At 40.8% G+C, this 576716-nt stretch overlaps 6 protein-coding genes and 1 long non-coding RNA gene across 16 annotated transcripts; 5 read left to right on the top strand and 2 right to left on the bottom strand.

Annotated features, from left to right (window-relative positions):
* The first annotated feature begins 19849 nt into the window (after positions 1 to 19849).
* On the top strand, positions 19850 to 50563 carry LONRF2 (LON peptidase N-terminal domain and ring finger 2). Of its 2 annotated transcripts, XM_062515030.1 has the most exons (12): positions 19850 to 20612; positions 34410 to 34528; positions 37729 to 37851; positions 38785 to 38946; positions 39411 to 39636; positions 41621 to 41717; positions 42071 to 42185; positions 43426 to 43547; positions 44374 to 44532; positions 47493 to 47655; positions 49610 to 49759; positions 50119 to 50563. In XM_062515030.1, exons 1-12 carry the CDS (start codon positions 19850 to 19852, stop codon positions 50275 to 50277), a joined length of 2358 nt encoding a protein of 785 aa, XP_062371014.1. In that variant the 3' UTR covers positions 50278 to 50563. The 2 variants fall into 2 exon arrangements, with proteins under 2 accessions (XP_062371014.1, XP_062371015.1); XM_062515031.1 differs by lacking the exon at positions 19850 to 20612 and having other exon boundaries at positions 33704 to 34528; positions 38785 to 38959; positions 39448 to 39636; positions 41627 to 41717.
* Positions 50564 to 160057: 109494 nt separating this feature from the next.
* On the top strand, positions 160058 to 424343 carry AFF3 (ALF transcription elongation factor 3). The gene is made up of 21 exons (XM_062514955.1): positions 160058 to 160110; positions 160978 to 161098; positions 166234 to 167115; positions 256992 to 257036; positions 297071 to 297157; positions 302553 to 302589; positions 308280 to 308331; positions 339272 to 339323; positions 354032 to 354072; positions 382398 to 382563; positions 389446 to 390492; positions 391705 to 391829; positions 395397 to 395598; positions 398141 to 398268; positions 411034 to 411097; positions 413791 to 413927; positions 415977 to 416048; positions 418446 to 418539; positions 422462 to 422511; positions 422640 to 422854; positions 424222 to 424343. The coding sequence occupies exons 1-21, from the start codon at positions 160058 to 160060 to the stop codon at positions 424341 to 424343; spliced, it is 3792 nt and encodes a 1263-aa protein (XP_062370939.1).
* Positions 424344 to 452981: 28638 nt separating this feature from the next.
* REV1 (REV1 DNA directed polymerase) lies at positions 452982 to 508039 on the top strand. Of its 4 annotated transcripts, none has more exons than XM_062487882.1 (23): positions 452982 to 453141; positions 467213 to 467279; positions 468052 to 468184; positions 469923 to 470091; positions 474353 to 474502; positions 476599 to 477311; positions 479108 to 479215; positions 480720 to 480836; positions 485486 to 485609; positions 486571 to 486699; positions 487362 to 487516; positions 488413 to 488532; positions 489964 to 490184; positions 491174 to 491346; positions 494947 to 495049; positions 496601 to 496757; positions 497113 to 497315; positions 499110 to 499343; positions 503395 to 503503; positions 504556 to 504767; positions 504931 to 505090; positions 505957 to 506059; positions 507617 to 508039. In XM_062487882.1, the coding sequence occupies exons 2-23, from the start codon at positions 467223 to 467225 to the stop codon at positions 507726 to 507728; spliced, it is 3762 nt and encodes a 1253-aa protein (XP_062343866.1). In that variant the 5' UTR covers positions 452982 to 453141; positions 467213 to 467222; the 3' UTR covers positions 507729 to 508039. The 4 variants fall into 4 exon arrangements, with proteins under 4 accessions (XP_062343866.1, XP_062343867.1, XP_062343869.1 ...); XM_062487883.1 differs by having other exon boundaries at positions 485483 to 485609; XM_062487885.1 differs by lacking the exons at positions 452982 to 453141; positions 467213 to 467279; positions 468052 to 468184; ... (1 more) ...; positions 474353 to 474502; positions 476599 to 477311 and adding an exon at positions 477378 to 478673.
* A 1995-nt stretch (positions 508040 to 510034) lies between these two features.
* Positions 510035 to 545343, bottom strand: EIF5B (eukaryotic translation initiation factor 5B). Of its 3 annotated transcripts, XM_062487874.1 has the most exons (24): positions 545214 to 545343; positions 532126 to 532251; positions 531948 to 532035; positions 530909 to 531560; positions 530221 to 530441; positions 529893 to 530043; positions 528214 to 528309; positions 527234 to 527320; positions 526642 to 526731; positions 524170 to 524465; positions 523427 to 523534; positions 523117 to 523227; positions 522204 to 522271; positions 520895 to 521036; positions 519199 to 519330; positions 518362 to 518544; positions 518074 to 518235; positions 516319 to 516450; positions 514875 to 515006; positions 514686 to 514762; positions 514418 to 514582; positions 513297 to 513435; positions 512626 to 512787; positions 510035 to 511767 (listed from the first exon to the last, which is right to left on the bottom strand). In XM_062487874.1, the coding sequence occupies exons 1-24, from the start codon at positions 545246 to 545248 to the stop codon at positions 511660 to 511662; spliced, it is 3663 nt and encodes a 1220-aa protein (XP_062343858.1). In that variant the 5' UTR covers positions 545249 to 545343; the 3' UTR covers positions 510035 to 511659. The 3 variants fall into 3 exon arrangements, with proteins under 3 accessions (XP_062343858.1, XP_062343860.1, XP_062343861.1); XM_062487876.1 differs by lacking the exons at positions 512626 to 512787; positions 513297 to 513435; XM_062487877.1 differs by lacking the exons at positions 510035 to 511767; positions 513297 to 513435 and having other exon boundaries at positions 512632 to 512787.
* A 988-nt stretch (positions 545344 to 546331) lies between these two features.
* LOC134041318 (uncharacterized) lies at positions 546332 to 547151 on the bottom strand. The gene is made up of 2 exons (XR_009932981.1): positions 546883 to 547151; positions 546332 to 546645 (listed from the first exon to the last, which is right to left on the bottom strand). It is a non-coding gene; the product is annotated as an uncharacterized LOC134041318 (long non-coding RNA).
* On the top strand, positions 546643 to 557663 carry TXNDC9 (thioredoxin domain containing 9). 4 transcript variants are annotated; one of them, XM_062487881.1, is made up of 5 exons: positions 546643 to 546676; positions 549130 to 549346; positions 551539 to 551657; positions 553543 to 553797; positions 556042 to 557663. In XM_062487881.1, exons 2-5 carry the CDS (start codon positions 549158 to 549160, stop codon positions 556157 to 556159), a joined length of 681 nt encoding a protein of 226 aa, XP_062343865.1. In that variant the 5' UTR covers positions 546643 to 546676; positions 549130 to 549157; the 3' UTR covers positions 556160 to 557663. The 4 variants fall into 4 exon arrangements, with proteins under 4 accessions (XP_062343865.1, XP_062343864.1, XP_062343862.1 ...); XM_062487880.1 differs by lacking the exon at positions 546643 to 546676 and adding an exon at positions 547455 to 547478; XM_062487878.1 differs by lacking the exon at positions 546643 to 546676 and adding an exon at positions 547491 to 547594.
* Positions 557664 to 561248: 3585 nt separating this feature from the next.
* LOC134057980 (lysozyme g-like) lies at positions 561249 to 571320 on the top strand. Its single transcript, XM_062515029.1, has 6 exons — positions 561249 to 561367; positions 566444 to 566515; positions 567321 to 567410; positions 568843 to 569039; positions 569269 to 569407; positions 570134 to 571320. The coding sequence occupies exons 2-6, from the start codon at positions 566473 to 566475 to the stop codon at positions 570262 to 570264; spliced, it is 600 nt and encodes a 199-aa protein (XP_062371013.1). The 5' UTR covers positions 561249 to 561367; positions 566444 to 566472; the 3' UTR covers positions 570265 to 571320.
* The last annotated feature ends 5396 nt before the right edge of the window (positions 571321 to 576716 follow it).

Raw genomic sequence — 576716 nt, 5'->3', positions numbered from 1 at the left:
TGGCAGGTTGAAAGTGTGAAACATCTACTGTGAGTATCTGTTTGAAATCACAGAAAGGAGGAAAGGGATTAAAAAAAAAAAGTGGAAGGAAGTAATGAAAGAATAATCCTGAAGGCTGCACCCCTGGAAATGCAGTGCCCGCTCTTAACTGCCAGAAACATGCCAACTGTCCTGGATGTGTACAAAATAATTTCTGAGCAGTTTGCAGGACTGAAGCAAATCTGCAAGTGGGAGGGTTAACTGTGATCACAGGGCATCTATACATGCTCTGGAAAGCGATTTAATACTGAGAAGATGGCCAAGGCTCCCAATTGTTCCTAGGTAAGTGGATTTTATCTAGGAAAAATGCATAGCTATAGTGGAAGCACGCAAGTAGAAAAAGCTTGTGGGATAATTTGCTCTCTCAACAGCCAAGTGTTAGGCACCTACTGTGGTATAAGAAATAGGAATGTTTTTTCTTTGACATCTTTGTTTTCTTCTTCCCTGCAGCCTTTCTGTTTTATTCAGTTTTCTTTCCTGTGTCCTAAGAGGTCTTGGGATAATACACTGCAGTAGGACACATCATCCTTCTCTTGTCAGAAGGGTGGAAAGGACTGTAGGAAATACAAAATGATCTCCATAATTTTGAGAAATACAAGAAAAATTCAGGGAGTTTTTATCAATCATGAATTAACTTGTGGTGACTGAAACATTAAGATTGCATGGGTTGCTTCTTAGATGTTTCATGTGTTGGACAGAAATCCACTTGGGGAAAAAGTATTGCTATTCTGTATTTGGCATCCTTGTTCTTATGTTTTTAATAACTCCCAGTAAGGTTTCACAGCAAGTAAAATTTGAAGTTTTCCATATCACAAAGTTTCACTTTGAATCCACTTACTTTGCTCTCATTCCCCTGTAAGTATTTTGTAGAGTAAGAGCTGAGTCTGTTCTTACCCAGTTTCTTTGATTTCTGACTGTTCTTTGCAATCATGTAGCACTTGAACTTGTGGAAAGGGAATGAGCAAGAAGAGTCAGCAAATACTCTGGAGAGATCAGGACTCCAAAGCAGACCTTTATTTGTATGCTGTTTGTATCTGCAGCATCTGCTTTACTTTCATTATGTTTTTAGCCTAGTTCTTTGCTGTAAAACCCATTGGGGTATATATTTGTGGTTAAAGCTACAGATTAGAAATGTGTAAGAGGAAAGCGATTAGGGAACAGTGTTGCAGCAGGAAAGAAAGAAGCAGCATGAGGAAGGGGCTTCTACACCCCCTTTCACAGTTCCAAACCTTTTGCTTCATCTTGTATATTCTTGTTTGACAGCTTTTAGGACATAAATCTTGGCCTTATGGGAAGCATGGTGTGTAGCTGTGTTTCTCAGTGTCTTGGTTGCATGCTTGCACACACTTGTTCTTCTCTGATAGAATCAGGAAACATTCTCATAGGTGAGACCTTTGTTCCATCAAGTGTTACAGTACTGCGTTAGCAAAGATGGACCAAAGGTGTTATTTCCCCTTTCTGAGCAGTAACAGAGTGTTCCTTAATTCTCTTGACTACCAGAGAGTATAAACATGATTTCACTTTTCTGGAAGATGACCAGTGATAACAACAGTGTTTTCATCAGGTTAAATCTTAGAACACTGTTTAAATACATCTCTGCATGACAGCAAGGTACTGCAGTAAATTTTAATAGGTTTTTGTGGGTTTAGAGTTGACTTAATAGATCATTCTATTAGAAATTCTAATGGAAAACAACTTAGGTGCATTGCTTTTGTCCCCATGTAAGGATCTGTCATATGACTGCTTACCAGTCAGAGGAAAATAACTTCATTAGACAGCAATGCTTTTTTTATTGTAATCCTCTTGTGGATTTGGGTCTTAAAATACAGCATGGTAGATTTGTCTTGTGTACCCCTCTCCTGTTCTAAAGCAGTATTGGCAGAAATTTCACAACTTTGTTATTTTGGGAACTTTTTTCTGCAGCATCAAGTGAAACTGTTTCAGGTTTAAGCACTTTGCATTGGAAAGTGTGTAATTGGACTGTGGGTACACCAGAAGGACAGTTCATGAAGAGCTACAAGCCAGCAGTGTAACATGGCTGTGAGAAAGCTACCACCTGATTCTGCATGCATCCAGGTAAGTATTTCCAGTAGTGGCCAATAAATACGAGTATTATGACTAAGGCTGTGGAGAGGCCTTGCCTTGAACCCATTTCCAGTTCTTGTCAGCTGTGACTCTGGGGAGCTGGCAGAGTTGCAGAGCTGCTGGTGTTTGAATGACCAGAACTTGTTCAGCCTAAGAAAGAAGAAGGTGGTATAATAGGTGTCTAAACCTGTATTGGGACACATGAAGCAGCAAGAGAATCTCACATCCAGAGAGGGTGGGGAGCCGGAAGACAATGCAGTCACAAAGACAAACCAGTCTGAGCTGGCCAGGAGCCAGCTGAGGCTGGAAAATAGGAGGAGGTTTCCTACCCTGAGGCTGTGTGTTGTCATTTTGATATATACAAAGGGAGCAAAATAATAACAGGTTGCTGTGCCACTGCCTATTCAAGTAGCAGAGGCCTTAACTTTGTAGATTTGTTTAGGTTGGAAAAGACCTTTAAGGTCATGGAGTCCAACCTAACACTGCCAGGTCACCACTAAACCACATATTTGAGCACCACAGCTACAGGGCTTTTAAATACTTCCAGGGATGGTGACTCTACTGTTTCCTTGGGCAGCCTGTTCCAGTGCTTGACAAAGATTTCAGTGAAGAATTTTTTTCCTAGAATTGATTCTAAACCTCCTCTGTCACAGCTTGAGGCCATTTTCTCTTGTTCTGTCACGTGTGAGAAGAGACAATGCCCAGCTGCCTACAACCTCCTTTCAGGTAGGCGTGCAGAGCAAGATGGTCTCCCCGGACAAACCCAGCTCCCAGCTATCCTCTGGGTCCCATCTCTTCTCTCAGCCCAGTGAGCTGTGGCTGTGAGGACAGCAGAGCAGGGCTGGTGCCTGAGTGCTGGGTGATCTGACTGGGAGGAGAAGGATCCACAGAGCAAACTGGGGCCAGTCTTCCACAGCCACATACATTCAGCTCAGTCTTGTATGCCATGGCATGGGTTATATATCTGGGGAGATGTTGTCATCTCCTGTCTCCTTTTCTTCTTTAGCACTTCTTAATCACATTTGGAAATGGTCAAGAAATGTCAAATTTTGAAGGAAGCCAAGAGTGTCAATTCCCTGACATTTTCTTTAATGGAAAGTTTATGGTTCCTGTGGAAAGCTCACGGTACTTCCTCTATGTTTGAATTGATGTTTGATACAAACAGAAGTGACTTGGTAGAAAACGAGGGGAGGTAAAGAGTGTCATGGAGTAAGTTCTTCATTTAAAGTTTTTGGGATCCCTGGTGCCTCTCCCTTCCTAATCCAAGGGTGAGGTTGGACAGCATGCTGCCAACTCCAGACTTCGAATCCAGGTATCCCATCTCTAACTGGCCAGACTTTCTTGACTGTCAGTGTGGCCAAGTGCACACAGATGTCATTGCTCAGAAGGACCTCTGCAAGGCATCACTGCTGCAGGCTCTGCTGATCCCACTCGAACAGGTATCTCCTCTAGAAAATGAATCATTATTCTTCAATCCACCTCCTCTTTCCTGTCCCTGAAGAGGAGATTAAAGAGCACTTTTCTGCAGCAGGGATCTGCCATCGTCAGACTTGAAGCTATCGCTGGGGGGCAGCACACCAAATAAGCTTTATTGATGACTGAGTCCAATAAACAAAGCTTTTGCTATGGGGCAAAGTCCTGAAGGTATTTGTAACACGTTTTGAAAAAGTGAAAAGTTCCCGTAGGAGACAGAGCAAAACTAAAATATTTATAGCTTTATTATCAGCAGATACCCTTAAAAGGGAACTGTAATCTTCAATCATGCAGAGTAAACTTAGCATGTAGGCTGTAGTGCAACTAGCACAGGATACACAGAATACTGCCAATAGCTTATTTTGAGTCATAATTTTAATTTTCCCCAACACACGAATCATCAGGGGTGTGTTTACAATCTGAAGCAACCTAATGCTCCAGACTGTGAGCAGTACTTTGATTTGCCATCTGAAACTTTAACCTGTATCTGAGGGCTTTCTTTGTGAAGTATTATTCTGAAACACACTAAGTCTGCTAGGCATTTCACTTGAGCTAAAGGCACAGAAAGATATCTAGTGTAGTGTCTGCTCCACCTGAGAGGGCACAGTGTCAGGGAACCTGGACTTCCATGCAGTTATCTGAGTTTTGCTTTGTTTAACATCTGTTACTTGAGGTGAGTTCTGCAAGGGCAGATGACCCCATCTTCAACTTGGAGGAGCTTAGAAGCAGTTTAGGGTATTTGGCTGAGGTAGTTATTTTTACAGGCTGTAGAGCTGATACTGCCAGGTGCAATTAGGTTTCTGAAATGCTTTCTTTATAAAATTCTGGCTTTGATTACCTCTAATTTTGCTGACAGTATGCAAGAGATAAAGTGGTTATGTGATTTCTGAGAATACTCGTAAGTAAAGTTACTTAGGTTGTGTTGTGCCTTTGATGGGAAAAAAATCTTATGCTACACTGGTCTCTTGCAAGGGATGAAGGATTTAAAATTCAGTGGGAAGGTGAAGTCACTCTGGTGTTTCAAATGTCCTCTTGCTGTCTGTGGGACAGAACTACTAGGAAAATGACAAACTTTTGGAGAATGCAGGCCAAGAAACCTGGTAAAGTCCTAGAGCTTGGTGGCTAAATCCTTTATAAGAAGGTATGTCCTGCCCTGGCCTGTCCATGGTGAAGAGGGCTCTTCCATCAATCACTCCTCCTCACTTCAGCAGCCTACTGCAGCTTCAGGTGCTAGACCCACTGAGCCACTGGAGGGGCAAGGATAATTCAGGAGAATTCAGCATATATGTTGGAATAAGGAGACTGAACACTTAAGGAAGCTTCTGGGAGGGAAGGATAATAGTAAATTCCAACAAGGTGGGAGGTGGAGTAAAAGCAAAGGTCTGACTGTGCAAGTAGTCTTGCAGTATAAGAACTTGGAAAGGATCCTGAGGCTGATGGGACTTGCTTTGTTTCCCCCCTCCCCCCCCCCCCCGCTTTTTTTTTTTTTTTCTTATTTTTGACCAATGTCTAGAAATTCACATTCAGTAATTGCTGAGTTTGCAAGAGGCTGGTACAAAAGGCTGGGAAATACCAATATTAGAGACTTCCCCCCTGCTCTTCTCACCCACACTTCTTAGCATAGAAGTTATTCTCATGACATTGTCACATGCTATTTTTTCCACAGAATTCATGTCTCATTCATTGTACTGGAGAAATGAGGCTCCTGGCTTGAGCAGGTCATGAAGATGAGTAAAATGCCTGTGTTTATGCTTTCTTACCTCTTGCAAAAAACAGAAGGTGGGTACTAAGAGAGGGAAGAACTACATAAAGAAAAAAAAGTAATCTTGTAATCTGTGAGCAATTGCCACAAAAGTTTTGCATAATGCCACTTATGTGACCAAACCATGAGTCTCACAAATCCTGTCACTGGTTACAAGTTCCTCATTCTTTAAGTGCAAACATTCAGCTATGACTTGTGCAAGCCCTGTTTGTCCACAGCTGCAACTGAAGTCTGAAAAGGCTGGAGCCTGAATAGGATTTTTGGGTTTAGGTACCTCAGCTGACAGTCCAAAATGGATTTGTATTTTTTCTTTAGGCTGCTGTACAGTAGCTCTCCACTTAGAAACCCAAGTTGCTCCATCTCACAAGCTTGCTTTTTGACAAGATAATTACTGGCTAGAAAAAGAAAACGTGGGGAGTTTCTCAGTCTTGCTCTGGGCAATGCCATATAAACATGCTCTGAAGGACAAAACTAAGAAGAGAAAAGTTGCTCAGCCATGAAGGAGGACAGCCAGGCACAACATATAGATGTGAAGGAACAAGTTAGGGAGCCAGGATTAGCAAGTACATTTCCCTAGAGGCCAGGGTTTCTGATATTAATGCTGGCTTTGAAATCATAGACTGTCCAGAGCATGCCTTTGTAGAAGTTTTGAGTGGGGTCAAGAGCATTTCTGTGAAATAAAGCTCTTACTGCCCACTCCTTTGCTGCTGTTGTTCAAATGTCTTGCTCATGTGGAATAAGAGCTGGGCTCCTCACATGAACGTGAGCACCTAACGAGTCCTGCTGAACAGAAACCCCTCAGATGTGGATGTAACATCCCCATTTAGCAATCCTGTCTTCTGCTGGAGTTTTTTGTCCATCTGATTAACATTACTTTCCTCAACCCTTTGGCATAATACCTGTAGAATTCCTTGCATTCCAAATCCCCTCTTTGAGACACAAAGTTAGCTTGGCTGTACTCTTGACCTCCTTACCTTGTTTTCCACCAGCACCTTCGTACCCAGGCAATGTGATCTCCTGCTCACACGCTGTTTTCCAAGTAACATAGACTGGGTGTGACATGCTGGGCAGAGCACAAACAGCAATTTCACTTGTTGAGGAGTTCCTCTGGCTTGACAGCTCAGGCTGTTGACTCACCAGGAGGCTTTTGACCTGGAGCACTATGGCTATGGGGACCCAGTTTTACTGGAGAGCAGTACCTCTGGTACACCTGAATGGCTCTGTGCATGTACTGTGCCTTTCAAAGATACACAGTAAGTGTTTGATGGCTGCTAGGCATTGCCTTGATTGAAGCCTGACACCCACATAGCAACTGGGATGTATGGTGGGAAGGGAAACAGCTGTTAGTAATCCTTCTACAGCTGCAGAAGCCGTAAGATATCTGTGTGAAGGTAATGCAATGTATGTGCATGGAGAAAATCCTTGTAAATGGGAAATTATTGTCTTACATCATTATTGCTTATTTGGCCTATCATGAGGGATTTTGGTCGTTTTATGGTTTGGGAGGAGGCCAGGGTCAGACTTTAGAAACAAAGAGAGTATTTTTTGTTAATTAAGAAAAATTATGCTTGAGTTCTAAATTAAATCAGAATACCCTTAAGCTGCCCTGCTGCGAATGCTTCTACACAGATCTTCTGGCACCAAATCAAGCATTGTCACCACTCCTGTGCCTACTATTTGTTATTTAGGCATGTACATGGGGATTTCTGGTGAAGACAGGGCAATATTAATGCTGTTGTGCAAGCCCTGAGTGAAACTTCATCCAAACATGGGCAAACAACTCCAAGAGAGATTTCTGAACCAGAATGAGTGCAGAGAAGCTTAGAAAAAAAATTGTATTAGGGATCTGTGGCCTAGACTGCTTCACAGGTTTTACAGAGACTTGATAGTCATCTTTTGTGACTTTCTTTATTACACAGCCATTAAACTGTACTCCTGAATTGACTCTGTTTTGACCACAGGTGCATGTTCAGGAAATGGGAGGAGGAAGGAATCTGATGTGAATTTACAAAGGTTCATTAATGTAGAAGTCATTACAGCTCATGGTAAAAAGTCTTAGTCTTTATTACCTTCACAGTTAATTACCTTCCATTATCATCACCACAGTTAAGTGTGTACTATTTATTTCTACTCCAAACTTTCTTCAAGCTTCGTATGTTCAGACTTGGGATGTTTTTGTTCGCTACAGCCAGGAGATTCAATGTGATGTCTGTTCTGGCACCAATGCCAGTGGATGATCCTGCACCTTACCAGAAGAATCATTAGAGGTGGGAAGAACCGGGACTGACTTGTAGCAGTGGGTCTTATAATTTAGTATTCTCAAGTATGTCACCACTCCAGTAACCCTCGTGGAATAAGCTCTGTTCCTGGCACGCACTGCAGAAGCATGGTCAGATTTTCAACTTCTTTGACCTTGTATGTCAGCCCCATGATACATGGGATCAAGAGAAATTTGCTTTAAGAATCAAATCAAGCTGATGGAGCCAGGAGTTACCAAGAGAGGCATTAGGCAATTAGGCATCATTTATTTCCTCATGGTGTAAATCTAAACCCCTGGCATGGTATCCAGAAGACATTTAATTTTGTAGCTGCATAGCAGCAGTCTGTATCTTCCTGCAAATCACCTTCATCTATTCACACTTAACAGCACTGATGTTTGTTCTCTTTGACCTGACAAACCAGAGATAAGAGGATTAGGTTTCCAGACACTGTGAGTCTTTTTATTAGTGACCAATTTGAATTTCAGGCTTAAGTGAGCCAGTTGACTGCCTGGTGAGATATGGCACACCTTGGAACTAATGAGCCTTGACTATAGTTGTAATTCATCAGTGACACCTGCCTGTATTACTTTACCTGGTTAGCTGCCATTGACTCTGTGGTATGTGAAATCTGCTGACTTTGTTGAAGGATTGGGCAGGCTGCCCCACTTAGAAAACTAAAGATGCTGAAAGACACCATCTAAAGAAGGTTTACAGAGGACCTAAGCCAAGCAGTCTGGGAAAAAGAGACTGCTGGAAGAGATCAGTGGTGCGTAGTCTGCTGATTACTAGTTTAATTAAAACCAGAAAACAGATGTGTGTGTGTATGTATGCAGGGAGAATTAAGGTAGAGTGTGTAGACTATGTATTGTGCACAGGTTGCTTGAGAGCAAGCTGGAAAATGATTTATTTATGTAATAATCAGTAAATTAATGGTCAGATTTAGCAGCCAGCTATGGCTATCCCATAATAATACTTTATAAGGATGACCATTTAAAATAAACCTCCCTAGGTTTATTTAAAAAATAAAAGTAAGTACCGTGTATTTCTGTGACTGACAAACTACACATTTTTTGTTTGTCATATGGATAGGAGAATGTGCTTTATGTATAAGCTTCACATGCATTTGAATGCCATATCTGGTTCTGCATGATTCTGCTGGCTGTTCAGAGTACATTTCACTGGAAACCTTAATGGCTTTCAGAGACCTCATTCTAAATATCTTGATGGAAGACATGTTTAATGTGTTTTTACTTATTCTAATCATGGCTGCTTTTATTAAAAAATATTTTGAATGAAAATGGCTACATACTCCCTGCACCTATTTTGTACTCTTTCCATGTACAAAATATTTTCTTTCATGCTAGGTAACACACTGCAATTGCAATTAATCACAGAAGTATCTTTCCCTTCTTGTCTTATTTCTTTCCAAATAATTAATGTCAACTGGGGAGATGGTGATTACTACACAGGTACTCACTTTCCATTGTTGTTTAGCTCCTGGACAGTGATTCACAAAATAGCCACTTGATTGTGATGGAGTCAATACCTACATGTTGCTTGTGCAGTTCTTTTGATAGACAGGGTTGTGTTCAGATATTTCATTAAAGGGGCTGATCCTTTGAAGTTTTGCTATTGGCTTCCTTAGATCTGGATCAGTTTTAAAACTAATCAGTTCTTAGCTGGATAACATTCAATTAATCTGGATGGTGAATAAAGCAGCATAAAGGGTATCTTTGTTGCAACAGAGATAACCTACATGTACATAACCTTATTTTTGGCTGCCAGCTCCTTTAAGTGATCTTGTTTTCCTCAGTAATTAAGGATAAATTCCATTGACATAGGTTAAAAAAAAAAATCTAAGCAAGCATTTTATCTTTTCCTCCACTACTTTTTCCATCTTTCTGGTCCTGTGGCCGAATCCAGTCTATTTTGTTCAAAAGGCTCTCCACTTGGAATCTTGCTCATTTCTTCAAGGCTAAAAGATATTTGAGAAGACATTCCAGCTTTTTGAAAGAGCCTGTTCTGCTTCATGGAAGTTTCATCCCCCACACAGCACTGCTGCTGTAGAAGCTTAAAACATCTTGCCTTCTTCAGCCTCTCCTTCCCTAGAGACTGAAGCCTTCCATGTCCTGCCTTCACTTACCCTTTATTTGTGCTTCCCCTCAACTTCTTACCAGCCTATGTGGAAAACATCACTTCTTGCAGCTGTCACACACCATAGCACTGTCCTTACTGCTTGTCACCCCTCACCTCCAAATGCCATCAATGTGCTACTCAAATTCTACTTTAGGTCACTCCAGTATTTTTTTGTCCTACCCAATCTGTTTTTCAGTGACATCCTGTCCTGTGTGGAACCTTGGGACCATTGCCTTCTGATTCCCTTTCTTTCAGACCTTAAGGCAGAAGAGTGCTGTCCCTAAGAACTTTCTTCTCTGATGCCCCTCTGAGTGATGTGAGCCCCAAACACAGCTTCAGCTGTTGGCTTTGTTCTGCCCACAGCTAACTCCCAACAAACAGGACCCATGGTCCTTGGTGGGCACCTAGCCCTTGGCTAACCCACTTGGTCACCATCATCAGTATCATTGTAATTTCTATAAATCAGACCTGTAATCTTGGTTTCCTATGGTTAGAGTCTAAAGTTCTGGTTTTGTCTCAATATTTTATTTTTATTTATTGTACTGCATTTTCCAGACAAGATCTCATGTCTCTTCATACTCCTCTATTATTTTCTTGGTCTCAGTCACACTGTTCCCATATGACTGAGTAGCCTGCTCTCCCTCTCTGGCCTCTTTTTGGATTATGCTCATTCGTTAGTCAGTTGTTCAAAGCTCCTTCGCTTCCTGTTTGTTAATCTCTTATTTCTCCTTCAGGTTACCTTACTGCCTCACCTCTTCCTCAGCCTCCTCCATAACTTTGTGGGAAGATAGTTTGTAAGTATAGTGCAGAAGGCAATTTTCCTCAAATGATTAGAGCTGTACTGATTACCAAGAAGTGGAAACAGCCTTGCCTGCCCAATGAGGATGGGTGTTACAAAAGAGTGGGCTATCTGGTAGAGAGTTATAGTTGCAGTTGAAGGTAGAGTTGGACTTTGAGACTCAGGGTCTGCTGCAGCTGTGGATGGAGTCTGCTGGCTGTGCTGTGAAGGGGTAAGGGGCATGTGGTTGTGCAAGGGACAGACAAGTGTAATAAATGTAATTTGTGCTAACTAAATTGTAACTATATTGGCAAAATTGTACTCATATTAATAGAAAATAATTGTTACAAAGCAATATTTATTTTAAAAAAATCCAACGAATAATTGTTACAAAGCAAGAAAGGAAATAGTGAGAAAAAGCAGATGGAATGCCCCAGATGTTAGGTGGGAGTAGTAGAAGGATGTAGGTTTGATAAGCTACATCTAGAAGTAAAAGTTTTGACCTTGGACTGGGCCAAATTGGGCTGACTCCAGGCATGGAACTTGAATGAGTCTTATTATGAGGAACATATGCTTGGTGTTATCTAATTAAGCTTAGTGTGCCTGTGCTACCTGCAAGGTTACATAGCAGGCACTGATGAAGACAAAGAGCCTTCATCAGAAATAAGACCCCAAAAAGGATGAGAGACCCCTAAGTACTAGCAGAGCATGCACAACATGATATAGTGATGTTGTAGATTTTAGGAAGAGAAACTAGGAGGAGTTTTCCAGAAAATTCTGTATTAATATGTATTAGCATATAGTATATAAGTGGGATTTTTGTCCTGATTGCTTGATAGGTGAGGAAGGGCAGGGCCCTCTCTGTATCCTCAGTCGGTCTTGCTTATGCTTTATATGAACCTTAATTATACTGAATTACTCACTGCCAAATTTTGTATATTCCTGAATGTATATATCTAATATATTTGATTGTATTCATTTATATACCATTGCTGCTATTAAAAAAAATTTGCTGCTAAATTTATTCTTGTTGTTTGGCAAACTGGACAGATAGCATATTCTTACCTTGTGTTATAAATGTTATTCTGTGTGAGGGACAGACTGGGTTAGGTGGCTGAAAGGGACAGGTTTGGGTTTAGCCAGTAATGCAGAAGAAAGAGGGGAACTTGCAGAGAGGAGGGAAGTGTGGAGCTGCTGTGTGGAGCTGCCTATGAGGAAACGAGTCAGAGTTTCCTGAAAGAAGTCTACTGAAAGAAGGCATGAAAAGTTTTTAATAAAAGACTGGTGTTGGTGCCAGTCATGTCTGTCTCGACATAATTACTACACTACTTGTCTGGCTTTTCGGCTTCTGAAGTAGTCCGCTCTGCTATAGTGACCTAAAAGCAGCTTTTAACTAAAATATGAGAAACCACTACACTCTTCTTCCAATCCTTGCCTCTTCCTCCAAAAAACCCAACCAAACAAAAAGACAAATATTCACCATTTAGGAGATGAAAACTTGCCTTGTCCTGTCTGCTCTTGGCTGACAAAGAACAACAGACATTATAGTTTTATTCTCTCCAAATTTTATCATCCAACCTGCCCATGCACTTTGTAGACTGCCAGACTCCTAGTACCAGGGGTGTCATTGAGAGGTTTACTAGTGCTTGAGCTGATGAGAGTAATGTGGCTCAAGGTGATGGGTCCTCTGTGAGTGATCCATGCTGAACACTTTACCAGGAATCATTGACAGCTGCAGCAGGGACTTCTAGAGCATTCCTTGAGTGGGGATGTGAAGATAGCAATTAGCAGTTTCCAGGGAAAACAAGGTATGGTACTGCTTCCCACCTCTAAGAATATGATCTCTCCTCTGCCTTAACACTGTCAGCCCTTCACACTGTTTTTCCCATCTGACCCACATTTAATTTTCCTAGGTTAGTGTCTGGGAGTTTTCATGAAAATGTGTCATAGGCTGACTCACAGTAAAGAAGAAATCGAAACAGGACAAGAAAATCTCTTTCAGGCAAAACAGTATCTCATGTAAGCATCTAACTGATGTTATTTGTCTTTTTCATACTAGATTGCCACTGAACAAGAATTTCAAAGTTGGGAAAAATTTGAAAAAGTTGGGGAACTGTGACCACAGGTAGGATGCTCAAACACAACACCAGGATGTCCTCCAGTCTCCTAGAAAACTCATTCCAGAGCACAGTCTCTGAGAAAACTTGCTGGTATGTGTTGTCACACCAACATTGTAAAACTGTAGGGGAATTGTTTACTAAATGGATTAAAAGTGCTTCGTTTCAGTGGATGCTTTTCCCACTAATAGTAGTAGCCAAAGAACAAGATGAAAGAATGCCATTTGAAAAGAGAGATGTAAGATTATAGGTACTCAAAAGTCAAGTGTGACATAGATGAGAGAAAACACCTCAGAACATAATGGTGTCCTAGCAGGACTGGGAGAGAAGCTTGAGAAAACATTTCCCCAGCCACATTTTTCTTTCCTGAGAAAAGCTTCTCCCCAGCCACATTTCCAAGGCAGACCATCTCCCTGAAAAACATTAGTGCAGGGTGGCAGAAATGGGAGAGGCCCCCAGATGCCAATAAATGTCCCTTGTCCCCATGGAGATGCCACCTGTGGGTGCCTACCATCTGATTGAATGGCCACCCTTGGGGATGGCTGGCACCAGAAGGGATTTGGGATGTCATGAACTGCAACTTCTATCCTGCTTTTTAGAATGAGCTCAGTGCCAGATGCCAGAAGAGTCCCTTGCCAGGGCTTTGTCATCGCACTGAGCTCCAGGACACCCTGGTGTAACATGAGGCAGGGTGACAGTGCTTCCCACCCATGCAGGGTAAATGCACCTGGCTGTTGCCTTTCAGCCTTGCTCGGGTGCTGCTGCATTTGAGCGTCTGCAGCAGCCCAAAGGAGTGTGAGATGTCCTTTGTTAACCCACAGCTTAAACAGGGGTTTCAAACAAGTGTAACATCACCCAGTTTCACCATGGATTCACTTGCAGAACTCCCTCCCGTCAGTGGGCAAACTGACCCCAGGTATCAGAAGTTGAATGGAGATAAGTCATCATTAGGATGCTTCAGCCCTGTGCCTGACAAAGGCCCTGATGGTTGCCAGCAACAGAGGGAAACACAGGTCTTGATATTTCTTCAGGTATGTGAACCAGCACAGTGGAAAATATCTGTGCGTTATTCTGAAAATCCAAGCTGATGTTTACCGAACATGAATAAAAACATTCCCTGATTCCATGGTGGGAGAAAGCAAAGCAACTGGGACTGGGCTGTCCTTTGTTTTACTTAAGCCTGAACAATATCACCTCATTAGATTACAGTGTATATGATGTGAACTAAGAGATAAATTGAAAAAGACACTTTCATTCTATAAAGACTGATTGTTATCCTAGCTAGGGAAGGGGATTTTCTTAGCAGTGCTTATCTCAGAAGCTATTGGAAGGGAATCCAGTAGTATGCTTTAATTGGCTACTTCTGCATCATAAGATGTGTTAATGATTTGTTGGACAATTATTAAGCTATTTAATCTTCCTATCAGCCTGTGCAGGATGTAGTTATGAATAACATCTTTTGTACACAACACACGTGTGACTCTGGAAAGATGAGATCCATCTCCCTCTTTAAGATACTGCAAAGAAACATGAGAATCTCCAGAAACAGTCCTAGCTCCTGCAATTCACAGCAGCTGGATTAATGTACTACATGTCTTGTAATGGGGAAAAAAAAAATCTTTATGTTTAACATCAGTAGATTTTAGCTAGCATCTTTTTAATCACTGGCACTACCCTGCAACTTTCTTACAAAAATACTTCTGAAAGAAGGATTTCTTGAAAAAAACCAGATTTACACCAACGATATTTCAGTTGGGGAAATTTCATTAAACTGGCAAAGACTTTAGTAGTAATAATTATACAGTGACCTTTTATTTTGAAAGCTGGAAAGCTTGTAATAAATGAGTCAGTGATTAGGGAAGGAGAAAAACAGTTAAGTGCTGGCTGGAAGAACTGCATTTGGCACTCTGCTGTGGGTTTTCTCTTTGCCAAAGTATAAGGCATTTACATCATGCCTTGGGAGGTGGTGGTGGTGGTGCTAATTGTATAGGTCTTGTTTGCAGAGTGTTCTAGCTGAGGCCCAAACACAGTCAGCACCTCTGTTCAGTTGCAGCCCAACTAAAGGAAGATGTACTTATGAAATAATCTGCATATCTGAAAAATCATATTCTGAAATTTCATCCACTAAAACTGGACAGAGATAGTGTGCTATGCTATCCCATCCCAAACTCTTCTATCCCCAAGGCCTATCATTAAACTGTGGTAAAAAATGGAAGTGAGTCAAGGACTGGCATAATGGTGAAATTGTTTTTCTCCACAGAAGAGCTCAGGCAATTCACAGCAGCTGATTTTAGCTAGCAACTTTTTCATCACTGGCCACTGAGGCCACTCTGAATTTAGCTCAATTTCCCAACTCTCAAAAGGTGAACTATTATTCCTTTTGACTCATACTCTTGTTGAAAATATAAATGTGTGCATATTTGTGAAAATTCCAGTACTATACCCAAAAATTTTGCAGAAAAACACACAAGGAAAATTATAATTCTGCTACTGCAACAAAGTATGACTAATACAAATTAAAAGGTGCAAGGGGACTTGCACAGTGACCAGGGAGAACATTTGGATGTTTGGATGTCCATTAATTATCTTTTTTCCTGTGACTAAACCAAGACAAGCATGCATCCTGTAGAGAAAATAGTATGTCATTAATTAAAATCACATCAGGTTAATTCATGAAGGAGATATTAAATAAGCCGACACAGACTTAATTATACTGTACCCCAGTTTTCATGTCTTTGACTTTAGAACTTCTGTAATGTTTTAGCCTGGTATCTGTATGTGTGCCTGTGCATTGATTATGCCCTAATTAACTTATTCTGAAATAATATTTCCTCCAAAAGAAAAATCATCAAAACAAACTGGAGTTTAATACTTCAAACTACCTTGGAACAGAAAGTGTTAGAGGAATTACAAAATGCCCTCCAAATATGTAAATGCTGTCACTTCAAAGTTACTTCATCTTCTCCTTTCCCCTTCAAGCTCCAAGTAAATTCTACCTTGGGGAAAACCTTGTGGAAGCTGGGTCTCAGGAAGAACTTGAATATTAGGCTATGAACTTAAAAGAAACCTCATGACAACTTTGAAGTGTGTAACTGACTCATTGGAATAAGTACCTGTAATTCTCCCCTTGGGAAGTGGATGGACTTCTACACATTGTTTGAGAGTGCATGATGAGGCCAGTCCTAAGGGGAAGCACAATATTAACAGGAAAATGATACTGCAGATAGGAAGAGCTTCTAACAGCCTTCCAGGGAGTAGCCAATTTTGGGTCAATTTGGTGGGGCTATTTTTAAAATTATGAAGCCAGAAGCAGTTTTGCCATGCTTAGTAGAAGAGGTGGTCCTTTGTTTCCTGTGGTAGGCAACATTTCAATCTATACCATAGCTGCAGCTTTTCTTCAAATAAAAATTATAAATCAAATTGGTGATTCTGTCAGCTTTCAGTTCCTTTATGGGAAATCCATTCTGTTTTGTGTCTGTTGCAATCAGTTGCTTGTAGTTTGTCCAGCATGAAGCCATAAACCACATGACCATGTCATGGGGCACCTGTTCCACTGGATTGCTTGGCAGGAGTCCCCATGTCACGTTTGCTGTGGTAGGCGTACTACTGATAATTTCAATAAGAAGCATGAGCTTCTGGTTATAAATGTTATTCTATCTGTCCAGTTTACCAAACAACAAGAATAAATTTAGCAGCAAAATTTTTTTAATAGCAGCAATGGTATATAAATGAATACAATCAAATATATTAGATATATACATTCAGGAATATACAAAATTTGGCAGTGAGTAATTCAGTATAATTAAGGTTCATATAAAGCATAAGCAAGACCGACTGAGGATACAGAGAGGGCCCTGCCATTCCTCACCTATCAAGCAATCAGGACAAAAATCCCACTTATATACTATATGCTAATACATATTAATACAGAATTTTCTGGAAAACTCCTCCTAGTTTCTCTTCCTAAAATCTACATCACTATATCGTGTTGTGCATGCTCTGCTAGTACTTAGGGGTCTCTCATCCTTTTTGGGGTCTTATTTCTGATGAAGGCTCTTTGTCTTCATCAGCACCTGCGATGTAACCTTGCAGGTAGCACAGGCACACTAAGCTTAATTAGATAACACCAAGCATATGTTCCTCATAATAAGACTTATTCAAGTTCCATGCCTGGAGTCAGCCCAATTTGGCCCAGTCCAAGGTCAAAACTTTTACTTCTAGATGTAGCTTATCAAACCTACATCCTTCTACTACTCCCACCTAACATCTGGGGCATTCCATCTGCTTTTTCTCACTATTTCCTTTCTTGCTTTGTAACAATTATTCGTTGGATTTTTTTAAAATAAATATTGCTTTGTAACAATTATTTTCTATTAATTGAGTACATTTTTGCCAATATAGTTACAATTTAGTTAGCTCAAATTACATCCTTAAGTGTACATTTTTAATATTTTAATTTTGGTTCTTTCACCCGGGTTCTTGCTGTTTCTTACTCTATCATTCTTTCCTGAAAATTATTAATACTTCGAGGTGGCTCAAGTGGTGAGTCCACATGTTCATTGTCCCTCCAAGACCTGCAGCTCAGTGAATTCTTACCAATTCTGCAAAAAGAAATTGCATTAAAGTGGCTTGGTTGCTCAGATAAGGAAACAGCAAATACAAGTGCAACCAGATGTACAAATTAACCGTGTTCTGGAGCAAGAAGGACTGTGAAAGAACACGGCCCCCAAACTAGGCATCGGGGAGAAGAGTGACACAGGTGTGCTCAGACACAGGTGGCAAGCAATTCTCCTCTTGTGAAGCAGGAAAAAGATGGCAATGCTGTGCCACTTTGAACAGCAGTGAGGTAATTTTGTTCCCTAGCAAATAGATATCTTGGAAAAAAGTAGAGACTGCCTGCCAAGAGGCTATTGATCACATTGCTAAATAAAATAGTAGCCTCACTTCATGAGTTCTTTGAGAAGTGCCTGCTTAAGCACTGATGAGGAAAGGACTGGAGCCGTCCCAGCACACCAGCCTGGGACGACACATGCACAGCAGCAAATGAAGGCCATGTTCAATACCAGCCCCTGAGCCAGCACCTCCCAAATCACCACCCATCAGAAAGGACAGATGGAGCTGAAGGGCCATCACACAGCAGTCCAAAGACACGTGGGGAGAAGTGGCGTGACAGGATGGACTTGCCTGCTGTCTCCTTCCTCGGGAAAGCAAGGAGGGCTGCTGGGGAGTTCCCAGCCAAAGAGCCTAATCACCAGATGAGTGGGATGGGGGCAGCCAGCAAAAATGCTGCAGCTCCTTATTGGGGTCATAGGAATGAGAGAATCATACTATGGGGTGGCTCAAGCAGTGAGTCCACATTTTCATCATCTGTCCAAAATTCCATGGCTTGTCCTTGATACCATAGAATAGCATGAGCCAATTATGTCCTTTATGCTATGAATAACATCACTAAGTGACTTAGATAAAATGAGAATGGGATTCCATCCCATCTTAATTCCAAGTGAACACGTCAAGAAAGGGAATGATGAAATACTATCAGGATGCCAAGGTCACCTTCTGGGTAGAAACCTTGAGCCAAAGAGGATTGTTGGAACAGTGAGTGTTGCTCTAAGAATCAACTGTTTTGCCCAAACAGTGCAAAATGGGTAAGTCATGGAGCAACTTCCTGCAAACTTATTACTGTTCTGAAAACCAACAACACTTCTATAGCCGTCATCCACCTGCATTTTTATTCATCCTGGAGTCAGTCTTTTTACACTTTATAATCCATGATAAAAGGTAAGAGGAGGGTTTCAGAGGGGCTAGGATGGCTGGGCTATCATGGTGGTTGAGTGGTATCCTTTATCTGTCATGAATAGCTTTGAGGATCTGAGAAACAAAGGTTCTGTTCCTCCCTGTTAGCAGGGGTCCTTTGGTCATGCTTACTCCACCGTGAATATTGATACTTACTTAAGCCTGACTATACAGTGTATGACATCCACCGCATACATCTAAAGAAAGTTTATACCACATTATTTAGAAAATCAATACACTTTCCTACTATACTCTTTGGTACAATAGTTAATGAATGAGATTTTCCTGATGTGGGCTGAGGCCATTAGCTGGGGCCAAAGGCCTAGCAGGAGAGAGGCAAAGCCAAAAATACCCTCTGCTGTCCAGCTGCAGCCCAAAAAGCAGCTGGACGTGGATATTTCCCCATTGGATTGACAGGCTTTCCGCTTCTCAGAGCGGTTTGTTTACAGCTGTGTCTAAAATAAACGTTGCCTTTTTTTTTTACCGCTCCTGTTATTCCTGCGGAGCAAGTTGGATTCCTCTCTGACTCACGCATGATTAACTAACTTCCAGCTGCATTATCTTTATTGTTGCTGCCGATGCACAAGCCAGCGCTCAGCACGACTCGTGGATCCCAAGCTGTGCTGGCGAGGCTGCCACTTACAGAAAGGATTTTTTCCCTAACAGTTGTGGGGTTTGGGAAATGTCATTATTTTTTGTGCATTTATTTATTTAAGAGACAGCAAGTACCTGCTTTCTCGGGGACCAGAGAAATAAAAACAAACAACCGATACCGCTCCCCCGACCCACCCGGTGCGGTGCTGCTGGCGGAGAGGCGCGTCCGGCGGCGGGGAGGCACCGAGGGGGACCCGGCGCACGGCGGGACGGGACAGGAGGGTCGGGCAGGCGCGGCGAGGAAGCGGTTAACGCCGGGCACCAGGAAACGGGAAGGAAGAGGCTGAGCTCGGCAGGAGCCGCACGGCGGAAGCTCCCCCGGCCCCGCTCCCGTCGGGAGCCGCCGCCGGACCGGGGGCACGTGCGGGGCGGGCACGTGCGGCACCGGCACCTGGCAGCGGCGGCCGGGCGGGCACGGAGGGAGGGGCGGAGGGAGGGAAGAGGCGCTCCCGCCGCGCCACCGCTGCCCCCGGGCAGGGCGGGCGGTCTGTCGGCCTCGGGCGGTTTTACCCAACCGCTCGCTCTTTACATAAGCCGGGAGCCGATCCGCCCCGTCCCCGCCGCCGTTCCCCCTTTCTCTTCCCGGGAGCCGCCCCCCTGCTGCAGCGATGTGACACGCCCCCCTCTCCATCCCTCCTTCCCTCCCTCCCTCCCTTCCGTCGCCGTCCCCTCCCAGGAAGAAGCCGGAGTCGGCAGCGCCGCGGGCCCAGCATGGAGTAGGGCGGCCCGGGGCCGGCGGCGCCGCGCGGGCATGGAGCTGGGCCCGGGGCCCTGCGCGCTGCCGCCCGCCGCTGGGGCCGGGGCCAGGGCGGCGGCGGCGGGGGGACCCTGCGCCGAGATGCTGCAGGTGGCGGAGGAGGCCTTCCGCGGCGGCAACTTCGAGCTGGCGGCCGAGATCTACGGCTCGGAGCTGGCGGGGCTGCCGCAGCCCGAGCGGGGCCTGTGCCTCCGCCGCGCTGACGCGCTGGCCAGGGCCGGCCGCATGGCCGAGGCGCTGGACGCCTACGGCGCGGCGGCGCGGTTGGCGCGGCTGCGGCCCGAGGAGCTGCGGGAGCTGGCGGAGAGCGTCGCCCTCAGCATCCGCGACAAGGAGCTGCGCCTCCCGCCCTGGGGGAGCGGCGCGGCCAGCGGCGGCGGGGCGGAGGGCGAGAGTCTGGGCGACCCGGCGTGCTGCCGCCCGCCCGAGCTCTTCGCCTGCCCGCTGTGCCGGCGGCTGCTCTGCGAGCCGGTGACCCTGCACTGCGGGCACACCCACTGCCGCCGCTGCGCCGAGCCCGGCGACTGCGGCCGCTGCCACCGCCCGCGCCGCCCCGCCGAGCCGACCCCTGCCGCCGCCGCACCGCCGCCGCCGGCCGCCGGCCGCCCGCGGGTCAACGTGGTGCTGGGCAACCTGCTGCACAAGTGGTTCGGCGCCGAGAGCCGGGCGCGGCGGCTCCGCGCCGAGGGCGACGCGCTGCGGGAGCGCCAGGAGCTGCCGGCCGCCCTGGAGAAGTACAACCAGGCCCTAGAGATGGGTGAGTGGCGCCTGCGAGGAGGAGGAGGAGGAGGGGGCGCGGCGGGGGCAGAGCTGCCCGCCGGCATCGAGCTGGCCCCGCAGCCGGGCGGGGAGGGGGCTTGCGGTGAATGGTGGGAGAGAGGCACCTGGGGGAGGGTACGAGCTGGAATCCTGCCAGCGGGGCTCCTCACGCCCGCCCCCCGCTCCGGTGAATGGCTATTTTTGCTCCACTGGTATTTCTGTCCTTGCTCAGAAGGTGCCTGCCGTTTAGCTGTTCGCTGCCGATGACTCATTATGCAGTATTTCTAGAAAACCCGCTTTCCTATTTATGGGGAAGCCATCATTCAGTGTAGGATACGCAGTAGTGGTCCTGTTGAGCCCCGCCGCGGCTTCGTGGGAGAAATGAGTATGCGGGTCGGATTCATTCAGCAGCGTGCACCTTCAGCAAGATAAAAGCTTTGAAAACACCTAGTGAGGTATCAGTGGATATAAAGGCTCAGAAAATTTCCTTTATCTTGCACTGTGTAAAATGCTTAAGATTCATCTACGTTTAGCCTTGGAGAGATGGTGCGCCTGTGTTTTGAGCGTAGCTTCTTTGTTGACAGGCAGGATTTCTGTGTGCAGGGTGTGCTCTGAAGAGCTTGGCTTTAAATAAAAATGCCTGCTTTCCTCCCCTGCCAAACCGATGGCAGCCTTAGTTTACCAAAACTAGCTTGTTTTCAGGCTCCGTGCCGAGTAGTAGGTGGATCCTGCTCTCTCGGTTGTAGCCTTGTAGTAGTGGATGTGTGCGTGCGTGCGCCCGGCTTGTTTGCCCTGAGAGCGGTGGGGGTGGTACAACACCGTGAATGTCTGAGAGGCGTGGAGCTGGGGAGAGCCGGCATCTCGGCAAATCCCCCGGGATCTGCCGCTCCTCTGCTCTCAGCGTGATGGATGTCCCGTCTAATCGAGGAGGAAGGGGGGAGAAAGTCTCCGTCGTTTAAGCATCTGACCAAATCCTGCGGGTAAATGTCTTTGAAAGACAAGCGTAGGGAAAACTGAGCTCCTTCGCTGCATTGACTAAAAATCTTATTCCTCGATCCTGGTTCTTACATGCAGAGATAAATGGCTCTGTTTTTTTTTTTTGTTTGTTTGTTTTGGTTTTTTTTTTTTAATTTCTTTTGCTGTGGAGAGAAACAGTTTCACCGTTATGCCGGTCCTTGACTCGCTTTCATTTTTTTTGCCACGATTTCATGGTAGGCATAGTAGATAGAAGAGTTTGGGATGGGATAGCATAGCATACTGTCTCCTCACAGCTGATGCTGGCTGTGGAAGCCATTACTTCTGCTAATTCTTCCACTTTTCCAGCTAGATGTGACAAGTTTTCAGTCCTAGCTGTCCCTATAAAACTATTATGTGGTTTAGCTGTAGTAATCCCTATTAAATTAGGGCGGGATGGAGCCCAAGAAGGAAGGTGAAGCAGAGGGAGAGGCTTAATGTAGGTCACTCGTGGATACAGTGAATTTTCAGTAGGAAAGCCTCCTAATATTTTGGGTTCAGGGTGCTATTGCTGGGGAAAATAACATGTCATCAATGAAATTAATGTTTGAAGAAGCTTTTAGAGAACTGTTTCTCACTGTTGTCTCTGCTTCTTGCTGTGTCTGCATGGGGGTGAAAGGAGAGGGAGGACTGTCGTGTGCTGCTGGTGTTCTCACACACACATGTCTTCCTGTCCCTGGAATATAATCTCTAGCCATGGCTGTTGTGCATTAGGGTCTCAAGATAACTCCTTTGCAGTGTCCTTCTTTCTGTCCTCAGTGATTTCCCAAGGAGCCTGGGAATCCGTTCAGGAAGTCCTCATCTGTCAGTGAAATTGAATTTTTTCTTTTTAATAAAACTATAATTGGAAGTAATAACAGGTATCTTGCTAGCTTTTGAAATCCAAAAGCTATAGTTTTACATAACTTCCCTGTAGTGGATCCAGATTCTTGTTGATGAAGGGCAGCCCATGCCCCCAGCCCATCATCTTATTTGATGTTTTGTCTGTGTATGAGCCTCATGTTCTTAAATTCTTGCCACATGTTTGTCAGGTACTGCTGTTTGGCATGCAGGAGTTGTCTTCTTGTTTTCCAGCCAAGTATCATGGTAAATAAGGGGAAAAAAACCCACAGTTCTTTTCTAACTGTTCAGCATTTAAATGTTAGCATGTGGGTGACTTAAAGGCACAGGACAGCCCTAAGAGTCACACCACGTGCCTGAGAGCATTGTCCCAAAAGCTTCCTGAGCTCTGTCAAGCTTGTGGCTCTGACCGTTTCCCTTGGGAGTGTGTTCCAAGTGCCCAGCCGCCCGCTGGGTGAAAAATCTTTTCCTGAAACCCAACCTAAACCTCCCCAGCCTCAGCTTCGTCCTGTTTCCTCAGGTCCTATTCCTGGTCACCAGAGAAAGGAGATCAGTGCCTGGCCCTCCACTTCCCCTTGTGAGGAAGCTGTGAATTGTGATGAGGTGTCCCCTCAGTTTCCTCTACTCCCAGCTGAACTCAATTCTAATGTGTGAGAACATAAGTGCTTTTTACAACCTCAAGATGCTTGTGTATTGCTGTTGAATGTCAAGGGCCTGGGTATCTCTAAAATTTCTTTGTGGCATCTGAAGGCACATGAACACATTGAATATACAGTTGTGGTATAAAGTTAGGTAAAATTCCAGGTTTCTTGGCAATACGCACACTTCACTGGGATTTTTTGATGGTGTTTTTTGTGGAACACTTTCCTACTCCATTTGTTGCAACTAGTTTTGTGTGATGCAGTATTAAAGCAAGTTTCCCTATCACTCTGCTTGTTCTGATTGTGACCTTCTCCTTATTCACACTTCAGTTCTCAAGGTGCTTCAATTCTTGAATTACATTTCTGGTGCAATCTGGAATCTGGTACATACTTCAGTCCTGGGAAGAGGTCTACATGCCTTCAAGTTAACTTTTCCCATTTGAACAGTTGTAGTCTTACAAACTCATGCTCTTAGTATGTTCCTCTTTTGTCCTTAACTATCAGGTCTGCATCAACACTGCTGCTCCCATGCTCACTCCTGTAGTCTGCTATGGATTCAGGTGTGGTTGAGTGGGGCTTTTTATTCTTAAGAAAATCAGCTTTGCTGTTTGATCCTGTCCTTTTGAGATGCGATCTCTGCTGTTTTATACCAAGTCACTGCCCTTTTTTTTTCTGCTATAGACATTGTAATAGATCCTCCATTATTGTATGGTATCTAATTACCACAGCTTCAAAGCAAGCACGTGTCATACTGCTTGAAAGAAAGCATTTGTTTCCAGATGGATCATTTCTGTGCCAAGCTTTATGCTGTTCAGCCATCATAATATCAAGTATTGTCCAAATGTTGCTCTCATGGCTATTACCCCAGATTTCTGAATTTCATTTGTGTGGGAATCAGAGATGGGCTTCCTCTCTGATACCCCTTCTCCTCTAACTAGTCTTCTGATTGTCTGGACTCCTAGGTTAATTAAACTGAAATATGTTATATATGTGTGCAGGATTGCTTTTTTGTGGGGTTGTTTTCTTTTGTTTATTTGTGTTTGGGGCCTTTTTGTGCAGTATGTGCTTTCTGCACCCTTTTTTCTTTCACCTGCTGCTCTTTCTCTGATGGAGATAACTCTCTAGAGAGACTGTGTTTGGGAGGAGTACAGTAATTTCCTTATATACAGGCATACAGATTCCTTAGGCTGTGTGCCTGAAGTTGAAGTAAGCTAAATTTCAGTGACAAATTAATGTATTTTGAGGATGTGCCTTTGGGAGTGTGTTCTAGTTTTGATTTGTATTTCTCTAAAACACAGTTACAGAGGCAGCAGCTAGCTGTTGCTTCATTTGGGAAGATTGGGAATAGAGCTTTTCCCAAGTACAACTCTAAAAGACTTGAAGCTCTCATTGGGATGAGGGTGCATTCATTAGACAACATGCATGCAGAGTGTGAGAAGTTTGGGGTGGTCTTGGGTCATGCCTTAAGCCAAAATTTCTCTGTGCCTTTCTTTGTACTGAGCCTGTTAACATCCTGTGCCTTTCCTGTAAATAAACCTGAAGGTGTCTGCTCAGGGATACAAAGCCCAGGGGTGTAGTTTGTGGCTGCTGTTTTGTAGAGGTTTTGTTTCCTGGGCTGTGTCAGCAGTTGCAGGTCTTGGGTGGTCTCTCAAGCCTGCCCACAGGGCTGTGACGCTGTTGTGCCCACCTGACCCTGATCTCAAATGAGCTTCTTCGGGTGTGGAGGGGTGACCTTGCCCTGGCTCCTGTGGTGTGATGGAGCAGCTACTTGTTTGCTTGCTGTGTGCTGTGCAGTTGGGTCCCAGCCCTGAGGGTGGCACACATCCTGTCTGGACACTGGCATTCCAGGACACCCTGTTTCTACATGAGACATGTTGGCTTTGGTGTGTAGTTACCCACTGTGGAGAAGATCATTGTTTCTGGAGAGCAGTAGGAGCTCAGCAAGCACTCAAAGTCGTTGTGTTTACTTCTAGTGTGATGGACTCTTTCTGAGCAGAAATATGTTTATCCTGGGGTGGGGGGAGATAGCTAATGCATGCAGCCACTCACGTTGCCTGGGATTTTAGTTTGCACCCCTAAAGGGTTCCAGAATGAACATGAAGGAGATCAAGCTCAAATGTCTCATAGAGTTTTCAAAACATAGTGAAAGATTGAGGACTTTGGAAGAAAAGGCTCCTTTGCACTTTCCATAAGCCTATGTGGATATTTGTTTCACATGGATAAAGGATGGTGTAAGAAAGACCAAGGAGAGGAGGTGAGTTTGTACCAAGCTCAACGCAGTGTCAGAGGTAGCAGTGCTTTGGGCAAGCAAGGGAGATGCTGTTGTGTGGGTGCTGAGGGTGCTCTGTCTGCGGTCTCCTGGAGTGGAGAGCTGCTCACTGACCTCTGGCCCATGGGGCGGTGGTTGTGGTGTTGCTAGAAACAAAATGCGGAAGCTTTCCTGAGCTCTGTTGGAAAGAGGAGAATCTGCCTCTCTTGGCTAGACCTTGGAGAATCCTCCCCTCTCGTCCCAGTGAATGATCACCATAAATTGGTCTGATCTGAAAGAAAGCTTATTGTGGCCATTCAACACTAATTACTTTTGTGTTCAAGCAATTAATGGAAATTTATCTAATGCCTTCCAAATTCTCCCTTTGTAAGAATTGAATTAAGGGGGTGGGGCAGGCCAGGAGGCAGTAGAAAAAAGACACAGAAGGAAGCTACAGACCTTCAGTGTGAGTTGATTCAAGAGCAGCTGCTGTAGATTTTCCTGCTAGGTAAATGACAGATTGTGGGGTTGCCCTCCTTCCTGGAGAGCATGGTAAACTTCTAGCCAAGCATTCTTGGAGTTAGGCTGAGTGCTTACAGCCGTAAGATAGGTGTGGGCAAGCATTCTGCCATGCCCCAGAAATAAGTTGCTTCAGCATTTTCCTTCTATGTCTGTGTCTAAATTGTTCCAGGTAATGGGGAGGGGGGAAAGGATGATGGCAGTTTCTTGGTGGAGTAGTGGGACAGCCTTCAGGCTTCCTACTGCACCCCGACCAGCGATGGATTTCTCTGATAGTCCTGGGTCAAGGGTCAGAAGAAGCAGAGAAGAGTCCTGATCTGTAATGGGAAGCTACTGAGCTCTCTTTAGAGAGAGCTGTGCTTACATTTTTGTAAAGATGACTGATGCCATTGTATGTATTTTATTTATTCTGCCGTTTTCTAAGGAACTTGCACCAAAGTCTCATTCCAAGAAAACTGCTAGAGAGCATCCACATGCACCTGTATGTGAATTCTATGTATTAGAACACTTTAATGGTCTCTTCTTTGTACATTGTTTCTAGAAGGCTGCTTTTAAAAGATAAGGTCATTTGTCTTTAGGGTAGAGATAAGGTAAGATACGGTAGAAAAGATGTTGGCCAAATCTTCCTTCTTCACAGGGCCTTGGGTACACTTTTCCTGTTTGCAGTAGTAAAGAAGTAAGTCTTTGATGGTGTACCAGCCATTTAGCAAAAATAACAAAAAAGCCATGGTAGACAGCTGTCATGACTCCTGCAACAGCAAGTGCTTCAGTCATTTTAATAATTTATCAAATAATATTTAATTTTGAAGCTCCTAAAGTAAGGTAACTTTAGAAGAATGACAGTTAGTGTTTCTGAAATGACCTGCTACAAAAAATAGTAGTTGCTTGCTGCTTAGAGGAGTTGTGCTAAAAAAGGAACTTTCCCATCCCTCTGTAAAACTGTGTCTTGGAATATGCTTAAAGTGTGTCTTCAAAACCTCTTTGCTCTGTTCTATGTGGACAGAAAAACGTGTAAAAGTAGGAGTCAAGGTTACCTAGAGACTGTTGTAGTAATCCCAGAGTTATTTTTAAACTTGAAATGTTTCACAGAGTTCTTCCCCTCAGTGCCTCCCCTGCCTTACCCTTCCCCATCCCCTCCCCCTGTTTTACTGTGAAGTAGTGCTTGAAAAATAGTAGTAAATACTTCATGAATGTCAGCACTGGAAATATGTCAAGTCATTTGGAGGAGAAGCTCATGTTACTATTGGTTTGTACAGAGTTTGTGGTTGAGTGCTCATGTCCTGTAGTTGGATCTCTGGAAGTTTCTGCCTGATTGCAAAGGGTCTGCTGAAGGCAGAGGCATTGCCAAGTTGTAGGACCAGAGCCAAGGTGGTCAGGAGGCTTATTCATCACTGGTGAAGGGAAGGAGGCATCATGCTGTATGGTAGACAGTCTTGCTGTGGGGTTTTGGGGTTTTGTGTGTGTGTGTGTGTGTGTTTTTTTTTTTTTTAAGTAATTAACACTGCTCATGTAACTTACCCCATCTTAAATGGTACAGAACTGTGTTTTCCCCTCCCCCTTCATATATGTAACCCAGATGTAATTTTCTGTAAATAATTGACCTACTTCAGCAATCCTCAAGAATGAATTATACCTACTTAATCAAAGTCTGAAGAATTTTTCAAGTCTCTTCAAGCAGCATACTCTTCTTTTTTTCTTTGATAAAGTATAACAGAATGTCTTTTGCTTTCAGAAGAAGACATTTATAGAACTGACTTTTGCTTCCTTATCTTAAAATTAGTAAGGTATTGCAGTACTCTTTTATTTTTTGCAGATGTATTAAATGATCAGCTCTAAGGACAGAAAGAGTGAGGTATTAGTTGAGAATCAAGAGGGTCCTTTTTGCAAAAGTTACAATTTTTGAAATAAGCGTTAAAGAAAAAGAGCTTATAAAGACCTGAAGAGTACCTCATATAAATGTAGCTTATGTTCTAATCATGTTTAAAAAGGCAATTGGGTTGTCACTGGTAAAGTAGTTTCATGGTAGAAATCTGACTGTAAATTCATCTTACTAAACTGTGATCACAGACCTTGGCTGGTCCCACCTGTCTGCAAAGCACAGTGGTGTCTTTGGAATCTCCTTGCAGTCACAGGTTCTTCTGCATCTAGCATAGGTCCCTGTTTCTTCAGGAAAATGAGAACTTTTCCTTGGGTACTTTGAGGATCTGTCCGGGGGTTGACCCCCTGAGTTTTTTTTGTTTTGCTTTTGAATCTTGCTTGTTATACCATACTTTTGTCTGTAGATATTTTGATTTGGGGCAGTCTCTGTACCTGCTGTTTGAGAGGATAATTCCATTCTGACGGAGGCTTTGATAGGAAACCATTTGATAAATTAGTGAGCATTGGAAAATGAGTCATATTTGTGTACTTAACTGCTTTTATTATACTAGGCCATAGGTAGGCTTGGGGTACATCACGTGAAGCAGCCCAAATGTCCAAAGGGTAGAGTGGGAACTGAAAATACAGGAAGGGTGTGTTGTTTCATGCCATATTATCTGGAAAGACTAACAGGCATCTAGCACAGTATTGAAAGATTAGGATTTGCATAGGAGGAAGCAATAATCTAATATATTAATCTTAGCTCTATGCTGGGATGTTCTTGAATTTAGGACTTTGCTGCTGCTGCTGCGATTCATGACTTACAAGTTTGGAAAGAAAGTTATCATTGGCTTTGGAGTTGTGGATATGCAAACTAAACTGCAGGTTAATGTAATTGGTAAGACATTAATTTGTAATAATATAATGTAATGTAATCGGTATGCTTCTGCCTCATGAAGCCAGAGCTACAGCACAAAAGCGAGGGTGCAGAGTTAGCTGCATCAACTGTAGCAGCTCTTCTGGGTAGCATACAACTTCCTTTACGGTGTTTCTCCTGAGTAATGGTGGGAATAGTGATTAGCTGTGCTTAGCAGTGATGACAGTCCAGCTTTAAATAACACAGGGAGCTTCCTAGCTGAGGACTTACTGAGCTTGAAATAAAACTGCTGAGAATCTAAAGCATTTTGTTCAGCACACTGCAAGAGCTGTGTTCTTAAATCTGGGCTTTTGAGCAGCAAAATACAGAGGCCCAAGAGAAATTAGTGTAAATCTTAAAATTGCATCTTCCTGAAAATTGGTGGCACAGGCTCCAGGTGGAGGATGGTGGTGCCCCATACTCCTCATCCTCACCACAGCCTATTTCAAGAGTACCTGAGGACATACAGCACTGTCTGCTTGTGTTGGTCCCTTGGTCCCCCAGGGGAAATGGGTGTTCCATTTACCTGCAGAGTCCTGTTCACAAGTGCCTGCCTTGTAAGTGTTGTGGTAGGGTGCTGGACAGACTTCTGAAGGAAGAGCCATCTTCTATTGCATTCTCTGCACACTAAAAGCTCTTGTACATTTTTTTCTGGGATCTTTGACTACTTCACTTGAGGAAGATGTCAGTGATGTAAATGCAAGGTGGAAAAGCCATGATATTCAGAAAATATATATACTTTTTAAAGTCCAGTTGTTAATTCAATTAAGGTGGGCTAATGATTTAGAAAGCTTGGATCTGCTGATTGCAAGTATGTGGTCATGTTTGTTGTCCCCGTTAATCAGGTTTGGGATGCTAACCCTGTTTTTCATCTTTGCTGTGAAATGAAGTTTTATTTTAAAGTCCTGAATGTCTTTACTACTTCTGCTAATTATTTTATCTAAACTGCACCTTTCTCTTTGCCACCCCCTATTTCCCTATGAAACAGCTGTGTGCATCCATTTTTTGTGGGTGGACTTGTCATGCTTACATGAAGTTGGAGGTGAAAAGCTAATGTGCTATTCAGTTAATTACTAAAACTTGCTAATTTCTCACTGAAATGAAAATATATGTTTCATATTATTTTTCAAGCTTATTAAAAGGCTTTCAATACTGAATTGTTCAGAACTAAATGCATAATGTAGCAAAATAATCCAAGTTTTTCTTTCTCCAGGGCAGACATTTCTTCAAAATGTGAGAGAAGTTTCTGCTGAAAAACTGTGCAGGCTGACTCTTACAAGCAAGACTGAAAGGTGTTTGTGATGACACTATTTGAATTCTGCTCATGTCTTCAGGAAATATGCTTAGTATTGAAATAGGTGTGAACAAGATGCAATTTTCTAGGGAGAATGGTCAGATAAAAAGAGTTAGAGAATTCTAGCAACTTTAAACTTGTTCTTTCTTTTCTGAGTTCCTGGAAGAAATCACAGTGTAGTTTATTACAGTGAAACTTTCTATCGTCATCTGTGGTCAGTTGGGCAAATTCTCATAATACCCCTAACTGCCTTCCAGGCACAAAGAGATTTTGGGGAGCCCTGTTCTACCAGCCTCCTGAACTCAACAGAATACTTTTTAAAAAAAACTTGAATGCTCGAGCAAAAGTAATTTTGGGTGATAGCTTCTGCACATTAAGTAAAAGCACATTATCACAAATGTGCAGATGAGCATGAACATGGTATGAGAGGAAAATTAATGATTTTGAAGAAATCCAGACTAACAGCCACGCTCAGGGTAGGCTGTATTTGGTGGTCCAGAGGAGGGTCCAGGAGGCAAAGACCCCAAACGTGCCTTTCGTCTGGGCCCTATATGGGCCAGGGTTTTGTCTGGTACAGTGGGATTATGGCTGGGAGGAAGGGAGATGCCTGGGAAGACTTCCAGGACTTGTGTCTTAGAGGAAGTCCCTGTGTCCCAGCTGCCCAGAGCCACAGATCCTGGGAGCCTCAGTACTTCATCCCTGATGCTGACAAGGACATAAATTTTGCTGTGCAGCTGTAGACTCCCAGGAGGAGTTGGATTCACAAAATGCCATCTGCTGGTATTGTGGAAACAGTAAAATTTTCTATGCTTTTCTTTTATAATTTGGCCTGAAATAATAAGTATTTTTATAAAAGAAATATTTTTTTTTCTCTGCTATTTATCTCCAGAAGAGAGAAAGGGTACATTATTTTAAAACAAACTTTTGACTATTGTGTAGCTTTTTCTTTTAGGGTTGTTTTTTTGGGTTTGTTTTGTTTGCTTTTTTTTAATTGCAAAAATAAACTTGACAGTTATTGTAGTGTAGAATCAAAATGCTAAGAGTTGGAAGGGACCTTAAGGATCATCTAGTCCCGTGGGCTGGGACACTTTTCCACTGGAACACTGGATTGGGGTGCTCAAGGCATTGTCCAGCCTGGCCTTGAACACTGGCATACTTGTATACTGGCATCCAGCAGTGTTCACAAATTGTACATCCAAGCCCTCTCCTTCCACTTTCTGTGACTGTTTTCACCACAGCATTTGCTATGGCATGGAACAAGTCAATATCATGGTGCTCACAAGAAACCCAGGGGTTTTTGGGCTGCAGCTGGGTATACACTCTTTCATCCCGCTTCTAAATGAGCCGTGAGTTGGAATCATTCAGCTGATACCTCAGTTCCACTGACAAAGAATGAAGTTTCAGTCCATCTAGCTTTGCCCTGATGAGGCACGGACCCTCCTGGGACAGTCCTGCTGATAGCAGGAGGGTGGGAATCAGGAATGCATGGGTTGGGTGTAGAGCCAGCAAGATTTCACTGCTTGCTTTGTGGGTGAGCCTGAATGGAGGTGGCTGGGCACCACTCCAGCTGTGGCATCTAGTCTAGATGCTTCATCTCTCTATAGAAGACTTGTTACACTATGACCTCATGAATACTGTTGTTCTTTAGCAAAGCTGTTTGGTTTGCTGGGTTTTTATGCTCTATCTCAGTTAACTAAACATTCCTTGCCAGTTACTCATTAAGATGGGCCACACCTTATGCTTTTTGACTGAGTCTGAGAAGGAGAGGTACAAGCTCTGAATACGTGTAGGTTTTTCTGCCTCCAGGTTGGTTTCTTTTCATATTGTGAGACCCTTTGGACTGTGCTTCAGGAGGATCTGCAGCCTTTGTCACACTGTTGTGCTCTGCAGTGGCTTTTTTTTTTTTTTGCTTAGAACTTTTGCAGTGAAGACAAGTTCCTGAAAAAGAGTTGATGAACCTGTTGTCTCTCTGGTCTGTTGGGTGTGTGAACTGTTCTGAAGAGTGCTGGAAAGCATAAGTGTGGTGAAAATGTGCAGTAGTGAACAGAAGCAGCAAGCTGACTTGCTTTGCTCCCTAATCTCACGCTGCTTCCTTTCCCTGTGGTGCCAGAAGTACCCCACCCTGCTTTCCTGCAGAGGTGCCTAACTTTGCTTGGTGCTTCTACCCTACTCAGCATACCCTGCACATGGGTTCCCTAGAGCGGATATAAAGTATGAATTCCTTACTGTTCAAATGTAGCTAAGTTAAAAAATTTCATATTTGAGCATCTGCTAAGAGAAACAAACTTTCTTGAAGATCTTAGGTTAATTGCTTTTCAATTGCATTGAACTTGCAGTCTTTTTAAAAGCTATCAGGTAGAAATGTGGATGGCTGCATGCAGCAGTCTGCATGTGTAATAGTTAACAAAAACACAACAAACCATGACAAAACCACAGAAACAAAAAACAGCACAGAACCTCATCATGTGAGTTTGTGTGGAGCTCTTTAGGTGTATTCTCTAGCTGTCACTGTCTGAGACCAGCGGAGAAGCATCAGCCCTGATATGTCATGCTGCAGTTAGTATATCTGGCCTCAGTCCACACTCCAGCCAAAAAAGGCAGTGCTCCTTGCTGCTTCTTTCTTTCTTTCTTTCTCATCCGGTGTCCTGGCACTCAAGTTTGTGTGGCTGTACAGTGAACTAGTTGAGGGGAAACGAATCCTCTTAAACCTTTCTATTTATTTGTTGCTATTGAATTAACTTTCAGTCAATTGATTCTTTGCTCTGGTTCTCAGTGCAGTCATGCAAGCCTGCTGCACAAGTAGTAGCATCAGCCCAAGAGAGGGGAGGAGGTTGGAGGGGGATGTGATGTTGGGCTATCCCTCCTGGTAGGTCCTTGAATTTAGAGAGTGGTGGCATCTGCTGCAGTTGTGCTTGCTCTGTGTCTATGCACATGTGTTTGTACGTGTACTGTGTATGGGCAATGTGTTCTTACTAAGGGCATATTTATACTGGTGCTGAAGTGAGATCCAAACAGGGAAGCCAAAGCAGGCTGAAGAGAGCAGAAGTATGGAGACAGGAGCCCTGTGTGTGAGCATGTGTAAGGTCACACTTGGTGAAAAAGTTTGGATGTGAGCTAGTTTGGATGTAAAGTGTAAAATTTGCAGAAATGTGATACTTGCTCTTAGCACACCTTGGAGCCTTTGTAAAGTTTGTTAGCAGTTCTGACAGTTTTAACTAGCTCATATTTGGGAAAGGATTGCTGCACTTAGCTGCCAGCAGCCAGCTTCTAGCCTTCCAGAGGCCTTTCCCAGTACACGAAGGTCAACAGGGACCAAGAGTAAATCTCTCATAAATCTCATCACCTATGATGACATAGTTGTTCTAGTGAGCAAAAGCAGAGCATTATTTGGGACTTAGTGTGTGTTTTGCAGGGGTGCTGCTGCAGCCTGCTGCAGTGTCTTTCATGCCAAGCTGGGGACATCGTGGCAGGGAGGTGGAGAATTGACTGGACTATGGAGCATGAGGTGGTCACTAATGTCTGGAGAGGTGCTGGGTGTATGGCTGCCAGTGGTGCTGTCCACGTGTTGGTAATGGGGTTGACACGGTTCAGCACCTTATTAACAGTTTACATCATGGGCCAGAGAGTACTGTCAGTGAGTTTATCACTGAAACAAACTGGGAGAGGAAGAATTGATTCATGTGCTGGAGGGCAGGGCTGCCATTCAAACCAGCAACCTGGGGCATGGGTTGACCAGCCTTCCCTACTTCTGCAAAGGAAGTACACCTGGGACACAATAACCCTGTGCAACAGGATGCGTTGGACTAGACAGCAGAAAGGAGCTGGAGGTCCTGTAGACTGGCTGAACATGAATCAGACAGTGTTTCTGTGGTTCTGTGAAATGAAAATGTGTTCTAGAGACCTGAAAAAAGTACAGAATAGTAATGCTTGGGAAGTTCATAATCCGTGTGAACAGAATAATTCATGAATTTGTGGAGGAAAGGTGTATGATCATGGGAGGTTTGCTTGCCCTGGGGAAGGCAAGTGGATATGAAGTGTAAAGGCTGCATGCATTTTTATTATTTAATGGCTTCCAGGAGTGTTTTAGCTGGAGTCCTGCACTGGTGATTTCTTTCTCCATACTGAGGGTAGAAACACTTGCAGCTTTTTTCTTTTTGCTTTCTGAAGTGTCCTGTAAGCAAGATAGGGAAAAGAACAGTGGCGTTCTGTTTGTGGTTATGAAATATATCCTGATAGATAATACACAGAGGTTGCTTCAGGGTGAGGATAATATATTTTAAGCAGGAAGGAATGGGGGAGTTGCCTTTTTTTTCCATTACAGGAGAGTATAAATGTAATGGGTGTGAAGTAGTGGGTTTTTTGTTTTTTTTTTTTTTGGTTACAGTGGCTGGATATGAGGTTACAGTATTTAACATGTCCTAGTACTTCTTTTAATGAAGTTCCTTGCAACTGTTTTTGTTTTCCAGCTCCTTGCAAGTGTTCATTAATAGCACAGCGGGCAGAGCTCTGTACGTTGATGAAAAACTATCAGCAAGCTCTTCACGACGCGGACATCCTGTGCCGGAACAAACCCCACTGGCCCGCGGTACGGTGCTTGCCTCTTGTAAAGACCAAAATGAAAACTGCTTCTTCTCAGGGCTTCTCTCTGTGCCGGGGACAGTGCTGCTGGGGTTGTAGTTGGAAGACCACCGTGGCATTTAACAGGGCCAGAAACATCTTAGGTCTGGAAGGTCCTCAGAATCTCTCCAGCTGGTGGGATGTTGGTGGTGGGCAGCTGGTGGCATGGTTTTGTTCATGCTGATGGCTATTACCTCTTACAGCTTGTGCTGCAGCTTGGCAGCAGAATCTGTCCATAAGGCTCCAGCAGCCCAGGATGGCTCTGCAGGTCCCTCTGGGATGATGTATTCCCAGGAAGTGGCTGGCTATGACAGCCTTCTGGTCAATGTGTTTTTCTGAGGAGCCACCCAGACTGTATTTCAGGATTATTTTATTTCCCTCTTTAGTCCTAAAATTTCACATCTGTGATGTCTACCTGTGTCATGGTGTTTCATGCAGGGGTTGAGATTTTTTTATTTGTAACCAAAGGATGTGATACAAGGAGCAATGGGCAGTTTGAAGCAAGTATCAGAAATTATGTTAGGAGATAGAAATGGAAGCATATGGTGCCCATCATTACTACTGGTTGCCTGAGGCTTTACTGGGTGTCCATCAGTTCACCCCGCCTAGGATTCCAGCTGCAGTCAGTCTCTCTCCTATCAGTAGCAACCTGCAGCACAAGTTTGAGCATATAAAGCCTCTGGCTGCTTTCTGGGGAGAGCGTAGCATGGAGAATTGTGGAAGGATTTTGGGCAGACATTGTCTTCCTGTGGAGACTAAGGAGGTGTTGTATAAATGCCTTGGCCTCCTGCCTGAGCAAGGAGGGCTGTGCATCTAGTGCTCCATTCCCAGTCAGGGATGATGCAGGGCAGGCAGAGAGGTGCTGTCTGAAACACCGAGTCTCTGGCGAGTTAGGTTACTGTCTCTGAAGGCTGTCTCTCCTGTCACCCGTTAAAACCTTTCATTTTGGAAGGCAGTTCATGATCTTTCCCTGCATCCAGTTTTCTTCTCTATATCAGATAATTTCTCATTAAGTCAGGAATCCCATCTCAAGTGATGCTGGCTGGGTTTGTGTGCAGAGGGAGAAAAATTACTTGGGCATGTTCAGATGTTTTCTGGAAGTGTCTCCTGTTTGTCTGAATCCATGGAAATGCGATGTGTGTCAGTTGTAGGCGGATAAAGGTTTCATTAATCACATCTCTGAAGAATGTTAATTGAAAACGAAATTTATCATCATGGCGTAACCAGCAGCGTCTTAGACGTACTTCACTTGTGCTTTCATGTTTGTGACATGGACATAAGCTGTGCTGACCAGAGTCCATGTTCTCCAGGAGCTCTGGGCATCTGCTTTGTTTTGTCTGTTGCAGTGTCTCATTCAGTGGCAGAGATTAGCTCAGACATTTGCTGTGTAGTTAGAAAAAAACAAATGCAACATAAAATTAAACTTAATTCTGGGAGTAGCTCCTAGGATGCAAGTGTTCACCTACCAGTATCTTTGGCTTATTGGTAACAGATGTAGGGGCTTGCTGAGCTACTGGTGAAACTCCTTGGTATGCTGGAGTCATTGGAGCTGTAGATAAATTGTAGATAAATTTCAGTTGCTATGAAAACCGGGTCCTTGGACTCTGTAAGGCAAGGAGATATTTCCAGTTGTGTTTTTATATGGAGTGTAGACTGAGGTGCCCTCCTTCCTGCTGCTCGTGGTCCTGCTTGGATCTCCCATCCAGTATGATGTTTGTCAGGGATATATGAAAATAGGAAAGGGAAGGTGGCAGCGGTAGTCTCTGAACTATAGGGGCCTCTAGTCCCTGGGCCTAACTCCAGGTGTTGGATCTTTAGGTACTTTGTCTGTGGACAGCCCAGCTGAGTCCTCCTTTGCAGGCCAGATAAGGACATTGCTCTTATGGCTCCAAAGGATGAGCCCAAACAAGCTTGTAGGCTCCCCAGTGCAGTGCAGTAGTGCTGACAGTGATGGCAGGTGTGTAAAAGGTGATTTGGAGGCTGTGCAAGCATCCAGGTAAGGTCAGGGTCAGGCCTCACAGTATCTCTCTTCTTACTGCAGTGTGAAAAAGAAAAATGTATCTTGCCTGGAGAGAATTGATGTGTACTGAGACTTTTTGTGCAGGTCACCAAATGATAATTATGTTAATTAACCTGGCCTGTGCAGTGCTTGCTACTTACTTTTGGCATGAGCCTCCTTCTTCCAATTCCAGTGGAATGGTGAAGATCTTGACAGGTCTCAGCTTGGGTGGCAGTATTGAAAGAATGAGGGAGTTACTTGCTCAGGAAGATTATATGATACTTCATCTTTCAGCATTATTATGAAGGAAGAAAAGTGAATCTGCTTATCTAGCCAGTCTCTTACATGAATGAAGCTATACTTTCAGTCCAGCGTAGAGTTCATGTGGGTCAGGGGAGGACTTGTAGAGCACACTTCTGTCTAATAAGCAAGAGGGGAGTATTTATATGCACACTTAGTTTCTTTTCATTGTAAAGGAAGTAATTTCCATGGTCAGATCAGAAGTGTAGTTTGATATCTGCAGGTAAGTTCAGAGGCAAGGCATTCCTCTGTTGCTACTAGTAACAAGAAAAGTGGGATTTAAGCTGGCTGCTGACCTGTTGGCCATTGGATGTTTTACTCCAGAACACGGGAGAAGTAGGGTGGGCTAAAATGTTTCAGGTCAAGCATTGGTACGTTGCCCTAAATTCATTATGTTTTTGGGCCAAATAAAACAGGTGAAAAATTATCTCTGTCCTAGTAAGACATCCAGGAGAAGTGACTATCATGAACTCTCTCAGCTGCCACTTCCAGGGTGCCCTGTGTCACTGCCTTTTCTCTGCAGGTGCATTACTTTTTGAGTTTGTTTTGGTATGTGAAACTGTTCTCTGGTGTATCCAGGCATAGTGGGATGTGTAATAGACTTTATCCCTGGGGGGAAAATGCCCCTCCTTACTACAGCTCTTCTCTTAGGAAATGAGCAATGCCTTTGGCAAGGGATGATGCAGCAGAGGGTTCCTGAGGAGTCTTTTTCAGCAGATAGGACTGTTTCTTTCAGTCACACATGTCAAAGAGGTTGTTACCCCAAAAGCATCTTATTCTTCACCTGCAGAATGTCTTGAACTTTCAGGTTTGTTTTCAGGCTCTTCAGAAATGATCTCTAGATTTGTACATTTCCTTTGTGTGAACAGGGCCATTATGTGAAAGCAAAAGCTCTTTCTGGATTGGAAAGGACTGAGGAAGCATTGAAGGAGTTTCTTTATTGTGTTGCCTTAAATCCTGAATGGAGCTCAATGAAGAAAGAAGCCCAAAAGGTATAAAATGCGTTTGCTGGCTGCTTGGCCATTGTGCTGCTTTTAATCCCACAGCCAAGTAAAATTCATGGTATTTCAGGTGATAGTAAACACCCACAAGATAGTTTGATCCCGTAGATTCTCCAGTCTCTTCCTTTTTAGCATTATGCTGTGTGAAGCACTTCTTGGGTTTGGTTGGTTCCTCACCCAGAGGGATTATATATTTGTGAATTCCACTGTGCAGGCTTGAGGCCGCTAATTTTATACCCATCAGAAAATTACTTATATGGGAAGTGGCAGAGGATTGAGAAGAGGAAGCTGTGTGCTGCCCTGTCCTGGAAAAATCCCACAGTCTGTGTAGCATTTGTTCCTTATGGGAAGTTAGACACATTAAGTGCTAACAGCCCATCATCAGGTTCTATGTGACCATCCATACAGGCAGCTTTTTCATAAAAATGAGACAAGGATTTGGCAAGATGCTTGGTGGGGACTGGTGAGAGGGGGGAATAGGCTCTACACAGCTTTAAGCTAGGGGTTAAATCTGCTTGAGGATGGAAGAGATGGATGTAGAACACAAGGAATGTTTAAATACATCTCTCTTAACTGGTTTTGATGGGAGAGCATGGTCTGAAGACTTCTGGAGGCAGTGTCAAAATGGAGATGGGTAGGATCAGGAGAAGGTTGCAAGATACGGCTGCCCTGGATGCTCCTGGGGAGCAGAAGCCTTTGGTAAGGGGTGGTGGGCACCAGAAGAGCACCTTGAAATGTGACTATGGCTGTGGTGGGCACTGCCATTCAGGTTTCCCATGGGCATTGGGGAATGCAGGATGTCTTGGACATTGCAAGTTTCTTGGCATCTAGAAACTATGAAGTTTTTACATTTGTGTTCACACAAACATAAATATCTATGTTGTAATTATTACTTTTTCTTTTTCTCTCTCTCTAATTGACTAGATAATGTGTGAGATGTTTTTCCCAGCCTTTGAAAATGTGCATGATAGTCTAACAGCACCTTTCTCTAGTCGAACATCCCATACAAGATTGAAACCTGCATTTCTGAGTAGCATAAACACACAGTCACCTGTGGAAGATAACTCTGTTGCTGGGTCCTCAAAGGTAAAGCAAAAAAGTGTTTCATATAAAAATACCAAAAATAGCTCATGGATCTTTCTGATCTGTGTGACATTGTCTTTGTCTGCACATGTGTAGGCACTTACTTTCATGGTAAGCCTGTTCTCTCCATTGCTGTTGGATCTCTTACTGGGATGTACTTCCTCAGAAAAATAAGAGAGTGAACTTTTTTCTTCAGAGAACAGTATGATGCCTTCATGTGAGGTTCAGTTGTGTTTGTGGTTTTTTTCTACTGCAGATTTTAGTATGACAGGAACATAATTTCTAGAGACAGGAGCTGTAAGGAGAGACATGGTCATACTTCATGCAGTTGGGAAGTGACCTTTGATACAGACCTTTCTCCATTGCTAGGCTCCTTGTGGGAACATTGATCTATTGCTGGTAAAAGTAATAGATGAAAGCGAACCAAAATTGTCTCATGCTGTATATAACTGTTCTTACTCTTTTAGGATACTATGTTCAGGTTAACAAAAACCCCGTCCCAAGAATCTGATGTATTCAGAAACACTGATTCTTCTGTTACCCATCACGTTCTGGATCTCTACTTTGATGACAACAAGAAGTCTTTGGGAGCTATTCTCTCCAGTTTACCTGGGGTTGGCTTAAAAAGAAAGCTGTCCAGTGATACGAGGGATTTGCAGAGTTTGGATGTCCCCAGTAAGATTCTTAAAAAAGGTTTGTGTTATGGCTTAGAAAAGCAATTTCTCTTGCACATACTGAAAAACTGTGAACTTCTTTACTCCTCCTTTTTTATAGGGGTCAGTAAAATATTCCCTACAGGAATTGGGTTAATACTTTGTTCTCTGGTGTGTCTGTGTCTGCTCTAACAACCTATTTACCTTATTCCAGAGCAGTTTAAGTTTATTGACTGAAAACTGTATTTTTCTTTCTCAAATGGGCCATTTCCAATGTAAGGTCTGTCTGATCCACTCATAGTGTAGTCTTCTGTTGGTAGTGCCATTTCCATTTTCTAGGTCTCAGATATAGCTGAATTTCATTGTCTTTCTATACGGTTGAAAAATGAAGTAAGCCTGGAAATTAATCTTCAACTGGCATTAGAAATGGTCACATGCAACTTTACATGAAATTTTCCAAGCAAACAAAGAAGCCTTTTAAAGGGTAATTAGCCCCCCCAGCCCCAGTTTTCTGTTACTTGATAGCTGTGCTTACAATTTGTATGCTTCTCAAGCTTCTAACAAAGACCTCCAGAGTGGCTTTAGTACTCAGGGCTGAAAATGGTGAAGGCAATACTTCATTAAGTAGTGTAATAACTGGTTAATGTAGACTTTGAAAATGTTGCTGTGCTGGTGTGAATTTTTTCCCTTAAAGAAAAAAAAAGCAAACAAACAGCCCACACCTTGATGAGTTTGACTTCTGCCTGAAAATGTTACAAGTCTTCAAGTACAACTGTCTGTCTTGGACCTCTACAAAAGATCAGTATATAGCCAGTTTCTGATCACGTTGCTGTGGAGGAAAGAACCCTGTACTTGCCTGTGAACTGCAGACTCAGTAAATAGATTGTGAAATCTGACCCACCTGTATCTTCACAGGGAAGGCCAGAGATTGTTTTACCCATAAGCACTAATTTCTGGTCTGTACTAGGTCTCAGTGCCATGTTACTATTTGCAGAATTAACACAGCCAGGTCCTTGCAATTACTAAATGCTAACATATGAGATGTAGGTTAAAGATAGCACTGTTTTGCTTTGTAGGCCAAACACCACCTATGTTGTCTGTGCCCAAGATAAACCAGATGCTGAGCCTAAGTTACTCTTTAACAAAGCATCCTAGTGTTTTAAGTTAACACAAAAAGTAGAGCTTTTTAATGGTCAAGAATTTGGTTAATAAAAAACATGTGGAGGCAGCAGTCATGGCTCTGTTGCAGCTCATCACAAAGATGCAAATTGTAAAAGAAGCTGCAGAATTTGCTTGTGTAAATGTCAACAGAAGCTGGAGCTGATAGCTTTTGAACCTAAATTATGCTGCTGTGAAATTTGAAGTGCTTACCCTTAAAGTGAGTTTAACCTAGAGATAACAAATGAAAAAAAAAAAATCCCCAGAAATCAATCTGGGTAGAATTATAAGTGAAGTGTGTTGCCTCTATGTTTGCAGATTGTTGAGCCTACTAAAAGCTGTGTTAGCTAATGCAGCTCCAGTAGGCCTTTTAAGCTGTCTGAAATTTGGGATTTCTACAACAACCTAGTGTAAAAAAAATGTAAGCCTTTTTATATTTGTAAGAAAAATTACCCCTGCTGAGAAATGTATAATAAACTGTGATGAAATATTTTGACTGTGTGTAAACAAATTCTGGACTTAATGTACTTGAAAACATCTGGCCTGGCTGATGTGGGGGTGGTGGTGGGAAAGCAATAGCAGAATATTTTAAAAACTAGTCTAGAAAAACCCACAATGCAGTCAGTTTTGGAGAAGCAAATAATGGGTGTTCAACTCTGAAGTGTTGTCTCTGGCCACAGACATCATCCTCTGCTCTCCAAAAGATCTCCTGCTAAAAAATCTAAAACTTAGATGGGAGGTATGTTTGTTGCAACAAAACTTCAGGAAAAAAAAAGTGCATCGGATTTTTTATGGAAAGTGTAAAGAGCATTAGAAAGTGCAGTAATGCTTACATCTTTACTATAATAATCTTCTTGACTACTTAGATGGAGATGTTTTACCTGAAAACACCACTGACACTTCAAGTGAAATACCAACAACTCTGGTGGATGCGTCGGACTTTGAGTGTTCCCTCTGCATGAGGTATGACTGTGTTGACCTGGCATTAACATAACAGGGCCTCTCTAGCTTCTGAAAAAAGTTATCATGGTGTAAGAAACCTGCTAGAGAATGTCTAAATCATTACTCTCTTCCTTTTTGCTGAATCTTACATCTGGTGTATCTTTACAGATGTGGTTTTCTCCATTATGTATGTGGTTCTCCACTGTTTACACTTGTAAAAATGAAAACCTTTTTAGAATCCTTGGATAATGCTATCACCTGTGCTTTATACAAAAGCAGAAAGAAAAAAAGAAAGAGCTATGACTAGTCCCTCCTCTCCACACATTGTTTTTGTTGGCAGCTTAGCTTTTCTTCTTCCATGTTTTCATGTTAAGGTTGTTCTACGAACCTGTTACCACACCCTGTGGACACACCTTTTGCCTCAAATGCCTTGAGCGTTGCCTTGACCATAATCCGCTTTGCCCCCTCTGCAAGGAGAAGTTGTCAGAAGTAAGTATGTCCTTGCCCCAGTTAACAAAACTGCACAATCCTGTGTTCTTCTGGAAAGGTCTATATGGAGATTTTCTATGCTCTACTTGTGAGCTGCATCCAAAGCAGCGTGGCCAGCAGGGTGAGGGAGGTAGTTCTGCCCCTCTGCTCCTCTCTGGTGAGACCCCACCTGAAGTGCTGCATCTAGCTCTGGGTTCCCCAGCTCAGGGGAGCATCTCCAGAGAAGGGCCATGAGCATGGTCTGGGGCTGGAGCCACCTCTCCTATGAGCAAAGGCTGAGAGTTGTGGTTGTTCAGCCTGGTGAGGAGAAGGCTCTGGGAAGACCTGATCTCAGCATTGCAGTACTTCAAGGGGGTTTATAAAAAATATAGGGATAGGCATTTTAGTAGAGGGTTAATGCTTTTGAAGTGAAAGAGAGTTGAAGAGATTAGATGCAAGTAAGAAATTTTTTACCATGAGGGTGATGAAACTGGAAGAGGTTGCCCAGGGAGTTTGCAGATTCTCCATTGCTGGAAACATTAAAGGTCGTACTGGATGGGGGGCTCTGAGCAGTCTGATCCATTTGAATCTGATGCATTTGTCCCTGCTCACTTGAAGGGGTTGGACTAGATGACATTTAAAGGTCCCTTCCAGCCCAAATTTCTGTGATTCTGTGAAACCAGAACAAGACGGTACTGACAGCATCAAGCTATGCACAGACATCATTTACTCAGGGTTATATTTGGCATTTTTTGGAATGCAAGTGGATTTACTGGTTCTTAAAGAAATGGAGGCTTCCAGTATCACATTAGACTAATGCCTGGGTCCCTCCAGCCATAGCCATGTTCATACCAAATTTCTGGTTTGTGTGGAAGCAGTGGTGTATGAAGAATGGTTACTCCTTGGTCAACACTTGTCAGTAGCAGACCTGAGGTATCCCCTACATGGCATGTCTTGGCAGTAAGCTGGCAGCTGTAGGTGAAAAAGGTACGCATGTCTTTGCAAAAGTGGGGGATGGACTGCCTTTTCTTCCTGGTAGTACAGCTTCTGCCAAAAAAGGATATGAGGTTACAGTTAAAAGGACAGTGGGATGAACCACATAGGCTGAAGTAGAAGTTTTGGTACCTGGAGGCTGGAAAGGGTGAAGAATCTGTACAGTCCTAACTAATGTGCACTTTGGCCTCAGGGAAGAATGGGCTGGGAGGAAGAGATGTTACTTGTCTTCTTGATACCAGACTTAAGAGTTGACTCTTCCTTGTAGTTTCTGGCAAGCAGAACTTACAAGAAGACCGTCCTTACAGAAGAGCTGATAGTCCATTACTTGCCAGAGGAATTATCTGAAAGGAAGAAAGTTTATGAGGAAGAAATGAAGGAATTGTCAAAGTAGGCTCTCTTTATACTACTGACAGCTGTTACAGAAATGTGTTTTTCAATCTAAATTACTGAAGATGATTAATTTGCTTACGAAAATGCACCAAAGGAATGAATTTGTAACACATTGCCAGTTGATTTTGTAATTTTGACATGTATGTTGCAGATAAACAAGTAACAAGGTGCTTGGATGGTGGAGCAGCACAGCAATATTCTTAAAATAAAGATAATTGCTTTTTCCTCTGAAACAACATAATAGCTTTAGAAGTTACACAGTGGGGTTTTCTGGGAATAGAATTCAAATTATCAATGGGTTATACTTCAGGTCAGGAGAAGTTCAGGTATCCAGTTTTGTCAGTGACTTGTGAATGTTGTGCTGTAACTCAGCTAAAAAGTAAAGCAAAACATGCAGTTAATCCCAAAAAAAATCAGATGGATTAATGGGCTTTGAAATCAAAGGGGTTTACTTAGTTTGGGGATTCTCTGCACTCTTGCTTTGAACATGGCTATTTCTTAAGAGCTTTGTTACAGTGAAAAGTTGTCAACAAAACCTTGCCATGTATCTAAGATGTATCCCTATGCATTTTTTTGGGAAATTGGCTCTTTCTTGACTTTTTGCTCTAAGGAAGTAAGTAGGTTAGAGGGATTGTTTATTTAATGTATTAAGGAAAAGAGTACTGAAATATTGTTTGTCTTGTGAAAATGGCAAACCTTGAAGAGATCTGCATTTACAAAGATTGAGTCTAAGGAAGCCATTTGTCTTGTATTAAGGATATATGCTGAATATAGCAGCACCCAGAAAAAGGGTGATTTTTTTTTTTAAACCATTTTCTTACAGTTTGAATAAAGATGTTCCCATCTTCGTCTGTACCATGGCCTTTCCTACCATCCCTTGTCCACTCCATGTCTTTGAACCTCGTTATCGCCTAATGATAAGAAGATGCATGGAAACTGGTACCAAGCAGTTTGGCATGTGCTTAGCTGATGAATTAAAAGGGTAAGGAGATGAGCTGAGAACGTCCTGTTGTTGCCAAGACTGCTGTGAGCTAATGGAATACTGCAGCACAGTATACTTGTCTCCCCAAACCACTGTGGTTCCTTCCAGTCCTATATGAACCAGTTCTAAAGTTGCTTACTTCTTAGTTTTGGACTTTAAACGTTCCTTTTTACACATGGATGTACTTTTATTATTCCCCTGTTGGATAACATCAAGAATGCAACTCATCCTGCTACTACAGGCTCCAAAAATAGCATTTAATTGGCTGTGTCTTTGGAAAGCTTGCTGGGCTGTTTTTGTTCCAGCGCAAACTGACTGTCTGGGTAAGGTTCCCCCTCTGTCTACTCAGTTAAAAAAGCAAAACAAAACAAAAATAAGGCAAAATATCCAGGCTTCCCATTGCTTTCCTGAAAGAGTGGTATCATTTTAATGAGACAAAGTATACCCTTGGCTGAGAAGTCTGTTTTGCTGCTGAATGTTGAATTTGAATGTTTGTCTTTACTGCTGTGTTGTAATGTCTAAACTATTTGCAATGAGTGGGTTACATTGTCTTCTATATGATCATACCTTTCATTCATTTTCGTGAATTCTGACACTGATGTGTTTCCAGCTCCCTATGCAGAGACTGACTAGATTAAAGGTCCCTTACAACACAGAACTATTCTCCAATTCTACGAAAGCCTTCAAGTTTAAGTATTTCACAGATAATGGGATTTTGAGACCATGCTCATGGGAGAAGCATGAGGTGATCTTAAGACGTCTGCCTTATGAAATGCAGTAGTTGCTGACTTCAGAAGCTACATTGGCAGGCTGTAGAATGGATAACAAACATGGGAATTTTTAAGAATGCATTAGACAGGCATCCTCAGGAGCAGCATTTTTGTATGTGATCATCGCTGGAGCTGAGAGGGGGGCAGTCATTACTGAGGCTTGGCAGCCTTTTCTTGGCCACTCCATGCTTCTTGGAGGGGGGGAGGAGGGGATTTTATTTTTCTCCCAGGCTGGACAGTAAGGTAGCTATAAGAATGCAGGAGATACTGCAGCTTCCAGTCAGCTGTGGTTGTGCTGCAATGCCATTTGGCATGCTGTCAGTACTGCACTCTGGAGTTCAGACTCCAGAAGCAGTGGATGTTCCACAGTCCCTTTCAGGCCTACTACCAATTTTCTGAAAGTGAATACTTGTGAGAGTGAGGACAGAATTACCCTAGGACTTCAGTGATAATTCTGCTTACATCCCTGCAGGCTTTTGGAAGAGCCAAATTTATATGGAATCAGGTATAATGATACAGAGGGCCAAGGTGTTACAATCCCCAAAACACAGTAACTGTTTTTTTAGATAACATCATGAAATTAGATTCAGTATGGTTAGATTTATATGTCCTGTCTGAGTTACTACAATAATTAAACTTTTTTGAGCATGATAACTTAAACACTGAAGCACAGGAAACCTTCATGTGCAGACACCTGGCAGGCTGTTCCAGCTTCTTACACAAGTAAAGAAGTTCTTCTGTTTATTCAAAATTGCGAAATCAACTTGGGAATACAAGAAGCAGGGAAACTTGTTTTGCCTCATCTACTGAAACACTGATACATACCTCCCTTGAAAAACACAGTGACAAAGCATGTTTAGTTCATTACCTTCCTCTGTTTTATTTCTCCATTTTAACTTATAATTGGTAAACAATATAAGCTCTTAATGTTGTCAGCACATTTTATGCCTGTCTCCAGGTGCTTTCTTGTCTCTCTGGTTCAGGTCCCTGTCTACCCAAAAGTAACTCCTCTAAGAACAAAAAATCAAAAATCCTCACTTCTATATTAATTTCTAAATCCAGTATGAATGTCACTAAAATCATTAATTAAAAACAATTTTTATGTAGTTGTTTAAGTAGTGTATAGTGTAATATTGCTATAATAAACTAACAGACTTGTTTGTTTTTTTTAAATCAGTCTTACTGGTAGAGCACCAGGACTTAGCTGTGTGCAGCTCTGCTCCTTGTGCTCTTCCTGGATTTTTCCTGTACACTGGCTGGGAGGGAACAGTTATTCACAGTGGTGAGCTTCCCCCCCACCCCTCCCAAACCCATGATTTCTGGTAGAGCAGAAACAGGAGTAATTTCTTCATCACACCATTGTAAGAATGGCCAAGCCCTAGCAAAACAATCATTTCCATGATAAAGAATTTATCAGACCCTGCAAGGTTTGGTATCTTGAGATGAGACTAGATACAGTGCTTTCTCCTGCCTAACAGTAGGCTGAGGTGTAGACCTGCAGGAGTATTGTGGTGAAGAGTCATTGTGCAATCAGCCTCTCTAGTGAAATCACTGCACCACAAAGGTAGAGTTAAAGTAAGCATGATAAAGTAAAAGTTTATTGTGTGCCTATTTCCAGGGTGTGATTAAAACCTGTGCCTACTCTAAATATAGTGGATATAAATGTGCTTTTGTGAAGAGGCTATTTTGGGTTTGATTTGACTTTTTTTTTTTTATTTAAAGGAAACGAATGCAAGAAAATACTTTTTATACAGAAAGCCTTTTACTTCTAAAGCCTGCAATCTTCTACTTACACCTTGGAGTAGAGAGATAGCCCTCACAGCCATGTGTTTGTTCCTCAGTTTCTGTACTTCCTTACAGTATCTTTACCCATCTTGTTTTCTTTGCAAACCAGATGAATTTGCCACCAGCAGCTGGCAACTCCCAGCATGAAAATGTGCTTCATTTAGTTTCCTGTCCCTTTCCAACCCTCCTACCCCACAAACCTGCCCTGAAAATGCTGCTGCAGGTCCTCTGAGGGAAGGCAGAAAGGGTGGGGGTTGTGTGGCTTATGTGAATAAGCAGAAATGTATTGTCACCAAAGCAGAATCCTCTTTCAAGTAAGAAATGGTGAATTAGGCCCAGTATTTGTCCTGATGTCTATAAACACTTGTTGATGACTTCCGCTTTTATGCCCTTCTGTCATTTCAGATTTGCAGATCATGGCTGTATATTAGAGATCAGGGACGTAAAGTTTTTTCCTGATGGACGCTCAGTTGTTGATACAGTTGGTGTCCGTCGTTTTAGGGTCTTAAGCCATGGCCAGCGAGATGGATATAACACAGCAAACATCGAGTATCTTGAAGATAAAAAGGTGATCTATGGTGCAAAGTTATTCATACCCATGTATTGCTGGATTCACTTAAATAGCCTTTCCTTGTTGCATTTCAAGCTAGCTGTGCATTATTTTTAAGCCAATATCATTACAAATACACTAAAGCTCTGTTTTAAAAAACATGGAACAAACTTTGTATCTTCTTTCCCTTTCTTCCTTTCTTCCCTTGTAATTTTCTCTGCCTAAAGTGTTACACTGCTTTCATGGATCTCAAAGTAGCTTCTAGGATGCTGAGGTCATGGTGTGTAGGTGAGGTCAGAGTAACATTTTAAAACTGGTACAGAATTTAAAGCCTTCTAAAAGCACATGCTCCTGTTGGTGGAGAACTGACTGTTCTCTTGCACTGAACAGACAGTTGACACACTTCATATGTCCTCCCAAGTTCTCATTTACAGAACAGGTCCTCAAATAAATGTGGGAGTCTGCTCTTAAAATGAGTTCTTTGGGATACGTAGTCAACCATGCCCTGTAAAAGCATCCATTAGAAATGACTGAGAGCAGAGAAATGCAGAGAGGGGAGTAGCTTTTAAAAACAAATCCTGTTAGCAAACCTGCATCAAGGCAGGTGTTTGTAATGGGTGTTGGCCAAAGGCTGAATTTTTTGGCCGTCCTTTGTGGTTCATCTTCAGATGGTGTCTTTAAAACCTTGGTAACTGTTAACATTGAGTTTATCAGTCATCTCCTGTCACCTGATGAAGTCAGTTTGGTCATACAGCTCTAGCACACTCTCACAGTTGAAGTGAAAGTCTGTAAGCCCTTAGCAGTGCTTTTCTAACCTGTGCACAGTGATGCAGTTGTTTGCCAGGGCACAAAAGGTTGAGCGCATGGAGGTGCCCTTGGCTGTGAAAGGCCGGAATAGGCAATCTGCTCAGAGTGAGGGCTGTGCTCTGTTTAATTCCCTGTGAAGAGTAGTGGAACTCAGGTATATAGGCATTGTTTATAGATGGTGCCAGAGATCCACCTCTTCATAATTAGTGAGATTTACCTTGTCTCACATTGTAGGCTGGTGTCTGTTCAGTGCCCTACATCCATGATATGTCTGGTCAGAAATCTCAGTGCAAATATACCTGTTTTATATGCTCTTAGATAATTACCTTAAGATGAGATTAATTGCTCTCTAGAACTGTTTCTCCTTGGTTGTGAAGGGTATCCAGAGCATCTAGATCAGATGTGTATCTGAGCAAGTAGCATAGGTGAAATCACCTATGTGATGTGCACATGTTAAAGGGGAAAGAAACCCGAACAACCCCAAACAAAAATCCAGAATCAAAACCCCCACAAATCACCAATTTGTAGTGGCTTTTGCTTATGTTTTTTTTTTTTTCTTCCCCCTAATAGCTAATAGTAGGCCTGTGCAACTAAAACACTCTGCTCCAATGAGGGTGTTTCTTCATGACTGTTTCTGGTATTGGGAAAGGATCACTTTCCCTGCTTCCTGCCTGCTTGGGTGTCTACCCTTCTCCTTCTCCTTGGCTGTCCTACCATGGCCTTAACACTTCTATAAAACAGTGCTGGTCTCTTAAGTGCTGTAGCCCCCCCGTCTCTGTGCTCGGTGGCAGTAGTGTTTGTTTTGTTTTGCCAGATGATGTATCACTGTCCAGAGGTCATTCTGTGACAGGGACTCGAGACTGTAGGTTTGAGATGATAAATGTGTCCCAGGATTAGAGAGCATATTCCTCTATCTAGTATGCCAGCATTTAGGAATGGATACAAGTGAGGCAGTTACTGTTCCAAGAAATATCACTTCAGAACACCTAGGGGAGGGTAAAAAGACTCCAGCATCACAGGTTTGAAATCTGAGACTTAGGCACAGTTGGTTTAGATAAGGAGATTTGAACAGCTGTAGTCACTGCATTATTTTGCTTCTGGGGAAGCGTGTGGACTCCACAGTATCAAACCTGTTTTGTTCCATCTCCCTTCTTTTAACAATAAGGTTGAAGGACCAGAATATGAAGAACTTGTTCGCCTTCATGATTCAGTCTATGATCAAGCTGTTGCCTGGTTTACTTCTCTTAAAGACAATATGAAAGCGCAAATTCTCAATCATTTTGGATCTATGCCAGGAAAAGAACCAGAGCCACAGGTAATAAAACCTGCCTACTTATGCAGCCTTATTCTACACACAATTTTAACACTAGACTGTTCTCTGAGAGATTTTTGCTGTGGCTTTGCACATTCTAGACTCTTATTTACCTATTTTTGTTGTGTTGGCATGAAGCATGGTAAACAATGTAGCTTTGTAATTTGGTAGCTGAAGAGATAAGACTTAATGGTGTATATAGAGAAAGAGAATACCTGCAATTAAGTGTTCATTTATTGCTTGTTTTGTGGTGACTTCCTTACCAAATAGAAGGTGAGAAGGAAGGTGATGTTCTTCATGGGACTTCATTGATGTTCTTCATTGGTGAAAACATAACAGCATGTTTTTCCATCCTTCTGCAGAGCAACCCCAGTGGTCCTGCCTGGTACTGGTGGCTCTTGGCAGTGTTGCCTCTGGAAAACAGAGCTCAGCTGGCTATACTGGCTATGACCTCCCTGAAAGATCGTCTAATCGCCATCAGGCGTGTATTGATATTTGTGACTCGCAAAAGACCCAGATAACATGGACTTGTGTTGTGAGTGGGCACCAAAAACATCTCATGACAGGTTGTTCTGGGGGAGGGCAAAGGGGAGGGGTTGTTTTTTTTGTATTTTTTTAAGATTCTTTCAAAAAGGAACAGCCCTTTCTGACTGTGTCCTGCATCCATTGATTGCATTGGTTTGTTATCTGGGTATTCACCAAACCTTGCACATTCTCCTGTTGTCCTGGTGAAAACTGAGCCTCTACAGAGCTGCGCTACATTTAGAATGTAGCTGATGGATGTGGATAATTGCTTCAAAGTACTTAGATAGAATTGATGTTTCTAGCCAAGAGAATTAAATACTAGAGTAGTGCCATTGGCCTGCATGTGATGTGGATTTTCACTCAGTAGGAAGAGGAAACTGGACAGTGGATTGAAGAGGTGTTTCCTAGACTTTCTTGAAGGTAGTGAACAGAAGAGGAGTTACGCTGCCCAGCAAAAGTGTGCACGAGGACTATAACCAACAGTATTCTCTGTTAGTGAATTGGAAGGCAGTCTGTCATACTCCCACATCTCCTCTCTCTCTCTTCAGCAAATAACAGTCAGAGGAAAAAAGAGGTTAAGCCATTTGTAGTCAAGGCATCTGAGGATGTTTTATCAGACAGAATAATAGCTACTGAATAAGCACACTATTTGGTAGCCTTAGGTAATCCCTCCTTTGTGATTTACATGTTGTAGCAGAATAAGTATATACAAAATTTTTGGAAATACGTACTTTGGTTTCTTTGAAGAGAAAACCCAAAGTAATCCTAGCCAGTCTTACTGTTAAATTCAAACCAAGCCGCTCACTAAAGTATGATAAACACTGCTGTGAAATAATGATTTCACCCCAAGTACAAGGCAGGCATGCTGCAGTTTACTCTGTATGCCATCTCTACAAGTACAACCAGTGAGGATGAAAGGTGGGGAGGTTTCCTTCTCCCTCCTTCCTGCAGCATCATGCTGACCTTTCATTATGTTGGGGTGGTCTCTACTGAACGTGTTTCAAACCTGAAAGTATTGTAGTTTAGTACCAGTTGCTGTATGTGATGGAAATCAGTCCACAGTAACACCGTGAAAGGAGTCACAAACAGAACCTATAAAGGCAAGTCTCAATGCAAGCTTCAGTCAGGTGTTAACCTTCATTTGTCTCTTTGATTATTTTTTATGTATTGTTTTGTTAATATGTAACTTTGATAGCTATTAAATTGATCAGTTGTCAGTCAAATGATCAACATATGCTCAACTGCCAATGAAATAACTCAGTGTTACCAATTCAATTGGCATAGTTTCCTATAACTAGAACTAACACTACCAACAGGGAAAAAAAAGTTGACTTGAATCTCCGTGTGCTGCAAGCATAGCAAGACCAATGTAAAGACTTATTCATGTGCAGAAATCTGGTAAGAGGAAATGGCTGCTTACCTAAATGGTCAAAGTGCCTGGTTTCTTTTTTTAGTTCTTTTCTCCTTATTTGTCAATGAAGGGGTATTTAAACTTTTTTTTTCCACTTTGTACATGAATTCTGGAAGAAGACTGCATTAAAATGCAGTGATTGGGATATATTACCTGTTCTCTTGGGTATTGTAGTTATAACCTCTGTGGTCTGGGAAACAAAAATTCCTTTTTTTTTTTTCCTTTTGGCAAATGGCTACCACAAATGGTTTCTGTAACATACCCTGAATGTACTGTAACTGCCTCTACCTTGAACACGCCTTCTCTATTTAAGTAGTCTGTAAGTATATTCTCTAAATTGTGAAGTGCATAATGTACAAGCAATGATGTCATAACCTCTACAGTAGCCTTCTGCAAGTTCTGCTACCACCACCAAAATACTCAGAATTCAAGATGAATACATTTCCTCCAGGATTTGAAGATGATGAAGAGGAGTTCACTGAAGTATAAAATAATTGTTGTGTTTGTGGGGAGGAAATGTCAGGAGTCAGTAGCTCTTCAGCTGACTGCTAGCTGAGGAACTGAAGGGTGATTTCACAAACTAATTCTTGGACCAGAAGATGGACTGTATTTGGTCTCGCAATCCTTTCTGTTTAGCTTCCTGTTCTTCCCATTCCTTTCCATGCTGTGTATTTCTTCAAGACTCATTCATCTTGCTTGTTTGTGTGTCTGGCCTAGTTTTGAGTATTACTAGTGTAGCTGGAAGAGGATGCTGATGATATTTGTATATTGCTGGTCCCTGATCTTATATGTGCTTAATTTTACAGATAGGAGTGCATTTAAGGAAAAGAAAAATCAAGGTGCTAGTTAGTGTCTTCTTGGCTTTGCCTCAGTAAATGTTAATGTTAATATTCTTCTCTGCAAAAGTGATTTTTTCAAGATACCTACTTTTGAGGTACTTCTGACAGAAAACCCTATGAAATGAGAGGTTGTTTACTGCTGTTTTGTAATGTGTAAAGACATTCTACATGGGAAGTGACATTGCTGTGTTCATGAAGGCCTGCATAGTTAACAGAGTGATTGTTACTGAAAAGAAAGCTGAACTGTAGGGGGATTTTTTTTTAGTCAAGGTTTAAAGCGTTTTGTGATTATTTCAGTGGCTGATGTTTTGGACAAATGATGACAACAAAAGAATCGTCTGTGTATGGATGCAAATAATAATATTAGCAGCCCAAAGCTGACATTTCTTCCAAAACATTGAATGCTGATCAAATAGCAAAGCTTTAATAAATAGATAAAATCACCACTGCCCTGTGGTACTTGCTTTTTAAGGGGAAGTACCAGTTTCATTTTTACCAAATCACCTCTGCCATATAATATCTGCAGCATCCAGTAGTACCTCATGGGAAAAGCTGTCTCGTTGCTCTCTAGAGAAAATGTCCATGTTACAGCCAGTCTGCGCTTAGATGTGTAACTTGTTGCCAAGGTACATGTGGAAGCATTGGAGCTGAGCTCCTGGAAGAGATAGACAGGATTTGTTGCCTTTCTAGCTCATTACACTTTTCTTGCTTGCTGTCCAAGCAAGGATGCTGGGATATATGATGAGTCTTTTCACTGTGGTGAATGTGGCCCTTCTTTATACATCATAAAGAGGCCAAAAAGAAAAAAAAAAAATCCCTCTACCTCTACACCTGTTCTTCACCTGTAAAATTTCAAGCTACAAAATTATATATATATATATTATATATATTTTAACCTTTTTTGTCTTTCAGAAGCATACTAATTGTTTGCCACTGAGGCCTTTTATCTACTGTATTTTAATATGTTCATTTGATAGTCATCAAGATCTCTTTGTACTTCTAACCTGTAGAACTTGTCATATTTCTTACTGCTCTTTTTTCCTTGTTCTCCAGTCCACTTTTAAATTGATAAATAGAAAACTGTACACTCTATTCCTGTTACATTTTACACTAGTGGAACTGGTATTTTGGTAGCGCCTTAATTTTGCAGTTGTGAAATGATTGTATCAGCTCTTATCTGGGGCTTCTGACCAGATGTAAATGAGTATGTTTAATGTAGATAAACTTGAAACCATTTTTTACTGTTTTAAAGCTAGAAATGAAATGGAGTGTGTACATATGTATAAATATAAATTATTAATCTGCACCTTTTTGTATCTAGTAAATACAAGAGAAGTTCATGTTCTAACCACATTTGGCACTTCTTGTTGCATAAACAAAGCCAAAACTTTTTTTAAAAATTGCAGTGTTCATTTCATGTGTATTTGCAATATTCATGGGAAATGTGTTTAATTTATGTGATATTTGGAATAAACCAGGTTGAATTTATGAGAGTGTGAGTTCATGGGGAAATCTTTATCACTGTGAGGACTAAGAGCTAGAGCTGAGGTGAACATGGTCTGAACGAAACGAGCCACTGATGAGCGGCTGTCAGAAGAGGGGTGGTAGTTTGATTTTCCCAAGGCTTTAAGAAGCAGATGGCATCCCAGAAGCAGTGGGTAGATGTTGGGGTTCATAAGATGCATGGCAATTGCTTTAGCCCCAGTGTGAGGAAGTGGGGGAGACTGCAGTGGTTGTGGCACAGTGGGGTTTGCTGGACACCCAGGGCAGGCTGTGGCACTGAGTGTGAATGTGAGGAGAGGATTTGAAGGAAGGTTGGAGAGCCTCAAAATAAGGGAGACTGGAGGAGTTGAGGGGCCCTCGGCAAGGGCTGGGATGGAGGAGGTGAACCTTTATCTTTCTCAGGAGTGGGTTGTGACAAAGATGGGGTATGATCATGAAGAGGGCTCTTCTTTTTGGAGCTTATTGGATTATTTTGTATCCCTAAGCACGACCTGACTCACCCAATAAATAAATAATACATTATTACAATGTTTTACAATTACAGTATTATATTATTACACTTAGTAAAATACTTTATTGTCTAAACCCAGTGAAATAAAATACCTTCAGGGTGGAGTGAGGGAGGCCATGTTCCAGAGCAAGGCAATTGGACATGGCTAGCACCAGTGTATCAGGGGCTGGGACACTGGTCAGCAGCAAAGCTGTCATGGTCCTCATGGGTTCCTTCCAACTCAGGATACGGTCCTCTAAAACAGAGTTGTGTGAAGGCAAAAGCCAGGTTGTGGAAAGCATATCACATTTCTCAGTTGCATCTTCATGCCAGCTGAGCTGTGGAGCAAAACTGCTGTGGAGGCATTTTTGTAAATACTAGCCTTTTTTTATTTTTCCTTTTGGTGTTGGATTTGACTGACCTTTGTGTCTGTATTCAGCAAACGTCTGAGCATACAAACATCAGTCACAGGACTGCTCTTTTATGTTGCAAGTGTGTGGGGGAGTGTCTGTAAATGCTGCTTGAGCTGCTTCAATACCCTAGACAACAGCTTTTTGAGACAACGTTCCGTTCACCAAAGAAAGAAGGTTATCGAGGTTTCCTTTTTATTATCCAGGTCCTTGTGCTCCTCGAGACTTGAGAACAATAACAGTAAAGTAACTGCATGAAGTTAGTAAATAGCTTTTTTCCCCACTTATTCTGCATGTCCTTTGCTAGTAGATAGGTACCAGGCCCTGGAAAGGCAGCATCTCAGACTGTGCCTGCTTCCTTGAGTAATGCCATTCTTAAGAGTATGGAAACCTTGGTGGTTTGTTGTCCTGCATCACTCTAATCAAACCAACAACCAAAAATAATGCTGCTTAATTCTGTCCAACAGCACTTGCTTGAAGCTGTTACCTATTGAATAATAGAATAAGAAAGATCAGAAGAAAATCTGATTAATATCAGGTGCAAAAAAAGAACAAAATGAAAGTGAATCCATGCCGGCATTTTGCTTAGTTCCTTTAATGACTGTGCCTACTGCACTTGCAGCTAAAAGACAAGCATGTTTTCCATTGCATTTATGTTACATGGTAGGAACAAGTTGTTTCTAAATCGAGATGAATATCACTTGCTGACAACTTTTATAGCTCTGTTCTGCCATATGTGGGTTTCTGCCTTCTGTGCTAAATTTGGGACTTCATGCATCCATGGAAGAAGTGTCTTCACTTGTAAATGTTTCTTTCTTTTTTCTCATAAACATGTGCTGCTCTTTTTGTGCAACAGCTATATTGGAGCACTGCTCGTGGGAGAATTTGGATGAACAGAAGCTTCTCTTGGGGTCAGGCTAGTTAACCTCACCACAGACAAAGTTAGGGAAACAACTCTGGTCCCCTTCTCCCTACCCAGTGTGCTCCAGAGGCAGAGCTGGAACTATAGTCCTGTGTCCATGCAAACTTGAGGATGGCACGTTGAGAATGATATACAGCAAGTGACCAAGAGCATAATTTGTATTTAACCATAGCAAAAGTCAAAGGGAGATGCCTCTCTGTAGCCCCTTCAGCCCATCAACCTATTCCTGTTCACAACATCATAAAATCCTCCTACTCTCAGTTCAGCTCACAAAGCCCTCAGGAGATTCTCTGCCCATTATCCTGAATCTTGCCAGTGATTCCCTTCCCCTTGTCATCACAACATCTTGTACTTCCCTTGCTGACCCACTGGCTTTATTTTCAAGGGAGAAAAGAGAGAAAAGGTAAATAAGCCAAAAGCCTAGGAAGGTTTTGCTGACTTCAAGTAGCTTCAGTTGCCAGTTCTTTGGCCAAAGCTATAGTAAGAGAGCAGATTCAGGCTGCAGGACTTCTTAAACCAGAGTAGATCTAGCAGGGAAAGAAAGATTCTTTTAAAGCAGGAGGAGGGAGGAAATAACAGTGTCCACCATCATAAGTGTAGAGATACACAGATTCAAGCTTGGCCCTGCCCTGGAGCAAGTACCTCATGTTTTCTGCTAGTGGCTGGGGTACCTCACAGTGCTGGCTGGTTGCCCTTGTTGGCTAAGAGAGCACAGACTTGCTGTAGCAAAGCAGTCCTGGTATCAGAAAATGCCTAACTGCTCTGTGCCAGCTTTATGTTCTTCTATCTGAAATCATTTGGCTTGGGCAGAAGGGGGAAGGTCATCAAGTGCCTGAATGGAAGTCCACCTAGCAAGGGCCCAGCACCAGTGTGATTTCCCCATTCCCTCTGTGTTCAGGGAAGAAGTATCTCCATGAGGCTCCATGGAGATCTGAACCTGCCATCAGCGTATCTTACATCAATTCCAGTTAAACCACCAGTGATGATGCGTGTTACAGAGTCTTACATGAGAGATGTAACAAAACTGTCAAGGTACATTTGCTTTCTGCCACTTACGTACATGTCACCAGAGCCTAAGCTGCATCAGGGTCTTCACTAAAGGGTGACTTCATTCCTGACACTTTCATGCAGCTGCCTGGAGCCCTGCCCATGCTTAGATAAGCATTGTGGAAAGGACACCATTGTCTACAGGCACATCAAGAGGTCTCTTGATCAGAGATCAACTCTCAAATCAACTTTATAAGTAAATCTGTGAAGCCTTTTGTTGTAGACCCAAAGCTCATCTGCCAGTGGAGACCAAGATTCAAATATAGGTATTCAAAGAAAGCAGAAGTTACTTACCCAGAATCAGAAATCACTATGTCTGGAAGTGGAGGGCAGGAGGGCACATGAGGGAACTTCCAAACCTCAGGAACTGAGCTCTGTGGTGGGACCACAGTAAATCCAGAGGAAAGGTGGAATGCTGAAGTATCCAGCCTGGTTTGCTTAAGGTACAGTGTTCCCAAACCTTACATGTATTTGTGGGAAAACTATTTGGAAGATAGGAAGTTACTTTAGTGTAAGTTTTTATTCTCCTTTGCTTGCTGTTATGAATCAAGACTCTGCCCCCACACCAGGTTTACCTACGAATCTCTAGATTAAGCTCATTTCCACCCAGGCAGAGTAAATCCTCCATAAGAATTAGATCATTTTCCAAGTAGCCTAATATTCTTTCTCAATATTGAATACTAGCAGACACTTGAAAAGTACAAGAAATTCTTGAATGGGAAAAATTAAAATAATCTGGCAAGGTGCTTCTCCCAAGTCCCTCAATTTGAGCCTTCTATGTATCCTGGAAAACTTTCCAAATTTGTATACAGAATTTGAGGGAGGCTGTGAGTTTGAGCAAGTAACGTGGCATAATCATGGCATTCATAAAAAACAATTGATTACTTCTGTAATTCTGCAATATTGTGACGTCAGTACCCCAGTGTATCAACACATTCCTCAGATTAATTGTGCACAAAGGTCTTCCATTTTCCCACATTTTTGCATTGTTTTGTCTAGACTCAGAGCTTCTGTTATTTCTGGCATGTTTTGCATTGCTTAGAGAGGCCCAAATCGATCACACTCTCCTAAATAAAGGAACTGTTAAAAAAAAAAAAAAGTGCCTCCCACTCATCACACACTGAAGTGTTTTGTTTGCTGTATAGACATTTACAAGGTTGTGTTCAGAACTCTATCTGAATCACAAGCTTCTCATTTCACTGAGGTACCTCCTTACCAGGTGGTGCTTTCAAGAAAGTAATTTTCTTGTTTACTTTGCAGCAATTGACTCTGCCTAAGTGCTGCCTTTGGTCAGTTTTTTTTTCAAGTATTTACCATATGTGCTAATTCTACAGTGCAGAGGCTTCTTCATTTTATTGTTGAGAATAGTAAGAGGTAATTCCCCTCGGAGAATGTGTACTAAAGCATCAGTAAGAGCTGATGCTCTTCCAGCTGTAAGGCAGCCTGGGTTTACATCCTTTTTTTATCAGCAATAGCTGTTCCCCTTTAGAGAGACAGCTGCTGATTGCAGTTTGCCTTTTGCTCAGCACCCTGTTCCTTCTACGCCTGGTGCTGGAAAATCTCTTGGCACAGAGGAGTTAAATATTTCTGAGCTCTTGCTTGAGTCATCTGTCCCCGAGTGGGGAGTGGGTTTGCTTGCAAGCACGTATTGGTTTGGAGCTGGTCCTGGAGCAGGAGCGGAGGGCACGCTCACGTCCTCCATGCACCCCCGGGCACGAACCGAGGCACAGGCACTGCAAAGCAAAAACGCACCAGCGAGCGTGGGGAGCACAGGGCAGGATTAGCCAATGGCACTCTGGCTTTGCCTCCATTCATTCCAGGTGGAAGAAGGAATACAGGGAAAGCAGGGACGTTCTCGGCTCTGCCTCTGTTCGTAAGCTGCGTGTGAGATTGTTCTCTGGCACAGGCACTGCTTGGCACAGAAGAGATGTGTGTGTCTGCAGTGGGAAATCCTCTTTCCCACCCAAAATATGCAGCTTCACACGAACTGCCTGTTGGGAAAGGTTCCTGAATTGTACAAGTTTGAGGGTGTAACATTATATGGAGTCCAGGGAAATACTAATACTTCATCTCTCAGCCTTCTGGCACTGAAGAGACTTCCTAAGCCAGATGTGATGTCTGTGTGTTTCAGAGCCCTCAGTACGTCTCAAACCTTTTTTTTTTATGGCACGATTTTGAACCCACAGACGTTTTTGGCAAGGATGTCCGCGGGCTAACTGGAGGGTGTGTGAAGGACTGCTTTTCATTTTGGTCTAGGATCTTACTATCTTCCTTTTGCACTCCCTAGCTCTTGCACTGGAAGATTGGAGGTGAACAACAGGGACTTGGTCTCTGGGGGGCTCAGGTGGGTGAGGATGGGCTAGCGAAGGTGGATTTTTGGAAGAAGCCATGGGCAGGTGGCCTTAACATCTCATAATTTCTTCCAGCAGAGGAAATTAAGGGGCATCAACAGGAAACACCAGGAGCTGAACAAGCAAAGAGATTGTTCTCTCAAGCTAGTGATCTCTCTCTCTCTTTTTTTTTTTTTTTTTCCCCACTTCTGCACTGCTAGAGCTCTGCTCCAACCAGAGAGTCCAGGCTTAGTCTCTCACTTAGATGCCTTCTGTAATTTCTCAAGACCAGCCTTCACTGGTATAAGCCTGAGTGACTCAGCCATTATCAAGAGAATAGTCCTATGAGGGGTGGCTGAGGGAGCTGGTGCTGTTTAGCCTGGAGAAAGGGAGGATCAGAGGAGCCTCTTCAGCTCTACTCTCCCTCTACTCTCTCTACAACTACTCAAAAAGAACTTGTGGTGAGGTGGGGATTTGCATCTTCTCACAAGTCATAAGCAACAGCACAAAACAAAACAGCCTCAGTTTTACATCAAGGAGGTTTATAGTAGGAAAATTTCTTTACCAAAAGGGTTGGCAAGCATTGAAAGGCTTGCTGCTCAGGGAAGTGGTAGAGCTGTCATCCCTGGAGGTATTTGAAAGATCAGCAGATGTGGTACTTGGGGACATAATTTAGTGGTGAACTTGGCAGTGCTGGGGTAAGAGTTAGACATGTTGACCTTAAGGCTAATCTCCAACCTGAAAGATTCTATTTTTCTATGGTTCATCCAAATGCTTTCCTTCTGAAATCTTCTAAATCTAGCAGTCCTTTGCTGAGTTTTCCTGTTCTTCTTTGCCTAGACATTTTCTGTCCATCTTTCTCTTTCCTGTACTGGGATACAAAGGAACTCGAGGGTACAGAGGGGAGCAGGGGGAGCCTGAAAAGAAGTCAGAACTTGGGTTGTTTTGCTAAGTCACCTCATTGACATCCCAGCCTGACTCACTGCACTCCATCACTCACTCCAGCCCCTCCTGGATGATGCAGGAGATGATGGAGTTGTGTGTAGCTGTTGTTATGGAGCGCTGGTTTTGGCTGGGATAGAGTTGGTTTTCTTTGCAGTAGCTCGTTTGGGGCTGAGTTTTGTATTTGTGCTGGATACAGCGTTGACAGCACAGATGTTTTTAACTGTTGTTAAGCTGTGCTTACACACAGTCAAGGTGTTTGCTGCTCCTCCCCCCCCTCCCCCCCCGCCCCCCAGTGAACAGGCTGGAGGGACACAAGGGGCTGGAGGGATACCCTACACCCTATGGGCTCTGGATATAAAGCTGGGGGAAGAAGCAGAAAGGGGGGAAGTTCAGAGTGATGGCATTTGTCTTCCCAAGTCACCATTATGTGTGATGGAGCCCTGCTTTTCTAGAGCTGACTGTACACCTGCTTGTCTGTGGGGAGGGGTGTATGAGTTCCTTCCTTTACTTCACTGAGGTGCGTGGCTTTGCTTTACCTGTTGAACTGTCTTTATCTGAACCCACAAGTTTCCCACTTCTACCCTCCCAATTCTCACCCCCATCCCACCAGGGAGAAAGCAGTGAGTGGCTGTGTGGTGGCAGTGAGTGGCTGTGTGGTGGCAGTGAGTGGCTGTGTGGTGTTTCATTGCATGCACACAAAACCTTTATTTTGGTTACCACTGGTTACCCAGCTCCCCTCATTGCATAACATCTGACAGGAACACCAGGTGACTTGTCACCCTATCTGCTCTCGCCTCTGCTCACCTCTTGGCTCTTGCTCAGGCAAAAAGGCAGCTGCCTGTGCTGCACTGAGCCAGCCCAAGGGCTGCACCCTGACCCTTACCTGGAGCCACTTCCAGGTACCACAGAAAAAGGCCCTACAGCAATCCTCCGTGCCATGCTGCCCCAACAACTCTGTTCTTGACAATAACTTTATACTTCCAGGTCTGTACAGATGCAAGTATTTTTTCTAGGCACATTTGTGCAGGTAGTTCTTGCTTGTATGTTCTGCACCCCTCTGGGAGTTTTAGTACAGTATTTGTACTTCGGGAAAATTAGTATCATTACTCCTGGGAGCCAGGAGTTCCCTGCAAGTTCCCAGAAGGAACTTAGGAAGAGCCCTGTGAACCTGCCTACATCTATACATCATGCTCAGAGAAACTTGGTTCCTGATTGCTTCTGGAAAGAGGCACTGAGACTCCTTCTAATGCCTTTTTTCTCTTGCTAAATTTTTAGCTAGAAAACTCTGCGTGGGTACAAGGCTGTGCCTCTCTTGCCAGCCACACCAGTGCAAGATGACTGAAACCAGCTACCTCTCCCAGGAGCTGCTGGGAGGTAATTACATTATCCTGCCCCTGCAGACTGCTGGGACTGAACCATGACAACCACTGACAGAGACAGTGTTATGTTGCAACCACTACTTATTATTGTGGTTAAAATATACCCAGAGCACATAAAACATGAAGTAATCCTTCCCATCTTTATAGAGAGCTCCAAGTACTGCTGCCAGCTGGGACAACAGTGGGACTCTGTAAGGTCTCATGGCTGGAGCAACAGTCCTTCCCTCCACAAAATTTTAAGCTGCTTGGTGATTTCAGCAAGATTTTCCAGCGAGAGAGAAGCCTCAGTTCTTGTAGCTTTAGTGAAAAGTGGTGGCCACAAAGAGGACAGAGCCACTAATTCCAACTCCTGTTCCTGCTAAGGAAAAAAAATCTGCATTTTTAAAGATTACTAGTCAAGCAGAAGAAACAAATATCAAGAAAATAAGATGGATGGTGCTGAGAGGTCTGGGAATGACTTGTTTTCATATCAATCTGCTGTGTTGTCTCCTTCCCTCAGAGCATGACTAATCCTGCAGTACACTGCAGGGGTCTGGCTGTTGCTCTGCCCAAGTATGACCAGAGCAGTGTTTGGCTTCTGGACTTGTGACTAATTCAGGATTGCTTTTATTCTTGTAAGCTTCCAGGCAGGAACCTGGCGATCCTGCCGTTGTACCCCTCCTGCCCCCTTACCCACACTGCCATGGGCTTCCCCTTATCCTTTTGCTGTGATGTGGGACATGGTGGTGCTCCCCTGACAAATGTGTGCTGCCTGGGGGGGCTGGCCCTGTGCTGGTGGAGCACTTTAGCCCAGGAATCACAGGGATGCTGTGCCTCAGATTCAGGGAGAACCCCATGTCTCAGACACTGGCCAGGAGGACAGCTACATTACTGTAAATGGCCATGCATCACTTCAAAGAAAGGTAATTAAACAGCTGAAGGCCAGAGATCTGGATTAATGGCTGGAGAGCTCAGTCAAAAGCTGTGAGGACAGTGTCACTGCCTTGGTGAAATGCTGACCCCTGGCTGTGCTGCTGCCAGTCTGCTGGTTCTGAAACTTGAGAAAGAAGCTTAGAGACCTATGGAAATTTGGAAATCATATTAAGTGATGAATCTTAAGAAGTAATTACAGAAAAAGAAAAACAAGCAGATGAACAGTGTTTCTTTTCCCTTCCTCCCCCATGTGAAATGGTAATGGAATATGGTTTCCTGGTGTGATGCTTTAAGTACAGTGTGTCCCAGTTTCACAGTGCTCAGTACAATGTGTACAAAAAAATAATATGAGTATGTTGTGGTTCGGCTGTTTATCAGCTGTCTGCTTTACTAAGTATATATTTCTATAAAGGTGGTGTTTTCACTATGAATTAACTATATTAGTAAAGAAAGTGGAAAAAATTGTTACCAGTAAATTAAATCTCACAGGATCCTGAAGAGAAGCTGCAGGGGACAGTCAACATCAGGAAGGCAAACTTCTGGGTTTTTTCCCTTTCCTTTCTAAAGCATGACATAGTTTGGGTTTTTTGGGGGGAGGGGGTGAGGGGAGAGGGGATGCTGTTATTTGTTTTAGTAGATGGCTCCTGGATAAAGAAAGCAACTCCTGTGTCACTTTGCAAAACTTGCTGTGTCTCCTGTCCTCTGCTCTAAGTCCTCTGAATATGAAATTATTTTGTAAAGTTGGCATCACTCAGCCATCATTCTGTGCTAATGCCTGCAAGTGACAGCATGGTCCAAAAGTCCATTAACAAACTCTGGTTAGCATTTCTAATGCCTGCTCATTTCAGCCAAGTGGGTGCTCCTTTTTATTTGCTTGTCATGGAACAGCTTGTTTTCTTACATAAATATAAGCTGTTGCTTATGTCTCTTCGATGATGTATATGGAAGGGGTGTTTATCCTTCATTTTGCTGCACATCATTCTGGCTGTGGTCCTTTCGGGCTCCTCACATGGTGGTGGGACTTTGATCCTTCACCTACTGCAGATACCAGCTAGCCAAAGCAAAGACTGCAAAAGCTTCTAGGCTCAGTTGTTGATGTATTCTCTGCAGATTTCCCCTTCCATGTCCTCCAGCCCAACTGGAACTGTTCAGAAGAATCGTAACTTTCTTCTCCTTTAGCTGGCAGGAGCAGGATAGCTTCATCCTCTTCTCTAGGGGTCAAAGTAGCTTGTCTCTTTATTAGATCATCTTTCGAGTTCCTGTGTCCTTAATATACATGCCTAGAAATGCACACTGTGTTATATTCCAATACTTCCCCACTTGGATGGAACACAGCCCTCTCAAGCCTGAATCTTCCCCTTAGTGGATCCCAGTACCATTCATGGATCATTATAAGCTCACTCTTTCTTTCTCTCTCTCTCTTTTCAACATTTCCAGGTTTCTCTTCCTATCTTCCAAATAATTTTTGTTGCTATTTCCAAAATGTATTTTGAATTATTGAGTTTCTTTTCCATTCAGTTCAATTCTGTGGGTGTTCAGGCACATTTGCTTCCTCTGTGCCAATGTCTTTCAGCTTTGTAAAACACTTCCACGGTTATGGAAACCTCAGCAGTTATTGAACAGGAAAGATTTCTCCCAAGACTAGTCCTTGGGGAAAAACACTCTAGGTATTTTTTTCCCCATCTCCTGTCACATAATTCCTTCTCAACTTCAGGCATGGTTCACCTCTCCTATGAAGAAAGGCTGAGAGAGCTGGGTTTGTTCAGCCTGGAAAAGAAAAGGGTGACCTTTGAGATGACCAAATTGCATCTTTCCAGTAGCTGAAGGAGCCTACAAGAGAACTGGAGAGGGACTTTTTTACAAGGGCATGCAGTGACAGGACAAGGAGGAATGGCTTCAAACTGACAGAGAGCGCATTTCGATTAGATATTCAGAACAAATTCTTTTCTGCAAGGATGGTGAGACACTGAAACAGGTTGCCCAGAGAAGGGTTCCCTGAAGTGTTCAAGGCCAGGTTGGATGAGGTTCTGAGCAGCCTGGTCTAGTGGAAGGTGCCCCTGCCCAAAGCAGGGGGTTGGAGCCAAATGACCTTTAAGGTCCTTCTTAACCCAAACCATTCTGTGCTTCAATGAAAGAGATATTCATGTCCTGTGTTTATTCATCCCATCTTTCTGCAAAAACCTGCCAGCCCTTTACCAGGGTGTGGATGAGACACAGCTAATTTGGCACAAAGCTCAGGCTCCTGGGTTCAAACACTGCTGGATGCTAACTGCAGACCACATTTCTATGACTTTGAGAAGCCCAAGTGTAAAGTGGCACAACATGCAGCTGGAAACCAAGAAGAGAGGTATGGTGCAGAATATCCTGTGACACTAGTCTGAAACAATATTTTGTGTCTGAAGTAAAAAGAAAATTTTTTAGACCAGGTGAAGTCACTACTGACTGGTTTTGCTCAAACAGATATAATGTCTTTAATTAGAAATACCAAAATCTCTCCATAACTTTGGTTACAGTAGCACACTTAATCAGTAAACCTCAAGCCCATCCATTTGTTTTTTTAAACCAACTCTCTTCCTGTTCAATATATGTACTATTTTCCTTTCTAACTCAAACTCTGAAACCAGAGATCTAATCATAAACTTGGTCAAGGGAGAGATTTTTTTTTTCTTTTATCAAGTTACAAATATATTAGAAATGCAAAAAAACCAGATCCAAAACTACCACCAAGTTAAAAGAACTTGAATTAGAAAATATTTTAGAAATATCCACAAGAGGTCACTGTTATCATTAGCAATAGCTAAACAGAACTTTACACTTGAGAGCCGAGCATTTTTTCTCCCTTAGGGGAAACGTAAGGTTGCTCAGAATAAATATTCCCCCAATAATATCTCCCTAATCTATCTTACAAAACAAAACCATTGAGAAAACGGTTCATTATTCCTAGATTAGCCCTTATAATCCTAGATTTTAAAGAAACTGGAACTATTCAACATTTTCCTTGCCAAAGAATGACCTTTGGAAATCAAGACATTTTAATTGGAAGGATTTACAGGGATGTGCACACGGTTTGGTTTATGGTTTCCCAGGGTACTACAGCAGAAAATATAAATAAATAAGCCTTAAAATTTTCTCTTTCTTAGGTTGGTGGAGGATAGCAGTCTCCCTTGGGGAAGACAGGGGAGAAAGGCTTGGGCCTTTTCTTATCTTAAAAGACCTGCAGACTGGGGAAAATGTCTGAAATGCCAGCAGAAATAAAAGCATCCATCTTTCAATCTTACAGTATAAGATCCATAAATTTCTTTAGGTTATATGAAATAATAACCTGATACCCTGATAGTTAAATTTGGTGGTAAAGAAAAGGCACAATTTTGAGATGGGACCTCCAGAATGCCAAATATAGATACCATAGAAAATATAGATCCCATATAAATACAGGACCTGCCTGTAAATTCCACCATGCCAAACAAAAAGGGAGAGTAGGATCCATGTTATTCGAGCATTCTCCTTTTTCAACAAAATTGCTTTCTGTTACCTTGAAAGGATCACTGAAAAGCATCATATTTGAATGATTACTATTCAGACAAAGGTGCCTTTCCTTTCTAGGTCCTCATATGAAATGGAAAAAGTAGAGAAGTCACCATAATGTGCTATAGACAGTAATTCATAGCAGCAGCATTGCCTACTTAGCGTGATTGCTCCAAAGTATTCTGCTGTCCAATGGAGGCAGTCATTCCTCACAAAAACAGCAGTCTGCTTCCTCAGAGGGAAACAAACAGGATGGAAAGGGCAGAGGGATATTACTTTAGGACAGATGCAGATCAAATGAAGCAGTGCTTTGACTCAGGCCTTCTGCCCAAATGACAGTGTAACTGCTGTGTTAATGGAAACCCTGGAGGTGGAATTAATATGGGCCTTTCTCTGGGCAGGCAGTCACTGGACCAGAGTAATTCTATCCTGTGATTGAGGTGCAGATAACAAGAGACAAAAATAGACTTTGCTTTTTTTTTTTCAGCATCAATTTTGAGCCTGCTTAAGTAAAATCTTCCATTCTCCTCTTTATTGCTCCTTAACCTCTAGGCAAGTTGGTCCAAGAGCATTTCTAGTTCACACTTCTCCTGTCCTTCTATAACTGTGCAAATTTTCTATAATAACTGTTACAGAATACATCCTCTCCCAACAGTTGCTTAGAAGTAGTTCTCACTACGTCATGCTAGTTGTAGGAAAGCCACTGCATTTCCAGAGGGCAGTGATTATTAATGGGAAATAATTATTTTCAGGAAAGCAAAGCCACCTGATGAGCCATTCTAGAGCAGCTATTGCAGCATAGTTTTTTTGAAAAAACTATTCTGGTCTAAAAAGGCCAGAGGATTACCAGATAACTTGGTGTTCACACATACCCACACCCTGCAGCTGGCTGGGAGTGTGCAGTTGTGCACCTCTCTACACAATTATGTGGATATATTACATGGCCAGGCACTGAGAAGTCTTAGTGGCGTGTGGCCCTTCTTGATGACAAAAGATGCATTCTGTATGAAAGGGGAAATATTGGACAAATGTTGTAGTTTTTCATATCTCAGAATCATAGAATTGGTAAGATTGGAAAAGACTTTTAAGTTCATCAAGTCAAACCATTACCCTTGCACCACCACATTCATGACTAAGCCATGTCCCTGGGTGCCATATCCACATGTCTTTTGAATGCTTCCAGAGATGATGATTCCTCCACTTCCCTAGGCAGCCCATTCCAACGCCTGGCAACCATTTTGGTGAAGAATTTTTTCCAAATATCCAATATAAAGCTTGACTGGCAGAACTGAAGTTGCTTCATCTTCCCCTGTTGCTTGTTACTTGGGAGAGAAGGTCAACCCCCACCTCAACACAAACTCAGGTGGTTGTAGAGAGTGGCAAGGTCTCCCCTGAACCTCCTTTCCTCCAGGCTAAACACTCCCAGCTACTTCAGCTTCTCCTCACATGACTTGGGCTGCACACCCTTCACCAGCTCCATTGCACTTCTCTGGATGTGTTCCAGCCCCTCAGTGTTCCTCCTGTATTGGAACACTGGAACACTGACACAGGATTTGAGGTGTGACCTCACCAGTGCTGAGTACAGGGGGACAATCCCTGCCCTGCTCCTGCTGACCACACCATTGCTGATACAAACCAGGATGCCATTGGCCTTCTTGGCCACCTGGGCACACAGTGGCTCATGTTCAGCAGTAGATGACAAGTGCCTTCAGGTCTTTGTCCCCTGGACAGCTTTCCAGCCACTCTGCCACCCAGCCTGTAGTGCTTCCCAGGTTGTTGTGACCCAAATTCAAGACCTGGTCCAAATATATGGATTTGGACCATCTCATGGCTAAAACTGGATCTTCTCAGCCTGGGATACAGCACAGCCATGAAAAGGGGGAAAACAAAATAAGTTGCTAGCAGGCAATGCATTAAATAGACCAAAATAATTCTCACACAAGCTCTTTTTACACAATGGTGTCAAAAATTCAGGCAAAATCAATTGCATTATTGTTATTTCTCAACCCATGATGATTTGGCCCTTGGCTATAAAATATAAGGCTGCCTTTGTGATTGAGGTGGACAACTTAAATTTTTCCTCAAGTATCTTAAAATCTTTACACCTCCCTTTTGACAAAGATCATTGGTACATCTGACTTTTTCCTTTCCATAGAGCACTATTGCAAAATGTGTCTACCACTATAATTACTTGACAGTGGCATGAAGTACAGCTGGTTTGTGAGCTTGCTTGTGAACCAGTTTTGCAGTTGATGGAAAGCACAGCAGCATCTGAGCCCAGGCACTGAAGAAGTAAATTCTGTGAGAGAGAGAAGCAGGAATGGCAGCACTGCATAGAGCTGGAAATCCTTTTGTGGTGGTTTTCCTGTGGGAAGTGAAAAAATATTCTCTTGAAACACAATTAAGTGAAAGGCAAATGCTAAAACTGGTGCTTTGAAAAATGAATGTAGGCCTTTCTAGGCCATCTGTTTCCTAAATCTGGGAGGCAATCCAGTCTGGAAATGTGTTTCCTAAACACCTTTCATGATCAGCAAGGGGTTTCTCCCACCCAAAGCTGGAATTTTTTTCCAGGAGTAGGTGCCCTGTAGTGTTCCTGAGCTAATCATACTACCTTAGATGATAGCTAAAAAACAGGAACTTGAATGACTTTTTTTTCCTGATTCAGCTATAGTTACTATAAGGAAGGGTAATCTGTGGGGTGCACTCAGATATACCATGTTATTGAAATCCACATCTGTGACACAGTTTGATTCACACTCGCTGAATATCAGAAAGGCAACATTCATGATAGTGATCAATATATGTGCTGCATGTAACAAAGGCAGTCCAGGTAATTAGAAAGGATGCCTAGAATGAAGCTGGCATCTGAAACCTGCAGGCTTCCCTTCAGAGAAAGGCATAAAGGAGTAAAGCAGGCAAAATTTACACATTTGGCTTTCAAGCCCTGTGGAAAAATTCACTTTGCCAGTGGCAGAGGCTCTATCAGTCAGAGGAGGAAAAGGATGCTGCCTTTGAACCTTTTTGCTTTCTTACCCCATAGAGCTTTGGATCATATCAAATGAGGGATGTTGGCAAGGATGTGTGTGCACACACAACAGCAGGTAAGGGCATTGTAGCCACCAGAAATAAAGGTTTCTTCATTCAGCCCTTGTATCCTTGGGCAGGGCTTTATTTAGATGTTTCTAATTACCTCAGTATGTTTAAATAGATACCCAGAGTAATCAGCGGGGAGCAACAGCTCTCCTCACTGCTTGGCAGGGCTGATGATGACAAGGGTCATGTAATGGCTTAATACGATGCCACTTAATATCCTACTTAAGCAGTGTAATTATGGAGTTTATTTGATAGATCAAGAAGGTTTATCTCCTGCAGAAGGCATGAATGAGATTGCCAGATGCAGGTGCTGCTGCATTATAAGATTCAATTTTATGTATTATATTGTTTTTACAGCCTTGTCCAGTTGGGTGATTTTCATTTTCTAAATACAGCGCAGTCTCTTTCTTCAGTCTGTCTCAGTGGTGCCCCTGTATAAATAAGCCACTTTCCCCTAGTAGTTGGCAGCTCTCATTACAAATATTTTCTGCCAGCTGCTCTTGGAAGATTTCTTTATTTTAGCTTTTCACCACAAAATGGAGATCTCAGACACTCATCCCATGTTTTAACGTAGTATGCCTCAAAGGAAGTGATTCAGTCTTTGTATACAGTCTTGGTTGACAGCAAAGTTTTCATGCCGAAACATAAAAAAGAGATTTATGTAACTAATATAACACTGGAAACAAACAAGCCCTCCAACCAAGTTCAAAGCACCAGGTTAACGAGTACTTTCTAAATAAATATGGTGCTTTCAAGTTTGTCTAGACCTCATGATCTAAATCTTGAGATGCTCAAAAGAACTGGGGGGGGGGGGGGGGGGGGGGGGTGGAACCATGCTAAAATTTCAGAGCCACTGGGAGTTTTCTGTAAGAATTCACAAGTGCTGAGCTCTTGCCACATCTTCTGAAGGACTGCAGCAGGAGAGGAGGGTGCCTGGCATTGAGGGCAAGGCCCTCTGGGGAAGTGTACCCCCATCAGTGCAACACCAGATCCTGCAAAAAATACTGAAACAAATAATCTGACACCTGGAAGGGAGCAGGGAAGGACTAGCTGCCAAAGTAAGCTTGTCAAGCCAGCCTTATTTCTTCATGTGACAGGGTGACAGATCTCGCTGGCAGAAGCAAATGCATGTCTGGTCACGGCGTCTCCCGCAGAGCGCTCACAGGCAAGTGCAGCAACTGTGTGGTCTAGACAGATCTACAGCGTGGTGGGCACAAAACAGCCTGGAAAACATTACTCAGAGAGCAACAGCGATTAACTCATTATCAAAATGGAAGTTTTGATCGAGAAGGGCTCAGTGGGAGGCTGCTGTGGCCCTGTGATTGCTCAGAGTCCTGGGCAGTGCAGCCAGCGGTGCCAGTGATGGACTCAAGAATGAGACTGGCACATTTACAGACAGCAGCAAGGAGTGAGCACCTTAGTGGTGCTGGGGGAAGGCTTCAAAAGGCTTGAGGTATTTAAGATATGTCCTTGCAAAAAAAAAGAAAAATTAAAAAAGTGCAATTTATGCAATTTAAAGGGAAAATGTCCAAAGTCCAAGTGTCAGAGAGGGATCAGCTCTGCAAATAAACAAATCTGTTAAAAAATTTAAAAACTCTAATGGACTGGTTGTTGAAAGTGAGTCTACTGTGTCATGCTGTAGTAACAAAGATAAATCTCATGTTTCTACACATACACAAGAATATGTAAAATAATGTTTGACTCTGTTCGGCTCAGGCATGGTCTCAGCTGGAAGGCTATGCCAGATTTTTGGTACTGCACTTGACAAAAGGTGAGACCCAAGCGGAAACAACACAGAAGAGACCACTGGAAGAGACAGAGCCAAGAAAGAAGGATCTGTTTCCCAGGTCTGAAAGACATGGGTTTGGTTTAAGCTGAGGAGAGACAGCTAATCTGCCCTTCATGCCTCTCCTGGAGGAGACAGAGGAACCGATGTTGCAGCAAAGAGGGTAAAGTTAGACGTCATACAAGCCTCCCTTGCTGAGGCAGGAGACATTGTCAGGCCTCATTACCAGAGGCTGAAGGAGAGCTGAGACAGGCAGCTCTGTGGAGCAGAGCAGCCCCCAGGAGCAGACACGTGCAGTGTGTCTGAGGGTGGTTGGCAGGTGACCCCAAAGGGAGGGCAGCCAGCTCTGCTGGAGTGACCCAGCTGCTGCCAGCACCCACACGTGGCCTTAGACATCCATCATTTTGCTGACACTGGTGGTCGAGGTGGTCACCCTTCTTCCAGCCCTTAAACTCCACTTGCTGCCTCTGCTAAATGATGAGAAAAATAATGGAAATCACTGCTGGAAGGCATGAAGTTGTTCTTGGAACCTAGGAAGTATATGCAAATGACCTTGATGTGCTGCCTGCCTGGCACGTACCTATGTATGCATGCCTTTACCTCGAGGTCAGCGTGACAATAACCTGTATTTGGGTCAGCACATCTCTTCAAATTTCTGTGAGATTTATCTGCTTGTTACTCAAATGGCAGAGTTACAACAAGGCGTTATTTTACAAATGCTATTTAAAGTATTGAGTCTTCTGGAGAAACCAGTGAGCTGTGGGCTGTATGGAGTCCCGTGGTTTGAAATTCTCAAAGATATGTAGGTATCTTGTGGTGAGCTGAAGTGCAGGGCACTAACATCTAACCTTTCTTTAAATACGTAGTGTCTTGCTTTGCTTCCTGTCCTCCATCTAGTACAAGGGCATGGCACAGTCACCAGACATCTTAGGCTTTAAAAGAAAATGAAATGAAATGGAAATTAAAATGAAAATCAATGAAAAGAGCCTGCTACCATTCTTACCTCAAGAAGAAACAGCTTTTTGTCCCTGGGGAGAGCACAGGTTTGTGACAAACTATGGGGAAGGACATCCTGCTCTGCCTGCCAGCTTTTGAAAGCCGTATCATGCCCTCTCAGCTGGCACAACCAAGGAACTGGCTCTCTTCATGTCCACAGGGAATTAAGGCTGGCTGAAGGAACGTAGAAAATCTGAAGTGATTCAGACAAGCATGACTCAGCCACCCTGTCACAGTAAGTTTATAAAGCTGAGGAAGAAATTTACTCTTGAACATATTTTAATTGACACGCCAGATAATATACACTGAAAGAATATCTTTCAAAATAAAAGATGACAGACTTTCAACATCTGGTCTAATTCCCTGCAACTATACTAGCAGATGTAAACTGTTATGTATTCCATTAGCAAATATCCTTCCTTTGTTTCCTTTTTCTGAGTATATGAATGCAGATTTTTTTATTACAGCTATAGCAATCCATCCTAATTTTATATATTCATGCTTGAATTCTGGATTTAAGCAAAAACTGCTCATGGTGCACAAAATCCTGCTTGCCAAAATGGCAAGGAGTTTTGCTAATTGCTTATGTGAGGCTAGGATTTTGCTCAGTGAGATTATTCATGTCTCGGGAGTTTCCAGAAGCAGTATAAACTGTGATTCTGAAGCTGAAGTTGTGTTTATAGACACCATAATTGCACCAGAAAAATTCTGGGGTTTTTTGTTGTTGTTGTTGTTGAGCTTATTTGCATTTTTTTCTTCTGCAGCTGATTGAATGAAGACTGCTTACGAGCCCTTATTTTGGCTGTCTCGTGGTGATCATAGAGAGTGACAGAGTGGAAGAGCTGTGCCACTTCACTCACTGCACCCTGTCCCACGAGCCCTCATGGAGGTTTTGCAGGGATCCAAGAGGGGGTCCCAAGGCAAGGCACTCAAGCCAAGGAAGAAAATCTGCCAAACTGCTGGTTCAGATTTTTAATTTAATTTTAATTTTTATTTATATTTTTTTCCTGCCTGCAGGAGTTCTTCACAAAGGAGATTCCCAGCTTTGGCTGCCCTTACACCTGCCAGCTCTCTGCTCTGGTGCACACCACCTAACCTCTGTCAGTCCCAAAAGCTGACTTAGCACAGACCTACCATTTCTGGCTCATTTTTGCATGGGTAGCTCAGCTGGTAAATTTGGGGGGTAGTAACTTCCAGCAAAGCTGTACTGGCAAGCAGTTGAGGCTGGTGACCTTAGCCACCGGAGCAGAAATGTGTCACATCCTGTGCCCCACAGCCCACTACAGCCAGTGTTAAAATTCCTGCTTTTCTTGACCATGCAGAATTGTTTTGGTAGGACCATGCTCAAAGTGTCTAGCACAGCATCTTCCCAGACAAAGTGTGCTAATGGAATGGGAGGGGGAAGCCAGCCTCTGAAACGGCAGTAGGCTGTCAACAGAAGACACACGGTAGTGCTAATTCATCCAACATCAGCCTCTCCAAATATCCGAGTTACAAAGTAAGCTTTGAAGCTTGCCTAGGAGGTAAAAATTGAAGGAGATGAGAAATTTGCATCTTTTTGCGCATTCAGTCAAAACTGCTCCTGCAAAAACACATAAAAGCCCCTAACCATTATGGATTTGTATATGTAGATTTAGTTCTTCAGCTGCTTTACGGGAAGACAGAAAAACCTGTCAACAGAAGCACTGTCACTATGTTCCATTACCATGTGTTTATTTACATGACTATCAGAAACCAGCTACTTAAATAAATCATTGTTAGGGAGGTGGTATACTTAAAGAATGTGTGGCCCATTCACCCATAAAACACTAATTATCACAGCAGCACCTCTCCAATGAATCACTGGTAATGAGACACAATTATGGAAAGTATCAATTTTCAGTGCAACTCAGCCACACAGTATATGGTCAAGTAATTGTACTGAAGTGCCTAACAAATAAAACTTTTCCATGAAAATGCATTGCTCTCTGAGCAAAACCGTTTTCCAAGAGAGGTTAGCAGGATTTTTGTTATTTATATTAAGAGCAAATAACACCTTGGTCTGTGTGTGTGTCGCTTGTTGCTCTTAGGAAACCTGGATAGGTCATTACTTGCAACAAGAGGAAATCTGTCAAAACCTGTCATCCTCAGGTACAAGGTCACATTTGTGCTTCCTACCAGGAAGGATGAAGATTTACAAGGCTTTTAAACAGCATCACAGAATCACACAATCACAGAATGGGAAAGGTTGGAAGGGACCACAGCTGGACATCTGGTCCAATCCCCCTGCTGAAGCAGGGTCAGCAGAGCACGTGGCACAGGATTGCCTCAAATGGTTCTTGAATATCTTCAGTGATGGAAACTCCACAACCTCTCTGGGCAGTCTGTGGCAGTGCTTGGTTACCCATGAAATAAAGAAGTTCTTCCTCATGTAATATGATTTCATTGTGTGGACATGCAATTGAAAATATTCTCTGTTTGATATTTCTGTCCACTTCTTGGTAGCATCTAGAGGCAGTGTATCTTTGTCATGAAACAGACAAAACAGGTTTTTCAGATTTCCTGAATGCCTTCATAAGATTCCCTCAGGAGCATATTTCCATGCACTGACGGGCAGAAGAGGCAGTTTCAAACAGCTGTAAAATAGGGCAGGGTTTGATTTGTGAAAAAAAAAAAACAATCTGACTTCTCTGAAAAGCAGATACCTATCTCAGATATTCTGTGAGTCAGGAGTCCCTTCTCTGAAGCAGGTGCTCTACATCTCTGCCCTGACAGCCCACATTGCAGAGAATCAGGTCATTGCCAGAGCTCACTGTGACCTTCAGGTTCTTTTTAATGGAAGGAGATGCTGCCTCTTGCTGCAAAGTGTCTAGAACAGCCAGAAGGAAATCTGCACAGCAACGTGCCTCCCTTTCCTACTTTGGAAGGAAAGCAAGTGAGAGGACAAGTCATGTCTGTGCAGGGCTCAGGAGGTGGCAGCCTCAGGCAGTGACAAGTTCTCAAAGCAGGTGCCTTGGCAGCATATCAGGTAACCCCCACCACTGCTGGCAGAGCTTTCCAGGCCATGCAAGTAGGCAGCAAGGGAAAAGGCAGTGCTTGTGTAAAGCCAGGGAGCTCTTGACACTATGTGAGACCCTGGTGTCAGGATGCCCAAAGCTGGACAAAGATGCTGTTCTGCCAGCAAGTTCCAGAGACTGGCTTCCTCCTAAGTACATCAGTGAGACAAAGCAGGTCCAGGCTGATGAGCATGGTTAGCACTTTCCATGGGGGCTCAAAATAAGAGAATAAGAGAATGTTTTTTCTCATTCTTGGTCTATGTGCACACTGAAGTCCTATTGTAAAAGCTATTTCAACGATGAGTGCATGGCATCAATCAATAGAAGGGATGAAATCCTTCCACCTGTCTGCTCCAGCTGCAGTGCCTGGTTTAATTTTGAATGCATTCTTGCAGGGGTGTGGATAGGGGCTTCCCCTGGATCCTCTGAGGACCACAGCTGCACACTCACACGCATCACAGTTCTGCATGTCTCACGTATATAGACATATTACCCTAAAAAAATCGATTTTCTGGGTTGATCCCTGTGGGCTGCCATTAGCTAGACAATTTTGCTCACTTTTTGCATTTCCAAGAGCATCTCCTAGTGTCCATGGGATGCATTTACATAGCCATGAACTACTTTTATCTTACAGCATCTACATAAAGTAGGTTATTTTGGAGATTTGCCCTTGTGAGGGATCCACCACTGCCTGGGATGTGGCTGGGAACAAGAGAGCAGGGCATTTACAGTCTTCTCTTTCCTTAAGCAGCTGTCTCTTCTCTGGTGTGAACTCAAATCTCCCAGCTCAGGTGTTCACTGCTAAATATCTTTTTGCTTTCTTCTCTCACATGTGACTGTGCCAAGAATATAGATGTATCATACGGGGATAGGTATTTAGTATTCTCCAGTTGGAATGGGCACTTAGTGGGCATGCTGCCTGCTTCATGCCAGAGCAGTGTAGGCTTGAGAGTAGGATTTTATGGGCCCTGATTTATTACAGATTTGTTTATCATGGATTCAAGCAGCAGGCATGAGGCTGGAGTGGTGGGTGCCTGTTCTCCAGGGCTCAGTGGCTGCAGGAAAAGCAGATCCACAACTCTCACCTAGGTCCTGTTCTCAGGTGCTGCCCTTATTGGCTGCTTAATTGCTCCTGCCAATATGTGATTCAAAACCACTGGTAGGCAGCTCTGGTTTGGCAGGACAGGAGCCTCCTCTGATCCATGAAATACTTCTGGCTGTTGACCCCATGCATCAGGTTTCTCCCTCCAGAAAGCTCAAGGCAGCAGCGGATGTGCACATTGTGGGTTGGGATTTTTTGAACCTTCATTTCTCAAGTAACTGCTCCTTGTCAAGCTTGGAGCTGGTCCAGGGAACAAGACTTAACCCGCATTCTTAAAAAACATTGTATTTCTTTTTTTTTTTTAAATTATACACCCAAGTGAGCTATAAACAGAGAGTAACTGCCATCCACAAGAACAAAGGGTTTGCTAAGCAGTGATAAATAATAAATTGCCCAAGAAAAATGCATCCTGTACCTTGGGTTTTATTTTGCTTTGGCTTAGCACAATTTCCACAAAATTTTTGCAATCATGCTGCCATTATCTTTTCATGACGGAGGCCCTAGGAACTTGTCCAGCCCACAGTGAGAGCCCTTTATGTACCTACTAATGTGCTGGTTCACAGACAGACAGAGGAGGATGCTGATCTGAATAGCAATCAGATGCCAGCATACACCGCCTCTCTACAAGAACTGTGGACATTAATAATGTCTCTGGGGAGTGGCTGCAGCTGTAATAAAGAAAAGATATCTGCAGTGTTTGCACAGCTCTCTTCATTCATCCTGATATGTAGTGAAGTGTGATAATAAGGACTTTACAAAATCTGACTGTCAGTCTTGGGGGGAGATTCATCATGGGGAGAAAAAGACAGAAGAAACATTTGTTTCTGCTAAGCATAGTTGAAACACAGAGATATTCTTAAAAAATACTCTCTTCTGTTTTGTGCTTTTTGGTTTCTTTTTGGGAGGTTGGCTATTTTTTGTACATGAAGCAAGGGTCACAGCACAGTCATTTCTGAGTATAACCTGAGAGGTTTCGATTTGGAGCTCTGATTCTGGAAAAATGTCACATCACAGGCCTGCATGAACACTTTAATTCTCCATCCACAACAACAGTTGTGATTAAAGCAAGATCAGAAAAAATAATAGCTTTTCTTCTGAAAATCCAGATACAACAACAGATATTTAACTGGTGAGAAACCAAAACTGGATATTTGGTAGTTTTGAAAATTTTATAGACCAGGTCCTGTGAATGCGGCATGTCCTGAATCAGGCGTTTTGTGCTTCCTCCAAGACATCAGGAGCTAAGTGTGAGCCAGTGTGACACAGGATAAGCAAGGGGCACTTGCACTGCTGCATAACCTCCTGGGGCTTCAGGAACTGCTCACATTCACAGAGCAAAGCAATGCCTCAGGTGCCTTCCTGGGAATCACAGGGCCTGAACTTGGATGCAGTCCCCAGCGTTTCCCTGCCTGGGAAGTGCCAAAGATGCCCCTGAGTCAGGTCACAGCCAGGCTCCATGTCTCAATGTTAAATCACACCTCATCAGAGCTAAGCAAACACAAGGGGAGACTCGAGGCACAGCAAGGCTGACTTTGCATTATGTTTGCAGTCTAACATTTTCCTTTTGGTGGCTTTAACTTCACTTTTCATTTGTAATGTTGCAGCAGCATACAATCATCTCCTTGCTCCAAAAATGAGGGAGAGTTCAGAAACACCAAGACAAAAGTGTTGTGCCAACTTAGAGACATCTCTGACTTGCACTGCAGGTCAGTCTGAGCCTCATCAAAGAAGAGGAGATACATCTCTGCAGTTGCTGCCTAATGAGACAGCGATTATAAAATACCTCAACGTGTTTGGAGCACTGGTTAAGGTGCTTCAACCTTGGTTTCAGTGAAAAATTGCATTCCCACCAGCAGTATCACTGGGAACCCTTAAGAACCTGGGGCAAGTCTATGTTCTGTGTCACAGGAGTGGTTTTGGTGACAGTAAAATCCAAGATGGGAAAGTACCTGTGGATGACAGAAATGCCACTTAAATTAAATGCAAGAAAACTTACATAAATACAAATGTAAATAGGCACAGCGTCAAAAAATGGAGAACTTAACGTCTCATAGCAGTGTTGCCAGGTGTTTTTACAAGCTTCTGGCTAACTGAGCTTTAAAAAAAAATCTCAGTTGATGGAGTCTTTTGATTGTGGAAAGATCTCATCTTCCACTTCAAATACCAGTTGGACTGCTAATCTTTTCGGCTGAGTATAAATACCCTGAAATTATGACTTAGGGACTCAGCAACTAAAAGATAAATAAAAAGATCTCCACATTTATCAATTTTAAAACACTTCATGACTCTTAATTCAACTGACACTTTAAAGGCCCACATTGCATTCTGTGGAGGCTTCAATTTTAGCTCATCTGAGCGTCTTACACATGCTCAGTGTAAGATATTTCTCCACACAGCAAGTATATGACAGGAATAAGGGTAGGAGTAATCCCATATGCACATATTAATACATCCCTATATTCTCTGAAGATATCAGGAATGCAGATGTCAAAAGAAAAGTCCCTAAGTATAAAGATGTCAGTGGTTTCTTATAGGGGTTGGTTGTTTCTTGTTTGTTTTTTAAGTTTATGTCAAGCTAAGATGCAGTGCTGGGCACGTCCTCACCACAAGTTCTCGGTCTGCCTTTGTGCTGCCTCAGGGGGACTCTGGGGTAAGAAGACACAAAACCACTTTGAGACAAAACCTGATGCTCTCTCAAGACTGTGAGTGGCTCCACTGGCCAATGCTCCTGTCTGGATGGCAGCAGCGCTCCACCGCAGATGCTTTTCTTCACTGTCAACAGAGAAAAACACGATCCCTTGTCTGCTGGCTCATGTTTGAGTTGGTTCCAGCTCCCAATTATCCAGGCTTGGCTTAGCTCAGAAAGGATATCGGAAGCACTTCAGCAGCAGCAGCAGCAGCAGCTGGGCAGCTGTGCTGGAGGAGTGCTGTGCTGTCAGTCCATGGCCTGGCTGTGTGCTGGGGACCTTCTCCCATATCCCTGTCAGAAACATCATCTCCCTCTCCACCACACAGAGGGATTTCAGAAGATGCCCAGCAAGGGTTGGGACAGCACGGGGTGGGGATATCTAAGCTGTGGCAAAGAGAGCTCTCAGTAGGGCACCACTGGCAGCAAGAATTAATGAAAAGTGAGATATGAACTCATCCATCTTTATTTCACATTTCCCAGCCTTGGAGACAGTAACTGCTCTAGTGGCAAGGAAGGGTTTGCAGGATGTATGGCAGAACAGTTGGTGTTTGCTTACACTATTTTTTTTTATATAGCTAATTAATTTTGGGTGAAAAAGAGACAATGCAAAGTTTCAGAGTACCCCTAGTTCCACTTAAACCCAGGCAGATCACAGTGTCTGACTCCAGCTAAATATACCTGTGCCTGTGCAGGTCAGACAGTCACCTTTGTGCTTTCACAGCAGAGCAGGCATCTGTCAATCCTCCAATATGTGCTTCAGGCCTGGCTTATATATGTCTAAGTGATTAATTAATCTCTGTGCAGCAACTGGAAAATGTAAAGTGCTACATAAAAGATAAGTATTACTATTACCAAATCTGCATTCAACGAGTGTGACTTGACATAAAGTGGCAGGTTTTATCTTACTCATTGCCTCTATCTAAGAGAGGCCATTGACAGCAAATTTCTGGAGCATAATTTATTCCACAGACAGAGTGGGGTAAGTGGTGCACGCGAGCGACGCTCTGCGGGGAGCGCTCTGCTGGCAGAATACGTGATGGGGATTTCACACATTGCTCCACTACCTGTGACTCAGAGGCCCAGCCGTGGGGGCATCAGATGGGCACGCCGTGCTCCCCCGGGAAATTTGGGCTAATAAATCAATTGTGGCATATGGCAGCAGAGCCCACATCTAGGGGAGGAGCGTGGGGGTTTGCAGAGTGCAGCAGAATCTAATGGTAGAGGCATGACTGGAAAGCTGTGACACCAGGGGGGTGCTGAAGGGGTGCAGGAGAGGATGGAAGGACATGGACAGCAGCTGGCAGCGTGGGTGGAGGGTGGTGGTGCTCAACCCTCCCTGGCTGGGCATTTCTTACAGCGCTCATTGGCTGGGTAGAAGCAGCAAGTGGGGTCAGGAAGGCAAGCTGGGAAGTAACACAGCTGGTAAATAACATATATGAGCTTATGTCTGGTGCACTTGTGGGGAGCCTGGTGCCCTAAGGAGTTGATTCTGTCTATTCCCTCTGGGCCCAATGGTAACATAAATACTTAATATTAATGATAATAATAGTAAAGAGCTTTGAAAATGGAGAACCCTGTAGGCAGTTATTTTTATTAATAGTGTGGGCTATTTGTGACTTAATGGCTGCCAATACTTTCAATTGATTTGAGTCCATGAAGCCAACCTGAGCACATGATGGACGCTAGCATCTTAGTGTCTCAATTTCTTGGAATTTGGTCTTCATTCAGGAAAAGTAGGTGCTAGTGTTGTTGGCTTCTCCTTGGATTTTTTTCAACCTTTCATGCCTCTTCACATCTTTTTGTAAAATAATGAATGAATCAATCCCAATGCTCGTGCATGGAGAAACTGCTCACCTGAGCATGACCTCTGGTTTGGCCCTTGACCTGTCTGTCTCAGTCTCTGTGGCCACAGCCTCACAGCATGCAGATATTTGACTTATGTAATGTATGCTGGAGGGTGTAAATCCACATGGTTAGCGGTTCCAACCTCACTCTCTTAGTAAATCAGGTGATACAAGGCTCTGCTTGGGATCAAGATCCCTCCCATAACAGATGCAGTCTTTTGTTTCAGCCTTCAGCCTAGCATTCCCTCTGGTCATTTCTGGTTTCACAAAGTTGTATAGGAACTACCTCACTTTTAAGGGGGTTTAAGTTAAAAAAATGACAAATACAGCCACTGTCAGGTAATGTGTCATAGCTTAAGGAAAAGAGAAAGGTCATAAGCAAATCTCAGACGCAAAATATGTGGTTTCCTTGAAAAACCTCAAATACATCAGGATAAATTTTTCTTCTTGTGCTGAGAAAGGTTTCTGGATAAATTCCCAAGCATCACTTTCTTGTGGATCTCCTGCAAAGTCCACAACCCTGCACTTAAAAAATTTAGCTGACCTCTGAATTGCAGGAGAAACAAAATTAAAGTAGCTATAAGAAGGTTTGGTTGGTTTTTTTTTTTTTTTTTTTTTTTTTTAGTTCTTGTTGAAAGCTTAAAGGGTGTGAGGAAGTCCTTGTAAAACTGCAATGAGGACAGAGAGAGTGCCAAATGGAGGCAAATGCAGGGGAAGCTTGAGGAAGAAACAAATCTGGGTTGCCAGCATCAAATTGGTATGCTACTTCTCACCACATTCCAACTTTTCCCCCTCATATTAGCTTCTTTGGCTATCATCCTAGTTTTCAGCAGCAATCCCACACAAGCAGACAAAGCTGGCTATATCAGAGAAAACTGTAAAGAAATTTTGTGCCATCCAAAGTCAGCTGATGCACCAAAAAGCATGTGGTGGACATGGTGACCTGGAATCACTCTAGGGCCTTCAGTGAAGAGCACAGAAAATATGCTTAGTTTAACCTGGAGGAGGTCAAAACAAAAGTGGGACCTTAAGTCGAATCAATTATCTCGTTGTGCAAGATTTTGGACACAATCCTGAAGTTCATTACAGGATTTAATACAAAACTCACTGACTGCATTTAGTTTTAGGTGAAACTCGTCCTCTTAAGTCTCTCATTCTCTTGGGAGATGTGGCTTCAAGCTTCTCAGCCACTGAGGTGGACTGTTGTACCCAGGTGGAGCTGTGCTTGGCCAGGACAGTTCTTTAGCAGAAGATGGGGTAATGCAAAATGGAAATCAAGAATAGAAGCCTGAATGAGGAGGGGATGGAGAAATTGGGCAACTTCTTTTGTTGGGAATCTGTTTTCAACTATGGTGGCAAATTTTCAGTTTTGATCCTTTTTCCCTCCTATCTACAACACACCCACTTATCCAGTGCTTGGATCAGGAGAGGTGATGGGCTGAGGGAGATCACAGGGGGTTTGCTGTCCTTGGCAGCCTCTTGCTTGTGCCCATGCCTGCAGGTCATTGCTGCCAGCACTGCCTGCTGTGATGGGGCAGGGGGAAAAGGCTAAATTCTGCCTGCAAGCAGCTTACTTGTTCCACAGCCCTGCAACTTTGAATCTCTTCAGATGCTACTCAGGCATGCACACAGGGGTGAGATTTTTTGCTGTCTCAGCATCCCAGAAGATGTTTAGGCTGTGGGGTTTTTATTATTATTATTTCAGAAAGTTATTTTTCCTGTGTGCTCAAATTCCACTTCTTATTTCGTTGTTTTATAGCCAGTCTCTGCAAGTACATCACTAGCTCTCCATTTGCAATGGACTGTGGGTGCTGTAGAGTTATTTGATAGAGTATCAAACAGTGCTATACAAAATTTTTGAGTAGTCTTGTTATTGCAATAACCCTTTAGTGTCTCTTGCATTCTAATACTGGACCTCTTCCATTTATTTCTGTATAGTCCTGCATTTGGAAGTAATTTGGATCTTGGAATAGCAACCTGAAATTATTGGCTAGCCTTGTGTATAATGTAATGAGTGCTAGACATTTATAAGCTTAGCAAGTTTGTCAAGAGAATATCAGCTTCCGCTCCTCACCCTATTACCAAAGGTGTTCTGGCTGACCCTACAGTTGCCCCAGAGTTTTAGTCATCTAGAAGTTTTGGCTTGAAAATCAATACAAGTTTCAATGATGTTCATATATTTTCAGCCATAGCAGGAATCAGTGGTCTCTGCATCCATCTGATCCTGGAAGCAATGTTATCTAATAACTGAGAGAGCAGACAGCAGCTGGTCTGTCTTGGATATGCTCTGCTGAAATGGATTTTGAGACCTTGAATAAAGCATTTAGGTTTTGTGCTTCTTTTGTGGTCCATAAAGTGTGGGTGGGGGGATGTGGGGTGTGTGAAGAGGCTAGAGGAAGGATGCAGGGAGAAAAATTTTTTCTTCTTGAAAAATTTAATTATTTTGCACAAAACTCTGTGTGGGGTGTAGTTGCACACACAGCAAAAAGATGCTGCTATAATAGACACTTAAAAGAGGGTCTGTCTAAAGATGGACCTTTGTACCACTCTTGGAGACCTTTCTGATGGCAGATGAGAGAGGCCAGAATCTGTTGCAATACCTGCTGAATAGACATGCACAAATTCTTATTAAAAAGTTAAGAGAAGCTACAAAGTGTGCTCAAATTCCCACTGAGGACCATGTAGCTGAAGGATTAAAGCAGGACATCTTGCTTTATAGCTGAGCTGCTTCCAATGATTTAGTGTGTATGTGTTACTTGGACATCACTTACTAAAAAAAAAAAATAAACAAATGCATGAAAAATATGATAACTGGTTCACTTCTCTAGTGTGGTCTATTCAAACTAAACAGATGTGCCTCATTTTCCAGAGAAATCATTGTTTCTCATTTTCTCAGTTTGAAAGGTACTTTGAACATACAGCCAAGCCACTTGATGCAGAAATGTTATCAGTGAAACAGATTGGACTGTGTTTTGTTACAATTCTCTAAACCTGTAGCAGTCATTGACCCGCAAGTACAACAGGTATAGCCTCAGTAAGGGTTTTCAGCAGTGTAGGTAAACACTGCAAGTGAAGACTCGGCCTCCACGCTGGGTTCTGTTTCGTTTCCTGGACAGATGATGGCATTGCAGTCCTGCTGTATTCTGCAAACCCAGCCAAGGCACTCCCAGAGCGAGATCTTGATTTGATTGTGCTATGCACACTTTAGCAGCTTAAGATTTTGCCTTTTGCTTTTCATGTCTTCAGTGAAACAGATGAATGCTATAATAGCAGTACTTTCTAAAGGAAGACGTGAAATTCCTACATTTATAATAAAAAAGTGTTACCGACCTCATTGTAATTCAGACTTGAACTGTTCACCCTGTGCACGTCCAGAAACTCATTCTCTAATACTAGATGCAATGATCTCTGGAGGGAAGTTTTCCATCTGTTTCCTTATGATGTTAAGCTGTTAGTGCTGTTCATTATTTATTACATCTACTGGAGTATGTTAAGCTATGATTTTCTTCTTGTCTGGTACTAAGAATTTGACTTGGTTAGTGTTAAAAAAAAAGCCCCAAGGATTTGCATATTAAACATTGATATTTAGTGTATTTGGGGGGGTTGAGGGGGAATACAGGGGGCTGTAATTGCTCCCAAGTTGCTTTTGTGCTAGCAGATAATTTATATTTAATTCATCAATACAGAGCTAAATTAACCACTATAAATGGAGATAAATATAGATGTGCTATATATAGGTGGAATCTGCCACCCATACTCATATTAAGGAGCGTTATCTCTGCTTGACTTCAGTAGGACTACTGCAGGGTAAGATGCTTCTCATTATGAGCAGGGCAGAGTTGGGCTCATCATAAATACGTATGAGTATATATTTCAACTATATGAATGAAAGTGAGAGAGTGGGATTTATAAAATAGGAGCCTGCAGTTACCAATGTGCACATTAAGCAAAAGCTCGGATGAATATGGTCTGTTCTCTATTTTCACATCTTCTATTATGTGAAGGTGTGGCAGACTTTGGTTTTTATGTTGTTCTGTGCAGAATAAATTATGCAAAATAAATTATTCTGTCTTTGGGGTAAGGGATGGTTCAGCCTGATTCTTCATTTCTTCACAGAAATTATTACATATATCTGCAGGTAGATTTCTCATTGAGTTATTCCTATTTTGTCACTGGTTCCATTAAATCCTAACAACAGTTTAGGGGTCCCAACATAGCTAGAAGGGATAGTGTTTGTGCTCTTATTTGTATCTTTATATCCAGCGTTTTGCTCGCAGAAATATCTTTGAAGATGTACAGAAATCAGATCGGTATCTTATTACACTGTCATTAAAGTATCAGTTCAGGCTGTGAAACACTACCTAGATCAATCATTGAGGTTACTCTTAACAATACTGTTTTTTTGGAATAAATATGTGTGTTTCCAAACTGCATAATGGGAATTTTTTGCATATCATTCTCCCATGTAGTGTCTTTTGATGTGATGGAGAATTGTAGATGAACTGAAATGTTCACTTTCCTGTCATGTAGCTGGTTCTTTATCATAATATAGATGTTATTAAGATAAAATCTGTCTCTCCATATTGTAGTAATACAAAACTCAGAATTAGAAATGCTTTATCATTTCTAAAGAACAAAGATTATGACTACTTTAAGCAATATCAAAGTCACACTACCTTTATCGGGGGGAGCATGAAGGAAAGTACCAATATTTGCAAAGCATAAGCTAATTCTTGTTGGACTTAATGAAAGATGTTTGCAATTACCAGGCAGAATAATCATCAAATGATAAAACAAATAAGCTTTCCTAGAGCTTTTTTTTTTAAGTGGTAGCAGAAAACACCTACCTGGGAACAAGATTGCTTGATTACTCATCTGCTCTGTGGACTGCCAAATCAGATGCTTTTGTGGAGTAGATCAACTCTGCTTTGTCATGCCAGTGGAGCTGTTTTGAGCAACACATTCTAGGATGTATCTATAAGATACTAAGTTGGTAAATATAAAGGTGTTCTGAGCTCTGGAAAAATTCTTAGGTTTTCACCCATTGAAGATCACTTGTATAATATTGAACTCATCAGAGCGACCGAAGAGAAAGTTTGCATGCAGTCATTGATAGATTGCAATCTATCTTGTCACAGTGACATTGCCAAGTGTGGATGTTTTTTTGTTTTGTTTTGGTTTGGTTTTGTTTTTAAAGGACCTGGAAAAGTGTGGTTAAGCACCATACAGCCATAAGGCTCTCCTGTAGTCCTCAAAACATCTCTACTGTGCTGAGGATCTGGAGATCATCTTTGTAACATGTCTCTTACAAAGACCACTTCCCCTCCCCACTTTCCACACAGTTTTAAATGGAAGTTGTGGTACTAAATGAACACTGTTGGTATTCCTCTTCATTACTGCACTGTCATTCTGCAAGAAGCATGTTTGGTCCAGCAAACCAGTTGGTTGTGCAGTTGTCTTCATCAGGAATCCTTCCACCTATTTTGTCTCTAAGATAGACACATTCTTTAGTCCTGTCTGGGTATCACCACACCCTTTCAAGAGTTGTCAGACCACCAATAGATGCTCTGAGGTTGTGTTTCTCCATGCTGTCAGGTGACTGTATCAATGGACAGTCATATGTGATTGTCTGGGTAGTGCTCAGCAGTGGTTCAGACATCTCTGGGTCAGACTTTCCCATTGTCCAGGCACTCAGGCAACAGCAGTGTTCATATAATTTCAAATGTGGCCAGTTTCTGGATGCCTCACAAAGAATCCTTTGTATCAAAGTGAATCAGGTTCTAGTTTAAATGTTTTTCAGTTTTGTTTTCTTTATATATTGATGGCCAGTTAAACAGAAGGATGTGAATGTTCTAAAATAATCAGAATAGCACAGGTTTTACAAAATGGTTTGTAAGCTTATCTGTTTTCTCAGAAGTATGTCTATTGAACCTCACTGAGTTTACCTGAAAACCTTTTCTCCTGCTGTCTTCTGGGCAGAGACCATGGCAGAGCACAAACACCAGTTCTGCCCAGGCAAAAAGGTCTGATAACTTGCAAAACTCTGTGAGACAACTGAATGACCTCTGCAAGTACTCCAAAGCCTCCCAGAAAAGAACACTCTAAGAGCTAATAGTAGTGGATTTGTCACTACATACATTTGTGCATATATAAAAAGTTTTATGTGTTTTATCTTGTTAAATATGATCTCAGTAGGTGGATTGCACAATCATAACAGTAACACTCTGAAACCACAACTACCATGGCACTTACATTCTAAACCCTTATTTTCAGTCACAACTTTCTGAGAGAAGTAGCTTTCACATTGATTTATCATACTCCACCTGGGACCAAGCACAATCATTTTGTCAACGAAAGGGAAGTTTTATTAACACCCATCCAGCCACTTAGCCAATTTAGAATTGTCTGACTGAGAAAAAGCTTTTTTTTTTTTTTTACTTGTAAATCCAGCACATAAATTCTGAGGGCTGAGATAACTCCAGACTTCTTTGTTTTAAAAAAGCCACCAGCAAACTCAAACCAATTTCACCTGGCTTGAGTAGAGCCATCATCTCTTCCCTTTCTGAAGAAGAAATAACAAACTTAAAAATAACATAATAGTGTTGTGTGTGTGTTCATGCTCACACATCTGTGTGTGCATATGTGGGTAAATGCATGGACCAGTTTCAAATCCAAACTGCTACAGGCATAATCTTCAGCATGGTTCTCAGGTATTGAAAAGGTCAAAAACAAGTGCAAGTCTTTAATCTTATCCTCTAAACTGCCCACACACAGAAAGTGCTTAAGTCTGTGCTAAACTGGAGTCCTGATAACTTAAAAGAAAGGAGATATTAATTATGGGGCTTGACAAATCTCCTTAGCTTTTTGACTGTTACCTGCACAGTGGTTGATAAAATGTTCAAGCTAATGGTATAAAGAAGTCAAATAATGATATTGCAGACTTAGTGGTTTATCCTGGGATTAATAAATTGCAGGAGTCCACAGTGAGTTGTGTTTGAAGGGATAGCAGCTGGATCCTTGAAAACAGATGGCCTTCCTTGTCAAAGTAATCTTGATCTTGTCTAATCTTAAAAGCTAAGCAGGTTTGGGTTGGAAAGATCCACCAGAGAATATCTGACGCTCTAGGTTGTTACTTCTATAGCAGGACTTGCTGCTTATAATTTGATAAGAAATTTAATGACGATTTTGTGAAAATAAATAAATAAATAATTGCAAAAATTATAGCTTGATTTTATGGTCTTTGTATTATTCTCACTAGCATATTGCTAGAAATCTTCTGTGCTCTCAGGATGATAGGAATTTAATACAAGCTTCTTGTGCCTTAATATATGATGCTTCGTTCAAATGGAAAAACATTGCCAGCTTGTTGCTGTGATTTGCACCATGAGTTTGACAAAGATTGTTCTTGAACTAGAGAAAACCGAAAATTCCTGAAAACCCTAGATCCCCTGTATTTACAGTATTTTTTGTTTTATGAGCATTTTCGGCTGCAGCTTGGTTGGTTGCTTGGGTTTTAATTGTATTGATGTGATTTTCTTGCAGATTTTCTTAAAAATTGGTGCTGTTACGTGGTCAAACTACATGATCTCAGAACACCACAGCACGACCCTATCACTTAACCTCTATGCATACAATAGTCCAGTTTGAAGTCACCTATTGGTACCCTTGACAGAGTTGGGTATGTCCCCAGGAGACTGCAAGGCTCTGCAAAGCCCATTTTGTGCGTGCCAAGGAAGTCGACAGGAGGGCAGGTTCCACTTCTGGCTCCTAGACCACTCCTGGGAGGACAGGCTGCTGCCAGAAAAAATGACACACACTTTTCTTTAGGAACCCAGTGATTCAACTTCTGAGGAGCAAATTCCCAGCTTAGCACCTTGTATTAATTTCTGTGGGAAAGCAGCAGATACTGAGCTGATGCCTCTTGATTTTCTAAACACCAGGATCAGTAAAGATTTTGCCTTTGGCTTTGGTGAGAGCAGCACAAAGCCCTGGGGCAACTGGGGAGCATTTATAGGTGACCACTGAAGCTGGCAAACACTGGTATTCAAGACTGATCAGATTAATTAGTCTGTCAGCATGGAAGGATCTGGTTTATAGCCACTTGACTATTTGTTATGGGGCTTTTTCTCTGAGCAATGTTAACCAAATATAAATGCTTGAAAATTGCACTGTTCATGAATCAAGTGAACATGGAGAGAGTAATTGTCACCTTCTTAAAATGCAACGATTCAAAATGCTCTATATAAGCATCTAGGATTAGAAAAATGCTGTTCTTTTCTGGTAATTTGTTTTATATTGTACTGTATGATAGTGTGGTAAAGACCTATATCAATTATAGCATTTCATTACACAGTAGCACAAAACATAATGTTGTATAATAGTTTGCTTGCTCGAGAATAGGCATCTCTATCTCAAGACAGTAAAACCCCCCTCAGAAATCCAGTTAAATTACATCAAACATCTCATACTGTTGCAATCAAAAAGAGCATTTTTATAAAATCCAATTGAGCAAAATTAATTATTTCTACATAAGCCAGGTTTCAACAACAGAAAATTTTACAGCCGAGCTAAAATTTTGTGAGTGATTATTTTATGTATGTCATAGAATTTCTGATGACAAAAGGAAACCATTATCTTCTAGTAGCTTCATACTGAACTCTTAAAAAAGACAGGCTTACAAGCGAGGATATAATACAAGTATTTATATAAATGCAATTCCAGACCTCCCAAGTATGTAAGCGTAGATAGATGCTCATGCACAACACACAGCTATGTGTGATTGCTTTCCCATTGACTGCAGTGTGCCTCGTAACCCATTTGCCCCACAACATCAGTTCAAAAGTTTTCTAGGAATTGTGAGTTTCTGTAGATGGTGATGGCATTATTCTATCTACTAGTCACTTGCAAGACCTCATACTTGACTTGCATGTGCCTTGATTTTTTTGGTGTTTTTTTTGCTATAACAGAAGCAGGTTTTGCTAAACATCAGTGTTCTTAAAAATCACTGGATCCTGCTGCCTGAGGTAATGTGGATTAATTTTGTAATTTTGATATGATGAGATAAATGGGCAAGCAATAAACTAGTAAAAAACGTTAAATACTCTCTAAGACAGAATGCCTTAAAACTGTAGCTCATCTAAGTTTCCTTTACATAAATACTTCCACAAGTTTTAGACAAACAACTAGATAAGAAAAGTGAGTAAGGAAAACTGCACATTTAATGCTGTGGAAAAGTCATTACTGGAATATAAAAACTATTCCTCAAAAATAAAATCTTCAGTGATTTTCTGAATTTTCATCTTTATGGCAATATACAGTAATATGGACCAGCTACAGTTATGACTAGGTACTAAACTTTCACCTGATTACATGGCCAACTTATAAAGAAATTGTTTTATAACAATATGGTCATGTCTGCTCTCTGAGTAAAACATGACAACAGTCTTTGCAGGAGCCACAATAAAAAACAAATCATAACTGTGTGTTTTGCCTCAAAGCAGAAAGGCAGGTGACCCTTCTGCTTCTGAGAAGAGCCCTGACTGTAGCACTTTGCATTTCTACAGTGCTCTTCACATCACAGTTTCAAGAGGGAAGTAAAAAAAGCACTGCTTAATGTATCCTCCCCTCGGGTGCTAAGTCTTGTTGTCCCTATTTATGTTTGAGGAAAATCTGAGTGCTCCTTGGAAAGATTAAACTAGTTTATTTTTTGGGAATCCATCTTGAGCTGGACCAGCCCCTATGTTCTGAGGCATCAAAGGGACTCCACCCCCTTCCACCCATGGTAATTGGCAAGTTAAGCACTTCTAAAATTCAGTTTTCATGAACAAAGATAAAACTAAGGAAAATTCCATCTCTAGTCAATTACTAGAAGCAACAAGTAGTGAGAACAAATACACTGAATCCCTCATTTTAAATTAATTTTCGAGACCTTCAATCCAGTGCATCACTAGTTCACTTTGGAGACAGGTGGAGAAGGATTTCAGAAAGTATTCCAGGCATTTATTGGTCCATAAACTTTTTTATGAGTCCAGAACAAGTCCCAGCTCATTGAGGCAGCAGTGTCAAATCTTGTCAGAAGGACAAAGATGAGGGGGGAGTTGAAAGGGAGAGAGTCATGAGTAGTCTGAGTGAGCAGGTAGGTTTATCAGCCTGAGCTGAGCTACCCAGAGGCTGCTACGAGCACTGTGTGGTACAGCATCAACAACTGCATTTGCTGCTTCCCCAAAGGCACACCTTGATATACTTGTTTGTGTATTGGTGAAGAAGTCAAATATTAAAATTGACACACTGTAAGAGAGTTTTCTCAACTGTACTGAATAAAAGGGGAAAAAAACCTGAAGGTCTGTCAGGTTGAATAAACCACTAAGATAAAGGGAGCAAAGTGATAAAGACTTAGATCCAAGCTACAGAAACAAGGATGAAAACACTTTTTTTCTTTTTCTTTCTTTTTCTTTTTGTTTTTTATTAAAGTAAATGGGGTGTTGGGTCAGCCAGCTAGAGTGTCTGAGCTATGCTTTTGGATGAATGTGAGCTCCTACAAAAAGAGCATCCCTGATGGGAAAGCAGGGAAGAGCTGTTGCACTTTCTAATGCAAAACAACTTTGAATGGTAACACCAGTATTGGCATTTTCATTTGATCATAGTTCACTGCAGGGGCTTTTCCTTTTCTAACAATAATTGATGTGAAAGAGTATAATAAATGTTTTGAAAATCAGATCTGTACCTAAGTAAGACTATTCCAAAACATATGCAGCATTGAAAGACATGCCTAAATTTGAATAATCATCCTATCAAATAGAATCTTGCTCTTGTTTACTTACTTTAGAAGGGGAAACATATCTATCATAGATGTAGATATAGATATAGATATAGATGTAGCTGTAGATGTATAGATATATATTTCAATCTGTTGTTTATGTAACAAATACTCTCATACATATATATATTAAAAATGAAAATACTTATTACCTTCCTTAGATAAAGGATTAATTTAAAAATTTCAAATGGAAACATTGAAACATTTCCTGTGTCTTTGAAAGTTATATGCCCAATGGTAGCAAATAATAGCACAGAACAGATACATTTTCATAATCTCTTTCTAAGCCCTGCTACCTCATAGATTAATTATTTTCCAATACTTTCACAAGATTTGTAACTGTCAAGATAAACTTCCAGGAAAGTCAGTGGAAAAGTTGATTGTCATGGGAGAAAGTCAGTGCAATTTCAAAAATACCCAAAAAGTCCAAACCATACAACAAACCCAAACCCCGAATATTTCAGAACCTTGAAAAACTTATAAGGTTATTTTTCTTTTATGTTCATGGAATTATACTGCATCTCTTTGAGATGTAAATTTGGCCTGATGACCCCTTCTCTGGTTAGTTATGACTGGCTTCACCATGCTGCTTTTAGATTATAATTGGCTCAACTTGTACAATGAACTCTTTTTTTAATTATTTGACTTGATAAAAAGCTCTGAGTACGTAGCGTTGTTTTTCTTTGCTAAAGAGATAAATAAATTTAGGAATATGTTCCAATGAACCATTTAAGTGGATTCACACCCTAAAATACTTGAAGAGCCCCATGGGCTTCTCCTGTAGAGTTTATATTCATCACTGTGATATTTAAATGCTAAACAAAGTTATTTCATAATTTTGCTTTCCCTTTCCATCTTTCCTACACACCTTCTTCTCCTTCCACTTGCACGGAGAATGATGGAATCATTTAGGTTGGAAAAGACACCTAGGATCACTGTTCATGTCTGCTCACAGGCTGCAAAACTGTCTATTAGCCAACACGAAATCCAACACATTTGTAGAAGGTATTTTGGAGCCATGGCTTGGTTTAATAGAGCTTCCTGTGTTTTACCAGAGGCAATCTCAATCCAATTGTGCATTTTGTTTGAAAAGCAGCATAATTCATGTGGCAATCTTAGTGGAGACAGTGCAGGTGTAGGGCTCATGGTGTCCCACACGAGGGAATGTCCTAGGGAGAGCTGCTGCCTTTTTCTGTACATCTCAAACATGGCTGGGAAAAGTGGCCAAGCTTCCAGCCCCTCTCAAGATCCCTGTGACCTCTGCCTACCTTTCCCAGTAATAGCTCCCTGTTCAACTGAGGGAATCCATTTTGTCTGTGAGGTTGTTCTGGTACCTCTGAATTCTGCCAAGCTGGGCCAGCCACAGAGATCTGGGCCAGCAAGGGTCTCAAATGCCGTGCAATCCTTTGAGCTGGGGTTAAAATGTGCCAATCTTGTGACAGGAGAGGCTCCTTTAAGCCTAGTTTTCCTTGTGGTACTCAACAAAGCAACAATAAGGAAGGACATTTGACACACAGTGTATCTCCAAAGGTGTTGAGGCACCTTTATATGATATTGCTTTCATAACGTTCCCTGGAGTTATTATTGGTTCCACCTACACTAATTCACTCTCACAGAGCCTGACTCAGAAAAGAACTAGTGCTTGTTTCATCTGGCAAAATCCTAAAAATTAACAAAAATGAGTGAAAAATAGCTGAAGGGGTTATTTTCTGATGTCTACTTTCAATAGGAAAAGGAAATCCCACTGTTTTTTTTTTTTTCTTTTAACTACATATGGTATTTTTGTCAGGTGCAACTCTCAAACCTGTTCATTAAAAAAGGGTATACTTTTTAAAAAATAATACTGCAGTATCTGGGCACAAAATTTGCAGAGTGGGAAAACCACATGCAGCAGTCTTTATCTGGTCTTGTTACAAAGGTCCTCGTTAAAATGTCAGTAGGGTGATATTATAAGAACCACTGAGGGACTGGGTCAAGTTAAGGTATTTTGGCATCCACAAAATAGAACAGTACTCTAAAAGCTCAAAAAAGGCTGTTGAAGCTTAACAACCAGCAAGATGTTGTGTAGGTGTGTTTGTGAAAGAGAGAAGCATGCAAGAAAGTGTCCAAGGACGATGCTTGCCTGGAACTGGAAGCAGATTTAAAACCGTGTGGGACTGACAGACTCAGCAGGATCTCAGTAATCTTAATAAGCCTGGAAAAATACTTGCTGTACTTATCAGGCCAAATTGACCCCCCTTAACTCTTGGTTTCTTCTTGTGTACACTTATAAGATCTAAGTTTTTCACTCTCGTTTCACTGTTAGAATGGAGACATGCTTTATGACACTGAAAATTCTCAGCAGCAAGTAGAGCACACTTCTTTTCTCTGGCTGCACAGCGTGGTCACAACCTTGCTGCCTATCCACAATGGCTAAAGATAGATTATGTCCACTGCAGCAAAATCAAATAAGGATCAAAGCAGTTTATTGGTTTATTAACAGCATCTAATTAACCAGCAATGAGCGAACAATACTTCAGGGATCAATGCCAGGACAACAACAGATAAACCACAGCACTAGACTCTCCCACATATGACATGGCATTAACATGACTTCAAGCACAACAGCAGCATCTTTGAAACTAAGCCTACTGCTACATCAAGGCCACAGAGATCTGCTTCTCCACATGATTTGCTTTCAGCTCATAAAGGTGAACCAATTTATGGAAGAGTTATAACCTTGTGGTAAGTCAATCCAGAATTATGAAGGTATGCACAGATGCTTAGAAGCAAACACTTTGGGTTGAATCCGGATATGGAAGCAAACCTTTTAGCACTGTGATCAGCTCTTCCTGAGAGAGAACTACAGTCCTGATCTGTAATTCCACTGCCCACTTTCAGCCCATTCAATATGAAGTGTGAGAAGCCAGCATGAGCAAGGGTTTCTTTGTCAGAGAAGCTGGTACAAAAACTTCTTTTACTATTTTTGCTTTTCATTTTAAGAGCAACCTTTAAAAGATACTGACCTGTAAAATTCCAAGACCAAGCCACTGACTTTTTTTTGGGGGTGAGAAATTTTTTTAGGGTTGGAGGTAGGATTCCTCTGGAAGTGACTTCTGCAGAGCAAAGGATCAAGGGATGCAAACAATATGGGGAAATTTTGATTGCGTTTTCTTTCAAGTTTTTTCCCAACAATACCACATGCAATTGAATGACACGTCTTAATTTCTTTTTGTATTAATGTTAAAACTCTTTACCCTTGCTTTTTGCAGTCACTTTCTTCGAGTGATGATGAATATTGTACAAATAGCACAAGCATAATAAATTGGTTCTTAATTTCCTTCTACTGATCTTGGATTTGGCTGGTGGCTATAAGTGAAGCAAACGTACTAGAAAAATAAATGGTAGGTTTTGATTGCCATACCCAAATAGTCATTATGAGTGTTAATCACCAAAAGTGGATTCCAGTGTATACTTAACTGCACACCTGTCTGACATCTGGAAAATTGAACTAATCCATTTTCTGAAAGGAACTCCAACTTGGAAATCACATTTGCGTTTGGCAGTGCTATGCCTGCTATTGTTACAAATAGCCCTGAAGAAGATTAGAATGGAAGGAAATAAAGGCAATCTCCTTTGTTTTGCGGGTTGTGTATTTTGTGGTTTTGACAGCACTGGGAGGGAGTGATTTGCTTTGTTTATCAGCACAGAGCTCACATGCAGCACCAAGAGTGCTCCTGCAACGCTTGCCCCAGGGTCTGCAAGGGAAGAGTTGCACAGCAGAGATTTTGGGAAGGAAAATTTGCAGGAGGATGGGCACCAGGGCTGGGGAGGGGATGCAATTTGGGATGGAGGAGGGAACCCCATTGTTTGGTGTGTTTCTCCACCCTTTACAATGGCCCTGGTGAAAGCAGAGCAAACAAGGGAAGGTTTCATGCTGTGCCTTCCAAAAGTGTTGGAGACTCCTTTGGAAGATTTTGTAGATTAAAATATCCAATTCATTAGCGGCACTGTTTCAAAATCTTCAGAATGGTCAGGTGAGTTTGTTTCTCTTGTGCAAAAAGGGGAGAACTACATCTCATGCATCACACACACCTTCTCAGGACTCCTTAAGCCCACCAGCATCTAAATACAGGTTTTGCTGGCAAACCATAAAAGTCCAAGAAAAAAATGTGCCAGAGATTAAATGAACACATTTATCCTAATATAAATTAATTTTTTACCAGCTACCTTCTAGTTTTCATAGCTTTTAATTCACCTACCTGTAAATAAAAGAGTTTGCCTTCTATCACTGGGAATGACAGTTATTATACCATAATTTTGTATTTTCTTCCTTAAAAAAATACAGAGAATCTTATGGGACAATGTATTTCTTCCATATGTCTTAGTTGTTTTGTCATAATATCAATACCCGAAAAAAATAAAATTACGCATTACAGAAAATGAATCAGGCAACTGATTTTAATTTTGGATTTTTTTAGTCCTCTCATAATGTGTGATTGAAAGTTTGTGAGGTGCTCAGTGTGGTTTATAAAATCCTGTCAAGCTTGTAACTTTGGCAAAGAAAGACTTCTTAATACGCAGTTTTTAATGTGAAATTACCATATTCTCTCTTAGCAAGAGAGGTCTTTTTCAGCAGCTAAAATTAACTGTTGAAAAACGTTGGAAATGTGCATGGTAATGAGTTCATTCCTGTCAAAATGAAATCATTAATATTAATTTTTATCCTCCTCTGAGTGACTCCTGCACCATTTTTCAAGTTAGGAAAGAAGTTAGAAAATTTGCAAGACCATTTCCAGCAATACAGGGGTTGCAGGTCTCCCACCATCATCAAAAGACTATTTTAATGTCTTCTCCTTTGAAAACTTCTAATGCTACTGTTTAACTTTTCCTCTTATTATTTACATATTTACATATATAACTGTAAGGCTATTAACTTATAAAACACAAAGGATGTACAGACCTTGAGATTGCTATAAGACGGTCTTCCAAAAGATTTTGGGTTTTTTTTTAGCAGCTAAGTAGAGCATTACATCTCAGTTCAGACTGTTCCCAAAGGACCTGTTTTCACCAAAGTCAATGGAAAAATTCCCATTGATTTCAGCATGGCTGGATGAAGTCCAAAGTTGAGACATTTCCGAGAGGTCTCTGTGTACAGCAAAAAGTAGGAGGATTCACAGGCTCTTGATTCTTTGGATATTTAAGTAGGTATTTAATCTATGCTGGTTTTATTACAATTAAGCATAAAACTAAAATTTTAGTTTAGCATAAAATTAAAAATAAATATAAGCATGAATTTAAATGTCTTTTTAAAAAAAGTTATATTTATTTCTAAAAACCTCACCCCATACATACTACAGCTGTGCTTGCCAAGCAGGCAGGTGACATGGAGTCTCAGTGACAATAGCTTTTAACAATAAAAAGGTTTCATTTCTGTGTTAAAATCACAATTTTCATTACACAGTACATCATAAAACTTTTAAAAGATGGGACTAACACCACAATCTTTTCAATTTAAAGATGTCCTGGTATTTTTAGCTGGATGTACCTTGTTGGCTTTTGTTTTAATCTGGGGGGAAGGGAAAGTGATCAACTTTTATCCTCGTTTAATGCCAACTAAATATTCCTTAGCTACTGAAGTGACTTAATGACATGAGTATGTGGTCTTATCAAAGTCCCATTATTGTTCTGACAGTATCTCATTTGTATGCAAATCCACTTGCATGCAACTTACTCGTTGGCAAACGGTGCTAGCAAGCCAGCGAGCGTCGTTTTAATTATGTGCATGTCTGTGCACAGTATATTTGTTACTGCACAGGAACATTATGCTGCTGTAACAACTATGGCACCTTATATCACGCTCATGAAGGATGCTGCAGACCATCCTGCAGCCTTTATTGTGAGTGATAGACATGCTCTGTCAGTCTCTGTCACCCAAGGGTAATCGCAATACATAAGGCAACCTTTTAGATAAAATATTAATGGGGCATTTTTTTGTGTAGTCCCATCTTTTTCATAATGATGCCCACTGGATATCTGTTCAATTGGTGCCATGCCTTCTCTTTATTTGCAAATTCCCCACAATTAAGAAAAATTAATCCTGTTAGACACAAACCAAGAGGGAAAATCCTGTGCACTTGTACAGTAATGGATAGCTTCTGCTTGCAGATGTAGGTTAGTGTCAGAGGATGACTGGTGTCAGTAGATATACGGGGGGAGAGGGATGGAGTGTACATGTATACCTGAGAGGGGATATCAACCCAAAAATAAGGGGAATCTGCCAGGTGATTTACAGGGCCCCTTTCTGGGACTCCTGAGAAGGGCTTCCTGGGAGATCTGACCCCTCATCCTGTTTCTGCAACCTCTAGAAACACCATCCAGAGGATGGTGGGGTGGGGCACTCTCTCTCTTCAAGGTCTTATGGATAAATCCGTCCTTCTCTGCACTTCATCTGGCTTGCATTGTGCCATGGAGACAGCTCCATTACTTGTGATACAATCCATGCTAGGGGAATGCTCTATGGGGATGAATATCATCATATTTGGAAAGATGACTTCAGAATTGCATGATTCCAGAAAAAAAAGACTGTGTCAATGTCTCAGCTTTGAGCTAGCAGAGTTTTATCATGAATTTTTGGAGGAAAAAAGTGAATCTATCAGGAGAAGCATAAAAATGCAAAATCAGTCAGCAGAAGCACAGAGGCACAAAGTGCAACCTCCTCCTCTGAATGTAGCCTTAGCTTACATGGTTAAATAAAGGTGGATGTGACTGTACAACGCATCTACCTGTGGTGCTGTGGTTTGTTCTGTTTGGGAAGGCAGGGCTGGAGGAGCTGTCTAGGTCATTATCTGCAGTGCTCTGCAATTGCCTACACCCTTGCATATGTTTATGTACATCCCTGTGCATGGGAAGCATAAAATCTGCACACCTGCAATATAACCTGCATTTAAAGAAACATCTTCTGTCTGCTAGGAAAGAGAGGCTCTAGTCAAACCAGACAACAAAACTTCTGCATTTACTAATAAACCTGACAAACTGATTTATGGCTGTTTTTCTTGCTGTGATTTGTTGACAGATTGTTCTTTATGCAAAAATTACCAAGGTTTAAATCTGTATCATATGGCCTCTAATTCAACTGACAATATGTTACCAATTAAATTCCGCTTAAGCTATCATCAACTAGCAAACCACAGACTGTGTTAAAGAGAATGACAGTCAGATAGCCAGTAAAATCATTTGTGCCATTATTCTGAAGGCTGGCCTATAAAGGAGGGACATTAAGTAACTATATGAAAGATAAAAAGATTTTTTGTAGTGAAAATGAAACTGCTGCTGTTTTTTTTAAAATTTATTTAATGCATCTTATGTTGGAGAAAAAGAGATGGGATTCCTGTCCTTGGCATCCCATACTGTTCTCTCATGCAGAAGGAGAGGCACAGCAGGGTCAGTGGTTAGTGGGAGGCATATTAACGAAACTTTACTATTTGCCCTTTAATTTGATCTTCAATTACTCTTTGGCTGAATTCTGGCCCTTGCTGTCCAGTATTGTTGCTATCATTTGTAGGAAGAGAATGCATTTTCTGCAAGCAAAAGTGTAGAATCCTGCAGTAAAAAAAGAAGGTGCTCCTAAATGATTATAATTTCCCCAAGTAAATTTCTCCTTCACCAAGGTGAAAAAAGGACTCAGCACACAGAATGACATTGAACATCAAAAGGAAGAATACAGCTTCCCCCTCCCAGTACTGACTTTGGCAGTGCATGGAATTGGGTAGGTCATTGATAACCTTCCTTTGCAAATTCACATAGGCAACGTCACCCGTGAAAGACATTTTAAATGTTGCTGTGAGATAAAAGATGCTACACACTATGGTTTCTGAGAGCTAAAAAACAAAACCACGCCAAAAGTGCTTTTGTGAGCAGCCATTAGCTGGATTTGTTCCAGGAGAGGTGAGAACTTCCTCAGAGCCAGAGCTGCGCGCAAAGTGGGCTGAGGTTTGCTTGGGTGTGGAGGTGGTCTGATTTGCTTTCATGGCTTAAACACCACAGTGCCAAAAAACAGGGTTTAAACAGTATGGTGGGAGCTTGTCTGTAAATGCTGGGTTGTACAGAGCTTCCTGCTGTGAGCATTATCTACCTCCTTATCCCAGTTTTAATGTTGCAGTTGACTATTAAGTGTATGTGTGCTCCAGAGAATGAGTAGTAATCTTTGTTTAGAAAATAGAGCCTATTGCTATTAACCCTAGTGAATTGGAATTTTGCTCCTTTCCCCACTATATCATATTGCAGTCATTATTTACTTAAGAGCTTTTTAATGGTTTGCTGTCTTTACTGATGACTGCAGTGTCCTAGGCAGGGACTAGGTTTTGGGGACTGTGATTTTGGGATCTCATTGTGAAGTATCTCTAATGAATGCTGAACTCCCATCCATTTCTGTACATTGCAATACAATAACATGAGCCAAAAAACCCCACTGAGAAGCAACTAAAATCATAACACTTTCAAAAATAAAAACATCCCTCTTACCGAAGATTACAATGTAAATCAGGCATCTATTATTTCTGTGTCAGTATAATAATTTAAAAAGAATTTGCACATGATAAGAGGCATCCTCTAAGGATGACAAATTAGGTATAATAAAACAGTTAGAAGAGAACATAAATAAGCAGGCACTTGGGGCAAATCCTCTTCTTCCTCTGCAGTCATACAAATAAACAGTTTTGAGGATATACTTCTCTGCTTACAAAATGATAGTCAGTCCTCGAGGCTCTTACAGATCTCATAAAGTTCCTTATCCCAGCTGTCCTCCACAGAAAGGAAGGAGGGGAGCAGAAAAGTCTTCGGTCTTTGCCTTGCATCATGACTTAGTGGTCACAAATGCAAAGATTACACTGCTATCTCACACCTCTCCATTGTGGACAACTGTGCCTGCTCTACAGGTAGCTGAGACAGAAAGACCCAGGGCAGAACAGGCTTCCCCTCTAGCCAGCATACCAGTTTAATGGTTACACATAAAACTAGATCTATGTATCTGTAATGTCTATATGCATATCAGTGAGGTCTTCATCAGCTCTTGTCCATACAAGAAATGCAGGAATAATCTGGTGAAAACTTAATTGAACTACTTCATGTGTGCTCTTACATGAAATAAGAGTCAGTCCCTGTGCTACTCAATATTAACTCCTTCATTCTATCAGCATTGTCAGGATGTAATGTTTTTTCCTTGTCTTTTAATCTCTCCTGGGCATCTGTGTGTGGTGCTGGAGAAAAAGGCAGTCCTGCAGCAGCAGGTGAACCTCTTGCTGACAGCTCTGCTATGGTACATTTGTCAGTGCTTTCTGCTGCTCTGCCATCTCGTTCGGATTTTCTCTGGCTTCTTTTATAGCTTGCCCTGCAGACCGTGTGGGAATGCAGATCACTTCTGCTGAAAAAGATAGTCATGAGGGATGCCACACCAGGAGCAAGGATAGCTTTCTCTTCTCCATTTGCCCTTCGAGAAGCTGACACTGCAGAAGCCCTGAGAGCCTCAGCTCTCTGCAGCCATACTCTACCAAATCTGGCAGAGTGCATGATGCCTCCAGATTTCTGTACCTGAACTGCTGGGTATGCAGGAGTAAGATCCAGGACCCTACTGATCAGATTCCCTCCCACCCTCCAATTTCCCCTCCCACAAAGAAGCTCCACCTCATTTACAGCAGAGGAAAGAGTGCAGTGTTTTATTATAAGCAAGAGGACAGGATGGAGTAGTCATAGACCATTTCCCCCAAATAGCTGAGTGATCATGAGCAGCTGACTAAGTCATGGTAGACTTTGCAGTAAATCAGCAGATCCTGGCCCCAGGATTAGCCAAAACGGTCCCTCTACAAAATGACCTCTCTCAGCACAGCATGGGCCAGGCACAGCTCCCCACTCGGGCTCTGGGGAGGAATGTGTGTTTTGGACTGCTGCTGCAGTGGGACATATAGCCCAGTGGGAACCTCCCTCCTTGGCTGTTGCACTCCATGCAAGGGGCTCTGCTTGTTGTAGCAAAGACTGCCCTGGTTCTTCCTGCTCCAGGTCACCGAGCAGATAGGAGAGCATGGCTTTTCATAAGATGGGTTGGTAGTGGTCAGTATTACAATTTAATTTGAATATTTGGGAATACAAGGCTGCCACCCATCACTGTGATTATGTAGTAACAATATAAATCAGCAAAACTTCATTAATATCTTCCTGTCTTCCATTGTAGCTTTTTTACTCCTTGCTTGATTTTTCAGATGAAACTAGATTTGTTCAGAGGCTCTCTGATAGTGAATGCATGTTTTAGTTGGATGTAATGAAGAGCAGGCTGCATGATAATTTGCAAGATTTCCATTCCAGCTCTACCAGCAAACAACAGAGATAACTGCTGCCTCCCAGATTTCCATGCTCTGTTTCTTTCTGGGCCTGGTCCAACTTGTACTTAAGCTAGTTCAGACATTTTCACTGATTTTCATGGATTTTGCTCTTGTCCCTTTTAAGAAAGACAATTTATACCAGAAATGCACACTTACCTAATGGCATCTAAGCTGCATGTGGACATAGGAAGGATATAGGGAAAACAGACTGCACCATGGAACAGTGGCACCATCTAGTCCCCAGTTGCTGTGCTTGACACACTTCCTAATTTCTGCAATGATTTAACATTAGAGCAGGTCCAGCTCATTGAAGCAAATTTATATGCAGGAGCACTATTTTAATCTTAGACTTAAAATAATTTTAATTAGTAATAGCTTCCTTTTCCAGTCTGTCAACATACCTCCACCTCTTGGCTTTTTAAGAAATAAGGTAAATATAGAAATAAAAGTTTAAATTATTACCCAGCAACCAGAACAAGGAAAACATCAGAACTGTCAAACCTAGAAATATAAAACATGACCTAGACTTTCCAATTCCGACCTGTCTCCTCAACACAGCTCTACCTGGTTCCATCTTATTTAAGACTTGCTAATTTGACTAAATATTGAAATGAAATAATGAAAATACTATAATAGACCATCTCATCCTTTATTCTTTCAGTCAGTCAGGTGCCAGGTTTCTTTTTCAACCTGCAACTGCTAACAAATATCACCTTCATGACTTTGCCTGCGGTGTTTATCCTGCTGCTACTATAATTTTGCTTCCTCTTTGCAGGAGACAGCTGCTCTACACGGGTAGCTCTTCTGCAGCATGGGAAGGCATTATGGAAAAGCTTACTGCGGATGCTAATGGAGCTGGTCTAGCTGCTGACACAGAACATATGGCTTTACTGGATTTCAGTTCCAAAATGCTGACCCCCTCTTTCAGGAGGAAGGAACATGGTGATCTGGAGGACGTGGCTCAGCCACCTCTTCACTGTAGGACACTGAGAGATGTATGGGCTATTTCAGCCCCCCCCCCCCCCCCCTTGGTTGGGAAGGGAAAGTTAGCACGCCTATGCTTCTCTCATCCAATTTTAAAAAATCAAATCAAAAATCTTGTGTTCAGAAACCATCATGCAGGTACCAATAGGGTTAAAATTTCTCTAGCAGTGTCCCTTTCGGAGGCTTGGAGATTTTTGGTATTACTTGGATTAAAAAAAAAAAAAAAAGAGAGAGATAAGACATGCATTTCTTTTTCTAAGGCTGTACTCATTTAATGGTTAAACTTGAAAGGGGGATGCTAGAAGTATCTTGAATAGTTTAAAGGAGTTTAAAACTCCAATTGCTTATAGCTTATGAAAAAAGTGTCATAAACCAAATGCTCTCAGTGGGGTGATGCATGGGCAAAATGTAAAATGACACATAATGAAATAAACTAATTTTATTTGCAAACCTGTTTGAAAGGCTGGTACAGAATGTAACAATCAAGCAGAAGCAGTCTGGCATTTCTCTTGGTGTATTTTTGCAGAATTATGTGACCCAAGAAAGAAAACATTAAGATGTTCTGATTTCACCCTATAGGACAGAGAAATACACTTTGGTTAACGCTTACCATAATTCTATCTACTTGGCTCAGACAGTTATATTTTTATGAATCTTACGTTAGTTTCTGTCACCCTCTAGGCAACAATATAGAGTTATTACAGTATAAAGGAAAATGCTTCCTGTTGAGCTTATACTTGAAGAAGTCTTAACCAAGTGGAAGCTCTTAATAAAAGGGTAAATATACTAAGGAATAAACAGGTAGAGTGAATAAAAAAGGAATGTAGGCTTTATGGATGCTCAGGTTGATGGCACAGACCAGCAAAACACAGAAAACTCCAAGGTAAAGCCGACATGCTAAGCTACGTTGGAAATCTGAGGGGGTTAGAATTTTGTTAAGTGAATTTAGTGCTCATTAAGGGATTTGTGGTGTCAGCATTATAAAGCAAAGTCCTCTCTCGCCCTCAGAATTGGAACAGCACAGTGCAGCAATATTAATTCCACGGCCGTTCCCTTCTTGGCCTTGCCAATAAAATTATTACCCAGGGACCCAATTGTTCGGCACTGCTCGGCGAGTGCCTCCTCACGAGAAATTGAGCTGAGATCACCGGCTCTTTTAATGTGGCAGACAGATTGTAGTGCACTGTGCCATGCCAGGCTTGAAACACAGACAGCTTCTGCCTTTAGTTTAAAGGAAAATATTGTGAATTACTCTTGTTTTCTCTGTCTCCCTGAAATACCCACACAAATTGTTTCCTTCTGCTTTATGTCTCTCACCATTTCCTTCTTTGTTCTCAGCCCAGTTATTTTGACTAGAAGTTTATTTTGCGCAGCATAGGAAATAGAGATCTGCAAATACTAACCAGACATAGGAAAAAATATCAGTGTGTAGGTTTTCAAATCAGTTGTGTGGAGCAGAGATCTACTGGTGCAGAAAACACTGATGAGTTTGAAAACACTGTACTTGCTCTCTCTGGTGTTTTTTATTTTATTTTATTTTATTTTTGTTGTTCTTGGTTTTTTTTTTCCCCCCTCTCTTAGCTGAAAGTCAGCTAGATACAGTTTTCATTCTGTGGAAACTCTTCATAATGAGTATACAATTATATTGCAAACCCTTATTCCCGTGGCCCCATGTGGCTTTTTAAGACCAAATATAAAGCCTTCTTCAGCATTACCTTATCCCTTCGTCCAGACACCATTCAGAGCTACAGCTGATTTTCTAAATTACATCATAATGTAAGTAGATTTATTTTTCCTTTTCTGCAGATAAGTTTAATTTCCTTTTCTGATTTGCATGGGTGCACACTCATAAATTTTAAATATATTTAACCTCTTTTCAAAGAATCCTTTTAATTTCTCTAAGGTCCATGACCTTTAACTTTGATACACAACATTTTGTACATTAAAAACCCACAAAGACATCCAGAAATAATGCTTTAAACACCTTACTACCTTTCCAAAGGTCCTCTTTTTCCCTCATGAAACAAAACATTCCCCTGTATGGTGCTCCTGGTGGCCCTGAAACAAGGGCTTCAGCTGAGAGGCATTTGCTGGTGCTTTGCTGATCACAGAGTTAATCAGGTATCTAATTAATGAGGGAATATTGGATGGGCCACCCTGGATCCAAACAGAAATATCACAAGCCCAGGAACTGACCAGCACCTCTGGCTGCTAGAGGAAGACAGAGAACACATTTCCTCATAGTAATGATAGGTTGACTTGCACCCATGGCAAGTCCTTTGTCGCCTCCTGAGATGTTACCAGTGATGAAAGGATCCCACCTTAAACTGCAGGGTTTTCTTTTAAGTGCCTGCTATTTCTGAATAGTCACCTTGTCACCCAGGCAGATCATTACCACTGTCATCTCTTGTTCCTCACCATTACATGTCCCTTTCTAAGAGTAATTTCCCTGGGAAGCCCACATCCACACTTGCCAGGTGATGATGCTGGACTATTTCCTTGACTCTAATAAACCTTTGCTGTGAAAGGCAAGGAGCAGGAAGCAAAGGACCTCCCCCACCAAGTCAAGCATCTTTGCTTAGTTTTGGAGAAGAGTAAGCAGCAACCTCCAAGCCCAGTTTGGATGACCTGTCTAGGACATGAAGAAGGGACAGCCTATTACAGATGCCAGAGAAGATGACCAGGGGACCACAACTAGCCAGCATGGGAATGTCATATTGGCTGTAACTCTATTCCCAACTCATGCTCCATAACAGGTCCTGGCTACTGGTACATAACCCCAACTCACAGCAGCACCTGAGATCTCCAGAAAGAACATACAAATCTCTGGGATTGTTCAGTGAGGATCGCCTGCCTCTTCCTTGTTTTGGTTTGCAAATGAATTATCCCAAATGTATCTGTTTGTGTATACACACACACACACACACACACACACATATATATATATATATCTATATATGTGCTTATTATATCACTGTCATCTTTCTCAGATTTCTCAGTACTGTCACTGCTCAGGGCTTGCCTGTGAGGTTCAGGCAGTGGAACAAGCACAGCCTCTGGCACAGTGTGGAGGCAGGCAGGGATTGTGCTCTGCACCACTGCCTTTGTCTCCAGCTTGTCTCTGTTCAACGAAGGCTGCCAGGCAGCAACCACGGTCACACAGAGGTTTTCTTCAGGGAGCCACTGCTCCAAGAGATACTCTGAAAATATGCAACCTTAAACTGGTGCAGTCACTGAGAATTGTAATTATGGCATTTATTAAAGCCGTTTAGAAGGCACAAATGTAAGACAAAAGGAAATAGGTAGTAATAGCTTAGCAAAATCAGACACCGCTCACAAATTCAGAAATCTTTGGAAGAAAGGTGAGGGATAGGTTAAGAACCTTTCTCTTTTGGCTCCAAGGGGCATTGTGTGCTGCCAGCAGCAGTGACCAGCTTGAGCGTCCACCCGCTGATCCCTTGGCCACTTTGTGAGATGGCCCCCGACATCTGTTGGGGGGTGACTGGCTGGAATGTGTAATTGGGATCTGTCACTGGGGACACCCTCTTTGCTGCCCCCTGCCCCTTGTGCCTGACCCCAACCTGCAGACCCCTCGATGGGCTCTGGTTCGGAGGGTGGCGTGTACCTGCCGTGCTCATTGCCAGCAGGTCGTGCCCTCCCCATCACCACAAAGCCACCATCCAGCAAAAGGGCTTTGTTCGACCTGGACCCCAGGGAAAGCATTGGGTTCAGTCCTTTTGTTTCCAGGTTAAAAACTTGACCTTCCCCTCCCCTGAGCCTGAAACAGCCCTCACAGCACTTCTGTTCAGCAATTACATTTTCTTTTTAAATCTTTCTTTGGGGTTCAGGTGACAAAAAGACTTTGATAACATAAATAGTCTCCAAACCTTTTGTGTGGGTAAAAATACTATAGAAAATATAAAAATAAGAAGGGGAAAAAAAAATAAAATCTGTGTCTCTCTAATTGGCATAATTCCATCAGCCCTGGTTTATAATTTAAGATGGATCAATTCTGCAGCTGACATGATAGATGTTGTCATCAATACTTGGAAACAGCAATTTATATTTCTTTGTTTGGAGACACAGCCATCCACCTACCTCCATGGGGGTATTATGTGTGAATCAAGAGCAATATGTGGCCAGTAGACTAAGACTTGACTTAGACTTCCAGCCATGCACCTTATTAAAATAATAAATATTTTCATTATCCAGAGAATCCATTATAGTTCTCTGTTTTAGCTATTGTTAACTAATAATTTGGATTAATTGCCAAGTTAAATTGTTAAAAATTAAATCCATATATTTTGCTTCTTTAAAAGAGTGATAGCTTGCAACCATTTGTGTATTATGCATGTTAAGTGGGAGAGTGATGAAATATGTTGTGTTAACTTAACTTTGACAGCATCTGTATCCATGCCATATTACACTCTGGTCTTATCAAATCTCAGAAGCTACAGTGTATAAATAGACTGTGATGATATTTGCAGGAGAGAAATAATTCACAATATTTTTGGCATCTTTTGTAGTGACTAGAGAAGAGCCACCTAACGAATACAATATACAATAATGCAATGAAGGGGTGTGTAAGAGCACAGAATCAAGGAGCACTTACACCTGCTGAGTCAGTTAAGGTTAGGTGTATGTTAGGTGTATAAACACAAGTTTCATCCTAAGGAATTTTAAAGCAAATTGCAAGTTTAAATAAATAGGGAAACACAATTCAGAGCTCATTTCTCTCTCTGCTGAAGTAACGCCAGCCATTGTGCTGGAATTTAGCACCGATTTAATGAAACATTATCTGGTTGAAGACATACCAATATAGGGAGAAAGTAAAGCTATTTAGAGAGAAAAATTATTTCCAAATCTGCATTTTATTATGTTAAGAGTACTGAACTATGGACTGTGCAACTGCTCAAACTGCAAGTTACTGAGCTCAGTATGGGAAGAATAGTGACACTGGATAGGCTGTGATATACAGGTGGCTAGACTAGATAATCCAGTGGCTTTGCCTTTGCCATAAACTATGGGGTTATGAAAACCCACTACTACACTGAGAACTCTTTACACTTAAGCGTATAAGTACCTGCAGTGGAACACTGTATTTGAATTTAAATAGCAAAGCTATTATAAAGTATACTCATTAGACTACTTTAGAGACCCCTGGAAAACCAAAACACATCCTAAAGCACTGAGGGATTGATTGTGCAAAAGTGGCTCTAATTTAGGATCTCTTGTCCCTGTGGAGCTGGTGTCCAGGAGAAATAAGTACTACACAAAATGGTGATGATATGGTAAAGCAAGACTAAATAATGCTTCTTGGCTTTTCATCTCATGGAAGAGATTCATGTCTAGGCATTATGTAAAAAACACTTACTGAGGAACCACATGTGTCCTGTCACAGCCTGTAGGCTCAGAGCAGTTACCAGAGCTGCCCTGGGAGCACTGCCTTGAAGGGAGAGGTGGAAGTGCATCACACACACCAATAAACGTGTGACTGTGCTTGGTAACCCTCCCTGGCAAGCAACGCAGCAGTCTGCCCTCTGAAGGAATTGCTGATGGATTAGATTGTTGGGACGAGAGCAGGCATGGATTTACTGAGGAGATGTGGTGAGGTGTAACAGCCCTCTCTTTGAAAAGTGAAACCCTGAAACCACAAGATGTGACGTGCTGTCTAATCCTGGACCATGCAGTATGTAGATGGCTGTGAGGCTGCCCCCAGCAGCCACTGAAATTCACAGGCACAAAAAAAAAAAAAAAAGAGGTTTTGCCTGTGTCCCACCACTCTGCATTGGTGTGTCACAAGTGGGGCAAGATGTAGAAATTCTTGTTCTTTAGACAAACTGTGCTAATGCTAAAGCATTTCCTACAATGGCCACCTCCAGAATTCCTCTCTTCTGTTCTTTGAAAGCATTTGGCTAAAGTCTTATGAATTCACTGGGAATTAATTTCTTGCTGGGTACATGTTTTAAAGGTAGGTCATACCAGAGATACTATGGCGCTTTTTGCGTACAGGATGTTGACTAGGAATGTAGTATTTCTCACCTCCCCCTTATTTTATGTTACATTAAAATTATCTTTACTCTTCCTCAGGCAGTTGCTATGCCACACTTAAGACAGAGAGTCTGAGAAGAGGGAAATGTCAGCTTTTAAGATGATGTTCAGCTTTCCTGATACAGGCAATCTTTATGTAAGGGATTTGAATTACATATTGTTCCTAGGCCTTCAGCTCTTCTTACAAAGTCTGCTTGACTGGGCACAGTTGCTTGCTTATCTTAATGAAGAGTTGTTAACAGAGGAAAGAGCACAATGAAGGGACAAGTAATGTCTATATGAATCATGAAAAATACATGTATAATGAGCAGGATTAGATAACACATGGAATATTTTTATTTATATAATGCCATGCTTTCATAAAAAGGCAGGTTTCATTCCCTGCAGGAGTTGAAAATATGTTGACAAGTCACACAGCAAGGGATGACAGGGGATTGCTGGTGGCTGCAGGAAAGCTGTGGGTTGCAACAGGCAGTGGGGAAGGACTTTCTTCATTCGTAATCCTGAAGTTCTTTTAAACAGTCTGTGTCAATTTACTGTATGTTATGGCTTCGATCATGGAACCCACTGGGGACAGATGGGACACTTCTAAGTAAGAAAGCAGCAGGAGAGTTTTTACTGTTCAGTGGCTGGAAAGAGGGAAGGATTTGAATGAATAAGACATGGAGCACAGAGTATGCTCCAGCTACAGGGACCAACCAGTGTTATACCGAGGAGCCAGCAGAGGAGCCCAGCCAGGCACATCACAGAGGAAGCAAAATGAGTGGTGGAAGGTTACCCTGTAGGTGAGGTCTCACAGTTTCAAAAATGCTACCAGGGTCAGAGGAAACATCAAGCACCTGGCAGATAGCCAAAGCAGTTGGGATTTTGAATTGACATTAATTTCAGTGCAATTAGTCTTGATGTTCTCTGCTCTGCATGAGAGGAGAATCACGGCCATGATGGGAAAGAAAAGAACACCGTGATAATGATACACATTCAAGAAATTTAAAAGAAAAATAATATTTTTTTGTGTTGAAGCATATTAAAAACATAAACCATATTGCCTATCATTATGTATTACTCTTTGGAATTTAATTCACTCAGTGCTGTTCACGCTGTTTATTTACATTTTCTATTGATCTCAGTTTGGATGATGAATTTAGCCTATGGAATTTTGCTTCCAAGTTTCCACATTTGAGCTACCACTTCTGAGCATTGCAGTCCACCTTGCTCTTTACAGAATGACCTGGAGTAAATTCTAGCACTGGTGTAAAGGGGTCCCACTTTCAGTGATTTAGTCCATAAAGGCAGCCTAAGCCTGCCCTGCTGTATGTACCATTTCAGAGGTGATTTAAGCAGTTCTGCAAATCACTGCTTAAGCTGAGTCTCAGGGAAAGAATCAGGGTCATGCTGCAATGGGGATTGCACAACCTCCCTTAAAATAAGAAGAGTGAGGCATCACAGGCTGTGGCTTGAAAAGGTCAGCATAAATATGTTGCCCTTTACTCCTTCACACATAAGTAATGTATTTGTTGAGAATGTTACCTGCTTTCCAGGCTCTTCTGTCGTGTTAAGTTTTACCCCACCTGACAGAATACCTGTTTTCAGGTGGGTTTATGTGTCCATAAATATTGTACCAAGCCTGGCATCTGAACTGGCATGATTTTTTTTTTCCCCATTTTCATCTTCATTTGCTCTGGTTAGGCAGGGGGGGACTTTCCCAGCCGGGACACATCCTTCTCCATCCTCTGAGGAGACAGGTGTTACAGGAGCCGGCTCCCGTGTATCACTCCAGGCTGAAGATGTGCCACATCCAGAGGGTCGGGGGACTTCTGGCAGTAGGAGGCAGCACCACCTTGGCTGTGCAAAGGAACAGAAGCAGCTGTGGAGTGGCTTGGGACTTGCAGATGACTTGCCGAAAGTGGCGTGCAAACTGAAAGGGGTTTTCAAACCTTTCCCTTGGAGTGTGCCCACGCTGTAGCCGAAGCTGAGTCGCAGCCTGTGCAAGGTTACCAACCCTAAATTAAATCAAGCTCACTCGGGAACGAATAACATACAGTTACAAAACCAGATGAGAAGCCTGCATAAATACTTGAGCCTGAGCACTGCTCCAGGCTGCCAGGGTGTCATGCACGTCAGGGTGCCCTAGCCAGCTGCCAGCTGGGTTGGCTCGGTCTCCAAGAGCAGGGATCTCCCAGTGTGGGATCGCTCTGCAGATATTCGCGTTGGTGCTGTTGCATGAATAGTCCCCTCTTTTCGTCACGGATTTTGCACATTTTCTTCTCCCTGTCTGCGATGACATGGCACTTCTCTGGCAGCTACTCACTGCTTAGCTGAAAAGCCCAGTATTCTGGAAAGTATTTAATGTGCGTTAACCTCTCTTAATGTGATTCAGCAGCTACAAATCAGAAGCGCCTGCCTCCCCTGGCCAGCCAGATATCACAGCCGGTGCCTCACACAGGCTGGATGGCAGTGCAAGGCGTCTTAACTCTCTTTGGGTGGCAAATGCTGATGAGTGGTACTTCTTTTTCTTTGAACCAGAGATCACTCGTTTTTAAAGGCTTCATGCAATCCAAGGACCTTTAATTGGCCGTGGAGGTCTAGGTGGACCTGTGTGGACATAAAGATTTGCACAGGTGCAGTTTATTAGGCATCTAAGGAGGAATGGGTGCAAAAAGACCTTAACCCAGCCCAACCCTTGGACTGCAGAGAGAGCCCCAGGGAGCACCCCAGGCTGCTGGCCCCAGCACAGAGAACCACGGCCCCGGCCCCGGCCCGAACGCGTCCCACAGCAAACGTCACAATTTCTCCCCAGTGTTTCTCTGCCAAACATCGTGGTCCTTACCACGCGTGAGGTGCCGGTGAGCCGGGCTGCTGTGGCCCATCTCAGGATACCTGGTCCGAAGGAGGAGGAGGAAGAGGGGGGAGAAAAACCCACCCCAAACCCAACTTCGGCGGGTCAAACCCCCCCACCGCGGTGCAAGTTCCCACCAACTCCCCGTGCCCGCCGGGCTGTGCCCCCCCCGCTCCGAGCGGGCGCTGCGCGGCCGCGGGCTCAGCGTGCGCGGGGCGGGCGCCGCCTCGGCCGCGCTCCCGGCGGCGGGCGGGAGGCAGGGAGGGAGGAGGAGGCGCGGGGGGAGCGGGGCGGGAGCGGAGCGCGGCGGCGGCGGCCGAGCCCAGCCGAGCCCAGCCGCGCCGCTCGCACACGAGCGGTGGCACCGTGTGCTTTCTTTTGGGGGCAGGGTGCTCGCTTCTTTCCTAGGGGGAAGCGGCAGGAAGGTGGCCGTGGGGGTCCGTCCCCTCCCGCGCGTGTGCGGAGAGGGGCCGGCGGCGGCGCCGGGGGTGCTCCGCGCCCTCGCCCTGCCCGCGGTGCAGTTACGATGCGCCCCGGACGCGGTGTGGTTGCAGCGCGGCGGCGCTGACATCGCTCACCATGGACAGCTTCGACTTAGCTCTGCTTCAGGAGTGGGACCTGGACTCCCTATGGTGAGTGGTGCCTCTGCTTCCCCCGGGCGCGGGGACACAGGGGCTGCGGGGGATGTGCGGTAACTGGAGGGGGTGCGATAACTGGGGGATGTGCAGTAATTTGGAGTGGGTGTGCGCTTACCTGGAGAGGTGCAGTAAATTTGGGGTGCAGTAATAGTGGGCGTGCAGTAAGGGGGGTGCATTGGCCGGAGGGTACAATGACTGGGGCAGCGGGTGCGTTAACAGAGGGTGCAGCCCAGAGAGGAGTCTCCTCTGCCACTTGCTCTCCCAGCATTACTGGCTCGGCAGGGGCAGAGGGACGGGTGCCCCCCTCCCCTGACCGCCAGGGTGGGTCCGTGAGGTGAGTGTGGTGTTTGGCTGGAGGGCTCACCTGCACTCGTTCCTCCGCCCCCCCTCACCCTTCCCCCAATAATACCTTGTGCTCACCCACCTCTGGTACCTCGGGTTGGAATAATCCCCCATCCTTCCTGCACGCCCCATTCACCCCCCACTCCCACATTGGCTCCGCAACTCCCTCCTGGGCCGTCTTTATTGCTTCCCCTCCACCGCATGCCCTTGACCTCCCCCTGCGCACCCCCGTCCCTGCCCGCCCCGGCGGCGGGTGCGGGGCTGCCAGGGAGGAGGGGAAACAATTTCTAGAAATGTCATTAGCGGCTGGAGGTGGGAAGCGCTGCCCTCCCTCCTGCACCACCCTCCCCAAGCTGCTGCCGCTGCCAAGTCCCGGAGTTTGCTGCGGGAGTCACGCTGCCCCTGGGCGGTCGCCGTTCCCCGTCGCCGGCCCCGAGGCGGCGGGCCCCCGTCAGGTCCAGCTGGGATCCGCGGGGTGGGGAGCAAGCTCCGCTCCCCGCCACAACCCCCCGGTGTGCGGGGAAGCGGCCCCGGGCAGCCCCGGGACCCGCGGGGCGATGCCGCGATGGGAACCCGCGGTGGGACGCGAGTGCGATGCTTCGCAGCCCCCCGGCTCGCAGCCCCCCGGCTCGCAGCCCCCCGGCTCACAGCCCCCTGGCTGCCTTCCCCAGCGGGGCGCTGGCCGGGCCGGGCCGGGCCGGGCGGGGTGCGCTCCATCGCGGGTGCGCTCCGCGCACTGCGCGCCCGCCCGCCGGGGATGGTGTGCGGGGAGCTGATCTTACTTTTGCATGGAATCAGTTAGCGGTGTGCGTTTTGTTTTAAACCGTGTTAGGTGATCCTTGGCTTTTGTCAGTAGGGTGCGCTTTCGACAGCCCCGATTTATCTCCTCGGTGGCAGGTGTAGCAAAGGCACCTGGACCAGCGGGTCCCGTTAGTTGAGCCGCTTCTCACAAAAGACCTCAGGATGATGAGAACAGCTTGTGCCACGTAATGCGGATGCTTATAAATGCATACATTGATAACATCGAGCCAAATAAAACTTTTACATTGCTGTGGGAACTCTAAAGAGCATGTATAATACAAAATTAGTTATTACCCCATAAAAGTTTTTAATTATAGTGTTTCTGCCTGTGACACAAGGTTATGTCCTCGTTTCAATTATAAATACCAATATGCAGTTTATATCCAACCATAACATTTATCTCTGACCTGATTTTAAGTTTACAGTCCATATGCACAGTTTTACAATTAAATTACATGTTTTTTTCTATAAACAAGAGTGGGAGAAATAATACTTTTGCACATCTGAATGCTTTTCCCTTTCTCCTTGAATGGAGACAAACTTTGGGCTAATTTTCTTTTTCAGCAAAAATGGGCTGTCCATTACTCTGTTCTCTGAGCCAGCTATTTGAGTTAACAATGATTTGAAAAATTAACAGTGTAACTCTGGGACACTAGGTATCTAGGCTGTGTCTGGCCATTGCTTCTCTTCATGACCTTTTTAGCCTGCTTCTTGGCTGTTGTGGAGCCACTTTCAACTGTGGTTGCCGTAAGACTCCTGTATGAGTCCAAGAAGACATCAAATTACCTAAACTACCTGCTTAAAAAATATCTGTATTTGCGTTACTTGCAGTCTTGTGGTTTCATAGCTCTTGTTACTTGTTTTCCTCTATGGCTGTTGCGGTTTAGAAGGTGAGTTTATCAGAAGGCTCCAAAAAGCACATTAAAAGTCATTGCCTAGTGGCAGGCCTTCATTCATTGCTAAATTTTCACTCCTTTTTGGGTTTGAACCCCGCAAATGCCCACAGCAGTGCTTAGTGAGGGGAGCAAGGGAGTTGCTGTTGTGTTTCCAAGTCCTTTTGGGGCACTACATTTTGCCACTAGCTTTAGCTTGGTGTATCAGGTCGTGGGCTGAAAGTTTATCGTGAAGCAGCTGTCTGACAAGTGGTTTGGAATAGTCAGTTTTGAAAAGTCATGCAAACAGTAATAAATAACAGCTTACTTTGGTTTGGTGAAAGCTTCCGAAGTCTGTTGTGAAGGTCAGCGATGCTTGGGGCCCTGGGTCATTCTGCCCTTTGCAGGCAGGCTGGCTGTTGTGTGCTGCCCTCCTGCTGTCCTGCCTGCCCCCCGAGAGGCAAGTTCTCAAGAAACCTGGTGTGAATTCTGCACTAAACTGACCAAAACAAAGCTGGTGTGGTAATGTTCAGCTATGAAGACTTAGGAGAATGCCTTCAAAGATGTGCAGTTGTTGCCAAAAAAAGGAAATAAAATACACCACATAGATAGGAAGCACTTCATGGCAAAGAGCAACACCCAAAGAGACTTAATTTTCTTTGTAGCAAGAATGAATGTTGTCCTTTATCCTTTTGAATGTAGCCATAATGGCAATTTGCGCACTTAATTTATGACTGAAAATCCACTTTTTGAAGTATTTGGTGAACATATTGCTTAGAAGTGCAATAATTAAATATTAATGTGCTGTTCTAAAGTGTTTTTATTTTTTTATTTGAGATGTTCTTGGAAAATCAAAAGGGGTTTCCAGATGAACAGGGGCATGCTGATCAATTCTCATCGATTGTTGCTATTATACTATTAATGAATTTTCTTTCCAATTAATATATGCTTTGTCTTTTGCTTTGCTGTAACACAGAGAAGGTAATGATATATCATATAGTGACTATATGACAGAATTTAGCTAGTGAACTGCAATGGTAGATTATTGTATGCTATTTTTTACTAAACAGTAGTTTTTCCAGGTTGTATGGATGCCAATAACACTTCTACTTTCCAGAAAACTCCTCTAATTCAAATAGTGAAAGCTGAGCACAAACTCAAATAGGGATTTTAAGAAAACATACCAATCTGTGGCATAAACAAAACTTGTGCCCATTTGGTAAGCTTTTTCTGGAACATTTTAGAGTGATCAGCCCAGCTTAACTAAAGGTGTTGTTCCTGAGAGTTATCAAGACCAAGAGAGTTATCCTGAACACAAGGGCACTAACGACTTCAAACCACAGCCCTGACTCCTGTTTTTCTTTCTCCATGTGTTTGTGTGCTTCATGTGTAGATTTACTAGTCCAGACTCAAGGATGTGGATTCTCCAGTTCGTTACGGGTTTGCTTTTGTTTACACTGGACAAAAAGAGATGGAAAATCTCAGTTGGAGGTGTTTTATATGCCTGTTGTACATCAGTAAACATACTATATGTGATGGAAAGCAGCAAATGAACAGAGCAAAGGACATAAGCAGAGTGCCTGGACTAGTTCTGCATTACAGGCATTTGTTTTGCTATTTACATTATTTAACAAGTCAAGATCAAAAGTCAGTCAGGTCCTTAACTCTGCTTAGGTTTAGGCACAGCAGTAGCCTCAGCGAAGACCAGTTAGCAAAGGCTCTCCTCACACGCTGATGTGAGAGATGTGTGTAGGCAGAGTTGTTGCCCATTCATTAAAAGCAATTAGCAGATTTATTAAAGTACTTACTGTGTTGTACCAAACAAGAAAATAATTTTGAATGCAAGATGTTTTTTAGCCACAAACAAAACTGTGTTTGTTTAGGTAAAAGAAGCCAAGTATGTAATTGGTTTATTTGGTAGTTACCTGATACTTCCATGCATTTAGAGTTAACATCAGTTTTGTAGGGGTTGGATAGTCCTGTAAAAAATGTATAGCTGTATAGCTTCCAAGCTAAGATCAATATCAAATGCCACAGTATAAGATGGCCCAGTGTGTTTTACAGACCTTGTACTGAATTATTAGTTCATTTGCTATCTTTGGGTCTGTTCCTGCTCCATTTGAAGTCAATGAGAGTTTTGTTTGGAAGTTGCTATTAACAAAAAGTGGTCAGACATCCAGCAGTCTTATAAATGAACCTTTTGTAACTTCTTGATTCCAGGTTGCCTGGCTTTTGGTCTCTACATTTGTGTAAGGCAAGAATTTTTTTGTTATGTTGCATGGTGTTTACTGGAGACACTTTTAGAAAGCTAATTCTATGCATATTTCTTCAGTCAAAGCAGAAGATCCCATTGTTTATTTTCAGATAACAGTAAGCAGCTACTTCAGGGTGAGAGGGGTCATTCTCTCAGTATGGTAACAGGCTGGACCAGCTTGGCCTTTTCACAGAAAATGCTCAGCAATAATACCTCCCTCTCACAAAAACAAACAAACAAAACCAGACAAAAAATAAGTTTGTATCTTCTTTTATCTCACATCTCCTTTACAACTTTACTCCAGCTTGTGTGTTGGACTTTGCCCCTTATTTCTTTATTTTTAGCTCTTGCCCCTTTTCAACCAATAATGCTTGAAATCATCTTTGTCTCTTCTTTTTCCTCTGTGTGGTGTTTCCTATTCCCTTCCTCCCAGCGTCAGCTCACAGTTACCACCTGTCTCTCATTGAGATCCCATCTAAAAATTTGCTCTTTCTGTGATGATTATAAGTTGTGAGCAAACAATAGATAAGTAATAACTATGGATTGTTCCCTTCTCCTGCTTTCACAGCATGTTCTCTCTTCTTGATGCCTGTTTTTTAGGCTGGAAGCCCTTTGGGTCAGGAGCTGCTTTTATTGTTTGAATTTTTTTTTTCCTTAGAGCACTGAACAAATTATATGTGCTAAAACATTATAAATATAAAGAAGAATAAGCTTTTCATGGTCAAAATACTTTATAAACATAAGCTGAATAATATTTTAAAAACATGTCTGTTGTGCAGTGTGAGTGCTCATTTGCTGGATGTAGTATACTACATCCTCCTCATTTGAGTCTCCACTGAATCCAGAGGCTCTGCCAGTTGACATCAGATGAGAATCTGGACTATTATCTCTAATTCATAGTACTTAGTAGTTGTTTTTTTTTTTTAAGAATAATTAGTTTTTGAGCTTGTGATTTGTTTTTGTCTAATAAGTAAAAATATGTTACACCAGTAGAACAATGGATGTGCTTTCATCTATCTCCCTGAGGACTGTTTGAGTACCCATGTCCAGTTGTGTGATGCAAGAGATGAACAGCCCTTTGGGCTTTCATTCTGACACTGAGACCTGTATATCTGTCCTCCTTTGGGAATCTATTCATCAGAAGTTCAGGCAAAACCCTTACTAGGTTATTGGGGAAGGGTTCAGAAGAGGGCATGAGATGTATGTAACATTTCCCATTCTTTGTGAATATTTTGAGGAATATACTAGGCTTCTTAAAACTAGTGGAAGAGAAATAAGAGCCACTAAAAAAAAAAAAAGGCAGCATTCAAAAAATACTGGCTGTGGGAACATTTTGTCACCCATATATTAATAATTTCATACTCGACTTCATGACACTTGTTAAAGGAAGCAGCTGTTTAATTATAGGTGTTTCTAACCTGATATAACAAATTAATCCATTTGGTTTGTATTTATGACTAGGAAACAAAAAAGCATTAATAAAAAGAAAAAAGAGAGATAGTTTACAGTCTGGTCATAACTATTTAACAATAGGAGTAATAGAGTAAAATTTGTAGAAGTGAAGAAAGACCGATGTCCCATACAGGTAGAAATCAAGGAGGTTAAGTTCTGTGTGACAAGTTGTCTCATCTGACAGACTTACCAGGTTGGTTGTGTGAAGTGGCCCTGTCACAAAATGAGATTTCAAAAGGATGGTATTTTCTAGGTAACCCCATGGAAACTTTCTTTGTGTATGGCTGGTTAGCTGTAAGGCTAATTCCAGGGGAAAACCACAAGTTCTTTGGGAAAAACTGGAAGTAGGAAAAGGGAAAGCTGTAATCAAACTTTGTTGGTTTTGAATAGAACTAGCTGTTTATAAACCCTGCCCTGCTGGGGAGTGGGAATTCCAATTTTGGTGCTGCTGCTGGGGACTGGTTTTGCCGTCGCACTGCTCCCAGGGAGTCCACTGGTCCCCTGCTCTGGCCAAATCCATTGGATTCACATAATTACCAGTAGGGCTACTCTTCTGTCTCTTAAAAATCAGTATTAAGACACTGGTTATACTTGCTGGTTCTGCCTAAGGCCCCAGGAGAGCAAATAATGGATCCTTATAGTTGAATACTCAGGTAATACTCTACATAATTTCTGAATAATTTGTGGGTAGCTATAAATTTATACTTAGGAGAAAGAGTGAATGAACTGTAGTGACAGTTAAATGAACATAATGACAATTATTAATATTCTGTGCTAAACGTTTTCTGTATCTTTTCAAAGGTAAAAATGCATGACTTGTGTTCCTCTCACATCTTGATAGCTTCAACTTTCCTAGTACCTTAAGCAAACAAAAAGTAGTGTTAGTGACTTAAGAGGACTGCATTTTATCCTCTTAAGAAGATTTAAACCTGAATGCATGTACCAAGGACCTGGATACAAATGTATCTTGGGAAATACGACAGTAGGAATGCAATTTAAACTTAGCCTCAGAGACCCTTTATGTATTTCTTAAAAAATAAATTAGTTCCAATGCAGCAGTGGTGGTCTCAGCAGGCAGAAAACACTTAAAATTATGCAGAAGGGACCAGAAATCTTTGCTAAGAAGCTTTTTGTTGCTATGTTTTGTTTCTCAATAAAGATGATCCACAACTGTAAGTACTTAAAACTAAAAACAAGAGGGTTGTATCTGACAAAGCTGCACAACTTCTTAATGTAACCCAGTCGTTCTGTGTGGCTGTTTGCACATGTTTTGGACCAGAGAAAGAGTGCTTTGTGGCTCAGCCTGGTCTGACTACATGGCATGAGTGTACTAATAGAGGATGAAGGTGGTGTCTTCTTACACTGAGTATGTTTTGATTGCTTTGAGCTGTGATCAATTCTTACTGCACATATCAACATATCACTTTTGAAATCTGTTAAGGAGAAGCTCATGGCTTCCCTGGTTCATGCATTGCCATGATGGTGCAGTCCAGATGCTAGGTATTATGATGACCTGTGGTGGTAAGAAAAATGAAAATATCACAAACAGATGGATCAGAAGGAAAAAGGTTTGGTGAAATATGCCTTCGCAGAGTTCAGATTCAAAATCCATCCTAGCAGTGGTCTCTCCAGCCATGCATCTCCCTGTTTCTGTCCTTGGCTTCTTTGTTTTGGTCACTGTGAAGGTTTTGTGGTGCTTGCTCTCATGCATTGGTGTCAGCAGATGTCCTAAACCTCCTCTAGGGGGATGTTAGCTTTTTTCTTCTGATAATGCTAAATGGCGTCTACTTCCTATTGATGCACCAAGAGAAAATTGATTCCTTCTGCCATTGACTGCTTGTGATTGACGAGAAGGGTTCATCTCTCAGGTCTGTCAATTTTCTGAGAGAATGTTGTAACTTTAATGTTTTTGTGCTCCTTTGCTTCAGAACAGCAAGTGCAGTAGATGGTTGCACCTTAGCCTAGAAAAAATTAACAGACTAAGTTGCCAGAGACTCTGGAGAAGATAACTATATTCATATGCACCCAATAAAAGACACTTTTTAATGATTTTTGTTTATAACATAGGGAGGGAACTTGTCATGTCATCAACTGTTTTTAAAGGACAAAGTAACAATAAAAGTTAAGCATGCATTTCTTCATCTGTGTTTGGCAAAGAGAGTATAACATTTTCTCCAGGATGATGACCTTGAATTAATGAAATGTCACCAGTTTAAAGAGTAAATTAATGTCACAATGTGCTTTATTTGTGGTTAGGCCTGAAGACTGTCAGGAATTTCTTAATACAAAAGGTGTCTGTGCACTAGTCCATTTGCCAAGGCTCCCCACAAGGAAACCACCATGATCCTGATCGGAATTTGTGTCACTACATTGCCTTGCATGTTTGTGTAGACCAGCATGCTTGCAGCTTGTGGAGCTCAGCCTTTCATAGTGTATCATAGAATCACAGTGTTGGGAAGGACCTTAAAGATCATTTAGTGCCAACCCCTATGCCATGGGCAGGGACACCTTCCACTAGACCAGGTTGCTCAAAGCCCCATCCAACCTGGCCTCGAACACTTCCAGGACAGGGCATCCACAGCTTCTCTGGGAAACCTGTTCCAGTGTCTCAGCAGTGTCTTTACCCTTACAGTCAAGAATTTCTTCCTAATATCTAAATCCTAATGTCTAAACCCACCCTCTTTCAGTTTGAAGCTCTTCCTCCTTGTTCTATCACTACATGCCCTTGTAATAAGACTTTTCCCCAGCTTTCCTGTCAGCCCTCTTTTGGTCCTGGGAGGTTCTAAAGAGTCTTCTCTGAGACTTTTGATTTGCTTTTTCTAAGGAATGAATCCCATTCAGAACCCAGTCACTCTCTAACATAACACTCTATAACATAAAAAGGGCAAGGATTTTAGTTTGGTTTGGTTGTGGTTTTTGGTAACTGCCACTGGCTGTGAAAATCTGTTCCAAAGCCATAATACTGGTAGCAAAAATATATGTATTACCAATATCTGTGGTAATGTGTACCTGTTAATGTATCCCTGGCCATTTAGTACAGATGATTCTGCAACATCTGAGGTGAAATGGTGTTGAGATAACCCCAACAAAGGAAAGCACAGATAAGTGCTTTTGCTGAACTGGCTTTTGTAGATTGAAGCAAACTGCCTCTTTATGGCACTCTTCAAGGCTTCACACTTCACAAGACCTTGCCAACTCGGGTGCATGGCTGTGTGAACATGATTACATAGCAAGTGGTATAAATACAACCCTTTTTTGTTGTTGTTCTTAGAAGTATATAAGTAGCAGTATCTTGAACTAATTACAGCTGATGTAAAGCACATTTAAGGAAACCCATTAGCAAAGAATTAGAACTAGAGCAGATTAGCTATTCTTTAATGGCCTTGACTGTAGATCTTTTGATGCCTTGGTAGCTTTTCTAACAGTCATTGCTCATCTGTCTTTATACAGTGACTGAGAAGCTTCTTTCAAGTCAGTCTGGTTCTAATGTGAAAAATTCGCTGTTTTCTGCTGAAAAATTTATTACCTGGAAAGGTAAATTCAGTGGAGTTCTGTACCGTTTTTGTTGTTGAGATTTAAAGCATTTTGCTGCTCAATGTGTCTGCATAATGGAATGAGCAATCCTTAATATGCTTCCTTGGAGTTATTAATTATTTACTTTCTTGAAATACAGATCCTAGACAATTTTACATGACTTCCCTTCGTACAGACTTTCTTGTCTCTCTATTTTTGTATGCTTTGCAAATGCATATAAATTAATTTTCACTGAAAAGGGAAATAAGTAATTTAGATGATTGCAGCTGTTTCATAATTAATTAATTTCAATTTAAAATAATCAAGTAGTGCCCATCTATTGTTCTGTGTGCTTTTCTAAGGCATTAAGATTCACAATGTCAAAATAAGTTCCAGATGGAAGTGCATACTTGATAATCAGAGAAAAATACATGGTTTTATGAAAAACCTGAATAGTTCTGCCCTGATCTAAACAGAAAATATTATGCTTAGGCATATTTTTCAGGTTTTAAGCCATTGCTTTAGGAATTATTTGGAAGTCCCAGTTTGAAAAGTTTTATAGGGTAATAAACAGACCTATAGAGTAAGAGGAGCAGTGATGTATGACTATACATTAATTTGTTTCCCAAAATACTCCTGGCATCTGTTAAAATGTAGCAAGTAACAAGGCTTAGCAAATTTCCCCCTTTTTGGCACTCTTTTATGATAAAGAGAAATATTTGCAGTGATAAATCATCTGTCTGCTAATAATCGATAAATAACACATTCTCCTGATAAAAAAATCATGGTAAAATGAAATAAAAATTTTGAGCCGAAGGAAAAGTAGTTGAAATGGTGCACTGAGAAAGGCAGTATGTTCTTATACTTTAATAAATGCTAGGGGGTTAATGGAGGAACTTTTAATGTGACAGTTTGCAATAAGAATAAAAAATCTTTCTTGAACATGAAAGACTCTTATGTAAGAGGTTTACATTATGTTAATGTTAGTGTTATTGGCAATAGCCCATTATAAAGGAAAACTTCAAATTCAGAAAAACATTCACAAATAATGGGATAGATGCAGCAATCTCTAGTCTTCACTTGGACAACTTTTTCTTTGAAGTCAGTGGAAGTTTTGCCTGAATAAGGTGGAAGGAATTAGCCCGTTTCTTATTATCTGAATTACATCAAGAGCTGACTGCTAAACAATAAAATCATGATTCATAACATAACAGCTTCACTTAATTCTTTTGTAGTCTTAATATATCTCATTATATGGTACTTCTGTTCTTTCCTCTCTGTGCAGTATTCAAATTAATAACAACCACCTTTACATAACTGATGGTTCGACATGTTTTGCTGCCTTAGCAAGATCAAAGGATTTTATATACCCTTTTTGGATAGATATCAAGAATGGGGTGATCAATCTCTTCAGTAACCATTAAGCACATTGTAAATATCTCAAGGTACCCAATTAGACACAAGTGGTTTGCCAGATGCTGAGAGCATCACCAGTTGTCAGAAGATCCCAAATCTGTGGGACAGTCCAGAATTTATTAGGGATTAGTAGTGGTTTGAGTTGTCACTTCCCTGATTTGTGGTCATTCAGCTGTGCCCTGCCATAAGCAGCCTGCATGATATGTGGAGATAGGGTTCAAGTGACAATGCTTTATCTTGCCCCCCAGGCACCTTTGGGTGGGAAGGAGGCAGGGATGGATGGACACTGGTGTTTTAGTTCCTCTCTTGTGACCAGAGAGAAATGTGAGTTATAGTGAGTGAAATAGCAAAATTGGAAGGGCATAAGAGAAGCAGACTGAAGGGAGCAACCCAAGAAAAGGGACCCCCAAAAGGGTTTATTACAAAGCTGGAGTTAACCTATTAACCCCTCACCAGGAAGCCATCTGCAGCCTTCAGGGTTTAAGAATTCTATTTATCTGGAGATGTAATTGACACAAGATGTGTAACAGCTGCAAGATGTCAAGTTTGTCAAAGTAACTAGAAAAATTAGTTCTATGACACACACAGAACAAAGTAATGCATAGCTAAAAAAAGAAAAGGAATAAATTATCATAAAGGTTAAAAAGAGGAAGAAAAATAATCGAATAATGAAAGTTGCAGGCAGTTCTGGAGCACTGATGATTAAACTACAACAAAGGTTTCCAAGAATAGTCAGCATCCGAACTATTTACCCCAATAGAAAAAATAGTGAAACTCCTCGTGTTCCCATTATAACCATGCTTCACAAAGGGGCTGGAACGGTCAGTGTTCTGCACTGACTCCAGAGTAGGGTGGCTGCTGTGTTATTTTACACTTCTGCCTGTTGCTGTTGTTATTCAGGTACATTACCATTGCACTTTGCATCTGCATAGGGACCCAGATTTGCTGTAATAAGAGCAGCTGTTGAGACTTGGGACAGAGCGCCAGTTGCAGTACCAGAAACTTGGTGGGTAAAGTGAAAAACAGAGGAAAATTAAGGATAAAAGGCAGAACTGGTCAGAAGGAAGAGACTGGAGTATTTTAATAATCTGAATAAACAGCAGTTGCAGCAAACCACCAGCCTGACAGTGCTGCCAAATCTGTGAGTGTGAGCATCATGGGAAAACTGAGAACTTTCTTTTTAAGGACCTCAAAAGGAACAATGAAATGACTTTGGGCATGTTTATGAGGACTCCTCCCTCATAAACATAAAAAGTATGAGTGACAGCACAGGAATACCCTGAAGGGATTAGCTGGAAACTTGGAGAGCCTTAATGGCTGAAGAGAAGACTAGAAAGCCTTATTGTAATAACTTTTGGTAACGACTTTTCATAACGATGGCAACAAGCCGCAAAGGGCCTTCATGGGGTAGAAAGTGGGAACCAGTGAAGAGCTGTGAAGAAAAGGGGCTCATAGTCAAAGCACCCGGCCTGGGAAATGCTGTTTGCTGTGACATCTCGGCTGGAGCTGGCTCTCATCTGTGAAATCCACTCCTGCAAGCTGAGGCAGTTACAGAAGCAGAAAAACACCCTTGCCCAAAGAAATCAGTAGATGGGTCTCAGAAACACATTATAGTTTAGAGCTCCCATAATCCCAATGTGTTAAAGTTCTGATACTGAAATACTGATAACTGTCAGGTGTTCTGTAAGGCACTCCAGCACATCACCAGACTGCGTGTGGTACCAATGGGAACTAATTAAATATACCTATTTCAGTACTGCTGTGGAGTACTGCCATAGGACTGCTGCTTTGGATAAGACTGAGTCCTGGAACACTGACCTGGATGCCAGTCAGATATACCTGATTCCCACTTTCTGGAATTACTTGGAAATGTACCTCTTATTGAAAGCCTTAAAGAAAATGGAAGTTTTTTATTTTTTTTTTTTAATAAATGCATAGCTCAAGTGTTTTCCTTTGCTCAACTCACATTCATGTGCCAAGACAACTAATAAAATTTCAGATTTGCTTATACTGTAATTTGGTTGGCAGAAGAAAAGTCATCTATTAAAGCTGAAGTCATCATAACTCATTAGGTGCTAATGCATCTGCTGTGTGGTAGAGAAGGAGGCCGGCTCTGTTGAAACACTGCTAGTTCACCCATATCCCCTCACAGTTGTCTCTGGAGAATTGGGAATTATAAACAAGTTTTCCAGCAATATGTGCTAAGAGTATGCTAAAGTAGCTGTATTTACTTTGTCCCAGAAGTCTGTCTCTGTCTGCAGACAAGCATGGAACCAAAGCGAATGTAGAAGTTTGAGAATGGTTCCTGCATTTCCTCCTAGGAAGTCTCAGGAGAATAGCTGATTGTGTGTGCTCACAGATGTCCTGGGTACGTGCAGTAAATCCAGCATTTTCTGAACATGCTGCTGGCCTTGCTGCACCTGGTAATAAACCCTGGCAATAAATCAGGTGATCTGCACGTGCATAATAAATCTGATGCACCTGAATGCCGGCGTACAGGATGGACATGCTGTGCACAAACTGGCTGTTTTCCAGATCTTCTGGATGTCAGGTTTCCACTGTGACCACCTTGCCTGGGAGTTCTGGCAAAACTGCTGACATTGTCTTTTGATTTCAGCGTTTCCAAGGCAAGTCCAGAGGGAGGAAGACATATGGGTGCACTAAAGCTTGAGCATCATTTTCCAGTGTGCCTGTACTCATTCAAGCCATGATACAAGCCTGAAAATATAAACAACTCCATACCTGTAAAGGTACTCTTTCTGTCAGCTTAGTCATTTTTTGGAAATAATACCCCAATTTCTTAAAAGTTCAAATCCAGTCTTCAGTTTCTTTACATTAAGATTTTGTGTGTATCAGTTGAATGTTCTTACAGCTTCAAGGCATCAGCATCCTGAGTACCATCTCAGTATCCATCAAAATACTAATTTTTGTAGGAGAACTTTAAGAGCTGTCAGTGCATGAGGGCCTTCCTGAGGGCCATGGAGGTCAGAGCGTCTCAGGCAGGGAGAGATTGGAGCCTGCAGTTGTACACTGTGATTGTGTATTGTTCTGCCACCTTGGAGGATGTTCAAAAGTGGTAAACTTCAAGCCACAGATGGGTCATGGTTTGCTCCCTGCCCTGTAGGCAAACTGACTTGGCACAAAATACCTTCACAAGCTGGAAAATCATGGAATTGTAGAATCATAGAGTGGTTTGTGTCAGAAGTGACTTTAAAGATCATCTAGTTCCAGCCTTCCTGACAGGGCAGGAATGCCATTCATGAGACCAGGTTGCTCAGGACCCCCCATCCAACTCGGCCTTGAATGCTTGCAGGCTTGGAGCATCCCCAGCTTCTCTGGGCAACCTGTTCCAGTACTTTGCTACCCTCTGGCTAAATAATTTCTTCCTAGAATCCAATTTAAACCCATCTTCTTTCAGTTTAAAACCATTGTCCCTTGTCCTGTCACTATCTGCCTATTTGAAAAGTTCCTCTCCCTCCTTTTTTTAAGCCCTCTTTAGGTGCTGGAAGGCCTTGGTGAGGTTTCCCTGGGACCTTTTCTTCTCCATGGTAAACAACCCCAGCTCTCTCAACATGTCTTCTCGGGAGAGGATCTCTGATCACCTCTGTGGCGCTCCTTTAGGCCTTCTCTAAGAGGTTCATGTCTTGTGTGGAGGACTCCTGAGCTGTAATGCAGTATTCTGAGTGGGGTCTCATGACAGCAGGATTACCTCCCCGGACCTGCTGGCCACTCATCTTTTGATGCAGCTGAGGATGCCATTTGCCTTCTGGGCTGTGAGTACACACCCCTGTCTCATGTTCAGCTTTTCATCCACCAGAACCCCCAAGGTCCTCTGCAGGGCTGTTCTCAGTGACTTCTCCCCATCCACTCATGTCTGGGATTGCCCTAACCCAGGTGCAGCACCTTGCACACTTGGATTTGTTGAGCATCATGAGGTTGCAGAGCTTCTTCTTCACCACTTCTTCACTTCTCAAGCTTGTCCAGGTCACTCTCTGTGGCATCCTGTCCTTCTGTTGTGTCACCTGCACCGCTCAGCTTCGTGCCATCTGCAAACTTGCTGCAGGTGCGCTCGGTTCCATTGACGGTGTTTTTGATGAAGACACTGAAGAGCACCAGTCACAAGGCAGGGCCCTGGGGGACGCTGCTCATCACCCACCTCCCCCTGGGCATAGAGACGTGGACCACAACCCTCTGTCTGCATCCATCCAGCCAGCCAGTGGGTATCCTTATCCACGAAACAGTCCATCCGTCCAAAGGTAGCCACCTGCATCTTATTTATTGAAAATGCTTCCTTCCCACTTGGTTATTGGAAACCCCAAATATGTCCACTAGGATTTGATTTTACTTTAGTCTGAGTGGTAGAAGTAACGAGCCCCATTGAGAAATGGCAGCAGAGAATCGTAACAGTGACCAGACTGGTACTTCCTTCATCCCCACTTCTGTGTTCACTTGGGAAATGAGGGAAAGGACCTCAGTGCTATGACAGTAGGTGACTGATTTTGTAAAAGTAAAAGCATCTTCTTCTTTATGTTTTCTAGTAAATGAGCCGCCTTTTACCATTGTGATGGTAAAATAAGCCAGAAAGCAGGTAAAATACTACTAGACCCTACTGTTACAGTATTGTGTCTGCTTCGAACTTTCTCATGGTAGTTTTCTGTGCCAATTTAGGACACTGAATTAGAAATTCTGAGCAAAATTGGAGGGAATTTGTATTTTGATTCATCTGGGTGACATGCTTATCAAGTCAGCTACCCCCAGCCTGATACAGCAGGCTGCTAACAGACTTGTCACAGCTTATGAAGAGGGTTTGTGGTGGAGAGACAAAGTATAATGAAAACCACATCCACCAATTAAACACCTACATTTCCTTTTAGACTCCAAACAATGGACATCTTTCCTTTTGCAAAAGAGATTTCTCAAATCAAAGCAACTCACAGAAGAAATAAAAATTAGGAAGGAAGCTCTGAGTAGATCTTTAATGAGTCTCTGGCACAATGACACAGTGAGGTGTGACACATTCATGAATATGATGTAATTGAAAAGATTGAGGTTTGCAAAGGTTTGCTCAGCAATCAGGCAAAACTAATGCAGCCAAATACGGGACATGTTCAGGTCAAGTTTTTGGTACCTGTAATATCAGTCCTTTACTGGTAGGAAAAGAGTACACTTGATGCTTTGCTTAGTGTGTGATACATAGTTTTAACACCAGAAAAATAGCATTGGTTATATTTTTACTCAAGTGAACAGAAACTGACCTTCTTACAATAATGACAAGACATAGAAGAGGCTCTTTGAAAATAACTGTGGACTAGTTAAGCAGAGGATGAGGTAGAGCCTGGATATGACACATTCAACAATACTGTATATAGAGAGGTAGGAGCAGGAACTTGGGGAGCTATTTTCTCTGAAGAAAATGTCATGTATAAAAAAATTTATTGCAAGGACACAGAAGAACAGAACAGATACTTCAGGGAAAGGGTGTAAAAATTAATGCTCAATTGATATGATATGAACCAGATGAATTGAAAGATACTGAAAAAAGTATGTGATGATAAAAAAGTGTGATAATAAAAACAAATTGCACTATTATTATTAACAGTGGTCTGGCATTTACCTGAGGTAACGCTGTGAGATACTTGGCACCAGTTATATTGAGCATCACATCTGTAGATCTGTAAACAGTTCCTCTGTGTTCGTAGAGAAAAACATCTGAGTTGAACAGCTTTGTCCATGGTTGGTTTTTTTTTGTTTTTTTTTTCAGGAGAAAAGAGTAACTATTTTGGATTCAGTATCATGCGAGTACATCTATGCTGCTTCTAGTACAAAGCTATAGGGCTGCGTGGTGCTATATGTGAAAGCCATCCTCTGGTCTCTGTTAGCTTGAGGATCTCTGCCCTGCTGTGCTGTGTATGTGTGCCCAAAGCTTCCCAGAGGGTATGAGCCAGACGAACCCTATCTTTGTGGGCATGAGCACCTTATAGGCTTAAAAGAGGGAGGTGAGCCAGGCTTATATGTGAGACTGTGTTTCCTAAGCATGATAGAATGTCAGCAGGTTGCTCATTGTGCAGTACTTCATAGAATGATGCATCTAAACCTGCAGTCTGTAATCCAAGGTATGTGATTACTGAGAAATTCAGCCAGGTCAGGCAAGAGACATTGCTTATGGGGAGTACAGGCTAAGGGAGCACAGAAGAACCTTAGATCTTCAGTGGAAATCAAAACTAGGCAGTTCTGGATGGTCAAGGTACAGGAGTAATCCACAAAGGGTGCTTGTTAGCAGGCTGAAGACGTACCTAGATTGGAAGCTGAATCCACTGAAGTACTAGTGGCTTATATATCCAAACCACTGAAAATCACTTTGATTTTATTTCTCATTTAATGTGCCCAGCAATTGCAACATCAGCCAGAAATTCCTCTGGCTTATTTGGAGGATGGATTTTGATTTTGTTCACTGAACCAGGCAGCACAAGTTTATGTAAGGAGATTAATTTAGCTGATGATGTGCCACCAAAGCAGATCCTTACTTGAGTTTTACTTTTAGGGAAGGTGCCACATAGTGGTTTATGTGCACAGTTTTGGCAGAATTAACATAGCAAAGCCCATGACCCAGACACCCCACACAACCCAACTGGGCACCCAAGATGAGGCTTTCTGGCAGGAACATGTTTAGATTTAGCTCCAGTTTTGCTACTACACATACCTAGAAGCAATTTGGGGATTGGCAGACTTGTTAGCCTGGTACTTAAAAGCCTGGAGTAGTCCAAAATACGCTATGGCCATATGCTGTCTGTGCTGCTTGCATGTGACATACTACGTGTCTTTGGGATAATGCCACCCAGGGAAGTCAGGACTCTCCTTTTCCAGCTGAATGTTTCATCCATTTTACTCCTGGTCCCATGATCCTTCCATTCCCAGATCAGGCTCCAGGGAGTATGGTGAAGGGCTTTGAAGGTCATCCAGAAGTAGCCTTTAACCTAGTAAGTAGTGCATGTTCCTTAAGACTGAATCTCTGGATGTGAAACTTCTGCTAGAGAGACAGTTGGATCTGGACTTCCCATTTTCCTATGCTGCTGCTTTAACCACTGGAACATTAGCAAAACAGTGTGCTTACCTGTGTCCTTTGGTTTTCTTTTCAAAGAGAGGTATGCCCCCCTTGTCTGACCTAAATACCCAAGAGGTCACATAGGTGACACTCAAGCTGTGAGTTCTGCTTCCACTGGGAAGTCTAATCACAGAAAAACCTGAAAGTTCTCTTTGACATTTTCCTTTGGCTGGTATAAGGTTTGGTTCCTAGTGTAGCCCCTGGGTGTTAAGAGTGAGCTCTTTGATGCTGGCTTCTCCCCATTTTCCCTATGGGGACCTTTGGCACCCAGTGCAGCACACTGAGGTCGGTTTCGAGAGTGCCAGACTCTGCACACAGCTGTGCAGCTCATCCCTGTACCCAGGTATTTTAGAAGAAGGTTTAGATTTTAATACCATTACGTTTATTAAGTTTTTTGTTATCCCACCAGATTAACAGAAGCCAGCTGCTTCTTTCTAGCAAGAGGTGGTAAATGTTATTTCAGAGGAGACAGGAACATTTGTCCTATCTTTCAGGTTTTCAGAGAATGCATGTTTGCCTGGAAAATATATCCAGTTTTTTCGTTAATGCCAAGATGGTCTAAAAAGACAGAAGATAATTCTAATCTAATCTAATCTATTTAGAGTATTTCTGGAGAGCCCATTACTGGTGTCTGAGTGACAAATGAAGGTCTGGATTGCACCTGCCAGGTATGTGCCTGGGGAAAAGGCATGTGCAGTACATAAGGGTAAAGGCATGCGTGTCCTCATGCTCTCATGCAGGATTTATCCTCCATTCAGCATTTTCTGGTGAGATGTATAATAATTCCCAGTAGACAGTAGGTCATATTTCTGAAAGAATATCAGTAACTGTGGACTTACCTGTATGTGAGCAAGCAAAATACATGAGGATTTAAACTGAGTAGCCTGCTTTACAGTCTGCAGGATTGCAGGAATTGATATGTGGAAAATTGCACACATACGACCAGTTATTTTACTGAATTTGCTGGTATAGATTTAAAATACAGCTAATGTAATGCCTGTACCAAATTCTGGGAGTTTCTTATAAGCGTGAGAAGTACTACTACTATAAGGTAGAACAGTCACAATGAGCAGCTTCCATCTAAATTTTGAAGACAGCCTCTACCTGTAATTGGCAGCTTCTCTCATGCTCAGCCTGGTGCAGACACAAACATGATGCACAGATTTCAGCATTAGCAGTATCAGATAATTTCCCTAAAGAAAGAAAATGGGACAAATAAGCATCCTGTTCTGTCCCTGTCAGCAGGAACATTTCTATCTGTTCCTGATGCAGTTGCTCACTCCTTAGGGCCACTGACACTGAACAATACCAGGCAAACAGTAGGAGATTTCACACCTAAGGCTTCAGCTGTGCCTTTGCAACATTTCTGGGCTGTCTTAAAGTAAGTAACTGGCTGCTCCAGCATTCTGCTTCCTGTCTCTGTCTTTTACGTGAGCTGCACTGACCAAAAAGGACTAGGACCAAGTCTAGGACTGGGTTGTGCTGGTCAGGCATGGCCAAAGGCGCAAGGATGATGCAGTGTACAGGAATGTGACAGTGGGAAATGAGGGTTGCTTGAGGCCAGGCCACCACATAACCAGCTCTGAGAGGCTGGCAATCTGCCCTCCTTAAGGGAGATGCTGACAGCTTCTCAGAGCAAATGAACTCAGCTCCTCTCCTGCTGTCCCTGACCATGCAGGAATGCCATGGTAGCAGAAAGGGGTTTATTCAGGGGAATGAGAAAGAGAAAAGGCTCCCTACGCCCTTCAGGATGCTGGCAAGCATCACTCGTCTGACAACCAGAGAAAATGGGGGAGTTAAGGGGACTTCAGATTTCGCACCTTATCTCTATTCCCTTCAGGCTCGAGAGGGGCAGGAGAGGATGCTGCCTGCAGAAGGTTGTTTGCTTCTCGTGTCCCTCAGCTATTTGGTTCCAGCAAAAATGAGTTTAATGAGGATGATGGGAGCTCAGTGGAGAATCCTGCCCATTGCTGCTGTGCTGCAGTGGGGCCCTTGCCTCCCACCCCCAATATTCAGTATTTTCTCATCAGTGAGAAGCAGATAGGGAGCTGGGCAGCAGCAGAGCTTTGTGTCAGAGGGCTTCTCAGTTGGAGCAGTCCTTTTTTGCTGGTTGTGTCTGGCCTCTCCAAGTGCAAAGAAAAATAGGGAATTTGGCTGTTAGCATGTATCCTCCCTAGACCCCAGCCTGCATTCAGGGATGCAGGTTATTTCTGGAACTGGGTACAGTGCAACATGTATACATTAGCAAAATCAAGTCCTTATGCTGTTCAGGAAAATTTGGCTCTGAACTGAATAGCTAAAAAAGCTATCTGTCTGAGCTGCTTAGAATACTGCACAGCTTCTGCCAGCTGAATAAAACCAATAGCATTTCTATGAACAGAAAGCTTTTGACAACAACCTTTGAATTATGAGTGGCAAGAACCATTCTCTTCATTTTTAACTTCTAACCCATGATGTATAGCATAGCCCTCGTTTGAGGATAAGAGGTTACTATCTTATTGACTTGGCTTTAAATTGCATTTCATTGTATTAAAGAGCATCTGTCTTTTTTTTTTTTTTTTTTTTTTTTTTTTTTTTTTTTTTTGGATGGAGCGAGATATCCTATAAGATATGATGTATTTGACTTTCATGTAGCTGTAAAGCTAAACTTCCAAAAACATTCAGCCTCAAAGCTAAGGTGGTATTTAGTGGAAAACATCCCAGAAAATTATGATTTTACAATTACCTTATTGGTAGTTTGATTTTAATATAGTTTTGCTGATAGCTACCTTTGTACTTAAGGATTGTAAATTAATTAGACATACTGCTTCATCTACTCAGGAGGCAGGGGAAGAGCTGAGCTAATAGCTATGGGAGTGCTGTACCAATTTGAGACCGAGGCTAAAATGACATTATAGAGGGAGAGGTTAGTCCTCTCCCAAGGTTGTCACTCCTGGCCACATTTTAATGTGAATTTATTGGACTGAAAGAGGTTAAAGAGGTAATTCTGGAAAGAAGAGAGAAATTTCTAACATAAAATGGAACTCATCAATAGTCCTGGTGTCTGTGGGGAGTTGTCAGATTCCATAATATTAACCATGTAATTAACAGGATATATAAAGTGATGTGCTCTCAAATAATTTATATTTCAGATGCCTTTCGATGTGCTAATAATACATCTCCTTTTTTTCCTTCAGTCTCTTGAAATCACTGCCTTCCTTTTTTTTCCCCTCTCATCAGTATAAAACCATTCGCATCTATCAGAGAGCTCTAACTAGTGCTTGTTCCCAAGGGTGACTTAATGGACAAAGTATAGATAAATCCACATGACAAATCCACTTTACAATATGGCACAGCTGGCATTCCCTGCTCAAGTTCAGCTCACAAATAAACTTGTAGGGGAACTGCATTGATGCAGAGTGCAGGGCAGTGCCTGTTGCCTCACTCTGTCCTGGGAATGACCTCTCATAGATGTGGTGGTGGTGCACCAAGTTTTGCATCTCTCTTTCAGACAAATTGAGGTGCAAGGGGTCGTTTGCACTGTACTTTGCAAGAGGTTGCATGATTTTGTTGCTCTTCAAAACCTCAGTTTTGTTTTAGGGATTTGACTTAAAATATCAAAAGGGTGTTGATTGATAATTGCTAGAAGTCCATAATTGTTGTTGTTGTTGTTGTTATTATTATTATTATTATTATTATTATTAAAGATAGGAAAAGAAGAAGCTTCCCTGAGCAGTGGAATTACCAAAACTACACCATAGTTTTGTGTCTTGTAATGCAGGAGCCCCACTGCATAAACTCTTTGCTGGTTGTGGCATCTTCCCTTGTGCTCCTCTCTGGTGATGTGGGGAGGAAACAGGTCTGGGGCAGTTTCAGAGCTGTGCTTGGACTCAGCAGGGCTCGTGGGCTGATGGACAACTGGCTGACATCAGCTGGCATGGATAAAGACCAAGTTATTAGCACTGAATAAACTGCTGCTGATTTCAGTAGGACTTTTTGGAAATGTCCGTGAGATTTCGCTGAAATCAATTAGCAGGTCCAAAATAACAGCCATGGAAGAGGGACTAGATGGCAGGGAGACAACACAGTCTAGATGCTTTGCTTTCCAAGGAAACCTTGTTGTCCATGCAGTGCTTGTAAATTTGTGAAACAAACATGGGTTTGGGAAAAATGAAAAATCTTTCTTGTTTCAAAACCGTATGTATTGTTAGATGGAGGAAAAAAGTGTAGGTTGAATATCTGGCACAGAGCCCAAAAGACATACTTGCAGGAAATTTCCTTATGGGGTGATTTAGGTCTTTCAGGAAAGATGGTGTGGGAGGCAGCTGGAGTCTTTGATGAACAGTCACTGTCCCTGTGCTGGACCTAGTGCAGCATCTTGAACCATAAGAATCCCAATCTCTGGCATTTGCAGCTAAAATGATAAAAAACTGCAGAAAATTGAAGGGAAAAGAAGGGTGAAACCTGGACCTCAGTCTGACACAGACCACCTTTCCAGTGCATGTTGAGCAGCACAGTGAGAGCCCAGCTAAAGTCTGTAACATCAAACCCTGCATGTCTGAGTGTCACATCCTGGGCTTGTAAGGTGACTGGGTTGCTGAGCAGTCTAGTGATTGCCTTTTGCTCTGGCTGAAAATGAAAGTGCCTCATCTAGTTACAGGATGTGGGCCTGAACACAGACCCGTGTAAGAACGTATGTCCACAAAGAGTAGCTGAAGGGTGTCAGGCTAGTTTTCCCTGCTATGTATAAGCAACATACAGGACAAATTCCATTTCCATGCTCAACTTACACTAGAAACATTTTCCTCTTATATCGATAATACTTATAACTGATCAACATAATGTAATGGCATTCTAGAGGTATTCTGGTGACTGCATGTGTTTCTGTCAAGTGTTGTCAAAGAGCAATATTGTATACTAACATTTGAAGCATACCTGAAATTGAAGCGTTTTCTTCTCTTATGCCCTAGCCGTACTATTGTGAAAGTTCACTCGTACAGCCACTTCCTGCGACTGAACAATAAAAGATTTCCAGTTGCCCTATGAGTTCATTTTATAGTAATTTAAAACTGCCCGTTACAACCAATAACTGTGGTGCTGGAAACCAGTACAGCAGTTATAAAGTACTGGCATACAACTTGTTATGGAAAGAAGTGGTTTTATCACAGCTGTGAACATGCAAGTGACCCAAGGCATAAAATTACTGCTAAAAAAAAAAAAAAGAGAGATCTTATCTCCAGAAAATGCTCAGATATCCACTTATGACAATTACAACAATGATGATTTCACATCTGTTAGGCAGACAGTTTTAATCTGTAAAAGGTTAAGTATTTGACAGTTACTTGTTCCTACATACAGATTAGCTGCTTGAAGGTTTAACCTTTAGATGTACTTAAGCAACTACTCTTTAAAATTTATTGTGTAAAACCACCCAAATAAAAACTGTCTCATCACTTGTAACTCAGAAATACAGTATGTTCCTTAGGTTCAGGATATTTTCACCTTCATTCTTACCAAATTGCTTAGCTGGCTTTGTTTCTTCCCTTGTGCCTGAAAATATTTACAAGCAATGCTGCTTTAATTTGAACGGGCACCGCTTCATAATTAAAGGATAAAAGAAGAGATTAAATGTGTGGAATCGGTTATTTTGACACAGTAAAGAAGGGTGCTGAAGAACATAATTATTCCTTTACATTGAATTGTCCTGAAAAGATGGGTAGGAGGAGAGGGAAAGAGGGAATGAATCTTCATGTGGCCTTTGCACTTACCTAGGAGTGGAGGCAGAGGAATTATTTATGTAGTAGCAGACAGATTTCCAGATTTCTGTAGGCTTTTGTTGATATTTCCTAGGCATCATAAAACATGGGATGTTTTAAACCTTTTGCGTAGAGATGAATTAAATTTAAAATTATCATATGGAACTCATATTTTCTCTTTATTTTCATTTACACAGCGACAGTGAGTCAGTGGGAAGGGTTTTCTCATTCACAGTAACAAAGCTTCCCAGTTCTCATTTTTCCTTGAATAGGTGTATCAGACTTTCAGTGCCCATATCTGTTGGGTGAGCAGCTACAGTGGGCATGCTGCTCATGGAGTGGAAGGAAGCCCCAGCACACACACTGGGCACCAGACCTCTCCTCTCCTCTCCTCTCCTCTCCTCTCCTCTCCTCTCCTCTCCTCTCCTCTCCTCTCCTCTCCTCTCCTCTCCTCTCCTCTCCTCTCCTCTCCTCTCCTCTCCTCTCCTCTCCTCTCCTCTCCTCTCCTCTCCTCTCCTCTCCTCTCCTCTCCTCTCCTCTCCTCTCCTCTCCTCTCCTCTCCTCTCCTCTCCTCTCCTCTCCTCTCCTCTCCTCTCCTCTCCTCTCCTCTCCTTCCCTTCTGGTTTTTGTCATCAGCACTTGTGGAGACTGGCTCTTTCCTGTGCAAAACATCATAAGGATACATGCTGGAGGAACTGACTGGAGGAAGAGGTTTTTTTATGCTTGCAGTGGCATTAACCATTGTGTTTTTATGCCCCACTTACCTTGCATCATTGTAGATGGTACTGCAGTAGCTCTGCCAGCCCTGTAATGCTGTAGACCATTTCAAACCCATTAAAGACTAATGGATATCTAGTGACAGAAAGTGTGCTGTGTGCCAATTAGAATATTTAAACTGTGCAATGAAAATGAGTTAATAAAATCACCTTAGAATTTGAAAATATGATCAAAGGTAACTTGCTATTTTTTCTTCAGGTGTTTGAACAATAAGAATGTTTTTAAAAGAAAATTGATGTGTCATTTTTAAAGGCCAAGGAACATGCAGAAATATGTATTCTTTCCCTATTTTCTCTATATATTTTAATGTATATCTAGTAACCTGGAGTTTTTTCTTCTCCACATCATAATGAACTGTTTCAAAACTGATAGCTGGTAAGATTCATTCCCTTAACCATAGGTTTCATTCCATATATAGAGCAAGGACTTCACTGAAGATACAGAATGCCAGTGGCATGAATAATTAATAATTTCAGTTTCAAAGTTTTTTCATCCTTTGTCTCTCTGGGATTGCCAAACCCATCTGTCTGGCCTCTAAACCTGTTTACAGGTATCTAAATTTAAAAATAAAAAAGCCCCTAAGTTGCAAGTTCAGAATTTTGCAATGAACATGGGGCATGCTCACCTTATTTGTGAACTGCAAAATAAATAGAACAGTTGTTGGGTTGTGGTTTTTTTTTTTCCTTTCTGTGTTTCTGGTGATGTACGGTGTGTTATATTTAAGTTCACTTAGTGGGGAGTTGCAGGCCAGACACACAATGGTATCAATTGGTAGAGCTACATTGACTTCCATGGAATTAGACCAGTTGGCTGATGGTAGCTATGGCTGTTGCTGTCAGAAATCATGAAATTAATGTATTAGCTATAGCTGTCATGTGTGGAAGCTATTATTTAGGTTAATTGAATTAATTAAAATAAATATTTATGTTTAAAGCAAAACAGTTTATGTTCTAATAAGATAACAAACACATTTTACGCATCCTTTTCTTTGCTGGATTTTCTTCCCTACAGATAATGATCTTTCAATCTCTGTTCCATAAATATGCATGTCATGTTCAGGTTTCTATTCAATGCATGCATGAGTAAGTGCCACTGAATTTGATTAACTTCATTAACGATAAATAATGGAGAACGCTATTTTAACTATTTTAGGACAAACAGTCACCTGGATAATGTTACTTGCTTGAGTAACCTTCTTCATCCTAATGGGATTGTACACAAGGGTAAAGTTACTCAGATATGTATGTGTAGGTTCAGTCTTTTATTATGTAGCAACCTTTAGAGCTTTTACTATCTGGCAAGCAATCATTTATATCCTTTTTAAAAAATATTTATGGCTTCCTTGACTAATTGCTTCTTACATGACTTAGAGCCTTTTGCATTGGTATCATTTGTTAAAACACATCCAGAAGCAGGCAGAGCAGAACAATTTTTCAACTTTTTAGTGTCATTTTTATAGACAAATAACACTTGTAAATGATGGATAATAGCCAGCAGAATGCTGCGTTGTATAAAATGAGCATGAGTTATATTTGCTGGGAGATAGAAGGTTAACTTGGCTATGAACTAATTGAGGAGCCTCATGGTAAATGCAAAGTGGTGTGTGCACACTATAAGCAAGACTTGAACTAGCTAAAAGGAGGACTGAGGTTAATTCAGTATTTCATTTATGTTTTTGCACACTGGCTGGTGTTTTCTTAAAAAAAATAAACTTCAAAAGCCCTGCTAAGTCCTAACCAACTTGTAAAAAGTCCAGAAGGAGAGACACAAGACATCATGTTTAAAAAGATGAGACATTAACCTGAGTATTGGGGGTGGATCTTGTGCTCCTTCGAGTCTGGTGCAGGCATGGTCACTTCCATTTGCAGTTTTGACTTGAACATTTGTTTCTTGTCTCATAAAATAATGCTTACTTGGCCAGTATTTGAAAAAGTCATTACATTTTTTTGTGTTCTGCAATTCGTAGTTTACACTCATGCTGTATTTTATGGCAGAATTCAAAATAACTGCCTTTTCTTTACCCGAGAAATATGTGCAGTTGCGTATTACAAATGTGTGCAACTGAATAACTTTTTTATAGGAGAGTACTTGACAGATGCTAGTTAACGTCAAGGGATACAAATACTCGGTGCCAAGTGACGGCAGGATGTACAAATAGACCTGGTACCAAATTTTTTTCTGCATAAACATCTCAAGGCTGTGACCTAAATGGACCCTGTGCAAATGTTTAAACTGATGCACAGAAGGAGTTGCAGTGATTTAAATGGAATTATTCAAGTATTCTAGTTGTGTGTGCTTATGTGCTCCCAAAATGGGGGCTACACGAAGTAAAATCAGAGTTTGAGCTTTCAGGTTCTGTAGAGCCCTGTGTAAATGTTCTTTCACTCACCCTGAAATTCCAAGTAGGATCACTTCATTTCTTATTAGAGGAGCTGGATCCAATTTGTCAGTGCTACCTGACACTTTCAGGGACATAGCTGCACTGCAGATGTGGTCAACCTTTCATCTGTTCACTGATCAGATACTCTTCAGTGGCTTTGGGGTTTTTTTTGCACCTCGTTACTGGCAGGCTGCTTGCCTACCTCATTGCATTGGCTTCTTTGGCTGTGAGAACTGAGAAAGCTGTAGACCATCTAAACTGTTCTGGTGGTCTGTCTCAGGGGTGGTCAGCATCTCCTCCCTGATATGATCAGATCAAACATGCCTCCAGCATGGCCAAAACAAAGGCATTGTTCTTGCTGGGCACCCCGTGCCAGCTCCTATGCAGCTCAGTTTTCTTGCTCTGGAGCACAGAGAGGTGCAAATCATTGTGTGATGGGGTTCAGCCCTGTGCCCACTCTGCGTGGTGGGTAGAGTCCTCCTGTTCCCACCCTGGCTGCGGGGCAGGCAACACTTCTATAAACTCAGTCATTACAAGTCTTTCCTCAGGGACTCCCAAGTGCACTCTGAAGCCCAGCTCAAACAGGGAGTGTGGGATGACCTTTTTAATTTGTGTTCCCAGAGGTTTTTCCAGTACTTTAGTAGGGCTAGTTTGCCCTTGTGGGTCATTGTAAATACTTAACATTGTATTTATTCATCCTGTCTTTAATTTTTGCAATGGTTTCAATTTGACTTTTAAATAAATATTTAGGGTGGGGATAGAAATTAAACAGTTGAACTCTTGCCAGCATCCCTTTTTTGTCCTTTTTCAAAGGCACTCATGAGACTCAGATGTAAAACTCTGGATAATATCCTTCCAGTTATGGCATCTGGCTTCTTGGCAGTCTCTTTGAGAAGTTGGCAGGCTTGGTGCTGCCTTTAAATCCAAAACTAGCTCTCTTGTAATTTTTTAAAGATGCTTTCTCCTTCTGCTTGTCATTTTTGCTTGCTTTACCTTTGATTCGGATGAATTCTTGCTTTATTAATCATTCTGTTCTGCCATGCTTGCCCAGTTTTCCATCGAGCCAGAATCTCATGGTGAAAAGAGATTTTTAAAATGGTTTTAAGATGGGTACATATATCTGTTTTAAAGTGACCTCCATCTGTGTACAAGAACATGGTTTTGCATTTTTGGGTGGGGTGAATCAGGAATAAAGGTAATCTTAATACTGGACTGGATAGCCTGAATGCTGTGTTTCAGCAGCTTCTTTATTGCTAAAGTAGCACTCAGGTCCATGTTTATGAATGCTAGCTCTTTCTAAGGTAATTTAACAGCTTTAGTAAAAAAAGAGTTTGTGTAAGGAATATTTAAATACAATCACTTTTCAGATATCCCCCCCACCCCCTTTTTCTTTCCTTGCAATTTCCTTTGGTTTTCAGGATCCATGTGAAACCTGAGTATATCTTTCAGTCTCTTGTAACTTCCAGTTTGCTGTATTTTTTCCCCATGTTGTACATAACGTGCAGCTGCCTATGAGTGAGTGGGTGTCTGTGTGTGAGCATGAGTAGGAAGCAGCATTGCCTCAAGGTAGCTGGCAAGCCTGCAGAGGGGAGCATGCTTGGGCACACACACTGCTGTGCAGTTCCCTGCATTGCAAATAGTCAAGAAATTGGTTTCTCTGTATTAGTTGGTGTTGCAGTGCTGCTCCATGATACTCCAGGTGGGTGTGGAGGAGGTGAATCCTCAATGGCACAGTTTCACCCCAGTCTCAGAGAGAAGGGCACTGAGTCTGTGATGCTTCTTTGTCACCCAGGGAGAAATATTCCATGCTGAGGTCAGTACTAATTGAAGCCTTTTGCACAACAGCCTCGGGAGCAGGCACCAGACAGGCTCCCTGGGAAGCAGCCTTTCCTTTTAGATAGTGTCAGATCGCAGGCATGGCTTAATGGAGTTGTTGCTTTTCCATCAGCCCTGAATTGAGGATGGATGCATTTTCCCTATGCTCTCTGTGTCTGGGACATTGGGTTAAAATAGTGTTGCTTTCTACTAGGAGTAATAAAGAGCATATGAATGACTTGTGTCATGTGTTACCTGTCTGTTTGCACTTGTAGGTTTCCACTGGATGCAGTATCTTTGGATCATACACTTACTCTTTTGGAAAAGGCTGTCATGCCTCAGTATTTGTTTGAGGGGCAAGAGGAGAAGTGTAAAGGCTGTGTTCCTTGCCCAGCTGGTTTCCAGCTGCACCAGCAAGGAAGAGTGGCCCCTGGCTGGCCAGGCAGAGCTGAGGCTGATGTGCTCCTTCACACTCAGTGGGCTTAATACCTGGGGGATGTGGGCTAAAAGTAATCAAAAAGCTCTGGGGTGCATCAGCATTGCAAGCATTGAAGAAAATACCAGGCTTCTTCTTTTTTTTTTTTCCCCCTTTGTTTTTGTTTGTTTGGTTGGTTTTGTTTTTGTTTTCTGTTTCTTGTGGGGTTTTTTTGTGTCAAAATGGGCCATGGTGGAGCAAAAAGAATTAGATCAAGGTGAATAGTTGGTCGGAAAAGCATGTATCATTGCTTTTAGTCAATTGTTGCAGATAAGAAAACCCCTTTTTGGGGTTGGAGGATGCATATTGAAGAAGCCTAAAAAGAGCCAGCCCATGCTTGCAAGAAGGTATATATATGTCAGTAGGAAAATATGAGAGTAAATCAATATATTTCTCTTATAAACTCATATTCTTCTGAAGTCTGCTTAATATAACAACTACAGGCCTCTTTTTAAAAGGCATATCCCTGCTTTGCATGTATATATCCTAAACCTTTGGAACTCAAATTCATTACAGCTGTTTGTACCCTACAAATATATGTATTTGACTTAATTAAATAGCACTATCACCTTCATTTCAGTTTTAATTGCTCGTCCCAGAAGTTGCTTGTGTACTGGCTTAGTTTTGTTACAAAACATGGATTTCTCCATTTTAATTACAAAATTTAAAATAAAAACTCTAATCAGAAACTTTTACTAAATGCACTCATTTTCAATACCCATTTATTTGAATTAGTTGTCACTCAGACTAGATTTGTTATCCTATACTTCATTATTAAAGATAGTTAGCTGTTAGAAATTTCCAGTGCACTTTGTATAACCTCCTGTCCCCGTGCTCCTTATGTAAATAAAAGAGAAGATGCTATTAGTGTAAGGTCAGAGATGGCATCCATTAAGTCAGCCCTTGCTACCAGTGACCACACAGGATGGATAAAGGTGACACCAGAGCAGAGGAGGCACTAAATACTTGAAGTAAGCTTGTGTACATTAAAGTGTGTTAAACCCCTGCATGAACATGCTTGGTCTGTCCTCAAAGGGATCTTACATCAGTGCAGTTGATCCCTTCTCCTCCTGGCAGTAGGATAAGCTGCCATAATGTATGTTCATCTGACTGGGAACTGACTTCATTCCCTCAGTTGATTTGCGTTGACTTTCCTGAGAACCCCTGTGAAGATGAATCTTCAATTGCAGCAGTATCTCTCCTCTTAACCTACAAAATAATTGCCTCAGCTGAGATATGTCTCTGTTAGCTTTTTTAAAATGCTGACTTTTTAATAGCAGCTTTTTCTGAATTACATCAGGCTTTCTATTTAGACACTGTTTTCTTTTCTGTGTTGTAGTGGGTTAGAAGAAGGGAGGTCCGTGATCTTTGGCCATGTAAGACAGTGGCTTAATTCTTATTAGAAGTTTAGATATTTATCATTTTTTAATGCATTGTATATTAAAGAGAAATTTAACTACAAACAAATTCCTTTTGGGGAGGTATCAAATGAAACATGTTGATCCAGATTTGTGCATTTGATCATTGTGGGTATCACTGCTGATAGGCAGAATTGTTGCACCTCGTTCCACAGGCAACCATTGCCCCTTTTTGGGGAGCTGTAGCCCTGTTGAAGCCACTTGGACAGCATCAGCCCTGGCTTGCACAATTTTATCTGCAGTTTTATTTTTTGGAGTGCTGACTTCTGTTGTAAGTACTGAAATAATGTTATTTGAAAGCAAAACAGTATATTGTACTGCCTTCCTATTCATTTGCATAGAATAGGAGCAGCAGCTATCAATTAGAAACATAACTGTTTTTTTAATCCTCACTTCAGGTTTAAAACATAATGCTAGGAATGAGCTTCAGGGAAGTAATTTGTAAAGAATTTTTATGACTCTCTTCCTTTTTAATCTGTGTGAGTGGATAGAGTAATGCAACTTTCACTGGAAAAGCTCAAAGAGTCATATTTGTAAAGGATAAAGACATTAACTTTTTGTTCCCAGGAAGTTTAAATTGCACTTGATTTGCAGATTTATAAAGCACTTTGTAACACACGAGACTAACTCTAGATATCAGTGGATAAGTTTTGGTAGTGTGCGGATATCTCAATGAGCTGAGGGCTTATCTTCTATTGATCCCGAGTTTATGAATACTAGAGATGCTTCACCGTGTCCGTGGTTTAAGATCTTTGATTAAAACAGTTGTGCTTGTTGTTTAAGCAGAATGTCATTCTGGTAATCTGCAATTACTGAACACACGTTAGCGAAAATCGGAGAAAGCAGTGAGGTCACATAGAAAGTGATACCCAGTCACCATACGTATTTATTAGTGTCACATATGAAATTTATGAGGCAAAGTAGTGCTGTAAGAATTTGCTGTCTTTCCAAGCAATACTCATTTGAGGAATTGTCTAAGATAAATGGATTTGGCTAATTGAATCATACACTTTCATAGTGTGCAACATATAAAAGTAGACTAGGAAATAAATATAATTAAAGTAAACATGCCCTTCTAATTAGTAATTGTTTCTGCTGTTTTAAGCAAATTTCAGTGGCACAAAGTAGCTGTTCCAGTGCAAACCTAATAATGAAGGCTGTAATAATAGGTGTAAATTAACACAATGGAAAACATTTACAGTGTAACATTCTAAATTAAAAATTACATTAACAAGCCCGATTTTTAAAAAGCTGTATAATTAACATTTATTCAACCCCTGACAAATTAGTGCAATACAAGTACTAGATGATTTTATTTATGGCTTATAACATTTTTTCATTTTATTTTTGTTAAGCAGTAAATGGAGCAAAGGTTCATTTTTTTTTTTCAAGAACATGTCATATAAGGGCACTGTCAAAGGAGAGGCAAAGAAAAAGAGAAAGCGAAGATATTTACCCAAAGGCATTTTTTTGGTAAGTGGTGTGCAGGAATTGTTTGAATACTTAATATCACCCAGTCAGTGTTCTTGGTTATGTATGCTCTGTAATAAAATGTTGCAAATGGTTTAAGTTCGGAGAAATGCAAGTACAAACAGAATAATATCTACTGTGCCATAAAATTCTTTGATTCCCCCAAGTGCATCTTCAAGAAAACATAACATACTGCTAAGTGCTTAGCATTGATGTCTGTCTCTGCAAGAAAATATTACCAACAGCATTTTCTTTTTATGATGGACGTAATAGAATGCCATGAATAGGTAAGAAAAAATATCCAAACTAGTTAAAAAAGAAGGCTTTACTTCAATTTGTTGCAAAACATGCCATATTTTCACATTATATAAAAAATCTAATCAGATCCCAAAATAGAGTATAATATATCTGCACCATACAGGCAACTTCTTCTTTCTTTACTTCAGTCACAGAAAAAAGAAAAATATCTCTGTCCTTTAACCCATATATATATATAAAAAAAGACAAATTATTCCAAATAAAAATTATTGCAAATGCTGGGCTGCATAGAACCTTTATTCCACCCCTGGCTCAATGCCAGGACAATTGTGCCTAGGCCAGCCTGACAGATGAGAATCTAACCTGTATAGTGCATATGAGTCCCTCAGGATTGTAGAGTGGCCCCATAGGGACTTCCATAGGTCCCTACTCGAGAAATAATCATTTTGGTGTATGTTCCTCCCAGAAGAGTGTCTTCATTGCTGAGGAGAACAAGTTTTACTTTGGTAAATGATAACAGGCAGGTATTTAAGAAGGAGAAACATGCTTGTAATAATGTCAGGGGGCAGTTTTGCTCGTCTGGAAGGAAGACAGGATGTTGTGTTGTTCAGTGGATAAAGATTTTCCGTTCTTGTTTATTTTGTGTATTAAACCTGTCTAAGAAGGAACAATCTTAACAATAACTGTCTGCTGGTGAGGACAGGGTTGTGAGAACTGAGATAAAGAAGCCAAGGAAGCTGTGGAGTTGATAGCTGGCCTCTCCCAGCCCTTCCTTTTAAAGTTAGATAGCATTTCTGAAATCATATCTAAATCTCCTCTTCTGCAAATTAAGTTGCATGACTTAACAGACAGAGAGCACAATTCATCATTGTCTGTTCTGCAACAGGTTTTTATAGGTGAGTAGATCATTATCGTGTGTCTCCCAGTCTTCTCTTTTCTAAACCAGACAAGCTCAATTTGTCCTTTTTCATACCCCACTCCTTTATCCATCTGTCTCTTTTCCGAGCTACAGCACGTCTTTCCATCAGCAGAGGTCCTCAGGCCAGTGTGTGATTTTTCTCAGTGCCCAACTGCAGGTCAGTTTTGGGTGAATCACAGAATCACAGAATAGGTGAGGTTGGAAGGGACCACAGTGGGTCATCTGGTCTGGTGTCTCTGCTCAGGCAGGGTCACCGTAGGGCACATTGCACATGAAGTTTGTTTTCTTAGCTTTAAATGATATTACCTTCAGCTTGATACTTAGGTCTTCCCAACTATTTAAATTCTTTTTAATTTAGTGGAACACATTGGGAACAGCAAAATGTTCTCTTAGAACCATGTAAAAAGCTCAGAAATATTTATGGAGTTACTAAGACAGTGTCTTGGTTCACAGCAATATAGATCCATGTGTATTACAGTTATTTCACAGGGTTTTTTTTCAAGAAACAACCCCAAATATAAACTTGAACAAATTCGCTGAGCTTATTTTCTTTTGCTTGTATTAACAAAAACCACCCAAGTGGATTATCATAAGTTTTTTTGCTTTCCATAACCTAGAAGGAAGTCTCTGCCATTCCCTTTGTCACTGAGGAACTGTCAGAATTACTGCTTAGGAAATTTTAAGGAAGGCTAAATGTAGTAGCAGTTTTCTGCTTAACATGTCATGTTAGCAACAAAATATTCTCTTGTTAATAACAGCTTCTGTTTATTTTTTGCACTGGGATATTCCAGTTACCAAGTGTGAATTTTACCTTGGTTTGTTTGGTTTCAAGTAAAAATAAAGTTCACTGGTGATGGTCTAATTTTGTACTCTCTCCTACCCTCACCTCTGTCATTGTTTCCTCACTGTGGGCCCATCCATCAGGGACAGGAAGGAACAGCAAGCAGGTCCCTCATCTTTCTGTTCAGTGGTGCTCCAGGTTTCTGCAGGCAGGTAACACTGTGGAATACTGCCACTGTTCACTTGTCTTACAGCCCACTCCAGGAACCAGTTTTCAGTGGGGAAAAAATTGTTCTATTAGATCTACCAGAGTCACTCTAACAGTGTCTCTAAAACGTTAAACACCTTCCATGAGGTTCAAATGTTATTTCTTCAAAAGATTTTGGGTATCTGCTGTGGGGTTTTTGAATATCATCACTTTTAAGACTAGAGAGCCTGAGAGCATGTGGACAGCTAGATCCAAACTGCATGATTACCCTTCTTTTAAGTGCTGGGTTTTTAGCATGGTGAACATGAGTTTGAGTGAACTGAAACTGGGTAGGGATCAGGGTAAAGCTTGTCATTTTTTCAGAATCCTTTCTATTTCAGTCCTGTCCCATCCCCAGAGAATTGTGGGATCGTGGGTTGATAATCTGCCAATACAAAGAGGGAGGATGGGTTCCTCCTGTATGGATTTTTTTTTAAACATTGCAGATTTCCTGTCTTAGGCATCAGAATTTTGTTGGCTTTTCTGAAGTGGAAAATCAGGAGAATTTCCTTCAGTCTTGTTTCCTGGTTTTATTTAACTCCTTTTGGTTATATTTTATTATCCTAGTAAAACAGGACAAGAATTAAATTCTTGCCCTCTTTTTAATGCACCACCTGTCAGAGAATTATTTCAGTCCTTCTAAGTTGTTCCCATGAAAACAGCTTCAGTGGGATAACTGACAGGTCACAAAAATTGGATATTCTTGAGCGCTATAGTGAGAGAAGGTCAAACTGAAGTCAGACGTATTGAAACATTTAAAAAATTTGGAGACAAAATTACCCAAAGATTTCTAAGCTTCCTAACACAACAAAAAGGAATCTTTTCTATGGAAGATTCAAATAGAAATGTTATAGATGTCTCCCAAATAGACGTTTTTAGAATAATGCATACAGTTTAGATCCTTCCTCATGTTTCTTGCAACTACATATAGAATTTAGATACCTCTTAACACTTTCAAAATGAAACACTGAATAATTTTACACCTTATATTATACAGGTAAATAATATTCTTATAATTTACTGTGACACAAATATACATTTATGAACTCAGGCTTCAAGGAGAGTATGCAGTAAAAATAAAATGTTGTTCTTGCTAAAGCTAAAATTTGCTGAGAGAAAGTAGTCAAGGCAAAGCAGCTGTTACAGAGTGAGGGATCCAACTTCATCAGGTCAATGGCTTCTCTGCTTTGGCCTGGAACCAGGCTGATTCCCCCAAGAGACAGCATCTGCCTCTGGCACCATCCCTGCTTGGGCATCTCTGGCTTCTGCATCTACCACAACCGTTGAAGCTTCTGGGTGATTTTTTGTCATTTCTATGTAATTTCCTTTGGATTTTGAAATATTTAGATGCATTTTAACCTACTTGAAAGTGAGGCACTTGAACAGTCACGCTATTTCTGCAAGTTAAAATACAGGAGGTTTTTTGCACTTCATTTCATTTAGCCTTCTGTATTTCTGACATATTTAAGCTTTGGTTTGGATTTGTGGCATGGCCATTCTTTTTAAGCAGAAGCAGAGTGTTAAGGGAGGCACAAACTGAAATTGTGATTCAAATGCTGGTTTGTTTGTTTTTTTTTTTCTATAATGAGAGATAAAATACCTCATTTCTCATTGCATGTCACTTAAGGGAGAAGCACATGGATGCTTCTCTGTGCAGCTCTGAAGGTGAGCATGAGATATGTGATACAGTCATCTTTGTAGTCAGAATGAATTGAAACTAGCCTGTGTAAGAAGCTTACATGAATTACACCAGTCACAGGGCATAAAAGTTTTAACTTTTTCATCATTTTAACACGTACGCGTCTTTATTCATGTATGGATGTAAATTCTTCTTTTATTCATGGGTATGCTGGTTTTGACTAACTTCTGTTCGTAGTTTTGATTGCATAGCCCTTGGGGCTAATGTGTCAAAATATGACAGAACAAGCAGGATATAATGAATAAGATATTAAAAAAGTCATATGGTTTGTGTGGCAGGCAGTTTTCTTAGGCAGGTTCCAAGGATTTGTGGTGATACTACTGTTTGGTAAAGCATAAACCTCAGGTCTGGTTTACATGGTCCATTTTCAGGGGAAGGAATTTGCATTTTTCTTAGTTTAAATGTATACATGTCTTTTAGAGGAGTTGGTTAGCTTTATGGCACAGTGCAATATGTTTGGCTACTATTAGTGTCCTGTGAAAGGAGAGTGAAACATCCTCTATATAAACATTTTTTTCACTGTTTGCATCTTAAAGTTATATATAAGCCACAACTTTCTTGAACCCAGATTTATTACAGTGGTCCTTTTAGTTCTGTGAAACCAAGCTGCCCACATAGGTTCTAGAGAGATTTAGGTATAAATTTCTATATATAGCTATCTTCATAAATAAATATAGGTACCTCGTTCCATTTTCTCTTGAAATGTTTTCAGTTGAGTAGAATGAAGATGGAATTTCATAATTCCCTCAATCAGATTTAATGTTTACAGACACTGATACAAGCAAACGATTCCTAAAAACAATCAAAGTTTCTTCTTATAGTGAACTACATTTGCGTGTTCATATAAGCAAAAGTACAGATTTTAGTGGATTTTTTTATTTGGGTATTTACAGAGGTTGATTTTTTTAAAAAATCTTTATGATAAGCATAGGGTTTTACTTCTTTGGTTGCTTTATCTGCATGTGCAGTTATTAACATAATCTAAAAACATCATCCAAATTTATTTTTATCATGTAGATACACTAGCACAGATCTGTTTAAAATTTAGTTCAACCTTACCTGTGTGGAGTGATGGTTTCTCTGTAATGTATAAAATGCTATAATAAGATCTCCATCTATCTATAAGATCTGAAGGAAAGATAAATTAAAACAAGGCATCTCAAAACATATTGGCTCTATTTTTACAGACAGGAAACTCAGCAGTGTCCGCTGAAGATCCAAAGAAATTATTTTCTGTGAATACATAAAATCTGATGACTTATGCACTGACTTGCTAATAACTTATTTTTTTCACAATGGGGCTGTTGTGTGGTTTCCATAATGCTGTAAATCATGATTAAACACATAAAAAAAGATTGTCGCTCAAGATCCATTTTAAGCCAAGTGAAACATAATGCAGTATAAAATTTACATCATTTTCTTGATTAACCCTGATGAACCTTCAGTCATTATCCATTGTGGTAAAAGTAAATTGGAAATGTTGCTTTGTTAATAAAACATGTATAGACATTTTCATGAGTCATAGATTTGATGGTTATTAACAGCTGACACATTCATAATGAAATACTGTTCTTTGGCTTTCTGTGAAAGTATAATACTGTGTAAGGCTACAATCCGTATCCTGTACTTCAGGACTATATTTTGGTATGCTTTAGACATCAGATAATTTTGAATGTTGATCCAAAACCAGAATATAAATACAGGAAAGAGTTTTCAGAATCTATACACTGAGATGCTGATTTTGTGTATCTTTCACTCCTGTTTCATAGAGATTCCGAGCAGCACCGAAAAATCATTTAACGACTTAAAGCTGCTCATCTTTGTCATCCTGTGAAGTTTTGCTCCTTTTGCTTGTATGTCAAGAATCTTTTCTAATGCACACTCTGTTACCTGTGTACTGCTAAAGTGCTCTTAGATTGGGCTTAATGATTTAAACTAGGTTTGAAGTGGGAAGGGGATAAAATCAGGCTTGATGGAGATGAGTCTAGGGGTGTCATGCCAGTGTTGGTGTGAAATCAGTAGCCCAGCTGGAGAGCAGCTGCACCAGTGCCGCGATGTGGGGAGCGGACCCGAGGAGCTGGAAGCCATCGTGCATCAGGAAAACTAGGACACAGTCACTGTCACAGAGAGGTGGTGGGACGACTCGCATGACTGGGGGACTGCAATGGATGGCTACAAGTGTTTCAGAAGGGACAGGCAAGGAAGGAGAGGTGGTGGGGTGGCTCTGTACATTAGGGAGTGCTTTGCCTGTAGGGAGCTCAGGAATAGTGATGGTAAGGTTGAGTGCCTGTGGGTGAGAGAAGGGGGAAGGCTAACGAGGCAGACATCCTGGTGGGAGTCTGTTACAGACCACCCAGCCAGGATGAGAAGGCAGGTGAAAGCCTCTGTGAGTGGCTGGCCAACATGTCATGATCTCTACCCCCTGTTCATGTGGGAGATTTTATTTTGCAGGATGTCTGCTGGAAACACAACACAACAGAGAGGAGGCAGTCTAGGAGGTTCCTGGAGTGTGTGGAAGTTAACTTCCAGACACAGGTGGTAGGCAAGCCTACTGGGGCAGTGCCCCTTTGTGCACTGCTAATGTGCTGTTCATGAACAGAGAGGGGCTGGTGGGAGATATGCTGATCAGAGGCCACCTTGGGCATAGTAATCACAAAATTACATTGTTTTCAAATCTCGGTGAAGTAAGAAAGGTGGTCAACAAGACTTCTGCCCTGGACTTTCTGAGGACAGACTTCAGCCTGTTCAGGATGCTGTTCAGTGTCCCTTGGGAAACAGCCCTTGAAAACAAAGGAAGGCTGGGCATACGTTGACAAAAATCTTAAAGGCATAGAAGCAGGCCATCCTAATGTGCTGAAAGACAAGCTGGCAGGGAGGAAGAATGGCCTGGCTGAATAGGGAACTTTTGCTGGGGCTCAGAAAAAGAATGGGAGTATGACCTTTGGAAGAAGGGGCAGACAACTCAGAAAGAGTACAAGGATGTCTTTAGGTCACGTAGAGAGAAAATTAGAAAGGCGAAAGCTCAGCTAGAATTCAATCTGACCACCACTGTGAAAGATAATAAAACATATTTTTATAAACACATTAACAACAGCAACAACAAAAAAAAAAAGGCTGAGAAAACTCTCTGTTCTTTACTGGATGTAGAGGGGAGCACTGTAACCAAGGGTGAGGAAAAGGCTGAGGTGCTGTTCCCCAGGGCTCTGTCTTGGGGCCAGCCCAGTTTAGTATCTTAGTTGATGATCTGGACAAGAGAATTGAATACACCCTCAATCAATTGCAAATGACACCAAGATGGGAAGGAGTGTTGAGGGAGAGCAGGAAGGCTCTGCAGAGAGATCTGGACGTGATGGCTGAGACCAGTTGTATGAGATTCAGTAAAGCAAAGTGCCAGGTGCTCCCCTTGGGTCATAACAACCCCAGTCAGTGCTACAGGCTAGGGCAGAGTGCCCAGAAAACTGCCCAGTGGAAAAGGATCTGAAAATGCTGGTTGACAGTGGCTGAACATGAGCCAGTATGTGCCCATGTGGCAAGAAGGCCAATGGCATCCTGGCCTGTATCAGCAATGGTGTGGCCAGCAGGACCAGGGCAGGGATTGCCCCCTGTACTCAGCACTGGTGAGGGCAACCCTTCAATGCTGCATCCAGTTCTGGGTCAGTTACTATAAGAAGAACGTTGAGGTGCTGAAGCACGTCCAGACAATGGCAATGGAGCAGAAGTCCTATGAAGAAGTGATCTGAGGTTGTTTAGCCTGGGGAAAAGGAGGGTCAAAAGCGACCTTATCACTCTCTACAATCACAAGGAAAGAGGCTGGATCTAGGTGGGAATGGGGCTCTTCTCCCAGACAACTAGGAACAGAACAAAAGGAACCTCCCTCAAGCTGTGTCAGGGGAGGTTCAGGTTGGATCATCAGGAAGAATTTTTTCATTGAAAGGGTGGTTAAGCACTGGAAAGGGGTGTCCAGAGAGGCAGACACCAGAGTCAAAGTCTCCACCAAAGAGGTGGTGGAGTAAAATGTTCAGGAGATGATTGGATGTGGCACTTAGTGCTGTGATGTGGTTGGCATGGTGACATTTGGTCAAAGCTTGGACTTGAGCTTGAAGGTCTTTCCAGTCTTAGTGATTCTGTGATTCTCTAATTCTGCGAGTCTAATCTTCGCTTTTGCTACTTTGAGTCAAGTCGTACCAGGGTGAATTGCATGGTAAACTTTTTCTACCAGTTGCAGAGCTTTCAATTTGTACATGCCATGTGAAGTATACCTTTGGGTATTAGCAGTCCTGCAAATAGCTGTGGGTAGATGGATCACTGTACAGAGCCCCCTGGAAGAAACAGGCTACTTAAGTAGCCTTAAAAAAAATGGGAGCAAGGAGGGATAATTTTTCCCTAAAAGACCTAGAGGCAAAACCTATTTTTTCCACAATTTTCAGGGCACTTTTTAATTTATTTGGATTTTATAGAGTTTCAGGAAATTTTTGAACTTTTATTAGGTTAATTTTTATGAGTTCAAATTTTTTTTTTATTACTGAAACTAACACTGAAAATCTTTATTGACTGGAAATCCAGTTTTCAGCAAACATATCAAAAGGAAGTTCAACAAACATTTTAAATAACGTATTAAACACTTACTGCAAAATGTCAAATAGATTTTTAAAAGGCCAGAATTTTTTCATTACATTTTAAAAGTTCAGAGCATCCCTAGAAATCAGGCAATGATAAGAGTATATTCAGTTTATTGCACCATTCAGTCTGACCAAGACTGTATGAATAATTTGCCTATGTGTGCACATTCTCTACAGAGATGAGCCAATAATAAAAAAAGCTATATTTTTTGACTAATTATGACTGTAAGGAGCCTAAAGAAGAAATGCAAAGGAGGGGGGAAAAAAAAAGAAAAACTGTTTGTAACTGGAACAGTTTTCCATGCATAAGAATATAGTAGAAAACAGAAATCATTGTGGAGGAAAACAGGCAAAGAGGTGTTGTGTCTGACGTCCTTGGCAGGGAAGCAATGGGAGAGGAAACTAAACAGATAGAGGCTTTCACCAAGTTAGGTAAGGCCTTGTGTAGCCCCAGCCCAGGGAATTCAGCACTGTTAGGTTAGGCAAAAAAAAAATGGTTCCTTTTTTTTGAGAGCAGCCCTGAGGAGAAGGAGTTAGGGATGCTGATGGATGAGATGCTCATCGTGGCCTGGCAATGGCACTGGCAGTCCCCAAAGCCAGTGGTACCCTGGGCTGCACCAAAAGCAGCGTGGCCAGCAGGGCAAGGGAGGGGAATCTGTCCCTCTGCTCCTCTCTGCTGGGACCTCACCAGGAGTCCCGCGCCCAGCTCTGGGGTCCGCAGCACAGGTGGGATGTGGACTTGTTGGATTGAGTCCAGAGGAGGCCATGGAGCTGATCAGAGGGCTGGAGCACCTCTGCTGTGAAGACAGGCTGGGAGAGTTGGGGTTGTTCAGCCTGGAGAAGGGAAGGCTCCTGGGAGACCTAATGGCACCATCTAGGACCTAAAGGGAGTCTGCAACAGAGCTGGGAGGACCTTCTTACAAGAGCATCTAGTGATAGGGCAAGGAGGAATGGCTTGAAAGAGGGTGGGTTTAGGTTAGAAATAAGGTAGAAGTTTTTCACTGTGAGGATGGCAAGACAGTGGAAGAAGAGTTGTGGGTGCCCTATCCCTGGAAATGTTCAAGGCCAGGCTGCAAAGGGTTTTGAGGAACCTGCTCTAGTGGAAGGTGTCCCTGCCCAGGACACAGCTTGGAACTGAATGATCTTAAATGTCCCTTTCAGCCCACACCTTTCTGCGATTCTGTGGTGCTATGGGCTGTTGTATTTTTAAAATACAACATAAAAGTAATGTTAAAAAAATTAAAGGGTGTCATTGTGATTTGTCAAGTTTGTGTTCTTCAGTCTTTTTTTTTTCTTTTTTTTTTTATCTCCACCTGGGAAGTATGGATGAGGATACAAAAGGAATACTTTGTCACATCTACAATATCTGTGTCTTGGCAGCCAAGATTTTCACTCAGTTTCTGGAGGTTTTAAATTTAATTCTGAATTGTGAAGAAAAAGAAACTCATTCCAGGTGTAAGGTTATTAGCAGTGGTGAATTTTACACTTGTGAGCATACTTTCAAAGAATATATTGTTAGAGCAGTGCAAAATTAAAGCTGTTGCAGTGTTTTTTATCTAGCTTGGCTCAGTGTTGTTTTAAGATCTTCATCCATCTTAGGCACTTCTGCTAGCAGATTTAGGGTTATAAAAGAAAATAAGGTCTTGAAAATAGGATTACCTATTAGTACAGAGTGGTGAATTTTTGATTGTCTATATGTAATGTAAGTATGGAGTGGTAAATTTTTTTCATATGATGAAGTTATTTTTCCTGAAACAAAATAAATTAGAATCATGTCTCAATTTCTCTCATTGAGCAAAACTTCACAGAGGGAAGAAAATGTGCATGTTCTCTATGTAGTGAGGCTGGAAGAGGTACTCTTATAAAAGTAGGTGTTGAACAGCCTAGGTCCCAGTCTTAACTGCGGCCTTAGGTTTTCTCAGCCTTTTGATATATATTTAAAATTCATTCAGGTTGCATGCAAAGCACTTGCATTTTGTGAATGTCAGGTAGGAGTGCCTGTAAGGTAATAACATCACCCACAATTAGCCTTTTCTTGGTTCCTTCCAGTTGCCCAGTGTTAACCCTCAGAAGACCTAACCTGATGCTGATTTTGCAGATATGATACGTACATATTCATTTGTTTGGTGGCTGTGATATATCTGCCCCTGAAAATCCAGCTCCCTGTTTTGGACTTGGAATTTCCAGGCAGATAATTAAAGTAATCTCACACCTTCCAGCCTGCACCTGCCACTGTACTTGGCTCCCCCGATCATATTCATGTTTGGTCGGCAGTGTTTCATGGCTAATACAAATCATAAACAGGCTGTAAAAGCTGAAGCGTCAATGAAGCCTAGCTTTAAAATTGCTGGAAGCTAAAGTTTTAAAACTGATACTGCAAAGTGAAAAATGAAATTTAACCAGGCACTTTGGTGAAGGAAAAATAATTTATTGGATGTAAGATGAAAAGCTGTGAGAGTAAACATCAATCTCATCTTAGACACATGTCATTGATTGATGTTTGCTCTGTGCTGCTGCCTGGAGGTAAACTCTTTGAAATAGCAAAATAGGTACTTTATCTGTCTGTGGATAGGAGCACAGTTTGTTAAGTTACTGCTTTTTTGAGACCCTGCTACATCTTTATGTTCAATCAAAGTGAAAACAGTAAATCAGAGTAATTGCTTTACCCCATGGCATTCCTGTTTGTAAATGGGAAAAAATACTGTAAAAATCCTCAAATTAACTTCTGCTGTTGAGGATAGATAAAAAGTCTAAAAATAGGCAGTTGTAACCTAGGAAGGTATTTTATTGATTATGCCACTTGTTCATCAAAGGCAACCTCTTTGTTATAATTTAACTGATAGTTCAAATACCATTAGAGAAATTGTTTAATGCTCAAAAATGTAAGGTTGCCATATCTTGGAGTTCCCTGTACCCTGTTAGCAATGAGTCTCCAAACAGATACCATTTAGGCTTTTCTGGAAATAGAACTGGTACCTAGAAATTGGCCAGCAAAAAACATGGACATAAAGAGTGAAATAGAAAACACTGCTATGTTAAGCACAGCAATTCAGCAAGGAAGAATTACAACCTCAACTGTTGTAATTAAATCATTATAGTTACGACTATTTTCTAAAAATGTTTGGGGCTGTTGCCTTTACAGGATCTCAGTTGGCTTGTCCTTTTGAGTTTTAAAATATGGCAGAGATATAGGAATGATGGTACATTGAAATTTAGAATCCAGTTTCCATATGAATTGAGTTTCATAATCATTGTCCTGCATCAGGGTTGGACTGCTTTTTTATGGTGTTGTGTAAGTTTTTCCTTTGACTTACTCTATTTAGCTACTTTGGCATAAATGTAGTAATTCAGGGGAGAATTAGACCATTAAATATTTAAGAAAATGTCCTCACTTCAGCCTGAAATTTAGTATATTGATTTGTGTGCCAGATTAAAATTTGTGGGGAAATGTTGAGAATAATGAGTAAACCCTTTTAAAATTTATTTTCTTGAAATATTGCCTGTTTTCCATGGCTTTGAAGCAGTTCTAACTTTTTTCATAATTCAAAAAATGACCATGTGCTAAAATTTAATTTCAAAGATATATGTGTCCTTGCAGAAAACTTGTTCATGGATTCTAGGTTTATTCTTGAAATGCACACATCTTTTAGTAACTTACAGTATGGGTTGTGTTTTTGAGGTGGGAGTTTTTTTTGTTTGTTTGGAACATGATCAGCACTGTGCTGATCTGGACTGCACCTGGTAGCTTGGGGATGGTGTCAGTCCGTGACGCCAGGAGTGGATGTTGTAGTCTGATGAGGTTTTGATGGAGCTTTTTAATTTCATGATGGAAGAAGAAGGGTCAGTTTAAGAGCAAATGGGGAGGTTGACAAAATCTGGGAAAGAAGCTCAGCCCTGGGAACTAGGTCTTTCCTAGCAAAAGACTGCCAGGAACCCTCAGGAACTGTGGATTTGCCTGTCTAAGAAATAGCTGCCTGTTAGCATGAAGCATCAGCTCTGCTTTTGTAATTAATATGTCTAGACTTCAGGTTCTGAATGTTTTGTGCTAAGTGCCACAGGTGGCTGCCAAGGTGAAGGAGATCAGCCTCCTGAGTAAACATTAACTGCAAACAAACAAGCTACTCCTGCTAAATTTATATCACAATGTTTATGTGCAGGGGGAAGTAGAAGGAAGATGAGTGTGTATGTGGGTGTGGCAATGCCCTCGCAATTCAGAGAATAATGAACTAAGTCCAAAGACTGGAAAATTATGTTGGAAGGTCTGGAAAGGTAAAGGCAAGATTGCAGGGTGCTGCAAATGCTGAGTTCAGAAACTGTGGCCAGGTCCCTGTATACATTTGGCAACACCTTCCTCTGTCATGCTGGTACAGCTGGCTGGGTCACAGCCCCTTTCCTTTTCCAGAAAATAATCTGATGCCAAGAAAGGGGAGTACCAGAAATCTCACTCTCAGTTTACCTACCTGTGTCTTTAACAGCCTGAAAGATGCCAGCTGTTAGGAGGATGGTGATCTTGTAACAGAATAACAGTTCCCTTCCAGAATCTCCCCTTGGTGATGCAGCAATTTCGTGGTTTCTGAAAAGGTCAAGCAGCATTGTTAATGCACACCATGTAATTCCTCTGTGAAGGTGCAGTGCTTCGTTTGTGGAAAAGGACATCTTCCTCTGAATGCAAATTTGGGTGTTCCCAGACTGAGGATATGTTGGTGCACTGTTGCCACCTCGTTCATCATGGAGATGAAATCTTTTTATTTGAGTTGCTCCAAAAAGTGATATCTGAGGGAGGCAAAGCAAGTCAGGAATAGCGTGCTGTTTTTTAGGCTTTTTATATTATTTCTTTCAGCCTAGCCTGAGACAACATAACTCTTTGGACTTTGTAGGAGATTAAATCCAGCCCCAGGTTTTCAGGTAAAATTATTGCTCTGCTCCTCGGCTGTCCCCTGAGCCATCTCTGTCTATTCCTAATTAAGGACTAAAGGAAATGATTCCTTCTGATGGCAGGAGTAGCATGAAGAAAGCTGTGAGTGTTTCTGTGGGGAGGCTGGAGCCATCCCACCCTCCTCCCATCAGGAGCCAGCATGCCTGGGCTCTGCTCTCCAGGATGGGCTCTCAGGGACCCACGCTCACCTTGGGCATGGCCAAAGCCTGGGGGCCATCTGGATAATCCCACCAAAATGTATCACAGCAGATGAAAATCAACTGAACATACCTACTCTGAGATGTTTAGCAATCCATTGGAAATCTGATCTGGCAAATACCTGGGAGTGAAATTATTCCCGTATCCTGGAAGAAGCAGAGAAGGTAGGGGTGCTGTGACCAGGGTGGTGGTGTACTGAAAGCTCTTGGAGCCTGAGATGCTGTCATTTAGGCACAATTCATTGGTATAGCCAGTATGTGTCTTGGCAGATCTTAGGGCTGAGATAAATCAAAAAAGCAACGTGCCAAATTTGAGATAATTTAGTTTCTATAATACAACCTTTTTTCATCTATAACTTTTGCAAGTGTTTGACTTGTTGCTCATGTTCTGGTTCATGTCCTTTAAGTATGAATTTGAAACAGATGCAACATTTTAAAAATAACAGTATACCATTTAAAAACTGTTAAAATACAGCATTTTGGAATTTGACCTGTATGAAACAAATATAAATGACACTGACTTTTGAGAGGTGTTTGCATATTCTTTGGTTCCAAGTCTTACAAAACTGAGCATGCATACTACACAGATATATGCATGTATCATTCATATATGTACACATGCCCCAGTGAGGAAAAAGTCATGAGGCTTTCATGAGCATGTTTTTCATGGCTTAGCTGTTGAAACAAGACACACATTAAAAGGTACCTCTGGGATTGTTTTAAATTGCAAATTTAAAAAAAAATGAAGAAGAAATCTATTAAAAAGAATCATTTTCCATTAACTGAAGTATTTGCAATAAAGACAATTATAGCAGTTGGCAGCATTCTCCTTGAACCAAAACAAATAAATACATTTGGTGACATACGTTCAAGGAAATGTGATTGCTGCAATGTTCATGCAAATAAGGAGCAGCTTCACAAATGCTAGACATTTTGCCATCTGGTATTACCAAAGGAACACAACTCTCAACTTGTAGCTCTTCCTAACTTCCTGCTTATGGATGGCATATTAGGCATTGTCACAGGGTTTTAACATTTGCATAATCATTCTGAATTACTGCAGGTTGTGCATTGCATTGCCAGCAGTTAACTCATTTGAGAAGGGGGTTCAGAGACCTGATGACTTGTATGTCTTCATCAAATATATCTCTGTCCAATAAAGGGATGACAACATTCTTCCACTTTAGGAGTATGACACCAATGAATTTTTAAATTTGTATGAGGCCTAGTGAAGAATATTGCACTTGTTTACTTCCCAGAAGTTGGGTAGAGACCAGTATTAAAATTAATCTCAGAGAAGCTGCCCGTCTCTTATTTGCCTGCAGGCTGGAGTACAGATGCAAAGCATCTCAAAGAGTCAAGAGGTTCTGGATGGGGACATGTATCTGAGGATGAAGTTATAGCCTGATCTCATAAAACTCCAGAAAAGCCCAACCTACCAACAGTTATTAAGCATGGCAGAAAGTCTGGTTAGGACACAGGTGGTTGTTAGCTGACTCAGCTGATAGGAGTAGGCTCGATGGCACAATGTGATAACTGAGACCTCTGCTCTCACACCAGTCAATGGCAACTGCTCTGCCTCCGGTGTCAGCAGCATGTGCAGCATGTACAGCAAGTGATCTCACTCCCACGAACCCATTGGGAAACCTTCACCATCCCCTTCCTTCTGGAGGAAGGCATCTTCCATGCCAAAACTCCATCCCTACAATTGCCTTCTCATTAGGCTGCTTTTCAAGGGGAGGGTGTTGGCGTGAATAATAAGCATTGCTCATGAAAAGTATGGGATGAAAACCCAAAACCCCTCAATCACCTGTAAGTGGTTGTAAACAAGGTGGTGTTTGGATGCTGTCTCCAGCCCGCTGTACTGAAACCCTGTGTTTCACAATGAGCCCCTGTGTTTGAGAGCTGTGCTCTTCCCCTGGCATCTGCCCTCGGACCCATCACAAGGCTGCTCTGCAGTCCCGTTTGAGTCAGCGGCATCCACAGGCAAACAAAAGATTTTCTGTTCATTTACTGTCTGTTGAGGCATTGTTTTTAAATACTAATAGCATCTAAGATATCCTGTGTATTTTCAGCTCTCTCAAGTCTCGAATTAGATAACTGTTGGCCTTTTGACTGCCTTGCCTGAGGCATACTAGGTAACATCACGTGGGTAGCTAATGCAACATATGTTTTGCTAACTGGGAAGCTGGTTAGCAAGACAACGTTTATCTTATTAACACATGGTGCACTTCCATGACATTAATATATTTTCCTACTTTACAGATTTACTGTGCCAGAAGAAAAACATTAGCTGAGCTAAGCAAAATAGGAATCAGCATACTTGTCACATTGTCCTGAAAGAACACGTTAACTTCGTGAGACATGTTGGTTTCCTTTGTGAGGAGAATAAAACCTGAAATGTGTAAACCTGGAAGGTGTTGTTCTGTAGAAATTCAGAATAAGGATTCTGTTTTATGTTGTGATGTATTAAACTAGAATTCAGAAAATAAAAAAGGTAATTTTTATTCTGAATATCTATATTGAAACTAATGTTAATTTCTAAAAATTGATGCTGTTGTGTAATGCAGTGATTTTATCTTCTCTCCAGCTACACTCTACTAGCCATACATACACTGTTGTGCCACCATTCATTTATTCATGTTCTGTGGTTGTGATAGTGTCAAATCCATCAGAAAGAGGAATTGTTTCAGTAGTTTCACGACTTGGCTGATTAGGAGAGATCAGAAGAAGCAACCTAACTGTGGAAACCACTACAGCATATAGTTTTAACAGCTCTTTAGGGAGCTAGTTAATGAAAGAATCACTACAGAAACACATCCATGTGAAAAAAAAGGAGCATTTTCATACAACACTCAGAGGATATGTCATAAGTGGAAACATGTTCATAATTTCTGTTTACTCACAGCTGTAATTACCATCTGCCTTAAGAGAACTTCTAGTCTTTGTCAAAGTTGCTTAGATATTTCCTTTGTCACGTTTCAAGCAGAGAAGTTCTGTACAGACTAGATCCTACCATGTGAAATCCTTTTTTATTTTTCTGCAAGAATTTAATTATCTATTCTCTGTGTGAAGAAAACGCCAGCATTCTCAGACCTGAACCTCCCCAGCCTACTTGAACTGGCATTCATCTGATTCATGTTTGTGCTTATTTTTGCCATCTGTCCGCAAAACAGAGTTCTTAACTTTTAAATGAACACTGGTTAATATGTTGCCCTCTAATTTTTAACTCTTCAAAAGCTATTTCTCTCTTTTTATTTATTTTTTTCCCCTCTTAACTCCAGTGTCTATGAGCCAGACAGAAACGTGCTGCGAAGGAAAGAATGGGAGAGGAGAAATCAGGAGGCCCAGCAGGACAACAGCGCGTTTAACACGAGCTATTCCCTCTTCAGCGAACCGTACAAGGTAGATGTTTCCCAACTGGGCAAATCTTTGTTTATTTATTTATTCATTCCACAATACAAAAATGTAGCCTGCAGTAAGCATTGTCCAGGTTTCATCACCCTCCCATGAGTGCTAGCTTCCCAAAGTTCACGGAGAAGATGCATGATTCTCTCAGCATTGGGTTTCATATATATTTATATTTATGTATGTATGTAAAGCTTCTTCTAGTGTTCAGCAGCACACAAGAGTGAAATAAACTAGAAATATCCCAGCAATATTTGAGATGGGATTAAAACTAGGAGGTGAAGGTATCCTGTTTTTGCAATACTTAGAAGAAAACAATTGTGTAGGACTAGTGTGTGAAGGTCAAGCAATACTGTAAACATTGTGTCCTGGCCAAGGTTAATGCACTGAAATATCTTTTCTTTTCCCTATAAGAATTACCAAGATAATAAGAAAATTTGTCTGCTGTGCATTTTTTTCCTTCACCAAAGGCAGAAGTAGCTTAGGAGTCTCAACTCCCTGTGTTGTTCCTCACAGTAAAAACAGTTTGATGAGGCACAACTGTCTTTCATCAATTCCTGTTAGAAGGTCAAGCAGGGCCTTCTACACTCTGCAGAAGCTTGAAAATGGTGAAGAGGACCAGAGAGCAGTGTCCCATGGGGGCTGCTCCTCTCCATCAATTTAACCAATGACTGCCTGTATGTATCAAACCATCATCATGTATTTTCTGCTGTGCCTTTCCAGAAATGTCCAAGCTACTGTAACAGCTACCACATTGTGCAGCCTTTACCTCCATGCAAGCATTACGTGCCTTTGATGCTTAGGGTGCTTTAGTGCCTCTTTCCAGGAGGCCTATTTTGGACCTGGCACCTGGCTTCTGCTTTGACTTCTATGCTTGTGTTTTAATTCTTGTGCTCCAGGGTCAGCTTTTAGCTTGTTCTTCTTCCAAATTGTTGCTTGTATTTAGTCCCTAATAAAAAAGAAAAATCTACCACTTTCAAACCATGTCCCTTGAAGGAACACATCTCTGTCTGCTCTGAAGCTGACCTCTAGCTGCCCAGATTTCAGATTCATTACAAAGGCATTTAGAAACCATATCAAATGTCTTGAACTCCTCAGTGACCTACTTGAAAATGTCTACTGTGAGACCAGTCAAGGGCTAATCCATGGAAGAAAGCCTGGAAAGCATCAGTCAGCTGTGTCTTGGCATTTCTTGAGGTCTGTTTTCTGCTCAGGTTGGTAATACTGAAGCTCAAATCACTTACAGAAGTAGTATCAACTTTGATTATTACTTCTGTGCCAATATACTGACTCTGTCATGACACGTGACATGTGCTGAATGTCATGACACCAGTAGCTTCTGAGTTAGGATGTTAGAACGCACCTCTGTGCAACCACAGTATAATTCCATCTGCTTCAATAGCAGTGGATGAAAAATCATTGCTGTCTCTAGAAGCAGAGAGGATACTGAGTGGATAATCTATGAGACAACCGGAATAATGGCGCTATTCCTGCTTCTTACCTTTAAACACTGTGTCCCTATTATGAACAAACGTGTAAAGAGGTGATGCAGAAATACATCCTACAGGAAACATGGGGAAAGGCAAAGCCCAGGACAGTAGTATAACTCACAGCTGTGTTGGTGTGACAGAGTTGCTTGGGATGATCAGTCATTCTGATAGTATTGGACATCAGAACTTTAACAAGTGGCATACTCTGAATGTCAGGTGTACACTGGCAGTGGACCATTGGGCTCTCTGAACTCAGCCAAGCTTTTGTGAACCTTCAGTGTGGGGGGAAAGAGCTGTGGCTTGGGCATTTTGATTTACTGTGGAGAGAGCCTAACTCCAAAAGAGGAAACCTTTCTGCAAAAACAAAACTGAGGCCCACTTGTACGCTCTTTAAAGATCATGCTCACCTTTTAGGGGTTTCCAGAGGGGAATGAAGTTATAGCAGACATTAACTGCAAGCTCTGGTTAAATTCAGTATTCCTCTGCACAGCTTGAGAAACACAGGCTAAAGCCAATGGATATGCCATTCAGAAGACTGTATCTGAAAATCAAAGGCAGACTGGAAATCTCTTAAATCTTATGTCCTCTCTTACCTTGACATGTATCACTACTACTGCAACATTGAATTTCCTCAAAAATTCTGACTCTTCGGGTTGCCCCTTATCCTGTTCAAAGTATCCATAGCAACCCTCTATGAAGGATTACAGGAAATCCAGTATCTTCTACAGAGGAGTGAAAAAGTAGGAAATCAGTCTGGGATATTTTCTGGACAGAATAACTTGCCCCATTAACTATGTAAGTATTTTTAGTGAAGAAAAAAATTCTGATGGCCTTCCATGCAGCCATCGGGTTTATTTTTAGAAGTGTTATATGTTGCCATCTTCAAATTCTTGTATTTGTCTTGCCTTGCAGAAGAATATCAGAGCACTGTAAGCTAGACCTGTTTGCACAGAATGCTTTTCCTACTTACGCATTTGGTGTCCATGTTTTCCCTGTGGGAATGCTTAAATAAGGCCAGCAATATTTCAGAGAAGATAATAGGACAAACTAAAGCTCATAACAAGTTACCTCAGATCCCATCATATTCCCAAGAGGATGTATACAGGTGAATTCTCCTGTATGAGATCAGCTCAACACAAAATCTCACCTGAAGCTGTCCCCAGTGCATCTTGAAGGAATAAACAGCACGGACCAGTTGTCAGCATATACCACGATACCAGTTTGTTGCAGTTATTCCTGTGGTTATCTGGGATCTCTCAATGCAAGATGTCTATGTGTGACCTTCACATCACATCCATGTAGCAGACAACCTGATGACTTCTCTGAGCTATTGATAATATACAGATAATCTGCAATTAGGCTTTTGTTTCCCTTCCATCCACAGAGCAGCCATCAGAAAAAAACAGACCTTCTTTTAGGGAAGTTGGACTTCTTAGGTGCAAACCCTGCACACAAATTTGTTTATGTTCATGGAGCTAGAGGCAGACAGGTGGAGAGCTGTCCTCACAAGATGTCCACACTGTGGGAGACTTGTGGGTGCCAGGGGCCCCGCTCCACTTGGTGGTCATTCTTGCCATACTCCTGGAAGGGAAAGAAACCTCAGATACACTCTGGCTGAATAATGGTAATGAGTACAGGCCCAACAGATTTCCTGGCACAGAGGGAAGCTGAAAAAATACTTCTCTACAAGGTATCCACACAAGGCGGAGGATCCAGTGAAGCATAAAGAGATGCATTGGGTAAAAGGAAATTTTCCTATGCATTCTGGAACACAGTTCTGATGGTCAAGCAGATGCCCAAGTGTGGAAGTTATTTCATTAACTTCAGGAGACATGTGAGTGTGTCTCCAAGCTTCTTTATTTTCAGATGTCTGTGATGCTTCCCATTAATAGTTTCCTTTTGTTCAGGACATTGATGTGATTTTCGTGTTGACTGAAAGAACACCCTTTTTTAAAGTGGCTTGTTACCTGTGAGTCAGTTCTTCAAACTTTTTTCCATAGCAGATTATTATCTTTGTTTCAGTAACAGCCTCATGTGCAGAGGGAAGATCTGTAGCGGTTGTAGTGGTTGAGCCTTGAGCCATCTTACTCCAAGTTTCCAATGCAGTGTTTTAGACGTGAAACTTTAATGTTCTTTCCTTCCTACCCCTCCTTCAGTATATATTACTGATAGGTATATATATATATATATATATATATAGTTCTGGTAGCATAGTAAAAAAACATACAAGAAAGCTAGTTATAATGCATTTTACAGGTACATGGTAGTGTCCTTGAAATTTGAGGGGAAAAGTTTGAAGCAAAACAGGACTGCTTCTACTGTTAGACATAAGAATGCTTCCACTGTAACCTCTAAAATTTTGCACGTGGCAATCACAGCACTCATTTACTGTGCATTCTTGCCTGGATTCAGGTTTCCTACTAGGAAACCCTAAAAGAAAAGGATTCCAAACTGGGGACTTCCCCTTGAATACCTTCCCTTACATACCCCAGTTTTCCAGAGTGATGTGGTTGCTACATCTTTCATGTTTTTAAATGTAACTTTAAGAGGATCTTCACTTCCTTTACTCCCTTCTTTGTCCTTCATTCTGTTTTCCTTCTAAAACAGAGAGTCTTGAGATGAAAGCTTAGACTTCTGAAACAAACAGGAGTTTCCCCATTCAGACTCCATGTCTGGAAGAGAGAAAGGAGAATTCCACTGCCTCATTACTGTTTTCCTCTGAAAACATAAAGCAAAGGACATCACACGCCTGAATCTTGGCAGGGTTCAAAAAATCTCTGCTGTAAAAATGCTAATGATACACCCTTTTATTTACAGTGGCTTTTTAAAGCAAGAATTTTCAATCTTTTCCAGTATGTTTTATTTGTTTGTTTTATTTCTTTGTGAAGCTTCTGCCTTTTCAGTCAGGGAGTAGATGGATCATTTTTAAGACAATAATTAATCTTAAAGGGGAGGAAGGGTGGCTGTATTCCCCCGCTATGCACAGCAAGCACTGAGAAATGTGAAGAATTCAGCAAGGGTTCTGTTCACCTCTTTTTTTAACAAGAGGAGAGTGCCCTGGAATGAGCACCCTGTCAGAGCATTTTCAAAGAAGAGACATAATCTGTACTTTTCCCATTTCCCACAAGCTGTTTTCAAGACACCTCAGAGCATTTGGCTGGCTTAGACTGACAAATTCATTCAGTGCTTCTGTGGGATGTTGTGTGGCTTCCCAGATGGTTATGAAAACTTAGGCAGGCAGAGGAAGAAATTGGGAATGCAGTGTTTCCATTCATGACTTGAAGGAGAGCTTGCACTGGGCTACAGGAAAAGTTTTATCATGGTCAGATTTAATCCAAACTATTCTGTGCAGTTGCAATAATAAATTTTCCAGTTTCCAGGTAATATACTTTAACTACAGCATGATATCAGTGATAGATTTCTTTTTTTATATACTCTAAGGCCCTTTATAGCTTTTCCAGTTCAGGGTAGATTTAAGATGTTGACAAGTGTCTTCAGAGACAATAAGGATTTTCGATTTCATCCCTCAACGCTGCTGCTGAATAAGGCAGTCTTACTTCAATAAGGATTTCAGCAGAAGCATGCAGGGAATTTTTTTTTCTTATGTTGACTGTAGCAGAACACTCAATTTTTCTTTTGCAGACTAACAAGGGGGATGAGCTTTCCAATCGCATCCAGAATACGTTGGGCAACTATGATGAAATGAAAGACTTGTTAACTGACCGGTCAAACCAGAGCCATCTTGTTGGGGTTCCAAAACCTGGGGTTCCTCAGACATCTCTCCCCAAGGCTGATGAACATCTTATCGCAGACTCAAGACCACCACCTGCTCCTCCTATTTCCAGCACTACTTCCACACCAGCATCCCTAGCTGCCCAGCAGAGCAAAAGTACCACGATGGGCTGGCAGAAGGCTGGGCATAATGCCACTTCAGATGGCCAGCAGAGAGCAAGCAAACATGGACACAGATCGCTGGAGTCACACAAGGGTGACTTCAAACTGGCGAACCAAAAATCCAATTTGGAGAAACTAAAACGCTATGCATCTAGTCCCACCTCCTCCTCCTCCTCCTCCTCCTCCTCCTCTTCCTCCTCCTCTTCTTCTTCTTCTTCCTCTTCCTCCTCCATCTCTTCCTCCTCCTCCTCCTCTTCCTCCAATACTGCCCAGCAAAGCTCACTGAGGGCCACATTAGGAGACAATATCAGTAGAGTCCAGCAGCCAGCGAAGCTCAGTTGTAGCTCAGAAGGAGGAACTCAAGTCCAAGAGAGGCCAGCAAAGCATGGTGGGGGACACTGCGTCCAAAACTTCCCACCCTCTCTTGCTCCAAAGCCCAGTCTGGGTCAGCAGAAGCCAACAGCTTATGTAAGGCCAATGGATGGTCAAGACCAGGCTCCTGATGAGTCTCCAAAACTGAAGTTACCAGCAGAGACAACCAAGTCATACAGGGGAGTGCCTTCCAGCAAGTCTGATTCGGCCAGGACCAAGTCAAAGATCACCAAGTTCAGCATTCCTAAGCAAGAAGAAGTAAGTGTTTTTATATTTCTTATGACATACCCCCCACAGATGGATGGATGGATGGATGGATGGATGGATGGATGGATGGATGGATGGATAATGTCTTAATTGTCCCTGCCTCTTTACATATTTTTAACATACTGGTTTGCATGTTGGTTTTTTTGGTAACACTGATATAGTATATTGCAAATAGCAGCCTATTTAAAGATATCTCAACAGCAAAATTCTCATTGTCTTCAGGACCAAAACACTTCCTACAATGGCACATTTTCTAGTAGTATATGTTATTTCATTGACTTTTTCCTGAGCACTCATCTGTAAAGCATGGATGTTTTTTTTTTTTTTCTTTCTAGGCAGGTGTATTGCTTCTTACTGTTCATATTTCATTGATTTCTTTCTCTTTGGCAAACATTAAATGAAGTGTATGTGACCAGAAATAGTTCTGCCATCCTCAATGTCAAAGTACTTTTACAATCTAAATAAATTACTTACGCAATATGAAATCTGTGGAATAGATGAGAATACAGCAATGAGACTCTCCTTTTAGTTAACAGTATCTGTGTTTCAAGCCAATTTCTGAGAAGACAGAGGTTTCCTTCTTAAAGAATTTCCATCTGTAGGAAACTGGTGTAGTGGGTTGACCCAATACACCTGGCTATGCTACAAGTATGAGAACGTGTCTGAAAAAGCTTTTAGACAACATTTATTTATCAGCAATAGATACAAAATTTGACTGCTTGGACTTACTGTGTATTCATTTATTTCACATTCCTTTTATGCCAGGAGGACAATTTACCACTTTGACTGTGATTGTCTGTTTTTTGACTATTTGGTCTTTTTTGATGGGAAGGAAGTGATTAGTTTTGGTAGAATAAAGGGTGATTTTTTTATTTCAAGGGTGTATTCAAAAGCCTCTATGCCAATACAAAGATGGTCACATCATCTTGTGCAAATTGATAGATCTCCCATGATTTCAACAATTTATAGTATTTATAGGACTATAGGACTCTATTTGACTGTTGTTTACTCTTTTTTGACAGCTGTGGTGTGTCTTGCAATGTTTTGAGTCTTAAAATCTTGTTTCTGGCATTGTTAACAGAGAGGAAACATCTAATATTTGGTGGAGTTCTCTGGCCTCTTAATGCCTATTTTTCATAAATGGAGTTGATTCTTGTATTCCCCTTGGGTTTGGTTTGGGAAAGAAATCTCTCTGGAAGCAATTATTGCTGTGATTTTTCTCTAAGTGAAAGTTCCATCAGTTCCAAACAACATGTAGGTGATATGTTGTTCCTGAAAAGGGGTTGTTTTAGGCTCTTAAGCCAGATATTATAAGCAAATTCAGCATTCACAAACTGCTGTAATTTGCAGCTAGATCAGGTAATGGCAGATAGTAATATCCATTTAGCTATTATTACCTGTTTCAGACTTGTGCTTCTATCTGCAAGTGGGAAGTGTTGTTAGAATTAAAGATGCCTGTGGCAATTATCTGGCTCTTTCAAATTTACCCCCTTTACATGTATGCAATACTCTAAGGACTAGTATGGAAAGGAGTTCTGATAGGCAATCATTTGTTTATCTGAAATTCAGGTTTTACCATTTGCATTCCAAATTCAACTACCTCTGGAAAGAAAGATTTAATTTGTTGTATGTAATCCAGGCTGCTGCATAAGCATAGTTTATACTGTAGTTTCCAGATGAGGAGACATAGATGAGATCACTTTAAACTAACTTGTTTAGATATTGATGGCAATATATGCTATAGTAGGAGAGAGTGGATTGCAGGTTGCCTACTAAAATATTCACCAATTTCTCACAGATTTTATGTGATGCAGTATTAATGAAACAGTGTTTGATAACAGAATATAAACATCCAACTGAAGTTGAAGGAGGTGGACCAAAAGCATTAAAAAATTATTATCAAAATTATGGACAAATTTCTAAAAATAAAATAGTAGGTACTATAGGTGTTGGGGTTTGAAACTGAAGCTAATGAAAGACAATCTTTAAAAATCAATGAAAGACAGTGGACTAGCTATTTTTCATTTATCCTGGTATTTTCTTTGTTCTAACTTTTTCCATCCCAAGTGGCACAAGCTGAAACTTGTAACCCACTGGTCTTGCTACAGGGAGAAAAATTGACCAAGACTGAAAGTTTTTTATTCAGTGTTGCCTAATCCACCCGCCCTTTGATTTTCAGTTGGACTTCTTTTAATTTCAAAATGTTTTTCCATTCCCATTATTTGTATCATAATTCTTCTAGTACAATTGTGTAAGAATTCCCATCCTTTTCTAAAAATTCTGCTATTAAACTCATAAATTTTCTCCTTTACATCAAATGTTTGCCATCCCCTCTTAGGGCCAGACATTTTAAGCTGCTTGCAGCACAAAAGCTGCCATGTGAATGCAGGCAAAATGAGTCCTCTGTTGTTCAGAGTGAGGCTAAAGGTGTTGGCCAGGACAGACCTAGTATCCCTAGTGGCTGTGGGAAGAGTAGAGATGTCACGCAGGATGACTTTGAGGGCAAGCAGGCTGACAAGCAGGCTACAACAGTGCCTGGAATCTACATGGAGACAGAAAATGAGAGTGGCAGAAAGCTGCTTAAGAGCAGCCAGGAAGGAAGGAGAGGGGCAGAGGGCTTGGGGTAGGGTATCTGAAGTGCTGCTAGTGAAATGAAGCTCTGTGTCTGCTAAAACAAAAGGTGTGTGGCTGAGATGGGCTAAGTAGGGCAGTCACTGTTTTCAAGGGCTCGTGTAGGCAGTGCTGTGAGACCTTCCATGCTCCTGGTCAGCTTGTGTCCACCAGAACCCCCAGGTCCTTCGCTGAAGAGCTCATGTCCAGCCAGTTAGCACCCAGCCTTTGTTGTTGCTGAGGTTATCCCTCCCCTTCCTCAGGAGCTGGTATTTCCCCTTGCCAGACTCTTACCACTTTATCTAATACCAGTTCTGGGGCCTCAGCCCAACAGGGATGTGGACCTGCTGGAGCAAGAGGAGGGATGCTGAGTTGATCAGAGGGCTGGAGCATCTCTCCTATGAAGACAGGCTGGGAGAGCTGGGGTTGTTCAGCCTGGAGAAGGGAAGAGTCCAGAGATACCTTATGGCACCAGGATCTAAAGGGAGCCTGCAAGAAAGCTGGGGAGGAACTTGTTGTGAGGACATGGAGTGATGGGACCAGAGGTAATGACTTGAAGCTGGAATAGGGTAGGTTTAGATTAGATATTAGGTGGAAATTCTTTACTCTGAAGGGTTTCCCAGAGAAGCTGTGGATGCCTCATTGCTGGAAGTGTTCAAGGCCAGGTTGGATGGGGCTTTGAGCAACCTGGTCTAGTGGAAGGTATCTGTGCCCACAGCACTGGGGTTGAAGTTAGATTATCTGTAACGTCACTTCAAACCCAACCATTTTGATACCTGTGCACTTCCATTTGTGTTTACCAGTTTGAAAGAACCATCAGTGGAAAGACAAACACAATAATGAAACAAAGTTAAGCTTCCCTGTAAGGACTGGAGAATAAGAAGTAGAGTCACACAAAGTGTGTGTGTGTGTGTGTGTGTGTGTGTGTGTGTGTGTGTGTGTGTGATCAGCAGGATACAAAACCCTCTTCTGTGCATCCCATGAGGTTTTCAGAGAAATGGGACAGAGAATTGGCTGCAGTACAATTATTATTCACTGGAATAAGATCTCTTGAATACAAATTATAGAGCATTACTTTTCAATACACGAAAAAGGTTGATTTTTAATGTGGTTCAATAACTCATTTTATATTTTTAATCAGTTTTGGAAAACCTTCAATACCTTGACACAGACTGAGACTTATAAATTTTTTTAATTGTTTTAAGGAGAATAATTTGGATAGACCTGTGTGTTGAAAGGTAGCATTTACTCATTTGGGAATTTAATCTGTAGTAGCTAGGTTCATCAGTGTTAATTAGACTCCATACCCAACCTCCTGGTCGTTCCAAAATTATCGTGCTGCTCTGTAGAAAAGATAGCTTGTCATCTCAAGTCCTGGTATTTCACATTTTGAACTACTTTGAAATTATAATTCTGTAGGTAAAAACCCACTGTATTGGATAAATGGAAGAAAAATTTGATACCAGCATATAGAGGAAAAGAGGCAGGGAAATCAAGTGTCTGTCTTTTCTAAAATGTTCTTGAGTGAAACAATAAGAAAAACCCATGGTGGCAAATCATATTCTTTATATCCAAGTTCTGTTTTTGAATTTCATCTCCTAGGCTGCATGCTGCTTTTTTATTACATTGAAGAAGCCTTATGTATTGTTCTTTGCTTACTTCTCTTAAGGGTTGTGGAGCCAAGAAACAAAGGTTTTATTCAAGAATGACTATGAGTCTAATGATAAAAAGGAAGATTTGGTTTTGTTAAATTTGGAAACCCATTTATGTGAAATGTAAGTAAGGTCATCATGAGGACATTTTCTTACTCACTTCACATAGTACTTACACAACTTCTGCAGCAGAACTAATGCACCATAGATTAAATGTTGAATTTGGGGTTGTTGTTTTGGTTTGGTTTGGTTTGGTTGAGGTTGTTTTACTTTTTTGTTATGTTTTTTTGTTTTTGTTTTGTTTTAATTTTTGCTCTGATCTTAATCAGGCAAATTCCTATTTGCCGGGGTAAGATACTCTCTTCAGTCACTCTCCTTTGAGGGGCTATATATAGCTATTGTCATCTGGCACACATGCTAGCAAGTGTCCTTTGAATCTGCAGTATTTTTTTGTCTATCAGCTCTATCCCCACATATTAATGGAAAACAAAAACACCCCACAACTCTTCTCTGTCTCAAAAGACTTCACAATTTGGCCTCAATGTTGGTAATTTGATCAAAATCAGTGTCTTTGAAGAAGATTCATGTATAATAAGCAGTTCCATTCCAGTTTAAAATTGAAGATGCAATTTCATGTGCTGCTACATTTCATTTGAGAACAGAAGGTCCAAATAGGGAAGATAGTTATTATCAGTTCATGCTTCCTCTGGAAATACCACGTATCTGGATCTGTGGGATTGTAGAGGGGAAACAGTATCTCATGAGGAAGGAAAAGGGTTTAGAGGAGATCTGAGTAAGTGCTGTTCCCCAAACACCACATCCCCCTGGCAGCAATGGAGCCTGTTGAAGTGTTGCAGGACCAAGAGTAGAATTTAGGTTTTTCTTCTCTACTTCCCAGGGTGTTCACCTCTGGCCCAGAAAGGCAGAAATGAAAATAAAAGTGCAGTCAAAGATGCTTTTAGATAAAAAGGGAGGGAGAGATTGAATGCATTAGTGAAAGGGTCCAGACTTCTTCCGGCACCATTTCAGGATGCGCCCGAAGAGGCTGGAGACATAAGCACAGAATTAAGTGTGTTGATACTCTTCTCCCATTTATTGACTTCACTGAAGAATTGCAGTGCTTGAGAAGCCAGTTAGCAATCACAGCACTTGAGTACTTGTAAGTATGAGCCGGTTGTAGATGTTTTCTTTCCCAGATTTTCATGCTGCATTTACAAGAAGACACAGATCAATTCATCCCTGTAATGGTAGCACTGACCTTCCCCACAAATAAAGAATGTTTTCCCACGTTAAACAGGAAGAACTGCACAACAAGAGCAGTGTGGTGCAGAGATCCCTGCTAGTGGTGAGTTATTCAGGACCTTCAAGTGTGTCTGTGGGAGGGCTGTGTGTTACTGCCTGTATTTATGTAGCAGAGTTCAACAGAGTAGGACTGTGAAGAAAGAGTGTATTAAATATTGGAAATGCTCTTTACAAACACAGTGGAGACCACAATGTGAAGGGTTGTTTTTTTGGGGTTTTTTTTTTGGGGTGGGGGGGTTGGTATAATTTTCAAATTGTGACACAAGTCTTTGCCTTTCTCACATTCTACAGTCTCAAAGGCACATAGCAACTGTGGGTGTGGGCAGCTTCAGTGAACACAGTGGGCCTAATCTCTCTGGTTATTCTTCCATGACAGCTCTTATAGAAGGGAAATGCTATTCAGACACCTTTACTTTACTTTTAGAGCTCCCTACTTTTAGTATTTCTACTCGCAGTGAAACAAGTTTCTCCTTTGAGTTGTCACTATTTTTTTTTCTGGGACAGCACTAGCTAAACTTATCTATAAGTTTTTGAAAATAAAGAATTTAATAGAATAATAGTTTTCTGTATGGATTGATTACTATATGGTATGTGCTGTGTGTTTGTTGCTATGGTGAATCACTTGTTCCTCATTGTATTCCATTGGTAGGATGACTACGATCAGAGAAAAATGTCTTGAAATTAGATGCAAATATGCGATTTTCAAGGTTATTCCTTAATGTTTGCACCTTGGTTTTTTTGCATGTTTCCCCTGAGGTTGTTTTTTTCTAATTATTGAAAACATACTTGAGCAGTTCATTTGGGTCTCTCATAGGTCAGATCCTGTCTTTAATAAAACTTGTCTTTCCATCTTTTCAAGAGTTGGAAAAGTAGCCACTTTTGGAGTAAGGGAAGCTCAGTGGATGTAAGAATATGATTAATTGTGAGAAACTTTTCTTGCCTTTCAGTTTTTAACCTCCCCGAGTGGAGGGCTCAGTTTATGAATCAGCTCTGGAGCTGATAAAAGAGTGCATGCATAAAAATGTCCACAACCCTGTTTAATTGCTAATTTACTTCCCTGTGGCAAGCACTAAAGTTATTGATGAAGGAAATAAGATTTCTGGAATTACAAACCCCAGATTTTAATTGCACATTTCGTCTGATTTTTTAAAATCTATTGTAGTGCTTATGATGATAACTGCATGTAATAAAAGTCCTCCTGACCAGAAACGAAGTAGTCTAATAGATGTTCTTTGTAAAACGTGCCTGAAAAGATACACGGTACTGCTATCACTTTTCCACCTTTGGCCCCATTAGCATGGATTGCTCCCAGGCCTGTAAGGTATTTAGCAGCTGGAGAAAGCAACTATCTGGATGTGGTTGCAGGAGCTGCGTGCTGTAGCACGGCACTCCCACCAACACAAGAAACTGTCCCCCACGTGAGGTTTTAGCTGAGCATTTTCTCCCCATCTGCTTCATGGCTTCTTAAACAAAAGAGAGGGTCGAGGTACAGAGAGAGAGCAAGGGTGGGCTTGCTGTGGAATTCAGGTTAGCAGTGAAATACTTAGATGGACTCCATTTCCCAGACCTCCCATTGCATAACACTGGAGCGTTGTGTACTGGCAACTGCAGTCAGGTGAGGAGTCCAAGCCCTTGCTGCTTCTGCAGAGTACTTACATTAATACCAGCTCACATTCTCCTTTCCAATAATTATAGTAAGGTAGGGCATTTCTGTCTACTCTTCATCTTCACAGCAATCTATAAGGGATCATGTAGGACGTAAAAGGTGGCTTAGGATATTTTAAATTTAAAAAAAATGCATTAAAACTATTTAACTTCTTTGTTCTGTAGTTTCCCAGTCTTTCATGAATCAGATTAACATGAAAGTGCTACCACTGAACATATTCACAGGGGTCAGGTATTACTGATGAGAAAGAGAACTAAAGGAAAATACAGTGAGCTTCACAGATCACTGTTAATTCCAGCTAAATAAATAATGTATATGTGCTGCTTGATGTATAAGGTTAGAGAGGTCAGATCTCCAGCAACTGTCAATTCATCCAGCCAGGCCAGAAGCAGTTAAATTCTTCATTATTGGTCATAAATTCACATGACCAATAATGAAGACAAATAACACTTTTAGACATCTGCATGTTACATACTTTATTCACACTGTGTGTTGTAAAGTTTTCATTTCTGTAGTACTTCTGAGTATGGAAGATCTATCCCTGTGGTATCACAAAATAGCTTCCTAGAAAAGTAATTAACAGAAGGGTGGTTTTTTTTCAAGTTCAGAAAAGATATATAATGTAAGCATCTGATTTCCTGTCACTCTTGGTTAACTTTGTATGAAAATGGATAGCTTCCAAATTAAAGCAGGCACCGGACTGTCTGGAGAAATGCATCTGTAAAGAAATGTGTACATTATATATTCATGTTGTTCCAAATCTCTTAATTATATTTTATATATAACAGTCACATGTTCTGAAATATGGTGCCTTTTTTTATGTCATCGGTCAAAACCAGCATGCCAGAAAGGCTGAGGTTGCTCCTTACATGGTTTAGGACAAGTGTTTCCTTTCCCAAATTCTGTCATATGTTTCCCACTTTTCTTCCCTTCCCACCAGCGTGTTTCTCTGAGAAATGGAGGCATGATCTGAATTGCTTTTCACCACATTTTATTCAGAAGATATATATACAAAAATAATTCAAGCCAGTGAGCCACAAGGTCGGGAATTTTGAGAACCAGCATTTTCTCTCAGAACCAAAAAGTTCTGTTTGTACTCCTCTGCATTTACTGCAAATGGCTGGAAGCTTATGTACCTAGAAAGAAAGGAAAACCAGGAATGTTTTTTGTTAGCTCTTATCACTAACATGGTTAAGGAGAGATGGGATGGAAGACTCCCTGCTTTTTAACTTTTCTGAAATGAGATACTGAAAGTGATCTTTTTTTCTTGCACATGCTAGAGGTTATTAGTATTCAAATACCAGCAGCATAATCCCTTGCTAATCAAATCTTGGTTTATTTAAAGGTTGTACAACTGCAGTCAAATACAGAGGCAGGTACAACTTCATGTGACTGCCGAAACTTTGAGATTTGAATTAAAAAACGGGAAGACAGCGGTGAGATTATTGATCACAAATATGATCCAAACCAAGTATAAATACAAAGTGTATAAAATGACCATGTTTTGGTAGTTCTGCAGTATTTTCCAAGAGGCCTTTTCTTATTTTAATTACAATTTCAGGGACATCTGATTAAGAAAGCATATTATCAGAGACATCTGATACAATGAAATATATTAGCTGGGTAATCTCTGATTTCATGGAAGTAGCAGCCCATAGCAGAAGTACGCTGTTTAGAAAAAAGGCATGGGATGAAGGACAAGTGCAGTGTGAGAAGGATAGTTGGGAAAATGCCATTAGCAGATAACAAATTGTTTTCCTTACACAAAATCATTAATGTTTAGCATGCAGGGAGAGTTAAAAATGCACAGATAGAGAGGACATAAAAATGAACCAGGCTTCATGACAGTGAAGGAATCCGAGAAAAGAATTATGTGGGAAACTGAAGAGAAAAGAACAAAATTATGCTTTGGGAAACATACTGAAAAGGAGTTAGTCATGGTCTAAATTTTTGTCCTCATGGGAGGATCAAGTGCAGTGTGAGACAGTTTGAAAAATACCATAAGCAGCAATCATAATTTATGATAAAGTCTGCATGCAAGATCTTTCAGTAGCTTAGAGATGACTGAGAAGGGCCCAAAACTTTATTGTTTTTCTGTAGTGTTCCCACCAGGAAGCTGTAGGACAGCCTTTCTTCCCATGCAGTTTCTGCTCTCAGGTAGGAATGGACCTACACCCCTGAAAAAGAATCAAACTTCATGTTGTGATTATTTCTAAAGAAGCTTGTCCTCTCCCATGAGAATTAAAATTCAGACAGAGGGGCATCACTGCCTTCACAGATGTGCTATCACTGTCTTGGGGGAGAAAATGCTCTACCTGTTTTGCCCCCATAAGTGGAACTGCAAAAGGTACAAACCTGGGCTTGTGGGTACATGTAGCTTTTGTGGGAGGTGGAGGAGGCAAAACCTCATGCTCAAGCAGGGTGTCTAAATATCTGTGGACAACCTCTGCACAGAGCTGACATCTGAAACAGCAGCTCCTATTTTTTCCCCACCACCCCTACTCATAAGGAATATAGCTTTTGATAATACCCAGCTGCATTCTTATCAGTAAAAAAGAGTGTGTTTTTTACTACTGTAATCTATTGCATTTAGGAGTTTCAAAGCTCTTCATAAGCATTAATGACATCTCTGAAAATAGTATTTTGAATCTGGTTGCAAAAGGGATTAGCTGAGGTGAAGGCAGATGGGGACACCTTCTGTGATGGTGCTGCTGCCAGAACAGCCCTGCTTCCCTTGGCACCACTTGCTGATGGCCCCATGGAGGGATCAGATGGAAAATTATGTGGGAAGCTTGTAGAGGACAGGATGACACACCTGGATCGTGCACCTTACTCCATTCCCAGACCAAGGCTAGACAAGAGTAGTGGCTGGCCACAGGCCCAGAGCAAGCAGAGCCAGGGTGAGTTAGGTCAAAGCTGAGTGCAGAAGTGCAAAGACTGAACCCCCAGTTCTGTGTTCTGATGTCTGTGCCACAGCTGACCCCATACACAGTGACACATGAAACTCTTCCATAACTTTGCGCTGGAGATGGAAGATAACACAGAAACATAACTAAAGGCTTCTTACTAAACTCAAATTAATGTTTCTCACTGTATTTCTTCCTGTCATTTAGGTCACTTGAGGCAGAGACAGTTCCTGAATGATTATGTCACTTACGGTTTACCGCTTCCATCTGAGTTATTCACTGCACATCCTCCACTAGAAATTAATAGGAGCTTTGCCATTGCATTCAGTGGCAGCAAGACCAGGGTTTGACAGGGAGGAATATTTCTTTTCTACATTGTATGAACTTCCTTTGCTCAAGAAGATATTGCTTGAGGGAAGACGGTCTTTGTCTTCAATCCATCCTTTGTTTTGTTCCAGAAGTGCAGATGTAACACTTGTGGTTGTTTTTTGACATCATTATTACTTTGAAGAAAGTCAGTAATAGTAATGCAGAATAAAAAGTGGGGCAGAAGCCAGCATTTTAACTCAGAAACACCATGCTGCATTAATCTGTTAATTTCAGGTCATGTCTTTAGCTCATCAAAGGAGCTCCTTGACCAGTCTGAGGTGTTTGAGTAATTTTTTTCTCTCATGTAATTAAAGTTTCTAGCTCCCTGTTCAGAATCAGTTTCCTCACCAACTGTTCAGTGAATAAATCTACGTGAGTGATTTCCTGACAGTTGTACATTAGGAATTATGGCATATCTCTGCTCATAACTTACAGAACTATCTCAATACAGGGAAGAGACCGTAAAACATGCCGAATGGGGATTTCTCAGATATGCTAATTGCTGCTATATAAAGAGCACGGGATGAAGAGCTGCCACAGAGGAAGTTCAGCTTAAAAGTACCTGCCACAAATCTTTGAAGGTCCACAGAGAAGCAAATCCTTCTGCTGCCACTTCTTGGCAGAGCTGTGCTGAGCAAAGCCTTTGTAGCTGAATGAGCTTGGGCAGGGAGGGCTGGTGGCTCCCTGCAGGCCAGTGCAGTGGCCAGACAGGAGCTGGGACAGAGGTCTGCCTCTCCAGGAGCTTCTGCCAGCATCTGGGGACCTGTGGGATTGGCACAGTACCAGTATAGGAAGCATTCTCCATCTTCTTGGATTCTTGGGTGGGGTGCCCAGGTGAGGTTCTTGTCTGTTCTAAAATACACAAATACAGGTCTGATTAATTTCTCTTGAAATGGACTGGATCACATTTCGCACTCCCGTCTTCTCATCCACGAGCTTGGCTCTCAAAGCTGCTGTTTCCTTAATAATGAATTTTTGTGTATTCAGAGCAAGGGCTAAACTAATGGACATCCACTGCCTCTTCTGACAAGCTTAGGTTTGCCATTCTGTCACAGGAGGACATTGTCCATGTAAAAAGCTTACCCTTTTTTTTTTTTTAATTTATAAGAAGTTGACATCCATGCCAAACTTTGCAAATGAACTCCTTATCTGTAGAGTAGCACAAAAGAATTCACAGCATGGAGGGGAAGATAGAGTTGAGCAAATCTGCTGTAACCAGGTGTGAGTTACACTCCTGTAGCTTTTCTATATGGTATATTTTATACATTGACTACAGATAGGTATTTTTGCACTCAGTGGAGTGGGGCTGAATCACTGAACTCATGTTAAGTAGGCCATTAAGCATCATTGTTTAATACTGACTTTTAGCCATTGCACTTAAACCTTTTGCCTCAAACCTTTTGCCTCAGGTTGACCTAGTAGACAAAAATCAAAATTGCTGTGCCCCAGCAACTAACTGCAGCTGTGTCACTTCCGCTGATACACATGTAAACTTTCTTTTGTTTTGTAAACAAGTTTTCTGTAATGTGAAATACATATCCTACTGAATATTATAATTAATATGGAAAGATGAAACCACAAAGCTATTATTCAATAATCTTAATATAGACTACTTCTTTTAAAATAAGTTAGCTAGACAAATCAAACAGTATAGAAATGGAATCTGCCTTTGTAGGCCCTGTGGGAAACTCAGCTAATGAACTGAGGAATATCAGTTTCTAGACAGGAAAGAAAGTCTGCTTAATTTAAAGAAGTAAGTTCAACTATTTGCCTCCTTATTCTAAAATCATGGTTTTAGGCATAATCACACAATATGAAAAACAAAATAAACAACTTTCCATGCAGCCCTGTGTGTTTTGAAACACCATGCGAAATACAATTAACTTTAAAATGGTAAATTGTAATGCTAAAAACAAAACAAAACAAAACAAAAAAAACAAACAAACAAACCAAAACACTACTGCCTTCCGGGTGTGACTGTCTTTTTAATTTGATGATGTCACCCTGTGAGCCATTAAAGCATTATCAATGAGCAGGCTGTGCTTTTTCTAATGATTACTGTGGAGTTGAAAAAGACTCTATAATGTTCCTGCAGTTTGTTCATCATTTTTGTTTGATAATTGTCCTGAAAATCAATGACAGCTACTGAGTACAAAAATTTGATTGAACCAAGTATAAATATAGGCAGCAATTTAGACTGTTCTTACTCAATAGGAAAATGTCTTTGGCTAATAAGCGGATTCCTATCTAAATTCATGAGTTCTTTTATGACATTTTGGGTTAAGCCTGAAATAGATTAATCTTTTTCTGATAAAGTTGCATAAGCTGTGATTTCTTTGGTGACCACATTTAATTGGATATTAAATAAAGTGCTTATCTTTACACCAACAGGTTTTATAGGCTGGATTTCCCAGATTTAATAACAAGTAATAGGCATACACAAAATTTTTCTGATAAAACTGTGATATGCTCAGATTAAAAATTAGACTGTCCTGATTCAGGTAGGTTTTTGAGGTGCATAATTACAACTGAGGGTTAAATACACAGAATAAAGGGAAACTGCAGGATGGTGCAAATAGCTGTGAGAACAGGTCAGCTTTGTATATTCTTCTTTCCCACTTATTCTTCAGCAAATGTACAGCAGGGTGGTTTTCTGTTGGGTTTGACAAGAAGCTTGAATTCTTGATAATGTTTTTGAAAAACCTGAGGTTGGGATTCATTATGCAAGGTGCTGTACAAGCACACAGCGAGAAGTATCGTATGATAGAGCCTATCAGCCCTGGAAAGGCAGAGGAAAGGTTAACAGAAGCCTGGAAAGTAAATTAACCTATCACACCTGAAGAAAGGAGATAGCGACAAGGCTGAGAGAAGTACCCAAATAGAAAAAAAAAAACATAGATGGTGTTTGGGTGGAGGAAGTCTTGACAGGGTGAGCAAAGACCACACTTGGGAGGAAAAGTGAGGTGAGGAGGAGGTGGAGAAGGTGAAGCTGAAAGCACAGCCCAGCTGTTACAGGAGGCATGTGTCTGGTACTCCACTTGCTGGAGAGGGCAGACTGACAAAAGGGCTCCAAAGGGGCAGAAGATAGTTAGGACTCACTGCATTTCCTTCAGTGATAATGAAGGACACTCTTTGGAGCTGAAAGGACACTTCTGTCCCAGAAAAGTGCAGCACACTGAAGGAATTTGGCTGGATGGCTGGGGCACATGTGTGAGATCAGTGGAAAGGAATAGAGCAGCTGTGCAGAATAAGACAGGAGGGGAACCACCAGTGTGAGCCGGAGGCCTTACATGGGGAGGAAATAAATGAAGTTTACATTTGCATTGGGTAGACTGTGCTAAACCAAATGATGTGGAGCTCATGCTAATTACAGTTTTTTTCTCACCGGTATGACATATTGTGAATGTGAAAAGAAACTGATGCCTCCCTATCTAACCAAGACTAATTTTGGCTTTCTGTGCATGGAGCTGGCAGCCCTCTGATAGTGTTTTGTTGATTTTGTTCTTATACATGGATGAGAGAATTGTACTAGCAGTAAGCAGCACTAAGCTCAGGAGCTTGGACAACCCTCTCCTGATGGATTTGACTCTCATGAGATCATCCAGAAAGAGTTGCGGCGTGAGTTTGTTTGGTTTTTCCCTCTAAATAAAATGGACCCATTCCACACAGCATGTAATTGTTCCCGAGCTAATGTCAGACTTGCAATTGATTATTTCTCACTGGTGGAAGGTTACTTCTCACAGCAAGTCAGCAAGGCTGGCAGTGCTACATGTGGCATTGTTGCCCAGGCTCTGGTGACACCAAGCTGCTGGCATTGTTGGGCTGAGGCTCAAGGCAGAAGGTGTTAAATATCCCAACTGTGTTACTGAAAAATAAAAATGGAAAATAGGTTCCACTGAGTAATGGGGACAAGCATAATGGCCTTGTGTTGTATTTCAGTCTGGGGTCACTGGGCCCTGTCCTTTAGCATAGATGAAATAGCTGGTGTCCAGATGATAAAGATGTTGACAATCATCTTCCTCCAGAGACCCCACAAAGTTAAGCCATTTTCTTTTACTTTCACCTAATTTTCTTTTATTTTGGCTTGTCATGACTTTTGGCACTGGCATGAGGAGGTTTTCTGGAGGAATTTCTTTTGCCTTGGCATTTGGTAATGCAAAGCATTTTGTTAAGATTTTTTTTCTTTGAAGCCACATTTTTTGTTAAGACCTTTCAGGATGGAATTCTATTTGCTGCTTCTTGCAGAAGTCAGCTAGTAAATTAGCAGCCATTATTTCCCCCTAGGCTTCAGAAAAAAAAAAAAAGGTAAATTACTTAAGTTTTTCTCTGACTTGTTTCATTTCCAGTAAAACAAGTATTTCCAATGAAACATCAGGAAAGGGATGACAAGCTTCAGAGCTTGTGTTGGTTTTGGAGGCCAAGAGCTGGTTGAAGGGCTGCATCAGCCCACAAACACCCTGGTTTGTGTGGAAAGGAAGGCAGCACAGGGCTGTCTGGTGGCAGCCACAGCCTGCCCTGAGATGGGACAGGATGCATCTCAGTGCCCAGCTGGGAATTCCCAGGGATGTCTGCAGCCTCTGCTGTCAGCAAGCAGGTGGCATGTTCCCTGTGCAGTTTGAGGCAGTGATAAACTATTATGTGACTAGCTTGGAGACTTTTCTTAGCAGAGCTGTATCTGTTTTTAAACCTTGTGCAAAAACATGGGTACCCAAGTTAGCACCTGGTGTACCCTTGGAGATGTGGTTTGTAAGGGGGCTGTTTGTGTTTAGATCTCATTTCTTCCCTTATAAGTTAGGAAGTTAGGAAGACTTACAGTAGCCTGTGGAATAGATCAAGGGAAAGCAGGTCTGTACAAAAGTCTCTGCTCTGTCAGGATGTCAGTGCTATTACTGAAAATGCAGTATCTAGATCAACACAAAAGATAGGCATGTTTCATTTGTATGTAACAGGAACCAAGGCCTCTACAGGAATATATTGGTCTCATGCCACCAACACTAGACATTTACCTGTTTACTTGTTGGTCTTCCTAGATGCAAGTTCCCAGTGTCCATGCACCCTAACAGTAGTTTAATTGCTGGTTTAACAGAGGGTCTTTGTAAAACTCATGTACACAAATAGAGTGTTTCTAAATTGCCAACACAACAGCAGAAGCATAAGTGCAATTTTTATTCCAATAAAGATGTGATGAAATTATGCCTAATGGTCTGCAAACTGCACTTTTATATGCACTTGCAATGCTCCCATTGACTTCAACTGCTGTTGTCAAGGTATTTCAGTACTACTGAGCTAAGGATCATTACCCTGTGCTATTATAATACATTAAACTAATGCTACCATTTTTCCATTATAACAACAATACCTGGTGACTGAAGGCTACCTCCGACCCAGTAACTTGCAATCAAATATTTGTTTCAAATTTCAAAATGCATATAAATTATGAGGCTTGACGAAAATGTTCGGATTAGACTAGCCCGTACCTCCACCCTGGTCTTTAATTCTTCGCATGCAGACAAAGCAAACTTGGCACTGATGAACAGTGCAGACATACTTAGATTTTTAAGAGCATGAGGATTTTAGTTTGTAAGTAGGTTTAGGAAAACTACATTTGAACTAAGCTTTCTTTGACTTTCATGCAAACAGCGTTGAAATTATATATCTATACTGTACATGTCCCAAATCCCAAAGCTTGTGTCCTTCAAAAACAAAGCAATTCCCAGACTGCCGTTGATGCAGCATGCATTAGGGATTGCTTATACAAGTGTTCTGAAGGTAGTCTCGGTTGTCTGATTTCTGATATTAAAACCAACCCACCATTTTTTTTTTGCTGAGTCCTCTTTGCTCTCATGCAACAAAAAATATGGTACCTAAGTGCAAGGTGAGATAGCTTTGCAGAGATTATTCTACTGGTTCCTAAGAAATTAGTAAGTTTAAATACATAAAAGAAAGCAAATTCACTAATTAGGTAGCCTTTGCTACACTTGTTGGTTTCTTGCTACTTCTTTCCTCTTTTTTTTAAATTGCCTACAAAAGGAAAACACAAAAGAAAAGGAACTGCAAAATTATTGAAGAGCTGACTGATACTACCTTTATGATAAAATGAGCCACAGACTAGATAAAAAGTAAAAAAAACCCATGACCCTGAGTTCCCTTGGAAACCTCTGCAGGCTCATCTTAAAAATGTACACACATCTGCCAGACAAACAGGAATGAGGACTTGATAACCAAAACAGAATCCAGATGTGCACAAAAACAGGATTTTTGCTGATAGTCTTATGTCACTTGCACTTCACATCTAGAGCTAAGAGTTACATAAAAATGTAGGTGATTCATACAGCAGGTCCTTCTGATTTTGTTTTCTCCCCAAAACACCATCTTTTCATGTACATTACTATGTGGGTTTTGTCACTACAATAGGAAACCTTTAACCTTATCTAAATTTTTCTTTACCCTTTTCCTCTTAAGAACCTGCTTTTAAGAGCTATTCTTCAAGATGAAAATATTGTTATGAAAGAACAAATGATAGTTATGCACAGATCTGGAAAACTGTGTTTTTCAAGACATCAGGCCAACAAATTTCATTGCAAAAGTATTTCATGGTTCAAACTCAGGGCTTGTTTTAATATGCCTAAGATTTTTCTTTATGGAGCAGATTCAGCCTTAATTGTAGAAGTCCTAATTTGGCCTCTTTTTTCTATGCATGCTAACTTGCAGATACAGAATCATCTGTTTGTGCATCTTTCTTTAAGTGTCACTTTATCAATGTGTAAGGTCTTGTATTGGCATTATAGATGTCTTCAAACATAACACTACCTGTACAGTGTGGCACCTCTCATCTCCCTTGCTGGAGGGACAAGTAAAACAAGGAAAAAAAAAAAGGATTGGGTGGTGCAGGATCATGTAGTACTGTGCCAGAGGACACAGTTGCAGTTCTAGTTAGGTTCAAGAGACATTGGTTTCTGGTACTGTTAATTTCTCGTGGTTATCTCCCCCTGCCTGTGAAAAGCATGGCCACCAGCTCTCTGTATTTCTGTGAACAGCAATACAAAGTGCTCATCTTATGTTGTTCGGGCTGCACAAATCATCCCATCAGTGCTGCCACACTGGGTGAGAGTGGTAGAGGCAGCTGGAAGGTTAAATGGAATTTCTTGTATTATCTGGAGGCCCTTCCTCCAAAACACAGACAAGATGTACGGAAAAAAAAAAGCATGTACATATTAAGACCACTTTGCTTTCCTGGCTGTGTAGCCCCCCTCACTTTTAATGGAGATTTCATTTGAATTTTTTACGCACTGGTTTGCTGTTAAAATCTTGCCATTTACCACTTGCAGAGAGTTATGTACTTCTGTGAAATAGCATTCATGATGCTGTGGTTTAATTATTTGCGTTATAATGGTGTCCACTGTCTAGAAACTACTTCTCAAGCAATAACCATTTTTGTAAGCATGCGAAGATGTGCGTGCAGATATCTGCAGGAATGCTTTAGAAATCCCAACCCCTCCACTTAAAGTGAGTTTCACTAAAATGTGCAGATTTTAAATCCAAGCTCCTGAAGTACACAGCAAATCAGCTTCTGAGATGAGTACCAGAAGAAGAGGACCGAGAACACGTCAGTCTGTGTGCCTGCAGTAAGAGCTGTATTCAGGCTTCTTTGATCAGGCATGCATCTGTCTGAAAAAAAAAAAACAAACCTGTGCTCCAACCTAATCATCTAACTCTGCACAATACTTAAAATAAAGAAACTAATTCTACAGAGGTATTTAAACTGAACAAATGTATTCATTGGGGAAAGCATAGTGGCATGACTGAATGGCTTAAAATATATCTAAGGCAAAACTGTTCTTCAAATTATCAGCAGATCTGCAGATTTGCTCTTTAAACACTCTATAGACCTTGATAATCACATTCTTTCTTTAATTATCACAGATTTACAGACAGGAAACAATTCCAAAAAACTGCTGTGACAGTTTGCATAAAATCAGTGAGGTTATTGAGCTATGAAATAGCCACAGGTAGGAAAGATGTGGCTTTGGAGTGAGGAGAGGACAATCTGGAGAGTCATTGTGTTGTATGAGAGTCTCTCAAGATACTGCAGCCTCTGATGGACCTGCTACAGTCGTGGGGGTCCACTCACTGTTGTATTAATAATCCCACCCTGCTTTCACAGGGCATGATGCTATACCATTTTTACTTAGAGAGTGTTGCATTTCTTCTCCGCTCAATGATGCTAGGTGACCTTTTCAAATGTGTGGATAAATGAAGGGGCAATAAATTTTGTGCTTGTCATGATTTAAAGAAGTAATTCTAATATTTTCCCCTTTTTTGTCTTGCTTTTAAAGCATGTCATTTATAAATAAAAGTGCCCAAGGACAGTTCAAAAAACAATTCAAAATTGTATCTTATTGGACATAATAAAAAATTTTGGTATTGGATTGCATGACTGAAATGTGGACTTATTAGGTATTAGTGTTTCATTATATTTCATATACTGATTGAATGAGTTTGATGAGCAAAGACAGGATTATTATGCAAACTACCTCCATTGTTTCATATTAAAAAGCGAATATTTAAGAGCTGAAAACGCAAATTTGTTTCAGTTACATGGCACACATTTTTCAGTATGCAAATGTGCCACATCTGTGTATTTGTTTTGCTGCAGATGCAACCAGCAAGAGTTTAGTGATGAAATCTGTTCTTAATTATGATAGCAGCTGTTGGAGCAGTAGCCATTTTTTTCCTCCTGATGTGAAGTTGTCTGATTTACTCATTTTTGTCTGCATTTGTCAGGGCTGCCAGTGCAGAGAGAGAAGTCTTTGTGAGGGGTTGCAATTTGTTTCCTGTGCGAGAGCCAGTGAAAATTGACTAAATCTGCGCAGCAGGGTAGTTTTATCTTTTCTTTTCCTGCATTACAAGCTGTCGTACCTCTGCTCCAGCACGAGAGGCCTATAAAACTACCAAAGAAGTAAGGGAGCTGTTAAGTGTTCCAGCAAGTATCTTAAGCAGCAGTTCGTGTAAACGAACTATGCCTTAGCGGAGAAGGAAGAAAGAAGTCTGACATCATAGCTGTGGGACAGATGGCATTAATGTAATGAATTGATAAACGCTTCAGAAGCTTCTTTTTCCTTCCTCAATTATTTAATTTCCATGTAAAGTTTGTAAATGCCAGACAGTTTAATACTCTATTTCCTCAATATTTTGATAATAGCGAGAAAGAGTGGGAAGATTATAAAAGGATGATAAAATCCTCCTTTCTGAATACACGATGTCTTACAGTAATTTGTTAACGAGGCAATGCTGTTGCAAATCAAGACAGAAAACGACCAAGAATGCTTCATAGCATAATGAAAAATTGGCCAAAAATTGCAGTGCAAATGAAAACAGAATAAAGAGAAGACATAAGTTATTGATACTAAAACTTCTGTGCTAAAAGCCTACTGAATGAAACATTTATCGTCTCCCTACAATCATAGACTAATCGTCTGTTTCACACTGGATTGTTTCCACACCAATATTTTATGCCTTGTTTTTCTTTTGATCTAGGCAACACTAAATTTAAACAGATTTCAGCCCTGCTTCTTTTTCAGTTAACTTTTTGATGCCTTATCCTGCATCTCTGAAACCAGTGAAAACTTGGCCCCAGAATATAGTGAGAGCCTGTATAGTTCTTGAAAGAATATGCAAAATTTGCTGTTCTTTATTGAGTGAAGCAATCTGCTTTTGCTTCCACAAACAGAAAAGGGTTCAACAGATTGTGTAACTCTTCACTTAAGATAAGGATTCTCACTTTATTTTCTGCAATTCAACTCTTCCTCTTTTGCTTTTGACCTTTAAGTGTTGCATTTAACTAAAAGAAACGTAAGATCATGAGAAAATGAGAGATTGCAGGTGAACTATAGCTTACTTATAAACAAAGGACAACTCAAAGCTAAGCTATCTGAAGTAGTAAATCTGTAAATATGGAATGTTCCTCAGTAGAAGAATATGCTTATGTGTCATGAACACGGTCATAATAAGAATTGATGGTCAGAACAAGAATATGGGCATGGGTAGGATGGGAGAGTCATCAGGAATTCTTGTTCACAAGTAGTTGTTTACTTTAAAAGGAACATAAGAGGAGAAAGAGGATTATCCAGGGGATTCCAGTGAGGAACTGGAATGGTATAAATACATAGTAGGTAGGCAGGAGGACACAGCACTTTATCCAGGGATGGGTGAAGCATATTGCCCATGTGCAGGGCTTACCTTGGGTACCACTGCCTGTCTGCTGCCTTGGCAGCCACCTTCATGATGAATGACAGCAGGGCTTCAGCACTGCAATAAATAGCATCTCTTACCATTTACAAACTCCTAGTTTGCTTTATTTTCCTGAGCTTTCCAAGATGCCTGGGCATGGCCAGTTTGCCCTTTTGAGCTGCTTACATTGGTCCCATTAGCCCATGTATTAGATTGCATCCTTGAACCTCTGCAGTTGCACATATTTTTCTTTAAGCTTGACTTTGTTCAGGAAGTTACTTGGTCTCCTGTTTAGGTGCTATTGCTGCTGGAATATAAAAAGTATTTTTTTGGACTTCTTGTCTATATCACATGCACATTTCCATGTCATGTGCTTGTTTTCTTGAGGAGTTGTGAGGACAAGCAAGAGTCACCATGAAGATACTGGAGAAGAGAGGAAGGTCTGGATTTTTCACTGAAGTTACATTTAAAATTTTTCTTCTCTGACTATTTAATTCTGACCATTTCTTGTCTTCTGAGTGGACCTACCATTAGATATTTCTAATACAGAAGTGAACGAGTGACTTAAGGCTCTAGCTGCAATCAGTGGAAATAAATAGGCTATTTTTAGGTGCAATTAATCTGACCTTCCCAAATATCCCCTTAGAATAAAATCAATCCTTAAAAGCATGCAACCCTCTCCATCACCCAGCGAGGGAATGTGGAGCAGTTAGCTTACATGCAGATGTCTACAGTTAAGTCAAATAAATTCCTCACTTTCTGTGTTTGTTTTCTACTGCTGCTGTGCCAAGCATGTTGCATACCTAAATGATTACTGTAGTTTTGAACGGTAGTCACTGAGTCTGTAGCTGTGAATTGCATCACAATTCACACTTTTTTCATCACTTCTTCTTCTCAAAAAAACCCCCATTTACAGGAGGTTATAGGTTTTAGCAAGGTGTCTTCACACTTTAGTATCGTGATTACAGTAATAAATACACAGAAATGTTGCTCTGTGGCATTATGTCACTGAAATTTGCTGACACAGTAAAGTGTAAATGGGTTATAGTGATTTATTGCTTATGACTTCAGCATATGTTACAGAGGGTACTTTAATAGAAGAGGGACGTATGATACTAATTACCCTGTGAAATCACACTATAATAATACTTCAAGTAATCACACTTCAGAGTGACAAAACTTTATTAAAAGGCATCTTCTCAGGAATGCTGCCTGTTCCAGCTTCTTATGCCTGTTCCTTATTACATAAGAAAATTTACTTTAGTGTTGGCAAATGATTTAAAATATATTCCCTATAAAAACAAAGATCTGATATGGCATTTGGATCCATGCATGGCATTTCAAAGCACTTGAAGCAGCAAAATCTTTGCTCCTTCTAGATGACTTGATGTGAAAATAGAGGAGATACGGTCTTTCCACTGAGGCAGAGAAAAGATCTAAAGATGTATTATAGATGTCACCTCCTGCTGTTGGGCAACTTAGGGTCTGTCAGCCAAGATAAGGGGGAAAGATGTCCTAGACTCAATTCCTCAAAACTTGAATGGTTAAGAAATGTGTTCTGTCAGGAATTGGAGAGGAAACCATGTCCAGTCTTTGCTGGTCTGAGTAGCAGCTTTGCAACAGATCCCCAGGGCTAGGAAGGAAAAGGTGAGACATTTGATGAACTTCTGCCTCTCAACCCTACCACCCCACATTCCTGCAATTACAACACATTTGAGGATGAAGTAGACAGCCCTGCTTCCTGATGGAGATCCACACAGAAATACCTGAGGATTCAGCTCCAGCGTCCCTCTCCATGTGGCATGTGCTTATTCTTATGATGTTAGTTATCTTGTAAGCATCATTGCCTCTGCAAGATGTTTATAGGGATTTATTTTTTCTTGGATAACATGAATTTTTTTTCCCTTCCAGATGATTCACACAACTGACTTCTGCAACTACAGTTCAAAAAATAATAGCTCATAGGCAAGTGCATAATGCATAAAATCTGTATCAGTGTAGCTTAAAAATTCAGAGCATCAGGTTTGCTCACAGCCCTTTCTAGAAAAAGCAGATAGATTCTGTAGATAAAGACAAAAGGAGAAGTCCTGACTCCATTGAAGGGAAAGGTAAATTTCTTATGAGCCTCAATGTTGTTTTCTTTAAAAAAACCTTCAGCATATTATTGGTAGAGCTAGGTTGATTTTCTGATTTTTCAAAGCAGTTGTTGTAGAGACAACTTACTCCTTTAGCTGGAGAAAATTTTTTAAAAACAGAAATGTTGACATAGTTAGTTCCAAAATTTCAAAGTCAAATGTTTCAAATTTTTAATGTGAAAGAACTCCCTCATTTAAAAATTTTCCTTAGTTTCCCACTCTTTCAAGTGATAAAATTATCATAATATCAAAACATCTGGATTCAAATAAAATAAATTGTTTTTAGGGATGTGGTGTAGTTAATTTAGTATTCCTTTTTTCCTTTTTGAAGGAAAAAACAAGCCAAGAAATATTCAGATCAAATGAGAACAGTTTTTCTTATAATTTTCACTTCAGCTACCAACCCAGAAAATCCATTATTTTCACATTTTTAATTCATGGTAAAGTCTTAGGAGCTATTTTCGCCTGTCACTTGATGGGCATATTGCATAAAATACCTTAAATATTTATGAGTGTATCAAACTCAATGACACAAGTAGCTTTGACTATCAGATTTGTTTTCTGAAGTAAAGTTTACAGATATAACTCTGTATAATGAAGAAAGTCTTGCTTAAATGGATGCAAGAAACATCTAATTATAAAACACAGAGTTTAAAATAGAAGTGGGGGAACCCAGAAGGTATTTTTTGTCTTTCTGTCTTGGGTCACTGTTGACTGAACTGTACAAAATGTTTAATTCATGGCCAAGAATATATTATTTTTAGTAGCTTTTCCTGCTGGAGTACAGCTCTATGTGACTTAATTGGAAATTTAATTTAATTTAAATTGAAAAGTTTTTTCCATTTGTGAAGTATTCCCATCAGAAATGTACGATATCCTGCAGAATTAGACTCTGTATCATTGTTAAACCCTTAATTGACTATTTCCCATCAATGTGTTCTCACAGTCAAAAGTCTCTGTGTTGAATTTTGCATTGTGTGTATTTGATGACACATTCTCTTCTTTAATGCATCCATTTTTTTCCTAAAAAAAAAGTGACAATGAAAATAATAAAATTTACAGAGAAGCTGTAAAGTGACTAATTCACTGATAATTTGCTGAGAAAACATTGAAGTAAAGCCACCATACAGGTGTTTTAGGTAAAGAACAAGGACAGACTAGCAGGGAAGATTAAAGCAAACAAAAAGCCAACTAGTGCATCTCTGACTGGCCCCAGGCACAGGGGATGCACTGGTGTTGTGTCAGTGCTCTGGTGTTAAAGTTGTGTGCCTGTAGCACTGCCTGGGGAACTGGGGAGAGCTGGCTTGGCTCATGGGGTCTGGATGTCATTGTCCACGAGGCTGGAGAAAAGGTTCTGCAGAGTGGTGGGTCCACATCCAGACTGGCAGCACAATATTAACATTTGAAAGCCAGGCCAATTTGTTTCAAAATTGGAAAATTAAATACTCATCTATAGGCATTGACCTGATGATCTTCTGTTGAGGCCTTGAAACCAAAACCTGCCAGCCCCTGCATACTTTGACAGTCTAATCTTTAAATTTCCTGACTCAGACTTTAAAAATAATGATCCTTGAAATCATTTTCCTAAGCATGATGCGCAGAAAAAAAACAAAACCAAAAGGTGAGAAGTAGGTGGATGAATATAAACTATATATGACCTTATTTTTATTTATTGTAAGGTCCCTTTATCTTGCTTTTTATCTCCATTATCTAGAAGCCCTAAAATTAGTGTAGAAATGGCAATTTAAAACCCATTACCCTCACTGTAAAGCAGTTCACTGTCAGGATGAAGGAGGAGAGGCATGGTTTGGTGATGAAGAGAATCAGGCCCATTATTCCCAAGAAATCCAGTTTGCTTGAGTGTGAGAAGGGGAACTTCTAGGTCATTTCAGCAGTTATTTTATTCGGTAAAGAATAAATGAAGGAGACTCTGTACCACTGGCAAATTTGATCTATAATGCCTCCTGCACAAATCAGATTTTTCAAATGAACCTTGATGGCTGTAGAGAAGTGTAAGAGAGACTGACAGGTACTACTTGGTTTGAAGAAAATAAGTTTTTGTTCTGCAGCTGATTGACTTGCTCACCTCTTCTGTAGAGATGAGAAATGTATTTTACAGGTGGGTTTGTGGACACCATTCCCTACACTTCAGTAAGGTTTTTTTACTGTGTGTATTAGACATTCAATATTTGTATGTGGATATCCATACACTTTGGGAAATACTGTATTCTGTTCCTCTGTGTGCTCTCTAAACCACTTTCACTGTAGTTTCCTCAAGTTAGGAGACCTCACTGTCACCAATAAAACTGCTCACCGTGTTTACCAGTGTTTCAAGGGCTTTCTCCCTCTTCAGAAAACAGTAGCAAATTATATTTACTCACTTTTGTTCATGGCTTAAAGATGGCTTAAGGGATTTAACTGAAACAGCTTATCAGATAAGGCCAAATGTGAACCATACTAGCCAAAATGGTAAATATTTTGAAAAGCTGTAAGCTGACAAGAGGGAGAAATTGTAGAGACAGTTTTGATTAGATGCAAGTAGATGACCCTTATGAAATCAGGTGATAAAAATTTAGTTTTCTTCTCACATTTGTGACACACTGAGGTAAATTATTGGAATTTTTACTTTACCTATTGTAGGTATACTAGCAGCTATTAAAATATATAATCATTGTATACAGTAACCTAATCCAGTGCTGATCATAACACTAATATGACATATTTCTGTTATCATGCTCTTCTTGCTTTGGAAATAAGGGCATGTAGGTCCAGAAACACAACTATGACTTTCTGAGTCATCTAATCTTGACTTCCTCTTAATTCCATAAGGAGTGTTATTACAATTGGTTGGTGAACATAGAAAGGAAAACTTGTGTTAATAGTTTCTAGATCAGTCTCTTGATCTCCCAGGAGGATTTTATCTTCTAGCTACAGTAGTATGATGAGGTGTATGAATGGGTTTTGTTTTAATTAATGTTTTAGGCTTCTCATTTCAGAGAGTGTGGATTGAGATGGTGTGATCATATTGCACCACTGAGTCAGAAGTGTTGAATAAAACACTTATTTCTCTGCTTGGAAAGATTTAATAATGAGTTCACAGATGGTAAACTAGAATTATTTTATCAAGTCAGGCACCAGTTAATTTCTCAGCATTGGTTAGGGTGAACTGAAGAATAATCAGGTAGCAATTTGGAAGTCCTGTAATAAATTGCTTCTTTACTCCAAGGCACTGCATTCTGATATCTAACAGGTTTGGATTTTTTTTTCCTAAAGAAAGACTAACCTTATAGACAGGAACCCAACTGGTATAAAACAGTAAGTTTGACTAACTGTATCTCTCTCTCACTGTAATACAAAAACACCCTCTTATCCCATATCACTGCTAAGGTTCTATTCTTTTTGGAATAATACTCAAACATAATGCAGAAATAGTGACTTCTGGAATTAATTAATGCTTCTGCTGGTTTGGGTGTCTCTTGTGTTCTGATTACAGGACTTGATGTGAAGCTCTTATTAAGAATGTGTCTCATTAATACACTGCTTTCAGAAGGGAAGAATCCTCAGCAGACATTTTCCTCCCATTCAGCAAATCACAACACAAGGTCCTTGCCACAGCCATGTAAAAAGGAAATGGAACCAAGCAGCCTAATTAAAATAATATCTGTTGAAACTCTGTGTGCCACCAAAGACCCATACATGAAGTAATCATTTTCTGTAAAAGGTTTCATAAATAGAAAACAAAAGAAGCATCTAGTTTCAAATAAAAGCAAAGAAGAAAAATTCCAAAGGAGGAAGCACAGTGTTTATCTGTAATTAATAACATGCAAGTAGAGCCTCATCAAAACTGCCTTTGGAGAAAAAGATTGAAAAGAGTGTCTGGTTTTGTAATATATATTACCTCATGTAGTGTTCTCAAAAAATACTGAATGATAGAAAAGTGTCAAAGGCTATCTAGCAACCTTGACAAGATTGAAACCTGTGTATATATACACATAAACAAGGACAAAAAAAAGTTGGTAAAACTCACCCTTCCCTCTGCGGAGTTGTGAGAAGGTGTTTTAAACATAATTTTAAACCTGTTTTAATCCCCCTGCAAAAGTGCATGAGACTTGTACAAAGTACAAAAGTACATGAGTGCTGGATTCAGGCAAGGGTAAAATCGTCTAGTCTGAATTAGCAGCATTAGCAGCACTAAAGCAGAGAGAGAGGGGAAATGATCCTTTCAGAGCTTGTTTTAAGAAAGCTTCAACTCAATGAATAAGTAGCTTTTGTTATTAGGGCATCTATAAAAATCCCTGCTTTATCTATGTTGCATTCAGTTAATACTAATGTAGAGATAAGCTGGAAAATAGTGGAGAGGGCTTACTTTGGAGAGTTGCTCGTGTAGCTGATGACAAGAGATGATAGAAGTTCTGCCAGGGATGAGCACGGGGGCAGGATGCTGAGAGGAGCAGGTTTAACTTCACCAAGCAATCAATATGTGGCATCTGAAGGTCAAAGGAACTTGAGAGCGTTCAAAAATATATGAGGTATGTCAAGAAACTTGAGGGGGTTGCAAACTGTACATCTTTCTTCTGGTCATTTTCTGGGCAGACAGGTAGCTGATGTGTTTTTTTCGCAGGATGTTTAAGGGTGTATTTGTTTAATGATAGTATGGCCAGATATGACAGTCATTACCATTTCTGAATAATGATGCAGGTGTACGGATACGGATACATTGTGACAAAGCAATTGCAGGTGTTTTTTGACTTCTTACCTGGCAGTAAATGTCCTGTTAATTGTAATTGATGAGATCAGCTTGGCCTTTTAAGGCATGGTATCTAAAGTCCACAGGCAGAAGAAAACCTGGAAATCTCAAGTCATTCCTCAAGGGTGCAACAAAAATCCCCATCCTAAGGCAGACTCTTTTTACCTGCTTAAAGCATCAAATGTGTATCTTGTTGAAAGCGGGACTAGGTGATACCACAAATTTCCAGTTTGCAGAAAGTTTTGAAGTTTCAAAAATTTGTTGTGCTTTCATTCAGGGTCACCATCAATGTATATATTGTACTGGCATATCCGGGCTCCTCAAGCTCAGGTAGAGGCAGCTCCCAAAGGTCTCTGACTCATCTGGAGGCCCAGTAGTGATTGCCTCCAGCATCACCTGTCCAGCATCATCGTTCCCCATTGGGAAACCTTTCAGGGAATTACATGGGCTAGTAAGAAACTAGTCCATCTTGAAGTGGGCTGGGGACCCCCACTTGGGAGATGAGTGTCTAAGGTTCCCAGTTTTCTTCAGTAATAGTGTACCAACTGCAAGACAGACTGCAGCACTCTGAAAGCAGGGTCTCTTTTCAGATAGTCCCAGAGCTGTAGCTGAAGCTCAAAATGTACATTATTAATTCAAGTTGCCTTGTTCCAGCTGGGATGTATAAAACTGGCTCCATAGTTATTATCAAATATGGATGTACTTCTAACAGCTTCCTCTTAAGTGAACTAATGTAATCTGAAACATACTTACGTCTCTGTCAGATACCTGTGGTTGAAATAGATAATTTCACTGCAAGTCCTAATGCATGTTATTTCAAGAAGTGTTTTCCAAAAAACATTATGTTTTATAAAAGAGCCAAAGATTCATCAATACCCTTCAGAGCTATCTGTTTCATTTCCTGATCACCTTTTCCACAGTACAGTGTGGTTTCTGTCCAGTTCCTTTTTTTACTTCCTTTCCTCATGAAATACAGACAATTCCCATGTATCAGACATTTGCTTGTCTTACAAAGGCAAGTGTTTTGGAGGATCATTGTCTGTGGAGTTCAGTGCCAGGAGAAGGAAAAGTGTGCTTTGCCTATGTACAGTGTATGCTATACATGGTTATTATTTAAAGTAAACCTGCAAAAGAGTAATGTAAATACATGGTAAAAATTTTGAAAGTTTCAGCACTGACCTCAATTCCCACTGACTCAAAAGTGAGCAGAGAGAGGTTGAATTCAGTAAGAGTGCTCTTGAAAATCTCACCCATGGTGGTTTTGGTTTTCTTTAAGAAAAAAAGCTAATTTGGACTTGGGAAAACAATGAGCATGTTCTGGTCTCTGTCAAGTGATGTTTGCTGTCACTGAGAGCAGAGAAAGCAGAAATGGAGTACATTTAGAGGATGCTACAAATATACCTTCCTCCCCATCAGGACTTTGATAAACACTGAGTGCTCTGCTGTGTTTCTCTTACAGGGCATCCGGAAGCAGTAGACTGACACACACACACTCCTTCTGTTTATATGTCAAACCTTCAGTTTGGAAAAACTGATGAATGAAATGCCACATGCACTGCAGTGCAGGAGATCTCATTTCTCTTCAGGCTGGGAAGCACGTATTGCTCTGAAATCACAATTGTGTGTGTCTGTCTGTCTGTCTGTCTGTCTATCTGTGTGTGTCTGTCTGTGTGTGTTTGTGTGTGTGTCTGTGTGTGTGTCTGTTTGTGTCTCTGTGTGTCTGTGTGTCTGTGTGTCTGTGTGTGTCTGTGTGTCCGTGTGTCCGTGTGTCTGTGTGTCTCTATGTGTCTGTGTGTCTGCGTGTCTGTGTGTCTGCGTGTCTGTGTGTCTGTATGTGTCTGTGTCTCTGTCGGTGTCTGTGTGTGTGTCTGTGTCTCTGTGTGTCCGTGTGTCTGTGTGTGTCTGTGTGTCTCTCTGTCTCCGTGTGTCTGTCTGTGTGTGTGTGCATGCACACACTGCTGCCTGCGATGGCTGTGCCCACCTGGCAGCTGCACTGACACAGTGCAGCTCAGGCCTTTGCCAGGGCTGCCTGCTAACAGCTCCTGAAACGAGGCAGTGGGGATGCACTTCCCTGGCCTTGCCTCCCCCTGCTGCAGTCTCCCTTTGCCACTGCCCACCCCCAGCAGCTCCATTCCCTGCCAGAGCAATCCCTGTAGCCTTGCCAGACACCGCCTGCTCTGGATCATGTAAAGGTACGGTTTCTCTGTAGCTGATGTGGTACAGCTGAAAGGATAAAAGGTGAAACTTTCGGGTTTGAATTCCTGTTCCTCCTTTGTGCCATCCCACAATGATGTGTTTGTTGGTGGATTCTGACCCCTGAGCTGCAGGCAGCTCCTGAGCAGTCTGCACGTGGCTCCCTCCCTCTGGGTGGGAATATATCCCATGGCACTCCAAGACAATGCAACCCAGGAGGGGTTGCCCCACCACAACCAGGTAGAGACCTGGCTCTCTCAACAGCTTACCTGGTGTGGGTGGTACATGCCTGGTGGCCCAGAGAGGCAGGGAGGTTGATAGCACCATCACATCTTAATGAGCATAGCACTGTGCTCCTAATTTCATTTAGCAAGGCTCTGGCTTCAACTTTGGCACACGGTGTCTTAAAAGCGCTGCCTGAATATTCTGTCGTGTTGTCTCACCACATAACAAACTAAACCTTTCTGGCCAAAGGATGTGATCCTTTTTGCAAATGCCGGTCCTTCATCTGGCAAGCATGCCCAGCAGTTCATGCTTCTCTCTGATTACTGTGCCAGGGACTCTTCTCACAGATCCTCTCCATGATTATCTTATTTCTCATGCCATCTCCTCAACTACCCATAAACAGCTTGTTTCAGAAGCTCAGAGTCCTTGCCTGGCAGCTTTCTCCCAGGTCCACATCTCTGTTTCACACAGAGAACATGCATATGAAACAGTTTGATTTTTGCATCTCAGGAGACCCCTTTGTCTCCCACATACCCTTTGTGTTTCTCTGGTGAAGTGGTTCCAGCACTGTCCTCCTTGCAGTCCCCTTGGAGCAGTGTCATCATCCATGATGATGCTTCTGAATTAGACAAAACTATCTGCATTTTCTGTTTCGCAGTCTTCTATTTTAGTGCCTTCCCTGTCTGGTGTTTTTCTCTTGAAGAGGTCTATGCCATGTTGTATGTATGACTGTGGTAAAATCCTCCAGCCTTAATCCTGTTTTCTGTGTAATCACACAGCACACATGCAGATATAAATTTTTCTTTTTATTTGTCTTTATGTGTACCTCTTGCATCAGGTGCAATAGGAGGCAGGTGAGCTTTTTAACAGGGAATGATCACAAGGTATTGTCTATAGAAGTCTTGAAAGCTGACCCTGTAAACCATCTCAGCAATATGTGAGAGGATGTGTACATGCTATCTTCCTCATAAAAGCTTACATTCATTCAGTCAAACTGTTAACTAGTGGCAAAGGTGTGTTGGGTCAATGAAGGGGGAAAGCAGAAACACCAGGCAATTTCTTCCTACAGTGCATGTGCTCTACCACAGATCAGAAAGGCAGTGGGTTTTGTATTTCAGGAGCTTCAGGTGTCCCTCAACATTGGCTTTGTGTTGTCCACGCTCAGTGGAACAAGCTCTTCTGGTCAATGCATATCTAACAGGATGAGGCCCCTCCTGGGCAGCAAGCTTGAGGCACTGCCTGCTGGATGCACACTACCATATATCCCACCTGTGCCTTTCTCTCCACATTGCTGGGAAGATTTTAGACTCATGGTAAAGGAGTGAGTGGTTTTCATATTTTCTCCTTGAAAAGGCTTCAGTCTTGGCCCTAGCTTGCATCTCTGTGTGCTTGGCCTCACAGCAGCTAGCCAAGTTAAATCCAGCTAGCTGCAGCCCCCTCCTCTTTTGCTAGAAGAGGTTGTCTCTGTTACCCACACCAAATGTTTCTCTCTCCATCCAGCCTCCACATCACATCCTACCTGATCCTGTACATCTGTGGGAGCTAACTGAATGTAGAAATCACCTGCAGTGACTGCGACCTCCTGGACCCACTGGGAAATACTCGGGATGGGGAATGGAGACCACCTCTTGTAGCAAAGGAGGAATCCTGAGCTGTTGAGCTTGGAACTGGCCAACAGTAATGAGAGAAGCACAATCAGAGCTGTTGTTGAAATGGCATCATCTGACTGCTTATGGCTGTAGCATGACTGAAATTACTTGTTTTGTTCTGTTTTGTTTTCTTCAAGTGCTTGCTTATAACACAGGAAGGTTGAACTAGATAACATCCAGTTGTCCCTTCCAGCTTTAACCATTCTTGATTTTTTATAACCTGCCACCTCACCCCTCTTTTGTCTTCCTGCCTTCAGCCTTTAGGAGTCTCAAATCCAGGCAGCATCTGCTTTTAGTTTGGAAAGTTCCTGGTGTGTTGGAAATGCTCTTGAAGTAAACAAATGAAGACAGTGATGATGGCAGTGTAATGTAGACAACTTGTGAAGCAAAATTAGTGATTACCCCAAAGGAGGTCTGGGTCAAATTTGGCTCTTCTTACATCCATACAAGACGAGAAAGTAGAATCTGCTTGGATTTCTGGGAAGGAAGAAATCTGATTTTTCTGGGCTCAGATGTAGATTGGAAGGGAAAGCAAGAGAATTCTGCTCCTGATTATGCTGTAAATCAAATTAACTTTACATGTCTGCTACGTCTTTCAAGTTTAGTGTTCTCTGAATTACTGCCTTCATGTTTACACTGTTAAAAGTCTAATGCATTAGTAAGCAGCAATCACCACAGCTTTGCTCCACATTAGGGAAGAAAAACCCACTCTCTTTACCAAGAAGGACTGTCAGGGATTACTGCATGTGCACGTCCTGACAAACCAAACAGCCTCCAGGGTGCTTATCTCTGCTGCTGCTCACTTCATGTTTTATCCATTAAAGGAACACGATGATGGTATTTTTTCTTATTTCTTGACATCACTTTTAGCATGCTGGCAAAATTTAACATGCAGTCATCTTGGCTCAATATAAGCAGTAATGTCATATAAATTAGTATTGAAGAAGTAATTTTCTTGTTAATCATGGGTTTAAAAACCTCCGTTGTACATTGTATGCGTTTTGAAGGGAAAGACCTAGGTTCAGCAGGTTCAAATGTGGCAAGATTAAGATAGACATGCAAAGCTTTTCTCATATCACAGGGGTTTTATTATTGCCCTGTTTTTGTGGGAAGTATATACATTTTAAAATTATTTCAATAATACAGTTAGGTTCATCACATAGAGAAGTCAACTGCTAATCTAGCACTACTGTGAACTACAGCTGTTTTTAACAGGTCTTTCTGAAATAAGAGGAATTGTTTGAGGAAATAGGTTTATTGTAAATGTGTTGGGATTACACTCAATAATGGAGTTGATTTTCCCTGGGAAAAAGCTTTTCCCTTTTTCTCTGTTGTATGTCAGTCCTTATTTGCATTTTTAAAACATTTTCATTGCACTCTGTGGAGTTTCCTCACTTCTTCTTTTAAGAATTTAACATAGCTGAAAGTGATATTTGTCTCCAGTTTCTTTGGGAAAAGAATAACATCTGCTGCTGAGAAGACAGAGAATTTCTGATTGTTGGGTTTTTCCACAGAACTAATTACAAAATTGCATATTGCCTGGCATGATGGTCTTTGAGCTGTGGCCTCAGTTGGTTGTGGCAGGATGAGAGGGCGTACATGCCTGGCCTGCCAGATGGGATTTGTATTATCAAGAAAATTCTGGTTTTGACAGGGCTATCGTAGTGTCCCGCTGCTTGCCTTCCTTGGTATTGTGCAGCCTGCTCTATTCTTCAAACACTGGCTCATCTCTTGTGCTCATCTCTTGATGTAGAACACGCATCAGACACAGCAAGAATTTCCTAGATCCTGAGGTGGATTTCCCCTGAAAATGATTTTGCTTGCTACCTTTATCATCAGTAAATCTTGGCAGCCAGACAGCGCAATCCGTTGCTGCTCACATCTTGCTTTGTGTGAAAGTTACCCTTAACCTAACGGGAGCCATTTGATCCTTTTCAAACTGCAGGCTGTCTTTGGTGAGGTCCTGCTTTTCAAATACTGTGCTGCAGCTTCAAAGAATTGTTTTGCCCTTGTCATCACTGTCATCATCCATTGTTCTTTATTTCCCAATTGTACTTAATCTCCTGTATCTAAATACAGTCTTGCATGTAAGTAAAAGCAGAGAAATTCTCTTCACTTAGTTGTGTATGATAATGTTTAATAAAAACAGAAGTCATGTGGTAGATAAACATTCAGGATGATACAGGTGCACATTTAATCTGAGAATCATTTATTGAATGTAAAAAGGTTACAATGCTTTCCTGACCTCTTAGCATTCTGTAAAAGCAGACCTTAAAATTATCTGTGTCCAGGAGAAGAAACAAACCAATTTGGGAAAAACATATTACTTTATTCTGTGGTGTCTTTGTACATGTGGATATTATTAATAACAAGATGATGTCCTTAAGTAGGGCTGGTTTTATTGGGTTCTGAGCTCTAACCCTGGTGCATTTTTATAGGTTAGAGAGAGTGCTCTCATTTCTAGTGTTAGTGTCCATGCCTTAGAGGCGTGTAACACCCTTACATTTTTGGTGTGAAATAAAAAGGTCCTGGAGTCTGAGCCCCATACTCTGGGGACCAGAGTGGGGCTGTTGTGTCACCCAGAGCTTATTTCTTCCCCATCCACAGGTCCATGCTAGGAGCTGTTCACACCCAGTAAGGGCAAAATGTGCTCCCATGTAGGTACCCTGAAGTGATGTGAAGTGTCAGACAGCGTGGCCACCCCAAGGGATGGTCAGATATGACACAGGTATGATCCCTGGTACCCCAGTTAGGCTGGAATGAGAGTCAGAAGTTCCCCACAAGACCCCACTTGTGGTCAACCAGTGGCCCAGGAATTGCATTTGCCACCAAATAATTTTTAAGGTAAAAGTATAATACATTCAGGAGGGGTGTTCTGCTTTAAATCTAGGTGAACTACATGAACTCAAGTCATCTAATACTAGATTTTTCATTCTGGGTTTCATATTTTTCAGACCTGTTTCACTTTACCACTCTGTTTTCTCTCTATCAACAACAAAAGAAGTTCAGTTACTGCAGCTTCCTAATTCACAGCCTTGACTTGCTTTGAATACAGGATTTGGAGATAGAGATATAAAAAATTATTTTAAAATTAAGAACTAAAGCCTCAGTTTGAATTAAACCATGCCAGACCAGACTGAAGTAATTGAGGATTGGCTCCATAGGCCAGTTTGTAATTGTTCTTGAGTTTGGTTAGTTGGCAGAAGACATATAAAACCCAAGTCCATATCCAGTAGGAAAGAAAGCTAAAAAAAAAAAAACCCAAAAAATTGTTTTAAAACATTTTTCAATGAAAAATCATCAGGTTTTGCATAACATTGTATTTTTTCATCAGAATTCTCTCATTCATTCATTCTTTTTAGACTGAAAGAGCCAAAGCCTGAAAAACACTTCAGCTATTATATAGAAATTGCTTGAATGTTTTAGCAGAAACTTTGAAAGCAGTTTGAGCAGTAACACTGAGACAATAAAGCTTGCTTGGAATTCTAGATCATTAATCAGGGTTCTTTATACAGAAATGTTGCTTGAATTGGCACAGTCCCACACATTGATGGAAAAGAACTGCAGAATGAAAAAGTCCTTTTATTTAAAGGCAAAAAATAACACTGCAGAAGCATGACTAGCAATATTATACTAAAAATAGTTGCTTTCTTTGGCTTTTTAGCTGATTAATTGGTTATGTAAGAGGAATATTTATAGCATAGGAGCAGCTCAACCTGCTGCATGCCCAGAAAGTATAGCATGACATGCAAAATTTGGGAAGAATAGCTGAAAAAATAGGCTTGTCTTTCCTTTCGGTCTAATGGTACATTATGATATATGATAGATAATTTGATGATTTGATACGATTTAGCACTGGGACCAAGAGACAACCAAAATGAAGATCGATTTAGCCCCTTTAGTTGGTTCTTGGGGTGGCAGATTTCCTTAGAATGAATGAGTGAATGAATGAATGAATGAATGAATGAATGAATGAATGAATGAAAGAATTTCCTGCAAGCAGAACGGGTCGGTAGGTTTAAGTTTGATTGGTGGATTGCAGTAAATTGAACATAGCAATGTTAAATGTCTCATAGTAATGACAGTTTCTCAGATGGCAATGTCATTCCTTCACAATTTCGTGTTTAGTACTTCTCTTGAAGAACAAGTGAAAGTGCCATATGCCAAATATGTTTCATGTCATGGCATCTCCACCAACTCTCAATGATACATTACATCTGTCTTAAGAATTTTACTTCATTTTCGTCATTTTATGTAAGACTGCCAAGGTTTTCTCAAAGCGACCGAAGCCACTAACTTATCAATCTGTTGCCAGTACACTAGGAGTAGAGAAGGAGTAGAGCCTAAGAAAGATGTAGAATGTATTCTTTTTCCTCTAAAATTTTCAGTACTTCTCATTTCCTTGATTAAGGATAGGCTCATGAAAATGAACTTTTGTTCTCTGAATTTTGTCTGTTTCAGCTCTTTTATTCTTTAAATGCTAGAACAAAACTTTTCCAAGTAATAGAATTTATGAGATTAAATAAGAGGTGAGAAATTATGAGCCAAATAACAAGTAAATTTTGGCTAGAGTCAAAGCAAAGGAGGAGAGAAGGCAACACAGAAGGAGGGAATAAGGACTCCCAGGATGAGAACACATAGAAGTGCTGTCTGCAGTGTGTTGTTGTCACTTCTCTTTTCAAAACAGACTCATGCAATCCTCCGTTGTTATCATTGCCCCTTCTGATTATGCCCTGCCATTAGCACTGCTCCTTATGCTAGAAGACTACATTCCATGTAAATGCTCAACTTTCATTTCCTTGAAGGCAAGCTAAGAGAACAAGCTGTCCAGAAGGGAGTGAAATACTGATCCTGCCCCTTAAAAGTTAAAATAAAAAGCATAAAACTGTTTTCTTTTTCCCAGTGCAGCTGCATTAGTGCCCTAGTTTGGATCAGGAGTTGCATCTCTTGGTCATCATCACTTACCAGATTTTGGTTCAGCTTGCAGAGCAGTCAGAGTGTGCAAACTAGGTTCCTTTCAGGTGAAAGTAGTCCAAAAATTTATTCCAGAAGCACACTTAACACACTAATGGGCACTCTAAGGAGCAGACTAAGTACTAGTCTGCAGTGAGACACACAGAAATTCAAACAGGGGGCCTCAGCACAAGCTGTGTCCACTGCTCCACTTTGTCCTCACTAGTCAGTGAAATGCTCTTCTTTATGCAGGTTCTCATTCACTGACTGGTACCTTGATTCTGTAACCAGTCTGTCTCTCCCCCAGTTCTGCCTGCACTGAGGCTAGTTCTTCCCTTGCCTGTTAAAATCAGCAGAGCATAAGGGAGTGAGTGAAGTGACATAACTTCATACCAGCTGAAGATCTCAACTCTCTTGCTTTCATCTGCCAGCTCTGTCTCTCATGCTCAAAAGATGAATAGAAAGAAAAGCTGATGGAAGAAGTAGGACTTGTTGGGACGCACACAGCAGCATTTTTGTGACAGATCCATTCAGTTTTACTTCAAATCTACTTCAAGGAGCATTGCACCTTTGGATTGATTTTTAAATGGTAATGTTTATTCCTTATTAATAACAAGACTGTCTTACAGTAGACAGTTTTGGACCAAATCTGTCCAGTGCTCATATGTTTAAATAGTCACAAAAGAATTTTAACAGTTGCCTATAAATTTAATTGCTTCATAGCAATTATTATACGGAATAGTATATGTTTTTTATTACCCTCAGGTCTCTTTTTAATACGAGTGCTGTGCTTTGTACAAGTCAATTATTTTTGATAGTTACAGTAATTAATGTTTAATTATATTTTATTAGTCTCATTTTGTTCAACTATCTTGGAACCAATCCAAGCATTTCTAAATGCTATACTTTGTGTGTGCATGTGTGCACACATCTGCATACTCTTCTGATGTTGATAAATGCAATCTCTGAGTGCATTATTCTCACAGAGGGGGGAATATGAGACTCCTCTCAGAAGACTACAGAAACACATGTGCTGTCCTCTTTCCCATGGCTATCAATGATATCCCTCTTGCTCATCTCACAACTGCAAGACAATCTCCCAATTTTCTCCTACACAGATATATTTCTGATGTCTCCTGATAGATGCTTCTCATGAGTTTAGAACTGTATTTTCAGTGGCTTTCACTGTGCATGTGTATGAGTGACTTCTTTTCCTCTTCATTTATTTTCATTTTTTCTTGTTGGCTTTCTGCCTTTTTCCTCTTTCATTTCTCTTTTCCCTAGGAATGACTTTTGCTACTATTTCTGAATCCTCTTTGTGCCTTTTTCTCTTGTTTTTTTTTTTTCCTGTAATGTTTTTCTCTTTCCTTTACTGTCTTTATCCCCCACTTTAAAGGGAATAGAAAAATTGTGTCTTCCTCTGAAATCTTTTTCCCAACTCTCACATTACACCAGGTGTATAGCCTATCTCAGAAGTAAAACAGCTCTAGCATTTTATATTTTGTTTTACTTTATCTGTTTGGGTTGGTGATTCTTTCCTCCTCTCTCTCTTTCTCCTCATTTTTGTCACCCTGTCATCTCTCCCCTCCTTCCTCAATAAGCAAATTGTGTTTACTTTTCTCTTTTGAAAATGCATACTTTTACATTTTGTCTTTTTATTGAATCCTTGTGAACTTCATATGTTTGTCAATGTGTTTGCCTGTGAAATGACAATAGAACAACAAAACTGATAATAATTTACTGCAACTTTTTCTTCTTGAAAGAATGTACCACCATTTGAATTGCAGCAACCAAGCATTTTTTCCCAGCAAGTTTAGGAGCTTGTGACCTTAAGGCTCCACAGAAAATCTGTTGGCTATACACACATTACTGTCTGCTGTCTTTCTTGTTTGGCTTTTTCTAGGTTCCACGTTTGACCTTTATCCATCAGTGCCGCAGCTGTGACTAGTTTTGTTCTGAGTGCTATTTATGTTATAGGAGGATTCAAAGGCCTTAATCAGTCTTGGAGCTTCATAACCTGGTGTCTTATATTCCTTGAAAGGAAAATTCCTTCAGCTGGAGGATCTCCTGCTTAAATGGCTGCTATGAGAGTTTTGCTGTGTGCAGTTTTCAAAGCTAATCTTTCTAGCATATTTGCCCAGAACATGGTGCAGTGAAAGGCAGCTGCTTATGACTTCTTGAGGCTGTCATTCTGCTGACAGGTGTTTTCTGTTCCCTTCAGTGATGATTGAGTTCAGCATAGTGAATTTTGCACATAAATCAGGGATCAGAGTCACCAATGAAGTGTGGGAAGGGGCCTGAGTTGTCTCACTCATTAATTCCTTTTTATTGATATAACTATGGTAAACTAGTGTTGACATGTCAGATTTTGGGGACAGATATTTTGCTTGTTGAATGAGAGCCAGTGTGTTTAGAAGCTGTCTCTGCCTGCTGTTCATTCTTGCTTCCTTCCACTTTGCTGTGAGTACTTGCAATGCCGTGCTCTTCAATAGAATCCTTCTCACACTGGATTAATAGTCCTCACTGGGAGTGAATTATGAAAAACACACTGGGAATAATAGGAAAAGTTGTATACTTACCACATGTTAAATAATGTTTAGAATTGCTGAAAGAAAAACTTCTTTGCACAGTGTATTAGATAGAGCAATGGCAACTGAGGAAAATGATCTCTTCTGAGAGACAAGGAAGAGATAAAGAAGAAATGTGTGTATATATATATCTGTATGTATGTGTATATATATATATATATACACATTGACAAATGCCACCAAAAGGCAATGAGAAGGAATTGTATATGAGGAGTATATGACTCACTGAATACTCCTAGATGTGGACAGTGTGAGGTCCTGCTGTCCTACAGATACTGCAGCAGAATTATGCTGCAGGTTTACTTCGAGGCTTCTTAAAGACTTCTGAGTTGGAGGGTCCTTGCCTCCCTCCAGGCAGAATGCTTTTGCTAATACTCATTATCAGATCAGACCAGATATTTTCTCGATATATAAAAATTCAGATTCTTCCCAAATAAATCAGCGAGGGGCCTTGAGTGAGTACCTAGCTATTCATCTACTTGAAAGAAAGTTTTTTACCACTCTTCCATAAGGAACCCATCCAAAGGCACTTAATGGAACCCAGTGTGTTCCTATTAAAAGCTTGAGCAAATCAGCATTTTCCACTGCTTATCATGAGAAGTTTACCAGCCGGCTCTAATTGTCAAATCTAAATGCCAAATGCCAATAACCATTTGTAGGGGGACTAAAAGCGGGCATCGCTCACTCATCCTTAACCCTTTGCCTGAACAAAGACTGCAGAAGGTACAAACAGCTTTGGCAGAGACACTGCTTGTCCTTTCTGCCAGAAGCACCCCGACAGCAGCCTGCTCAGAGATATTCACCACCTCTTAAGGATGTGAAGTACTCGAGGGAGTTCTTCAGTCACATAACACTGTTCAGGAATTACTCAGCCGACTGAAATGGCCCCGTTCCTCACATCACTGCAGTAATGCTCACGGGCGTGACATTAAACAAACTCTTACCATGCATCTAATTAAATGGGGCCTGAGCACTGTGTCCCTTGGTGTTTTAATGGTGTGGATTCTTGTGGCTAACTCACATGGAGCCAGCGATGGCTGGTTTGTAATGAGATTACAAGATCTGATAATAGCTCTCCAGTTATTATCTCTGTGCCAAGACATTTGTAGCTGTAAAAGGTATTATGAATAGGAGACTGGAGGGTGCACTCCTAAGCCTCTAACTAGTAGATGGGAAAGAACTTTACAAGTTGAGCAGATTTACTGCTTCCCCCAAAGAAATCCCTGTCTTCCAGAACTGAGAAAGACAAATTGCTGGAGAATGCCCAGATGTGATTGTGTGCAGCCACTTTTGCTCCTGTCAGCTCCAGTCCTGGGCATCTGCTTGCAGGCTTGGACCCAAGCAGCATCAATCAGATGAGCTGAAACAGCACAAGAAGAAACACCCATTCTAAAAAATACGTGGGAATTCTGTATGTGGTATTTCCCAGAAGAAGACTTAAAAAGAAAAGACTGAAAACTTTTCAGACATTTGCAGTGTGGTTGGTGCTAACCTAAATATGCAAAGGCAAATTCAAAGAGATCATTAATTCAAAGAGATAGCACTTAAAAACAGTGAAAATACCAAGCACTGTGCAAACCATTTCTTAATCTTAGTAATAAATGTAGACTGTAAAATATTAACAAAGATAATGACTAGCAGATTAGAATTTATTATGCAAGACTTCTTCACCATAACCAAGAGGGATTCATTAGAAATAGATTACAATGTACAGCAATAATAACAGACAATTATTGAACATAATAAATCTGTGTAAAGAGAGGGATGAGTTAATGTCTGTCATTTCTATTAGATGAAGAAAAAATTCATCTGATCATGTAAACTCAAGTCACTCTGTTCTAACTGTCCTCAGATTTTCCAGCGAGAACAAACAGGTCTATGTGACAGAAGAGAGGCATGAATATGCAAAACAAAATTCAAGGAGATGTTGTAGAAAGAGACATGAGTTCAAAATGCTCCACTCATTTTTAATTTTTAGGATTTTTTTTCCCCCATAGTTAATTGCAGCCTTATATAACAACCTCAGATAAATGGATTGGGTAAGGATAAAATAAGTTACACTAGTAAATAGTACATTAATATTTTTACGACAACCAACATATGCTATTTCTTAGTATTCTACATTTTTCTTTCTTACTCAGTTCAATTATATTGTAAGAAAGGAGAATGTGTGATGTTTTTAACACAGCTTTAATTAATATTCAGGGAGCATTGTGGCATTGTATTTCTAATATTCAAATTTTGATGTTATTTTAAGTGTTTTATTAAAATATTTATTCTAGTGGGAACTTGTTTTATAGTGCTTCAAACTGTCAAATGTTATCTGTGTCAAACTTTCTACAATTCCACCTGCAGGAAACATCTGCTTTGCAAATTTTCCAGATAGTAAACAGTTTTTTCCTAGGTTCTGTTGTCTTTATTCTGGTTTTCCTCCTGCCTTTCAGTCCTTTGCCAAGCTCAACAAGAGAGCTAATCTCAGAATGATCCAGTGATCATGTTAGGCCATTTTTTAAAATCTGAACAATCTTTTCTGACGTTGCCAGCTGACTGTATTGGTACCCGGCATGTTGGACATACTCGTGAAGCTTCATGGATCTTAGAATCAGTTGTGCTTTACATCCATCTCCTGGGTTACAAACAGGTGGGCACCTGTCTGTGTCTTCTGCTGCAAAGAGCAGAACCTGTTCCACCAGCTTGTGGCAGATAGCACTGTTCTTGTTATTGCTGTTATTACTGACGCTAATTACAGTAATAAACATCTCATCAAGAGATGCTTATTTAGACAAATGTGTTTCCTTCTCCTTTTCCACTAGATATGTACTGAGATGATTTTTTAAAAGAAGTTAAATGCTTTCATTTTAATGAAGCAGTCCAGTGCTGCTGGCAGATACTCACTGTTCTTCGGTATGATTGACCTTAAGCAGGATGGAACATTCATAAATTTAAGATTAAAAAAAATCATGACTCTGAAAACAAGGCTCTTGATGCTATCCTGTGAATTTTAGCCCTAAATCTAAATTTCTGATGTCTGTTGAAAAATAAAAGTGAAAGCTGATAAAGCTAATAAATCACTCTCTTATTTGAACTGAGCTCCATTAGAAAAATAAATTTGTTGCTTATAAAGTATACCTCTTGGCTCTCATTAAATCCTTGTAGAAGTGATACACTGCACTTGAAAATCATAGACTGGAAAATAAATACATTCAAGCTGCATTGCTGGGCCAGTACTCTGTATCCCAGTGGTAAACTTAGCCTATTAATGGCTAATGCTTTAAAGAAACACAAAAGCCCTAAGGCTACACTTGTATTGCATTGTAGCTGCATAGTAGCTGCGAATGTTAAAGCCTTTGAACTTGTGAAGTAGCACATTGTGAAGTAGCACATTCTCCCTGATCATCTGTAACTGAATCTAGACCAGCTTTTAACTCGGTTTGGCTAATTGCTCCTGCCTGCAAATGCCTGCTATCTTTTATAAAGTAGCTTTATTCTCCACTTAATTGCCCAAATAAAAAAGACGTTCTCAACAGGTCAAGTAGCAATGTTAGGCATTGGATGCTGGGGACCTGATGATGCATAGATGTCCATGCTCATCCACTCATTTGAGGGGACTTGGGGAAGCCCCACAGAAGTCCCTCTCCCCCCAGCTCTCACATCTCCTTCCCCACAGTTGCAGTGAGCAAAGACCCTCAGTACTGGACCTGTCTTTCTTTCTTCCCTCTCTCCTTCCCTTGCCATTCTCATATCCTTCCAATGCAGTCCTCACCCAAGGTCCCTTGAGACAAGGGAAATCTCTCCCTGAGGTTAGAGAAGGGTATTTGCAGCTATAGAGATGCTGAGAACACCCTTCTCTTCCTTCCTATCCTTGCCCCTCCCCTGCTAACAGAGCACAGGGCTCTGGGGGTTTTGCCAGGCCATCCTGAGTGGCTCCATGCAAGAAGAGAAGACAAAATCTTCTGGCCTTTCTTTTTTCCTGAGTCCAGTGGACACAAACACACTAGAGGAGTGTCTTCCTTCCATTCTGATGGTCTACATGATGAAACACACAGTGCCAGCAGATACCATACCACCTCTTGACTGGCTCAGTGGTGCCAAGAGCATCCATCAGTACTCCAGGCTCAAATCTGGGCTTGAAGGACCAAATGTTTTAGCCTTGAAGTTAGCTGACACCTGTAGTATGCAGCAGTCAGAGGACCAACACGCAGAACTTGGTACAAGTATGTTCCAACATTTTATCCCTGTACGTTTTATGTGGCATAATTACATTGAAATCCTAATAAGCAGGGGAGTATGGGATGAGGCAGCCCCTCATTTCTAGAGCTTCCTCAAAGGGGCATGCTTGCCCCCTTGTGTGTCATGAGTGGCTGCATCTCAGCAGTTCAAATCACAAAATGACAGCTCCTAGGAATTAACACTGCAGCAACATGAAAAATTTGAGCTGTGTCACTGTGAAAAGAAACAGCTCTAGTGACGTGAATTGAGTCTCCTTGGAGTGGCTGGCAGCTGACTGAAGGGCACAGTATGCTTCTTGGGACAGTAGTTGCTCAAGGATTTGTTTTCCCCTGGTCTCTTATATGAGGAAGGAGCTAAAATAGAGTGTTCAGTGCACTTTTCAAACTCCAGGAAGGGTATCAGTCAATCTTTATCAATTCTGAAGATGAGCAAGTGCAGTCAGGAAGAGTTGTTCTCCCACTGTGAACTCTTTGGGCAGGCAGCAGGCACAGGGTCCTTGAAAAGCTCAGATCTCTTGTTCTGAGTGTGGAAGCTGTTGGGCTTGGCTTGGATCTTTCACTGCCTGGGTTTGGTCTTGTTGCTGACTGCTCTGTTTACATGTGGTTTGTGGGACTAAATTGGTGGTGGTGTTGCACTGTGCATTCAAACTACAGCGATACCGTTCTTTTAATTTTGGAACTGCTTGCTTTCTATTTATCTCGGGATGTACAAATCTGCAGTGTAATTTGTTCACAGCTAAGGCTATACTTACTCAGTTTGAGACCTGCGAAACTGAAGCTTCAGATCGCTGTCAGAAGACATGGACCACTATTTAAAATATTTTTTTTACAAAGCCATTTTATTTTACACATCCAGTGTTACATGGGAGAGTGATCAGAAAAAAAAAACTGTGAGGGAAATACAGTATAAATTCAACTTGAAAAGGTTGCCTTTCACTAGTTACTAACAGAGTTATATAATTTCACCACCTTATTCTAGGTTCTTTTCCAAGATTAGTTGTTTAGATTATGCCATTTTATTCAGACATGTACAGCAGCAGCTTGTTGAAGATTCCTGTGGCTGTGATGTCTGCAGTCTCAAGATGAAGAACTGGACAGTGAAAATTTGCACAAATTCAAGTTAATTTAAATCAATTAATTAGTTTTAAAAGACCAAATAATAAATATTCATAATGATAAAATATAAATAGAATCCCCAAAGACTGAGATTATATCCTGGATGAGTGACTTGAAAATTTCCCTTTAAAGCAGGGGGTGGGGAGAAGACACAAAACTATTTTTTAGTTGTAAGTTGAGAAGAAGTAAGGTAAGTCTGCAAATATAGATAACAGCACATAGTTTTGCTCTTTTCCAGATTTGTTTGAACTGGTTAGGGAACAGAGTGAAACCTATTTCACAACTCAGAAAATGTGAACAAATGGGGTTTGAGAGCTCTAAAATTAAATATCAATGATTCCTTCTCACACTCAAGCAGTAGCATCAGGCTTGAGAATAAACATAAGAATTAATAAAATTAGTTAGACGACACACCATTGTACTGAAGGTTTTCACTGAACAAAAGTATTTTCAGCTGGTATAAATCAGTATGGCTCTGTTGACGTCAGAGGCTCTGCAGCAGTCTGCACTGGCTGGGGAAGCAGTCTTCTGTGGCTAACAGTGTTTTTACCCAGGCCAGACCTGCTGCTTTAAGGATTAAAAAAAAAAAAAAATGAAAAAAAAAACAACCCAAAACCCAGAAAAATGCCTCATGGTCTTGTGACAATTGCTTGTTGCTGTTGGAGAAAATATTGTACTCAGTGTGCATCGGCATAGGCTGCTGGAACAGAAAGACACCTTCATTTGTGAGAATTATATCTGAGCACTTTGGACATTATTCAGTTTTACTGGCCTGTATTTACTTTAACTGGGTTTATTTATTTTCTTTCCATTCAAGAATTTACTGCATACACATAATACTTTCTCTGTTCCTTATGATTGGATTTGCTTTATCAACTTATCTCACTTAAATTTGTTTTGGTTATAACTGAGCTGTTACTTTTTACATATAAACATTTAAATGTAGGAATTGCCATTCCGGGCAAGACCAGCTATCCCTCCAGTCCAGCATCCTGCTTCTTGGCTCAAGGAGGGGCACTGAGGTTCAACCTAACCTGCAGATGGGGACCACTGCTTCCTCAGTCTTGAGGTTTCTAGGTGCTTTATATGCTGGAATGTGAGGCTTCATATTTCTCATTAAGAAAACTGTGTGTGCCAACTAAGGTAACAGAATGTGTTCTCATTACCTGTATAAAAATTCTGTCCCTTTTTAATCCTGCTATGCTCCAGGCTTTTCTCATTACTTTGTGACAGTGAATGCCACAGTTTAATTATGTTTCACCTAAAAAAAAAAATAAATCTGTCTTCAGTGTCATCAACTGTTCTCTTATGTTGGTGTTGCAAGAAAAGTCAAATGGCAGTATCCAGTTGACTTCTGAAGGAATAATCTGTGACCCATTCTTCTCTAAACCATTCAAGTCTTTTACATCTGTGTTCGTCTGGAAGTCCACCTGTGCCTTTTATCATTTTTACCAGCTTTATGTCAACTCCTCTTTTCACTCTGTCTTCATTTGTCTCTGTCCTAACTGTAGGGTGCTTGTGTCCCTTAAGGCTAAGGACCTAACAATCCTGATCCCCCAGTAACCAGAGGGATTTCTGTAGCATATTGATGCCTCATTTCTGCCTTCATACCTACTTTTCTAGAAGTCAAGGCACTGTGTGGTGCTTAAAAATCTAAGCAAAGGGTGTTACAGAACTGGGCATTTTCTCCAGTTGGGACCTCAGAGCTGAGAAGTTCTCACACACCCCAGGGTTAGCCAGCATGAACTAAACATTGCATTTCAAGGCAGGTCATTAATTTCAAGCAAACCAACCTCATCTCTTCCGACTGGGGGGATGGAAGGTGTGAGAGATAAAGGATCTCACTAGATGTGCACCTTATGAGTTGTATCCTCCTGCCTAAAAGGGAGCAAAAGTGATTGTAGATTTGTGCTGTCATCTTGTTGTCTTCACAGCATGGTGACTTTGTCCAGGTTGTATTTACCAGAGTACAGGGTACTCAACAGTGCAGAGATTAGAGTGAGTAAGCTAATCGTACAACACATTCCATATGACATGTATGACCCAGATGTGAAACAAAAAATATTGCCATTATGATGAGATCAGTTTTAAAGTGGAATAGAAGACAGAAATTTAAAAATCTGTAAGATTTCCTAGGCAACATAAAAACCATAAAATGACTTGCAGCATTTGGAGGAAAAAAACACAAATCACTATGCAAAATAAAAGATAAGTGTGTGGCAGAATTATGGGCCTTTAGCCGATATAGTATTTATGCATATTATTTTTGTTTGTAGGCATGCAAAATAGAATAAATGTAAATATTTCCTGTTTTTTTGATAAAGGAAGAAAAAAGAATGTTTTAGTATTACCTTAAATTTATAAGTGACTTTTCATCATGTGGAGGATCCCTGACTGACAGGGGAACTGAAATGCAATATTCAAAATGCATCCTTCAAAATGCTATATTTCATATTTCTGATAGCATTGTTCATTTATTTGAAACAAGAGCTTCTTAAAGCTCTGCCTGCCTTTTCTATGTTCAGTATAAGTTTAACATTTTTGGATCTCAACAGATAAAATACCCAGTTGAAGCTCTTCTAGTCTCAGTAACTAAACTGAAGCCCAGAAAAAATGACTTTGCCTAAGCTAATGGCATCTATTGGTGTGTCCTGGTGTAAAGACCTTCCTCTTTTGCAGAGGACAGGGTGGTTGCACAACAGAATTTTTTGCTATATGTGCAGCACAGCTGTTTAAAATTATGACTGATTTATGCACCTTCTCTAAGAGTGTTCCCTGCCATCTCTAGCATGTAGTCTTCTTCCCCTGAAGGTAATGCTGACCACGGTATTGAAAAGGAGAGTGTTCTTGAGTGCCAGGTGGGGTTCCAGAGAAGGGCCTTCACACCCACAACAGAGTTGATGCTGGTGAAGATATTTATGAGGATTATGTCTGATGTCACTTGACAGGTGCAAAAGACTCTTCCTTTAGCATTGAAAATGGCTGCTGAATCATTAGATCTCTGTTAGGGATATAGGTCTTTTTGTACAAAAAATGGTCCCATGCTGAGTTTTGAACAAGTGCAGTTTTTCAGTTCATTTTCTCACTCTGCCATGGGCCCTGAAATCTAGTGATATTTAGTAGTGTTTCAGCAAAAACTGGTTTTGGGAGTGCCTCTCTTCTTTTCTGTTTTCTCTTTATTTTTCAGTACTGTCAGCTCGCTCCTCTAAATTGCCGACCTGTGCTTTATGAGCATCTCAGGTTTTGCTTTAACCAGTATTAATACAGACAGGCTGTCAGCAGCCTGAATGTGTAAATACTCCATAGGTTCCCTGAGGGAGCCATCTTGCTTTGAGCTACTTAGCACTTGGTCTGCTGGTTGGTGGCTGTAAGGATGCTGGTGTCCCTGAGGAACAAGGTTAAACAAAACCCCACGGCTTGTCTCATCTTCCTTTTTCCCCTCCTGCCTTAATGAATGCAGAGTGCTTTTGTTGACGGCTGTGAAATGGATCCCTTATATTAAAAAAGCAGCAGTTCCTATCACTGGTGGCCTTAAGGCTGGGTTTGACTGAGAGAAGGAGGACCACAGAAAGAGTTGTTCTGAATAGTGACCCTTAGTTTGCATGTCAGAAGCGTACAGCATCATCAGCCATGTTGTGCCTTCTCAGCATCTCCCTCAGATTAGTGGCGAAGCAGAAGGAGTCATCAAGATTGCCAAGAAAATAGAAGGAAAAGGCAAGCTGAAGAGATAAACACATGCAGACTGTGCTGCTGGACTAGAGCAGCACATCCACAGTAGATATTTCATTGCATTTCATGTCACACTGTCGTGCAGGCTCTCTGTTGCCTGCAGCAAATGAACTCTCAAAGCTGCAGTAGTAGAGAAAGTGACAGGATTAATTAAAGAGCTGCAACAGCAAGGCAGTAGTGGAAGCACATAAATGCTCATAGGGTATCAGAAAGGACATCCAGTAAGGCTGCAGCCAGCATTTGAGGACAAAAAAGATGGTTAGGACCTCTTGTAGAGAGGTAGAGCATTATGGTTGTAAGGTGGCATCCATGTAGTGCTACATGGGAAACCCTGGTGAGCTATCAGTCTCCTGGGATAGTTCAGGTGAATCTTTCCATCTGGGTGCTGTCAAAAGGAAGTCAAGCACTGACTCTGAGATCATCACATGTGATATGTGGTCCTTGGGAGCTACATCAGTGACCACCAGTAGCACAGAAGTCTGTGGGAAAAATGTTGGAATATTCCTTAGGTGATTCAGAAAGAGAAGGGTTGATTAAAACGATTTGATTTCCACTCCAAGATGGCAAATTTTGTCAGAGGGTTCTCTATCCACGTCTAATTTAAAAAAGATGCATTCTGTCTCACTTCAAAAAAATAATATATGTGGATACTTAAATATGTATGTGTATATATATTTATGTAAATACGTGTCTCTTGTATGTGCATGAATAGATACATGGAATCATTAAATGGTTTGGATTAGAAGGGACCATTAAAGATCATCTAGTCCAGCCTTCCCCTGTAATGGACAGAAACACCTTTCACTAGACTGGGGTATCCAATCCATCCTGTCCTTGAACACTTCCAGTGACGAAGTATCTGCAGCCTGTCTGAGCAACCTGTTCCTCACCACCCTCACTGGAAAAATTTCTTCCTTATGTCCAATCAAAACCTACCATCTTTGAGTTGAAAACCATTACTCCTTCTTCTGTCACTACAGGACATGATAAAATCATTCATTAAGTCTCTTTTATATGTTGAAAGATGCATGAGGCCTTCCCAAGACTCTTTCGCTGTCTGAGCAGCCTCAGCCTTTTCAGTCTGTCTTCATATGAGAGGTGTTCCAGCACTCTAATCATCTTCATGGCCCTCTGAACTCCAACAGGTCCATCTCCTTCCTATGCTGGGGACTCCAGAGCTGGATGCAGTGCTCCAGTTGGGGTCTCACCAGATTGTAGTGGACCTGCTGGGCCACACTGCTTTTGATGAAGCCCAGGATGCACAGTTGGCTTTCTGTGCTGCCAAGTGCACATTGCCACCTCATACCTAATTTTTTTGTCTTACACTATCCCCAGTCTTTCTCCTCAGGGCTGCTCTCAATCCATTCTCAATCCATATGTGTTTGTATATACATAGGATATCTCAGGAAAAGCAAGAAAATGTGTTGCAGTCTCTTGTTTTGATCCTTTTTTTTACAATCCATTGATTAATTGTTTGTTGGAGGGAAAATCAGAAACTGGAATTCTTCACTGGATGAGTGCCATGACCACCAAGCCACACAATTTTTTCTTGTCATTAAATACAGGCTTGTTGTACTGCATGTCTTGTCATGAGAACTTTGCTGAATAAGCACCTACTTTTACACTAGACATTGTGTGATAGCAAGAAATTTTCATCACCTGAGAAAACATATTGAATGTTTTTGAGCATATAGTTAATACTAGTATTTCTGCATCAGTCTATTCAGCCTATATATTGATGTTCTATTCAGTCCCAAAAACAAGTGTTCCCCTTCTACCATACCCATAGCATCAGTTCACAGAGCTGAATTTGGGATTTGACAAGTTAGGTGGATGATTTTTCTGAAATTTCTAAAATAAAAGGGGAAAAAAAAAACCAGAAAAAAAACAAAGTCCAGCATTCAGGGAGCTCCACTGAAAGTGTCTCACTGCCAGACACTTCTCTGGGGGAGGTCAAGCCTCACTGACTGTGCTGGGATCTACTCAGAGCTGAGCACATAAATATCAAATCCTTGGAGGCTTATGTTGAAGTGGCATCAACCTCCAGGAAGGCACGCTTTTTCCTTTATACAAGGGAATCCAGTGCATGTGGGTGCCTGTTAATATGAGCTCAATATTTTTTAAATATGCATTAGAACTTTATTTTTTTGATTGTCAGAGAAACCAGTGTTAACTCCTGTGGTGATAAGCAGACCTCTCTGGAGTGTCTCAGTCCCTGCCCTCATCCCACTCCTGTACAATTTATACAATGCTCCCAGGCTACTTTTAGCCAGTTGCTGTAGTGAATTGGAAGAAATCAGTTCAGGAAATAGCCATTAACTGATTTGTTTTGCATAAAACTCAGAAGGTTCAGTTCCACTGTCATCAGTCAGCAGCAGTAGGAAAGAAGAAGAGGGGGCACAGGGCCTTGAATAAGTTATATGTGCTTTTTTTCAGTTCTCTAACCAAAGAAAAATACATTAAAAATGTATAAGAATTAGCTGAAAGTGAAAATACAAGGGGTGGGGTTTTTTCCATTAAAATGAAAAACAAGATGAATTGTTTCTAATGGAACAAAGCATCCTACTCAAACCCAAAGGTAAAATGCTGCTGTAGAACACACCTGTGCTGAAAGCAAAGGTGCTGTCAAATTAGACTGATAAAATGGAATGAGGAAGAGATGGCACAGGTACCTCTACCTAAAAGCGTTTTAAGGACAGTATGACTGCAAGCCTGCAAGATACTTCAGAGAGGACTGAGAAGGATTTTCCATCCTTTCCTTTGGCACTGTTCTACTTTCTCCTTGCAAACTGGTACCTGGCATGGAGAACAGAGCCCAGGCATTCTGTGTCACTAATGAATTCCCCATAAAGCAAAGGAGTTACTTACTAGCTCCGTTTCTTATTGAGTACTCAGTGGGGGGGGGAAGTGGAACATCTTTAACAGGAAGAAATTGCATATGTCCCATCTTCACATTGCTGAGTGGGAGTTCAGCCTTGCTGTTACTGGGACCAGGATGGATCTAAATGCAGGACTGTGGACTTCCCAAGGAGCTTCTAGTGAGCACACGACACGCACAGCAGGGCCAGGCTCACTCGGTTTACTTCTGTGGGAGATATTCCGTTTTTGCACCCTACTTAAACATGCAGTGAACCAGAGAGAGAAAGTGTGATGACCCAAGCTCAAATCCTTGCTTGCAGTCAATCAAGTTGCTGAGTATATTTGCTGGTTCTCATACATACTGTATGCTAAAAGTGGAGCTAATGGTAAGCAGATTGCTGTCAATGTAAATGTACACCTGATTTTCTTTTCTCCTTAAACAATGTAATAAGTTTATAAGCAGTTCTTTGAAGGCCAGAATTGAAATTTGAAGTTCAGTCAAATATTTCTACACTAAAATTTTGAATCTCTTGTCTTGAGAATGTGGTCCAGGTGTCCTAGGACTTCACAGGTAAATTGCTGAATTTTCGTGCAGAAACAGCATGAATAGCAAGGGTCCAAGCATGATGTTCCTGGCAAGAAGCTGCAGAAAGCAAGTACAGGTTTTTATTCTTAGAGAGGAAAATTGTGCTTTTTCAGGTGATAAAATTTATTATACCTCCATTTCTATTGCTCTTCACCAACCTCCAGATCTAAACAAAGCAGTAATTCAAAGGTTCTGTCCAACACTGTGACCTTGACCTGTGGTCCTATAGGCAAGCCAGAAAACTGATCAGGAACTTCAGCCACTACTGTCAGGATTTTGCAATGCAATGGGGAAATCATTATCTAAGTCTGGTTTTGTATTCACTCCAGCACTAGCAATAGGGTTTTGCTATATTCAGTCTGGAATTGGAGTGATGACTCTGTATTTTAGGGTGGTCACACGTGATATTTTTAAATTCCTGATAGTCGTTAAATTCTATTTTAGAGAGTTATCTTTTATTCCTGTCTTTAAATATTTAACATAGTTATTTCAAAGTTTTAAGGGTCAACAGTTGAGTGTCAGCCCTCAAAATCATTCCAGGTCACTGTGTATTCATAACACTTCTGGTTGAAAAATACATCAGTGAACATACTGCAGATGTACCTGGAGACCATTTACCATGACCATGAGTCACCAGTGCTCACTGGAGCAGAAATTAGAAAGAAATCACACCAATAGCAAGGCCAACATACAGAACATATTTAGAAGAGAGTTTGATACATCTTTTCCCATTTGAAAGTGATGCACTAGCATGGATCCCTCTTCTAATCAAGTAACCATGATATTTTAAAACACTGTGACATCTGAGATTTGAAAGCAGTTCAGAATCCCTGTTTGATACTGAAGACAGAAAATTAGTCACTTTGACACTGTCATTTAAAGATTTTAGGGGGAGGCTGTATGGGTTATGAAGTTGTTTTCTCATGAGTTTTTAGGTTCACTGCTACATATCTGCTTGGGAAGAGGTAAAACTGAAAAGATGAACTGGAAATCTGATCCTCTAAGTACTGTTCATTCTGCTGGTAAATACTGACTTCTCCCCCACCAGTAAAGTAGTATGAAAAGGACAATTGTAAAATTAAAATTGTGTGTTTCTTAGGTGAAAACACCACTGATAGAGACAAGTACTGCGCTATTTCATGCATTCATTTTCATTCTCATCTTTTCGGAATTATTTTAAAGATGCAAACATTTGGGAAGGCAGGGTTTTTTTCTTTCTGAATGATAAATTAAGGCCTGTCTCCAGTAGAAACATTGTATTTTTTTCTTAGAAATGTTGAAAAAAATCTGCTGGATGAAAGCATTAACTAAATGCCTAGAATGCAATATCATTTGCTAAAAATGTAGGTACTTGAGTATTTATGGTTGGTCCTCTCCAAGAAGTCTTAGGTTGTGGGACATTCTGGGGGTGCTCTGTCCAGGGCAAGGAGAAACTTCTTTCTGCATCTGTCAGTGGGTAGAGTGTCAGCAGGGTTGATGCTCTGCTGGCTCCCACCATGGGAGGCTCTTTTAGACGTGGTCACCTCTAGTGTCAACAAGGTGCTCCAGCCTGTCTCTGCTAAGTTTCCTGAAAATTCTGTGGAGTAGTTTCCTGGCAGCTGTGAACCAGTTTGACATCACCCACTTGCATTCAATTATCTTAATAATTACAGAACCATGGAATGAATCAATTACAGATTCATGGAATGGTTTTGGTTGGAAGGGTGTCTTTAAAGACCATCTAGTGCCAACCCTCCTGCCATGGGCTGGGACACTTCTCACCAGGTCAGGTTGCTCTAAGCCCCATCCAGCCTTGCCTTGTTATGCATTAAGAATATATGTGTGCCTGTGTATATAAGATGTATAGGGTTTTCATTTGAAAATGTGGAAATTGTGGAAATCCACATCAAAATAAACAAATGTGGTCCATAGAGGTTTTAGCAGTAAGAAAAATAAAATGTACACCTGAACTCTTCTCAAGCTGTCAGCATCCGGTTGGTGAGCTCACTTGACCAAGGGTATCTTCTATGTGCTAAAAGAGGCAAAGGATTTTAAATGGTAAAATTGTAAACAAAGAATGCTTTATATGGTAAATGCGAAGTAGAATAAATTTTTTAAAATAATAGGAGGGAAGTACCAGATTGAACAAGCAGTAAATTATTTATTCCCTTTGGACAACTAAACTACTCTGAAAGAGAAAAGCTTTTATAAGAATTGATTGTGTACTAGCATATTATGACTGGAGCAATACCACACCATACTAGTTCTTCAGGGTTTTTATTTCTGTAATATTTTTATGTAATAGCCAAAACAATAAATAAACCCCAGAAATTTCTTTGTACTCTTTGTGTGGTGGGATAATGCAGCACCCTTGTCAGGCAAGAAACTACCACAGTCTGTCATTTATTCTTATTATTGGCTAATATAGTATCTGATGTGGGGATGTTAGTTCATGAGAAATCTAAACAGGAAATAACACGAAAGGCTGTTAATCCCCATTAAGAAGAATAACAGTGTCATGAGAAATATGAGGATGCTGTTCCATTACGGGTGTTAAATGATGGGGAATGCACCATCCTAAGAAGCTCTCACTAACATCCTTTCTATCTGCAGGTTTCCTGAAAGTGCATTTATGACCCTTTGCACAGCATTTGTCATCATGAACATAACCTCTAGAAGGTTTCCCTAGTTATCTCCTCTCTTGCCCCCTTTCTAACACCTGGCCTGGGTCACAGTGCATCTGGTCCTTACCACTGCAGCCAGATGGAGGACACGGGAGATCTGTGTTTGCACACATCCAGTGCAAACACCATGAGGATTACAGCCCCCAGCTATAGGGACAGGACAGCCACTGCATGGAGGAGCAAGTTGTGACCTTCTGCTTGGTTTTGTCATGGTCTCTGACTGCTCAGAAAGAGCTCCTGCATTTGAGACCAGCAGTTTAAATATCACCGTTTGATCATTAATTGCTGTGCAGGCGCTAACCCTAAATCAAAATCTATGAAATGACAGCCATAAACTTTGGAATACAGATTTTACTGCTGACCTCTTGGCGATATCATGGCCAATTAAAATTGCTAAGGTGTGTTCACTGTGCTCCTTGGAACCTGAAGTTCAGTTCTATTTCCAGTGCATAATTTCCAAATGCTACTGCCCTGAATACTGTATATGTGAAAGAGACTGAAAATGTCTGTAACCTCAGTATAATTAAGGAAAGTAGTTAAAATAGAACACTGGAATGCATAGCAATATATCCCTATGAGCCCATTTTTTCAGAAAGTACTATTTCAAACAATAAATTTTAAAAAGTATTTATAAAAAATGACCTTTAATTTTTTAGAGATCGGTCAAATTTGTATTTTCAATCTACCACATTTTAGATTCATTCTGCTATCTTATATATCTAAAAACTTGATGTCTTGATGGATCCTGATTGTTCTGCAATTCCATATACATATTAATTTCTTACAGTTTAAAACTCCAGTCTGTTATAAACTTCTGCCTCATTAGATAGTGCCTGAAAAACGTAAACTCTATATTTTTAAAACAGAAAGTTGTTTATCGTATTTTTAACAGGATCATTATGTTAAATAAAAAATCTTCTGAAGAAACTTTTTGCTGTGGAAATACAGGGTTGTGACTCTGCTAATAATTTGTACTAATCCAAATTATGAAGTGGCATTTATTAACTCTATTTGGCATAATCTGTAAAATTTTAGCTAAAGGTAGAACTACTGATTTGCACTTTGGCTGGCAAATACTTTTTAGTGGTCATAGTGGTTCCTAGCCTAAGAATTTAATAACACCACATTGTTGGGTTAAGTCAATAAATAGGAAGTTAAATTTTATGGACTAATTACTTCCACTTATCAAAGTTCATTTCTCTGTAATAAGGAGAACATAGCATTTGTGTATACATTGCACTTTCCATTTCTAATAACTGTTACCTTATAGCATGTTTTATCAAGGTAGTAGCAATGTATTACATCTAGATAGCACAACGGATGGAGAGTCCTATGGGTTGGGGAGGAGTGTCCAGAAGTCCTGCCAAAGCTGGCCATGTGGAAATCCTACAAACAGGGCTGTATTTTCAGGCTGCTGTCATCCCCAAGGAGGACAGCAGCCTGAAAAGGCTTGTGCCTCTAACTCTGGGCTGGAGGTAGGTGTATTTAACTACTCCAAAATTCACTTGCTTGAGCCACCAGGGACCCTGGCAAACTCCTCCAAGGCAGAGCCATCGGAGGTGCTGCCTGTTACTACCTTTCCCCTTCACTCTTTCTTCAGCAGCAGGTCAGCAGTGAGAGCACTCACCTGGAAAAGAGAAAGCCCATTTTCAGTCTCTCCTTAGTCTGACAGGTTCAGTCCATGTTGTCTGTGTGCTAGATGCTCTCAGCTTCTGCCACCTACCACTCCTTCCCTTAGGGCAGATGGCTCTACATCTGTCCCTGATGCTGTTTTGTTTCTCTGTAATAGTGGCTCTTCAGACTGCTGGCACTGGTGTTCCTTAACCTTAGCAAAGTGTCCTTGCCATGGAGGCCCTGGCTAAAAGGAAGCACCATTCTCCTGAAGAACATGTGCTTTGTAGTACCAGCCCTACAGTTTGTCACTAAAAGGTTCCTCATGGTGAGAGCAGCAGGAAGGGAATAGCAGACTGGGAAGCTCGTTGCAGGACTTTACCTAGGGGCACAGGGTGTGCATGTCTCCAGAGCCTGAATAAAAAGGTGTCTGAGCTATTTCAGTGCAATCCTGGTACCCACACTGGGTAATAACTAAATCCCAGTACAGACCCAGCCAGTGTTTTCCTGACTGGGGAACATCCCTTTTCTCCTGGCCAAGGAACATGGAAATACTTGTCACTACTGTGGGAGGAAGGGGGAGAGCACAGCAGCCCAATTTTGTTCATCTTGGCACATCCAGTGGTAAAAAGGATGCAGTGTGTGCAGGGACAAGGAACTTCAAGGTGCAGAAAGCTCCCTCTAAAGATCCCAGTCTTGCATCTGTAGAGAGCCTGTAGCACAGTGGACTGGGTCTAAGTGACAAACTGGTCTTTGTGGGTTGTTGATGGTTTGGGTTCTCTCTGTTTTTAATATGGGGACCCTCTTGGATCATGTAGTTGTGTCATTTTCATTTGTGTATTCTAATTTTTCCAGTTACTGTGCTTTGTTTTGGTCTATTACACTTCGTTAAGTTATATATTTTTATGGTTTGTTTGTCCTACTGCTAGTTGGCTTAATGGTATGCTCAAAAAATCATCATATAATTGGACTTAAACTTAATTTTTTGTTGTTGTTTGTGTACTTCACAGTAATGAGTCTGTTTGTATCTAATATAGTCAAATGAAGGCTAGAAAGAAAATAAAATCCAAGTACTTGTTACTTTGCAGAAGGGGAAAAAAACCCCACCTAAACTGTTGCACATTTACTTACCTGAATAAAATAAAGGCATGATTAGTGCCTAAAACATCTGATGTAAAGGTTATAAAATCATCTTTGTCAAAGGCACATGAAGGAGGCCGAACTTCTGCCTTTAATCTGAACCTCCACAAATCCTTCAGAAGTGGCTGGTTTGTAATATAAAATTAATTAGCCATGATACCATGATATAGGGGAGAAACAAGATGGACTGGAAACAGCTGCAAAGAGTTAGGAATATGCCATGTAGCCAACGATGTAATTATTCAGGCATTTCAGTCAGGTAGGAGGGAGGATATTCAGGGAGATGCAGGCATGCAGAGGTTACAGAGTGAGGGGAGAAGGTGCTTGCACCACAGATGTGACTCTGCCTGGAGCTGATGGCAGGATGGTTTGTGCAGCTGGCAGGACCCACTCCTCTTGGTAAAGGGTTTGTTGTCCATCTCACCAGCTACTGATTCACTTCTGGGTCTCTTTGTATGACAGACTCCAGGAAGACCCACATGTCCAAATTTGTAAATTGTTGATCATCTGAGCCTAAGTGTCTTCCATACAGGTGTCCATTTCAAGGCCCCTGGGAAATAAAATGTACCTCAGGGTGCCAGACCCTATTCACTCTAGCATAGTTGATATGATGACACATGGCATCTGTGTCAGCTATGACCCATGCTGAAGTCCCAGGGCATTGCCTCCTGCCTCTCAGCCCTCCTGGTCAGGGTGGGGTATGCAGCAATAGGCAATACAGCACCCAGGACCACTGGTCCCACATGGTTCAGAAGGAAAGTTATACTTTTGAAAGGGGTTAATAGGAGTTTTATGGGCCTGGATGTATTTGTGCTATTTAATTTGTTGGGCAAAAGTTTGTGCAGATAATCTGTCTGAAGTGCACATCTCATGATGGAATAGCATCTTTTATGTCCATAATGCATGACCATTATATTACAGTAACAGGCAGGACAAGGAAATAACAAATGGGAAGATAAGAGATTAGTATAGTCTTTTAAAAATGTCTATTATTATTCAAAACTCTATAACTGTCATTGCTGAAGACAAACTGTACTATAAAAGCACAGTATAATATTACCTGAATTATGGAATCATGGCTTCTAGAGGCATAAATACCATCATTTTGGCATTTCTGCTATGGTGTCAGTACATAGTTCTGCTTGTTTCATAGAATGTGGAAAAGCTAAATTAAAATTTTCTGACAACTTCTGATTCAGCAATCTTTGCAATAAGTAGAGGTTATATCTACCAGAAAGCCTGTTTGAAATATGAAAAAAAAAAATCCTGTCTTCTCTGCCCATGTTATAAACAGACCAGAACACATAGAGGAGAGGCAGAATTCCTCAGCTCCACAGCAATACAGGGTGTCAGTTTGAATGCTGGCGCCTTCAGACAGATGCCTCTGGAAGGCAGCAGATTTACAAGTGGGACGTAAAGACCCAATGTCAGGTCAGGAACCTGCATGGCTGGTGAGTGGGACAGCTTGCAGCTTACAAAGAGTTTGGGCACACATGCTCTGGAAAAGACAGACTGTGATATTCAGGGAATCTTTTGAGCCTTTTTTACATAGAGATGCTTTGCATTTGTTGGCCAAAGCAAACTTCTGCTTATAGCCTCCTCCCTCTGCATGAAAAGCTAAATCTCTAAGGATACCGGTAAATTTCCTTTTCCATCAAATTCTTAAGAAATATAACTGGTATTTTAATATTATCTTGTGTACCAGCAGCCAATTTTTTAAAACTATGGTTATTCACAGCATTTATTTAATATGTGGGTACCTTGCAATGTCATATGGATTTCCCAGGGTTTGGATTAACAGTGACCAGTAAATTGGTAAGCCAGCTTGTCCTACATGGTGCTAGGGATTGATTTTCTTCAATAACTTTTGAAGTTATTGCCCAAATCTTTTCACACAAAGAACCAAGTCATTCCCCCTTTTCCACGTGGTTTGTAAAGATGGGATTCAACTGATCAGGTTTCACTGATGACATCTTAGCTAATTGTCTAGATTGTCCTTGCTGTCACTGGAGAGAAAGGGGCCTCATCAGTCTCAGTTCACTTAAGGCAGACATTTAAAACAGACCAGATGAGTGACACATTCTCAGTGCTCGTTTCTCTCTGGTGATTCAAGTGAATGAAGATGATGTGAGTGTGGATGTTTCAATGTGAGTGAGTCTTTACCACCTGTGAGTGACATCAGCAGGGGGAGGATGATCCCCTTTTAGCAAGGATTGCAGGTATAAGGGACCTTACTGAACAAAACAGGTTTTGATGATTGATTTCCTGCTATATTTCTTATAAACACTTTGTCTCCAGAAGAAGCATGCATTTCAGGATGATTCTTACATGTTGGGCTGGTTTGGGTTTTGAGGAGGAAGGTGTTTTGCTTTTTTTTTCTTGTTCTTCCCTTGAACTTAACTGTGGTTTGTTCAGCCAGAGTTTCTTGTGTGTCTGTTGCACAAATGTTCATGTGCAAAGCACAGTAATCCTTGAAGTCATGGCACTGACTTTCATTGCTTTTTAGACCCTTTAGGAGATTCCTAGGATCAGCTTAGGACTAGGAAGAAATAGTGCTGTGAGTATTCACATTTTAGCACAAAATGTCGTTCAGTGGAATAACATCTGCTGCTTCCTTAGCACGTTGTTTTTTCCAGGAAACGAATCAGTAACAGTTAAGTTTTATCTTGAATTTGTGCTGATAGTGTGATTCTTTAGATGAGAAGGGTAGAGTTTAAATAGCCAGGAGCAGTGAAGAGCTCTTCAGTTTCTGGAGGTATTATGAAAAAGATAAGCAGCCTTTACATTGCTGGTAACTAGAAAAAAAACAGCACCAGCCTTATCAAAGAAAGAAAGTGTCAAAATAAGCCCTACCTCTGGGTGGCCAGTTGGGTGGATCCAAAAAAAACAGGTTTCATCCTTGCTAAATAGCTCTTGACACTTGCTGTAGGTTTTGCAGTCTGTGTATACAAGAGCAAAATCCTGTCGTTTGCTGTCCAGCTGGTAAGCAGGGCCAGATCCTTAATGACCTACTTTTTCTTATTTGGTAAAACAATATATATTATCCAGCAGGCTTCCCAATTAAGTGATTTTCTGCTATTTGTGATATAAGAATTCAAGCTGATAACATAGATGGTGTTCATGATGGTAACACAGACACATAATGCTAGAAGGGAAGATTCAGGGATTTTTGGTTTTTAACTGATGCAGCGAAGTGTGTTCATTTGTTCATTAGAAGTGCTTTTAAATTGGCTTAACAATATGTTCATTTAGCTCTTTGTAATACTTTAATAGTGTCAGGAGTGAAGCTTCCCAAAGAACAATTCCGTTATGCTTCCAAACATGATGTTAAACAGGTCTGCTTTAATATTCTTTCACTGCATAAAGCAAATGTATAAAACAAACTCATTTATCAAATGAAAAGAATACAAACACTGAAATACAATTACTTTTCTGATGGCAGTTGAACAGGTGCTATATTGTAATGTATGATAAAATACCAAACAGATTCATTATGATTATTGCTCACCATTGCAATAAAGGTAACCTTCCTCAGGATCTGATCCTTCGAGCATTTGTATACCTGCCTAACTCTGCAGATGACTTCAAAGCAACTGGTCCCAAGGGCATATTTTCAGGATTGAGAATTTAATGCCTGGACTCTTAAATAATACATCACCTAAAGTGTAAGGAAGTGGATGAGTTAATTATTTAGCTTGTTTTTTTCCTGTCAAAAACGGTTGCCAGCAAGTAGAACAGATCGGTAAGAAGAGTCACAACCTCTAGAGATTTTTAAGTACAGAGCAAAACAGAAAGCATTATGTTGCCATTTGCATACATTCCTAGAAGTAACAGAGAAACTCAGCTCGCAAATCAGAAATTGTGAATGAATTCAGCAGATTTGTCAAACAACATGATTTAAAAATAACTGATGGGTATAGCATATGTCAAAACAAGCCAGGCAAGGCAGCTTTACTGCCCGTGCTCCTTCTTCTGTGGGAGTCAGCAGAGACTTGCTATCAGCCCTGCTGAGGAGAGAAGTTCACCTCCCATTGCTGGGAGAGGGCAATCTCCTGGAGCCTGCCAGCACCCTTACCTCACCCCACCATCCCTCAGCCACTGTCCCAGGGCACATCTGCAGAGCTCTGTCCAGCAGTGGCCCTTTAACGCCCTTGCTAGCAGAATTTCTGTTCTCTCTTGAGTCAGTTGCCTTCCCTGTCCCATGTGTTTTGGCTCGGAAACATTCTGCTTCTTCAAAGCTTTGCAACAACAACGACTTGACAATCTGTTGGTGTTAAGCCAGGTTTATATCAAAGCACAGCAGTGAAGTAATATCACATATAGAGGCTGTGGGACTGATTTTTCCTTTCAGAGGTGCTGTCTTCCCCAAACATATGTAAGATCTTCACAGAACACCATTACAGAAGGGGAAGAGTTTTATTGCTGTCCAGTTCATGAGCCAAAACAGCATACCAGGCCAGAGCAAGCATACCCTGTGTCATATACAAATCACTGGGAAGTAAAAAAAAAAAAAAAAAAAAAAAAACAGGAAAGAAAGAAATTGATGGTAAAATATATTTATACTGAATATATACTCTGGTATCTGAAAAATATTTGTACATCATACATTAACATTTTTGCTGGAACATGGCAAATGTTCTATCTCTACTGTTTCTTTCTGGTTACTGTTGGAAAATTAATGTTTTTCTGGTGCAAATAAATCACCACTTGGCAGCTGTTACTGGCAGGACAGAAAGTAAAACACACATATGCTGTGCACAATATTTGTCTCCTTTTCTTTCTTACAAGTGTGAATGAAATTAAGTACTGGTAGGTGTTTCCAACCAGCATTAAGCTGCTCTTTGTTAATCTCCAAACAGGGTGAATACATAAAGATTGGCTGTAGTTGGTTTTCTTTAATGCCCGGCTCTGGTTCATTCAGAAAGTTGAAGTCATATGGACCTGAACAGATTCAGACACATGAACAGTTTTCTTGTAGCATGTTTCACCAAGAATGGTCTGCATGAGTGCCTGGGATGGATGCTAAAGCTGGCAGATCCTCATAATTGAGATGCAAAGCATCATCTTCCCCTCCTGAATTCTCAGTCTGGATTCATTTGTTGTCTGGTAGTCATCTCTGCTCCCCAAGGGAGTGTCCCCTGTGGGCCAGTGAAGTTTGCCACTTGGTAGCCAGAAGCAGTAGCTGCTTTCATTAAGGCTCTGTCAGTGTTAAAGCCTGTGCAGGACCTTAGGATTTGTAGCCTCCCTTACCAAAGAGAAATAAAACAGAGTTACCTGGTAAACAGCTGCCAGGATTTTCTCTTGGGTCTCTGAGATGAATGCTATGTGTCCCATGGCTCTAGGTGGTCATCTTAGGAGCTGTGTGGGGTTGTGGTGTCATCAGAATGAACTTGGGTATCAGGTCTCATTGCCCTGACCTGCCCATGGCATGCCTATGCAAGACTGTAGGGTATGTAAGGGCTGCCTTACTTTGACCTTAGGCAGCAGGGCTGGAAGGACTCAAGAAGGCCATAGGGGCTGTCTTGCAACAGTGAGGTACTTCTCAAATTTCAATTGAGATGTCAAATCAAAGTATTTTTCATGCAGATTAAAAAACATGGCCTTGAACTGTGTCAGTGTATTTTTTTCAATAGAAGTTTACATACTTAAACCAGAAGGAAACCTGGTTGTTTATTAAGTTCTGTCAGCTTTTGTTAACACTCTTTTCTTCATGCCCTTCAGGTTCCTTGCATTAACCACCTAACACAATCCTTTTTTTCTTTTATTTAGCTAGCTTTGCTTTTGTAGTCCTTCAGACTTCGAAAAGCCTCTGTGTCTAACGTCTTTCTTTCATGAGAAAGTACCTTTGCCCCTTACAGACTTCTTCAGCAATTCATGGTGCAATTTTCATAAAGTTCCCTTTCCTTGTTTCTCTGTCTCCCTGTCCACCCTGTAGCTGCAGTGCCTTAGATAAGGAACCCTTGGAATGCTTGCTCTTTGAGGGAGAGTGCAGCACTGCCTTGGAGTTTTATAGAATTTATAGTACGATGCCTGAGGTGAAATCAAGCCCTTTACTTTCCTGAGCAACCCTTTGCTTTCTGACATCCAGGAAGGTGGTAGCCTCTTCAGCTGCTCTTTCATGGGTTTCTTAAAAGCCTACTGAGAAGTCATAAACCTGGATTTTAAGAAAAAAAACCACACAGAGATTCATTCCAGTGTTGTCACTTCATTTGACTTCATGTAACCATTTAAAAATGCTAAAAGTTTCAAACCATCACTATATCCCTGTTTTGTTTGGTTTGGGTTTTCTGGGGGACTTTTTGGTGGGGTTTTCATGAGTTGTTTTTTTTGGTTTTTTTGTTTCTTTTTTTGTTTGGGTTTTTTTGTTTGTTTGTTTTTTATTTTTGGGGGCGTTTTTGGGGAGGGGTTGTTGTTTTTGTTTTTGTTTTACTTTGTTTTGCCTTTTTTCCTCTGTTTTTGTTTGATTTAGTTTGGTTTTGGGGGGTTTTTAGTTTGGTTGTTTGTTTTTTTTTTTAATTTCATGACTACAGGAGGGGCAGCTTCATTTGTTGAACAGCTACCTGCTGCTCTTTCACTTCGATGAATTAAGGATGTCTTCCTTCTCACTAATACTCAGCATAGTATTCATTTCCTTTCACTTGCAACATTTAAAATTTGCATGCCCAGGACTGCTCTGGACTCCACTCCTTTTACAGTCAAAGGACCAAAACAGGTGCCACCAAAAGGTGATTCATCTGGTTTCTCTTAGGCAAAGACCTTGGAAGAGGAACTGCTTGCAGAAAGTGTCTGATTCTTTCCACTGACTCTGAGCAGAGAGAGAGTGACTAGCAATGACCAGACATGTCTAGTTTCTAAAAATTTTCATTTAGATGGATAGCATCCACCTATTACCTAGGTATCATATAAAAAAGTGCTACACACCTTCTCTGTCATTTTATCTGAATGCCACTGCATGTCTTTTCTTTTTCTTTGCATATGTAGCTCTGCAAAAGTAGACTCATTGTTTATCACAGAGACAGCAGTTCTTTATGTCTTACACAAACCTTGTATTTGTCCTAGCAGTCTCTTACCACCTTAAATTCACACCATAATCACAATGTAGTGGGCTCTGCATGACTTTTGCACTGTAATTTTTATAATATCCTTACGACTTCTTGAAGTAGCTATTATCCTGCTTGCAATTAAAGCTGCATAAAGTAATTTCATAGCATCCTCATTACTTATCAACTTGAATATATTGGCTGTTACCACATTTCCTTTTTTTTTTTTAGAGCACAATGCATCAGTACAGCTGTGATTCAGATTCATTATAAATACAAATACAAGGGTTCTTCTCCCTTTTCCTATCATGTATTTCCTATCTTGTGGTATATTCTACTTTATATATGGTAATGCTCATCCTAATTCACCAAGCCACATTCAGAATTGTAAACAAGGCATTGTGCATCAATGCTGGAAAGTCGTATTTTGTCCTCCTTGTTAATACTCAAAGCAGCATAAATCCTGTTTCTTCAGCTCAGTGCCGGCAGTCTAAATATGTTCCCATTGTTCTCAGAATCTTCATATGGATGGTATTTCTTCATGATAACATTTATTTATCAAAGTTTATGCTGCTTTGACTTCTTATAAAATAACAGCAAAGATAAATGAATCGATTGACCCCAAGAGCAGTTTATTTATCCCTTTAGTCACACTTCAGTGGCAAAATCAATACTCTTCTGAAATATCTGATATTACAGTGGTTCCAGTAAATACTGACATTCCTGAGCTATGTGAAGGGAGAACAAAAATTTATTATCAACTTAGATTTTTAGTACCCTTATTGATTTTTCTGGGGATGCTTGAATTTTTTATTTATCTGTTGCTAAGTGAGTGACCTTTGTTTCAAAAAACCCCCAAAACCTGCAGAGCAAAACCAAAAAGCCTTAAGTTTAAGTGCTGTAAAAAGCAAAAAGGGAAAAAGCCATACATATAACACTGTCAGTGACAACAATCTTTGCAGAGAGTGTATCTGTTTTTAAATGATGCATAGCACATCACTGTGTGTTCTTTTTCATGCCATCTCTGCATTTGAAAGAGCTAATGTAATTTTTTTTACATTGATACTGTTGACATCCACTTTGTGTGACAGCAAAGATGTTTCTGAGTCATGCATTGCTGCCAATTATTTTGATACAAGGGTGAAAGAGATGAGTGACCTGAAAGAAAATAAAATAGTACACAACAGGTTACATATTTCATCCAATAAACAGATCTAATTCTTGTAAGTATTAACAGGATTTATGCACACGTTTGGAACAAAATTTTCTCTCTCTTACCTTGAAGATTTTACATTATAAAAACTCGATGAAAAAGGTAAGATTTGAGTGAGTTACTGAGGGCGATGTGGAGTTTCCAGTCTGAGGAATCTCACTGAAACAGTGTTTGGACAATATGGCAGAAAACTCATTTTCTCAGTTGTGCTAAACTGAGAGCAGCCTGCTGTATCAGAATTTGGATGAGAGGTTTAACTAAACCAGTTTGGGGCAGATATGGTTGGGAAAGCCTAAATTTAGCGGTCACCAAGAAGTGCAGGTCCATCTCAGGTGGACACAAGGGGATAGGAGGAGACCATCAGGGGTCTATAGCAGCCTTGCCATACCATGCTTATGTGCTCTGAGTTGTGGCATAGTTGTTCCAAGATTTGTCAAAGCTGGACTAACAGACAGTACATTGCTTGGAAGATTCATTGTGAGTCTGCTGTCCCTTGAGAGCATAAGAAGGATAAGTGGCATGAAGATGATAAGTGGAAAAATCAAAGTATGAATCAGCTTTCCCACTGTTTTGTGGGAACGTCCTGGCCAAATGCTGAATATTGCCTGTGTTACTCCCCTGGGCAGAAAGAATGAAAATGCGGGTAGAGGTGGTGCCTGCATCTGCATGTTTATACAAAAGAGCAAAGCTCCTTAGGGATGTTATCTTGGAAGAAGGATGACCTTTCCAGTAGTGGAATATTTGAGACCTGAAAAAAAATCGTAGAAACTGGCAGAGAAGCAAGGCATACTTTGAAAAGTTGCTATTTCCTGCCAGTTCCTTTTCTTGCTGGGATAAACAAATGTGCTTGTTTCTGAGCTGCCTTGGTGTCCTTGAAGCCACATCTAGATTTAAATCTTGAACATTCTTCACCAAAATTCACCAAAAAATAACCGTGAGTGCTTCAACTTGATTTTTCTGTCCTCCAGCTGTCACTCTGTTCAATCCTTACCTCAGACAAGTCTGTCCTGCTTTCCATTGGCATCGCTCAGAAGCACAATCTGCCACCAGTGAGAAACTAATGGTATCTGTTTATGGTTCCTTGATGGAAGTGTAGCATTCTCCCACACTCCTATTAAGAGCAAAAATGAAAAGTCTCAGTGGTCCTGTACATATTTGGGATGAAGGCCAAAAGGTGTGGAAATCCAGAGTAAGCTCTGGCCATCGGCTGATAGGTACCATGGTGAGTCTCGGTAAAGCAGAGGTCTTTTGTGAATAAAATTATCTCCAAGGGCTTTCACTGTTTCCTGGTACTGAAGTGTTCAACAAGCCACAACATTTTCTATGGTTTTTCTCATTCCTTTCTAGCTACGACCCTTGATAATCATTAAATCATCCAGGGAGAACTATCTCACTGAACATTTCCTCCTCTTTTAGACCTGCCAAAAGATTAATTTTCTCCAGTGAAAGAGAATTCCATAGCTTTATTCCATCTGTGTAAGCCAGAAAATCACTTCCCTTCAAAAGACAATGTAATTAAAATACATTTTCAGAATTTGCATGAAAGCCAGGAAAGTTTTAAGTAAAAGTTCTGATCCAGATGAAAACTAAAATACCTGTGTAGTTTTAAACTTAGTCGTTGTATAAACTTCATGTAGACAACAGGTTAATCATGACCTTCACTTCTTTACGTAGTCAAGGATATATAATTAAAAGATATATAAAGATAAAAACAAAACAAAAAAAAGGCAACAAAATCACCAGCCTATTTCAAGCTGTGAAGCTAAAAGAGAACTGACGTACTGAAGAAGTATCTGGGAACAGATAATTTTCCAGAAGTTTCAAAAACATCAGGACAGTGATTGTAATGTCCTGGAGCTATAAACAAGAGTATATGAGGCCAGCCTGCTAGTATTTTTGTGCTGAATCTAGAGTTGAGAAAAATAATTGAGAACAAAAGAGAGAAAACAGACTGAAAAAATGTTCAGAATGGCTGTTACATGATGGAGATTGTCTCTCCAAATGTTGTAGTACTCTTTCTCAGAGGCCTTACCTGCTGTGCTGCTCCTCTAAAGAACTGGTGAGTTCTGTCTTACTTGCTTGTCTTATATCTCTGATGTCCTAGCTATAAATCTGCTGAGAATCAAGTATATTTTGAAATTTTTAAATAAAGTAGCACCAGAAATTACCGCATACATTGCAGATCTAGAGTAAATTTTCTGACAGGAGCATTTCTCACAGTTTCTCTTAAGTCTTATTTCACAAAGTTGATGCCTATAGACTGATTATTGATTGCTTAATTCCCCAAAACAAAAGAAAAATATATTTATCAATGGATTCAGAATTGGCTGAAATTTTGAAACATGGTGCTATTTATAAATGAATGGATTTCTCCACTTTCAGTTAAAATCACGATGTCTGACTAAGCAGAACCACATCATAATTAGTATCTGTAAGACCACTCAGTTTTACTTGGAGATAGCCCTGGTCACAAAATTATTTTGATGCTGGCTGACTGAAGAATGTTCCCCCTGCAGTTTAGCGTGTCAGGTGCTGAAAGGTTGTACTAGACCAAGCTGTTGTGTGCATTAAATATAGGAAGTAAAAGGATGTTAACAGATGTATGGGGAGGGAGACTTAGAAGTCTCTTCATGCTTTTCATTTCTACCCCACTCCCTCTGTGGCAAGTGCCAGCAAATGTGTTTGGAGCACCAGCAAGGGTTCCTGCCATATGCCAGCCCATCTCAGTGGTTTTGCCTGTATGTTGTTTGCATGTGTATTCATATGCATATATGCATACAGGTGCAGATGACATAAGGTCAGTGTTCAGTGCCAGATACTGAAAGCAGCCAGTGTGGAGGAGGGGGAGAATCATAACTCTGACTGCTTTGAACTCAAATTAAATGTGAAAATGAGTAGTTACTTGAAATGGATTTGTCAAAATAGCCAAAGGGGGTTTTGACCTCATCACTCATTTATGAATGGCTTATGGACTACTAAATCCCTGGGCTTCTTGAAAATCCCAAATCTAAAGGATCTTTTTTAGAGCTAGCAACAAGACTCAGTGCCACTGACATACTTCTGAGAAATTGGCATCATGAACCTTCAGTCTGATTAGTTACACAGGTACTTGTGAAATTGCTTTATACCAAAGCCTTAAAAAAATTTACAGGATATATTCCAGTGCTCAGAGAAATCATCGCTGTAAAAAAATGCATGGTGCCAACAGGAAAAAACAAGTCAATATCCCCCTGCCTTCATATCTAGCCAATATGCCTATCCAAGTATTTTCTGTAAATTTAGTATAAATTTGAAAGGTTTAAGGGCATGCAGTTGTATCATCATTTTTAAGGCAGCCAAATTAATTCTTTCATGCAGTGCTTGAACTTAATGGAGATTGACTGTCCTGTTTTCCTATTGTAATGATGTGTACCAACTTGAAAATGAAGATGTTGGAGGATAAAAAATAGTGTTGTGACTGGTATTGATTAGCTGTCTTGTTTGCTTCATTGTTCAGGCTCTTTTGGCCTCTTGGGCAGAAGGACACCCAAGTATAACATCCCTGACATTTTCCTGAAAAGATGCATGCTGTATAAGTGACAGCCTTACTTAAAAAACACAGTTTTGATGTATAAATGCAGCAGTTTTACCTGAAAGGATTCTGATGGATTAGAGCAGACAAAGAGAAAGATTTCTGAAACACACCTCAGGTCAGCTTTGTATTGAGAATAGATTTAATAGCAAGTGTCTTACATGATGATGACACTTCTAGTGTCTCTGCATTTCCATGTATGTGAGAGCAAACAAGAAAAGCAGAGTTTATCTTCAAAGACAGAGTGATTAGATTATTCTGACTAATGTGCTCAAGTTTCATTAAAGGCTTTGAGTGGTCATGAATTCCAGAAGACTTGACTGTGTGTGCTGAAGAAGAAAAGTGGCCCTTGAACTGGCACATAATTTTATCAAAAATACTGCGTGTATTTTTAAAAGTCTCTGTATAGATTGTTTCCTAAAGCCTTCAGGCACTGGACTATTTGATACCTTTTTTTTATTCTCCTGCCTGTTCTTCATGCAAAAATTTAGTACAAGAGTCACGTAATTAAATTTGTAAAAACAAGCATTCTTAACTTGCATACATGTGAATTTAGTGTCACATAAGTATGTATATTCAGATATGGCTCTTGCTTATTCAGAAAACAGTAATTTACTAAGCTCTCTGTCAAGGTATTTAAAGGAGTCAAGTATACTAAGTGATTTCATGCATCACTTTTAATGAAATGGACGAACATATGAGCATGACTGTAGGACTGGCTTGCAGCCAAAGTCAGAAATACCTCTATATTTTCATTCTGCTCTTGCAAACCCCTCTCACAAAGCCCACCAGCAACCTCAGCCCATTTCATATCTACCAGATCAATATTACATTTCTTCTTTTCCCCCTCAAAGCCACTGAGAAGCTTGTTCCTGTCTTCTTCACTCATCCCCAGTGAGCTGAATTCCCTGTTCCAGTGGGAATACTGTGTCTCCTGCCCTTCTGTCTGTCACTGTGGACAGTGGAGCTCTGATGAAGTGACCCTCAAAGTCACACTTCTTTCCTTACTGAGGATCTCCTGGGAATTCATCTGGCCTGCAGCATCCACTGAGATGTTTATTCATTAAAAGTAAACTCTAGAAAGGTTGACAAATCCAAGCCAGTCCCCAGCCCACTCAGCCCTCTTGGTATGTTTTGTTCCTCTCCGTGCATGGTGTTCCTTGAATCCATTTTAATGGCAATATATTTTGGGGACAGAACCTGCTTCTTGCCTTCTGCCTACTTATCTGTTTTTAGCAAAATTATTTGAAAATTAAGTCCTCAAAATTGAGAAGCTTCTCAGAACTGAGGAGCAGCTCAATTTTGGCAATGCCAATCTTAATTTTCTTCCCATGCACTGTGATTTGATGTTTCATTATATGGTCATGAACTGTTTCTCAAAATAATACACCATGGGTTTTTTTGGCTGAGCTAAGAATCATTAGACACATACTTGCAGATTTTTACAAGCATTACCATGAATATATGCATTCATACAATTACTCAAAATACAGAAAATCTTCAATAAAGTGTAGATACTGTGAAAATGGCATATATAGACAGAAGGCGTATTAAAAATATTTCAAGGAATATATTTTCAGGTGTAATTTACCTGAATTAAATACATGCATGTTAATTGAAGCAGAATCCATGTTTTTAATTCTGTGAGCACTCATTTCAAAACATGTGAGTATAGGATAGAAAAATGAGGTGAGTACAATATCAACTGTAGTAAGGAAAAAAAGGGTCTGACATACTCAATATTAATTTGCATATTTCAGCACTCTTCAAATGAACACTGGTTAAAATGGAGAGGAGAGGAGAGGAGAGGAGAGGAGAGGAGAGGAGAGGAGAGGAGAGGAGAGGAGAGGAGAGGAGAGGAGAGGAGAGGAGAGGAGAGGAGAGGAGAGGAGAGGAGAGGAGAGGAGAGGAGAGGAGAGGAGAGGAGAGGAGAGGAGAGGAGAGGAGAGCTCTTGCATCTTGTTCTTTTCTAACTACGCCATTAAAATTGTGGCATTGAGGATGAGGTTTAAAATAGTGAATCTACAGTATTCTTACAATACCATGATGGAATCCAATGTTTTCTGGCTGGTAGAGTCAGAATAAAGAGTTTCTGTTTTCTCTTTTCTGGCTTCTTGGGTGTATTTAAGTCTAACAGGAAGATTTCTCTGAAGCTTTGTGCTTCAGTTTTGGACAGCTGGCTGGAAAAACTCTTAATTTGATGCAGTATATAGGATCCAAGGATCAGTGTTTTGACTACAGCATAAAAAATCAGGTATTAAGAGGTACTTAAACACATCAGTGAAAAGGGTAGTTAGTAAAAATACAGGTAGTGTACCTAGGTGTATCATACGTGCACAAGGATGTGAAGGGCAGGCTTTTCATCTAGTAGGTGCTCTTGAGATTGAAGATTAGTTCAGCAAAGTATAAACTCAGATAGCTGCTGCATCATGTGACTCTTTGCAACATGTTGAGTATGTTTGAAGTATCTTCAAATATATTTTCAGCTTCAGCAGCTTATTCTGCAGGCATAAAGTCTTTACTTAATTTGTAAATTACTGTCTTCATTTATGAATTTCTATACTGTATACATTTATTTTAATCAATTGCTGCAGTTGTGAATGCCAGTCTGATTTCTGAATCAGCACTCAAAGATAAATGATAGATGGTTTATTAAGCTCTCTCAGCTAGGGTTCATGATGCTTAATTTTCTTAAGTGATAATATTTCATGCCATAATACTGATCTTTTTTTATTCTTCTTTCTGCTCAGTGGAGTTTAGCCTAATTACATGTGTGGTCTTTTTAACAGTTGCAGTATGGAGCCTTCGCTGAACTTTCATAAATCACCATTTTAACTTTTTCAGAAGAAACCCTTCAAAAGGTCACCTGTCATCAAAGATATTCTAGCTAGAAGTTGTAACACTTAACCCGGTCTCTAAGCTCTCTTAACTCAATTAGCCAATGCATCGCTCATTTCTCTTTGGGTTTGCAATAAAAGGAGTATTGGTCTAGGGCCATTTTTTGGATCCCTGGCAGTAAGACACCACACATGTACTTACCTCATTCACATCTGGATGGTTTCACTGTAACCCGTCGTGTCTCGCTCCAACATTTTGACCTCATAAAACCATAATGTCACTGAATGCTGAGATTTGATGTAATTTATTCTGAAGACTGTGCGTTTTAAGTCTTACATATGCAGTTTAAGAACAGGATTCTTGTCATCAGGCAAACTTTGCTCTCTCTATTAGTATTTCCATCTACATTTAGTACACACAGAAACATATATACACCCAAATTAAGATGAAGAGGATTTTCAGAAGCGAAAGAGAAAGAGAAAGAGAAAGAGAAAGAGAAAGAGAAAGAGAAAGAGAGAGAGAGAGAGAAAGAAAAGAGGCAGAGAACAAGATAACTGAAGACTAATCATAACAAAACCAGGCATGCTTTTGCTGTGCTTTTTTCCATTCCTGTTACATTTTTGTTTGGATTGGCTCCAGAGAAGCCTTGTTCCTTGTCGCTCTTGTTTTTGTGTGTGTGCTCATGCATAAATTCAGGTCAAGTATGAAACCTCTTTTCTGCAGTCCTGGTAAGAATGTGTAATCAACAGATAACAAGAAATCTGAACTAATTTAGCTCATGACCCTGGATTCTTTTCCTTTTTTGGACCATTAGCAAAAATACAGGGTTTGCTTAGTTGCTAATGTATTTGGTTCAGTAAATTAGAACTCCTTGAAATTTCTACTAATCCTTTTCCATTGAGGGTTTCCCTGTATTAAGTGACGCTGAATAAAACAAAAATGCCATGCACACACAGGTTTCTGAGATTTTCTGGATCAAATATAATTTAAGGAGAACAACATTTTGAAATGAGGTGTTGCATTTTTGTTTTCCTTTTTTTTGTTTGTTTGTTTGGTTGGTTTTCTATGGGGTTTTTGTTTTTTGTTTTAATTACTGTACCAAAAGCAGCAATGAATAAACAGTGTTTACTGAAAATATGCTTTGCTTGAACTTGGTCATTAAAGCATACAAGGGCTGAGGGGTTATTTTGCAATGAAAGAATGGACCAATATGTAACGATAAAAGTAGAAAAAAGGTTTAACACACAGCACAAAGATGTTTTTGAATGAATCAGTCTTTTCTATTTAATTTACATTTTGAGGGCTCATTAGGATGATGAATGACACTGCTGGAGAATAAAACATACTTCCTGAACAAAAGAAAATCTCTGTAGCCTAATAACATTTTATGCCAGCACTTACATTTGTCAGAAGTGGATGCTATTTATCCCTATGATTATTTAAAAATCATTTTTATTGTCCTTTGTGCTGTGTCCTCTTCTGGGAATTTTAATTCAGAGTTTGACACCTACTTATTAACTTCCATGAAGTATGGAGTACAAAGGCTTATACTATATAAATGATTCTAACCAGCCATGTTTATATTGCCTGGAGCTGTATACAAATTAGCTGAGTTTGGATTCATTTCTCTTAGAAATGGAAAAAAAAAATTGAGTTGTGTAACCTTAACCACCTAAGTAAAGTAACTGTGAGTTGAGTATGGCTGACCTGGGCTTACCAGGATATGGCAGTGAGTCAAAAGAGCAAAGAGGAGAAATTTATGGCGCTAATGCCATGAATTAGGAATCTCTGTGAGTTGAGAACACTCTATTTCATGTCTTCTCCTTCCTCCTCTGGAAGGATGAGGGTGAAATAGGAATGCTAATGTTTGAAACTTCAAGCTCATCCACTCCTTAATCAGTCAATAATTACTTGCTGTCTTGTCTTCTTCCATGTTTATACATACCTATACTCTAGAGTCAAAGGTATGCAAATACCAGGAAATAGACTGTCTCTGGAAAAATGTCAAAATATTTTGGTAAATTATACACTATTACAATAATTGTATTTTTATGGTTTGTCTCCAAAGACGCATTGCTTTTGTATCAAATATTAGATTTTAGACCCTTATTGAGTGCAAACCATCCTTTCACTTACATTCTCTCTTCCACTCTCCCTGTAGTAGATCTTCTCAGCAGGAGTGATATCCAGCCTTAAGAGTGAAACAAGTCAAAGATTTTGTTTGCCTTGCTAGGCAAGTGCACTTGTTACTTGGCTAACTTACTGTGAGAGCATGTTAAACAAGATGACATACAGATTTTTTTGGTTATTATGGTAGGATGTTGTTTTCCTTCCCCGTTCCAAAGGGGAGTCAAGAAGTCCAGCTGACACTAAAGAAGGTATCAGTGTGCAAGAAAAAGTATTTTCTCATATCTAATTCTGCAGCATTTCATACTGATTTTTGAGGTGGTGGTAATCATCTGGAATAATAGACCCCAAATTTAGCTATCATTTTTGTTTCTGAAAAAACTGCTTGTCAGCCACCAATATATTCCATAGATTTTGCCTGTTTCCTACTTTGCAGGCAAATAAATTCTAGGAATATTTTATATGAGAACATGTGCAGACATTACATGACTCTGTGCAGGTAATGGGTGAGCAGACAGAAACATTTGGCTGCTTTTCATCCCCAAATGTAGTAGAGGTATTTCTGGGCATCAGTGGCAGACTTGCCACTCTGGAGAGCTCCTATGGAGTCCTTGCAAAACTCATCTCCTTGGCTGGACCCAGCTGCTGTGAGTGGAAGCCCTGGGAATACTGCTCCAGCACACACTGTGGCTTAGCTCCCATCTTGTGAAGGACTGAGCCTGAGAAAGCTTGGTGTCTGCACATGGACAGGCCTTGTGCTTCTTTTCAGAATACCCACTGTAGATTTTTAAGAGAGTGTGTGCATATGTGTATATTAGAGTTTGTTAGGACTTCTCTTGTTTCACTTGATACTGTAATTTTCAGGTGGAGTTCCATTCTGCCTAGCTAAAATGCTTCCAGCCCTTCATGCTGCACAATGTACTCTTTGTTATAATTCCTAAAAATACATAGTGTTGCCCATCTAGATCTGTAGCCATATTCTTGAATTTAAGTTGTATATGTCAATACATATCTAGATTGTGAAGTGCTATACAAGTCTTCATGGTAATGTGCATGCATGCAAAATGCAGATAATTGCAGACTATTTTCAGTCAAGACATCTGCTTAACATTTTTGTTGGTGACATGGACAGTGGGATTGAGTGTATTCTCAGCAAGTTTGCTGACAGTACCAAGCTGTGTGCTGGCAGCAATGTGCTGGAGAGAAGGGATGCCATCCAAAAGGACCTCGACAGGCTTGAGAGGTGAGCCTGTGCAGACTAGGGTCAGGGCAATCCCAGGCATAGCTACAGGTAGAGGGGTGAATGGGTTGACAGCAGCCTTGAAGAGAAGGACTTGGGGATGTTGGTTGGCAAGAAATTCAACATGACCTGGCAATGTGAGCTTGGAACTCAGAAAGCCAATTGTATCCTGGGCTGCATCCAAAGCAGCGTGGCCAGCAGGGCAAGGGAGGGGATTCTTCTCCTCCACTCCTCTCTGGTGAGACCCCACCTGCAGTGCTGCATCCAGCTCTGGGGTCCCCAGCACAGGCAGGACATGGACCTGTTGGAGCAAGTCCAGAGGAGGACCACAATGATCAGAAGGCTGGCTGTGATTCTGTGATTTAATCTTTCCTTCTGATCAAATAGCATGATATACCACTTTCAAAAGTCGCCTTCTTTGTCAGTAGCTTTGGTTGAGCTCTGAACCCTAATGAGACACAGTGGTTGACTTTGTGTAGGTTCACACGGCAGTCTCTGCCATGGTCAATCCTTGTACAGGCTGAGAGGTCTGATGCACACGTGGGCACAGATGAAGAGCTACTTTCTTTGCTGAAGAGATCCATCAGCTATGCATGCAAATTGCCAAAATCGGTGCTAGTTTATTTTAATATGCTAGACTGTAAACTGTAGCATTTCAGCAGCTGCAATGCAAGCAGGAACCTCTGAGAGAGTGTCAGTACAAAGAGATAAGAATGGAAATGCAAGCTTGGCTTCTGTCTTATTTTTGCTGGTTTTTTTCTTCTTTAGCTTAGAGGTACAGTTATTCAGGGTAGCAAATGAACTGATACCATACCTGTTCAAAGGTAGTGGTTTGGTTTTGCAATTATTTTCTAGGAATGAGCAATTGTATTCTATCGTGAATTTATACATAGGTGCTCTCAACAGGGCAGCTGGGGTAAGGGGGACTGAGAGGAAACTGTCACCCTCCAGAGCCTGAGAGTGTGGGTGACCTGTGCAGATGGGCTGCTGTGTCTGTACAGTCCCCATGGATAAAGTGATAAAGGTATTCACCCCGTAACTGTTCACTGTTTTCCCAACTGCAGGTATTTAAAATTCCCTTGTGTTTCTAGCATAAATGTATATAAAATTTATGTTAGGCAGGAGATGCTCTTTAGTGGGAATTTTCCCAGTAGCTCCCTAAGGCAGAGGCATCAGTGGCCAGCCAGTTCTTGACCACCAGGTCTGTGCCTTCCCCTGCACAAAAACAGTTCAAGTCTTTGCCTTTTTAAGAGTCAACCCTTTTTAGAGTGTTTTGTTTCATAGTTGTATTTCTCCAGCAGAAAAAGAATCACGAAAAAGAGAGGGTTTTGCCAAGAACATTGTATTCTGTTCTTCACAAAATACCTGTTGCTGCTAAAGTGTGCAGGACAATTAATATTTTGGAGTGGCTTCTGGGTCTTTGACCTGCCCTAATATATAACTGGGCTACAAGGGACTTGGAGTGACGTCTGCACAGGAAACATTCCAGAAATACTACTGCAAGTATGGCTGGGGAAAGGGAGCCGGAAAGCTTAAGGAAGTCTTTAGAATATATGCACCCTTTTGCATCTTCATTTTTCTCTGGTGTTATTGCCTGATATCCTTATGTGGCAATATGGGCACACAAATAAATATCATTGCCCAAGTGCAGTCTTGCCTTTCCCTCCTCTCCAAGAAGAACCAGGACCTGAAACTGCAAACCCTTCAACAAATAGTTAATTCTCAGGAGAATGAGCCACTCGTCATCCCCTTCATAAACAAACAAATAAATAAAAGATACAAGGATCTGATCTGTTTAGTACCCACTCTCTAAAAAAAAAAAGCAGACTAAACATAGTAATCTGATGATTAGTAATTATTCAGTCCTATAAACAAAGCATGACAATTGATGACAATGTGTTATCATATATCTTAAATTCAGAGCATCCTCTCTCACCCATAACAAATAATATTGAGTATTTCAAACCCATAATATATTTAATGTAGTTCACTGTAAAATAATGTGTGTTTCTCTGTTTCTAATGCTATATTCAAAAGCCAGCCAAGAGCTTTCTGTGTTTTATTCATTATATTCATTTATGCTGCCAATTCTACTCACTATTCTAGTATTCTGATTTGAAAAATCAAAATTTAATGTATTTCAAGCAACACTTAATGCATGTGTGTCTTCAAATTATAGGAGATGGTTTATAAAGTGAGTTATGAGACCATAATAAAATTCCTGAGTTTCAGATAGATTTTTATCTTGCTAGTTAAAGTATTGATCACAACCCTTAACATTCTATTGGTAGCTTTTTGTGTGAGGCAAATCAGCTGCCATTGTTACCAGTGCTGAAAATCTCTCTGAGTAACCTATGATAGGTTTATTACACAGGAAGCTTTGATCCTCAGGAGTCAACTAAGATATTCAAAGTTCTTATAAAGGTGTCTTAGAGACAGTGATACAAATTCAGATGTCTGCTGTCAAACGACTCCTATTCAGCAAACCCCTATGAGCCACCTTTGAAAGTGAAACAGCAAGATGACACCATTCATAGCTTGGCTTTTGGAGAGGTCTTTGTGCTCCCCTGCCTTTCGGTACCTGACAACTCCTTCCAGGCCCTATCAAAGTTGCATAACAGAATTTGTAAAAAGCTACACAGAAGGGTTTAATGTGTTGAGAACAAATAACTTCTTTGTTGATATCCACTGCCAGATCAAAGTGACTGAGGGTAATAGGCCCAGGACTGCATTACCTTCAGTTTCACTGGGGAACAAAAGAATAAAATAAAACAGCAAAAGGCAGAGAGAACAATAAAAAAGGGAAAATACTAACAAGTTTAAAGGATTTGACGCCCTGAAATGTGAATAAAAGCCACAGAAATAAATTCATCGAGATCACATAACAAAAGGGAAGCATGTGGCTTCTCAGCTCAAAGCCTTTCCAACTGCACTCCTGTTTTCTGTATGTTGTTATAATTCAGGGTGCCACAAGACCTACCATTTTCAACAGGGACAGAGAGCTGGCTCTGCTGCTCAAAAATGCAGATTTGTTGTACTTGACCTAGATGAAAATGTCTGTAAACAGTATTAGGGATTTTCTCTCCATTTAGCTTCCATTTAAAATGAAAAGGGGCTACACTGAACATTTATTTCTCCAGAGACCAAATAACCTGTTTTTAAGTGTAGGAATGTTAAAGAAAAAGTAGAAACCCAAAAGGCTTTTTGAAGCTTTCCAGAGAAAGTTTTGGAAATCAACCCAAACCTAAAAGCACCGTAACCTTTCTGTGAAAACTCGCAAACCCCTTTAAGACATGGTGGTCCATTAGCTGTGTGGGAGAGCTCAATGCCAGCAGATGGGAAGACAAGCATACTTTTCCAGACAGAAAATCTGGGAAAGCTGAGGCTGGCTTTTCTTTCTACTTTCTTTCTGTATTTCACTGTTACTTGTAACAGTGACAGCAAAAAAAAATGAGAAAGCATTGTGACGTTCAGATGCAAAAAGTGGATGTAGGTCCAGTTTAAAAGTGGATACCTTGAAAGAATATGAAAAAGGAAAGACAAGAGATAAAGAACTAGGATCATTTAAAGCAAAAATTTTTGTCCTCCAAGACCAAAGGACCAGTGTGGCTTCCATCATAAAATGTTAACAAGTACCATACAACTACTTGAGAACTACCTGCAACCCTTCCCCAAACATGGGACATCATTTATTCTCCTGCTCCTGGTCTTTGTGATTGCCCAAAAGGTAGAGCACTGTCATGGAGCCCACAAAGCAGAGACTAGTGCTGGGAAGCTGCCACTCCTTGGGATGGATGGTTCTGCGGGTGTGGAGACATCTTCACTCTGGAGGTAAGGGAGCATGGGATAGCACCTGGCTCCTGCCTAGCTCCCCAAAAGAAGGACTGATATGGGCCTGCAGTGAATCAGTGGTTAAAAAAAAAAAAAAAAAGTCAGTGAGATTTGGGAAGGAGAGGGAAGGAAAAATAAGGAAGGTATTTATCTACTCTGCAGCTTTATAGATTTGCTGAATTTATTGGTCCCCATATTAAGGCTACTCTTGATAAGATTTGACATTTGTTTGGTTAGTTTGGGCATTTCCAGGAAACTTTTGTAGAGTTTTTTTGTTTGGTATGTACATACATACATACTTGTATATGTATATATACCCTGCTAAATACATTTATACCTTGATGTATACATGGTGTCATGTACATTCCTAACTGGAAGGAACTTACCTCTGTGAGCTCTGAGACATCCAGCCCTGACATTTTAGTTGAAATTTCATGTGTCCTATTAACTGCAATACATTTAGAAAGTATTGTTTTTGGTAGTTTTGCAGTGAATGTGTTCCCATCAGTCTGTCAGTGACCACAGTGTGGCTGGATTTTTCTTTTGACTTTCAGGAACGCTGAAAGCACAATAAAACTCTGCCTAGGTTTTCACTGCAGCTTGAAGAATTGTGCAATTTATCAGCTTCTGTGTGGATTTTAAGAGCACTACCTGAGCTGACCAGAGGTATCAGTTGATTTATTTAAAGATGCAGATGCATATAATTGTTTTTCTTCGTTGATAATGCTTTGGGTTTTCAATAACAAATTATAACTCTCTTGGGCAAAAGGTGTCCAGGTCATAATTGCCATGACCAGAATATGTTTTTTGTGTTCATGGCAATGAGACTGAGCTACCATTGTCAAAACCATGTAAGGCTCTCTTCCTTACACATACTAGATTATTTTTTTCAAACCCAATTCTGATCCAGATATTCTGTGAAGCAGTTGTATTCTGTGCAAGTCAGGGAAAGCAGTGTGAAGTAAGTGTTCTAAATCACAATCCAGACAGGAAAGGTAATATGCATCACCTATGCCCAGGCAAGGTAGAAAAATGGTCTAGCTCTGTATATGCAAATAGGTTATGTGACTGCTTGGTTTATCACCAGATGCTCACTGGTCAGAACTGCTCAGTCAAGGGTTCCTGATGCTTGTTGCCCTCACAGTAGCAGTTACAGGGAAAGGTTGATATTTATTTTCCTGAGGAGGAGACATTGTCAAAGCCAAAACTGTCAGATGTTGGTGATGTCTTTAGACTAACATTAGCAGAAAACCTCTGGTCTCCAGATCATGGTGGGGGGGGTTTACCTGTTGAGTTTAGATCAATCTCAGTCTCTAAAACTGAGAAGGCTGCTTTCAGCATTAGGGATTAGTGAGGGGTTGTTTCTCCCCAGGAAAGTTTTTCCATCTCTCTGTGTTATGGGAGATAATCCAGTGTTACCTTCTGGAGTTACAGGCTGCTGCTCAGTGTTCTGGGCTTCTGTCTGCTGCTTGAAGATCCTGTAATCCTCTTTTAGCCCTCTGTGAAAGCCTTTGGTCTTAATCTTTGAAGGAGGTGCTGGGTAGAGTAACATCCTTGTTACCCATCATTACAGAAAATACCCTTGTGTCATTTGTCCTGTCCTCAGCTTTATTAACAGGATGGTCATCTAGATTTTTGGTAGCATTTCAGTGTTAATATCTTTCCTTTAGACTTTGTAGAAATGTTGTTTGAATTATGAATTTTATTAAATTGAATTTCTTGTGCTAGGTTCCATTTTTTATTGCCTCCACCACTGCCCAAAGGATAGATTTTTTTTTCCCCCGTGCAGTGTTTCCTAAATGGATGTAAATAGGCCTTAAGGAACACCTGGTAGATGTTACTCTTTCCATCATCGCTTCTGTACAGGGGCATTCTTCCATCAGGGGCCTTTTGTGGGAAAGCTTTCTCCAGAGCTGTGTACTGAAAACCTTTTATCTGTAAGAGGTTTAACCCTTTCTGTGCCACAGTTTGTAATCACATAACCTTTAGCTCAGTGGGAATGAATACCAATTATCATTTATAAACAGTTCCTCTCATTATGTGCCTATTTATGGCATCTTTTATAGCTTGCTAATTACAAGCACACAAAACAGAAATGTTTGGAGTTAAATAATGTAAACAGGGATGTAATTGATTTTCATGTTGAATAGTTTTTATTGATTTATCGTTAATTAACACTTTTAAAGGATCTCTTGGCAAAGTAATCCGTTTAATTTATTCAGCGTTATACTAACTGATGCTAAATTCATGTTGAAATCTACAAAAATATCAACAGTTCCATAATACCTGTTTTTCCAGCTGTTGCTGTTATACAGATGTTATATATTTTCCCCAAACAAACACGCGCAATATATTAAATGAAATCAATCAGGCTCAGTCCAGGTCCTAACTGACAAACGTCCACAGCACTAAAAGTATAACATTGCAGTTGACACTAATTGGCCATCTGTGCAGCAAGGAGGACAGGTATGTAATGGGGGAAGAGCTGATCTCTGTCAGTCTCAGGGTAGGGTCTTTGGGTGGGCTGTTGAAGGACTGCACGGGCCGAGCGAAGAAGCTCATGGCTCAACTAGAAAGACTTCCGTGCTGCAAAACCAAGAGACTCTGGTGTCCATAATGGAAACTTCCTGGCAAAAACCCCACTGTGTCAAGCAGCAGTCACTTAATATCACTTGATATGTTTTGGGCATTCATATAGCACTGCGGAAAATGGAGCATGATGAAGACTTTGCCAGAGGTCCCCAATGGCTTTTTCCAATTTTTCAGTGGGAAGCAGGCACTGAGGAGTCCTTTCAGGGGGGTTTTGACGGCATTTTTGTATATGTTAGCTACTTTCCTCTCCTGCTGACTTTTGTGAAAGCAAAGGTGACTTACTCAGCACCTCCTCAGGATCAAGCATCTAGCAAGGAATAAAATTGCAAGGTGCAATCTTCATTATCAACAGCCCATTATATTTTTCAAATGGGCAGTAAGAGAGTGTAATCACATCAGGCCCTGTTTTTTCATTAGTGAAGAAAAACATTAATATACTGTGACATGGTATTGATTTGATGCAATCAATCTTTCCCAATAACAATAAAACCTTTATATTTTATTAATAGAACAATGCAGTTCATCTCCATTACAGCACCACTTTATTGTTCTGGGTCATGGTGTATTTCTGGCATGTTTGGAATTTTATTTTTATTAATATAATGTAAAAGCCTGTAAAATCACTCCACTGATCTGTCAGTAGGTTTCATGTGAGGCTCCCAAGCATCTTTTACGAGATGAAATGTTACCGGTGCAGCTCCAGTCATTGATTGCTCAATGACCCTTAGGGGTGGAGAGAGTGGGGAGGGTTAAGGAGGGTTCTTGGCCTTTAATAGTCTTGATGTTTTTTTGTGGTGTGGACACTGAGACAGATTCAGACCATCTCATCAGTTTGATGACCCCTCAACACATGGCCGGACCCAGCCCTTCCAAATCCCCTCCCAGCTGGGCTGTAGAAGTCTAAACTCTGCTGAAGCTCCCAGCAGCCCTTCAGCATCATTTCACTTTCTTGCCCTGGCTTTTCAACATTTGCTTCAGACCAGGCACTACATGGAGACAGGAGACGTCTCAAGCTCTGGAACAGACCATGGGCACATATTGGAGGAGTTATGCTCTGACATAATTCCCTTGCTCCTTTCTAATTTCCTTGCTCTTTTAAAAACAATATAAAAATGGTGAATGGCTTTACTTCACGCATCCACAGTACACCCATCTTTACCTAGACTCAAATCTGCATGTATAAGACCAGCAACCGCCTAAGGCTTGTGATACTCTGGGTTATGGCTCTATGAACTCCTCTCTAGTCTTTCTTCTGGAGGGTCTTGCTCTCCAAAAACTGCTGTTCTGCCTCAGTTGTGGGGGAGCTGCTGAGCACACTGCTCTGCCAGTATCATTCATCAGGAGTAAAGTGGCGTCTTGCTTTCTTTCCTAATGTACATGGCAAGTCTGTTGGATCATTTGGCATTTCTTTCTATCTACAGATATTTTTTATTCATCTCCTTTGATTAGCAAGAACATGTTTCTGGTCCTGGTACAAGACTAGGGCATCATGATATTTCAGTTGCAGTGAGGCCCCCAATTAGTACAGATATTTTCATTAAAGCAAAGCTGGATGACTTTCATCACCCGCTCTTTTTTTTTTCCTTGAAATAAAATCTTTTTTAAAGCTACTCTTCCTCCCTTTTGAACCAAGAAGAGTGTTGCAAGATCCCTTGGTAGGAAAAAATAATCCTCATAAAACTATGATGGTTCCATTTCAAAAGATATGGGTTTATTAAAGGTAACAGTTTATTAACAGTGACTGTGAAATAGATGGATTTAATGACTTTAATTAGTGCAACACTTTCTGACACAGACCTTGAGGAGAATTTAGCTCTTCTTTCCCATCTCCCTCCTGCACTTCTCTGTGTCTAAAGAAGTGTCAGCAATTCCTCATGGTAAAAGTGAAACAGCTCCTACTCAGAGCAATGCAAAGCACAGGAGAAAACTACTGTACCAACAGACCGTGGCCACTGGCATCCAATTAGTGGTAAGGCATAACATCAGTGCAAAGTAAAGCTTTCAAATATCAGGAGCAGAAAATCAAGCTTCCTGAGCCATCTCTTTATAGCTCTTTCCTTGGTGTAACCTTACACAGCTCAGCCCTACTTCCCTGCATCCTCAGGAAGAGATCAGGAGTCTTCACAGAAGGCACAGGCATTATTAATGCCATCCAGTGAATCGAGGGTGACTGCAGTGTGCCATGGCTACTTGAAGTCTATCCCTCTAAAGGTAGGTGGAAACATTGCTGGTAGGTCTCAGATCACTCATCAAGATCAAAATGCCATCACTGTTAGAGAGGGAGGGAAAAAAAACATAAATACCATTTTTAATTCTGTTCTGTTTTTTCCTGCTCAGTCCTTTTTCTATGGGATGTCCCAGATGATCAGAACTGAAAGTGTCTGCATCCATGTTGATTTTGACCAAACCCATTTTCATTCCTGTTTTAAGAAAATGTTTCCTAAAGTAAAAAAAAAAAAAAAATTTGGAGAGAAACATTTAATATTTTGGTTTAATGTCTTCTTGATTTAGGCCATATCTTATTCTGTGATTACAGGTTATGTTTCTTAAAATTTGTCATTGGAGTATTCTGATGTGATCAGATTTTGATTTCTCAACTGAATTGAGGAATGGTTCATAAAATTTCATTTCTAAGTTAATGATGTGACACAGTTGCATTTTGAATGGAAGCATAGCCAAAGGGATAAAATCAACAAGTAGGCAGCCTGCCCCCTTGGTCCCCATTCAGAATGAAAACATTACAAAAAGTAGGGATTTCCTGAGGCAAAAAGGTAAGTTTTTAACTAGGTTGAGGTCTAATCTTTTGGCCAGCCCACCTTTCATGAGGTTCAAAGTCCTGCCTTTTCTCTCCAAGAGCAATGTGAGTTCAGCACAACCACTCCGTAAAGAACATTTTGGAGAATGTAGCGCATGTAAGAAAGTCAGTAACAAGTTAAGCCCTGAATGTCTAAAAAAGCCTTCCTGGCCATCTGCAAATGGCACCTCCCCAATTCCTTTCCACAGCCTGACTATATTTCTACAGAACCCCTGGAAATCACATCTCCGATCTCAGGCACGAAACCCTTTTAAATTCCAGCGTATTCCACAATTTGAATGTGTTAAGATTTCTTTAGAGAAATGATTGAAGGGAAACTTTGAGAGTAATGGTTCTCCTGAACCAAACAGGCAGAAGCCACATTTATGGATGAGTAAGAAGACAAGGAATTTAGTTCTTCATACTGGATGTTCCTTTCTAGCAAATGGATTGCATAGAAAATGTTGTATATATGCACGTGCACGTGCATCTGTGTGTGTGTTTGTGTGTGTGTGTGTGTGTGTGTGTGTGTGTGTGTGTGTGTGTGTGTGTGTGTTGCCTGGCAAGCAAGCATTTCTTATATGCTTTCAGACTATGGTCCATCAGTGTGGGGTTCCCCCGCTTTTTTCCTATTTTGTTTCATTGTGGATTTGGGTTATTGCCTGCCAGCATTCAGTGCCTGAAACTTCCTTCAGGCCCCCGGGGAAATCCTGCAGCCCCACAGTGATCAGTGCTGTGCTGTGCCTGTGCAGCCTGGGGAGGATTTGATGCGGCCGCTGTCATGCTGCTGGCTGGATGTGACACACCCAGCCTGTCTCCCACCGAGGGGAAGAGAATGAGTATGTACCCCAGGTTCTGGAGGTCATACTCGTGCCTAATTGATACTGGACACAAAAATCCGATAACTTCTGGGCACTTTGTGAAAACACCTAGCGTAGTCCAAATAATGACAGCACAAAAACCTCGCATCATAAAAATCTCTTGGGCTAAAATGGAAGTAGATATTTGCAGAAGATTTTTATTTCTTTCCAAAATAAAGATTTGAAAAGAGGGAGAAGTATCACGAGATAGGCAATTCCTTTCAAAGGTTTCTTAATATGTGAACGCTATTGGTAAGGGAAGAAAAAGTAAAGTAATGCTCTGAAATAAAATTTGTACAGAGGCAGCTTCTTTTGAAATGACATCCCCTTTCCCAAGAATTCTGTGTTGCCTTTAGTCAGCCTTGTTTCTTCCAGTTCTCTGTGCTTTGCATGGTAATTAGCTGCTCGTGTTATCAGCAGCGCGGCGCTCCCGGCTATTTCTCCAGCAGCCGCCGCCGTTATCCTGAGCGGCAGCTCCGCGCATCCTCCTGCCAGCCCCGCATCCTCCTGCCAGCCCCGCACATCCCCCTGCCAGCCCCGCATCCTCCTGCCAGCCCCGCACATCCCCCTGCCAGCCCCGCACATCCTCCTGCCATCCCTCACATCCCCCTGCCATCCCGCACATCCCCCTGCCAGCCCCGCACATCCCCCTGCCATCCCGCACATCCTCCTGCCATCCCACACATCCCCCTGCCAGCCCCGCACATCCTCCTGCCATCCCTCACATCCCCCTGCCATCCCGCACATCCCCCTGCCATCCCACACATCCCCCTGCCAGCCCCGCACATCCCCCTGCCATCCCCGCACATCCCCCTGCCATCCCTCACATCCCCCTGCCATCCCCGCACATCCCCCTGCCATCCCACACATCCCCCTGCCATCCCCGCACATCCCCCTGCCATCCCACACATCCCCCTGCCATCCCGCACATCCCCCTGCCATCCCCGCACATCCCCCTGCCATCCCTCACATCCCCCTGCCATCCCCGCACATCCCCCTGCCATCCCACACATCCCCCTGCCATCCCCGCACATCCCCCTGCCATCCCTCACATCCCCCTGCCATCCCCGCACATCCCCCTGCCATCCCACACATCCCCCTGCCATCCCCGCACATCCCCCTGCCATCCCACACATCCCCCTGCCATCCCCGCACATCCCCCTGCCATCCCCGCACATCCTCCTGCCATCCCACACATCCCCCTGCCATCCCTCACATCCCCCTGCCATCCCGCACGGCAGCTGTGCAGATGTTGGGCCTTCTGCAGGCTGTGCTCCCTGAGTGACCGAGGTAATGGGCACAGCATCCGAGGGAAGAGGCTGAGCCCGCTTCCCCTAACAGGCCCCCAGGACTTGCCAGGGTTTCGCTGACGGTCTGCTGGAGGTTCAGTGAGGCAAGTTTCTTATGACAGATCGCAGAACAGAAAGGGAGACGAACGAGATGGGTTCGTCAGCGTCAGAGCAAACACTGGGGAGCATCTCCGCAGCTTAGCTTGAAACAGCAGCCTCAAAATCTTTATTTGGTTTTAATTTCAATTAAAATAAAAAACAGTGAAAACGTTTATGGCACAAATGTCCTGTGGCTCTGGAGTGGGTGGAGGGACTGCTTTGCAGAGCCTGCCAGCAGAGCCCACATCAGCCTTAAGCAGGGGCTGCATCGCACAGCCAGCACCAACGCAGTGGTGCTCACATGGGGAAGTCCACCCAAGCACACAGCGACTCAAGGGCTCCCTGCTGTTTGTTCCCTGCAGCTAATACAATCCCTTTTAATTCAGCTCTCAAGAAACACTTTCCAGCTTTTAATTTTTTGTTTTTTCCCCCGAAGTTAAACTATGGCCATGAAGTTAAATTGGGTTTGCCAGGTTCCGTGGCAGCGCATGTTCCTGTGCAATGTCAGTAGAGATGTAGTGGATGAATGTTCTAGAAAGTTGGATATCAACAGCAATGTTCAGAACTTTGTAAGTATTCAAAGCAAAAATAAATTAAGAAATTTGTATTTGGCACTCAAGAGATGAAAAATGAGGAGGAAAATGTAGAAATTGAGGTTTTTTTCCCGAGATATTGTATCAGTTTTACATGTCTTTGGTTTTGTGTTTCCATCTTACTCTTCACCTTTTGAAAGGCTGCGTGATGATATTGAGAGAGAGATGTGAAAAGTTTGTACTTCCTGCCCAGAGAGGTGATGGAGTAGAAAGAAAAGCTAAAGTTCTAGTTCTGGGGTAATAGAAAGCAAAATTTCTTACTGATGAGTATTTGCAGATTTATTTCACTACACTTTTAGGAGAGTTACTTAATTTTGTAACAGATTATTTTTTCCTAATCCTAGTCTGAAATAGCCTGTTGCCAAACGCACATTCAGTATTTTTATCCTCACAGAGAGAGATCATCCTTTTATCATATGTTCAGTGATTCAGTACAGCATAAGATTGTATGGTCATCTCGTCCCTTTTTGTGTAAGATGGCAATAGACTAGAAGAGACTACTTAAAAATGGCAGTGAATTTGTTGCTCTGTAAACAAGGCATTCATGATGAGGGCTTTACACTTTGCACTGTTAGTGGGATAACAAGTGAACAAACTGGGGCTTGGGGAAGGAAAGGGAAAAATAGATGGAAGCCCACGGAGAAGAGAGTAATAACAATTATCTAATATTAATTTTTATATTAATAAAAATACAGAGATTGTTGTTTCTCTCCATCTTGCTAGGGGTGACTGGCAACATGAACACTTGTCCTCCTGCTCCTGTGGCAGGAATATCACACATGGTGCTGTGCAGCTCCTCAGGGACAGGGCTGAGGTCAGAACATGGCTATCTGCTCAGGGCAGCAGTTTCTCTTAAGCATCCATATATCGGATATGAGTAATTCTCCAAAGTCTGACTTCACCATATGTTTAGTACCTTTGCCTTTGAAATCAGTGGTGTAATTTGTGGTGAGCTGTAAAGCTGATGGACTGTGTTTCACCAGAAGAGTTAATGTGACTCATTTGTTTAACAATCAAGGACCATATTCAGCAAAGATTTTGCAGAAGTGCAGAAAATAAAGCACTTATGACTTTCTATGAATTGGCATGAAACAACAGCCACAAAAAAAATTAGAAAACAGAAATTGCTCTTTTGCATATGCATGGCTGTTGTTCTCCTGACCTTGGTTACAGCTGGTGGGCTTTAGGCAGATGAAGATCCAGAGCTCCTCAGTCCCTCAGCTCAGACTAGGGAGTGGTGGTAAAAGTGTCCAGGACTTGCACAAATTGGTCATTTGGCTTTAGTAGGCAGAGGTGTCCATTTTTGAAAATTCCTCATGATTTTTTGGGTCCACAAATACAGGTGTGGTAGAGAAGTCTGATTTCCAGATGAGAAGAGCTCAGCAGTTTGGAAAAATTAATTGCTTTGATGTATCTCCAGGTGCACACCTGAAAATTCAGAGCATCCAGGGTTTTTTTGTTTTTTTTTTTTTTTTTTGAAAACAAGACAAGAAGGCCAAGCTCACCTCTCTGCTAGCTTTTTGGGTAGAATAATTACCAGATGGATTTTTTTTCTATCCCCCTTTCCCACATGGGAAGACCTCAAGCCCCAGTCTCCCACTTCCTGAGTTAGTTCTATTCTGCAAAAAGAAGAAAACCTTTTTGGGGGGGATTGTCAGGGAGTATAGCGTGGTGAAGGAAATCCCCAGACAGCTTGCTGGATTCAGCAGCCATCTGTATCTTGTGGAGAGCTGTAGGGGATGGGCGCACCCTTGGCATCTGTACCTTCATCCAAGTGTGTCCTCTCTCTCCAGTCAGAGGGGCAGAGAGCAAACCGTGGGCAGAGGGCAGGCAGGAGGGAGGGGGGTATGAGTGTCATGCTGCCTCGTCCTTGCTGGCAGAAGTTTGGGTCCCAGTGAGCACCCAGGCTGAGCACGTAGCAGAGGCACCGTCTGGATGGTTCCTGCAGGGGAATAGCTGCCCTGCCAAATCTCTGATTTCCCCTCTGCAGAGTAGCTCTGGAGTGAGTCTTACTGCTTGGGAGAGTCCAATTCTTCTGTGCCCTCAGTCAGTCCCACAATGTATGGGTGGGCTTAGAGTGGGCATTTTAGGAGATCACAGCTTCTCAGGACTGCTGTGCCCATGCTCAGTGTTGCAATCTCTGCAGCTCTCCCCTTGGCTTCACGGGTGCCTCTACCCTGAACATCCTCAGGCTTTGCACAGACAGTGTTACTGCAGAGCTGTGCTGCACAGCGATGTGGAGACATCATATTTATTTAATACAAATAAATGCACATTGGATCCATGTACATGCGATGACTTCTTTGCTTCTGCGTATGCAAGAGAGCCAAAACTGCAGGAAAAGCACGCAGTAGTGATGTAAAAAAAAAAAAATCAATTGAATTTACAGAAATATGTCACAATCATATGTAAACACTGCAAATATTGCATCTTCCTGTGGTGCTGATGTGGAATAATTTGAGTATTTTAAGCAGTGCAACTTTCCAGATGCTGAAAGGACTTGGCCTCATTTTCAAACTGTAATAGAGGTCAGAAAATATTTCATGTGACAACCATGTCCTCAGACCTATTTGTTATTTCTTTCTAAAACATAAACAAACTGTCTTCTCATTTTGTTTACAGGACAGTGGAACAGGAGATAACAGCTGCATTGAAGAAATATTGCGGGTAGGAATCCTGAAAAAATCTTCTTTTTTTCCAGCCCCATTTTGTTTGCTCTGAAAAGACAACAGAATAACGAGAATATTGCAATTACTGCTGTTAAATTTTTCCTCCTTTATATTGCCATCTTTCTAAGGAAAAAGGCAAAATTATTTCCACATGAAAAATAATTGAAAAATCTGTGAGAACAACCTTTCAAAGCCTGTAGATTTCACTGCTACTTTATGCTTGTACAGCTGACCTTCATGCATGGAGAAGCAGATAATGGGATAAATTATAAACTGAAATGTACAATGATGTTTCAGGTTTACAAAGCATGTAAAGTGCATGTTTCCATTAATCATGACTGTCAAAAATCTTAATTTTGAAGGGAGGTCTAGGAAGGTCATTTTCCACCTGGATTTAATTATGTAATATCATTATTTTCATTATGTCCATTCTATAATGACAATGGGCAAAATCTGTAGTTATTTACATATTTCATTATTATTTATTTTATCATAGTAATTTCTAGTTTATTTTCATGGAGCAAATTAGTACACATCTGGACAGATCTTGGCTTGAATCAACTTGGATATTGATTCCTTGATGCAGTTAACTTTCTGTGGCAGAAAAATTTATAAACAATGAAATTTTTACATAATATTTTAACTAATGTTGTTATTTTAGTTCTTTCTCAAAAATGATAATTCAATAATTCACAGTGCTTAAAAATCTGATGTAATAGTGACTGAAACATGAAGCAAGGTAGATGGAATGATAGAACTTCCCTGTTACTGAATGTGCTTATACCTCTTGGATATTCCACCACCCAAATATTTCTGATGATTTATAAACTAGAGGGTTATAAATATTTGGTTTGGAGGTTAGCAGTGCATTAAGCCTGTTGTTTCTAAAGGCATTTCTCCATTCTCCCTCGATATATTAAATGCAGCTTTTAATTCTTAAACTGGACAAAGAGTTTATCGAAGGGTGATGATGATGATGATGTATTGCTTATGACTTCACTGGCAGAGTTTTTACTTAGCTAACATTTAGAAAGTAGGCTTTGTTAGGACTTAAGTGCATATTCAACAAACCTAAGCCACAATCCCTGCTGGTTTGTTACAAATTAGTGGCAGATATCATGAATTCTTGATGTGATGTGACGCTTAGACACTGCTTTTCATGCAAGGCTTTTAAAATGAACAGTTGGAGAAACTGGTCTTTAGTTTCTGTAGTTTGGCTCATGTAATTAAGCAAAAATGTAGAAGAGGCACAATTCCTTCACACAGAGGAAAATGGATATGTAAGAGACAGAAGAAAAATAAATGCACTGTATGACTAAAGATAGTAAGGTGCATCTCCACAATGATGAACACAGCTGCTGCTCTCTGTTTTTTTTTTTTGCTTTGGAATGTTCCTCAATAACTACTTCTGTCAAGCTTCATGATGGGTAACCTCACCAATCTGCCCACCTTCCATGTCTGCAGACCTGGGCATTGCTATATATTGTGAACTTCCCTTGTGTGTCTGTGTCTAAGACTACACGTACATCTTCCAGGCTGGGCTATTACTCAATAGTATTTCTGTCTGAAGCTCTTTATTTTCAAGAGTGTAAGTCTTTGGTCCAAAATTCTAATTACACACTTTGATTGCTCCTGCATCCTTTCCTAGTTTTTGACAAATGCAATGTTACCCACCTCCATTCATGCTGCTGTGCAGATAATTTTCCTAGCTTGACATCTTGCCCAGAGACATTTGTCTTCACATCTCACCACTGTCATCTCTTTTTCTATCACATCAAGTACAGCTATTTGTCTCTGATTTTAAGGCCTCCAGCCCATGCTAACATATTAAATCCCACTTCAGCTTAGCTGATGGGAATGTCGCTAAGTTTTTCATCAATTAATTTCTTTGATTCTTCCCATCAGATCTGGGAAGATCTGAAAACTTTCCTTGCAAACTTTCCCTGTCAGCTCCACAGCTACCTCCCAGTCTTAAGGGGCTTCTTTTTTCCCAAGGGTGGTGGAAAGTGGTGAGGTCAGGGCTCTACCACTGTTTCTCATGCTTGAACATTTTTTGTCCCAGTTGTTTCTTGTAGTACTCTGTCAGGTCAGGTATATCCATCTGCTCTCTTTTTTACTGAAAAGTGGATTTTCTATGTCAAGGAACTGCTGTGTATTACAAAAGCAGTGCTTAGGTACTCTCGTAATACAAATCCAGATCTGCAGTGGTTGTTGCCAGTGATAATTACTGAAAACAGCAACAGTCATAATGTGCCTTTGCTGCTCACTTTGTAATTTACTGGCACCTAGACACTTCCATCCCTCTCCATGCCCCTCTTTTTGTCCTGAGCAGATCCATGAAGTTATAACACAGATTTTCTGCTTTTCTGAAACAGGCTGTTTATAAGGAATGCTATTTCCATGTTTTTGTTGGAGGTGCTATTCACATCATAAAGCCAAAGTTCAGCTTCTTTTCAAGCAGAATATATGAAGTTGTAATATGGGTGCCCAAAGGCAGGCAAAGAAAAGCCACAGCAGCTGCAATACTTGTGTTCCCCTCAGAAAAGATGGCTGGCCTGCTGGAATGTGTTTGTTATGGGAAGGACCACTCCTAATGTATGGAGCATCAGCAAAAGGAAGATGATTCTTTGAAATAATCATTTTAAGGAACTTTTCATCCTATATAAGCTGTGTCTTGCAAAACACAAAGCAGAAAACATCTCCTCTTTATAGGTGATGTGCTCCCTGCACAAGTGAGGCTGTGGCTTTTCAATGAAACAGACACTTCCATGGCATGTCCATGTTTCCTCAGTCAAGACTAGGGGCAATAGAAAGTGTGCCAAAGGTCTGCTCCATCTGTTTTCCTGTGTTCCCTTCCCCCAGCAGGTGAGAAGAGGCAGGTTTGTACACAGATGTTGTCACCCTCTGGTTCCATGATGTGACCATGGCCAGAGCTAACAAATCACTTTTGGCATGGCTTTAAAATCACCAAATCTGATGTGGCACTAACTGTGACAAGATTTTATAGGTTTTTTTTACTGTCTGCTGCAACACAGGTTGCCACATCTTAAGTCTAACCTTTTTTGATGTTGTTTTACCAAATGTATCAAAGCTCTCTAGACTTTGGAAACGGACAGATCCTTCTGGACAAAACTGCAGCTTCCAGAGAATGCCCCCATGTACTGAAACACAGAACCTCTTCCAGTCCTGAAGGAGGTTGATTAACAAGACAGTAACCCTGTCGAGATTGGAGCTGTTGTAAGGTCTCCTGTAGAGTTTATAATCACTGCAGGAATCCTGAACCTCATCTAACCCCATGCACTAATTTATAGCAGCTTCTTCAAAGTGTCCTGACTTCTCTGTCCAGCTGCAGGAACACACTTTGAGGATAGAGAAACTTCTAAGAGCCTTCAATGTAAATAACTCCAGTAAGAACAAGTTACAGATGTAATGTCAAAACATGAGAGAAAAGTCTAATTTCTTGCTAGCAGATTTAAAAGGTGATTCCTTGTAAGCTTTGCATTGTTCATGGAGAACATGATAGAAAACTTTGAAGTGGAAAATAAATTAAGACTACAAAATGCTCTTTGTTCCACTGTGCATGGAGAAGTTGCTATGTGAGTTCTGTGACATTGCCAAAGCCAACCTATTCACTTCTTGCTAAAACACAGGCTAGTTAAGCAAGATTACTTCAGTTCTAGGGTCCGCAGAACAGGAACCTGTTGGAACAAGTCCAGAGGAGGCCACCAAGTTCATTAGAGGGATGGAGCACCTCTCCTGTGAGTAAAGGCTGAGACAACTGGAATTGTTCAGCCTGGAAAAGAGATGGTTTAGGCGTAACCTTTTTACAGCCTTCCACTACCTAAAAGCCTACAAGAAAGAGGGAGAAGGACTTTCCATGAGAGCATGTAGTGAAAGGACAAGGGGGAATGGATTCAAACTAAAAGATAATAGGTTTAGATCAGATACTAGGGAGAAATTCTTTACTCTAAGAGTGGGGAGGCACTGGAACAGGTTGCCCACAGAAGGTGTGGATACCCATCCCTGGAGCTGTTTAAGGCCAGGTTGGATGGGGCCCTGGGAAACCTGGTCTCGTGGAAGGTGTCCCTACCCTTGGCAGGAGGGTTGGAACTAGAAGATCTGAAAGTCCCCTTCTGGCCCAAACCGTTCCATGATGAGTCTATGATTCTATGATAGTAATTTTGGCTGATTTCTAACTTTATTAGTGTGTGTGGAGTTGTGTATTTTGTTATGACTGGTGAGGGTTTAAAGTAAACATTTATTTTACTGTAGTACGTTTAAAGATCAGGACCAGCAAGAGTGCTGCCTCTCCACTAAGTTAACTGTTGTAGCCAATATAGGATGCACTCTGAGAATATTTGCTATGGATTAAAGAAGTAAGGGAGTGTGTTGAGTGCAGGCAGTTCTTGATTTGTAAGGTAAGTGGAGATTGATCTGGCTATTCTTACGGTCTTAGCTGTGCTGTCTTAGAGCTGTGGTAGCTTTGTTGGAAGGAAACCCACAGGCAAGCTGAGCTTTTGATTATTGAAGAGGTTCCTTGTGAATTCCCTGGATTTTTTTGTGTTGACATGAGCGGTGTCATTGAACTGGGAGGCATAGTTTGAGTGTTTGGCCTGCAAACAGTATTTGGCTACAGAATGAGGAGACAGCAGGAAGCTGGAGGAGCAACAGGAATGCAGAGAAAGGGCTGGAGAAAAACTGAGTGCAGCCAGTTAACACAGAAAAAGCCACTTTGATATGTCATGGAGCAGCGGGGAGACAGGCTGGGGTCTGCAGTGGAGGACAGATAATTTCTTTCAGAGGAGATAGAAAAAGCCATTGAGAGGCAGTGAAAGGACATGACTCCAGCTGTGAACATCCGCCCCAGTGAAGGACAACTCTCCTTGGTGCCATGAACCTCCTGTGCAGGGAGGGATAAGCACCCACAGATGGCCTTGAAATAGGTTGTGACTCCTCATGGCCACAGGACATCCACTTATGAAAATGACATTTTAACTGTGATGGCTTTGATAAGTGATTTCCTTGACTCTCTCTACCCCATGAATCTAATCAGAGTGTGTAAAGCGCTGCACTACTTATTTGAGCAACATGAAAAAAAAGAATGTAAACAGAATCTAATTCTGTATTTTTTCCCTTCCCCACTTGGGATCCCTTGGCTCATTAGCAGTCTTGCTAATTCTTTAGCAGAAAGCATTAAGGATCGACCCATCAAATATTCAGTGCCTTTTTTCAAACCCAAACAGCCATATGTGCCATGAGATCAGCTGCACTCCCATCAGCTGATTGAATTAAAACAAGAGCAGAGGTAAATTGGAAACTGTCTGCACAAGACAAATCCTGTGAAAACATGAAATTCTACCAAACACACTGTCACAGTGAATAAGCATCACAGTCAGTGGAGCACATGTCAATACTTAGAGAGGAGAAAAATCAGTTTCTTAGAGGTAGGTTGTTAGTTCAACAACTGTGAACTGCTGCCTTGTAAATGTTAATGACTGTAAGATCCCACTGGCTGCTGTTAAGCTCCTGGTGGAGTTGGACACATGAAGAATTACAGAACACAGATATGGTAATCAGCAGTGTATTTCTAAACACTCCTGTTGCTTTCCAAAGCAGAGGGAAAACCCTACAGGTGGAATGGGACCCAATTTGCCTCACAGTGCTCGTGCAATAGCTGTGTTTGCATTAGCAGAGCGTTTCTTTGCAGTCTCACTGCTGGGAAGAAACTGCTGGGCAACATTGAGAGGGAGGTGAGAAGGCCAGCCTCAGGCCAGCACCTCTGGGGAGAAATTCAGGTTTGCTGTTGTAACCGAACCTTGTGGGAAACTCTTGGAAAAGTTTCTGGAGGAACACTCCAACTTCAGGCAAAAAAGGGTTGGTGGAGGAGAGACAAGGTATGGAGACTTACAAGCAGCCCCAGTTCGCAGACACTTGATTAATCTCATTGAATACAGAAGTACTCCACAGTGTCAGAATCATGCTGATTAATATCTGAAATAATATATCAGATTCACAAAATACCACTTTTTTTCATTGTAGTCTTCCAGAAGAACTTCATGGCTTTGCTTCTGGTTTCCTAAATTTCAGAGCAATTAAAGCATTATTTGGCTGGTGCTTACTGTTCATTGCATTTCTTCAGTATTATTCTTTTTGTCTTTCTTACTCAAATAAATAAAAAATCATACATACCCAAGAGTGTTTGGAAAATGTAGCATTTCCCTCAAGACAAATCGCAGAAACATTAAGGCACATTTTGAGCTGTTTAACCCAACCTGCAGTAATCACCTATAAACATTGCCCTTCTCACCACAGGTACACCCAGCTCATCTGTACAGTACCTTTTCTGAGCAGTCACTGTACCTTTGTCAGCTTTCCTCCAGCCAGCCTGGGGACTGCTAGTGGTGTGGACAGCAGCACTGTAGAGCTTCAGCAAGCTCTGCCTGGATCTTCTCCAGCTTCCAGTGAGAATTAGCAGTCCATACAGTACCTTGGGCTGTTAGAGCAAAATTAGCAGCAGTCACAGCACTGAAGATACTTTGTCCACATAAGCTGCAGTGATTTCAGAGAGCCATACCTGTGTACACCACGATCCCCTTGACTCCTCACACCATGAAAATTTCAGGACACAGCCTCTGTATGTGGTGCTTTGGACTATCTCTGTGTATCTGCTTATGCCAGGATCTTTCTCCATCCAAAAGGCTGGAAGGAAATTGCCTACTTTTCATGCATTTTGTCCCTTTTCATGCTTTCTCAGATCATCAGAGTCCCTCTCCAGTTTATCTGTTACTTGTTAGCTCATCTGAATAGAACCTGCTCCTGGTTTGGCCACCATGCATGGCACATCCTTTTTATTGCCCACACTGTGGTTTTCAACTGTCAGTAAACCTTCACAGCCGATATTTTAAATCTAGACATGTAAATACTGCTTCCCTGACCCTTAACAGGTGGAGTCTGAGGTACAGAACACCATGTAAAATGCATTAAATGCTACACTAACAATGGTAATGTCAACCAACCATAAATTAGCTGTACATCAGCTGTTCCCCTGAATTACCACTCTTGGATTTTTTTGCTGCTTCCAGTGTTTTTGTTGAAAATACTGTCTCAGAGGAATCTGAGGTTTGAAGTACGCTGTATATTTAGAACTTGAACATAGTAGATCTTGATGTCAGTTAATAAATACCACCTTAAAAAGACAAAAAGAATAAATGTTTTAGTGGAAATAGGAGATCCAGCTAGAAACACGTATGTGGGACTATAATTTAGAACTAACAGCACTCAAAAGTAATCTGTCTTTCAGTCTTCAGGTGCCGGTGCAGGATGTGGAGGCACACTCTGCCGTTAGCCACTCACGTGCTGGGATTCTGACATTATCAAATACAGCAAAACCTGGTCTTTTTTAACTGAATAGGTGCTAGAGACAAAAGAGACCCATACTCCTTTTGGAGCTCAAGTAGCTGGTGTTAGGGAAAGGCTTTGTGTTAAAGTCAGGTCAGTGTAAAAATAAAACACTACAGTGCTAATTTGGCAGAATTAATTTTAAAAATTGTTGTTTTGTGGCAACTGTATGTACACCCTGTTATTTGACAAAGCAAGAGAGAATACAGAATGAATTATCCAGCCTCTTTGCTATACAAAAACAATATAGTAAAATACTTAATAATTTTTCTCTCTGTCTAGAGTGTTTCACAAAGCAAGGGGGAAAAGCACAATCACCATCTTGTTCCAGTACAGAGAAATTATTCCTTGTTATTAAGGGCAAAGGGCCAGATAGATCCTCATATTTTTTTCTGTATAGACCTGCCACAGCTCCTCCGAGGCCCACAAAATTAATACCAAAATAACACCAGAACAGATCTGTATTACCAGTCCTAAAAGAAGAAGAAAAAGATTTTGGGCAATAGCAGGTACCTGCACTTCTGGGAGCCTGGGGCTTGAGCCTTCAGCCGCTGTCTTTAGAGAAAAACTGACTTTCTACCTCCTTGCAAGACTGACCCAAAACAAGTTGAAACCACAGGGAGGTGTGACTTGAGATGACAGAGCTCTTCAGTAAACCCTATGGTGACAATGGTTTCCTCCTTGATCAAACAGGCATTAAGGAACTGACCAGAGAATGTAGCTAAATGCTGTTTAAATTGCCTGTCTATCCAAAGCAGCAATGCGGTTTGCTTTGCCATGTTTCCAGGGATGGCTGTAGAGCAATGGAGGGAGGAGCAGAGCTCCTACTCCTTGTGTTCTTGGGCTGCACTTGTGGCTGCAGAGCCAGGCAGTCACTGCCCCACAGTCCCTGATGCCTGCAGAGCACAGCCCTGGCTTGCCCTGTGAGCCTGCAGGGTGACAGACCTACTGCCATCCCCACCTGAAGCTGTGTCTGAAAACCTGCATTAGTTTGAGGTGTGGGTTTCGGTGGACGACACTGCACAAGTACTTTGGCCGTGCACCTTTTCCTGTCTCCTACACTAATATTTTCAGTAGACATTCTCTTATAGCTAGGAAATTCCTCTGTGGTGCCTGATTTTCCACAACTGGAGATGATCAGCGGGAACTCTCCCACCACTGTCACATTTTGGTTTGACCCAGGATGCATGAGCTCTCTGTTTATGTCTGAGAGAGGCAGATTTCCTCATTTGGGAAATCATATTTAGGAGCAACACATGAGTTAGTGGTTAGCTTCTCTTGGCAGAAAGACTTTAAGGAAATTGTGGAAGAAAAGAGGAGTCTTAATAAAAAGAAATTAAATCACTTTCAAGAATATTCTATTGCAATGTCTGTACTAATAAGTAAAACGGACTAATAAGTGCTCTCTTTGCCCGAGGCTAATCAGCATTGTGTGGCTCGTTCCCAAAGAGTTAAGCTTTCTTACAGCCAAGCAGCAGAGTGGCTTCACCCATGCTGCCTGTTGGGAGAGACCCCAGGCATGCAGGGTTTTTCTTTGCAAGAGCTGGCCCCAGCCAAAACCACGCTGCTGTCAGTGGTTTAATGACATGAATGGCTGTGTGCGATATGCACTCAGGTGTGATCCCCTCACTATGTTAGGAGGGGTGCAGTCTAATTTTCTGTGGTTTCTTCCTGCCTTGTGTGAAAACTCAAAGACTTTGGACAATATGGTACTAGCCACGCTGGGGAAAAAAAAAAAAAGTGGTTTAAAATCTCTAGCATTTCAAATTCTGTATTTTTTGTATGTTTTTGCCATTGTATTTCTCTGCCTTTGGGACGTACTGGGTTGGGTTGTTCTTTGAAAATGTGGGAGGTAAAATTTGGTTTTGAAGAAGATACAAGAACATATACAGCCACAGTCTGCCGTGATGTTAATAGCATACTTTAAGAGAGACTGACTGAATACTGATCCAAGTTTTGACCATCCAAAATGCCATAGTATCTGTCCTCTATGATTAGTGCTAAATGCCATTTACTGTATATGGTGCATTGTGTCATTCTTAAGTTATTTAGGATTTAGTAACTTAGGAAGTAACATGCTATCATATGGACTTCAAAAGTGAGATACTTGGAAGTTGTACAGTTATTTAATGTACAAATTTTTAATGTTTTCTGAAATGATGGGCCTCTGAGTGAGTTGTTCAAACAGTCCCACTGTACGGATTATGATGAAGATGGTGATAAAACATCACATTGCTGACAGTTTTTGAAAATCTAATTTTTGCCAATGAAATTAATTTAATTAAAAACATTCTTTGCAGTAATATTGACTACACTTAAAGCCATCCAGACATGAAAGGGCTTACATATAAGCTTCTGTTAAAAAACATGCAATATTATATAGAAATTGCAAGCCTGTCACTTCACTCTTGGAGGGAAAAAAACATTATTGGGAGTAATGACAATAGCTTGGTGGGAGAGAAAGTGGGCTTCACGCAGTAAAAAAGTTTCCCTCCAGCTGTGTGGGTTTTTCACAGGATGTTTTTTTCATTATTATTATCAAGTTATTTGTTATTTACTCATGAATGCTGAATAAATACTGAACAAATCCAGACATTATTAATTTTTCTCATATTGCATGTATGCATATGTAATGGCTCATTATAGCCCTGCGTTTTCAAAGTATTCCAGTGTAAATGAAAAGCGCCCAATTTTAAAAATTGCAGACCCTGATCCAACCTCTGTTGACTTCAGATCCTGATTTTGAATTGACCACCAAAAGAGAAAATCATGCCTATTAAATTGAGTAAACATTTTCTTCATTTATCTGAGTGGCCTTTTTTTTCTGTCAGTGAAAACTATTTTTTTGCTGAAAATACCAACCCTTAAAAACTTAATGAGTATTAATGAAAAGCTGGATTAATCTAGCATGGACAAAGAGAGGGTAGTTTTCCTCAGACATTTTCTTAATATGAACTGAATCCTGAAAGGCCTGTTTGCCTTGTGGTTTGTGAGAATAATTCTCACTATAGGTGATAGGTACCAGGCATACATGCATCAATAGCAGAATAGACTGCTAAATATAGTTGCTACTGCAGCAGCTGGTTCTCTCTCGTGTTCATCAGATGAGAAAGCTTGAAGCTGCAGCAGCCTCACAGCATAAGTACAATGCTTGAAGAAAATTTTTCCTGGGAACAGACATGAGCTTGGTTTTTTACTTCAGCCACTTCAGGCTTTTTCCAAGCACATGGAAAATGTTCATCCTGCTGTCTGTGGGCCTACCCTACAAGGACAGCCAGCACGCAGGCTTTCCTTAGCCTAATGAGGCTACCCAAATTTGCTGTGTGCATCACTTTGTCCAGGCTCTGTGACCACTGCAGGTTCTGCAGGCTTTCCAAAAAAATAGGTGCTTGGGGCTTTTCCCCATTAGATTGAGAAGCAGTGTGTATCTCTAGACGAAGCAATAAAAGATCTGCACACTTTTCCTTATCTAAATTTTCCCATCATTTTTTGCTGTCACTACTCAGCTCCCTTGTATCTGAAGATGACATTTCCACCCTGTCCTCCAGGCTCAGCCTGGCTTTCCCTCTCTCTCCTCTCCCAGGCAGCAGCATCCTTCATCCTCCCTGGTGTCTCTCTGCTCAGAGAGCTGCCTCCAGGCTCTCTTCTCCTAAACAAGTTGCCTTTGTCTCTTGGCCCTTGGAGTCTCACAGGAGTCACTTAGGCTCTGTGATTTTGTTTTTTAAGACCCAGGATTAGTATCTGATATCTTTTTTTCACTTGTCTGGGATTTTCCACTATCCACACCTAGACCCCTCTGGGGAGGCAGGGAAAGAAACCATGGCCCTTAACCTTTTATTTTTCCTTGGGTAAAATCTATTCAGGTGCTGATAATCTTTAGCTATCAACCTTCTCATGCACAGACATTAACTTCTTTTCCTTGTCTTAGCTTACGGAGTATAAAGCATTACATAGTAGAAAACAGCCATAAGGAATTCATAAATTATACATAGGCAGATTCCCCAAATCATCAAACATTCCCTTCTGTTAAAGATGTTCCCTATCAGTTATTTTTTTCTGTTGTGTATGTACCTTTTCATATCTTGTCACCTAAGCTTTCATGGATTTTTTTCTTCTTTCGTATTTTTCTTGTTTGTTTGTTTTTTGTTTTGTTTTGTTTTGTTTTTTGGTTGGTTGGTTGGTTTTTTGATTTTTTTTTGGTGGGGTTTTTTTGTTTTGGTTTTTTTTTGGTTTTTTTTGTTTTCATTTTTGGTGGGTGTGTTTTGTTCTGGTTTTGTTTTTGTTTTGGTAATTTCACCGAGTTCAGCTTTAAAACGAGTCTGTTTTTTCACCCCTGTCTCTGTCCATCTTTGGCAGCAGAAACCATGCAGCTTGAATGAGCAAGTGAAGGGATTTCTCATCTTAGATAGACACAGACCTGGTGTGTTTGGTTTTGGTGTACTTTCTCACATGCTTCACTTGGCAAAGGATAATTCAAAAGCCATGCCAGCTAAATAGTGTGAGTGCAACACTTACAGAAATGGGTTGATCCATGATTGCATCTTGTTCTGCTGTTCAAGTGCCTGTATTTTGGACAAGAGCCATTGAATTAGTACGTAGAGTACACCATAGGAAACACTCAGGATTAAGGGCCAGCAAGAAGTACTTAGTTGTGGTGAAACCATAATTATATGATCTATTGCAATGTGTCCTCAAAATTTCCACAAAAGATACCACTCTTCCTAAATTTTTAAGGCCATGTTTCAAATCAAATCTTACAAGTACAAACTTAGGTGTCTTTAAAATACAAACCAAAGCATTGTTGGCTTGATAGATACATTTTTTATGAAGCTCATATCCCAAAATAAGAGCACTTTAAGAATCCTGCAACTTCAAGTGTGTTAAAGTAAATTAAAATGGAGCGTTTTTTGAGATGAAGATAAGGACAATCAAGTGTCGAAGCCAACAGAGGTAAAAGGGAAAATGCAGCTGATCATACACACATCCCCCCCAGCCATTCCTCTTCAGCTCAGCTCCACTCATCTCTCCACTGCTCTGTTGCTGTTTCTGTATCCAGGTGGGATTGGGTGCAGGGTCAGTCTGGCCAAGCACTGCAGTTCTTCTGCATGGAACAAGTCAGGCTCCTGCTGTGAACCACCCCCATGCTGCTGCCTTCTCCTGTTGGCTGGGTCCTGTGAGAAGTGACAGGGAGCAGGCATCCAGCCCCCAGTTCAGGGTCAGACACAGCCAGCATGAGCACCCCGTGCAAAAAAGACTCAGCACTGACAGCAGAATGCGTTGTTAATTCTAAGCAGGAGGGATTTGAGCAAGAACCTCAAATCTAAGACGTGAAATGTTATAAAGATCTGCAAAATTAGATGCTTGCTGTAGGAGAGCACTGTTGGATCATCTGACTCCATCTAAACTGGTGGTGGCTGAGAGGTCCTTGTGATCTCACGTCTAGCTGGGTCCTGCCCATACAGCAGGACAGCAGACCTGCATAAATCCATCCTCACAACTTTCCTGCACTCCAGTTTCAGCCCCAGGTCCTGCCCTGGTTGTATAGGCTGAAGGGAGTCCCAGTGTAGCTCAGCTGGGTTATGGATCTAAGCAGTGTGAGGACAAGGAGCATGGAAAGCAAATTACATCTCTGCAGGTGAATTCAGACTAAGCCAGAAGGAAATTATTCTATTCCTGTAGTATTCAATGTTTATGTCATTTATCTCAAAATAGAATTAAGGTGTGAGAAAGCCTACAAAATGCACAACTGCATTTCTCTGTAAAATTACAGGGTTTCTTCTTTTTGGAATAATGACTGTAAATTTCTTGGTATCATGGAGACTACTTAAGGTCACATCTACCAAAGCATATTTAAAGAAAGAACAGACCTTTTGTGTCTGACACATTCTGATTATCTGTCTGGAGGCAAGGCTCATAATTTTGATATGTAATGAATAAAATGCACAAGTGGAAGGAATGAGGATAATGAATTTGCAGGATAATTTTACTAATTATCTTGTTGCTGATCATAAAACTAAGGCTCTGCAAGTCAATCCTACCACAGCTATTATTATGCAATGCCTAAAGCTGTTCTTGTAACATTTATTACGCATCTCTCTGATTCTGCACAAGTTGATAGTTTACTATTAAATCTGTAGAAGTGAGGTTAGTAGCATGTTCATTGTTCTAAGCATAAGATGCAGAATTACACAGGTTTACCGAAGTCTAAAGTAAATGAAAGCATATAAAATAAGATATTTCTGGTACTATGTGAATATTACATGATGAGTTGAGATGGAATTTATCTAACCTTGTTGTTATCTGAAGATAAGCATCTAATTTAAGTTTGGAATTTAATCTCCCTACTTAGTCACAGGAGAGAGGATGGGACAAATTATCCTCTGGAGACGCCTTTCTCCTCACTGACTACACAGGAATGTCAGTCTCTTTGCTAATTTGTTTTGGGGTTTTTTTGTTTGTTTGTTTGTTTGTTTGTTTGTTTGTTTGTTTGTTTGTTTGTTTTACTAAAGCTAAAATGGATTAAAAGTTTGTTATTGAGTTCCTGTTGAATAGGAACATTTTCAACAAGGAAAAGACCCAGAAACAAGTAATATTACAGTGAGGTTATGACTGACCCACCAACCATTTGATTGATAATGTTTAAAAGGTAGTTGGAGGACATAAACATGGAGTCAGTCCACAGTGATGATCTGCCTTTGGGAACAAATCAAGAACAAGAAAAGTTACCTGTCAAAGAGAGAGACAAGCTCAGGACCCATAATGGGATTCTCAGTTTTGACTTTAGGAATAGGAACTCATGAGTGAGGGTGAAGAATGACTGGCCTAAAAATACACGCAAGAAAGACAAAAGCAAACACAATACTGGAGAAGTGACAAGTGGGAGGAAGAAGTGGATCCTGATACCTATTTCTTCTGCAGCCAGGGCACCAGAAGAAGTTCAATCCTCTTCCTCCCTCCTCAGAGCAGTGCAGAATTGTCTCCCTTCCTGTATAATTGACCACAAATCTGAACTGTTCCTGTGACTTTGGCTGCTTTGCCTTCCCCTAGATGAAAGTTTAGGTATTGCCCATTATTTCTCCCATGTAGAAAAGCCTGATGTTTAATTCATTATGGTGGAAAAGTGACTAAAAAGAGAAGATCTGTAGGCATTAGAAACGCAGAATTCTGCAGGGTGACTCAATGGAATGGGAGTGCTCTGGGAAATTGGCATGGTAGATTTGAACCTTGAGACCTCGGTTGTGTGTCATTCTGTCTGGGCTCTGTAGGCACCTTGTCTCTACCTCACTCAGTATTTTTTTTAAGCAGGCTGTAGCCATTGGCACTGCCCATGGGATGGAGAGCATTGTAATGGGTATACAATATTTTTTCAGAGAAAAATACAGATCCTCCCAAAAAGATCTATTCATACTACTCCTGCAGAAAGCTAAGATGCCGTAAAGTTTTTGATAACTAAATCCATTTGGTGTTTTATCTCTCACCTCAAATCATTTCTTTCTGATATTAGACAAAACTACAGCACAATAAAAACCAATAATGATCCGGCACTTGGCTTAATAAAAGTCTTTTGAACTGCTGTAACAACATAGAAAAGAGGTCATCTGTTTCAGCATAGATCTTAAAGTTAGCTGGAAATACTTGTAATATTAACAGAAGAATCAAAGCTGCTTCTCTGCCAACCATGCCACAAGTAAGAATTCTGCAAGTAAGGACTTTGGAAGCCCCACAGGACTCTGCTTTAATAAGCAAGTCATCTCAACGCACTGTTGCAGACAGCCATGGGGTACAAAATAACCCAGACCAGAAATAATCTGGCTGCAGAGAGACATTGGAAGCAACAGGTTCTCTCTAGATAAAAGGATAAAAAAAACAGACAGTTTTGAAAAATAAATATTTTTCATGTTGCCTTTTTATTTTCTATTTCATGTCTTGCTTGGGCTTTTTTCTCCCATGAAAGTTCATCAGAAAACATTAAAAGAATAAATGGAGTGCTATTTGCAGGTTTTGGTTTTGTTGTTGTATGAAATGGAGAGCATACTGTGCTATAAATAAAAACTTGTAAGCAAATTAAAACCTGCCTAACAGGAGATTAAGATGGTCTGAAGTCACTGACTCAGATCATAAACAGTGCTGCTGTTAGCTGAAACTATTAATCACTGTGGGATGAAATAAAAGAGGAAATTTGTTAAAAAATAAGCAGGGGCAGGATGCTAACTCCAGGGGCATGCTGTTTGGCTCGTTAATAATGTATAACGAAGCGTGTGCCAGATAAAAGCAAATCACATGCAGCTGGCAGAAAATGAAATGGCATTAGGCAAAGTATTTGTCTAGCTATGAGGCTATTTAAGAAACTGCTGTCTATTAATGTGATGTTGATTAAAGCTTTTCAAATTAAGCTTTTCAAATTAATTTTTGCTCATAGAAACCCCATCAATAAAACATGGTATATGCCTTTTATATATATTCATGCACACATATGGGGATACCCATATGTATGCATTATATATTATAAATACCGCAAATATTTAGTCACAACTTTGCAAAATTACCAGGAGTTACCAGCAACTAATTAAATCATTCTTACATTCTTATTGCAATTGATACTCTCTCTGTGTGTGCTGAATAATTGTTATTTGTGTGTGTTACGATGCTATTTTTGATACGACAGACTTTGACGAAAATCTGTAGCAGAGGGAAAAACTGAGTGCTGATGTAAAATCCTTGTTCCTTACATGTTACACGGTTGGTTTCAGAAATCTGGGAGGGACACACTTGTCTGCTGAGTTCCTTCATCTTTGGTTGTGTTGGCTGAGCAAAGGGTGAGGAAGCTGAGGACATTACTTACACAGACAGGTGCTTTTCCACAGGCATTCTGTCTTTAAGATACTGATATACCCATCTATGGTTGACACTAGGCTCGTGCAGGAGGCCAGAGATGTTCTTCTGCATCTGGGTGTGGACCTGTTTTCAATCCAGTGAAAGCCTGAAGCACAAGGCCTAGCCTGAAACACCCATGGTCTAATCCATAGGGTGGAAATGTGACCCTTGGTCACGCCTGTTGGGCTGGCTTGGGCTTTTCTACCTTTGCTAGAGGTCCAGATTCAACAGGAGGGACTGGGCAGCGTTTCCTCCCAAAACTCAGCATGGTCTGAAAGTCTCCTGAGAAGCAGGAGCCCCTTGAGGCTGGCAAGAACCTGCCAAGCCCGCAGCGTTGGGTCGATGCGGGCAGCGGAGCACCGACCAGCCCCTCTGCCATCCGCTCTTCCCCCACCAGGTGTTGATGTGGGAGGCTGCACTGCTCTGTGTGGCTGCACCATGAGTGTCTGACACCACGTTGGTGTCAGAAGGCCCCGTGCTTGTCCCCTTGCAGCAGAACCCCACGTGTGGGGCAAGCACAGCTCCCGCAGTCTGGCAGCCCCGCAATTGCCCTTCTGCAATTACCAACAACGCTTTGCTGCTGTCACCGCTCACGAAAAACATGGCACAGTTACCGAAATAAGTGAGCACTTAAGGGAAACCCAGACCTTTTATGTCTGCCACTTATTTCCTGATTATCTTGCTGGAGGTCAGGCCCTTCGTTTTGACACTTAATGAATAAAATGCCCACGTTGCAGGAAATGGGATAATGAATTGTGAAAAGACATAATCAGCAATGACTAAATAATTAAGGGAATTGAAATGTAGAGCCATGTGGGAATGTATTAATAATAACATGATTTTTCCATATGCTAAAAAATTCTGTCTGTTTTTAGAAAATCAGTCATCACACATGCTCTGTGGAGAAAAAAAAATTAATGTAGACTAATATGAACTGTAATTAGATGTTCTGCTTTTAAACAGCTGAATAAAAGATGAAATCATATAGAAAGTATATTTAGATACAAGCCAGAAAGTAAACTGATTATTATTCATAGTGCTGTTAATAGGAGCTCTAATTTATGCATCTAGTGGGAATCATGTTAGGCAATTAGGAAAGGGAGTCACACTTGACTTCCCTTTATGCATTTACATATTTATATATTTTTCTATATCTTGCCAATGTCTCCATCTTTCCAGTTACCTTTAATCCACAAAACTGCTTAGAATAAGACCTTTTACACTGAAATTCTCTGTTGGAGCTCAAAAGTTGGCCTTCAGTTAGATTAAAGGAAACCACACAAGCTTATCCTTGATCTCATTTGTCCCCTGACCCTGGACTTTTGCAGGTCCCCAGTACTACATGAAGAATGGGACTTTTCAATTTTTCTCCACACCTCACCTTCAAAGGCTTGCAGAAGAAATTATCCTGGTAGTAGATCAGGATTGTGGCTGATTGTGTTCTCCTCTGCCTATGCTACCCTCTCCCTGCTTACCCAGGACCCAAGCTCTCAATTGCTCGGTCCCTGTAGTCTGAACCTTAACAAATCCTGGAATCCTGTAATTCACCACACTCCCAGCACTGAGATCTGGGTTTTGCTGAAATCCCTGAGATCTGGGTTTTGCTTCTTGTTGGCATTGCTGAGTTCATAGAATATACAATCCATTATGAATATTTAATACGTTCAGAAGTTCAATGCAAGAATGCATTGTGCTTACCTTGTTCAATAACATGGTTAATGTTTTCATCTGAAAGTGTGCATGCTAATGCACACTTGAAGCAATCCCATAAAATATGGGTCAGCTGGAGAGGGTCACATCACCAGATACGTTTGAACAGATGGGTGGGCTGAGGTACAGAGAGCTATTGTGGTTTGCTCAAGGTAAAAAAGCAAGTGGCAGAGCAAAGATTAAAATTCAAGGCATTAGATCAGCAAAGGATTAAGTGCCATGTTCATCTGCTTAATTTCCAGACATATATAACATGTATCTCAGTTAATCTGCAGATTTGGAAATATTCCAGCATTTGGAAATATTCAGCCCATAACTTTCAAAAGAAAAAAGAGGCAAGGAGACATGACAGGGACTGGGAAGGGACAACAAGGGACTACAGGATGGGGTGGACCAGTGGACCTTCTCCCACAGGAGCTGTGCTGCCGCTGGGATGCAGGGCTGTTTCACAGGTAGCCTGTCCCCATGACAGTGCAGGAACAATGCAAGGTGATAACGTGAGCTGAGTCCCCACTCACAGCAGATAAGAAAAGTCTCATTTTTTCTCTCTGTGTAATGCTGAACTGAGCCAAACTACCCCATAAGCCTGACACTGACTGCTACCAGACATGTCTGAGATGAGTCCTCGATGAGCCTTGCAATACATTGCCAGTCCTAAACTTTAGGTTCTTGCACTCTGGTTTAACTTGCTGTGTTTTGCTAAGGCTGTTCTTCTCACCACTTCGCTGGGCGTGATGCTGCAGTAGGAAAGTGAGTCCCACCAAGGCACGGGGCACATCCCCACTCTCTGTGTTCCCCCACAAAGCCTCCTAGAGATGAGGACCTGGTGTCTTGGCACATCTCTCTGGCTGCAGGGCTTGCATGTTGGCTGTGGACCATCTTTTGTAATTGGGCTGGCAAGGGCTGCTTCTGCTTGGGGCAGGGGCTGCCAGTGCCAGCTGCTCCACCTCCACCTGGGCTGCAGATTGCCCCACCAGCTCCCAGCACCTCACCTGCTGACAGTCCTCTCTTTCACCCTGTCCTATGCAAACATCTTCAGAGTACTACTTTTAGCAGACATTATGCAGTCACGACCCACTCTTTGGCACACCCTGACACCCTCCTTGCCTTTCCCATTCCAGAGCCAGGAAGCAGGAGGTACTCTATGAGCAATATCATGTTGAGCTACAAGCCACAGAAGGAGAAAAAAAAAAGGCAATAAATGCATTCCCATGCACTCCAATAATGCCTTTTTTTATCAGACAGAAGGTGATTTTAATTTGCCCCCCATAAATGAATGCATCTCTCTCCCGGGCGTTGCAGGGTCTGGCTCATTGCATTTGTTCTCCGTCAAAGTGTGATATCTTGGGATGGATCCTGCAGGCTTAAAATAGAAATGTTCCTGCTTGCTGCTGCTGATGTATCATTGGGTAATCATTAAATAAATTCAGTGTTTTACTGCATTAACAAAAACACATGATTGTTTAACAGAGTATATTACAGAAGATGGAGGCTTTAATGGTCTCTATGGATTTTTAGTTTGTAAGAGTACATTATGAAGCTGTCTTGGTAGGGTGCTGTTTTCATATGTGAAAGAAGTTACTGGCGTTATACATCATTTTTATATCTTGTTGCTAGGCAACATATCATAGTGCAGTTATTGCAAAGGTGTCTGCTTCCTCGTTAAAAATCTTCATGTTGCTCCTTAATTCTGCAAAATTAGCCCTGTTCTTGATCCTATCCTGCTTCCTCAGATATCTTTCGATTGAGGTTTCATCCGTTAAGTTTTGAAGAAATATTACAGATTTTTATTACCTGAATTTGGAGCTGAAGCCTAAAGCATTTACGTTAGTGCTAATCTTCAGTTTCCACCTTCATTGCAATTTATTTTCATGCGGGGAGCCGTGTGTTTCCATTCACTTGGGATTCAAAATCTGAGAAGTAATTTGAGTGGTGGTGTATTTAAGATATGTCCTATGACAGCTAGGGTTAAAAAAGCAGCAACAACAAAATATAGGGATTACCTAGGGTGTTCTGGGAAACTTATAAAATTTCCTTTCAAACTCATTTCTTCTGCTCTTCGACACAATCTGCAGCTCCTGCTTCAGCACAGTGTTGTTGCAAACTCCTAGTATATTAGCATTTTCACATCTAGGGACAGTTTCGTCTCGGCTTGGGTCAGGTTGTGTAAGATTTGGGGCTTTACAGGACTGAGCTGACTTCATCACCTCACTTCATTCTCACCTGGAGAAGGCAAACCTATTTCGGAAAAATGCAGTTGGAAATAACAGACAGTATCACTCACAAATATCTTCCACACAACAAAATAACATTTTTTTTTCCTGAGTGCCAGCATTTATTCCCTTCATTACCACTTCTCCCAATCTTCTCTGCCTTGGAGAGCTGTCTGCTAGGGCTGTATGTGCTCCCCAGGCACAGGGGTGGCTCTGGCACGTGTACCCCCCAGACACTTTTGCAGGCTCACGTGGATCCTCGGCACACGAAGGTGCTGCCAAGCACTAGGCAAGGAACTGGGGGCTTCTACAGACCTCAGCATGCAGAAAATGGCTCTTTATTATCCTCATCCCTCATACCTTTGTTAGTAGTGTATTATAATTCCTTTCATTAGACAAACTTAATGCACTGGCAGTTAGTATACCTACTGTTCATTTTGGGGCAAATGGTACTATTATAATATCTGGTTTTAATTAAGCTGTTCTGGATAAAAGCTGGCATGCTAAGAGCTTTTTTAAATGCTGTTCCTTGGTACACACCCACACAGCAACAACCAGTAAGTCAATGGGATTTTGTCTAACATCTCCCTTGGAAGATATAATTTGAGGTGTGGTATCAGACCAGTTATTTCTAAAGGCATGTGCACCAGAGGCGGGGAGGAGTGAAAGAAACATGAAATAAATTCATTCTCTTATTCTTTTTAAGCTGTAGAAGATTTAAAAGTAGATACAAGACTTATGCTCTAAAGCCTACTTTTTAAGGGAAACATGTGCAAAAAATTAATTTATAATAGAACTAATTTCACAATTCTGTGAAATTTTAATAGATAAAATTGCAAATGAAAGAAAAGAAATTGGAAAGGCCAAAATGTTGAACTTCATGATGAATCAATGTACTTTACTAAAAAATACCTGCAAATAATTTTGACATTGTTTTAAAGCTGATAGGTACCTCTTCACTCTGAAATACCTGCATACCTGCAGATTTCATCCCAGAAACACACTGGACTATTTCTGAATAACTACATGGCTCTATCTGCACCCTCCCTGCTTCCCTGTAACCGAAAGAAAAGGCATAGGGTGGTCTCACACTACTTTTCCATTTCTTCTAGGCACACAATTTACCTTTAATGTTTAGGCCTCTGGATGGTACAACAGCTTTAACTCTGTTCCTCCAACATGAGTGAAAACATTAGTACCATTTTCCTACTACCAATTCCTCTGCTCTGCACCCCTGCCTGATCCTGCTAGAAGTTAGTAATAAATATCCAACCTGACCATCTTGGTCTAATTCCTTTCCTCCCCTATCTCCATCAATTTGAGGAGGCATTGTTAGAATGCATGCAACTCACTGCAGTCCAAGAAGTGTGGTCAGCATCCAGAGGAACCTTCCTTCCATTTCAGAGAAGAATGGAGTTTGGACAATCAGCATCACTTTTAGTATCTATAACTTTTAGTTATCTGTAAAGTCACATTTTGTTTGAGCAGTTTTACCAGCTGATCTCTTGAAACCCCTTTTGTCCATATAGAAATCTCTGCAAAAGTCATAGCATCCCCTCATGACCGATGAACTCAATTTTCAGTCAGAATCGCCTTAACTAGGTGATTGTTTCATTCATGGGAGGTTTCTAACATAGGTAGTTGACGGGGCTCAGATAATCCATTGACTTTTCTCTATGCAAAGTACAGAGGAGAATTCTCTCTTAACCCATATTCAGATTCAAGAATTATCCAAGACAGTGCCACAGGAAAACAAGAGTACACTTGTGAGCACTGAAAAAGCTGTTGCTTCTCACTCAACAATTCCAGAACAAAATGGAAGGCACTCCAGAACAAAACAAGTGGTGAGACTCCAACTCACATGCTACATCATGCCCCATACCTATGTTGTACATTTTTTCACAGGTTTATAAAAAATTCAGCTCTGGTTTCCAGTGGCACTGTAGCTCCATGGGTTCCCATTGCTTCAGGCTGTCCTTGTTGATCAGCAGGCCAGATGTGCAGTAGGATTGCCTCTTCTTCCACCTACAGCAGTCTCTCCCATCATGTTCATGTGCAGGATGTCAGCTCAGGAGGTGAAGCCACAGCCTCCTTCTTGGGCTTAGTGGCAGACATGAAACTGCACACTGCCCCATTCAGGGGCACACTGCCCCACTCCAGGAGTGTGCAGGTGATGACAGGCAACCCTGCTCTCTGCCATTACACTTGCAAAACACTTCATCTGGGGCCTGGGGAACAAGAGGGTATTCTATATTATTGTCAAGGAGGCAATGCTTATTTCTGGCTGCCACCAACTGGCATGGTCTGTAAAATGCCCTACCCCAGCAAGTCAGCGTTTCAGGGCTCTACAGGGACTTGCGGATTAAAAAAATAGCTGTGACCAGGAAGAGGCATGTTACCAATTTCTATTTGCTATGCACTTCATTAAAAAACCCTTGGTGTTTTACTTCAGTAAATTCTTTACTTCCCTACTAACTCTCTAGATGCCTATAATTCTTAGAACACTCAAATAAACAGGATCAAGACAATTTTGTTTGTCCAACGTGATGAATCTGCCTACCCTGTCTGTTGCCTTTCTGTGAATCTTAGCCTTCCAGGACCAGAGCCAAATTCAACACCTGGTGCCAGCCAACACCTGATAGTCCCAAGTTTTTTGGCCAATGCTCTTCAAAATGTATTACTGCCAGAACCTTCTACAAAGCTGATTGTAAGAATTGTCTGGACTGGTTTGCTTCACAGCAGCTCTCTGTGAAGGGTCTCTCAGTCATGATGCATCTTTCTTGTTGGAGCCCAACAGCAGTCTCACCATCTCATGTCACCATAAGTGGTCTTGCTATTTCCGTTTCAGTCCAAGTTACGGAAAAAATAATAAACCAAAACAGAAGGAATGCTGAACCAATCAACATCTTCAACCATGTGACAATCTTTCTGATGTCTATTTTCCAATATTTTCAAACTTGCATGTCTTGGCCCTTGCTGGTCTTCCCCCAGTTTAGCTACTGTCTCTTGGTTAGCTTACTGAGGTGAATTATGCCTTTTGATAATGCAACTTGTTAAATGTGCTGTGGTACTTCTAGGGGAAAAAAAGGAGCAAATATACCTAGTAGCACTTGGACTTTAAAAGTACTGTTACACAAACTTAGTGTGCTAAAGTCTGTTTGGCAGTCAAAATTAAGTCATTGTTTCCATGTATTGCTTCCTTTGTCTGCATCCATCTTGAATTTCATCTCATATTTGGACTGCCAGTGTTTTGGAACTGTTCTTTCCATGTCTCTCTGGGGCACTTTGTGAGTGGATCCAGACCAGGAGTCACAACTACATATTCACAATTATTCAAATTCACAATCCAAAGGTAGATTATTTGCAGGGGCCTTGTGTTCCTTCCTCTTAGCATTTCAACATGGTTTAGCAGCAGCCTGAAAGAGCCCTTTTCTAGACAATGGGGGAGAGATCCAGAATGTGATGGTTCACCCCTCCACTGCTTCATCCTTTGAAGGACAAAATTCAGCCTCATCTGAAATTGTCTCCTAAGTACAAAAGATTCAGAAAGGTCCCAAATCTCGGGTTCCTTTTCCAATAATTATGTATCTGTAGCTTTACTTGTTATGAGGCATTGCTCCCAAAGGCACCTTCACCTTAACTATGCCCTTCTAACTTCAAGCTCTTGCTATGTCTTATGAGGGTGCAGAAGTGAATCTGTTAAACTTGTCTATCTGGAGGAAAAAAAAATACAATCCCTTCACTACCCTATAGCATTCATTCTTCTGACAGCTTTCAATAAAGTCCTGACACAATGTAAGTTCAACACTGTTGAAATGTGTTTTGATTATGTCATGACCTGCAGATAGTTTTGGAGACTTCTGCAGATTTCACATCCTTCTCCAGCTCCATCAATTCAGCCTTCTACTTGTTTTCTTCCCAAGATCTCAGTGCACTCTTAAAAAAGGGTGGTGGTATGTCATTTAACATGTATAGGATTGACATTTTTAAGCGTTCGTCCAGAATTGCTCAGATGTCCAGTCTGAAAGGGTTAGAAACCAATTTATTCCTATGCAGACTTGTTCAGGTAGATTTTGTACTATATTGCTATTTCCCGTGAGTAACTTCTCTTTAGGCTTTGGGACCCCTTTTGTCTCGGTCTGCTGAGGTACCTCTTCAAACCCCCCCCCCCCCCCCCCCCCCACTTCCAGTTGGAAAATCAGAGTGCTTGTTCTCCTGTTGCTCTTTGGGTAAGATTTCTCCTCCTGCACCTCTATTTTAAATACAGCTGTTCATTACTAAGAATTCTTGGTATCTGTGGACCAGCACTTGGAAGAGATGAGCAGCTTCCTTAACACTAACACTGGTTTTCTGCCGAAGATTTTTCACACAAACCCAATGACCCCTGTCCCCTCACTGCTGTCACTGCTGAGTTGGAGCCCAGTGCCCTGACACACCTCACTGATGAGGTACCAAGTGGCAAAAGCCCTCCCTATCAGACCCTTGCTCTGGAAAGGGTCTGGATGGTGGTGGTGCACCTGGGGCCACCTCAGTCTTGTCACTGTACAGGAAGCCAGTGACTCCTGCACTGGAAACTTGCCCCTAGAGCAAAATCTGAGTGAAAGCACCTCTTCAAAAACCACATTTAATGTCAGGTAAGTTACCTTTTCTCCCCCCTCAGTCTCTAATTAGACATCCCAATTATGCAGTTTAATCTAATTAAAGTAATGATGCAATTATACAATAATTGATACATAATCAGCATGCAAAAACCTGTGTAAGTATTATTTAACCAAGAGAGCAAATTTTAGATGAACCTTTTCAGTCTCTTAAAAGTATATCATTTTAGCAACCAGCTTGAGGAAGGGATTTTGCCTACTCAAGCATTTATAAATCCTTACTGCCACCAGTAAACTACATTTTCTTACTATTTATGGCCATTTAGCTTCCATTGACTTCAACGGGAGTTGTCTCTGAGCACCCACAGACAGAAGTAAAGCTTAGAGCCTCCAAAAGGCTCACCACAATTATCTCATCCAAAGATGGCAAAGTGCTATGAAGTCATTTCAGGAATGCCTAATACTGGATTGCATGTTGCTAGAGATGATAAAATAATGAAATAGATCTTACTGTAGTTTGTAAGAGAAGACAGCTCTGTGGTACCTGTACTGGTACTTTCTCAATAAAACTTGCCACTTAAGTTAATTTTTTTTTAATTAACTGCAAATTGCTTTCCCATTATCCAGAATAAATGTGCAAAATGTTCATATTACATATGCACCACACTTGCAGATGTATAAACTAAGCCTTATCTGTGTATCCACCTATGGTCTGATGCACCAAAATGAGAGTGTGAACGGGGATGCAGGAGTCCTGGCTCTAATGGTATGAGCAAGAACCTGGTTTTCTTGACTCATTTTTCTGAAACAGGTAAACTGAGAAGCGTGTGTTTCATTGCATGAGGATGTTAGCTGCATCTGCAATAGCCAAAGACCCGTGTTCTGAAATGGCATCAGAGACCTGGGGGCTTGTCTGATAAAAAATGGGATTTCTTCTCATCCCTGGATAATACTTTCTTTAGCCTACTCCCCATCCCATTTCTGTTGTGCAGTGAACTCTGCACTCTATATGGCTTTTTCCCACCCATGATGTGGCTGAATGTCAGCAATATTTCACCTTTGTTTTGGGAAACACTGTGGAATCAAACATGTCTACATTTATATAATACCCTATAAGTAATCCAGCATGTCTGGATGTGTGAAGGAATGAGAATGGCCTGTCCCTTTCTTTGTCTCTGTTGCATAACTCATGCTTTAAACTAGATGTGTTTTATTGAGAGATGTTAAAAAGTGAGTTTATTCAAGAATACCCCAGTATCTGTGCCAGTAGAACTATTTGCAAGCAGGGAAATTTCAGAGGAGACTGTGAATGTTCCCTGATAAGCAGCCGCTTCAGCTTTTGTTGCTGTCATTTTTTGCACAATTTGCTGCTAAGGTTCTAGTTTTAAGTGCTATTACCCGTGTGTGTGTGTGAGTATAATTTTGGTTTGATCCATATTCTCTTTAATGCCAAAATTGCTGAGAAAACCCTTTTAAACTTGGTTTCAATTCAAATATGATGGGTTAACTGTCATTTTTTAATTGTCGGTATTCATATTGCTAGTATAAGTGTTTAATTCTTTTTCATGATAGACACTGAAAATATGTTTTTAAAAAGCCTAGAAATGAACAATTGTTCATTCCTGGTGATACAAATTTGGTTCTACATATGAAGTCACTGTGAGCCTGCATATATGGCCCACAGTTTCCAAGCTTCAGAAGAAGTCACAGGTGCTTAGATGAGCTTCTGGTCACTGGTAAGGGTCACATAGGGAGAATTTTTACCTTCCAACATTTTTTCCCCCCAACTTGTTGGTTTCAAACTGAATGTAAGAGGACTTGACTAGGCAGTGCATAAAGGAAGTTTCCGGTGCATACTGAGTCTAGTTCTTTGACCTAAAGTATGCAGTTATTTCAGAGGGGGGAAGAAGCCTTTCCCATGCCTTTTCTTGAGTGAAATTCTCTTGTTGATGGGCTAAAGAACCTCTCTAGGTCCATCAGAAAAGTCTGCTCAGGGAAGTGGTTGAGTCACCATCCCTGGAGATACTCAAGAGACATGTAGGTGTGGCACTTGGGGACCTGATTTATTGGTGGACTTAGCAGTGCTGGAATAACAGTTGGACTTGATGATCTCAGAGTATTATTTACTCAGAGATCTTTTCCAACCTAAACAATTCGGTGCTTTAGTAACAGACATCTGGACATGGGAATAAAGCAAGGTAAATACAGCTAAAGGGTATGAAAGCATGCATACTACTGCACAACCCCAACCCTCCCCCCCCCCCCCCCCCCCGAACTTGAGCATGTTTATATTCTGTGGAAAAAGTCAGCATAAAAACCTAATGTCCAGTTATTTCAGAGCTCTGCTTACCTCTGTTGCTAACAGAAGTCTCATCAGTGTAGATCACAGGCAACATCATCGTGCTAATTTTTCACCAGTCCTCATTTTTTTTTAACAGCAAACACCCATATTTGTCGTAGGAGCTTGGGTCTGAATTTGCCAACAGTTTGGTGATTCTGATAGGCCAGGGGCTGCTGTCTTTGGTCAAGATACAATAACTACTAAAGTACAGCTGATCTCTTATTGCTGAGCATGATTTAAAGGAAAATCTTTGAAAGAAGTATAACTGCCTGAATTACTACTCTTTTATATGTTTTTAAATGAGAATGTAAAGGCCAAGGGCATTTTTCCCTATTTAATACTATTAAATCCATCATTAAATCTCTCACTGAACACTGGGTGAATTTAATGGTGCCCTCAAGTGCTGATGCTGATGCTTGACTGTGTTAATATTGTTGTATATACAGATACAATAAATAACACTTAGCTAAGGTAGTGTTAGCAACCTTATTGGGTATATCAGTACAAATAGCTGCACTAATGAGATTAAGCATCAGAAACCAGCAGCAATGTGAATCGAGGCACTGAGGCTAAAATATGGATAGGGATTCAACACACTGAACCTATCAATAAAACCGAACAGACTCTACTAAAACCTTTACTGCTCGTTGGCATTAAAGGATTAATTTAAAAGTACAGTTTTTATCTTCTTTCATCTCACTTTATCGCATCCTCTGTCTTAAAATTCCTGTCTTTCTGGTGTACAAGTATTATGAGTGCTTCTATTTGCTGAACAGTCTGCAAAACTCTTGGCAGGTCACGCTACTTTGCCTTGCTGTAACACAAGCTCCCTTTGGCTGATGTAATTCACTGGGAATGGGCTAGGTTTGTACCAATGGTATTTTTTATGTCTGGTATTCTGAACACAGAGTTGCACTAGTTGAGTGACCTCCAGATCACTGTTTCTTCTCTCCACACACATCCTTTAGATGTAGTTGCCTTGCCCATGCAGATTATTTTAAGCCACCTTAATTGCAGGATCCTCAAATGTTCATTATTACAGTACTCTTTTACCAGTGCAGAAATCTTCAGCTGACTCCATTGCATTTTGAGAGTATTTCCAACTTATGGTTTTATTGCTAGTAGAGAAAAAAGCTTTATGTTGTGGTCTTTCTTCTTACGGGCTTCTACGTATGCTAAAGCTTTGAAGGATATATCCATTGCTTTGTTTTACTAAGAAACTCTTTTAAAGTGAAAAAGAAATGACCTAAAGGACTAATTTTAATCAACAAGGGTGAAAACCTTGCTTGGGCAGGGAAGTCCCTGAAGGCTAAAGTGGATATTAATTGCTACACAGATATTATCTGAAACTCCTCATTTCAATGAATTGGAGTCTGATGCTTCTCACAAAGAGAAATCAAAGGGAATTAATGTTTGCTGCCATGAAACAACCTTTTGTGACTTTTAGTATTTTAAATTTCCAGTGCTAAGGCAGTTATCTTGGATTCCCTGCACTGTAAAAAATGGGTAGCATAACTAAACAGTGGTAATGATATGCCTAGTTTCCTTTTTCTTTATGTATTACTTTAATTTTTCCACATGATTTCTATGAGGTTAAAAAAAAAAGGAAACATATACATACTCATTTTTTAAATGTCAGCAAAGGAATGTTAATTATATTGTAAAGTGGATAAGTAAATCATGTAGTTAAGAGCTCAGAGATAAACAAGCATTTGTAACCATCTTATTTCCTTGCATACCTCTATCTTAATGTAGCCTATAATTTCAAAATCACCTACTGCTTGCTGGCAAACATACTGAGGAAATTTTTAAGGAGTCATAAAAACTTTTGCTAGTATCATTTTTCATATCGTTCTGGCTGTGAAACCAAAACTGTCTTGGTGGTGAGAGTCTGGTACAGCATTGGCAGAGAATACCTAGAAATGGTGAGCCAGCGTGACATGCTGTTCCACATAGGTTTTCTGCACCCCATACTGGGCCTTCAGCAGTTCAAGTTAAGCAGTTAAAAATTGTTTCAAAGATATGTTTATTTTGCTTTCTAATAATTTAACATGATTTTAAACAATTTAGATAAGTCTAGATGTATTTCCTTTTAGTTAAAATGGTTTAAAAATCATTGCCTTTTTCTAAAATAGATGCGAATTTCTTACGCAGACAGTGTCTACAATAAAGCATAAGATACTGGTGTTAATCTCCTTTTTAATGAAATAAATGTTGTAATGGATGAAGCTAGAACATGCTTTCAGAGTAGATTTAAGTCTTGGATTTTCATACGTTGCACTGTTTTGCCATCTGGAATCACAGATTGACATTGTCACCCTCAGTGCCATTTATTTCGAGACAAGGGTTTTCTTAAGGGACTTTCTGACTCAAGATTCTTTCAACCTTAGTTCCAATTTTATGAGTTGTAGCTCATAATAATATTATGGTACTTACAGAGATTACGGGGGTGCTGAGATGCCTAATTCAGATTTGCAGAGTACCTTGCAAATGAAAGCCAGTGTGTATAACAAGCACAAAACACTGTTTCAGGGCTTAAAACAGATAGAGCTTGAGACAATAATAGCTTTGAGAAACACGCTTAATATAAGGACTAGACAAATGTAAATTGCACAGCTACAGAATGGTCTCCTTCACTGCTCCATGGCTGTGTTTGCAGCTAGAAAGAAGCACACACACAAAATGAGCTTTAACAAGAAATGCCAGATTGCCGAGGGACATATGAGGCAAACAAAGGGGCTCTGCCTGCCTCTTGACAGCGTGGCAAAGGCCACCCCATGTGTAGCAGGGAGAAATGGTCAGTGCTCCTCGTGCCCATGGCACTGGCTCCTGAGAGCAGGATGGTGAGCAGAGCTCCCAGCCAGGTGAGATCCCTGCTTGTGCTCAATACCCTCGCAAGGACTCCCGACACAGTGTGCTCCTAGCGAGCCTAACATTTCTCTATACAGCAACAAAGGACTGGGCTGCAGCCCTCTCTCCACCCTTCTAGAGGATGGTCCAGATCTTAGGTCCACTGGTGTGCCCCATGCTGACCACAGCAAGAGTGTTGGGCAAATGCCTCCATTGTGTTTATCCCCACACTCAAATCCCCAAGCTTTATTGTGGTGCATTGGGAGCTTATGAAATCGAAAGCAACAGAGAACAACTATGAACCATGGCTTACTGATACATAAGAAAGTAAGACATTTCTGTTTCTATGTTTTCTAAAGCACAATTGGACATGACTTTCTCACAGTCACTCCTTTTGTTAGCAGTACCTAACATTCATGTGTGAATACAAATGGTTCACGTATTTCTTGACTTATAAAGTATGTATTGACAATGGTATGTATTGACAACAATTGAGGATTTTGTTGGACTGAAAAATAAACAAGAAAATCCCACTTAGCTATTATTTAGGTGTGAGTCTGAATGGTGTATCTTATCACCCAGAATGACTGTGCTCTGATCTGTGTGACAAGCCGGATAACTTCAACCCCTTTCCCCTGTCTTGAACCTATTATCTCATATTTGGCTGAAGCACATAATTCAGAAAAACATCCTTTATCTTAAGACTTGAAGAGATGAGGATAGGCATTTCCATAGCACTGCATCCCGGTAGTGAACCACCAGCTCATGAGAAGTTGCTCTTTGTTATCCTACCTTCACCTTGCCTTTTTTTTTTCCTTCTATCCATTGGCTCATGATACAAGAAGTATGTGTACTGTAACCCTAATGACATTAGTGATTTTTGTCTTTCTCTGTTATTGTAAACTGGCAACAGTTTCCACGGATTTAAGTAATGTCTTGAGAATCCTATTGAAGGTGTTGAGTAGAGGTTCTGCCTTTCCTTGGGACACTTGTCGTTACCTACAAATAGGTTTTCTAGAAGTCATGTTACAGGGGGTTTTCCCCCATGAAGATGCTTACACAAATCAAGCATAGTGGCTCTTAGTGTAACAGAGCTGATTTCATCTGTGATATTCTCTCTGTTCCTTTCTTTGTTTTTACTTCCTCAGAATTCCCAGCATTTCTAAAGAAATGTGTTCAAGCTATTACAGCACTGGCATAACCAGCTCTGTTGTGCTACCATATTCAAAGGCACCCTGGTGGACTGAGGGCACTCTTTGGGAAAGACTATGAGATGTGGGATGTTTGTTTTTAGTTTCTTGTCCTCTGATGACCCCTAACTCCTTTCTGGGTCCAGTGTCCCAGTCTATAGTATTCTTAATTTCTGCACATGAACCTATGTTCAACTCTGAACACCTCTGTACGCTTAGCTGAACTAGTATCTGTTGGTTCAGACATCGCACTGTGCCATTGTGCTACTTCTGGAATACAAACCAGCAAGATTTAACATCTTTCTGTCAATTCAGATCTAGGAGGCACATGATGTAACCTTGAGAACAGATGGCTGAATTCACATACACTGAAGCACACAGTGCTACACTGATTTCTTAATCTCATTCAGAATAAATGACTTGTATATGAACAGATTCCCTAAGTTGTCAGAGCATCATAAACAAAATTGTTTGCTAATTGCAGTCAGCCACATCCATGCAAGGTTGTCCAGGAAGGATTTACAGGCTGCTTTGCCTTGCAGAACCTTTTTGTTTTATGACAGGGAAAAGGGAAGGAGAGTCTTGATGCTCAGCATTTCAATCCAGGGCTCCAGCCTAGTGTAATTTTCACCTGTAAATGGAACATATTTAATAGCATTAAGAAACCACAAGTGCAAAACCTCTTGGAACTGTATTTTATAGAGCTACATTTGACAGCATTTTAACTTCTAATGCTTTAATTCTGACTTTTTCCATTTTATGGATTTTTCTTACCCTCTCTATCATCTCTTCACATTGACCAAATTTGTTACAGGAGCACAGAACAGAAGCTTTCTTGCTTCTTGTTATGGTTGGCAGCCTTCACAGGTCTGTTAGCCAAAAGGCATTCTGGTAGCACTTTAAACTTTAACCCAGAGTACAAGGAATTTACTTCATGTAGTGTCTGCCCATAACTTGTGCACAGAGCACACAGGCATCACTGTGTTACCCCTAAGCTCCTGAAGGTAGACATGCTCAATCAGTTGGCTGAACAAATTGAGCTAAAAATACCTATTTCATTCCCACTGGTGAATCTCCACTATGGATACACAAAAGAGCTCTTTGAGTGAGCCTCCAGGTTTCCAGGAACCAAGTACATCTTTATGGTACCCCCAGTCCTTATGAAATGGCTTCAGGGGTATGAAATTGGAACTAAAAACAAATAAGACCAAACCAATGACCTGTTATTTCATCTTCTGACCAAGGAGTGATCCAGGACCACTAACATACCTATCACAAAGCTTCCAGCCTCCCACTACATAAGAAAATAAAAAAAAAAAAAAACCTGTCTGGTTTAAAAAAAAAAAAAACCTAGATATTTTTTCCCCACAAAATTTGCTTCAATGACCTCCCCACATTTAGCAGTGCATTTTTTGTCTGAATTAAAGGAGTGTTTATATTAGAACATTGAATGCATTTGTGGAAAAGATATTTCAGTATTGATAAATATTTACCGTGATGGTATTTCTGTTTTTTCCAAACCGCAGATGTTTTCGTTACTAAATGTGTCTGGTTTTCAACTTTGAGCATTTTTCTCTCTGCTTTTTTATCTGTATTAGTACAATCATCCATCAAAACAAGAGTAAGACCCTGACCAATATCCTGTGTTTTCTTTTCTTCAATAGCCTTTGTTTTAATTTCTTTAAATGCTCCCAGAGCAATTCTGAGGCCACTACCATTGCCTAAGAATTTACATGCTTCTTATGGTCTCTGAAAATGTCAGCTATATGCACTTTTTCGTTATTATCTGAAATCATGCAGAGATCTGGACCTTGAAGTATCCTAGGTCTTTTCTGTTCCTCTTTTTCCTCCCCCCACTCCCAAGAGGCAGCTATTCATCTTCATTAGCCACTTCTGTTAGCTTGCTGCCAACTGAGACTAGAAAACTAGCTGCATCAGTCTTGCATGGCAATTCAGGAATTAGAATCCATAGTCCTTGGGTGCAGGAGGTTAATGCACTAATAAAGATTGTACCTTGATTAACCACATCATCTCAGCTTGCCCAAGCAAGGTTAGTTTTCAGACAGTTTGTTGTATCATATGGCTCAATGCATTTGTCTAGAAACACAGCTTCTCAGCTAGGAAGAGATACTCATCTTTGTGACTAAAGGAGAAATTTTATCCTTTTTTTTTTTTCATTTCAGTGAAGAATATTAACAAGAAAAACAAAAAAGGAAATGGTGTGAATGCTGTTCTGTGATTTCCCTGAAAAAGAACACCTTTGTTTCCTAATAAGGAAGGTTGGGAGATTTGTCCTAAACTCTGATATGAGAGAGCATGATATGGGTTATGAGCTAATTAACTTGTTTTTAGAATGAAAACACATTTCTTTTACGTTTCCATAACTTCTTCTAGACTTAAAGGCTCATTTGTTTGCCCCTAAAATGAATAAAAATTTGCAAACCTTGATGTTAAAGAATTATAATCATACAAATGAAGATCCTAAATAAGTTAGTTTGATAAGTAAGCAGCTGTAGCCTTCTTTTACATTTATCTGACCTAGATTGCTGAACCTTGACTAAGTGTTGCAGGTTATTTTCAGGATGGTTCCACTAAAGCAGAGATAACATATTCCAAACAGAAACTTACTGCACTGGCATTTCTGATTTGCTGTAGGGTGAATTGATCCACAGATCACGTTGCAAATGCTCATGATTTGGAATGGTTTAGTTCTGTAGATACCAAATATCTGGAGATTTAATGCTGAACACATTCTTCAGTGCTGCATTTTGCAAAATCTCCTACCTTATCCCCTCTCATGGGCCTAATTTCTCTTTTTTCCATTCCTTCTTCCCAGCTCATGGGCATGCATGTGCACACGCACAGACATGTACACACACTCACACACTCACAACTCCTGTTTTTATCAAGCAGTTTCTGCTGATGACCATCTGTGCATGTCTGAAGAACCAAGCACAGCAAAAACGACACAGTCACAAGCTACACAATTGCCTTTATTTCTTTGTTTAGAACAAAAAAAATATATATATTCCTTGACAAGCACTTGCCCCTGGAATGTCATGTATCTTTGGACATTATACCAGTGAAGCCTAATGAAAGGAATTCGCATTGCAGAAAGCAGCGGAGCATTTGGAGTGTCTTGGGACCGGTGCCAAAGGGGAAATGTGGTAGAATGTGTTTGCAGCAGATTGCTATGAAAAAAAAAAGTGACTCCTTGAAATCATTTTAGCAGGAGTAGGAGAGACAGAAGAGCTGCTGACTGAGGTTCAGTGCTGAACTGGCACCCAGCTCAGTGTCCTTACTGCAATTTCAGCACCATGATAGGGAGCTCACTGTAGTTCCCTTATTTCATCCTGCAGTTAGTGGGTGAAACCATGTGTGCTACTTAGCTCAAGTTTAGAAAGCATTTAACATCACACGTGACAGATATTAACTATAAATTAAAATGCACCCAAATGAGTGGAGAAAAAGTAAGTAAAAGAAAACAACAAAAAACTGGAAAATGATAAGGTATTTTGCCAGGTGATGATGGTTCTGAATAACGTGTTATCAAAAGGATAATGACCAATAAGAGATGCTCAAATGGAAAGCTGAAAATTATCAGTTGCTCAGAGGAAACTCTGGGGCTGATGAGGAAGTAGGAAAAGAGTTCTAAGTATGGACGAGATCATAAAGAAACAAGACAAAACAGCTTTATCTTTACATTTTATAGGTGCACATTGGAGGTTTGGGTTAGAAAAGTTGCAGCAATAACAGATACTACAGGAACCAATTTTGAAAAAAGAAAATTGTCTTTGCACATTATAGGAACCTTACCACAGTGAAATACTGTCAACTTCAACACAGTCTCCAAAAGTTTCAGTGTCTGACTCTTTGCTTTGGATGTTTGACACTAAAATCATAGCCACGTTGTCAGCTAGTGGCAAGGTAGCTTCATTGAATTGAAAAGGATATTTGCCAACTGACAGCAGTTAAAAAGAGAGACTTGTGTTAAAAAAAACCAAAAAAAACCCCAGCATAATACTGTGAAGACAGAAGAGTAACTAGATTAGAGGTTCTCAAACTCTGTCTTGTGATCACTTGCTAAAGGGTCTTGGAAAGCTCTGCATTAGCTTTGCATGGCCTTGACTTCCAGTTGAATATATCTATTGCTTCCCTGAAAGCTGTATTTCAGTGTAGGTAACTACAAAGACAGATCCTTTCCAGTCCCCCTGAGCTAACCAGCAAGAGTATTTGCAAAAGAAAATTGTGTTTCACAAATCTCCTGTAATTCCTATGACATGGCAGTAGAGCAGTGGATGAAGTTGAGTCAGCTAAAATAACTTTCAAAAGATGTTTGACAGGGCCCTTTATGAGGTGCCACAAATATTTCTTAAATCATCGTGTGTAGAGAGACAAAATATTATGAATCAAAAATCAGCTAGGTGAGCACAAGCAGAGAGGAGGATTAAACAGTCAGTTTTCTTAATGACCCAATGATTTTGGCACTGAGTGAACAGCAAGATTATACATGTGGTAAGACTTTAAATCTAGATGATACCCATCTCCCTGCTTGTTATTAATTATGATTTTTCTGAATCAGTTCAACCATTCCTGGTATCATGTGCCACACAGCAAGACTGATGACATTGGATAAATAGCATTACCTTAAATCTAGAATGAGTACTATTATTTACCTCTGCATGGTACTTTTCCTGAAAAATTATCTACAAGCTAGGGTTAAAAGCTCCAAACAAAACTCTGCCAAGCAGTCATTAATCCCCAAGAAATGTCTGGTTACTTAATTGTTGCTGCAGAAAGTGAAGTTGGAGCAAAGATATGCAATACTATAGATTTCTTTATTTGTAGGTTTTCGCTTCAGTGAGAAGAAAAGCCAAGTTAGCATGTTGAGTTACACTAACTAGGCGTGGACCCTTATAGCTTGCAAAACTGGGCATTTATATATGACTGCTGAAAATTGATTTACTACAGGTAGAGACAAGTAGAGTTGCAGGGTTGTAGAGTGACAGTGTGCACCTGAATGAGATGTGCCATCACCACCAGCACCACAAAGGTGCCAGTGCAAAAACAACATTGCTGCAACCCTCACAAGGAGGAATGTGTGTTACAAAACGAAGAGAGGGTCTCTGAGCTGCTCCTTGGAACTCCAGCACCAGGAGGAGGAGAACAGTCATTGTCATCTCAAACAAGCTGTCCTCCAGTTGGGCAGGACATATCATTATCCACATATTATTTTTAAGCAGCCTGGTCAGAGCTTCCTTCTTTGATCTAGAAGTCTTTGTTTTCCCCACTTCTGGACCCCAAATGTCTTCTCAGTACTTTCTTTAGTTGACATTGTTCAGGGCTATAGGATTAAATTAATCAAGTTTGAAGAAAAGTATAAATTGGTTTTAAATTGGTTTGTTATCTTGTAGTGGTGAGAACATTTTCTGATGCCAGGTATTTCTGACTTATTTTTGTTTGATTTATGCCAAAAAAGACCCTGATTTTTTTCTCTTTCTAATTTCAGAAACCTTTTGCATCAATCAATGTTCTAACACCAATTTGAAGGTGCTAAGGCTCTTAAATACATTTAAATTTTCATCAGTCTTTTTCAAACAGTTTTCAGTCCAGGGTCTGCTTTATGCCAGTACTGCTTATTCCAATCTCCAAAGACAGTCAAGTGAGAAGAGAAGAGAAGAGAAGAGAAGAGAAGAGAAGAGAAGAGAAGAGAAGAGAAGAGAAGAGAAGAGAAGAGCATGAAAGTTCATTTTACAACGGAATCCGAGTCCTTTCTGTTTAGTTAGTTAAATAGTTGCCATTTAGGCTTGCATTTTCAGACATTTCACACCATGTACCAAAAAAAACCAAAAAAACTCAGTATAATCATATGTCCTTACTAGTGTTTTGAATCTGTCTCAAATATCTTCAGATAGAGTCTAAAATCCTGAGACTTGGCACACTTGAACATATTCTGGATTTTTTTCTGCTTGATCTTGCGAAGTGTTGACATTTTCTGGACACCTAAATCCTTTCTCCTGATTTTTGAGGCTCTGTTCTTGGCAGCCAGAAGGAGACTCTGCACATAGTTTAATGTTTCTGTTTTCAAAAATATTATATTACATTTAAATCCTACCACTCCTCAGTGCTGACAGCCTGTAGTTTGGGACACTTTTCATGGTGGCTGTCTGATTATTTTTTCCTAATTTTATTTGATTTTATAGTTGTCTGAATTTCAAAGGTTAGAGATAAATAAATAATATGATCACAACTCAGTGTATTATTCTAGTAAATTCACATTCAGATAATGGCAATTATTAACTCTGGCAGATATCACTGGTCTTACTAAATCTTCGTGTCAAAAAGGGTTACATCAAATTTAAATTATGTAGAAAGCTGTACTATATACCATAACTGAAGGCAAAAAAAGGAGAAGAGAAGCTAGTTAGGGGGGGAAAAAAAAAAACACTAAGGCTATTTTACATTGAAGTGTGGATGAGAATAATGTTGGAGAAAAGAAGAAATGAAAGATTTTGACATGTCAAAAAAATAAGGTCACCCCTTATTTTTAATCAACCCTCTGGTCCTTTCCCTGGATGAAGGCATCATTGTCAGGCCGGGGCAGGCAAGGTGGGAGGAAAGAGCTCTGCTGCCGTAACAGATTGGTTTGTGCTGGCACAGAGCAGACTCCTCAGGAAATGTGTCCCTGCAGGTGACAGTGGGGTCACCAATTGTATAACCTGGAAGATCTGCTTCTTGAGCAAATGGCAATCACAGGCACCGAATAGAATATTTCACAGGTAGGATAACTTTAGGTCAAAGCCTGCAGATGTTCCCAGTCTGCCTGCCCCCATTCTTCAAATGACAGAGATAACATAAAGCATTGCCCTTCGGAGGAAAGGGACACTTAGTCAATCCCATGTGTCCTTTTGGGCTCAGCATCTCAGCTAGTAGGGAAAAACACTTTGGTTGGGAACAGGGTTTTAGCAGTGGAAACACTTCTAATCTATGTAAGCAACATCACATTTCTCACAAAATAAATGGTCCTCTGAGGGAAAAGTGAGAAAAGCAGGTGTGAGAGTGGTACTTTTTTAGATTGCAGACTTAGGGTTAAATATCCACATTGCAAATCTCCTTTTATAGTCAATTTATAGTCATACACCTTTACCGCTGGAATATTTCTTAACACATAATTCCTTAATCTTTTACAAACGGTAGCACATGTGCCAGATACTTGTAGCAAACAGCAGTCTGATTGCCTGTGTTTTTTGCTGCCTGAGTTTTAAGAAGTTACTGTATATTAAAAATTGCTATATACTGTTATTGCTGGCACTTATCAGATAAGGAAGTCATAAGATGAATGATCTGCTTCAAAGAAGTGAAAAGCAAAGCAATTCTGATACTGAAACTGCAAACCAGATGATGCTCTGATTAGAGGCCTGCACATAGATTATAGAAGTATAATAAATCATGTAACTTTTTAGCCTCAAATAAAATAAAAGAATGCAATTTTTATTAGGAAATAAACTGTTTATCAAGAATACTTTAAAGGTGACATTTATTGCTAATAAACTGTGTGGAAAGGGCTGGTCCTTTCATTGGCAGAACAGCCAGAGACTTCCCACTTACGTAAAAAATGCAGCAGCTCAGTCCATGCCAGGTCAGGAAGCAGTTCCGTCAGCACTAATGAAGGATGGGCAAGAGACTCACACACACTTTTTTTCAAACAAGAACATTTCTTTTCTCTTTACAAAGGAATGAGTCATGGAAATGTAACTCCAGTATTATTTTGGGAGATTGTGGATCTCTGCATGCCTCCTTGGAAAATCACTGAGAAACAATTCCACAGTCAGTTAATGGGAGCAAAACCCAGCAAAGCATCTGTCAGGCAGACTCTTGATAGTGTCAGCAATCCCCCTGCTTAGGCAGGATGTTACTTGCTCTTCAGTTCTTCTAATGTATGGGCCAACTTTCAGGGTTGTCATCCTTGGCACTGTTTCTCACATTAATTCTCTGAAGTTACTGTGTACCAAATACTGTGGCTGTTGGTGCTGAACATGTCAAAAAACGTGTCCATCCCTTAAGATCCTGCACTAGAGAGGAACAAACTTCTTGTCTGAAGTATTTCATTTCTCTCTCCCCAAAAGCAGCCTTGCTTTGGAGACCAATTCATTCAGACTTGAATCATAACCATATTGACCATGTGCCTACCTGCTACCTGAAGCTGTGTAAAGGATGACCACATAAAAGTCAGGTCAAGCTACATCTGTTGCTTAGGCGTGAAAAAAATGTCCTTCAAGACAAAACAGGGAGGAGAAAAAGGTGGAGTGCAACACCTCATTTTAGGCTTGCTGCGTATCTGTGTCCTGCAAGGCACAAACACGTTGGAGTTAGAAACTTACTCAACTCCTTTACAGTGATAAAGGCAATTTTAGGAATTAACTGTTAGCAAGAGGTAAGCTTTCTGACCTTGTCTGTGAAATCAGTTTTGTGATCAGTCCTCGGTGTGTACCCCATTACTTGGTCATGACTTGAAATTTCTATTACCATCTACGAAAACATACTGTTCTGTTAGTCTCGCCAGCCCAAATACATTGTGTGATTGAAATGTATTTACAGATTGTCAGAAAAAACAAACTTTTTGCACTTAAGATGCATTACCTATTCAAGAAAATGAGGCAGTGCTTCGGAACTGCTCTCAAGAGCCTGTAAAAATCATCGTAGCTCATGTCTATATTATATGAAAACAGGGGATTTCCTGGAAGCTGGAATAAGTTAAATATTCTACTACCCAGGTACTCTTTCTGCTGATATGCTATCATTGTCTCCTTTTCTACTGACTTTCTAAATGCAGTTTGCTGAACAATATTGTTTTTCAGGAGATGACCCATTCATGGCCTCCGCCACTGTCAGCTATTCACACACCAGGAAAGGCAGAACAAAGCAAGTTTCCTTTCCCAAACAAGGTAAGACATTCAGCATCAAGTGGAAGCATTCCTCCTGCATCTCACAATATGTCCTACACAAGCCCTGACTAAGTGTGTGAGGTCTCTGGGCTGAGGTTGATGCCATGGTGATGATCTTCTTCGTGTGTGTATGTGTGTGTGTGTATGTGTGTGTGTGTGCGCCACTATTCCCTGTCTTTTCCCTTTCTACAGCCTCAGCAGGGCTACACAGTCTGCATCTCCTGGCAGCAGAATTGATGGTGGTGTGGGGGGTCACAGGTTCCTCATGGCAAGGCAAAACTGCAGGTGTCTCTGGTGGGATGTCCACATGGGGTGGCTTCTGCTGGGGCTCCAGACTAATACCTTAGGGCACAGACAGCAGTGGGAAGTTAGGGAGCTCCTCCTTGCATCCATTGCTCCTGTGTCATTTGGCTTCACCAGCTGAGATTTTTGTTGAAACCTTTAAGGTCTGAGGAAGCCTTCACTAGTACACTGGCCTCTAGTTGACCAGTTAGTCTGAGGACTGGCCATACATCTTCTGCCAGCAGCCTGGCTTCAAAGGGGCAGCTTTGCTAGAGAGGCAGTCAGCCCAGTGCTGTGATGCCCAGAGGGGCCACAGAAGCATTTGTCACAGAAACATTTGATCATCCAAGAGACCAAAGCTGCTAGTCCTGCTGATGCTCCCTTAAGACCAGCCCCAGTATTGGATATGTATCCAAGGGAGAATGCAGTGCAGCGTGGCAAAGCTCATCAGCATAAGCTTGGGGAAACCACATTATTTATACATGGTAAGTCAGGAGGGAATGAAATCAGCTATCTTGTGCAAGAGCCAATAAATTTCACATTGTATCACCATATACTGTGTAGATGTCACAAGCATATTTCATGCAGCGTTCAAGCTTGAAAGATGGTATTGATGCTGTTTATAGTCTTTCTCCTGTTAAAGCAAGCTCATTTGGCAACTTTTAAGTCTATTCTGCAAAATTCAGTTCAGGGAATAATTATAACTACAAAGCCAAGAGCACTTCATTTGCCTACAGTAAAACAGCTTTTCTGTGGATGAGAATGTCATGATTTTGAAGTATCAGGGGTGTAAACCAAGATATCTCTGGCATGTTATGAAAGAAAAAGAAGGAAATAACTCACTATTTCCTTGCTGAAGGCAGACAAATGACTGAAGATGGTAGGTGAGCTAGAAGCTTGTTAAGTTAGAGTAAGTCCTGTAGGAGAGAGGTGGATCATCAGCTTACAAGCAGGTGAAGTGTCTGATGGGGGTGACAAAGTGCAGTGGCGCTTGCAGTGCTGCAGTTTCTGCCACAATCACTAGCACACGATGTGTTTGTGTGTGCAGATGTGCACGGGCAAGGAGTGCATCTGTCAATGGATCCATGTGGCCATCATGAATCCACAACTAAATATATTGTGATAAATACAGGAATAGGAGAACCACAGAGCAGAGAGCAAAGATACGTGAATAATGCCTGATATTGACTTTCTCATCTTCTCTCTGCCTGTTCATCCATCTGTCTGGGAAATTTTCTATTATTTTGAATTGCAGAGCCATTTCAGAGATTTACCATTCATTTTAAAAGATCTTTTTCCAAGTGGTTTCCTTTTCTCTTGCCAAAGTAGAATTTCAATTTTTTTTAAGCTTTAGGATGGGCAAGATTTCATCTAGTAATTTATGAGCATAATTTTATACATATAGTAACATCACAACTGTATTATGTCCTGGGAGGTCTGCATGGCCAGAAATGAGAATGCTTTGTGTGAGATGCGAAAGAAGGACCTTAAAAAACTCACATGAGTCCTGGAACAATCCTGTATTACTTGCCATAGATTATGTTAGTTTTAGACAACACTTCTATTTTAAAATATTTTAAAACAATTAAAAGCTGTTCTGTGGCTTAATCTGGTAATCTGTACAGTTACAGACTTTAGAAAGCATCTGCTTTTCAGGCTCCAGAGTGTAAAAAATGGTTTCTGAATTTTTCCAACATGTTTTTCAAACCTTCATAAGCTAGCTGTTGCTTTTCAACAAAGCATGGTGTAAAATCTTTATTGAACCTCATGGGGAGTGTCTCCATAGCTCTCAGAAAGCTTTCCCACTGGTAAACTACGTATCTGTCCCCACTTTTTAAAACCTGAGCGCTACACCAAACTTTGGTGGATCACACATCATTCACATAAATGGGTCTGTCAGTTAAGTAGTGACCAAGGCCAATAAAGAGACTGAGAGGCTAAAATCAGGACAACAGCTTCATCACTTAATTCCAAGTCATGCACAGTAACGTGAATTCCTTTTCAGTCTTAAGGGCAGTGTTGAGACATCAGTTCAATTCAATTGCAAAGACTCTTCCAGCAAGAGAAGCAGGTAGGCAGCATTCACTTTTAACAGAAGACAGTTCCCAAACATAAAAATACTCATCATTTTGGGAATGGGAAAAAGAGAAGCTTGTAGGACTCCTGCCCTGTTACAAGGATGCAAATCATAACTACTTTTCTGTCCATAAAAACTGAGTGTCATCGTCATTATTTCACATTCATGCCGTGTTGCTTTTAACCTGCAATTCAAGTAATTAGTGATCTGACAGCTTGAAACTTGAAATTTATTAATTAGGCTATTAAAGTTGCAAAGGCCGCAGAAACTATAGCTAGAGTGGTTTGGAAATCAGTCTAGTAATAAAAGCTAAATATCTGAGATTTATATAACACAACTATAACAGAATTGCGCATTTGAAGCTGCACTTGTGGATGCATCAATCAATATAAGTAAATGCTCATTTGATGGAGGGGATGGATGTGCATATGATATACTTCTATATGAAATCAGGCCTCATTAACATGGGGGGTTCTGCATTGATTCACAAGAATGGAAGAAGAGTTTGGGTCAGGTTTGACACATGTGGCAGTGTGCTCAGTCGGTTTCCAAGTACTACACTGCTGGAGGAGCACCACTAGAGACCTGTCCTTTATGTAATGGAGGGCATAAAGTTCCATTTCATCCTTAACTTTGAATTTTCTTTCTCTCTGGAATTAATTTGTACTCTTGAATGTAGTAGGAAGAGACAATGACAGTCTTTTTATTTCTTGTTTTTCAAAGCTTAAGGATAATTGATTAAATGTGTGATGTGACAGGCTGTGTGTGCTTTCCTTTCTCCTATCTCTGCCACACTTAGTTATGTACACACTTTGTTATGATCATGCATTTCTTGATTTTAATTTCATTAAAAGCCTTTTAATAAATAAACTTTAAATGAATAATGAAATCTGTAAATAAGAACTCACTTGATGCTTTGTGTGGATGAGCTTTCATGTTCAAGCACTAATTCTCGTGTGCAGGAAAAAGTGCTGTTAATTCTGCTGCCTGCTTTCCTCTCTTTCTTAATTTTTACTGTGATTTCTTGTCTTGATAGCTTGATCAGTTGTTTGATTTTGGGTTATGTATATGTGATATTATGGGATCACCCATAATTTTATTATTTGAGAATTAATTTAGCCACTCCAGGAGAACTGGTTTCTTGTCACAAAGCTATTGGGTGGTTATTCTCAGCAGATGCTAAGTTATTATAGTGATGTTTTTCTTTATAAGCACAATTTGTTTGCTTTTTTCTTTCTTGTTGATTTTAACAAGCTGGAGGAAATGCTGGACAACAATCTTCAGAAATGAAGGCTTCACTTTTTTTTTTTTAAGTTATATTTTTTCCATATTTCTCTATGAGATATTTTTACTAGCCTTTGACGGAGGCAAGATACTGTGCTGAGCAGTTAAGGGGGAGGGTGCATTCTTCCTGAGGTTAATGAAAAGGTAAAAGAGTGAGCACGATCCTTGTTAAGAAGTTTCAAATACTTTTACAAATGCAAGGTTATTTCCCTCAAAATGGTTGCATTTCCCTGAACTTTTCCAGGTACATAAATTCTCTGTTTTGGAAACTGAACAGGCTCTAAAAGCCTACTTTTATTGGGAGTGTAGTTGGCTACAAGAATAGCACTTAAATTCAAATGTACATACCACTACATCACTGCTGCAAGCTGATGCTGACTTTTTAAGATTACATTCAGTCACTAGAAAAAAACAGGCTTTAATCTCTCTTCATCAGAAACATTCACAAAAAGCTGATGCAATTTGTCAAAAGTACACAATTTCAAACTACTGAGAAATTATTCTTGGCATGTGAAACATGGTACAGATCTTTTCATATTGCAGTAGGAGGTAGGAACTCCTGGGGCTTGCCCAAAAATGTGACGTCTCACATTACAGGTAGGCATGATGGAAGTGAGTTGCAGATGTGTATTATGGTATTAAAATTACAGATCAAAGCCAGGCAGTATGGACAGAGCAAAATGTGCAGATCCAGGGATTCTGATCAGCTGAGCACTCAGGATGTCAGGGCCCACTATCCAGCCAGCTCTGCTTAGAGAACCCAAGAAGCTCGTGGGTCCCCAAGACCCTGAGGAATTCTCCTGAGTGACTCAGCAGCACAATCTTGGCCCAGCCAAGTCAGAGCATCCTCAGCTCTCTGAGGACCTGCAGATCCTCTCTCCATGAGCTGTTTGGCTCATCCCTCTGCCTCTGTGGACCAGGGATCTGGTCCAGCACCCAGTTCCTCACCAAAAATGACCACATGTGTTCCTGTGGGTGCCTGGCTCCTCTGAGCACTCTTGGCTGCAGCTGTAACTGCAGCATGGACATGAGGTGGAAATTCCTGTGTGTTCAGAAGCAGAGTTACATACAGGATACTTTTCCCGCTTCCATCCATGGCAAAGTATTATTTTTGTCTCTTGATTTAATTATCTTTTTATTACAGTTTATATGTATTTATAGGCTTTTAAAAATACTCTTACGAATGCAAACAAATTCTGTGAGTAAAACACAGTGAGCTAACATTTGCACTTGATGGAAAAGTGGTCTGATTTATTGCACCACATTCACAGATATTGCAGTTGTCATACAAGGTTGACCTTGTAATCTCAGGCACCCAGAACTAGTCTGTATTTTCATTCTCTGATGCTGTCAATGTCAACATGTGAAAAGAGACCAGCTGTGCTACTACCTCAGGAGTCCAATGGTCCATGAAACAATATTGGCCTTCCCTCTGTCTTCTCATCTGAAGTTGTAGAAGATAATAGATGAGTTTTGGCTGATCAATACATGAATAGTGAGCAGAAGAGTTGTAATATCTATACAAGGAATTGCACCATTAAAGGGTTGTTGTGAAATAAATTCACAAGCCTAAGAATTAATGGATTTCCCAAAAAATATTTGACTTATTCTTGTAAATGAAAATTACTTTAAAACCAAATGAACAATCATCAGTGCTGTTTGTACTGTTAAGGCAATGTCCAAGTAAGTATTGCAGCAAAAAAACTTGCTGAAAAAATAACACACCTTCCTTTGTTTCTGTTATTACTGTAGGAGTCACAACAGGGACCTACAGGACACAGCAATACAAGTAAGTATCAACTCATTTTCTGGCTTCATTGGGTGGAGGGGTTGACAATGACTTTGAAGAAGTGGCTGATGAAGTAAGGGGTCAGTGGCAGATTGGGACAGCACAGAGCCTCAGCAGTCAGTACTCACCTATGGACAAATACAGAGAACTGAACAGAAGAGTGACCATCAAAATGTCAGCCCTTCAGTGGCCTGGGAAGAACAAAAAGTTTTCGTTTCATTATGGCTGTTCCATTATGTAAATGAAAAAGACTGATAGAGCAAAAGAGTGGGTTTTTTGGAAAGCTAGAAAAGAGCTGACCTACTTGCACAGTCAGATCCAGACTGTCAGAAAATTATACAAGAAAACTTATCATTTATCTTCATATGCAGTAGTATATTTTGTGGCCATTACACAGCAATAAACTACATAAATCCTGCCAAACTTACACTAGGTAATGTTTCAGAGACCCTATGGCTGTGGGTCTTTTTTGCTAGCAGTGTGGGTAGGGGAGTGATGGGTGCTTGTTTGGCTCCTGCTCAAGGCTTTCCAGTGGACTCCAGTTTACAAATCATGCTAGCACTTTTTACAGATCAGTAGCACTTTAATTACATTTAGCTATGGTAAGAAACTTAGCATCTGTATTGAACAAGAAGATTGAATTGTTCTGCAAAACAAAATATTAATCCTCTCCCTTGACACCTCTGATGGTTGTTGATGGTATCTTGCATATTAAAAATACATTATTCTATCCTGCTCTCCACATAAAATCATCACAACCAAAAGAATTATTTTGTTAGCTTCCTGACCTGTCAGCCAGCTCAAAGCCCTGTTTGCAAATTGCAGGGCTGTGACTGAAGCTGAAAAATGCCCTGAGCTTGTAGCTAGGGCTTTGAAAGGGCCTGGTCACCCATTGTGTGAGGGAAAAGACATCCAGAGAGACAAGACTGGGAGATGTAGGCTTTTAAAGTGGTGTGGTTCTTCACTGGGGAAAGGTCAGCATGAGGAAGAAAATGTTGTGAAAAAACATGCAGTGGTGTCACTTAATTGCTGGCATTGGTTTGATATTGCTGCAAGTACCAGCACTAAGGAAATAATAAAAGGCAAAGGGTATGAGGTTCTGTCAGAAAATAATGAATACAGTAATGAGAGAAAGAAGCACAGAAGAACCATAATAGAGAGGTCTGTGCAAACACAGGCAGAGGCACAAGCATGACAAACACACCAGCTGAGCTGAGGGCTTTGCAATGACATCAGAGGCCACAATATTTGGCCAGCTTTGGTCCTAGCTGAGTATTTCCTTCTTCCAACACTTGAATAAAATAAGTTGTTCTGCAGATTTAATGAAACCTGCATTCCTGTGTATTACAAAATTGATCCTCTGACCTTACAACTTGTACCTGCTTCTTACTCCTGTGGTCTCTGACCCCACTTCACTTCCTATTCCCCCATCCCTCCCACACCCCAATACCTCCAGTTTCTCCTCTCCTCATTCATCCTGCTCAGCAAAATCTGCAGCTGGGCAGAAGCTACACTTGGTACTGCCTAGCTGGTGGCCACCAAAGAACAGATGGAGCCATGCAGAAATGTTTTCTTCACTGGTGGCAAAGGTTAGGGTCACTGTTGGATGCCCAGACACTTCTTCTAGCATCAGAGAGTTTGACTACCTCTGAGAAGTGTATCCATGAGAATTCTTGTTGAGGTTCTGGAACAGGATATCAGACAAAATACAGTTAGAATGAGACATAGAGTTTACCAGTCTTGTATGTCAAACTCAAAGGAAATTTGGGAAAAAATTATTCAGATGTGTGGTCTGTTGACCCTGACTGGACACCATGGCCCACCAAAGCTGCTCTATTACTCTCCTAGACACAGGAGAGAAAATACAGCAAAAAGGATCATGGGTGGAGATAAAAACAGGGGACATCACTCACCAGTTACTGTCATGGGCAAAACAGACTCAGCTTAAGAAAATAAATTTATTACCAGTCAAATCAGAGTAGGACAATAAGAAATAAAATCAGATCTTAAAAGCACCTTCTCCTCACCCATCTCTTCATCTGGGGCTCAACTTCACTTCCAAATTCTCTACCTCCTCCCCACCAGCAGTGCAGGGGACCAAGGAATGGAGGCTGCAGTCAGGTAGTTGCACCTTGTCTCTGACACTCCTTCCTCCTCAGGGAGGGGACTCCTCACACTCCTCCCTGCTCCCTGAGGGTGTGTGGTTGCTCCCACAGGAGACAATCCATCATGAACTTCTCATGAGCCCTTCCCACAGGCCTTGGTTCTTCATAAACCTCTCCAGCATGGGTGCCACACAGGGTCACAGGTCCTGACAGCAAACCTACTCCAGTGTGGGCTCCTCTCTCTGTGGGTCCCCAGGCCCTGCCAAGAAATACTAGCAAATTACTCTGTGAGAAAGAGCTCTAATGGTCAATGTATTGTGTTATCCCAGTGCACATCTTCAGAGTCCCAATTAGCTGCCTTTTCCCATTGCACCCTGAGTTCTTTGGAGTGGCTCTTGAGCCTGTCATTTGTGATGGTTTTACTGCAGCTGCCAACATTGTCTTTCTCATGGATAGCTTTTGAATTTCTGTCATCCTTCCCCCACAAGGAAATCAAAGCATTAAAAAACTCATAATGGCTGAAATTACACTACTCCATCACAATAAATATAATTTATCCCTGTTACCCAGAAAGGGAAACTTAATCTGGTTGAGTGATTCACCAGAATTCCAACTAAGAGGGGAGAACTCCTTTTCTGGCCACCCACTATTCAACAGGAGAAATCCTACAAAAGTTCATCTGAAATTTATTTTGAAATTCAAGAAATCTGGATGCATCTTCTGCTTGTATGTAAAAAGGTTGGGAAAGAAGCTGCATGAGATGGGGCAGAAACTAGCAAAGACCTCCCAGTTCTGTGGGTAAGGATCTGTGCACTCACTGTTCCCACTGTGTGTTCTCTGCATACACCCAAAGACACACATGCCCCTGTTTCAGGAGACATGCACAGTGCTTAGCATCTCAAACAAAGTGTGCTAACAGCAATCCCATAGCAAGGTGGGTAGAATGTTCTTTGTTAATTCCAAAAAGGCTAAGAAAAACAAAGGTTGGCACAAATTTGCCCATAAGAAGTCAAAACTAGAGAAGATTTAGCAGTTCAGGAAATGCCAGCCTCCTACAATGCATACATTTGACAGGTTACATGAAAAAATCAGAAGCAAATCTTAATTTGGCCAAGAGCGAATGTAAAAAAGCCAAGTTATTCTAACAGGTAATTTTTACATATCCTTATAAAAAAAATTATCTGTACTGTATCTGTGACATTCAACTATGCTTAGGCTATACACATTTGTGAAACTCCTGAGATTCAGTCAAGTGAAAATAAAGTTGCTAAGAACTGATAATGCATTAGTGGCCAGATTTTCTACTCTGATAGGCTGGACTGATGCATTTCTACCATCTGTACAGGCTTCATCCTTCCTCTCCACACAGAAGTATGTTAAGTAACAATTAGCATAAAGGCAGCTACAAATGCTTACGGTAGAGTAATCCATTAATATCCAGTTTGGCTAAATCACAGACATTCTGTTTCCTCACAGTACGTATGCTGTTTCCCTTGTTGCTGCATTAACATACTTTGCTGAAAGTAGAACTGATGTGAACTCTGCTGGCAAAGAGCTCAGGAATCCATATTCCCTCTCAGACTCAGACAGACCAGTGTTAATGATAATAATTCATCACGTAGAAAAGACCCAAGTTACAAATAGAAAATCTTTGAATATATGCCAACTGTTACTGTTGGTTTCTTGTTCCAAATTACCATAATGCAGATGAGCTCCATGGCTCCAGGCTGTGGAAGGCTGACAAACGTGTACTGTAGCAGCAGCTTCCTAGCCAGCAAGTTCACCATCTGGATATACTTTCTGAGGTCTCTACTGAAACTGGAGGGTGACCTAGAGATTATGGAGTGGGTGTATTCAGTCTTGTGTGGGTGCCCTGCTCATGCTTCAATTTTAGGTGGTTTTAAGTGTCCTTACAGTGAAGGCTGAGCTTCCCTAGAGGTCCATGAAGGCACTGGTGGTTTTGGAGTCATCCAGAGCCTTCCCCATCCTGTTCAGTAAAGTTTAGGCATCTCAGCTGCATAGACACAAACCCTACCAGAGGGGAGGATGAGATGTAAAAGCACTGTGTCAAGGTGTTTGTGATACCCAGAACTCTCACTACAAGACAGGTACCTCCAGAAGGCCACTGCCTAGAGTGTCCTTCAGCTTCCTTCTGTACAGCAGTGGAAGAGCACTGGTAGCAGAATCCTGCCTCTTCTGAAGGCAACAGCAAGTTTTCCAGAGGTGCCCTTACAGCTGATGATCTGTGGAAACTGAGGGTGAGGTCTTTATCAGCAGTAAAGGATTGATGCACAATGCTCATGTGCATGGACTCGGTCAAGATTGTTCCAAAACCCACTCAACTCAATGAGCAGCATATCAGGCAGCACCAAAACAGCCTGGCCAAAATAAGAATTTCTCATCTTTTTTTTTTTTCAGAAGGAATAGGTGGATTTCAGCTTAACACAGCTCATTAAAAAGTAATGGAGAAAAACGCATCCATCAGTAAACTAGTCAACCTCTGTGCCTCCTTGTCTGCTAGGCAGCATAAACTCACGTGTAGACAGCTATTAGCATCCACTGGCAACAAGAGGAGCAGCATCTGCACACTTCCTAGGCCCAGAATTCAAGTTCAGGGTGATTCAAGTGGAGTAGCACACCGTCTAAATCCATGGTCAAGCTGCACAGAAATCTTAGACTGGAGTGCAGCTCTCAGGTTACTCAGAGAACATTACATACAGCAGAAAACATCAGACTTACTGTTTATTAGCTGGGGGTAGAAAGGAGGGAGAAGGACTGTGCCTGACCCAACAGAAGTGGTACCACCCCACCTGCCAGCAGCCTGCCTCCCACTGTCTGTGCTATGTCACTGTTGTGTTGGGTAGAAATACTGTTTTGAACCCAAGATGGGGATCATCACAAGCTAGCATACCAGGACCCATATGAGTCATAAGGAAATGTGAAGAAGCATCCCTTGGGCCTCTGGTGTTTCTCAAGCATTTGGGTACTTGACTTCTCCTGGCATTGAGTGCCTAAGCCAACATAACAAAGAGGGTTGCCTCAGCCTCCACTTACAGAAGCTAAAGATGAAATCCTTAATGTGTTGAAATGAATGTGAACCAAAATATCCATTGGCAGACCTGTGCCCTGATCACTGCCTTACTGCCTCCTGCTGATGCTGTTTTATTTTGTGTGAAATAATTACTGTTCCTGGAGCAGGGTTTTGAAGCAAGTGCACATTGTGTGGAGTACACTCTCAACAGCAGAGCTGTAAGGCCCTAGAGAAATCCTTTCCTAGGATTTCTGCTGCTCCAGGGTCTGCTGTCCCTGGTAAAGCCTGTGTCCTCTAAGCAGCTCCTCTTGTGGAGTTTCTCTGCCTGACATTTCTGGAGCATGTGTCAGTGACAAGAAAAGTCAAGTCAGGATTGACCCCCTGCTTGCAAATGCTCCAGCAGTGCCCCTGCAGCCCTGTGGTTGCCTCCAGAGCTGTCTGTGTGTGTGGCAGGAGTGGTCAGTGTTAGCAATGAATAAAGCATTGATGTGTCACATCTGAGCAGTTTCCATACTGACCTGTTTCTGATGTCATTTTCTTCTTCTCTTTTAAAGGGAAAAGTGATGTAGAGCCAAAGACCCCAGAGAAAAGTGCAACCCATGCATCGTAAGTCACGTTTGCATTTAAGATTGGAGAAGGCAGCTGTGTTTTTATCAGATTTGTTGGGCAAAATAGAATTTGTTTGTTTTCATTAAGATAAAGCTCTTTCACTCATGCTTTTCGTAAACTGCTTTTTAGATAATGACTAAACATTAATTGTTTCTAGAACTTCTGCATGCTAGTAATTCAGCAATCTTTGCAAGTGAAATGGCTCCATATCACACTGAATAGATATGAGATTATTTTTGTGGGTGTGCAAGGCTGGCCTTTAGAACCTTACTTCAACATTACCTTAATGCTGCTGGAGTTTGTCACACTTGCTAAAAAACATCATGTCACATATGCCTTTGATGTAGTGATGCAATTTTAAAAGACTGCAGTCTGCAGCTTCACTTCTGAATTACTTGAAATCCAATTACAGTTATCTCTGGTCTCTCACGATTTTGTTGATGTTTTTGAATTAACGAAAGAAGTCAAGAAATAGATAGGAACAGCCACTTGTAATATATCAGTGTTCGCCTTCACTTTAGTGCAACAATAGAAGCTTTTACCATTTTTTACTCTATACAAAAGACTGAATTGTTTTGCCAACATAAACCAGTCTATGAAACAGATGGGCTGCAAGTTAAAAAAAAAAATTAAAATGGCATCAGTCTTCCAAACTAAGCGAGATAAGTGAATTCTTTTAATAACTACCAGGCATGAGCATTATGGATTTCTGCAAAAACATTCACCTTTTTAATCCCATTTGAGAGAGGGAAGTTCTTGTAACAGTCAGTCATCTGAGTTTTAGAGTGCATCTGGCCCATAATTTATGTTTTCTGATTCCTGTTATTTAAATTCAGAGCATTATATCATGTAAATCTCACAAGGTGTCACCATTTGTTACATGGCCAAAAGTAGTCACAGAAGGAGGTACAATAACGGTGATTTATTGTGGGATGTTTTGATTTCTGCTGCAAATACGCATTAAAAATTCTCTGGAAATTAATCTGGAAAAAGATTTGACACGGTGTAAGAAATGGCTTGTCCTGCAGATTGTGTTGTGGAATGTAATTATAGTATGCAAGCACATTTAGGCAAACTTATTAAATGAATTAAGCATTAGCAACCTTATGCCTTCTGATAGTATGATTGCTGGGAACGTTTAATAGAATGATTTCAATAATTATCATTTTTAAAAATAATATTGCAATAAAGACCAAAAGAAGAAGGGTTTTAATGCCATCTGGAGGTATTTTGGAGAAATGAACGCATTTATTTTTACTGATATTTAGCAATATATAAAACATTTTCCATCCTCCACGGTGTTTTTTTCTAGTTAGTATTTTACTGATGAGAAATGTTCTTTTCTTCTCCTTCATTGGATTAAAATCCTGTACGATTTCTAAACCACAATAGTGGTATCTCTGAAACCAAAATATGGGTTCAGAGGTAGACCCCAATATGGTTATAGATTGGATTTGAGACTACATACTGGATGTTGCAGTGTGTCAGAATCTGGTTAGGTGTGAAAGGTTCCTTGCCTGATAAGAGAACTTTGTACCTTCTGAAATGGTGCTGTCTGCTAGATACAGTATATTTATAATGCTTTTCTTTAAAATGTTACTATTTAAACGCTCTGATAAGGCTGCCCCATAGCATACATTTGTTTTCAGAACAATTTTTAGAGGCAGAAACAACTCGTTACTGTTGATAAATGACTGTATTCAGGAACCAGAGGCCCCTCCGGTTAGAGATATTCCATAGAAATGGAGGCAGGAGATAAAAGAGATGTGAAGAAGGGAACCAGCAAGTTGTCAGAAGAGAGGAAGAAAATGAGAGGGATACAGTTAATAAGTTGGAGAAGGAATCGAAAACATCAAGTTTTCAGAAAGAGATACAAAACTGAGAACAGTAGAAGAGAAAACCAGAGATCAAAAACTGAAGACAATGAAAACCATCAGCAAACTAAAGATGTGCATGTTGCTCAATAGAGGGCTGGATCTGTGAGTGTTAGTGAAGGAAAGTAACTCACACTGATATGTAGGCTCACACCAATGCCCCAGTTCTCTTTATGCCACCCTGCTGTTGGCCTTTCCTGGGTTTCTTCTCTTTTCCATCATCTTCTAGAACAGATTTTTTTATTTCTGGTATCTCAGGCAGTCACAAATGCAGAATTCCTCTGCTCTTTTGGGGCTGTAGCAACTCACACCTGTGCACATGATGCACAGCCAGGAGAACCTGTGGTGCACACCTGCACATGGATGTGTGAGCCTGTGTGCCTGGTCTGTCTGCAGATGGATGTTCTCTTCCCTGATGCACGTGGAGAAGACCGTGCCTGGACAAGAGCTCCAGCAGTGCTCAGCTGGGAGCCTCAGGGGTGTGCAAGGGGCATGAATGCTGCCAGAGTCCCTGTGGATAAAAAGGCTGTACCCTCTTGCAAGGTGTCATTACCCTCAAAGTGTCAAAGGAGCCCAGTTGGCATCTCCTGGCAGGGGTGATAAAAAGGAGCAACACTGATGTAGGAGAGAGATGGCACATTCAGGGAGAAACTGTGGAGGCACCTCACTGTGAATCAGTGTTTCCATGTGAAAATGGAACAAACAGCAACAAAAAAAAAAAAAAAAACAAACCACAAAGTCATGTTTGCCGAGAGGAAAACTACAGAAAAGATGGGGAGGATTAAATTAATGTTTTTTTCTTGAAAATGTCTTTTTTATTTTCCTCAGGCATGTTACAAGCCTCACACTGTAGCCAAGCTTATATGATTCAATGGCAGTTAATTCATCCCTGGTGCAGATATACTACCTCCATCCAAACATTATTTATGCAGCTTCAAAGGACAGGTTGATTACCCTCCTGAATCAGGCAGTGAGGCGTTTGTGAACCAAGCATTAACATGGCATCTCCCGTCAAAATAACCCTCATGCCTTGCCCAGTGGGCTCCGGGTGCTAAAAAGCAAACAAAACCCTGAGACCTGGAGCCCCAGGACCAGAGGTGCTGTCTGTAGCCTTTGAAAGTACAGGAACTGAGAGTGCAGGATGCAGAGTGCTCTGTTCAGAGGCTTTGGATACAGGAATCATTCGGAACAGCATTATGCCTAGGGGCTTTTCCTGTATGTCTAACTTCCCTAGATAGACTCATTACAACATAGGTCTACATTGATAATAATATTAACTATTCTAAAAAATAGTAGGCATTAGATGATGCATATTAATTGATGCAGCATCCTAATGAGGCAGATTAATAAGGGCAGTTATTGCAATGCTAAGGATAATGGAGATGGATTTAGGAGAATAAGACTGATGCAGAAGTGGGAAGGAAATCTAAGCAGAGCTGTATCATTTTGCACAATATTCCTATGGCTTTCGGTGCCTTGGCATTCACAGTAATCACCTGAGCTGGCACTGAAGAATTGCAATAAAAGGTGCAAACAATACAGAAGTGTTAAGCTGTCTAGAGTCTTCCCCAGTTGATTCATGTTCCTTGTAATTGAATGCTTTTAAAGCCATGAGCATTCTGTATTTGAAGGGGTTTTGTTGTCATTGTACTCAATATATATAGCTCTCTATGGGTCATATGGTTATAGCTTTGCTGAGCATTTCCAAACTTTTAGGATTGATCAGAAATATCTAGTAATGTTTTTTTCTTTTGCTTTTGTGATCAGAGGGTCAATTTCCAAGGGTCTGAAAACTTTCACAAATTTTGTTAAAAACATCTAATTTTTATTAAAATCCTTCCCCCCCCTGCTTTTACCACCAGAGTCTGGAGGGCTGCATTAAGATATGGTATGGATGAAGGAAGAATGGTCTTTGGTTCTTTAAGATTTGCAGTTACAGGATTTTAGTCTTTCTTTGGCAAATCTGTGTGTCCTTTCAGTAAGCCTCAGATTGTTGCAATTAAAACTTCTGTACAAGGCAAAGTGATTCCAACCAGTGCACATGTTTCAGAGGACCTTGCGGGGCCACAGAAACTCCTCCCTGAGCCAGGGGTCTGGGATCTTCCGTCTTCCCACGTGCAAAATATGACAGTAATTTAAAGATGGCACAAGTATACAAAGTGCTCAGCGTGACTGCCGCTCTTGGAATGACTTTCGATGTACTGTCTGTTGTGATGTTCTTCAGTACCTTTGTGTTTGTAAATGATTTCCAGTTCAGACTACCCAAGGTTAATCATGCCTGACTGTGATTCACTGCTATGCATTTACCTCGACATTTCTAGTGCACTTACTTAATGATACCAGGGCTAGCAACTAGATATCTCAGTGCTGTCTCTTTATTAACCCTCCCACAATTGTTTTCATGCTGAGCTGCTCCAGATTTTTCCCTCCCTTTTTACAAGAGAATTAACTAAGATTGAGGGAGGCTTTGATAATTTATGGCAGTTGTGCAGGTTTTGTCCTTTGCTAATACTCTCTGAGAATTCACAGCGATCACAGTGAGAGTGTGTGTGTGTGTGTGTGTGTGTGTGTGTGTGTGTGTGTGTGTTGGCTTGTTTGCTTTTACCAGGCAGAAATAGATTTTGGCTCTGTTCCTTCCCTGTACTGGTCCCCAGCATTACATTCAGAATGGTTTGCTCAGGGGGCTCTTCATTAACAGCACTAAATTCAGCAGCCTCTAAGCTGCCCACTTGCAGACATTAATGCTGCAGTTTCTTGCCCATCCAGCACCTGCTCATTGTTGTCACCACCCTGATTCTCCTTCAGGAAGGAAACATCATGTTGGAGCAACATCACTGTTGTAGCTTGATGTGCCACATTTGTATTGGCACAAACTTTGCATGTTGGTTCTTTCTTCCTCTCTTCTGTCTTGCCCCTGTTATCTTCAGAGTGGCTTACAGATAGTTCAGCCAAAACAGCCAGATACAACAGCCAAAATCATGTCCTGGTTTCCCCTCCTGCAATGGGAAGACTGAAGCAGAGGGGTTACAAGGTGCCAGCAGAGAACAGAGAGACTCAGTCTCAAATACAGCCATCAGTTTGAGCAAGCACTGCCTGCTCACCATCCAGCTCTTAGCCCTCAGGGAGCTTGTCCTCTTACATCTGGCTGACATGTGGTCTTCACCTTAAGTCTCTCAGGCAACAACTGCAAGCTGGTGGGACACTGGAAGTTGGAAGAGTAGCCCTAACCCCATCTTGCTTCAATGAAAGCCCTGGTGCAAGTTATTTTGAGTTAACCTTGGACTTTTCCCCAGCTAAAATAATTAGATCACTGTAAAGACTATATCATTAATATTTGTACAAAGTGTTGAAAAACGTAATCTCCTGTAAAAAAAAAAAAAAGCTGAGGATTACTCACCCAGAACAGTAAAGGAAATGGGTAATAGCTTAAGTTTTCAAAGACAGACTTGGGTAGTAAATGGTAAATGTGCTGAGGAGTGCCACATGTAGGGAGAAAGGAAGAGCAGAAGCCGCTGCCTTTCCCAGGTACCTGCAGATCTGGTGATCAGTGGCAGCTCCTAGCCCATCACCATTCTCCCATCCTTTCCCCAGAGTTTCAGTCTTGGGACAGGGGTCACACAGTTTAAATAATAAGGATTTGGCTTTAGTCTTGCTGAACTGGAGGGAGAGATGGCAAATAGAGAAGAGACAAAGCGTACAAGCTGCAGAGGAAAAAACCCTCCAGCAGTACATCTTCAATATCCTTCTCTTTGTTTGCCAAAAGGACCATGATGGATCAAGTTAATTGAACCAGAAAATAGCTAACAGATGGGCCTGGAGGACAATGGAAGGGGTGAAATCCATGCTAGTTCCAAAAGGAAGCTGGTTCCAAAAAAAGGGCTGCACAAACTTTTATGGGATATAATCCACTTTTTAGCTTTCAGATTAAGATACGGGGGTAATTTCCTAATCTCTCACAGCTCAGCTTGTGGGCATTTTAGATGGCAAAGACATCTGCAGCAAACACCTCAGCCAGTGATTTGGTGAAAACTCTTGTAGTAACTCCATAGGCTCTACCCAGGACTGTCCTGGAGCATATCAGTCCTGCTCATGAGCCACAGATGACCCTGCTCTGCTGAGAAGCACAACTTCCAAAGGATGGTAGCCAATATGAAATAGCACCCTTTATGATAATTTTTTGTTTGTTTGTTTCTAAAACAGTATGTCAGTGGTTTTTAATGTATATCTGTGATGTTTCTGAGAGAGGTCTTGCAATCCATGAAAAAAGAAAAAAAAAAAGAAAGAAAACAACCCTTTACTATGATGAATGAAGGTAGTGTTTTTCAGAGTGATGGAGGTCTTTAAAACTGCAGAAGTGAAAGTCTGGTGTTTATCCATGAACTAAGTCTCTGGCAGAAGAAGAAGGCTGGCTTCATTGCACTATTCCACCTGTTTACTTGAGCCTCAGCTTGCAGAGCTAACCCCTAACACTGCCAGATTCTCACTCTGCTTAGCCAGTCCAGCAAGGGTAGCTAAAATTTTAAAACCCCCTCCTAAGCTCTCAAATTTCCATGAAAAAGTTCCTCTTTTTTGCCCTCTCCCCTGAAACGTTACCCTCAGTCCAGAGTACAGAGTACAGAGTTTCTCTGTGTGTTAAATATATAGACTGCTAAGAATGTAATTCTGCCATGACATCCCACTCCCAAAAACAAAGTGATTTCACCTGTGGGATGCATCAGAGTCACTGTGGTATTGTCACAATGCTGATGTGGACCTTTCCTGCCAATTCCTGACTTTTTCTGAGCACAGATTTTTTGAGTTTACAGAGCACAATGCTGCTGACAGTTCACAAAAAAAATAAACCCTATTGTAAGTTGATACCAAGAGGTCTATTTTCTTCAAATGCTATAAAGACATTTCTTGGAAGACATTTACTCACACACATCTTGACTGAATCTGTCTTTAAGGTCTACAAAGTAGAGGAGAAAGAATAAATTTGTATTATTGGTCATTTTTCTGCTATGTAAAAAATACAGACACATAGTAGTCAAACTTGATACAGGTAAAAATAATCTTTAAATAGCATCTAAAGTCATAAAAATATCTCAAAAACATGATCCCCCTGAATGATGAGTTGGAGCTGATTTGTTTGGTTTAGAAAGAAAACATGTGGAAACCCAATATAACCTTAATTGCAGCTGTGGTTTTCCTGGGACAAAACTGAGCTTCTGTTGATTTCGAGTCAGACCAAAAAAAGCATTATCTGAGATGTCAACAAAAATGGGGATAGGTGAATGCTAAATAAAAGTACTACTGAGGTCTGGGGAAGTTTCGTTTGACTTAGATGGGGTGAGATAGGGCTTTCACTGTCTTATTTTTAAATGCTATCCCTCTCTTTTTACCAGATATAACGAATAGCTTGCATTAACCACCCTTATGGCTCAATGCAGTTTTATTTATAAAGTGCCCTTGATAAAGGCCCTCTTGTGTAGCAGTGTAGCACCTTCACCTTTACTATCTACCTGTTCTCTGCACACTGTAGGGAAAAATAATTAGTTGCAGGAAGCTGTCCTCGTTTTGATGCCACCCTTGGCTCAAAGATGAAGGGGAAAGTGGTTTATGCAAGAGAAACCTTCACTCCAAAACAGCAGCTTTTGTCCCATTGGAAAATGTACTGTAATGCAGGGCATTATTTCTGATTTTATACCAAGTCAAAAAATGCTTCTGTATCACCAGTGTTCATTGAATGCCATTTAGAATAAAGCTGACCAACTTAGCCGGATAAAATATCATCATGCTTGAGGAAATGTTTTCCTGTATTACACTGAAAGCGTATTATTTTTCTCTTAGGCACTGCTTTTCTTGGACTTCGTCATTTATAAGGGTCTAATTAAGAATTTTGTGTGTATTATGTATTAGCTCGGAATATGGTGGTTAAAGAGGGGTTGCCAGGAAAATCAGGAGATGCAAGTACCTGGGAAGAAGTCTGTTTCATTGGAGATGCCTCCAACAAGGCAGACACCTTCGACCCCGCTCTGTATTTTTTCGCTGAAGAAAATGACAAATGGAAGCTCAGCGTCTCGCACGTTGGAGTCGCGGTGTGCGTGGTGGTGGTTTTTGCTGGGCTGAAATTCCTGGTTGCCAGGGTAACACATTTTGGAAATTCTCTACTCTGGGCGAAAGCTGCTGCAACTTGAAACCTGCGGTAGCTGATGCTTGGCAGGGGCACCACCACTGCTGGGTGTGGGGGGCTGCTGGCTTTGCCCAGGGGTTTGGGGCAGGGAAACAAAATGGGTCCAAAAAGAAGAGAAGAGTGATTGGGAGCGTTTGATACTTCCAGACTTCCAGGATATCATAACCTGATTATTTTCTCCACACCGTGTCAGCCAAAAAGATGGGGGGGGGGGGTGGTTACCTCATCTCAGGGTTGAATTGCTGGGTGATGGGAAGAGGAGAGGTGTGTGTGTGTGTGCCTGGAGGGTGCAGAGAGGCAGAGGGTGAGAGGGGAGGAAACAGAGATACAGGGTTCTGGCCATCTGCCAAAAAAAATAACTAACATTTTGCAAAAGAGAAATCCTAAGACTGAGGTCATAGTATGGAAAAAGTCTGTTTCACAGACTCTTGAGCCTGAATACAGGCCAAGTTTTTTAGGATTTTTTTTTCCCCCTAAATGCAGGCATCCTATTAGCATTTGAACACTAAAGCTCGTCCAGGAATGGAAAGATTTTGGAATCTGAAGTGTCTTAGTTTTATACTTTATTGGTACACAGATAAAATTTTTTAGTAACAAGTGAGATTCTGAATGAGAAGCTCCCTCATTTTGCTGTAAACTTATTTTATGACTATGAAGAACAAATTAAAGGGATCTAAAGAAGCGCCTGTTTCTCCCACAGAGTGAGCAACGCAAAAAAAAAAAAAGAACCATTTCAAGCTTGGTGGACAACTTTTTATTTGCCATGCAGAATACAAAAAGATACTGAAACCTGAAATGATGATGAATTTTCCTGTGTGGAAAAGTCCGACTGTTCAGCCATGAATAGCTATGATTTTTTAAAATCTGTATAGTGTCAGGCTGGCAGTTTCGTGACAAATTACTTTTCATACCTAACTAAACAAATTATTGAAGTTCTTCTGCCTTAATCTTTGGATTTGGATTAAAAGTCAGAGAGTGGATATTTTTTAACTGGGAAAAAAAATATCCCTTTGGATTTGCTAGGATGTTATTGCAAGCAAGTTTTCTGGTCTTTGATTTGCTAAGCTACAACTGGAGTCTGCCTTCCTCAGGGTAAGAATATTTCCACATTATCCTTTCACCTGTGGTATTTTAAGAGGGAGAATATTATATCTCAGCATGTATCTTGGCTTTGTGCATTCTGTTCTTTGTTTAGCATGCAGACGAGCTTCATCTCCCAAAAGAAGTGTGGAATATATTTATCTGCAATTTTAGAATTGATGATAGATTTGACAAGCAAGCAGGGTGACACACTGAAGCTATCAAAGCTGGAGATGAATCAGGACAAAGGTTTGGATGAGGTATATTGTTACTGAGATTCAAAAGTATTATATTCACTGATCATTCCAAAATCAGGGTGACTGTACCACTGACTTTGAAAGATAAAAGCTAAGTTTTTCCAAAGGAAAAAAAAAAAAAACAACCACATGGTTTGATTGGCCCACAGACCTTTTATGGCAAAATAGTGCAATTTCAGCTGGTATTTCTGCATGCTGATTTTTATTAGTTTTGTAAGATATTTTGTCAGGATTCATTTGTGCTGATTCTCCCTTTCATGGCATAAACTGTAAGCAATTGTAAGTAGAGAAAAGGAGTCTCTCAACATATTTCTTCAGAGACACACTCCAGGGGAGATGTGATAGATCAGGTATACTAAATTAAAACAGAACTGATCTGTTACCTGAGAAACATGTGACCTTACTGTATATTTAATTGTATTAGAATTTAGTGCAATTATGGGTAAAAATCCTGTATATTTAATTGTATTAGGATTTAATGCAATTATGGGTAAAAATCCTGTATATTCACCAGCAGCTTTCTTACTATCAAAGGAAAGCAGACAAATCAGGATAAATAGTATCTTAAAAGTATTTAATAGCACGATCCAGACAAAGAATGAGCAAATTACCCTTTTGTACCTGTCTTGATGACCATTTTTTGTGGCTTAGAGGGGGCCTTCTGTTCTGAAGTTCCCCAGAGAGATGAGCCAGGCATCCAGATGTGTTACCTGTCCTGATGTAATTCTGATGGAGGCCAAATACAGAAAAGAGCAAGGAAAAGGTCTGGGGCTGAGAACCCCAGAACATCACAGAACATACCCTCAAAACTAATTTGTCATTACTCTGGTCTACACTGGCTTTAACTGTTGGTTTTAAGAAACAGTTCAGGTCCCTGGTCACATAAATCCATGTTTTCCTTATACAAAAGCATGATATGAGGCACAAACTTTAATACTTGTAATAACTGCAGGCAACAGCAATTTCTTTACACTTCTTTGGAAGAAACAATGAAGCCTTTTGCCACAGATTATTAAAAAATTTGAGTTTTCCCCTGTCACATGGACAGATTTTGATCTCATAGATAATTATAGACAAGCATGATGCCTTTTAGCAGACATCTTTCAGTACTATTGTTTGAAAGACCACGAATTCCTGTGGGTACCTAGATTTCTGCTTGTGCTGTGCTGCCCATCGTCAGTTCAGTTAAAAAAGCATTTCCCGGAGAGCAGCAGCCTTTCCAGTGAGCAGCCTCAGTAAAGCAGGACGACTTGCATGTGTAGAAAAGGGGCTTGCTACGAAGTGGCTGCACATGGAAAGATCGGGGGGGAAAAAGAGAAACCTGTGTTTGTCAGAGTGGAGGTCTGCTTCCCTTCCACATCCCTCTCAGCTGTCATCAGTGCACTGAGCATCGCATCGAACAGCGCAGAAATCCCAGTATAGCAATCCCAGCATAGCAATCCCAGCATAGCAATCCCAGCACAGTAATACCAGCACAGCAATACCAGTGCAGTGATACCAGCACAGCAATCCCAGCACAGTGGTCCCAGCACAGTAATCCCAGCACAGCAATCCCAGCACAGCAATCCCAGCTCAGAAATCCCAGTATAGCAATCCCAGCACAGCGGTCCCAGCACAGCGATCCCAGCACAGTAATCCCAGCTCAGTAATCCCAGCACAGCAATCCCAGCACAGCAATCCCATCTCAGTAATCCCAGCACAGTAATACCAGCACAGCAATCCCAGCACAGCAATCCCATCTCAGTAATCCCAGCCCAGTAATCCCAGCACAGCGGTCCCAGCACAGTAATCCCAGCTCAGTAATCCCAGCTCAGTAATCCCAGCACAGCAATCCCAGCACAGCGGTCCCAGCACAGCGGTCCCAGCACAGCGATCCCAGCACAGTAATCCCAGCTCAGTAATCCCAGCACAGCAATCCCAGCACAGCAATCCCAGCACAGTAATACCAGCTCAGAAATCCCAGTATAGCAATCCCAGCTCAGTAATCCCAGCACAGTGATCCCAGCACAGCGATCCCAGCACAGTAATCCCAGCTCAGTAATCCCAGCACAGCAATCCCAGCACAGCAATCCCATCTCAGTAATCCCAGCACAGTAATCCCAGCACAGCAATCCCAGCACAGCAATCCCATCATAGCAATCCCAGCTCAGAAATCCCAGTATAGCAATCCCAGCACAGCAATCCCAGCACAGTAATCCCAGCTCAGTAATCCCATCATAGCAATCCCAGCATAGCAATCCCATCATAGCAATCCCAGCACAGCGGTCCCAGCACAGCGATCATAGCACAGTAATCCCAGCTCAGTAATTCCAGCACAGCAATCCCAGCACAGCAATCCCAGCAGATTAATCCCAGCACAGAGATCCCAGCACAGCAATCCCATCTCAGTAATCCCAGCACTGCAATCCCAGCACAGCAATCCCAGCACAGCAGTCCCAGCACAGTAATTCCAGCACAGCAATCCCAGCACAGCAATCCCATTTTAGTAATCCCAGCTCAGCGATCCCAGATCAGTAATCCCAGCACAGTAATCCCAGATCAGCGATCCCAGCACAGCAATCCCAGCACAGTAATTCCAGCACAGTGATCCCAGCTCAGTAATCCCAGCACAGCGATCCCATCGGAGTAATCCCAGCACGGCAATCTCACACAGCAATCCCAGCAGAGTAATCCCAGCACAGAAATCCCAGATCAGTAATCCCAGCACAGTAATCCCAGCACAGCAATCCCTGCACAGCAATCCCAGCTCAGTAATCCCAGCATGGTTCCACTGAGCGAGCATCCAGCTCGGAAGCCAGGAAACACATGGCCAACTGAGGGCAAGTGTCCTGTCCTCTTCTGAAGAGTTTTACCCTTGCAGGCTTTGTTTTCTAAAGAAAACTCTCCCTGAGCCTTTTGCATGTATTTCATTGCTGTCCAGGAGTGGCTGTCTGATGCCACTCTTCAGCAGGCATGTTCCTGTGAGGAGCCCACAGCACCCACAGCAGCATCCTGTGACTGGTGCTGAGTATGCAGGAGTCAGGTACCAAATTGCCAGCTCTGAAGCCTGGGAGACAATGGAATAAAGAGAAAGGAGGGGGAAGATCAGAGGTATGGTAACAGAAGCCTTGTAATTCATTACTATATGTAACACATAAAACTAAACAAATATAAAGACATACATAATACATAAACAATGAGAAATGGGCAGAAAGCTGTATGCTAAAGGTAAGATTTGTAGAAGGACCTACAATACTGGTATTATTCAAAATTTGTGTATATTTCCCTCTGACAAAAAAAAAAAAAAAAAAAGTAGGTGTATCACTTAATAGCCCTCATCTCCAGGCCTTGTGAAAAGATTATATAAAGCAACAGCCCTCCTTTTAAAATTACTTCGATTTATATTTATCTAACGGAGATGACCAAGTATCTCTTTAGCATGATCCCATTTGGCTCAATGACATTGTAGAGCTATGAATTCAGTATGAGAACTCTCTTCTGTGCACTGAAGAACATAAAAGCCTGGATGCCTAGCTGCAAAGCAAATACCTCCTGTTCAAGCCGCTTATGTTTTTCTACTTGAGAGAAATTAAAGTCTCATCTTATTTCTTTCCATGCTCTTGTCATCCACTCAGATTTTTATTCAAATAAATCTCTGGTTCTTTTCAAAGAATGTCTTCTATATGACTTGCATTAGCTTTAAAGACTCACCAAGTACAGTGCGGTCCAGGCTGACACTCTTGCATCAGAGAAGGAACTGTATGAATCTTATCCTACATTTCTGCAGCTCAGTTAATTAAGTATTTGATGTCCTAAGAAGCTGCTGCCTCCCAAAGCCAAGCAGAGGAAGCTTCCAGACCCCATTTCCATCTTTGGCCACCAGTGACATTCAGAGACTTTCCACCCCTCACACCATGTTACACAACTCTTCCCCTCTTCCCAGCCCACAGTGTTGAGGAAATTAAATAACATGAAAAATTAACCCCACTGTTGTTGTAATGCATCTGGGTATTATGCGGACTCATTTGCTGCTGCAGGAGAGTATGTGTTTGATGCTTTTGTCTTGAAATGTGAATGGGCCAGAGAGGATCCCAGTAGAACAAAACTTGGGATCAGCCCCACAACTCTACCCATTATCCAGGTACCCTTGGGCACCTTAGGCACCATGCAGACTATGATTTTTGATTTCTCTGTCCCTGCCTTGTTACTTCTGTCCAGCCTCTGCCATCCACCACTTCTGCATTTCTCCCTTTGTTTTCTTCCTTGCTGCAACCTCTCTGCTGTTTTCCTACCATCACGTTCCTGGTTTTGTGAAGATTGATCACCTGCAGCCTCATTTCTTGTTGCTTTTCACCTATGTTGTCCCTCCCATTTTCTACTTCTGTGTTTCCATGTCTCCTGAAAAACAGGAAAAAAAATAAAGATATGTAACAAGGGATACAAAAAATAGACCCACAGTAGCTGAGGTTTCTGGATTGGTGCCTATCATCATTTGCCTTCTTTTCCCCTTGATTTTCCTTCATGTCATCTCTGTTTAATGGTAAAAACTAGCTTTTAACTCCTTTGTCAGGTGCCCAGGTATTGCCCCAATCTTTCATAGGGCACATTTCATTACTTCCCTTTTTAGAATCACACAAGAAAAAAGAAAATAAAGAGAGAGAGAAATTAATATAGACAGAAGTTTTCCTTTGCTACAAAATGTTTTCCTTTTATAACTTTAGGCATGACTGACAGATAGGTTTATTTCATCAAATTGCCTTTTCTGACAGTGTATTATTTAATGAGGGAGTTCTCTTTTTTGATTGCATAGGAAATGTGGAAGCATCTGAGAATTTCTGATGTGCTATTTACTTATCCATTATGTTGGGAATCAGTGTAATTTCAATGTCAGCAGTGGAATTAATAACCATAACTATTATCTGTCACAGAGTGATCTATTTGGGGATTTTCTCAGCAAACCAGGATATATCCTCCACCCTTACACCACAGAAGGAAGTTTTTAAAAAATAAGTCAAATTTGAACATGTTTTTGTTTTGATTATCCCTTCCAGGCTAATGGTAAAGGCACATATTTTTGAGCTTTAATTCAACATGGAGTCACTGATACAAAATCCTTTAGCAACATAAATTATCCCTACCTTTTTTCCCACCATTTATTTAATTCAGTTTCTCAAAACTTTCTCTCAAGGATGGCTCCCCATTGAAGTGCACCCTCCCTTCCTTAAGGAAAATAAAAAAGTGAGAGTAAAAGAAAACAAAACAAAAAATCCCTGACAGTCTAGTTTCCAGAGATAATGAAAAAATCCCTTTTTGGCAGTAGTGTGATTTTGGGCTGACTTTGTTCTGTTTTAGGTGTTGTACTTCACTGTGTGAGAGCAGGGGAGTGCCTGAGCAGACAAATGGAATTACATGAGGGAGGCAGACAGAGCCCAAATCTGCTTCTGCTCTCTTTGGGTTATGTGCAGCCTCACAAAAGTAAATAACTGATAAATGAATAACACCTTTCGACTGATACATTTGATAAGTAGCAAGACTTTTTATATGACTCCAAAGTAACGGCATTAACTGTTAAATTAATTGCTTTTTAAATAAAACACATAAGAGAAATTTTGAAATCCTTCATTGTTCCTAAAAGTGTTTTAGTGCCTCATTAATTCTTGATTAGCCTGGTTGTTAAGAGGCCATTACTGTGTGGAAGTAAGGTGTAGGAAATTACCTCTAGGACTATAGTCACATCACACAGACCTGCTATAGTTAGCACCTCATCAGGTGCTCAGACCAAGTGCCAGTGGTGTAAATCAGGGGTGCCCTGCCTGGTGCTGGGGCTCACAGTGAATGTCTTGTGTGATGGACTGTTAGCTGAGATCAAGTGAGTCCTCTGGACTGAGAAGTCCTGACGAAAGACAATCCTGTCAGCAGCCTCCTGTCCTTCAAGGGTTTGCCAGTCTTGCCTTTGGCAGAATAGGAAAACTGCTATAAAACAGTGGAATAAAATTATTTTGCAGTTACACTCATTTAAGTAATTTAAAATATGCCTGAAGCTAGTGCAGATGAAAGTTCACTCTTTGCTGTATGATTTGTTAGGTAGAGTCAGAGGACATTTGGGGCCTGTCCAGGAGAATATCCCCAAAGTAATGACCTCTTCAGGTCATTAGTATTTCTTTTGAACATACAACCCCCCTCAAAGCCTGCTACAAACATTGGTAAAGCTAATCGTTATTACCCTTTTACAAATAGGAAAATGAGCCTTGGGGGATATTTTATTGTGATTTGATGCAACATTAATCAGCATTGTACAGAAAAGGAATATTTCTATGTCCTAGTCTGCATCTATTTATTTTTCAGCGTAATGATTTTTTTCCCTAAATCTCTTTAAGGTTGGTGATCTAATGCTCACAGTATACAGCTCCCATTCATTACCTGTACAAGGGGCTAATGTGATACAGCAGCATCACCATCTTAGAGGAGCACTGAAGATGCTCCCAGCTAAATCGACAAAGTGAATTCTTGCTAGTACCTTCCTCCTCATTCTTTCCTTGGCTTCAGTCTTCGCACAGCAAATTAAGCACAGAGTTCTCAGAGGAGGGAGAGCAGCTCAGGGCTACAGTGGCCAGGAGTGATGCCCTGCAGGGTGGGCCAGTGCCTGCTCCCTGACCTCTTCCTGCTGTTGGGTGTCAGAGGGCACTCACACCTCGAGAATGGTGTCGGAGCAAAGATGCAACAGGCTCATGTTGTGCCTGAACCCCCAAAATGGGGCTGTGATCTGGGTTTCAGTCCTAAATGCGTGTTGTTAAATAGCTAGACACTCATTTCTGTGTGCTTTCACCCAAGTCTTCAACATTTTTAAGCCCCTGGTGTGGTTTCTCGGGGCATGTGACAGTGCCCCTCGTCCCAGCCCTGAGTGCCCATCCCAAAACTCCTCAGGGACTGCCCCTGAGCCACAAGCAGCTGGAGAAGGACACCTCCTGTGTCTCCATTGAACCCTTTGTCAGCCTCAGAGTTGGGGCTGTGAGACAAAGTCTCCATGCTTGGTGTTTCAGCTGCATCAGAAGTAGCCCCAGGACCTGTGCATGGGTAGGTGCTGCAGGCTGTGGGCACCACTCCCCCTCATTCCCAAGCCACCAGAACCCAGAGCTCCCCAGAGGGCATGGCTGTCCTTCCAAGCCCATTTTCACCCAGCCTTTCTGGCTGTGACAAAGGACACCCCTGAGTATGGCATGGTGTCTGGATGATTCCAGGTGTGCCTGCCTGCCGGGTCGCAGAGCCATGGCAGTGCTGAGCTGGGACAGAGCCAGTCCCCTGCACAAAACCACGCATCCCCAGCTGCCAGGCAGTCAGGGACCAGCTGCAGGGGCACCCCACACACAGCACCAGTGCTCCCAGGCAGGGCTGCAGAAGGCATCTGTCTGCTGCTACCTCATATGTCTGCTGAAATGTATTTTTAATATCTCGTGATAATAATTAGCAGCCCAATTGTCATAGCTATTATAAGGATGGGGGGGAAAACTCCACCAAAAAAAAAGTATATAAAGGGTGCTTCTGAGTGCAGTTTCAGGTCTCACAAAAACCAAGGGAAGAAGCAATGACAGCCCAAACTAAAGACTTTTAGGAGTTAATAACTGCATGAGTGTAGGAGTAAAGAACATCAAGATTTAACAGTCCCAGCATGATAAAAGTTTATTTAATCCTACTCCAAACAAGCAATATAACAAATCCTTGTTAGGAATGAATGATCTCTCACATGTGGCTTAAAATAATCAAATTTTGATTTAAAATACCAAAATAGGTCAAATGTTATGGGTTTTTTCTGGAAGAAATTGAAATCCTCCGGTCGAATTTTATTTTTTATTTGCAACATTTTACAGATGAATAAATGCATTATTTACATAAAACCCACTTGCTCAGTCTCAGGTAAGGATGTCTATTTGCCTGAGAATTACAGGCTCTTGAGTGTTGACATACTCTGCTCTGGTAGCTCTGCTGTGCTCTGATAGAAGAGATATTGTTATATGGAGAAAGATGCAGTTTCAGCACCTCTTCACCTTCCCACCTTGTCTTTGGCTTTGTTTCACTTAAAATTTCCTCCTAGTGCAGGTTCCAGAGATGAAGTAGGGAGTGAAGAGTGTAAAATGTTGGGCCACAGGTACATCTGAGGCAGTGCCTGTCTGCCCAGCAGGACCTGGAGTTTCCTTCCCATCTCTGAATCTGACTGAGCAGTGTAGCACGACTTCATTTAAAAGCATTGAACCTCTTTGCCTCTATTTCCTCTTTCTGCTTGAATGAGAATTATCATGGGTTTGCTTACTTTTGATTTCATAGGGTGCTGGGAAATGTACCTGCACAGAGATCTCTCACTAGAGAACAGTGCAATAGGATGGAGCCCAGTAACAAATTGGTCTTGATGGGATGGATCCTATTTCATACTAGTTAATGATCCTGGTAATGAGGAGAGAAAGTCCTCACAATTTGGTGTTCAGCTAGATGGAAGAGTAAGAGAAAGTATCGATAAGAAAATTCTGACAGACCTTTTCTTACTCCCTGTTCTTCTTTGACACTCCTTTAAATTGCAAATAAACCTGGAGACGTTTATAAAAAGATGTAATGAGGGCTGCTTGCTGCATTTTTGGAACAGGAAAAACCTTTCTGTCATGCACTGAAAAATACACAGTGATTTCTTTAGACTAATAAACACTCTGCTGGAGTTAGTCTAAGGGTTTGTAGAACTTATGGAAAGTAATTTACATATTTCAAAGCTCTTTATTGTCAGTCTCCTACATGTTGCCTATTTTATTTCTTATTTTTATCAGCCATCTCTGCTGTCATCAGCACTAAAAATCTTTAAGTGCCTGATATCATATGTACATCGGAAGTTTTTTTCTCTTATCAGTAAAATTCATTTTCCTTGAAGGTAATATAGGGAGCTAAATTAATTGCTGATGAAACTGGTTTTACAGGAGTGACACTGATGATAAAAGTAACCCAATACATTTAGTTCAGGAGATCTACTTTTGACCATTAACAATGTTGCTACTAAATTGAATTCTTCCAAAGTCAAGAGTCATTCCTTGTATATGACTTTTTGAATATGTATTGCACAATATATACACCATATTTGATCACAAATTATTTGCAGTTGTACTAAATTCATATATGATTATCTGTAGGGTTTATTCTTACTTATCAAACAGATAATTGTCCACAGCTCTGTCAATATTAAGTCCTGCATATTTTTTTTCCACACCCAAAAATACTTCTGAAATAATAGTGATTGTTTTGATTGGTCTCAAGCTGACATAAAGTAATAGCAAGTTATGTGATACTTAAACACATTTTTTCAAAGGTTGAGGCCAGAGGTAGATCCTGTTGAGCCTACACAGAATTCTTTTCCTGGGAAGTCAGTATCAGAAAATCGTAAATGTCAAACATACAAACCAAACAACCAGCCATATAATGGAGTAGATTTGAGCAGGTGGTCTTTATTCCTATCTGATTTGGTAAAACAAATAAAACTAAACTAAACTGCCAGCAACACAAATCCTTCCATTTCAGCCACGTGGCAATCTGAGATCCCATCTCCTGTAAGCTTGGCTCAGAGCAACCCTTGCTCACAACACTGCTAAGGATGTTTGGGTCTATGAATGTCAGTCTGACAACTGATGACAGAAAAAAAGTATTTCACTGAAAATTTCAATTAACTGCCAATGAAAGGGAAAAAATAAAAGAAGCCAGTAAGTATTGCGGACCCATATGAAACTCAAAACAGATCTACATTTAGAAATAAATTAGCTTCTGAATCAGCATGGGTAATTGATATTTTGCTTAATACAATAAAAATTATTGGGGTAACTGAAAATAAAAATAGTTTTGTTCATTTTCACATCAAAACTAAAAAGAGCTGTATTCAGGGCTAACTATTTCATTTTGGTTACCTTACTCCTGAAAGTGCTTGGGCAGCCTTGTTACAGTACTAGATACACGCATATTTCAAAGTAATGTTTTTGAAAGAAGGAAACAAAAATGAAAGCACAGCATTTCACAAATGTTGAACTTTATAATTTTGTGTAGAATTTAAACTTCTTTAATTATCTAGGGAAAAGCATTGCTCAAATCGAGCAATTGCCAAGAATTTTGGTTGGTCCTCACACTGTTCTTGACGGCTAAACTATGTTAAAAAATCCCCCCCAGCTCTAAATCCCTCACACAAGACTCTAGCTAGTCTTGTCCATGCTTGAGCCTTTGTGAAAAATTATTGTTGACATTTTTCTCAAGATGATTCAACATTTCCAAAGATTTAGGATGGCAGAAAGCATTATCAGACATCATTTAGACTTCCAAATGATTATTTTTTTATGAGATGGTTGTGGTAGTTTTCAGCTGAGTGGTAGAAGTTGGCAATCAGAATACAATTGTGTCTGATTCATTTTTATACGCTATTCCTGTTAGTTAAAAAAGGATATTTCTTTGCAAGTGACATTACAATCCTGACATGGGATTTTGGACTGATTTTTTCTCAGAAACTGCCAGCATGGTACTGCCAGCATGCCAAATTGGTGTCCAGAAGAAAATTTAAGAGCAGTGATAAAAGGAAAGGAGAAAATAGAAGCCCTTCTTGCAAACAAGGGTTTGTAATAGATATTCTGACATGATATGAATGATGAGGGATAGAAAATTCATAAGGTTGTGTGGAAGTGCAACACACACTCTGAGCATAGAAGACTGACCTATAACTCATAAAATAGTGTGTTTTGAGTGAGTTATGAGAGTTGTTCCTTGGTGTATATTTAAAAAGAGACATTAGAAAGGAGATATACTGTGGTTTGCTGTTTGAGAGCTAAATTCATAATTTTTTTCCAAAGAGTGTTTTTAAGAAAATGTACTTTTTCTTTTTTTTTATTATTTAATACATATATATTGGAATGCATGAGGTGTATTTCTGCACAGCATGTGCATCTGAATGCTGAGAATAAAACTATTTTCTGAAGAGCAGCCCTCAGCTGATTATTTTTGCTGTTGCTATGTCCAAAGGAGATTATTTCTAAGACAGAGGAATAGCCAATTTTGCATCCTAGAAGGGGTTATCTCAAAGTGAAATAAGCAGGCTAGAAGCACTTGGTGACATCAGACCCCAGGGCAGCTGAGGGTGAGCTGTGCCATGAAGCCCCTGAAAAACCCCACCCCCACCTGGACCAGAGCTGCACAGTGCAGTTTGAATTAATGGGACTCTGCATGAGCAACCAGCCCTTCACTGCTGCTCCATGGGAAGCAGAGGAATTATCTGACCACTGCAGGTTGCACATGTGTTGTCTTTCCCCAGCAGCAAAGTTCATGGCCATGAACTTGCCCCAGGTGCCAGTGCCAGCCTCCACCTTCCCTGTCCCTGCAGAGCTGGTGCCCCATGTCCTGGTGCTCCCTTAGCAGCCCCCTCCTTCCCTTCCTCCTTCCGCCCATCCTCCAGCAAACCTGAGAGCTCCTGTATTTTGGTGGCACTGCTGTCAGTTCAGAGATTTCTGCCTTGTTGGGATTACCTTATCACCAACATATCAAAAGCAGAGAGGAGTAAAGAGAGTACTATCACTATTGCACCATCTCCTTGTAAGTTCAGCTTGATAAGCTAAGCAGCCCTGTTGGAAACACCCTGGCCATGGATGTAGCTTCAGTCTGAGCCCAGCATGCAGGGTGCAGGTCTTGTAAAGAGCAGCAATCCATTTGCCCTGTGGGGCAGAGTCTGCCTGGTGTTGGACAGAGAGCTTTGCTTTCCTTTTACAGTCTGCCTCAGAAGGAAAAAGTGCATTTTTCCCTGTGCCTATCTTGGCTGAAAATGAAAGGCTCTGAGAAATCCACTCATGGGAGAGATTTCAGCCCATTCCCACAGAAATTTGAGGGCTGGAAATTTTGACAAAAGTCACAATGGCTCCTGCATGTTTAATGCACAGAACTCCCTACAGCTCGCTCCTCAGCATCAAGTGATGGCACGTCACCTTGGCCATATGTGAGCTTTCAGGTCTTTCTGCCTCTTGTTTCTTTCTTTTTCCCTCCCCCTCTTGCCATACACTGAAATAGTTATTTGACAATTTATTCTGACATTGTGTTATTCCAACAATAGTGGAATGTAATGGTATGTAATTAGGAGCCAGAATATAACAGTGGTATGAAGATGATTTTCACAGCGAGATTTCTTTAAATTAAAATTTCATTATTTGAAAAGTGTCATGCTTTTGCCCTTTCCAATGTGTGAACAGTGTCCATGAATGAAAGGGATGACCCTCAGGGATGATAGCATGGTTTTCAATCTCTTGTACTCCAGTTGGAGATTTTCCCATGGCACTACTCTTCCATAATATGTGAATCAGTAAGGGCACAATATATTTTAAATTCTCTGTAAAGCGTTGATTTTACAGTGAAACTCCTTCCACTTTTGAGGGGGTGGGGTTTGTTTAGGGAGCTGTCTGTGTAGCATCTGTAGTTGGGAGAAGTCTGTAGCACTGCAGACCTGTCAATTTTCTATATCTTATCCATCCTTACAGCCCATATCTTTAAATAAAATGGTATGCTTCCTTTCACAGTTGAACTGGATTCTTGTCTGTTTATTTGCTTGTTTTAATCATTTTTTCTCCATCCAGTCAAATAAACCGCTAAATTCAGTGTATATGCTATGGAACTTCATCCAAAACTATACTGTCTCCTTCCTGACAAGGCTGACAGAGAGTATAATCACTTGTATTGTCCAGAGTACTGTTTACATAAAAGAGCAATAAATACCTGTTGAAATTTTTACTGGAGGCCTCCCAGATGGATGGTTCATTTATTATTACAGACAGGGTTTCATTTACTTAGTTATTAAAAAAAGCAGGCCGCTACAGCCCATTTATAACTATATTAAAACTAAATGAAGCTATAAGTATTGCAGACGGGACTGAGTAAAATACATTTAGTGAATTTCCAGGAAATGGCTAGGCAAAGTATTTGAAAGGAAATGCTGAAAACTTTGGGGGTCCTGGTGTGTCTTTCACAGATGTGCTTCTGCTGGCTGGAGCTGCAGAGGGTATGGAGGAGGTATAGTTCCCATATGTTCCTGTGCCATTTATACATTCTGCAATAGCCTCTCTGTGTCAGCCAGTCAGCCATGCACCTCTGGGAATTGTTCCTTTCCTCCTCTAGCCTTTCTTGACATAGAAAGCTCCAGCTCAGAATGTCCAATAAACTTCTTCTTTATCCCAGAGAGAGAATATAAACTGAATATCAACTACAGTTACAAGAGGGGACAAAGGTGCTCCAGCAGCATCAATTTGTAAAGGGAAGACAGGTTAATCAGGTGGATTCCAGAGGTCTTAGTTTGGAAGGTATCACCAGATGTCCAGCACAGATAGCTGTGAAAGTGGAGTAAAGATTGTAGATGGTCTTTGTGGCACTTTTCTAGCACTGATGACTTTTCACGAGACATTCTCACCCCTCCTTTGAATAAAGATAAATTGGTCAGTGGATGGGAAGCATATGCTTGCCTGTGAACCAGACCATAATTTTATTATGTCCATACTAGACAAATAAAGGACAGTCCCAATAAGGAAATGCAGGTGTCCCAAGGCTTAAGAAATTTTTGACCACAAACTGATGGGGTAGAAAGGCCCAGAAACAAGGCAGCTTGAAATTTTTTAAGCAGAGTTTGTTAGGTTAGCAAAAGGCTGCATTTCCACAATCAAGGCAAAAAACAACTTTACTGAAAGCTAGTTCAGCTTCAGTGGTCAAGTAAAAGTAGTAATTAGAAAGAAAGAGCAATTTGTGCAATAGCCATGAAATTTAAAATATATGTAATAGGAATACATATACAAGAAATAAAACGGTCTGAAAAAGAAAATGTAAAATACTGAATATGGATAAAAGGAATGGAAGATACTAGAGGAAAGCTCAAGGACGATGAGAATATGGGGTTTCTTAAGGCACGTGAAAAACAGCAATAATAAATTCTAGCAATAGCCTCTCATTAGCTGGAAGCATTAAAGCTGTAATAATGTCAGTAAATATTTTTTATTACTTGAGAAAACGCAGGTTTGCCTGTTAGACAGACAGGAAGCTGAACAGTGTCTAGAGACAGTAAGTTATTTAAAATCAGCTACCCTAGAGGGAAGTATCCATACACCCCAGATCTTCCATGTCACCATACAGACCACAGCTTGAAGACCACTGGCTAGCAAAATCTGAGGGTCATTTGTGATGTACCTTGAAATGTGGGGTAAACCTCACCCTCGTGATGACTCCAACATAAAAACAGATGCTTGTACTGCTGGGAATTGGGCAGTGAGGGATCATTTGTAAGGGAATAATCACCGAGTACAAAATCAGATGCTGCACATTCAGTGGGGAGAGTTGGCAGTGGCAGCTCTGTCTCAGACACATTAAATTCCCCAAGATTTTTGCCACAATGGCTGACACACAGGCTGTACTGCAGTTCATGCACTCTTAGTTCATTTCACATTTGAAATTAATATTTTTTAGGCGGCAGCATCAGTAGTGGCTGGGAAATCAGAGGGAGAGCGTTAGTAAATAACTGCTAATCACACCTAGAGAAGCTTGGGGGGTGCAGGGGCAGGGAGGCAAGAAACAGATTAGAAAATTGCAAGCAGCGCATTCGAAACTTTTATTCCTCAAATGTGTTTCCTCCTGTCACACAGAGCATGATTAGCCATGAAACTCTGGTAAGCCCTCAGACTGATTGGACTACTTAGCTGCCGATAAGTCACTCATCACTCTTCCCTTTTTCTGAGTATTCATGCATTTTTTTTTTGGTGGCTTCCTTGCTCGGGCAGTGGTCTCACAGGGGTTTGTTTCCTTGCTTTCCTGAATTTCTCTCATTTTTAAGGAGGTACTCTGGGTCCTTCTGCCCAAACATCATTCTCGGGAAGCGCTGCGGTCTGTGTGGCACTTTCTCACCACCCTGCTAAGGAGTTAAAAAAATTCAGGGTATGATTCAATTGCATTTTTTGTCCCTTTCTTTATAGGGGAGAAACATCACCAGGGCAAGCCCAGTTGCTCACAGGGGCAGCTGCTGCAGAAGAAACCTTATTTCAGCTTCTGCTCATAGGAGAGAGTGATGGCTGTATCCCTTGGAGAGGACTGCCTTGCATTTCTAATGAGACCATCAGTGTAATGGGAATTCAGCAGAATATTTAGCTGGTTTAAATGGTTTTGGAGAGCAGTGTACACTAGCCTAGATGGATTCAAGCCAAGGACAGAAAACTTTTCCTTCAGAGTATCTATTTTTTATTGGAATTGCTAATTCTATTTCTATAGACTGAGTCCGTTTTTCAGGCATTTAAATTCTACACTCTGGAATTAAATCTCACATTGATATATAGGCTTCATTCCAGCATTAAGTACATTAATATTTCACCAGTCTGATTTTACTGGCTTTCTCCCTCTGTTTTTAATTAGATTTGATGGTATTCTATATAATCATGCTTTCCTGCATGTTTCTGTGCAGCAGAATTTGCACAAGCCGTTTGTTGGTGGATTGTTACAGCTTAAACATCATATATTCAGAGTGAATTTTAGACACTTCAAGCAGCCCTTGCAGAGGTCTTACAAGCCTGCTGGAAGCTCTGTTGCAGCACTTATAAAATGTCCTCTTGATCTAGTTGCTTACCTTAATCCACAAGCTTTTGACTTTATTTTGTATAAAACAAATAAATACTACACTTTTCAGATAATATAAATGCATGAGCTTTTCCAAAGTGAAACATTTGCATCAGTTATAGCACTAGAATGAAAAATAATTTCAGCAATCAGAACCTAATTAATTAAAAATTACTACTGTATAAAACCAGCCATTCCTATATTTAGGGTTAGTAAACAAAGCTATTTGAAATACCTGCTTTGGCTGTAGGTAAGTAGTGAATATAACTGCCCATCTGTTAGTGCAAGTAACCAAGGTTATAGCAACAGCATTCGTTTCCCTTTTCTCTTTTTCTCTTATTTTTTTTTTTTTTTAAGAAAGGAAACATGTTCATCTGTTTCTTATGAATTCTCTGTACTTCTTACCAGGCATATTTTTCCTAGCATTTCTCTTTTAGAAAGCAATGGAAGACAGCCAGAAACTGAAGGTACATTTGTCTTACTGGAGCTTAAGTCATATTATGTACGTGAGCACTCTTAGCTGAAACAATCCCAGTAGCATAAGGGCACAGTCTGGGTAGGAACATCATATTCCCACCTGGCATTCTCTCTCATTTTGCTGGGGACAGGAGTTAAAGTTCTTACATGGTGCTGTGCCTCTGGGAAGGTTTTGTTTTGCTTTTTTATAATGTGAAGGAGTATTTTCTTCTGTATCAGTGCATCAGTTATGACTTTAAACATCTGTGGTCAGTCTGAAAGTCTTCTAGCATACTGCTACTTGGAATGATATCTATTTTCTTTCTGGGTTTCTTGCAATATCAAAACTAATGTCCAGTTCTTGAAAGGTCAGTATGCATTTAGGAGAAAGAAAATAAAATGCCAGTAAAGTACACTGAAAAATAAGATGATTTTCCAAGAGCATTCAAAATGAAACATTGTAGTAACCTAAACTTGAAAGAGCACTTTGTTGTTTGATTTTGGTATTTCATTACAACTCTTTGCTTAGTGGGGTTCCTCTTCAGCTAAAATCAAAGTATTTTTCTGCTGCTGAAGTTCCTTTCCTACATAATGAGCAGAAATCATAGAATTCCATAATAAACACGGTATTCTGACTGAGATGCTTCCTAGAATTAAACTGAGACAATATACTTGATCAGATCAACGCATTCAGGAGATTTTACAGATTGCAAAGACTGCAACTTCTGAGTTTATTTAAATGACAATTGCAATATACATGTATTTGTGCCCCAGGCTCACAAACCATTGGCATGTTCTCTCCTAAAGCATTAGTGTTAATTAGTGAATTACTATCAATATTTTTCCTTTCCCTTCTTGATTTTTTGTTACGGGTTGTTATAATCATCAACAATATCATGAAGAAAGACCATATCTTGTATAGTAGCTTAGACCACCAGAGGGACATAGAGTTTTGTTTCTCATTTGTATAACCTCTCTTGGGAATCTCTACAATCACCAAAAAAAAAAAAAAAAAAAAAAAAAAGAGGAATTTTTTGGAGAGTTTATGCCTCAGTAAGTAATTTGCAGGGGGGAGGAAAGAAGACATGAGGCCAAGGAATGTGAAATTTATTCGAGGTTAAAGTGAAATACAAGATGTGGTGCCTGCTGCTTCTTTTATGTGAGGGATAATTCCAGGTTTCAGGCATGTCTTCACTGTGGAAGAAAAGATATCCTCCTAAATAGGGGTATGCTGGAAGCACCTCAGAGTAGCTCCATAGGTCAAAAGTGACAACAGATTCTCAGCTGGCTCTTGAGGACAACCTTCTCCAGACACTGATCCATGGATATCTTCTTCCCTGGCTGTTCCTTCTTCTCAGAAGGAGAATCTTCCAGCTCTGTCAGAAATCTTTGACATAAGGCCTGACTCTACCCTCACACTTGAAACCTGCTATTACTTGGATGTTAATTCCAGGAGGGGAAACTGGGTATCTTCTCGCTGCTCCCTGGACTCTGGCAGAGGCTGAAGATAACACTTGCTTGGGACTTAGCTTTCCTGCAGTGACAAATCAGGAAAAAAGACAGACAAGGAAAAAAGACAAGCAAAACAGCAAAGTTGCAAGTCTCAACTATTGCATTTGAGCAAGGTGGTTCTCTGGCAGCCTGTGATGACCTCCCATCCCAAATCCCCTGTAATTTTTGGTCAGGAGCAACCCCTGGTCCTTCGGCATGCTGGGATGAACAGGAGTCCCACAGGTCTCTCCACAGTGCACCACATGGCTACCCCAGCCCCAGTGCCCTTCTGAACCAGTGCAGTGAGTAACCCTCAGATTAAAACAGGTCAGGTTTTCTGATAAGCTGTGTAGGAGGTTTGGACCCACAGTCACACTGACATTGGCAGACGTTGTACAACAATGACCTCTAGACCACTTTGTATTTTCTTCTTCATGTAAGCCTGCACGCCTCCTCCTTTCCCCTATAACTGAATGGGGCTGCAGCCCCGTGGTTACTGGAGAATGAAACCAGCTGGCTTGCTGTGGCATTTCTCAATATCCCAAACCCATCCTCATTTCCTTTCATGATGTCTCTACCTGTCGCATTCTTTGTAGAGAAAGGAACAAATGCACTCATCAGAGTGCGCTGAGCACTCCCGCCTGACCCCACCCCTCACTGCCCCCACGACCTCACAGAGATTTCACTAAAACGTATAATGAGGTTTTGTAAAGTGACTTCCTGACTGTATGTGCTCTTTTCAAGTGCAGAACCCCTAAGTGTTGCTGTGTGTTTTTCAGAGCTGCTTTGAGTACCGCTTCATTTTTCTGGCTTTTGTTTACGAGGTTGTATTTACTTACCTCTTCACCAGTGCCCAATACATCAAAGCCAGGTTTATTTTTAAAAATCTGAAAACCCTTGGATGATGTCACTCACTGGCCTGAATTTTGAATGTTCTGAAAAGAGTGTAAAGGCTGCATTTGCACATGAGTTTGTCTGTGCTTGTCTCTCCATCCTTATATTGTTTGCCAGAACATGTTAAGAAATCCCATCCAGAACAGGTTTGTTTTAAACACAGTCTGAAGTGCTCTGCTAACATAGGGTGTACCAAAGCTCATTCTGTGCTGAATCTGTGTCAAAGTGCTTTTGAGATAAATTACAATTTAATGTAACACCTCTTGTAAGCTTAAAGTATTTTTCTTCTGTTCTCACTCTCTTCAAGTAGGGTTTGCTGGTCCAGTTGAGGAATTTTTATTTCAACCACCGTTGTTTTCATGATGGAAATGAGCTGTTAAGGAGAAACATTCCTCAAAAACATCCGTACCCAAAATTGATATACCTTACTTAAGACACTGCAAAATGGAATCCCTGTAACATAAACATGCCCTCCTCACGCCAGGTATGCTTCAGCCTGGGCTGTGAGAGCTGCCCTGGTGCCCAAGGAGCCTCTTTTCCCAGGCCAGCTTCAGCTTCACCTGCCAGGTGACAATGTGTCCTGCTCTGGCTGTGGCTTTGTAGATGAGGGCTGAGGGCCTCACCTGAGTGTGAAAAGGTTGTACCTGAACAGCTCCTGCTTTACAAGGCAGATCTGTACACTAGCAACCTGATACATCCTCGTGACAGATACTTGGATCAGGATGGCCAGGTCCCTCTCTAGGGGGGAAAAAAACCAAGCCAGCAAGCATTTTATGATGACCCGTTTTTTTTCCTATCCCCAGTGTTAGGAGCATGTTTGTAGTCTGATGGTAGTTCCAAAAGGGGCTGCAAGCCCCAGGCAGGCAGTGCTTTTCTTGGAAATCAACACTTCAGAAATGAAAAGCAGACAGGGAAAATAAAGACGGGCTAAGATGTACAAGCAAGGAGGGTTTGAAGGACCAGTGCTGCGGTTTGTTGTTCCTTTTGTGTGGATAGTACCAGGTTGCAAACCTTGTCTCACACCTCCACACAACCCAAAGGCTTCAAAATATCCTAGTTGTGTCTAATGACAAGCTCACAAGACACTTTTTTATATGTTAATACAAAAATCCAGGACACTAATAAATACACAGAGGTATCTGGAATGTTTAATTATATGCTTTTGATTTTTCAGCTTCCATATTTAGGAGAAGAACTGAGCTGCTAAACCTAAAGTAAATGTACTTAACTAGCACATCACTAGCAGAAGTTCATGCAGTCAAGGGAGAGGAGGCAGTGACACCCTGGGAGTTCTCCTTTTCACTATAAGCATACCACTTTCTGGTTAAATCACTATCAGTGCAGATCTCATCACATAGGTGCCAAATCCCAGACTGAGCTTTCTGTTTCCATGCACTGTTTTCTCAGGGATGGCCTAAACAGAACTAATTAAAAGAATGAGCAATTACAAGTTTGTTTGGATCCCTGTAAGTGATGTAAGGGATCCAAGGCCAGTGTGGGTCTTGTGTTTACAGGAAGTTTTGCCTCTCTGATGTGGTTTGGCTCCTAGGAGGTGTATCCTGTGTCATCATACCTGTCCTGTTTGCCACTTCTCAGCAGGGCTTGTAAGCTGGGTCAGTGCCTGCGTTGATACAGCCATCAGAGGTTTTGCTGATTCACAGCTGATGGCAGAGAGAGCTTTTTCCTGACAGTGGACATACTTGGAGATAAAAGAGGCAAGTCCTGCTGGGAGATTGTCAAGTCCCTCCAACTGAGTGAGACTCCTCTGTATTTGAGGTGTCTGCATTCATTGCCAATAGGTTTTGCTGAGTTTGATACATTGATTTTACAGAGGAGAAATTTTGTCACAAGTAGAAGAAAATATGAGAAAAAAAGGAAGAGGAGAATCTTTAAAACATGAACTAACAGGAATTTCTGCTCTGACCCCCAGTCCTGTTCTCATATACCTACGTTCCCTGAAAGGTGCCGTGGGGAAATTGGGAAGCAGCTGTGACAACAGCAACAGGCAGGGACTGTATGTACAGCAAGGAGCTGAGGAGAGTGTGGTGAGGCTCTGTGCTCTTTTAAGGCACAGCACACCATGTAGCCCATGTAAGAGTCATGCTTTTCAGGCACGCTCTTGGAAGATCTAGGCACAAGTACAAGGAGGTGGTTTGAAATTACTACATATGTCTTCTTGCAATACTTGCACCCTGGGGACCACCCACGTCACAGGATGTGTTTGAATTGCTCACCAAGCTTTTTTCTGGAGCTGAGATGAAATTACAGATTCTTTTTTTCCCAGAGTGCAAGAAAAATTAGCAACTTTCTGAATTATTACTATTATTACCGAGGCACTTTTTAAAAATAGGTTCTATTCTCTAAGACTTTTCAAGCACTGGAGGAAATCTTCAACTCGTTTAACTGCTGGTTACTTAATCTTAGATTGTAAAAAAAAAAAAAATTATGGAGGTAAAACCAGATTTCTCTTCTTTGTGAACCAGTTTCAGCAAGTTGAGGAAAGGATATGGGAAGGGGGGATGAAATTCTGATTAGAAAAGATGCATTATTTGAATATTTATATGACAGTGAAATCCTGTAGATACTCTTGTGCACTGAGACAGTATATTTTAGTTTTAATTGTTTCAGTCAATGTCAATTTTACATCAAACATGCAATAAAGTAAAAGTGGCCTTTGGGAAACCACTGAACCTTATTTTTGCTGCAGTATTGCCAGAGTAAGCATCTACTTCTGTTTTGTAAGCTCAAAGCCAAATGGACAAAAGAATTCCTCTCACGGAGACTACTGACCTGTCAGCATCAAAAATACTATTTTTAGCATATAAAAATTGTTTGTCAGTGATTGCAGTAACAAGAATCTTTGCAAAATCCATTATTACTCTAATATTACTCTAATAAACATTTTCTTTTGGGCAGCAATAGTAGCAAATTAATTTAAAAGTTAGCTGATAGCAACTGGATAGGATATACAGTGTCGCAGCTACAAAGTTACTGGTATAAAATAGATTTTCTTTCTGTTTACATTATTGAATATTTACAGCAGCTCTGAGAAAATATCCAATCTAAAGCATTTTGATAAGTTATAATTTATTCTGCTTGCTTTCCAGAATGCTAGAAGATGACCTCAAGTTAAGCAGTGATGAAGAGGAGAATGACCAGGTAAGAACCAGACAAGTAACGTGTCACTTGAAGCATGTTTCATGTCGAGACTGAGCTACTGCAAATATTTTGCTAATGTTTTTTCTAAACATACATAAAGGTTATCAAAATACATGGCAGTACTGTAACTGGAGTAACAGATGTTGCTGCTCAGAGCCAGCCTGCGTGTGCTAACTGCTGGATTGGTGGGGAACAGGCTGCGGTGCTCTTGATTTATTACCTTGATGTGACCCAGAAGGTTTTTCTATCAGCTTCCTTCTGATTTGAATTTGTTTTGTTTTAAAGAGTGGCCAAGGAGGGGAGAAACAGGAATCCTGGATTAAGGGTTCAGGCCAACTTCGCAGTCATGAGCTGGCCCTGGGGATTAGCTGCTGGGCTGCTTATCTCTTACCTGCCTCCGGCATCCCCCCAGATGTGGCCTCTCCTCTGAGCATTTTTGGTCCTGACTCTGCGTGGCCCATGCCTGCTAAAAAGCTGAAGAGAACTGAAAAAAGCCTTGGCTGTGCATTTGATTCACTCCGTAACACAGTGATTATGTTTGTGTTTTAAACACCCTAAACTACCTGACTGGCAGCAGATACACCATCCACTGTTTTCCATGTGTCAGGGAAGCTGGGTTTTCTTGTCTGTAGGAGGTGTGTCCCAATTTTTCCTTAAAATATTGCTGTGTTTTGTCTAAATAATGAAGGAGTCAGTAGAACAGGACTGGAGCTTGACTTTCCCATGACCAGCTGCGTGCTTCTTTGCCAAGCAGTGCTATGCTGTGTTCTGTCCTTCTCAGTATCCTGGTATAGATGATTTGGTTGGGAATGAGAGGCCAAGACCCCCTTCCCTTCCTTCTTTCCCTGAAATGCACAACCCATGCCTTCACTGCACTATGTGAGGGCAGTACTGCTCCTGGTTGCATCTCACGGATATAATGTGGGTTTCTGTTATGGTTTTGGCTGGGATAAAGTCAGTTTTCTTCGTAGTAGCTGGTACAGCATTGTGGTTTGATTCAGTGTGAGAACAGTGTTGATAACTCCCTGATGTCTCAGTTGTTGCTGAGTTTACCCTAAAAGGACTTTTCAGTGTCTCCTGCTCCACCAGCAAGCAGGTGCACCAAAAGTTGGAGTGGGGCCATGGCCAGGACAACTGCCCCAAACTGGCCAAAGGGATTTCCCTTCCACAGAACATCATTTCCAGTACATAAACTGGGGGGAGTTGGCTGGGAGGCAGCAATCACTGCTTGGGAATGGGCTGGGCATCAGTCAGTGGATGCTGGGCAATTGTATTTTGCATTGCAATTATTACTCTTATAATATTATTATTATATTTATTTCATTTCAACTGTTTAACTGTTCTTATTTGAACTCACAAACTCTTTTTCTTCCTGTCTCTCCTCCCCATCCCACTGGGGCAGGGGGAGTGAGCAAGTAGCTGCATGGTACTGTTGCTGGCTGGGGCTAAACCGTGTGAGCTTCAAATCTGATTATTTCAGTTATGGGTAACTGGAGTATCTAGATGGGTAGGCTGGATGGATATCTAGACTTTTAAAATTCAGGAACTTAGAACTTAACTTTCGTTAACTCTTGTTATTAGATGTCCATATTTTACAGTCTATTGCAAACAACAGGTAAATCAAAACTTTTTAATATTTATACTGAAACCTTGTTTCATCTATTCTGAGTGAAGCTTCTTGGTGTTACAAAGATTCAGCACATAGATTCTATTATTTACATATTTATACAATTTCTTTTTGTTTAACATATTTCATCCTGAAACACTTCACATTTAATTACTCTTCCTGCTTGTCTAGATAGTTTAAAATACAGTTTACAGACAGCATAGGACAAAGTAAAGTATGGGATAGAAGGGGTACCTGAAGAGTAAAAAAAGCAGACCAAGGTGCCATGATGTTGCAGCCAGAGCTGGGTGATAGAGGAGGCATGAGCTGCTGGACAAGAGAGATGTCCTTCAGGCAGGGAGACAGGACCCTGAGTAATGGATGTCAGAGTGAAACAGGCTAGGAGAGCCAGAGAGAAAAAAAATCTGGTTTGCTTCATAGCAAGCAGAAAAGGACATGTGAAAGTGTTTATCGTGCATAAAGAACATGAGTAGGTTTAGGCAGAGAAGGGATTCTGGAAAACTGCTGCTGATGGGGCAGGCACACATGGACCTCTGGTTTAGCACTATGACTTGTAGTTATTAACATCTTCTGTGTGCTTTTGTGCTATGCCAGGTCTCTGCTCAGTCACCAGGGCTCCAAGATGCATCTGATACAGGCTGGGTCTTTCAGCTCGGTGCTCCAGCAAGCTCTGCAGAGCCAGGACAGAGCTCACCACCCACACGGCAAAGAGGAGGGCTGAGATCCCATGACTCACTTCTAATCATCACAGGCCCTAGCATGAACAACCTTTGGAAATTACTTAGTTATTTGGTCCCCTTTCCTAGTCACAATTTTTCCTAACTTGACTCTAAAGACAAAAATCTCCCAGAGGCACAGGCTGGCTCCTGCTGGATGAAATGTTTTGTAGAACCTTTGCTGAGACCTGCAGGTTTGCTTAATGAACAATCCTAAATAGATATACCTGCTGGAAAAAAACCAAAACACTACCTTTCCATCCACCTTGCAGGAAATAGACACAAAAAAGAGTAAGACAGACTCTCTCTTCCAATAACTGATCAGATGGACCTGTGTTTAAATGTCAGAACTCCTCATTTCCTTTTACTTCCTAACTCAGAGGCTCTTTAATCTCCTATCTTCTGAGCTCAGGAACAGGAAAGAAAAAAAATCAGATGAGTGGATAGAACCAGTACATGAGAGATTCCCAGATACTCCTTGTGTAATAAATTAAACTTTGAGCAGTCAGACTTGTTCAAGTAGTCCAGTTTCTCAAAGAGCTGAAGGTGAGCTGTACACAAGCTGGGAAGGTTTTAATTTTGCTGATTTCTAAATGGGGAAGTTTAGGGGAAAAACTTTGAAAAATCTGGAGGAGATTTTGCATTTATGTCTGAAATTTCCAGGCAGTGATTGGGAAGTTTCTGAAGTGGTGCAAAGGGGGACAGGTGCTTCTGTGCTCCCAGGGCTGGTGTTTGGAGTGCTGTGACCAACCAAGGAATGCGAGCCGCGGGTGAGGGAGGCCAAATGCAAGACAGAGGTATGATTAAAAGCTTCAAGACTGCAGTGGGCAAAGCATTCCCAACACTTCCCTCAACACCAGCAATTAACCAGTGAACCAGTGAGGTTCACAGGCCCAGGAGAAGCCAAAGAGGCCGGGTCTGAGCTGAGTACATGTGTGCCCACGGTAATTATATTATCCACACATATTAGTCTCGTAATTTTAATTACATAAATGTATTTTTCCTCTTTAATGAGCATAGTTTATCCATTTAAACTGATCGTTTCAATTTTACAGGCAGTGATCATAGGATCTAATATGCAGACAGAAAATTTCCTGTTGGCATATTTTACACCACACAGATTGAAGAAAATACACTTTTTAATCCTCAATCAATATCTGAAGAGCATGCAATTAGCAGATACCAAGGTAGTTAACATAAATCTGCAAGTTAAAGAGCCAATTCATTCTGATTTATAACACATAGAGTAATAATTTCATCATCATCTCTCCCAGAAAGCATCTGAAGCTTTGTAGCATGAAGATGTCAAAATTGTACTTAAGATTGTTCAGAGTACTGAATTGTAGTGGTTATTGCCTTTTGGTTCTTTGAAGTGTGGCATAGCACATGAAATGGTCCCCATTATAATACCCTGCTCTTCTCCGTAGAGGTCACTGGATAACTTAAATCAGTCTTGGGTGAAATATTAAAAGGAGATTGTCAATTTTAATATGAACAATTCTCTTTATTTCCCCCTCCCCCCCCCCCCCCCCCCGTCCTTTTACAACATGAACATTTTGTAATAGAAAATAATTCCTTTAAGGGGACAAAGATCCCTGGCATCATTTGTGCAATTCATGTCAATCAATAGACAAATAAATTAACTGACTGGTACGCATACATGGAATAATAATCTAACATATTTTTGCAACCCAAGTCTGCTTCCTCATATGCATTTTTTTTTTGCACTGGATCAGGTTGGTTGCCACTGAAGTTTTGTGGCTGCGAAAATTTATTACCCACAGAGTCAATCTGCATTCTGGCTGCCAAGTCTGAATAAATAGAGTCATTGTGCTTGTCTGGAATATGTAACCAAAGTTCATCGAGTCAGCTTGACTTTCACATCCCACGAGATTCATAAAAGCCAACACCCTGGTATGTGCTCTTGATTCCTGCCAAAATTTTGTGAAATTGTATAAACAGAAGTTGAAGAAGCAATCAGAACACAGTCGTGGGGACATGGCTCTGCACTCCAGCCCCAGCTGATCTCTTGTGAAGACACAAGTTTTTCCTTTTCAAAGACAAAATAGTATGACTACTCTCCCGTGGCAGCAGGTAACTGCAGGAGCTTAAGATTCCCCCCTTGCAGAGTGCATGGGGAGGCAGCAATCAATCCTCTCAGGTTCCTTAATTTTGCTCATGTGTCCTGTACTGAAGGAAGAGATCAGGCAGCATTTGCCTGCAAGTGGCCACCCTCCTCAAGAGAGGACAAGGACAGACTGGCCCTGCAGGGTGTGAGCGGTGTAAGCGAAACCAGCCCCTCTGCAGGCAAGCCAAGACAAACAGAAAGCCTTGTCATTTCACAGGAGACCTCGGGGGAAGAGCAGCCTCAGAAAGTTCACAGCTATACCACAGTAAAATAAAAGTCTTGTCAGCCTGATCTGGCTCGCCACCCAAGCCCCGAAGGGTGGTGGAAGCCGACTCAGCCCGGCGCCTTCCTGGGCATCTTGGGGTTACTTCCCACCCACAGTAGCCTAGGAACAGTCAGGATGGGCTGCTGGCCTTGGGGGAATTGTCCATGCTTCAGCATCACCCTGGTCAAGCCATGGTCGTCTCATGGTCAAGCCATAAAAACTGTTACAGATTTGAGTTACACTTGTAGCTCCTGTGGGAACACACGTGCCTATATTTTGTTCCCATCATGTATGCGTTGAGGGTTACTAGGGTACATTGCTGGAAATGCATCTTTCTGGTGGGACTGTCTGCAGCACAAGCATTTAAGACAAGTCAAATCTGTCACAACACTGCAACAGGACAGAAGTTCATCAGTGTGCTCAATGGCAATTGGTGTGGGACTTTTCCCTTCTGGATATGGAGTGACAATCAACAAAAGGAGGAAAATCATCCTGAAATGAACAGTTACATATCTGCCTTCTTCCAGAAGGAATAAGTTTTAATAGAGTCTTTATAAACAATACTTGTACATATGAAATGTAATGTTTCAGCTAATTTGAAGCCATCTGTAATGAATTCTGAAAGTAACTGATAAAGGAGCAAAGCTTTCTTTCTTGTAAGACCTGAGCACTTTCCAAAGCTGAAGATTAAAAGAGCAGAGCACCAAGCAGGGAACATTTAGAGAGAGGAGTTTCATAAGGGAAGTTGCAACACAACACTTAGCCCTGTTCATTATTAGAACCATTTTAGACAGTGCTAATTGTGTTATATATGCCATGTCCAAATATTTTAACCACGTTATGTCATTTTAGTGTTGTGTTCTATTTTATTCACCTCTTCATTAGTGCAATACTTGATCAGAAAGGAAAATCACTGAAAAGGACTCCAGCTCAGGTCTAAAGAAAAAGCACAGAGCCTACATCATTTCTGCAAATGAATTTCTCTCAAAAAAAAAAAAAAATAGCCTTGATAAACTTGGAGTAAAATATCTTTCTGATGAGAAGTTTCTCACTCCACTGAGCACAGAAAACTTATTTCATGAAGTCTGGCTACATGCGAGTCTGACCAAAACTGCACAAATCAGAGATAAGCAAAAGTGGAAAAAATTAAGTTTTGGGTAAAGGAATGGCTGGAACCTCAGGTGTTTTTTTAACTTAATCCAAGTGCTCTGTTTAGCCCCCTGTCACAATAATTTATGTTTTTAGACTGGAGGAATAGGCACTGTAACAGCCTTACTTAACTTCGGTAAGTCCATTATTTCCTGTGTATTAGAGAAACAATTCTTTTGGTATCCAACTTAACTAGAATCTAGAGTAAGATTTAAGGCAGCTGAGCCAAGGGGGTTTTTTTTGTGGTTTGCCAGCTCTGATTTTAAAATCTCTGTGACATCTAAATTTACACTTCCACAAGACATGACAAGAAGACAGAGATTGCCTCACTGAAACTGTCAGATGAAACAAAATAAGAGCTCGGTCTTGTCCTGCCAAACTTGGCTCACATCACTGCCTATCTTACAAAATCAGATTCTATGGCTGGCAGGCAGGATCAAGTTCTAAATTTGAATGCCACAACCATACATGACAGTGGAAAAAGTTAGAGATCTGGTTGGATCTTGGACATGCACAAAATTGGGGACATTTGAACATGGCACTTTGATCTGCATGATTCTTAGTAGCAAAACTCAAAAATAGACAGGAAATCAAATTTAAGGTTTAAGGGCATCTACTTTGTCTCTTCATGAGGATGCTGTGACTAAGCTAAGTTTTAGCTTGGTAAATCTCAAAAGCCTGCCCTTCTCCACTCAAATCACTTTTTTTCCAAGACTAATTCTGTATCTGACGTAACATTCTTAACCCCATCTTCTTGAAATATTTCATTAGAACTTTTTCCCCTTGTGAAGTAAAATTACTGTATGAACATCTGTTTTGACTGGCGTGGGAATGTATCCTACTGCAATCAATTCAGCAGTGTTGGCTAACTTGAGGCATAAAGAAGGATTAGATCCAACGTTTCCAGGCTGGATTTTGCATGTCCCTGTCTTTCATAAGCCTTCCAGCCTGTGCACTTTTCCTCCTGCTGCAGAGAGCCTTTGCTGAAGCCAGACACTATCCATGAGTCTGGGCCCTGCTCAAGCCTGGCCACCGAGTTCTGCTTGTCTTCAGGCAAGTGCATTCCAGCATGCCTGCAAGAGAATGGTTAAATAACCAGCAAAGAATAAATAACCACAAGGAATAAGTGCTGTTTATAGCATCACAGCTATTAAAAGCTGTAAGAGGAGAGAATGCACCCACTTGTGTCTCTCACATGTGTGCACACACTCACACTTGCACACAAGCACAGTCTCACAGCCTCTCTAGGACCTACCTGTTGCTCCCTGCAAGGCAGAAAGTCAAGCTCACTTCTCTCCCCTTGGCCATTGAGCTCAGGCAGGGGTGATGTCAGCATGAGGAACTGTGTGAAGAAGATGTGGTGCACAGAGGTGGAACACAGGGGAAATAGAGAGAGGCAGCTGATGGTATGTCAGAAAACAAAGTGAACACAAAAGGGGAAAGGGATTAAAGGGAAAAAAAACAATGAAGAAAATAAATCGGGGGGAGAAGGACTTTATAAAGGGAGTAGAAGCTGTATTAGAACATGATGAGAAATAAGTAAAAAGATTCAGAGGTAAATCATCAAAACTGCTGTTTAAGAAAAAGAGACTGAGGAACCGTAGCTACAGTTTCTCCTGTACCTAGGATGAAAACTGCCTCCTCTGAAGCCAGTAAGAGTTTAACCATTGGTTTCAATCAGCCTAGGGTGTTACCCCTGTCTTATTTTTTATTTTCTTGCACAATCCCAGCAGATACTTGCATAGTAGCAAATACATCACAGTAAATTGACATAGCACATCCCTGGGATCTGTTACCACTATTTGGGGAATTCAGGCTTGTCTTTCCCCTATTTTCACATATATGGACTTCTCAAAAAAAAAAAATCTACTTTAATTCCTGAGCTTTCAGACTTCCCAATAAATCTTTTAAAGCCTATGGCACAACACTGACAATTCTTGTCTGCAATAGCCTAAGTGCAAGCAGCACTTCAACCAAGTTACTTTTTCCTGGATAACGAGACTACTTCTGTGGAGACAGAGGAAGTTTTCCAAGATGACTGCTGTTCTGTTTGTAATGACTGAGACCTTCCTAGCAGTGGCATTGGAAATTAACTATTTTATTAATGTAAAATAACAAGGATTTTTCTTCTGTTCATCTCCACTGAAAACTATTAAAGTTAGCTCATCTGTGTTGAAACCTTGCATGGTTTTTGGGACCAGGCCGCAGGAAAAATCTGAGCAGATGCAGGACAGAAAACTCAGCATTTACAGATCTTTAAAATTCTCTGTATGGTTAATACCCATGCTGATTATACAGCAATTTGGAGATCCAAATCACTTTACAAGTATTAACTGCTTAATACAATGCCCCTGAGAGGTATTTAGGTAGAGCTAAGCAAGAATTATTATCTCCATAGAACTGACAGGGAGGCTGTGACTGAGATATGGCTTGTTTGAAGCCACATGGCAAGTCAGCTGCAAAGTCAGGATTTGTGCTTGGGTCTTTCACTCCCAGGTGCCATGTTCAAGTCACTAGGCTGTGTTGCCCCTGAAGATTAATGAGGATTAATGGGCAAAGTAGAGGAGAAAAAACAATGTACGCCCAGAATATAATAATAAAACTCAAGGGTGAAAAATTAATACTGAGGTGTTGAAAGGCCTCAGAGATGTCATGAAATCCAGAAGGACTTTTACAGTTTCTTAAAAGATGTGGCTCTGATGATAACCAACTCCAAAATGGGAAGGGAGACCCTTTTAAGTCTTACAGTCTGTAAATCTTAAGTAAATATGACCCAGACAGTGAAAATCACATTCATACATTTATATTGCAAATTTACAGAGAAACACTCAAGCTGCAGTTTACAAGTGATTTTCAATCCCTCAGAAATACACACTGGAAAGCAATCCTCAAACAAAGCCCCTAGGAACAGTGAGGAGTACAGAATAATGCAATGAGAGAAGGCATGTTGGGAATCACTTATGATAAATTGTCTGACCTGATCTCCCTAGGCAACTTCTTGTGGCCACAAGATGTTCATGGGCATTTAACCAGGGCAAGTCTGTGGGTGTGAGAGGTTTCCATTCCATTTTCAGCCCTGATGAGCAGCTCTGCACTCCTCAAGGAGAACACCAAAAACTGGAGAGGGTTTCCAGACATGGGAGAAAGATGCTTAACACATTGGGAAAACATGCCTGGGGTGAAAGATATCCACATGATGAACTGAGCTTGTCTAGGGCAGGGCTGCTGGCTGTCTGGCTGGATCACAGTCTATAAATAAACTCCTGTGCAGGGAGAGGAGCTGGGAGGCTGCAGGGCAGCTCTGTCTCACAGGTACAGGTCTAACTTCCAGCACAAGAAGGTGTTTATAAACTCATCTTAACATGGAAGGTGGAAAACTCTGCATGCGATTGGAGACTGAGGTGGGTTCACAATAAGAGAATTATCCAGAAGTTTTACTCTGGGTCCACAACAGCACCAGGTTTGAAGCAGAAAGAAAAAAAATACCCACTCTGTGGAGTCCCATCACACAGATCTCAGAGTGCAGTCGGGTTGTGCCCTTCAGAAAAATTTCTTCCTGGCTTCACTAGCTTAAGAATAAACTGCATTTAAGCTAAAAACAAACAAAACCTTAGGAAATGAAAACAGAATCAACATGGAAGACGTGTGAAGAGTGAAATGCGAAAGAAGACAGATATAAAAGTGTTTTTCCTGGTTTGGTTCCCAAATGGCAGTATATAGTAATGACATCTTTCCTTAACCCTGGCTTGGAAAAAGTGTGTCTACAGCTCATTAAGTGCAGTCCAATACAGGGTGACATCCAGCACTCTGGGTGGTTGCTAATCTGAGAGCTGCTGACTTAGAGCATAAATGGTTCACTGCACAGTTCCAGGGCAGCACCTACCACCCAAGGAAGACAAACAAGATGCTCTGGAAGCTGTGCAATTTACTCGTGCACAGGCAGCATGTACTGCTTCACTGTCCCCAAAGAAATGGTTCAAATTCTCACCACACGTACACCTGTGCCATCTCAGGGAAGGCTCTGGTGTAGCTCGTGTAACTCCACACAGTCACTGCAACTAAGCTGTCTCACAAAAACAGCAGTTAATCCAAAGGACAGGCAAGATGCAAATGCCTGAATCTGCCAACAGCCAATTTATTGGCTTTTATTTGCCAAAGGTTGCTGTGGGTGAGGTATAGGAAAATGCATCTACAGTCAGCCCCCAGTGCCTCCAAGACAGTCTTCCAAGCCCAGCAGAACATACTGAAGTAGTTTTCATTTGTTTCTCATCCAAAAATGCCTGTGAGCCCAACAGTTTATGAAGCAATCCTTTAGCAACAAATTTTAAAAAGAGGGATTTCTGGGGGGCACTCTTAACACTCCTGTATCTCCATCTCAATAGCTGTATTCAACCCGTTCTGCTCACTGCTCAGTCCCAATTACAATGAGCTAGCTCACTGCTCAGTCCCAATTACAATAAAAGTATTTAATTTCCTCTCTGATTTCCCTTCAACAACAGATTGCAACTTGTCACACTTCAAGCTAATTTTGGTAGCTCATTTAACACACACTGAAACCTGAATATGTTCCCAAGCTCTGGCTCATTGCAGTAAAGGATGGAGAAAGGATATGAAATCTCTGGAGATTGAGAAGCCAACCATGATTACTGCTGGCTGAAAACTTGTTTTGTCCCACGAGTCTTGGGGTACAGCTAGAATCTTCCATGACTGATTAATAGACTACAGGCAGATCAATGAAGCTCTGCTCTAAATGTATCTGAACCAACTCAGCTGGGGATCAAAGAACTCTAACTAGCCACTGTCCTGTAATTTGCAATTCTTGATGTGGTGAAATAGCATAACTTGAGACACCTGAGTGGTTGGATTTTTCCCTTCCGTGTTTCCTACTCAGAATTTAAGTTACTATGTGGTGAGTTGGTCTCCAGTATCCGTGTTCATGTGGAAGAGAACTTTCCTCCATTTAGTAACCCCTCGGATTCCAAGAACTGCAAATTCATGTTCATTGCTAGAGTACACATTCTACCACTTATCAAGAGTATATTAAGCTTCCCATAAAGCACTTTTTAGTGCTAAGTCTTGAAGATATTTAAATTCTGTCAGCACTATCAAAATTATTTCTTAACCCCAATTTCTATAACCAGCATAGTAACTTATTTCCAGGAATAATAAAGACTGTAGAACATATTCTCAGCTTTCTTGATGGATGATGAGTTGGCCTCAGTAAAGTTGTTAACGATGTAAAATAAAATGCAAATTAAATAGCACAATCAAAACATAGCTATTAAAAAAATAGTCATGCAGGCATTATATGATACTAAATACCACCCCCTTGCTTACATTGTTACATAGATAATTCCAGCATATTAGAAACATAATAAATCACAAAAAAAAACTGTTTCTATAGCTGTGAGTTCCTCAAACTATGGGTCATAACCCTCCATGGGGATTCCTGAATGAGTTTGAATGGGATCACAAACTGTTAGCAAGAAGTGAGGGCAGATATTTCCCCCTAAATTGAGCAGCCCAGTACTGTGGCAAGGAGGGGAACAGGAGAGCAGACTGTAATTAGTGGCTGCAAGTATTTATATTTGCTAGGGAACTGCTAACTACCTTTAATTACAACAGCTCACTTTCTCCAGGAGAGGGGAGCAATATAGGCTAGAATTAAAATTGCTGGGTAGTTGCTAACTGCATTTCATTGCAGGCAATAGATCTGTTTCTCCAGGGAGGAAGAATAAACTTGCAACTAGATCTTATTCCCCCATCATTTAGAAATGGGGCCATTACCAACTCGGGGGGGTCACACAAATACGCAACCCAACACAGTTGTATTTCCAACGGTGTAAGAAAGAAATCAATAGTCTCATTTAGAAAACATGTGACCACTAGGCAAAGACTGAGGTGCCCCATGCAATCTGCATTGCACCTCAGTGAGGAAGGATGTTTATTAAAGGACCAAAATTGAGAAGGTAATTGAAAAAGTAGAATGATCTCACTGAAACACACTTGTACATTTCTTTCTGTGTCCCTGTCTATCATCTGAACCTACTTTCTTGTCCAGAAGGGATCACCTTTTCAAAGCTTTCAGCAGCTGAATGCATCAAGATGGAAACTGGAGACTGGCACTTGAGGCTGGAGCTCCACACAGTGTCTCCTGACTCAGCGCATCAAATGGGTCAAGGGACCTCTCCTCTTCCCTCCTGAGGGCAGCTTTCCTCAAGCCTGGGAGAGAAATTATCCAGCACTTCTTCCTTTCAAAATTAGGGATTTTAGGAGAATGCAACAGTGATATGAACCCCACATCCCATAGTAGGGGCTTTTAGCATCATCAAAGTTCACTTTTGTTTGTTGCAGTCTCTTCAGTATCCATGAGGACTGTGGCTGCAGAGAAACCTGTCCCCTTCAACACCTTCTGGCTACCACAGCCACCGTGTACCCTTCTCCAGGAGTGCTCTGCAGCTCCAGAAGGGAGTGGAATAAATGTCAGGTGGAAGGGACCTTACTGGTGGACATGATCTTAGGTCAGCAGCAAAGGTCTCCACTACCCTCCCAATGCCATTCTGATTCTCACAGTGCACCCTGTGATTTGACACCTTCTCCCTGGGGAAGCAGCTCGGAAAAGGGATCTAGGTTAGAAACAACATAGGGAAAATAGGGGAAAAAGAATTTCAAAAATTTTTAAAAAATAACAGAAAATGAAGGAAAACTGTTATTTTTTTGACTGGATCAGTTTTCTAACCTGTTGCATTGCACAAACACATAAGCACCTGTGGTGGCCTGAGCCAAGAGTGGGAAACATGAGAAGTGTCTCAGGCAGACTGCCACGCAGTGGCTTCAGGAGACCAAAAGAGTGGCCCTGGCTGATGGGGGGGGGGGGGGGGAAGGGATGACCTGGATGATGTCTACATAGCTTGGCTTGGAAAATGGCTCAGATAGTGAGAGAAGATCCTGAGTTTTGCAAAGATGCAACATAGCACAGGCCTCAGCATCAAAGCTGGGCAGCTTGAAACTCAAAATGGTCATAGCCTTCTGCTAGTGGGAGTGATTAGGCATGGGAGCAGAGGAACTTGTATTGGTTCTGGGTGTTAAAAAAGAGTTTATGCTGTAGTTTATTCTTAAACCAAAGTTTTGGGTCTCCTCTGAGCATGAACTTGCAAGAGTGTGTGGGATGTCATTGTCCAACCAAACCCCTTGCAGAGGAGAAAGGAAAAACAATGCCAGCCCACAGAACTGGAGAGTGGCTGCACTTTTTGAAGTCTGTAGCCAGTGGCATGGATAGTTTTGTATCCAGAGAGCATGGAAAGAGGATGGCCTTCTAGAAACAGTGAAAAATACTAGACTTGCCATATTCTTTTCCTAACACTAAAAACAATGTGTTCATGCCATGGGAGAACTCCCACTAAGCTGCTGGGACCTTCCAAAGCCTTCCCACAGGTTCTCTGCCCACTGCAGAAAGTCAACACTGAGGAAAAACCCTGCTCTGAGCCTTGCCACTGTGTCCTCTAACAATCTGGTGGGTGGTACACATCAACCTACATCTCCTGAGAAACCCGGCAGGCGCAAGTCTTTCCAGAAAGTCCAAAGAGCAGAAATCCTGCTTCCAGAATCGAGTGGAAACTCTTCCCACTCCTGTCAGATCTTCAGGGTTCCATTCAGGGCATCTTTCCCCACCTTTCTGTGAAATATTATGTAACTGGAGCCACAAGTCAGGTTTTGTCAAGTTTTTCTTTGCAATTTGGCCAAGCCATGAGGGTTATGTCCATACACTCTGGTGCTGAGCAGGATACCTGCAAGTCATCCAGCTTGTTTGAAAATAGAGGTGCAGCCCCCAGCAGACTGATAAGCCAGGAAGAGCAGTCTCAAAATGTATTTACTGGTAACTGCAATGAGAAAATAAACTTTCATTTCCCTGCCCTTTGACTCCCTGCACTGTTTAGCTCTGTGTCCCTTCTGTGCCAGAAGGCACAGCCTGGACAGGTGCATCTGGGGATAGGACACTCTGGTCATGGCCAAGTGGAATGGATTTTCATAAGGGAGATTTTCAAAATATTAGGTATTTCATCTTTGCTTAGCAGCTGGTTACTGTGCCAAAGCCATGAATCACACCACTTGAAGTGATTGAAGGAGGGGGAAAAGTCATAAGAGTAAAGTGGCAAACCAGCTCAGGGATAGGCTTGGGAGCCCTATTAAACTTGAGAGGCTACGATTTCTATTCCCAGACCTGGTGGTTAACACAAGAACAAGAACCATGTTTCCCCACCCCATCCAAAGAGTTGTACTAGGCAAAAACTGAAGAGCAAACCAGCAAAAGGTCAATCCTTTACTGTAGGCAAACGTTGTCAGCAGATTAACGTGGCAGTGTTCATGAAAAGTCTGCAGCAGCTCTGGCAAGCTTTGCAGAATTTATAATTCATCGCAAAGGAACCAAATATGTGATGTTTGTTTCTGTGGAAGAATGGGAGGAGACTAATGGTAAAGGAGAAGGAGTGGGAGTGCGGAAGCGGGGAAAGGGGAAAGCAGAAAACCGAGCCCTGGCAAGTTTTCAGGGACCTACAGAAAAAAAATTGTCTAAATAGAGTAGTTCAGACCTCAAATACCGTGTGGTGCTTTGACAGTCTTCTGGGTTTTGGCATTTTAAACAAAGTGTTCTTACATTTACTAGACTGGAATGTCCATTTGACTATAGACTCTCTGCTACTTTGCTCGCACTTTAACATTTTGGACATGTGACAAAAATGTGTGTAACGCATTTTTTAAAGTGTTGATTGTGCTCGTAATTTTCAAGTCAGAATATAAAATAAACATCTCTGCCCTTTCTTCCAGCAGGCAGCACAGAGATCTGCTCTCCGCGTTCTATCTGACAGGTACATTTTGTCATTTTTATGAACTATAAATTGCTTTATGAAACGTTGAGCCCTATTTATTGTGGCATATAACTCATAATCGGATTTTGTCCCCAAAGTATCTGTGAACTGGGATGTTAAACATTTTGCATGCTTGGATTTGTCATGCATGTGTAGAGTTTATTACTGCAAAAATCACAGTCTTGTTGTATTTCATACAGAGTATGCAGAATCCCTTGTTGTGATACCAAACGAGAGATAAGAAACTTACTGGAGAAGGCATGAATGATGCAGTAAATTCTGAGCTTTAGAGTTTGCTGAGATATATCTGAGTTCATTTCTCAGCAATAAGTACTTCATTTATTCTGAGATGTTCTCTTTCGACTTTTTCCAAATCCTTTCCCTGGGAATTACACTTCCTTTGATGAGATTCTCTGTATGTTTTATGCACAAAAACAATGCCCTTTTTCAACCCTTAAGTTTTAAGGGATTGATATTTTGGAGGAATTAAATTAATTTTTTCACTTCTTCTGGAACTGCAGCAGTGCTCCAGGCAGATAAGCAGGGGACCAAATCCTTGGTGTTCAGGTTTTACTCAGCTCTTTTTCAAGCAGAAAAATCCATTAACTCCAATGGGAAACTTGCCTGAGTGAGGAATTCAGGATTTGGGCCATAGTAAATGTTATAGTTGGGCTGTAGATCTGCACAGGTATTTACCTTAAATGACTTTTATGAAAGAGGATTGATTGAAATATAAGGTAGCTTTCTAAGACGGTCCTGATTTCTTTTCCAGTTTTGGGAAAGGGAGTAGGGATGGGGGAGGAGACACTGTACATTTTAGTGCCTGTGAAAAAGAACTAGCAGATTTACATTTTTCCACAAATGAGGTACTGTGTCATGCAGGCTGACACAGAGTAAATTTCCCCATGTCTTGTTGGCAGCCCCCTCTGCTCCGTCTGGCCCCCAGCCCCCCGCCTCCCTGGGAATAAGCCGTAATTGACTCTGGAAGCCAGCTCAGGCCAGGATTTCTCCAGAGCAGAGCCTGTCACTTAGGCTGAATTATATGTTGTGCATGGATGAATAACATTTCTCTCTGCTCGGAGGGTAAGACTGCCAAAATTATTGACCTTCCCTCCCCGAGTTTACAAACACCGTTTTGTTTAGAATTTTTTTGCCCCACTTTAAGGAAAAAAAAAATCCTGAGCAGGATGTGGGTGAAATTGCTGGCAGTTATAGGGCTCAGAAGTATTTGCTGGAACTGTAATGAATGCAAAAAGAAAGTGGAGTTGGAGTCAGTCACCGCTATGCCCCTCTCCCTGGAGGTGTGCAAGCTCACCCCCAAGGCAAAGCAGATTTTATACTTGGTGGGGGCAATACCGTGACCAAAGGAAACATGGGGATTTTTTTTACAGCATGCTACCCCTGGGCTGAATGTGGAACATTCCTGCAGGAATGGCCCTGGAGGTAATAACAAGCCCCAAAACCCACAGTTTGATTTCTTTCTCCCCTGGAAAGAAAAGTGGCGGTGATGGATAGATGTTCCCTACCTCATCAAAGGTTGTGAGGTGGCTAGGTGCAGGCTGCCTTCATCCACAGAGCAGAAGGGCCTCAGTATTAAATAACCATCACACCTCAGATTTAGGATTTATGGTCAAATATTTCCCTGTCTGCCCTTAAAAGCATGCTCTGCAAAAATTTGGCTGCCAGGGTACCCTCCTTCCCCCGCTCCTGGAGGGGATGCTTGGAAGGCTGGGAGTGCACCCTGAGGGTTTGCCTCCCTGCCACCCATGACCTCACTGCAGCGAGCAAACAGGAGGGCAGAGGGCCAAAATCCCACACTGTGGCAGCAGTTTCTGTCTCTTCTTGGCTAGAGTGAGGGTGCCTGTGATACTGCTGCTCATTAGTTGTGTCCCAGTAGTAACTCAGAGCTCCCAGTCACACACCAGCACTTCTCAGCATAAAGGGAGATGGCAGCTTACTATAAAGCTTTCAGTAATTTTGCCCTTTTAAAAAAAATATATATATTCTCCAAAAGTTCCTGTTGCAGTTCTTGCTTTCAGGTTCTACTAAAGTGGTAACAGTTAGCTAAACGAAAATATGGGGGGGGGGTCCCTAAACTAACAAAAAAAGAGACTTTTTAAACCTAGCCATTGATTTCTGTAGGGTGTATCACACTCCGTCTTGTTTTCAGAATGACACAGTAACCCCCAGCAGATTTATGTGCAAACACAAAGATTAGTGACCCAGAAGCTTGACTGAAACAGCTTTTCTGCTTCCAGAAGACAGGTTGCTCTGCACATGCACTGACTATTTTGTCAGCAAAGATGCACTGGCCCCATTAGCTTTTCATTCTCTCATGAAAAGCCCTCGGTGTTTATTCAGCACAGCTTGGTTTTAATTTTACTGTGCTCTTCAGTAAAGTGGTCAAACTATACAGATTACTCACTTTCTGGGACAGAGAAGAGCAAGAACTTAACTCATATACCTTAATGGTATAGTGCTGGTATATTTTAATTGTCTGACTCCCATATCCACTGCCTGAATAGCTTTCAAGTGAAGAAAAATGCCTGTAACTAAAATATTCAGTGTGTTCTGTTGTTATTTAACAGTAAGCAGTGTGGTTAAGCCAGGTCTTAAACCTGCTTAATCCCACTGAGCTAAATAGATTTTATTATTGACTCCCATGGTTCCAGAACTCTGACCTTAAGGCTGAAGTTAAAAGCTAATTTTTCTTTTTTTTTTTTTTTTGCAGTCTGTTCCACTAACCCAGAAGCATTTGCTTGCTGGATACATTTGCAGTGGAGAATGTCCAGCTGTAAATTACAGCTGTTTGCAATCCTACCCAAACACAACACTCATTATAATTCTTTTGTTCTTTTTTAGGCTGAAAAGCCCACCATGAGGGAGACCGTACAGTACTTAATCCACACATTAAATTTACTCACAGCTCATATTCATGTGCAAGATAAGATTTTCCATGAAGTAAAGATTTACAGTGGTCCTAGGGCACTTTTATTCCCCTGGCTGCTTTTAATTCTCTGTGCTGGAGTGTAGGCCAAGTGGGTCTGCTGAAGAGTTTTGAACGCTTAGAGGAAGGTGTTATACCACTGCTGAATTTCCTCTCTGGTTGTAACAGGGGAAAGACAGGTCCTTTGCTGAGTGCTTGGGTGGTACTTGGGAGACTTCACAGCCACAATCTGCTCTCCTTTCTGGGTACTTACACTGGAGGAGGCAGGTAAAACCCGCCAGCTCTGCCCATACAGACCTCAGTGCGGGCATGTAAGGTACAGGCAGAGCTGAACCCACTCATCTCAGCAGCCATATGGCTGAGCTGGCAGGCCTGCCATTCCCAGCTGACAAGGCCTGTAAAGAATCCAGCTCAACAGCTTACTGTCAGCACCTGGGTGATACAAACGTGTTGTCCAGACCTGAACTGTGAAGCATGGGCTATGATAAACCTTTTAGATTTATCACCTCTTGCTGTTGACAGAGTAGGTGTCTCAGCACTAGCATCCATTTGGCAGTGGAGACAAGCCCCATTCGTGATGGCTAGTGAGCTACACAGCCTGTCTTGACCTTCAGTCTGGGCAGGAGGGACAGTGCTTTGCATTTCCATGTAACCATGCCTTGTCTGTCCATGTCTGATCACGGCTAGGGCACCAAAATGCGGGCTGTACCAGACATGAGCTGGTTTACCCTAACAGGACTGCCCAGTAGCACAAGGGAACCTGAAGGGCAGACAAATTTTTCCCCCTTCCCCACTAGAGAAGTGAAAAGTTTGGGCAGCTGAGAAGCAGTGGAGTCTCGTATCTGTGGGGAGAGACATTTGGAAGCAGAGGTGCCGCTGCACTGCGTCTCGTGGCTACATGGATGCATTTAGCACGCAGGTGCAAGAAAAATAAAAAAGGTTGACCTTGGACAACCCAGTCCCTTGCCCTGATCTTGTGAGTAGAATTGATAATTAGTCCAGCGGGATGTGTAGCACAGCTCTTCCTCAGACAAAGGCACATCAAAATACAGTGTTTGTGTTAGGAGGCCTGGAGAGGCACTGCCTGTAAAATATTAAAGCAACAATAAGAGGCAATGTAGATTTTTTAGTAGATCGCTTAAGCAAGCAAGGTAGCTGTCCAAGCAGCCTTAAAACTTTTTGTGGAAGGAGACAAAAGTTTTCTTGTTCTCAGGTATCTGCCTGAGCTGTGATCATGCGAAGCAGTTCAACTTGTGATACCCTAAAGTAAGTAAAGAGTCCTGTGACAGCTGGCAAAAATACTCGTGTGCTTCATGTCACTCACATACTTAATGTTTGTGTTGGACTGATGTTTTTGATAACATCTCCTTTCACACCGTGAGAGTTCTCCAGATGGGAAGCTCCATGGTCAGTTTATCAGTGAGTGACTCAGCTAGCTGGCTGGCCAGACAAGCTTCATGTGGCAGCATGGTGCAATCAGTGACAGCCGAGGGGAAGCCTTGGCTTGGGACAGCTGATCTGGGACCCGGCAGAGAGAGACGGAACTGAGATCACAGGCTCCACAGGAGTCAAAAAGGTTGGCTGGAGAAAAGCGCACAGTGCTCATTGCCACAGAGGCAGCCATGCAACTCAGCGCTAGCACGTGGCTTAAACTTGTTGGATTATCTTTGAGAGGAAAAAGAGAATACCTCTGAGAGGGAATATATAGATTTATTATTTATGTCTTACATGAAAGCTTGGCTGTTTGGAAATGCGGGAGTCTCACACTTGCACCCTCCCTGGCCCCTGCCCCAATATAGGGTAGCAAAGGGCAGCTGTTCTTTGGAATGGTCTGGAGTTTCTCAGTCCTGCTAGTTACGGAATGTGAAGGTGGAAGTGTAATGATAAATATTGCATATAGGATAGTTTTTCCAGGATTGGAGAATGTTGTGAATTAGTGAAAAGGGGCTTTAGAGGAAGAGCCTGAGTAGACAACTCAGAGTGAAAAGGAATAGGTATCTCTGTAAAACTGGGGGTCGCTCTATTCATTTGTGAGCAAGACCTGTAGCACTCACCTTTTTGCTGCTGGATGTTTTCTCATACCTTGACTGTTGCTGATGTTTATTTAGAATTGTTCAATCATAGCACCAAAGATGTGATGTGAATGTATTGTTGTGTGAAAAGGTGGAGTAGAGTTGTCCCAGGGAACTGTAACAACTTTGAGTCCTACTAAATACTGGAATTCCTTTGATGTTTAAAGACAGAAAAAGAAAAGTGAAGATTTTTTTTTTTTTCTTCAAGGAAGTGATAGTGTTTTGCTATTATGACAGCCAAACATTTCCTACCTCCCTATGGGCAACCTTGCACATTTGCTCCCCAAAGATATCTGGGGGAAGTAAATCAGTTCTAGTTGCCAGAAACATCTGCATTTTGAAAAAATATCAGTCTGCTAGAAGAAAGGTCTGACTACTAATTTCTCACATGTTTTCTTTGACTTCCTTGGTCTTTTAAGAAACAGTGTGAGGATAATTACAACATTAATGTGGAAGGTAAAAAAGCAAGGTATAGGTCTGTGGTCTTTCATATATATTAATATATATAGTATATATACTACTATATATATATTACATATATATTAATATGTATATTAGAAAGGAGAATATGTATATATTAGTAAGGAGAAAACAGGTCCCATTGCTGGCTGGCAGCATGAAGAATATGCATAGTGCTATTGGGAAGAAGAGTGTATATGTGTGCAGCATATGAAGTGCCTCAGCATATGATTAACCTCACTGGGTATGTAGTAAATAGTAGATAACTGTGATCAAAAAAAGTATTCATGTGATTTATCAAACTGAGCAACTGTGCATTTTGCAGTGAAGCAGGAGGTCAATCCTGAAATCTAGGGCAAGTAGTGCAATAGGAAATTGCAGGGACTAAGAAGTTAATCATACTGTTGGACTGCTTCCATCTGGTTTTGAAAGACAGAGTCAGTACAGTGCTAGTGAGGACACTTCACGGCAACAGATCAGGAATTAATTTTTCCAGCAAATCTTCAGCTATCATTTGTGGTAACACAGGCTTATAAAAATGTAATTTAATTTAGTTGGAATAAATCAAACAGGACAAGAAATGTGAGAGTGTTTTTTTAATGTGTGTATCTGAGGTAAAAAACAAAAAGTGTGAGAGTAGGAGAACCGCAATAATCCAAGAGGAAACAAATATAAAACCTGGAAGGCATATATGGCCATCCAGTTAAATTGTGCACATACTTTTCTTTGAAAAATCAGTTCGCAGTTGGGAAACTTCTACATTTTTATGACCCTTGGAGGCATAATCTTGTATAACCTGTCTGTCCATCTTCATAAATGTGGATCAAAGGAGCACTGACCTAATGTTTTGTGGAATTGATGTGCTGAACACCACTTATATATATCATGAGTGCACAGGTATAGGGAGCAAGATTGCTAATTAATTCTGTTTTCCTTATTATTGATACTACTTATGATATTTCAATGAGATTTGAACATCTGGGCAATAAAAGTCCCTGTAGGCAATGAACATGTTGTAAAACAGAAAGGGATTTTAACCCTGATAGTAATTCTGGTAGCTAAAACTTGTTTTCTTCAACTAAGTAGGAGGACAGCTGTTAACATTATGCCTCTCTTACTTCAGCAGTGGGATAAGAGAACAGAGAGCCTTACACTCGGAGTAATGTGTTGTGCTATTTTTAGTGCTATGCTGCAAAAAGTGAAATGTTATAAATACATTTGTATCTATTTCCTGGCAGTCTGATGAGAGGGAGCTCAGGTTTACACAGCACCAAAAGCAGAGAGCCCGCGCCTGCTCTGTGCCCACAAATCACCACTTTCATTACCACTTTATTTTAAGAAGAGGTGGAAATTCATAGCAAGCAGCAACACCTCAGCCTGGTCCAGTTAACAGGACATGAGTCTGGAACTTTTGACCCCTGCGTGCTTGTGAATCACATCCTCGCTGCAGCTCCGGGAGTCTCCAGAGCAGGTGCAGCAATGCAAAGGAGAAAAATCTCAGTTCCCTTTGAGTGAGGCAGCAGCCCATGCAGCAGATGGAAGGAGATCCCCCCTTCAAGCTTTAATCGTTCAGTAATCAGCCAGGCACAACAGGGCTTTCTGGCATCAGCTCCATGGATGATGACATGCTCGCTCCAGTCGGTTTTTCCTGCCTTCCTGCAAAGATGGTTTCGAAATCTCAGCTAAATTTCTGCGTTTGCCTTTGTCACTGGTAAGGCTATCTGCCTTCCATCCTCTGTATTTTTAAATCTTAGATTCAAGAGCATTTTCTCTTTGCTCTTGCTTTTGTTCTGACCCTGGCAACAATGGAGGCAGAAAGGAAAAGGGAGACTGGCTGATTACTGCTGATTACTGGCTGATTATCAGTCCCATGGAAAAAGATATGCTTGTGCCCATCCTGGGCAAGGGATTCCTCAGAACAGTGTCTTCATGAGGCCCCAGTGGGGACAACACAAAATCTGTGCTTTGGCTGGCCCTTTGTTCTCTGAGGAGCGTAGAGGATACTACACAGATGCAGAACTGTGTCCAGTTTCTTTGCAGGCAGAAAAATAGGATGAGTTAGTACAAAGAATGAGGTGCCCTGTGTTTTCTTCATGGGGATTAGTTGTGGCTGATCAGGTCTGAAATGCTCCTGCAAGGAGTCCCATTGTTGTGATCTGAGGTACTTTGCTCCCCCATGCAGTCCCATCCAGATGCCTCCTCCATTTTTTCATGATGCAAGTTGCAGGAAAAATTTTATCCTTTCCTCTCTCTTGGAAAAGTATTGGTTTTATTCTACCATTGAGGAATGGTTCATGCTGTTATGGATTTCTTGCATTTCAGTGAAAGGAAATGTGTGATCTTTGAACAGCCTGGATTTTCTCACAAAGAAAAACTGGAGTATTTATGAAATGAAACAAAGCTCTTACCATGGAACAGCTTTTTACCACACAGCTGTTGCAAATATGCTGGTGGGAAGGTACAGCAGCAGTCCAGTAGGGCACTACCAGCTCCCCCAACACCCTCGCTGGCTACCTGATGAGCAGGGAAAGTATTCAGGCTCTGGAACCATTGAAGCTTTTTTGATGTAAACTGAGATCCAAAAATCTCAAATGGCTCGTTTTCTAAAGTTAAAACTTTTTTTTTCTTTTTTTCTTTTTTTTTTTTTGCTCACTCAGTATTTCCAGGGAGTCTGTCTGATGACATTTTCTTTACAAATTATCAGACCAAACACTTTCTGCTCTATTTTTCATTATTATTGCTTTCTTTTGAGGTTCTGTTTCATGGGTAAATTCAAAGTTGGAGGGCTTTGTTCCAAACTGGAATGGCATGAAATTTCAAATTCCTTCTCCAAATAGAAGACCTTCCTTCTCTCAAGGACTGTATTTATAGTAGGCTGCCCTTTTTGCAGTCATAGAGGGGCCAGATCATATTATGACTGTTTGCTCTAATGTGTTTTTAACTTAGAAGTAAAGTTAAGCCTGGGTTGAAATTGGGTGTAAAAAATGTCTGAGTTCAGACACTACATTTTATAACCTGAAAATTTTATCATTTTGAAAGGCAGAAATATAGAAATTACTAAAATTAAATTAGGTATTTTTCCATGGGGTATGATTTAAACATGACCATGCTATCTTCAATATGGTCTGCAATCTTCCATCATTTTAGCCAAAAAGAAAGTTGTTTATTTTAAAGGTAGGTATTTTATATCTAACAAATTTTCCTTTCAATAGCAATGTATCTTCTGTGTTAGATTGCTGTCAAGATTTTAAACGGTTTTATCATTCTTGACTCAGACGCAGAACTCTTTTTCATGCTGAGGCACTGCCTCTCACCCACACATTCACACAGAAGAGAATAGGCCCTGCTCTGTGGAAATTTAGCAGCCAAATAATTCATAAATAGCTCTCACTTATTGCTTATTGGCATCATCAAAGATAACTGCTCTAAATGAACGGTGTGTCAAATAAAATAAAAAACAAAACAAAACAAAAAACCTCAAAAAAAGGACAACAACAACAAAAAAAAACCCACAAAAAAAACAATCCCACAAAAAAAACAAAAACCAAGAAAAACAAAACAAAACAAACAAAAAAAAAACAAAAACAGGAGAGCAGGGTTAAAGAATGAATCCCATGATTATGATTTAACAGAGAAAAAAAGCCCCCTCAAAAAGTCATAAAGACCTGCCAAGTAAATTTATTGATTTGCAATGATCCTTTAAGACACTTTAATATGCTATTACAAGGATCTGCTGTGGCCCTGGTGTCATGCATACCCAGGGAGGCTTGTATTGTTTCATGCCCAGGAGGTGATGCCTGCTGTTGGGGGAAGGTGCTGGTTAGGGGACATCTAGACCCTGGTTCCCAGCAGCCCTAAGGGACTTTGCTTACATTTCCCATCTTTTCTTCCTTCCTTCCTTCCTATGTTATCTGTAGAGGGAAAAGAGGAAAACTAGACATGCAGCCTTCCCGTGTGTGGCCTCAGATCTCCATGATTTTGGTTAAGTTTCCCGAGGGGACCTTGTCCCAGAGCTTCTCTGTCTGCCCATCATGGACCCTTGCTGTGTTTCTTGCCCAGGCTGCCCCTTTCCCCATTCCTCAAAACCACCCTGACCCCGTTGGGGTACCTGGAACCTCCCCTGGAACCCCCATCTCCCACCAGTCTCCTCCAGCTGCCCCACTCTCAGAGCAGCAGCAGCCAAGCCCCTCTGGTTTGCAGTGTCACACATGAAGTCCAAGGTGCCCAAGCATCACCTGCTGCTGGAAAGTTGATGTGGACCCCATCATTGGAGGGGGACGCTGGAGAAACAGATGTAGTGAGGGCCAGTCCTGTTTTGCCTTGTTTTGCAGCCCCAAGGACACCAGCATCCTCCTTTGGCTGATACAGGATGGGGCAGCCACGCCATCAGGTGGACATGGGGGGCTCTGTCTGCACCTTTGCATTCAACTCTCTGCTGTAACCATCACTCCTTCCTGCTAATAATGCCCTCAAATACTGATTTCCTGAAGCCACTTCTCTTAAGGTCATGACGTCCCTTTTCCTAAAACTTAATAAGCTTGATACTGACCATGTGGAGTTAGAGTGGGTTTGTAAATATTTGTATCTTCAGTATTATTTCTTTGATAGCAAACACTAGGACAATAATTCCCACATTAAAAGGGCTCTTGGGAAGGGTTTAGGAACTCTGGCCAGGCAAAAATAGTTGCCTGAAGGAAGAGGAAAAACCTTGGAGAATTACCAGACTCTTTTTTTAAATTTTAAGACAAATGGACTTTTCAAACTTTGCCCTGAAAAGAGATCTGGTCATGACCTACTATAAATCTCATATGGCCATTTAAAACCTCACAGTGCTCTGGTTAAACAGCGTTGCACCAGACAAAACCTCCAGGGCATGGGGACATTGCTGCGGTTTTTCCCTTTCAAGCTTGTATATTGTCCCCATAACATATTGCCAATGTTCACAGGACCAAATGAGACTGTGGCCTTTCTTTAATGTACTCAGAGCTCTTGTGTCGAGAGCCTGTGAGGTCAACAGGAAAACATGGAATGAAATCTCGGCTGAATATCGGTCTTTCCCAGGCTTCCTGGCAATTTCCAACTTCTCACTCTTTTGTTTTCACTTAATAAGATAGAGCTTGTCCTGCGCTCAATTAAAAAAAAAAAAAAAAAAAGTGGTGGAAGAGCCAAGACTCAGAAAATGGCAGTTTTACAAAAGCCTGGCAGATTCCCAGTCTGCTAAACCTAATAAGAAGCACACTCATTTTTCCAATTTGAAACTTTCTGGTGCAAACAAAAAGTGCAAATATCTCCCACAGGACTTGTGGGAAGACTGTCAGTATATAAAGTGCTGGTATTCTGATATGAAAGCTGTAGCCTACATTTTTTGGAATAATGATGTTGAAAAGTGGAGCTCTGAGAAGAACCTAATTTTGGGCTTCTCCAGCTGTCAGATCACCCTCAGCTTTCCTTCTTCTCCTTCTGCTAGAGGGACTCACAGCACAGCACCTCTCTCTGTTAAAGCTGAGGAGGAAAGCAACAACTGCAAAATCATTTGTGCAAACGCAGAGAACAGTCTGAGAAGACAACAAAACCTAAACACACCTCTGAGATTATCACTCTCTAATTGACAGATGTACTGGTTCAGATGTACCTCTGTTTCAACTTCTCTTTTTACACCATTTTCTGTATTAGCATATCATGTGCTTGTCAAATGCAACCAAATTTTAACTTCAGATTGCTGATGTTTTATGAGTATTACATAAATCTATATATATATATATTGCCTAAATTATTGTAAGGAATTTAATGTTGATGAAAAGCAGCAGATTGATGCCTGATTACCTGATTATCCAGGAGTTTTTCCCTTGTGTTGCAAGTACATCTGCCCCCTCCTGGAGCCTTGAATTATTCCCATGCATATTCTTTATGTGTGCAGACAAAGGGCACTGTTGAAGCAGATGAGCAAATGCCTCAGCATTTGATATTGTTTGCTAATCTAAGCCAACACCACATTATTTTCTAAGAAATGCATTGTATTATTTTCTTCCATTTGGTCAAAATGCAGCATTAGCCATTTAACAAGAGCCATGACATATTTATGTCATTGTCTACTGTATGTTGCTGTCCTCTGCCTTCATAAGGTCTCACAGATTGGTTAGACTGGGAATTAATGAGTTGCCCTACCCAAATATTTAGGATTGTTTTTATGGCCAAAATCTGGTATCACTATAGAGCAGCAGTAAATTGTGGATCTGGTTTGAATTGTTCATATGTCAGTCATTCACACCAGCTTCGTAAATACATTAGAACAAACTATGAAAACACTCTCTGATTAAATGAGTGAGTGTATGGCAAATTAATTCCCATTGCCCCAAATGGAGAAGACATACTCCAGTGTCACAATGCGTTCTTTGTCTGATTTGGAGTCAAGCTACACTGTGATACCATGCACCAGTGTTCATCTGCTGAACTGGGAGGTGAGCTGGAAGAACTGGTAACTGCAAACTCTGTAAATGTATGGACCTGCCAGTCACTCCTCTCATTGATCAACAGCTGAAAGGATGAAAAAGAGGTGTAACATGCGGGTAGTCTGGCCAGTATAAAAAGGGACATCATGGAAGGAAGGTTAAATCTGGAAGGAGAAAAGATTATTTTCTCTGTTAAGAAATTCTTCATTACTTTTCATTAAGGCCATACCATACCTGAAAGAATAGATTTTCTGATGCTGTTTTCAGGTTGTCATAGGCTGCAGTTTGATTGAGCCAAGGCTTAGCTTCTGTGAATGTTTGGGGTGTTAAAATACACTTTCGGCACTTGTGCTGAAAAGAATAAATACCCCCAAAAGTTGCATTTCTTTTTTTCAGAAGTGACACCCAATTCACATGGTCACAATGATTCTAAAATAGCCAACATGTGTCCAATGCTAAGATATGACAAGGGTTTGCTTAGTTAGGAAGTGATGGCTTTAGGTTTGTCTTGCAGCTGGTGAAAAGCTTGTTAAAGGCAATAGTGCAACGCTGAGATTTTCTTAGTTTAATTTCTTACTGAGTTATATTTTAATATCTTCACTTTAATGTTGATACGGTCTTGTCAGGGTTACAATTATTTGTTTGGTTGCAGGGCCACATGCATGGGAATGATGTTATTTAAATTACATACATCTTCAGTTGACATGACTCATGTGACAATTGAAATGAATAAGCCAGCCCTGTATACTAAAAATAAGCAAACAAATGTAAAACACATCACCATATTACCAGAACCACAACACCCTGATTAGCAGTGGACAGCACAGTCATGAAATCAAGGTCAGTCAAGACCTGAACCAATGAATCCGAGCTCTGAGTTTTCAAACAGACACATTCAATGAAGAAGGTAAACAGCTTTGCACTATAAAATTGGCATGAGATGGAACTACATCCAGTTAGTTTCTCATGAGGAAAAGCTGAAGAGAAGACAGTTCACGTTTTAACCAAGCTCCTCACAAATGTTCAAGTCAACACAAAGCACTTAGTAAGGCACTCAAGTACTGTATTCTTCAATTCTTGCCAGTGGTGCATGGAGGACTGGTGCTGTTATGGTTCAGTCCAGAGAAGTCCACCCATCAGAGCAAACTCATCAGCGATGCAGAATTTAGAATTTCTGTCTTATGTCATATAGTTATCGTGTATGATTATTCTTCTGCTTTTATATTCTCTCCTGGCCATCAAACTCAAGTCAGAGGTCACTCTGAAAATCACATCCTCTTGCAGCTTTTAAATTATTGATGTAACACTTAAGAAAACACTTCTTGCATAATTACTAGGTAAGGACTATGAATAACTTTTGGAATAATTCACCAGCAGAAAATTATGGATCTAAGAATCTGACATTTGCTGCCAGGCCTGCAAGCAATTCATATGCACCTTTCCACTTTTTTCCTTTTTTGGCCAAACAGCTATGCATCCATGCATATGTGAAATAAAGTGGGATCCTTCCCTTAAAGGAAGTGTTCAGCCTCATCATTTCTTCCTAAGTATCTTTATTTCACATGGTTGCTGGCTGCCAGCACAGCACAGCAGAAGCTTTGGCCAGGAGAATGACAGACTTTGAAACTGACATCTCCTGCTTGGTGATCCCAGGAAGTTGCAGTGCTTCTCACACATCCATCCTTTTTCCTGATTACTTCACTGCACAGATACAGCCTGGTTTCCTGGATGTGGTCAATACAGCCTGGTGTCTGGTTGTAGATCACTGCTGAATACACCCATGGCCTTGCAGGCAGGAACAACAGGCTGAGGTGTGACACACCAGCCTCCTTCATGGTGTGTGTTCCAGCGAGTAATGACAACCTTTTCCTGCAGGGAAAGCACTTAAAACCTACACTCAGCAGGTGCCACCTCCTCAGGACAAGCTAATAACCTCATCAGCACATGGTGTCTCCATGCTTTTCTAATAATAATCACTTCTTTACCCTAAGTTAGGAAGCTAATATGAATCAGTTCACAGCTTGCCCTGATGAATTTAATCTAAGACTACAGCTGGCCTTTGTGCTTTTCATCAGATGAATTCCAATAATTATTAAATAGAGTTTTCTCAGTTCTGCTTCAAGTCTGGCCCAATGTATCTTGCAACGCTGACAAAATCCTGCCATCCTGTAAAATCAGTGATGGCAACATGAATAATTAGTTGCTGTGTTTGTACAGCATCAGACTTACAGTTATTTTCCAGTTGTCTATACTGCTTTTCTTTGTATCTAATCTAACCCTGGAGAGTACAGAGAAGTCTGCAAAGTTTTAGTCCATGAGATCATCCCAGTAATTTCTAACTGCAGGCACTGTCTGTCTAACTTTAGTCCCCCATGTTAAATAATTATGATATTGTTTCTTTAAAACCCTTGACAACAAAAATCAAAACAACCATAAATAATCCACACACATATGGAATTGTTTTGAGAAAGAAAGCAAATTGCTGATACTCCTTAAAAATGGAAATCTACCAAGGAAACCCCAGCAGCCTCTTTGACAGTCTGCTCTAAAACTTTTCATTTGCTTTGATGTTGTTATTAATTTATGCTCCTCAGATGCTTTTAGATGAAGGAAATAATCTGTTTTAATAATGTGAAACCTTCTTCTGCCTACTCGAGATGGGAATTCCTGCCCTGTTTCCTGTGCCTCTCCATCATGGCCAAAAGGGGAAGGAGGGCTTAAAAATTGCAGGACTGTTAGCAGTCATGCCTGTGGCATCACCTACCATTTCAAAATGTCTACCCAAATTTTACTTACGTCTCACTGCTGAAGTAACATGATAAGGAAAACTGTCTTTTTAAGCTCATTCTCCACCATGGTGTTATTTCACTGTATTAGTAATTCATAATGATAGGTGATGTGGTAACAAGTATAGGAAAAAAACAATAATTGAAATAGTCCCTCTAATTCAAAATTATTTTAATCACTAGTGATACCTCTCCTTTTTTTCCTCATTTCTGTGCTAAGTCTCTTCATGATTCAAAAATTGCCACTAGGCTATCACCTCTGGTAATTGCCATTCTCTTAGCAGAGTGAACAAAGGAAAAAATAAACTGGAGTGTGTCAGGCAAGTAGAATAGGAAATATATGTTCCTGCAGGAAAGCAACTCTCCTCCTAATTACCCTGCAATTGCCAGGTTCAAAATGTAATTTATGAGCAGCATAGATAGAATGGCCACACTAGTCCATTATTTCATGTTGATCTTTTCTACTCCTGAGTTCAGAAAGAAGGGATTTTGCAGCTGTCAGTGCATTAGCATTGTCAGCAGCTGCTCTGGGCAGTGATGCTAGACAACTGCACTTGAGAGATACTCCCAAAAAATGTAAAGCAGTCTCCTAACAGCACAGTTCTATAGAAGAGAGGTGCTGTAAAGTACAGGTCAATAAATAAAGTATTATCTGATGAGCTGCCTCAGACACTGCTGGTCACATTCAGAAACAGATCCAGAAATGTTTGAAGGAGAAGGAAATTTTTTGGCCTGTGGATGCTGCTGTTGCATGTTCCACTCATCGTAAAATACACCAAATGCAGCAAATGAACCTCATAAACACCCTCTGAGTCCATTTTACTCTGGCAAGCGTGGAGTAGTTTGCAAAAGGATGGAGTAGGGAGTGAAGCTGTGACCATGTGATAGGCAGCTGACATTTCAGCTGTAGGTTTGGTGCCTGAGGCCAAGTCTACATTTCAGTAAAGTTGGGGCAGTGACTTAGTAGTCATCTGAGTGAGCTTTAGACACAAAAGAGGGGGACACTCATGGCCAGATGGAGCTCAGGAACCATTCAGTGCCCATCTAGTTATCACATTATCACATTAGTTAGCACAATACTTTGTGGTACTTGAGCTAGACCCAACAGGGTCACAGAGTGACTGAGGATGGAAGGCATCTCTGGAGATCATCCAGTCCAACCCCCACTCAGAGCAGCATCAGCTAAAACAGTTGCTCAGGGCCAAAGTTGGTATCTCCCAGGATGGAGACTTGACAGCCCTTCTGTGTAACCTGTTCAAGAGTTTGACCATCCTGACAGCAAAAGAAAAGATTGTTGTTATATTTAAATGGAACTTCCTGTGTTTCAATTTTTGTTTTCTGCTTCTTGTCCTGTCACTGGGCACCCCTGAGAAGACCCTAGCTCTCTCTTCATTACTTCCTCCTGTCAGGTATTTATCCCTCCGAGCCATGTCAGCCTTCTTATGTGAAAGAAGTTCTAATCCCTTAATCATCTTGATGGCACTTTGCTGGTCTCCATGTCTTTCCTGTACTGCAGAGCCTGGATCTGGATTCAGGGAGAGGCCAGGGGAGAGCAAAAATGTAAGAGGAAAGGCTAAGGTCAAAGGCAAGAGGGAAAACCATCTTGCTGGATGTGACATGCAAACCTCTGAGTCAACTGACTGAGAGTTCATTGCCTCCTAGCTGTACACAAAGTCCATCCATATTTTTCTTTGTTGCAATCTAAGTCCATAAGGAAGCTTGCCCCTTCCCTGAGAAAGCATTAGATTATATTGCTCGGGAGTATGAGTCCTAAATATTCCCTTTCAGTTTCCTGCAGAGAAAGTTGAACAGAGTGCTCTTAGGAATGGGAGAAGCCTGCTCTGATTCATTCTTCCAAGGTTTTGTTTTTACTTTGCCCCGGAGGAATTGGCCATTTTTAATGACTTTTATGATTAATAAAACTGTCTGAAGGCCTGCTGGGGTCTTCAAGCTAGTAGTTATCAACAAAACCATCTAGCTTTCTCCCCTAGTGCCTAAGATAATGGCAAAGACCCAACACTTGAACTTTATCCCCAAGCTGAAACTTGCCTAGCTGCACTTTGGGTTGTACTGGGGGGGTAAAAAAAAAAAAAATTCCCCAGAGTTACTTTTCATGCTGCACTATGGAAAATCATACTCTCCTGGAAATCTGTGTCTCATCTCAGCAAAGCTCTTGTGCAGACTCTCCAACTTCTCCCCAGCTGTTTCCCAGCTGCAGGTAGGTGATGTGATACCCTTTATAAAGAAGCACTGAATGTGTATCCTCACAATTGGGCAGTGAACTCCCAGCAGCAGCACATGCTGACTCCTATACCTTTAACAGTCTCCATGCTGGATCACAGTGCTGAACACGTATTCCTGCTCTGAAGATGCTCACCACTTCACACAGCACATCCTAGACCATGCAGGAGCTCAGGCAGGCAGAGGCATGTTTGAGGCACTGCAGTAAGACCAGTGCCAGAAAGGGACTATTGGTGTGGGGGCAGAGAGAGGAAAAAGGCAGCAACAGCTTGTAGTGCCACTGGGAGGGGGAAGCAGCACCAGCTAGCAATATTCCTCTGTGTCCCTGTGCCCTCTCCCCACTGTCACGTGTGCATTTTCTTTCTGCCCCACCAGGAAAGGCAGGGAGAGCAAAAAATGCATTGAAGAATAGGCAAAGGCATCTCCACATGCTTTAGTGATACTGTAAATTCACAGGAAACCTAAAAAGATGCAGGGTGGTTAATGAACAGCAAAACATGTGAGATATGGATTGAAAGGTATATTGGAAGATATATGTTTAACTACATCAGGACACAGCATGGTGTAAGACCAATTTTTTTTTTTTAATTAAAATGTCATACAGATCTAGTGTTTTTCATAGTAGTTGGTAGCACATTTCACAGAAATAAAGGATTGATAACATCCTGCAGGAGGTTGCAGCTGGGGAACCACTGAGTCCAGACACATTGGTACTACATTCTAGATTAATAAAGCAAATAAAATTATATTTACTTTGAAATTTATTTCTGCCTCCCCTCATCATCTGTGTGTGCATGAGTAAACCTGAAGTTTACTTTGCATGGATAACATCTAACAAAAAGATGCAGTTCACATTCAATTTTTTTTCCTTTGAATTGTAAAGGGCAATTTATGTAACTCTTTGTACTTCTTCATAGTTTTTCACAGACCACATTATTTGCTGTGCTGAGGAAGGTACAGCAAAGGTTACTTATAGATACTGCTCTCTGCTTCAAAATCCTTCATCAGTTGTCTGCAGCTGTGTTTGCTGGGTTACAGTGGGTCACATCCTGACATTCCCACTAGATAGACCATTCCTGCTCTTAAGGAGCACTTCTGGGTACTCTTACCCAAGCTGTAAAGTACGATATCACTAAACCAGAAGAAGGGGTCAAGAATCTGAGCCTGGTCAGAATGGGAGAAGGTTTTTTGCCAGTGGCTGAGATCCCTGAAAACCTAAGGCTGCATCACAAGCAAATACTCAACAGCTAAAAATTAAACACTCTTTATTTCCAGCTAATATGTCAATAATAGGTAAACAGCATATCCTGGGCAACTCTTTCTAAAAACATATTAAAGTATTTTGGATGATGATGATGGAAAACAGGCTGTGCCTACAACAGAAAGGAGAACAGAAGAACCTTTCACAAGTCTTCAAATAATCTCAAACTAATTAGCTTTTAACATCCTCTCTGCTACAATTCTGGGCTTTATTAACTGTTCTGCTTGCCATTCCTGAGCCTGCCTAATGTCTTCTGTAGAACAACTATGCATTTTTTGCAGGCATTTGTCATTTCTTGAAACATATAAAAGACAGCACTTGGATTCAAATAACAGACCATCTAAATGCTGTTCTGCATAGGGAGTGATATATGCTGACAAGGACTAGAAGTCACATTTTCTTTTTATGGTTCTTTATGGTGAGCAAACCTACTTAAAACAAGCTTCTTCTCAAGGCAGCATATTGATTAGAGCTGACGGGCCAAAAAGACCTTTGGGAGACAACAGAATATGGCTTGAGTCAAAGAGTAACACTAAAGCTGGCAGCAGCAACATTAAGAGTCAGTAAAACCTGAGAGAGTTTGTCTCATGCTGAAATTTATTGCACCCATTTGGACAGCCATTATGGTAGTTAGTAATTTTATCTGCACAAGTTCATCTGTATTTGGACTCTCAGAGCTTAGTGAGAGGTCTTGCAAGGCAGAACCATACCCAGGACTCCGCTGGCTGAGGCGAGCTATGACTGTGTCTGAAGACTATGAAAGGCTGTTTGTTTTGATGGCCAGCCACAAAATTAACAGTAATTCTGAAATAAGGTGATGGCAGGCTAGTGCAGATGAAGATTTTCTAGTCTGCGCTGCTGCGGTTTTCTTCTGAGGCTTGATGAAGCTGTCACTCACAAGCAAAAATTGCTGGTCTCTTGGATAGAAGTACATTTACACTTCACATTTTAGGAAATAAATGAGATAAAAAGAGCAACACCCTGTCTGATATCCAGTGAAAGTGTATCAAAATCTCCTGATGAGACGTAGTGAAAATGGTGGGTTAAAGCTAGTCTACAGAGTATTTTGCATTGCTCCTTTGCCTAGTTTCTGAGACTACCGTTGCAGTGCAAGTGCCATTACCATTACCAGAGAAGAAGTTCCTTATCTTCACTGATGATTGGTCCCAGTGCTTAATTACCTTTATTTTTCTAGCATGTCTCTTGGTGGGTTGAAGCCAACTAGGCTGCTGGCATCACCTTCAGAATGTTAGTGGAGGATCTGTTCCTGAGACAGATTTAATTGTTCCTGGTACTGTTATAATTGAGTCTGACAGGGGAATCAGCTTTTGATAGTGTTCGAATGAAATAGTGGAGTACTGAGTTGGGAGTGGATATCATACTGGATACCAGCCCCACCTTAGGACAAGTGGAGAGAGGTGACTGAACCTTGAAAAAAAATTATGAAAGAGTAATCTGAACCAAACCTCCCTGGCTTTCCACACAGATTACAATGCGCAAGGTGCTGGGCATACCAAGCACACAGTTTAAGCAATCCTTAGGATGTTAGATTTTTTCCGAAGTCCATCAAGAGAGGTAGGAATCTCCAGAGGGCACAAACTGGCCTTGATCAGACAACAGAGGGATCTCAAATAGAAAGTTCCTAGTATGGCCAAAATAGTGAAAAAATGAAAAATTAAATGTTCTAGGGTACATATGAAAGAAAACACAAAAAAGCCATTGCCCTTGGTCTCAGGGGGAAATCAAAAGCAGTGTTCTATGACTGAATCTTCTCAACTACTTTATCCAGTTCCAATTTATTTCTGGCCCACCCTCTCTCCCCATCAAAAAATGTCTCCATAGAGATTGCTTCCTGATTTCGCAAGGGAGGCAGAAGGGTGCTGTTCATGGACTATTCTCAAAGCTGTTCATCATTCTCCAGGCCATTGGTCCAAGGCCATGTTCCAAGGACAATATAGGACACATAGACTATGCTTGTCATTTCTTCTTTTCAAGTCACTGTACTTTGGGTCATTAAGAGACTAATTAATCTACCAAGATAAAAAGACCCTATCAGTCCTTTTCTACTGAAGAGTTAACTTGCCCACTTATTCTTGCCCAGGGATTCTCTCTGCTCATATTCAGCTGATGCAAGGTCAATGACAAACACACCAAGGAAGTCAGAGTTGCTTTATTTTTCTTGTGAGCAGGTCAAATAAAACACTGCTGATGCTCCATTTATCTGGAGCGACAAGCAAACACTTGGCAGCAGTGGAAAGCAGACGCTGGAATCTGGCACCAGGCTCCCAGTACAGCTGTCAGCTTGCTGACTAATCACTTCACCCCCACGTTAATGCTGCTCCAGGTCTACTGGACCCTTTCATCTCAGATACCCCGGTACATGCTCCTCTTGATAGACCGATTTATACAGAGGTGTCACTATTAACTGTTAAGTAGCATTTTATTTTAGGAGGTTTTTTTTACTAAAAGTGTTTTTTTTCCTAGTGGTTTTCTCTCTTCTACCGTATTTCTTCATGTTGGGAGCTGTGATTTGGCTGCCTCCAGTATAAACTGGACCTTAAGTAGATGGCCCTTGCCAGAATGGATTTTCTTCAGGGTTTTTTTTCTTATATGTGTGTGCATGAGCTTCATAGCTTGTTCTTTTAAACAGCCTTTCCTATCAATTTTTCTTTAGTGATTATTCTGACAAGTTGCAATTGCACAGTGCACACCTGATTCTCTTCAGAGAGATCTGGTTGGCCTTCAGTTTGCATTATCATATGTACTTGTAGTCTTGTCAGCACAAACTATTTAAGAAGCTCCCAGGGAAAGTGTTAAAATATAGGTGGGGCCTGTGAACTCTGTTCTTGGCATCTGTGCTTTATTTGCTTTATTATCTGTGCTGTGCAAAGGTGGTGCAGCTAAGGTAATGCAGTGCTTTCACAGAGGCATTATATATTGTGACAAGCTGAACAACCTCCAGGACTATCACTCATCATGACTCCCATTTCATACCTCATCCATTACAGGAATGAGGTATGAAAACATTTCTCTGTTTCCTAAAGATATTAACAAACTCCTGGGAAATCGTTTACCTGGAGAAAGGAGAGTGTTGAGCCTCATTTTTTTGCATCCAGGCTGAAACAGCAGGGCATGGCAGGGCTAGCTGTCTTTTCCTGTTAGTGAACCATAGGTTTTTGCAACTGATAACTAGAAAGAATTCAGTCATTTAATTGGTTTAATGCTTATAGTTAGCAAAGGTACAAATCCATAAATTTGTTTCACTTCCATACTGACTTCAGAAAAAAGATATCTAAGTGCTATTTAAAGAATAATGAAGGACGTCTCCTAACACACTGACAGTAGGAAGTACGGTCACACCCATGTATGGGATGGTGGCTGGAGTCCTGGAAGGGTTGTTTGTTTTGGTCATTCAGACATAATGGGGCAGACCTAAAACTAGAGCAGAGCCTTTTTATCATAGTAGCATAGTGTCATGGAAAGGCTTGGATTAGAATGGACCCTGAACATCAGGGGTGTTAGAAGTAGATGATCTTTAAGGTGCCTTCCAACCCAAGCCTTTCTATGACTTTTTGATTGTACTCATCTTTGAATGTTAAATACACACACACAACCAGTCTTTGTACTGGTATTTTAAAACTATGGTGGTACCTGACTGTTGTCTGTGCATGTTCTAGGGTTTATGGTATCATTTCCCTTTCCTCAGCATGATTTTGTCCTGAAAGAAATGGATGAGGTCCACCTCCATTCCATAGGCTGTCCTTATATGGTGCTATTTCTTGGCATTCTGCAGTTGCCTCAAAAGATATCCCCATATGTTCTGTTACAATACTGGGATGGCCTGATCTTCAAGTCTTTATAATTCCCATGCTTCAGAGGTCTTTGCTGGAAGAGAATTTGAGAAATACAAGGGGCAGCAGCAAGAAGTGGGCATTTTCATGGCTTCTGTGATCCATTCACGATTACTGAGATAGGAATTCCCTACTGTGTGCATGAGAGACATGCAATATCTTTAGTGCCAGGCAGCAGAGATACTTATACAGATCTTGGCACAATGTTCTCAGTCTGTGCTTTGAGGAAGCACCACATGGAATTTGCTTCTTGCAATAAAGGGATAAAGAATTTTCTGTAAAAGACCTTTGATGAGTTGTAGGTTGGCTCTGAGGGAAGAAGGAAGTGGTGTTTCAGATACTTTAATCTGGAATCAAAATAGAGGGTCTGCCAACAGAGCTCCTTTAAACCATGGAATATGTTTTCATCACTGAATTTGATATACTGTTTCAGAGTCTTGGTTAGATTTACTGTTGGATTTAAATCACTGTAGCTTAATTGAAGTCAATGGAGCTATGACAGTTTATACCAGCTAAGGGACTGGTGTCTGTTTCAGAGTATTGTTTTCCCACTATTGGCCTTGATCTTCTAGACAGTGATAGACTTTTTTCTGGGTATCGCAAATACTCCCAAGTATTCATACAGCCTTTCACAGGATTTTCTCAAATGCTTGTGACATACGAATTTGGATCACCTTCTCCACACTTACCTCTCAATGTTGACAATGTGATCCCTTAAAATGGCACTTGCTTACTCAGATAAGCTCTTCTCATTAGTTGCTGCATTTCTCTCTCCTCTGGGAAGTCACAGCCCTGTAGCAGTTGCACACTAGAACGAGATTTAGAAGAAAAATAATTTAGATGATCACAGCTCTGCAGATGACACAGGATAAACAGTGTCCTATCTTCAGACACAAAAACAAATACAGCAGATAATGTCTGATGGTGCTAGACCTGCTTGGTAAGAAAGCTTTGGATACAATTCTTGCAAAGTGAAATTACACAGACCAACTGGACTCTAAAATATGATGCATTTTCCCCCTGCTCAGCACTGGTGAGGCCACACCTCAAGTGCTGTATTCAGTTTTGAATACACCTCACTACAAGAAGGACATTGAAGTGCTGGAGTGTGTCCAGCGAAGGGCAACAATGCTAGTGAAAATTCTGAGACATAAATCCCATGAGGAGCAGCTGAGGAAACTGACCTTGTTCACACTGAAGAAAAGAAGGCTTGGGGTAGACCTTATTGCTCTCTACAACTAACCTTAAAGGTGGTTGTGGTGAGGTGGGTGTCAGCCTTGTCTTCCATGGAACTAGTGATAGGACAAGAGGAAATATCCTCAAATTGTGCCAAGAGATGTTCAGGTTGGATATTAGGAAAAATTCTTCACTAGTAGAGTGGTAAAGGGAAGTGGTGGAGTCACCATACCTCAAGTGTTCAAAAAATGAGTAGACATGGCACTTTGTGATACAATTTAGTGGGCCTGGTGGTATTTGGTCAAAGGTTAGACTTGATCTTGGAGGTCTTTTCCAACCTTAATGATTTTATGATTCTATGAGCATTTGTGTAGCCTTCGTTGTGGCTGGAAAAGTATTTGAGAGGCTCACTCTGATATGTTCCTTTGGCTGAGTCATCTCTCCAAGGCCTGATTCTCCCTTTCATTGCATTCCTGATAATCATTCATGCCTGTGTAAAGTAGGTATAAAGTGCCTTCATATTGTAATGCAGTGAAGAACTGGGATCACAAAATCTTCAGCATCGGAGGGATTTTTCTCTTTATATTGTCACTGCATACTTGCAGTTTGGTAAAGAGCTGCATCAATTTCACTTGTATCTTTATCCATGCTGCATCCAGGCCCCATATCTTTGGGCCTGAATTCCTGCAATGCAGCATATTCCTAGCCTGGGAAATTCTTGTGGCCAGTGCTGAATGCCATGATTTATTATCATGGGAAGTAGTGCAGCTGTAAGCAGCAGCTTAATATGAAGCATAAGAGCAGGACTCAGATCCTGTGTGATTAACTTGAAGAGGCATCCTGAGGGCCACCAAAGTAATACCATTTGGGAATCTGTCTCCACTGAATAGCCAACTCTAGCACCTTCATGCATAACTGTTCAAACCACCTTGGTGCCATTCAGAGGCTGGCCATGGCCATGCAGCCTTATGGGGCTAACAACTGGTCCCACACAAATAACCTCTAGGCCTTGTCCAGGGACTGAGATGGCTCCACCTCTCAACTTGGATCACAAATTAGTTAGAGAGGAGAGGAAGCATTAATCTCCCAAAATTACTGGGTTTCTGAACCTGCACATATGAGAAAAATTGAGGCTACAAGGAATCTAGCAGTTCTAAGAAGGGTCAGTTGTTCACTAGACAGTGCAGGAAAACAGGTTGTTGGAGACTTGGGCAATTAGGTGCCCAGGTCCCCTGTAGCCAGGGTGATGGGAGATATCTGATCAGAAACTTCAGATGGTGTGCTGGTTTTTAAATGGTCTTACTACTGAACTTCTGGCAAATTTACAAGGTATATACTCTCTCTCTCTCTCTTAAGTCATGTTCTGGTTAAGAGCTTTAAAGAAAAGTGGTTCTCACCCAAATTGTTGTTTAATTCCTTAAAATAAAAATATAAATTCTATGATGTGATAATTAATTCCAGGACATAAACCAGGGTATAAACCAGTTAGCAAAATATGCACAAATGTTACATGCCACAGCCATTAAAATGTAAATCGGTCTAACTGCATAATCTTGCTTACATCCTTCAGAAAGAGCAGTCTGAAATAAAAGTTAAAAATTTTTAAAAAACATTGTATTTTAATAAGAATGCATGAAGACAGATGTAACTGTTATTACCCTGGTCACTATAACATAATGAGGATTCTTATAAGAATATGCTATATTTCAAAACTGAAAAAGTAGAAGGGGGACAGGAGGCTTCAGCAGTATCAGTATAAATGGGGAAATATTGTAATGTTTAATTTTTGTAGTATATTGGCTACCATTAGAACAGCAAGCATAGATTTCCAGATGTTTGTGAAGAGTCCAACAGTTACATTTTATATCTAGGGCTATAGTAACAATTTCTATTCAGCAGCCTAGAAAACCATTTCATGTCACAACAGGAAAGAAATATTACCATGGGTTTTTCCCCCTTCATCTCCTATATGGCAGTTTCTGGATACTTCAGTCAATGACAAATAAAAATTATGGTTTAAAAATTAAAACCACACTCACTAAGGGCAGGACATAAATGTGCAGATGTTTTGTGATGCTCAAGAACTTTTCAGTCACAATGCTGTTGTGGAGAGGACTGGAAAGCCATCAGTCAGACACTGTCAAAGGCACTCCCTAAGCTACACTGTCGGAAAAGGCAGTTAACTTTTCATATTCTTTCCACATTCTCTTAAGGAAAAAAATCAAAACCACAAAACCTATTCATAATGGCTTGCATATAGCTCTCACTATTTTATTAGCAAGGGATTAACTGCAATCTGTTAATATAAGTGAGCAACTTAAATCTAGAGGTCACTGGGCAACCTGTACAAGTGGAAAGCTGCATTGTCCTGAAGCTGTTTACAAAACACCAATTTTCCTTCTCCAAGAAGGAAATTTTTTTACAAGCTTACCAGCTGTCTCTGTCACCTCTGTGCCTTAAGTTACACAAATGGCTGCCTGAAAATCTTGTCTTTACCATACCTACATGGCTAGACAAAAAACCAAGTTTTTAAAGGCACTCCTTGTAACTGGTACATGTGATGCCTGTGCATGAAGACAGACCTCTTGCCACCCAGGAGTTGGCAGACACTTCTGTGACCACGCATGTAGCATCAAGCCATCCTGACAGAGCACAAGCTTTTACTGCCACCTCTCACTCTATCATTCAGTAGTTACAAGGATGGAAATAAAGATAAAAAGTAAAAATGGATGTGAGCTCCTCCCTCTCCTGTTTATTTTACTTGCTTTTAATTAGTAAGGTGTGATTACAGGTGAGAGTTTTTTCACTGCCTGGTCCCACTGTGCTTTGAAGGGTGCAAAAAGCTCTGAACCATGTCATGATTCCCCAAGCAACCAAAAATTCTCTGGAGCAAGAAAGCCACGGGCAGCTGTGCCACTTCCTAGCAAAAGGCAAATGGGGATGCTGCAAGTAAAGGCAAATGTGGATGGAGTACTGGCTTGTGCGAGACAGGTGGTCCAGAGGGGAAAGGCTGGCATATGTTAGGGGAGGCAGGGAGTGGGCCAGACACTGTGCAGCCATGGGGAATTTTGGACTTGAAACTGCATCTCTGCTGGGGCCTGGCCCCTTTTCAAAGCCTCAGGAATTGCCTGTCATATGTGGCTTGTGCAAGGTGTCAGGTATCAGTTTTCCATAATGAAAAGTACCGTTAGCGTGCAAAGACAATTCATTAGGTGCAACATAGCAGAACTGTAATTAATTATTAGATATTATTTCTCACAAAATGCATCTCCCAGATCACATTGCATTAGCCACAATATTTGACTGATGGAGCATAAACAAGGGTAATGATAAACACCAGTGAATGCAGTTGGGAAGAGATGGTTATCAGGGTGCCAGAGTGTTTCATGTGGGGTTTATTTAACAGTCTCATTAATGATCTGGAAAAGGAAGTGAATAACCATTTAATTAAGTTTGCATTTGATACTAAATCAGAAGTTGCTGCAGACACCTCTGAGGGCAGTGAAATAAATCAAAAGGAGCTAGAAGCTTGCAAGGTAGAAGAGGAAAATGAGATCTGGTATGAAGAAAAAAAGCGAGCTAATGTCTCTGGTATCAAATAATCACGTAGCTATCAGTAGAGGAATTCTGAAGAAAGCACTGTTGAAAGAGAGGTAGGGATGTTAATGGACTATACATTCCCTCACAGCTCGGATATATGTTTACAGAAGCAACACATCAAGGAGCAGGAAGGTAATAGCCCTTCACTGCAGGGCTGTAGTGAGAAGCCATCTATAATGCTGCACTCTGTTTTGGGCACCCTGTTATCAGAGAGATATAGACAAATTGGAATGAGTTCAGAAAAGAGCCATAAAAATGATCCCATATCCCTGGAGATAATGACTTATGAAGAAAGATCAGAAGAAGTGTATGTATAAGGCCTTGTCTGAAAGATGAGTGAAGAAAGGCAGGAAAACAATCTGCAAAAATGTGAGAGCAAAAAGGGAGGAGGATAATTTATCATAGTAACTATTAGTAATATGATGAAATAATAAGTAACAACTATAAATTTTAAAAGGGTAGCTTCAGGTTGAATGTACGGAGAAATTTCTGACAGTGGAATTTGGGATAGTTTGCAGAGAAGTTTCCCAGGGGTAAAAGTAAAAGCTGCATTCAAGTCATTTAAAATCAAATTGGACAACTTACTAGAAAATGCACCCTGCTATAGGGAGCAATATTGCCTTGCCTAGGGAATAAACTGGATGACTTAACATGATATTTCACACCCAGGTCTTTATGACTGTGATATTTTTAATATGCATGGTCAACTATTTCAGGAAAATACACATTTCTTCTGCTGTCAGACCTGACAATACAAACACTTGCTTGCAAACATAATTTTAAAGAAGGCAAGTGGCTCTGCTGACAGCACTGCACTGCTGACATGCAAAAACACAAGCCTGAGTTCTTCAAGTTTTTGCAGGCTGAGTCTTAGGTCTTGAATTGTCGATATCAAGATGGTATATACAGGTAACCAGATCATTTATGGGTAGTTGAAGAAGTGTGCAAAATGGAAGATGGGAGTTGGAACACTCCAGTGAAGATGTATTATTATTGTTATTTTTATCGTTATTGCTATTGCTACTTATGACTGGTAGTGTGTGGTTCAACTTCATTTCTTAATTGTTCACCTTTTTGGTCTCTTGCTTCCATCTCTGGGCTGAGTGTACATTAGACAGCATAAAACTACTTTCTATGCTGCTTTTTAACACGTAGTATTTTTAACATTTCCTAAAATATCGGTGGAATGGGAAAAGAGGTAAGGTAAAGTGAAAACTTGACTCTCCCCCAGATGAAAAAGATGGCAAAGTCTACGATTTAAATGAATATGAGTTATCCCCTATTTTCCTCCCAGTCATAGGAATGTAATGTTGAAGTCGCTTCACTGTTCATTAGCAGCAGAGACAAGCTCACAGGCATTCAGAGACTACGCTCCCTAAAACAGCATGGTTCTTATATGTGGGGGTTTTATATTTATGTTCCTGTTTTCTTCTCTTCCCTCCCCTGTCCCCGCACCCTGATGGGTTGTGTGTGGGGCTGGCAGCCTGGTGGTGCCGCAGCCCAATGCCCGAGCCTCGGGACTCTCCAGCAAGGGGTCGAGCAGCAGCAGCTCCAGTGAATCTGAGACCAGCTCTGAGTCTGACTCCGAGAGCGAAAGCAGCTCCAGCGAGAGTGACGGCAGCAAGCCCTCGCATTACTCCAGCCCAGAGGTAAGGGCTTCTCCCTTTAGGCTTTAGGGTGGCACTCCGTTGCTACACCCACTCACACCTTTTCCCAGCCAAGCCAACACAAGGAAGCTGTGAGAAGATGCGTTAAAAAAAAAAAAAATCCGGGAGAGAAAGTCCCAAGGATCCTCCTCCTGGCATGCTGTGAAATGTAAGTGGGGGGGGGGGGGGGGGGGAATCTTGGAGCAGATTAAAGCATTTGAAACAAAAAAGAAGGAATAAATAACCCTATTACATTTTCCACAAACTGGAGATGAGTGGAGCACCTTGCAAGGCTCACAGCTTGCTAGAAGTTTCATGCAACTCTTGCCTCCGTAGCAATGGCTTGCTTAGTGTGTACATCCTGATGTGGGCTCCCAGCACTGCAAGGGAACTAAAGGCTTCTCTACACAGAAAAGCTAATATAAAATCAGTTTGAGGGTAGATTTTTGAAAGAAATCAGTTGTTCACTCATGCACTTCCCTTGCCTCACTCTCTAAGTGAATTATTCTCTAATACTGCTGCCTTTATGTGATTTCTTTCTATTCACCTCCAAAATGGACTAAACTGAATTACTCACACTGCAAAACACTAAGCCCAAACTAGTCATCTGGAAAGCTAGCACCGAAAATTTCCACACGTAGACAAGCCCTAGCCAAATTGCAATTAAGCTGCCAGTGCTGTGGCACCTTCTGCTTTCACCTCTGCAGAAAGCTCAACAGACACAACAAAGCTGCTTTTTCTGCTCTGCTTTTCTATCAGGATTGACATTTTTACATGTTTTGGTCAATATACACGTTTAGAATTAAACTATGAACTCCACAGCCACATCATACACATTAATGTATGTAAAAATATTCAAAAATCTACCGGCAAGATTGTAAATACACATTAAATACAGTCTGTGTATTTTCCTACTCCACATAAACCATCCAGTCACTAGAATCCTCCCCCTAAAACTATGTCTCACCTATTCTCTCACCATGAAAAAAAATTACGCTGAAAAAACAGCAAACCTTTCCTCATATTTTCCTTGTTTATTTGGAACCATGTTTCCAATTGAGCAAAATGCAGTACTCACAGAAACACCCTTAATATATTTTTCTCGGGTTCTGTCACTTTTGTTCCTTGTTTAACATTTATCTTCTGTCTTTCCTTCACAGCACTTTCAGACCCATTTCCAGCTGATTTTTCTCTCACTTTGTCCACTTCCTACATCTCTCTTCTTTACAGTCTCTCTTGTTGCTCTCCCTGCAGTACCCCATGTCTTATTTCCCATTCTGAGCTTTCTCATCTGACCTGTTAAGACCTTGTTCTCTGTCTGCGTAATTCCCTGCTGGAATTAGTGCAAAGATCTCATGCTCGGTCTCTCCTCTCCCTGTGGGATCTCAAGAGGTGGAAGAAAAGGGGCAAAGAGAAGAAAGAAAGGGGAAGGAGATAAGAGATGAAAGGGGGAGAAACTCACAGGAAGGCAGGAGTGCTTACTATCTAGGCAGATACCCAGGCTACTTGGACCCAAGAGCAGCAATTCCTCAGAGAATGCACGAAGATAATTAACTGAGGCAGGTCGTGGATTTCATAAAGTCCAGCAGAGAACTAAGTCATGGAAACATGGAGGAAGTGCCTCCTCTTAAGCACTTTACACACATCCTCTCGAGATCTGTAGAACTACTTCTGTACAGAGCCTGATCTGTCAAGTGATCATTGTCACGAAACAGCTGCCCCACTCCAACAGATTGCTTGTCTCTTTGCATTATATTTGTGTGGTTTGCCTTCTAGGACATGCTGTATGAAACCTGTGTGCACAAAAATGTGACTCACAAATGTGATGGCTGCAGTGATTTTCACAGGCAGTTTTCATCCCTTGATGGGATATGTGAGATAGCACACACAGATAGGGTATGGGTGTCCCAGGGAAGTGGAATACCTGTGTTTTCCCCAAGGGTAAATGCTTTCCCAGGCCTATGGTAAGACTGATGGCACCAGTTCAAACATGCTCAAGTGATGTCTCTCACTGGAAGTCCTTTTAGCTTTGCATAAATGCTTTAACTTATATTTATGCACCCAGTGAAGCCATCTTCCATAGGTATATGCCAATTTCTAACCCAGAAAATAGAGACAAGTCCTTGGAAGCTCCCTATTGGGAAGCCATGTCCACCTAAGTTTAACTAGTGGACTCAATTCTAGATTTAGTCTTAAAATTAATGTAATCTCTTGGATAAGACAAAAAAAAAAGTAAATGCATCTTGGTTTTTGATTTAGCATTGACTGGTGCTTTCAGATTCAATGAACTTGAGTAGTCCAGCACAATGCTGTGCAGGAGCTCTGAATTTAAAGGTTGGCAGGAACTTAATGTAGAAATCTGCAAACCATTATGATGTCTTCATTCTTTTTTTCCCCCTCCATAATCTGAACTATTATATGCATATACTCAAAGATTTTTATTTCTGGGACAGCCTGTCTTCTGCTTTTGAGGTTATATAACAATTCAAGTGCTGTTTCATGTCTTCTTTAATTTTTTCCACATGTCATTTTGAGATTTTAATGTTGTCCTCAGGTCCCTAAATGCAGTAGCCTAGAGTGTAAAAGCAGCTCATTGTAAAGCATACGTATAAAGTAGATTAGATGAATTGCACCCTAAAAGTGTCTGTTTCTTTCCATTGACTATTCAGAGCCAGTAGTGACTAGCTCAGCTGTCTTCATTTTATGTCTGCAGTAAACTAAGAATAATGGCTGAGCGAGAGCAGGAGACAACATTCAGACTGGTTTCAGTGGTGTGGACAAATTAAGGTGCCTCAGACATTAATGGGAGTAGTTAAAGTTTTGTGGACTGCCAAACCTGAAATTATGAACAAGGAACTGAGACTTCTGGATTATCTCCTGTTTCTTTGCTGAAGTCACAAATTTTTTGAATGAGCTTAATTAATGTCGTACGTGAGAAATCTGGAAAATAATGGCATATTATCTTTTTTCAGATGGTTGAAAAAAATTTGGGTGTCAAGTATACAGAAAAAGCTACATTTCTAAAGCTAAAAATTTGGTTGGTTTGTTCTTTCCTCCATTGAATTATCCTGTGGGCCTTTACTAAAGCTGTCTTTGGTTAGACAATCATGAATTCCTACTATGAGGGAGGACAAGAGTGGGGGATGGGCGGGAAGGAAGTAGAGAAGTTATCACATGGGACAGAGGATCACTGGCCTCTCAACAGTAAAGAAAGATGCCCCTTTCTGAGCCCCACCAGCCCCACTAGTTCACAACCATCAGTTTTTTCCTCCTGTTTGAGGAGTCACATACACAAAAGAGAATGGAATTTTACCACTAGACCAGCTGTAGATGCTATCACTACATTTGAAAACAGGATTCATAGGTTTTGGCTGTCCTGTTATTGACAAAGACTGCAAACTACACTAAACTCTTTGTGCCAAGAGCCACCATGCATGCTGTGCCTAACACATGGGAATGCCCAGAACAGTTCTAATTTTTTTAAGCACAAGCGGCAGTGTTAATAGTAGCAATGAAGTGATAGTAATAACAATAATCATCATCTTCTTCTTCATCATCATTGCTGTCTGTGCCTTAAACATAAGAGAAAGCACCACATTTGTATGGAGATTGCCCAGAGTGAAGTATTTGATAACAAGCGTAGAGTGACCCCATTACACTGGCATTGTTTAACAGCCCTTTACCCTAGAAAGTGTTTCTGGATAACATTTTGACAAGTTACTTTTTGGATGCATGCCATTCATGCCTCTGGTTTCACTTGCAGCCTTGAAGAGATCTGAGATATATAGACATGCTTCGTGGGAGTCATCCCACCTAAATTTGCACACTTCTACTGTAGATACCTACATCTGCTCACCACCTCAGCCTCCCCTTTACAGTCTGTGGAGAGGAAAAGACGTTTTTAGGGCCCAGCTCATCTGGCCTATTTCATATGCCTATTTCAAGAGGGAATTTTTCACACCCTAGAAGAGTAGTCCACTGTCTGGAGAAGGACTTTTTGACTAGCTAAGATATAGGTGTCTGTGTTGTACAGATGAATCCACCCACAATATTTAAGGAAACATATCACATCCTCCTGTTTCTTCATGAAGCCTGGCACATGTGTATGTCTTTGGTACGTTGATCCCTGAAAGCATCTTTGTTCTGTTAAGTTTCCTGGTTTGAGTTTCCATGCCAAACCTATATTTAATTGCAAGTCAGCTGATCACAGACTGTTTATTCCTATTACTGGTTCCCATCTGGACAGCACTGACTTCACCCCAGTTGAAAAAGTGCCTAGCTCTCGAAAAGGCCCTAGAGGCAGCATATTTCCATGACACCAAAACCAACAATCAGAGAGCATTTTGGTATCAGAATACCCTGGATATATATTCATATGTATTTTTATCCTTACATGCTACTGAGAAACTCCCAATTCAGGCACACCAACTTTTCTTCCACAGAATGGTGTGTGGAGCAGAAATTAGGGATTTTCTTTTTCTCCCACAAATAATTGCAATTAGGGATGTTTAACAGATGGGCAAAAATTCTCAAGTGAATTTTCCCAGTCCATCTTTTAACCAGTACTGCTATCTATTCTTGGTTGTCATGATTTTTTTCTCTTGCAAGGTACCTTCTTTTTTAATGTGATCTCAAAGTACAGTAATTTTCAGTTAGAATAATCCTTTGAATTAATTACTTCCAGAAATGAACTGGCATCACTCGTGTACACCCACAATATTCCAAAATGGTATCAGAGGCCAAAATTAGTGAGAGATATTTTAAAATTCTGATTATTTAATTTTGGATTCTTTTAATTTACTTAATGGCCTGCAGACATTTTACTTTTATCAGATGCATCTTAAAGGATTTTTTTAGCAGACAGATCTTAGGGGTTTTTTTCAGAAGCCACAAGGATTTGAAATTTTATTTATCTAAACCTCAAAAGTGCACCTGAAACTCCGGACAAAACCAGTAAAGCAGGTAACACTGTTGATCCTTTTTATTAAACTTCATAATTGGCAAACAGGTTGATAGGACTATAGGTATTATGCTTAAATAGCAGGCATACTACTCTAGGAAAGTCCTGCACTGCCAGGTTATAACACTCTAGCATGTAATCACTTTTTTTTCTGCTGATTTACTGTGATCCCTTGAAATCCATAAGCCACCATTTTCAAGAATTAAAAGATACATAGAGAGGCAGAATGGGATGTAACGGATGAATTGGAAGTTTTTTTGAACTTCCAAAGGGCACTCACTCTGACCTATACTTACAGGGAGAGGTGTATTTTTCCCCATGTGCTTCTGGTGTATCTCCTTTTCTGAAATACATCTGAACAGTGGAAAGACTTCCATGTATAGTGAATATTTTATTATATATCTAGCAAATTCATTATATGCACAGTGAATGGCACCAAACAAATCTATCTGTATTTTCAACAGCAATAAAAAAATGCTGTTCAATTTTAGATAAAGAGTTAAGGGTTGTAAAATACAGCTTCATCCAAGAGAAATATTGACCATCCATTTGCAAGATTTACAGCTCAGGAAAGGAATTCCTCATGTAAGATATTAGGGAGCATGCTTTAAAAAGCATAAATGTAAGCCAGTCCTGCAAACTTCCCACAGGTCTGTGCTAGCTCAGTAATGAGCAAATTAGACACTTCAGCTAGAAGGAATATTTTTCTCATATGGATTCCAATATCTAATTTTTTTGCTTATTTTAAGAGCCTTTGCTCCATGTAGAATGCATACAATCCTCAGTGGGTGTTTCTGAAGGCGCCCTTGGCTGTACAGGAAATCTGTGTTGCCCTTAGGCATCTACTTTAAATAAGAAGTAAGATACTCTTTTAAGTTAGACACTGTGGGTATTCTCTCTTGAGCAAACTTTCTTCCAGAGCACTGATGGTTTTCATGTTTGACTCATGACACAGTTTTTGATTATTCACATGCAATAGCCTAGTGAACCAGATATTGGTTCCATCTGAGGAAATCAGGAAATTTTTCACTTTGGCTTTTGAGGGGTTAGGTTATGGCTAGCCACCTACTCCATCACCTATTTCTTTTTGGGGTTTTTGCCTTTTCTCTTCATTTTATTACATTCAAATTATTGATTGCAAGATGCACTAGAAAACAGTCACACATTGTTCTGAAATAACATTGTCTCAGCTGTGGTTACATTTGAAATCATGCTTATCCCATTTCTTCCCTAGCCAAACATCATTATGTTTTAGATGTGCTCTTACAACTTGGTAGTGTTGAGACAGACATTAAAAGAAAAACTAACAGCCACACAATACGCACAAAATGAACCCTTGACAGCACCACCACACAACAAATGCTTGTGGATTATAATGTCCATACTAGGCAGATTACATGAAGTGCCTGGTTAGCCCTCCAACTCCCCACTACATGCCACTTTGTATGCTCTTTAAATGCTTTCTGCATATACTGCAGTGGCACAGAACACAAAATACATGTCCCTAGCTTTCCTGATAGCTATCCTTCCCTAGCCTCAACTGCACCCCTGCCTTGTTTTCGTCCCTTCCTTTCCCCATTGCATTCTTTTCTATTTGGAAACTTGGAAGCATTTCCCTGTAGAGCCAATGGCAGTACTGCTGTTGTGAATCACCCTTGGAAATGATGCATCACAGAAGCCCTTCTCCTTCTCATCTCTAAACCCCATTCTGAAACCAAAATCATCCCCGCTTGCAAGGCATGAGCCCGGTCCTGCCACGCAGAGCCAGTGCCAATGGGTTGCCAGAGGCTGGGGCGGCTCTTGGACCTAAGGAAAATCTCTGTGGTGCACAGAGGGATGCGACGTTCCCGTGTCCCTGAGGGACCCCCGGCGTGGGGGCAGCAGGGTCTCTGCACTAAGCTCGTTGCCGTCTGTTTCCCTTTCAGCCCGAGCCGCCCTCGTCCAACAAGTGGCAGCTGGACAAGTGGCTGAACAAAGTTACCCCTCACAAAGCACCCATCCTAACCCACCACGATGGCCCGGCGCTGGAAGCCCATCCCTACTACGGCCGCGCGAAGGTAGAGCGGCAGGAAGGACAGAAGACCCCGGCTGAGGGCCCGGCCGAGCACCGCAGTGAGGAGAACCGCACCGCCGGCACCGCCGGCACCGCCACCGCCGTCGGGGACGGGCCGCGGCCCAGGACCGCCAACAAAGCACCAGGCAGCAAGGGCAGCCGGCAGAAATCACCCCTCGCTGCCGACGGCGGGCCGCCGAGGCGGGCAGCGGGGAAGAAGGCACCGCGGCGAGCCGACAGGAACTCCGCCGGAGACGGCCCCCCCTGCCCCAGCGCAGAGGAGCTCCCCCGGAGCCACGGCTTCCCTGAAAGCGCTGCTGGCGAGGCGCCCAGGGCCCGGCCCGGCGGCGGCGGCTGCAGAGCGGGGCATCGCCGGGAGCCCCGCTCGGCCGCAGCCGGTGAGAAGCGTCGGGCACGAGGGCCGAGCAAAACGGCGCCCAAATCCAAGGAGTTCATCGAGACCGAGTCTTCATCCTCATCATCCTCCTCCGACTCAGGCTCTGAGTCGGAGCGGGAGGAGCGCCCGCTGCCCAAGGTGCCAGCGGCAGCCGGGCCTGAGCCGCGGGGTGCCAAGGACGCGGGGACCGGCACCGCCAGCAAACCCCACGGCGGCTGCAGTGCCTTTGGCTCTATTAATGCCAGGACTAGTAGTGAAATAGCAAAGGAGCTGGAGGAACAGTTTTACACCCTGGTTCCTTTCGGTAGGAATGAGCTCCTGTCTCCTCTGAAAGACAGTGATGAGGTAAAGTCGCTGTGGGTCAACATTGACTTGGCTCTTTTGTCCAGGATTCCAGAGCGTTTGCCCGAAGAACCGCTGGCCATGAGCGCCGGAGCAAACCAGGCGGCCAGCTTCCCGCAGGGTAGTAGTGCTGAACCCCCCGCAGAGAAGGGTTTACCGAAATCTAGAAGGAAACGCAAGGTGAGCTGCTGGGGAACCGATCAAAGGGGGTAGGGGAGCCTCCAACAAGTGGGAGGCTAGCGCCGCTTGCACCCACGTCCAGTGCTTGATGGCAGCATCTTCTCCAAGCTGGCCTTTCAGAGCTGGCATTTGTCCCTGCTTCCCACGTAAGGACTGGCCAAACCCGAGGAAATGCCATCCCTGGAGGTGATGAAATTCCTGGCCGCGAGGGATCACAGCTCCTTGGAGACGGCATTGACTGCTGGCGTGTGCCTTTGCATGCCTTAGTGAAGGCATTACCTTTATAGTAGCATAATTTTCTCTCCTGAGGCTTCTCTCAAAACCTGAGCATTTGGAAATGATGCTCAGGTCAGCAAAGGGACAGCTGTCTGCTGTCTTGTCATACTCTACATAATATCACTGCTTGTGTGGTAAAAGAAGAGGCAGCATCTCTTTCCCTTCTGACTGTCAGCAAGAGGCAGGCCCTTCAGTCCCACTCGCAGAGACTGGTTCTGGATCCTGGCTCCCTCACACCCTGATGGCTCCATTTTCCCTTGGGGCTCTAGGTATAGGAGTAGGACCACAGTCAGCTAGCTGCCCCCTGCTCAGCAGCACTGTCACAGTGCTTGGGTGGGCACAGCCCTCTGTTCACATCCACCTTTCTGCCCTACCTCTCCCACTCACTTTCTGGTGCCAAAGAAAAAGCCCCCTCCAATCCATGGCCAAAGCTGTCCACCAAGCAGGCTTCCTGATCTGTTTGCACCAGTCTGACCCCAAAAGTCATTCTGAACTGGGATCACCATCTGCTCAATTTCTGGACAGTTTTGCTGTGCAACCAGTCATCTGTTGCCCTCTAAGCTACTGTGTGTGTGCAGATGGATATGTATATTTTTGAGGACCATTTATCTAAAGCAGTCTTCAATACTATTTTATTTTCCTTCATTTTTTCGCTCTTCTTTTATTAGTATCTGAAAGGTAGCAACCCTGGTTCAAGCGGGGAAGTGGTAGAAACCAAGTTTTATACAGTACTCCTTTCTTTACATGCTGCCTCTTTGTATTTTATTTTTTAAGACAGGGACCAATAATCTCTGATCCATGTTAGCCATATACTCAAACAAAGTATCATCATTTTTAACAAAATGACAGAAGATACTAGTCCCTGACTTGTTGAAATATTTTTGGATCTGTAGTAAATCCAAACCATAAAAAATTATTACTTTTCTCTTCACTCAGTGTGAGAATGAGGAAGAGTGCAGAGACATCAAGAAGACTCACTTAGAGAGAGAGAGTTCTTCACGATTAGCTGCGTCTGCCCAAAGCATCACAACAGCAAATCACTGCAATACGAATGAAAATGGGTAAGCTTTTTCCTTCTTAGTTACCACTGAATAATACAACTAGTTGCAGTTTATTGCCAGGTGTCTTTTTTTTTTTCTTTAGGAGGATTTATTTTTTAATTATTGCATTTTATGTTGAAAAATTAACCACTGCAGTCTCTGTTCTTCTGGTTTAATGATGAAATTAGTAGCTCATGACATGTTCATATACTTGCATTTTTGTGCTGTTGCACAAAGAAGTTGTGAGCTCAAGTGTGAAGCTCATGGAACAAGTAATTATAGCTAGAGTAGTGTGATTGTCCGAGACATATTCCCTAACACTGTGTTGTAGGCAGCAATTCACATATACAACCATGTTGCAGCCCTTTCTTTACATTGACTTTTTTTACTTTCTTTACTTACAAGTTTCAAGCTTTGACTGTATAAATAGAATTACGTATCAGCTCTATGGAAAAGATTGAAAACAAAATTAATAACAATGCCTGCAATACTCCGCTCCAGAATATATTTGAGAAGCAGTATTTTTGAGATTACAAGCATTGCATTCTGTGTAATTAGTAAGTATTCTAGGACAAGGAACTTAAGACTTTTAAAAAGTGAGATTTTTGAAGAATATAGGACATGAAACAAAAGATTAATATTTAGCATTCACTGGCATGGTTTATGCACACAGACCAGCACTATGAATGTCAGAGCAATCACACTTGAATTTCTCTGGGGACTTCCAGCAGTCAAACTTAAGACATGAATGTTTCTAGAGTTCACCTGCATGCTGCTTGGTACATGCTGGCTATCAACTTCTTTTTTTTTTTTTTTTCTGGTTGTATCAGGATACTTCTTGGGGTGAAACTGCTACAAAATAAGAAAATATTTGTATTTATTGTAGTAGGTTTTTCTATTGTACACATCTTTGATGAGATAATTAATACTTGTCATTAATACTGGAAAAATAATGAAGAAAATGGATATATATATATATATATATATATATAGTATTTATTCAAAAATATGCATTCAATTTCTTTGTCCTGACATGTCACATACGTTTCATAAAGTGAAAACAATGCCCAGAACAGTTCCTTTCTTGTGGGTAGTTGCATGCAGACATGCTGTTCCTGTTACCCCAGTGTCATATGTTGTATGTTGCATTATATTTCAGAGAGTAGCATGGCTGTGATAGCTTGCTGTGTCACAGGGTTAATTCTGTGCTTCCTGGAAGCAAGAAAATAATTTGTGGCAGTTGCCTGCCTCTTGGTGTGCTCTGCTTCCAAAATGTTTCTGTAGTTCGTGCCACGGTGTAGGACATGATATCAAATGCTGATATTCCCACAGCTGAGGAAGGGCTCCTGAGGCTGTAGCTAAGCCAGCAGTGCAGATATCAGGACCTTGTGGTCCTCTTGCAACCAGCATCTGCTCTTGCTGGCATATCCCCTCTTGAGTTTTGCCACCATAGATGCCTCTGAGGTTTCTCCTGTAAATATACTCAAGAAACTTGTTTGAAACCAAAAATCTTTCCCTTTTCCTTTTTTCCTTTTATCTTTTTTCCTCTTCCTCTTCCTCTTCCTCTTCCTCTTCCTTCTTCTATACATTTTCCTTTTTCTTCCTTTCCTCTTTTTCTTTTTTCTTCTTTTTCTTCTTTTTCTTCTTTTTCTTTTCCTTTCTCTTGCTTTTTTCTTCTGTTTTTCTCCTCCTGTCTCTTTTACTTATCCTTTTTATTTTTCTATGTTATCTTTCTTTTTCTCTGTCTTTTTCTTCTTTTATTTTGTTTTTTTTTTTTATTTTGCCAGAGTAGTAGTATTCATCTCCCAATAAAGCCACACAGTTTTGTCAGCACAGCTGAGGGCTGGCAACAATGAAAGGAGCAAAACCATCTTCAGCCATAAGTATTTTCTATTGTGGAATTGCAGTCTGAGATGCAGACTAAGATCCTGTTTGACAAGAAAGGCTGCAGGCCCAGAGATACCCCAAATTTCTTGCACCTATATCAGCTCTACAGTCTGCCCATTCCCAGCAGGTCACATCTCTGACAGTCTTCTGCTGCAAGTTGTCCTGCATGGCCTCTCAGGATAAGATGTGCTGCTGCACTTTGGCTGTTCACACTATGTTTAGGTAGGCCCTACTCAGTGTCCAAAGGACATTTAGGAAGTATATGCAGCACAAGTAGAAATTTCAGCTACTCCTCACGAGTTCAGGGCTAAGCTTTTGAGGGTTGGGTGTGCTTCCAAAGAGCTGTGGCTTCCCTTGGCTGCTTTAGGCCCACACTTCGACAGTGATGTATAAACATGGGTAGCCAAGGCATGGGTTTGTGTTTGAAAAGAGGAAAAGAAATGACAGCATTGGCCTGCGCATTCAACATACTGTGAAAGATCTTATTTTTCTTAGAGGTAAAAGAAGGGTACAGATGTCAGTCTTTCAGACTCTTGAGTTTTGCTTTCATAAACACCATTGGTCATTAAAGCAAAACAGTTGACATGGTGTTTTAAAGGTACTATGCCATATGAAACAGTAAAGGTTCTGAATTACAATTCATGGCTTCTTTTACAGCTGCTTTTTAGAGGCTTGCCAGATAAATGGACAAATGTATGATAAGAGCACATTTAATTAGCTCTGTTCCCTGAAATTATGTGCAGAAATGAAGTACAGTTTTTACTGTATTCTTTTTTGTGATTCCATTAAGTATATATTGTCTGATACAGTAACTATAAAGAAGTGAGAATTGTCCATAAAAAGTAATAGGCTGAATAAAGGGGAATGTGGCAGGGAAAGGTATATTGTTAAAACTGTCTTTCTGACCTTAATCACAGTTTTAGTCTTAATGCTAACCATCTTCTTTAAAAAACTTCAGTTTTTTGTGTGTTACTTTTAAGATTTTCAGCTGATTATTTTTCTTCAGAGTAGTGTATCTGTATTTCTGGGCATATTTATATGGTTTGTCTGACTTCTCATCTAAAACTTCTCCCAAATAAATGAAAGCTGAAAATACTGTCTGTGTTACAGCTTTCTGCTTTAGAAGATAGAGCAGCTCACATTTCTCTGTGTCTACTGTTTGCATATGTTTATTTTTGTCTGTATTATCAGTCTATCTGTCTTTAAAATCCGTATTAGATTAGTATAAACACTGCTACCAAAGGCTGGGCACTGAGCACAAAGACAAGCCAGTCATCTTTAAACACATATCCTGTTTTAGTTCACATATGGCTTTATTGCCATGGCTTATAAATTGTCACCTGTAATGGTGAAATAGGGCTCCATCTGAACTTACACTTCAGAGCCTAATCTTCATCTCCAGCTCTCCCTTAAGAAATGGTGAGCAAGTAGCCATTTATCTCTGTTTTTTTTTTTTTAAGTACTCTGATACAGACTTTATATTAACTCCAGAGTGACAATTTGCCTTGAAGGGAAAGAGAAGAAACATGATACAAATTTGTAAATGAACTCTTGGTCCCAATACTATAAGCTCGTTTCCAGATACCAATAGACTTTATCCTGCCAGCAGGTTTTAAATTCTAAGTTTTGGTTATATATAAAACATTTACCTTTCTCAAAGCCAGCTTTGTGACACTCCATTACTGTAATTTCCATTTCTAGCTTGGCAATACCAATAAATAAAAATGAGAAAATGCTTCGGTCACCCGTCTCTCCCCTCTCTGATGCATCAAAACACAAATATTCCAACGATGATTTAACTTCCTCCAGCAGACCTAATGGCAGCAGTCTATTACCTTCAATCTCCTCCAGCAAAAAACATAAGGGTGAAATCCAGTCACAACCACATCCTGGAGACTTCAATGTAAGTGTATGCTGTTGTTCACCATATAAAGCTTAGCAGTATATTTTCCACTTTGTATTGCAGTCTGTGATAGGTTTGCAGAATGTTATAAAAAAAAAAAAAGAAAAAAAGGCTGTAATAATGAATGTTATTTTCAAAGTTCAGCTTTTCTGGTTTGGAGTTTAGCAAGGCATAGAAGAAAGGAAAGAGGGCAGGCTGTAAAACAAGCAAATAGCAAAGGCTACATAAGCAAAAGGTAAAAGCTAATGGCCCAGAACGAATGGCTGTAGGCCTCCAGAGCATTGCCTGGGCATGATGCAAGCCCCCTACATTCATGGTGCATAAGGTCCCTACTGTATAAGGGTTCACTCAGCCACTGCCTAACCATGGGTGTGCCTGCAGACAAATTGCTCTACCTGTCTTAGAACAAACTTCTTCAGATTCTACTTACACCAGTGACATCTTAGCACCAGCCTCATGACTCAGTTCCAGCAGAGTTGTATTCATATCCTTGTCAGAGAGTCTTGCTCACACCAAGTGTGCCCAGAGCACTCTTCTAGATAAGGCTGTACTACAGCACTGCATTGTGGCCTCTGCCTCCAGAGCACAGAGAGAGAGGAGTAGATGCTGCCCCCATTTCTGTATTAGTTCTGTGATTAGAATGCTGGAATGAAGACCCTGTTAGCTATTTTGATTGAAGGAATTTCCATCTCTCTCTCATCTCATCTTTCAAAATCATACCCTACCCTCCAGCCTCCAGGACACTGAGAGCAGATGATGAAGGGCATACTACCATTCACCTCCTCCCCATGACACTGTTCTGCTTTGTGTGAAATACCTAGAGGAAACAATCTGGATACAATCATCTTGATGCCAACTGCTGTAGCATCTGGAGAAGCTGTTAAGGCACTCTGCTGCCCATGCTCCTCTACTTCCTACAAAAGTTATTCATGTTTTTTTAGTCTGTATCTATTTGCTGTGTTTGTTGTTTGATGTACGAGAGGCTTCAATAGCCTAAATATTAGTGCCTAAGCAACTAGGAAAACAAGCTACCTGAATTGTAGCAGTGGTCTCCTCCAGCAATTTTTGCTGTAGGGATAAGTGGTCCTCCTGTATCTGTTAAACATATATGTTTATACTTTTTTCTTTTTTGTTTGAGAGCAGAGGATGAAGTAGTAAATATAATCTTAATTTTGGATACATTTTCAAAAACAGGCTACTATGAATTGTGTTTTCTAATAATGTCTCACAGATGCTTTTGGTAAATTGAAAAAATCCAATTATATAAAATATTCCAATTAAAAAGCCTTTAACATTATAGTTATTAATTTATTTTCCACTAATTAAATGTAAAGCTTTAAACATTTCAACTTCCAAAACATAAATTTAGAAGTTTATAACCCTTTTAGAATTATAATTATGATTCTTCACTGAGTATCTTGAAAATCATTTAAATTCCTTCACAGATAAATGTGCTGGAAATCAAAAGTAAAAGGTGATTGCTTTATGATCCACACCCTTAGCAAATGCAAATTCACTGAGATTTTCTGCATAGCCTAGCAATGCACCATTTGGTCAACATTTAACAACCTTTGCAATAAAATTCTTACGTATCTGATTATTCATCTGAAAACTTTAGCCTGATGAACTGATCTGGATGTGCCATATAGAAGATGAGCGCTCATGAACTATAAATGTTAAACTTATCTTTGTTTTATCCCATCCTCCCATCTGGCACCCAACTGGCAGGCCCAAGTGGTCCTTCAAATATCTGTGAGAAACTGCAAGCAAAGCTTGCCCACAGTGGGCATTTATCCATTTGAGCTTTTTTCCCCATGTCCATGGTGCCTTTCTGCCTGTCACCCGACAACGGAACACCATTTTTTAGCAGTGGTTATCAACTGAAAATCACCTGGGGCTCCCCTCTGTTTTGCTCCATACCAGTGCACAGTAGCCCCCACAGCAGGTCACTTGGTGGGATGAAGGTGCTCAGGCAGCCACATGAAGAACAGGGCTGCAGCTGAGGGAGTGCATGAGACCCTGCCAAAAGACGTGTTTCCAATGAAGCACAGAGAAGTGATCTTTCAAGCTGATCAGGGTAGCTCTGGAGCACAAAGAAACCTGGGCTACAAATTCATGCAACACAGGCACATCACGCAGCGTGAAACAAGTCAAATGTGAGCCGTGCTCTCCTAAGCAAGGTACCATGCTTGGTTGGAAGCTGAAGGTGAGAGGTATAACTTAATCTTCTAAATGACAACAGATCTATTCTTTAATAATTTCACTTACTGTGTTTCAGACTATTTTGATAGTTACTAATAGTTTAGCTCAGTATCTGCTGTATATCATATTGGAGCTCAAACCCTTTACAAAGTGCTCTGAGCAATATCTGTGAATTTGTGGCCATCAGTGTCAGGACACTTACACGTACTCCCTGCTGGAATAGGAGGAAAATTACTTTCCTATTTACAAGATAATGCAAAGACTCTCTGGTTTTTGTTACTTGGGTTTCTTTAAGTTACTAGACAATTCCTAAATGTCTTATCTACTGTTTATTGTCTAGAAAGCAATTCACATCAATTCAGAAAATGTTATTCTCTGCAATAAGCCACAGTTCCAAACAGAGCCTTGGTCACCCCTGTCCATCACACCCAGGGACTGCAGAAGAACAAAGCTTATCTTCGATGATATGTGAGTACATATCCCTTTAAAATAAAGAAAACAATGGCATTTAAAGAGAGAAAAATACAATTTGTCCAACAGGAACTGAGACATTTCCTGAATTATTACCGTAATACTTACTGCACATTGAGAAATTAATGAGAAATGCTATATAAAAACCTTCATTTTTCATCACAAATTAAATTTCTTACCACAGAATTGTAGAACGTATAGAATCATGGCGTCATAGAATGTTGTGAGTTTAAAGGTACCTTAGAGATCACTGAGTGCCAATTCCACTCCGTGGGAAGAGCTGCCACCCACTAGATCAGGTTGCTCAAAGCCCCACTCAACCTGTCCTGGAGCACTTACAGATATGGGTAACTCCACAACTTCTCTGGGCAATCTGTTCCCATACTTCACCTCACAGCAAAAAATTGCTTCCTAACAGCTAGTTTAAACCTACCATCTTTCAGTTTTGAGTCACTCCCACTTGTCCTGTCACTGCAAGCACTTGTCAAAAGTCCCTGAACATCTGGGAGCAGTGAGGACTGGCTGTTCCCTAAAGGACAGGGAGCCAAGAGCCAAGATGCAGAATGCAGCGGGCAGGGGTCAGTCCCACAACACCCGAGTAAGGTGAGCTGGGCAAGCCTGAGGTTGGAGTCATCCCTGCATCCCTGAGCCTTGGCAGATGCTGCTGTCATGGCTACTTCTGCTCAGCTAAAGGTATCACAAAGGCAGGGGGAGCAGAAAGCATCAATGGTTAGCATGAGTATCTGGAGGGACACCTGGCCCTGCACACTTCCACTTCATTCTTCACACATCCCTCGCTCTCCTCCTTTTAAAATAATTTAAGCTTGTAACCTGTCTTTATTTTTGGTAAATTAAAAAAAGCTGGTTTGTCCCCAGAGTAATTTAGGGCATAATATTATTTAGTGAATATAATGGTGAAACTGAAGGTTGAAATCCTTGTATCTAGAAAATCCAGATTCTTTTTGACTGGTAATGTTATGGGCTGCAAATACTGGTACTTGTTTCTGGGTGGTGTAGAAGAGGTTCTCTTCAAGGTATGCCTCAAACTGCCTGAATCTCTGAGCTGTGTGACCTTGACATATTTTTCATATTTCCAGACTTTCACCCATGACATCTCAAACTCCTTTATACCAAAGGTAACCCTGGGATAACAAACTGGTTTCCTTAGGAACTGCTTTCTACCAAAACTGGGATTTTTAATTTTTTTATATTATTATTATTATTACTGTTTTTGTTATGCTTGTTCACACTATCTGGTCTCAAGGTTGACTAGAGAGACAGCAGTCTCTTGTAAAAAGAAACCACATTTCCTACTATAAAGTATAAATAATTCCTGTGGACTTCAAAAGGATATAACTGGTTTATATGTCAAGAAAAGAGGACTGGTGCGATTAATTTTGTGTGTATTCATGGCAGTCATAAGTAGATGCAAGCTGAATAAATGTAATCAGTTTTTCCACCTCTTTTGAAGAAAACTCCCCTGTATATATATATATATCCTTCTTCACCCTCTTTCTCCACCTCCCTCCATGTTTTTAACTCTCCTGGTACACTTCTTCAACAATCTCTCTCCATTGAGGAGACATGAAACTGCTTATAAATACTACCTACCTCTTCATATCTCTTAAAATACTCTTATCATCTGTAATTTACTTGCAACTGCTCAATTTTTTCTGTAGTTTAAATGTGTACATACAAGGCAGAAAGGTGTCAGTATGTCTGATAAAAGTCAAAATCATAGGATGTGCTCATCTCTGGATTAGAAAAAAACATAGTCAGTAACAGTTACAACAGAACTATTGTGTCTTCACCTGATTTTCCCTCAAGCTGCTGACAACAAAAAAGGGACTGGTTTGTTTTGTATTTCCCCTAGGATATAGTCATAGGAGATCTGCTTTGGTCACCATCTCTATCATCTGAGAGGCTTTTATCACCAGCTTTCTCCATTAGTGTTACAAATGATTCCTCTGGCAAGCATCTCCAATAAAATTGTTTCATTTTTTCAGGGAGAGATACAATTAAACTGTTCATGTGTAGTGCTTTCCATGTAGAATATCCCCAAGCAACTTGTGGACTGCTAAAAAAAAATCTAAAAAGACAGAAAAAACACAGAATTAATATATCCTAATTTGGCCTTAAAACCCAGGAGCAGTTAAATGCCTGTTGTGCTAACTAGAGGAGGGAGGTTGTCAAGTACTACAGCTGTCATCCACAACTTGTAGCTGGGATACACCACCAGAGTACCAGCTACACTGGATCTTCATTCCGAAATTCCTGTGCAGAGGATTCACTGAAATTTAGCAGATTAGACTGGCTGCAAATGTTAAATGTCAACAGATTTGACTCACATGTTAGAAGGATCAAATTAAACACGGCAGCCAGTGCCTTTCAAATTTGTATAGCAGCACAGCAGAGGACTTGAAGAAATGCAATACAGTAGGTCTAAATGATGTAGTAATCCTAATGGCAGCATTTGTCCTAAATGATGCCTATGAAGTATTTAATCTCATAATCCATGAACTTCTGAATTACTGTAATCCAGCCATGGCTTTAAAGTCTTAATTTTAATCAGACTCTAAATTTTAAAGGGACTAAATCTCTTATATTTGATTTAAAACAACAACTAATTTTTTTGACCAGTCAGTGTGTCTCTTTACTGTATTCTCAATTTATTTTCTCCAGATCATTGACAACAGCTGTCACTAGCAATAAATTGGAACACAAGTAGGTCAGTAAAAAGTATATCTTGCTTGGAAGAGTGCTGTATATTCATACACTGCAGTATAACAATAAATATAGCTAACAGTCTTCAAAAGACAGGCAAAATTCAACTTCCCCTAGTTTGCCATTGTTTGCTGACAAAGCTAGATATACTTAGAGGTACCCAGCATGCCACATATGGCAATGACATCAATGCTGTTTCCAGTAGTAATTTTTAGTAAGATTACCTGGATTTTTGGTGATTTCTGACTCCATGAAGAGAATGTTTTCAAGGCTACATAATAATGCTTCAAGCCATATTGAGTCCTTCTGTAATTTCAGTGAATAACAGAATTCCCAATAACTGCATTTAGGAACAAAGTCTGTTGTCCTTGAAGTGCTAGGCATAGACATCCTGTGGGTGCCCAAGGGCACCCTCTTCAAAATACTGTTTGTGTGGTATGAAAAAAATAGCAGAGTGTACCCAGCTTCCCAGCTTTCCTTATAGCTAAGTCAGAACACGCTCCTTGGGATCATTTTTTTACTTGAATCTTGAGTTACAATTTCAAAAATGAGGGGTGGTTTTTCTTCACTCACTTTTCTTTTTTTCCTTCCCAAGATAATAACATCTTCTACAGCATTTTTTTAAGTTCATATTTGGTTGAATGTCTCTTCCACCTTTATGGGTTTAGGTGCTACAGACACCCATCAGCTATGCATTGTCCAAGGGACATACTGCATGGTGAGATAGAATTCCTGTGTTTGCGAAGCCATATACCCAGAAAATATTCACCTGTAAAGGTGTTGCACATAGATCTTACGAAAATAACTTCCTGGCATATCGCTTTGTTTTGACTTGAACCCCAGGTGTCTCATTTTCAGTCTTCTCTTGTTATTCCTCCTCAGAGAGGAAAGGAAAAGGTGCTCTTAGGTTGCGACTCATTCATCTGGAAGTGATCTCACTTGAATTGTTCAAAATGCCTCAAGGATTCCTGGAGTATTTAGAGGTACTTTTGTAGTGTTGAACACATCCTGAGGAGCACAGTTCAGGAATAGAGAGTGGCTTCTCTTCCTTCTCATCAGCAGTCTAGAAAATAGCTAGTCAGACCAACATCTACAACACTGAGTTCCTCACAAATTCATATGCTCACTATGGACTGCTCCCAGTTTCTTGACTTTAGGGGATTTCAAGACTACATCTGACTCTCCCAGTCTTCCTCTTCTTCCCTTCTTTCTCCTGGCATTGAATTTCTCACATGTAAGCTGACCATGAGAAAATAACATTAGACATTCCAGACACTGCCTCCCATGGTTATATAATTTAGCTGCCTGCTCTCTGCAAGACCATGGGTCACCTTTAAAGGAACACTATGAGGGCTTGTTTTGGATGCTTCATCAGCTCTAGCAGGAGGTTTTCACAGGGTACAGAATTTTTGGCCACTATTCCCTGTCATCAAAGGAAAGCCAGAGCTGTGGACCTCCTTTGAAGTTAGCTACATCCATGTCCCTCCTCTGCTCCTATAGGCAAGTGGTTCAGCAGGCTTATGTTTATATGATTAAACTGTCTTCACTCTCCAAAATAAAGAACATTCACTGTCTCCTGAGAATAGTCCCTAGCCTGTGCTGTCCCCATGCTGGACCCAGGCATTGTCTCAGACTGAGCTCAAAGCTATTCCACGGAGAATAATAGCAATTACACTGCATGGATGATCAAATGATAAAGCTGGTATCTTTGCCCTCTTTATTTCACTTGCACAGGCATAGCCAAGGAATGACTGGTTCTGTTGATGGACTCAGGTCTGAAATGGTCTCTGATTATTTTGTCAGTTAGGAAAGAGAACTTCTTTGTATCAACTAATTTTAATGTAGCTTTTTCTTACTCTGCAGATTGACTAGAAAATATCTTCAGTCCACAGTAAATCATAACAGTAAGCAAGACAAGGGTCTTCTAGTCAGCTTCAGCAAACACTCCTCCAGGTTCCAGAAGCAGAACTGAATTTCATAGATAGAACAGTCTCTCCCAGTCTTTTCTTGCCTCTGCATGGTAAACCATGAGCAGATGTCAGCAGTGAATAATGAGCATACTCCAAACCCTCCAGCTCTTTGAGTAGTCTAGGTCTCACACTGAATACCAGGAAGTCTCATCTAGCTCCCATTGTTTTTGTTGTTCTGCCACATCTCTGATTCTTGACAGAGCTTGTTTTCCTTAGGTTTTGTTTCTCTGCTAATATCTACAAGTCCATCGCTGTGTAACTGGGAGCTTGTCTACTTGTGCTGGATCACAGAATGGTGTGGGTTTTCATTGCCCTCAATGCCAGGATTCACAGATGGGATGTGGAAAAGATAGTATAATGCCTCTAACTGAGGCTTTATTCCCAAGACAGCTTTGCTGTCCTTGTGGCCATGGATAATAACTTTACGTACATTTGAACAATGTGCTTCAAGTCCATTTTTAACAACATAATTACCCAGAAGTTTCCCTTTTAGATGAGAAGGTTCACTGCAATTGCCCTAGGGTGCAAAGGCTGTGATTCCTCAAGGATGCATTAAGAGTTTTCCTGATCATTCCTTCAACATATAAAGGATATTTTCATCTTTCAGTGATGACAAACCACACTGGCAAGTAATTATAATGTCTTCAGAGAATCCCAGGTAGACTGTTCAAGCTTATTTTTAGCCTGGGAATACTCTGTTCATTTTGAGAACCAAGTCATGGAGCTGGACAGGGACTGTGATAATTTAATACACATGAGGAACATCAATTCCCAAAATCCCTATCAGATGTCTTCCTGGTCTTTAGTGCCTGCTTGTGATTTCTTTCAAATCCTGTGGTTACTGAAGTGTCTTAGACAGGCTCCACAGGACAGGATCCCTGAATAGGGTCTTTGTTTCAGGATCACCTGCTTCTTTCAGCATAGACACCCCATTCACTGACTTGGACTTCACATGTAATCTCACCCAGCAGTTTCACCCACACCTTGTCTTCTTCATCAGGGCTGGAAATATCAGGCTGCCAGGTAGACCCTCTCCCACAAAGGTCTTTTTGCCTTTGCTTTTCACATGCTTCTTGAGAATTCAAGGTGCCATTCTGTGGCATTCTAAAACAAAGTAGATCTGGACTGCTTTGGTCCCCCCGTCTATGTACGACTGATATAAAGGCTGTCACTCTAACTGAAATGGCTTCATTCAGAACATCTATTCAATGTACATTGAAAGAGACAAAATTGTAGTTTATCTGCAGACACACAGTGTTTTCTGCCTCTGCTTTTAAAACAGGAGCTCAAGTCCCTATTGTGAATACTTGTTTCATTCCTCTCTTCACTGGTGCACTTTGTCCTTGCGTGTTTTAGTCTAGATATTGATTTCACATGGATATATTTAAGTCATGAATCTGGGTCATACACAGGAATTTGTAGTAGATTTTGACTGTTTTGCATGTTCTTCTGTATTTTACTATGCTGACATGGTTAGTATGGGGGATTTTGCATTTTTGCCAAAATAGGAGTCCCCACTTATTTTTATACTTCTCCATTTCATTTACATTAGATGCCAAGCTTTAATTTTGTCTGCTGATTTTTTTCAATAAACGTAACTCACTCTCTAGGCATCTATTATTCATCTGTTCATCTTATCTAAGCTATTGACCTTGTTATACTAAACCCAACAAGACAGTAGTTGTATAGTTGTGTGATTGGGTAAATTTTTCTCACATTTGGCCCAACTCCAGTCAGATCTTTTGTTCCTATCTTTCTGAAATGCCTATAGTACTGTCCTTTAAATGGCTCAGTACTTATCTCCTGGCCTTCTCCACTTGCATGCTCCTCTGTTGTGCTTCCAGGCCTACTGGGTCTGCCAGAATGAGCATGAGACTTACATAGAGCTGGGTACCCAATGTGGCAGTGCCATGGGCTGTCCCTCAGCCTGTGTGCCACTATGTGTGCCATGCCTCAGACACAGCAGTGCCATGTCCCATAAAGCAGTATTTATTTTAACTGGTGGAATGCGCAGGAGGCTCTGATCCATCAGGGGAGAGCACTGTCTTGTACAGTAACACCTGCTCAGCTCTATCATTCACCCCAAAGATGAAGACCCTCATCTATGATCCAGCATGTCAAACGAGCTCCTGACACATCCTGTGATGAGACAGCAAATAGGATGTGTACACCTGCCTTTTACATTACATGGTTTTCCTGCTCTTACAGGATTTTCTTCTTCTCCTGGACTGAAAGTTCAGGGTATACTGGCACAACTTCAGAACTGGTAATGAGTTCACCCTGGCTAGCCAATTACTTCTGAATTGCCCCTAGCTCTGTTCATATTTTAAAGTTGTTCATTTTGCTGTTCTACTCCTTTCCAACACATTCATTTTTTTAGGGTTTAGATTACTAAAGTTGTGAAACTGGTCCTATATTTAGAATTATGATTTAAGCTGCTTTTACTACATGCAATTGTTGTACACTAAGGAAGCACTAGCTTTTTTTTTTACAACACTTCAGCAGTAATAATACTTCAGCAGTATTATCTCTGAAGGGTATTAAAATATGCACTTGGCTACATTTATGATGTTTAATTGAACTTTTATTAGGTTTTTTTAATGTATGCTCATAAAGCACCATATAACAGTAAGAAATAATGTACAAGTGGTAGATTATGTAAATGAAGCAGAAAATGCTATAGTTTAGTATTTAGTTTATATAAAATATAAAAATTAGATGAAAAATGGGGTTTTGAATGCAGTATGATTAAAACTGTATATTGGAGTCTTAGCTACACCATACTCTGTAAATACCAGTGGTTGCTTTGAGTTCCAAGGAGATTATTTTGTAGTAGATGCTGATAAATTACTGTACAAAGTAAGGCTTTTATTGATTCACTTTGTTTGATTCTCTTCCCTTTTTTTATTGCATGAGTTTACATTTTTGCAATTATCTGCTAAACTGAAGTAAATTAAATTCAGAGGAAGTAGCAGAAAACAAAGGTGGCAGAGATGCACTGTAATGGCATGGAGCTAAACAGGATGAGTGAAACACACAGGCATTCACCTGGGTAGCGGTAACACCACTCTTAGGAGCTCAACAGCCTGCAAATTCTGAAAGGCTGCTTCTGGCAGAGGAGTAATTACAATGCCTGCAGCCATCCAACCTCATGCTGGGATCCTGCACAACATAACAAGCAATGGAAATGCTGTCCTTCCCGCTGGTTTTCGACAAGCTCCCAGGGAAAGCGGTGCCAAGGCGAGTGAGAGAAATTCTGGACAGTAGTGGATTGTTTGATAAATTTCATCCTGGATTCAGCCACAGCCATGCTACTGAGGCTGCCCTTGTCAAAGTCATAAATGGTTTGAATGCCACCGCTGAAAAGGAAGCCTGGCCTTGTTTGTACTATCAGATCTAGCCGTGGGGGGGTTGTTCTGTAAAAGGCTGGATTCTGTTGCAGTGCCTAGGTGACTGCTTAGTGTTGACTGAGAATGCGTTGAAATCGTTCCAGCGGTACTTGATTGCTTTCCCCGATCAACAGAGTAGGGTAAATTCTCCTCGAGAGCAGCCAGTTTCACATAATGACACTTGATCCCAGGGAGAATTCACCAGCGGCCTGACTTAGTTGGCTCTAATGCTTTACACTCTTTCTCTTGCCATTCAGAGAGATATATGAGATGCAGTAGAGCAGTGTATTAGAACTCCTTTTTGGCTTTGTTGAAGAGGACTATATTTCTAAGAGTACCAACAATCAGATACTCAGAAACAAAAGACTTTCTTGTGTAGTTTAATAGAGATAAAACATTTGTTTCTACCTGTTAATTTGAAGTCAGACTTCTTTTTGATTTTTTTTAACAAGAGTTCTGAATTCTGTTTGTAAATCTGGAGTGAAAGTGCTGATGCCAAAAGATTCAAACAGTTGTAACTAACTTAAGAAGAGAATCTGACCCAATTGTCTGAAAACCAGAGGTCACAGAATAAGTTTCCTTGCAGCTTCAGTTTGCATTCACAACCAGTTAACATAAAGAGTTTCCAGTGCTGCTTCTGCTATTCACAGACACTCCAGTTCAACCAGTAGCCCAGTACCTAGAAATTTTTTTATTGTCTTGGTTCTCTGGCTGTGGCAAGGATGTGATCTGCAGGGGGATCGAAATTTTTTTTGCTATTATCTCATTTTTCAGGCTATAGCAAGGCTGTGATCTGCAAAGCTGAGACCAAAGACCTGGAAACAGTTTTAGCCACGTATCTTTCTGAATCTCATCAGTGGTAAAACACATTTGTTTCTCCTCAAGATGCTTTATCAATAACATATAGGATCTGAAATTAGCATCCATTAAAGATTACCTGTAAAGTCTCCAGTCTGAGATTATCACCAATGTAACTAAATAGGTCAAGCTGTGGACGAGGTTTGCATGGACCTTCACATTTGTAGCAGAGATGGGTTCTCAGTCACTGTAACCTCAGAGTCTGTAAAAATCAGAATATAACAAACAAACTTCATGGATAAAAAATGTGCAGTATGCAAAAGAGCTATCGAGAATAATTAATTTATGCATCAGTTTTCTCATGTGTCTGCATATGTCCATGAGCTCAGACAACCTCTTATCTTCAAGGAGCCCATAAAAGAGGGTGTTTTTCTTAATTTTTTACTTCACAACATAATAATTTAAACTAGTATACTGAAGTTAAAAAGATAGATTATGTTCATGTGCAGTGGGAACCTAAACAAAACTGAACCTGAAACCTGCAACTCTCATAAAAACCCCAGTAAATAATTAAGTGCCCCTTTTTGTTATTAAAATGATACAAAAGCACACATTGAATCTATTGGACATTTCAGCTTCCCATTTTCACCTAACATGCACATTAGTTATCTGAATAGAAAGGTCATTAACATGTAGCAATAAATTAAAGGATAGTATTTCATAGGTGGCATAAAGACATCAGAATTTGACTTGGCATGTTTATTAACATTACTGAACAAGTTCTGTTTAAGAAGCTAATAAAAATGATACCCTATCCATTTTTTCCCAATGCATCTTAATTTCTGTTAGGCATGCCCTTGTTTTTAGATCAATCTTGTATTTTTCCTATGGAAATAACTAAACATTCACGTAGAGAATATATTTATGCTTTGCTTGAAAATGGCATTTTAATAGCTTCTTTTTTATATATTCGATTTTGCAAGCAGCTTAGTACAAACCGATGACTTCAGTTTCTGTGTTGTGCTTAACTATCCAGTAGCAGGGCCCCCAATGCAAGTCTTCTTGGTTCAGGAATGTTCATGTCTCCTGCTAATGCCTTCATTGCTAATCGTAACTCAGGAGAATAAATCCTGCTGCAAGGTGAAAACCATTTTACAATTAAATAAGTCGACCATAATTACATTGTGTTATCTCACTTTGTTTTTACAGCCTCCTACCATTCTTCAGACAAGAAAATTAGACATATAGTGCTGGGTGATATATAAGAGGGAATGTTGGTGAGGATGTATTTTAATGACCTGAGTTTGACAGGCTCATGTAAAAGTTCATCACTTTCATCGTTTCATAGAGATGAGTCTTGGTTTGTTGATTTGTCCTACTTGGCTTTGCTTTTTGAGTCTTATATAGTAAACCATCGTCCCTAGGTCATTGCACAAGACAAAGAAAGACAGAATGCAACATTTTTTATATAATTTTTTCAGTGTTTCTGAAAACATAGCTATTTTTCTGTGTCAAGATAACACTGTTTCAATGTGTAATATTTTTTAATTGACCGAGATCAGTTTCAGATGGTTCTTCTTATGAAGAATGTCTTCTGGGGCATAGGAAGTATTTGCATTGGCAATTAGGTTGTGAGATATTGGGATACAAACCTGTCTAGTCCCCTTTCTGACCTAACAAGTAGAGTAAACTGGGGTGAAATTTCACTTTGTGGGAGAATAATATTTTGAAGAAAGTTGGAACAAATGAACTGCTTTTCATATCAACATGGTTTTTAGGAGATAAATCATTCCAAATTAGCCATACTTTGAATTTAATTTCTATCTAGCTATATTTAGCCTTTCTTCTAATCAAAATAAGGTTGACTAACTTCCTCCGATGCAATTAAATGTCCTCAAAACTGTGTGCACATAAGCAGAAAGAAACAGACTGAGTAAATACACTGTTCAAATAGCCTTATGTTCTTGGATATATGGCTGCCCTCTTCTGTTAAGGGGTTCCCCCATGCTCCCAGTTACCTCAGTTATAGATCTGAGCATATTCTTACCACCATCAGCACAAATGTTTTATTCATCCATCCCACTTCAGTTCTTAGCTCTGCATCTTCTCTGACTGACACAAAACATTTTGTGGATACATGTGCTCAGAAATCCCAATTTCAAGGAAAAAAAAAGATAGGAATATGAGTTTTTTGGGCTGGGATAGTCTCAAGGCCTTTTCTGCCTCTCACCCCACACCTTCAGGAGGGAGGGTGCGGTTGCTGAAGGAGTTGGGGGGAACACAGCTGGGACAGCTGACCCCTGCTGACCACACCATGTGGTGCCATGCTCAGCATATAAAGCTGAGAAGGAAGAAGGGGTGAATATTTGGAGTGATGGCATTTATCTGCCCAAGTCACTGTTAATCACATTGAAACCTTGTTTTCCATGTGATGCCTAAACACCTGCCCATGGGAAGCAGTGGATGAATTCCTTGTTCTACTTTGCTTAATCTGTTAGTTTGTCTTTATCTAAATGTGCAAGTTGTCTTACTTCTGCTCTTCTGCACTTTTACTGATTGTCTCCCCCATCCCATGGGAGGGAATTGAGTGAGTGTGTGGAGCTGCCTATTGGAGTTAACATACAACTGATTTCTGAGTGGCAATAATAACATATTGCCTACAACACCAAGCTCTTAAAAGCATGATTAGTAAAAACATCAGAATTCATACTTCCAGATACTCAGGAATATCTCATTTTCTTGAGATGAGGACAAAGGAATGACACTCTAAGCAATACTAAGAAAACTATTTTGCAAGTCAAAACTTCCCTCTCTGAGACAAGGATGTAGTAACCACAGTGTAAGCTGAGAAGAACCAAGATGTATTTTAGCTGAATAGAGAAAGAAGGTCACCTCCCATGTATATGAGACAGGAAGAATATGCAAGGTCAGGAAATGTGAAGACTTTTATGAGAGGCAATGACTGAAGATGCAAGGTTATGGTCTGAAATTACATGGCAAATAGCTGTTCTCCACAGTGACTTACAAAGGTGCCATAGGGGGAGCTTGTGGGAGGAGATCAAGAAATCAGCTTTAGCCATGAGGCACTCACTGAGGCAGTGACAAGGAGACATCCATTTGTTTCCAGTTTGAATGAGACTGGATAAATATGGTTACAAACACACTTGTGAATTTCAGGACAGAAACAGAAGTTGAATTTGTGCCCTGCAGTCAGTAGGTCAAGTAGGTTAAGGAAGGGATGGAATCTCCCAGATCAGTTTGAGGAAAAATCAATGGAGAAATTGGCACAGAGAATGCCAGTGGAATTACAGAAGGTGGCCCAGCACTGAGTCAGAGATGAACTCCAGGAAGCAAAAGTAAACAGCACTCAGCATGCTTACAGATAAGAGGGACAAGAGCGAGATGTAGCTGTGGAGACAAGCAGGTTTAATGTGTGTTTTCAAACTGGAGAGATTAAACACACACTTGCTTTGAGAGGAGGGAGAAGCCAAGGCAAATAACAATGTACGCAGACAAATAGAAAAAGAGGTAAGCAAGCACAAGGGAGAGGAGAAGACAGGATATCTTGTTTTGCTTAATGTGTGTATCCATTCTGCAGATCAGAACTGCACTAATTTGGGAAGCAGTTTATATAATCCATAAAAATGCATTTTATTAGCCTTTCTTTACTTGAATCACTGACTTCTAAAGAATGAGAACAGCCGTAAATGCTAGTGTCTCCACAGGCAGCAATTTGAAAATAGAAGATGCATGGTTACACGATAAGTGTATTTTCTTCATAAAAAATGTTTGCAAATCAAGTTTAAAATAAGGGAAAAATAACCTTAAAATATTTCGCACTTCAGAAAATAATAAAATTTCTTCTTATTTTCCCCCGGTAGACCACGCAATGCAGATTACTTTATGCAGGAAGCTAAACGGAAGAAGCATAAAGCAGATGCAATGGTGAGAACATTTTCTTTCCACTTACATTACTCCAAATAATTTTTGTAATGCAGTTTCTTCATCAGTGCAGTATTGCGGGGGTAATTATAAAATCTATTATAAGGATGGCTAGGCTTGTTAAATTAAGAAATGTTTATATAATCAAATGTTCATAGCCCAATAAACTATGACTTAACAAATAATGACTTACTGAGATAAAGGCCTGGATAAATAAAACTTTCCATTTATCCCTTTGCTTTAATTAGTAACTATAGTAATGGAGGCTGTGTAAAGGATCCACATACCTATCTTCTCAGTTTAACTAGCTGGCTAGGTCCTATAATTGCATCTCCAAATTTGGTCTGGTAGCTGAGGTATTTGTACTCTTTTTTTTTTTTTTTTTTTTAAGAGCTTTGGCTTTTCGGTGCCAAAAGAATCCTGGTTTCATGGTAGATGTTTCCCAACATAATCAGAAGCACACAAGGAATCTTTGTAACCCTGGAGGAACACCTAGCATACAAAGTACTTTTGCAACAAACAGATTCTTGACTCTGGATTTGACCTGTCTAAAAATGTAGCCAGTAAGAAAAAGGAGAATCTGGGGTTATATGGATCTATGAAGAGATGCTTGTCTTTCCAAACAAGTCGGTGCAACAAAGTATATGCAGTGCTCCAGCAGAGCTCTGCTTAGCTGTCCCTCAGTTATCTCCAAGACTGTGTTTATCCAGCGCCACAGAGAAGCCAGCATGACATGAGGTCTTTGGGATGGCAGTATTTGGAGTAGGACCCTGAATTAGCGTGGCTGCATTGCTGCAGGTGGGGGTAGCTGCATTCCTGCCTTGCTCTGTCAGACAGACACTTTGCCATCATACCATCAGGAAAGAAGAAAGGTGGCTCAGCGCCTCTGTTTCTTCACCTCTTTTTTTTTCTCAGCTGTGCAGAATGTAGAAAGGCCAAGAAAGCAGAAGCAGGTCCTTAATTTAGAACACGAACACCGAGTTTTATACTCTACCTGAGTTTATTAGCACAAATTTCTATGGTTTATTCAGTTCCATATTACTGTAAAGTGAGTCTTAAAATCAGAAAATATTGTGGAGAAGTACAAATGGTGCATTTTAGTGTGTTGCTTTAACCAGAATGTAAGGGATCACTTAATATGCAAAAGAAATTCTTAGCCTGGAGAGAAATGTCTTTATAGTAGACTCCCAGAAAGAGGAGTTGCAAGCATTATTCTCTGCTGTGCCACAAGTTGGCTGCATGAAAGTCACCTAGGCATGATTTAAATAGCTTTCTATCAGTATCAGGTGGTTGAAATATCCTCCCCATTCAGCTTCCCTACATAGTGGACCAGCACCTTACCTACACCATGTGAACAGCCCTTTGCAGGTGCTTCCTCTCCCTCCCTGGCTGTGTAGGCATCCTGCAGAAAATGCCATATTGCCAAAATGCCTCCAGGCACTTTGAATCACCTTGCTGGGCTCCACACCTCCTACTTCGGCACAGCACTACCTGACACAGGCACTTAGAGTGAGCAGCTTGAAAATTACTCTAAGTCTCTCTGCTCCTCAGTCCCCCATCTGTGAAATTGGGATAATAGCACTTCCACCTGCACTAGAGCATCAGGGGGAGAAATATAATAAAAAGTTTGTGAAGTTCTCTGGTATGATCGCAGTGGGAGTCATATAAGAACCTAAAATAGATTGAAGCTAGTGTGCCATTCTAAAGTTACTATTTAAAATCTTTATCCCTTGGAAAAGAATAAGGTCCATTAACCTTTCACTGTGTGCATCAGATTTCCACCAAATGCATCCAGTCCATTAATGGGCTTTATGTACCGCAGGAGTTCTGACTGAAGGAGAGAGAAGTCAGGACAGAGAGGTATTAGTATGATTCATCTCTCTCTTCACATCAAAAATGAAATTCTGAGGGCAGATAAGTGGCATGTAAGCATGCACATATGAACATTAGATGCATATTTGTATATACACTGTTACTGAGGACATGCATGTATATGCATGTAAGTGCACAAATACACAAAGTCAAAGTACCAAAAACAGGAGAAGAAATGGGGCAAGGAAGGAGAGTGGCAGAAGATGCTGAGGGAGCAGAGCAGGTCCTGAAAGAGGAGGAGGATATAGAAAGCAAATTCCCGACAAGAGGAGAACAATGCTGAACATAGTAGGGGTAAAGAAGACAGGATAACAGAGACGAGCCTTTGTATAAGAGTGAGTAGTCAACGTATTTAATTCTCTTTTCCTAGTCAAAGTATTTAATTCTCTTCTCCTAGTTCACAGTATCCATTACCATTCTTTGTTGAGTGATAAAAAACTATACTTGCAAAGATGTGTGAAACCCTTTCTAATGAAAGATGAAAGCTGGAACAAAAAGCAGCATGCGTTTGTGGAATTTCCAGCACTGGAAGAGCTTTGATAAACACTGTTGGGAATGTCCTAGGCAGAATTGACCCTTCTTAGGGTACAAGAGTGTGGAACAAATAATATCTCAGAGCCTTTTCTAGCTCTATTTTCTGTATTTTACAATTTTTACTGATGCACAGGGTTTGATGGGTATTAGCTTCCTCACAGGAAAAATTGTGAACCTGAAGATATATCAACTTGTGTCAAGTTTACAATATTTGTTGAGAAAATCCCATCAAATGTAACAACATCTTGATGATTGCACTACATCTCTGTGTCCTTATTTTTTCTCTCTAGGTGGAGAAGTTTGGAAAGGCACTGAATTATGCAGAAGCAGCACTATCATTTATTGAATGTGGAAATGCAATGGAACAAGGCCCAATGGAATCTAAATCCCCTTATACCATGTATTCAGAAACAGTTGAACTCATCAGGTAGGAAAGGAAGGAAATGACCCCAGAGGTTACTCTGTGCAAACATGCTCATCTGCATTATCACCTATTTTTGTACGTTCAGTAAAAGGTAGAAGTGAACTCCTTACAAGGGCCTGTTTAGTCATATGTAATGTGTATGTATTGTATGTGACTAATTTGGAAATTGAGTCAAGAAACTGTGAAGAATGAAAAAGAAATTAAAGAAACAAACAAAAACACAAAACAACTCAAAGATTTCCATATTACTTGAGTTGCAAATTACTAAAACAGTTTCATGATGTAAGTCCTGAGCTATTCAGTGGAGGAAACCAGTAATCCATAATAACAAAACCATTCTCATGGAGTGTCAACTTGAAAAATATTGCAACATGTTTAAGATTGCTGTTTAAAGATTACCTGAAGGAAGATATGAACAGTGACAGAAAAACAGACACTCAAAGTCCATTTGATATGTGTGCTCCTGATGTAGCCAGTAGAGTCGGGAGCACAGCTCACCCTAAGAACTACCCCTACCTTCAGTCACCTCCAAACAGGGCAGTCTAGAATTCACTGCCACCCACAGTCCCTCTGAAAAAAGCATGTCTCTTAAGTCCTTTTCTCCATTATAGTTGGTTAAAATTGACGTTACTGGGAGTGTCATTGGTAGAGAAAACAAAGGTCAAAATCACTGCAGCAGCTGAGGGATTCTGCAAGAGAGCGAGCCCAGCCACACTAGTGGAGAAATCTGCACTGACAGTATCAGTGGTACCATGGTATCATTCCTCAGGACAGTCAGCCAGGCAGTTCTTGTCAGGATTAAGCTCATAGGAAGTAACACATTTTCATTTTTAATCATATTCATAATAAATCAGAGCTCCTAAAATAAAAGCATCCTTTTGGATTTCGTGTTGTTGTAGAATGAAGATTTTCTTGCATGTTAATAATTCCACTAGCATTTTATTCCACTTAGGGCTGTCTTCTCATGCATTTCACTGGATCGAGGCTTACTAATTCGAAGGTTATTGAACAAAATCAAATACTTTGCTGTTTTTCTGTAAGAGAATAGTACATTCCATCTCTGCAATTTTTTCCTTCTTTTTTTCCATCTCTGTAATTCCTCCCTTTTTTTTTTTCCTGAAGGCAAAAAGCTCTCTCTTTGTCTGCTCTGTCTTTTCTCATGGTAGCAAATATATGGTCCTAACTCTGGAAATGAATTTTGCTTGCAGATCCATAGCTTTCAATAGTGTGTATAGCTGTGGCCATGTTGTAATGTGAATTGCTGTTGATCTCACTGCAACTCAGAAAAATAAGTGGTTTTACTAAGTATGACTGTAGAAACAAAATGTTCATTCTGAATCTGCACAGATATCAGAATTAGAGTTTGAAAGCAAAGGTAAGAAAATATCTCAAGCAGCTAATTATGGGGAACAGGTATTTTTCTGGAAGTGAGCCCAGAAGTATTGTGTGTTGTTCTAACCTTGTATGTTGTTCAGACAAGGAAGCTGAGATTTCCAGAAACCAATTTGTGATTGCATAGCACTTAAACTCTTGAAACACCAGTGCTACCTCTGTGGATCTTTAATATTTATAGAGTTTGAATGTAATGTCATGTGAGCAAAAATAGCTCAGAGCCACATGTTCCCCCTCTGCCGTGCTGTGCTCGGAGGCACAAATCTGGGTAGACACGCTCAGAACTGGCAGGGTGAGGTCAGCACCAGCTTCCAGGCAGGCTGTGTGTGCCTTCAAATGCTCCAAACCCCTTTCTGTATGAACTCTGTGTAACTGGGTCTCCACAGCAGCAGAGGTTATTTTGGTAGGATAGTGTCACCTCACCAGCTAGGCTCCCCTCTGGACTGATAGATAATCAAGGGAGTTCACGGCTGTTTAGGGATGCACTGCTAACGGTAAAACATCTCTGAAACACAACCAGGAAAAACACATGTATGTCTGGTAACTTGAACAAATATGTATAAAGGGGTAGATCAAACTACATTGGCCAGCATAGCTCTCTGATCAGTAATATAAAGTTGCCTCAGTTAACTCACATTGGTTTTTTTTCTTCTTGCTTAGGTATGCAGTGAGACTAAAAACCCACTCAGGCCCTAACGCCACACCAGAAGACAAACAGCTGGCAGCATTATGGTTAGTAGATCAAGCTTTCCTCAAAAGGCTTATTTTTTGCAGTGAGACTGTTCTTGAAAATCAGATGTTGGATGCAGCCAGATAGAATTATGTTCTCTATTGAAATTAAGAGAATACTTTCTTCTCTGGGAAGGTCCAGCCCTCGTATCACTGTACCAAGTATGAGTCCTGTCTCTCTAAATAAGCAATTCATACTTATTTATTGACTGTGACAGGATGGCTATGGTTCGTCAGTGTAATTAATTTTTAAATGCCTGATGGTTTGTTGTTTTTATGAGTGATGTACTTTTGTACCAACAGCTCGGTAAACTCTTTTGTGGCAGACATTTTAGGCTCAATAATCATAAATTATATTTCTGTTATATGAAAGGCAATATGGTGATGGGGATAATTAAGGCTTTTGGATTATCTATTAAATTGATATTTCTAAATATATATGTTAGCACCTTAGATTCTATAGGATGGTTTCTGATTGCTAGTAAAATACTAGAATGTTATTAAAATCAATTTTTAATTTAATATCTTTGTAGTTAATATATAAAATACCTATTACATGGTTACTGAGTCTCAGTAAGTGGACATTTACAATCAGCAAGTGTGTTTTTAACATCTATTAACCATCTGTTAAAATCCAAATTAAATGCATCTTTAGCCTCCATAAAGAAGGAGTCCTAATTAATCATTTGTATAAAAAGGGACAAAATATTCAGAGATGCTTTTTTTTTTAATGTCCTTTCTCTGTCACTGGTTTTCTGTGCCATCGGGAGGCCCACAGAATGCATTAGGGGCGATTGCTTTAAAAACGCTTAGGTGGGAAAATGACTAAAGAACGGTTAAAAAAAGACATATAAAGCCATATTACAAAGGCTTGCTGGGAGCTGCCGGAGCGCTTCGGTGCGTGAGGAAGCACATCCAAATTCAGGGAGCCGAGCCGCTGCATCTGTTCCAGCAGGAGAAAGGTCAGCGCGAGGGAAAGCAGACGGAGCCTTCTCTGGGCGATGAATGGCAATCTTAACTCACCGTCTGCCAGCCAGCAGATGAGCTGACACCATTTGCATATGTGCTGTACCTGTGAAGGTGACAGAGGGAGAGTGATGGTGGTGGCTGCGCGGCCGCCGCATCCCGCGGCTGCTCCCGGCGCCCGCCGGGCAGGCTGCCAGCCCGCCCGCTCCCGGCCCGCTTCTCCCGGGGAGACACTGTCCTCCAGCGGCCACGGCCGGGATTTCACCGCCGCGCTCCGGACAGCAGCCAGCCTGCCTCAGCAGCCACCCGGGCAGTGGGCTTTTTCAGGGACTATTTGCTAATTCTAGGCGTTCGCTGAGGTGTGGGCAGAGCTTAGGTGCGGGCAGATGGGGAGCACCTTGCAATTCCAAACTCAAGGCACCTTCTGATGCTCCGGATTGGCTCCAAGACTAAATACTGCTTTTACAAACAAGGCCTCTGCTGCCAAAGGAAAAGCAAAATATACAGGGTTTTTGCTTTGAAAGCAGCATTACTGTGGGGCACTTTCACACTTGCCCCGGTTTTCACACTTTTTCAATCCAGAAACCTTGCTGGGAAAAGGTGGTGGTGATTCTCAGTTTGGAAAATAGACTGGCACACCTGAAGCCACTAGCAAAGTGTATGTGTCCTAAATACTGACTATTGCAGTGCATAACTATAGTCAGTAGCCATTACTCTCATTTAATTTTGTAGCTTTAAAGGTGTGTGGCATTCTGCAGACTAAGAAGGAGCACAGGGGCAGACAGTACCAGTACAGCACATTGAGTTTTTCAGCCCACTGCTGGTTTCCTTTGGGGACCAAATCAGGCAAGTGGCCCGGGAACAGCCTCCAGGCTCCAACACAATCTCTGTTCTGGTTTCCTGCAGAGAACCTTGGCCACTGAAATCTGTGCCAGATCCAAGGTTTCCCTATATGCCAGCCATCTCCAGCTGCTGGAAGAGACCACTGGGTGCATACAAAATACATCCACAATAACTTGAGTTCACTATATAGGCTCCAGGCTATTGCAATAAAGTCCCAAGATATCTCAAAAAGCTGTTTATGTAATTGCAAGGGGGGAAAAAAATGTGTATGTTGAGTTCCAGGATGTCTCTTTTCGTGGGACAGGCTTTTGGTCAAGTGTGAATGAAAGCCTAGGAGCCCAGACTCTTCTGAATATATTTTGTTTAGTACCTCACTGGTAGCATTTGTCAGCATGACCTGCCCTGGCTGTAGTACCTAGCTCTGCTCATGAATCCATGCCAAAGTGTGAAGTACTGCCAACAAATGGTGATAAAAATTGTAAGCAAGGTGCTGTCAGCCTTCCACTCTGTATTAGTTTGAAGATATAAGATATTCAGTGGGATTTCTGTTGAGGAGTAACCCTTTACTTTCTGCTTTCCCTTGTATTCCAGTTACCGCTGCCTGGCCCTTCTGTACTGGAGAATGTTCCGACTCAAGAGAGACCACGCGGTCAAGTATTCAAAAGCACTTATTGAGTATTTCAAGGTGCATTATTTATCGCATGTTTTTAGATCAGTGTGTCTTTACAGGAGACAGAGCATCTTACTAGAGCAGTAGCTGTCCTGGAATTCGTTTCCCCTGTGAAATTAGTGGCATTTTACCATAGGATCCCATGGCAACATCTGAGCTCTAGTTAGTTCAGTTATCTTCACAAGTGTCCCTCTTTGAAAAATACACACTGTGACCCTTCACAAAGGATACTAAATTTGTTGTACTAACAAACAGGTATTTTCAGATTATTCTTGGTCAATTGTGTAGTGCTATCCAGCCCTGTTGTGAATAGGTTTTGCAGGTTTTACTCCAAGAATCCCCTTCAGGATTACAGTTCTCATGAGTTGAAGACTTTGATCTAGATCAGTCCTCAGATGCAGGCCAGCCACTAAGCAGCATCAGTAGGTAGGACAGTGCAGTAGGACATCTTACCCAGGGAACTGTCAAACAGCTCACGCTGAGTTCAGCAGGAGTTGCACAGAAGCACAGAGGGCAGACAGACCACCTGCCATGTACTTGACATGCCACTGTTGACTTCCCCTTCCTGCTTTGCTTCAGCTGTTACTGCTTCCGTTTTTCACTTCTGACAAGTCCAAGCACTGTTTATTTTGAAAAAGACTGAAGTCTCTCGAAGTATTTTAATATATTTACAGGACCTTAACAGCCATTTGTCTTTGGACACAGGGCTCATTTGGGTTTTTCTGGGGGTTTTTTTTTGTGTTTTTGTTTTTTGGGTTTTTTTTGTTTGTTTGGTTTTTTTTTTGTTTTGTTTGGTTTTTTTTTTTGTGGACAGAAGAACCTTGAAATGAAAAACATCCATCCTCTGATATTTTGTTAATAAAAAAATTCAAATACAAGCACAAATGCTTATAACCAAATTCTGAACACATGAAGACAGGGAAGGGAATTGACAGATCTGTTATTGTCAAATGCAAATTGAAGTCAATGTGATTGCTTCAAAAATTTAGCAATATATAATCCAACACGTTATGTTTCTCTAACAAGTACTTGATTTCAGGAGAAAGAAATATGTGCCTATTGAAGTACTTTATTTTTCTTGACCAGTTCAGAGAATAGCTGTATTAAGAACAGCTCTCAGCCATGTAAAATGTCTCCTGCTAGCAGACAGAGACTGTTTCACAGCAAACACAAAATGGACTTACACTCTACTGTAGCCAAGAAGAGTTTGGTTTTCTGCTGAGCTCCTGCTGACACAATGATAGCATAGCTTCACATTAGAAGGTATTCTCACCTTTAAAAGCAAAAATGGAAAATACATCCATTTGCTATAATTTTCAGTGGAAAACAAGCCAATTCTCCACTCCTTTCATATTTGGTATCTAAAAGCTTTCAAAACCAAATGACATGAAATGCTGACTGCATTAAGAACTTCCTCGTATATTATCAATCAGAGAAAGATTTTAAATCTTGTCACACATTTGCAGGGAAAATTAGACACACTTTTCTTTTAGAAAAGAAAAAAATACTACTTAAATCTCCTTTAGGTGGTTTATTTCCATTATAAAAAAAAATGCTGCAGAGAATTAAAAAGAAGGCACAGATATTCAGGGGCCAGGCACATACAAAAGCATAAAGAAACCAGGAGAATGGGGTTGCAGTAGGGAAAGTGGGATAAGAGATGGTCCCTTACAACATTATACTCTTTAGAATCCTTTCCCCCACCTTTCTGGTGCAGAACTGAGAGGAAGCTGCAGCAGTATCCCTAAAATATGAGAAAAAACACATGTGGCAAGTTGTGCAGTAAGGCAGAGGTTGGTTACATTTACAGTGGAAGTGTCCTTGACTCCAATTTTCAAATTTCCTTACATACAACTATGTAAGTAAACAACAGGTACTCAGTTTCCATTACACTAGAAAGATGAAGACAAATAGTTCTGAGATCAGAAAAGAAAGGGGAAAAAAAACCAAACATCCATTCTGTAGCAGGATCAAATGCAGAGGATTCCCAGGTTGGTTCTGTTTAAGATGGTAAATGAGAAATTTTCCTTTTTTACCTTTTTACACCTTAGCTTTTCCAGTCAAAAGAGGGGGGAAAAAAACAAAAAACCTCTGAAGGAAGAACCCCTTGTGGGACACTCCAAAGCTTATTTTTCATCTTACATACCTGGGACATGGAAGACAGATCCAGTGTCAAAATGCAGGAAGAATGACAGGGTTCACATAGCAGTGGTATGATAATTGCTAAAATACAGCCAGTGTTAGAGTGCACATAAAAGATGTAGATACCAAGAGGCATTTCAGAAGACATAGTAAAACTAAGAAAACAAACTTCTTCAAAGACAGGCTTAGAAGATGTGTCCAGTTTAGCGCTGAATGAGTTAAGAGATCATTGTGTACATGGAAACAGAGCTGATAATTTGCAGATTACATGTGGTTTTGCTGGCTTTGGCCCAACAAAATCCAAAAAGATACCACTGAAGTTAGAAGATTCAATCTTGAAACTGTGAAGCAGAATTTGTTTTTCTAATTGTGAGGCTGGCTAAACATACAACAGAGAAGAATTTCTATATGGCTATATGTCCTTTTTAGAAGGAATAAAATCAGATACGTTTTTAAAGTAATTTAGCTTCTTTTAGAAGTGCTGTGATTGGTAGAAAACAGACGTTGCAGATTGTGTGCACTGCAGGGTTACTCCTGGACTGGAAATCCATGAACATCTGAAGCCTTTTGATTACTATTTTCCTTCCTAAGCCATGAGAGACCAAGAATTTTTGTACTGCTGGTACTACTTGTAGCTCCTGCAGTTTACCACACCTGCAGCCTTGCATTTAAAACAGTATCCACTAATAGATCTCAAGATGTAGGACATCGGTCTCCCATGAATGCCAAGAAGAGAGGGCTGTTCTCCAGCACACAATTACCTGCAGGTTTGGCTTCACAGGAGAGCACAAGGAGATTACTTTCCTCTGAAAAATCAGACTGGCCATTGCTGAATGTGAGACTGTGGATGGGATGGACTAGAAAAGTTTGGCTTCTTACATTTCTTTTTCACAGGCCTATGACTAAATCAGTCACTTGGGAGAGGGGTGGAGTTTTTCCACAGGTCAAATGGTCAGGAACCAGTGAGTGAATTCCCTCCAGCTCCTGGAGTTTTAACTACTAAAATAATTTTAGCTATCCAGTCTCCATTACTGCTGACACCTAAATTTCTCCTTCTCTGTAAATACAGTGCTTGTACAAGGTAGTGTCTCTCAAGCAATTAAATTCTTTAGCCTAAGTACAGTATACCAGAGAGAGTCTTAATGACTCCAGGTGTACAAGAGACCACACTAAATGACCACATGGCCCCTTCTGGGGTTCTTTGGGGAGTCCTTCAGCTCTTAAAACCACCAACCTACATGGGCAGTCTCTGACCTTGTGAATGTTGCCATGTTTAGACTAAGGGGAACAGCTCCACAAGGAGCAATCATGAGTAAGATTTTTGAGCCTGGTGGTTAAAACACCCACCTGAGCTGTAGATCCCCGACTGACATCCCTGTGGATGCCAGGCTGAGCAGATTTGCAAAGTCTTGAAGGTCCTAAGGGAATGATATTTGTCATTGGGGGCAGGAGAGTGGGAGGAAATCTTTCTGATTTTCTTCATCACAAGAAATTCCAGCCTAAACTTTACCGAGTCCTGCAGTATTTTTCTTTTTCTGAATTCCCAGGATTTCTGTGAAAAATTTCCATTTCACCTAATGTTTTTCTAATCAGCCCCTATGTCAGGGTGTTTAAAAGACTATGTTTCAAGTCTGTTCTGCAGCACTGTTTCATCATAACATCAAACTAGGCTGACTGGGTTTATTGCATCATGTGATGCAATTGCTTCAGTTTCTTTACATTTCTGTACTTTAATGTTTTAATTTTGTAGTCTTATATAAATTATATGCATTGTGAATTACTCTTTCCTTTCCAGAATTCATCAAAAGCTGCCCAGAACCCATCTCCTTGGGGTGCCAGTGGAAAGTAAGTTGCACCAAAACTTTTATCAGATTGGCAGTTAGAAATCATATATTCACCTGTGGTATGTTCTGATACTCTTGTGTTTTTAATTCCAACACCTTTTAAATAACTGTATTAACACTGGTTTCTAGGAGCACAGGAACTCCATCACCTATGTCCCCTAGCCCTTCTCCAGTCAGTTCTGTAGGATCCCAGGGGAGCACAGGGGCTCCTTCCCCATCTCCCATCATCAGCATCCCGCAGCGCATTCATCAGATGGCTGCCAACCACGTCAGCATCACCAACAGCATCCTGCACAGCTATGACTACTGGGAGATGGCTGACAACCTGGCCAAGGAAAACAGAGGTGAGCGAGGCAAGGCAATGGGCTACTCGAGAAGAATGTCACATGATTTGGATCAGAAGAACTGTTTTGATATGAAACCTATCTGCAAAGTAGGATTGCAGAGATTATTTCTTTCTCCAGTCTGCTCCTAGTCTATTCCAAAACAGCCCAAAAAGGCAATTTTGATAGCTGTCTTGCTCAGAAGAGTTGAGCCAGGACTTGTGACAGACAGGTCATAGACTTGGCTGTGAGTAGAACTTACTGCCATCTGTGCATTCTAGAGAGGAAGGTTTGTGGGAGGTAAGACAGCTTCCTGCCCCCAAAGTCATGAAGCTGAATGGAATGTGTTTAGCCAGACCACGTCAGAAAGCAGGAGCACACCTCCTTTCTGCAGAAGGACAAGAACAGCCCCTAGCCTTCCCCCGTCTGTAGCAGACACGGATTGGAACAAGGTGCCTGCAGCAAACTTCTCTCAGGTGAACAGGTTTCCATGAGCAAATGCCTCAGCATCTGACTTGATGGTGAAGTATTCCTTGGTTTTCAGGGTAATTTGTGTATTTAAGGCAGGGACATGGGCAGGATCCCAGTCAAAACAAGGGCACCTAAGTGAAGGTATGTAGATGCAAGTTGGAGGGCTTATCTCCCATTGCAGTTGATGGAGCTTTGTTCAATACAAACAGCAGTTAGTCCACTCTGAAAGGGAGACAGGGAAACAATTCACTGAGGTATCCTTAACTAAACTGCCACTCCAGAACTCTTCTGCACATCCTGTGTTAGATCTGCCAGTCCAGGCTGTAAGTATCAACTCCGTGAGAGCATCTGAAATGGACACTATGTGCCTCTGGGAAGACAGCTGAATCATCCCTGTCCATGGCACAGGGGTTGGAACTGGTTAATCTTTAAGATCTCTTCCAACCCAAACTATTCTGTGATTCTACGTCCTGACTGGCTAGTTAGCCAACTTACTCTTTAGGCTAGGTTGGCCATGTTGTACAGGCCTCTATTTGTCTGTCATGGTAGCTTAAATATCTAGCAAATCACAAATGTGTCACTGGACACTTGTGTGTGGACTTTTTGATCTACTTCTCCTCAGTCTCAGAATAAATCTTCCCCAGAGTCTGTTTGCTTTATCAAGACTCAATGGAAATTAATGAAAAGCAAAGCTGAAAAACTCCCTGCTTTATTCTTTAAAAAGAAAATTGTTGTGCATCAGCCTGTAACATCATGAACCACAGGGCTTTATAATTAATCTCACCAGCACTAAACTTTAATTCCCATGGAATGTTCAACCTGACTCAATTTGCAAGAGAGTAAAATCTGCTAAAGGGTGACAAGTAGCAAATAAAGATTCACTCTTCTGATGCTGAATCTTCTTTTTTTCCCTGCAGATTTTTTTAACGACTTGGATGCATTGATGGGACCTATCACCTTGCACAGCAGTATGGAGCATTTGGTTCAATACACTCAACAAGGACTTCACTGGGTGCGGAATAGCGCTCACTTGTCATAATGACTGTGTGCCATTCACATGGACAGTATCCCTTCCATGGATAATTCAGTTATTCTGGACACTGTGCTACAGAAATAGTCAGCTACAGAATTGATCCAAACAAAGGTGAATATTTCTTCAATATTGAGCAAAATTCTTCTGAGTGTAGACCTGTATTTGCACAGAGGTACAATATACAGTGATGTCTCTTCAGAAGGAATTGTTCTGTATCACTCTCCAAACATTTTCATACACTAGAAATACTATAAAGAACTGATCTTAATGCACAAACATACTCTTTCTATTCTTGTACTGAAAAACTCAGAAACCAAAATCTTATGGGTTGATTGAACCAAGTGCAATAAGCACAGATCCCTATTCAGGAAAGCTCTTAACTTAAACTTTATACTGAAATCCTGATGACTTCAGCAGAGCTGAAGCACATACACAAGGGCTTTCCTGAACTGGAATGAATGAGAGCAAATCGTAGACATGGAGAATTTTTACTGAGAGCATGGACATGTCACAGAAGTTTCCATATTAATGTGCCATCTCCCTGTTACTTCCCCACTGGAGCAGAGAGAGGAGTTGAGTAGTCCACATTAAGTCAGAGAAAGACATCATTCCTTCATGTGCAATAAGTTTCAACAAAATGCATGCATTTCTTTATCTCCTGTCTTTTTAAATGACTTTGCATCTCGTTCGGCTCCTCACCAACAGTGCAACCTACAGAATCAAGCAAAAGGAAGGCCTGAAAACTGATATGGTGATAGCAAGAACTTAAAAGAGATGGTGGAAAATTCCATTCTGTTACTGACAGTAAATAGATCGGGAAAAATATGGCAAACAGTAATCCACTTAGGAAGGAAAATGTGTTCATTTTGGCTGCACACACAGAGAGGCAGATATTTATAACAGTTGTTGGCTTTGCATGGGAAGGCTTCATCCTGCAGATTTTGATTTTCATATCTTTTACATCTAGCAGAAGCTTGCAACACTTTCTTCCAGGCTGTATGGGAGTATTATATGCAATTTCCTTTATCTGGGAAGCTGAGTTTGCTGCTCATCAGGCTAAGAACTGTTTCCTATCATAATCCTCTCACTCTTCGTGCATAATCCTCAACTAGGCTTTAACGCTTCTTGATTTATGGGATGTTTTCAGTTCCTGTTGACAGGCTGTGTTTTTCATGCCAGGAGAATTAATCCCACAATAATTGAAGTTTAATTTGGGTCAGATGAGGTCAAGGCCAGTTCATATCAACTGTGCTTGCACTCAGTGCATTTTTGCTCACTTTCAGTTGTTTTCACATATTTAGGGGATTCTTTTCTATATTAGATTTTTTTTTTTGCAGTCAGATTTGCTGCCATTGTTCAAATCAACGGTTTTGGTGATTTTCAGTGGACTGCTCTTGTCCGAGTCATTAGGTGAACCCTTTTACTGTTATTTTCTAATCTAATTTGCTTACATATTAAGAAAATGCGAGTACAAAATACACTTTGAATAGATGATACAAGTAGAAGTAGCCACTGATACAAATGGTTGATTAATTGTCCCTTGCTGCCTTTTTTTTTCATCCCCCGTTTTTGAAGAGCTGCATTTTGAAGAAAAGATACCAAACAACATGGCACAATTTCTCAGTCAAATGTCTTTGGTAGCACAGACTCCATGTACCCTGTGGTAAAGAGTGGGCTTATGAGCATACTGAGCCCCACACAGCTGTGTTTTTCTGCCAAGGCTTCTCACCTTAACTCCAGCTATTGCTCACACTCAGAGCATTCACTGTGTTCTCTGAAGCAGCCACCAAGGAACTGCTCAGCCCCAAGCCATCCTGGGCCAATAGTTCTGTGCCCATAGGTGCTCAGATACTTCCCCCCAAGAGAATCCCTGTGGCTGTGGTCACATCTTAGCGTGGGCTCGAGTGTTACAATGTGGCTGGCTTTAGGAGAGAGCATGTACTTGCCTTTAAATGACAATATAGGTGACCTCTGAGTCCTGCGGTCACCCTCAGCCGTAGCTGTCACCCACCCCAGAAGGAAAACAATTTGTTTTGTCACAAGTATCATGGAGAACTTGATTGGTGCCTTTCTGTGTATCACTTGCCTGACCTCCAGCTGTGGAAGTCTGTCAGGATTTGCTAGACTAGTAGCAACAGATTCTGTCAGCTACTCCAATGCCATCCGCAGGTACTGCGGGATTTCTCCTCAGATCAGGAAAGTGAAACTTCAGCTAGATTAGCTTCTGTTTTCTTTGATGGTGCCTATGATGTTTATCTTCAGATAAGTTTGGGGGTTTGGGAGCCCTTTCTGATACTTAATGTTGAGAAATTTTAGAAGTAACATATATTACTTGCCTTAAATGGAGTTTAGTTTTATTGCACATGTGGCATTTGAGTTTCAAATACAGAACTTTGAAGCATGTTTATTTTACTAAGATCGGGGTATTTTTCTTAATCATGATGAACTCTTTGTATGGATATAATATGTCAAGAAACTTCAAAGAAATGCAAGAATTAATGCTGTCCTGTTTTAACATTTCCAAGTACTAAGCATCTCTGTAGATGATTGTCCTTTCCTGTATGAGTTACTTCAGCTAAAATACTGATAAAATATTGCTTCCATGGAAATCTTACTGGTTTTTAGTTTTTATGCTGGCATCATCTGTGTTGTCTAATGAGCACACTGAGCCTTAATTTCTAGTGGTACAATAGGATGAGTGGATTAGAAAGTTTGGCCTTCTCTCCATAAGGTTTCTTGCAGCTATAGTATTTTAGTGAGGTTATTTAGAATAGTCTTTTGTGCAGGCTATTTGCTGTACAGGGTTGCTGCTGATTGGATGACTGTATGTGGCACGATAACAACAAATGCTTAATTTCATATTCTTGGGGCCTGGTCTGCAAAAGTGCATGTGACTTTAGGTCTGATGCAGTTAAGCTTATGCACCACTTTAACAACCTGAATAGTCTTGGGCATATCACACTGTGAGTCAAAGATGCTCTGTGTGTTTTGGATGGGACCAGAGGAGACTGTCCCTCTTTGCAGTTCCATGAAAGACACTGACTTATTTTAATCTGCTGTAAAAGTCCAGGAACGTGCAGGCTTCTTTAACTGTAGCAATATTCACGTTCAAGTTTGGAAAAGTAAGAAGTCATTCTGTACAAATCCAGATGGATTATGCCTGGAGGAAGAGGTTTGCTGACAGAGGCTTCTGAATCAGTAAGAGTTGATACAGCAGTGGGAATGGATTCAAAGGAACTGCGTATTGCAGGTGGACTTGACAAATCCAGAACAGCCTATAGGATCCTCACAGACAGCAAGATCATGCAGAGCCCTTGGCCTTAATCCTTTATAGTATGGCGTGGCATGAGTGTCAGGTAAGAACAAAGCATATGAAGAACTTCAAGTCTGGTCAAAAGCCAGGCATAGTCCTTCCTGGCACGTGACAGGATACCCAAACTCCTTGTTTGCCTATTTCTTTTGTCCAAATAAGAGAGCTCCACAGAGCTCCAAAGGAAGAGATTATAGTGAACAGCAGACCTAGGTGAAGAGGTTAAGAGGATCAATCCCCAGGTTTAGATACAAACACATATGTATATACTGTAAATCTAAATAGTAATAAAAGTCACTCAGCATGAAGGATATTGCTAGTGCCTACCACTGATCATCAAGTACTCATCATTGAGCAGCCATATCACCTCAGAAGTGCAGTAGCTGTTGTCAAAATAATTTGTGTAGCTAATTAATTTATATGAAATGCACCTTTGGGACTGTGCCATAGTATCTCTTTTGTAATACAAATGTTCAACCATTTTTCATGGCTACTGATTCAAATCTGACATGTCAGGATATGTTTTCTTCCCCAGATGAAGACATACACTTAGACCTGGCTAATCGGTACTTAGTTTATCTACCCAAGGGACTTGAGTAGTCACCAGCCTTAACACATGTACAGTATGTGCTATTCACTGACTAAGTTGTAGGTTTTAATCCAAATGAAATTGGAATTTGCAAAATGACTTGGATTAATGGCATCTGCCTAGATACCCACAGATGTGACATTAAATGATTCATGGTTTAAAGCAGGAAGGTTTGAGTTTTATGTAAGTAACAGTGGGTCAATTCCTTGATCTTTTTACAAGATTTTTTTTTTTTAATTAAAAGATTGTCAAAGCAATAGATTTTTATCTCTCCTAAATTTTTGGCAGGTTGTGGGTTCACGGTAAAAGCTATATTAAGAACATCTCCTGCAATATGCCTTTTTACATAATCCACTTAATGCTTAATATGTCAGAAAGAAATGTTTCTTGTTCACAGTGATGGCAACACTTCCCTCCCCCATTCAGGAATAATCCTCAAACTAAAGAAAAAAATATTCTGGCACAATAGAAATACAAACAATGCCTGAAGTATACAGACTTCTTAAGATAACAACAGAAGTCTGTCTGGCAAAGACTTAACAAGTCTCTCATTTTTTTATCTTTTTGTTACAATTTACATCACATATTTGACCTCACTGTGTTTAAAACTAAAGAATTAGTCTAGTTTTCATGTCTTGAAAATGCCTGGTTGGTCTGATCAGTATCATAATTACAGCTGTTATATTAGGTTATGTGCTGTGCACTAAGGGCTGGGAAGGCATGTAACCATAGATAAATTTGTCTGAATGCATTCAGAAAAGTATTTGGATGATCTTATGTCTAGTATGTCTCAAAAAATGTGGAACTATGTCTCTCAGCCAATATTGCTAGCATGAAAATTTAGCTACTTTACTGTCTCTCACAAAGCTACTGTTAGCCTTCAAAAAGGCCAAGTCTCCATTTCCAGCATCACTGGCCTCCATGCTGTAAATTGCTCTTACGGTTAATTAACAAGTTGGGAAAATCACTTTAGGTCCTGTTTGTGCTAACCTGACTAAAGCTACAGAGAGGAAAAGTACTAAGATTTAGAGCATCCATTGGTCTTTCAAAGGACTATGGTTTTCCTCAGTGAGGAAAGGTTGCATAAAGGGCCTGGCTTTTGACCCCAAAACCAGTAACAGATATACCTAGGCTCTTTCACTTTTGCAATTTGTGTAGCTTGAATTGCACACACTGCAGCTTGAAGCCCAGCCTTATCCCTGCTGCCCTCAAAGAATTCCAGAAGATTCAAGGAAGACAACAGAATTAGGGGGGAAAGGGGGTTTCCTCTGTCCCACGGCACTTAGTCGTTTTTGGGAGCAAATAACAGTGAACAGCATGAATGATAAGGCACTCAGGTCTCATGTTTCTCATATGTACTAACACAGGGATACTTAACATTTATCTGCCTCATAGGGCTTTATGAGAATTAATTAATGTTTGCAAATCACTTTGTATCCTCAGAAGGAAAGTGCTGTTGAAGAGCTATGGAAAAAACTGCTAAGTACACTGGATGAATTTCACTCCTGAGCCGAGAGCTACAAGACCCACAAAATCCTTAAATACTACGTAAGCTCTCAGTGTAAGCACCAAAATGTATAAAACTTGTGCTTAGCACCAAGGGGTATCACAGCCTAGGTGAAATTGCCATTCCCAGAGTATCCATGATCCTGACTTTGATCCTGGCAGAGAGCAAGTATCACAACAGTACATAATGGGACAAACAGCATAGATTAACTAAGTGCTGCATGGAACCTAAGGATTTCAAATCTTTTTATGTCTTTCAGTCGCTTTGTATTTCTGCAAAAGAAATTTGCACAAAGTATGTTCCTCAAAACAGCCTCAGAAGTGTTCAAATAATTTATTAATCCAAATCCAGCTTCACATAACTTCAAATCAATGGAAATTTTCTTTTAGAATGGTGCATTGCAGAGAACTAGTTGCTTAACAAAACATTTTTTAACGAAGTCTCCTGTGACAAAATATGTTTCTGATTTTGATGCACATTACCAGTAACCAAAGTGGGAAGTCAGAGATAAATTTGGAACACAGTGTTCAGGGAGTTACCTTCCCAGATCACACCATTGTTAGCTATTATCCCCAGGGCAAACTTTGAGCTCTGTTTTGACACATTACCCCTAGAAGTTATCAATAAAGCACTCCGCCAAGGACTAAACACTAGTCAAATCAACAAAATGTTTCTAATGTGGTTCATGTTATTCAGTCAATACTAATGAGTTCTTTCTTAGCAGTAGTTATCCTTTCCACTTGGCATTTTTACATATGGAATTCTCACCCTGTCAACAGACATGAAAGAAAACATTTCCTGCAAGAACAAGCTAGACATAGATAATATTTACCAAAGGACAGGCCCTTCTTATTCTTTTTCTCACTTCCATTTTGGAATACACCTGTTTTCCTTTGCAGTTTAGTTTTATCACAGAAGGGTTTGGGTTGGAAGAGACCTTGAAGATCATCTAATTCCAACCCCACTGCAGTGGGCAGGGACATCTTTCACCAGACCAGGTTGTTCAAAGTCTCATCCAGTCTGCCACTGAACACTTCCAGGGATGGGGCATCCACAGCTTTTCAGGGCAACCTGTTCCTGTGTCTCACCACACAGTAAAGAACTTCTTCCTTAGATTTAATCTAAATATATCCTCTTTCAGTTGAAAACTGTTTCCCCTTGTCCTGTCACTACAGGCCCCAGTAAAGTCTTCCTCCATCTTTCTTTTAAATCCCCTTTTTGTACAGAAAGACTACAGTAAGATCTCCCCAGAACCTGCTCTTCTCCAGGATGAACCCCAGTTCTCACAGCCTGTCTTCATAGGAGATGTGCCCCATCCCTCTGACCATCTTCATGGCATCCCCTGGACCTGCTCCAACAGGTCCATGTCTTTCCTGTACTGGAAACCCCAAAGCTGGACACTGCACTGCAGGTGGGGCCTCACAACAGCAGAGTAGAGGGGAGAATCACCTCTGGAGAATCTCCTCTCCAGGGGAGAATCAACCAGCTGGTCATGCCTTTTTAGCTTTCTGTGTTGCAAGGGCACATTGCTGGCTCATGTCTAGCTGCTCATCCACCAGCACCCCCAGGTCCCTCTCAGCAGGACCGCTCCCAGTCAGTACATCCTTCATTTGTATTGATACTGGGGCTTGGACAAAAACAGGGACAGGACCATGTAATTGACTTTGTTGGCTTCGTGTAGTTCACATGAGGGTTGTCTCTCTCTCAAGGTCCCTCTGGATGTTGAGGTCCCTTCCTGCAGTTCTAGACATTTTCTTCCTCAACTCTATCTCCCAGCTTGTGACAGGAGAAGGTAGAGTTGAAACTGGTCACAGGAAAAAGATGAAAGACGGTGCAGAGCTGCTCCGAGAGTTCAGGACCTTTCTGCTTTCTTTTCATTCCCAGCCCATCTGTGGGACTGGCATCCACCTTCTCCCATTATTTCTAGCAAGAGAATTTGGTTCCCTCTTGAGGAAGGACAGTGAGTGCTGATGAGTCCATGCACAGTTTTCAACAGCTCTTCTCCTCTGCAGGGAAAGGCAAATCAGAGGGACCAGTAACCTGGGGACCAAAAGCCCTTAGTGCTGGTGACTAAAATACCTTGTGTGAAGCAGCAGTGCAGCTGGAGGGGTTGCCAGCAGCATCTCCTGGCCCTATGCCTTGGCCTGACTGTGCTACCAATCCATTTGAGTGAGCTTTGCCCCCTTCATGGCTATGCAGTAGAACCAGCAGGAGCTGATAGTCTCACCTGTACAATGACTTTCTTTAGGCCATGGAGGATACAGTCAGCCTTGTAACTATTCACTGGGGTTAAACAGGAAAAGAAGGTGGAATGAGGGAGAAGAAGATTCTGATTTAAACACAGAAGTTGGGAATCAACTCACCTTGTACTGAAATACAGTAAATACTGAAATACAGTCTGAAGTGCAATGAATCTCACCCTAGAAATGCTTGTTTGTCTCCATTGGCTAAAAAACCCCTAAAAAGGGGGTTTAGGTAACAAACTCAGACACAGAGGTGCTATGAATCCCACCCCAGGCTTACAGTCATACCTGTTACTTGCAGGAATGCTTAATGAAATTGGTAAATATATCAGGATGCACTGAGGCAGGATGGGGTTGAGATTATGTTGGGAGGGAGCACAAATGCAGGAAAATAGGTATGTGGTAAGTACATTTACTTCTCAGATGTTTCAAGCATATGTTTCAGGCTTGGACCGCCTCTTGACCACTCTGTAATTTACTATGCCTAAATCCAAAGCAGATCCTTGAGAACTGAATGTGCACCTTTTTCTATCAAGATCACTGAAATATTAAGAAAATACATTTTAGTCTACTAAACACTTGAAGGCACTTCTTCCTCACATTGCCTGGAAAAATAGAGCTGGCCTCCTTTAAACAAGGAGAACATTTTTCTGCAGATGATGAAAGAGATGAGATTGGCTGTGAGCCTAAGTGAGGCCAGTATTACTCTTATTTATGGAAATTCAACAGCATTTTCCAATTCATTATGTGAAAATTGGAATTTTATCCTTGATGAAGTAGGCCACACAGGGGCACCTAAAGTTTGTGGCCTGCCAGCAGACTAGTAGTCCCACAGCAGCTCCTAGGGCTGGCTTCCCTTGCTGTTGGTGGAGGCAGAAAGAGCAGTGCTATGTCAGGAGCTACAGAGCAGCCAGGTCAAGGTGGGCTTTCAGTGCCATTGTCTCTTTCCATGGATGGCAACAGGAGGGGCAGGAGCCAAAGCAGAGGAGCAAGGCAGTGTGAGAATTGCTCTCTGGACAGTAATCCCTGGTTCTCCTGTGGAGGGGCATTGTTCCATGCTGACTGTGGCAGATGGAGACGATAGCCAGCGTAACAAATGGTGGCTGCACACACATACTGCTTTGGCAATTCCCTGCCTTCCTGGGCATATTATTTATGGAAACCTGGACTGCTGGCCAGTGCCATGTTATGGTAGGCATCCTACAGAGACTCTCTGAGGAGCTGCCACCATGCAGAAGTCAAAACCAAACCACGCTGTGGATGGCTGTAGGAAACAAATGTTCGGGGAAGACAGTGCAGGGTGGGCAAAATAACAGGAGGCTTGCATTTGTCATACTTCTCCTGCCAGTTGCAACTATCCCTGGGTTCCCTCCCCATTTCCCATGCTGCACGTAGCACCAGTGGCTGAAAAGGCAGCGTGGCAATCCCAGTCTGGGATCAGCTGTTGACTGGCAGTGCAGACAGCACACGACAAGGTACTGACGCATTGTGACTCCTCCCCATCTCCCTTTTCACACAGCGAACTCCTGAGCAAGGTTCCCTGGCCAGGTGAGGTATGCAGAGACCAGTTTATGACTAGAATTATTTTTATAACAAACCGCAGAGCTTCATTTCCATATTTTGTTTATAGCAACAAACGTCAGCAGATTTTTTGAGAAATTATTTTATTTGAGATGGCTTTGTTTGCAGCTCGTAAAATAATGCTCAAGTTGCTGTCTGAGGATGTGCTACCCGAGGCTTCCCCCACCCTGCTACAGCAGTTTATCTTTCTGCTGACCATAATCCCACAATACGTCCCCATACAGCAGGCAATATTGTTTACACAGGTCAATAAACGGAGTATTCTGTACAGTAATTTATGCTGTAAAGTATGTACATATATCACAGTAGCAGTCACAAATGCTTTAAACTGCCTTATTTATTAGATTGGTTAGCATTTCCCCCCTTGCTCCAGAATACTTTAAATTATTTTTATCTTTTGCATTATTTTTTTAGTTGCTGCATTTTGACCCAATTACTGAAAAAAAAGGTTTTACAATATATAAATATCTAAAATTTAAGTAGAAATAGCAAATACACTGCCCATCTAACTAATATAGCTCTGATTATGATTACAAATAAATATGGTATACTTTTATCTGTGTATCATAGTATATGCCAGAAATCATATTCCACTTGTGATCAGTACAAACAAGAGCTTTAGTAACTTTCACCTATTTCATTCTTCCATTGTGAGACAAAAATTTAATAAACTACTTAATGTAAAACATCCCCCATGAGAGCCCTGGTCTTATTCCTCCCTCAGGCAAAACTCACATTGACTTCAGTGGGAGATTTACCTAAGTACAACATAGGGACATTACAAAAATAAATATATGGCATATAAACAGTACTTGTGCTGTGTAGTCAGTCCTTTCCTCTTTAGTGAGAATCTAGCGTAAATGCTACATCGGTAATTTTCCTCTGTCTCACTCCTTCCCTTCTACTGTATAAGTAAAAATTTGGGATTTAAAACCAATTATATTTGTTCCGTTTGCTCAAGAAAAATAGAAATATTTTGGGGATCAGGTCCAAGCAAAAATAGAAATTAAAAGAAAATGTTGTTTTTGTTTATTTTCATATTAAATTATGTTACGCAATTAAACAGGATAATGCATACAAAGGCAATGAAATTACTCATTACTTGTTTTACTGTTTGGAGATTTTGCTATGTCCACAGTTCATGTAAAACTCATGTAGCACAGTTTCTGGGATGGTGAAAAATCCTACTGTAATGTAACAGAATGAGCCTTAAGGATTTGTAAGAATAAGCACTTTTATATTAAAAAGCAAATATTAATTCATCAGTAATATTACTTTTTTAATGTGACAATAAACCATGAAATCAACATCCTTCTGTCTCAATTACGCCTCATCTGTCTCTTTCTTAAACCTTTTTCCAAGGGAAGCAATTGCCTGGTTTTGTGTCACAGCTCTTGAATCCCATCACAGTCACCTGTGCTCCTGCCTAAGTTGCCTACCCTCACCCACACTTCCTTCAAGGGTGAGCTCATGAAAGCTTTGTCCAAAGAAGGAGGAAAGGCTCTTTCATTACAGCAGATCTCAAGTAGCAGGACACCAGTTTTAACTGGGGTGTCTGGCAGAAAAAAGATGTGATAAGAGGCAGCTCTCTGGGAAAAGGAGAGCAGTCACTGCTGCATTTTAGTGAGACATGGGATGGGCACATCACCAATCTGTACTTTTCTTTATGCAGATGTAGGAAACAAGCCCCTGTACTTAAGACCAGTAATGTCTGTAAGTAGTGGCTAAAGCCAGCCACGATGTTAGCATTTGCAGAGCAGCAGTTCACAATTTACAGCCACTATTACAATAAAACCGCAAGAAATACAAGTCACTCTCCAGCCTGCCTTCCCCTGTCCTCACACACACATACAATCTTCACCAGCTATTTCCCAATTCCTATGGCTTCTTCCCACATAGGCTTGCCATCTCTTAGGAGTACTTATTTCATACTTGGGCCAAAATCTAAATGCTGCTGTTTTAAAACAGCCATTTCGCAAGTGGTGGAGTTTTGTGGGTTTTTTTCTGCTTGATCAATACCTGTGGAGTCAGGAGCTGGACATTTTCCTACTTCTTACTGGGGAAGACATATTTTTCCAGGCAGCATCTGAAAGCCAGGGCAGGTACTGGTGGAACATCTCAGGTGCAGAACAGAAAAAACGACCAGACAACATTCTGCACTTTGATGATTTGCCACCATACACAAACCTGTGAATTCAATGGACTATAATCATCACAACCTGAAGCAGGTAAATAGAGAGCTTTGGTCCTGAGGGTGGAGAATGGATTTCAGGGAGTGAGTATGACTCATGATTGGCTGACACCTGGCAATGCTGCTCCTGATCACTGTGGGAGACTGCTGCTGGGACTGGAAAACAGGCAAAGAATGGTCTCCCCAGGCACTGCCTGCAGCAGCTGAGGATCTGATGAACCCTGCACAGAGGGAGAGCTCCACACAGCTGTGTTTCCAAGACCACCAAAGCTCAGAGTGAGCCCACTGCTATCTCCCACACCAGTCCTACACACCAGACACAGGTTCATTAGCTTTAGCCAGTTAATGGAGCTCCTTGTTTTAGCACTGCTTCTTCCTCTGAGCACCTCAGCATTTGGCTAGTAATCCTGGAAAATATTCAGAATATGCAGAATTTTACTTCCTGACTTGTTCCTCTTAAACTTCCTCTTCTCAATGTAATTCAAGGTCAGGAAAGAAATTAGGCACTGCTGAGCTAAAGACCTGGAGGGCCCATTACAATGATCTAGTCTTACTTCCCAGGAAAACACAGGCCATAACATTTCATCAAGGGATTTCTTTATGAAAGGCTAATAACTTGATGAAGAGAAGCCTAACCTTTTATTAAGGCACCCAATCTTGATTTAAAGACAAGAGCAATAAAGAATTTACCACAGGTCTTCAACTCCTATTTGCTAAAAATTCTGCCCCAGTGCTTCACTTTGAATGGTATCAAAGCCAAGTGCAAAGTCATGCAGAAAAAAAAAAAAAAGAAAACTAAAAACCTGAAGATGGTATATATATATTCGGAAAGGGAAAAAAGGGGGAAAGTTTGCATTTTAGGGGAGTTTCTGATCCTAATTTGAGAAACGTATGCATAGACAGTAGTATTTACTATTCTGAAATAAATTCATCTGTGATCTTGTTCACTGAACATGCAAGCCCTCAAGACAAAACACAGAAGGAAGCATTGCAACAAGTCCTGCTGAAATGCAGCTCCTCTCATCATACTTCCACCCTTGCATCAAGCTCACATTCATAATATGATTCTTACATTTTCTTTAATTTAAAAATAAGAACCAGCAGTACATCTCAGTGTTCCTTAAAATGAAAGCCAGCTGTCTGGATAGAGATTATTAGCTTGAAATCTCCTGTCCTATGAGGAATTACAAATCAGTAGAGATGTACTGTTACAGTGTCTCCTAGGACCATTCATGCAATTCCTGACAAGTGTGAATTCAAACTGATTTGATATTCCATAGTCATTTTTCAAACACCAGTGTTACAAATCAGCTGTAAGAAGCTAAGGTTACATATGTCAAGAACTGTGACTTGAGAGCACATATGCCTACAGACAGTTTAAAATAATGGGGAACACAATCCTACAGATAAAGTTCTTCCTTTTCTTTTTCCTGCTTCCTAGAAAAGAAATTTTTAGTCACACAGTACTATGGACTGCTTATGATTTACAAATCCTTGCAGGTAAGCAGGAGAATGAACACTAAGCACAAGGAATATATCCATTCTGGAAAGCCACTAGGGAAAGGATACCCATCTTTAAAAGATTTCTGTGAGGGATACTCCCCAGACCTCTCACGGCTGTCATGCTTCTCCAAAAGTACTAAAAGCAAGCTTTTGTAGCCATGTCTACTAACTGGTTTAGACATTTTTAGAAGACACATCGTTTCAGGTGCCTGGAATCTGGATGACTGGGATGAACCTTCACTTCAGGGAAGGACTCCTGAATCCAGCAGTAGAAAGTAATGCGTAAGCAGGGCAAAAAATCTCCAGTCCCTTCTACATCATCAGCACGAGATGCAGGGCCCCAGACCAGACCTTCCATCCAGCTGGATTAAGAAAAGTACATTCCTACAGGTGTTCTTCAGGGTACCAAGCAAACCTCTTAGGAAATAGTGAGCCAGGCAATAGTTCCAGGTTGGGGCTTTTTTGTTTGCTTGTTCTTGGGTTTTCTTTGCAGGCCAATACAGCAGGTTTTTTGTTACAACCTGAAAGCAAGCCTTAACACAAACCCTCTCTCAGGAAGAGACCCCACTCTGAGCTGCCCTTTGGGATCAAGTACTTATTTGTAATACTGGTGTTTGAAAAATTAGCACAGAAAATCAGAACAGCAGAAACTCATCCTCCTAAGACAAGTTCTGCAGTGTCAAGACCAGTCACAGTACACCCTCTGCCAAGGTCCTGAGACCTGTTCCACCACAGCATGCGTAATTCATCTTTATGTCATTCTTGCATGCCAAATACTAGCAGCAGCAGAAAAGATTAACTAGGCATAATGGCCCTTTAATGTGATTAACAGAGTACTACTTAGTGGCATCCTAAACTGACTGATGAACCAGGAAAAAAAAAAAAGAAAGAAAAGAAGGAGGAAGCTAAGAGTGATAAAAGTTCTTTAAACTTCAAGGATAAAAAAAATATAAGCAAGGTGTAAAAAAATATAAATAATCTGCTTCTGCAAGTAAAGGCAACCTGGTTAATCTGAATTCAGTGAAATTTTTTTATAGCTCTCTTCGTGATGCAGAATGGACTAAAAGCTTAAAAACAGGTCTAGATTAGGCAGACATAATTTGTTCTTGTTTCATCAGAACATAAATTTTGACCAGGAGGGATTTAAATATTTAGGCTTAGGTCCTCTAACTAGATTGAGCTAATAGTTTCTAATCAAAAACAAGGTATTCTTTGCTGTGTATGAAGTTATTTGAGCTAAAACACTGTTAAGAGTGAAGAATTTAAGCTAAAATGCTGTAAATGAGGTATACACGAAAATTTATTTTGTATTGGCTGCTTTAGATCAGGCTCACAAAAATCATCATCATTATCATCCAGACAAAGCCACAAGAAGATGATAAAGCTGTCCTGTCTGTTTCCAAGGATAAGACAGGGGTAAATTGCTACCCACTTCATATGCTTTCATAAAGCCCCTGTAAAAGCATGAATAGGTGCTTTGAGATGATGGAAGGCAGTTGGAACCCTGAAAGCAATCCAAAATTCTCTTTTGATTATACATTTATCATGCATGCTTTCTGAAAATTTTACACTAAAGAAACAGAAGTGACCCAACTGGGTTTGCTTCTTCAGTTCAGCTGTTCCATTCACCTTTCTATCTGCCTTACCAGTGCCAATTTAAAACATGTGGGTCAGGCATGACTGGCTCATAATGAAGAGATGACACTTGGATTAGATTCCATTTATTAAAGTATTATTGAAGTACAAAAAAGATTGCACTAACAGGTGGCTTCCTAATTTTAAATGGTGTTGAAAACTGTCCACCATCCTAGTTGCCCTCTCTAAAATAACCTGTACAGATCCTAATTCCACTACAGCTCCTTTTTGAACAAGGTAACAAACAAAAGCTTTGTGGATTTCAGCACAAAGTATCCCAACCTCAGCACTGAATCCCCTCAGCAGCATTTTCCCAGATAATATTCTTCAGATTACTCCTGAACATCATTCAGTCAACTTCCAATTCACTCACAACTTCCTAGGTGTGAGAACCTATTCATTTCTGAAATTAGGTATTAATATGAAAGACACCTTGGTTTATCTAGCCAACACAGCAAAACAGCACTGTAGTGTGAGGCAGGCTCAAAAAATAAGAAACACTTGAAAGTCCATTCCTTTTTCTGCTTCCAGAATGTTTGGAGTTTTAGTTGTAGAAGACAGAACAATGCAAACAGGGCCCTCATACAAAAACCACAGCCCACAAGAGCTGCCTGGGAGAGGCACCTTCAACTCCAGAACTCTAAGAAAGCTTTATGCACTGTCATAACAGGACAGGAAGATAATCTATTTAACTGAGGTGCATTTTAGTGCCTGCCTCCCCTTACAGCCCTGGAGGTCACTGTCTAATGCTGCATGAATCAACTGTGAGTTTACAAGGAGCAATTCCCACAAGCAAGAATGCACAGCCCGAAAATGAGTGCCTCAATACCAGAGTATTTAGCACATACAGTCAAACACATGTAAGGTGAAGCAGCTGTGGTTCCTTTGACATGGAAGACACAAACTGGCTTTGAGCTACAATTCCACGTAGCAACACCACAACACCAACCTGGGCTGAGTGGGTTGGAAGGGATACACCTCCTGCTAAATATCAAGGGAAGGTCCACCTTCATTATGCTGCTTGTGCTCTCAGATCTAGGTACATCTCTTCCAGATGACCTCACCTTACTACCCTTCACTGCATCTTCTTGGACGTATTACCAGAAAACTAGACTTTTAGGATGTTCTGAAGGACTACAAAGAGGTATTAATAGGAAATCTTGTAGATTGGCATGGAAAAGCTCTCACTGTGGAGACAGCGTGGACAGTGTGGGCAATGAATGTCAAATCTACTAATACATGAAAAGGAAGTCACAAATAGCTTAAGGACAGCAGAAAAGAAGACAGATAGAAAAAGGAAATATTGAAAAGGTTTTTTCAATTAAGGGTTAGACCTTTCTTCTTGAAGTGGTAGGAAAAAAGAGTTTAGGAAGGGGACATAAGGCCAGGTTACTGGATAATGCAGTCTTCCTGGGTGGCAAGGTGTCTGCCAAATGAAATTAAATGAGACAGGATGAATGTTAGAGATGCCAGAGTGGAGCTGGTTACAGTAATTAAGGTCTGAGGTGCTAAGCTCAGCACCAACTGCCTAAAAAGCAGTACAGACAGCTTAACCAAGACATCTGACCATGATACAACTGCAACCCACACAGCTAACAAGATATTGAGATACTCAGCCAGCACTGAATTCTCCTCTGACATACTGTCCATGCCTCTCCCCAAGCCCTAGAAGATCCAGCAGAGACAAATGGAGGTCAGAGAGTGAGAATGAGAATGAGCAAGTTGGGGGTCAGAGGGTGTAAAGGTAGAGGCAGAGACTATCACCAGAAGAGATTGAAAGGAATGAGATTTGTTTATCTCAGAAAAGAGGCAGATAGGAAGACACACAGTAAAATAAAATACCAAATACTCTAGAGAAGAAATATCTGACAATTTTCTCTAGCTTTCTGCATAACACAAGAATAAAGGAACATTCAATGAAATGAAGACCTCATGCATTCAAAGCTGATCAAATGAAATTCTTTTTCACATAATGTGTAATTGGACAGTGGAAGATATCACCATAGGAAGCACTGAGGTCAAGAACTGTGCAGGATTCAAAGAAGGCTTGGATGGCTATATGGATCACAGGAATATCCAGTCAGAACAATTATGCTAAGCTTTGGAAAAGCTAAAACGACAGGTTTTCAGAATTTAAGCCAGTACCTGACTACAGGAGAATTAGAATTAGGTTTCTATAAGGGTAGATTATTTCACATCTTTCTCTGAGGTCTTTCTGTCTTCTTTGCAAGAAGCTGATGCTGTTCTGTTTAGGTCAGAAAATCAGTCTGCATGAACTACACAATTTATATTTTCCCACTTCCACATAATCTTCAGAGGCACTGAATAGCTTTGTGCAGCTGCAATAATGTCAGCAAATTCAAATCCTCATTGTTTCACTAGTGATACAGCCATGGCACCACCTGCAGTTAATCAGTACAAGGTGTTTTTATCTCAATTTCCTTTATCATAGTGTGGCTACAACTGTGGAGCTGCAGCCTTGTAGACATGAAGCAACAGCATTTGCTACCTCCCTCACCTCACCCCAGAGACAAGCTCAGTCTTGTCAGCTCCTTTCCAATGTCTTGCATTCCCTCTTACAGAAGAGGCAAAACTTGATCAAGACCTACACTTAATCCAGTAGCAATCTCTCTGTTGGGAGGCTTGTGCGAATGAACCTCCAATTTCCTGACAATATACCCTGAATACTGTCTTCTCTGGCCATGGTGCTATAGAGAAAGAGCTCAGGCTTCCTGTCATCGTCCATGCAGTTAATCTGTATGCTCTAAACCACATCTACCAGCTTCAGGACCTCAGGGCTAAGCAGGATATACCAGCTCCATCCAACCAACTCCTGCTGCAGTGGCTGCAGTTCTGTATTTGCACCACTGCACATGTCAGTAAATTTACTTCAAGCGCCTCTCTAATGCCTGCCCAACCATACACTATTTTTCTAGGCACAAATAGTTTCCTAGACAGGCATAGCCACCTGAAACCTATTTCATTGTGGCTGAGTACTTACATCCCATTTTGCAGGTATACCTGCTTCCAGTTTTTCCCTCCTTCCCTAGCTTGGTCAACTATCTGTTTACCTCAAATTCAGACTGTTGCTGACCCAACTTTTTGCAAGTAGCAGCCCAACAATCTCTATCTTAACTAGACCTGAAAGAAGACAGGGCAAAATTTACCTTCCCCCTACCATTTTCTCCTCTTTGAATGTGGTTTGCCACATGGCTTGTGTGCAAAGGTTGTTCATTCTATTAGCAGGCAGAAAAATACAGCTTAGGAATCTGCACAAGCAGAATCCAAACACAAACAAACCCTGAAACCCTGGGGAGGAATTCTTCCCTTACATGATTTTCCTACTTTTATCAGTGTCTTTATTTGTCCTCCTGCTTGTTCCATAGGACACTTGCACATACTATAATTGTTCATCATTCACTTGACTGAGTTCTATGTTCCTGAAGCTGTATTTCACCATATGCAACTCAATGGAGTCAGAAGGTAACTGTCCTTTTCTTGTGCAGCAGTTTGTGAAGTTTCTGCTCTCTGCTCGGTACCACTTCCTTAATTTTTATAATCTTGTATTACTAGAAGTATTTTCTGGCAACTGCACAGATCATTACTGTAATTTTAAAATCTCTTTAAGGTCTCTTTGACCCCTCAGAATGAGCTTCTTAACTTTGCCTCAGAACTGAAATAATTTAAACCATTAGGAGTTTAGTTGCTTTATAATGCACCTTTCTCCAAACATAACCTTCCTGAGACAGTGACCCATGCTCCATGCAGTAGTCTGGGGCCTAATAACCATCTTCCAGAGGACTGTATTGCCTCTTTGGTGGTGCATTATAGCTCACTGTTCCATCGGTCTAGTGTCTTGTTTGCCTTTTTTATTGCAGCTGTGCACTGAAGTGACATTTCCTATGTGCTTTTTTCCCCACAGTAACCCCTTTCTCTCTCTGATCAACGTGTTGAATGTAACACCCATTCCCTACATTTGCTCTTTGTTCCCAGACTAATTACTTTTCATTTTCTACACCAAGCAGCATTTGCCATCTGCTGGCTCATCAACTAAATGATCCAAATCCCTTTTGAATCCGCTTGCATTGTTCCTTATTGCTTCTCTGTGCTTCCATTTTACCATCCAACCAGTGGAGACTTCATGTACACAGTGCTCAGCTGAGGCACAGTAGCAGAGAAATGGGAAACCACAGGATCTTCTCACACCTAGGGCAGAGCATCCTGCCTGGATTTGCCACTTGCTGCATTCATATAGAAAAGAAGGGCTAGCTTTGGCAAAAATCAGGCTCATATGTGCTTCAGCCTGCTTGAGATAAAGGATGGCTTTAAGCCCAGGCCCTGTGCTGGAGGACAGTGCAGGGCAATCCCTTACACCAGGGATCCCAAGATGAGATGCAGCTTTCAGAGATCTCATCTAGTGTGCCCGCACCATGATACAGCACATACTCCACTGCCCACATCACAGCTCCCATAACATGTCCTGAAAGAAGAGACACATTCCACATCTCCTCACACTGTGTCCTGTTTGTGTGTGGGTGTCTGCGCGTATGCACATGGGGAAAGGGGAAAAGGAAAGGTTAACATGGAAAAAAGATGAGATTGCACTCATATGGAAACCACCATCGTTATAGCCCTACAGGCAAAAATATCAATTTACTCTCAGCCCAACAGGGCATTTCTGAAAATCCAGCACAAAGACCTAACTGTGGGTGACCCAATTGTGGCCTTATGGTACCTGAAGAGAGAATACAAAAAGATAGCGACTATTTGCAAGTGCATGTAGTGACAGAACAAGGGAGAATGACTTCAAACTGAAAGAGAGTAGGTTTAGATAAGATACTGGGAATAAATTCTTTACTGTGGAGGTGGTGAGGCATTGGGACAGGTTGTCCAGAGAAGCTGTAGATGTCCCATCCCCAAAAGCGCTCAAGATCAGTTAGATAAGGGGCTAAGCAACCTGGTCTAGGGGAAGATATTCCTGCCCATGGCAAGGAGGTTAGACCTAGGTGATCTTTAAGGTCCCTTTCAACCCAAGCCATTCTATGATGATTTTATGAACTTGTTCTGAAATCCCTCAGGAAATGTCCAGGGTGCAGAAGGCCAGATGTATGTGTAAGAATCAGGAGTCAGCTGGGGACACACACTTGTTTCCAACTCCGAGAACCAGAATAGTGCAGGCTAAGCACTGATGCTTTTATAACAGGGTTTATGGGCAGGCTTATGCTGTGCTGAAGCATGTGCCACATGGCATTCTCTTGGAAACTCTTTTCTGTCTCAGCAATAGGAAGCCTGACTTGCTGGTCTATTACCTTTGCCTTATTTTGTTTGTCATTTAAGGAAAAAATGTCTTGGATCACCCAGAGTGAGCAATCTTTGGGATGTTTGTTTTTTTTTTTTTGTCTTCCCTTGAAAGCATTGCACACGCTCGATGCATTAGCAGTTGTCTATCCAAAATACATTCAGGTAAGAGAACTAGGCAACCTGTGCACTGCTTGCACATTTTCTAATAATTTATTTATGTGGAAAATGACCACAGAATGGTTCGTTCAGAAGATTAACATTTTGCAGCTGTTTTAGGGTCCACATCTTTACAGTTCATTGATTTTCTGAATCCCAAGTTCAGAATGACCGAGCTTGATTTTAAACATTTGCTGCTCCCATTTATAGTGTTTTTACATGGTGATGTGAGTTAGGACTGCAACACACAGATAAATCTTTAATAAGCTATGAATGTCACAGGAAATAATTTGTGCTATGCCCTTCTCAGGCAGGCAATCAGCATAACCAGCCAAACTAACTTGTCCTTGGCTGTGATTGGAGATACGACTTTTTATGCCCAATTTTTCACGTTTAAAATCAGCTAGAGTTTTAGATGCTCAGCATTATTGAAAAACAATTTTTAACTCTAATTGAGCATGGGAAAATTAGCATTTACTCCTTACTACACTCACATCCTCTATTCTGCTACAATGGTGCAGTAGGAAGAAGGAGTTTTGCTAATTAATGGCATTATTTATTAATATGTAAATCAGAGGAATTCATCACAGTCATGAGTGGGAAGACTTTTCATAGTCTTCCTTTTAGTCTTATTTTATCTAATAAAAGAATGAAGCTCCAAGCTAAATTTCACTTAGTTTCATGTCTGAAGAGTTAGCATTCTGGGAGAACTGTGACAGCCAATATTCAGCATTTTTAAACACAAAACTGCTGCAAGCTGGTTTAGACCTATTCCTGTACATCACAGCTGTATGATTTGTGCAGCACACAACCTCACAGAACTGCCTGGAATTCAGGACATGAATTGGACCACGTATCTCTAGCATTATCTGATTCACTGGAACTTCTCAAAATCTTCTCCATCATGCACCTAGACCCCACCTGACACTTCAGTGTTGGTTTCCCTTCTGGCAAATTTGTATACAATGAAAGTAGGACAGGAATCTTGTAAAAAGGGAAGGATTCCAATGTTCCCTCAATGACAGTGTGATTTGCTCTATGTCATAATATGAAGCAATTGAAATTCTCTCCAAAAATAGTGCAGAGGCCTCTGTCTATATGCAACCCAAACAAAAAAAAAAAAAAAAAAAAACCCAAACCTGTATTGACCAGTCTCCTCCTCTGGCTCACAAACATCTTCTGGATATTTTCATAACTCTAGCCTCAGCACAGATTTTTTTTTTTTCCTTTTCTACTGCTTTCTACTACCAGAACTACAACTAGCATGGTTGCAACACTCAAGCCATTTCATCCTTGCTGACATGCTGTCCTCTTTTTTCCTATTTTACTATCCACATTCCACTTGTTTAACCCTTCCTTTAGTGTTGTGGCAATTCTGACTCTCTGGGAGTCCACTCTGGGCTGAGAGCCAGCATAGGCCAGATCCATTCAAGAGGCTGTTTTCTCAGAAGCTGTCAGTTTTCCTGTACCTCGGAACAGCCAAAGGATAAAGTGTTAAGAAGACTGTGATGCATAGCAGAGGAGTGAGAAGAATATGAAAGACTGACTTTTGTGACTAACATTCATCTTAGCTAATATCAAACATTCCAAAGCACAGACATTTACATATGAGCTAGTCACCCTTGAGTCTGTATAGTCAGGTACATTCAAGGCTTGCTCAGCTGTGGGTATCTAAATTAGGAGAAATTATTTAAATCCTTCACTTTTGGTTCAAATTGCATCTCCTGAATCAGCATTCACTAAATCCACTACATCCACTTAACTGATGCCGATAGTATTTTTCAGTACTTACATTCTTAGAGATACCACAAGATGTAACATGAAAAATTATGCCAGAGTACAGCTCTGTCTTCCAAAGTACCTCAGGATCCTTTCTTGTTAACTGCAAGGTGCAATAGAATCGTAATTTGTTTGGTATTCATTGTTATTCAGGAACCCTGAGAGACAGAACAAATACACGGACTAATTTCTACCACGGGGAAGCTGAGCTCTCCTATGGCTTTAGAGAGAAAGAAACCCAGCAATAATTCCTTGCCCTCTGTGCAGAGAGAAGAGAATATGTAAGCTTGTTTGAACGTTGTCAATGGCATCCACTAAATCTCTGATTACAATACCAACCAAAAAAAAATCTTGGCCGGAAGTAAAATATATGGCCTTCCATATAACTGAGAACTCAAACAATTCTGAGAAGAAGGAAAACACTGGCTCCAAGCAAAAAAAGGGAAAAGAACTGGAGGTAACTGGCCTCATAAGAGAAAAATCCTCCCAATTCCTTAACACAGACTGCCTAGAGTTCACAGCAGAAAATTAACATTTCAGAGTAAGAACTCTCCTCCTATGCAACTTGTAAATAGATCAGGAAGGGACCTTGTAAAGTCCAGCAGTCAGCAGGGAGTCCATCTGCTGGGTCACTGTCAAAAGAGATCCATGTCTCTGAATATGGAGAAACAGGGCAGTTAGGTGAGAGACACAGCTTTAGGCTTCTTTGTATTACTGTGATCCAGTATGCCTACCCAGGGTTTTGTTGTTGATTTGAGGTCTCTTCCAGTTGTCTAACAGGGACTTTGTTGTTTTGAATAGACTGTCCTGTGTTGTACCAAGCAACTGCTTTAGGCAGAACCCTGTACAAACGAATGTCTGTGTCCAACAGTGCTCCAAGCTCAGCTGGGAACAATCAAGAAACTGAAAGAACCACAGCAAACAAGACCAAGGACCCCATTTCAACTACTCTTTGAAACACAGAGATGAAACTTTTAATCAGTGAGTATTAGCCTAGGAAGACTATGAAAATAAAAGGTCAATGGAATAAAGGCACACGTTGTATGTATGCATGTACATGTATAGTACGCTCTTACTTAATATCTTTGAGTATTGAGACACAGTTTCAGATTCATTTAAAATGGGGCTGCAGATGGCAATCCAATCAATTCACACAAGCAATTTTGCATGGAGGGAACTGCTGAAATGGAGACACCAAAGCACTATTGAGATGATGTAGAAATCTTTGCAGATGCGCAATTTTCATCTAAAATAAATTCTACTGCAGTGTCCTAAACTGCTTCAGCACAAAATTAGCCAAAATAAAACTTGTTTTTACGTATTTTTTCCCAGTTGCAAGGGCAGATGCAGCCCTGATGTATGACTGGGGGAGGATTCTTCACCATTCAGCTGTGCCCACAGGATCTGCACCAGCAAAGTGTTGCACCCACCAATGGTAATGAGAAAAAGGAAGACAGAACCAAGAGATCTTTAGACTCTTCAGTAAATCAAGACTTTGTGTAAAATGGGTCTGATGCATTACTCCATTCTGGACACTAGTGCGCCTTCTGAAAATTACTATTGGAGGGTAAAGCAGGTTCATAAAATAAAGCCATGAGAACAGGCCCATGTGCCAGCATGTTTTACTCTTCTTAGGTGGGCAGTTTGAAGACATGAGACATATATCTGTTTGTGACACCTTTCCCTTCAAGCACTGGTCCTGTGATCTGCAGTAGTAACACAACAACCATATTGCTCCATCATTAGCAAAATGCCCAAAGCTCACATTGGCTCCGATTCTTTCCTACATCCTTTCCAAGTTTGTTTTTTTCATAATTGCTGTGCTTCCCACTATTTTTTGCCTAGGTCTTTATTCTTGCCTTAAGAATGCCTTCTGTGCAAAGAGCTTCACAGCCACATCCCCTAATAGCAGGCCCAAACACAGGCTGCTGCTATCTGCAAGTTTTTATTTTATTTTATCCTTTCAGAACTGTTCGTAGTTACATCCTGAGGAAAAAAAAAATTACAGGTGGTGGATGGGGGTCAACAGATTGTTTGCAAGCATTGATTATCCTGCACAGGTTTGGCAGGTTTTTGTTGGTTTGGGGTTTTTTTCTGTGGTGTTTAAAAATCATACCAGAGGAACAGAGATTTCTATCCCTGGCTAGAAATCTTCCTTAGCTTCTTTTACTCTTGAAAGAGCGAGAGCAGCTCTGCTTAGTAGCACTGATTAATCATAATTACAATAAAACATATATTCCACTTCAAAATATCTGACTGCATTGTGGTTTAGGAGCTAATAAAAACAGGCATCGTGATTAAAAAGTAGGTGTAGGCACCGATATTTAAAATATTAACGCTACAACCAAACCCTGCAGATGAGATTTTACAACAGCAGTTTCACTAGTTACCATTAAACAATACTGCTCGGTCAGGAAACTACTGCAATAATCCTGCAGCTTTTACATGTCAATATTTAGGGCATTACTACAGCAGGCTGTGTTACTACAGCATTGCAGGATTTGTGAGACGGGTCTCTATCGTTCATAATTACCGGGGCCCTGCGAGGAACACGCGAAAACCACAAAACAGCAAGTTCGCCCTCCCTGCGTCTCTGAGGGCGGCTCCTGGCGGGCGGGAGCGGGGCAGGGCAGGGCAGGGCAGGGCAGGGCAGGGCAGGGCTCCCGGTGGGACAGGGCAGCCGGCGGGGCTCTCCGGAGGGCGGCCCCGGGGGCAGAGGGGGCGCGGGAGGGGCGGGCTGTGCTATGCCCGCAATGCAGCGCCGCCGTCCCAGGCGGCACACGGAGCGCTGTCCCTGCCACCCGGGAATACGGCCACCCGGGACACGGCCGCACGGTGCCATCCCCGCCGTGGGATGCGCTGGCCGTCCCGATCCCTGATCCCGGGTGCCGATCCCCGATCCCGGCTGGCTGCCGCAGGGTGTGCGTGTGTGACACGTGTTTGCGCGGAGAACGGCACCGCACTGACGGCCGCAGCCGTGCTGGGTGCGCTGGCGGTAAGACACTGCACGGTAAGACGCTGCACTGCACTGAAACACCCTTCTGTGGCTTGGGCGGAGACAAGCGCCTGGATGAATTACAAGGCTGAACCTGTTGGTATGAAAGGGTCCAGAGACGGAGATGAATTCAATGTCCCCTAGTCTCGTCTCTGTGCTGCCCGAATAAAAATCACCTCTGAATTTGCGGCTGAGAACTGAACCCGAGTTGAATCCACCCAGCGTGAATTTGACACAGGTGATCCTTCCAAGAGCTCCTGAACCAGGAGTGAGAAGTACCGAGTGAGAAGTAAGGACCTTTCTATCCTATGACAAGGAAGAAGTGCACTGCAGCTATTCTCAGTTGGTTATTTGTCTGTCACAAGTGCTGCTTACAGCAGCTGCATGCCAGTGACGGCCATGGTAAAGCAGTGAGCAGCAACTGGTAGTCAGTTTCACCTTAGGGACCCTCTCTGGAAAGGGATGAAGGTGGCAAAGACATCTTCTGCTATACAATCGGCTTGGCTCTGGTAGAGCCAAGCAATTGGAAGTGCTCTGCCCTTTAAGCATAACTACCTGCAGACCAGCAAAACAGCAAGCAATGGCAAAGCCCAGGTTTTCTTCCTCCTCTGTGGAAGATTGGCACTGTTGGCACTGGTGTGTAGTTGTGAGCCCAACATCGCCCTGGGAAATACGTGAGACTGGAAAGGATGCACAGAAATAACAGCACGGGGTGGGATCTTCCATCAGTGGCTTTACGTGCCCTTTCTGACAACATGAGACGCAGAGATGTCACGACAGAAGCCTTCAGAGGCCATAGCAGCCATAGCCACTGCTGGGTCACGCCTTCTATATTAGGCTGCAAGTAGCATGACCCTGAACCTCTCAGAGTTTCACCTGGAAAAGCCTTTGTGCTGAAGTTACTGAAATTACATCAGACATACTTTTTGTAAGCTGGAGCAGATTTTGACTCAGAATGTGAGATTTGTAGGTAATGGCTGCTCAACAGTAACACCTCATTGAGATGCCCCAGCTAAAACCTCAGTCCCACTGAACACATAGTGCCTCTCTCCTCATCCTCAGATTTGATTCCAAACTCAGTGAAGACAGCAAGAATGCTTTTACTGAAGTCAGCAGGCTTGAACCAGGCTGCACCCTGTAAATATTTACCAATGACTAAGCAATAAACCTGGTTCCCAATCTGACTACTATAACCTAAGATGTTTCTCTTTCAGTTCAGGAGCTTGCTGGTGAAGACAAGTTACAGTGTGCAGGCGTTAAAAGACAGAAGATAATTTACTGCTGTTATTTTTTTGGCCCTTTTCCTAGACTTCCCTATTTTATCCTCTTTTTACTATTAATTCAGTTTTCTGTTTCTTCTTTAACTAATATTGGCCGATTTTAACTAACTGTATCTATTCTTTGCTGAAAGTATAGAATGGCTATTTCAGGTTTTTTAACTGGTAACTCTTACCCCAGCTATATTTCACAAAACAAAATAGCTGTCCCCACATGCCTCCCTAAATAATTGTTGGTTACTCTTATAATTTGCTTATATGTCAGTTTCTATTTAAAAATAAAATACAATCATTGACTAACCATTTTAAAGCTGTTCTTGCTAACTTAAATTAATCTCTATTCCACTTGTCCTTCTGCCTTTCTGCTCCACAACTGCCCCCTAGAGAAATAGCTCTGTAAGAAAAAAATAATGCACATATCCAGTCATGCAATACTTTTAACAGTTAGTTTACTCCAGACTGGCAAGGACTGGAATTGGCAATTTCTTGGCAACACTGGAAAATGCTGGCACAGTGAAATAGATATATTCTAATTAACATATATTTTCTAAACAGTATTTTTCAGAACTTTTTTTTTTCAGGTAATATAATTGCTGATAAAAATTACACTGAAAGCAGCCACCCACAATGTCTCTAAAATTTGACTTAAAGCTGGTCAAAACGCTAGTTAGGGTTTCCCTCTGGAAGGAAACACCCACATTGTGAAGACAAGTTTCATTAAAATACTGAGCGAAAGTCAAGTATTTGGGTGTTTCTCATGAAGTTGTGCTATAAATATTTCTCAAAGTGAAATGCAGCAAACACTCTGGCTAAAATACCTGGTGCTCAGCTGAGAGACACAGACCTGAACTCGAGTTTTCCTTATCCTACATGGATATCTTGAGTAGTATATAACTAAATATGGGTAAAAGGCTAGACATTCATTTTAATGTTATCATGCAAAGTAGAGAAAAAAACCCCCCACATTTGAATTGTAACATTTTTCACAGAACAGGACAGCTGTGGCCATGTAGACGGAGAAAAGAAGGTTCGATATAAGCCCTTGTTCTGCAATGACAGACAGCTTCATCCCTGGAATTAAATCCATACGGGTCCGAGTCCATATCTGACTGGTGTGGTTATAACCAAATTGCAGTTTGGGCTAGTATCACTGGGGACTCCTAGCAGATCTGTTTATGTGGACACAGTTGTAGGACTGGGGCTATTTGCTGTTTATATAACAAATTGCATATAGCAGAATAAGTCAAGAGTCATTTTTATGTAAATTACATAAAGTAGCACAATTAATAAGACTGGTGTTTCTAAGTATTTCTGTATCATTCCCTCTACATTCCTGTACAACTATTACACCTGCTTTCCTACACAAGAATCTCCACATACCCTATGTTTTCCCTCACAGTTGGCCTTCTGTTCTTCTGAGCCTCCCCATAGATACACTTCAGCATATCCCCAGTACTGAAAGGAGGTTGTAGCCAGGACGTTGTTTCCTTTCACTCTCTTCTCCCAGGCATCTATCGACAGGACAAGCTGTGCCAAGGTAGGTCCAGGCTGGACATCAGGGAGAATTTCTTCATGGAATAAGTTGTTAAATATTGGAACTGGCTGCCCAGGGAGGTGGTGGATGTACCATCCTTAGAGGTGTTCAAGAAATAACTAGATGTGGCACATAGTGCTGTGGATTAGTTGACAAACTGGTAACTGGCTCAAGGTTGGACTTGACAATATTGGAAGTCTTTGCCAACCTAAAGGATTCTGTGATTCTGCAATTAAAAATGCAGAATCACATGGGAGAAGCCAGTGGGTGTTGATCCTGTGTCCAGCCCGCGAGAGGAACGAGCAGGCTCTTCTGCGGATGAAATCTCTTCCAGAGCGAGGGTGGCAGGGCCTGAACCTGGCTCAGCTGCAGTTCATCCACGAGGACCCAGCCTGGCCAGGACAGGGCTGCGCGGTGACCCCGCGCCTGGTCCTCGGCCGGAAGGTGGACGCAGCGAGACCAAGCACCGCCACAACCACACTCGGGCCTTCCCCACCCGCTTCCTGGCTGCAGGGCGGTCCCCGGGCGCGGGTCCCCCGGGCTGCGCTGGGCACGGCAATGCCCGGTGCCGGTCCCGGTACCGCCTCCCCCCGGGCTGCGCTGGGCACGGCAATGCCCGGTGCCGGTCCCGGTACCGCCTCCCCGCCCGCCCGTGCCTGCGGCGCTCCCGTCGGGCCGCCAGGGGGCGCCGCCGCCTCGCGCCCGCCTCAGCCCGCTCTCGAGCCGCGCCCCGCCCCTCCCCGCCGTCACGTGCCCGCCGTGCGAGCGCCCCCGCCGCCGCCGGGCTCTTCTCTCCCTGCAGGCGGGCCGCTAGGGGGCGCCGCGGCCTAGGGCCCTGCCCGGGCCGGCGCGCGCCGTTTGTTGACCGCGCGGCGGCGGCGGGTTGGTGGCGCGAGACTCTCCCGTGACGCGCTCGCGGGAAGGGAAGGGGAGGGAAGGGGGGTGGAGGAGGGGCCGTGCCGGGGACACCGAGCGAGGTGCGGGGAGAGGGAGAGAGAGAGAGAGAGAGAGAGCGGCCGGCGCTGGGGAGGAGGAAGGCGGGCAGGAGGCGGCGGTTGCGTGCGTCCCTCCGTCCGTCCGTCCGTGCCCGAGGGGGAGCCGCGATGTGAAGCACCACACAACACACACCACATACACACGGCCCGGCAGGGCAGGCGGCAGCGGCGGAGCCCCCGGGAATGTGTGTCTGGGACGCGGCGGAAGGTGAGCGGTGGCGGAGCGAGCGCCTTCCCCCCCCCTCTGCGGTACGGCGGCCCCCATGGCGGGAGAGACGTGCTGGGGGTGGCTCGGGGACGGGGAGAGGGAAGGCAGAGAGGAAGGGAGGGGGAGCGGGAGGCAGGCGCGGGGCCCGCAGCCGCTGCCCTGCCTCAGAGCCCCTCCCTGGGCCCGCGGCCTGGGCCTTCCCCGTTCTCTTCCCGGCGCGGGAGCGGGCGGAAGGGAAAGGGGGACGACGCGCGGCGTTATGTAACCGGCGCGCGGGGGCCTCGGCTGGCCGCGCGCGGGAGGGCGGAGGGGGACACGGGGACAGACCCCCCGTGCGCGCCCGCGAGGCGCCGCGGGGGCGCGCCAGGTGTGCGCGCGTCCGGTGTCACCCGCCCCTCCCCGCACCTGTCCGTCCGTCTGTCTGTCTTGTCTGCGCCGTCTGTATATGTGTCTGTCACATGGGGCCTGCGCTTTAGACGCAACACGGGTCCCCCAGGCAGAGCTGGGGCGAGCGAGGCTGTGCCGCGGCTTTCTGCCCGCGCTGAGGGGTCACTGCAGGGAAATAGGTTGGAGGGGGAGGAGAGGGGAAGCCCGAGCCCTGGCGCGGCCGTGTCCTTTGGAACGCTCCCCGCGCTCTGGCAGCGTGTATCTTGTCTGCGGTTTCCCGTAGTGTTCGTCACAAGTTGTATTTGCTGAGCAATAGTGCTGGGTATAACCGGTGTGCTGAAGGGAAGAGGGAGGACCCGTGCTTGATGAGTGACCCCGTGCTTACCGACACTGAGAGACAGATGTGTTCACGTCTTGACCCCTTCCCCGTCTGATTTTGATGCTTTTTGCTATACAGTTACCATTGATTTGACCTGTGATTATGAGCTAAAAACCCCCGATGGGAAATGGGCTGTAATGGCATGTTAACCTTAAGAAGGAAGACGAACATAGTATCACCAGCACGTTTGTTTTTTTGGTAGAAAGTCTGTGTGTTGTGTTCTGTAATAATCCATTATTTCTGTTGCTTTAAAATTAACATCACAGTCTTCAGAATGACAGAGCTGTTTGTGTTAATAATTACCTTAATGAAAAGTTGATGTTTGCTGTGCATCCTGATCTAAAACACAGGTCCTACCTCAGAATTTACACCATAATCCAAAGAAGCAAAACCAGGGGACTGTAATTTTATGATCTGAATTCTTTATTCATTTAGACGTGATTGTTGCTCAAATAGAACTGGTTTGAACAGTTACCTAATAACCATTAGTTGCAAGAAGTTACAGCTAAAAACTCGTTCTGGTATAGTCGTGTTTTATTAAGCTTTATGACATTTAACACAAATGAAATCCAAGATAAGACAGAAATCCAAATCTGATAAATTCCTTGCCATCTTGCCTCAAGCATGTCGTTATTACCCATTCCCACCATATTGGTCTTTCCTTCAGTCCATTTCTTCTGCTGGATAATGTACTAAATCCCTGTTAGTAAATAATCCCAAGTTGTCACACTGGAGGTCACTGGTAGGACAGCGTTAGTAGGGGCACAATGCAGACACCTATCCTGTGACTCACTGATGTTTAACTACTTGAAAGAGAGATGGTTTTAAAAGCAGAGCACTTACAGGAAAAATCATTAGTATGTTTCAAGCCTCTGTTGTAAAGTGGTTTGTACTTTTTTTGTTTTCTGTGTACAATATGTGTCTTTTCAGTACATTATTTTTAATGGGCCCTTCAAACGTAGGACCAGTCCATCTTTCTGAATAGTACTTAAACTCTGGTACAGCCTGTTCTGCTGCAGTGATGGTGTTGTAACAGAGTGCCAATTTTCATTAGCTGTTTCTGATCCCTTGACCAGCATGACTTCTTGAAAGAATTTTTATGGCAAATTTTCAGTCTTACTACCATCCCTTTCATTTACTAGAGAGATTATTAAAAAAATAAAAAAGTGAGAGTTAAGTCTGGTTTTGAGTGGGTAGGAAAAAATTATTATGATTACACAGACTTTTTTTTAATAACCCAGGACAAGCAGGAAAAAAATAATTTGCCTGACCCTGTCATGTGCTTTCCCCATTTAAGTTGTTAGCTATTGTTTATTTCATAGAGAATGGGGATTTTTAAATTCAACACTTTTTCTCTTTTAATTAGAGGGGTATATTATTATCACTAAGATCTCTGACAGCTCTTTGGAGGTTTTTCTGGTGTGTGTATATTTAACAAGAGAGCTAAATGTCCAAATATTGAAACCCTTCTTCAAGAATATAGTGTAGATTAATTAGTGCCATGTGTTTACCTAGGCAAAATGAGAAGAAAAACTGGAAACAAAACAGAAATGAGAATAGCTGTGGAGTTACAAAAGAAGTTGGAAGTAAGAGCAAATATCAAGTGGATGCAAAAAATCATGAGGACTTCTTAGACATGTGTCATATAGTATACTCGTGGAAGTGTCTTTGTCTAAGAGATAGGTATTTGTAGTGCTCTGCCCTGAGAGCAGCTTTTTGCTCTGTGGAAAAAGAGAATGGGGAAGGCACAGGCCATGGGCCCAGGGAGGGGCTCTTTGTGGAAACCAGACAGTATTTTAGTTGGACACACAAATGTGATCCCCTCACTTTGTGTTTAATGTGGAATATCTGGTGCTCATAAGATAGAGGTCAGAATTAAGAAAGGCTTCTTTCTCAGTGTTCAGCAGAAGAGAGGTGAGTGTGCAGAACAGCCCTGAATTCTGAGCTGTAGTGATAAATTCCATTCTTGTGGCTTTTATTTCAAAATCGACTTCAGGACTGCTGCTATTGTAGCTAAGCAATCTGTGACCATTCAGTTCCCCTAGGAGATACTTCTAGTTTGGTATACCCATAGCAAGGATTGTACATTCCATATTCCTTGCTTTAAATGCCTTAGGCAGATTGTGGTCCCTAAATTTCAGTGTCAGCTTTTGGGTAAAGCAAGTCCTTTTCTATCTCAAAGTTTCATGTTTCCCAGTTGGTATTCAACCTCTTTGGTACTGCTGAATCTGGTGACTTGAAATCCAGTTACTTGCAGAAGTAAAGTTTAGCCTTAAATCTTAGTGGTTAACTCTTCTGTTGGTTTTGCTTTCCATTCCCACCTTTCCTTAAATACTTTACCCAAGTCCCAGCGTAATGGTTCTTGGTTGTAACCTCCCTATTTGGTCTGCTTCAATTAATGCACATCTCTTCAGTGTCTTGATTTATGAAAGTAAATTACCCCAGAAAAGAGAAAGGTGGTTTCTCTTAGGAGGAGACACTGCTCAGGTACCTTGCAGTCATTCTTGTGAATGCAGGTGGATTGGTTTGAATGCCAAAGCAAGAAAGCAGTGTGAAAGCTGCGCAGAGAAGAGTCAAGAACTGCTGTAAGGTTTTTCCATATTAACATAGAGACTGGCAGTCTTCTGGCAGGGTGAGGTATGTGGTGTATTTTTGGCAGAATCCTGGGGACTGTTGATAGTATGTTTGCCAGGTTCTAGTTGTCAGTGAATATCCAAAGTAAAGTTCTGTCCACCATGTTCATGACTTCACTTCTTTGAGCTGACTGGGATCAGGGGTTTGTTCAGGGCACATTGAGTTAGCATCTTGAACAAATGGTTGTATTCCACTTAGGTAATTTTGGAAACCTAGGAGCTGTTGCTTTTTAAAGGAAGTAATGGAATTGCTATTAATTCTTTCAAACAGGAAAACCCCTGACCCCATGGCATGTAAGGTAAATGATTTGTGTAGTTTCCCAAGTAGTGTGACTGTATTCTGTGGAACTAAAATAATGATCTATATTGAAAGGATGCTGTTCCTGATTTCTGAATCTTCTTCTAGTTTTCAGGAAACATTAGCGCACTCAGCTCTAACACTGCCTTTTCAGTCCCAATTCCTTGATTTTCATACTGTAATTGCATTATTTGGTAAGCAGTTCCAAGAATCCTCTTAATAAACCAACAGGAGGGGAGAGGTAAGGTTGTAATGACTTTTTAGTGTAATTTCTGGCTGATTTGAAGTTTTAAGTGTTGCCCCTTCCTGTAACTTGTATATTGATTATTAACCCAAGTTTTGCAAGTGTAGTGTTTGCTTGGGATAGGCCATTCCTGCTCTATAACTATTTTGTATTGATCTGTCTCCACTAAGCAGCAGTGTAACATTACTGGTTTTATGTCAGAGGTGCTTAAAATACCAAGTTAGAACCAGTATAGGCCAAGAATACAATTCAGATTTGAGTTTAAATTGAAGGATCTTGAAGAATTAGAGCATTTTTGTTTTCTCCCAAGATCCCAGAACTATATTTTCCCTGGAAAATATAGAAACACAGTGCGCTTCTTATTTTTCTCTCAGTCTAGGAGAAAGCTTGATACTACGTTGGGTCATATCAGAAGTTTGGTTTTTTAAATAATAAATACACTGAAATACTTTACCTTTGTGTTGTGAGCTTCTGTAGTTTCTTACCTTAAAAAAGTAGAATATGTTTTTATTCCATTTATCTATTCAGCAGTATGGACTTTTAGCATCCTTGGTATCCAGTGTCAGATAATCTTCAAATAAACTAGGCTATACATGAAAAAATATTTCCATTTCTTTTTATCTCTCCACTTGCTAGTTTCATCTGATTCTTCCTAGTCTTGTTGGTCTGAGTTGATGAAAAAAGTAGTATCTATGGACTAAAGAAAGATGTAGAAAACTTGAGTAGAAACTTGAAACTTCAAGGCTAACCATAGAAGCCTTATATTGTGAGGATTTTACTTCAAAAAAGATTTTGCAGCCTTGAGAGTTTCAAAGGCAATGTCAGAAAAGTATTTGGGAACTTGACTATGCAATGTCAGTTGAAATTAAGTAATGTCATTCAAAAGCTGCTATGAATAGAAAATCTACCTGTTTGAATACTGAATCTGTAGTTATCAGTGCTTTTAGTGGCAAAGTTGTTGAGTTCTTAGAGTTCTGCTGCTCATATGTGAGTAGAGTCCTCCTTAGTGTGTGACATACCTTCTCTCTCGTTTTCCCTGAAAAGCCTGGCAGGATCAACACTTACTCAGTGATAACACTGGGTTGACCATAAAGCACAACTGCCTTGGGCTTGTCTCCTGAAAAAAACCCATGTCATCATAGAATCATCATGGAATAGTCAGGGTTGCAAAGAACCTTGAAGGTCATGTAGTTCCAGCTCTCCTGTCATGGGCAAGGGGCACCTTCCACTAGGCCAGGTTGCTTAGAGCTCTATCCAGCCGTGATCTTGAAGACTTCCAGGGACGGAGCACCCACAGCTTCTGTGGGCAGCTTGTTCCAGTGCCTGACCACCCTCACAGGAGAGAATTTCTTCCTAATATCTGATTTGAACATGGTCTCAGCTTCAAGCTGTTCCCTCTTGTTCTGTCCCTACATGCACTTGTAAATAGTCTCTCTCTCTTTTTCTTGTGTTCTCCCTTTGCATACTGGAAGGCCACAATTAGGTCACCCTGAAGCCTTCTCCAGACTGAATAATCCAAATTCTCTCAACCTCATAGCAGAGGTGCTCCATCCCATCTTGGTGCCTCTTGTCTGGACTTGTTCCAACAGGCCTGTGTCCTTCCTGCCCTGGAGACCCCAGAGCTGGGTGCAGCACTCCAGGTGGGGTCTCAGCAGAGTAGAGAGGCAGAGTCACCCTGCTGCCCACACTGCTTTGGATGCAGCCCAGGACACATTTGTCTCTCTGGGCTCTGAGTGCACATTGCTGGGTCATGTCCATCTTTTCATCCACCAGCACCCCCAAGTCCTTCAGGGCTGGTCTCAATCTGCTCATTCCATAGCCTGTATTGGTTCCAGGGGTTGCCCCCACCCAGGTGCAGCACCTTGTGCTTTGCCTTGATAAACCACATGTACCCTCTGATTATACTGACTACAGCTCTGGCCCACAGTGGGGATTTGTTTCTGTGCCATTCACTACTGCCAGAGTGGCCAGTCTGGGTAGTGAGCACTCATGCTGGTCAGCAACAAAGATCAGTTTGTTGTGTGTGCACATACATACAGATATCTATACACGCACATCTAATCAAATACCTAAATTCTATCAAAAATATATAGTCTCTTCGGAAGAATTTCACCCATCTCCTGGGCGGAAGTCTGGGGAAGCTGAAAGTAGTATAGGTCAGGTTTTCACAATCAGTTCTGAATTTGGTGCTAATAAATTCAGAGGATCCACAGATTCCTTGCTTTGATCACCTAATGAAAATTTTACAGTTATTTTTGAATAATTATACCTCCACTTACCCACTTTTTCTGCCTTGTTAAGTTTTTCTTTAGCTTTACAAGGATGTTTCCAGTTGTGCCTGGAAAGTCTTAGAAAGTCCTGAATCATTCAGTAGCAGTAACTCTTCTCATTATTTGAGAGTAAGGATCATGGGTTCACTTATGCCACTTACAGACTTCTTGTTCTATGCCTTGGCGTAGGCTGCTTGGGGAAGACAGCTGTGGGGCTGGATTGTCACACTGAGTGCACAAATAAAAAACTTTCTAAACAAGTTCTGTTGGTTTATTACATAGAAAACTAACATCCCAGTCTTCATTTTCAAAGAAAAAAGACACCTGATTCTTGCTTCTCAAATACTGTACATAGCTAAACAGGGGGGATTGAAGGAAGACTACATAGCTCTTAAGGTCATCTTGTTTATTGTTTTGGATACTTAAGTCCAAGAGACCATTTCCTTTTGGTGATTCACAGTCCCTTCACTGTATTGCTATTTAGAGCCCTGATTTCACAAACTATGCTTCTTATTCTGATTTTACTTAATGGGTTTTATTCTGGATTCTAGGCACTTAGAAGCTGGCATAAAGATTATGAATGTGCCAGGTCCTCTTGGGGTTGAAGCCCCAGAAGAATTTAAGCACAGAAGAGAAATAATGAAGCCAGTTGATGAAGTTTAGTGAAATTTATCGTTGTATTATGGCACTAAGAACTCTTGCGTGAAAGAAGTGGTATTTGAACTAAAAAGTGAATTGAGCTAACTGGTTACGTATAGCAATGAACATTTGTGAAGAAAAGCTTCTCATCACTGAAGAGCTCTGAAGGGGCTGGAGAGGTCATGACTTTACCAAAAAAATGCAGAAATGTTGAAACTGAAGGCCAGTCTTCTGTAAGCAGAAGATGAAACTGAGTTAAACCATTACTTGTGACAAGCTCTAAATGGACTGTGGCTGCTACTGAGTGTTATTCCTAGAGGGGAATTGACAGTTGGTTTCAAATTAAATGTGTCTTGCTATTTTTCAGAGAATTACCATCTCAAACGCCATGTATAAAAGCAAAAATGGTATCTTGAAAACAGATTGTTCAAAGCTGCTGTGGATTGTACAGTGACCTTGGTTTCTGGACCTCATGCTCATGCTTCCTCAAGTTGTGACAATTAAAATAATTGTCTGTCCCAGACTCCCAAATTAGTAGTGTAAAGATATAAAGACTTTTGTCTTGTACAGCTTTGGTATAAACAGTTATCTGCTGTGCAACTGCTTTTTGTATTACTGTGATGTTTAGCCAGCAAAAGAAATCCATATTTCTTTGTTGTTACTTGTGTGTAAAGTATTTAGTCCATGATTGTAAACTAAGCTGATCTGAAATAAGGAGCATTTTGGGTTGCAGAAATAGTCATTGTAGAAACTGGATAAGTTAAGCAAAGAGTTTTCTTTCTGGGGGACTGATTGAACTGGAAGTTCTCAGAGTATAATTTCTTTGCTGTCAAGGTCAAATGAAATTATGAACTGGACATAGTTTTAGAATAGCTGTCTGCTTGTGAGGAGTTGACATGGAGGTGGTGATGGGTATTTTGGGGAATAGCTATTGTTTTGAGTGTCATTCAGCTAATTTCATTTCTCTAATATCATCAAACATTGAATTGCAAAGCAGCATTTGCTGGTTGGCCCTGTAACATCAGGTGCTTGTAGTTAGGAGTGCTTATCCTGTGGGGACAGTTGGCATAAGATGTGGAGCTGTTTGACTGTAACTTTTTTTTAAAGCCCTTACCCTATGGAGAAGGTAAGGTTGCCTATCGCTCTGGTTTATTGTGGGGAAAAAAAACATAAGCAGCACTACTTGGTGAAGAGTAGCCAGCTCACTGGAACTCTGTATCTGCCATTAGTTACAGTCATGACCCTAAAGTTGGTTTCTAGAAATTGCTAAGATAATTTTAAGATCCCATCCATTCCTGTTTTTTTGCCTGTCTGCTTTGGCTTTGTCTGATGCTTTTGTAAGTCACTTCATCTAGCTAAACTTGTGGAAAGCTAAACCGTAAAATTGTGTCAATTTTCTGAGCTGAATTGCACATAGTACCTGTGTGAACATAGGGGTCATGTGAGCTTGGAAGTACTGTAGAGGCTGGGAAGAAGGGATAAAGCCTGTTAGGCCGGCAGAGGCTGAAGAGCAGAATCATCCCTTTTGGTAGGAGTCAGCCAACAAGTTGACTCAAACATCTTATGAAACTTCACCGTGAGACTTGATTTCCTACCTAGAATAAAATTCAGTTGCTTTGCAATGTACTCATTATTAATTTTAATATGGAATAGTAGTGGTAAACCTGAATTGTCTGAAATCACAGGCATTTAAGCATAAAGTATCTTTAAAAAAGCTTTTGGGTTTTTTTGTGTACATTATTTTTGTTGGATTCTGGACTTCTCAATACATGGTAGAAAACAGTTTTCTACCCTGTAGCAGCAATTCTTTTCCAGAAGACTTAGCCAAGAATAGGACTCTCTTGTGCTTAGAAATGTATAAACACATAAGGTAGTTCTTTGCCCTCAGCAAAGCTTGAAGACTAGTGCCAAGCAGAATGGTGTGTTTGATGTGGGATGAGCTGGAATGTAGGGGTATGAAACTCAAACAAGCCACAAAATACCCACTTGATGGAAAAAACTTCTAAGCCCTGCTGAGCTGGGTTGGATTCAATCTACAGTTCAAGGAAAAGATTCTGATTCTCATTAGCAGTGGCCCAAGACACTCATATTTCCACTGGAGTTACACACCTATATAGGCTTGTGACATGTGAATATATTGAATAAATCAAGTTCTTTTGCGTTAGAGAATAATGACAGCATGTCTACTCTGGTCAGAAATGCAGACTAGCTGTTACAGTGTGTTATACTTCCATACAGCTTCCAGTTATCTAAAATTGGGTTATCTGGATGGAACGTTACTTGTGTGATGCATTTAGACACAATTTCGGCATGGTTATTTGTTGAGTCACAGTGCAGCCTCATTTTGTCTTTGGAAATAGTTCGTATGCTTTCTTGTAGGGCAGAGCCATAAAGTTTATATTCTGCCAGATTCATGTTGGCTACTTGAAAAGGTAGCAAAATTACCTCTGCACTGTCTATATGCAAAGAGACTGCTGAAACATATGACAGAAGCAGGGACTAGTACTGCACTGGAATTAAAAAGTTCAGGACAATCCATGGTCACTTCTTATGGAGTCACTGAGATCTGTATTTTGTGCTCCCAACCATTTTTTCCTCATAATACCTGTGGGTTTGGTCTGGGTTGATCCTTTAGCCATGTTATCCCAGCTGCCCAGGATAATGGAAAGCCGCTGTCTTACAATCACACCATACTGAATTTAAAATATTTTAAAGAAATAACTTTCTTTAGAGTGTACTCTGCGTAAGACTAAAATACTAGCATCAACATTCAGATCTGTATTCTTTGCTCTGTAAGTCTTGTATGCACACAGACATGTTAATAGAATTTATAGAATGTACACTTAACATTTCATTCCATTACCTGATCTGTGAGCTTTGACTATCAGTCTTTAGTAACAGGATTAAGCAGTTGTGGATTGGGAAGTAAAATGCTAGACCTGTGAAGCAGGGTGCAAAGGGTTGTTACATATCTTTGGCTGTGTTGACTATTTCTGAGCCACTAGAGATGTACAAAGCATCAAAACTCTGTTTCTCTTTTAGCTTCAATATCATCCAATAGAAGTTTGAAGTTTAGCTAACCCTGTTTTGCAGAATGATAAGATTTTGCCTTTTATATGTGATATAAATATGTAATATTTTTATTATGCTAATTTTGGCCACTGGAGGTTTTAACTTTACTTTTTATTTGCTTGAAATTTATTTCTCTTGTACTGAAAAACAGGAATGCGTTCCTAGGAGTACTGTTTATATCCTTACAGGCTTATGAGGCATTTCAAAGTTTGTTGTGATTCTTTTTTTTTAATTGCAGAAGATTTTATGTTCACAGGTTCAGGATATGAACATTTGAATTTTATTTGAAAAGCTTTTCTCTGAGCAGAGGGTCACTCTGTAGCTTGTCCTTCAGGCTGTGGAAATAACAAAAAAACTAGTAACTATGATGGTTTGCCGAGTCTCTGTGAATTTGTGCAGAGAAAACAGTTTTGAAACAAGTTAGATACTTTAAGAAAGAACTACAAGAAAAACTCAGACTCTTGTCTGAAATTGCCTTGTTTGTGATGGGTGTTTGAAGTCCCTGGTCTTGATTTCTTCCCCACCCACACCTCATCTACTTCCCAACTTCCTGGGTTCTTTGCTGTTTCTCTTACTCAGCCCTTCATCATGATTCCTATAGGGAATAGGAGCATCATAACATCCTTACATTTCTTATTTCATGAACCAGTGAGCATGTTTAAAATCTTTCTTAACTTTTCCTCTGGTTTAATAGATCTTGTGCAAGACATTTCTCATGCTCATTTGTGCCTTAGGTTTCAGCAAGGCAGCTGTAAGAGGTTACCTTCATTTTAAAGGAAAAATTCATACTGTAAGGACAAGTCTTTAGCAGAGAGTAGTGTAGTTCTTTGTAGTCCAGAAATCTTAGTTCATCATTCAGTTCGTGGAGCTATAAAGGGTCTAGTCTAGTCTCCCACGTTTTCATACCAGTGTTAAGAAAATAATTGGTGACCCTGGAGACTTGAGCCAGAGGCATCTAGTAATCACTGAAGTGCAATGTTCCTAACCTGTGTGTTTAAAATTTAAGTGGACTGGCTTAAGTGGACTGAGTCAAAAATTGCATCTGCTCAGGAAATGGTAAATCACTATCAAATGTTTTAAGTAGGCATTACAGCCTAGTTTCTCTAGTCTTGCAGACTCTAGGAAGATGACTTCTGAGCAGTTGTTACATCATGTTCCTAGCATCTTGTCCTAAGTAGTTTTGTTTGATTTCTAGTTTTAATCAAACTAGGCATGTAACCCTGACTCTAATTTTAATTGGCTTCGCTTTCAGATTAGAGATCTTTCTTCCTCATCTTCCAGTGTCCCAAATAAAAATGAAATGTGTTTCAAGGTTTCAGAATAGCTCACTCTTACGAAGGCAGTTCTTCAGTTTATCAGGCATTAGATATTTCAGTTTAAGCAGGAGAGGTCAGACTTAAGACCTATCAAATTCTGTCTTCTCGGTGATTGGATTTGTGGTGATTTAGAGTATGCATTTTGTACAGTCTTTGTTTTTTTCAAAGCAAGATTTTATATTTGTGTGAGCTTTTCTATTTGATAATCTTAAAATCATAGAGCAGCCCAGATTGGAAGTGACCTCAAAAGAGTATCTAGTCCAACCTTTCATGGGCAGGGAAGCCTGGTTGAGGTTATCTGGCACCCTGTCCTAATGCAACATGAAAATCTCCAGAGATGAGGACTCTGCCATGTCCCTGCATTCCAGTCATTGATTGTTCTCACTCAAAAATTTATTTTTCTTATGTTAAGATGAAACTTCTGGTGCAGCTTTTATCTGTTGCCTGTTGTACTCTCCATGTGGCTCCTTATGAAGAGAGAACCTCTGGCATTTTTGTAGCCACCCTTTAAGACTTTGTCATCCTTTATTAAGACGGAGAAAGAGTAATCATTAATTAAAATTCTGGTGTCTCTTATGAACTCATACACTGGTATCTGAAGTATCTAAAAAAACTAGATGATATTTTCATTAATGCTTTTTTCTTTTTTCATGAATTTACACTTTTCTGTTTTTCCAGTAATTTCTTAGCCAGAAGTAATAAATGTGAATTACATTTCACTTCAGCTGATGGAAAAGTATTTTACATATGAAAGAAGTGGCCAAGCCATTTTCACTATATGAAAATGTCTTCCGCAGGAAAAAAGTAAAGTTTGTATCTTACGTGGTCATCTAGCTCATCTCCTCTCCTTTTCCTCAGTGCTTCTTAAGTGTTCTGTGGTTCTATTGCATCTATTAGATGGAATCCAAACGACTGAAAACTAATTTCAGAAGGCCTGATGTCTTGGAAATAGTTCTCTGGGTAAGAAGCATCGGTACTTAGAGGGAAAACTCAGCAATCTGAGAAGGGGTTGCTTTGTTTTGGGTGTTGGTGTAGAGCTCATCTCCTTGACATGTGATTGATCTTAGAAATTGGACATGCAACAATGTGTATGTCAGTTGTATATCAAGTTACAAGCAATTGTTAGCATAGAACCAATTGCATCATGATCTTTCTGTGTTTGTGGAGGTCCTGAAACATAAAACACATGTTTACCTTTTCAAAATACCTGCTACCTGCTTTGACTGTAATTCTATGGTTGTCTAATTTGGCGTATTTGCAGTAGTCCATGAAAATTGATAGTACTTGTGAAAACTGCTGCTGCAGCTGTGTTTTATTTTGCAATCAAACCTGCCTGCAGTCCAAGGTGGTTTAACTGGATATCAGAGTATGCCTGCTTGGTCCTCTAGATCAAAAGGAAATTAAGAGACAAAAGCTAGAACTCATTTCCAGTTGGGTTCATAAGAAATGGAATGTTAATACAATAAATGAGGCAGTCTCCAAAACAGTGCAGTAGAAGGTCTGGATAGGAAAATGACCAGAATGTGTTGTAATCTCCATCCACAACTGTATGTGCTTTTTGGTAAGCTGGAGACTGAGAGAAGCTTCTGAGCTCTAGTTACTGGACAATGCTGTGGATAGTCCAGAGACTCAAAAGCAGGCAAGGATGGAAAAAAGACCCAGTTGACTTCCTTCTGTGTATTTACTGTAGTTTTGCATGTTTTTTTATGGAGGATACAGGAATAGAAATTAAATACTTAATGAAATAGAAGACTTAAGACAATCACCTTTTTTTATTTTCAGACTCTTGTCCTCATCCTCTAACAGCTGCTAGACCTAAAAGACTACTGTCTTTTTATTTAGAGAACTATTTTGCTTGGAAAGTGAGTGATGTAATAGCAAGCAGTGACCTCATGATCTTACTACATCATTAATCAATATTCTAAAATCAGTGTTACAACAGTTATAGTAAATATGAATCACTTGGGTGCAGTGAATAGTTGGTCACAGTCCAAGCATTGCCTTTTCTATCCAGGAGTTCTGTTCTAGCCAACTAACAGCTCATCTGGTGACACGGCTGTATGCAGCTCATGGTCCAGGGATAGGTGTCTTGCATAAAGGAATTCTACAATTTGGCTGGTTGGATTTGTTTATTTTTTTTATTATTTATTAAGCAATGCAAACAAAAAGCCCCAAAGAATCAAATCACTAAGCTTACTGTAGATCATACTAGGTCACTTAAACAGCTGGCTTATCTTTGACCGTAAGACCACCTTTGTTTTTTTTGCTTTGTTGTGATATATTGCATTACAGCAACAAATGCTTGGATGTTTTATAATCGGATGTAAATCCATTGGTGAAATTAATCCAGTCTCTAATACTAGGAGGTGGTTGCCTGCATCACACCATGTCTACGGTATCAGATCGGAAATAAAAAATTGTTCATGACCTGGACAGTATTTTGCATGGATGTTAGCAGTTGTATTTAAGAACCTTTTATTGCTTCTTTTTTTAATACAGGATGTATGATGAACAGAAAGGATTTAATAAATTATAATGGACAGTGAACATTGTGAGGAGTTTTTTATGTCAGGGTGAATAAAGCAAAACATGCATGTGTGGTTTTTGATATGTAGCAGGAACCACAGTATGCATTACTACAAAACTGAGGAATCAGGTTTTTATGTGATTTTGCATTTCTAGATGGGCTGTGAATCTCAAATACTTCAGTGAAGTTGATTGAAAAAATCTAATCTTTGTGATAATTTGTAAATGGCCCATAGTGCCATCATTGAAATGCTGGTGATGATGGTGCTGAACATTTAATGGATCAAGCATTGTTCTTCCTCTGCAGAAGCTTCAGTATGAGGCGGGGTGGATGGCGGAAACGAGCTGCCGATGGCGATGGATGGGGAATATGGGTATGTTCAAAACCTAGTGGCTTTTTCTTAAAGAGGTAAATGGCACTTTAAGTTAAAAAGGGGTTACAATTTTGTTATATATGCTGAAAGGACACTATATATCAAACCCTTTTGTTTTACTTGAAAACACATAATGAAGTTTGAAAGAAATTTTTTGACTTCCAGGTTTTGAAGTCCATGTTCACGTTAATCACTAATTTCATTATTAATAAGAGCAGAACCTTGAAAAGCTTTAAATCACTGTTTTAAAATGAACTAAGTAATTTGAAAACTATTTATGGTTGTCTGCAACACATTCTGTGGTTCGACAAACAATAACTGAGGCACCTGATTTACGTAAGTGTTTAGAATACTACTGTCCTCTGTATATTTCAGAACTGAAAACACATGGAACCACATTGTTTTGTTAGGCAGTGAGCCACCAATTTAGCAGCTAGATTTGCATCATCCCATTTTTTCTTCTTCTTTCTTTTTATTCTATAAGAATTTTAATATATATATATAATCTTTTCCTTTAAGAAAAAGATTAAGGAGTATGAAATAAATCTTGCCATGCTGATAACAAGATGCAGTTATCTTGTTGATATGAGTTTATGGTGGAGCATTTGCTATTTTTAATTTGAAGAAAGAATGTCTTTTGTATTGCAACCAAATTCAGTTTGGAGGAATGTTGCTTGCCTTTCTAGTCTTACACTTGACCAGTTTCTGTATGTAAACATTAGGAAACAAGACTGGCATCATTGGTTGTGTTTTGTTTCAATTTAAAAACTAGGGTGGGTACATGTCAGCAAAAGTTAAGAAATTGGAGGATCAGTTCCGGTCAGATTCAGCCATACAACAACAGAGGGATGGAAATTCATCAAGTATCTTTAGTGGAGTCGCCATCTACGTCAATGGCTTGACAGGTGAACTTTTTTTTTGTTTGTTTTTTTAAGGATCTGTATTGTGTTGTTCTCATGTTTGCCATCCTGAGTAGAGGTAACTGTAAAAAACATGAATTTGCAGCTAAGATTGCGGTATATGTTTTGTATATTCCATTGCTTTTCATGATTAAGATTTTCAATAAAAAATCAGATTTACATTCTGAATATAAATGCTGCTTTGCTATATCATTTATGTAACATAACTTGTAGAAATAGGAGTTAATCTTTCCATGTTTCTGTAATTTTATTATTTGAAATGGAGCCTTTTAATTTCCTCCATCCTTCTACAGTTATTAAATTTTTAATTTTTCAAACTAGTAATGGTTAGACTGTATGCCTTAAATTTACATTTGGGAGACTATGTCAAAGTTTTTTTACTCAGACTGGCATAATGTGTGAGACAGAATCTACTGATAGGGGAAGGAGGAACAAGAGAAGAGGTGAGACATTTATGTATTGTAGGGGCCATCTGTGATGGACTGATAGTACATGTTAGCTGCAGTAAGGTTTTTAATCTACCATGCTTATGTTCACACTTCTTACTTCTGTAAAGCAGCTTAATAACCTTTTGGAAACTGCCCAGAAGCATTTTTGAGGGATCTCTGCCAGGAATGTTATGATTATTATGTAACTGTTGTATAGAGCTTCTGTAAGATAGATTAGTGCTGGTTTAAGCACAGGGCTCAAATGGATTGAAAAAGGTTAAGGTGGATACATTAAACTATTAATACATCTGGATTGGTTGTTTAATGCAGGCAGTTTCTTTAGTGAAAATCCAGCATTTGTGTATTCTTCAAGCAGCTAGTCACTAAAAAGACCTCTAGAAGATGGTTGTCCAAAAGGCTGAAGTAGGAAAGGTAACACTTGGCGAAAGTGTGTGCTATTTTTAGTTAAAAGTTAGAGTAATAATGAAGTGTTAGACATATTTTGAGAATTCACAGAAAGGAATTGTAACTGTATCCTTTAAAATGTTTTCCCTCATTCTTGTATTGTTCAACTAATTTTTTTTTTAATAGCTTGTGCTAGATTCACTCTTCAAACATTGTGTTAGTGTTGACCCAAATCTTTTCGTGCCTGTGTGACTCCACTACAAACATTTTCCAAAGCTAACACTTTTCTCTTTTTTCCCCCCACCTCTGCTTGCAAAATAAGTACTCTTTTTAAAATTATCGAGGAGATCAGAAAAGTTGTTGTTTTTTAAGGTATTCTTTGTTCCCTGTAACAACTCAAGAATAAACTGGTAAGGAGGGAGTGAGTTAACTTTAATACATCAGAAATTGCATAGTAGGACTTCTGCGCTGTTGCTAAACCCTTTTGATATTAATTATTTTCTGTTGCTTCTGGCTGTAAACTATTCTGAACTCTGGTGAAAATATTATCTAATTTTGTATTATGTTGGTGTAAACCATTTTTTGATATAGTTTAACAGGACATCTGCTTGAGTATTTTTCCTGCCCTCTGCCATACATATTGTGGGAAGCTCCTCTATAGCAAGTAGAATGTTTGCATTTTGAATTAGTGTTTTCAAAAACTGTTTTCTGCATTTCTTGGAAAATGTTTTTTCTGATTTGTTCTTTGAAGAACTTGTATGGGTTTTTTTCACAGTAAAACAATGATTTGCCCTCTTTGTGACTATGGCATCATATTTATCAATTGAAGTTATTTTTTGCACTGTATTTGCTGATACTAAACAGGAATATTTCTGGTTTTAATTTTATAGATCCCTCAGCTGATGAATTAAGACGGTTGATGATGTTACATGGAGGCCAATACCATGTGTACTATTCCAGATCTAAAACAACTCACATTATTGCCACCAATCTTCCAAATGCCAAAATAAAAGAATTGAAAGGAGAAAAAGTAGTTCGGCCAGAGTGGATTGTGGAAAGGTAAGTTTAGGTCTACTGCATTTGGAGATTTCCCGTTTTGAGGAAAAAAATAACCAAGAAAAATCTGGGGAGAAAAAATTGAAAGATTGCATTTTGAGATTACTGTTTAGTTTAAAATAAGTAAGTCGTGGAACAGCTGAGTAGAAATACCATTGTTACATTGAAGATTTGCTTATTAGGTTCCTTGAGAAACTTTGCCAAGAACATTCAGAAAGTCTCAAGCATATTAGGAAACTGAACATTATCCTGTTAATTCCATGTAATATCTAGCCAATTGACCAGACTTCCTCTCAGGATATTAAATAGCTACTGTGTGATTGTTTTAAATCTCCTGTCTTGTATTGCATAAGTTTCATGTCATCTGTACATAAAGAAGGATGTCAATTGAAAAGTGTTCTCATAAAATTGGAACTAAACCATCTAAACATTTATTGTGTTGTGACTTTGTAAGAAAATAATAAAAACTAAAGGAAAAAGAGTACACATTTTATTTACAAAGAATTTATGTTCTTTGGTTTCTCCATGCACTGGAATATATAGAATCCACTGAGGTTGTCCTTGTAAAGACAATAGCCAAGTTCAGAGCAGGTAATGTGGCTTGCATCTCTCTTTTTCCATCTGAGGAAGCCTCAGGAAATAGAACAGGAATATGTTCTAGAAATTATCCTGCCAGTGTCATGCCATTCTTAAGTAGCCTCTTTCCTACATGGCCAGCAGAAACAGGCAAGGAACTGTTCTGCAATGCATGTGTGAAATCTTACGTGCAGTTTGCCGATTTTCATTCCTTTGTATTCAGCTGTTTCATATCACGTATCTTTATGGTCAATTTTTAAACTTTAGTTAGACATTTTAATTTACTCAGCTTAAGAGTACAAAGAAGAATACTTCAGATAGATTTTTATTTTTTTCCCAACAGTTTTAGGGCCTCATCCCTGTGTTTAAGGACTTGGAAAACTGATGGAAGGTGTGGTTTTATGTGGAAGATGTGACTGTTTTCCATTGGTGCCATTAGAGCTTGCTATGATTTTGACTAGGTTGGAAAGACAATTTGTATGCATTCAGTAGAGACTTGATAGAACCTAATATGTGAAATCTCTTAAAATTTTTATTCTGGTGTCTTGTGTTCAGGTTCTGCATCCTGGTTCTGGAAGGTTATACTGTAGAATAAGTCAGAAGAACCAAGTATAGAAAGATGAATGAGTTTAAGCACAAGGAAATGGGGGAATTCACTGTCTCAACAGAACAGGGTTCATATCAGAATCTAAAATAAAAGCTAATTTCACAACCGCCTCTATTTTTTTCCCCTTCTCAACAGTATTAAAGAATACGCAGTGATTAAATAATCCTTCTCTGTAAATGGAATACCACATTACATTCTCAGTGGAGAAGTTGGTGAAAATCAGTGTAGTAGATGTAGAGTTTCCAATTTCATAGAATTGGAAGGGACCTTAAAGATCATCTAGTTCCAACCTCCTTGCCATGGACCTTGCCAAGGTTATCTTCTACTAGACCTTGGCTGCAGTTGCTCAAAGCCTCATCCATTCCAGGATGGGGCATCCACAGCTTCTTTGAGCAATCTGTTCCAGTGCCTCACCATCCTCACAGTAAAGACTTTCTTTCTAATGTCCCCTGTTGCACTGTTGAAGACAGACTGGGGAGATATGAATTGGATAGTGGGCTGCTGGCTGAGGGATGTAAGTACTGGCCCAGCTGCCTTGGTCACCATAGTGGTCAGCAGTTCAGAGTCAAACTAGCAAGTAGCCACAAGGAGCATTTCTGAAGGGTTCATAATGGGGCAGATGCAGTTTAACGTCTTCACTAACAGCATGGACATTGGTAATGCAGTGAAAAGTAGCTTCAGCAAGTTTGTGGATGATTTAGAAGGGAACAGTTGATATACTGGAGAGCAGGGCTGCCCTTTGGAGAGCATCACCAGACTGTAGGAATGGGATGGCAGAAACTTGATAAAATCCAACAAAGCAAAATGCAGAGTCCTGAACACAAGACAGAATTAGTTCTGTGCAACCCAACAGGCTAGGGACTCACTGGCTGGGACACACTGTTATAATCCACCAGGACCCTCAAGTCTTACCCTAAAACATAATCATGAAGCAGCAGTTGTGCCCTTGTGGAGATAAAGGCTAACAGCTTACTGATAAAGACCACAGTCCAGTTCAAGGCAAGTTACTCTTCCAGTTTGTTCAGCACTTCTGAAGTTAAATCTGGATTTGTGTGTCAGTTTTTGGGCTTTTCAGTCAGATAAGTACTGACAATTGCAGTGTTCAGTTCAAAGGAGTGCCACCAGTATGAGCATGTGATATGAAGAAGCTGGTTCTGTTCTCCTTGGAGAAAAGACTAGGATGGAGTCAAATTGTAGTCTTTCATTACCTGTATGGAGGTTATGAAGGTAATCAAGCCAGATATTTCTTCAATATGTACAGCAAGAGGACAAGAGGCAATAGCCACAAGTTGCAGCAAAGAAAAGTTCAACTATCAGGAAAAGATTTTTCACAGTTAAAAGAGAGTAAGCAGTAAAGCATGTGCCTAGAGAGGGTTGTGGAATTTGTGCCTTTGGAGACACTCAAGATTTGGATGGATTTTTAGTCCTGTGCAACCTGATATGACTTTAAAGATAATGCTTTGATCAGTGTTTGGACTAGAGACCTCCAGTGGTCCTTTCCAACCTATTTTTTTTAGTAGTTATGAATTCTGTGACACAGGGAGCCTGAAATGGGTAAAGATGTTGAAGGATGCATCTAAACTAGTATTCCTATTGCTACATCTTAATGCAGTTTGGAAAAAAACAACTGTTTGTTGATGTAATAATGCAGCTACTCCAGTAGCTAAAACCTTGACGTCACGAACAAGTTCTTCAACAAATATGGGTTTGTTTAATCATCTTGAAATTGTTGCAATTACTCCAAAATATTACCAAGGTGTCTTTGCACCTACATTTCACACTGTCTTTTGAGAAACAGTCAAATCAGGCATTGTTAAAAACTCAGTTGCTGCATTACCACTTTGTGTACAAGAAAGCTTTGGAACTCTCCCAGGTCTATTTTTAACTCTGTTTGATGATGTTTAATGCAAATTATGTTCCTTTATCAATTATATATATATTCATGTATCAAGCAGTATTTAATTGATGTATTGGGGCTGTTTTGCTATCCCATTTCCACAGAAACCTTACCAGGTGTATGTGTATACTTAAGTAGTTTTAATTTATCTAATTGGGAAATGCAATCTCCTACTATATTCTCTCTAATTACAGCCAGAAAGCTCCCAAGGGCTTTTGTTCTACTGTCCAGCTCCCTTGACAGTAGTACAGATTCAAGCAAGAGAAAGCATTCAGGTGCTGAAGAACAGAAAAACACTGAGCTCAATTATCTTTAAAATCTGACTCCAGTTCTTTCTTCAAAACTAAATACTAATAACTAATCTGCTTTGATATGGGAGAGGTTCCTCTGCTGGAAGAAGTCCAAGCACCTCTGAGCCCATATTCCATATGAAGAATTGTATACAAAGAAGAGGTGAAGTGTAGGCTTGGAAGGCTGTTATCTCTGCTGTGAGCAACAGTTGTTGGGGTGGAGAGATTAAATCATCCTGTGGTATATTTTTGAGACTATTTCTCTTCCAAGTTTGTGGCTTCCCTAAGGAATTTAGCAGTTACTCAAGTATAACTGCAGTTTCAGTGGAAGAGGAAAAAGAAGAGGGAGATAGACTGGAATACAGTAGGAATAACTGGAATGATTGTTGTAGATATTTATGGAATGTCTTTTTGGAAATTATTCTTCTGTTTAGCTTGCCTCAGTGAATTTTTTACAAGACAGGGTAATTAGCCTTGTGAAGTGGAAAAAGTAGTTAATTTTTAACAGTGTACCACATCCTAGCTGACCTCTTTCAAATTCTACCCTAGGTTGTTCCATGTTAAAGAGCTCAGTCAGCATTGTTCAGGTGGAATAACCTGGACCACTAACCTAGGGGTTTTTTTACTGTTTTGTTTAAATTAAATATTTGGGGTTTGTGTGTGTCAGTTGGAAAGATAAATGATGTAGACAACTGGCCAACACATCTTTGCAAATGCCTTTTGTTGCACCAGTCACCACACCACAAATTACTTCTCAGTTCAATCCAGTTAAGGGGGAGAATGGGGTTATGGAATGCACTACAAGTACATATAAGGGTAGGTTTTTTAGCGTAGAAGGTTGGGATTTTTTAAAATTTCTTAAGCAGTAACCTGTTCTTTTTTTTTTTTTTTCAGCATTAAAGCTGGACGTCTCCTTTCACACATTCCATATCAGCTTTACACCAAGCAGTCAAGTGTTCAGAAAGGTCTCAACTTTAAAAGCATATGCAAACCTGAAGATGCCATGCCAGGTCCAAGCAATATAGCTAAAGATCTCAACAGGGTGTAAGTGTTTCTGATTTTGTAATGCAGATGCTCATCATTCACCCATAATGAGTTTGCATTTGTAAATAGCATTTTTAAAGTTCATTTCAGCTTTGTAAGAGGCAAGCTCTGAAGTGCTTAAATTTAAAAGTAAGGTATAGCTGTATGAATAGTTGAGGAAAGAACTCAGTTACCTTGACTCCAAACCTTGTCTCTAGTCTTTGGACTACAAAATTTGTTTGATAAGATGACCTAGGAGTCCTAGGATGTAATAGGCCTAGGAAGCAATGTAATAGATGTAATAGACCTAGGAAGCAACAGGCATGCATTAAAGTATTCTGATTGGTGACACTGAAAAGTAAGCCTTTACTTCAAAAATAAAAAGCTGGTGACTACTTTTGCTGAAGGTGCCTAGGAATTAATATAAATGCATACTAGTTGTTAATCTCTTTCTTTAGCCTCTTAAAAAGGAAAGTCACAGTATACATTATATATGATAGCACCAAGGTTTAAGTCATGCCTGAGAGAGAAGATGGATTGAAAAATTAAATTACAATATTAAAAAGTATCCTAAGAGACCTGAGACTTTGAGATGAGACTTGAAGAGAAAGCACCAGTGAAACTTTTTAACTGGCAGAGGAGTTGGAATTTGGAAAGAAGCATTCCACTTGAACTTTTCTATAGATTTTTTAAGATAAGATTCCTGCATCTTTTTCAGAAATATATGTTTGTTCTTTATAAGCAAGAATAATAACATTATAGAATTTTTTAGGTTGGAAAAGATATCTGGATGTCATCTGGTTCAACACTACTACTCAAACAGGGCCAAGGATACTGTGCAAGATACTATACTTTCTGATTTGTGCTGGTGATCTGAGTTTTTCCACAGTCTGCTGATTTTTTTACAATGCAATCATGCATAGTGCTGAGGAGACTTCACCATATAAGTGGGATTTGTTGCATTAGGAAAATAAAACCAGTCTCATAAAATTAATATCTTAAGCAGTATTTCATACCCATATTTTAAATAATGAGTGGTACAATCACCATCGCCTCCTACTATTGCATTGTTTCTGAAATTGCAGATTTCCAAAATGAGAAGAATATTCAGACTTCCCAAAATATCAGTGTGGTCTGAAAAATAAGACTTTAAAAGCCTGCCTATTCACTAAGCATGTACCACTGAATATACCATTTTTGACCACACAACTCTTCAAAAATACTATATTTACTGTAATTTATATTTTGATAATCTTAACCAAATTGTTTCCCACTTAATTGGCTTTCTGGTTTCAGTAGCATACTTAATAGCCAATTTTCTCCCACCTTTATTTGTGTACTTAAATTGCTAGCTTTGGGAGTGATGGTTGGGTTTGTTGGGTTTTTTCCAGCAGATCAAGAGTATGTAGAATTCTTGAAGACTTTGGTTTTCATTTCCAGAGTTAATTTTTTGAATGAAAATTTTGTCTTTCTGCTAGTGCACTTGTGGCAGAATACTTTGGTTTATATGCTTAAAAGCTGAAAATTAGTTTGTGGTTTTTATCAATGCTAAGTATACATTTGACTTCTAGAGCTTGAACAGATTTTTCATTAAGAAAAAATAAAATTAACTGTAATCTAAAATAATTTAAAAAAATAGTTCTCTGTGTATGCTTTCTCTTTTACTTTTGTTTGTTTATAACTAGTTAAGGAAAATCACATCTCTTGATAGAAGGACAACTCCTGATATTTTGTGTATTCCTGCAGCATTCATGCTGTGTGTGGCAGTACAGTTGTGTTAACAAATAAATAATTATTGTAATTCAGTTGGAGACTGCCTGCCAGATTAAAGGCCTTGGAATAGCATTTCTGCTGTGAGCCTGGTCATTCCCATGTAAATTCCTACTTAATAATACATGAAATCTTTTAAATAGTTATATTTTTGTCCTATTGACTGGCTCAGAATTTGAGATAATTTGTATTAGGAATGTAACTGAATTATATTTTGACAACAATTAGGAAGAAAAAGCTTGAAATTACATGTAAATGTGCCTTTATGTATGAAAGATTTTATTTTTTAATTTTAGATTTACGTTTTATTTTTAAAATATGGTATTTAATTATTGTATCTGTTTCAGAAATCATATTAAAAAGTATGAAATGGAAAATGAAATCACACCCAATGGAATAAGCAGTTGGAATGAAGAAGAGGAAGAAGAAAGTGATGATTTTGGATTTACAGAGCTGGAGGAGATTCTTCCCATATGGAAACAAAATGGGATTCAATCTCATGAAGACAGCACTGCCCTTTTTAATGGACACACACACACTTCTACCAGTGCCTTAAAGACACAGGATTGCTTGGTGCCCTCTGGCAACGGTGTTGCAAGCAGGTTGTCTCCAGGCCCTGTGCAGGAGGAGGGGAAGACTGACAAAGGCATGGTTGACTTTAGAGACTGCACAGTGCAGCAGTTGCAGCAAAGCAACAAAAATACAGACTTTTTGTGGAGTCCACACAGGACTATGAGTAACTCATCCTCATCTTCATTTTTGCACAGTAATGCTAAAATAAATGGTGCTCACCACTCAACTGTTCAGGGGCCTTCAAGCACAAAAAGCACTTCTGTACCTGCTCCTAGCAAGGCAGCTTCCTTACCTGTGTCCAAACCTTCAGATTGTAGTTTTATTTCTGATTTTTATTCACATTCAAGACTGCATCATATATCAACGTGGAAGTGTGAATTGACAGAGTTTGTCAACAGCCTGCAGAGAAAAAACAGCGGTGTCTTTCCAGGAAGGGAAAAACTTAAAAAATGGAAAACAGGCAGGTCTGCACTTAAAACTGACACAGGTAGATACTTGTTTAAGAAGGTTTATGTTAAGAAGATGCCTTATATCTTCATACATTAAATATCCAAATGAGACTACATAGTTTAGCATTGAGTATTCGTATTATAGTCAGACTATCTGGAAAAACTTGATGACTTTGGTGCAGTGAAAACTAATGGATGCAATTGCTTTTGGCTTTGTTTGAGTTTTTTTAACTTTAAATGTTACTTAATGTGATACTCTGGTCTATATTCAATTCTTCCTTGTAGAAATAGTATTTCTGACTTTACCAAGATACATGAATTGATAAGGAAGAAAAATACTATGTATATCTAAATACACAAATCTGTAGTTACTGTGTGAAAATCTGCAGGGGGAAAAAAGTGAAGAAAAAATCCTTACTGTTCAGCATGAGCATTTAAAAGATGAGTAACATTTGGACATGAGTTAAAATCTAATTTTTTTTTGTTAGTAAGAGTTTTGTATAGCTCTGGGTCTGTTAAATTGGGTAGTAGTGTCATAAGAGACTTTTGAACCTGGCTTGAAGAGAAATATTTTATGTCATTGCATCAAGGGCCAAAGTGAAAAAAAAATGTAGAATTCATCACAGTCAAAGTGTTACAGATAAAATATTTTGCATCTTTAGAGTCTCTTGTTTACAGTCTTATTAAATTAAAAGGTTAGCTCTGTACCATTAAAGAGATTCTGACTCCTGTGCTGTAAAATTATTCACTTGTAATCATATGAAAATATGCTTAAGAAATTGCCATATCAAAAAAATTTAACAATAATAAATTCACTGATTCTGTGTTTGTGTTAGGTCACCCCAGTTATCAAACATGTTAGCTTATGAACTACTTAACGTGTGTTTCTTCAAATCAAAATATGGTATAAGCTAATATATTTTTGTCTTCTCTTTGATTTGGCCTAGAGTATTCAAATTGTTAATGCCTGTGATTCAGCTGATAAGTAGCAGCTCCTTAACTTGATCACTTGATTTGTAAATACATCCATTATAAAACAGTCTTTATTTTTCAAATAATGAGTTCAAAATGTAAATGATTAAAACCAAGAGGTTATTTTTCTGATTACTCAGTAATTGACTCAGATGTTAAGTAGAACAGTTCACTTAATGTATTGAAGTATTTTTTTCACTGTTACATTTTATGCATTGTTCAAGTTATTTTTTTGTTAGATATTGTTGCCTTTGGCGGGTCAGCAACACAGACATGCAGACTTGAACTTGCAGAAAGCATTTCTAGTGTTTTAGGAATGTACCTTTTTCAGTGAGGAGTGACCTTGCTCATCTTTGCTGAATGTTTGCATGCGTCTGAGTACAGCAATGACAAAATCCAGTTGCATGGAACTTGAAAAACTAATTGTGGTATGTTTCGTGAAGAATAATGGTAGCTTGTAGTGCAGCTAAACTTACATTTTTATCTTTTGAAGCAGTCTTCAGATTGATGAAGAAAAGGAGTAAAATTCTCTTCCTGATTCGGTGTTAATATAGCAAAATTAAGATCCAATGCCAACAACATGCATTAATCTCCTTGGATTCGGGGAAATTGTTAGGGTAGAAGGTGTTAATTATAAGAAAATAAAAAATAGAAACTCTTAAGTTAATTCATTGTTTAGGTTCTTTGTCTACAGCTTATGTTTATCTTTCTCAGTGTAAATACCTTCTCAGTGAGAGGAAACAAAAATATTTATTGTTTAGAAGTGGTAAAAACATGATAATAGACCTTAATGACTACTGTGAGTAGTACCAAAGTGTATAAATTAGGGTTCAAGTTTTCTATTGGTGTATCTTCATACTAGGTAATGTGTCTGTTGCGAGCTCAGCCAAGCCACAGAGCTGTATAATGCACGTGGATATGGATTGCTTCTTTGTGTCTGTGGCTATCCGAAATAGACCAGATCTCAAAGGTTGGTATTTAAGTCTGTGTGTTACAGTTTACTCAGTTAAGCTTTTAAAAAATCAAACTTGAACAATTATAAAATTAATTTGGTGTATTAATATTTTTTCTTACATCTTCAGTAGTTAGACCATGCAACTTTCATATTCCTGTTTATTTTCTCACAATCCAAAAGCAAGGGGAGAAGAGAACTGGAGTTCTCCTTGCTACCTCCTTTCAGTATCTAAAGTAAGAAGAAAGAAGTAAAATCTGTAGTAACTATTCTCTGTGACATTGTACGTAAACTAACTGTGATTTTAATTTACCATATTAGAAATTGGAAATTTCAGTTATACTGAAAGTGGGGTTTGGGCACTGTATTAAAAAAAAGGAAAATAAAAGAAAATGGGATATCCTAATAATCTTCCTGAAGTAGTTTAAGAAGATTGTTTTGGCTAGAAAAGTGGAAAGGTCAGGGTTGAGAATTAATTGTCTCTGCCCAACGCATATTCTTCAAGAGAAATTTGCTGCTTCTTTCCTTTCCTCCCTAAGCTGTTACACATGAGATATTAAAAGATCTGGAAGATTCAGCAGCAGTTCAGTTGGTATCTAGAAGTCTGTGTTGCGTGATCATCCTTAAGACATAAGAGAGTTAGTGGAGCACCTTAGAATACTTTGGTGGGTTTGATTTTTACAAGTGTACCATTCAGAAGTGAAGATCCTGGTTCTGTGTAAACACTGAACTTCAAGGGTGCACAAGTTTGAAGACTTGTAGTGGTGACCATCTTACACTCCCAGCTGTCACAGACTTTGGGAAAAGAGTAAGCTGTACATGTGGTTCCATTGCTCTCTTGTGTCTAAAGGCAGGAGCAGCTGTATCAAAGATTCTCCTGCTATGTTTGGTTCTTTAAAAACTTGATTTCCTGCCAAGTTGCAAATTCTGTTACTGGAACCAAAAATGTAGGACTTTTCTGCAAATACTTCTGTTCCACAGAAGTTTGCCAGAACTTTCAGCGCATAAATTAACTTCCTTTGGAAACACCATGGAGGTGTTGATATTACAGAAAAGTCAGAAGTTTACTAAAAAAATTTTGGTTTGCACAGTTAAAGTAAGTGGAACTAAGTGTTTTGGCATGTGTATGTTTTTCTGATTTACTTAGGCTAATAGACATGTTGAAGTATTTAGAATCAGTCCAGTGTTTGCTGCATCTTAAGCTAATGAATCATTCAGTCATTGGTGAAATTTCACAGCTTCCATTTATATTTGTTATTAAAGACAAACTAGTATTGGCTGTATTTTCACTCTTGAAAAACTTTTATTCTTCACATGCGACTGCAGTTAAGACAGATTTGTTGTCACAATTCCAAGGCCCTTTCATAGCTGTTCCTTCTTTAGTGCCTTGAGAGAATCTGAGCGTGAAAGAAACTATAAAAAGTAAATTTAAATCCTTATGATCTTATCCTAATTGCACTGTTATTAAAATGTAAGCTATTATAGGTATTGACCTGTAAGTATATACATTTTTTCTCCACAGGAAAGCCAGTAGCTGTTACTAGTAACAGAGGTACAGGAAAGGCACTGCTGCGCCCTGGTGCAAACCCCCAGCTTGAACAGCAATATTACCAGAAAAAGCTATTGAATGGCAAAGCAGGTACAAACAAGTCTGTCTGTATGTATGTTTTTAACTGTTGTTATAAAAGACTTTTTCTTTAAAACTATTAATAAAATGTACCATGGATAAATTTATTTCTTTCATGTGGGGGAATTTCAGAAAAGAAGTACCTTTGGACAACATGGTGCTCTGTGGCCTCAGTAATATCATTGTGGCTTCTTGGTAGTTAGCTTTTCTCAGCATGGGTAAAACATTTTAGAGTAATTTTAGGTTTTACTCACTTTCTTGATTTTGTATGTAAGATAGAATGCTAAGTAGTTATTTAAAATGAAAAATAAATACAGGTTGTCCAGGATCACTTTTTTTCTCAGGAAGTTGAGTATAGAGAATAACGCGCAAAATAAATTTTAGAAGTCTACTTACAGGGGTTTTTTACTATAAAAGTAGTAACAACAGTACATGGCCAGTGAGAAACTGATAGTTTGAAGTTGGCTTTTGAGTTGCAAATGTAGAATATCTGTGACAATGAGTGAATTTCGGTAGTCTGTAGAGCGTTTTAGGTCTCTGGAAAGTCTGTGCAATTTTCATGAATTCTGTTTCTTCAGTACTTTGTTTTCTGAAAACCAGGGCGTCTGTTGTAGTTTGAGAATTCCATACTTGCCTGCAGTAATTTAGAAATTTGTTACTTTGTGCGTCCTCAAGTAGTAGTAGACTAATACAAACCAAAGTTTTATTAATAGGTTTTATTATACTGCCTGAACTTTTAGTATGAGAAAATACATTGCTAAACATTGGCAACTTAAGTGTCCAGTAACAATTTAATAATCTAGATTATAATTTAACAATTTAATCATCTAGTATTTAATCATCTAGAAGCGTAGTTCTTACCACAAAGTTGGTAAAAAGTGCATGTACGAGGGGTAGCTGCTACTTAAGTTTGATTTAGACTTGGAAGTTTAATTTCTCCTTTGCTCTTTTGTATACGCAGTTTTTAGCAAACTTGTGGTACTAAGTACTGTTGTTATAAAGTTTACATCTCAGTCTTTTATTTTGGTGAGACAAGATGGTGCAAAAGACAGGTTGGTCTTCCTTGGTTGTTTAGTACTTTGACAGGTTGTTGGGGATTTTTGAAGACATTTAGAAGCAACGTAATACTGGAACAGATGCCATTTCATTTGTCATTTTTGCTGTAGTTTAAGAACACTTCAAAACTGAGGTAGAACATATGTTTGTGGAACCCACTGGTCTTTAAGCTTTTAAAGACTTTCAGTATGCTCCAGACAAAGATAGCTGTGGTCTTTATGGAGTTGGATTTTCTGTAGTAGAGCTTGTGTATGAAATATTTATTGGTAGTTCAGTATATACAGTGACTTGGTAACTGTTATTAGGGCCTTGAACTGGATAAGGGTATGACTTTATACAACTGAGTGGTTTGAGAGTTAGATGGTTGAATTACAGTTTAGCTGATACCTAGCATGTTCTTTTGATTCACAAATTCAGCAGTATCTCTTCTGCTGTATTTATTGCTTAAGTGTATAGCAGCTTTCAACCTCATTGTGTAACAAGCTCAGTTTCTTACTGTGGCAGCTTTTTCTGGATATCACACATTCATTTCTTTAACTTCAGCATCCAGTCTCAGCTGATTTGCACGCAGGCAGGCAGCTAGCTCTTTCTTTCTTGATACTTAGGCTGATAGTACAGCCTGTTGTTTTGGTGAAAGGGTTTTTTCCAAACACTCTTCTGTTTCATTAGCTACAGTTCATAATATTTTTGAGTCTCTGTTTATTTTATCTCCACGTACACTTGTTTTATCAATTAAAAAAACCCCAAACCTGTTGTTTCTGCTTGTGTTTTCTCAGAAGTACATGGTTTGTCTTCCTTTTGGAGTAAAGAAGTTACAGTTAGTTATGGTCTTAGATGTAAAGGTGGAATGGCTGATTAGGCTTCTCAGACATCACAGTATCTTAGAAAGGGACACACTTGACAGCATGTGTTTAATTGTGCCATGCCAGAGGGAAATAGAGGTGCAGTAGGCACAAGCATTACATGCAAAAATGTTTTTTCTAAAATGTCAAAAACACAGAATGGTAAACTAAGCTGTTAGAACAGACACACTGGGGACATGTTATATAAATGAAGTAGAAAGGTAGTTGGGAGGAGCTTAGAGCATAAGCATATTTTGACATCCATGCTTCAACATGGAACCCACTTCAGTTTTTGGTGCTTCATACTTTCCAGGCTGTTCTCTGACATTGCCTTCTCCAGATCTTGCTTATTTGATAAAAGGTTCCAAATTACAAACCAACCAAAACCACAGAAACAGAGCACCTCACTCCCTAAAAAAAAGAACCCAACAAAAATGCAACTAAAAAGAAACCCCAAACACAAAACCCCAAACCCATATGAATCACTTTTGACAAAACACTGAATTCTGCTGCTTCAGCTACTTCTTTTATTTTTTAATTACTTCTTTAATGATATTGGTTCCTGACTTTGATCTGCATTGCTAGACAAGTATCTAGTATCAATAGAATCTTCAGTCTTTTATGAAATACTTTCTTTTTCTTGTATTAATTCATCTAAAAATGCTTAACTTCTAAATTTAAAAACTTGATACCATTCTCACCCTAAATCCCCAAATTGAAGATAAGCTTTCTAGATAGTAGAAATTACTTCTCTACATACGTGCCATCTTTAACATTCATGTTCTAAAGATAAAAGATTAACGTACGTTAATCAGGATTCATATTTTGGGGTCTCTTCCATGGCCAGGATGCCCAAGATGTGAATGTTTTCTAGACTTCCTTTCCCTCAACCCTAGAATCTCCCTTTTCATTCTAAAGAGCAGCAGATTTTAACCATCATATTAGTCACAGATTTATTCTCAGCGATTTCTTTTTCACAGACTTGGGTCCTGGCCTCTGATTTCTCCATCCGTTGCTCCACATTCACCATGTGCCTGTCTAGTTTCCCAGCTTTTGATGAGAGGTTCTCTACCTTGCCTTCCATTGAGGACAATGTGTTCTGCATTGCCCTGAATTTCACATGAAGTGACTCCATCAGCTCATGGGGGGATCTGCTCTGCTGCGATGTGGAAAAAGTCGACGAATCCAGTGAAGATAGACAAGATGACAGCATCATCTCAGGCCAGGGCACAGGAAGGCATGGACTAAAGAAGTTATTCTTGTCATTCTTATCTTCATTTGGGGCATAATTTTGCTCTAATTTTCAGTTGCAGACATCTTAGGTAACTTATTCAGCTCATCATAAATTTAAGAATTTAAGAAATTAAAAAGTGCACAAATTTAGCAGAAATTCTGAATAAAAGCAGTTTTTCACATGAGTTAGGCTCTACCCCGGTATCTCCACTCACTCATTACACCATTTCCTCTGGTTTGATAGCTACTCATATGTGCACATAGCACCAGGTTTCCTTCTAGTCAAGTTGTCTGTGTGTCAGTTGTTAGTTCTGTGGAATGTAATTAGGCATTGTGGCACTCTGCAGTAAACTCCCATTTATTATATTACAAAGGTGTATGGTATTAAATAGACTACAGTAATGAAAAAGAACTGCATAGCTGATTTCATTTTAAATAAATAGAAGCATTTTATCTATATGATACCTCGTTGTTTTGATCTGGTGGGAGTTTGGGCAGGCATAGCAGGTTTTTTATCTAGTGATTTTCTTCAAGCTGATCCATATTTAGAGTATAGCAAGTATTTCAAGGTTTACATACCATAAAAACCCAAACAGAACTAGAAAATATTTTGCTTGTTTCCATTATTCAGTGTCATGGAATTCTGTCTAGTACCTAGTACCCAGTCGGCCTGGAGGATCCTTTAAAATCTATGTAAGAATATGTACTAAAATTTTACTGAATTAGGAAGGTCTGTCTTATTTTAAGTCTGAGGTTGCAGTATTTGTAATTGTATCATTTTGTTCCAAGATGAGTTTGTGGTGATATCTGAAAGAAATTGATATATCCTAATAAGAGTATTATTAGTAAATAAAAGCAGAAGTTTTTTTCAGTTCATATCCCATAAGAGTGTTAAAGAAAATATAAGTTTCTAGCTAGTGTTTTTTATTTCAACTAATTGGCATTTTAGTTTTCACTTTGTAAAAGTCACTTTGTAGCATCTAGACTATTAGAAAAATAGTTTTAAGTATGGTATGAAGTGGATTTATGTTCAGCATGAAATTTCAGTGTTCTGATATCAGGTGTGCATTTTGTATGAAAGGACATAGCTAAGTGTTGTCTTGTTTAGTCAGGCAGTTGTTAAATAATTTTTGGTGTCTTGTATTTGTTGGCAGGATGTGGTTGTAACAGCCGTGTGTGTGTGATCATTTTTATGGGCAGTAAAGCTAAGGTCATTCTTATTTTACATTATGGTATACGTAGTCACCAACGAGCTGCTGTCCATTAATTTTGGGGGAATAGAAACACCATTTTTCTGTTAACGTTGCTCTCAATAGTATATACAGACCTATCCAGAGAGACATTACTGGGGAAGGGTCTCGGTTTTTTTCTGGACTACAATATGAATCGATATAGTATTAAGAACCTCTTCTTCAAAAGATAACAGTATAGAAATTATATAAAATAAAATCTGTAATTTTTATTTGATTTGCAATCATTTTGTTGAACTCTTAGGAAGAGTAACATAGGCAAATTTTATTTTTTAAGCAGAAATTAAAGTACCTGATCAGTTGGACTCATCAGTCTGGGAGCATCTGGATTCTACACATATCAATGGAGCTGATCTCACTGTTCTATCCATGGCTGAAATAGCTTCTTGTAGTTATGAAGCCAGGTGGGTAAAAGTTAGCCAGTATTTTGCTTGAAAATCCCATACAGATAGGCATAAGATGTCCAAAAATAGTGGTTATTACTAGAATATATATAGAGAAGAAGTTTCTGTTCAAAAGTTATAATTATGTAGGTTGTTAGAATTTAACAGAAGCTCTTCCCTGTGGATGCTGCTGCTTGGTAGATGCTGTTCAGTAGCTCTCAACCCAGCCTACCTATAACTTGAAATATAAAGCCTGTGAAGAAAAACCTTGTACCTTTCACTGTTACTGTCATGTCTTTGTATCAAAGTTGGCAGTATTTTATAGAATTAATGACACATTCTGAAGGTTTAATTTCAAACAGAAAGCGTGACTATTAAAACCATTTTTTGCAGACTTTGCTGACCATCTCCAGTGACCTAACTTAGAAAGGTTTAGAATATGAAACAACTTTAATAAATATAAGCACAGTGTTCAAAATACAGGGGGTTTTCCCTGATGGAAATAATACTCCAGAACTTATTTCTTCGTTGGTAGCTTTCTTAGCCTTGCTAGGATAGGCAGCTTTCTATCTGTATCTCTATTCTATCTGTATTTGTATCTTGTAAAAGATTTTATTTATTAACAGGAGCCTAATTATGTAAGCTTGCACCTTGGAATGTAAGGTCTCGCTACCTTAGTCACTGTAGTATATGTGTGGTTTTAATTTGAAACAGAACATACCAAGTGTGCTTTCTGGAATCTTTGTTTTCAGCATTTTCCTAAGTGGAGATTTTTCATGCTCCGCGGCTTCATAATACACAGCTAATTCAAATGCTCTATTTGCAGTTTTGGTTTTTTTTTAACCTATTAAATTTCTACCTGTTGACTGAATTCCTATTCCCATTTTTGTGGGAAAAGACAAATAATTAAGTTGAAATTTCCCTATTTGTGGAAAAGTTTGCACTGTGCTTACTTGGGGTTTATTTTATTATTTAATTTTAGACAAGTTGGTATAAAGAATGGAATGTTTTTTGGCCAAGCAAAAAAGTTGTGTCCAAATCTTCAAGCAGTTTCATATGATTTTGATGCATACAAAGAAGTTGCACGGACAGTATATGAAACACTAGCAAGGTAATGTGCTATTTGTTTGCACGATCTTTGTGGTATGGCTATCAAGCATATTTTCTTTGCCACTACTGAATGCTGTTACTCTTTTTGTGTTTTTATCTCCCACTCTTCAGCTTCAGTGAAGCTATTCCTGTTTGAGCTCTTGTAGTATCTTTGTTACTTTGAGCACCATGTTTCTGAGCGTTCTTTTATCCTCAAGCCAAACCCTATAAGCAGTCGTCATCTGACTTTCAAATGAGCCACTGTTAAAATTTTTAATGATTTACACAGTGTGAAGCAGATCCCTGCTTAGAAGGGAGATCCTTCCAAGAGGTGATTTTTGAGTAGTTTAAGAATGGGTTATTAGAGTAACATCTATTAGAAACTACTTTCTGGTTTCAAAAGCACATGAAAAAAAATTGGAATTTTGTTATTGTCAGTGAAAAATAAGTATTCAACTCCTTCTCCAGCTGTTCCTTTAAAATCAAGATGCACGTTGAAATTAGTCTTACATTAGTAATATTACTGTAATTTGCTGTTTTAGGATTTTTAATATCTAAGTGGTGTGTGATACAAAATAGGCAGGGAAGTGCCACCACAAAAGGAAGACTTTATTTGCTACATATTTTTTTTAACAGATGGTGAGCTGTTGCTGGTGTTTCACCTCCTTTACTTTGTGTTGATAGCTATACTCATAACATTGAAGCAGTCAGTTGTGATGAAGCATTAGTGGATATCACTGAAATCCTCACAGAGACCAGACTGACTCCTGATGAATTTGCAAACGCCATCCGCACTGAAATCAAAGAGCAAACTAAATGCACAGCTTCTGTTGGAATGGGTAAGTAACTTCATTTCTGTTCACAAGCAGTGACTGCTTTTGCTGATGTATCAAAGCTATTTAATTTTGCTAAAACTTCTAAGCGTTTGTGGACTATGTTGCCATTTACATTAAATTAGTGTGAATAAAAATGCAAGAAAGTTTTCATAACTGGAGAATTTTAAGCAAAAATGTATAAAATTTCCATATCACAGATCACAGGATATTCTGAGTTGGGAGGGGACCTGCAAGGATCATCAAGTGCAACTCTTAAGTCAGTGGCCTATCCAGCTATCACTTCTCCTTTTTCTGAACACTAGGCTAAAATTTCACTCTTGCATTCATTTTTATTAAATGCTACTGTATTTTTCCAGTAAATAGTAAAAGGAGCACAGATTGTTTTCCTTAATGGAGATAACAGTAAGAGTTCACAGGGTGGCATGATTTTGCATAGTTCTTAGAAGGTATTGAGAGTAAAGGTTTGTGTGATTTGTAGTAGGTATTATATATGAAATCACACATCTAAAAAGACTTCCTTGATTTGTTTCCTTTTAGCTCATTCCTTTCTCCTTTTTTTTTGTTCCTAACTAATACTAGAGTGTCTGTACCTACCTCTGCTTAGTGTATATAAATGTGTGAAATCCACTTGTGAAACAAGCTGAAATTCACAACTCTTAAGATTTCTTCCTTTATTGACTTTGCAATTGCAGTTAGCACTACAGCTTCGCTGCTGCTATAGCAAATAGTGCTGGCTGATAATTTGAAAGTAGACACTGTAACATTTGTTTCATTAAATTCTTGCTGAAAGTTAAGGAATTTGACTTCCTGCATTTCTTCCTTGAGTGCTGAACTGTGGCATTCTACTTGAGGATTGATAGAAGTTACCAGAGACACGCTTTAATTTGTTGTTTTTACAGGTTCCAATATTCTGCTGGCCAGAATGGCAACTCGTAAAGCAAAACCAGATGGACAGTATCACTTAAAACCTGAAGAAGTGGATGATTTTATCAGAGGGCAACTTGTTACCAGTCTTCCAGGTACTCCTGTCTTTTAGAGGGCATTTTGCATCCTGATACTAAACCAGTTTCACCTACAAATTTGCTTTCTAGATCAAATAGGATTAGCTGTTATTCCATGTTTATGATCCAAAATGTGATAGACAGTAAAGACACATGGCTTCCACCTGTATGAAAACTGGCTTTATTACATTTTTTTATTGTTCCAGGAGAGTATTTGAAAGCTTTGTAACATAAAGCATTTCCTGGCATGTAATTATGTTGTTACTCAGTACATATACATAGTATATGTGACACAGGCATGATGCAAGAAGTGCTGAGTGGGCACTCATTTATGCTTTTAGTGATCTGCTGACCTCAGGCTGCATATATTACATATATACACATATATTTAGTGTTAAATATAAAAAATAATATCTTTATCTGTTGAATATTAAAAAAGGAAGGAAGGGCAGTAAAAAACAGGTGGCCATAGACACTGAAATAGAAGAGTGGTAGAAATAGCATCCATAGACAGGTGCAGGTTTGCCAAAAACTCTCTTTGTGTAACCCTTAGTGGCCAAACACTATTTACAGCACAACTGTGCTGTAATTTTTCTTTGGCATAACTTACAGGAGCTATTTTTCCTCCAGAATATTATTCATAGAGTACTGTGCTTTGACTTTAACATTTTAAAGTTTTCAGAATTCACTTGCATGCTCAAGAGTAAAAACATTTCAGTGTTTGTGTTAATAATACTGCCTCAACAGAGAAACAGATTATCAAGAATAGAATCTGATTACCCGAGATTTCTAATTTTTGTTGACTATGGTAGTGTGAACTCATGAGATTAATATTTTCTGGAAGTAACAGGCCACCTCTCCAAAGCCCAGAAATATACTTCATTTTATCACACTTACATATGTGTTGTTGCCATGGATACCTACAATTTCCAGTGCTTGGTAATTCAAAGCACAAGTGATAAAGGTATGCTATCACTTCTACCTGAAATGCTATTTTTCTACCTAGAAAACAGTGTAACAATGCTGAAAATATTTGTTTGTTTCAATTTATATTAGATCACTTGTACATGAGGGGAAATGATATTGCATGTTGTACACTTGTTTTGGACTGAGTTGTTTGGGGGATTCAGAGCGATACAATCTGTAACAGGCAGTACCTCAAGACAATTTCCAAGTAGGATTCATACATATTTTACCCAAAAATAAAAAAACATGTTGTAGTGTGACATCTTAAACTAAATATGTGAAACAGATTAATGATACACCCATAAATGACAGCAAAAAGTTTTCATTCAAACCATGTTTTATGCAGCAGAATTTATTTTATATATATTTACTTGTTAATGTGATATGACTTAATATAGGTTTAAAAATAAAAATTTTATGTCATCAGAAACTAACTGGCTTTAAATTGTATAAGGTTAACAGCACTAATTGCTTTGTTGTTAGGAGTTGGCAGGACAATGGAATCTAAGCTGGCTTCTTTGGGAATTAAAACTTGTGGAGATCTGCAGTGTGCTTCAATGTCAAAACTACAGAAAGAATTTGGTCCAAAAACAGGACAAATGCTCTACAGATTTTGTCGTGGTTTGGATGACCGACCTGTTCGTACAGAAAAAGAAAGAAAATCTGTTTCAGCAGAAATCAACTATGGAATAAGGTTTACCCAGGTAAATTAAACTTGCTTCTTTTTTGCAGTGACTTCTTTCAGATGTAGAAGAATCTTCTCATATTCTGATTATTTTCACTTACACTTTGATCTGTTAGAGCACCATCTTAGCCATGAAATAGAAATGAGGAAAATGAAGAAGTAGGAGACCAAACGATAAAATGGGAGGAGAGACTACAAAAGTATTGGACTGAAAAGAAGCTTGCACAAAATTAGCTGGCTATTCTGCATTCGTTATACAAGTCTGGTACAGAAAAAGAGAACTGCAGTAGATTTGTCAGCACCTAGCATTCTCTTTCATTTAAATGCTGATTATTCGAAGATGCCAGTGCCTGAAACAATCAACAGCTGCTCCCATACAACCTTTTTATTAGACGTTTTACAAATACTTCTTGTTTGCGGGGGAGTGTTATTAACAAAATTGTATTTAAAAAGTAACTCGGCACTTTTTTGAGATCTTGAGTATTTATAGAAATAAATATGAGGGAAGAAAAGGAGTTTGAAGAGACCTGATGGTGTAGTGTAGTCCAGACCTTTGCTCAAAGCAGGGGAAGCTAATAAAAGTTATTAGCTTTAGCTAATAACATTCAGACTAGATAAAGCTCAGCACTTTTTGCAGTCTGGCATTGGATATCTCCAAGAATGAAGACTGAGCAACATGTTCCACTGCTTGGCTTTCCTCATGATGGAAAAGATTCTAAGTCCTGTGCTCTTCATCTTCTAGGTTTGTGCTTAGATTTGCAATTCTGTGTTGGGGTTTCTAAATACATTTTTTAAAGACTTCTTTCAGCATTAGGACAGGAATCTACCATCTCACCTAAATTAAGTGACCTACAGTGAAAACAAACCACTTGAAGTTAAATGAGACAATTGCTTGAGAGTCATCTTGTTCTTTTCGGTTTACACAATCTGGATTGTATTAAGCCTTAATGATTTACCTTTGGCATTTCAAAAGTAGTAATTATCTAAACATTCGTTTTTCCCCTTCAGCCTAAGGAAGCAGAAGCTTTCCTTCTGAGCCTCTCAGAAGAAATCCAGCGTAGACTTGAAGCTGCTGGTATGAAGGGCAAACGATTGACCCTTAAAATTATGGTCAGAAAGGCTGGAGCACCAGTAGAGCCTGCAAAATACGGAGGTCATGGAATCTGTGATAATATTGCCAGGTAAGTATTAAGCATGAACACACATCTGCAGAATCTAAAATTTATAGGAAGACAAGACAGAAATTTCAAAGTGCTTGGAACTACTTTGTCTATATATAAAACTTGCACCAAAATAAGTAGAATATTACTATCAAAACTCCTCTGTGTTTGGGTTTAGCATTTGTGGTGTTCTGATTATCAGTAATACTAATATGCTTGTCTGTTGTTGGTGTACCTTTCTCCAGCTTGTTCAATATTGGAGATGAGGGTTTCCTTAGAGTATTTGAAGAAGACATATTTATATCCTGCACTGTGACACACACGCAGCAGTATTGATTTCTCTCAGTAACCAGCCAAGTTGAAAGGTTTTGGTGCTGCATAGTGTTCTCTCTCCCTGAGGTGTGTGATGTTGGGTGCTTTCCTTTTTCTTGAGAGGCTTCCTGCTGTTCCTTGATTGATCTCATAATGATTGTGACAGTTGGAGTCAGTTCTCAGAGAAAATTGTGCTTTGTCAAGAAAGATGTCTGACAATACCATAGTCCTCCAAGTCCAGAGTACAGGGGATATATGGCAATGTTTGCAGAAAGACTTGCTGCAGAGACTGAGAGACCACTTCAAGTTCTGGAATTGTACAGCTTGGACTGGAGTAATTTGTCTTAGTACAGACAAGTTTGTTAGTGTTGAAGCTTGTTGGTCCTATTTTACCAATAAATCTGCAGAGAATTTTTTTGGTCCAGGAAGAGACAATGAAGTTCTGAAGTGGAGCTTAGAAAGTTGAATCTAAAAATTGTAAGGTCAAAACCAGTGTCTCACGTTTCCGCTGTTCAAGAAGGCAATCTGTTCAAGTGTCTTGACCTTCACGGTTACATTTCTTTGTGTGGGTGTAAGTTTCTCATCAGAAGTGCCATCGTTTTCTTCTGTGCATTTACCAGTGTAATAAAATTTCATTCTACCTGTGTTCCCCATAGCACAGCTGGTCCAGATGATCCCTGTAGTGGCTGCCCATCCCTGAAGAAAAAGGGTAACCCAGTTATTCTGCCTGGGTAGTCAGTTGATAGGTCACTGTCAAAGGAGTAGGACCTTCAACTTCCACAAGCAGTGCTGTTTCTGTTGTTCACTGTTCTTTGTTCCTTATTGATAAATTGGATGATATTTGCTAAATATTTGTCAATCTGAATTGTGTTTATATATTTGCATACCAAAAACTGATATAATCTAGAGAATCATACGTTGTTTCATACAGGGTTGTCACAGAACCTTCTACATACACGTGTATTCTTCAGGCATACACTTCTTTATCAAATCAGTTATTCTTCAGTACAGAATGATCCTGGCTTTTGAGAGACAGTAGGTCTTTCTACTTTCCCTTCCATCTCAGGTGTTTGTAACAGGCTTAATCCCTCCTGAACTGGAGAGTCATTTGGTGTGTGTTGCTGGTAACAGAAGAGGTGGTGGAGTTCACAGGTCACAGAATATGCTGAGTTGGAAGGGACCCCCAGGGATCATCAAGTCCAGGTGCTGGCCCTGCATAGCACCATCCACATGCCCAGGAGTTCTTTCAGTGGGTTAGAGTTCAGTAGTTAGAAAGAATTGCATGCATAGAGCCTGTTGTGCGTGTGATCTTGTTACATAGAATTCAGCTGTATTAAAAACTGAAACAACAAAACTCGACATAAAACGACAACATGTTTCACTATAAGTAGGTCATCGCTTTTTAGAATTGGTATATATACCAAAAAGAAAATCCACCAGTCTATACTTTTGTCTTCTGGCTATCCTGAATTCTTTGAGCTGAAGATTTATACTTAACAGCCTAAGAACATATCTTTAGTATTGAGTGTGTATTGAGCTAGAACTCTATTCCCCCTTTATTTTAAATATTGTCAGAGTGGTTTTTTTGTGAACAGATCAGTGCTTTGGACCCCTTTTCTGTGGTCAGGTATACTAATGTACACATGCCCTGAAATTTCCCTAATTCATGAAGTCTTCAGTAAGGTCAGGGGCACCCAAGAATGCAGAATTCTTCACTCATTGCTAAAGCAGTTCAGATGCCAGGATTTTGCTTGGTGGTGTCTCTGTTTCTGGCTTTCCAGTGAAATTATTAACCCCAGTCAATCCAGGTTATGCTGTAGATGCTGTATTTCTGTCTTTGTTTGAACATTTCTCTTCAGCTCGGTGAAAAGCCTTTTAGCAGTGGAAGGGTAAACTCCAAAAGTTGAGTCCAAACAAGTGGATTAGAATCTCAGTGTGGTGTTTGCCCAAGTGACCAGTTTCTCTCTTCAGTTTAAGATTTTCTCTGTAGCTATAGCTCATGAGTCATTCTTGCCCCCTTACCTCATAGGTGAATGGCTTGCTATTATTTCTCATCCTACAGGTCAAGGTGATAACCATAGTACTACAAAATATTCAGACTTGCAGACATGCTTAAATCAAATTTGGCTTTTGAGATTAAATGGTCTTTTTACTGCATCTCTGAAACAGAGTCCTGATAGTGTAGCATAGACCTTTTTAAAATGTTTTTCTGAAATGTTGTGTACCTTCAGGTTCGTGGTGATACTGATCCCTTTTTTCTTAAAAATGCTAACGTGTAAAGCTTAAGGAGATTTTCATATTGTTCAGAGTCTGAGGGTTTTTTGTTTTCATGTTGGCAGAACTAGACCTTTCCAGAGATCAGGTGGATGTTCATGGTGGTTTCTGACAGATTCAAAAGAAGGGTAACACCGTCAAAGTGTTCAGTAAGTTGTCAGGATGGCAACCTTCAAAACACCAAACTTTGTTTCAATATTGTTGATAGAGCCCACTCCATCAGAGCTAAACTGCATCAGTTATTTCAGTGAGAAACTACATCACTCATACATTTGATGAGCCACTTGAAATTTTGTCCTTACCAATATCAAGGGTTAGGCCATTAGAGAATCCAGAGCTACCAAGCACTGCTGCTGCCCTGCCCTACTCTCAAGTGATAATCCATAAAACTCACAGCCAGGTTGTTCTGTGAGACTTGTTGCAAAAAATTGCCCATATCTTAGAATAATTTGGAATGTTGTTTAAAGTTACGTGGCATTAATTTGAATTCCTTGTTTCTTGTAATCCATGTGCACGTGCCTGTATCTGCTTCCCCTCTGAGTGCCTTTTGAAACTCTTGCTGTAGACATTTGACAACTGAAATAATACTGAGCCAACTCTCCGTGAGCCAAGCTTAGTGAAAGACGAAAAATGCAGGAGTGTTTTTGTGCAAACTAAACTTCTTGTGAAACTTTTTGTCTTGACTTCAGTAGATTGCATATCTCTGTGTGTGTGTGTGTGTGTATGTATATATATATATATATGTATATATATATACACACTAAATTTGACCTTTTAATGTCTGGACTGCACACTGAGAATGTTCAGTTAGGAAGTATTTGCTATTTTTACTTTTTTCTGTAGATCATGCTTGGTTTTAACTATCTTAAAAAAGAAACCACAGAATAAATAAAAATGTTGAATTTATATATATATATGCCAGGAAATTATGATCTGTCTTTCTTTCAGCTCCTCTCTGGAAGAAATACAGAATTTTTGTTTTTAGGATTTGTGCAACAGTTTCCTTTTTAACCATACTTGTTTTTTTCTTTTTAGGACTGTGACTTTAGACCATGCAACAGACAGTGCAAAAGTAATTGGGAAGGAAACTCTGAACATGTTTCACACAATGAAACTGAACATATCCGATATGCGAGGGGTAAGTTAATGGGAAAACAGAAATTCATTCTCTTTATCAACCTGTTTTGTTGTCTTTTGTGGATTTTCAGTTCCCCATGGTAGATGATAACCAAACTTAAGCAAAAGTGTAGGTAATGCACAGCTTATGAAAATTTGTGTATGCAATTATTGTATGCTTTGTAGCCTTTGAAAAAACATGGTTGCACAGCCATAAATGTAAAAAAATTAATTTTTTTTGTGGTATAAATTAATACACAACTCAAAACAGTCTGAGATAATGAAGTAAGACTGTATCTTCTATACAGTTGTATCAGCACATGTAAATTTTATTTTGTCTTAGGATTTTCTGTAAACTTTTGCCATACATTAATTATTTAACTAATATAAACTAATATATAACTGTTTGTAATGCCAATCCAAGATAGAGTTGAAAGGAGCTTTTGTTCTTAGACTGCAGATCTTGAAGCAAGAAAAGTTACCAGTCCATGTTTTGACCTTTGTTTGAAGTTGATTTTCTGGCTCTTTTGATTCATGGTTTATTTTGGAACTCCTGCTCATCTCAGTGGTTTTGTCATAGCAGTGTGACCCCATAGTGCTGCCATTTTGACATCAGCCATTTGTTACAACAGAACACAGGGGATTTCTAAAACAAACCTGCATTAATTCATCATTTGGATATAGGAGTAGGGTTTTGATTCACAGTGTTGCCTTGCAAAGTCAGCTCCCTGGCTTGGAGTTGAGGAAATATTTAATTTAGGAAATAATTAAATTAAGAAGGTGTTAATGAACAAAATCCTTATTATGTAGTTGTAGAAGAAAACTTGGTGGAAATATATGCAGTAGCTCCTTCATGCTTTCTGAGTCCCATGCACAAATTTTTCTAAGTGTCAGGGTTTTTTCTTCAAAATTATGAAGGATTGGCAATAAACTCTTACAATGCACCAGTGCATTTAATTCTTAATTAGACATACTTTTTGAACCCCTGCTGATTTGGTATTTAAAAGTTAAATGAAAAAGTAGGATGTCTTGAATAATGCAGAACAGGTTGTCTAAAAAACACTACTTCTACCAAAGTACTTTCATCCACTGAGACTTTGCACAAACAGTGTTTACAAGTGAAACAGTAGTATTTTTCTCATTTGTAGACTGAAGTGTTGGATTTAGTATAGATTGTCCTTGAGGAAAAGCACTGCTGGGTAGCCAAATTTAATATTAACCACATTCTTGTCAGTATTTCTGTATCTGTTAGTGTCTAAAAAATTCCATAAAAAACACATTGCTTCATGATCCTGTTGATAGCACTTTTTAATATCAGAGAAGTTAAGATGGTAGTATCTTTGTAATTTCTTAGTTGTTGGATTATGGTGGGTAATCCTGGGATTTGTTCAGGATGTTTTAAATGGCCATTTATGTGTATTTCAATATATTTTTATTTGTTCCCCCCCCCCCACCCACAATAGGCAGCCAGTTCCAAAGAAGGCAATGTTATTGTGATACAATTACAGATTTTTAAATTTGTTTTATTTGTTTTGAACTTCATCAAATGAATGCGTTTATGTTTCTGATTTAGGTTGGAATTCAGGTACAGCAGCTAGTTCCCATCAGTAAAACAACTTCAGCTCTCTCAACAGTACAATCTGGACATTTACCTGGTGGATCACATTCAGTTATTGATCTTTTTCATGTTCAGAAAGCAAAAAAGCACTCAGAAGAAGAGCATAAGGAAGGTCAGTAAGCTTTGTACTTGGCATGTATGATAATGATCAGTTCTGAAGGATCTTAACATATATCACCTTTTGAACTACTTATTCAATATTGCACCCTACATAAAACTTCTTGAGAGTGGGGTTTGCTGCTGCAAATGAGAATGCTACTAATAAGACTTTGTATAGGATTACTCAATTTTTTTTGTCTTAGTTAATAGTAATAGGGGATACTTTGAAATAAAAAGTGTTAATGATTGTGCTTTATATTGTGTAAACTGTCAAATATTGCTAGAAATTGCCTTTTATTGTGTCTTGAATCTTCACAGTATTTTTAACTATTAGTTGATCACTCTGTATTTTGTTTCCATTTGCACAGTATTTGTGGCTGCTATGGACCTTGAAATATCTTCTAATTCAAGAACTTGCACTTTCCTTCCATCTCGTGGTACCAGTGTCACACCTGGTCTCAATTCTAATGCAAACAACACTGAGTCTGCTGTCAAGTGGAATGGTGTGCATTCTCCTATCAGTGTAAAATCCAGGCTCAATTTGAGTATTGAGGTTCCATCTGCTTCCCAGGTAAACCTGAGAATATGAAACATCTGCAGCATATTGCAATAGCTTGGTATTGTCTGTCTTATTTAGATAGACCCAAAAGGAGCTCTTCTTAAATAAAAAGAGTTCTAGTAAAGTACAGTGCACAGTAACTGTTACTGTTGCAAAAATATTTTGCCCTAATAAAACAAATAATGTTGAAGTTAGGATGCACACGTAACATTTGTACAGGATACCACTCTTTAGGTGAGAGGAAGACAGTCTTTAAGTACAATATTTCTATGGGATTTGGAAATTTTTTTAGGTGTGTTTTAACAAAGGGACAGCCTTCATTATTTTCATTTCACATACTGTTTTAGTAGACTCTGTTAGAAAGGTCTGCTATGAAACAGCTGCATAGAATTCTGCAGGTATTTTAGGTATAAGCAGATTTACTTGCTCTTGTGTAAAAGTTTGTCATTTAAATGTCATTTAAATCTGTAAAAGCATTTCTGATGTTTTCTTAACAGAGTTCACAAATATTTACCTATTTTAAGAAGTAAATTATGCTTTTGGCAGGGAACTCCTTCCTATAATGCAGTATCCAAGCTAGCTCAGGATCTAAAAGTAACTTCACTGAACAATGCAAAGCTCTGTACTCTCAGATGCTGCCATAGGAGGAATATGTATAAGCAAGTGAAAAATGCACCAGCTGTTCAGTAGAGTTCCTAAAACTTTGGTGGACTGATGGCACAATATCTTTCTGCTTTTAACCATATTATAATATGGAATGTAAGTAAAAATTCAGGGCTGGGAAGGAGTGGTGAGAGTTAGTGCCACACTGCTGTTTGTATACTGTACAAGGAAAGTAACAGCGAGATATTTTACACCCAGAATATGATTATAGAGTTACGTATGCAGCAGATTTGGAATGAGTGTATGCAAACAGAACATGGAAGAGTAACTTAAGTGATTAACAATATGGACAGCTTTCATCAAAACTTTTCTGTTACCAAGCCAAGTTGATTTTCATAGATACTTGTGATTCTTTTCTGTAAATCCAGAATCTGGTCATAAGCTCCAAATTTTCTTCTTAAAGGTAAAAGATAAACTATTCTAACACAGCTATGAAGTCTTACTCAGCAGAATTTAGAATTTAGAGGCAAACGTTGCATTTCTCTATGTAGTTCTGTTCAAATTTGTGAGAGAAATGATGCTGTACATCTGCTTGTCAGTTGTATTCATTCACTTTCAGTCACTTGTGCAGCTGTCATTGTACACAGCAACTTCTGGACACTGAGGGTTTATCTCAGTTGTTTCAGGTGAATAATTGATAGTAAGTAAAAGCTTATTTCATCATCCAACTCTAGCAAAGTCTGACAGTATGCAAACATACATAATACCAGTAAAGTAAATCAGTAACATGCACCCTAGCACTGCATAAAGAAAGAAATGAATTGCTTACAACTTTGTGCCAGACACCAGTTTATTATTCATATCAACCTGTTGCTTGTGTAATTTGAACTCCAGATTCTAGTTTCTTTATCATTATCATTAGGTAGCTGTAGAGGAAACCCTATGTATGGTTTTTGGAAAGAAGACTGATCATTGTGAAAAGATAAAACTGAACGTTCATATGTACTGAGCTGCTTTGTCTTAAATGATATTTTACTGCTGCAGAGTTCAGTTTAGAACTCTCAGGTTCCTAAGGATGTTTGCATACACAGGGTAATATGTAGCAGGTTTTGTAAAATTCAGGAACTGTGTAATTAACGTTTTGTCTAAAATAACTCTGTTACCTATTCCTTAGAAAAATCTTAAGTTTTTGTATACTTGTAGCTAGATAAGTCTGTGCTAGAAGCTCTGCCACCTGATCTCCGAGAGCAAGTAGAGCAAATATGCACCATTCAGCAAGGAGAGAGTTACAGAGAGAGCAAAAAAGAGCCAATAAATGGATGTAACACTGCACTTCTGTCACAGCCAGTTGGAACAGTGCTTTTACAAATACCAGAGCTCCAAGAACCAAATACCAATATGGGAATCAATGTAATAGCCTTGCCAGCTTTCTCACAGGTAGGATGTTTGCGTGGTATCAATAAACAATTACTTTTCATCTGTGGGAAGTTAGAAGCTCTTTCTTGAGACAGCATTAACTGGAACTTGTGACTTCCCACAATTGTTCATTGTCCTTTAATGTCTTTTAAAAGTCTATTTTCAAATGTTACATTCTGTCAGAAACATAGTGTGCTAATATTTATTGAAGGTTATAGTCATTGGTCTGCCTATGCTTTTGTTGTTGTTTAATGTAAAACCCCCTCATATATGGTCTGCTTTGCAATCCAGTCTGTAAATAGCCTTTTTTCTGCATTGCAGCTGAGTTACAATGAACCATAAGTCTGAAGCAGTCCTAAAAATCTGCTTAGCTCAGTCACAGGAGACTGTTTAAGTGTGTGTTCTGATGGGGTAAAGCCAGCCTCTGCTAGCTTCTTCTGTAGATGTGGTTGTCTGTATCCCATTCCTGAGAGAAGGGCAGTCATGGCTAAAGGTTGTGCATATCTCCTTAGTTTTTAAATGGGTTCATACACAGCATGTCCAGGATGAGAAAAGAAAAAGATGATTGTCAAAATAGGGACCTGAAGTGGCAGTAGGGAACAGTACAGATGCTTCTAATGTTATTCTGCTCTTCAATCCAAGAAGATGCTGAAAAAATGTAATGTAAAAATTCAAAGAAAACAAAAATTTAAAAATCAAAGATTGGGTTACCTGGAGATAGACTATATTGCATTGCATCATTTAAAATGGGGCATTTTTTATTTTTATGTTTCATTGCACCTTTGCTTTTCTCAAATGAAGTAACACCACTTAATCACATTTATAGATATTTGTTGCAGTTTCTAATGCATGTTTCTTAGCTGACAGGAAATCCAGAGAAAATAATGTAGAAATTCCATTAAATAGTTAATGTATAATTGTTATTTTAAAAATGTGTAGTCTATTCTATTCTTTTACTGAAATTTTCTCACCTTGATCCTAGTTTGTTGGTTCAAAAACAGCTGTGCCAGTTTTCATTCCTGAACTGCAAAGTTTGGTTTCCCCTATGGATTAGTGTGCAAATAATATCTGTTCTCTCTTCCCCAGCTGTTTTAAGTTTTGTAGTTATAGCTGTCCATAAGCAAGATGTGTGTTAAATTAGGCTGTGCTCTGAAGTGTGCTCCCCATTTGGCTTGCCACTCAGTGCTGTTTTTCAAGGCAAATGGTAACTTCATATGGCTTTCTGTAAAAATTTCTTTTAGTTTGTTTATGCTTTATCTGTCTAATAATTAGGTAGTTGAGAATTGATTGTTATTTTTTTAAACAGCGTTACTTTTAGAAGTTTTCCTAAAAGGACCTTGTTTGCACTAGTTTTTGCATTGTTTTTTCTGTCTCTATCTGCTAATGTATTTTGTAATTTTGTATTTTGACCCACTTACTTGATCCAGAAATGCATCTTAGTAGGGTAGCCTTTTTGTTTGAAGATGTACTTCAAAAAGAATTGAGTGCTTCCTATATATTTGTGAAGGATACCCATACTATCTATTTGAGAGTGCCTTATGCTCATATTCCAGATTTTCTCCTGAAAGCCATTCAAATTTATTTATTTATTTATTGGCAAAAAGAGGACTAAAATTTACAATTTTCATTTTCTGAGTTAGGTTCAAGATTAATACCTAGAATAGTGTAGTTGAGAAGCTTCCTTTAGGCTTGGTGGGGAAAAAAAAAGCTAAACCCAGTTCATTAATACAGGAGGATTTTTTTTTCTGTGTTAAAATCAAGTATGAACTTCATTCAAAAATACTCTCTTACTCTAATTACAGTTTGACACATTTTTTCTCTTAAAGGTTTTGTAGTAGTGTATATGCTGTGACTGCATACAAACATTTAAATCTACTTCATGGCCCATGAAGCAGTAAAATGGCTAGTAATAAGTTTCAGGTATAGAAATACTGCCAACCACTCCAGAATTAGTACTTTATCTACATTAGATGTAAATTTTGCCCTGCCATCTTTTTATAGCTTAATAAGGTTTGTTTTTCAGGTCTTCATTCCTTTTGTCTGACCTGAGTTTTTATGATCAGGTGCAAAGCTAATTGGCTGGTAGTGATTTATTCTTTAGAAAACATGTGACAAATTTCCTTTGTTAGCTAAAGTTCTCCTGTGAAGGGAATCCAGATAGGTTGCATTCCTTTCCATCGGTTGCTGAAGTCTAAATCTTAACATTTAGAATAGCTGTGTAACTCTGTACCCTGAATCCTGCAGAAGTGTTGGATGCAAAAAGTAAAGATTACAGGTGCCTAGAAATGAATTTCATTTGTAATAATGGTGTTAATTAGTGGTGGGAAGTTTTCATCTCATCCTTACAGTGTCTTCATGTGGTACAGATTCCTCCTAAGGAAGTTGATATAATCATATCAGAAATAACTGATAGCTGTATGCTGAGATCGTCCATGACTTTGTAAAACCAAGGTTTTTCATAATGTGAAAGCTTTCAGATACCTGTATCACAATGTTAGGACATTGTGCAGTCAGTTACCTGAAACTCCAGTTATATTGGAGAATTCATGTGAATTCAACTGATGGCTCCTCTAGTAACATTTTTCCATATTACACTCTGAGAGAGCAGTGATGGGGGAATAACAAAAATGCATCCAGTTCATGTACTGCATTATTTCTGCATGAATTAAGTGGTGCATACAAAAAACAGTGTCAATTCAGAGCATTCCGAATCTTTGACTCTCAGATGCTTTTCTTGAGAACACTAACCTTTTTTAAAAAGTTTCAAGTAAAACTTGTATGTAAAGAGATAACTTACACACGTGATGTAATTGGCTGCATTCCACTATAGTGCTTTGTGTTCTGCACAGTGTATATGGTGATGGAGGTAAGAGCTGTTCCTGTTTCCTCCTTCAATTAGTGCATATTCTGTGTGGTAAAAAGTTTGTGTTGACTCGTGGAGTTTTGAAAAAGGAACAAACTTGTGCTAAATTGATAAATTTTAACCTGTAAGAGCACATTCATGTTTATGTTTGTGTTGGACATCATGTGTGCGAATAGCACACTGCACCTCCCTGTCATAGCATACATGTTCTGGTTTAAAAAAAAATGAAATCTCTGTTGAAAATAAGAGATGAATTGTAATACATGTGCAGATTGACATGTAATAAATACAGTATCTCAGATAATGACAGAAGTTGTATTGTGCTCTCAGAATAGTAATTGTAGTTTTGACTGGATTTTTTTGTTGTTTGTGTTCATCTCTGAGTTTTACCAGTGAAATGAAGGGCAGTCTCCCACTGGCAGATTTAATCCACTAAATGACAGATTTGCTTTTTGGAATTAGATTTTGAAGATTATGAGCGGAAAACACTGTCCATATATAATAGGAAACTCCAAATACAAGATGAGTCTGTCACTGAGATGCCACTTCAGACATGCAATGAGAAAAAAATAATTGATAAAACAATAAATTTTGTTTTGTCTATATGAGTGTGTCTGGCAACTGGTATCAGATTACTTCCTGTCTAGAATCCAAGTTCCTGGGACAGTTGCAAGGGACTGTGCTTTTATCAGTCAAGCAAGTGGTGTACAGCTCTGGGACAAAGAGATTAAACCCTTTTGTTCTAGTTCAAAATATGACATAGGTGGACTTGGCTTTTCCTGTCCTTAAAGAACTGAGACCATTTCCAAGAATATTCTGAGTTATATAGCAGCTTGCAGGAAAGAAAAGTATCAAAAGAAAAGGAGGAACAAAAGTCTGGTGTTCACAATGTCTGTGTTTTGAAATTTGGAGGGAATGCTCTCTGGCTTAGGGTAAATCCTCCTCTTAATGCAGCAGTACTGGGTATCAGTAGGTAAATAAAGATAGTTTATGCTCATAATAGTAATTTTAATAAATAATGTTAAATGCACATTTTGTTGGTTTTACAAACTAAAATATACAAAGAAAAATGTACAGTGTGTTTTATAGTGCTTCAGTTATATCTCCTTTGTATTTGCTTGGCATAAAATGTCAATACCTTTCTCATGTGGAAGCAAATGGTGCTGCTCACTACTAAAATAATCAAATGAATCTTTTGTTACTATTCAGGTGGACCCCGAGGTTTTTGCTGCACTACCTGCTGAGTTGCAAGCAGAGCTGAAAGATGCATATGATCAAAGGCAGAAGCAATTAGAGCAGCAGCCTGTTAACACTTTAGGTGAGAATATGTAGTTGTGCAGTAGTCTTCTGGTATAGGAGTTGTTTGCTCTCCAGACAGCTCTGCAACCCTAAGTAACGAACTGGGAAATATAACCAAAGCTTCTCTGAAGATGCAGTGTTCAATTGAATTTCTGTATTTATTTTTGGCAGACTCTTCTGTTACAGCCAGCTGTGGTTTCAGTTTGCAAACAGGTGCCCAGATTTACTCAAATGGGTAATTAATTCAGTTCATGGGGACTGTGGCACTAAACTTACCCACATCCATATGTTTGCCTAATAGAATCCAAACTTGATGTGTCTTGTGATTTGAAGTGTTGCACCTTAAGTTAGTTAAACACTGTTCAGGGAGCATTCTTTTGGTTCCCTGAAATCCATAGCACTGGCAGGGCTTTGGGGCAGCTAGAGAGATATACTGCATCTCACTGTATGTCTGATAGTCAGCTGGGTTTACTCTGAGCTGATCATCCAGGTCTCCTTTTTGTAATCAGTAGAAAGAAATGAGACTAATTCCCTGTGAACATGCTTTGTCATAAAGATAGGTTGTAAATGTTATTGGCTTGATTGCCAGTTAAACACTGCATTGTAATTATAATCACACCCTGATTTCATAGCCAGTGGACTAATGCAGGTATGTTAGAATGATGGAATGAGAGCAATTTCCTTCATAAACTCTGACAAAAGCATTGTGGGGGCCTTACACTGCTGGCTTTGCTGATAACACTGATGGGACAGTGCTCTGACTGAGGTGAGGCAATTTGTGCAATAGATTCAGATTTCACCAGCTGCTTATATTTAAATACTGAAATGCTCACATTAAAGAGCTTGTGAATAGCTGAGTATCCTCTGCATACACTGAAAGTCTAACAGTGCTTTTCAAGTACTTAAAACCTTGCCAGGATCTGGAATGGTATCTGTGTTAAAATTGCTTTATCTAGGCTGTGTTTTCTCAAGCAATCATTAGATTTTTGTGGGAGATACAGAGTCCCCCTTTTTGTGGAAAAGTATTAATTTTTAAATGTATCAACCACTGACTATTCCTGTATTTTTCAGTGTCAAAAAATCCTTCCCTACACCTGAAGCATACAACTATAAAAAATAAGAAAAAAATACGGAAAAAAAATCCAGGCAGTCCTGCAAAAAAGATTCAGAGTCCTTTGAAAAACAAACTTATTAGTAGTCCTGCAAAAAACATGCCAGCTACATCTGGGAGTCCACAGAAGCTAATAGATGGCTTCTTGAAACAAGAAGGAACAGCTGCTCAGGTACTTTTAACATGAACAGCTTTTGGTAAAGCTGTACCTGCTTCTTTAGACTGAATTCATGTTGCTATTTTTCTTTACTGGATTCTTCACTGACACCTCAGCATGTATATGGTGTTCCCATATTTGTCAGACTGAGCATTACCCACTTCTGTGTTTGGAACAGGCAGAAGCAGTTCCATCAACTTCGGATTCTTCAGGCCCATCAGTTCTGCAGACGGAGCAGCAGCTGGGCTTGTTCAGGCCACAGGCCCCAAACCTCGCTGGAGCTGTGGAATTCAACGATGTGAAGACATTGTTGAAAGAGTGGATCACAACTATCTCAGGTGAGAGATGTCACACTGGGGTGATCTTGCAATGCATCACAAAGAAAACTGTTTTGAGTAGGCTTTTTGTACTTCCTTTCTCCTTTACTCTTCCTTTTGCTGCTTATTTTTCACAGTACTGTTGAAGTCTTACTTGGCAGTCTTGGAAGAACTTGATTCTTTCTACCAGTTGCTGCTCTGTGGCTTTGCCAGCTCCTGTATTTTGCTTGACATCATGAAAATTAACATGTTCCTTCTTCAAGCCATGTGTCTGGGCATTGTCCTATGCCTTGATGTTACTTGTGTCTGAGGTTTACTGTATTTTTCCAGCATATTGCAACCACTAAGATGAAAGCTCTTCAAAGGGAATTCATTTTCTTCCTATAAGATTTCATCTTGGAGGCAAAGGACTGCAAAGCTTGGATTTTTGTCAAAACAAATGCAGGAAAGAGCCCTAGATAGAAAAAAATGTGCAACTGTGACAGTCTTGCTGAATTGTGATTTGAATTAGGTCAAACAAATAGCAACTCCCTAAAGCCTTAGGAAATTTGGCCTTCCTGCATTATTATTATTTTCCTAAGAGTTTCAAAACAGCCATTGCATCCTAAATCGCAGTCTCTTTTCCCTTTGGTTGCTGCTAGCTTTGCTGTCAGTCGTTCTTACTGAAAAAAAAAAAAAAAGACATCTACAAGACAGGTATTTCAGGACCCTGCAGTCCTGTTATGTGCACAGCTCCTGATGTCAGAAAGAAGTGTGAGAATACAGAAACTGTCAGGTCGACCCCTGATATGCTGATACTGCAGAATTTCGTATATTCCCATTATTCTGTGCTTAAATTCTTAGTTACTTAGAGAAAATATGTCACTTTCAATTTTTTTTAATTACAGATCCTATGGAAGAAGACATTCTACAGGTTGTGAAATACTGTACTGATCTAATAGAGGAAAAAGACTTGGAAAAGTTAGATCTGGTTGTTAAGTACATGAAAAGGTAACTTCATTGCTAGTACTTGTGAACTTTAAACTATTTTTGTTAAAATTCATACACCAGAATGCTGCACTGTGAGCCCATGAACCCGTTAGACATTCCACTGATGAGTGTTTTTAAGCTTAAAGATTGGTGTTGAGGGAAGGAGGTGGAGTGTTAAAATAGGTAATTTGTGAAAAATTAAGAGTAATATTTAGTAGTATTTCATAGAATCACAGAATGGTTTGGCTTGAAAAGGACCCTAAAGATTACCTAGGCCCAACTTCCCTGCCATGGACAGGGACTCCTTCCACTGGAGCAGATGGCTCAGAGCTCCATCCAGCCTGGCCTTGGAACACTTCCAGGGATGGGGAATCCACAGCTTCTCTGGGCAACAATTTCTGGACAAAGATTGTAGTTTTCATCAGCATTGTCCCTTTTCTTCACCCTGTTTTTGTTCATTTTTTCATGGCATCTTAGACCTGATTTCATTCTCTTGCTGCATTCCAGCATTTAAATCTATTCCTCTTATTTTGTCATTGTCCTCCTATTACTCTTCCTGTGAGTTTATGAGTTTTTAATCCATTTATGACTTGTTTGCTAACTAAAGCTTAACCATGGAGCTCAGCATTCTAGATTTTAGATCTGCAAAATATGTTTCACAGAATAAATCAACACCAAAAAGACTACAGAAGTGTAGAAAGTTCACTGGGTTTTTGTATTATGGGATATCTTTAGGCCTTAGAAAATGCAAAATACCCAGTGTGATGAACTGTTTCATGAAATTTGTATAGTAAATTCCTTATAAAACTCTTCAGAATTTTCAGAATGTCCCATTCCTGGTCCCTGTGTGTTGGATCTGCGCTGACAGCAGTGTGTCTCTCCAGAGGGTTCACACTTACCCATGTGATACTGGTGTTACACCCTCCAAAGCTCTTAGTGTAGGAACCTCTGCTCTCCTGCAATGCAGGAATCTAGAAGGGAGACTGAGAGTGCAGAGCTGCTTTGTTTTCCTTGGGCAGTTCCTTCATTTGCTTTTCATAGCTGCTGATCATAGGAGTAACCCACATCATGGGAGGAGCTCATAATTCTCCATGGATTTTGGTTTTAGCTATAAATATAAAAAATAAAAACTGAATATATAAAAATAACATAGTGCCCCAAACCCATTTATTTAAATATGTGGATTGCACTTGGCATTTGTTGGAAATAGAGAAATAGCATATCTGTCTTGGGATGAGGAAGTAAAGATCAGGATTCAGAAGCTTGCCATTTCTGGTCTTCAGTATGCAGTTGGTGGAAGGTCACCCACCACTTAATTCACAGGCTCACACTGCTGCCGGATGCCAGCATTCACAGGCTGCTGTGACACTGCTCACACCACGAATTTGTGCCATTAAGTAAGGTTTGGTGTGTTTACATACAGAGGGAGGGCTTTAGCAGGACTGAATCGAAATTCCAAAATTCAGTTTATAGGGAGCTGTTGTGATCTTGTTTTCCAGTGTGAAGACCAAAAGTGATTGCAAAAAGAATTGGTTCTGTAATGGTAACTTTCAGCCTATTCTTCCTTTTCCCTTTCAGGTTAATGCAGTCATCTGTGGAATCAGTTTGGAATATGGCATTTGACTTCATTCTTGACAATGTTCAGGTAGTTTTACAACAAACTTATGGAAGCACATTAAAAGTTATCTGAACTTGTAGTAAAGAGCTTGATGAAAGCCTGGAGCTTTCTGCTAGCTGTGCCATAAGTGCTTGTGAGGTATTTGCAAAGTGCATGATAGTAATGCCCTGAGTTTTTATAATTTCAAATTTCTTTTTAAACAACAAAGTGTTTTGTACATTTCTTTTCAGAAAGTGCCAAATTTGTCAGTATTGCATGTAAATAATTGTGTTAAAATTCTTTTATTGTAGTATAGAATCTATTTACAAAATGTTTGTTTATAAAGTTTTATGGATTTTTACAGTGAAGTGTTTACAGTTGTTTAATAAAGAACTGTATGTATATTTTTGTACTGATTCTATTTTGTGATGCTTTAGTTTGAATATAGTGAACCCCTTTTACTAAAGCTGCAGTTTTGATTCATTTCACACACAGTGGCACTTCCTCAACACGTGGAGGAGGCTGCTGTACAGGAAGCTGGCCACTTCTTGTTTCTTCTCCACTAACTTTATAACAGATTCCAAGCTGAGGGAAGAATATTAGTTCATGTTCAGTTTCATCCTTCAGGGTGGCCCAGCCACTGCTGAAGCACACAGGATGGCAGCTGAAGCCCGGGTGCCGCTTGACCTTGGGTGTCCCATCACCTCTCACGTGCTTCCGGAGGAAGGCAAGTCACCCCAAAGGAGCACTGTGAAGGAGGGGGTGAGTGGCCAACACGGAGCATTGGTCAAGACTGCATCCGTCCTCTGCATGGCTCCTACTCAGGATAGAGCCACGTGTAAAACACCACCGTTCTCCCAGCCTGTGGCACGCGTTTCCTTTGTGCAGCATAACAAAATAGGTTATAGGGAGTAGCAGAGGCAAAATAAAGCATCCTATTGCTGTGTCCCTGCTTGTGGGGGTGTGCTCGGATCCCTGCACTTCATGTTTTGGGCAAGTCTGATTTTTGCAGGTGGGCACCAGCCTCGCACAGTTGTACTTGGCCCAGTACATTGAACAAGGCTGTTCAGAGACCTGGAGAGCACAGGGAACTCTTGGCAAAAACCAAGTTGGTAAGAAATGATGGGGGGAGGTGAGAATTATCCCACATAATGCTGGGCATGGAACTGAGCGCAGGAATGCAAGCTGGAGTTAACCCTGGAGCAAATACCACTAGCTTAAATGGAAGCAAGCACCTTGCCTAGCACCGGGCAGGAGCTGCCAATACAGCTGGAGCAGAGAATGCTGTGTGGCCTCATCTCTGTCTGCAGCACAGCTTACAGCAGTGGCAGCAGGGTTTTAGCTTCAGGTTGTGACCTTTGCTTCCTCATACCAGACACTGGGAGAGGTACCAACCTCTACAGCCGGGTGCCAGATGAAGGAAGGGTGGGAGATGTCACTTCCCTTGTCATCAAATCTCCTGTACAATCCTTGGGGACAAACTGATGAAGTACAGGCTGGAGAGAGAAGTTTATTGAAAACTGTGGGCAGGCAGGCCCTGGGGTGGAGTGGTCAGTGGTGCAAAGTCCTGTTAGGAGCCAGCCAGTACCATCACCTTTGTAAGGGACCTGGGTGACAGGGCAGTGCAGCCTGAGCACGTTTCTGATGACACAGGGTGCGGGGTGCTGCTTCCAGGGGACCCAGCAGGTGCTGGCAACCTCATGAAGTTCCGCACAGGTGCCAGATTCTGCTCCCAGGGAAGGGCCAGCTCTGCAGTAAGGGCTGGGGGTTGCTGCCCACCTGCACGACGAAGATCCCCAGGATGAAGGCGGGAGCTTGTTCCCCCGGCTCAGCACTGGCAAGAAGCACCTGCAGTGCTGGGCCCCTCTCAAACACAGGCCCCAGTGGTGCCAAAGGGAGTGGAGCTTCTCCCACAGCACGAGGGGGTCTGATCCATGTGTATAAACACATGATGGTGCTCATGGACTTGCAGCCAGTCATTGATTCGTGTCTAGAGAGATGGACATGGTCTGAATTGAGATCATTTTAAGTTTCCATTAGTTCCTAGTCTGGGGCTTTTGGAGCCCCTTTAGTTCCCACTTTTGAAGTTGCCTTTTTCTCTTTGCCTTGGTTTAGAAAATCCAGCACATCTACTGCTCACATCAAGGAGCAGGTTTCTTTACTGCTGAAACTCAAGCAGGTATTTTACGAGTTAGCTTTCACGTACAGCCCTCGTTTTGGAACTGGTGCTCAGACAGAAATAAAGCTGGCATCTTTAAAAGGACTCAGCATTATTTTTCAGGCTATTTTAAGTTCCACACCAGGAGCCTGCCAAAGGAGCGTATCTGAATTTTTACTGATGGGAAGAACACCCTTTATGCATTTGAGGAAACAACATATTGATCACACTCTGTGACATCTGTGTTCTTAATAACTTTTTATTAGTGTAGTTTTCATGATTGCATAGTTTGCAAAAGAAAATTTTAACAATTAAATGCAGTCTCCTCCCTCTGTTCATTCACCCACAGACAGGAATTTACACCGCACACCAACCATAGTGAGAAGGTCCTTTTCAATGGCAAGTTTAAAGTCTAACAGAAAAAAACCCAGATGGTTAAGTTCCATTTGCAAAGGAGATAAGTTATTAAATATTCCTTTATAATGGAGTCCACATAGTCTCATAACATTCAGATTTTTCCAACAAAAAAAGTAATCCAAATGACAGAAGAAAGCTGATCAAACTGCATGTTGCATGTTGTAACTCTTGAAAGTATTTTCAACTCTAAAAATCTCAGCTGCACAAACAATCCTCAATTTTGTTTCAGCTTGTGCTTTTGAAGAGTGTTTGTTTTGCTCCCGTGAACATGAGCTTTGAGTTACCCAGAGACAGCATCAGTACGAATACATCAAGCTGTCATCCCAGGCAGGGAGGCAGAGGGAAATGGGGTGGGGCTAGGAAAACGCCGGGCTTATAGACTGACTTCTGCTCATTACAAATTTCCGTGCTAGAGCTGGTTCAGTCCCACGCTGCCAGGTGACTCCACAGCTGTGACTGCAGCATCCAAAGTCACAGCTTCCAGGCCGGCAGCCGTTTGCAGGTGCTCACACCCCTGAGCAGCAGCTGGAGGAGAGGCCAGCTCTGACCTCCTCCGGGAGTGGTGCCGTGCTAAACACCTGGCCTGCCCCTCCCGTGCCTCGGGAACGCTGACCGGAGCACACAGGAAGTGAATTCAGAGGAGGAAACGCCTTGGCTGGAACAGCCTCCACCCTGTTGCCAAGGGGAAGGAGGCAAGAGGGCCCCTGCCACAGCCCATGAAGCAAAACCTTGATTACTGAAGCAAACTGTTAAACAAATGGTCTACTATGTCCATCTCCTTTATTTGTGGCTCTGCCTTATAATGATTACAGGTTGACTTCCATGAACTGTACAAGCAGTAAAAGGTGGGCAGCTATGCTTTACAACATTGTTTCACACAAAGCAAATACAGAGATCTCCAACTGCCTAATTTTCTATTAAAAAAACCCAAAAACTCTATAGGCACAAAGCAGAAGAATGTTGGAAAAGAAAGTCAAGGAAAGAGGTATGCATAAATAAAGAAGTATTTCTTACATCAAAAATGTCCCGAGAATCACAAAGGCTGCAAAAGCTTGTTTAATCAAATACTGCAGTACTGCTCTCGTCAGTATAAAAGTGAAAGAGCTTTAGTTCTGTAATAAAAATTCAATTTATTTTATTTTGGAGAGGAGGAGGGAAAAAGGGTGGAAGGAAGGTGTTAAGAGAGAGAAGGGCAAACTTTAAAACAGCAGCCAGTATTAGGAGGGGGAGTAGGAGAAGTGAACAGGCACATTGGAACCATGGGAACATGTAAATTGACCACTGTCAAACCAGTGTAAATTTCTTGGTTTCTCATGGAAAACATTTTATCCACATATTTTCCTCCCAAACATATATCCAACACTGTCTTCAATACAGGACTTTGTTGGTAACTTTTTTAGAACAGGAACAGTGCATTTATTCCTGGTTCCCCATTGCTGTAAAAGTTACCTAGATGATTTCAAACACTTTCTTCAGTTCTACTATAAGCTGCCAGTCAGACTTCTGCATCTCATCCCTGAACCAGTCCTTCAGAGCATCGATAGACTGACGGCTGATCTGTAACACACGAGACAAACCCATCAGAACCACGGGAATTAAAGGCAGCTCTCGGCACACTGGAAACAGTTACTCTGAAGAACGGGCAGTCTGCACCACAGGTAAACTCTTTCTAAGCCCCCCTTTGCCACTGAGCAGCTGAGTGACTCATCCTACTTGTTTCCCTTCCTATCTCCTCACACCATGTCCCTTATCTGGTCTAGAGGGGATGCAGCTGGACAGACCTAAACGTTATGCAGTAAGGCAAGAACTGGAGAGGTCCCCTGCTTCCACCAGGGCCTGAGGGACCAGCAGCCCCACCCTGTCCCTATCCGAGGCCCTACTTGTCCTTCATTTGTGGGCACAGGTCCCTGGCATGTGTGTGGCAGGAGGTGTCCTATGACATGGTGACTAACGCAGACAGGAAGGTGGAGAGCTGTGGCTTTATTTCCACCAGCAAAAGATGGATCAAGGGATCATCTCCTCATTGAAGCCCAGTGCCCCACAGTCAGAGCAACTGGAGGATTGCTATTTATGTGCAATTTCAAGCACAGGCTGTGGTGCCCTGGGGGGACTGTTGAGCTCTGTGCACAAACAGTTGGCAAATAGTGAGTGTGGCCTTTTGCCCTCTCAGGTGCTCTGAGCTGCAACAGCCCCAGCACCTCCTTCCTTTGGGCCTCTGCAGGGGCACCACTACAGACCTCAAACCACAGCTCCCGAGACCTTGGCTGCAGGATGCCACACATGCACCATCCCCAGTGAACGTCAGTCTGGGACAGAAGGCTCCTCCCCTGTTTTTGAGGCTTCATGCTACATTTCCACTTCAAGCAAGCTGCTACTCTGTCCTAAGCCCTCTCCACAAATGCAGATTGCTCTTACCTTGCTGACGAGGATATCTGTTGCTTCAAAATGTCGTCCGTACATTTTCGGTGATTCCCCAGGAATAGGTTCTATTTTAACACACACTTCTTGGCCTTTCTTTGCAACATCCACTGGTTTGTGGTTTATTTCAATACTTGTAACTATTCCAATTTCAACAAACTGTAATACAATGAAGCTGCTGTAACACATCCACCAAGCCTCTGTGCACAAACCCTTCTCTAAACTCGTTTGTAGGCACAGACTTGCTGCAGGAAGTGCAGCACTGGCGGGGTTGTACGATGTACAGCACAGCAAGTGCTCCATCCTGAAAAGGGCAGGGACACCAACCTCCCACAGCTCACCTGGGACATCAACTGGCTATCCCCTAAAATGTCAAGAGTTGGTTCTCCCCTTTTATAGCTAACAGGTATGACAATTTTGCCCATTACTCAATACCACAGCACAGAACTGGCAGATGCCTTCCAGCCACACTTCTGTGCTCAACTCTTCTGGCAGAGAGCAGTGAGATACTTCAGAAATACCAGAAGAAAGACTTGATCTGCAAGTCTGACCCTCATCTCCTACCAGCAATCTGTGCATTGAGGAAAGGCATGTAAGTACTCTATGGTGCATCATCCCAGGAACTACCAGCTGGATCAAACATGCAGTGGGAAGAGGCCCTTACTTACATTTTTGCTAGGTACACACATGGGAGTCCCCTGCTTCACCTGGCCGGCCTCCACCACAACACCCATCACTATTGGGTCACGAGAGTTGAAAATAAACTGAGGGAGTATTTTCAACTTGCATGGAAACACTGCTATATGCCTGGAAGATGACAAGAAAAGGCACTTTGAAAGATATACTGGAACAGTGGATGTAACATTAATAGCTCTGCCTTCTCCCACACTTCTTGGGCATTCATTCTAGAAGTGCTACTTGGAGAAAAATCAAGCAGAAAAAAAACCTCTTTTCCAATCTTGCTAATTCTAGTCCATACCTGATCCTCAAGAACTACAGGGAGCAATAATCATGCATGCATGGCATGGATTTTAATTTGACAGGCTTGAGCGCTCAACTTAGACCAAGACCAAAGGAGTAGTAATTTTACAGTCCAAGTACAGCCTCACAAGAACACAGGAATAGAAATATTGCTGCCTGAACTCCAGAATTTCAAGATTTTTGTTTTTGCCTAATGAAATGCATTTAAAAGCTGAGCTAAACAAACTCAAGTTGGGATCAATGTGAAATGAAATACATTTTCATTTATTTTAACTGTCCTTATTCTACTGAAGACACCCAGTGACACATTATTCAAAAAATTAATTTTGGGTCCCTGTAAATCCTTTAATGGTTACATATTTGTGCCAGTGCAGTTGGAATTAAGCCCTCTACAGTGGAATCACATCAGTATGAAACAACAGAATCCAAATCCTTTTAGTTTTGTTTTTCTAACTCTGCAAGACTAACCCATCTGTCCCAAACTAGGAAGAGAGGCCAAGTATAGAAAGCAAACCTTAATAAAAACACTCCATATTACACAACAGTTCTAGCTGAATCTTGCATCTGCTGCACAGCTTGCACAGTTCTCACCCTCCTAGGCCTAATCCAGATCTAAACAACTAGACTGGAGCACTGAATTCTTGAAACTATTAATTTATTGTCCTACCATCTTTCTCCTCTCCTCCCTTTCCATCAGTACTACACTCTAAGTAATCAGGCAACAAGTAGTTAAATACAACTTCATTTATACTAAAATAAGAGAGATACATATTTGGGAAGCATCCAGAATATGATTGCTCATACTTACTTGAATTCCTCTTGTTTCTGTTTTTTGTAGTCTTGTCTATATTTTGTGAAGGCATCAAATAAGTGATAAATTATTTCAGCACTAAAAATCCGAACTCCTAAGCTATCAGCCATCTCCTGTGCGTCACGTTCAATCCTCACATCGAATGCCAGAATGACGGCGTACCTGTAGGGAACAGCAAGCCCAACACTTCACCTGGCACACCACAGACCCAGAGCTACTGCCTGCAACACCACTGCACATTTACCAACAGTGTGAAGGTACTTACTGTGGGTCATGCTCCAACATAACTGATGCCTTCATAACATCTTTTTTATGGACAGGACCTATATTAATTCCTGAATACTGTTGAAGAAAGCAACAAAAAATCAAGTCACTAATCTTTCTGAGTCAAAAGGAAACATTTACTGACTAAACACAGAGTCAATGGCATCAGATACAGCACAGTAGTACTTACTGGCACTTCTGATGTTTTAAGAAATTCAAGTAATGCCTCTAAAGAGCCTAAGGTAGAAGCCTGGACATAAACACCTTTCTCTTCTAATTTGATTGCATTCAGGGTTTGCTTCAGTTCATGTATTAGTTCATCCTTTAGGAGAAAGAAAAAAAAAAAAAAAAAAACAGGAGAGAAAAAAGCAAATTTTAGTTCTCTTGCTATTTATGCCTTGGGGTACAAAAGCCTCCTGTTCATGAACTGCTGAAAACATGTGCCAGCCATGGTGATAGGTCCCAAGTGACAGAGCTGCAGTGTAAATCATACAGTGTAAATCAGAACCTGTGAGACACTGACTGTTTCTAGTATTAGAAAAGCCTGAGCTGAACTAGACCTGAGGATTTTGCAGGAAGATGATCATGTAAAACTGAGCAGATGCCCACCTTCAGAGCTGGTAACGTTTCTCTGCAGACTACACATCACTTTCCCCAGCACTGCAAGTTTCTGCTGGCAAGGCTGAGCAAACTCATGGCCCACACTGTGTGGCAATGCCTCTGGCTGCCTGAGGATATTGACAAAAGCTGACACCTTAAACTATGAACTAGAAAGGATCCTGAACACTCTTCAGGACTGGATATAAAACAGGATGCAAGAGCAGCAAAGCCAATTTGTTGCTTTTAGAGAAGTCAAAAACCACATTTTTTCAGAGCCTGTGCCTTGTAACCTCAAACACTTAAGTCTCTTCCTCTGGCAGATGAATGGGTATTGCCATTGACTTTCAGCCATCATGTATCTACTACCAGTAGTACACTTGAAGTAAATATTCGTATGGATCCAGCAACAAGGTCTGTGTTTGGACATTCCAAAAGGTTAACCTCCCTTCAAAGGCACAAGTAAATAGACAGAAGACTAAAGGAAGACTATGATTAAAAGTAAATCAGCAATGTGTGAGTTTACTTTCTAAGCTAACTTCCTGCCTTTGGAGAACGTGGAGCAGTTTTGGGTTTAGGATAACTACATCTTTTCCTCTACCATTTTAAACATGTAAGTCACAAAAGAAATCGATTGCAAAAGTCTTAAATTAGCTTTGCAATTAGGAGAGTGTGCAGAACTCCACTAGTAGATATGTACCTAATATAATTTGATTAGAATATATCCATAAATTACTACAAATATGAAATCAGTAATAAACAAGAGTCAAATTATGCCACGATACTTGTTTTCAAACCTTATTCTAGCAGCAGAGACATCCCAGCAAAATGTCAGGGAAAAAACTAGCAGTCAAGATACTAGAAACATCACACCACCAAAGCTTCACATGGGCACAATGCTAAAATGTGACTGGAACAGTTTTTAAAACAACCAAAAACCCCAGTTATTTGCAGACTGAACTCTCAACATTTGAATTTCATCACCAGAGGGCTCAAGTTACCCTCATTGTGTTGTACTTCAACATCAGCCACCTCACCTTCAGGACTGGGACTTCATCCTCTTTATGAGCTACAAGCAATGGCAAACCAGCCAAGGTTTTTTCCAAATCTTTCCCAAGAATCTTCACACCTTGAGCAGCAACAACCTCTTTGTGCTTTTCATACTGGTTCTGAAAAAGAGAATATACACCCTATTGAAGAGTTCTGTGCTGGTGCACAGTAACACAACACAGTGCTGAGCAGCTGAAGAACACAGCAGGGAGCAGTGAAATGCAGCAGCTCCCAACTTCCATCAGTGATTGCCTCTGCTTTGCATTTGCACCTTTTAGTCCTACTGCTCCTCTCCCTTCACATATCCCCTGCATCCCTGACAAGGTGGGCGGGGCATGGGGAAATCTAACAACAGAGAAAGGGGACAAAAAGCAACATATACTAGAGAAGAGCAAGCACCAATAGGCAGTTATTCACTAATAAAACTCCATAAATTCAGCCCTGTAGGCGGGTGATGGGAAGATGCCAACAGCTTAACAAAAACACTAAAGCTTAGCTGACACACAGCCCCAGGCTCTGTGCAGGAAGGGCTGTCTCACTCTCCCACTGGAGGCCGTTCAGCCATCTCATCTGCTTAATTCTATGTTCAATTTCCCAGGTTCTCTCCCCATCCAGGGGAATCTCATATCCCACACTCAGTGCATAGCTCTAAGACATAACAAAAAGAGTTATTTCTGAAGATCTTTAAATTGATGTTGGAAGGATTTTCTGGTTTGTTTCTTAATTTCTCTTATTTGGATGTCATATCCTTTTCTTAGAACTGCAAGGCAGCTTCCTTCCTCAGAAAGCACTTTGCTCCTACAAACCTCTATCCTTTAGCCCTCCACCCCAAAAATCTGGGTCTTATTTCAAGGACAATTTCACATGAACAAGCTGAATCAAACTGCATCCTCACTGCCTGCCTCAAGAAAAGCCCAACAGCTACCCTAGGTCCACTTTCCCAGCTCAAGGTTCCCAAACCTGAAAGGCCTGTCCTATTACATCCACCTAAATTATTTATATGGTTTTCTTTGCCTTAAAAAAGGTCTGTGCAGACATTTATTCCTTCCCATTTTAACAGAAAACATCAAAGCAGCTTTTATCATCATCCTTGAAATGCATGCATTAATCTTAATATACATATTAATTTATTTACAGCCTTTTGATTGTGTGCTTCCTCCTTGTTTCATGGAAAGCCATGCAAGAAAGATCTCAAATTCAGGGCCTCTCCTCAGACTAATAAAACTAGGACAGCAAAACCTACAACAATGCTTGAAAACACCAAGAGGCTGCAGATTCTGCAGAGTCCTGGTCACTGCCACTCACCAACCAGCTCTAGAAAATAATGTGTTCACTTTTCTCAAATGTAAGTGTATATGATTTTTTTTCTAAAAAAACATTTCTACTAATATTATAACTAATTCAGAAGTTGCTGTACTAGTACACTCCAGTTTCTATTTAAGATGGGTATCTCCTTCTCACACGTAGCCACACAGCTGAATCCCTTATTAAAGAATACACATCCTAATCCTCACTGCAAGGTTATTCCTTAATCATTCTCTTTGCCACTACTGTGACAACACACATCCCCACAGGAACATACAAGTCCATTTTCACAAAAGACACCAGATGTGTCCTGCATTCCCCTTTAAGCCCCCTTTATATACCATTAATATAACCATATTCTACCACATTCTGTTTTTATTAAGCTTGATTTATTGTTTTCTGGTTCTAAATGTCAGTACAGTAATCAGCTGCCATACCTTAACTCGTAGCTCTTTCATAGGAGGAGGCAGCAGCAGACCTCTAATCTGAGTTACGATAGGACCTTCTACCCCAGGAACAATAATGGTGTCTCCTTCTCTCAGACGTCCATTAATCAGAATAACATCTATGGTAGTGCCCATACCTGGCAGTGCTTTAACCTGAATGAAAGGGGAAAAAAGTTACTTCCTATTTAAGTACTTGGAATACACATTTTTTACCAGAAGGAAGGGTGCAGGAAAGGGAGAAATTTCTACATTAATTTCAAGAAAGAGTTGCTGTATTACCTCCATGACTTGAGCTCTCAGCTCCTGACACTCGGCCAGTCTCTTGGTCAGCATGGTTTGTGTAAGCTCAACAAGAAGAGCTATCAGACTTCCCATGCCATCCCCTGTGTGAGCAGAGGTAGGTACAAGAGAAACAAAAGTGCGGGGATCCTTATTCTCATAAAACAAGGCAGCGTTCAAGCCCTGGAATCAGGATTAACAGTTATATAGGGGAAAGCACATATACACAGCAGTATTGATAGTAACATTCAACCCCAGTCACATACCACTACATTTTTTAAATCCCAATTTAAAAATCCAACACTATTACTGACAGCATGCTATGGAACACAAAGCCTCAATCCACTTGGAAGCAGTGTGGGATAATTGTAAGCTAATTATCCCATCTAGCTTATAGACAGCATTGTATGTCACCAACAGAGGAAGTTCCCAGAACTGATGTGATTCATACCCGGCCAGCATCCAAGAGAAAGAGACAGATGGGATTCTCTCAGGCTATTCCCAAAGAGAGAGAACAGTGAGAGGAAATTTCTGCTATTCGTGACTCCATTGACCATGCACAGCAATTAGCTATTTTTCTCCAAACCAGTAGTAAGGATGGAGCAGTTAAAATTATGCAAAATGTATAAACAATGAAGTTTAGTTTGTGAGAGGTTAACACCATAACACCCTAGATGTCAGAAGAAATGCAACAGCTTTCTTGATATTGCAAGTTGTTTTGAGGAAAGGAGAAAAAACAAACCGAAAAACACCCACTAACCCAAAACAAACCACACCACTCACCCACCTCCCTTTACTGTCACTTTTAAGCAAAGAACCTTGAATATTCCAACCTACCTGTTTTGCAAATTCCACTATTATAGCTTTTGCACGTTCTTCAAATTCATCTTTTGTATTTTTTTTCTGCTTCTTTAAGGTGACAGCTACATCTGTATCTGGACTCTTTTTCCAGTCATATAACCTATCAATCTTGAAAATACAGCAGTATGTCATCTTATGCAGCTTACTAAAGGGTGTCTTTGTGCTTATGCCACATCATTAGTGAGAATTACTTTATCAGACAACTTAACCAGCCATTTATCTGCTCCAGTAATCAAATCAAAGCGTTTTTATTTGCTTTAGCTGCTATATTTAGCTCTTTATATCAGGCAGTACTACAGGATAGCAATATTACTTCCGATTTTAAAAATTCAAGCAATAAATCTTTTTCATATGGAATAAGTTTATATGCATAAATTACACCAAGGTAAAAATAAAACATTCAGAAGAGACCTGTTTATAGATTGACATATACACAAAAAAACCCCAAAACCACAGAAGTGTTTGTGGTTTTTCCTGAAGAGGCTGCACTAGTTTTACAAAGAACTTTTAAAATTTACTGGTAAATATGGACCCTTTCCCATGTCGCTACAGAGAAGGGACCAGAGTGGGGTTGTTCAAAATACACAGCTGTATTTTGGAAACATTTCCCCAAGATAGCTGCCAAAGCAGGACAGATTTAGCCCAAAAATCTATTTGCTGCACAAATCAACATCTTAAGAAAATGGATTATAACTTGGCCAGATAATACAACTATAACTTAAAACACAAGAGCTCTTAGCTATTTAATTTCAGAATCACTGTAGGACTTTGATGGCAATGAATGACAGTTGGGTCTTCGGGTCTGAGCAACAGAACTCTACTACTCTGCCATAAGGCCTCTCCATCCAAGAGGTTGTTGGCATTCTTCCAAAAAGTAGCTAGTTTTGGCAATAAGACAATGGCCTCCTCAGTTTCAACCACCTTAAATCTTAATGCTCCTTTCATTTTTAGAAGTATATCACAATTTTTACACTGCACGCAAATAGCCTTCTGTCAGCTTTATGTCAGATGGCTTCCAAAGCTATTGGACATGAATAATTTCCATATATATATATACACACACACACATATATATATAAAATATAATTCCTTGAGTCATCACAAACAGGCAGCATAACTTCTCATGCACAAGATTTCTAAAAACAGGGCTGAAAAGAACTGGCTAATTTTCCATCTAATATTGCAAAGCCCAAAACAGTTCCCAACCAGTGATCAGCATTATTGCTCCATGGCCTAAAGTCAGCTTGTCTCCAAGTCAAACTGACCAGTATCAGTGGCTAAAATAAAGTATGACTCGTCAACATGAAGCTTGTGTTGGGATTTTATAAGAAAATGCACACAAATCTATGTAAGTAATTTGTAAGACTGTAGTAAAGGACAAGGGAAAAAAAACCTCACACTTGAAGTGTAACTTCCAGAAGTGTGAGTCACATACAGAAGTTAAATAGGGCAACAAAATTTATCAGTAAGGACTCCAAGAAGAACTGACTGTCCTGCAAAGCTCCTGCAGAGCCAGTTTGTTATCAAGGACACAGAAAAATACAAACAGGACCCAAGAACCACCCATTCAGATTTTACACAAAACAATTCCAGTTCAAGAAAGGAAACAGACAATTGCCAAATGCACTACTAGAGTGGAGAAATACACTATTAGGATAAAAATCTATCCTACCTTGTTGAGAGCTACTATAAAGGGGCATTTCTTTGATTTCAACAGATTTATTGATTCAATTGTCTGTGGTTCCAAACCATGCATGATGTCAACTACAAGTATGGCTATGTCACAAAGTGAGCTTCCTCTATTTCTTAGATTGCTGTGACATTAAAAGACAGAAAAAAAAAAAAAAAAATCAGTCATTTCATTTAGCAACAGAATCTTTATAAAAACACCAAAGTCAAACTTATACTGACAAACAAAAAGCTAAAGCTCATCATCAATTATTTCCCCTCAAAAATGTAAACCATTCAAAAGACACTTTAATTATCATTTAACAAAATACATTAAAGAATGTGTAAGCAAAAGTAAGGAACCATTATTCACCTGAAAGTTTTCATATTATTATATATTTTTACAATGCAAGATATGTTCTGATCATCTAAGCATCAACTGAGACAGTTAAAGTGAAATGCAGGAGTGTAAAATCTGAACAAGACTTTTTTTATATGCTGCATAAACACTATCATGATTTTACACAATACAATGTGAAGAGACTATGACATCTTTGGTGCCAAACAAAACATGGCTAGAAAATGGAAAGCTGTAAGAGGTACCATGCCACTACCAAGTGCCCCACAACACAGCATTCTACTGAAAAACATCACACCAAAGTCTTAACCCTTCTGTTTCGAGATTCCACCCAAGATGTTACCTCAGTGAGCTCAATTATGCATTATTATTATTATGCATATTATTATGATGATGCATTATTATCATTATGCATGTCATGTTTTACCCTTAAAAGCTGATTTAGTGGCTTGCCTGCATGCTACTGGTGTTGCTAGAATTCATTTGATCTCTCCCAAGACTTAGGTGACTTGTGTAATTCCAGTCTTACAAACTCCGTTACTTTAACTGGGACACTATGAATGAGAGACTAGGACAAAAGTTTTAATTTTTCATAGCAGAGTACTTAGGTCACCTGAAATCCTCACTTGTTTTCCTCCAGCTAGCTTCCTGCTTCCATCTTTCCTCTTACACTAACTATTTATTTATATGCTTTTTCAGATATTCATGGCTCAACTGGCACGAAGACAGAAAATTAATCAGCTATAAAAGGCCAGCAATTAACCAGATACAAAAAGCACCTGCAAATGAAGCAAATCCACTTAATTCCTCTACTTTAAGTTGGTTTTGTTGGGCTTTTTTTTCCAAGAGAGAACTGGAACATTGAATTAAGCAAAGACCTCACACTTAGCTAAAAATATCTCCAGATGCTTTTGCCATCAGCTCTGAGAAGTACAACATTGTGAGAAAACGTTACCTGAAAGACTCATGTCCTGGAGTGTCGATTATCAGCATGCCTGGAATTTTTATGTTCTCTCTGTCAAACTAACATTTCAAAATATTAGCCATCTTGTAGAGATTACACAAGTAAAGAACTAAATAAAAGCTGGCAACATTACTGACAGTCTTCACTTCAAAATCCAGGTACGTATTTTAAGGCCAGCACCCTCTATAAACCAAATCAGTCAACAGTCATTTCAACATTAAAAGAATGATGCAGCACATTCCTCCAGGTGTCAACTGGCCACAAGCTAAGCTAAAATCTGTAAGACAAGGCAGCCTATAGAAGAAAAATTCAGAGTAGTGAGACGCACCATCCTTGTCTTGATGATTTTTCTCCTCTCCCCTAAGTTTACATGTTTACAAAGTTGAGTAAAATCTTGGAAAAAGCCATTGCTACACCAAAGCTTTTCAGCCAGCTGCTTCTGCTAGCAAACTAGGATATACTATCCAAAACAAATTATATAGCACAGTTACTATTTCTCTAACATGATAAAATTCATCACCCAGGAATGAGCCAAATTTCAGCACATACAGCAAAGGCTAAGTTTTTAACAGAAAACATACTCAAGAGGTTTCAAGAGTCTCAATTTCCAATCAAAATACTGACAAGTAATGTCTGTGTACATATGTGCACTGTCCAGAACAGAGTAAACAGCATTTGCATATTTTTCTGAAGGAACACCAATGTATTAACTGAAATCAAATGTATGAAAAATGAGACAGCCTCCCCCTCTGCTGAGAGAATGACAGGAAATAAAAAACAATCGACCCCAAAAATTAGAGAGGGGGCAAAGTACATCTGTCCATGTCAGGAAATTTCATAAGGCCTTTATTAGTCTACATTTCATATTTTTTTAAGATGCAGTTGTTGAAGGGCTGTAACTTACATTTTTCACCATCTTGGTTTGTTCATTAATAGCTTCAAGAGGAACATTAGTTGCACCAATCTGCTGAGTGATACCACCAGCTTCACTGTCCTGCACATGAGTGTGGCGGAGCTAAAGACAAAAAAAGACCAGAAATGCTTACATATATATATATAGATATATATATATATATATATATATATACAAACACACATACATATAAGAGATATATGTTATGTCTCAGCACACTCTTAATTCTTTCTGTCTTCAACCAAAAAAATAAAGGCATAAACAAGAGGCACAGGCAGTGCTTTCACACTCCACACCTTACCTTATCTAAAATTTTGGTCTTGCCCGTGTCTACATGCCCCAGGACACAGATAACTGGTGCTCTGAGCTTTTCAGTGTTCATATTTTTGCTGTTTTCAGCTCGTCGCTTCTATATAAAAGACACAAAAATTGGTGAGTATAAACCAAAAAACATTCACCTCTTCTCGTGATTACGTACACACAAACACAGAGTTTGCTGTGGGACTTAAAATTTTCAAGCCAACACTGTTACTGACAAGGAAATTTAAGGTCTGTCACCCCTCTACTGGTAAATCAAAAATTTTTGACTAACAGTTACACTTCTGTTTGGTTGGTTCTTTTTATACACTCTAGTAGGCTAAGCTGTTATATTTGCTAACGGTAGCTTTGCTGATGGTGCATTCTGAACCAGCACCTTGGGTGAGGAAACCAAGAACATTAGCAGCCATGAAAGTGCTGAGCAGTTTAGACACATCTTTTAAAACTTGAAAATATCTATCTGCAAAGAATAAAAGTCTCTTTTTCCCAGAAGAATATAGAGGTAGAGGGGAACAACACTGAAGTTGCCATCTTTGAGATCAAGTTACCTAAAAACTAATACTTTATCTTCAGACAAAACCAAGTATTTTTTTTTCTTAATTCACACAGTTTCTGAACCTGCTTAACTATTAGCCCTGACAAAACCACCATTTTGACAAATTTGAGAAAATTAACAGAAACTTAATCTGTTTGTTACACAACACAAGAATCCAAGTATCTTAATACCTCAATTCTCCGTTTAGCTCTGTCATAAGCACGCTCCTCCTTAGTGCGGTCATCATCAGAGTCATACTCAGAATCAGAGCTAATTTCCTTGCTAAGCTTTTTTTCCATAGATTGTTTTCCAATAGCTTGGGAGTCCAGCTCTCTCTCATCTGAAGTCTTTTCATCTTCATCTTCACTGCCTTCACTATCTTCAGATTCTTCACTCTCTTCTTCCTCTTCCTCCTCTTCGTCTTCCTCCTCCTCTTCCTCATCCACTTCATTTTGTTCTTTGACTTCGATATGGACAGGTTTGCTCTCTATTAAAAGAAAAAAGTAAAGTAAAAATTCTCTAAGTTCACATTTCTGGGGGAGATGGCATCAAAAAGCAAAAAAACTACTAGAGAAGAATGAGGACTGAGAGCAGGTTCTATAATAAGTGCTTGTCAAGATAATTTTTCAACTTCCAATGGGGAAAAAAAAAAAGTGTTTCATGTTCAGAGTTGTTGACTTATGTTTCGAATCCAGAAGCAAAGCAAGTTCGGGGTGGGGTGAAGAATGATATTATCAACCCACTTATGCTTAACATTATTTCCAAACACCCAGACATTCTTTGAAGTCACGTGCACTTCATAAAGGAATGATGCACCAACACCTTTTTACTAAAACCAAAATACTCCAAAGCATTACTATATGGATTCTGTACACTATAACAATCAAAACAAATGGTCTCTTTCACCACACTAAAAAAAAAAAAAAAAAAAAAAAAAAAAAAAAAAAAAAAAAAAAAAAAAAAATCTTCAGGTTTTCTTAGATCTTCTTAGAAGATTAGTATTTGTCATAGGAATTCTTTAATAAACAAACAAAAAGAATTAACAAAAAGTAATTTTCTTTCTTTGAAAGCTTCTCATTTATAATCACCTGTAAAATCCTAAGAGGCAAGCTGATGATCACTTTAAAACCATGAACTCTCCTACTTACAGCACTGCTGGCAGGCTCACTGCCCTTAGAGATCAGTTATATTTCCTTGCTACATTCACAGTCCATCAGCTTAGTAATACACTAAATCTAAATCCCAGGAAGGCTCTTTTTCTGGATCCCATTGGCAGAGCCTTCAAATCAAAAAATTAAGAAGCACTACCTCCTCTCCAGGACCGTGGTGCCAGACTAAAACCTACACTCAAGAAAGTGAGCAGCCCTCAAAAGCACCAGAGGAACACACCTGTGCTGGAATTGAACCCATTCTGCTGTATGGATCTGTGTATCAAGTATTACACTTAAAAACACAGGTGTCAGAAGTATAGGCAAGTAAAAAGTACTTGATGAATGAATAGTCTTTAAGCTTAAGAAACAGTGGAGACATTATGGAAGCACTAAGTCCAGTAACCAACTCCTGTTCAGGACTGCTCTCAGAAATACACTTTTCTCCATCACTGGAAGAAAACATCTGAAAAGTTATCCCCGCACTGTTTCAGAGCCTTAAGTTCTCAACACTGCTGTTGACTACAGATGGAATATGGCCTTTGGCATACATGCACAGGAATATAGATGTTCTGGCAACTCTTTCCTTTCTTCCAAACTTGCCTCTCAAAGAAGCTTATCATAGAATCACAGGATGGTTTGGGCTGAATGGACTTCAAAGACCATCTAGTTACAGCCCCATCACCAAGGGCAGGGGTGCCTTCCACTAGATCAGATTGCTCAAAGCTCCATCCAGCCTGGTCTTGAACACTTCCAGGGATGGGGATCCACAGCTTCTCTGGGCAACCTGTTCCTGTGCCTCACAACCCCCACATTAAAGAAGTTCTTCCTGATATCTAAACTAAACCTCAATTTCCCCTTGTCCTGTCACTACATGCTATTGTAAATAGTTTGTCTCCCATCTTTCCTATAGGCTCCCTTTAGGTACTGGAAGGCTGCAATTAGGTCACCCAAAGCCTTCTGTATTTGAGGCTAAACAACCCTAATTCTTTCAGCCTCTCCTTGTAGAGGAGAGCTTACTGTAACACGTGCACACTTAACCTTCACACCATTTCATTTCTCCACTTCTTTGAAAACTTCTCACAGGGGTAGTCTCCTAGATGTTGCCAGATTCACGTAATAAAAATACTACAGCTTTGAAATTATTACTAGAGGAATACAATACCAGGTAAAAGGTTTTCCTAAACTCACAGAGATGGTTTAAGCACATATTAGAGAAGAGTATTTTTACTCCCATAAAAAATAGAACAAAAAAATTACAACCCATTTATTTTAGATGGTAACTGCACATAAGAGTATTTCTGAAGGGTTGTTTTAAGCAGTATTTGCGTGGCTTCTGAAAGCTCTGCTTTTGAAAAGAGGTTCTTGTATATATTTAACATCATACTTACCACACAATTTATCTCACAGAGCAGAGGAAAAATCTAAGTAAAATATTGTTTTCTACAGAAACTGAAAACTTAGCCCAAAGCCTCTTAATCAGAAAAAACATACATCTGGTATTTACATGCCCACCTTTCTCTCCATCTTCATCACTAACCATAGCTTCCCAGTCATCCAGACCTGCATCTTCTGTTTCATCTTCTTCCTCCTTTTCTTCTGAAGCTAAGAAATCCAACATCAGAGTTAAAAAAATGTCTGTCCAGCAACATATAACATTTTTAGATGCCCCTTCTTTTGACATGATGCAACTTCCAAGTTGACTGTTACCATAATAGAATATTGCACTATCAATTCTAGAAGCAGCATACTTCCTCCCTACCTCCACCTATCTGTTAAAAAAACAGATTTTTAAAAGCAAGTGAATAGTCAGGGGAGTGAATAAGGCACTGAATGTGCACATTTGAGATAACTGACTAAGCCAATTTAACACTGGAGTTCACCCAGAATAAGGGACCTTGACACACTCATTTTGAAGCCTCATGCCTTTTACTCCATAGAATTTCATCAGTTCCTCCCTTAAGAAGGGGGGGGGGGGGCGGGGAAAAAGACACAACTACCTCAAGAAAGGATGGTCATTCAGCCCCATCCAGCAATGTATGATGAATATTATGCAACACTGACACACAAGCTTAAGTGCTTGAAACTTATTAGCATTACCACCAACCTGGATCTACAGGAAGAGGAGCCTCTTCTTTCACTGGTGTTTCCAGTTCTACAGCATCTTCAGCTGGGGAAGTTACCTCCACACTTTCTGAAATTGCAGGACACAAAGTTGGTTGCTACATACTTTCAAAGTGCAAAATTGCTTACACTTACAGCTCCACTCCAGCTTATTTGGCTTTCTAAGCAGCTGAATAGTTTTATAAGATAGGTCAGTTACTGGCATTAAAAACTCATCACTTTCTTTAAAAAATAAAGAGAAGATGAAGTAATACTAGTCAACTACCCACACTTCCCCTACTGTTCTACTACAAATGAAAACATAAAAAAAAAAAAGAAAAAAAATTACTGATACAATTCAGCTAAGCATCATTTTCAATTCTTTACACACACACTCCATAAATGACAAGCAGGTACATAACTAATGTCAAAGTAAAAAGCAGAAGAAGGGGGGGGGGGTGGGGGCGGGGGAAGGAAAGAAGCTAAGTAAGAAACACATCTGAAATTTTTAAATTAAGGGTTAGTCTTGAAAAGAGCCACGGTAATCCCCCCCTGAGGAAAGTCACGAACCACAAAAGTAAAAAACTGACACATTCAACCTACATCTAACCAGTGCAATAAATTCTAAGGTTTCAAAAATTCAAGCTCTTTGAACTGCCCTCAACAACTTCCACCCAGGAGCTGCAATCTGGTTTTATATACAAGAAAACAAATGAACAAACTGTCTCCAATTTAAAAGTTCAATGTTTTTTCATCCTGGGACAAACTCAGACTTAATTATAAGTTATTATTACTCAACCTACTTTGTATTTGACCTACAAGCATTCAACATCACATTTGTAAAAGGCCTTTACACCCTGTTCATCTCCAACATTTAGAAAATTTAAACCCTGAATTGCAGTTAGCTTAAGATCACCTGATTTATTTCAGAAATACTTCTGAAATGTGACTGATCAATTAAGTATCCCTATATGCAAACTACACCTTCTTTATTTTCTGGCTGCTGCTGCTTCTTTCTCTTTTTGTCTTCATATATTGGCCTCTTCTTTGGCACAGAGTCTTTGGATGGCACTTCAACACCTGCAAAACAAACAAAAAATTGTTAAAAAGAAAATCCAGGTAATTAATAAACTTTGGTTTAAATGAGAACATTTTTTCCAAAATTAGAAGATGGAGGAAGAAAGAACAGAAAGTAGGTTCAATTCATATTATCTTTTTTAAAAGTCTGAATTCAAAAGCTAGAAAACTTGAGTGAAGTATAGTTCTTCAGATACTACTGACTGCTCTCAAAAAAGTCAGATAACTAGAGGAAGGGGATGGCAACAAAACAACAAATAAGCAAATCCAATTGGATTCTATGACTGCAGGTTTGAAGTTATCACAAACCTGCATAAAACATCATGAACACAAGTCAGGATTAACAAATCTAAGGTCTGCTATGCAAAAACTCACTTAAGGCCTGTCTGCCAATGGTCCTAGTTTCAGACAATTTTGAGTAGTTCACAGGCAGAACTCTCCTTAAATGCCTAAGGCTGTTCAGCAGATAACATCTTCCCTTTTACTGTATGTGGGGAAGTTTCTCTTTTTTTATTTGATTTGTTTTGTTTGGGTTTTTGTTTGTTGTTGTTGCTTTAAGTTTTTTTTAATTTTACAATACTGATGTTTTCAGGTATTAAAATAATGCCAGGTTCAATTCATCAGCTTCATTTTTGCCTCAACAGGAAGTAGATGCTGTAATATATGAAGGGATTCCATCAAAACCAGAAGTTTCTTGTAAAGACAAATTAAAAACTGAATTACTGCTGCACATTCATTTTTTTTTGCAGGTAAAATTGCAGATTTGACACAAATCCAGTTGCAGGGGCACACAAATAGAAAGATTCTAATAGCTACAGCAGCAACCAAGGGGAAATAGCCTTTGCATATGTTTAAGAGCACCAAACATTTTACTAGGTACAAAGATTCCTACATTTATACACCCACCTACCAGTGAAGTGTCAGATAGTGTACTCTACAAATACACTCAGCACTCACAAATTACTTTTTTTTAGTCACAAACCACTGATCAAGAACAATTTAGGACATTTTACTTACAACATATTGGACAATTTTACTTCATTCCAGCAGAGACAGATTATATTTCACAGAAAAGCAGGAAAGCTCTTACATACTCCTGGCAAAACCCAGAGAAAAACATAATCTTCTCCATGGACTTTCCCCATTGTTTTTGAAGCAAAATAGTGCACTTGCCTAACTGAGCACATGAATTAAATCCATAAGATCCAGATCACTGGTCTTACAAGACCTTCAGTACAGCCCATGTTTTTCCTGGCCTTTAGACTACACCACTTCTTTAAGTGCTTTTTCCTAAATTCCACAAGTAACATCTTTGAACTGCAAGTAGATTGTATTAAAAAGTTGGATATTCAAACGTGTAAGAAAAAAACCCAGGCACTTAAACCTACTTAAAAAATAAAGGGCAAGGAAGGGCACACACACTGCCTTCCTTGATAACAGAGCAGCTTTATGTGGAATCACACAGTACTTGCCCTCCTAGCTCCAGATAGGAAAAAAAAAATAAACACAGAAAAATAATGGGTATAAAATTTGGTTGGGTTTTTGGTTCAGTTTGGTTTTAATTATTATTACACTTTACTGCTCACCCTGAGCTTGGAGTAGTTTAAGAGTAGCCTCCGCTCTGGCTCTGGCTTCTCGCTGAGCTTTTGTTAAAAGCTTTCCCTCCTTCTTCAAACGCTCCTTCCTCTCTTTTTCCTTCTGTTTTTTTCTCTCTTTCCTCTCTTGCTCTAACCGTTCCTAGAAAAAGATAAATAAACATGCAGAAACTCTAAAGCATGCTTTACACAAAAGCTGCCCAAGTATATTCTGTTTACAAGAAGCATATTAAGGATTAATTCACCAACTGCACCAGCAAGCAGACAGACAAAGATTACTCTCTCCCTTATTTTATCCTTGGAGTGAGATATACTGTACCTCCTCTTTCCGTTTGGCTTCAAGTTCCTCCAGTCGTCTTATGCGTTCTTCCTCCTCTTTTTTTGCCCTTTCCTCCTCCTCTTTCATTTTAGCCAAGGCCTCTTGCATGGCTTTAACTGTGGCTTTACTGGGACCCTTCTTCTTCTCTTTCTCTTTTTCTTCTTTCTCACCTTTCTTTTTTTTCTTGTCTTTTTTCTTTTTGTCCCCCTCATTATCATCAGCTACAGAAAGAAGAGACAGACTTTTAAAGACCCCAAAAATTTCAACGATACTCTAAATACAATTTATGTTTCAAATATGATAAATGACATTAAATGAGGAATATTTTCACTGGCTTCTACATAAACATTTCATAATAAAAACAATAAAACTCACTTAAGTCATGGCCTGAAGTCTTAAAGTATCAGAGTAACAGGGAAGTGAAAAAGTACTCTTACAACACAGAACTGTAATCATATACTGTAATGAAAATTCACTATCTGGCTTATTTTCCCATGGAACTGAACAAACCACAGGCCAGAAAACACAGCCACCTACGAGCCAATGCAGAGAGGCAGACAAAGCTACTAAATTTCTGGTATTCACAACTCAAAATAAACCAACAAATTATCCTCACTGCCTGGCACCTCTCCTGGCTTTATAAAAACTTTAGTATATAAATTACAGTTTCAGAAACCATGTTACAAACCTTCTGTTCCTGCAGCAGTCTCTCCTTTCTCCCCAGGGCCAGAGACTGCTATAACTTCAGGAGAAGCCTTCTCTTCAGCTTTTTTTAGAGATTCCTTTGGCTTTGCTGGTTCTTTACCACCTTCTAATTCTTCCTTCTCCTTCTGCTTCCTCAATTTGGCTTTCTCTTCTTCACGTTTTTTTCTTTCACGTTCTTTTTTTTCTGCCTTCTTCTGAGCCACTGTTTTTACTTTGAATGAAGGTTCTTCATCATCATCCCCACTCTCTGCAGCAGGAGCAGACTTTGGCTTTTGGTTTTTCTTTTGACCTTTTCTAGATTGGGAAACCCCATCTGATTCATCACCACTTTCGCCTGTAGACACGCCTCCCCCACGCTCTTTGCTTTTCTTAATGTTAGTTTCATCTTCTTCTGACAAATCACGTTTTTTATTTGACTTCTGAGTTTTCCCTTTGCTTTTCTTAAGATGTGTCTCATGATCATCATCATCACTGCCAGAAAGCATGTCTTGTTTTGCTTTCTGAGTTTTTTTAGATTTTTTATCTTTATCTTCCTCTTCCTCACTGTCATAGTCATGTTCCAGATTGGCTTTTTTATTCTTTCCTTTTCTTTTTTTATCTTGTTTTGATAAGCTTTCTTCATTGTCATTTTCAACCTGGTAATTAAACAATTCAATAAACAGGCATGAAAAAATTACTTGCCATCATGAGCTAAGAAGTAGCATTGAGATACATCAAGATAAACCTCTTATTGAACACAAAGTTTGAAAGCAATAACCATTCCTGTTGAGTGTACCATACTTCAGCCCACAATTAAGATTTATTCTGATTGGCTTTGAATAATTATCAGCATAAGGACATGGCTTTTTTCATGATTGACTTTACTGTGAAAACATGATCAAATATAATTAAAAGAACATGCTAGCTGCATGTTTCACATAGGAACCCCAACTATACTGAAACACTAGGAGTTCTTTGAGACAGAAGCATCTCATATTTTAACTATTTCCTGTTAAAAAGCCCACCTCCCTCTCAGTGTTCACCTTTCCTGTAGAAGGCTGTTCCCTGTCAACTTTCCCTCCTTGGGCTTCTATTGATAGTTCCTCCAGCTCCTTCAGGATATCATCTTCACTACAATAAGAAAGAAGTTAGGGCACTTAAGTAACTGAGTTTTTGGATAATGGAATAAGATCAGGCAGGTGGAAAAAACCCCAAACTTACTCAAAATCTTGTTTCTTCTTCTCTTTTTTCTTTTTGCCTTTGGCTTTCTGAGGCTCTTGATCCTTTGCAGCTCCTGCACCTTCTATCTCAGCAGCAAGGGCATCAATATCAATATCATCTTTTGCACTAAAATGAAGGGGGAAAGCAGGGTTATCACTATTTCAAATGTAAAGTTTACACAAACAAAAGCCATCTGAATAAAAAAAGTTTCAAAATGCAAAATCAATCACAAAACATATACCATGCAGGAAAAAATGCTCCATGTTTAACAAACAATTATGCACTGTTACCTTATTCCACTCAGCAGGAAGAAAAGGCAAAAACCTTCACATGGCTGGTCTGCTTGAAGGGAGGTGCCAAAACAGAATATTCCGTTCTTGCAACCCCAACCTTAAAAGTTTAGCTGTGCAATTTGATGTAACTTCTAGGAAGAATGCAACTAGACTATTTGACTTAGGTCCTCCAAAAGATAATCACAGGTGTCATTGATAGAAAAGCAGCCACCACAATTGAAGCGTAAAAATGAAGCACAAATTCACAACCAGGGGATCCTACTAAGAGATAGTTATCTGATCCTTCAAACACCCTTTAGCAAACAATAAACCTACTATATTTTATTTAGCAAATAAGTGAAAGTTCTTTACAGATTCCAACTCACAATAACAGCTGCCTATGCTTCGTCATCAGACTAAAAATTATTATCTTTCAAGAAAAGAAGTCACACAGATGAACAGAGCTCAGTCCCAAAACAGACCTTAAAGCAGATCATAAAAAATACCAATGTAGTTGGCACGCAATCATTTGTACCAGTCACCTTAGTATTACCTCACTGAGGCCTAAAGAAAGCCAAAAGAAGTTTTTGTCCAGAGATTTTACCACCTAATCACACTCACAGTACAACTGCAAGAAAGGAGACTTGCTTATTCCATGCCTCACACTTAGAGCTTCAGTACCCAGATCAAAAACTGGTCTTATATTATTTTTATCACAACTTGCACTTTCAAAACCCATTTAATCAACAAGCTGTTAATACTTCATTAAACTGCCTCAGATAACTGGGCAGAAAACTGTTGTTTTACAATTTCACAGTCTCATTTACTAACACCTACTCAGGTTACCAAAGGCTGACTCACCAAATACCCGAAACGACATCCAGAAAATAAGGGAAATAAATTTGTTCCAGATTCAGGACTTTCAAGATATCATCAAATTCTAAACTACCAGAGCTTCAGTTGTGCCAATTTATAAATCCAGAAGTCGAATCTTAATTAATAAAACCAAGTATCAAATTATTCAGCTACATAGTCTAAAAATCAGTAAGACTAAGTTGCAGTTCTCTGCAAAAAGGAAAGGGCTGGATTATTTTGCAAGTGAATGCTGACATTAACAAACATTTTATCTGACATATTTGGAATATGCTAGTCCCCAAAACCTGTCTACATATGACAATAGCACAACTAAGCAACAAAGTATGTCATTTCTTTAAAGGCCATGATTGATTATTTGTATTTTTAAGACCTTGTATTTTCTTCTAGGTAGACTGAACAAACCAAATAAAAAGCAGCACAACAAAGTACCTCACAGCCCAGCACCTGTACTGACAGAAATATTTTTAGAGAAGAAAAGAAAAAACACACCTAAAATACACCTAGTAACACTCCCTCATGTGCTGACTTGATTTGTAGTACATTTGTCAAAAGAAATGTACCTCTCAAATAGTTAATGCAAGATCTCTAAAGTAATCCTCACCTCCCTCATGAGAAACTATGCATTTTGGCCATTGTCACTCTAAGATAATTTGATGTTTCAATAATTAAAGTGCCATTTTTATAAGCAGTTTAACTGGCTGTATATCAGGGGTAACAACTGAAATAAAAATGCCCTTCACTTCTATAACTGGAATTGAAGCCCTAATGTCAGGCTAGCTATATTATATCCAGGCCTACACAAAGGCCTTCAAACTTGTTTTTGCATTAATTGTTGAATATCAAGTTTATTAAGCACACTTGCTTACGTCCTTTTCCTCTAGGAGTTAATGGAAGAGACTGAGTCATATCCATGCTTGAAGTAATTTGAAAACACCAAAATACATGCTCTACTACTGCTTCTTCCAAGGCTGTACTGCTGCCCTTACTACAGGATCCTAACCATGTGGTTGTTCAGATACACAAGCACCAGGCCTTCAAACAGCTCATATTTTACATGGATATTATCAAGGCTGTCTTTTAACAATGCAGTTTAGCAGAAAGTTATGCCCAAACATAAAACACATGGGCTTTTTGCTACAAGCAAAGACACCCGTGGTATCTCATGTTTTCCAAGGTACAGGTTTTAAGAGGGTAAGGTTTCATGTGCTGTTAAATCAACTCGCTTCAACTGAACTTTGAAGAAGAAAACTTCTTTAGGGAAAAAAAAACTCAAACACTGAAAAAACTATTTGACAGACATTAAATTTTAACACCCACCAGCAAGAATAGTTTAGGAATAATAATAATGAAGATTGTCCAGCTGTCACAATAGCAGTATCAATACAGAAGCCTTTCCAAACTTGGCTTTCACTGTTTAGTTTCCAAAAAAAAATGGTCAACGGTTTCTGACCCCAAAAAAACCAAAAAAAAAAACAAAAACAAAAGAAAAACAAACCACCCACACCCAAACAAACTAAACAAAAAAACCTTTACTCCATACTTTCCATTATACTTCCATTTACTAAGAAGTGACAGAGCAAGATTGAAATATTTGAGCCTCAATGAAGCAAGTAGTAAAATTAGGGCCGCATGCAATTTTATATGCAACTATAATTCATAAGAACTGACAAGCAAGAATATCACTGGAAAGCTAAGGAATTCAAACACTGGCTTCCTGAATTTCCTTTAAAACTCTAGTAACATTCCACTAGGATTTCATAAGAAAGTTGAAAAGAAAATTAAGAAGGTGCTCCCCACCACTCCTGGGAGATTATTATTCCTTTTTATAAGAAAGCCACTACACTTAGATGCATAACATATATCACATTTCCTATGGGCAGTGTTAGACACACTATAGAACTTTTTCTTGTAAAGGTTTTTAAGCAGTGCCCCAACACACATTTCAGAAACACAAACATTCTTTCAGGAACCTCCTGCTCCAAGATCTCCGATTCAGCCTTTACTAGGGTCCAGCCCTAAGAGGCCCTGATACAGGAACATGAAAGGATCGCAATGCTCATGTGGTTTACAATTTTGACCTCAAACTGCTTTTGCATGAAGACTTTATAAACAGATTTCACAGCCTCACTACCTTAGACCACACAAGCTCATATTGCTTTGCACTGAAAAACCCCCCACCCCAACACAAGAGACTCAATGAGATCTGAAAAACAAAGTGCAAAGACTGGGTTACTTCCCTGATTTTCCTTTGTCTTTGTTTCACAGGCAAAGCTTAAGCTACCTCTGTAATTCACATACTTTAATTCCAGCCTCCATTTTTGCTGCCAGATAAAAAGTTTTGATATTGCTAAAGCAGCATTTCAGTGCATTAAGTTGCAGCAGGAATTACGCGTGTATACTTCATTCAAATCTAAACAAGCAGTTTTGAAAAAAATGGCTGCAAACATTTTTCCACAGAGATCTGTGCCTAAGATAGGGCAAAACACAAGTCACGTTAATTAAAGGAGAGAGCAGTAATCAATAACATGTACACAGAGATCACTAAATTTTATACATCAAACAAAATATTTTTTCTTTAGAATCACATCACTAATCAAAAGCAAAAAGTGCTCGACACTTTCCCTACATGATTTCACTGCCTTTTGCCATTTAAGCAGGATTACAGTAAGGTAAATCTTTAAAACAGCACATAGAAACATTTACATACTTTACACGGAAAATATATTTACCTTAATGCCCTAGAAATTACATTAAGAACTCAACTGTTTCCCAAAAGGGTTTCAGTATAAGTTGTCTGCACAGAGTAATGAAAACCTGTATTACATGGGAGAAGCCACTTAAGGATAGATTCCTGAATACTCATTGGGTCACAAGTTAAATGCTGTGCTAACACAACATTCTGTACCAAGCCAGGATCAAATATACCCAGATCATCCCAATTAAGCCCAAGTAAGTGTTTGGAGATTTTTAAGACAGACATGGGCAGAAGAAGAATTCGGTAACATCTCTCACACAAACAAAGCATAAAATCAGGCCAGTAACAGAAACTGATACTCAAAACACAACCTAAGTTGCTCATCTTACAGGTTAAACAAAAATGCTCAGCAACAAATAAAGCTACAATACCAAATCCTGTCTATAAGGGAAAGTATGAAATTTCTTTCAGTGTGAAGATTAAAACAGTTAGGAAATAAAAGAGCTGTCACCTACCACTGCTCAGTCAGATGTACAAAGACATCCAGTAGTTCTGCTATTTATAAGATCCCACACAGTTGCAAGCTATTGAGTCAGAAAAGGGAAAAAAATCTTGTGACTGATAGACACACAGTCTGTAGAAAAAAAACTAAAAAACTCTGCTGTGTTTCTCTTGCTGTTACAGCAAGGAAACAGTATTGAAGACTAGAAACAGAGTTTAAAAACAAACAAACCAACCCCTCAGCTAATACATCGCACCTGCCAAAAAACACCTTAAGGTGTTTGGCTTATTTTATTTGAGGGGGTGTTTGTTGCTTTTAAACAACACAGTTTTTTTAAAGCATAGTTTTGGATCAAGTTCTTTCTGATGAAACAGCCTGCAACAGCCAGAACCTAGAAATTCCCTGTGGAAGCCATCTGGATACCAGAGTTGACCCTAACACAAACTCTAATTCATAGATGTTGAAATTCACGTTAATCCTACTGTTCACATTCTAGTGTTTACTCTAGTCTTTTACAGGCATGCTTTCCCATTTTGCTTAAAAAAAAAAAAAAAAAATCACACAGTGAAGCTCACAGTTTCTAATACTTGTTCACAATTAGCAAGGTTTATTTTTAAATTCTTAAGTTCCACCATTTCTTTCAGTCTACAATATTACAGGTGTTCATCAGTGCACCACTCACTGGAACAGAAGCTGTCATGCTCCAAATCAAGATTTAAGCTTAAAATTCTCAAATAACAAAAGGTATCAATGATCCCTAACAAAGTATTAGGGATCAGTTACAACTTACAGTAGGGATTAGTAACAGTTACAAGTATACTTCAACTATTTATCACTTCTCTCTTAGAAGGAAGGTTAAAAACTTACTTCAAGTACTGACTTAGTTAATATATTCATCATTAAGGGATTTTCATAGTATGAACCTGTTATACTAAGGACAGATACTGTCTGCAATATCTCTGCAACAGACAAATCTAGGCATGGAAATTTGAAAGACTCCCTCAGTGTTGCCCAGTAAAACAAAGCCAAATGCAGGAAGACAGTACTACAGCTATTGAAATAAGAGTTAATAAGCTTTTATCGTTTTTCTTTGCTCAGTGAACTTCTGCAGCTAAAATGCCTAATTGCCCTTCCTTGCCAAACAAGCTCCTCCAGCTTTCCATGCCAGTTCTAGTGAAGGAAAGCCAACTGACCAAGAGCACTTCACAGACTCTCCAGTAACAGACAAGCTCAGTATATTAGCAAGACCACCAGCAAGAATGCATGTTTTCCTCCTATGCTTTCTTCAGAATACACACAATTAGGACTTCCAGTACACTTATTACAGTATCTATAATACATATCCCCAAACACAGAGGAAAAACTTCACTACAAACAGGCACCATGCAGCTACACATGACAGAGATGGAAAGGGCAAAGAAAAACTACTAATCCATTCATGAACTGAAAGAGTGGAGCAATAGGATTATACAAAGGAGCAGAGTTGGCTTCATTCATACCAATTTGACTCTACTGAAATTAGGTAAATGAAACTGCAAAAATTAAATGGAATAATTCAGCTTAAAATGAGACAATCCCTAAAGTACTGGAAATTCAACTTCCAGCTTTGCAAACAAAGTCAACAGGATAACACTGTCCTGCTGAAACCAAAACTGAAGTGTACAGTTTAGTGCAGTGCACAGTGTAGTTTTTGGTCTGTAGTATACAGACTAAAAAGTTAAAAGCACTTTTTGATCCTTTGCACTGAGCAACACAAACACAATTACTTATGCTTGCCTTCATCTTACAGTTAACATGCTAACTCAAATCATGCTAAAAATCTTTCCTTAGGATTGGTTTTCAGCTGTCTATGTTAAGGTGAAGTTGAAACATAAGAAAACACTGTACAATTAAAAACAGACTAAAACAAACTAAACTTTCATGTGCAAGGGGCAGAAGAGTCAGCAAGTTGACACAGCAAGAAAAGTTGCATCACTGCTGTGAACTCATTGCCCACATTCCTGCATAATCAGAAGACTTATTTTTACTGAGGCAAGCTTGGAGATATTTCATCAGTTACATGATGCCAGCTCTTCTAATCTCCTTCAAGGCAACATCACTGTCACCAAGCAATTTTCTTCGCTTAAGAAAAAATGTCCTTGACCTTCAAAAAGATTGAAGAAAAGGTGAACCATCTATTTCCATGTATTCGGGTTTGGTTTTGCAGTTGTTTTAGACCAAGTAAAACTAATACCTCTAGACAGATCTTTATCATTGTCTCTCTAGAGCACCTTACCCATCCTCCATGTATGTGAGCCATAAGCCCAGTAGTAAGATGCATTTCTAAATACAAGATTATCCAAAACCAGCGAGCTGCCAATGATGAATGACATACTTCTTGTTTTCACCAGTAGTATCAAGGCTGTATGTAAGACAGAATGCCAGTTCAAGTTCTTCTAGAGCAACTTTTGGAAACTTTGCCAACACATAAGCCACTTTGGAAGTAATAATTTATTGTTCAAAACCCCACATCACCAACTTGTTCTATAAGTTGGTTATGAAATGAAAAATGCAGGCATCTGCTGACTCAGCAAGGCTTTTCAAAACATGAAAACAAAGCCCTGGCCTTTTTCTCACTTTGGCCTATCAAGATACATAAACGCCACAAGCTTCTTTTCTTGGTTTTGTTTTTTATTCCACTGATAACATTTAACTTACATATGACTGAGACAGCTTGAAATTCAGGAAAGAATGAACTGTGCTCCTTTCTCAGCCCAGAAAATAGAGCGTCCACATGAGCACCAGCTATGCAACCCACCACTGCTGCTGAGAGCATTTAAAGACTAAAAATAAAATCACAGCCCCAGAAACAAGGCACCCTCCTCTTGCCTTTTCCTCAAACTAGGGTATACAGGAGGGAAGAATTTACTTCTCGCTCATTCTCAGCCACACTTTCCCCTCATACCAGCTCAGGCAATCCTGTGGCCACAAGTCCTTTTGGCCTGCCGTTTTGGGAAGCAGATGAAAATATCTGATTTGTGCAGTGGGCCCATAAGCACTGAAGTGCATTCAGTGCATGCAATGGAAGCAGGTACAGCTGGCAGCTGGGGACAGCAAGAGTAACACCATAGGCTTTGAAATGTCCAGCAGCTCAACTGAACCAAGTTTTACATGGAACTACACCTTTGTGATTTTTCACAGATGAAGGAAGCTGATGAAGCTACCTAATTACAAGAGAGCAAGGAAGTAAAATCTTAGTAAAAGGGTAATTGCTTTTCATTCAGGCTCCCAAGATAATGATTCCATTATTAATATTGAAGAGTCATGCCTTCTCTTTCAAGTTTGGCTGGGGAAAAAGAGTAGCATAACTATCAGCTGAGCAAAACCTTTTGGAAAAAAAAAATAGACAGATAACTACACCTTTAACCCAAACAGATTTTAGAAAAATAAGAAGTCTCCTTCATATAACCCAATTTTAAAAAAAAAAAAAATCCCACCAAACCAAACAAACAATCAACTGAAAAAGAAGAAAAAAAAATCACCAAAGGAAAAAAAAACACACACCACAATCCCACAACCTAAAATTCCCATTTAAACAAAGATACAGCAAAACTTGAAGATAAAAAAGCTTCTTTCGTGGCTAGTATCTGACAACACTGCTCTCTGGGATAAAGCAGCTCTTCAAGGTTCAGTTTATGTGTTTACATTTGAAGAGAAAAGATTACTAAAACCATGGAATATGAAACACTAAGTAAAAAACTAGCATTCAGTCTTCCCTGAACTAGTTTTTTTGGGTCTTTTTTTTTTGTTTAAGAAAAGTGCAAAGACAACAAAAACTACCATCAAGCTCATGTTTCACAACTTCCATATCCTACACATCTCACTGAATAAAATGAAAATATACCACAAAACCACAATGTAAAACAACTTAAGAGCTACACTTTACACTGCCTATAATACTGAAGAGCAAATGATGCCCCCCTACACTAGCTATAATTAAAACAAATACTTCACCTTATGGCATGTATTTAAAGAAACGTATTTCAGGCTATCAGAAGTCCTCACAGAACTGGAAAAAAACCAAAACAAAACAAAAACAGATTCTGCAATTCCTGATGGGTTGCAATGTATTATTTTCATGTTTTTCATAAACAATAGTTACATGTGAGATTTAGATGCCATCATGAAGATAATGAAAAGAATAAAGATTTCCACAAGAAAAGCTGCTTCTTACAATCTCCCTAGTGTAGTGCAGTGTTTGTTTATGCTGCCCTTACCACAGATATTTCATGACCCTTAAAGACATTTTACAATGATGCTTTGCTTTAAAATAAAAGTCCAACAAGTATATACATGAAATACATAAGTATATATGATGTCTGTGTTAAAAACTACAGGTTTGGGGGAACCGAAATATACATTTGCATAGAACAGGACAACAAATTTCTGTAAGGGCAAATTTATTTTGTATTATTTTACTCCATCTTTCAGTAAAAAAAATCTTTCATCTTCCAGCTGAGATTGGAAAAACAGGGATTTCAAGGGTTTATCAGCTATTCTCCTTGATGAAGCTGCAAAGCTTTGCTTGTGGAAATATTCTGAGAAGCAGATAACTTACAATGACACTCTGGTGTACAGAATGTTTCCAAACTATGCTCCAGCATTCACAGAACTTTCCTACACAACATTGAGAAGCTTTTACTTAACACACTAATAGAAAGGGAACCAAACATACTGACTAGCAAACAACACCAGCCAGAAAGCAACACACAGCATCAGTAAGAGCACTGTAAGTCTTACTTTAGCAGCAGTGTTCACTCTTGGCTGCAGAATCACAGCCAGCCAAGCACCTGTAATTTCTAAAGCAATAAGCATGAAGGATCAGAGTGGAATGCCTAGGTAACAGGTCACATTATTAAAGGGCAGAAGAATAAACACAGCTAAATACTACCTACTGGAAGCTAAGGAAAACTATTAAGAGAACAAGAAGGTGACTTAAAGCTGGGAGAACAGGAAAAACACATGAAAAGCTAACACCTTCAACAGGAAAGATCCATATTCTAGACAAGGAATAATCTGTAACAGTACATAGCACACTCACTAGGAAGTCTACAGCAGCAATTTGAGGCTCAGATTCAAAGAAGAATTCTGTATCTTGTAACAAACAGCCTTTCTTCACATACATTAAAAAAAATTCCTAACAAAATTCCAAAGACAGTAGGATAGAACCTTGACATACCTTCTGCTGTTACAACCATATCAAAGAACCAAAGCATAACACTCCTCCCAAAAGGAACTAGACTATACATCAGAGCACCTGTCCTTCAATTAGGAAAGCTTGAAAACTCAAGATCTCGTATTTTCATTGAAATATTTGCTATGAAACTTCATTTGAAAATGACTGATCACCACAAACTGAAAAATTAAATAGGAAACAGTTAAAGCAACTTCCCTAAGGCTTTGGGGCTATTTTGATCCAAGACTCTACGAAGCATCTAACACATCACAAAGTGACCATGTATCTGACCATTCTAGATAAATGTTATTTATTGGCAGATGCACAGCAATCAAGCAGCAAGAACCACTAACAGAGCTCCAGAAAGGCATAACAGAGGTGCTAGTATAGTATGAACAGAAGTGTAGTGTTCAGGTAGCAATCCGTACTCATAACAGGCCAGTCTTGCATTTTTCATTTTTTTCCTGTTCATCACAGCTATCATCTCACTCAGGGTCTTGTTATAGAAACAAGGTATAAGTACATAGGGACAAAAATTCATCCTCAGCCTCATTTCTCAGCACACATCAATACCCACTGATATGACCGCTACCATACCCAGCAGAAACAGGGGAGGAGGAAACTCCACTACAGAAGCAAAGCTATGGGGCTGAGGGGAGAAAAGCAGAGCAAAGATTACTTGTACCTTAAATATTTTGTCTCAGTGTGTCAAGCAGAAAATCACTTTCCTGTCATCACATCAATTCCCAAACAAATATTCACAGCATAAACATAACCACCTGCATATTTCCACATGCTCCCTCTGCACTACAAGTTGTACCCATGAGCTGTCACATACTTTGGGAGCTGCAGCCAAAAAGAATACAAGGAATTGTTCCTGTAACATAACTGTTGGGGGAAAAAAAAAGAAAGGAAAAGGGGGGATTAAATAGCACAGCACTATATGGCACAGAAGTAAAGATGCAGCAAGCAAATCCACCTGGAAGCCTTTGATCACACAGTGTCATCCCTCTCTCACTTTACAGCAAAGAGAGGGGAAACTGATGAGGCATTTTCAAACTTCAGATTCAAGCCACAGATTGCAGCACACCCTCCCTCTCAGAGGAATTTCATATTCACAAGATGTTACCTAGAACCAAGACCACCAGAAAATGAAAGTTATCTCTGCAGGTAACACCTGTTCCAAAACATCATTGGCCTTCCAGGTCCATCCTCACTTCCATCCCTCAAGCCCTCTGCTATAAAACACTGACAGTGTAACCATCCGGTCCTCTTTTATCAAACACATTCTTGTTTATGTTCTTCTTCCACATCATCCCTCTCCCTGCCATACAACTGTGTAGCCCTGTGACTGTACTGTCACTGCTGGGAGCAATTCCTAAGCTCAGTACTGCATTTGCAAGACCCTGGAACTAAAGCCTGTCAAGGCTTACTTTGACTGAACTTCTGACCTACCTACAACTGTTCCTTGATTTAGCTGTGACAGCAATTTCTCTAATTAATCAGGTGCCTATGCCTAATTGGTTCTACTTTTGTTTAGGGCACGCTGCAACCATAGTTTCATATAGAATCAGTGACAGCCACTGCACAGAGTGTGATATTCAGAAGTCCACAACAATAATGTCAAGGAATACAGGCCTGGTACGGGAGCAGTGGCCTTGAGAATGGAGGAGACAAGACACAGCAGGGCACAGGTATGTGGGATAAACAGAGATGGCTTCTACAGACTTGCTCCTACAGACACAGGACACTCCACAACTTGAGAGACACTGGCTAAAAGAAATGCAGACCTAAAGAAAATTTGTTTTAGGGGTAACAAACAAGAAAGCAATAGTATTTAATAGTGTCTCTCTCTTATTTGGATGTACTGTGGAGCTAACAAATGGAGGCAGCCAACCACAAAGCTTCACGGAATAATCAGTGAAGAGCAAAGTCACATTAACAATCACATAAAAACGATCTCAAGTGGATCTTGGAGCAAGGAAGATGAAACCACAACCATGAGCAATCACACGCACCCGGTGAAGGACACCTGATGCTGACAACACTCTGCAGCAGCTCACCACTACCACCAGGATGAAACCACTGACCTTAGGACTTGGCAACAAGGAGCACAAATACTGTTACTGCACTACTGTCCTTTCTTTTTTGCAACATTAAGATCTGACGTAATAATAAAGATTTCAACTACTCTAACAAGAAATTCTTGACATTTCCTTTAAGGTATGCTTCCATTTTTAAACACAAACGACATTTCGTGTGTAGCACACCAGAGGCCTGTGCTCAGTAATTTACAGAGATACACAGAGAGGACAAAGCATCCAGCAGGCACCAAGATTCAAAGTGTTCCCTACACACCAGCCACTACCTGTGAAACAGCCTCAAGAAGCAAAGTTTCAGTACCCAAAGGTTTTTTCATACATCTGGAATCTACCACACTGCCTACAAAGACAGGCACTAGGTCTTCATTCCTTTAGAGCACAAATATCCAACCCTTCCCTCTACTTTCTCAAGTCACACAACTCACCTCCTCACCAGAGCTGCTCTCAAGATATTCCTGTGAAATACAGCCCATGAAACAAGTTGATAATGACACTAAAAAGCAATACACACACGGCATGACAAAAGGCATCAGGAAAAACAGGCAGATGAGGAAAATACTTCACTGAGAAAATACTCATTATCCAGAAAGGACTGGCGAAACTGAAACAGTTTATACCCTTACCTGACAAGTAAGCATCAATACATGCCTAAGTAATAAGTTCTCAGAGATTAAACAGCATTTTATGACACAGCTGTCATGGGGAGAACTTCCAGAGGAGAAACACTTAATGGCTCAAGGAAAAAACGCTGTAATTTCTAGTTCATACACGTTTCAAGACATCAGTTTTCGTTTAACTACCTGCCACTATTAAAAACTAGAAATACTCTTTAAACGGATTGTTTCTTTGTATTATTACTTTATAGTGACAAGTAAAAATAAATTCTCTCCTGGTAGTACATAGATACACAATGTCATTCGGTCGGCATTCCATATGGTTCATACAGCTACCTTTATAGGAAACTCTTCCACACAAAAAAAGTTCACAGGGCATTATCCACGACTATGTGACTATAACGATAGAGGCGACTCTCTTATCCTCCAACCACTAAAATATCCACCATCTGCATTTATTAAGCAAGCACATGAAACATGCAGGTATCAGTGTCACAGCACGATCTACAGCACTAACGCCCAGCACGAGATAAAAAATAATTAAGAGACCCACATCTGAATCACTTCAATCGCACTAAACAGCTATTTTCCAGCTGGAAATCGAGCCGCCTGCCCCTTCACGGGCAAACACACGCACGGCCGGGCCGAGCCGGGCCTGGTGCGCCCCGCCTGCGCTGAGGCCGCGAGCCCCGGCCGGGCCCGGCGCCTGACTCAGCGCCGTGTGGGCCGTGTCACGCCGCCGCGGGCGGCCCGGTACGGTGGTCCCTACGGCGGGAAGGGGGAGTGGGAGGGCGTTTCCCCGTATCCCTCACCTCTCCTCGCTGCGGTTCTTCTGCTTCTTGCCCATGGCGGCGGCACCGGCGCGCGCGACCCCTCAGCGCTGACCGCGCGCCGCCCCGCGCGCCGCCCCGCGCATATGGCACCGCCGCGCGCCGCGCACGCGCCCCCCCTCCGCTCCGCCCCGCCCCTGGCCCCGGCCCCGGCCCCTCCCCGCCCGCGCCGCGGGCCTCTGAGAGAGCGCCTCCTGCCGGCCGGAGGGGGAACGGGCCCGGCCCCGGCTGCTCCGGAGACCGACCGGCTTCGTGAAACAGGCTTTGTTCACCTCCGTTTGGACGTCGGGCAGCCCCCGGAAAATGTCTAAGTGACGTCCCGGATCTTGCAGCTTCCCTCCTGGTCCACTGGCAGCCCCGAGAAATATCTAAATGATGCCCCCAGTCTGTAGTTTCCCTCCAGCCTTCCCGGGGGCCCCAGGACTTCCTGTCAGGGTTGCGGCCCGTTTGGCAATGAAACCTGACGGATAGTAAAAACAAACACCTTTGAAAAGGTTTATCTGGAGACAAATGGGACAGCTAAGCCAAAGTGGGGGAATGGAGAGGCTAAGGAGGCCGTTTTTATGGAGCAGGGCAGCAGTACAGTGACCAGGAAGTAATTTTGGTGCGGTACATGCCCAGGACACTCCCCCAGCCCTTCACGGACCTCATCTGGTCCGTCATCCGCCTCGCCTGCCCTGTAAGTGAAGCGTAACCAGAACTCTGCCATCTACCCTGAGGTGACTGGCCTTTTTCCTAGCAGGATGCCCTTGGAGGCAGCACTGGGTTCACGGCAATGACCTAACGGACCACCAGGAAAGGGAGACATTTAAAGTACAGTCGTTCCTTCCCCTTTGCCACATTTTCTGTGTACAAACTTTTCCCTTCACACTCCTCTCCAAGGAGCCTAGGGTGCTGCGCCCTCTCACAGGAAAGCCTGGGTCTGCTGCTGCGGGACAGGAGGAGGTGGCCGGCGTTCAGAAGCGTGGAAGCGAGACAGCAAGCACTATGTATTGGGGCGGAGGGGCTCTCAGGTTCGACCTCACCTTCTTGCGGCTACCTTCCTCCGGAGCAAAGCAAGATGGAGCAGAAATAACAACGCTCACAAGGAAGCACAGACATCATTTTATGTATTTATTTAACAGACTTTGAGAGCTGCACGTGTTGTTGTCATCACCCTGCCGCCGTAACTCCTTCGGTGAAAAGAGCAAGAGGCTCGCTCGCTGTTCTCTATACCTTTCAGCCTCAGGATCGCCATCTCCATACTGCTTCGCTCCCTAGCACCCTGACTCCTTACTTTCCTTTGCCTTTATACAGCTGTAGTTCCTTATCAGTGCTTCCCACCCAAGCTCCCAGCCGACCGCAGATAAGGCCGAGTTTATCTTTCCACCGCGCCCTCCCCGTCAGCGCATTCCGGTACCGGGCAGCCAGATTTCTAAGAAAGAAGAAACAGAACACGTGTGTTGGTAATTTTTATTCTTATTGTTGTTTTGTTGCTATTATTTGCTCTCTTGTTAAAAAAAAACCACTTTAATATCCCATTATTAATATCAGCGGATCTTCCACTGCACTCACCGGAAGAAGCAAAGAGACGGCGGGCCGCAGCTGCTGCAGCACAGCCCGGTTCTCGGCGAGCCCGCCGGAGCTGCACGGCTCCCGCGGTGGGACTTACCTCACGCTCCCGACCGCCACATCCCCGCCGGGGTCGGCCTCGGCCTCACACCCAACCCCGAGCAGGAACCGCCAGAGAGCAAAGACGCCAGCGGACGCTGCCACCGTCCCCTCCGCAGCCGCCAGAGCAGCCTACGCGACGGGAAAGTCGCTTGGAAGAACGGGGCGTGTTCTGCCCCGCCCCTCGCATGCACGGCGGGAGACGGAATAGGAGCGCCCCGGCGGGCGGGTGCTGCGGAGGCGGGGACGCCTCGGGACGGAGCTGCGGCGGTGCGGAGGGTGGGGCGGCCACCTCGGGCCAGCCGTGCTCCTCCCGCGGGTGTGGCCTAACGCATGCACGCACGCACCCGGCGCGGGGCGCACGCGCGCCAGCGGGCCCGCGGCCAAGTCAGCGCGTCGTCACGGGGCGTGGCGGGGGGGGGGGGTGGTAGTTCCGCGGGTGCGCGCGCAGCCTCCCGCAGGGGCGCGCGTCCGTTTTGCCGGCCAATCAGCGCGCCGGGGGGGGACTTCCAGGCGCGCGCGGTTCCCCCCTCCCCTCCCCCGCTGACTCTCGCGATAGCGGTGGAGGGGCGCGGCCGGCGCGCGAGGAAGCGGAGGGTGAGCGGTGGCTGCCGGGACCGGGTTGCGGCCGCGAGCGGCGACACCACCAGCACCGCGCCCGGGGCGGGGAGGGCGGGGCGGCGCGGCGCCGCTGGAAGTTCATCCCGAGCCGGGTGGGTGGATTGTCTGTTGTGGCGTTGTGTGTAGCCTCCGCTGAGGGAGGCACGCGGCGCCTGCGCAGTGCCCCCGCCGTGTGCCGCCTCCCCTGGTCCGGGACCCTCGGAGCCCCTTCCCGGCCGAGCGGCGGGAACCGCGTCCCCGCCGGTGGTGCCGAGGCTCCCGGCTGCGTAGGAAAGGCGTCTTGACACGCGGGGTTCCGCGACTTAGGAGCCGGGAGACTGCTGGGCACCTCGGGTTGCGGTGGGGACTGGCGGGGGTTGGTCCTGTTCTCTCCCTGTTTGCTTGGAGAACGAGCCTCCCTTTGCCCCAGCTGAGCAGGGTCTCTCCGTCGCCTGCAGACCTGCCGGCCTGTGATTTTCGCCGGCAAGGTTCATACTCCCTCTGGAAACGCAAGAAAGGGGGCGGGCGAAGAGACTTTGTGGTTATCATCTGAGGGAGTAGGGAGGCAGAGTGAGTGTGGCAGTGGGCCGGGCAGTGCTGGTGCCGCGCTACGCCTGGGCTGCTGCCGTCATCTGGGTGCTTTACCCGTCCTTACTTCGAATGTTTCCCTTGCCTGTGTGTGCAGCGTGTTCACAGAGCCAGTGAGTGACGCTCGCAGTTCGCCTGCTTTGAAATACAGCCAAGAGTACCCTGGAGCCCAAATGCGGCACTGTTTAGATCTGTGCTCAGCAGGTTGAGAGTCTGAGTAGGCTGGCTGTGCACTGTCACTGTTTCAGAACTGTCAGTCTCTACACTGATAATTCTTTGCAGCGTAAGTTTATTGGGGAGAACAGGCAATTGTGTTGTCACAACTCTTCATGCACTCTAATTTTGTGTCTTTTGATGTGTTTGGGCAGGGAGAACTTTAGAGAAAATTATTTTTGCTGTTTTTCTTCACACAGCAATTAGGTAGTGGCTTTTAAATCCTCTCGATGGCTGCCATAGGGTGCTGTTTGCAATAGCAATTTTCTGGAACTAATTAAAGCAGTGTACTGGCCTAAGAGCATTTTCTGTTGAGCACCTTGTCTTGTAGCTGAGGAGAGGAGCGTTAACTCAGATTTAAATATGTTAATGTGCCTGAGGAGCTTTAAGTAATTGTGTTTAAACTGCTGGCACAAACTTACATACTGAGCATTGGTTAGACTTGTTCTGAGTCATCTTATACCTCCTCCCAGCAGCTTGGAGCTTTCCAACTGAATTTTCTTGTTTCGAATATTTGTTAAAGTAGGTACATGTAGCTCAAGATGAGCAGCCTTTCGGAATTGGTGAATTTTTCTTTTTTATGTTAACAAGCAGTTTTAGGTTCCTGTGCACTTTTAGTAGTTGCTTTTGTGGCTGAAATAATAGGACTTGACTTGTGTATTTGCCATCTGTGTTCATCATGAAAATATTCTCCAAAGTGGGTTGTAGTAAAGAACTATCTCCTAACTACTCCTGTCTTCAAATAGCAGAACACTTGGTTTTTCTATAGTATGAACTGCAAGCAAAGAGAGGTCTGGGTGTTAATTGTTTGTGTAAATGTTAATTCCTTGTATCACTGTTTCCACAGCTCTGAAGAGACCACTTTACAGCTAAAGATGGCTGCTGATACCCCTGTTGATATCCTTCAAAAAGTTCTGGAGAATGAAATACTTCAGTCAGCCAAGGTTGTGGAGGAACATCTGGATGCTGAAATACAGAAGCTGGACCAAATGGATGAAGATGAATTGGAACACCTTAAACAGAGGAGGCTTGAGGCCCTAAGAAAGAGCCAGCAGCAGAAACAAGTAATTTCTGTAGTATCGGCTCTTGCTGTGTAGAGTGTAGCAGACTTTTTGGAAACTCTTGGGAAATTTTATATGTGAACTAAGTGTTTTGGGGTTGTTCAGTTGGTTTTGTGGATTTTTCCCTCTTTTTCTCCTTTCTGTGCTTATTAATTTTAAATCATCCAGGAAAGTAAGTGTCTGTCCATGTGTGCATGTTTTGTGTTTTTTTAACAGGAGGAAAGAATCACCTCTGTGATTCTTACAATAAGGGTAGGATAACAAACCTCATACAGAGATTTGAGTGTGTCTGCGTTCACTGAACATTGCTATCTGGAAGCATAAGTCCTGTAGGCAGCCTAACCATAAGGCTTTAGGCTCCTTCTGAAGTGTCTTTGTTCTGAAGCTTCCTTTTGAAGCTTCTGAATTGTTACTTGCAGCATGTGATATGTGCCCCCTGTTAAGGTATTTTGTAGAAGGGTGTGACAGGATTTTTCCATGTTCCTAGGCTGGAATAATTTTTCACATTCCTTCTAAGCCAATGAAGTTGTTGTCTTGGTATGACTGCTCATTTCCCCTTAGAGGAAAGAATCTCTCTTGGGATCTGACACCTCATGTCAAATTAGGTGGTCTTTATGTTCCCTCGGAGCTCTTTTTGTACAACAGTTTACACCATAATTTTGGTAACATGGTGCGAGACCTGAATTATAAGTAGGGAAGCTGTAGGTTTCTCAGCCTATTCCATCTGAGCTAACCTAAACAAGAAATTGATTGTGGTGGGGGAGAAGTGACTTGGCTGAAAGGAGATGTCTGGCTGTGATGGAGTCCGTAAAAACAGATGCCAGACTTTGAAATGGCGATGCAGTGATTGATATGGCATGGCTGGGATGCTGGAGGACAAGCAGTGCCAGCAGCTTTGGTTCTGTAAACATGGAAGTAGACAAAGTAGCACACTATTCGCTTGTTCAGTGTATTCAGAACTTCTATATTCAGTGTATATTTGAAGTTCAGTGTATATTTGATTCTAGTGTTTTTCCTTTTTCAGAAGCCATAACTCTTGGATGTCCTTGGATGTGAGCATGTGATAGATCTCATGCACAACTTTCATGTCATTTGGTCTTAAGTCACTGTTCTCACACACTTTCAAATGCAAATGTGAAGTAGGCTACTGCTCAGTAAAAGGAGTGTGCTGTGGCACTATTCCAGAATAAATCTGTCTAGAGGGGAATTAATGCATAATCACTGTTGAGGGATCAGTGAGTTCTTGATTTGCATCATGATGCCTTTTCCATATGATCATACTTCCATGAATTTTTAATGTATACAATATTCAGGAGATTCTTTGTTCTAGCCTAATTTATCTTACAGAGTATCTTTGGTTTGCTTGGAAACCTTTTTCTTTCACCTTCCTAAGACAAAGCTGCAAGATTAAGAGCAGTGATTTATCTAAATATTTCCCCCCTTGGAAAATGAAGGTTTTTGTTAAATTTTGTCATACTGTACTACCTCTAATCATTTAGATTAGTCTTTACTTGTTTAAATACACTGCAGTGAACTTTGGGTTTTTTCCCTAAGTGTGTTTGTCAAAAATGTGGAAGATTAGCTCTTTGGAAACTGTATTTGCACTTAATCAGACAGTTTTTTGATGTTACCTCTACATTTTAGCTTGTGACATTCTGATTCTCCATCAGTGCTATGACTACTGGTGCACATGTGTTTTCGGGATGGTTTGCTGTGAGCCTGGTTCATGTTAGCATCCCTTCAGTTTATATTTGATAGGAAAACATGATGTATTGCAGATGAGATAGTAGGATTTCTTTCTCACTGATTTTTTTCATAGAGTAAAAAATTAAAAGAAATTTATTTGATTCATGTAATTACTTGAGTACATTTGAGTTCTTTGACTGTACAAAAAAAATTTCAGATGCCAAGAGTTTTTGTTGCATTCTTTGAACTAGTCTCATCTCACTTAGAAGCCGCATTGCAGAATTTTATGTAGCTCTGTTCAAGATTTATGTTTCCAAATAAGGAAAGTGGACTTATCTGTGTATCTTCAAAATAAAACTAAAGGGGAGGAAGTAATTTGTTTCTCCACTACTCTATGAAATGGATTTTCACTGCAGGCCCCTCTTCCATTTTCTAAAAGCTATTGAGTTTGCACAACAGATAGACTAACAACCTCCATACTAATTATTTGCTTTTGTGTTTTCCAAAAGGAGTGGCTTTCAAAAGGACATGGAGAATATAGAGAAATCCCAAGTGAGAGAGACTTTTTCCAAGAAGTCAAAGAAAGTAAAAATGTGGTTTGCCATTTCTATAGAGATACAACGTTCAGGTATAGTAAATAAGCTGTGCTGAAGAAACCTTTTGTTTAAAGATGTCTGCAAAAACAGATGTGTTTTTTTTATTCTTTCAAATCCCATTCATGAACAGGCATTTTTAGATGTATTCACATTGCTTCATTATAAATCTCAGTCACTTTTCAAGACATTTGATGTTTTAAAATGTATTTTTTCCACTACAGTTAATCTGAATGTGATTTGAAATACATCTGCTACATAGTTGATTAGAACATAGGTGTATAACCTCTCTGACAATATTTGAGAGACTGCTGTGTTTCATTATTGATTTAGTTTGAGGCAGCCAGGTCTGTAAATATAGATCATACAAGAGCAGCATTTCAAAGAGATGCCTTTGGTTATTCCAGATAAAGATATTCCAGGTAGTTCTGGCAAACAGGAAAAAAAAAAAATAACCAAAACCTTGTCTAGGCATCTTGAGAATTAAACCTTTTTCTTTGAAAGGAACAGTTGCAGCTGCTTTCCCTTTGTGCCTGTGCCTTTGTGATTCTGTCACTTTTTTTAGAGTGTGAGACATCTAAATCTGAGAATATGTGCTGAGTCAGAATCAGAACCCAAACTAGGATGTCCCACTTCCTTGGAAGAATTTCAGAAGTTTTAGGTTGTAGTCTGTTCCTCACTGAGTCTCTCTCAATGTGTTCTGTTAAAATTTGCAGTTGCAAAGTAGGGTAGTTTATAGAAGGAGGAGCCAGTTGTCCTGGTCTTGGTTCTTTGGGGCTTTTTCCCCCCAAAGATGTTATGTTCTCCCTGGCTTATAGAATATAAACTGAAACAGCCTCCCTGTGAGAAATTGAAAGAAGTCAAGGCTGGTTTTTGCAGTGAGGTGTCTGTGTCCTACATTTCCTTAGTGTTTAAAGCAGTTCTGTTTGGCTAGTTTTTACTCAAGAGGGTGAAAGGCTGTCACTGCAAATAAAGTAGCTTAGGACAGGTTTGGGTTCTTGTTTTTTCAATCAGCAGTCTGTAGGCTCAGACTGGAGAAGGAACTTCTGAGGAAGTGCTTTGTAAAGTGTGTCATGCTGGCAAACAGGTTGAAGCTTGTGTTCTGGGTTTACCAACCACCGTATCAAGTTGCTTTCATCTTTGCCAGTCCAGCTTTTTGATCTGTTCAGCTCTCATCTTGAGTTTAAGGACAGTCGCATCACACAGAGTTCATGCAGCTAAGCCAAACGCATAGAGAAGACTGTCCAGAAAGCTGAGATTGCAGGTGGCAAGTCCACAGATCTGTGATCTGACAAGTATTTTGAGCAGTTCGTGTCACTGTCCTATAGCTGAGAAACAATATTTGTATGTTCACTCCTATTCCATGGCAACTGAGAAGTGAGGTATTTTTGCCTTTAGCACTACTGTGCAAAGCAGCCTGTGCAAATCACTTTTTTTTTTTCTGCTTACACTGAGTTACTACATCTCAGCTGTGAAGGTAGTGACTGCAAAAATCCAAAATGCTGTAGCACGTTGAGAGTACAGAGTACTTGTCTGAAGAAATCTGTAGAGAAATTTTTCCCGTTGACAGGAAATTAAGCTAGAGCTGGAACAATAGAAAGAAATGTCATCAGTAAGTGCAGGCCTCAAGAAATGAGAGCAAGATTTCCAGGTGTATGGAAAGTAATTAGGAAGAAATTAGAGAAAGGGATGGTATAATTGTACAGTAGAGGTGCTCCAGGCTGTTCCACTGTTAGTCATTAAATCCAACTCCCTCTGAAACATAGTTTCTCTTGAAACTAAATTCTCAATTGCAAAGGTCATGTCTAAGTATTAACATGATAGAACTAGCTCTTTACTGCTCCTTTTAAACTTTCTCTTGTATGCATATTCTTCAGTTTATTCTAACACTTTATTTGTTTTGGTTTAATTTTTCCACAGGTGCCAAATAATGGACAAACATTTGACTGTATTGGCAAAAAAGCACATTGAGACAAAATTCTTGAAATTAAATGCTGAAAAATCCCCTTTCTTGTGTGAGAGACTGCGCATCAAAGTAATTCCGACTCTAGCACTAATAAAAGATGGAAAAACACAAGACTACGTCGTGGGCTTTACTGACCTTGGTAACACTGATGACTTCACTACAGAAACCTTAGAATGGAGATTAGGCTGTGCAGATGTAATTAATTACAGGTAATTGTTTCGTGATTCTTTTATTTTCAGATAAAGTACAAAGAGAATGAGTATGCAGACAGGAGAATCTGAAAGGTTGTAACTTCAGTGTGTTGTACACTAAGAAAGACATGTAAGAGTTGAATCTAGTTACTTAATCTGTGTGCTTCATCAGGGGAAAGAAGAGAATCTCTTTGGCAAAGTATTGAGACACTGTAATAAGCATTGAGTTGTCCTTCTTGTAGAGTAATAAAAATAAACCCAGTTCCTGTCATGAGGTATATGGAGTAGCAGTGCTGCCCTGATATGGTTTCAGAGTTGTGCATCTAATGTAATCCTATAGCATCTATAGATGCTTCATGTCACAGTTGCAATGCAGTAAAATCTGAGCATTTTTAATCCGCTTCAGAGAAAACTCAGCTAGTCATCCTTAAACTGCATCTAAGTCAGTATTATATGAATATACATTTTTTTCCAACAAACAATACTAAAATGGAAAATAATTTGATTAAGTGTGAATAAATTGAGTAACAGTACAATATAATCATCATAAGTACCTTATTAAAGACTACAGAACAAAAGGCAGTAGAGCACACCTGTCACCACAACAGCCTAACTTTACAGGAAAATTATTTACCAAAATTCTGCTTTCCTTTCCAATGTGTCTCAAATATCATCTCTCTTTTTAGGTTAATTTTGCTTTATTGTTTTGAATGTCTTTAGTGCTTCTTAAACTCTATTAACTGCATTTAAATAAATGTCTAGTGAGGTAAAATTTTGGCAAGAAATACTGTGTCTTAAAGCCAAAAAAACTACTACTCAGTTTGGCTTAGTAGCTGTTGAACGTTGTGTGAAGTGACTGAAATTTGTAATTTTAAAACAACTGGTATTTCCCAGTTCAGTAAAAAGCAAATATGCTGAGACAGCGTGGGTGCATATTCTAGACAGCAACAGCCTTTTATGGGAAAAATCCTTCACTGGAGTAGTATTAAGCACCACTGAGTTTGCTAAATAAATAGCTAAATAAATATTGATGCATTGGCTCATGGCATAATTTTACTTCTACTTGACTCTACTAGTACTGTGTATTTGTTCTTGACTCCTCGTGAAGTGGGACAGTTTTGTTATTTGTTCATTTTGGCAGACCTTGCCTTTGCAATGTGAGTCACATTTCCACACTGCTCTGAAAGTAACATCCCAATCTCTGGAATTCATGAAAAAGGCATAGGTCTCCTCAGAGCTTAGAAATAGTTCTTTTCCTTCAGCCTGTGGGATAGCAGGTGGTGAAAAGGCATGCTTTGTTTAGGGGAAAAACTGTTCAGGTCATATTATTTGCCCAAAATGAGGATTCAAGTGGTATGTTGACGTATGTAATTAAATCACAATCAGTGAACTGTATATATTGGATTAATATCAGCAAAATAGTATTCACATTTTGTAAAGAACCACAGATTTCTAAATACCCCTTTATAGCTAATTCCAGAAGGTTGTAATTGTAATTGCTCACTCACTCACTGACACTTGGATGCAAACCCTGCATGGGTCATGTAAGCAAAAGCAGGGCACACCCTTTTGTGAGCAGCCAGAGGGGATTCCCTTCCTTGTGCAACCCTGCTGGAAGAGAAGCAGGTGCTCCAGCTTTATGTGAAAACCTGCTGTTCCCAACAGGGAACATGGGTCCATTCCCATGGGTGCACATGCTGGTGAGAGAACCCCTGCAGGATCATGGGGGCACTCTGAGGTGCAAGTTCCCCCACAGTCCTGTAGAAGATGTGCAGTCCTGGGGGGAAACTGCTCTGCCTGGCCTAGGCAGAGATAGCATAAACTGACTTCTGGCAAACCCCAGTTTTGACTCCCAAGTCCTTGTTAGCAACATTTTGGCTTCTTTTGTGCTAGTGGCTCCTCACCTGTTTTGAAAAGTTTGTCTGTAATTCCCTGGTTACAGTTTAATCTGACAGATAGTTGTCTTTAGCATGATCAGTTTGCAGAAGAGCCTTTTCAGACAGTTTTTCTCTATAGCTGCACTCACAGGTGCTGTTTACTTTAACACTCCTGTCTTAACTCCAGTTATCCAGGCCATTTTGACCAGAATGTGCTATGCTAGCAACACCACTATGCTGCTTAGGGTTGCTGTAGCAAGTAGGCACTGTGTTCTCTTAGAATGTGTTTTTCTGAAGAAGCACATTCTAATTAGGTCAGTAGAGATGATGCTTACTGTCTGTATGAATATAGCTTTAATCAGCTTGTCTTTCCCTTTTCCTGTAGTGGAAACTTGATGGAGCCACCTTTTCAAAGTCAAAAGAAATATGGAACAAGCTTTACGAAGCTGGACAAGAAGACCATCAGAGGAAAGATATATGATTCAGATTCTGATGATGACTAGAAGAGCCACTAAATATATTTGTAAATCATCTTTTGTTTATGCGTAGTACATTTCTAAGAATGTTTTTTATAAAGCTTACTGCTTTTCATTACATGTGCATATAATTTTCATTTTTCTATACAGTTTTATACAACTGAGTCACAACAGAAAAAAGCTTAAGTATTTTTTTCTCTTTTGGAAGTCATTTGTAATTTAAAAATCTTAGTCCTTCTAACTAAACAACATGGCAAATTATGAACTTAAGCCCTTTGTCTTAAGTATAAGATTATGAAATGTTCTGAAGTAACATAAAAACAGCCGTATGAAGTCAGACCAAAGGTCCCTCTGGCCCAGGATCCAGTCTCAGTGGCTAAAAGGAGATGCACAAGGAAGAATGAAAGCAGGGTCCAGATAGCAGTGCTTCCCCACAATCTACTTTGAGCAATCTGTGGTTTGGGGAACATCGTATCTGAGAGCATTTGCTGCTTAAAATAATGGAAGAAAAATTTCTTCAAATCTTCATAGTATCCAGGCATATGCATCATGTGGCAAGGAGGCTACAGTTTAACTGTGCTGTGTGAGGAGCTACTTCCTATTGTTTTGATTTAATCTGACAAGGGTTTTTTTTTTCTGTTTTTCTTTATTAAAGCAGGTAACAGGCACTTTTAAAAAAACCTATTGTTCTCTATCAGTTCCTTTTTCAGTTGTCTTTGTAAATTTATTATTACTTACAATATCAGTGAAGCACCACAAAATTATTAGTAAAGAAATTGTGCATTTTAAGAAATATTTGCTTATCTTATGGTGCCATATCAAGCCATTGAATAAATTAACTGCATTGCACTATAAGTTGTAAAAGCAGTCATAACTTCTTTGAATTCTGAAATAAGAGAAATTAGTTTTTTCCCTTTTGCCATCTACAAATGCTGCATGTCAGAGCTGATACAGCAGGTAAAGGCACATAGCAACAAGCATATTGAAAACAGCCTTGTTCATGGGTTTGTATCATTCTGTGGTTGTGAATGTGTGGATATTATAGCAGATGCTTCATACAAGAGAATAGAATAGAGAAAAGTATTTGGGAGAAACCTTGATTGTTAAGTTTAGATATAGTGCTTCATACTGTGTACTGTTCTTCAGTTATGGACAGAATTTTTAAGAGAGATCTTTCTTGGACACAATGTAAAATTCCTGGCTAGGTGAACAGTTGATGAGTTTTCATTTTCAAAAAAATTGTTTGCTTTGTGCTGAAGGACCCTTTTGAGGTGGTACTTTGAATCCAGTTGGTCCAAAAAGCAGTGAAGTGGGCCTGGTCAGTCTTGCTGCCTTGTAGAAGAAAACACTTGTGATTGGGCCAGCCCAGCAATATATCTCTAAGTTTAAAAAATTATATTTTGTTTCTGTTCATGTGCATTGAAATAAAATTATTTTCATTCTAATGTTGACTACTGCATCCTTTCAAAGGAGATCTAGATGCTGTGGATTAATTTCTCTATTAATAAAGCCTATCAGAAAGTGTGTATGAGCCCTTTCTAGATTTCTAACAGGCGATATACAGTTCTGTCTTAACATACAGGATCACCCTGAGAACACAATCAGCTTAAGATGTGCACAGCTGCCTGTTGATGTAGGAGATACATGAAGGAGACTTGCTTCACGTTGATCCCTTTTTTAATGCACAAACTCGTTGAATGCATTAAAAAGTGCTCCTTTTTCCTGCATCCAGTTGTATGAAATTCAGGAAACCAATGTTCTAACATTGATGAGTCTTAGCAGTACTCATCACTGAGCCCTAATTGTGTTGAATAAGCTATGGAAATATAAAATCACCTCTAATGTAGTTGCACGCTGTGTGGAAATACGTGGGCTTGTCAGGATTCCAGCAGAGTGCGTTGTTGGAGGTTACTTACTCAGTTCTACACGTGAATAGCCTCATTACAAACTCGGTGCAAATCCTGCTTGGAGTCTGTGGTTTCACGTCACTTTAAGCTGATGGGTTTTTTTCTAGGTTAATCTTCATCCTTCATGGGACCTGTTCCTTCATCAGGCTTGTAAGATGACCACACATACTCTAGTGCTGATACAAGGAGTTTGCAGGAATGTGTGGCTTGGGTAGACTCGGGGACTGGGCTAGGTTGCAAGGGACCCTAGAGATAATCTAGTTCCAACCCCCCTGCTATGGACATAGGTAACAAGGGAAGTTGAGATTGTTTGTACTATAAGTTTAAATTTATTTTCAAGTAGCAATCTCATAGATTTGCTTCAGCTCTACTTTCATGTCTTCTTTCTGCATATTCTGCCTTGAATTAACATTAAAGCAGTTACTGAACAGTCCTCTTGGTTACACCACCATCCTGCATATTACTTTTGAGATGAACAATTCAAACCCAAAAATTTTTGTTTTGCTGAAATGTAGAAGTTTTCCAAGAAATGGGAAGTTCATTTAGTTTGAGTAGTGAGGAACAAATTACTCTTCTGTGGTGGAGCTTAATGATTTTGCTGTGCAGGTTAAATTAATGAATTATCCATGATTATAAGACCTGGGACAGTAAACTAGACATGACACAATACAGAGAACACCAGCTCAAATATCTGTCAGCTGAATAGACTTGAAAAGCAAAAAGATTAACTTTGTCAACAGCAATCTAGTGGCCATATGGCTGACAGATGAGATGATGGTGATGATTTGCAATATCCAGAAGGAACACAGGTTTTATCTGATTAACTGCTTACAGCAGATGGATGAGGTATGTGAGGACATGACTGACTAATGGGCATGACATGAGCCTAGACCAATCACAGAACGGTACCTGGTCTGGCATGTGTCAGCCATGAAAGGTTGTTAGACAACAAAGAGATGAGGAATGTTCAGGTATAGCTTTGGAAGTGATAGATCTTATGCCTGAACTCAGCATATAACTTTAATAATTATTAGTGCTTAAGCCTGTGCCTGATGCTTGGTATGAAATAATAATTAAAAAAAAAAAAGCATGAAGGCAATAATAATAACCAAACAGGATCTCAGTTGTTCAGTTCTTGATGCTGAATTATGTGGACTTGACTGGACACTCCTTGATCACTAACTGATGATCCTGCATTTAGTCGTGTTTCTGACTCAAGAAATCTACCCCGAAGTGAAGTGCTGAGTTGAGCTTTGGGATCTGGGAATGTTAAGTCTAGTTCCAGAATGAGGCAGGATGAGAAACAAATTCTGGAGAGGGCAACAAATGAGTAGTTGCTCTCAGACCCCATTAGCAGGCTGGATTACCTGCCAGTGTCACAGGGGTGGAGGGAGGCAAACTCAAAAGATGAATTGATGCTCTCAAGTCCTATGTTACAAGTAATCCCCTTTTTACTACCCCCTACCTAGAAATACTAAAATGAAGGCTTTTCTACAGGAACTTCTATAGAAGTTTGGGATTTGACCAGTACAGTTTCTAAGACAAGTCCTTTGTCTTCCCCATACTCTAGAGTAAAGCTGGTGTTTTCAACTGAGTGTGAGGGATGCTGTCACTCCATCTCTCACATACACACAAACAAGCACTAGCTGATGCAGAAATAACATGTTTTTTGTACTCATTGAATATACAATAGCTGTATAACCCACTTTTTGGAAGGAAAATTCTGTCACTAGTGGTTGCTCTGTCTGTCTCTTTAGAATAGCTGTATATGACAGTTTGAGAGTGAGAATTACACTCTGGAACTGAAGAAAACCCTCTACGAATCAGAAGGTGAGGGTATGTGATGTTACGTTAGGCTGCTTGAGAACTCTTCTGAGGGGTATGTTGCTCCTGAGCCACATTTAAAGGATAAGTAGAAATAGGTTCCACCACATTTGATGCAAAAAAGTCCACTGTGATCTTTTGTTATTGGATCATACTTGGGAGCCTTCAGCTTTCAGCCAGTCCAGTATGATTGTGGTGATCCAAGACATTGCAGTGACAGATGCTCCTTGTTCCCTGTTCCTCTGAAAAGCACATATCATATGCTACAGAAGGCAACTTATGCTCATACCTTGTTCATCAATTTAAGGTAACACATCGTCCTGGTTTAGGGCAAATTTGGGTAGAAACTGGCTAAAGCAGTACATAAGACCCCAGAGCATCACCCAAAAATACCTCGTTCAAATTTGGTTAATTAATTTTAAGCGCATGTACACAGAGATATTGGGTGCTTGTTGATGGAAAGGAATTAGTTAAGAAAACTTAGTTTTAGAGAGCCCATAAGGTGCATATTCTAAAGCTACTTTTTGGTTTGTCATTAATTGTTACAGCCATGTCTTGATCTGCCTAAACTAAGCCAACACTGATCTAGTAGCCACATAGCTATGTCAGCTTAGTGTTGAATCTGTGATAATATAATTTGCATTTTGGAACACAAAATGTTCAAGCATAACCTACCTGGTGGTCCAGGTAGGTGGACTTCATAATCTACCTGGTGGACTTCAACATGTGACTTATAAGAAAATAAAGTTTAAAAATTAATTTACCTTCTTCGCAAACCATGCAATCTCCAGTAACAATTGGCTTTCATTGTATGAAAATCAGGTGATTGTAATGCACAGAACAACATTAATTACCTTCCTGATCTACTTCCTCCGTGCTAATTATTTCTTTTGTTAGTGCACTGCCCTAGAAAAAAGCCTGAAATTGTTTCCTGTTTGTTTTCTAGAATGTTAACAGTCCTCAACGCTGTATATCATTAATTCCAGGCACACAGAAATGCCCTTAATAGTTATCTTCAAAACACAGAATGGTTTGTGTTGGAAGGGACCTCAACTATCACTTAGTTCCAAGCCCAATGGGCAGGAACATCTTCCATGAAACCAGCTCAAAGCCCTCTCCAGTGTGGCCTTCAACACTTCCAGGGATGGGGCACCCACAGCTTCTCTGGGCAACCTGTTTTGGTGTTTCACACAAAGACTTTCTTCCTTGTATCAAATCCAAATCTACCCTCTGTCAGCTTGAAGCCATTCCCCTTTGTCCTATCACTACACGCCCTTGTACAAAGTGCCTCCAAACTCTCGTTTGGCCCTCTAGGTAGTGGAATGTGCTGTAAGTATCCCCAGAGTATTTCCTTTTCTAGGCAGAACAATCCTAATTCTCTCAGCTTGTCTTCATAGGAGGAGCTCCAGCCCTCTGATCACCTTGGTGACCCTCCTCTGGACTTGCTCCAGCAGCTGCACATCCTTCTTACTTTGGGGGCCCAGAGCTGGATGTGCTACTCCAGGTGGGATGTTATGAGCCTGTAGTGGAGGGGCAGAATGGCCTCCCTCAGCCTGCTGGCCACAACTGACTTTGGTGCAGCCCTGCCTTTCTGGTCTGGGAGTGAACATGGCTGGGTCATGTTGAGCTTCTTGTCAAACAACACCCCCAAGTCCTTCTCAGGGCTGCTCTCAATCCATTCATCCCCCTGCCTATATTTGTGCTTGGGATGCCCCAACCCGTGTGCAGGACCCTAACCTGGCTCAAACTTCAAATTACTTGCATCAGGTGGTAGATCTGTCTTTAAGATGGGATGTGAACAGACTCTCATAGAATCCAATCCAGTGACCTTTTTGCTAGGACACCTTTCCTACAGAAAAACTAAAAACTTCATCTTAGAGAACAGAAGGAAAATACTTGTTTTCCTCCCGCATAAATGTTTCTGGCCTTAGATATTTTATGTGAAGGCCAGAGAGATGCAGAGTGAGATGTTACTTCAATGCTCATTTGCATTCTTCAGAAAAGATAAAGGAAGAGATTGGGACCCTCAGTACTTGTTCACTTCTGAATACAGTGAAAACTGAGATCCTCATGCCTTAGAAGTTTGAAGACTTTTGAAGATGTGTAGATGTGGTGCGTAGGGGCGTTGTTCAGTGGTGGAATTGGCAGTGCTGAGGTAATGGCTGGACTCGGTGAACTTAGAAGTGTTTTCCAACCTAAATGATTCTGTGATTACTTCCAGGTATACTAGATGAAAAAAAGAAAATACTATGGAAATTTCATTATTAGACTGGGTGTGTCCCTTTAAAAGCTGTGAAGGACAGTGGTAGAGGATTTGTCTGAGATGATGCTACAGGTGCATCTTTAACTGGTCAGTTAGTGGTAGATATCCAACCTACGTCAGCAGTGATGGGCAGCTTCCCTATAAAGCAGTTACAAAGTCTGAGAATACCTGGCGTTACCTATAATTACATCTGAGACAAAAGGAACAACCTGAGAAATTCATCTGCCTGTTGATGTTATGAAACAAGTTGAAACTCACAATGGAGACAATAATTAATGTGGGTATAATTCCAAGTAATTTTAGATGGTATTCTCACCACCCAGTGACATGTAATGCTAAAACCTGCAACCTGAAGGAGAACAACATGTGCAGCGTGTAGTGCTTTTCAAAATGATGCTCCATTTTGATCACTTCTCCATTAAGCGGAATGAAAAAACTTCCCTTTGGCATGAGGGGGAAAGCATATAAAGTGAAAATCTGTGAGTAGGAAAGAACTGTTGGTACTGAACCTTGGTGTGCTTTAGGTCTCAGGAGTGGTCCCTTCTAGTTTAGGACAAGTGGAAAATGCTATTGTGTCAGGTAACATTTTTTATCCTCTCTGTTCTCCCTTTACCTGAATGTAACCAACAGTGTCATTGAAAGAACACAGAGAAAGCGTGTCTGTGGTCACTGACTGCATCTTAATTCTAGGATGGCCATGAATTCCCAGGAACATTTCCTGTTTCTTAAATTTAAGGAGATGCAGATACTATTTGATAAGTGAACTCCTCCTCTTTCCTTGACATCCCATCCCCCCCTCCCAGTGGCATGCTGTGCTGACCAGCACAAGGAGAGCAGATATTGACACTGTACTCCTGATGTAGCTTTCCAAATTAATTCTATTCTTAAAATAAATTAAAAAAAAAAGTGCTCTACCAGCGACAGATGCAGCCCATTCTCATTAAGTGTCCCACCTACACTCCGTGCTCTGCATTTACAGCCCTGCAAACACCTTTGAGCAGAAGATGGTGTTTTCTAACATTGGGTAGCTCTCATTACGTGGTGGTGTCTTGGATAAATGCATTGGCTAAGAGCCCTGCTCCATTCAGTGTATATGAGCATGTTTCCACAGAGGGGGTTTGCTTTTGGCTTTTACTCTAAAAGGCAGTTGGAAAAATTTGTGTGGATAAAGGAGTTTTGAGCAAGAAAAAAATCTGTAACACTGCTGAAAAGGTATCCCCTTATTTGGGCTTACTGCGGAATTTGTATGACTACAAGGAATCTGTCCCAGGGACCTAAGAGCTTAGAGCAGTGCAGATAAAAAAACCCCTTGTATTTAAAACATAGCATCCACTATTCAATGAGTACATAAGGAGCAATGTAATGCAGAATAGGCATTAAGAATTCATGTGACTGTGAAATGTAGATATATGTGATTATATGGTAACAAATGAAAGAGAAAAATAAGTAGCAAAGACAAACAGTATTTAAATTAAAAACATTATCTTAAGGACCAGTAGACAACACATTAGGAAATAAATCTTCCCTAAGTTATAGGCTACTTCTCAAAGAAGGTCCCAAGTTACCAGCATGAACACAGGCTCAGTGACAGAGAAACAAACATTAATTTTTTGTTACTAACATGATGCTGTTTTTATAAAGGATGTTAATGATGAATTATTATAATCTGTTTGAGAGAATACATCTCTTTCTAATACAAATTGTCTTGGTCTGTAGAGAATAAATTAATATATCTACTGGGTTTGCTGCCATCAAGCTGTGCACTATGAGCTTCTCCCAGATAATTTCTTCTGGTTTTCCTTCCCTCCAGAAATTAATCAGTTGCTATTTCCCTTGAAAGGATTAAAGCACACTGTACATGTGATGTTTCTATTTTCTTTGTGTTCAGCCATGACAAAACCACAGAGATGTGCACCTCACATTATGTCAAACTTTACCTTCTGCTCTTCAAAATGTTATACTCCAGTAGAAGGATTACATGATAGTCTAGTCTGAGATACCACAATGAGATATCAGGTTTGTACATGAAGAATGATTGCCTAGCTTTGTTGTAATCTTGGGAAGGTTTCAGTAGGAGTTCTGTATTTAAGACTCACCTTAACTCTTATACTAAGTCTTCTGTAACAATGCCTGGTTTTGAACACACTAATTAGTATCTGACCAAAACAGCATTTCCTACCTGCCACACCAGTCCCAAAAGAGCAATGGGAATAGATGGATTTTTGATGCATTAAATAATGAAGATAAAGCTACCAGAAGAAAATCTTGGCCTTCTTAACCTCCATGCATGCTGGGCAGAGTCTAGGGAAGAGAAAAACATGGCAAGTGCAACAGGATTGAAGGGCCCTGGCATCCCGGTCTGTCTTTCCTTGTCCAAGTGACTCAGATATTTTAGATATGTGAAAAGTGTCTTGACTGCAAAGTGCAAGTCTTTCAGAGCCCCTCTGTGTGTCCCCACTAACTTCAGTTGCTGAGAGACCAGTTTCTTCCTCCTAATTTCTGCTGCAACCTCCCACCTCCCCACATCTTAAACTCAGACCTTGCCTCTGCTCTCAGAGTAGTCAAGTGCCCGTCCTGAATTAGAGTTGTTGTAAGCAATGAAGCAGTGGGATGATTTTTCTTAATTGCCCTTGTTAAAATTCATATGGAAGTATGATACTTCATTAAAAGCTTGCCTGTCTGAAATCATTGAGGAAACAAGACAAAAACAATCCTTCCAGAAATATGTTCAGATGCAAAGCAAGGAGAGGACTATACAGGGATCTGCCTGGTCTCTGCCACTGATTCACTTCAATAATCTCTGCAAGTCATTTACTGTGCATCAATGTGCTTATTGATGGAGGAAAACCAGTGTTTATTTCCTTTCACAGAGTTATACTGAGTCTGACTAATTACCACTTGTGCAAATCTTTGGATGAAAGAAATCATTTGAGTTCTAAGCTCTTAATATATATTATATTGTACTTTAAAACAGTCATCACACTAGGTTGGAATTAACATTCCAAAGCCCATAGGGTGGATACCTTTTCCTACATATATATATATATATAACAGTCATCAAGTGACCTGCCTCAGAGGAAGGACAACTGAAGACAGGTGAGTCTGAATTCACTCTCAGAATACTTATTTAGAACCAGAAGCCTTGATTTGTTTTGATTTAGCATTTTGCCAATATTGTGATTGCTATGCTGTTTCTATATAAGGCCTATGAGGTTTTTGTGATGGGAGTGAAAAAAAATTCCTGCATGTGGACACAGCTACATCCTGTAGCTTTCAATAGAGATCTAGATGGATTTGCCATCAAATTCATAGGTGTTGGGTCAAGCTGTATTGATCTGGGCTTGTGACTACTTAGCCTTAGTGTTAGAACTCAAACAGAGCTATTGAGTGTACCCTGATCTGGCTGTGGACACTGCTGGCCTGAATAAGCTCAGTCAGGACAAGGGAGTCTTTCCAATCATATCAATGGATTATTTGTGTTTCTGCATCTATATAATCTAGTTTGCAGTAGAAATGCAGGCTAGAGAAATGGTCACATGCTATTAAAACTGATAATGTGTTTTCCAGTGTTAACAGGATTAGTGTTAATTGCCACAAGACACATGGCATGTTTTGGGTTTGCAATCTTCTTGGGAAAAAACCCCACATTTGTAAGCCCTAAAAGCTGTTCAGTTTAAATGTCTTCATCAGCAAGGCAAATACACTCAATTTTTTTTGCATTTGATAGCTATCATTTGATGACATTTTTGAATTTTATTAATAGGCACAACACACACATTTATAAGTTAACTGGTTATCTGCCAATATTACACAGAGTAGTATTATTTCACCAAATAAATCTTGGGGTTGCTTTGCATGCTCTTAGCAGAGTATTAAGGATCATAGTTCTTAATTTTTGAGAGCAAGTTTTTCCAAAAGCCAAGGAAAAAAGCCATCCTTTTTGAACAGAGAGGCAGGGGTTGTGTGCACTTTATAGCACATTAGACTTCAAACACCTATAAAATTAAAGCAAAGCTAGTGGACCTGCTGATCAGAAAGACACACTGTGGGCCTTTCAGGAGGGGCCATGTGAGCAAGCAATGAGAACTGACAGGGGCTAAAAAGGTCCCTGCTAGTCCAGGCTGCCAACAGGGACCTCCCTGATCCAAGTCTTCCCAAGGCTCCCCTTGTTGTACCTCTGTTGTCCATCCCCTTTTCAGCTAATGCTGTCCCTGTCTAGTGCCTCGGGGTGGAAGCTTTTGGTATGCTAACTTTGCTAGAGTGCTGTTGAAAATCAGCAGTAATTTCTACATGTTTTGCAAACCACTGTGTTTCCAGGTCTCCTGGGACAGCTGAGAGCCATCACCATGATCCCCACACTGCTGTTGCTGGGTCTTTCAGCCTTTATTGGTGAGACAGGTTTGGGTTGCTGTGAAAAGCACACTGGGGATTGTTTGCAGAAGGGCTTTGGAGAGGAAGGGTGCAGACAAGCCTGAGGCTCCCTTCCTGCATGGCTCTGTAAAATCCTGTGTGGCTGAAGGCCCTCAGCTGCTGCATGAGGCTGCCTGCTGCCCACATGTCTTTTAAACCAGCTCATCTGGAGGATGGGACTGAAACTAAGGGAGTCACAGACATGTCTCCTCTTGTTTTTCCCAGCTAATCTTATCCAATATTCCTGCCTTCTCAGGAATGGTCTCACAAAAGTGGCAATCTGTTTGTTCCTCAGTTACTGAGGACACAGTAATTTTCCCAGACTGAGGCAGGCATTCTCCTGAATTAATTCCTCACCAAGTTATCAAGGGACACAGGAGACAATCCCAGCCAGGGTGCTCAGCTATCACCAGCCATCATCTGAGTGGCTCCAAACACTGGGGGGCATTGAATGGGAACAGCCCTCTGAAATAAATGCAGAAGTTCTGGTTCTCGTCTCCCACACCAACCTTTAAAGACCTAACAGGGCAGGTGCATATTCATCTAAATGGTCATTAGATACATTTGCTTCAATATCCAACTAGAAAAGAACAAATTTCTGTTCTCTACCTTTCCTTGGTAACATTACTGATGGAGGGCAGTGGAAACCGTACAAGCAGGGCCAACACAAGGGGATGTGGGCTGCAGGTCTGGACTCTCATGCTTGACTTGTGTATGCTTGCAGGACTTGAACAATACTGCTCTGAGATCTTATGTGTTCAAACACCTCTGTTTAATATTTCAGCTCCATCCATGAGTTACAGTTGCTATGGTGATATAAGCGCTCTCCAAGCCCCCACTATCTCCTGTACACCTGCAAGAGCCCCTGACTGTGGTATGTATCATTCAATTCTTGATTTGTCAACTTGTTTGTACCTGGCAGAGAGATGCCTTACCTTCTGTTATTGCCAAATTAAATGTGGTGCAGCTATTCTATCAGCAAAAGGGAGAAAGCAACACTTCCTCTCCCAAAATAGCAGATGAAGCCTCCAGAACTGCCTTGTGGTCGGGATCTTTGACCTCAAAGCTGTGATCTGGGGTTGTTTGGCCTGGAGAAAAGGAGACTCAGGGGCGACCTTATCACTCTCTACAACTTCCTGAAAGGTGGTTGTAGTCTGGTGGGGGTTGGTCTCTTTCACCAGGCAGCAACTGACAGAACAAGAGGACACAGCCTCAAGCTGGTCAAGGGAAAATTAGGCTAGATATTAGGAAAAAGTTTTTTACAGAAAGGGTGATAAAGCACTAGAATGGTCTGCCTGGGGAGGTGGTAGAGTCACCATCCCTGGATGTGTTTAAAAAAAGACTGGATGAGGCATTTGGTGCCATAGTCTAGATGAGGTGTTAGGCCATGGGTTGGACTCAATGATCTTGAAGGTCTCTTCCAACCTAGTGATTCCGTGATTCTGTGATAACAAAGAGAAATAGTATCACCCCTTTTCAGTTAAAACAGCTTCTTCATGAGCCAGGACTTTATCATCAGCGTCCTCACAAAGCCCCAGGGCTTGTCTGCTCCAAAGGTAAGATACACAGAGCCAGGTCCTGAATGCTGGCATGTTGGCTGAGTTGGCCAGTGCTGACCTGCCAGAGACATCCTTTACAGGAGTAAAGTCCCAGGTGTGCAGCCATCCTACCTCTGGTTGACTAATTTTTGGTAACTCCTTTCACATTTCTCTCTTTCTTGCCTGGTGATACTGCCTGGTGTCAACACACAGCTGATTATGTCACATTTACACTGCAGATATCTCCAGGGATTTTGCCATGTTCCTCACATGTAGGCTCTTCCAGGGCAGACACCTAACTGCAGGTATTAAAGAACAGATCTGAACCTGTTTGCTTGTTTCCAAGCTGTTCCAAATTTGCTTTAAAATTTGGGAAAATTGAAAAAATTAAAATTCTCACTCTCCAGAAATAGAACACAGCTGTTACTGCAGTAGGGCCAGTTATGGTAACATGCCCCTCATTTTTTTCAAATCCATTTTGAAACTTCACTTTCCTGACTCCAGAGGTGTACCAGAAGAAGAGGACAATGCATTCCACCTCCTAGGAAGCCTCCCTGTTCCCCTGTTCATCCTTAGGTAGTGGAACAGCAGCTCCTTGGCCATGGTCATAGCCAATAGAACCATGCTTGTACCTCAAATCCCACTCCTCCACTTGATGTGGATGTGATTTCTTAAAAACTTGGGTTACTCCTTTGACACACCTGCTCAAGGGGGAAGCCAGGGTTTTGGAGAGGGGTGTGTGTAAGTCTGCCTTTTCCCATGCTGCAGGAAATGCCATGATACGGAGGACTGCTGAGGCAGACCTCGTACGCCTGAGGAGATATGAGATCCCAATTAAGAGAGTAGCCAGAAACCTGTGCTTGGACCCAGCGCTCATCGGTGCCATCATGTCTCAGGAGAGCCGTGTTGGCCTGCTCCTGGACAACGGCTGGGACCGGGGACGGCAGAAGTACGGCCTGATGCAGGTACTCCAGGGTGAAAAGAGTGAGCAACAGCACAGTAATGTAGGGCATACCCCAGGCCTTTATCTTAGCAAATTACCGTTCTGTGTTGGAAAGAGCAACCTGCCTAAATCAAAGGCTGTGCTTAGATGTTGTCCTGAATAAGGTCACTTCAATGAGTCAAAGCCTGGGAGTACAATGAAGAGGGGATGGCACTCAGAGGCAAACCCATTTTCTTGCTTCTCTTTCCTAGATCAGCAGGCAGCAACTGCAACCTTATGCGGCATGGGATAGTGAAGAACACATAAATCAGTGCTCAAATATGCTGGTTCTTTCCATTAATGAAGTACGGGCAAGACATCCTACCTGGACCTGGGACCGGCAGCTGAGAGGTACGGAGTGGGCTTTGTACTGGGAAGGGACAGACTGACTGGTGGGGTGCTGTGTGCTGGTTGGTGTTATTTTTAAGGGAAAAAAAGCATTAGTCTGGCTGATTTTACAGCTTCTCTTACAAAAAAAAAAAAAAAACACAAAAAAGCTAAACAAATGAAAGAAACCCCCAAAGCCCTGAAACAACAACCAGAACCAGAGTTTTCTAGCTTAAAAGAAGCAGTATCAGACCAGCAGACTGGCAATAAGAAATGGCTGTTAGGTGGATAAATAAGATAGAAAGCAACTAAATAAAAGTCACTGGAGAATGCAGAAACTGAGCCACCACAACACAACAGAATTATTGCGGCAAACTGTTAAATTGTGTCCAGGAAGATTGTGATCCAGGTTTCCTTGTACCTGTGCTATCTGCATGCTGGTTTGTTCACCCTATGCTATTTCTTATTCTCCCTTCCTTGCTCTGCTACTGTCCTTATTTACTCTGATTACACCCTTTTCTGGTAACAGTGTTCCATTTACACCTCCATTTTGAGAGAGTCATGGGCTCCTTCACAACAGCAATAAAGATTTTCAAAAATCAGTCACTGTCAACAACAATGCACAATTGGCACTTTGTCAAGCAGTTCTTGTTTGGTGAGATGTGTGGCATTTTTTGCTACAAATGTTTGCTCTTAAATCTCTATTTCTTACTTACAAGCCCATAACAGCTCCTTCTTAACTCTTTCCAGGGGGAATCTGCACCTACCATGCAAAAATGGGCAACCTCCAGGCCTACGAGGCAGACCCATGCAGCAGAGACTACAACTACGTCAATGGCGTGATTAGACGAGCCCAGTACTTTAAGAGAAATGGGTTCTAGGTCATAAACCCACCCTGCCACTGAGCCTCCCCTCTGCAGACTGGCCCAGCAGTGATTGTAGTGCCCAGAGCAGTTCCTCAGGTCTTCTGGCAGGACCGATGCTGGTGGCATTGCTGATGCCACCTTGCTCACTCCAGAAAATCTCAGCCCCCACTCGCTGATGGGTGAGCTCAGTACTGCCTTCCAGGAGACGCCCAGGCATGAGATCACACAAGCCTGGGGCTTTTGAAAGGCAGATGGGGACAGACCAGCAATGTTTAAATTTCGAGTGAGGAAGGTGACTCTTCCTGTTCAAAGCTGCACCCCGGAGCTCTTTGTGCATCTCCCAGACATGGACACAAACAGCTCTCCCTGGGTATCAGCTGTGCTCTTCCCATCTGCATCCACCTCCTTCCCTCTCCATGGCCAATGCAAGGGATAAATACCCTGCTTTCCTTCCCTTGGTGCTGCTGACTAAGGAGCAATGAAGAGACTTTCAGTGAGCCTTTGGTCTCTGCAGTGGCTGAGTGTTCCTGTAGCCAGCCTTGAGGGGGACAATACTAAAACATGTTTTGGTTGGTCTCCTGAGTCCATGACCATGGTGCAACTAGGAGCCTCATCAGGGCATCTGTATGGAAAATACTGCAAGTGTCACAGCAGGCAAAATGCCTTTCCATCAGAGAGCAGCCCTTGGAGCAGAAGCCAGCCCCATATGTACCCATGTCAGGAGCTGTATCACAGCAGTAGTTTTGGTAAATAAACATCACAATCTTTCCTGCTTTAGCTTTGGCACATTTGTGCTGAGTTTCTTCCAAATTTAAAAGCATTTCAGCATCTGTCCCTCTGCCAGGAATCCCAGTTCCTAATAGAAGTGAATGAGCTCTGGCCTGTTTGAAAGTGGATGGGTCTCTCAGTGCCAATTTATTAATTAGAGAACAATAATGAGAATAAGATAGAAATAAAGATAAATGTTAAATCCCAGTGTTTATTTAAATTTTTTTTTCAGTTTCAAGGGGGTCAGTGGGTAGCAATCTACAGCTTGAGTAAATAACCCCATTCAGTACTATTGGAATGGGTCTAAAACTCAGTTTGAGAACAGGGAGAGGATAATGGTGCTGCAGACTGGATAGGCCAGAAGAGCTGGGCCTGAGCCTGGCTGATGACCCAAACTTGTGAACATGGTAAAAGCAATGTTCACATTTAGCTTTTCAAATTACCATTTTGGAGGTGTCAGGGTACTTTTCTTCCAGCTGCCACCATTGCTGATGCAGAAGTGACATGCCTGGCAGTCCCTGCCTGGCAGAAAGGGGCAATGCTGTGCAGATGCCTGGGCTGCCAGGCAGGGTCAACACAGGCAGCATGAGAGCTGGACTGGAGACAGATTTTGCAAGCAGAGCAATTTTAACACTGTGCCCTTTGTCTTGCCAGTCACTCTTCTGCTTACCATCATGGCAAGGTCTCTGCATGATTGACATAGGATACAAGCAAACCACTTTTGTCACCTCTGGGGACCAGAGGGAACCCTAGGTTGTCTCAAATGTCACTGTTTTGGTTTTTTTTTAAAGACTACCATAAACAGTTCAGTGTTGAGCAGCCACAGATATCAAGCTATATTTTATTTAGTCTTTAGTGAATTCTGCACTATAATAATATAATTTTACTAAAATCATTACTTTGTAATACAAACTTATTAAATGTACCACATGGTTGTCTACTTGACATAACTTATGTAAAATTCATAGGATGAAGCCTTTGGTGCATTATGTTATGTAAATGTTACATAAACCTCTTATGTAAAGCCCATGAATGAATTTTTGGTAGATCAGTATAAACTTCAGATGGGGCAGGGAATCTCATTGCTGCCTATGTGTACAAAGTTGGGGGGTGAATTCCAAGGATGAACAAGAGTGGAGCTTTCTTCATGTCATTCTCAGTCACTGCCAGCAAGCTCCTTATCACCACTACTGGTGCTGCTAACCCTGCAGATCTCTGAGCTCCTCAGGAGTCCAATTTGTATAAGTGCTACCTATGAAGCTACTGCTTCATGTTATGGTAGAAACACCTAAGGGCCTGCAGACCTGCCTACTGAGTGTGCAGCATCACCACAAAGGATTATTTATATTTTAAAGTCTACTTAAAATTCCAAGTTACGGAAATTCCATATTTAGTTCCAAATGTTGTTTTAGGATAACAGCGCTTTGCAGCAAATACAGAAAATCTCTGCAGAAAATGAGTTAAAGCTTGATAAATTGGTAGGAAGGAGTAAATAATTAAGGAAAGTTAACAGTAGCATGCTGCCTTAAGATTTGAGCAAAAGGCTTCCTGAAAAATAATGAGTTCAGATTGTAGTTCCCCTCTGATCTTTTCCTGGTCACCTTTGTCCTTGTTACTGGAAGTTCCTTTTCTGCCTGGTGCTCTGGACAGAGCTGCTGCAGTCGCAAGCTTGGTCACCCTTTTGACCCATGGCCTATTGAAAAATAAAACAAAACAAAAACAACAGGCATAATGCAAAGTAAATTATCTAATACCAAGTAACATATCAGAAAAAGCATAAGCACAAGCAAGGAAAGAGAAAAGCCAAATCAGAGGGGAAAGAAAGGTCCAGGGAATAAAAGACCAAGACACCTGCCTGAAACACTGAGGAAGGTGCTAGAGTAAAGGATTGAATGGTTCCTTCAAGAGATCCCGTGGGACAACAAAGCAGCAAGAAACTCAGGAGGGTTCTGGCAGCCCTGCTTGGCAGGGGAAAACCATCTCAGATTGATTAAAATCTTTATCTAAATCTTTAAGTGGCCAAGAGAGAATCCATGGTTGTGCCATATGATGAGGTTGATAATGCTTTCAGCAGAAATATGAAGTGCCCTCATATGTGAAGGGTTTTAAAATAAGTAGCAAAAGCACTGGTTATCACCAGCTTCTGGCCAAACTGGTGACATTTTCAAGTGGAGCTACACAAGTCTGTCCCACACCAGCTTCTCTGAAATTAGGGGTCAGAAAATGAACAGAGGATGTGAGCTATCAAACCGTGGGCTACATGGAAAGGGAACATGAGCACTTCCATTGTGGTCAGAAACTGTGAAAACCAGTTAGGAACCAAAGCACTGAAATAAATTCAACACAGGTGCAAAACACTCAGTGATGTCAAGTAGTGGTGTAGCAGGTGGGCAACCATCCCACAGAAAGGGCTGGGGATTCTAGTGGGAAACAAAGAAGGTTGATGCCAGAGACAGGAGAAATCAAAAAGGACTATCTCATTTCGGGGGTTATCTTTGTTACAGGGCTGTGTGTGAACCTGGGATAGCTCTTCTCTCAGCTATTCAGCTGTCAGTCAGTGAGGCTTGGCAACAGTGTTTGAGCCTGTTGCACCAACAAAAATATGCTCAGGACAATCACAACCTTGATGGGAAGTACAGCCTGGAAATAAGGAAATAGATATTTTTTTCCCCAATAGAAAGAGAGAAAGCACACAGTTATGATTTTCTAATATGCAAAAGAAATGAAGGGCAATGTCCTACATTCTTCCATTCTCCTTGAAGGTAAGAAGTTGCAGTGAGTTTAGCAGCAGATTTGTTGGATACTGGAAAAAACTTTCAGGATAATGAAGCAATGCAACATTTCCTGGGTGTTTTAAATAACATTCAAGACCAACATGTAAAAGTAGCTGCACATCATATATAGTCACAGAATGGTTTGAGTTTGAAAGGGCCTTAAAGATCACGAAGTTCCAACTCCCCTGCCATAAGTAGGGACACTTTCCACTAGACCAGGTTGCTCAGGGCTCCATCCAACCTGGCCTTGAAAATTTGCAAGGGTGGGGCATCCACAACTTCCCTGGACAACTTATTCCAGTGCCTCACTACACTTGCAGTAAAGAATTTCTTCCTAATATCTAATCTAAACCTGTTGTCTTCGCAGTCATGTTTTGTAGAGATGGGAAATGCAAAAGGTGTTGTTTGAGAATCTTTCCAGGGTAACACTGCTGAATCAGAATCAGCAGCCAGCAAAAGGAAAACCAATTGCAGACAGGGAAGAAAAACCTATTTTGGGGTCCTGTGACTTGGTTTTACAACTGATCATTCTACTGGGAAATCTATTTAAATGTTCTTCCTACAATAAAGAGCAAATGTGAGGTGGAGTTTTTCTCTCTCATCAACTTGTTAAGCTGCAGGTGGTATGGGGCTGATCCCTCCATACCTCAGGCAGGGATCTGCCTGGAGTCTGGAGCTGCAGTGACTGGCTTTCAGAGAAACCAGGCAGAGGGACCAATTAAACAACCTCTTTCAGCAGTAACCGAAGCAGCAGGAAAACACTATCAAAACCAAGTCCTTCTTGAGTCAGAGCTCTAAGCCGAATGGTTGAACAGACTAGACTGTTCCCATGGCTGATTCCGAATGCTGCACTTGGATCTGTATGAGCCATGTGTCCATGTCTCTCTGAGATTTGCAGAAAACAAAGGGAAACACTAGCACATCTATGCAGTGCTGAATGACCGTGATTGTTCTGCTTTGTTACTCATTGCCAAACTGGGCTGGGATTTCCTAGCCAGAAACTTGTCCCCAGAATGGGGCCTCTTGTATTGCCCAGGATGGGCATCAGCCTGTGGTCCCAGAGACCCCTATGGAGCCAGTGCTGCAGCCGGGGGTAACTGTTTCTAATGCTTGCCTCAGTTTATTTAATTGCCTTCCTTGAAACTGAGCTCCCTTATTGGATGCACATGGCCTGCTTTTACCCCTTTCAGTGTTAAAAGAGATCACATTGCAGGATCACAACCTCAGAGCAGTTTCCCACCAATATCCCTCAAACAAAATCCTTGTGCCTCTAGAATTTGTTTCTGTGGATTCCTCAACCAGTTCGTCCTAGAAGCAGGGATTTATTGCAACCAAAAATTCTGCTTCTGCATCTCATCCTGATGAGGCACCGATCCAGCTAGTATGCAGGCTCCCACTCATGCCACCATCCCACATTTACTGCTCCTCTGGCCTCACTGACCACTCCCACAGAACTCAAAAAGGATAGTACAGTCTTACTACAGCATTTTTATCAGAAGCAACTGGGATTTCCACCCACAGGTTTTTAGGGTGTTTCTCTTTCCCTGTAATATTTTTATGCTGTAACATTTTTTATCCTTCACATACAGCATCACTCCTCCACCTCTACATCCTACTCAGTCATTCCTGCAAGGCTGAACTGCTGTATCTCATTGGTTTTCTAGCTTCCACCAAGTCTCTCAGACACTTTCTGTCTCAGGGCTGTTATTTGGACCAGGCATTTGAGTTCTGGCTTGATTTTGAAGTCTCTAGCAACTGTGCAGAACCACTTGCAAGTTTGTCTTTGCTTCGTTGCTTAATACCACATCTGCCAAATCCTTGCCACTATATTCTACTTTGTCTTTCTCATGTTTTGTGATTGTGCTGTTTATTTCCCTCGTGTTCTTTTTTCAGAGGCAAACTGAACGTAAGCCTTGTCCACCTTGCAGATCACATGAGTTCAAGAACTGGATAATCCTCTGTCAGCTTTCCCCTGCTTCTAGTGGAAATGTTCTTCTAAAAGCTCTTCCATTTCCAATGACACAGGTTGTCTATGCTATAGCTCAGGTGCAGCCTGCCCCTTCAATGCTGCACCTCTCATTCATGTTTTGCCATTTCTTCACATGTCTCAACCATTTACAAATCCCTGCATTTTCCCATAAGGCCATCTTGCAGCCTCAGGACATGGACCTTCTCCCAGCATCCAGAGCACCCATGCCTTCCTAACACGGGCTGGGTAACCTCCCACAGCTTAAATGGGCTTGAATGCCTTGGAAAGCTTGTGCCAGCCTAGTTTCTCCCCTGAAAGCCTAACTAGGATCACTTATTTCTTACCCATCCCTTATTAAGCTAATTAGCAATTAGGAGAAATGTTCAAGAGAAAAAACCCACACAGTGAGGATGTCGCTGACCTAAGATTCTACTGCTGCAACCCTCAGTCTTCCACAAACACTCAATTTCCAAGAATTGGAAAGGTTTCTTGTTCCAAAGCAGGAAAGGAGAAATTTGACTCATTTCTGTCCTTTCAATCAGGTTTTATTTTATTAATTCCCTGCTTATTTAGCCACCTCTTAGCTGATTCAGATCAAGAAACTACCAAAGTTTTCAAAGGGGTTTGGCTGTGTGCATGGTTACAGAAACCATGGTTATAGATTCCTGTCATAATTAAAATCCTGGCAGTATATTTTTTTTACTTTTCCTCTAGAAATGAAGACAAACTCCATAAAGGGCACAGCCACATGCCTGAGCCATAAGTGCTATATAGAGGACCATATTATCCCACAGATGTTTGCCCTGAACCATTTAATTGCCAGAGGCAATTCTTCCTTCCTGCCAGACACAGGAAGAGAGTGAAGAATAGCTGGTACTAGATCTGGTCCAGTGCCCTGCAGCCTGGCTTCTGGGTAAATCAAATTGTCTCTCCCCTGTGCCTCTTGTGATCAATGA

The sequence above is a fragment of the Cinclus cinclus genome, chromosome 2 (genome assembly GCF_963662255.1).
Source record: "Cinclus cinclus chromosome 2, bCinCin1.1, whole genome shotgun sequence".
NCBI classification, from domain to species: domain Eukaryota; kingdom Metazoa; phylum Chordata; class Aves; order Passeriformes; family Cinclidae; genus Cinclus; species Cinclus cinclus.
Note: the sequence above shows the minus strand (reverse complement) of the source record. Positions and strands in the feature narration are given on the sequence as shown.

Excerpts from the sequence above, each read along its gene's own strand:
- LONRF2 (XM_062515030.1), top strand. The coding sequence starts at position 19,850 with ATGGAGCTGGGCCCGGGGCCCTGCGCGCTGCCGCCCGCCGCTGGGGCC. Across the intron at positions 20,613-34,409 it reads CAACCAGGCCCTAGAGATGG|CTCCTTGCAAGTGTTCATTA; the intron begins GTGAGTGGCGCC and ends TTTGTTTTCCAG. Across the intron at positions 41,718-42,070 it reads GAGTGTTCCCTCTGCATGAG|GTTGTTCTACGAACCTGTTA; the intron begins GTATGACTGTGT and ends TTTCATGTTAAG.
- AFF3 (XM_062514955.1), top strand. The coding sequence starts at position 160,058 with ATGTTGGTTTCCTTTGTGAGGAGAATAAAACCTGAAATGTGTAAACCT. Across the intron at positions 391,830-395,396 it reads TGCAATACGAATGAAAATGG|CTTGGCAATACCAATAAATA; the intron begins GTAAGCTTTTTC and ends TTCCATTTCTAG. Across the intron at positions 395,599-398,140 it reads CACATCCTGGAGACTTCAAT|AAAGCAATTCACATCAATTC; the intron begins GTAAGTGTATGC and ends TTTATTGTCTAG.
- REV1 (XM_062487883.1), top strand. The coding sequence starts at position 467,223 with ATGAGGCGGGGTGGATGGCGGAAACGAGCTGCCGATGGCGATGGATGG. Across the intron at positions 477,312-479,107 it reads TGCACTTAAAACTGACACAG|GTAATGTGTCTGTTGCGAGC; the intron begins GTAGATACTTGT and ends TCTTCATACTAG. Across the intron at positions 505,091-505,956 it reads GTGGATCACAACTATCTCAG|ATCCTATGGAAGAAGACATT; the intron begins GTGAGAGATGTC and ends TTTTAATTACAG.
- EIF5B (XM_062487874.1), bottom strand. The coding sequence starts at position 545,248 with ATGGGCAAGAAGCAGAAGAACCGCAGCGAGGAGAG. Across the intron at positions 531,561-531,947 it reads AACAGCCTTCTACAGGAAAG|GTTGAAAATGACAATGAAGA; the intron begins GTGAACACTGAG and ends TTTAATTACCAG. Across the intron at positions 523,228-523,426 it reads AGACCAAAATTTTAGATAAG|CTCCGCCACACTCATGTGCA; the intron begins GTAAGGTGTGGA and ends TTTTGTCTTTAG.
- TXNDC9 (XM_062487881.1), top strand. The coding sequence starts at position 549,158 with ATGGCTGCTGATACCCCTGTTGATATCCTTCAAAAAGTTCTGGAGAAT. Across the intron at positions 551,658-553,542 it reads TATAGAGATACAACGTTCAG|GTGCCAAATAATGGACAAAC; the intron begins GTATAGTAAATA and ends ATTTTTCCACAG. Across the intron at positions 553,798-556,041 it reads GCAGATGTAATTAATTACAG|TGGAAACTTGATGGAGCCAC; the intron begins GTAATTGTTTCG and ends CTTTTCCTGTAG.
- LOC134057980 (XM_062515029.1), top strand. The coding sequence starts at position 566,473 with ATGATCCCCACACTGCTGTTGCTGGGTCTTTCAGCCTTTATTG. Across the intron at positions 566,516-567,320 it reads GGGTCTTTCAGCCTTTATTG|CTCCATCCATGAGTTACAGT; the intron begins GTGAGACAGGTT and ends TTAATATTTCAG. Across the intron at positions 569,408-570,133 it reads CTGGGACCGGCAGCTGAGAG|GGGGAATCTGCACCTACCAT; the intron begins GTACGGAGTGGG and ends AACTCTTTCCAG.